Source organism: Dipodomys spectabilis, unplaced genomic scaffold, assembly GCF_019054845.1.
Source record: "Dipodomys spectabilis isolate Male_0828 unplaced genomic scaffold, ASM1905484v1 ptg000003l, whole genome shotgun sequence".
Taxonomy (NCBI): Eukaryota; Metazoa; Chordata; class Mammalia; order Rodentia; family Heteromyidae; genus Dipodomys; species Dipodomys spectabilis.
Window position 1 is genome coordinate 13,054,471 of NW_024870680.1, and position 513,584 is coordinate 13,568,054.

Genomic DNA, 513,584 nt, shown 5'->3' on the forward strand with positions numbered 1-513,584 from the left:
AGGAAAGGGCTGCCCCGCATGGAACAGGGGCAGAGGAAATGTGTGTCCAGTGACCACGTGAAGGAGAAATATCCTACAATCCATTACTGAGCAAAAAAGGATCTTACAGGCACAAAGGAAGGTAGAGGTGGGGAAGGGTCTGCCAGCCATAGCCCCTCAAGGAAGTGTGCAGAGCAGAGGGAAATGGAGGCCTCTGATCTATGCAAGCTTCTCCCATGCCTGGGCTGGAGCTAGGGTCTCCACAGCTGACCCAATCTTGGCTCTCAAATAGGAGAGAGGAGGGATCTATTGGTGGCTACAGACCTACTATGTGCTCTGTGGGGCCACTGAGTATCCCAGTGGGCAATGCTTCCTAAAGAAGGTTCTGGAGAAAGCTAGTCTTGAGTAAAATGAGTTCTGTGATCAGGTATTTCTGGGAAGTTCTCTTTGACCATCCACAAAGTACAAAGACGTATCAGAGGCCCTGGGGATGCCGCAGTAAAGGACCCATTAAGCGGGTGTTTCCCAGAGATGCTGGGGAAATCTTTTATTAAGGAGCCCCTAATAGCATTCCACAAAACTGGTGCTCGGCGAGGTTAAAGGAATATTGAGTGGAGAGCGGGTGTCTGGGAATGTGTTTGGCACATACTTGGTACCTAGCCAGCATCTGCTTCCTCCGCAGCCCACTTTCCTGTGTCCAGGAGGGGAGGGGTGGTTTGGGGCTCCATCCCCACAGGCCAGGGCAGCAGGCTCTGTGAAGAGGCCCAGGCTCCCATCTGGAGGCCAGATTGAGGGGTTCGGTGGAGTGAAGATGGAATAGGTCAGGCCAGGGAGACAGGAAAGAGCCAGAATCTGGGCTGGTGTGAGGGTGAGGGATTTGCAAAGGGGAGAGGATTCTAGAACACGGAGAGGCTGGGTGTAGCCCACTGAATATTTCCATAGTGAAGAGAGAGTTCCCCTGGATCTGTGAATGGCTGTGTCCGAGAAGGGAGCAGCTTCAGAGCTGAGTGAACTTGAACTTGTCTTTCAGGGATCTGAGGCTCAGGCTCACTTCCTGCAGAGGGGGCAGTGAAAGTCCAAGTCCACTGTCTTAGCATTACCTCTTGGCTGATCCCAGTCTGCTCTAGGGCTTGCCCTGCACACTGGAAAAAAATGAAGCTGCCCCACCCCCACATTACCCTTCCTTAGCCTTCCCTCCAGGTCCCCTACAGCCCCCTCTAGAGACAGGCTTTGTGTCACTAGACTTTTACTTCAATAGCAAATACCCCAAACTTTGTATCTCTGCCTGCCCTGCCTACCTAGCTTGAGGATGACCCCCCTGAATCGCTGGCTGTTCACTATGTGGGCTGATGGCAGCAGAAGGATGTTTGGATTTCGCAGGAACCTTTCCTGGCATCCTGTAGCTTAGGGAAGGGAGTTAGGCAATTGCCTTAGTACCAGAGTTGATCATAGACCATAGTCAAGATTGTCACTGAGAGCTTGAGCAGCCTCCACCCTGTGCTGGAGCTGCTTCATCTGTATAATGCACAGGAGTGGACTCCCAAGCCTCAGGGAGGTAAGACTATCCCTTACTGAAGGACAGGGACACACAGGTGACTATCCTGTAGTAGATGCTTCTCCACACACAAGGACACTCTCACTCTTCCTCGTGTCCTGTGTCCTGTTCAGTGTTTCAGAATTTATCCTGGGATTCTAAATGTAAAAACAGACAAGCACACACAATGAAAGGCTATCTATGAAGCCAAGGTTATTAGGGACACTGTTTTGCGGGTCCTTCCGATATTCAGAAGAAACAGAAATGAGATTATCTTCCAGGGAACAAACCAGCCCTAGCAGCTTATTCGAAACATTGAGGAAAAGTTAAGTACCCTTAGGGTCAGATTACCTAAAAGTTCCCTAATACCTTGCCACTTTTAAAGGGGCTCAGTCGGCAGGCTGCTGGGATGTGGGGTTGGTGCCAGGCGTTGGGGGTAGGGGTGAATGGCACTGACCTCCTCTTCCCACCCCACCCCCAGACAGTGCAACAAGACGTCCAACGGCAGTGACAGCTGCGACCTCATGTGCTGTGGGCGCGGCTACAACCCCTACACGGATCGCGTGGTCGAGCGGTGCCACTGCAAGTACCACTGGTGCTGCTACGTCACCTGCCGCAGGTGCGAGCGCATGGTGGAGCGCTACGTGTGCAAGTGAGGCCCCGCCCACAGCTGCTCCATCAGCGGCACGCATGCGCTCTGGACTGGGGGTGGGGCCACTGCCCCACCCGCAGGGGCACTGGAGCCCTATGGACTTCCTTGCAAATTCTGCATGCCCAGCGTGCTGTGCTTCTACTTGGAAGCCACCAGGAACAGAAGGCCTGGACAGAAGGGCCAGGACATCAAAGAAAACCGATAGGATTAAAAATAACCTGGCAGCCAGAGGCCCCCCGGAGTGCCCACACCACGCTGCCTTCCAGGCTGGCCTAAGGAGCCAGGGGCAGAGAGAGATGGGTGAGACTGTGCGGACTTGACCTTTGAAGTCCAGAGAGAGAGCAGCTTTCTGGAATGTTCTGCGGGGCCCTCGGCCCACCACATGGAACCACTAGCTTGGGTTGTAAATTTTTCTTTTCTTTTTTTTTTTTTTCCTTCTGGGATGTGGGAGCTACAGAAATATTTATAAAACAGCTTTTTTTTGGGGGGGGGGGTGGCTCACTCCAGTTCTTCTTTATATATTTTATATATATATAAATATATATAATCTATATTTTAAACAAGCTTTTGAAACAGCTGTACAAAATAAATGGTGAGCGAGCCCCAGCCTGCTCCTGCAGTCTCTGGCCTCCTCTAGTGAACCCAGCAGATCCTGAGGCTGGTGGAGATGAGTCTAAAGTTTCCAGGCAAGGCGGCTTCTGATTGATGTCCTGACAGCCACCTCCCCCTTCCTCTCACCAGGCCTTGGCCCCACTTTCTCTGTTAAGATCTCTTGGTCAAGGGTGAGGACAGACGTCTTGAAACATAAACCCAGCTGGCAGCATCTTCATTCCTCAGGGACACACGCGCTGTACAGCCACTGCCGGCCATGTGGTCAGCTGCAAGAGGAAACCCATCCCAGAGGTTGGGCACCTTCAGGAGATGGTGGCAGACCCAGGCTTCAGCTAGCCCTAATGGGTTTTCTGTGCCGCCCTGAGAAAGGTCCCTTGCCTCATTTCCCCATTTGTGAAACAGGGCTGGTGATGATTAAGTCTAGAAGTTGGGAAAGACCCTGGGCTCAGGCTTGGGCCAGGCTGATGGCTGAGAAGCAGTTGGATTCTGGTTCTGTTTTGAAAGTGGAGCCAACAGCATGTGTTCTCTTTTTTCCTGTGGGGTGTGAGGGGTAAGAGGCCCAAGAACTGCCAGGATTTGGGCCAAACCAAGAGGGAGGATGTCAGGCTGATTGCAAGATGGGGCAGAAAGAGGACCAGGGCTCAGAGTTGGAGGCATGGTGATGAAGGCATGGATTAGATTCCCAGTGGAAAGTCTGATGGAAAGGCAGATGGTTGGTGTTCTGGAAAGAACTCCAGGACTGAAGAGACATATTTGATGCTGTGGGGTAGGCCAAAAGGTTCAAAGCCTGGGCCTGGGGTTGCTCTGTCTTAGAGGTTGGAGACATCAAGAGGAAAAGGGATGAAAGTCAGACGAACAAAGAGGAAATAAGAACTGGATGGGCACTGAGGAGAAGGATCACCTCTGGCACATCCCCACCCCTGTCCAACCCTCAGAGGCAACACCTGCACATGGGCAGCTTTGTGAACTAAGTGATAGGCAGGGCAGTGCCCTCAGGCTTGGACCCCAGAAGGTGCCCCTAAGGTGCAAGCCCATAGGAAGGCCACAGAGCAAGGATATCCATAAGAGAATGTTCTGTGTAATTTTTCTGTGGGGCTCTCGCACATGGATACGAAGAGGTATCCAGGGATTAAGACCTGGAGAGAATTTGGTGAAGTAGAAATTCCAAGAAGTAGGATGGCGTGGACAAACACCAAGGGCTGGCCCGATCACAGGGTGGGGAGAGGGTAGGCTTTTATGGCCATCTCCACACTCTGCCTGAAGTCTTGCTGTGGGGACAGTGCCCCAGTGGCTGAATCATAGGCAGGAAAGAACTGGGAGATAAATCTTGTAGTCTCTTCTCTTGTTTTGTGGACAAGGAAGTCAGAGGTGGGAAGGGCTTTCCCCAGCTGTGGGCTGTGGGTCGGGTGAGAACCTTCCAGGCTGATACATAGGCCTCCACTGTGCCTGGAGTATGTTCCTTCTCTGGCCCAGGGCTCCTTGGGTCTATGGCCCTCCAAAATCAATTCCAGCTCCCTGACTTGGCACCTTGAACTTCAGGGGACTCTTCCAGTCTTATTTCCTGTAGTCCTCGGGTGCCCCCTCGGCTTTAGCCAGAGCACAACTCTCATAGCTGTGAAAAGGAGATCTACTTGCTCAGCCAGTTACCTCTGACATGGCCTGTTCCCTTAGCCGTCCAGAATATCATTGTCCCTGTTGGATTCCCCCTTCTCAGACCTCTCTGCAACACCCAGCCAGTGCTCTGGGTGCAAGAAGGTGACTTGCTCCTTGTAACCCTTTGAACCTTGAAAGCAGCCATCATGCTCATTGTCCCATGACCAGACAATGTTCTTTCTCCTTCAAGGCCCAGGTGAATGGATGCCTCCTCCAAGAAGCCCTCCCTCACCACGGTCAGCCCCAGGAAAGCCTCCCCTAGGTTCCCCCAGCCTCTGCACTGTTCTGAGGCTGGGTATGTAGAGGCCTGTGGTATGTCTTGATCTGCCTTTCCTGCTTTCTAGGGTTTTACTATGAGCCGGGACCAGCCTGGTGAACCTGTCAGGCCCTAGTTGTTGAGTACAAAACACTTCTCAGTAATGTTGAATTAGAAGATAGTCTTTGGGCTTCATCTAGACAAGGAAATAGGCCAAAGACACCCAATGGTTCTGCAAAAGGGTGGACATGGGAATATAAATGACACCATTTAGAATTCATCTCTCAGGAGCAAAAGCATCAGATACCAAGTTTGAGTCCCAGTGTCAGATCCCTGTCCCCTCTCCTCCCCCCCCCCCCCGCAAAAAAAAAAAAAAAAAAAAAAAAAAAAACAGAGCTCATCTTCTACCTCTGCATTTCTCAAACAAGAGGCACGTCTCTCTCCCTTCTTTCCTATTTCTTTCTATCTTGTTAATATGACAGTAAATCCTTGCTAAGACTTCACACACACACACACACACACACACACACACACAAAAGTGATACCATTAATTGTGCGCTTGCTATGTGCCGGTCCAAATACATTGTCCCAAGTAATCTTTCCTGGAGCCTCTGCCAGGTGGATGTTATTATCATTGTTCGATTGACGAGGAAACTGAGGCAAATGGAGTGTGGCAGGAGTCGGGGGAGGGGGCTTGCTCCAAATCTCATGTGAAGGGAGGCCTCACTGGGCTCTGACTCCGTGAACCTCTTGCACCTCTTGCACACAGTCCTGGGACAAAATTCTGCACCTCTCTGGCTGGGCAGGAATTGGGGAGCAGAGGAAACGTGGACAGCTGGTACCTGGATTTCTCATCCTACCAGACAGGTCAGGCTCTCTAGACTGAAGCCACTCGAGGGGGTGGGACTCCCTGCAGCGAGAAACCCAGATTCTCCTATAAATCACAAGTTCAGTGTGTTTGGAGATTTCAGACAACCCTACAATCTTGGTACCTGGGAAGTCTAAGGTAGGACCCTCAAACAACGGCACTGGGAGCCTGGCTTAGGCCTCAAAGAACTTAGATTTGTGGCTAACAGATCTCTAGTGAAGGCAGAATTCTGCACACAAGCCAGTGGCACTCATATGGCACGCACAATGCCAAAGGTTCTGTGTGGCTCAAAGCCCTGCAGAGAGGCAAAAGCACCAAGCAAGCTTCACTGAGTGGGTTTGGAGCAGTGTGGGAGGCTGGCTAGAGACATAGTTGAAATCACAGGAGAGACAGGGAGACAAGAAGGCGGCAGGGAGGAAACAGGAACTCTTGAAAAGAAGGAGAGATTAGTCTGGTGGGAAAGGAGAGAATGAACAGATAAGGCCCCATGGGGAATCTGGCTCAGGCCAAAGGAACCACTAAGGCAGGGGGCGCGGGGGGGGGGGGGGTGCTCAAGGCCAGCCCAGAGCAGCTCTGGCTGTTGTTGTTCTTGAGATCATAGAAGCCAGCTGCCAGGGTACAAAGGCCAGGCTTCTGGCCCAATGCAAACCTGAGTCCAGGACCTCAGACCCAAGAGATGCCAGATGGGGTAAGGTGAGATCTGAGCTAACCCCAGCATCTTTTCTGTTCTCTTGCTGTGCAATTCTGGGTGACTACCAGTCCTCTCTGGTCTCCTGCAATGATTATCTCATCTGATTTTCATACCATTCTAAAGGATAAAGCTCAGGATATGTTTTTATTGAGGAGGAAGCTGGTTACATCCAAGAAAGAAGCACTTGGCCCACAAGGCTGGTAGTGGCAGTGTCAGGATTCGAGCTCCAGACTGTCAGGCTCCAACTCCCAAGCCTGCTCTCAGCCTACATGCTGGGCACCTGAGAGATGAAGGTAGATTTGGCTGGTTGGGGATCGGTGCCACCCAGAAGGGAGAAGACAATCCGATATATGACAGAGACTGGGAAATGCTACCCAGTTGGGCCACAGCTCAGCCTACGCTTTCCTGTCCTGTGCACTTCAAATGAGCTGCTGGCCTTGTCCACGCCTGCTCACCAGACCAGCCGCCCGCCTGCAGAGACGGCTAGCCGAATGCAGTGCAGTTTAACAGCCACAAGTTTAACAGGTCCCCTCGCTCCCATAGACCAGATCAATATCCGCTTGGTTCCCCCGGCCAGTGGCTGCTGAAGACATTTTCCCCATCATTTTCCTGGATCTCATGGTCTCACCTGCTTTCGGACTCAGGGCTGAGGTAGGACAGGAAGGGAAGGGTGAGGTTGAAGGGCAGGACCGGCAGGCCTGACACCCTCAATCAGGCTACCAGAAGGACCAGGCCTCCGCTTTGTCACAGCTGCCAGATGAGGACAGGGCCTTGCCCAGGGGCCTGAACGCCAGTGTTCCAGCCAGGGGCAGAAGTGCAGTTAAAATCCAAGTGTTTATTTTATGTCTTCACTGCCTTCACCTCCATAAAAGTGCACTGTGCTAGAGAGCATGGAGAAGGAGGCTGTCTAAAGAGGTGTTGGGGTATCTTGATAGAGAGGGCAACCTCCAAGTTTCCTTCCAGTTCTATGTAGACTCAGTGACATTTTCTTTGACTCTGGGACTTTATTCAGAAACAATCCTTGATCCTGGGGCTTCCGGAGGCAGGAATCAAGAACTCTAAGAGTCGTGTTATATCTACTGGGCATCTGTGACTCATCCCTGTAATCCTAGCTACTCAGAGGGCTGAGATCCCAGGATCAAGGTTCAAAGCCAGCCCAAACATAAAAGTCCATTCGATTCTTTTTTTAAATTATTATTATTGTGAGAATACCGTACAGAGGAGTTACAATTACATGGGCAAGGTAATGAGTACATTTCTTATCAAGCATTGTTGCCTCCTCATTGTTTCCCCTTCCCATCCCTTCCCATACTCCTCCCCTCCCCCCACTCGATTCTCTTCCCACCGCCCACCAAAGTTGTTACATTCGTTTTTTCGACAAAACCACTTGTAAATCTTATTGTTGCAATGGGTCCACCTGTATCCCTAGTTAAAGGATTTGTTTTATTCCCTTCCCCTCCACAAATTATACCAACATCAAAAACAGTGAAAGTATGGGTTATACTGTGGGGGAGGGCATAAAAAACAACATAGAAATCATGAATTCTTATCTCCAATTAACCAACAAAAAGCTAGAAGTGGAGCTTTGGTCCAAGTGGAAGAGTGACAGCCTTGAGGGAAAAAGCTAAGGAACAGTGTCCAGGTCTTGAGTTCAAGCCTTGCTACTCTCTCTCACACACACACACACACACACACACACACACACACACACACACACACACACACACACACACACACACACTAAAACTCTACTATATCTGCAGTTTCAAGCATTTCAATTGCCTGCTTTTGTTTTCCTCTACCTGCTGAGAGAGGTTTATTTTCTCCTGTCTGCCTGGTCCCTGGATTCCCCACATCCCTTTTTTTTTTTTTTGGGTCCAGTCATGGGCCTGAACTCTCTGGGCCTAGGCGCTGTCCCTCAACTCTTCAGCTCAAGGCTAGCCCTCTACCACTTGAGCCACAGCGCCACTTCCAACTTTTTTCTTTTTGCTTATGTGGTGCTGAGGAATCGAACCCAGGGCCTCATGCATGCAAGGCAAGCACTCTACCACTGAGCCACCTTACCAGCCCTTCCCCACATCCCTTTCTAAGTGTTGTCCTTATCCCCAGCTGATCTCATCCATTTGTCCCTGGTTCCATTTGGCCCAAGCATTTTCCTGGGCATTCCTGGGCAGAAGGATGGGCAACCTAGGTACCATGTGATCCAAAGCCAACTCCAGGGTACTAAGGGATTGACCCTGTGGGCTAAGCTAGGACTTGTCCTTGGTACCCCAAAGTAACGTTCACCAGCAGCTCCAGTCCCTTGAGGCAGTTCAGGGATTGTTTCTGGCTTGCCTTTTCTCCTGCTGTCCTTAGGGGAGACCAGCAGCCTCTGAGACACCTCTCCCTGCAGTTTCTACCTGCCTAACCCAAGGCTGGATTTTTAAAATTTTCTTTTTAATAATTGTTATTATTATAAAGGTGATGTACAGAGGGGTTAACAGTTACATAAGTCAGGTAATGAGTACATTTCCTTTTGGACAATGTCACCCCTTCCCTCGTTCTCTCCCAGTTTTTCCCTCCTCTTCCTACCCACAAGTTGTATAGTTCATTTTCAACATAGTGTCTAGTATCACTGCTGTTCCCCTTTTGTCCCTCTATTTTTCTGCACCCTTACCCTAGAAAGATAAATGAACAAACAAGAAAAAGAAAAGAAAACAAAAACAGCAGCAAAAACAAAAACCTATTGTTTCCATTTCTTGGAGTTCTTTTTTTTTGTTTGTTTGGTTGGTTTTTTTGGGGGGTTGTTGTTGTTGGCCATGGGGCTTGAACTCTGGGCCTGGGCACTGTCCCTCAGCTCTTCAGCTTAAGGCTAGCATTTTACAACATGAACCACAGTGCCACTTCCGGTTTCTCTAGTGGTTTATTGGAGATAAGAGTCTCATGGACTTTCCTGCCCAGACTGACTTTGAACCACGATCCTCAGATCTCAGCCTCCTAAGTAGCCAGGATTATAGGTGTGAGCCACCGGTACCCAGCTCCTGGAGTTCATTTTCTTGTTTGTTTGTTTGGTTGGTCATTTTTTTTGTCAGTCATGGGATCTGAACTCTGGGCCTGGATGCTGTCAGCTCATCAGCTCAAGGCTAGCACTCTACCACTGAGCCACCTTCCCAGCCCTGGTGTTCATTTCGATAAACATTATTTTATATAAACAGATGCATATAGGCTTTGGGCCTTTGTGCTCCTGTCCTAAGAGTATCCTCCTTTGGTCTTACTGTGTGTGAATACCTAGAGTCCTAAGTAAGTCCTCATGCCCCCATGTATTTTAGATCTAGTTCTGCAGAGGAGAGAAAACATGCTTGGCGTACCTCACTTAACATGATTTGTTCTAGGTCCATTAAGGCTGGGTTCTTTGGAGTGAAGAGGCCTATCATACTTCCAGGCCAAAGCCTAGCTTGGTTTAATATCCATTTCTGGAACAGAGGGAAACAGAAGCCTTCTCCCTCCACTACCCACATAGCACACTTCCTACTTTGACACTGGTCCTCTCCCACTAAAACACATGCAGGAAGCTTCCTGCACAGCAGGTGGGGCCTGGCCTCACAGGGACACATGGCTCCTTACAAGCTGAGTGACACTGGACACATTGCAGCACCCAAGACTCAGCTGTACGGTGGGTGAAGATGGACTTATCCTGCCACTCACAGAAGCCAAGCATCTAACACCCCCCCCCCCCCCCCCCGAACTGAGCCTCCAAGCCCTGGTGTAAGTGATTGAATTCTGAAGTCTCAGTGTGTTAATTGGGAAAGCAGAGTTAGTAGCAACACCCACCTCTTTGGGTATTTTTTGTCTTGAGGGGTTTTTTTGTTTTGTTTTTTCTGATCGTTCATAGGGCTTGAACTCTGGGTCTGGGTGCTGTCTGTCCCTCCCCTTTTCAGCTCAAGGCTAGCGCTGTACCACTTGACCCACAGGGCCAGTTCCAGTTTTCTGGTGGCTTATTGGAGATAAGAGTCTCATGGACTTGCCTGCCTGGGCTGGCTTTGAATCTTGATCCTCAGATCTCAGCCTCCTTAGTAGCTAGGATTATAGGTATGAGACACTGGTTCCCTGGTTGAATTTTTATTTATACCCAGATTTGGCAAATTAGTTAGTGACTGAAGTGCTGAGTTATAACACTCAATTGTGATTGGGAAAATAAATATGCTTTAAATTTGTGACATTACAAAATGAAATATCTGCAATAATGAAAGTCACACTTAGAAACAGAATGCCTACTTATGATATAAAAACAAAGCATGTTCAAAGAAGTAATACTTCTGTTGAGTAGACTATGACAGATGCAAAAAATAGGTACATGTTTTTTTTAATTTTTATTTTATTTCTTAATTTATCTTAATTTTAAAAATTAAGATAGTTTTCTTTAAGAAAATTATAATTTTTCTTGTTATTTTATTTCTTAATTTATCTGGTATAGCAGCTGTTACTTGAAATTTTTAGTGTGTCCACATGGATACTAAACTAAATGAGATGGAAAACAAAAGACAGAAGGAAAAGGAGACATTTAGAAAGAGTTTTACTTGCAAGTATTTAGAAAATCTCTCCAAATTTCCTCACCATCAATCTTCCAATCATATTCTATCCAAGTCCCTGATTATCCAGCCAAACCACTGATCAATCACAGTCTTTAGATGGACTATTTCTCCTTTTAAGCAAAGAAATGAAAACTAACTGCTTGAAGTTCTAGCCCCGTGAAGGATTTCCTATACTGTTGTTTTCTGGTATGTTTCACAAAGGGGCTACAGTGCTATAGCTGTCCCCTTTTGGGTAGGGCCTACTTTTCATGCAGAACTGTCTGTAAACCATACCAAGCTTTCTCATTCCCTGTCAGGAATGAGAAATTTCAGGGAGCTCCCTGAGGCCATGCATACAGGCAGGACACTCAGCTCTTTGTATTGCTGCAAGCTTCCAGGGGCTGAAGAGAGTCAAGGTGGCCTCCCCACAGGAGACCTATGGGTGCTACAGCCGGATCCAGAAGGACAGGGAAAGGATACCTAGCTAGGAAGTACAGAGGCACAGGCTCAGGGATGGAAGGCAAGGTCTCTCTTAGCATCTTTGGGATGATGGAGACTATAGCCTGGGAAAATCTCATGGCTGGGGTTCTGCAAAGCCTAGTTCCAGCCTCCTATCTCTGTGATATCTGGGACAGATGGGAAGTCTGAGGAGAGAGAGGCTTTTCCTAATCTTTGACGAGTCCTGGAATCCTCCACCTCTATTCCCAGGAAGCTGTAGGCCTGTGAGGGATCCATCTCCACTACCAGAACCCTGACAGCAGCAGCCCCTCAAAACAGCAACCCTGAAGACACCATCTTGTTCCCACTGACTCTTAGGCCCCAGCCCAGGCCTGGCCCAGAGTCAAAGCAGAAGTACAAGGCCTGATGTGGTAAGGGCACAACTCAGGAGCCAGAGATCCCCTCCCCAGAAACTCCTACCTGGCATGTGGGGACACACATAGCTTTTGGAGAGTTCCACTCAGTTGGTGACGAGAGGACACCCAGACCCCATCCTCCTCCAGATGAGCCTGTTTACGGATAGGATCTGAATGGAGACACCACACTGGTCCCTCTCCTGTCTGCCCCCCACTGCTTTAGGCTCAGCAGCCCTGTGTGAGGCAAGGTTCTGTGCTATGCCCTGTCACTTCACTTTACCCTGGGTGACGTCTTGGGCCATGAAAGGCTTGAGGCAGAAGCAACAGAGGACAAGATATCTTTCTCTTGGGAGAAGCTTCCAAAGGAGCTCCCAGAGTCTCCCAAATTGAGAATCATAACAGAATCTCAGAGCCACCTCTTCACTTGTGGCTGAGACCCTTCCAGACTTCCAGACATGCCTCACAACTCCTGAGTGTGTGCCCGCCTGCCCTCCCTCCCTCCCTCCTTCCCTGTCTTCCTTCCTTTCTTCCTCCATCCCTCTCTCCCTTCCTTCCTCCCTCCCTCCCTCCCTCTTTCCCTGTCTTCCTTCCTTCCTTCCTTCCCCTGATGTAATATTAACAGAGAAAAACAAGTCATGAGCCAGATGCCAGTGGCTCACACCTGTAATCCTAGCTACTCAGGAGGCTGAGATCTGAGAATCAAGGTTCAAAGCTAACCCAGGCAGGGAAGTCTGTGAGATTCTTATTTCTAATTAATCAGTAAAAAGCTGAAGTGGTGCAGTGGAGCCGAGCCCAAGTGATAAAGAACTAGCCTTAAGCACAGAATCAATCCTTCCTTCCTTCCTTCCTTCCTTTCTTTCTTTCTTTCTTTCTTTCTTTCTTTCTTTCTTTCTTTCTTTCTTTCTTTCTTTCTTTCTTTCTTTCTTTCTTTCTTTTTCTTTCTTTCTTTCTTTCCATTCTCTCTATTTTTTCTTACTTTCTCTCTCCTTCCTTCCTGCTTTCTTTCTTTCTTTCTTTCCATTCTCTCTATTTTTTCTTACTTTCTCTCTCCTTTCTTCCTGCTTGCTTGCTTTCTTTCTTTCCTTTCTTTCTGTCTGTCTGTCTTTCTTTCTTTCTTTCTTTCTTTTCTCTCTTTCCTCTCCCCCTCTCTCCCCCTTTTCTGTCTTTCTCTCTCCCACTCCTTCTGTTTCTCTTTTTGTGCCCCAAGATTTGTCCCAAAGCTTTCTTGATCAAGGCTAATGCTCTAAAACTTGAGCCAAAGCTCTGCTTCTGGCTTCTGTTGATTAATTAGAGATAAGAGCCTCACAGACTTTCTTGCCTGGACCAGCTTTGAAAATTGTGATCCTTAGATCTCAGCCTACTAAATAGCTAGGATTATAGGCAGGAGTCATTACCTCCTGGCTGGAGTGCTTTTTCTGAGTGCTTCCTGGGTCTTAGGTACCAGGCTCTCATCCATGTGTCCGGATGGCTTAGCCACTACACAACAATGGTGCCTGGTTAGATATAAGTTACCCCAGACCTGGACCAAGACTCAGCTCCACCATGTCACTCCACAAGAACCTGTGTCACGTTTATGCCTCAATCCTTTTACTTGTAAAATGGGGACTAGAAGTTAGTCCTCCTGCCAGATGTTGAGAGAAGTGGGTAAGATCTCTGCCTAGGGCAGATATGAGGACTTGTGAGTAATGACTGGTGATTATGGTGTCAGCGTTATGCAGACATAACTTCCGTGTGTGTGTGTGTGTGTGTGTGTGTGTGTGTGTGTGTGTGTGTGTGCGCGCGCGTGCACGCGCGCCAATAATAATATTTGAACTCGGGGCCTGGGCCTGGGTGCTGTTCCTTAGCTTTTTCACTCAAGGCTTTTTTTCTACCACTTGAACCACAGTGTCATTTCTGGATTTTTTGGGGGGTGGTTAATTAGAGATAAGAATCTCATGGTCTTTCCTGCCCAGGCTGGCTTTGAACTGTAATCCTCAGATCTCGGCCTCTTAAGTAGCTAGGATTAGAGGCGTGAGCCACCACCAGTGCCTGGCCAACTCTTTCTCTGTCTGGTCCTATCAGACTGCATCCCCCGCGGCCTGGGACACTTCTGACTTGACCTCGTGCCATAGTCCTTGCTGTAAGGCCAGGCACAGGGTAGGGCCTTACAGACAGCCCTGGGGTTTACTATTTAGAGGAGTAGGGGAAATGTGAGCAGCATTTTGGGAGAGCTCTCCCCCTATAAATATCACCCTGGGGCCTCCCATCCTTCGTGAGGGATGGCCAGTGTAGTGCCACTGGATTCCCTTTTTTAATGCCACCATTGGGAGCCCTCTGTAGGTGGCAGCCCATGGAAGAGGCTCAGGAAGTCCGAGTCACTGGAGAGAGCTAGAGAGACTTTAGAGGGTCTGTTCAACTCTTCTTCCCCACTCTACAGATAGGGAAACTGAGGCTCAGAAGAGCAGGACTATCTCAGGGTGGCCCACTGTGGGTCAGAGGCAGCGTCCCTGGTCCTGCGGGGCTCCTAGAGACTGGTGTGCTGGAAGGCCCAGAGCCTGCGTGCCACTGGGTTTTCCTGCCGCCCCAGCTGGCTGCTCCAAGGGAGGCGGGTCCTCCACTCCCCCACTAGAGTGGGGCCTGGGGCCTGTCAGGCTGAGGAAGGAAAAGCCCAAATATTTAGTCTGTGCAGAAGGGAGCAGGGCTCAGCTCCTGGCCTGGTGGCCCTGTCCAGGCCCCATGCCAAGAGTCACATCATAGAAGGACAAGATTTTGTCCTGAAGCCCATCTCATGCTCTTTTCACACAAATCTATTCTGGTGCCGGAAATGTCACCCCTTCATATTTCCCTGGGGTTAAGCATCATATCTGCCATTAGGTTCCCTTTCCCTGATGTAATATTAACAGATAAAAACAAGTCATGAGCCAGGTGCCAGTAGCTCATGCCTGTAATCCTAGCTACTCAGAAGGCTGAGATCTGAGGGTCAAGGTTCAAAGCCAGACCAGGCAGGGACGTATGTGAGACTCTTATTTCCAATTAATCAGTACAAAGCCAAAGTAGAGCAGTGGAGCTGTGGTTCAAGTGGTAGAGAACTAGCCTTCAGGGACAGCGCCCAGGCCTTGAGTTCAAGCCCTAAGATTGGCACACAACACACACACACACGCACACACATGCACGCACACATGCAGGCACGCACGCACGCACGCACGCACAAAGTCAAGGGTGCATAGTATGTACAGAACCTCAGACCCTGCAGCAACCCCCAGAGCTCTGTACGCCAGACACTCTGGTGGCCATTTTGCCTGGGAAATTAGGGTTGACATGTGTGACGGAGCTGGAGGGAAGCAGGGCTGAGGTGCCTCAGTCCCAGTTCCAGCTCAGTGAGGCAATGACAGCTAGCAGTGAGGGGTGTTGAGGAGTTCCCTAGGGAAGGAGACATCCACTGTTAGCTGGGGCTCATATCAGCCCCAGGCTCCTCCTGGGAGAGAGGGTCCAGATGTTCATCAGGCCCCTCCCCTTGTCCACTCTTTTTTTTTTTTTGGGGGGGGGGGGGTCTGGTTGTGGGGCCTGAACTCTGGGCCTGGGCGCTGTCCCTCAGCTCTTCAGCTCAAGGCTAGCACTCTACCACTTGAGCCACAGCACCACTTTCGGCTTTTTCTTTTTGCTTATGTGGTGCTGAGGAATCGAACCCAGGGCCTCATGCATGCAAGGCAAGCACTCTACCACTGAGCCATCTTCCCAGCCCTTGTCCACTCTTTACTGGCCTTCTCCCTTCTCCACAGCTCAGAGATGTCAAGTCACCAACAGCTGAGAGTACCTAGCCCTGCTGAACTGTGGTTGTCTCTACCCTGCCCTCAGCCTTCCAACTGATAGCCTTCAGTTTGAATCCCAGCAATAACTGTTCCTAGCCATGCAACGTTGGAGTCTCTTCCCAGAACTGCTGATAACTCCGGCATCTGTCACCAGCATGAAGGGGATAGGCCAATGATGGTTCTAGAAGGGAACCTGACTCTTATGGCTCCTTCCCCTTTTCTCTGTCAGCATGTGATTTTCTGTCCCCTCTACCCTTTCCACCCCCTCAGCTTCTGGGCTTGCTGTATAACTTAGAGTATTACATTTCTTCAGAAACAAGAAATTAATCACAATCATTCCACAAATGGTGGATAGGTTGTTGTCTACTCCAAGGAGTTTTGGTTTTGCCTGGGCTAATCTCAAGCACGGTCTTCCTATCTCTGTCTCCCTTATAGCTGGGATTACAGGTGGGAATCAGCACCCTTGGCCTGAATCCTTTCTTTTCAACTGCGCTCTTTAGGAACTCCTGGGCTGACAATCAATAGGCAGCTCTGTGCTGTCTACCTAGCCTGCTCACTCTCTTCTAAGCTGCCTAGTCTCTCCAGCCTCTCTTTGGTTGCCTCCTTTCCTGGGTGTGTCAGATATGCCTGTACTCACATATGTTAGTTAGTCTGAGCCTCCAAATACAATGCCTTTCCCATCTGACCAATGCCCACCCTCTTCCACCCCAGGATGAGTCTCTGGAATCTGCCTACAACTTCCTACCCATCCATAGCAATTTTTACCATCTACTCTGTCCTGGGCACTGTTCTCAGGCCTCTGCAGTAGACAAGAGGCAAACTCTCAGCCACCCCCACCTGAGGGAGAGGCATTGGGGCAGTGAGATTGAGGGGCCAGTCCTGTGCTGGTGGTGGGGGCGGGGAGCATTCCAGGCAGGGAGCCCCAGGACTAGGGGCCAGAGCTGAAGTCATATGGGGAAGAGGGCCAGTCTGGAGGAGCCTGGGAGCCACGGCAGGGTAGGGGAGAGTGGCATGGTATGATTTCCTCCATGCCAGGCTCCGCTTTGGGTACCTGATGTCCAACTTCTTGCTTAATCTCTTAGCCATTTGGTGATTTGTGGCTGGCTTTTACACAGATTTCAAAGAGTGCAGAGACTTCACCAAGGTCACACAGCAGGAGGGCCCTTCCTTTTCTGAGCCTGGGGAGGGCAGGGGATGGGACTGGCTCTCAGAGTGCTTATTTTCCTCAGCTCTTTCTCTCAGGATCTGCCCATAAATCACTCTGACACCCCAATGAGGGGGACACCGGCAGATTCAACAGCACCTCCGTGGGTGAGCAGTTCCCAGACCTCCCCACTCCACTAGGCTTGTGGTTCTTGGCTGTGGACACTGACTGCCCAGCCCAGGGCTCTGAATGCCAGGCCCAGAACACCAAGGGAGGCATATTTTCCCTGGGTTGGGAAGGGGTTTGGGAAAAAGGGGAGGGTACACCCCCACACACAGGATTTCAGAGTCTGGCTACCACATGAAGGGCTAGGAGGACTAAGTCGGCTGCCCAGAGGCCTGGATGAGCCCTTCTCCCAACATTGAGTTTTGGGGGCACAGTGTGGCCTGTAACTCTCCCTCCCTGCATCACTGCCCACTTAGGCCGACAGCTCTGGGTGGCAAGAGGTGTCAGAGGTTTTTGAAGCATGCACAAGGAGATCTCTTTGATCCTGACTCCACCCCACAGGAATCCCCAACTGCTTTCATCACAGTGAGCTGGGGGCTGTTTGGAGCAGGCCTTGTGGTGGTCCAGGGTCTCTGGAGGAAAGTGGACAAACCTGGGGGCTTAGGGGCACTTGTCCCAGGCAGGGCTCTGAGCTATGCTGAGAAGTATCAGGAATGCTGCATCCACCCTCAAGGAGCCCAGTCCCCTTCTCAGCCTAACATGAAAGTTTTGAGGGTACAGGCCACCTCTCCACCCACTATGCCCCACTGATATAGAGTTCTCTGCTCTCTGCCTGGCACTGCTTCCTCCTGCTATGCATCCCCCACCCCCGGCTTGGTCATAGGCACCCGCCTGCCCCTCACCTCTGGTCTAGGCCTATGGTCACGTGCCTGGATCACATCATACTGTGGAAGGCAGCGTGGGGGTGAAGGGAGGCAAATATGGGTTCTGCCAGCTAGCAGAAGACTCACTGGGCAAGTCTCACACCCGCTGAGCCTCAGCTTCCCACATCTTGTGACCTCAGGGGTCAGCATGGGCCTCAGCACAAAGGTGGCAGTCATTAGTCCTTTCCACAGGTACAGCCTGAGCCCACAGGCCCAGGTGGCCAGGTTGCTCCTGAAGCCCTGTCTGCCTGGTGCATGTGAGTGTAATGTGTGTGTGTGTGTGTGTGTGTGTGTGTGTGTGTGTGTGTGTGTGTGTGTGTGCAGGGCAGCCAGCATTTCTCTTCTGTTCCAAAGACCAGCCCACTCAGGAGGGGTGTGGCTGAGCTTGACTTGGGAAGATGAGTCCAAGGTGCTACCTGATCAGCCAAGGCTACAGAGTTCAGGAAGGTTGAGGATGACACCCGCCCCGCCCCAGCAGGCCTGAATCCTCTCTACTTCCAGAGCTGAGGACAGGTAGAGGCTGACCCTGTTTGCCTGTTCCTCATGCCTGTCCCTGTCCTGCTGGGGTCCTCTCCCCCTGCTTTTCCTGTAGCTTATTTCTCAAGAAAGAAGCTGTGTCCCCTGTGTCCGCTTGCCCTGTGGCCTCTCTGAGCCCAGCTCGGTGACATGTTGACCTGCCATGTGACCAGGCCAGGTGGGGAAGAGGAGCAGGCCACATCTTTATGGAGTTTGTGTCACTTCTGATCCCCTTCAGATGTCCTGGGGAGGAAACTGGTCTGAGCCAGCTTCATGTGTGGCCTTCTCTGGGCCTCAGTTTCCCTTTGGCTTGAGGTAGGGCCAGTCCAGGGCTATGGTGCAGTCAGTCTATCCCAGGAGCCAGAGTCTGAGCAGAGAGCCACCCTTCACCTTACCTTACTCAGTCAAAGCTGTCCCGTGCACTGACAGCTCTGACTGAGTGAGGTAAGGTGAAGGACTGAGGTGGTGGGGCCTAACAAGTACTAGCAGGGACCTTCTGTGGGTCTCATGGGATGACGGGAGTGAGCATGAGTGGGCAGTAGGGAATGATGAGGATGGATTGGCAGGTGGCCAGCCCCTCTGCACACTCCCCCTCCCGCCCCCCAGGATTACTAATTGACCCCACAGAGGCTGCTTGTCAAGGCCACTTGTCTAATTATCAAATCATTCCCAGATCTCTCCTAAAATTCCCCCCACCCCATACCCTCACCCCTGCCCCCAGCCAGAGTCTGCTAGAGAAGCCAGCCCCAAGGAAAGGTGGGGATCTGCACCCTGGCTCCCCCAACCCTAAGTGGGGCTGGTGGAAGATTAGGAGGGTTAGGAGCCAGCCCTATCGAGGGCTCCTGGCTGACCTCCCTAGGTTTTTTTGTGTGTGTGTGTGTTTTAAATCTTCTGTGGGATAGTGGCTCACTTTAAATCCCCGAGGGACACCGGGGACATTAGGTTGTGCTGACTCTTTGTAACCCTCACTCGTGTGCTACGTCCAGTGCATGCTGTCACATACATGTGCACACCACACACTCTTGCTCGCACGCACGCGCGTACACACACACACACACACACACACACACACACACGTAGGATCCAGCAGGGTGAGAGAAGTCAACATCTGCCCACCAGGTGCAACCCAGCTGCTAATCAGTGCTTGGAAGAAGCCCTGGTGCAGTGATCCTCGGGGAAATGAGGGCAGCCAAAGGTCACCCAGGGTTCCCACATCCCCTCACGGTGGCCACATGAAGTGAGCCAGCAGCAGCCTGTCAGCCCCTCGGCCCCAGTGGAGCTCAGAGAGGGCAGGGGCTTGTTGGATCAAACCTTGGCAGGTGAGACTTTACTTCCTGCCCACCCTGAGGGCTTGAGCCTGGACTCTCCAGCCCCAGATACCTGGACTCCTGCCTGGAGAGGACCTGTGGGGTGTGGGAGGCTGAGGGTCTTCCAGTTAGAGGGGGTCTCACCAGGCCAGGACTGTCACAGGTGGGAGGGAGGGAGCTCCCTGTCCCTGGAGGTGTTCAAGCAAGGGCTGGAGGCTGCCAACGAGCAGATGGTGGGTTCGGTGACCCTCAAAAGTCCTTCCAGGCATGGCGGTTCTGCCTGTTAGAGACCTCCAAAGTTGAACACTCCCTCTGAAGTTTGGATGAAATGCAATCTTCTCCCCAGATCCCCCCCCCCCCCTCCACTCCTGATCCATGGTTTCCTGACCCTCTGGAATCCTTATGGCCAAGCCCCACAGCACACATTAGCCTTCCAAGGACTTTGAAGCTCCAAGCCTCCGTGTCTTCACTAGACAGATGCTCCTTGCTTCACCAGCAGTGGCCAGGGACAGTGTGAACACCCTGGGGGAACAGTCCACGTACTGGTGGGTTTGGCTTCGGCCTGAAGGACCTGCAGGAGGCAGTGTGGCTGGAGAGCTAACAGGGGGGAACAGACACAAGGCCCAGGAGCCATGATGAGCTGAGGCTGGGGAGCTTGGGCCCGCATGATGGACATTTATTCCTCAGCAGGATGCCAGTGGGCACACCCAGCTGTGTTGGATCTCACCAGTGTGGGTTGTAGCCTCAGAAGGCTTGGGCAGATCAAAGGGCCTGGAGGCAGTGGTGGGTAGCTGGGCCAGGCCCACTGACCTTGCTGACCCCAGTTGGTATCTGGGACCTCAAAAAGGAGGGGAGGGGCCTGAGAATGAGACTGGGATGGCAGATTCTGGTTCAGAGAATGGAACCTTCTGGGTGCAGCACTCTGGTGGAGTTAGGCCTTTGTCATTGCCTTGGACACCCACGATATTTCACACACAAGGACATAAAAGCCCTCTACTGTCTGAGTATCCTGCCTGGCTCCCAGCCACAAAGGTGAGGTACGTCCAGGGAAATGTAACAAAAGCCTCCATGTGGCTCCGGGGGAGGGGGTGGAAGGCAAGGCCGGGGTGACAGTGGGGTGCTGCATACCAGCATAACATCTCTGGTCCTCATCATCTGCTTAAGACAGCACCAGGACCCCAGTTCCCCACAAGCCAGCTTGGCTCTCCCGGACCCACAATGGCCACAGTGGGTTTGGAAAGGTTTCTGTGGGCCTCTGTCTCCCCATCTGTCTGTGAAACGGGTGGGTGGGACTCACTGTTCCCCGAGGGGCCATCCAGCCCTGAGGTGGGAGGGGGCCGAACTGGGTTCCAGAAAAGAGGCCCCATCAACTCAGATTTAACAAGCCGCCTGTTGGGTTGTAACTGATCAAAACCAGATTGGAGCTGAGAAGCATTGTCGCGCTGATTCGCACACACTGAAGCCGCCAAGAATGCATCCCTCAGTGTTTCCAGTAAATAATTGGGCTCCTGGGGGGGTCTTAGGGTGGGCCGGAAGTCTCACCTCATCTCTTCACCCTGAACTTGACCAGGGGAAGCTGAGTAGGAAGGTGATCCACAGCCAGGCCTCTAATGATGCTCCTACAACACTACCCTACCATGGGTGGGGGTCTGGCTGGGGGCACCACACTCATCTTACAGCCAGAATGGTAAAGACCCTACAAGGGCCCACAGGTCAGGGAGCCTGCCCTGCTGTTTCCTCATTCATGTAGTCAACAAACCTTCAGAGAGCTGCTAAGAACTGTGTCTGGAGGTTGGGGCCTGTCCAGCACCCATCCCAGCCCATCAGGGTCCTGAAAAGTGTGTGTGTGTGGGGGGGGGGAGGCGGCGGGGAAAGTCACCCATTCCTCCTTGTTTACAAAGAAATGTCCAAGCTTCAGAGTGACAGTGTGCATCGCACACAGTCATGGGGATCCCAGTTTGAGAGATAGACTTAAAAAATTCAAGGGGCCTGCACTACTTTCTTCCCCTCCATCCCCATACACACACACACACACACACACACACACACACACACTTTGTGTCAGGATTGATTCATACTGAACTCAGGGCCTGGGTACTTTACTCAAGGCTGGCACTCTATCATTTTAGCTATAGTCCCCTTCTAGTATTTGGTGGTTATATGGAGATAAGAATGTTAAGGACTGTCTTAACCAGGGCTGCCTTTGAACCTCAACCCTCAAATCTCAGCCTCCTGAGTGGCTAGGATTACAGGCTGTCTTTCAATGAAGGTGATTCTCCCTCCCAGCTCTGTTTGGGAATTGGCCTTAGAAGGATGATGCTCTATTTCTAGGGCTATAAGCTTTGAGATCTACGGCCCTCATATTCATTCTTTTTTGTTCTTCAAAAAATAAAATAATAGAATATAAAACAGACACAGAAAACGTGTATTTCTGGGCATTCGTTTTGAGTGCCAATACATGAGGTTCTGGGTCACCCAATGTGTGAGCCCCAGACTGGGGCTCTTTTTGGCAGGGACTCAGAAACCCAGCTCCCCCTTTAGTGCCTCCACCCCCGAATGAGTCTATGTTTCCAGTGGACTTCTTGCCCTGTAGCCATGAGCCCCAGCGGCTGCTAGGGGAGCCCAGGGACTTCACTTCCGAGGAGCCAGCCTGGTTTTGCGTCATCTGCACTTAGACCAGTAGCCAGGTGGCAGATCTGGTGTCTTGGCCATCTTCCTGTCTTCCCTAAGCCCTGCCATAGAAAGACACTATCTTTATTGTTGTTTGTTTTGAGGTAAGGATCTATGTAGCCCAGGCTGGGCTCAATTTCCAATTCTTCTACCTCAGCTCCCTAACTATTGGGATTACAGGCATGCATGCACAGCTAAGTTACTAACTTGTAAGTACGTGGACAAGACATGAGATTCTGGGTCACCCAATGTGTGTGTGAGAGGGGCTGCCAGGCTGGGTACAGCTGGTATATAAAGACTCACATGTGACTTCACCCAAGTCTAGGCCCACCTCTGGTGCTGCAAGACAGGCCTGTACTTGCCTTTGGACTGTCTGGCTCTGATCCTGACATCCTCTGATCACAGCCATACTCACCAGGAGGGGAAGGAAGGACTCTGCCAAGGTTAGTTTGAGTGAGGGTATAGGAAGTAGACTAGGAGAAGACATTGTGGTTCCCAGGCTGCCCTACCACTTCCAGCCTGCAGAGATGTTTCCATGACAGATCAGGTCCTTACCCCCTCACCTCCACCCTGCTTCCAGGGGTGGCTCTGCTCAGAGGGCTGGCAGGTGGCTTCATGACAGGCCCTGGTCAATCCTGCAGAACATCACAGCCTGCAAGCTCATACCCAGATTCTAAAGTCTGCATGATTCCACTCACCATTTGGCTCCTCTTCCATGAAACATTTTTATTTCCTTCCTTCCTTCCTTCCTTCCTTCCTTCCTTCCTTCCTTCCTTCCTTCCTTCCTTCCTTCCTTTCCTTCCTTCCTTCCTTCTTTCCTTCCTTCCTTCCTTCTTTCCTTCCTCTGTGTGTGTGTGTGTGTGTGTGTGTGTGTGTGTGTGTGTGTGTGTGTGTGTGTGTGTGTGTGCGCGTGCTGGGTCTGGGGCTTGAACTAAGGGCCTGTTCCCAAGGTTTTTTGCTCAAGGCTAGAACTCTACCACTTGAATCTCAAGCTTCACTTCCAGCTTGTTGGTAGTTAATTGGAGATAAGAGTCTCATGAACTTTCCCACCTAAGCTGGCTTTGAACCACAATCCTCAGATCTCATCCTCCTGAGTAGCTAGGATTATGGATGAGAGCCACTGGCAAACATTTCTAAGCCTTTCCCTTTGCCTAGCCCTTGCAGACCTCATAGAGAAAGAACTAGAATAAGGACGGACTTTGCAACCCTGGATCAGACATAATTGCTGTGTGACCTTGGGAAGTCACTGTCCTCTGGTTCTTACTAGATTCTGGGTCTATTCTTCACATTCCACCTTGTGAGTAAGCAAGACTTTAGTCTCCCTACTTCACAGGTCTAGGGGTGGAAGGAAGGGCCAGTGGGCATTGCTCTAGAGGTTCCTCACAGAGAACTAGATCCTCTGAAGGCTGGATCAAAGATTCCATCCCAAAGACAAGCCCATGCCTCCAGGGGTTAATGACTAGCCACAGCAGTAGTCAGCCAATAGAAGGGCCTATTGCAATGGATGCCTAAGTGCTCTAGATGGGCAAGGACTCATCTTTGAACACTGAGGTCCAGAGAGGGGCAATGATTGGCTCACTGGGTGGCTACAAAGCTCCTAATTCTGTGTCTTAGAAAGTATTGCCACCTGCTCCTCCCCTAGTCTAGTTTCTACCCCTGAGGATGGAGCCAGCCTGCTGGCCAGCCCTGGTCCAGACCCTCCCTGCATCAGGCAGCTTTGCCAAGCAAGAAGCCAGGAGGGTGACATAGGTGTCCCCCCCCCCGGGGCTCTGTGGTCTTTGATAGGTCATTCAGCTCTCCAAGTCTCCTTTGATCACATAGAAATGTTCCCTTAGACATCACAGTTGGCTCCAAAGTTTGAGTGAAAGAAGATGCACAAGGGTTCTAGGTCACATGCTGCATTTTCAGAGAGAGGAATTTTGGAGAAGAGTTGGAACACAAGAATTCTTTGCCTGCTGCCTTTTGAGGGACCACAGACCTCAGGATCTAGGGCTGGTAAAGTTCAGTGTCCTCTACTGTGCTCTCCTGTAGCAGGTGGTATGAGGGCCCTGGATCCCTTCCCATGCTCCCACTATAGTAATCCCACTGCAGTGCCAAAGTGCATGTGCACAGGGATGCTGGTCCTACCTCCATGGAGGAGGAAGCTGATAGACCTTCATCACTGGTGAGGTGAAGCTAGCCCTGAGAGTTGGAGGTGGGACTGAAGGAGGCAGGGCATACCTCCATGATAAGGAGAAGTGACTTCAGCTTCTCAACCCAGCCTGGTGCTTATGGTGCAGCGTGCTCATCTGTCTCAGCTTCGCTGTTGTATGAAACATCCTTGTGGGAGGTCTTGGATAAGCTCAAGAATAGGGGAGAGGAACTGGTCCTGGTGTCTCATAATGGTAATTGTAGCTACTCAAGAGGTTGAGATAGGAGTGTTCAGGTTCAAAGCCAGTCCAGGTAGGAAAGTCTATGAGATTCCTATCTCCAATGAACCACCAAAAACTCATATGTGGAACTTCTGTGTCTCCATTTTATTTTATATTATTTTATTTTTTGAAGCAAAAAAGAATGAATATGAGGGCCCATAGAATGCAAAGCTTACAGTCCTAAAAGTAGAGCAAAATCCTCGTAAAGCCAGGCTAATAATATTAATAAGGGAAAGGCTTAGAAATGTTCCATGAAGGGCTGGGAAGGTGGCTCAGTGGTAGAGCACTTGCCTTGTATGCCTGAGGCCCTGGGTTCGATTCCTCAGCACCATATAAGCAGGAAAAAAAAAGCCAGAAGTGGTACTGTGGCTCAAATGGTAGAGTGCTAGCCTTGAGGTGAAGAGCTGAGGGACAGCGCCCAGACCCAGAGTTCAGGCCCCACGACCGGACCCAAAAAAAGAGAAATGTTTCATGAAGCTGAGTGCTGGTAGAGTAATAGAGTAAAAGAGCTAAGGCTTCCAGCCTAGGCCCTGAGTTCAAGCCTCTGTACTGGCACATGAGTGTGCGTACACGAGTGCATGCACACACACGCGCGCACACAGACACACACACACACACACACACACACACACACACACACAGAATAAGGGAGAGCCCTGGACCTCCCTAGGCCTTTCTCTGGGTCTCTAGCTGTCATCTACTCAAGGGGGAGATTGGGTGGAAGGATGCAGAAGGCTGTCTCTTGCTCTTCAAGCTTACCTGTCAATTTTGCTGGCCTGGGAGCCTAGCAGAACTGAGAGGGAGGATCCACAGAGCATTAGGGGTTGCTTGGGCCCCCAAGAGTGAGATTCTAAGGCCTTCTTAAAGTCTGAAGAGTCCACAGAACCCCTCCCTTCTGGGGCAGCCTGGAGCAAGTCCAAACTGCCTGCTGGAGATGAAAATGGCCCTGGGGTCTGGGCTGGGGGCTGGGAGGAATGGGGGTTTGTCACCCGCCGGGCGGGCTGGATGAGCGAGTCTAAATAAATCACTAACACACGGGTGGAGAATTCCTTGAACGGGCGCCCAGGATTATGGACAACAGAACAGAGGAAGGGGGTGGGGGGGACAGACTTTCAGGGGAGCGGTGCCTGCATCCCTCCCCCTCACGCACAAGACCTGGCCCTCTCCCACTTCAGGGTTGTGACTGTCTGACTACAGGCTGTTGCAGGCTTGGGGCGGTCTCAGTTGGGGGGCCTCCTCTGGCCAGGCCCAGCCCCTTGATCCATGTGTGAGAAACTCCAAAAGCCTGCGCCAGTCCTAGGGGAGGGAGGTAATGAAAGGCGCATCCTGCTCTGAGGGCCGAGCCTGGGCCAGAGATAACATCATGCTTGCGCTGGGGAGCAGCGGGCTGGGCTGGGCTGCATGCACCCCTCCCCATCCCCAGCACCCGCCCCCTCCCGCCCCCTGCCTGCTCCTTGGACTGGGGAAGTGACCAGGCTGTCCCCTGTCTGGGAGGTGGCTTGGCCCCTGTCCCAGTGGACCTTAAGCCAGAGAAGTCCTGCTAGCCAGGGCAGGGGCATAGATGGCCTGGAGGGCAGACAGTGGTCTGAGGATGAGAGAAAGCCCTTCCTGCTCCTGTCTGATGATCACTTCCCATATTTGGGAAATGGAGTGCGCCCTCCCCCCACCAAGGTCAACTCTCAGTGTCCCCAAGTTGCCTATAGGGTCTGCACTGGGGCAGCCCATTCAGCCTTAGCTGCAGTTCCTGGGCAGGGCTTGGCACTGCAGGATGGACAAATGGCTGGCTGGCTGGCTGGATCAATGAATAGATGGATCAGTGGATGGATAAATTGATGGATAAATGGATGGATAGATACACAAAAGGCAGCAGAGTCTGCAGCCAAGCATAGTAGGGGATGAGATGCAGAGGAAAGTGGCCCCATTGCCCTGTGTGATAATACATATACCCTGCACTTCATAGTCGACAAGGGACTCTGGAAAGCAACCCAGGGAGGATCTGTCATCCCCTGTAGCAGACAAAGAAACTAAGAAAGTTTTACCCATATTCAGCTCCTAAGCAGCTTATACAAGGTGGCCCTGTCATCTGTCCTGAGTGCCCAGGGACCTGGAACTGAAAATAGGTCAGCACCCACCAGCCCTGACTTAAGAATGATACATGCATGCCCAGGGAAGGCCAACCCAGGGGACCAAAGGCCAGCCAGCACCCAAGCCTGGCTCCGTCTAGGTCCTTTGTACCTGCTTTGGGAGATACTGAAGCTGAAGCTGACGATTTCAGCCTGGTCAGGGCCCTCCAAAGAGGCAAGCCCCAGCTCTCTCTATAACCAGTCTTGCTTAGGCTCTAAGCATAGTTTCATGCCAATTTTTGTGACATAAAAGTGCTCATGGAGGAGGGGCTCTCAATGCATTGTCACACAGACCACAACCCAAGCCACTGATTCAAACTTTGAGTTCCCTGCCATATTCCAGGCTCTGAGAGGCTCTATGAGTTTGAAGAAAGCCTGCCTTGGAACTATGCCCATATCACTGGGTGCTCTGGGCCTGTCTACTACCTTTCTCTGAGCAGGTTTCTTCATCTATAAAGTGGGATGAAAAGAGAGATGTATATTGGGCATCTGTGGCTCATACCTGTAATCCTAGCAACTCAGGAGGCTGGGATCTGAGGATCATATTTGAAGTAAACAGGCAGAAAAGTCTGTAAGGCTCTTATCTCCAATTAACCACCAAAAAGCTAAAAGTGGAGCTGTGGCTCAAGTGATAGAGTGCCAGCCTTGAGCAAAAAAAGAGGATGCACTAGTGATGTGTTCACATCTGTGTGTGTATGTGTGTGCGTGTGCGTGCGCGTGCATGTGTGTGTGTGTGTGTGTGTGTGTGTGTGTGTGTATGTGTGTGTCCTGAGGCTTGAACTCAGGACCCCAGTGCTGTCCCTGAGCTTTTGTGTTAAAGGCTAGAGCTCTATCACTTGAGCCACAGCTCCACTTCCAGCTTTTGGTGTTTAATTGGAGTTAAGAGTCTCATGGGTTTTCCTGTACCAGCTGGCTTTGAACCATACTCAGCTTCCTGAGTAGCTAGGATTAAAGGCAGAAGCCACTGGTACCTGGCAATGTTTCTGTTTTAACAGTGCTCAGTTAAGACTCCTGTCTCTCCCAGAAACACAACAAATCAAAGAAGATTGGACAGATGTGATTGCATGAAGCTGCAGAGCTTCTGCATGGCAAAGGATATAGCTAGTGAGATCAATAGAAAGCCCACGGATTGGGGGAAGATCTTCACTATCTGTACAATGGACAAGGGTCTCATATCTAAAATATACTTGGAACTCAAAAAATTAAATCCCCCAACAACAAATCCTCAAAGAAACAACTGCCAGGGGCTCGGAAGGTGGCTCCGTGGTAGAGCGCTTGCCTTGCATGCCTGAGGCCCTGGGTTCGATTCCTCAGCACCACATAAGCAAAAAGAAAAAAGCTGGAAGAGGCGCTGTGGCTCAAGTGGTAGAGCACTAGCCTTGAGCTGAAGAGCTGAGGGACAGTGCCCAGGCCCAGAGTTCAGGCCCCACGACCGGACCCCCCCCCCCAAAAAAAAGAAACAACTGCCAAATAAATAAGTGGGCCTAATACTTAAAGAGAAACTTCTCTGAAGAGGAAATAAGAATGGCCATTAGACACATGAAGAAATGCTCAACCTCTCTAGCCATAAAAGAAATGCAAAACAAAACAACATTTGCATTCTACCTCACCCCAGTTAGAATGGTTATAATCAAGAAATCTAATAACAGATGCTAGAGGGGAGTGTGGCCAAAAGGGAACCCCACTGCATTGTTGGGAGTGTAAACTTGTTCAACCACTTTGGAAAGCAGTATGGAGGTTCCTCAAAAGACTCCACAAAGAGCTCCCTTATGACCCAGCAATCCCACTTTTGGGTATTTACCCAAGTGATCACAAATAAGGCTATACTAAAGCTACTAGCACAACTATGTTTATTGCAGCATTATTTACAATAGCTAAGATATGGAACCAACCCAGATGCCCATCAGTAGATGAATGGATCAAGAAAATGTGTTATATATATAATGGAATTCTATGCCTCCATCAGAAAGAATAATACCACTCCATTTGTTAGGAAATGGAAAGACTTGGAAAAAATTATATTAAGTGAAGTAAGCCAGGTCCAAACAAACATAGGTCCAATGGTTTCCCTTATTTGCAATAACTAGTATATGTCTGGGACAAGTAGAAAAGGTCAAAAGCTATGTACATATGACCAGATAAAATGAAGTTAGGCAAAATGAACCCCAAGATAGGGACACAAGTGGTTTTTTTTTCTTTCTTGCTATTGTTTCTAACGTATTTATAAGGTACCATGTGATTTTTTTTGTTGCTTTGTATGTTCCTTCCCCACAAATGCAAACCCCTGTTTTCACTGTATTTGATGTTGGTATAATTTGAGGAGGGGAAGGGAAAAAATAAAATGTTTAAATAGGGATACAGGTGGACCCATTGCAACAATGAGATGTACAAGGCACTATGTTGAAAAATGAACTTTACAACTTAGGTGGGGGCAGGGGAGTGTAGTTGAGGAGTTGGGGAGGGAAGGGATGCTAGGGGAAAAACAAAGGAGGAGGCAACAATGCTTGATAAGAAATGTGCTCATTACCTTACTCATGTAACTGTAACCCCTCTGTACAGTATTTTCACAATAAAAAACTTATTAAAAAAAGACTCCTGTCTCTCTACCCTGACCTGCTTAGTGTATTCTTCTCCAAAGCAGCTGTAGATATTTGGGCATTGGGCTGGGAGAGAGCGGAGCAACAGAGCCTCTGGTTTAGATGCATTCGTATGGTCACAGTTATTTGTATCCACAGCTCTGTCACTGCTAGTGTGGAGCAGCTACAAAATATTCCTCTCTCACCCAGCATCATGACACCATGGGGAGAACCAATGGCATCCTGTGGGTTCAGCATATCCAACATACCCAGAAAGTAGGAGGGAAGCAAAGTTTGGAATGGACAGAGCCCACGCTGCCCTATGGTGTCTTAACATCCGCTTGTGAGTCGGGTTCCAGTGGCTGATACTTGTAATCTTAGCTTCTCAATCTCTGAAGGTTGAGGTTTGAAGTCAGCTGGGGCAGGAAAGTCCATGAGACTCTGATCTCCAATTAACCACCAAAAGGTCAGAGGTGGGAGTGTGGCTCAAGCTCCAACCCGAAGCATAAAAAGCTAAGGGACACTGCCCAGACCTTGCATTCAAGCCCCAATACTGGCACAAAACAAAAAGCCATCAGCTTGTGGAAGTGCTTAAGGGGCAGCTTTGGTTCTCTCTGTTTGAGTCCTGTCAAGGATGCACTTGGTAAATGCACTGGCCATTTCTATGGCAACTGCACCAAATGTAATTTATCAGATTGCTGCCTCTCTGCTCATACCCTCCTCTAATCATTGCTAATTCTCTGCCTGTAGTTTGGAACCTCCTCAACCCAGGCATCTAGGAAGCTGTGTCTGTACACTTCCTCCTCCATAGCCTGCACACCTTCCTCTCTAGGCCTCTTCGTGCTGGAGGACAGCTTAGCAGGTAGTACCTCTCTGGAAAGGGCCAGGAGAGCAGGGGTTATGTAGAAGCAGATGTGGGTCCAGCCCCCCAGCCTCTGCAGCTGGGCTGCACGTGGCCCAGGGAATCCCCCGAGTGCAGCATGTAGGAAATGAACCTGGCAAGGCGGACAGCAGTGATTGGCTCAAAGGCCAGTGTGCTGCTGTTGTCAGCCTCCTGCGGCCTCCCTCCTCTCTGCGCTCAGCCTCGGCCCCCACACCTGTCCACACTCCGTAGATGAGTGCTTGTCCCCTCGCCAGGAAGGCTCTCGCACCCTGGCCAGCCACGGCACTGAGAAAGCTTGTGCAGAATGAGTGTCTGCCTCCTGGTGTCCTGCATCATCTACCTATAGCCCTCGCACTCACTGTCGGGAAAGCCCGCACTCCTTCCTCTTCATTTGTCTCAGCTTGAACCAACCATTGCTCCTTGTTATACACCCACATGTTCCAGACTGGGAGCCCCAGGGTAAGAGCCAGGAGAGTCTTCTCTATGTCCCAAGGACCAAGCAGCGGAGGCTGATCACTAAGGATTGGCTCAGAGAGTGTTGGCCAGCTGCCTGCCTACCTGGTAAGCATGCCTGGTTAAGGGTGTGGCAAGGGCCACACTGAAACTCCTCAGCACTCTCCAGGACTTACCCATCATCCCCTGAGGCAGATGCCTGGCTCCCATCTTCTGCCTCCCACAGCTCCAGGCTTAGACTGGACTTCTCAGTGCATTGCTTACTGCTGACCACACTTGCTTCTCAAAACTCCTTTTCTCTCTGTCGCTGTTTCTCTCTCTGTCTGCCTCTGTCTGTCTCTGTCTGTCTCTGTCTCTGTCTCTGTCTCTCTGTGACTCTGTGTCTCTCTGTCTCTCTGTCTCTGTCTCTGTCTCTCTCTCTCTCTCTCTTACTGTATGTATGTGTTTTAACATGGGATTTCCTGTGCTGTCCAGGCTTTTGAGCTCAAGTGGTCCTCCTGCTTCATTATCCCAAGTAGCTGGGATTACAGGTGTGAGCTACTACTCGGCTCTCCGATTTCCTCTTGATTCCTTAGCTCCTTCCTGGCTCTCTGGACAGTTTTTTTTTCTTAGTCCCCTAGGATAGATTTTCTCCCCTCTTTCTTGCACATTTGCATCCCCAAAGGAAGCTCAGTTCTATGAACACTCTGCCCTCTCTTCTGCACATCTGGCCACCAATGTTTCCTTTCAAGTTCCATAGGCCTTTCAAGCCTACCACATCCATTTCTGACATCGGAATCTGTTTCCATCTGCCTTTCCTCTTTGCTCCAAAGCCCCAGTATCTTGAGCCAGGATACTTCCCTGACTACTCTTCCACCCCAGCATCCACTCCACTTTCTTTAAAAAAAAAAAATCAAGCAGAAACAGGGAAACAGGGGAAAACATATAACAGCGGGACCCATCAGCTGCACTGGACATTGATCAAAACAATCTAAGCAACTCAATGGCAGTGATAGGAGGGAGGGAATGAGCAGAGAAAGGAAACAGCTGACACTAAGGAAAAGGAAAGAAATGTGCGTATCACCCGATGTGAAAGAAATAGCTGTATTGTCACAGCTCATAGAATTCACAAACTTTATAGACAATGATAAAGACAATTTGCCCCATGAAGGTTAGAATGTGTTTGTGACTTTAACTAAGTATCACTATCCCACAATACTGTGAAATTTGTGAAATTTATGTTATCACTTAATCACAATAAAAATTGCTATAAAAATCAAGCAGGGAATGATGGTGTACACCTATAATCCCAAGATTAAGGAGACACGGATAGGAGGATCATGAGTTTGAGGTCAGCCTGAGTGCTACATAGTGAGACTCTATCTGGAAAGAAATGAGCAAAAATCAACTTAACTGAGGCATATTCTATATACAATAAACTATCCATTTAACACATACATTTACCATTCTTATACTTTTCAACATATTGAGCTTTTTATTATTGTTACAAATACTCTTTTTGCCTAGTAATATCCTTATTCTCAAGTTCTCAGGACAGATAAAGAACTGTTGTCTCAGATTTGCATATTCCATCTTCCTAATTCATCCTGCAGTTAGAGTATATCCCTCAGGCAAAGTAGGTCTTATTCTTTTGTTGACCCAGTTGGGCACAGTGGTGCCATGTATAATCCAAGCACTTGGGAGGCAGAGGCAAGAAAATCATGAGTTTGAGGCAGCTTGGGCTATGCGGTCAGTTGAAGGCCAGCCTGTCCATAAAGTGCCATACCATGTCTCAAATGTGTACACACACACAGAGAATCCAGATTTCATAACTGATGTGTGCAGAAAGATTCATGTAACCATTTTACATTGCTATTATTATAAGATGTTTCTCATACTGTGTTCTTTTAAACACATTTACTAGAACATGCCATTCTCCTTGCTTAAGATCCTTTGGAGATTTCCCATTGCCCTGAAGATCAAGTACAAAATCCATCATGAGACCTCCACCACCATACAAAATGTACAGATTCTTTTACAGTTAAACATTCCTGCAGCCCTCCTGTCCCGTGGTTAAAAACTTGTTTTTATTTGTAATGTTGCCTAATAAGCCTATGCTAGATTGGCTCTTTCCTTCTCCATTTTCTTCCTGGGGCCTGGCACATACTGAAGCCAGACACAGAGTGGGGTTTTGGGATCAGAGCCAAGGGAAGCGAAAGATGGACACTTTTGGCATAATAATGGTAGCAGAGGCACCATTTGTTTCTGAAAGTGGTCAGTGGGTCTGGTGGATATTCCACCAGCAGGATCCAAAGCTCCTTTTTCTGCTTGACCTCTCTCAGGGATGAAGGGAGGAAGCCTGGACCCCAAGGTGAGTGAGGTTAATGATTTAGAACACTGCTCTATGGAGCTAGAACAAAGACCAAGGTTCAGGATAGGTAAATTCAGCTCCTCCTGTGAGCACCTACTTCCTGTTGCCTAGATGGACAGGTCTGCCTCAACACTGAGGGAAAACCTCCTTAAATTTCCTCCTGAGTCATTGTTTTTATCAGGCAGGGAGAGGGGGAGAGATGGTGGACAACTTCAAGGAAGAATTGTTCACGTAAGGCTCCAGTGGCTCAAGCCAGTAATCCTAGCTACTCAGGAGGCTGAGATCTGAGGATCGAGGTTCCAAGCCAGCCCAGGCAGGAAAGTCTGTGAGACGCTTATCTCCAATTAACCACCAAAAAAGGCAGAAGTGGAGCGGTGGTTCAAGTGAAAGTGAGTCAACCTTGAGCACAAAAGCTCAGGGACAGTGCCCAGGACCTAAGTTCAAGCCCCAGTACTGGTATCAAAATTAAAAAAAAAAGAATTGTTGTATATGGTACTTGCTTCTGCAGCACTTAACCAAACTTAGTAAGATACAGAGAAGATGAGCATGGCTCCTATGCAAAAATGACATGCAAATTGGGGGGCATTCCTCACTTTTCATTTATTTGTCTAAAAGCTCCATATATCCTATTGCACCACTCATTTTCACTCTTAAGCATATTTTATTGTTAAACACCCCTAAATATAAATGGTTTATAGCTCTCCTACAACCACGAAACCAAAACAAGCATACAAATTAAAACCACACAAAAGTACTAAGTGAATTAAATTTGTCTTAGCCATATTAATTTAATGGGATGGATGATGCTTTACTTAAACCAAATCATCCATCCATGTGTGCCTGTCCGCCTGTCACACGCACACATACGCACACATGCACATGCTGTCCCCATGCACCAGGCCATGGCTTCCCCCATCTCCCTCTCTCTGACCTTTGGGATTTGTTAGGACTGCAGCCTTCACATCATTTGCTCTTCACTCAACAGGGTTGCCTTTCTATCTTCCTTCCTCCCTTCCTCCCCTTCCTCCCTTCCTTCCTTCCTTCTTTCCTTCCTTCCCTTCCTTCCTTCCTTCCTTCTTTCCTTCCTTCCCTTCCTTCCTTCCTTTCTTCCTTCCTTCCTTCCCTTCCTTCCTTCCTTCCTTCTTTCCTTCCTTCCCTTCCTTCCTTCCTTCTTTCCTTTCTTCCTTCCTTCCTTCCCTTCCTTCCTTCCTTCCTTCTTTCCTTCCTTCCCTCCCTTCCTATACTGGAGTTTGAACTCAGGGCCTCGTGTTTACTAGTCAGATACTCTTACCACATGAGCCATACTCCCAGTCCTTGGTTTAGCTGTCTTTTGAATAGGGTCTTAGGATGACAGGCATGAGCCACTATGCCAAGCTGATGTAACACTTTTCTGATGATGGGGTTCTTATCTTTAGGAATAAGACATAGTACCTGCAAACTGATTTTTTCAGTTTTTCAGTATTTCTCTTCAGTATTGAGGATCAACCCAGGGCTTCATGTATGCTAAGCAGGTGCTCTGCACTTGGACTTCTAGTCAAGCTGAAAGTTGTTGTTGTTTTTAGTGGTCCTGGGGCTTGAACTCAGCCTGGGCACTGTCCCTGAGCTTCTCTGTGCTCAAGGCTAGCACTCTACCACTTGAACCACAGTACTACTTTCGCCTTTTTTTCTTTTTGCTTAGGTGGTGCTGAGGAACCAAACCCAGGGCCTCAGGCATGCAAGGCAAGCGCTCTACCACTGAGCCACCTTCCCAGCCCCTTGTTAATATTTTTACAAGTCTTTGTGTTAAGGATTTTGAGAAAGTGGCAGCATGGTGTCTATTCTGGTACTGCAAACCCTGTTCAGGAGCAAGCTGCCTGTTAATTGGTTTAGTTCCATATTTCTCATAAACAGGGAGAAGAGCAAGTCGGTTCTCTTTTGCTGGACCCCAAGGCAGTCTGAGGCAGGTTCTGAAGAACAGTTACAAAGAGGCAAGAGGAGCCTCTGTCCAGGCTGAAAGGAAAGCCTGATGTGGTTTTATAGAGGAGCCTTCCAAGCAGGCAAGCACCTTGCTTGGCTCATACAGCTAAGTGGCTGGCTACACTGGGTGTGAAACCTCTTGACTGGCTCTTCTGTCAGGCTGTGGGTTTCTCCCTTCTCCTTCTGGCTGTCCCTTTTGTGTGTCATAGTCAGGTTATCCAATATTTTACCTTTCCAACTTGTTGCTGTAATGGGGACTGAAACAAGTTGTTTTATGTAAAGCAATGAGAAGGCTGTGAGCTAGCCACCATTCCTCTTCTAATTTTGTGACTGGGCTTATCTATAGCTACTTTATCAAGTGGATGTCTTTTTTTCAGGTCCTGGGATTTGAAGTCAGGATCTTGCTTTGGTTGGTTGCTTGGCTGGAGCTCTACCACTTGAGCCATGGCTCCAGGCATGCTGTCTGGTGGTTATTTTGGAAATGGAGTCTCATGAACTTTTCTGCCTTAGCCTTGAGCCAGACAGAGCTCAGTCTTCTGAGTAACTAGGATTATAGGCACAGGTTACTAGCAGCACCTGGCTGTCATTTTCATTTTTGTCTATATGCCTGATCATTATTTTTCTGGCTTGCTGACATAACCAGTCTCTAAAATACTGTAGAATTATTTTTTTTATAGATATGTAGTTTTTCCTCATTCATTTAAAATCCACAAGGCTGAGCTGTCTACCTACAAAATGAAATTAGATGCGCTAAGAGGAAAAAGAGAGAAAGTCATTGACTTTGAACAAAAATCTAGAATTCTAGGCACCAATTCAGTACCCAGTCAGTAGTGAGAAGCTGTGCTGGTGAGCATTTAGGGACAAGACAGACGCTCATTTGTAGGTGTGTGACATGAACACCAGGCAAGCGAAGCTTAGCCATGTGCAGTTCCGTGTCCACCCCACGCTCCCATCTCTCCGAACATATCCTATCAGTTGAAAGCTTAGTTTCCCAAGTTAGCACACAGAGAAAAATGTCAGTGACTCGGCCGAAGCCTGATGCAACCCACAAAAGAAATCTTGGTTGAATGACTATTTCCTTCTCATGGCAGGGTGCTTGTATTCAAACGTTTATCTTTTGTTATCAACTCTGCGCTTGGGGGTATTATTTCTATGTACCATTTAGAAGCCAGATTCAGAGAGATGGAGTCTTCAGAGAGGTTAAGTAGCTGTGTTTGTTACCATGGGGGAAAGCATGACCAATCCCCTCAGCCATCTTTACTATCACTGTGAAGTAGCCACCTACTTTCTGCACTGCTGCTAGAGCTGCAGGGGAATGACAGGCTGCCTTGGGAACTTCAAAAGAGCTTCTAAAGAGAAGCTTCTCTGCCGTAAGGCACAGTAAAACCCAGCTGTACTCAACCTGCAGCACCCTGAGAATGAAGGGACATTATGATGCACTTCTGTGTCCTGAACAGAAAGAAAAGGAGAATAACTAGACACAAGCTAGTCTCACTGGAATCTGGCCTCTGCTGGGCTGCCAGGCATGCCCAGGTCTGACCCACCTGCTTTTCTGCTTTAAAATCTGGGGAAAGGAGCTAGGCACCTGTAATCCTAGCTACTTAGGAGGCTACAATCTAAGGATGGTAGTTTGAAGTCCACTCAGACAAGAAAGTCTGTAATTTCCAAAGTCTTTTATCTCCAATTAGCCACCAAAAAAACTGCAAGTGGAGGTGTGGCTTAAGTGCTAGCCATGAATAAAAAAGCTCAGGGACAGCAACCAGGCCCTGAGTTCAAGTTTTAAGACAAACATAAAAACAAAAGTTGGGAAAAGATAACTTAGCAACAGCCCACTGCAAAGGAAACCCTTCCCCAGCCTCCCATTTAGTTTCTCCTCCTACCTTGCTCACATCTCTTCCAGTACCAGGCCAAACAACTAAGCGCGTGTGTGCGTGCCTGTGCATGCGCACACACACACATGGAGTTTTGCCTCTGGGCCTTAGTTCATGTGCTTCCCTCCACATAATTTCCACCAATCTTCAAGTTTCAGTTAGAACGAAGTTTTTTCTGTGCTGTGCATTTTCTCCATCATAATCCCATCACAGATCACATTGAGTTGGAATTGCTAATAAACCTTTGCTTCCACTAGACAATGTGGCCAAGGGCAAAGGCCAAGGTCAGATTTCTGTATTAGTTGTTTGGTCCAGCCCATGTGCACATGTGCACATATATGCAGGATGGCTGACTGGTTGTTTAAGAACAAGGTTTTCATACTTAACTCAGTTTCAGTATGAAATTCAAAACAATGAAGACAGGGCTCAAACACAGCAGGGAAAAAACATACGCTTTTAACTCTCAAAATAAATACTAATCAATTTTATTTTATAAATACAGATGCTAAATTTTCTTCCAATTACCAAAAGATCAGTTTCACATGCCATTTATTATTGGTGGTGGTTTAAAAAATTATTTAAATAACCAGTTAGGTCAGGATAAATGGGCACCATTAGAAGCACTAAAAAAATATAGCTGGGTACACTCTTCCAAAACTAATATTCCAAAGGAAAAAAAATTCTGGAATTTTTAAAGTGGTTAAGGGGAAATGGAGAGAAAAAACACAATCAAATATTCATTTGCTAATATTTGCTGGCTGTTAAGGGTGTCTCAGCTGTATGAACATTCAAAGAGTGCTTAGCAGCTCAGAAATGGACAGTAGTAAATTTCCATTTCAACTTATATCTTTTGAGAAAACTGTTTTAGTGATTTACAAGACTAGTTACATAGATTAGCAAGACAGATTATACTGTACTTTGCCTTGGCCACTTTAAATAGAAGCAAAATGGATTCTGAAGCTTTTTGTTCTATCCAGCTCATGACAGAAGTGGCAGATATCAACTAAATGCAAATGAAGACCCCAAATCTAAACCTACTTGGTGTTTCCATGTAGTTATCATTGGACAGTGGGGGTCCACATAAAAGTGAAGCAAGTTCTGATGACTTCTAAGCAATCTGATCAGTCAAGAGCTGTAGAAATACAAAGCCATGAAGTCCAGACCAGGGAGCCTATGGAGGAACTCAGAGCTGTAGGCTCTATTCCACTGTGTGGAACCCGTGATGAACACTAGCCAGGGGGTTCTCTATATATGGTCCTCCTGCTCAATGCATGTATTTTTCAGATATCACCTCAGTGGAAAACTCTACAGCATGATGTCTACATCTAAGACAGAGACTCTCTCCACCTATTAAGACTCGAAAATGAGTAATAAGACCTAGCAAAAAGACTCCTCCAAGCCATGGCTGCAGATCTCAAGTAGACAGACATGCATCTTTGAGTGGAATAAGATGACTTTCATCAGACTGAGTTAAAGCTTCCAATTGTATGCAGGCTGGATCTGTCTGCTATGTAGTGGCTTGTGAACTCTACGCAGGATAACTACTTGCATCAGTCCATTGTACAATGAAGTTATCAATTAAAACTGAGCCCAGGGATGTTTGAACATAATATAGACATAACTGTGAGACCCCTATGTTAAGCAGGACAAACAGCTATGGAGAGTGCACATATGAAGCATATGTGCTGCTATCCATAGGATTTGTAAACTCAAACCAAGTCATCAGCGTCAGTTTAGATGCAGCCATGGCTTTTGTTCAGGCTAAGCCCGTCATGATCTATCATAAGGAGATACAGGATTAAGAATTCCAAAACTGAGGGTAAAAAAACCCCAAACAAAACTAAGTGAAGTAAACTCAATTTTTATTTTTCTATACAATACATGGATATATGGATAAATTTTCCTTAAAGAGCTTGCAACCCTGAGGCACCGTCCTTGGGTACATAATGTATAAAGCAACAGCAAACAAATGCAGGAATGACAAATTGGACTTCAAAAACATAATTTAACACTTTATGAAATTGCACAATAACACTCTATGCCTCATATAGTCTCTTAACTCACCCATTTCAACTCCTTTGCAGTGGACAGCCTGACTCTCTACATATATTTTGTCATATACAATGCCTTCCTTCAGATTGAAATGTAATAAATTAATATGGAGTTTACATTTAAAGCTTTTTTTTTTGTCTGGTGAGTAGAGTGCCAGAAGGCTTGCCTAATTTTTGACCAACTACATCTACCCATGTAGAACTTTGGACCCCACAGGGAACTGGATGCCATCTGACTATGGTTAATTCTTGGGAGTCTCTTGGGCCCACCAAAGGAATGCTCATCCAAGGGTACAGCAGTAGGGGAATGGTCTTAGCTGAGTAGAAGAGAAGGAATGTCCTGATGACAATTTGGGGCCTGTGAGTGTTGATGTCCTGGGGTTTCAGGAGGCATAGCCCATCCACTAGGAAGACAGGCCAACAGTGGGTCTCTATTTGACCGGGGTGCTTGGGAGCAAGGGTTGGAGCACAGGACCCTGGGTAAAAGGTAACACTAACTTCTCATTTATCAACCTGATGGATGGTCATAGACACTTAGGAAAATGGTGGAAAGCTATTCCTGAATATCCCATCTTTCCAACGTTTTATAAACTGTGGTGAACGCCAATGCTTATGGGAAACTAAAGGAGAGTTCATTATATTATTTATATATTATCATCTTCCCTCTGAGGATAACATAGAAGTGTAAATAAAAAAGCAGACATATAAGGTGACTCGAGCTGTAAGCTCTTTCAATTAGGGGGTAACTTTTGCCTTAAAACAATCATCAGGCCTGAAAAGCAAATCTTGAAAACAAAATCTAACTTTGTCTGGCCCACTGATACACAATGATCCTGAGTCCCTCTTTTCTTCCCAAAGTTGGTTTTGCTGAGGAATATCCTCCACTAATATTCATTTTGTATCATAATTATGAAAAAGGGTAAGTGCAGCTTTATTCTCATTGAGCCAGTAGTTCTGCTCTGGTCCTCCTGTCTGGTCTGCTCACTTTATTTATCAGAACTCCTGCGTGGCCGCCGGAAGCTGGATACATTTTCATTCAGTGCATAGATCCTTCGGGAGAACTCTTCAAATTCTCCCAGAACTTGCTCGTCACACTCAACTGCCACGGCACTGTCCACAGGGATGCAGTTAAATGCTTCTAGCTGATCGCCTGACGTGAAACCTGTGGCTTCCAGCCCGATGATTTCTTCTGCTTGCTCCACGGCACAACAAACCTCAGCCCCTGAGGCCAGGTGAAACTCACCAGGAAGCTGGACACTGGTGGGGCCAGGCTGCTCACTGGATGGCAGGGTGCCATTTACTGTGGCTGGGTGCCCAGAGAGGGCTTCTCTTTGTTCTTGGCTAGTGTCCACACTCACATGGCCTCCGTGTAAAGTGTCACCCAAATCCACCCCCTTTTTCTTGTTTTCTTTGGAGAAGTCCAAGGAGGTGTCCAAGGAAGAGGACAGAGATGCTGTCTTTCTCTCGGATTCTCTCATGGGAGGGGTGGCGGTCCCGGGCTGTGCTAATGCTGAGTTGTAACTGGGTGGAGGGGTTTTGTACTGGAGTCTTTCGTTCTCTGAGCTGGCCCGTTTTCGATGTCCTTTGTCCGGTGAGGGGATCTCCCTAGAGAAGCCCACATCTGTGCCCCCAAAGATGGAACTTTGTCTCTTTGGAACAGGGATTGCACTGGAGGTATGATGTCTGTCACTAGAAGACAAACAAAAAAAAATGAGAAGTTACTTTCTGCTTTAGAATTCAGCTTATGTATTCTGAGTCCAGACATAGGAACTAGCATCTTTTAGATGTGAGACAATAAAATTAGATGATAACTAATCCTAGCATTTATTACAATGAATGCATGCAAGAATGGGCATGAAGCATGAAGCGGGGTCCAACCTTTGGAGCTTCCTTCAGGAAAAGTACAGATATAACAATATACTTAAAAGAAGGACAGGGTGGGGCACCGAAAGCACATCACCTGGGGCACAGTTTACCGAACTGAATGGACCAGACCTGTAAATGAAAACATGTGAAGGCTACTCAACCTCATAGATGTCTGTGGGGCTATCAGAGTTCTTGCTTTTAATAGTTCATTCGTATTTTATCTTCGAAAGCAGTCACCTCACTTGGCGGGGTAGTTCAGTGACTTGCCAATGATAACTCAGGAAGGTAGGGACACACTAAGTCCTGTGACTTGTGACCAGCTTTTCTAACTCCCCAAATATTAATCATCCTGCATTAAGAAAACCGGCAAAAGAGAGAGAGAGCATCAAGGGGGATTTTTTTAAAAGGAAAAATTAATTTGGAAATGTCTTCTCTTTTATGAGACTAGCCACACACACGTTTTACAACACTGAATCCTTGGTGCCTTCTTTCGAGCCTGAGTTCCTTGTCAGGAAGATTTCTTTGAGCCAGCAATAACAATCACTGTTCAGCTAGACAAAGCTTTATAGGTTCTGAAGTCATTTCACAAACATCCTTTCACTTGGTCCTTACAAAAATCCCATTAAAAACCCTGCATTAGTACCTTTAAGTCAGAAATAATAAATAATAATCAGTTGATGGAAACAGAGTCTCCAGACCAGGGAAATGATGGTTATATTATAGTCTATGTTAGTTAAGCCACTCCCAGAGTGTTGATCATAGTTCTAGATGTTATTATTTGCAGATGAAACTATCTTTAATACAACCTTATGAAGACTGGGTTGAGAGGCACAGGGAGCTACAAACACAAGAACAAACTGACTTGTTCTAAACAGGAGGAAACTCTGAGAGAGAAGTGGCTGGTAAAGGAGCAAATCAAGGCAGGAACTGAAATGATACACAACTAGAACTTTCTATGCCAGGCTGTGGGAAGGACAGACAGATGGAAAGCAGAGCAGGTCCTGCCTCAGTTTGAAAAACTGTAAGAAAAAAATTTGCAAGAAAGGCCCTGCTTCCAAGGAGATTCCAATCCTGCAAGAGAAAGATAACCTAATAAGGGCTGGAGGTGTGGCTTGGTATTAGAGAGCCTGCCTACCAAGTATGAGGCCTTGAGTTCAAACCCCAGCACTGCCCAAGTATGTATTATTTTAAAGACTTAATAAACCAAATAATATTTTTAAAAGATAGTTATTATAGATTCAATAACACATTTTCAAATTACAATTTCAGTAAGTGCCCTGATAAAGACGGATATGTAGGATCCCTTCTACCTATGACCACAGCCACGACAGCCACAGCCCTGGACCTAACTTATTCCCTCTTCCCTCTGATGTTTTTCTGAACTGGATTATACCTGTGGTCTCAGATAATACAGAAACATTCTTCCCCTTGAGACAAAGCACCAGGAGGCTTCATGGGCTGCCACACTTTCTCATTTGACCCTAAGTATTGGTGCCAAAAGATTAGGGGTGGTCCCTGGGATGCAGATCAAACTGGCAAGTAGAGCAGCAAATCGCTGTTTTTCACACTCAAGAAAAAGCGAAGAAAACAGAGCAACATCTGCAGACCTTAATCTAGGTTTTCAGTTACTGTGTGGTCAAAACTCACAGTAATTGGGTTGGCCGCACATTTTGCCAACCTTTGCTGACAGTGTCCTTCTCTAAATCATTTTGCAGGCTGACTGGGTAAGCACACTGAAACACAGCATTAGCCCCATCCACTACCATCTATGTAATACATACAGCCCAGGGCACTGGGAAACTGGTGAGCCAGCCTGAAACCCTGGAGGAGGTTGCTCGGGTATGAGCAGATATCACTGTTACTGATGGGTGAGATGAAGGTATTGATGCTTCTCACTTCCCTTCCTGTTCTTCTTCTCTGCAGGGCTTCCAGTGGGCTGAGAAAAGGCAGCCAGCCTCCAGGATCAGACTCAACACACCTAGGGGGCTTATGACACAAGAGGAACAGGGGTCTTCATAGCCCTGTTTTCGAGACTCTCTTTAGACCTTTTTTTTCCGTGTGTGTGTGTGTGTGTGTGTGTGTGTGTGTGTGTGTGTGTGTACCCACTATGTGTGCATTAATACTGGGGCTTAAACTTGGTTTCAAATTCCCACTTTTTTGTTCAAGGATGGTACTCGGCCACTTGAGCCTTACCTCCACTACTGGCTTTTATTTTTGCAGGTTAACTGAAGATAAAACTTTCAGACTTTCCTGCCTGGGTTGGCTTACAGTTGAAGTCCTCAGAGCTTAGACTTCTGAGAAGGTAGGATTACAGGGGTGAACTAACAATGCCTGGCTTCTCCTTACCTTAGTACAATAGAAAAGTAAGAAAGTATGACACCTGTCCCTTGCCAACTATAATAGGAAGGGAACACTATTTTCCTGAGCATCACTGTTTCTGGCACTGTAGAAAGTACTCTGCTCACTTAGAACTTTTATATCTACAAAGGTAGCAGGTAGATGGGTCGTGAGGGTAGTCCCAGGTCAAAAAAACATAGCGGAGCTTGATTTAGTCTGACTCCAGGGTCTCTGCTGAATCCTGTGTCCCTAACAGAAACTTTATATTCAAATTCAACCAATACTTTCCAAGCTAATGGTCATAACATAGGCTTTCTGTGAACCCATAAACTCTAAGCTTGGTACTGCTGTGTTCCTTATGGGTAGATTCTAAATCCTTGGGCATGGGTATTTTCTTTCTTTTCCCCGCTCCCTTTCCTTTCCTTTCCTTTTCCCCTTTCCTTTCCCTCCCTCTCTCCCTTCCTCCCTTCTTTCCTCCTTCCTCTCTTTCTTTCTGTCGGTTGTGGGGCTTGAACCCAGAACCTGGGCACTGTCCCTGAGCTCAGTAAGACTGGGTACCTGTAATCCTAGCAACTTAGGAGGCTGAGATCTGAAGATCAATTTGAAGCCAGCCCAGGCAGTAAAGTCCATGAGACTCTTATCTGCAATTAACTACCAAAATACTGGAAGCGGAGCTGTAGCTCAAATAGTAGAACAAAAAACACCAGGAAATGGAAACAAGGTTTTGTGTGTGTGTGTGTGTGTGTGTGTGTGTGTGTGTGTGTGTGTGTGTGTGTGTGTGTGTGTGTGTGTGTGTGTGTATGTTTTGTTGTTGATTTTTTTCTTTTCTTTTTGACTTGTTTGTTTATTTGTCTTTGGGAGGGTAAGAGGGGACACAGAAATAGAGGAACAAAGGGTGAACAAATGCAACAGAGGTTTTCAATGGACACTATGTTAACTATACAACTTATGGGAATGGGAGGGAAAAGTCTAGGAGAGAGCGAGGGAAGGGTGACATTGTTCAAAAAGAAATGTACTTTTTTTTAAAATTAAATTTTATTTTATTTGTGAACATACTGTACAGAGGGGTTACAATTACATGGGCAGGATAATGCGTACATTTCTTACCAAGCATTGCAGCCTCCTCCTTTGGTTTACCCTTCACATCCCTTCCCAGCCTTCCCCCTCACCCCCAATCCCATCCCAATCCTTCTCCCCCCCCCCCCCCCCCCCCCGCACCGACGTTGTAAAGCTCGTTTTGGACATGATAACTTGTACTTCTCATTGTTGCAACAGGTCCACCTGTATCCTTAAACGACTTGTTTTTCCCCATCTCCTCCACAAGTTATACTGACATCAAATATAGTGAAAGCAGGGGTTACACTGTGGGGGAGGGACATACAAAGCAACAAAGAGATAATCTTATAAATGCGTTAGAAACACATGCATGAAAGAAAAAAAACATTAAAATACATATCTAAGGGTTCATTTTCCTGACATCACATTATCTGACCTTTTCCGCTTGACTCCTACATATACTAGATATTGCAAATAAGGGAAACCATGGGACCTATGTTTCTTTGGGCCTGGCTTACTTCACTTCATATAATTTTTTCCAAGTTAGAAATGTACTTTTTACCCGAGTTATGTAACTGTTAACCCCTCTGTATATCACCTTTATAACAGCAACAACAACAATAATAATAAAGCTTAGGGACAGTGACCAGGCTCTGGGTTCAAGCCCTAGGATCAGTACAAAAAGAAGAAAATAAAAAGAATACTAAAATTTGAGCCAAGTGAGGTGGGCACATGTCTATAATCTCAGTACTGAGGAAGCCGAGGCAGAAGAGTGATAAGTTCAAGGCCAGCTTGGATTACAAAGTAAGAGCCTGCCTCAAAAAAGTTATTTTTAGGGGGTGGAGCGGGGGGAGATGGGAAGGGGAAACAAAGGAGGAGGCAACAATGCTTGATAAGAAATGTACTCATTACCTTGCCCATGTAATTGTAACCCCTCTGTACGGTATTTTCACAATAATAATAAAAAAGAATATGTTTATAAAGATAAAAAAGTTATTTTTGATAAAGAATTACAATGTTTCTATGTCTAAATGTTTACTTTTTTATCACTACATTCTCAGTTTTTCCTCTTTTCTGCTATGTAAGATAAAACTTAATTTTTAATAATAAAGTCTTACAGTTTTAAAAAGCTGAGCAACCCCCCACCCCCTTTCTTAATTAACTTCAAACCGCAGAAACAAACATTCATCACGAAGTGATGCCTCAATAAAGGATGTGCAGGATTTCAGGGTCATCAGCTCTCAGGACCTAAGTTTTCTGTGTCTCCACTTACTGTGGGGGCTTGGTGTGGCAGTTTTGGGGCTCCTGCATGCAGTGTCTTCTCTGATCTGAGGGTGATGTCTGGAGAACTGAGTGCAAGGGGAGTGCAAGCAGGGAGCACATGATGGGCCTGAGGATTTATTGAGAGTTCTGGGCAGTAAACTACAGGAGGTCTTGGGATAACAGGCTGTATTAGATGAGCTTTGTAGCATTGGTTTGGGCTGTTCAGAACTGATTTGTTTAAATTACTTCCAGGATCTTAGCTATAGTGCAGATTTTTTAAATAGCTGAGACCTAAACAGTTGAAGGACTGTAATTATTACATTAAAGATTTATATATGTATAAACACACATGCATCTTTAATTATTATAATAATTTATACTCACAGGAAAACTAAAAAAGTAAGCTATATAAAAAGATAAAAACCATGACAAGCCTATTACTCATCAAACAACTACTATTAACTTTGGAAATTTTCCTTTTATGCTTTGATTTTATGTATGTATGTGTGTTTAATAAAATGAAAACCTTACAGTTTTGTTTGTGGTTTATATACATAATTCTGTATCCTGCTGTTGTATATTATTAAAATACCTGGGCAAACATAATTTTAAGTGGCTGTTCTACTGAATGGAATATCATAATTTGCTTAATTATTCCCTTATTTTTTAAGAAACAGATTTAAGATACCTTTGAACTTTTACTGTTCAAAAACTAACTGAATAGCTCTGTATAAAAACACAATGCATAGATTTTTAATAAATAATCTTGTTTTTTTCATATTTAATAGAAGGTTCTGAGAGCCTTTTCATTACATGTTTTAGTACAAGTTAAAATTTAAAAAGAGCACTTTATTTCTATGATTGCTTAAAAGAAATACTGGTGTGCTTGTAATCCCAGCACTTTGGGAGGTTGAGGAAAATGGTTCAGGAATTCAAGGCCAGCCTGGGCTACCTAGTGAGACCCTGGCTCAAACAACAAAAACTAAACATAACTGATAACAAATATGAGCCAGGTGCCAGTGGCTTACGCCTGTATTCCTAACTACTCAGGAGGCTGGGATCTGAGGATCACAGTTTGAAGTCCATGAGACTCTTATTTCAAATAAACTACTTAGAAAAAGCTGGAAGTAGTGCTGTGGCTCAAGTAGTAGAGTGCTAGCCTTGAGTACAAAGAGGCTTAGGAACAGTACTCAGCCCCTGAGTTCAAGCCCCAGGACTGGCAAAAAAAAAAAAAAAGTACAAGCATGTTAAAGTAGAGCCTGGCCTATCTCTTGCTATTACTAATCCATAGGCCAAAGTTTATAAGCCTAATAAATTATAGCATGAATAAGTACATAAAAGTTTCTTGAGCTGGGGGCGGGTGGCTCACGCCTGTAATCCTAGCTACTCAGAAGGCTGAGATCAGAGGATTGTGGTTCAAAGCCATCCCAGGCAGGAAAGACCATGATACTCCTATAAACCACTAGAAAACCAGGAGTGGCGCTATAGCTCAAGCCCCATGACAGACAAAAAAAAAAAAAAAAAGTTTCTTGATTTTAAAAGTAATAAAGATACCAAAATTAAATGATATATCATTCAAAAAGGGCTAGTAAAAGCATTATTAGTTTTTGTAGCAAAAAGATAAGTTTGAAGCATGGTTCAAGTGATAGCGTGACAGTGAAGCAGTTAAGTAAGCCTGAGATCTGGCAAAGAAAAACCTAACAACCCCCAAAATGATTTTCTTTTTTGGTATACAATCTGATTATTCTGAAACAAACAACTTGACCAGAGTAATATGTGGCTCAATGAAAAAAAAGGCCATAGAGATTAAAAGAAAAGAATGCTGTTTTTATATTTTTGTCTCTCAAATCTTGTTTTATGATTATTTTATTTCAATGAAGTTTGAAATTCATATTCACCAATTATAAATAGTTTAAAATGCTGTTGATGATGTACTTATCAAATGAAATGAGTATATTATATAAAGCGTGATGAAAAACTTAGAGTTTTTACTTGTAAAACCAACTTCAAGGCCTGGGAAGGCAGCTTAGTGGTACTGTGGTAGAGTGCATGCTGAACATGGGTGAAGCCTTGGGTTCAATCCATACATAAAGGAGGGAGGGAGAGAATGGGGAGAGGAGAGGGAGAGAGGGGGGGGGGAGGGAGAGAGACAGAGACAGAGAGACAGAGACAGACCGAGAGAGACCAAGAGAGAGAGAGAGAGAGAAAGAGAGAGAGAGAGAGGAACAACTCTGAAATGTGGGTATAGCAGGAAATATGGTTGCTCTCCCTCACTCTCCATGCCTGTCACACGCGCTGTTGTGAGGCTCTAGGTTTAGGGGGTGCAGAGCCTGAGATTCAAGAGCTGAGTGGACAAGGTCACTGAACACTTCTCCCTCCTCAGTCATTTGCCTGGTTGGATGTCTTCCAGCTTGGAGGAGCCCCAAGTTGGAAACCTGCTATCTGGGTTCAATGTTACAATGAAAAGGAATTCATTAAAAACAACAGGCCATAGATATGAAAACTGCAGATTTACTAGGCTACAGCTTAGTGAAATAGGGCACAGACAGTGGGATAGCTGAACCCTATCAGGGAATGTTACCTGACTCAAAAGTAAACTCTTGCTGTAGGTAAAAAACAGGGAGAGGTAGGGAAGCTGGGGGGCGGGTATCAGAAGCCAAGGAAAGCAGTCTGGTTTAGATTTGTCTTTCTTGGATCAAGTTTTTTTCTGAGCTTTCTCAATTAGGGTAATTAATTTCTTGCGCATTCTGCGAGTCCTTATTTATTACTTTCAGTTACCTTTTCATCTCTATCTAAAGAGTGAGCTCTGAAGAAGAGGGTTGCAAGGCCTGGAACCTACTCTCAGCATGACAATCTCATGTATGTGGAGCTACAACTTCACTATTTGGCTATATGACTGTGGCAATTTTCTCCTTTGCATAATAGATCACTGGACCATGGTTAGGATTAAATACAGTAATATACTTCAAATTGTAAGGTCTGCCCCCAGCCATGCAGGCCTCGTGCAGATACCTCCCTACCTCTTGACTAAGTTTCCGCCCAGTATCTGTTACCTAGGTAACTGGCACACCTGAAAGTAGTCACCTCCCCCTCCTGCTAGGTTACATCCTGGGCCACCTCTGGTCACACGTCCTAACTTACCATAGGAAGGTCCCAGGTTACTTCTTCTATGTCATTGAAGAATGAGGTTGGAATATTGATAGGTATTGCATTGAATTTGTAGACGGCAGTATTGCCATTTTCCCAATCTTGGAGTATGGGAGGTTTTTCCACTTCCTTAGTTCTTTAATTTCCTTTTTCAGGTTTTTAAAGTTTTCATCATAGAGATCCTTCTTTAGTAGTCTAACTCCTAGGTATTTTTTTTTTGTGGGGCTATTACAAAAGGAATTGCTTTCTTGATTTCAGCTGTGCTCTTCTCATTGTTGGCAAACAGAAAAGCCATTGATTTTTGAGGGTTAATTTTATACCCTGCTACTTTGTCAAAGTTTCAGATCAGCTCAAGTAATTTGGGAGTAGAGTCCAAGGGGTTCTTTAAATACAAGTTCATGTCATTTGCAGAGAAGGAGAGTTTCACTTCATCTTTCCCTAGGTGGATCCTCTTTATTTTTGCATCTTGGCTTATTGCTGTAGCTAGGCATTCTAATACTAAATTGAAGAGAAGTGGAGAGAGTAGGCATCCTTGTCTCGTTCCTGAGTTTAGATGAAATCGCTTTAGTTTTTCACCATTAAGTATAATGCTGGCTGTAGGTTTGTCATATACAGCCTTGATTGTTCCATGGATTCCTAGTTTTTCCAGAACTTTTTATCAGAAAGGGGTGTTGGATCTTGTCAAATGCTTTTTCAGCATCTACTGAGATAACCATGTGGTTCTTATCCTTGTTCTTGTTGATGTGATGAATTATATTGATTTGCATATATTGAACCAGCTTTGCATCCCTGAAATGAATCTTGTTTGATCATGGTGTATGATTTTTTTTGATGAGTTGTTGAAGTCAATTGGCCAAAATTTTGTTGAGAAGTTTTACATTGATGTTTATCAAAGAGATGGGTTTATAGTTCTCTTTCTTTGATGAGTCCCTGGCCTGGTTTTGGGATGAGGTTACAATGGCTTCAATAAAAGACTACCAATTATATTGAGTGAAGTAAGCCAGGCCCAAAGAAACATAGGTCCCATGGTTTCTCTTGTTTGCAGTGACTAGTACATGTCTAGGACAAGCAGAGAAAGTCAAAGGCCATGTACATACGGCCACATGAGATAATGTTAAGCAAAATGTACCCCAAGACAGGAACACAAGAGGTTTGTTTTTTTTTTCTCTTTCTTGCTAGTGTTTTTAATGTATTTACAATGTACTATGTGATTCTTTTGTTTCTATTGTAGGTTCTTCTCCCATGGTATAACCCGTTTTCACTGGATTTGATGCCTGTGCTCTGCATCTTGTATATACATTTTTGTAATTTGGGGAGGGGAAGGGATATTGCAGAACGCTTAAATGGGGATGCAGGCTGTGATGATGAGATGTACAGGACACTATATTGAAAATGAATGTTACAATGGGGGGATGGGATGAGTTGTGGAGGTGGGGAGGGAAATGAAGGTAGGGAGAAAATAAAGAAGGAGGTAACAATGCTCGCTATGAAATGTATTTATTACCCTATTCATGTAACTAACTCCTCTGTACAACATTTTTTTTTTTTTTTTTGGGGTCCGGTCATGGGGCCTGAACTCTGGGCCTGGGTGCTGTCCCTCAGCTCTTCAGCTCAAGGCTAGTGCTCTACCACTTGAGCCACAGCGCCACTTCTGGCTTTTTTCTTTTTGCTTATGTGGTGCTGAGGAATCAAACCCAGGGCCTCAGGCATGCAAGGCAAGCGCTCTATCACTGAGCCACCTTCCCAGCCCTGTACAACATTTTTATAATAAAAAAATTACCAAAAAAAAAAGACTACCAATAGCAAAAACAATCCTTAACAGAAAGAACAGTGCTGGAGGAATATCTATACCAAATTTCAAACTCTACTACAAAGCCATAGTAACCAAAACAGCTTGGTACGGGCACAAGAACAGACCTGAGACCAATGGAATAGAACTGAAGAACCAGAAATGAACCCACAGACCTATAGCCACCTAATCTGTGATAAGGAGCTAAAAAAATAGAATGGAAGGAAGACAGCCTCTTCAGTAAATGGTGCTGGCAAAATAGGTTAATCACCTGTAGAAAACTAAAGCTAGATCCTTATATATCACCCTGTACCAGAATCAACTCCAAGTGGATCAAAGATCTTCAAGTCAAAGCAGACACCCTGAAAACATTACAGGAAGGAACAGGAGAATCTCTAGGGCTCCTTGGCACAGGCCGAAATTTTCTTAATAAAGACCTGGAAACACAACAAATCAAAGAAAGGTTGGACAAATGGCATTGCATGAAACTGAAGAGCTTCTGCATGACAAAGGACATAGCTAGCAAGATCAATAGAAAGCCCACAGATTGAGAGAAGATCTTCACTAGCCATACAACAGCAAGGGTCTCATATCTAAATATACTTAGAACTCAAAACATTAAATCCCCCCCAACAACAGATCCTCAAAGAAATAACTGCCTGATTAATAAGCAGGCTAAAGACTTAAAGAGAAACTTCTCTGAAGAGGAAATAAGAACGGCCATTAGACACATGAAGAAATGCTCTCTAACCATAAAGGAAATGCAAATCAAGACAACACTGAGATTCTATCTCACCCCAGTTAGATGGCTATAATCAAGAACTCTAATAACAACAGATGCTGGAGAGGATGTGGCCAAAAGGGAACCCCACTGCATTGTTGGTGGGAGTGTAAACTTGTTAAACCACTGTGGAAAGCAGTATGGAGGTTCCTCAAAAGACTCCCCAAAGAGCTCCTCTATGACCCAGTAGTCCCACTTTTGGGCATTTACCCAAATGTTTACAAACAAGACCACACTAAAGCTACCAGCACAACTATGTTTATTGCAGCATTATTTACAATAGCCCAGATGGCCATCAGTAGGTGAATGGATCAAGAAAATGTGTTATATATATAATGGAATTCTACGCCTCCATGAGAAAGAATAACACCACCCCATTTGTTAGGAAATGGAAAGACTTGGAAAAAATTGTATTAAGTGAAGTAAGCCAGGCCCAAAGAAACATAGGTCCCATAGTTTCCCTTATTTGCAATAATTAGTATGTGTCTAGGACCAGTAGAAAAGGTCAAAAGCTATGTACATATGACCCTATAAGATGTTGCTAAGGAAATGAACCCCAAGATAAGGACAAAAGTGTTTTTATCTTTCTTGTTGTTGTTTTTAATGTATTTATAATGTAACGGGTAATTTTTTTTGTTTCTTTTGTATGGTCTTCCCCCATGCTATACCTCCTGTTTTCATTGTATTTGATTCCAGTGCCCTGTATCTTGTATATATGTTTTTCTAATTTGGGGAGGGGAAAGGAAATAACAAAATGCTGAAATAAGGATACAGGTTGACCCATTGTAACAATGAGATGTACAAGACACTATGTTGAAAACAAACTTTACAACTTGGGGTGGGGGGGAGGGAAGGAGTTGGGGAGGGAAGGGATGGTAGGGGAAAAACAAATGAGGAGGTAACAATGCTCGATAGGAAATGCACTCACTACCTTACTCAGGTAACTGTAACCCCTCTGTACAGTATTCTTACAATAAAAAATATATACAAAAAAAGGGGGAGCTGGGAAGGTGGCTCAGTGGTAGAGTGTTTGCCTTGTATGCATGAAGCCCTGGGTTCAATTCCTCAGCACCACATAAGCAGAAAAAGCTGGAAGTGGTGCTGTGGCTCAAGTGGTAGAATGCTAGCCTTGAGCTGAAGAGCTGAGGGACAGAGCCCAGGCTCAAATTTCAGGCCCCACAAGCACCACTACCACCACCACCACCACCAACAACAACAACAAAAGTAAGGCCTCAGGCCCTGAGGTCACATCCAGATCCAATGTGGCCACACCTTTCACTGGCTTAGATAAGTCTTGGCCTGGAGGTGGGTCTCCCCTTTCGGCCACACCTCTCAAGCATTCTTGGAGGGGGCAGCAGTTTGGTAAATAAACTTCTTTTTGTGACCGAATTGCATGTGGTGTTCTCTTCATCGGCTAACTGATGAAACCTACCTACTTAATGTACCTTATACAAATCTTTGGCAGAATGCCTAGCCTATAAACTGCTTTTTTTTTTTTTTTGGTTGGTTGTGGGGCTTGAACTTAGGACCTAGGCACCGTCCCTGAGTTCTTTTGCTCAAGGCTAGTTCTACCTCTCTGAGGTACAGAGCCACTTCCCTGGCATACACACTAAGTGGCGTAGTAGCCAGAATTATGATTAGTGCTTATGGGCTTCACAATTCCAAAAGTATTATCCTTATTTTACTGAAAAAGGGGCAACTGAAACTCAAAGACCCTCGCGTCTGCACAGTTGCAGTGACAGAGTGGAGTCTAACCCTCTTTCTGATGTTCTTGCCCACATAGTCTGCTGCTCTAAACAGGAACAGGACACTTGCTACCACCTACAGCTCCAGGAACTAATGCGAATAAATAAATACATAAATAAAGGACCTGGGCATTGGTGGCTCATGTCTGTAATCCTCAGATGGCTGAGATCGGAGGAGCGGGAAAGTCTGTGAAACTCTTGTCTCTAATTAACTACCAGAAAACCCAAAGTAGTGCTGTGACTCAAAGTGGTAGAGCACTAGCCTTGAGCAAAAAAGTACAGTGACAGCACTTAGGCCCTGAGTTCAAGCCCCAAAACGAGACCCCCTCCCCCCAAAAAAAATAAATAAAAAAAATAAATAAAAGTAAAAAAGGCAAGGGTCAAAGAGCACTGCAGAAAAAAGTTTCAACCAATCAATTTATTCTGCCTGCCGTGAATGGGCATTTAGTTTTCTCTTGATGGTATGAGGTAGGGAAAGCTCTGAATAAAGAACGGTTTCCCTTGTAAGATGATCTGACCTACCAACTACTTAGGGACCACAAGAATTTCCAGGGTATATACCTGCAGAAATGTATATCCTTTAGGGTATTCCAATGGTCCCTAAATCCCTGATGCATCATTTTCTTTCTCTATGAATTTAGCTTCAAAGAGACTTTTTATAAGAGAGGGACTTCCTTTATTGGTTAACCTAAATGACGAGAATCATGGTCAGTACTTCCTAAACTATGAATTCCTCAACATGAAGCTGGCCCAAGAAATGGCAGAACCAGTTCACTCTACCATTTTTTCCCTACCACCTCTTTTTTGCCTCTTCATTTTTCTGCCTGAAGTAGAAAGTAAGAAAGGACAGGTGATGTTCTCTACAGGCACCTCCACCCCTGGGAGACCTGGAAAACATGGGTCACTGGTAAGGCACAATGTTCTGTATAATGGGCACATGTCTCAGGATTAAATGAGACGTATAAGTAAAATTCTTAGCACAAGGAGTAGGTTCATAAATTATTATTCAAGAAATAAACAGTTTAAGTAAGTACCCTGTCAACAGTTTTGAATGCCTTGTCACATTTAATTCTCCCAATGCAACTATGAAGTACAAACATCCCATGCCACAAATGAGGAAGGTGAAGTCCAGGGAGAAGGTAACTTGCCCAAGGTCACAAAGCCACCAGGAAGTTTAAAGCTGTGACATAACCAACTCAACAGATGTTACCTTCCTTCTTTGGCCTGATCCCAAGGGCCTTTAAGGTTTCTGGTGCCACCAGAAACATCTAGTAGGGATGGGATGAGGTTAAACACTTTGAGGTCCAGTGGATTTGAACATTTTTCTTCTCCTCCTGCCTATGTTAGTTTATCTGGCTTTCTGGACATTGTAGGATTTTTAAAAAATATTTTCAAGCATTTTGGACATCATTATTACCAAAAAGAAATTCTATAAAAAAATGAAGCAGGGACAAATTGCAAAGATTTACCACATCAAAAGTATTGATGGGGCTGGGAAGGTGGCTCAGTGGTAGAGTGCTTGCCTTGCATGCCTGAGGCCCTGGGTTTGATTCCTCAGCATCACATAAGCAAAAAGAAGTGGCGCTGTGGCTCAAGTGGTAGAGCGCTAGCCTTGAGTTGAAGAGCTAAGGGACAGCGCCCAGGCCCAGAGTTCAGGCCCCACGACTGGATCAAAAAAAAAAAAAAAAGTATTGATGCCACGCCCTGGTGTCTCATGTCCATAATCCTTGTTCCTCAGGAGGTTGAAATCTAAGAATTGTAGTTTGAAGCCAGGTCAGATAGGAAAGACTGAGATTCTTATGTCTAATTAACCAGCAAAAAACCGTGGAAATGGAGCTCTCGGGCAAGTGGTAGAGCACCACCTTTGAGTGAAAAAGTCAAGACCTTGAATTTTTCGCCTTAGTATGAGAGAGAGAGAAAGAGAGACAGAGACAGACAGACAGATAGAGACAGACAAAGAGACAGACAGACACAGAGACAGAGAAGAGAGAGAGAGGAGACAGAGCAAGACACAGAGAAAGACAGAGAGAAAAGAATTCCTGAAGTGGAGATGGATTAAAAAACCCATCTCCTACAGATTCTTTCTGATTCACTTGGGCCTGTTTTGTGGGTAGAGCTCACACACACTGCACAGTTCACAGACTCCTCCCCTCTGAGCGTTTCCTCAGAGGACCTCACTGGATCACAGCTGGTCAAAACACTAAATCTTGATTGTCTGGATCAATGCCAAAATCTACAGCTACAACTTGGTGGAATAAGAATACTTAAAATTTAAAAAAAGTTTTTTAAACAACATTTGATCTTCTTCTTTCTCTCCCCTATAGCAAGCCATGACCTCATGGCAGCAAGGCCTCTACCCGGAGGTGTTTAGGTTGGTTTATAGCCATCAGGAATGTTTGAAGCTCTAGGTACTAGCGCACGCCAATATCATGTCAACTGAGCTAAAAAGCAATAATAGTTTCTCACCTTCTTAAAGATTACTGCTTAAATAATGCAGAGCAATGACAGGGCTGTGCGGAGTGCCAAAAGGAGGTTGCCAAGGCATAGCTAAAGTAGAATTACGTCTCTTGGCAGCTAAGAAATTATGACATAAAGTTAGTTTTTTCAAAAAACAACCTCCATAAATTAGGCTACTATCCTTTTTCAAAATGTAGCAAAGGGGTGGGGGTTTTATCTTCTTTCTTCCCTCTCTCAGATCAAATGGAAGCACTGAGCCACCTTTTGGAAAAACCAAAGTTAATAGTAAGAGCCAGTCTCCCAGGAGGTAGCTAAGGTGAATAGTTTGAGGTAAGTATCTCCTGGCCATAGCAGGTGATCTAAAGACCTCTCACCATTACCAGATAAGTACAAGTGCCTAATCTTTGCTCTGCAAGTTAACAAAAGCACTGAACAAAATAAAAATAGAATCAATCTTGAGGCCCAAGGCAAAGGCTGTGGTCACCTTTCCCCTGAGTTCAGTTTGGAAAGTTTCTTGCCAAAGTCTGACTAAATAAAAACAAGAGTATGTAAAAAGGCCTAACAAGGGAACCTTTAGATTTTACTTAAGCTGACTAGTGATGGAAAGGTGAATCTGTGAAAAAGTTCCACAGGCAGAGGACAAAATAAGTAAGCTAAGGAAATCACTTTCCCAGGGATGGGATGCTGAGGGCCTGGACACAGGGCCTCCACAGCCATGGACATCAGAGACCAGCTTAGAGAAGCACAGGCCAGGGCCCAAGGGTGAGGGTGCACCCCCAGCCCAGGATCCACCAGAGCCAGCTTGTTTCCAGGCAGAGCTCCCTGGGACAGGGGAACACACAGTGATCTCTCAGGGGCCAAGGAGAGGTCGTGGGAGGGGTCAAGTCAACACGTCACCCATCAGCTTTCACTTTGAGAAATCATCACACAAACGAACATAGTGAAATTACAGTCAGGCAACCGTCATTATGAGGACTATAAAATGGTCTGTAGAAACAGACATAGCCCATCTTGATGTCATTTATACTGCGCGTGAGGAACATCGTACAAGAGGACACGGGAAAACGAGGGAAGCGATGCCAGGAAGGTTACCTGGGGACCCCTTGCAGTGTCTGGACAGCACAGGGGACTTGGGAATAATAAATTGTTTATGCTGAAAACTAGAAAAATAGAAAGCTCTACCTTTGCCAGGGAAACCAGAGAAATAGCGATCTCACAGAACCCAGACCCAGAAAGAACTCAACAGGGAAATTAAAACCCTGGTCAGAGAATGCTTTAGGAATTTTAAAACTTGACTTGGAAGGAAGCTAAAGGAAGCATGAAGCTCCTGAGGCCAATGACAGAAACTGTGAAATGAAGTCTTTGAAAGATGTTGCTAAAGCTTAGCTACCATCCAATCTCTAATAAACTCTGACATGAGTCAAAACTACGGGAGTTTGTTGTTTTAAAAGAAAAACGATGGTGCTTCTACCACCATTTTCAGAGACTCTGTGGTCAGTCATATGAGTGCCCAAGTTACAGTGGCTGCCCACTAGCCACTGAGATAGTTTTAGCCACTGATGTGTCAGAGACTGCGGGTCTCTCCTGAGGGACCTAGTGACACTATTGGGGTTTCTCTGTACTGCTAAAAGAGGCATGGCATAAGACAGTGATGGGACATTCACAAATTAATTGACTGGCTCCCTTCTTCAAGGATGTATCATGCTTCAGGTGCTGTACTAACTCTGGGGACATAGTTGTGATGGAAAAGCCAGAGATCCTACTTCCACGGAGCTTATTGTCTAAGGGGGTGGGCAGACACGTGTCACAAAACCCCAGACACAAATGTAAACCAACCACTAGACACACACCACACAGGAGAGGGCCTGGGCTGAGAGCCTACAATGGAAGGCTGAACCAGAAAAGGCTAATGTTAGGAAGGAGAGTAGGGTTCTTTACTGGGTGAAGGCCAGGGTGGTTGAGTATTTTCTAGCAGAAAAACAGCAGATGACAAGACTCTGTTAAGAAGAATGATGGTGGGGGACCCAAAAGGGCAGTGCGTGGAGAGTGATATGTTGAAAGGCAGATGATACAAGAGTCTAGAACATGCAACAGTCCACAATACATGTTTAGATTTTTTATCTTGAAATGTAAGTGTGCTATGATATGGATTTGTAATGCCCCTCATGTGTTAAAGGCTTATTTACCAGCTTGTCACTATTGGGAGGTCTCAGGTCCTTAAAGGTAAACCTTGAATGGTTTAGTAGGCCCTGGTCCCTTCCTCTTTCTCTTTTCTACATCCACATCTTGATAAGAACAATTTTGCTATGCCACATGCTCTGTCACTGATGTTCTGTCTTATCCCCCAGCCCTATCAAAGACCCAAAAGCAGCATATCTGCCCTACATTGATCAAATTCTCCAAATAAACCCTTTCTCTTTTAAGTTGATTTGTCTCAGATTTGACACAGTGACAGAAAGTTGATTAACACAATGTGTATCATGCAAGTTTGTGTCTGTGTATTGGGAGGGAAGAAGAAGACAGAGATATTCACTGATTTTGGAAAGTAAGCTCTGGTTGCAGTTAGAAAACAGAAGAGGCAGGGGAAACAAGAGTGGATGCTGGGAGACTTTAGGCTACTCAGTTGTACAGATGAGAGATGATGGAGGCTTCTGTATTTAGGGAAATTCAGCTATGGACAAATAGAGTGGGAAAAATAGGCAGGAATCACCAGAGTTAGACACAGGGTGAGAGGGATGAGGAGAGAAACTAAGGGTTCTGCCTGACTTTCGGCTGGTGTAAGGGAATAGGTGCAGGTTCCATGTATTGAAAACAGAGTCCTACAGTCCACTAGGCTTATGGTGCCTAGGATGGGATGATAGACAGATACTCCCCCCACCCCTGCCTAGTATGTACTATGTACTGTGAAGATGTATACAAGGCAATTTATTTTACTTTTAATTTTTGGTGGTAGTAGAGTTTGAACTCAGTGCTTTATGCTTGTTAGGTAGGTGCTCTACACTTGGGCCATACTTTAGCCCTTTTTGCCTTATATTTTGAATAGGGTCTCATGTTTCTTTCCTGGGCAGGTTAGGATTGTGATTCTCCTGTTTTGCCTCCTGTGTTACTGGAATTACACAAGTGAGCCACTGGGCCCAGCCCCAAAGGCAATTTAAATACAGCTCTGCCACCAACTTATATGCACAAAGAATAATGAGGAAAAAGAGGACCCATGACTGATGCTTTAGAAACCCTAAGATGTTGAGACTGTGAGGGAGAAGCATCCAAATGACCTAAAAAGGAGCAGGCTGAGAGGAATGAAGAAAACCAGAAGGTGGTAATAACAGGACTTTTTTTTTTTTTTCTGAAAATGCCAGATGTTAATGATCCCCTGGGTACAACACCTGCTCTTAATACAGTTATGAGATACTGTACTGTGTGATTTAAATCAAGGGTTCCAAAACTGTTCTTGCCCAGTTTCAACTCTTGGCTCCCTTGCTTGATGGCTGTGACATCCTTTTATTATTCTGACCCTTCAGTTTCTCAGATTCTTCATTTGTAAGATGGGAGAATATGATGGGCCCTAACCACATGATTATTGAGAGGATTAAGCAAGTTAAGTAAATAAACACACTTAAAGTGCTTTGGAAGAGGGTCTGGCCACAGCAACAAACATTCACTATTAGCTATAATGCTATTACTTCTCATGTATTCAGCAGAACAGGAAAATGGTGGGATAAGCAACATTAACAGCCTCAACATCAACACTCAGAAAATCATATCTGTATCATCCCAAAGGTCAGTGAGCAGTGTCATTTCCAGTGCTTGTCAGTTTTAGTGGGCAAATATCTTATTGCCTAGGCTTCTTGATACTCAGTATAGGAATTAGATATAGAAGAATGGCTATCTACTGGTACCTGTTAGTACATGCTACAGAACACCTCCTAAAAACAGTGACTTTTTAGTGCAGAGTAGCCAAAGGATCTTCTGTTAATTTCCTCTCCCTCTTCACTTAAGCATGCCCATCTTCAAACACCCAGTTCAAGTTCTACCTCTTCTTTAGCCATGACAATCTAAAGAGATCTCCTTGTACTCGGAATAGCAACAGTACTTATGCTTGATATGATTGCTTGTGTTTCAATACATATTTCAGTAGACATTACTGACACTCACTTGACAAGTCTGAGAGGCTCTGCTGTACAAAATAATGTTCTTATAATTAAGAAGTTCCTCCTTTGTGAACAGTATATAGCTTTGCATATTATAATGGAGGAGGGAGTCAGTAATCAATCATCTGATGGCTCAGCAGAGAAGGCTGTATTTGGCCACTTAAAGCATGTTAACAGTGCACATTTAGTGACTTGTGTGTGTGTGTGTGTGCGTGCACGCGTGCGTAGCTGTGTGTGTGTGTGTGTAAATGTGTGCAGGGGGGTGGAAAGGAAAGGGAGGGTACTTTTTTTTTCTTTCTTGTGTGGGGCTTGAACTGAAGGCTATCCCTGAGCTCTTTTGCTCAAGGCAGGTGCTCTTCCACTTTGAGCCACAGCACCACTTTTGGTTTTTTGGTAGTTAATTGGAAAAAAGAGTCTCATGGACTTTCCTGCCAAGGCTGGCTTTGAACCCTCAGATCTCAGCCTCCTGAGTAGCTAGGATTACAGGGATGAGCCACTAGTGCTTGGCTTAGGCAGGGTATTTAAGGCAGAATAAAACACAGTATGTATGAATCCAGCTGTGATGCCAGATCTTATAAAGTGTATAGGAAGGACCTAATCTTCTTTTTCACCAACACAATTCCTGTTGACAAGATATGATTTTGGATATAACATAATTTGGATTTTATTTGGTCAGAGTTTTTTTTTTTTTTTGGTCGGTTGTGGGGCCTGAACTCTGGGCCTGGGCACTGTCCCTCAGCCACAGTGCCCACTTCTGGCTTTTTCTGCTTATGTGGTTTATGTGGTGCTTAGGAATCGAACCCAGGGCCTCATGCATGCAAGGCAAGCACTCTACCACTGAGCCACCTTCCCAGCTCCCTCGGATTTTATTTGGGTTAAATAAAAAATGTTACCAAAGTGACTTATTTTTTGCTTTTTCAAATATGGCTGTCATGGTCTGGGAATGTGGCTTAGTGGTAGAGTGCTTGCCTAAAATGTATAAACCCTGGGTTTAAACCCTCAGTACCACATAAACAGAAAAAGCTGGAAGAAGTGCTGTGGCTCAAGTAGAAGAGGGCTAGTCTTGAGCAAAAGAACCTCATGGATAGTGCCCAGGCCCTGAGTTCAAGCCTCAGGACTGGCAAAATAAATAAATAAATAAATAGATAAATAAATAAATATGGCTGTCCCATGTGACTCACTGTATTTCTACTCAATGACACTGGTATAGAAGATTGGATTTTAGTTAGATAAGAAATATCTAGGTCTGGGAAGGTGGCTCAGTGGTAGAGTGCTTGCCTTGCATGCATGAGGCCCTGGGTTCGATTCCTCAGCACCACATAAGCAAAAAGAAAAAAGCCGGAAGTGACACTGTGGCTCAAGTGGTAGAGCGCTAGCCTTGAGCTGAAGAGCTGAGGGACAGTGCCCAGGCCCAGAGTTCATGCCCCATCACTGGACACCCCCCTCAAAAAAAAAAAAACAAACCTAGGGGCTGGGAAGGTGGCTCAGTGATAGAGTGCTTGCCTTGCATGCATGAGGCCTTGAGTTTGATTTCTCAGCACCACATAAGCAGAAAAAGCTGGAAGTGGCGCTGTGGCTCAAGTGGTAGGGTGCTAGCCTTGAGCTGAAGAGCTGAGGGACAGTGCCCAGACCCAGAGTTCAGGCCCCATGACTGACAAAAACAAAACAAAACAAAAAACAAAAAAAACCCCAAAAACCCAAAGAACAAATAAACAACAACAACAAAAAACACCCCAAAACCAAAACCAACCTAGCTGGGTGCTGGTAGCTCACACCTATAATTCTATCTACTCTGGAGGCTGAGATTTGAGGATCATGGTTCAAAGCCACTGTGGGCAGAAAGTCCAAGAGACACTTATCTCCAATTAACCACCAGAAAATTGGAAGTGAAGATATGGCTCAAGGTTGTAGAGTGCTAGCCTAGAGCAGAAAAGCTCAGGAAGTTCCCAGGCCCTGAGTTCAAGTTCTACAACTGATGAAAAAAAAAAAAAGAAAAAGAAAAAGATTAATACCTAAATACCTAGAAAACTTGCTTGCGAGCCTGTTCCCCTGACCCTCACCCATTTTGCTTTTTTTTTTGGGGGGGGGGGAGCCAGTCCTGGGGATTGAACTCAGAGGGTCTGGGTGATGCCCCTGAGTTTTTGGTCAAGGCTAGTGTCTACTGCTTGAGCCACAGTTCCATTTCTGGCTTTTTGGGTGCTTAAGTGGAGATAAGAGTGTCAGACTTTCCTGACAAGGGTAGCTCCGAACTGCAATTCTTAGATCTGAGCTTCCTGAGTAGTTAGGATTAGATTATAGGCAGGAGCCGCCAGCCCATGGCTGGCTCCTTTTTGCATATTTTTACAACTTCCAAATTTTAGTCATTGGATGTATTATTTTGTAATCAAAAAGGAGAAATAAAGAAAACGGAGAACAAAAAGGAAAGATCTGGGTTTGGCTCCAAGGCTTGCTTACTGGAGGAGAGGAGAAATGGCCAGGGATACCCAAATAGCTCCCTGTCACTGGTAGAAGGTTAGTGCACAAAAGGATGTTAGACAGCTGTTCTCCATCCTGACTGAAGACAGAAAAAAGCGGAAATGGGTGTTAACCGCAGGAGGGGGCCTGTAAGTTAAATATAGGGAAGAATTTCCTGAAGGGAGGGTGTTTAAACTCTGGAATGAGTTATGGAAGAAACCTGGTCCCCCAAGGTCTTTTAAAATACTACAGATACCCATATGCCTTGTGTGTTCCTGTCTAGAGGCAAGGAGATGACTTGTCACGGTTCCTTCTAAAATAGCCATCTTAAGAGTAAATAACTCCAATAAAACTTTCTTTTTCATTTACTTTTCACTATGTTGTACTTCTGTATTAGAGATGCCAGCCTCAAGCCCATGTAATACTAAAGTAGGACTCCTGAGACTTCAAAGACAATGCTATGTGACCAAGTTTAAAAGCCTATGGGCAATGAGACTTGTTTTTTTAAGTTCCTCAGAGGTCACCTGCCAGAATTCAGTTCTGTATTCAGCAGAAGCATGATGGAGGGGAAGGGAAGGAAGACTGATTTTTAAAAAGTGATGCTTTTTGAAGCTTTTAATATTAGATTTTCTCATTACTATTCCATCATCGCTGTGACTTTAAAGAATGCAGGCTGGCTCACTTATTTTAGGTTTTTACTATTCTTAGAAGACTGAAAATCATTTTTCTAAACTCTTACTTTCTTTTTCTACACATTTACTTGATGCTGATGAGTCTGATCCTCTCTATTTTCAAAAATGAAAGGAAGATGAGATCTGAAGCACAGCATCAGGAGCGCCTCATGGAGAGTCCAACACTAGGGTGAGAGGCCCCTCCCACTACTCCTGTTGCAAAGGGCTTTTCAGAACAGCTTGCAACACTACTGTCCACAGAATATCACACAGGTCTGGAGGAATGTTCTAGCACACTCAGATGGCCAGGGATTCTCCTCAGTACTCAAGCCCTGCTTGGCTCCAAGGTCCACTCAGTCTCCTGAATTAAGTCTGTCTTCTGCTGGCCTCTATCACTGTGGTAAACTGCCCACTGAAGCTGGCGCTCAGGTGCTGAGAATGAACACCACATAGGAATATTTCTGTGTGTGACATGATCCTTCAAAACATTTTTTCAGAACATTTCATTGTTTTATCTGTTCCTTTAGATAAGAAACTAAACAACTGTCTACTAGCCAAAGGCAGGGAAATCTTATACATTTGAATCTCCCTTGTCTCTTGAACAGTACTATATGCAGGAAGACAATGAGTTGCCAAATGCATTAGTAATACTTAATAATACATTATATAGTTCTTTTCAGTTTATAAACACTTTTATAAACATTATCTCATTGGTTCCTTACAGTTATGCTTGGGAAACAGGGTGAATGCTATTAATTTCACTTAAAAAAAAACCTAATACTTGTGGTGTACTGATGACTCCCATCTATAATCCTAGCTACTCAGGAAGTTGAGATCTGAGGATTCTGGTTCAAAGCTAGCCCAGGCAGGAAAGTCCATGAGACTCTTTTCTCCAATTAACCAGCAAAAAGCCAGAAATTGGGGTATGGCTCAGATGGTAGTACCAGCCTTGAGTGAAAAAGCTGATACACCTCAAGGCCCTGAGTTCAAACTTCAATACACACATACACACAACCTCCCCCCAAAGAAAAACACAAAACAACTGATATTTGGCTACCATAGAAGCTATATCCCAGTTATGAGGGAGGTATAGGTAGGATCACAACCTGAGGCTGGCCCAGGGAAAGAAGAGATCCTAGCTGAAAAGCAAAGCAAAAAAAGGGGTGGAGCTGAAGACATGGTTCAAGGGTTACAATACCTGCCTATCAAGTGCAAACCCTGAGTTCAAACCCCAGTAATATTTCAAAAATACCCCCAAAACTGATACACAAAAACAATTTTAAAATAATGATATAGCTAAAATAAGAACCCACATTTTCTGTTCCCAAACTCTAGTGTTCCCTCCTTTATATCACACACTGCCTTGCATGATGATGTTAGTTTAAGCTTGCATTCAGGAAAGAGTCACAATTTCCACCAATACAATCAAACAGAGGGCTTTGGAAATACTGCTTTTTTTCCTCCTCCTTTTTAACCATATCTTACTTTGAGAAAAGAACAAACTATTCATGAAAGATAAAAACTATAGGCAACTAACCTCCTTTTTAGATCACTCATCTAATCCCAATGCCTTCTTTCCCCCTGTTCTTGCTTTTTAAGCAATAAAGCTGGAACAAATAAGCATTTTTTCTTTCAGTGTTAAGACTCTTAAATTCTTTTCCAAGTCTTATGACTTGCAATTTCCTTTCTCCCTGAGGTAAATGGGGTAGGACAAGCAACAAGGATGCTTTCACCAGAACCACTGCCTATCCTTAGCGTTGTCTTCCCAGTGCTCTCAATGATTCTGGTGGGTGGAAGACGATGGGGCTGAGATAGGAGATCTGCTGAGGGGCAGAGAAGGAACAAAATGACTACTAACATATACAGGCCATCTTCTACCACATCATGGTGGAGAACAGGGACCCAGAAGCCTGGGTTTCTGGCCCCAGTTCCATCACCGATTATCCTCTGATCTTGGCAAGTAATTTTGTTTTTCTGAGTCTCAATTTTCTGACCTGAAAAATAGTGCTCATGGTCACTGCCTTACTTTCCTCATCAAGGTGGTACTAGCCTGAATAAGAACCAAAAAATTTATAAGTAAGACATTTTCATAAATCATAACTTTTAGAATATGCAAAGAGTAAGAATGCAAGTGCTAAAAATGTTGTAGGCAAACAGATCTGTAGGTACTATCTTTCCACCTGCAGAAGGCCTCAAAAGGACTTAGAGAAAGTAAGTGGGAAATGGTGGTGATTTTGAACCACTAATGTACAAGAGACTATGAGCCACTATATAAAAATGTGACAAAAGCCAGGTGCCAGTGTGGTTTATGCCTAAAATCTTGGCTACTTAGGAAGCTGAGATCTTATGACTGTGGTCCTAAGCCAGCATGAGCAGAAAAATCCGAGAGACTTTTTATCTATAACTAGCAAAAAAGTCATTAGTGGAGGTATGGCTTGAATGGTAGAGCACCAGCCTTGAGTGGAAAAAGCCAAGTAAGAGTGCAAAGCCTTGAGTTCAAGCCCTAGTACTGGCACAAAAAATGTGAACAAGAACCATATTTTATAACTATTTCTAAGATGACTATAGAATTGAAAGAAAAACAAAACCCCATATAACAAAGAGTGGATTTAAATTTTAAAACAGATATAACACCTCTGATTCATTTATTCATTACATTTTTATAATAGCTACCATTTATTGGGTATGACTAAGGGCTAGGCAGCATGTTATGCACTTAAAGACTTAATCTTATGGCACTATCACCAAATTGGCACTATTATCTTCGTTTTATAGGTAAAGAGGGTGAGGCAGACAATCCACATCTGCCTGAAGTCACAGACACAGTAAGTGTTGGTATTGATATTCAAATTCCCAGTCTTACTTGTTCTATTTAACTGGGCCACTGTTTCATACCCCAGTCCTCAAACCCTACCACACAGTTCTTATACTTCAGGTCCATTTAAAAATGTCATTTCTGGAGCCCTCAAGCTATGAAATAAAGGGCTGCTTCTCAGTATTGGAGATGATATATTTCTTCCTTATCTCACTTTATACATTCTATTACTTGTTTGTTACTATTTCATTCAAGGAGCTATAAGCCCCTTGAATGCAAATTCAAGGGTTGTATTCCATGAAAATAAGAGAACTGATGACTTCTTCATTCACTTCCCTGGTGGCAGGTTGGAACTACAGAGATGAGTAAGATACATCCAAGCTCAAGTTGCTCACAAGTCTCAAGGTTAATATGTAGATGCAGAAGTGACCTAATCAACTGAGGGAACACCTTTGTGTCTAATGTGCCATTGTGCCTGACCATAGAGTGGATGGATGGATAAGGGAAGACATGGGCTGGACTGAGAAAGCATCTCCATAGGGCAGACAAAGGGGTGGACTATTCTGGGTACTGGGAACTCATCAACTGAAGAACTGAGATCAGAAATGAGTGTTATGTCTGGGGGTCAGTTGAGTCAGACTGGGAGGGTGGTGGGAACATAATCGAGGTACTGTCTGGGGACTCGGATGTGAGGTCCCATCACACAGCAACCACAACACATCATCTTTTCAGCTCAGTGCTGGGCTTATCATCTTTTGGCAGCCATCATCAACAGCTTTCGAGTACATTCTTCCCTGAACATAACTCAGCACACGCGGCAGATCTGGACAGGGATGTCAACTTGGACTTTAGACCACTTCGAAGTCAGTAGAAAAAGAAAGAAAAATGGAATATTTAAGTGGCATTCTGATGACTTTTAACCAAAGTACGCAGAAACACAGGATCTGAGCTGAAATTCTGCTTTGCAAAACTGTGATGCTTGCCCATCTAACTGGGTTCGTGATCCTGGGATGAGAACTGGGGACTTCTTTTGGAAAAAGCTGGTATAAAACAACTGAGAACTGGGTTCATGCTACAGTGTGTGTCAGACAAAAAGGGGTCAATTTTAGGATGAATCAGGTAGGAAGATGCTTCTAACACCGGTTAAAAATTTTGTGATGTGCAAGAAAAAAATCATTTTGTTACAAGACTTTTATCTTTTCTTTACAAAACAAAAAAACCCCAGCTGTCCTATTAACACCAAAGCTTCACCATAAGGAGGAACTCAGTGAATGAAGGTGCTGATCTTCAGCCAATTTGAAATCCTCAATACCAAAGAACTAACAACAGTGTGCCTCCACAGGGAGCAATCTGTGAATGGAAATGATCACGTGGAAAATGGGAGTGTGGCCTTCCCCAAGAGATAGAAGAGCCTCCCTTAGGAGCTGAGTTTTTTTACCCTTTGCCCTAAGGAGCACAGGCTGGGGAGGTAACTCCTCAGTGTAAGGCTGCTTTTGGAAATTCTCAGATTTCCTTGGAGGCTGGAAGTGCTTGTTTCAGCTTTGTTTAGATTTGTAACTTCCAGCCTGACTTCCTGCAGTGGTCTTGACTCAGAGCCATTCCATAGCATTCCTTTTCCCAGTACTTTGCTTGGAAAAATAGTAGCTCGTTTCTATCAGAGCTCCATAAAGTGGCTATTACTGTTCACTCCTGTTAATGTGCTTGGCACAGCAGGTATTGAAGGGCACAATGGAAATGTGTAAGTCTGGGGCATAATGGATTTTTTTTTTTTGGTTCCAGTCGTGGGGCCTGAACTCTGGGCCTGGGCACTGTCCCTCAGCTCTTCAGCTCAAGGCTAGTGCTCTACCACTTGAGCCACAGCACCACTTCTGGCTTTTTTTCTTTTTGCTTATGTGGTGCTGAGGAATCTAACCCTGGTCTCATGCATGCAAGACAAGCGCTCTACCACTGAGCCACCTTCCCACTGGCATAATGGATTTTATTTCAATGCCAGGTAACCTAAATTCTAGTATTATTATGACAGGTTCATGGGTCAACCATGATCAGAAAGTCATTTAATTTCTCTATACCTAAGAATTGAGGGTTACTGGAAATTATAGAAAGGGTAGTCAGGCTTCTGTGAGGAGCATTTCGATGTAAATATTTTGGTTATACTGTCTAAAGACATCTCAGAAAAAAGGGGCCTTATCTGTGTGGTTTCAGTAATTTGTTCCTCATAATACCTTTTCTAATTTTATGTTGTACTCATCTTAAAAAAAAAGATTGGAAAATTACATAAGCTTTGTCATACCCAGGTGTCTGTGTGTGTGTTGGTCCTAGGCTTGAACTCAGGACCTGGGCACTATCCCTGAGCTTTTGCACCACTTGAGCCACAGCTCTACTTCAAGCTTTTTCGTTGTTTAATTGGAGATAGGAGTCTCATGGACTTTCTGCCTGGCCTTATTTGGAACCTTGATCCTCAGAGCTCAGACTCCTGAGTAGCTAGAATCATAGGCATCCTTCCGCCCTCCGCTTCTCCCACCCCCCCTGGTCTTTATTACTAAAATGAATGTATACTCTAGCTTTGCCAAGAAAACCTCTGTGTGTGTGCCTTTTCTTAAGTTTTGATGAAGTGCTAGGATAAGGAGGAAGATGTAGGATGATGAGGAAGAGAGGTGACGGGATGAGGAGACAGAAGTGGAGGAGTAATGACAAGAACTTTGGACAGAAGGAGCAGTAAGTAGGACAGTTCAGAGAGCAAAGAGTTGCCATGTCACTAAATGAAGACCAATGTAGCAATGACCACCAGAGTGGAGAGAGTGAGGTCACATGAGGCAGGGGACAGGAAGCCCTTGGGTGTGAGGAGGGGACTCTTAGAATTATCTCAGAATGTGATATCCAGTGAAGCTACGGAGTAGTTAAACCGTATGTAGAATTTAAAAAGCTCACTCTGCTCCTAAGGAGAATAAGTGGATGGGACAAGAGTAGAGTCAGGGAGATGAATGGTGCTGGCCCTGCTGTCTGAATAGGGAAGGTGGCAGCCTCGACTGGGTGGTGATGAGAGGAGGTGGGAAGCAGCCAGAAAGATACCTATGGTTATGTACCTGGCAGGTAGACATGGAGAGTTTGCTTATGAATGTGATTGGGTTTGGTAGGGATGATAACTTCCCAGAACAACTAAGCAGACTGGATGTCTGTGCTGGGAGGAAGAGGATGGGAAGCAGGACAGCTGAGGCGGATGCCTGTGACACTGTAAGGAGTAGTGTCCTGATTATTTATTTATTCATTTATTTAATTTTGAGATGGTGGGAATGAATGAGAGGAACACAAGACAGAGAGAAGCTAAGATGGAGACCTAGAAAACTGTGCCACTTGGCCATCACGTGGAATGAAAGAAATAAGCCAGAGGGAGAAAAAAAAACATTTCAGATGAGGAGGCCAGGAGGGAGAACTGTAGAAGTCAGTAAGGACTATGTTCCAAGAAGAGTGGAGGCCTTGGAGACACTCGACAGGATGAGGTCAGCAAAGGGACCTTTGGGTTTGGCAGCAGAGCTCAATAGGCTCCTGGCTAGATAAATGGAACCTCAGCAGAATGACAAAAGGAACCAGACTGCAGTGAGGTAATGGGGTATTAAACATCAACTTAACAGAACATAAAGAGATCTGTAATCATTACAGAAATTGAACCAGTAGTTAAAAATCAACACTGCCCCAACAAACAAAAAGCACCAGGTTTTTGCTAAGTTCTCTGAGACCTTCAAGATACTGATAATTCCTATCTTCTATAAACGATTTCAGAGAATAGAAGAGGAAGATCCTCCATTTAAACTCATGGCACGGACTGCCTCATGTTTGGTCTTGTCAAAGCCAAGATCAGACAAGGATTTTAACTAAAGGAAAAAAATTATAGGCCAGTTTCATTTCAGTTTGCAGATTTAGACATTCTAAAAAGTTAGCAAACAAATCCAACAATGTAAGGAAAAACTGCACCAGGACAAGTAGAGACAAAGTTGGTTTTACCTTAGAAAACACACTAATTTCAATACATTAGCATGCTATAGGAGAAAAAATATAGTATACTTCCAATAGATTCAGAATAAGCATGTAATAAAATTAAAAAAATATATATTCATGATTTAAAACCAACTTTTAGCACACAAGGAAAGGAAAAACTTCTCTTCATTAAAGGGTATCCATTAGATCTGTAATGGTGGAAAATTAGATTTTGTGAAGTCAAGGGCAAAGCAGGGAATCACTGTTGCTTGTATTTCACAGTAAAATGCAAGAAAAAAGCTGCAAAAATGGAAATAGCACAGTCACTGAAATTATAACTGTATACAGAAAATTTAAGGGCACTAAGATAAGCTACTGTAATCAATGTTAGTAAGGCTGTTTTTTAAATAAAAACCAATGGTATTCCTGTACGTAGTCACAAAAAAGTTGAATAGTATAATAAAACATTGATAATAGTAGAGAAAGTTGTAAGGTACCTAGGATCTAATAAAAGATGTATAAGATCATTGTGAAGAAAGTTATAAAACTTCACAGAGGCGTGTTAAAAAATGACTAGACACCATGTTAGTAGGAAATATCGTAAAACTTCTAAATCACTCAAATGATTATATATAATATATAACTAAATATATTATATATATATATATATATATATATAATTTGCTAGACAGGTACTCTATCACTTGAGCCACATTTCTAGTCTTTTCTTTTTTCATTATTATTTTCTAGGTAGGACTTTCATTTTTGCTCAGGGCTGGCCTCTGACTGTAATCCTTCTACCTATAATACCTCCTTAGTAGGGGAGTTTCATGCCTAGGCTGTTTGTTTACATAGGATCTGGCTAATTTTTTTTTTTTTTTAATTCTAGTTGGCTTCAAACAGTGATCTTCCTGATGTGTGCCTCCTGAGTCGCTGAGATTGCAGATGCAAACCACCATACTCACTTTGAAAAAAGATTCTTAAGAAAAGGCAAGAGTTTTGAAGAGGCACTTAGTAGAAGCTTCTCCCTGAAGGTTAGCAAGAAGGTTGGGAACATTTTCCTTTTCTCTCCTATGAGAGTCTGGCTTAGGAATGTCTCTCCATCCTCTGGCTAGAGGAGGACTCTTCTGTTGGTGACTTAGAGGCTCAGCAGGATCTGGGTAATTTTGGCTCACATCTCCTGCAGAGGAGCCAGCCAAACACTCTCTGCTCTCTGCAGTGTGTTAAGGCTTCCTCTGCAGGGGAGGCAGTGGCTCTCCAGCTCACGTGGTGATGGTGAGAGTGAGTTCAATTTTGAGTGATATCTTCCTAAGCCCCTTTTATTACAGATCTAAAGCCACATTTTCCAAGTGGCTTTATCAGTACTAAAACTGACATTTTGATTGTACTAGTCTGTCTTTTGTATCCTCTCTCTAAAATGGTTCCAAATGTCAGGGGAGAGGAGAGTTGCATCTTTCAACTTCAATGACAATGATAAAAGTTATGTCTCATAATAATTAAGAATGTGGTACTAGCCCAGCCCATGGGCAGACAGATGAAACAATGCAGAAGAACAAGGGATCTGGAGACAGAGAGTTGTATATTAGGGAACTTGGAGCTTGAGAGAGGAGTCATCATCCACCAGTTGGAGAAAAGATAGTCTCTTCAGAAAATGATACAGGAACGATCTTCCATTAGTATTGAGCAAGCTTCACTTATTGACTCATCAGGTAGTGCTGTGGGCTGTCCCTTTCTTCTTTATTTCAGGTAATTTACCAATTGTGTTAGGAAACTTTCCGTTTCCAATCAGACCACAACTTCCTTGAGTGCAGGGAGGAGCTGGATACCTCTCATCACCTCCCAGAGTGCTTAGCTCAATGTTTGCTTAAAAGGAGTTCTGCCTGCATCCAGATGTCTGAAACCTGTCATTTTGAGAATCAGACTGGACCAAAAACAAATTAAAAATGTCAGATGTCACTTTCTTAAAATCCTTAAAGCCCATCCTTATAGAAGGAAAGTTTTATTCCTTCCTCCTCACAGTTTTTCTACCTCATACCTTGTTTCATCCTCATAACTAACCAGAGAGGAGCAGGGAGGAATTACAAGTAAGAAAATCAAGTTTCAGAGAGGCAGGACTTCACATTAACCCAGCAGATGAGAACAAAAGTCTGTGATCAGAATCTCTCTCGCCCCCTCTCCCTCTCTCCCTCTCTCACCTTTCCCTCCTTCCCTCCCTTCTGTATGTGATCAGAATCTCTTTTTCTCTGTTTCTGCTGGTACAGGGACTTGAACTCAGAGCCTCACATTTTCACTAGGACTGTTTGCTCATGGCTGGCAGTCTACTATCTGAACCCAAGCCCAGCTTGTGTGCGTGCATGCGTGTGTGCGTGCTCTACAACTAGATCTTGTTGGTTAACCAAAGGTAAGTGTTACCTGGATTTGTCTGCTTGGGCTTGCTCTGAAGCTTGATCCTCAGATCTTAGCCTTCTGAGTAGCTAGGATTATAGGCTTGAGCCACTGGAGTCTGGCCAGCTCAGTTTTTTGCTGGTTAATTGGATGGAGATGGAGTCTTGCAGACTTTTCTGCCTCAGCTGGCTTCAAACCTCAATCCTTCATCCTTCGATGAAGCTAGGATTATAGGTGTGAACTACTGATACCTAGCTTCCCTTGTCTCTCTCTCTTTCTTTTCTTTCTTTCTTCCTTCCTTCCTCTCTCTCTCTCTCTCTCTCTCTCTTTCTTTCTCCAAGTCTTGAAGATTCAGTGTCTATTCAACTCTCCAAAGTTCTTTGCTCTAGATGTCCTCTCCCTCAAAGGGTGTACTACCTACTTACCCAGCCAAGCTCAGAACTACCCAAGTAGGACAGTTCCCTTTCCTTTACTTCAGACATCTCGCTGCAGAAGGATATCCAGAAGGCTAGTGAAGAGCAACATGGAAGTCAGGGAAGTCTCCCAGGTTTACTACCTACATGAAAGATTCTGGTTCTCAAAGATACTCACCACCTGACCATCAGCCCATGCTCCATGAAGTTTTTCAGGTTAGGAAGGGTTTGCCTCAAGTCTGGAGTCCCTAGTCCATGTTGGTATCTTAGCTGCAAAAGGGAAGAATAGAATTAGAAGACATTTTGGCAGATAGTTGGCAACAAAATAGAAAAGTGAACTACTCAATACTTTTTTGAACTCTGAAAGAGGAGATGTAAATGGATGATCTCCATTATCAAGCACCCTCTTGGGATGGTATTTTTCTTTATCTACTGTTCCCTTGTGTGCTAAAAACACAGTGTCTGTATACTTCAATGGCTCAGGTATCTGGTCTTCTAGTCAGTTCTCAGAGCATGGGAGGGTTTGCTAATGCCACTTCCAAGCACACATACCATAAAACCATAATTTCATTTTAGAGACAGTGGCTTTCTTTGTTTCTCTAGCGCTTTCCTTTGTGCAAACAAGGATAAGGACTATCTTGTACCCATCTCTGAAACTATCTGTCTGTCTGACTGGCATAGGCAATGCATAGAAATCAAGCATTCTTCCTTTTTTTATTTTTTGCTTGTAGTGGAGGTCTAAATTCAGGACCTCAAGATTGCTTAGCTTTCTTGGCTGATTGGTGCTTTTACCACTTGAGCCATGACTCCAAGCTGGCTTTTTGCTGATTGTTTTTGGAGTCTCACGAACTTTTCTGTTTGAGTTGGCCACTGTGATTCTCCAGCCTCCTGAGTGGCTAGAATGGTGCTGGGCAGGAAGTCATTTTGATGGGGCTATGCTTTATAGTTTTCTTCAGTCTCCACCTCTCTTCTTTGTCCAAAATCAGAACATAGAGCTAAGAAGCTAGTAGGAAGAAAACTATAGCTCTCCCTCTCTTGGGACTATTTCTGTCAGTGGCATTTAAAAAAAAAAAAAAGGAGTATCCTTTATACCTTGGTGTTTACTCCTACCTCCTGGCAGTTTCTCACTAGTTTCTCACCATTTGCTTCCTCACCTGACCATAGTGGATGGGCAGACACACACAGTACTCACCTACACATTAGATGTGTAGAGACTGTAAACCATACTCTTGCATCTTTTCCAGCCATATACTACATTTAAAATGTTTATAAAGTGTAGATGAGATTGAGTATATTCAGTATAGCATAGCCCTAGATGAAAGTTGGGTGTGTAGACATGAAGGGGTATCTTTCTTGTTTTACTTTTAAGTGCTTAAATTTAAGGGTGTCTAAGTAAAACTTCAAATATTTTCTTTTCTTAAAAATTAAAAACTAGAGCCGGGCGCTGGTGGCTCACGCCTGTAATCCTAGCTACTCAGGAGGCTGAGATCTGAGGATCGAGGTTCAAAGCCAGCCCGGGCAGGAGAGACCGTGAGACTCCTATCTCCAATAAACCACCAGAAAACCGGAAGTGACGCTGTAGCTCAAGTGGTAGAGCGCTCGCCTTGAGCTGAAGAGCTGAGGGACAGGCCCAGAGTTCAAGCCCCACGACCAACAAAAAAAAAAAAAAAAAAAAATTAAAAACTAGGCTGGGAAGGTGGCTCAGTAGTACAGTGCTTGCCTCCCATGAATGAGGCCCTGGGTTCGATTCCTTAGCACCACATAAACAGAAAAAGCTGGAAGTAGTGCTGTGGCTCAAGTGGTAGAGTGCTAGCCTTGAACTGAAGAGTTGAGGAACAACGCCCAGACCCAGAGTTCAGGTCCCACAGCCAGCAAAAAACAAAAACAAAAGCAAAAATCTAATGAGCTGGGTACATGTGGCTCATGCCTGTAATCCTAGCTACCCAAGAAGCTGAGATCTGGAGGATCATAGTTTGAAGCCAGCCCTTTTAGAAGTCAGAGAAATTCTATTTCTGATTAACTAACAAAATGCTTGCTAGGGGTGTGGCTCAAGCAATAAAGTATCAGCCCAACAGGAAAACAGAACAGTGAGGGCTCCAGGCCCTGAGTTCAAGCCATGGTATTAGCATACACAATGAAATTAGAACCATTTCAAGCCTGCAATCCTAGCTACACAGGAGGCTGAGATCTGAGGATCATGGTTCAAAGCTAGCCTAGGCAGGAAAGTCCATTGAAACTCTCATCTCCAATAAACCGCCAAAAAAATGGAGCTGTGGCTCAAATAGTAGAGCCCTAGTTTTGAGCACAAAGCTTGGAGACAGTGGCCAGCCCCTGAGTTCAAGCCCCAGCACCGGCACACACACACACAAAAACAATTAGAACAATTACTAATAAGAGTAACTTTTCTCTTGCATGAGTCTATTACTTATTTGATTTCTGTCTGTCAGTGACTGAAAACTAGCAGAGAGATTTTGGTATCTGTGAAATGAAGCCCAAACATAGCATGGGCTTTGCAGCCTAAATGAACAATGAATACACACATTAAACAAGGAGGCAGAAACATTCACAGACTGGCCTACACATTGAACAAGTCCTATTCTAATGACCAAGAGTAAGATACTACATCTCTACTCAGCTCTAAAATGGAAATAGAAAAAGATGGAAAGGCAGGTGGTGCTGGTGGCTGGCTCACGCTTGCAACCCTAACTACCTCAGGGGGCAGGATTATAGTTTGAAGCCAGCCTGAGCAGAAAACTCTGTGAAACTCTTTTTTTTTTTTTTTTGTCGGTCGTGGGGCTTGAACTCTGGGCCTGGGCGCTGTCCCTCAGCTCTTCAGCTCAAGGCGAGCGCTCTACCACTTGAGCTACAGCGCCACTTCCGGTTTTCTGGTGGTTTATTGGAGATAGGAATCTCACGGTCTCTCCTGCCCGGGCTGGCTTTGAACCGCGATCCTCAGATCTCAGCCTCCTGAGTAGCTAGGATTACAGGCGTGAGCCACCAGCGCCCGGCCTCTGTGAAACTCTTATCTCCCATTAACTACCAAAAGCCAAGCAAGATTGCATGGCCATGAGTTCAAGTCCCAGTACTGGTGCAGAACCAGCAGCAGCAGCAACAGCAACAACAACAACAACAACAGAGAAACCGAAAGCAAAAAGGTACCGTGAATACTATGTAAACCAATCCTTTTCTTCTCCAGATGGGGAAATGGAAGTGTATGAAGGGAAGTAAATTCTCCAGGGCCACAGTGTCCATTGCACAGATAAAATAAGCCAGGACCACTTTCATAAACTATCCTATCCTCCATCTGCCCCAAAGTATGGGGAAGAAATTGGTAATAGTACATGAGAAAGACAAGGAAAATATTATTTTCCTTTTTCAAATCTAGCTTGGTGACCTAAATTACCTCCTGAGATTTGCTAACCTTGAATTATAAAATCTACTCCATATTAAATGACATCATTTCTTGTTTTAATATAAAAGTATTTCTCCATACATTGATAAAAGCAAAATGGCTGATATTTCAATATGACATTCCTGAATTCATTGTTTCAATAAAAAAGTGAAATTGTTTACACATGGCATGAAAATTTCACCTGTGATTCATACAGAAAAATATTAAATATTAAAAAAAAGCCAATACTAAAGTAACAACAAGTGCTGTGTCTCTGAGCCAGTACTTAGTCAACTGTAGGCCCCCATCCCCAGGCTCCACAATGGAGCTGAATTCTTCTCAGAGACCATAATGAAAGTTTCTCTCCAGGTTTGATTTCAACCAAAAAGGGAAAATGCTAAACTTTGAGCCACCACCCAGGTTTTAACTCTGTAATTGCTGAATAGCCCTGTATTTTAATCACAGGATTTTTATAGCTTAAAGACACCTTGGAGCCAAGCATCAGTGGCTCACACCTGTAATCCTTGCTACTCATGAGGCTAAGAGCTAATGATGCTAGCTAGTTTCAGGTTAGCTTAGGCAGAAAAGTCTAAAAAACTCTAGCTTTAATAAAAAAAAAAAAATCAGGTTAGAAGCTTGGCTCAAAGAACCAACCAAACAAGTATTCTGAGCAAGAGCTTGAGCCACTGAGTTCAACCCCAAACTTGCATAAAACAAAACTACAATATGATATTGATCTAAGTGTATCATATATATCAATATCAGATAATTTATCAAGTCCATTTTTCCTTTAGAGACTCTCTAGCCTATCATCATTCTAGCATTCAGGTTAAGCTTAAACTTGGTGCTCAAAATGGTTAATTACTTACTAATTGGAGTGGGACTCAGAAAAGGAAGAAAAAAAATGAATAATTTCAAAGGAAAAAATATTAAGTATATTGTTCACTTCTTTTAAATGCTAAAGCACAGACATATGTCAGTATCTTCAAAATAATTACACAGGGAAATGGAAAGATTGACGAAGTGGGTGGTCAGAAAAGCTGAGTGACAAACCTAGCTCAACTTCGTGGCCATGTGCAAATTCCTTCTTTGATTGGGCTAGTTAAAAAGTTTTCCAACTTTAACAAAGGAGGAGGCTACAATGCTTGATAAGAAATGTACTCATTATCTTGCCCATGTAATTGTAACCTCTCTACAGTATTTTCACAATAAAAAAATTTTTTTTCAATTTTTTTTTTTTTTTGGTCCGGTCGTGGGGCCTGAACTCTGGGCCTGGGCGCTGTCCCTCAGCTCTTCAGCTCAAGGCTAGTGCTCTACCACTTGAGCCACGGCGCCACTTCCGGCTTTTTTCTTTTTGCTTATGTGGTGCTGAGGAATCGAACCCAGGGCCTCAGGCATGCAAGGCAAGCGCTCTACCACTGAGCCACCTTCCCAGCCCAAGTTTTCCAATTTTTTAAATTAAGTACTTAAAATTTTTTTGGTGGTACTGGGATTTGAACTCAGGGCCTCACACTTGCTAAGCAAGTATCCCACCACTGAAGCTTTTATTATTATTATTACTTTATTGTTGTTTTAGAGGTGACATACAGCAGGGTTACCTTTACATACCTCAGGTAATAAGTACATTTCTTTCCTTTTGCTTACTGTCACCTGTTCCCTCATGCTCTCCTATTCCCGACCCCTCATCTCAGCCCAGGAGTTGCTTGGTTCACTTCCATCAAGGTTTAGTGCAGCTGGTGGGCCTCCTGCTGCACTTTTTCCACAAGCTTTCCACTGATTCTGTGCCCTCCCCCACCTTCCCTCAGATGTGCACATGCATATACCATATATGAAGTAAAGAATACAGAGTCATCTAAAAACAAAAAGACAAATTAAGAAAAGGTCCTTTGTTTCCTTATCTTTGGAGTTTCAGTATGCCTAATGGTTTATATTCATAAAGAGGCACTTGGGTATTACAACTTGGTGTTTTTTCCTAAGACTATCCTCTTTTGGTCTCACGTTAGTCTCTTTTTGAGCTGGTTATTTTTAAGACATTTTAGGCCGGGGATGGCCTGGATTGCAATGATTCTCCTATTTGGGCTTCCCTAGGTTGCTGGATGACAGGCACCCAGCAATGGACTGACAATCAGTCTAGCAAACCTTTACGCCCTCACACCACAATCCCCCGATCACCACTTCTCCCTCTCACTGGGCCTGGGCTGTGAAACTGGAGAGTTCTTTATCCTTCTTGTTAACAGTCATAGCTGATTCCAGGGCTCTCAGGAGAGAATAAGAGAGAACAACTCCAGAGGCAGCTGTGAAAGACAGCTTAAAAAGATGAAGTTCTCTTTTCACTACAAAATCTCAATGCAGCTCCACCCAAATCCATGTTCCACATTTCTCTAAACCTGGAAGTTTAAACTTGGACACTGTCCTTGCTTCTGACCCAGGCAAATAAAATATTGCTTAGGGTCTAACTGCCTCAAATTAGTCTCTGAAATAAACACCTTTGGTAATAACTTCCTATTGCACCACCAACCAGAGTGTAAGCAATTTTTAAGGGGAATTTTGGTTTCAATTAGCTTGAAGTTCAGCTTTTTTCTCATTGGTACAGGATTCTATGGAAGCAATTAATTTTTTTGTCTCACTTAATGCTTAGTAGGCAACTAGGGTGAAAGCTACATGTAGATGATAAATTAGCTGGGAAGTAGGAGAAGCAATGTTCAGTGATTTCCTTGGAGAACTTAACATGTGGTATTGTCTAGTAGCAAAAGAATATCCCATATAACAATAGCCAGGAGGATCTGGCTTTTGAGTTACTGGAACAAGCAGAAAGAAAACCAGAGCAAAGAGCACATCAACCTCAATAGACAACTACAGCAATGTCAATTCCATTAACTATCTTGTTTTTCTCTCCCACACCCCTTTTTATAGAGAAAAATACAGCATTTTTCCAAAGCCACATGCTGGTCTCATTGCAAATCACTATACACCCACTGTGAGTTTCACCAAATAAGACAGATCAACTACAATTCTACACATCTTCTGGCATGGAAGTAAGCCATGCAGGCTTAATGCTGCTCTGACTAGGTGAGACCAATTGCAACCCTATCGGTCATATTTAAAAATAAAACATGGTTGTAGTTCTGAGAAATAAATGCTGAGTTCTTCTTCCTATTGAGCTGAGAAGTCTAATTTAATATCAAAGCACTCCATTTGATTTTTATTTTTTAACCACATAAATTTTCCAGGCCAGGAAAGACTCTGGGGGTTCAGGAATAATTTTGTCATTTAGGATTTGGCAATGGTGAAATTCACTTTGGACAATGCACATGTGTGTGTGTGCGTGCAAGTGCGTGCACGTACACACACACACACACACACACACACACACACACACACACACACACACACCCTCCTCAAACTCCATTCATCCATACAAGGCCACTTATTGAGAATCTTATTAATTCCATATGGCGCTTGAACTAAGCAGCATGGTATGTTTGATACAAACCGTCTGTTACCGTGAGGGAATGTGGATGAATATGATGCTTCAATAAAGGTTACTAAAAGATCAACACTTTCGTGATGGGATTACAATGAATTTGACTACAAAGAGAATTGGCCTGGAGGAACTGAAAAATAAGAAATTAAAAATGTACATATGCATCAGACTTAACTTTAGAACTCAGGCTTATGTAGTCAAAGTCTCTGCAGTTCTGGTTACCAATATTTCATTTCATTTTTAAATACTAAAGTTTCAATGACATGAAAAACTAGATTATGAGCTTTAAAAAAAGGATTCCATCATGTCAAAAATGAAATCTGCTTTTCTAGAAGAAATACAACTTTTTCAAAGATGTGGAAAAACTACTTAAAGCATATTTAATATAAGCAATAATGTTGTTTCCTTTAGTGAGTCATTGCAATATATACCTCTGAGGAAAAGAATAAAAACTTGATTATGAGCCTCCTGTTGCAAAGTACAACTTAAATATGTTCCCAACCCCATCTACAAACACTTTTGTCAGTGTTTTCCAGTAGAGATATATTGTAACATAAACACCGGATATGGCTAAAGCGTGCCACCATGAGGTCTAAAGACAGAGTACCAAATCTAAAAGCTCTACGGTCTAAGAAGTGGAAAGGCTCCTGCCATTCCTCTTCCCTGCCACACTTACAGCTGCATTCACAAGTAAGGAATTAATATTAGAGGCAAGCCAGGTGCAGTGGCTTATGCCTGTAATCCTACTTGGGGTGGGAGGTTAAGAACAGGAGGATTGAGGTTTGAGGCCAAGGCAGGCAAAAAAGTTTACATCTCAACTAATAAGCTGGGCATATTGGTATGCTCTTGTCATTTCTATTAGTTAAGAAGTGTAGACAGGAAGATTGCAGTCCAGATAGCCTGGGCAAGAAGGGAAACCCAAACATTTCAAAAAATAATAAAAGCAAAACAAAAAGACTAGGGGCATGGCTTATAAGTGATAGAGCATCTGCTTGGCAAAAGCAAGCCCATGATTTTAGAGATTCTTGTGAATGATCAAGTGGACTCACTGCTTTTGCCTCTGTTGAGGCAGCATACGATGGTGGAAGCATGTGGCAGAGCCCTGTTAGTCAGGAAGCCTAAAGAGACGATGAAGAGACAGGAGTCCCATAATCCCTTTCAATAGGATTCCTAAGATGTACCTCAAAGCTCCATCTCCTAAAGAATCTACTCTTTGCCAACAGTACCACCTTGAGGACCAAATCTTTATTACTTGGACATTTGGGTCTAGTCACCAAATCATTGCTATACTGAATATGCACTACTTATAAGGTTTGTGTGGTATAACGGAATATCATAAAACACCTTAGCCATGAATATTACCTTGTTATTAATAGAGTGATAATTAAGTAAACCTATAAGGAGAGCATAGCCTTCTGTAAGAACAGTGGGTGGTAGGTATAACTTTTAAAATGGTCACTATCACCCTTATGGTGTTACCCCTGATAATTTTTTTGGGGGGGAGGGGTCCAGTTGTGGGCCTGAACTCCGGGCCTGGGCGTTGTCCCTCAGCTCTTCAGCTCAAGGCTAGTACTCTACCACTTGAACCACAGCGCCACTTTCGGCTTTTTTTTTCTTCTGCTTATGTGGTGCTGAGGAATTGAACCCAGGGCCTCATGCATGCAAGGCAAGCGCTCTACCACTGAGCCACCTTCCCAGCCCACTCCTGATAATTTTATGTGTATAGTAAATACAGATTAATTGGGTGGGCCTCACCAAATCACATAAACTCCTTCAAAAGTAGTCTTCTCTGGCTGATAGAAAAAAAAAAGTCAGAGATCTGAAGCAGAAGAATGGCTTGAATCGTGCTGATGTGAAAAAGAATATGGATAGCTGTTAGGGCCAAAAAGTGGCCCTGAGTGAAAGCCAGCAAGTAAATTGGAACCTCACACCTACAGCTGAAAGGAAATAGATTCTGCCAACAATTCCAAGGAATTTAGGAGTAGATTATTCCCAAGAGCATCCAGATAAGAGTCAAGCTTGGCCATCACCTTGATTTTGGCCTTTATGACCCTAAGCAGAGAAATCAGTTCAATCTACCCAGACTGCTGACCACAGAACTTGAGATAGTATGAGAGCTGTTTTAAGTTAGTAAATTTTTGACAACTTGTTATGAAGCAAAGCAAACTAATACAGGTGGAAATTACTTCTGAAGACATCAGGGGAGAATTCATAAGAACATGACCTGAGCAGTTCTTTTATGGACAAATAATACTTAAATGTGGAGAGATTGGGGGAGAGCATTCTGGAACTTCATTCAACACTTTGAACAAACATTTTTGTGTTTGTATCTATTATGCATCAGGCACAATGGAGCTAGCTTTAAGTAAGAGAATAGAGCTTTTTAGTTAGCAGGCAACGTTTTACATGCTCAATGTATACCTGATATACTATATAATGGCTAATTTAAGTGCTCCTGGAGTAGGGTTTGAAAACACTGAAGAATCATCCCTTGTTTTATTTTCTATTGGGAAACCAAGTTCCTATTCTCTATAGGTTATTCTTCTCTAAAATATTATTAAGAATTTTGTCAAGCTAAGAGTCAAATTTGGATATTCAAGTCATGGAAGACAGATTGGACAACTTAAAACCACAGAAATAATTGGCTCAGAACAGAACAAAATTAAAACCCAGAACTAAGTTATCCTGCTCATCAGAAGGGGACAGCTCAACATGTATAATAATCTTTTTAAGTATAATAGTTGCAACAAAAATCACTTCATAAATAAGAGAGTAATATTTACTATTAATCAGTATCAATTAGACAACACTCGTTAGAAAAGAGAAAAAGTTAAAAGCCATAAAAATGTAAAATAGACCAGGTGATCATTTTTATAGATTATTATATATAAAATATCCAAGCAAAATAAGAGAAAACTCACCATAAACTGCAAGATAGTTCAGTAAAAAATTAAAAATAGAATTATTTTATATAAATAGCAATGAACTAGATTATATGGTACCAGTATAAATAGCAACAAAGATAAAAAGCTAGAAATGAAAATAACAAAAAAGACAAGCTTCATATTAAGATAATTTTACTATTCCATTATAGAAGGTCTTATTAATAAGTAGCAATTCACCCCTATTCTTGGCTAGGAATATATTATAAAGATGACATTTCTCTATAAACTAAGTATTTACTATGTTTTTTTTTAAAACTTGAAAACAAATTCCAAAGCCTAGATTTTTATGTTGATGAATAAAAGTACTTCTACAGCATTTTAGGCCATATTTTATCAATTAATTTAATCATAAAAACTTTAACAAAGGCAGTATTATCTTCATACTACAGAAGACTCTGAGGTGCAGAGAGATTAAATAATTTACTCATACAGTCTTTATACAAGACCTACAAGAATGATAATAAATGTTTAATGGCAGAGAAGTTATCATACTTACTGTTAGGTAAGTATGATAGTACTTAGGTCAGCACCTAACACAAATCACATGCACGGTAGTTAATACACATTTTTTGCAGTACTGGGATTGAACACAGGTGCATATGCTTGCAAGGCTGGTGCTCTACCACTTGAGCCATGACTCTATCTTAAAATACCTTTTTTAGGGGGGGGGATTGAATTGTAAATTGCAGATGTGAAATGCAATTTCTTTACTTGAATTATGGAGAGTAACTGTAGGAAAAACTTTCATAAGGCATAGGACCTATGCCCTAATTTGACATGAAGTAAGCTGAACTGGGTAGTTAAACAGTGATCTTCTATATGAAAATTATCACTTTCACATTTATTCCCTTGTTAGCTTCCTTTTAAAATTTGTATTCTAGCTAGTTTCTCTTTGTGTGTGTGCTGGGTTTGATCTCAGGACCTTGTGCTTACTAAACAGATGCATTACCACTTGAATCTATGTCTACATCCCTTCTTTTGCTTTAATTCTTTTTCTCAGGCTGACCTAGACCATGATCGTGTTTATGCCTAAGATGACAGGTGCATACACCATGCCCAGCTTATTTGTTGACAGGGGGTCTAGCTAACTCAATCCTCCATTTTTCTCTCCCAAATTGCAAAACCTTATTCAAAGTTAGCAAACACCTGTATTCCCAGCACCTAGGAAGCTGAAGCAGGACTGAGATGTTCAAGGACAGCCTGGGCTCTTTAAAGAGAACCTATTTCAGAAGAAAAACGAACAGCAAGAAGAAAAAGTAAAGCCAGTTCACAGGAAATGGCACAGTCAAAATAAAAAACTGACAATGTCTTGGGTTGGAATTCTAGGTTTGATGGCTACTACTTGTGGTGATCTTGGGCAAGTCACTCAGTAATAGCCTCTTCTCCCTCTAGTGCCTGTCCTATATAATAAATAAAATAATATCTGCTTCATATAGTTATTGTGTGGGTAAATTAAAATGCTTTATGTAAACTTCCCAATAGTCTGTCCTTGTCTCTTTCCTTCAATAGCTATTTGTAAGCTATTTATTGGTTTTCACACTAAGCCATTAATGCTATACTTTTTCTATGTCATACATCATTTGTTTTTCTTTCTAACTTCCTATAGTTAAGATCATATATTGCTCTTATGGTACTTGATTTGACCAGGGATGTCTAAAAAGATAAGACTCACTAAAAAGACAGCATCTAGGATAAACAATAAAATTCATAGCACTTTGAAGATAAATACTAAAATCCAGTGAGAGGAGACTGCAGTCAGGGGATTTGGTAAACTGGCAGAAAAATGCAAGTAGGATGACAGGAGAGCATAAAACTATAGGAGACAAAGGACAGGCTTACATGTGGAACCTAAGTTTTATATATATATACATATATATATAAAACATATCTCTCTATATAATATATGTATGTATGTGTGTATATGTATACACACATATATGTTTTTTGGTGTGTGTGTGTGTGTGTGTGTGTGTGTGTGTGTATGTGGGTATGTATGTGTGTTGGTACTGGGACTTGAGCTTGGGCCTGGGTACTGTCCCTTAGCTTTTTTCCTCTATCACTTGAACCACACTTCCACTTCTGGTGTTTTGCTGGTTAGTTAGAGATAAGGGCCTCACAGTTTGACTGCCTGGCTTCAAACCTTAATTCCCCAGATCTCTATCCTGAGTAGCTTGGATTGAAGGCATGAGTGACCATTGCCCACCTTATTATATGTATTTTTAAAGCAAATATGATACTCATATTCATGTTTAAAACAGAACTTAAAATTAGCTATATCAACTAGCTGTGCTAACCACAAAGCTAGTTGTTCTGCCTTTAGTTCCATGAAAGCACAGATAAGACAAGCAGCTAGAACCATGTGCTCATCCACTGAAGTTGCTGAACACTTTCTAGTGCCAAGCTATGGACTCAATTACAAAGAAGAAAACAGGCAGTTCCTGCTTTTAAAGTAATCAATATAATGAAAAAGGTATTTAAAAATCCAAAGCATAGTTATATTCAAAACAATATCGATTAAAGAAAAATCTAGGAACTCAGAGGAGGGACCACTAACTAAGTCCCCGGGAGATATGGAAGTTTGAGAGGATAGATAAACAGTATTCCTCAGAAAAGACACTACACTTGCAAATAACCACAAGCAAGAAGGAACATGTGCTCAACAAGGAGCTTGGTATGGGGGAAGCAGATTACTAGAGAAGTAGCAGCTGGGATAGGGAGACCTTAAGCAAGGCTCCAAAGGCACTTTGGTTTTAGGGCTCTACAGCATCCCTGATAATCACTGAGCTTCAGCATGCACACATTATTGTGATGACTTACTGACTTAATTCACCCCAGCCTTCTCACTACATTGTTTGGCAGCTGTTAAAAATGTGATCTCTCTCTCATGAGCTAAAAACTTTCCCTTTCTGATCTGTAACCATTTTTTATTAATTCAGTACCTCACCAGTTTAACTTTACTGCCCTCCCCCGCCTTTCAAATATGAAGATAGCTATCTCCTTCTCTTAGATGCTTGATGCTTTTAACTTGTCTGGACTAACCTGCACTTCCAGGCTTATCAATACGTTCCATTACACTTTCATTCTCCATCAGATTAAGCTGTTACAGAGCCTCACTAAGGAAATTTCAACAGAGAGGGACCCCTGATTCCCCAGTGAGTCTTTGTTTTGTCTGTGTCTCTCTGAGTGGTGCAATATGTGAGAACATCAGTTGTTGTTTGCCAAACTGTCATGCCAAGACCCCAGCCTCGCTTGCATGACACTGTGTCCCATTATGGGTCTACAATAAAGCATCAACTTGCCATTTTTGAAAGAAGCCTCAAACATCCCTTGACACAGTTTATGTCATGCTACTCCTGGAACATCATTCCTCATTCTTTCCTGGCCGATGTGGCTTGAATGTTTGTGCTCTCCCAAATTTCTATGGCAAGTCCCTGTTCTACATTACAATGGTATTTGGAGATGCAGCCTTCGGGAGGTAATTAGGTTTTGAGTGTGGGGCCCTTGTGGCACGATTAGTGCCCCTGTAAAAAGAGGTGGGAGAGAAATGCTTCATCTGCCTATCTCTTTTTAATATTGTGTCTATTTATAGTTCATAAAGCCTTCAAAGTATTGCCATCTTTGCTTTTCAGACAACACTGAGGTTCAGAGGATTATACAATTCTTTAGGTTAAACAACTGTCCATAGGTAAGATGATACTCAAACACTGGTTTGATTTCAAGCCCGTGACTATCAACATTGCTGCTCCCACAACATTCTAGGTACTGTATATTATGGATAAATACTATAGAGACGCTACTATTGCTTCAACATGAAGAACCTCCCTCCCTCCCTTCCTTCCTTCCTTCCTGGCACTAGGGTTTGAACTCAGGGACTTACACTTGCCAGGCAGGCACTCTATTTTCAGATATAGTCTCATGCCTTTGTTTTGCCACTGAGGTCTGGCCTCAGACCCCCAACCCTCCTATCTATGACTTCCAAAGTAGATGGGCCTGTGGGATATATTCCACCATGCCTGCCTTATTGGCTGAGATGGTGTCTTGCTAACTTTTTGGTATCTGGGTTGGCCTCCCAATCTCCACCTCCAAAGTAGCTGGGATTACGAGTGTAAACCCCTGTACCCAGATCCTCCTTTAGTTTTGATTGTAGCCATTCGATTGTGATGTGCCTTGGTGTGTGTGTATGTTGTAGTTAGTCCACTTTTAGTTTCCTGAATCTATACATTTAAGTCTTCCTTAAAATCAAATTAGGAAAAAAAATGACCATTTTATCTTCTAAAAACTTCTTTGTCCTCATTCTTTTTTTCTTCTGATCACTTATGTGTCAGGTCTTTCCATACTGCCCACCATAGCTACCTAGAAATCTAATCAACATTTCTTTTCTGTTTTCATTTTCCTCCTCCTCCTGTTGCTTGTAGGTAGGGTGTTTTTATCCTTGTTCCATCAGCCCCTGGGGCTTTAATTATTTAATTTTTACTTATTATCTTTTCATTTTTGTTTATTGCTTTATCATTTAAGTTCACTGAGTTGACTTTGTCATCTCTATTTTGCTGTTAAACTTATCTAGAGATTTTATTTTAGATATTTTTTATTTTTCAGTTTCCACATTTGTTTCTTGCTTTTTTCTCATTTAGAGTCTGTTTCTCTGCTGAGGATTTCCTTGTCCCCCAGGATGCATGGGAGATTGGTTTCAAGATTCCAAAATCTACAGACACCAAAACATGTGCATGTTCAAGTCCAATGTATGCTATGGCACAGTACCTGCATCTGACATCACCTCTAGTTCATTTCTAAAACTAATATAAGTACTACATAAGTAGCTATCATACTGTATTGTTTAGGGATTAATGACAAGAAAACAAAATCTTGGGGCTGGGAAGGAGGCTCAGCAGTAGAGTGCTTGCCTTGCATGTATGAGGCCCTGGGCTTGATTCCTCAGCACCACATAAACAGAGCACTGTGGCTCAAGTTCAAGCCCCACGTCCAAAAAAAAAAAAAAAGCAGTATTCAAAGAAAACAAAAGCATGCACATGCTCAATATAGATGCATGTTTCTTTCAAATGTTTTCCACCCATGGCTGGATCTGTAGATGTGGAACCTATGGATAGGCAGGACCAACTATATCTACTTTCATTAAAAGCATATTCTTCTATATCCTTGATCATCATTATAATAGTTGTTTTAACATTTTCGTCAGCTAATTCCAACATTTGGGTCATCTTGGGGTTGGTCTTCATTGATTTCTCTTGAGAATAGTTCAAATTTCCTGTTTCTTTGTATGTTGAACAATTTTAAGTTATATCCTAGACATTGGGACCACATTGAATTTTTAGTTTAGTTTAGCAGGAAATTAACTTGGCTAAACTCAAACTGCCAACTCTGTCTTCCTTATAGCAAAGGTAGGGGATTTTTCAGAGTCCAGACTGCATGAGGGCTCAGTTAGAAATTTGGGCAGAGGTTATATATAGAAGATGGGACTCCTTTCTCTAGTTCTCAACTTATATAATTTCTCCTTTTATTTTCCAGTAACTGTGGTTCCCTGGAATTCTGTTCTCCAATGTTTCAAGACCTTAAAGACTGTTAAGTGTCTAAAAACTTTTCACTTTATTTATTTATTTAGGCTGATCTTGGGGTTGAACTCAAGGACTGGGCACTGTCCCTGAGACTTTTTGCTCCAGGATTGTGCTCTACCACTTGAGCTATAGCTCCACTTGACCTTTCCTGGGGGAGTTACTTAGAGATAAGAGTTTCACAGGGGCTGGGAAGGTGGCTCAGTGGTAGAGCGCTTGCCTTGCATGCATGAGGCCCTGGGTTCGATTCCTCAGCACCACATCAGCAAAAAGAAAAAAGCCGGAAGTGGCACTGTGGCTCAAGTGGTAGAGTGCTAGCTAGAGTGCTAGAGAGCTGAGGGACAGTGCCCAGGCCCAGAGTTCAGGCCCCATAACCGGACCCTCTCCCCCCCACCAAAAAAAGAAAAAGAAAAAAGAAGAGTTTCACAGACTTTCCTAACTAGACTGGCTTGAACAGCAATATTCAGATCTCCTCCTCCTGAGTAGCTAGGCATAAGTCATTGGCACTCAGCTTTTCAAAAAAAGTTTATTTTTTATTTATTTTTCTTGAAGATCCCTCACTGGTCCTTCTTCCATGAATGGCTAAGATCAGGAGCAAGGAAGAAGCATCAGCATGGGAAGAGAAGGTCATCTAACATTCCATTTATTTATTTATTTATTGGTCCGGTCATGGGGCCTGAACTCTGGGCCTGGGCGCTGTCCCTCAGCACTTCAGCTCAAGGCTAGCACTCTACCACTTGAGCCACAATGCCACTTCTGGCTTTTTTCTTTTTGTTTATGTGGTGCTGAGGAATCGAACCCAGGGCCTCATGCATGCAAGGCAAGCGCTCTACCACTGAGCCACCTTCCCAGCCCCCTAACATTCCATTTATAAACAGAACTAAACAGACAAACACAATCAGAATTGGCAGTGTGGGCCAGGGGAGGAACAGGTGGGAGTAGGGGTGTCTTTAAAACAACAACAGTATCTAAGAGAATTTTAGCTGTCCTGCAGTATTACAGATTAGGGCTTGCTCTCAGGTTAAGAGCTATGCAAATGAGACACTTACCATGTCCCCTAGAGGTTTACTCTCCCCTAGTAATTGCTTCCCATTGGCTGTTCTCCAGTATTTGTCTTTATTCTTTTTATCCAATATTTGTGTTTTTTAATCTGCAGACGGGGTGATCTGACAAGAGCCACTTTGTAATACCAGAAGCAGAACTTTCAAGGGATTTTTTAACTAAAATATGCTTACTTTTATATGTATTAAGAATATATATATATATATATGAATAAAACAAAGACAGAGAAGATACAATAGCAAGAAAATTTTGCAAGTTAAAAAGCAAATGGACAAGTGGTAACTAACTTAGTAGACCAAAAGTGGGGAAAATGGAGAGGCAATCTGAGCTATACCTCAGAATCCCCAAAGGCTCAGGAACTGATGGCCCCAGGCACTTCTTGAAGTGACAGTCAAACTAGGGTCAAGAACAGGAAGACTGGCTGGAAATCTATAATCCAATTATATCCCCATATCCTCTCCCAGCTTCAAGAACCAGCAACTTCTGTCTTATTCTGACAAATATGCTAGAATTTTATTCTCTGGAGAGGAAATGTCTGACGCAATTAAAGGTAAAGGCACTGTACTAAAACCAGGATGATTTAGTGAACACACACATATTAAATAGGATGAACCTCTAGTCTTTTTCCTCAATTATACTTGCAGAATGCAGGATGATTGTAAAATCATAGACAGGCCCAAGAAAAGTCTAAATAAGACATTAGTTGTTCCTCAATGAAAGAGACAAGCCATATAATCCTAGAGTGAACTCTACTGTGAATCCTAGTAACAACCCCTATCTACTCAAAGTGTTTCCAACTACTATTCAAATCTCTCTTTACAATGATATACAATCAAATATCACTAAACTTTTTTTTTGCACAAAGCTTTTAATACAAATGATATGTCAAGACAAAAACAAGGATATAATTTTTAAAAAACAATGACTATGTTCACACATATAAAAGAAGACATTAGTCACATGAAATAACAACAGGCTGCTAGTCAGGAGAAACATTCTTAGAACTTCAAATGAAAGAAGAAAAAAAATGGAAGAGTAAGACAAAAGCAAGAGAATCTCTTAGAAGGTAAGAGAAAATGGAAAGAGATGGAAACTAGGAGAGAAGAGAGAAATGAGAGGGTCAGTGCAGAAAACCTGAGAGATTTGCAAAATAAAAGGAAGATATTATCAATGAAAGAATTCAAGGAAATTTCCTAGAATGTGGAGTGAGTATCCAGTCTAATAGATAAATAAACCATCAGTCTTCAATTTCAAGTACTGATGACAAATTTTTGAGTCCCTACAAATTTTCAGGAAGAAAACAAGGCAAAACAAAACAAACAAAGGAAATGGGACACACACAAATAAGAAGGAAATCAAAATTCACTAGATTTCTTAGTAACCCTGGAAGCTAAAATACTACTTAACAATGACTTCAAAATTCTTACAGAAAATGGTTTCCAGCCTAAAATCCCATATATAGCCAAAGACTAATACAGATATTTTCAGGAATTTACCTCTATGTTCCCTTTCATAATAAATTACATACGTATGTGCTCCAACAGAATGTAGGAGTGAAATGAGGAAGAGAAAAACAAGGACTCTATCTAGGACACAGAGATTTCAATTAAGAAAAATTATGGGAATCCCAGGATTATGATAAAGACAGAGAATAATATGAAATATTAGAACAGATACGAAGGTTGCAGGAGAGAATTCAATCTAGTTCAACCCAAGAGTGATACTGTTTAAATCTTATGTGTGTGTGTGTGTGTGTGTGTGTGTGTGTGTGTATACACACACATATATACATATAATTGATTATATATCTGAGATACTGAATAGCTTGAGATTTATTAAACTGGTAGATAATTGGAGATAGAATTAATCGTTTACATATTAAAAATTAAAGAGAATCAAGAAAAAATAAAACTAAGCAGATAAAAAATTAAATAGGAAAAAAGTAAGTACACTACATACTACTTGCTTACTATTAGTTATAGACAGAGCAATTTAAATAATAACTATTGGTAGAATGTGGGAACTGAAAGGGCCTATGAATGTGGTAAAAGGGAGCTCAATTCTCATTCTCTACTGAAGAAATCAGTGATAGTCTGAAAACAAAATTCAAGAAGTAGCCATCCTATCTATTATTATTTTGTGACTTGGAGGCAAATTCTTTTTTCTTTTGTGGTACTGGGTTTGAACTCAAGGATTTATGCTTGCTAGACAGGTACTCTACCATTTGAGCCACATGCTAGACCCTTTTTAGTTTTCGTTATTTTTCAGGAGGGTCTTCTATGTTGGCTTGGGGCCAGCCTCAGACCTTGATGCTTCTAATTGCAGCCTCTTGAGCAACTGGGATGCTAGCACCATCATGCCTGACTTACTGAAATGGAGAGTCTTGCTTGCTAACTTTATACCTGGCTTGGAAGCTTGATTCTCCTAATCTCTAATTCCAGTGTAATAAGAATTATAAAGGTGAGCCACCCAGCACAGCTATGCAGGCAAATTCTAAGAGAATTTCCTAAAATTGTTGAAAGTGATTCAGTTTAGAAAATACCACAAACAAATTACTGATTGGGCAGAAACCTAGGTACAAATGTATGAGTTGATATTTTTAAGTCCAGGTGGGAAGGGGACTGATTCAATCTACCTTCTATGTTATGCGCTAGGCCCTGTGTTAGGAGAAAGGGTTGAGTAAGTTCTAATCTCTGGTCCTTAAGGAACTGACTAGGGTCAGGAGGGAAGACACACAAGAAAAACAAGAGAAATATGATTAAGACTGATATATTTGATTGATTGCTTGGTTTTACTATAAGTCCAGCCAGGAGAAAAGATGACAACTGAGAATGCTGCAGGAAGGTTAAGTGAATTTTCATAGAAGAGCAGAGGCCTAGTCAGATAATGAGTCAGAGAATGAGTGAGTGTTTCAGGCAAAGGCAGTATAAAAGCAAAACAGAAGACTGGTCTTTCCATGAGTAGATCAGCTTCTGGCATAAGGGGCATTGCAGGAATCTTGGGGTGGGAGGAAGTAGTATTGGGATTCTGAGCTGTGATAGTAAGGAAGAAGATAAATGATCCAAAGCCTTTGCATTGCTCCTCTGCATTGCTCAAGAGTTTATTTGAGGGAGAGAAGAGGATGGGGGAATGTGGCATGTGGAAAATTATTAGAAGGCTTTAAACGAGGGGTTGACATGAATAGATTCACCAGGCTGTTTCCCCATACTGCTTTCTCTCCTCATAAAACAGCTCACTTAATGACATGTATGTGAGCAGGCAATTCACTTGGGAGGCAATAAAGAAGCTCTTTACTGACAAAAAACAGCCAATGGGAAAGTACAGGAGCACTACAATAGTGTGACCGACCTACACATTTTTACAAATGAGTAGTATCAGGGTTCAGAGGATTGCCTTGGACTAAACCAAGCATGCTATAGTGGCCAAGGGTAAAGTACTAAATCTATACTCGGCTCTAAAATGAGAATAGAAAAAGATATGAATCATCCACTTCAAGGACTGTTATCAAGATCAATAACATACATAAGCTGGGTGCTGGTGGCTCACACCTGCAATCTTAGCTACTCAGGAGTCTGAGATACGATTATCATGGGTTTGAAGCCAGCTGTTAGGAAAGCCCATGAAACTCTTATCTCCAATAAACTACTCAGAAAAAGGTAGAAGTGGTGTTTTGGCTCAAGTGGCAGAGCACTATCCTTGATCACCAAAGCTCAGGGACAGCACGCAGGCCCTGAGTTCAAGTCCCACAACTGGCAAAACAACAATAACAAAAACCCCAACAAAAACCATACATAGTAATTTTTGTATTAAAGTATCCTGATCTTCTGCTTCAAGTGTCTAACTTGTACAAACTGTTTAATTTTTCTGAGCTTTAAGATGACTGTAAAGTGTAGACTATTTCATCTCTGCTACTGGGCCGAGAATTCAGGACTTTGCTGACAGTCACCATGACTATTACTATAGCAGTATCTTAGCTATATGTGGTTTAAGGAATAGTGACCATAGTGGCTATACAGTCAAAAAGCACTCTCTGAGAATATGTAACATGATCTCATGGTCTCTGATTTATCAGAATCTTTAAGAAAAATAAGCACAAAAGGGACAAGATTTAAAAAAACAGCACAATACTACCTATGATAAGGTCAATTTTAGAACAAAATGACCATTATCTATATGTGTATTTCTCAAGAATTGCATGTAGGGATTTACCAAACATATATCTAACTTTGGTCATTGGCATTCCAGTGTACCCACACACATTCACAAAGGTGTGTGTGTGTGTGTGTGTGTGTGTGTGTGTGTGTACATGTGCACACATATAGAAACATTAGGACTCACAAAGGAAAAATAAATCTCTCACACTTGAAAATTAAGGAATTGTGCAGGCAGCAAATCTCTGAGTGAAGCTGATGCTGTAGGTTATACAAGCCAATAATTTATGTTAGGGTTTCACAAACTGCTAGACACTAGGAAAGAAACCAAATATGTCAAATTACATCAATAAAAAGGTATGACTAGCTGGGCTGTCTCAGATGAGATGCTGTTTCTTGCAATAAACAGCAATGGCTAGAATTGAGATGACTAATGAGGCAGTGCGATAATAAAAACAAAACATGGGATAATAGTTGCTGCTAGATCTACAACATTGGGGATCAATGAAATAATGCCTGTTGCCATATTTACACAATCTTGTGGGGCTATTTTGGCGGAGGGGAGGGAAGAGGGAGAAGAAAGTTCAAATCATTTCTAAACTAGCAATTTGTCTGCCTAGATTTTGTTTAGGCTGTTACAGTTACAATAAAATATGATCTTTCATATAAAATCACTTATGACCTTGGTAAAATATTGCTTTATATTAACTGGCTCTTGGGGCACTTTAATTTTATGAAACATGCTCTTTAAGTTTTCAAAAGTATGAAAGCTAAACTAGATATTCCTAGTCTACCACATCACGTTAACAAGCTATCAAAGACATGGGAACACACACAAAAAAAATATGTCAAATCCCCACCTAATTAGTTTCAAATACGAAAGGATACTTAACTTACAACTAAAAGCAAAGTACTGTCAAGAATTTAAATTCTAAATACCTAGGGGATGGATGTGAGTATGTCCCAGACCATGGAAGAAAGTAACCAAAATGAAAGATAGTTGGAAATTCCCACACCCCTTTAAGACAGGATGAAGCAGTTTTGAAGATGTGAAATGGGAAGTATTTGTAGAATGCCTGGTGAAAAGTGCTAAAGAAAGGTTCAAGTTTGCAGGTTAAGTGGGAGGTATTTGTAGTTCAGAATATGTGCCATAAACAGGCCCACGTTTTAAACTACAAATATATAATTAAGAGGAGAGTCACCTTTGTATGACTTACTTAAGTCATATTATCTTCCTTGCAAGCTAGTTAGTTTGTTATCTTCTTACTGAGAGAATGGCATTTTGTGCCTTTGGACTGATGAGGGAAAGTGGACTGTACTGAGTATACCCGGAGGGCTCAAGACTGTAAGAACAGCCTGTTTTGCTTACTATTGTTAATGAAATACATATTATTTAAAGCTCACGATAATGCTGTGCTGGATTTCAGAGAGGAGCTATACTTACATAAAGTCATGGAAGCCACAACATGTGCTCCCTGGATCTCCCACAGAGGGAGTAGGACAGATGACAGATGGCTATGGATCCTGACTGCATTCATGCAGTGATGTGCATTGTAGTCATTTGCTAAGGCAGGGCTTGAGAGACATGAGAATCTAGCTTGAGGGCTTTAGAAAAACTTGGAAGAAAAATTCCTAGAACTGAATTATAGTCTGAAACTCTTCCTACTCAGTCCTCCTTCCTTTTCTCTCATTCCATAGGTAGCTATATGCATTATAGTCTGAAAGCTCTTCGGAACTACAAGAAATGTTTTGGAGCTAACCATTCTTGGAGTCTACTTCTTATTGGATCCAAATAAATGAAGATAAGAGTCTGATGCAAAGGTCCCACTGCCTGCCTTCCTCTTCCTGAACCCCAGGTTCACACTGGGGGTAAGGACTCAAATATGGAAGGAAATGATGCTGGGAGATGAGAGGTGTGCATGTCGGCAGCTTTGCAAAATTGTTACTTCTTTATTTTATTTTATTTTTTTTTGTCAGTTGTGGAACTTGAACTTTGGGTCTGGGCACTGTCCCTGAACTTTTTAGCTCAATGCAAGCCCTTTACCACTTGAACAACAGGGCCACTTCAGGTTTTCTGGTAGTTAACTGGAGATAAGAGTCTCATGGACTTTCCTTGCCTGGGCTGGCTTTGAACCGCGATCCTCAGATCTCAGCCTCCTGAGTAGCTAGGATTACAGGAGTGAGCCACTGGCACCCAGATAAATTGTTACTTCTTGTGGTCCATTGGGAACTTCATAGCTCAAGTTCTAAACAACAATAAAAGCAAAAACTGATAACACAACAAAAGGGTACCACACTGCCAAGGATAGCCCTAGTGTCTGAAGGCAGTCGTTTATCGATTCCTCAAATGAAAAAAATCACATTGGCATCTTTGGCAAATGGCCCAAAGGGAGACGATAATGAATTAAGGAGATGTTTAGTCAATAGATACTTTGGTTAAGGTAATGTGGCAGGCAATTCATCAGAATAATTAGATTTCATACAGATGTGAACTATTTCTCCTAAAGAGAAACTTTGTTTAAACTCCTCCATACCACCCAGAGCCTATTATAATACTTCTGGCTCACATATCTAAAAGGCTCACATTTCTGGCTCACATATACAAAACTCTGTATATATTCTGAGTTTCAGATTAAAATTGGAAAATTAAGATAACATATATAAGTATATGTTACTTATAAAATATAGGGAAAGTAGGATGTCACTTTTTTTTTTAAAAAAAGGGTTCTTATATACATGTAAGAAATGAGTTAACTTAAAATAAATGATATTAAGTATATCATAATCACTATGTTTTAGAGAAGGAAAGAGAATAAAAATGACAACATAATAATGAATGTCTTTGGCTTTTCACATCTTTTACATCTTAACCAGAATAAAAGATCTTAGACCATTACTAAAAGCTCTGCATTCTCTGAGACTCTTAAATCCAGATATTAATACTACCTTTATAGAAATAAATAAAAGAACACTGATGGAGGACATAAAGTGCATTAGTGCTAGTGTTATCTCTCCTGGTATGAATTTAATGGGTATCTTAATAAGGAGATATAAACTAATGTCACTGATTAGGAAATATATCTACTCACATCACTTAGTAGCCTCCAGTGGGGCTTGATGCTCATGTCTGAGTGGAATTACTATAAAGCAAATGATGAATTAGTGTCAGGGGCAGAGGGACACATAAATGTGCCTCAGAGATGAAGCAATTACATTCTGGTACATCACAGGCTACAGGTCAACTCAAAAGATCATGTAGTCGATCCTCAGGCGGCCCTCACCAACCTGGCTAAGCCCACTCACTTGCTGAAGCTAAGCTGTTTTGATAGCTGGGCTACAGGCTTCCTTGGCTATAATAATCTGAAAGAAACATTTACGTGTTTTAAGTCTCTTTTAATCTCCTAAATACCATGAAGTGATGTTTATCAGATTTTAAGACACAGGCACATTCCGCTCAGATGATTTCATTCTCAGGGGATCCTGTCATTATGAAGTCTTATTAAAAAAAGGCAAAGGGTCATGTCTAAGAATCTTAAGTGACATTACAAACTCAATCTAAACCAAAAAAAATTGGCGTTGGCTACACGAAGCAATTTCCTTTTTGTGGTTAGTTTAATGGTCAAAATTCAGCAAACTTTGAATATAGTGACTACCACAATTAGTATATCAAAAATGTGGACACTGTCTCTCCTACTTTCTCTTCTAATTAGGTTTGATTTCAACACTCAGTGCAGAGGTTTGACTTACAAGTGGTAAATGCCCCCAAATACCCACAAATGCTTTACTACTAGGCATTGGGGAAATCTTACATACTTTTAGGAACACTGGAAAAGACATCTGTCCAAAATTCAGTCTACTCATTTATTTAGAGCTTGTTTTCACATTTCATACCCTTAAAATGGTCACAGATGTTACTTCCCATTTATTTTTCTGTAACATGAAAGAGAAAAAAATACCAAAAGTATTCCATACAGATTTGTTTCAGTGATTTTATTTTTTTTATTGTGCTAGTACTGGGCTTGAACTCAGGGCCTGGGTGCTGTCCCTTAGTGTTTACTGCTCCAGGCTGGCATACTCATACTTGAGCCACAGCTCTACTTCTGGCTTTTGGGTGATTGACTGGAAGGTAAGAGTCTCACAGCATTCTATGCTTCCATCAGAAAGAATGGCATTGCCTCATTTGTAAGGAAATGGAAAGACAGAAAAAATTATATTCAGTGAAGCAAGCCAAACCCAAAGAAATAGAGGCTGCACGGTTCCCTCATTTGCAATAACTAGAATATGTCTAGGATATTCCTAGCAGAGGATCACAATAGCTCAATAACTATGTGCGTATGACTACATAAAATGATGCTTATTGAAGTGAACTTCAAGAAATGGAAACAAGACTATTTTTTTTTCTTTTTTCTTTTTTTGTGTGTGTTTCTTCGGTTTATCCCCTGTTGTTACTGTTTTTAATTTCTGTACACTTTTGTCTTGTATGTAAGTTTATCTGATTTGGGCATGGGAAAGGGAATCATACCAACAGTGGGACAAAGGGGGAACCAATACAACAGTCATATGAACTTTATAACTTGGGAGTGAAGGGAGTCGGGGGAGGGGGTGGATGATGACGTAACTGTAACTCACCTGTATATCACCTTTACAATAAAATTTAAAAAAAAGTCTCACACACTTTCCTCCCTGCTTGGCTTTGAACCATGATCCTGAAATTTCAGCCTCCTAAATAGGATTAGAGGTATGAACCACTGGCAAACAACTTCAGCAATTTCTTTAAAATTCCTCCATTTCTGGGGCTGGGAAGGTGGCTCAGTGGTAGAGCGCTTGCCTTGCATGCTCGAGGCCCTGGGTTCGATTCCTTAGCACCACATAAGCAGAAAGAAAAAAGCCGGAAGTGGCGCTGTGGCTGAAGTGGTAGAGTGCTAGCCTTGAGCTGAAGAGCTGAGGGACAGCACCCAGGCCCAGAGTTCAGGCCCCAGGACCGGACCAAAAAATAAAATAAAATAAAATAAAATAAAATTCCTCCATTTCTGAATTTATTTCTGTCAAATGAAGGCAACAATAAAAACCCCAAACTCTATTGTGAAGATTAGGGAAAAAGAATTTAAAAATTTGCTCTGTATATAGGTAAAATAAAATTAGATATTTTTGTGAAGCTAAGACAAATGAAATGCTCTAGTTCAAAATTCTTTCTCTTCTGATATACAACAACAAAATATGAAGTCATTGGTAATGGCAATTATTTCTCAAGCAATGACAAGAATTCAAGGGTCCAGGGCTTAGGAAGAGTGTGATTAGCCTAATGTTACAAAGAAGAAGAAGCATGTTGAGTTAGATAATCAAACAGAGGCAACTCTGAGGCTATAACACAATCTCAAGCTCTTTCCAAGATCTTGTGCTACTTTGCAAGACAATTTGGAAAGAGGGTAAGACTATTGGGGTTGGAAGCATGGATCAGGTGGTAGGGTACCAGTCAATGAGCAAAAGTGTCAGATATGGAGTTTGAGTCCTGGTCTTGGGCCAAAAATGTGAGACTACAACTAGATGAAGACAGAAATGCTTGAGAGCAATTCAGAGAAATCTAACCATATTACAGTGTACAACAGATTTGTGAGCCCCAATTCCTTGTACAGGACACCTCAACAAATGGCATCGCTGACCAGAAAATAAACCCAGTTCCAGCTGTGTTGTGTTCCTAGCCATATACACTGCCCAAAGACGTGCTCAGTCTTGGTAATATGGCTGTAATTAGAATGTAGAGGAAAAAAAAAAATCACACTTATAGCAAGGTGATAGTGGCTCCCGTAACTCCAGCTACTCAAAAGGCTGAGATCTAAGGATTGAAGTGCTTTCTGTTTAGTTATTGCCAGTCCCGGGTCTTGAACTCAGGGCCTGGGCACTGTCCCTGAGCTTCTTTTGCTCAAGGCTAGCACTCTACCATTTGAGCTACAGCTCAAGTTTTTCTGTGTATGTGGTATTGAGGAATCAAACCTATGGCTTCATGCATGCTAGGCAAGCACTCTACCACTAAGCCATATTCACAGCCCCAGGATTAAAGTTTGAAGCTCAGCTAGGCAAAAAACAAGCAAACAAACAAAAAGTACATGACTTATCTCCACTTAACCAGTAAAATGCTAGAAGTTGAGGTATGACTCAAGTGGTAGTCTCAGCCTTGCATAAAAAAGCTAAGCAAGAGCATGAAACCCTCAGTTTAAACTCCAGTACACACACACACACACACACACACATACACACGCACGCACGCACGCACGCACGCACACCCACACACAATTTTACTACGAACTGATGAATTTTAAAGCGTCAGCTTTGAAGAGGTTTCTTCAAAGTAGAAATCTCTGCATCTGCTGGCACATCCTACAGTTTGATAGTTGTAGCCATATGCTAACCAACAGATGAAGCAGAGAAGTCTGGCTGCTAGGCCCAGGTTTATCACTGAGTATTTGAGTCATAATTATATACACACATACACAATTCTACTATGAAGCAAGATGTGCTTAATAAAAAAGTCAGGAATAAAAAGACAAGTAGAAAGATTATCTAAATCACACAAAACAAATACTGTATAACAATTTTGGCATGCATTCTCTACTTCCCCCTACAGATAGGAAAAATAGTTTGGTGCCTAAAGGTTTTATTTTAATAACTATAATCAGAGTATGTTTTCAATTCCATCCTTTCTTTCCTTCACTATTAAAAAATATTTCTGGGCCACATAATTATCATAAAAATTTAATTAAAGTGGATGTCCTCTGTTTATTTAATCTACTTTATATAATTATTTTTGGCTATGATAAATATGTTCAACTGTTTTCAAGAAGTTATATTTCTTCATGATAGAGTCTCTAAGAGGAACTATTAAATCCAAGTCAAAAGCTTTGATCAAATCTTTCTTTCTCAAATAAGAAATTCTGAGGATAACTACTCAGCTTTTTGTGAAAGGTTTAAATGCTGAATAAAATGCAAGATAGTATTATCATTATTTAAGTCCATGTTGGATTGGGCATACATTGTGATGTTACATAACTGACATAGTCATCCATAAATCTCCGAATAGAGTATGTGGTTTGTAAATTAATCTTTTTAATCAGTGTGTTGAGTCAAAACACTTGAAGGCAATTTTAAAAATAATGAACAGATTCAATGAATATTGAAATAATGACACTTAGGGTACATTATGCCCAACTCCTTTATTTTTTTTCTGCGCTACTGGGGTTTGAAATCAGCGATTTGCACTTGCCTGAACCTCACCTCTGGCTCTCCTTTACTTGTGCACACGTGTGTGCTGAGCACAGCTCCTGGGCACTGTCTCTGAGTTTCTGTGCTCAAGATTAATGCTCTACCACTTGAGCCACAGATTTACTTCCAGCTTTTTCCTGCCTGGAATGGCTTTAAACTATAATTATCAGGTCTTGGCCTCTGAGTAGCTAGGATTACAGGCATGAGAACCAGCACCCAGCTTCTCCTTTATTTAGATTGAGAAGACAGGCACGGTGCAAAGAGACTATTTTCTATCTGCCACATTTATTCTGAGAATGTGTATATACACAGAGAGACAATTTACATTGGTATCTATCAAAGCTATTAATGTAAATACAGAATAATAATAATTATTATTTGGATCCATTCAGCAATAACTAGGATTGCTAGAGAAAATAGGTTTTCATTTTTTAAAGAAATATACAATATCATTAGAAGTGCCAAAATCTAGAATTTTAAGTCAACTTTGCTATTCTCTTTTAAGAGCTAGACTTTGGGTTTGACTGAGAAGACCTAAGTTCAAGTTTTTGCTCTACCACTTAACAAATCTGTGTGACCTTGGAGAGAAACTTTACCTTTCACAAGCCTAGTTACTATGTTAGTAAAAGGACAATACAAATTCTGTATCTCAGAAAAAGAAAAATATCCTGTAGTGTATACAATGGCTTGCTATAAGCATGTTGTTAACTATTATCTGTATAACTATTATACTGGGAAAGGTAGAATGCAAAACCCAATATACTATGGTCAATCCACGTGAAATTGTTTCATTTCTATTTCATAGTGATGAACAAAACAAGGTGTTTCTTGAACATATATATTTATATATATATAATATATATATTTATATATAAAATAAATATATATATATAAATATATATATATATATATTTTTTTTTTTTTTTTGATACAAGATCTCCTGATAGCTCAGGCTGGCCTTGAACTCACAATCTTCCTGCCAGTCTCCTGAGCATAGCATCCATTTCTAAATTCAGTTCTAAAATGGCCTTACTTTATTTCATTTGGAGTTAAAAATATTGATTAGTTTTGTAATAGCAAACAAAATATACTCCCAAGTTTTTCAGGGGAGCCCTAAGAATACAATATTCCACTTGACTATAATACAATGTTCTAGAAAAGGGCATGTATTAGCCAGGAAATGTAGATGAAGCGGCAGTGGGAAGGCGACATTATTGTTCCAGAACAGAAAGTAAGCCACATGGTGAAGAGGTTTAGAGGGGTGGTGCTGACCCACCCTACTGTGATGCTTCCTCTAGGATTCACACACACCAGCCCTCTCTGCCTGAGTGTCTTCACCTTCCTTCTCTGCCTCTCTTAGAGCCATCCCTGACTCAGCCTTTATTAAAGTCACATCTTGTGCATTATCTCTAGGAATATACATTTCCCAAGAGTTTTCATAGATCCCTATTATTAGCACACACTACAATGTAATAGTTAAAAGGTTAGTCCAGAGTTAGAAACTAAGCCACATTCTGTCTCCCAATGGCCCAGCACAACACCTGACAGCGTGAACCAGCAGTCCTAGTTGGAGCCACAGAGACACTAGTCATAAGACTTAGGGATGAAAAAAGAAAACCCTCTAGAGCAGATACGTCTCAGCAATGAACTGTTTCTAGTCCAGGGGCCGGAGGTAGGGGAAGAAGGCTAGCCTAGAGCAAAAAAAGGCTGGTAGAGTGTGTGATTTAGAAAATTCTACCCACTTAGTTGCAAGATATATGTGTTATTTTCTTAGCTCTTCTATTATTTGAGGGACTCCAGCCTGTGTATAATTTTCAAAAAGCAGATCAATAAAAAATAAATTGATTATTCACAAAATAAATTAAACATCAAATAAATACATGAAATGCATAAACTTAACATTCACTAGTAATAAAAAAAACTACAAATCAAAAAAGGTTAATAATAAAAAATTATTTTGAGGACAAATAGCCAGATACATAATATCTAAGTAAAAGATGCTTACTCACTGTATTGGTGTTCATAATAGGAAATGATCTAAATGTCTATCAACAAGGAAACTATTAAATAAATTAAATTTATTTAATTAATTATTAAATAAATATACACATTGGTATATAGTATATCATTTACATAGAATTTTACCTGTATGTGCACATATGCTTATTGATAGCTACTATATGTATAAGTATATTTGATTAGATGTTCAGAAAAATATTCACCAAAATATTAACAATATCATTTCTAAATAGTAAAGTCTTAAGATTTAAATTTTTTTCTTAATGCTTTTCTGAACTTATACTCAGACTGGATCATTTATATGATAAAAATGCAATTTCTATTTTGGAAAAAAAAGAGGAACAAAAATATCCTAACTTGAAACTGAAGGACCAATAGTAACCCATAAGATGCCGAACATTTTTCCTTTCCTTTACACAGTATCTGAGTCCTGCAGGTAAACAGGCAACCTTCCCCATCTCCACCTCTAGGTTTGCTCTTGGCTTGACTTTGGCTTGCAATCTGCTCCCACATATTTTCATCTCATTTCCTAGTGGTGGGATATGGGATTTCTTCGTCACCAAAGAAGCAGTGTACTTTGCATTTCAATTACCCAGTCAAATACTTGCCCATACCTACTGTCCCAGGCATCACTTCTTTAGGCTTACTCACATAGACAGAAAATACTCCTATCAACTCCAAGAGGTGACAACTATCAGAAACCCTTTTTATACATGAAAACACTGAGGTAGAGAGAGGCTAAGTAATTATTACCAAAACAATGTAGCTAAGGTGAAAGAATAGGGATTTGAACCCAGGCAGATTAGATGCAGTGTAATAAGTTATGTAGCTCAGACTGGCCTTTGAACTCATGATCCTCTTTGCTTCAGCTTCCTGAATTCTGGGATTACAGACATGTGCCGCTATAACTGGCTCAGTATTTGCTTTTGACCACTTGGCTATGTTAATTATTTTTATTCTAGGATTTTGGCCTTTCACTCGCAAAATTTACATTAATTGGGATACTAATTTGATTCTTACTGAAAACCCAAGTCCGCAAGTTTCAAAATGTCCTTCTCTAGTAAGAACTAGAATTTACATATTTTTATTTTCTTGGAGTTCATTTCTTTGAATAGCTTATATCTAAGCTATGCTGGTCATTTTGATGCCAACAAAAATCAGAACAAATTCATTTTTCATATAACTCATAATTCATTTCATAAGGCTTAATCGTAAAAAATGTAGTTAGAATTTATGTCCCACCCTCTCTGAACCAAGCACTAATATTTCATTTCAGTTGAGGTGCATTCTTTACATAGTTTCTTCATGGTGGGGCTTTGGAAAAGGCTAATAACCCCATTATTAAGTAAAAACGCTGAAGTGAATTTCCTAAAATGACTAAGAGAAAGGAAGAGATCAATGTTATAGAGAGGCTAAGTATGGAAAGATGCGGAATTGATACTGAGCTCTCAGACAGTGAAAAGAGAAAGTGATTATGCAGTATGTGCCTTGCTGTCAGATCAAAGGAAATGGCAAGTATGACCTCCTGATCTTGGCAGCTATCAGTGTCTTCAGTTACCCAGTAGCTGTGCCATGGTGACCAACTTTCCCTTCAGAGGCTCAGTTCATTTCAGTGTAAATGAAACACAATTATACAAACACTTCTGAACGTTTGCATACTAAAAGAAAAAGGGCTCTGTACTCTAAAATAAGGAAGACGGACATGTTATACACATTCTAGATTTTATTTGGCATGTTATTCCTGGCAATGGATTTCTAGTTTCAGTTTAAAATGGAAAAGAATGTCCAATGAGGTAAAAATAGTAAAATCAATTTATCATTTTTATGTCAAAAAAGCATAGTGATTACAGCCAATATAACACTGCATAGGAAGTTGATTAATAATGACGACAGTCCTTCATAAACTATAAAGTGAATATATAAACACCAAACTAATCATTTTAAAATAAAAAAGGATAGCATGTGGGGCTGGGAAGGTGGCTCAGTGATAGAGTGCTTGCCTCACATACATGAGGCCCTGGGTTTGATTCCTCAGCACCACATAAAGCAGAAAAAGCTGGAAGTGGTGCTGTGGCTCAAGTGGTAGAGTGCTAGCCTTGAGCTGAAGAGCTGAGGAACAGCACCCAGGCCCAGAGTTCAGGCCCCATGACTGACCAAAAAAAAAAAGATAGCATGGTACTTCTTTTAAGACAAAATGAAAATTTCAGAGAATTATACATTTTTTCTATCTTGAGTCTGTGTGTATGTGTGTGCACTGGTCTTGGGGCTTAAATTCATGACCTGGGCACTGTCCCTGAGCTTTTGTGTTCAAGGCTAGCGTTCTACCACTTGAATCACAGCTCTACTACCAGCTTTTTGTAGTTATTTGGAGATAAGAGTCTCAGATTTTCCTGTCCAGGTTGGCTTTGAACCTTGATCCTCAGATCTCAGCCTCCTGAATAGCTAGGATCACAGCCACCAGCACAGGCTTCAATTAAGTATTCAATTATGTAAACATGATTACTTATACATATCTATTTGAATAAATATTTACATACACACCTATATATACATATATATACACACACATATGATGGATTAGTTTGGTAGGTAGGTGAGTAGGTAGGTAGATGGATGGGATAGATAGAAAGATGTAAGGCAATTAATTATCAGTCTTAAAGAAGAGAGTACAATTTTCTATTTAACTAATTCACTATTTATTTATTCTTTCACTAAAAATGCACTAGCCAGGTGCTGGTGACTCTCACACCTTTTCATGCCTACCTACTTGAGAGGCTAAGACTCTATTTCAAAAACCAAAAAATCAAAGGCTTGAGGTGTGCTTCAGTGGTAATAGTGCCTGACTAGCAAGCACAAGGCCCTGAGTCCAAATTGCAGTACAAAACAAAAACAGAAACAAAACAAAAAAGTTATTCTATAACTGAAGCTTGCCAAGAGAGCTCACAAAGACCACAGTTAGGTCTAAGTGTAGTAACTGATAACCATATAGTTCTAAGGCCAACATTAGTCAGCCAAACCAACCTTGCATCCCCACTTTCCTAGCTGTTCTGTGCAAATAGGTAATGATGTGCCAGAGGCAGTCCTCCTTCTGTATCTTGACTCCTCACCCCTTTTACTTGCCAGATACTTCAAGTCCTAGGGCTTGAACTCAGGGCCTGGGCACTGTCCCTGAGCTTTTAGCTCAAGGCTAGCACTCTACCACTTGAGCCACAGCACTACTTCTGGCTTCTTCTGTATATGTGGTGCTGTGGAATCGAACCCAGGGCTTCATGCATGCTAGGCCAGCACTCTACTGCTGAGCCACGTTCCCAGCCCTAGCCAGACACTTTTTAATCACTGCCTTTACAATTTGTATGTCATGTGTATTGAAGCAGTACCTCTCTACATCAGTCTAACAGAAATGACACTTATTGAGTATCCTTTGTGTAATCCCAATTTTAAATATTACCTCAAATATGTAAGGTAAAGACAGGAAGCTTGGAAGATTCAGGAGGTGCCTGGGAGTGGCAGGACTGTAGATAATTTAAAACACCCTGTTCTAACTTCTTCAGTTATTCCCAAAATTGGTATATATTATTTTATATTATATTGTTATTTTTATTTTATTTTATTTATTATTTTCTTATTCATTTATTATATTATTATTATATTATTTTTCAATTTAGAATTCCTTCCTTTCTTCCTTATTTCTTTTGTTCCACTTAGAGCCTGGCAAGTGCTCTTCCTAGCTATATACTTGGTCCAGAAAATGCTTTTAATAGCTAAAGCTACAATGTGATACTAGTATAAGGATAGGCATATAGCTTAATATAAGAGATTTCAAAGTCTAATAAAAGTACTTAAACTTAATTTTGTCAGTAGTGTTAGGACAACTGGATGAGTAGAGTAGGATGGAATAGTCTTAACACATGTGTCTGGGACAACTGGATATCCATAAAGATTAAATATTAACCTTTTCTTTACAATAGGCATAAAAATTAATTGTCATGGATCACAAGCCTAAATCTAAGAGCTCAAACTACAGAGAATGAAAACTAAAAAGTGGCTCTTCACAATCTTGACTTAGTCTTCTTAGATACCAAAGAACAAATAAGAAAGGAAAAATTCACGTAAAACTAGACATTATCAAATTATAAACCTTTGATTTTATAACTATTTTCTCCATTCTGCAGGTTGTCTTTCTTTGAAGTACAAAGGTCTCTTTGAATTAAATTATAAAGACATTTAATCCAGTTTGAAAATGGGCAAGGTGACACAAGCCTGTACTACGTGACAGGTGGAGGCAAGAGGATCATGAATTTGACTCCAGCCTGGGCAAAGTTATGAAGAACCTATGCTTACAGCAAAATATAAGGAAAAGGGCTGGGATTATGGCTCAAGTGGTGGAAAGCTCCCTAGCATGTATAAAACCTGGATTTGATATCTAGTACTGGGGAGAGGGGTGAAGTCTGACAATTCCCTAAGATATCAAACACAGTTTATGGCCCAGCAATTATACTTCTAGCTATACACTCAAGATTAGTGAAAACATATGTGCCTACAAACTTGTACACAAGTATTTCTAGGACTATTATTCATAATAGCTACAACGTGGAAACAATTCACATTATTTATCAAGTCCTAAACGAATTAAGTGGAGGCACAATCATATATATCTAATTGCCAACACGATTTGGCACTAAAAAGAAATGATTGACATAACGTTAAAACATAGATGAATCTTTAAAAAAAGGACCCAATTACAAAAGACCTCATATCTTATGGCTGCATTAGTAGAAAATGTTCAGAATAGACAAATGAACAGAAACAGATTACAGAAATAGAACCCTGTGGAAGGTGGGGGTGGCACGGGTTAGAAGAATGGGAGAATGGCTAAGGGCTTCTTTTGGAGGTAACAAAAAAGTTCTAAAATTGATTATGGGTAAGTGCACTATTTGGTAAATAAATACACTAAAAACCATTGAATTTTATACTTTAAATTGATGAACTATATGGCATGCCAATTACATAACAATAAAGTTTTTTTTGGGGGGGGGACTGGTCGTGGGGCCTGAACTCTGGGCCTGGGCGCTGTCCCTCAGCTCTTCAGCTCAAGGCTAGCACTCTACCACTTGAGTCACAGTGCCACTTCCGGCTTTTTTTTTTCTGCTTATGTGGTGCTGAGGAATCGAACCCAGGGCTTCAAGCATGCAAGGCAAGTGCTCTACCACTGAGCCACCTTCCCAGCCCCTAAAGTTTTTTTTAAAAATATAAGATTCTAGTATATTACTGGCAAATTTTGTGGGCATCAAGAGGTACATAGAATTTTGGCTATCAAAACATCCTTGGAATTTGGATTCTTGAGGCCTTCAAGAATTACAAAAATGAAAATTCGTTTTTTTTCCCATGTGTCATACACATTGGACTGTATGCTAGAGGAATATGCATGAGTTCAAGATTCTAGGTGCAAGCTGGCATCAATCCCTTCTAAATAGCTGTGCACTAAGAGTAGTCAAGTTTAGAGAAAGACTAGGTCTGTGGCAGAATGGGTCATTTTGGAAGGAGAGGTAACTTTTACTTTTTCTGAAGTCTTAAAATAACTTGCAGAAAAAGAAAGGTAATGAGTACTCAGGTAGGGTGTGTGTGTGTGTGTGTGTGTGTGTGTGTGTGTGTGTGTGTGTGTGTGTGTGTGTGTGTGTGTGTGTGTGTGTGTGTGTGTGTGTGTGTGTGTGTGTGTGTGTGTGTGTGTGTGTGTGTGTGTGTGTGTGTGTGTGCGCGCGTGCGTGCCAATACTGGGGCTTGAACTCGGGGCTTCATGTTCTTGCTTAGCTTTCTCATTCAAGGCTGGTGCTCTACCAATTGAGTCAACAACTCCACTTTGGACTTTTTGGTAGTTACTCTGCCTCCTGAGTAGCTAGGATTGAAGATATGAGCCACTGGTGCCCAACTATATTCACAAATTTTAATCCTAGTTCTACTTCACTGTGGGTCTCAGAGGGCTCATGGTAAGATTAATATATATAAATCTGTCAATACATTATTCTCCTCATAGGATTGTAGGATGACCCAAGTTTAATAGAAAATAAAGAACGTTAAAAAGTGGGTTATAAAATTGTTTAAACAGGGACAGGTGGACCCATTGCAACAATGAGATGTACAAGGCCTTATGTTGAAAAACAACTACACAACTTTGGCGGGGGACGGGGTGGGGTGGGAAAGGGAAACAAAGGAGGAGGCAACAATGGTTGATTAGAAATGTACTCATTACCTTACCCATGTAATTGTAACCCCTCTGTACGGTATTTTCACAATAAAAAAAGTGGGTCATAACTGGACATAATCTTAGAGGATGTGTCTCTAATTGTCTTTAGCAATTAACAGCTTTAGCACAGGTACAGCTTGATTTCTTATATCTAAAGATAGACCTGGTTAGTAAACTTCGTAGAATATAAAATGAGCTACAGGACAAAAAGTATACCAAAGCCCTTACATTCAATGAGAATGCTTGTCATTATCATTTACAAAGTCTATCTTCAAAATACCGATCCTCAGTGTCTGAACTTTTAACAAAGGAGAGATGAGGACTGGCTTAAGAAATGCCAAAAGCAATAGTGAAGAAGCCTCAAAGGGCTTCTGACTTTATACTTCGTAGTAGTACTGGAATTCAAACTGGCAGGTCTCATATAATGTTTCCACATTTGGGAAACTGACACATGTGACTTTGTTTATCACACCATGAGCAACTGAGGACTTTGCTAGGAAAGCTGGATGGCCACACTGTCTAGGCCAACAGTTCTCAAACTTCTTGGTCTCAAGATTCCTTCACGCTCTTAAAATCATTGAGGACTCCAGAGAGCTTTTGTTTAAGGGGGTAAAAGTATACTAACTTACCAGAATAGAAATTATACCAAAAAAGAAATGAAGAAAGCTTGGAAATTCATTCACTAGTTTAAAAATAACAATTGAAACCTATTATTTGTTAATATAAATATTTCTAATGAAAACCAAGCATGTTTTCCAAAGAGAAATTTAGAGAGATGAGTGACATTGTTTTTTATTTTTGCAAGTCTCTTGTAATGTCTAGGCTTAATAAAAAACAGCTGGAGCCTCATATTTTCTTCAGCATTCACGTTGTTTTGTAAGAAAATCCAGCCTTATACAGAGATTGTTGGAAAAGAAAGTTGTTGCTTCATAGCCTTTTTTCAGATAATTGTGGACATTCTTTTGATAGTACTCCTATATCAAGTAATAGTTGTTTAAAGTAGCAATTCAGAATTTGAAACCCTATCAAAAGTTCTTCACACTCTACTACATTGAAATCCATTAGTCTTTCTGGCAATCTGAAGGGATCTTTACCCATAATAATATATATTAGTTGTTGTGAAACTGCTCGCTCACTGAGTTATATCTTTATATCTACGTGTTGATACACTGTATTTATTATAAAATATTTAAACACATACATGTATTAAAATCACTATCAATCTTATCAAAAACATCTGGAAGGACTAAGAAGCTGTTGATCTCATGGCAGATATGTGTCCTAAAATTCCATTTTTCAATGAAAAATCTTAAATTTTATCATTAGTTAATTGACTTGAAGAGACAGGCTCATTTCATTCATTTCTGAGAAAATGTTTGCCAAAGTCTGAAGTCTGAATCACTTTGTCAGCCATTCTCTCAAGCAAAGACAATTCTTCCCAAGAAGGCAGCTAATTCAGGTAGCAGCTCAACCACACAAATGCCTTCCCAGTATGTATTGGTATGCAGTAGGAGGGCTAGGCATGCTAAATATTGATGTACATTAAAGAACTAAGATTTAGTATAATCAATACATTTTACTGTTTCATCATGGACATTCCTCAGCAAAATTGGCCTTTTTTTAAAAACCATGAGTGCATGGTGCAGAAGACATATACTATTAGCAATGTTTTATATTTCTACTTTGATTTATTCAAAAGGCTAGTGGATTTAGCCACTTTCATTTATGTATCATTGTGCAAATGTCTGCACCATGAAGAACGCAAGCATGTCTCAGACTATAAAAATATCCCTGCCCTCCCAAACCCCATGAGGAGCTGGGAATCCCACAGAGAAGCAGGGACAAGATCTCACTAGATGTCGGGCCAGCCACAGACCTATGATCAAGGAGCTAGGATTACAGGCTTGTACTACTGCTCCCTAATACCACCGTTTTCTTCCTTCCTTCCTTCCTCCCTCCTTCCCTCTCTCCCTTCCTTCCTTCCTTTCTTTCTTTAAATAGTCTTTTGGAAAGAGGTGGGAAGGATAGCTCAATGGCAAAACACTTATTTAGCTTGTTTTAGGCCTTGATTTTATTCTCTCAGTACTGAAAAAAAAAGAAAGGAAAAGGAAAAAAGAAAGATTACTGTTTCATTAGGCTTATGACCTAGTGGGAACAGACATACAATAAACAATGAAAATAATGTTAAATTGTAGTAGATAAGCGCTGTGATGGAAATTAATTAAATGACAGAATAGGAATGAATTAACTGAAGAGGGACTACTTTAGAAACAGTTGTCAAATAGGCCTTATTGAAGAAGTGACTGTTGAGCTAAGCCATGGACAATGATAAATAACCAGCCATGAAAAGAACTAGGAAACAGATCATTTCCAAAAACCATGGGTACAGCAAGACCAAAGGCACTGAGGTAGGAAAAGGCTTGTGTTTTAGGTAACAGAAGGTTAATGTGGCATGAGCACTGTAATTGAGGGTCAGAAGTAGCCAAGGAGTATTCCATTCAAAGCTTAGTGATCACAGGACAGTTTTAATTTTTATTCTAAGTACAAGTGGAAAGCATGAAAGAATGATTTAGGAATGATTTAGCCAATGATAGATAGGAAAGTAGTATGGTTTGATTTGTTATCCAAATCACTGGCTGCTCCAATAACCTGCAGAGAAGCAGAATTTAGCTAAGTTATAAGTGAATCAGCTGGCTATTTCAGAAGATCTGAAGAAGACTGAAGGAGGCCTGGATCCTCTGCCTGATTCTCTGCCCTGTCACAACCCAACTCATTGAACACAGCCATGGTAGATGCTCAACAAACCAAATTAATTTTAAGCAAGAAATTTAACTGTTAGAAAAATTATCTCTTATTGTGTATATTTAAAATACACACACACACACACACACACACATATGTATGTATATATGTATGTGTGTGCATATATATAACTTACTTTTTCCCCATAATACTAGGATTGGAATTCAGGACGACAAGCATTCTACCATTTGAGCGATGCCCCCAGCCCTTTATAATTTTTTTAAAAAGTCTCATGCTTTTTGTCCAGGGCTAGTTTCAGACCACAAACCTCAGCCATGATACATACATACATACATACATAACACACACATTCAGCAGAGTGATCACAAGTCAAACAAATGAACCCACTTATCACCCTTTTTTCAGACCACAAACCTCAGCCATGAACACACACATATACTCCCTCTCTCTCTCCCTCTCCCCCCCCCCCCTCTCTCTCAGTAGGATGATCACAATAGTCAAACAAATCAACCCACTTATCACCCTTTTTTGGGTGATAAATCTACCCACAATACACTTTCAGCATACAATTCAGTATTATTGACTATAACCCTCATGCAGTATATTACCTCTCCAGACGTTCGTATTCATCATACCTCACTTCTAATTTATGCCCTCTGACCTACTTATCCATTCTTTCTCTACCTCACCATCTTGGTAACTATTGGTGATACTCTATTTCTACTTACTTGACTTTTATTTTTGAGACATCATTTCACTATGCAGCATAGCCTAGCCTTGAACTCACTTTGTAGCCCAGCCTTCTGAGAGTGGTAGGATTATAGGGGTGCACCCATACCTTGCAATAATATATCGTATTCTATGTGTCACTGAGCTAAGTCCCAGCCTTTACCCTTTTTTGCTTGTTTTGTTTTTGTGCTGGTAGTGGGGCTTGAACTCAGGGTCTTTTTTTCTTTTTTAGCTTTTTTGCTCAAGGCTAGCGCTCTACCACTTGAGCAATAGCTCTATTTCACTCTCTCTTTCCCTCAAAGATTCTAGGTAGTGGTGGTATTTGTTTTTGATTTTTTTTTTTTGTGGGGGAAGGAATAAAAGGGGATGCAGAAAAGAAAGGAGGAAGGTTGAGCACATGCAGTATCTTATTCAGCATATACTATGTGGAAAATGAACTGTGTAACTTGTGGGCAGGGGCAGGAGGGGAAGACTGAGGAAAAGTGAAGGAAGGAGTGACATTGTCCAAAAAAGAAATGTACTTATTACTTATAAAATGGTAACATCTCTGTATAATACCTTAATGATAATAATAAAACTATACTCAAAAAAAGAAAAAAAATTAAGCTTTTAAAAGTGACAATAAATTATCTTCTATCTGAGTATGACTATTTCACTTAGGGTAATGTTATACAGATTCATGCCTGTTGTTGCAAATGGCAGTTATCTACTTTGTAAAGGGTTGTACACATGTTCAACAATTTCTTTTTCCATTTAAGTTACTACTCCATGTCCCAGTTTCCTGTTATTATCATGGCGTCCTGTCAATATTCATTCCATTCATTTATTAAACATGTCTTTAGGACTTAGTGTTTCAGACCTTGTCTTTCTAATGGAAATATCACGATGTTAAACATACTTATCATCTGCTCTCAAGGCACATTCAGTTCTTTTTCTATTTGAGAATATCAACTCTGATTTGGTATAGTTTTAACAGAAATATAGTAGAACAATGGGCATATGGAAGTAGAAGCCATTCTTATCTTCAAATCCATTTCATAGTTCCTGCCTTTTTCTTTTTCCTTTTTACAGAGTGATGAGGAGGGGTGTATGGATTCAAGCATATATTGTTTGAATTCAAACTATAAAACTCTCCATAAACATAAGATAAACTATTATAATTTCTGCTCCATTATCTCTTACAGGCCAACTACTGTGCTCTGCATAAATTCGAATATACTGGACTTCCAAGTTTTCTGATATAAATGATTGCAGGGCCTAATTTTATAAAATCATTGCTAATGACAGTATCCCTGATTTCTGACAGGTTCCCGTCTCTAACATTACCTAATGACCATCAGGGTAGGCATTTTCCCACCGAAGGGGCTGGCACGTGACCAATCTTAGTAGCTGGTGCTGAAAATAGGCATTCTGTTGAACTCACTTCCAATACTAATCCAGTGCACACACGCCCTCAGACAGCAGTGACGTGTATGCGGAGGGTAAGCATGCCTGATCAGCGTGCCACTCTTTAAACAACACCAGAGGAGTTCTACTTGATGGCCTGCCTTTCTAAGCCCATGCTTTCAAAACATGGGCTGGACTGATCCCAAATACTGAAGTAACAAATATTACTAAGTTCTGTCATTTCCTCTACCAAAAAAAGCGATTTTACTACTACTTCTGGTTGTGATGAAAGGTCCTATTGACTATTCAAATCCTCAACCAAGTTATAAACGTAGTATTAAATGACTTCACTCCTTTTTCTCTGGCACTTCTACACATGCCAAAGCTTTCATCCACCTCCACTAATGTGGCTTATAAATTACTGAGGTGGGCCTTTGAATACGATGATTTGTTCACATCTCTGGAGATGAGGTACAAGTGAAACTGGCTGAGAAGACAAACTCCCTTTGACAACATGTATTCGTCTATGTAGGTAAACCTTCAAAAGCTAGAAATACCTTCTTGCTATCATACTTGGTTAGGAGCCATTATAATGAATGGCTCTTTGATTTGTTACAAATTAAAATGTGAAAAAGAGATGGCAGTAAGGTCAGAAACAAAAAGAAACTGTCTCTAAGCTTCTTGGGGTCAAAAATTTGCTGAAACCTTCTAAATGTGTAGAAGGGGTTTCTTGAATAAATCAAAACAAATCTAAGATTTGTTTTGCAGTTTCTTGTCTCTTCCTTTTTCTTTGGTGTCAGTACTAGAGCTTGTACTCAGGGTCTGAGCCTTTTGTTCCTTAGCTTTTTTGCTCAAGTCTGGCTCTCTACCATTTGAGCCACATTTCCATTTCCAGCTTTTTGGTGTTAATTGGAGGTAAGAGTCCTAAGACTTTCCTGATTGGACTGGCTTCAAACTTTGATTCTTAGATCTCAGCCTCATAAATAGCTAGGATTACAGGTGTGTGAGCCACTGGTACCTGGATCTTTTAAAACTGTCACAACAGTAGTGAATAAAAATACCACAGAGCAAGGTATTGCTTTGTATGCATTTAGAGTGTTTAATCTATTCATCATTCACAAACACAAGTAACCTATAAGCTTATGAAAAGAATATCAAGATGAAAAGGATAAAATGACTACCAATCCACTTCTTAAAACAGATGAACAAAACTAGTTTAACATACCTGTACCCGTGGCTCAGTCAAAAAGTCAGAGGCTATTTGGGAAGTCCTCCTAATAGGAAGCCATGCAGGTGCTAAAGGTGGGAATCTGATATAGAGCATTGAATTCTTCTTTCCTGTTGCAGTCAGTCTCTATTTGGTCATGCTCTCAAATCAAGCAGGGCTATTCTCAGCACCTCTTTAAGATACCCTTGAATTCATACTAGGCTTTGGCTGAGAAAGAAGTGACTGTGCCTGTACAATGTGTGTTGATGTGCATGAATGTTTGGGCATGTGCACACATAGTGTGTACATGTGCTTGTGGTTTGCAGCTGAGATTTAAGGGGAAAGCCAGGCAAGGGCAAGTTTCACCAAGAAGATTCCAATAGCCTTCCAATATTAGGGCTGATGTTCATAGAATGAGGAAAAAAATAAAGTCTGAATTCAGATCGAAACTTAGTTCAGCTAAATGATGCCAGTTTTACTGCCAAATTGGACCCAGTCGTATCCATGGGATCTTTCTACTACGGCTGACCTCACTGGAGATGCTGTTGAGTTCATTTACTAATTTACTTGTCTTTCTTAATGCTGTCTTAGTCTGGGCACTACTTGACCAATTCTGTCAGAGCACTGCCTTCTCCTTAGAAAAATACAACCATGATCCTAGGCGTGTGAGCTTGACAGCCTTGACATCAAAGCCCCATTCCTTTGGCTATACTATTTATCTGCCAAAAGCAGAAGAGAGTAAGTACTCATGGGAAGAGTGGCTCATGTGAAGGTAAGTCATGCATAGGCCAGAAACGGTGCGCAAGGCTGCTTGCCTGGATCAGAGGACAAGCCGGAACAAAGGAAACTAAAAGTACTATAGTCAAGAGGACTCTGAATTTGGGGTTAGGAAGTAAGTGATTGGTGCAGGGCTGCAAACTAGAAATTTGATCCAATTTTAGAAGAAGGATAACAATCTTAATAAAAAACAGATGAAAAAAACCATCATTACATAGCGGTTGGTTAAGGGAAACAAGACAAAGATAACACCATATGGAAGAATAATTTTTGATTGATCACACATAAACAAGAAAATTGTTGAGGAAGACTTTAGATAGAGATGGATGAAAGGAAACTGACAATGCCACAAGCTTTATTACTTCTCTAAAGTGGAAAAGTCTAAGGAGATAGCTGATCATGTTTATAAACAACAGCCATGTTGTGGATTCTCATCCACAGACTATTCTAATTGGAAAGATATTCAAATAAAAAGAAAGCACTGAAGCTGGCCTTCGTTTATAAGTAGAGCCAAGTAAGCTAAAGAAATACTGTTACATATTTCTTTCAGGAAAACACAAACTCAGGCATCTCAGAGTCTTACTGTGGCATGTGGTTAAACATTACTCAAGTGGGGCCCAAAGTGATGTGATGATGAAAGCGCCACAACAATCCAAGATGGGCTGGAAGGAATGTATGTTTGGTCTTTTCCTTTGGGTCTGGATAATGAGGTGAGGAGACCATTAAGGAAGTGCCAAAAGCACTAAACTTTTATTCCTTAAACAACAATGCAATAGGAGTCCCTAGATGTGGTCTACAGAAAGAAAGCTATTATGATTCGAACTGTAGAGCCAAGTGATTATAAAGTCTACACATTCAAGCACAAGGCTACCAGCAAGTATGAACACAGTGGTTAGCTTCTAACTACTGCTTCTAGTGGTTAGCAGGAGGATTCCAAACTGTACCTGCTGCCTCTTTATGGTCATTACAATGGCACGGAAATTGATTATGATCAAAAAATAATTTTGCATTATTCAGGTAACTGGTTAAATAAGAAGGTTCACTATAATATTTATTTAGGAAGATAGCCAATAATTCAAGGAAGTAGAAGTGAAGAACAGCTACTTACCTGTGCTATGTTTTTGTTCAGAAGATAGACACCATAATCAAACTGTAACTTCTCCCCTCCTTTTGGATACAGTGGAAACCTAAGGAATGAAAAATGACAAGTTTTCTAAAAGTGAGCAAATACAATCTCCAAGTTGTTGACAGAGACTGAAGTTTTCTTAGGTATTCCACAAACGTCTCAACATTGGACTAACTCACAGAGTCACTACAGTCTACTAACATTTTTATAATAGGAGTCAAGTCAGATTGGTTGCTTCCTTTCAAGGGAAAACTGAATAGGAGTTGCTCCACCAATTACAAGAAGTTGAGGTGGGCTGGGAAGGTGGCTCAGTGGTAGAGCGCTTGCCTTGTATGCCTGAGGCCCTGGGTTCGATTCCTCAGCACCAAATAAGAAAAAAGCCGGAAGTGGCACTGTGGCTCAAGTGGTAGAGTGCTAGCTAGCTTTGAGCTGAAGAGCTGAGGGACAGCGCCCAGCCCCAGAGTTCAGGCCCCACAACCGGACCCAAAAAAAAAAAAAATTGAGGCACTGCTTCCTATTTATTTATATGTCATAAACACGACACCTTAAGATTAAGAGTCCCCCCCCCCCAAACATTCCTGCTAGTATCTTGTATTTGATATTTCAACTTTTATGAAATGGGAGAAGGAGGTTCAAGCAATAACAGTTAGGGGAAAGAAAATCAATTTAAAATGCAACATACAAGTGGGGACAAAAAAGACAATAGGGGAAAAATGTGACCAGAGTATATTATGCATATGTATAACATACCAACATGGAACTCATCATTTTATAAGATCAATATGTTACTAATAAAAACAAGAAAACAAGAAATATATAAGACTTTTGTTTCTCTTAACGTGGTCAGTCAAATTAGTGCCTTATGAGCTAAAAATCATTAAAACATTTGTCACATTTATAGGGATGACTATGTGGATATGACGTTGCCACAGTAACATGTTTGTTTATACCTTAAAACTCTCATGAACATAACAGAGGCATGATATCTTTATCTATATAAAGAGGAGGAGTTGCTTTAGGAGAAGAACTTGCCTCACTATTTTCCTTTTATCATTTCTATAACTGAAGAATAAAAGGTTAGCACATATGTAGATTCTAGTCATTTACTTCTTATTCTCAAGATCAGGTCATTTATTCTTATTCTCAAGATCAAGTATATAATAACCAGAAACAGATTTCTCTACAAAAGATCAATAATAACAGATAGGATCATGAATGTCATCTCCCTTAGCTTTGAAATATACAATTACTCTCAGGAATAAAGTTATCTTGGAAATGGAGTTGTGGCTCAAAGTGGTAGAGTGCTAACCTTGAGCACAAAGCTCAGGAACAGCACCCAGGCCCTGAATTCAAGCCCAGGGACTGGTGCACCCTCCAACCCCCAAGAATAAAGTAATCTTATTGAAATGGCTGGTAAGTGACAATTACTAGATAACCTTCCTTTAAATTGTCTTATTGAAAGCAAGGAGGACAACATTTTGGGGGGACATCAAAGAAAAATAGAATTTAAAACTTCATGTTAAAGTCTCAAGAGTTGCTGGTTTCATAGTATCTAAAAGGTAAATTTGTTGTGGTATAAAATTATAAGCATTTAGGAGTGAGCAAGCTTATGAACTAAAAAAATCAACTAGAGGAAACCAAACATTTAAGATGCCTATCAAGAAGATATAGCTTTCTATTTAATTGAAACAGTAAAAAATAAAGTAGAAGGACATGTGGGTCTGGGTCCCAAACAGAGATGAAAACTGAAAGCAATGTAAATTCAGGAAAAGCAAAATGCATCATCAGGCTTTTGCAAGGTATCTGGGAATCATTCAAACTCATACGGGGTCTTGTGCAAAGAAACTTCATATTTGCAAAGACACAACAACAAGGCACTTTAGACAGATGTACTAGAGTCCTGAAACTCTGTACTATGTAGTTATTTTATAAGACATCCCATAGTTCTCCAAACCCAAAGCAATCTCAATCTTCACGTTAATAAATCTAGAAATTTGTTTTATATATTTAAAGGGTAAATTGAAATCAACACACATTGAAAACCAAACCTTTAGATTTATAAAAAAAATGTGTCTCAAAACATTTGACTTTATTATGACTTCATCAGGACTTCTTTATGGAAAGAGCCACAAGGTATATATATGTGTAACATTAAAACAAACTGGAGAGTGATTCGAGGTTCAAACATGGTTCAAACATGATGATGCTAAGACAGATCAAGTATTAGGATACAGCTCACATGTTGTGCTGCTTTCAAATTGTCTTCGAGTTGAAGGGTTAATAGTTTATAACTATCACACATTCATCTTACTTTAAAAAGGCACATGAGTTTATAGGTCTATTAAGCAATTTAGAAAAATGGAATTTATTTTAGAGAGTAAAACAATACCATCAGATGCAAGATATAAATCAAAGGTATTTTATTTCAGTTAGTGATGAGGAAATACATTAGCTTAGATAAGAATATGCCATTCAAGTTCAACAAAGAGAAAGATTCTTAATACCACAAACAAAGCTCATTAAAGGCTAGTATCACCCTAAGTAACTGCAGGATTAACTATGCACTTCCTATCAATGCACTCAAAGTAACCTATTAATGTAATAATTAATGGCAAATATTTAAAAAATTCAATTCAGTTTCCAAATTCACTGTGCATGATGAAAATCACAGAAATAGAACAAATTATGTTGTGAAAGAATTCTGAGGCCTTCTGTCACTACTGCCTCTGACAAGGGTGGTGGGAAGACCAGTGGGGAACTGGAGCCCTTCAGCCTTAATTCCTGGAGCCCACTTAAAAAAATAATGTATTAGCTTGGGCACTGATGGCTCATGCCTATAATCCTAGCTACTCAAGAGAATGAGATCTGAGAATCCTGGTTCGAAGTCAAGCCAGGCAGGAAAGTCCATGAGACTTGTATCTCCAATAACCCACTTAGAAAAAACCAGAAGGGTGCTGTGTCTCAAGTGGTAGAGTGCTAGTTTTGAGTATGAAGAGGCTCAGGGATAACACCCAGGCTCTGACATCAAGCTGCAGGACCAGCAAAAAGTAAATAAAATACAATAAATATATGGAATAATATTATATATATATATATATATATATATATATATCTTTAAGTAGTTCCACAAAGGAGTTACCAATGCCTCCTGATGTCACCCTTTTCATCATTCTCTTCCATCCTTCCCATCCTAACCCTTCCCCTCAATTTTCTTAATTTCATAGGATATGCACTGAATGTTATTATTGCATTCTTCCTCCCCACTCCTCTCTTCATTTCTTTCCCACCTCCCACCTTTCAAGTGCAAGTTTTTGGGTATTAATTTTAGATTTTGTTCATTTTTCTAAGGAATTACACTGTTTGAACACTCCCCTGCAAATATATTGGTATTTGTGTGTACTTGCATACAACTCCAATGTGTTTACTTGTACATTTATAAAATAGTTCTAGCTTTCACATGAGAGAAAACATACATGCTTTGTCTCTCTGGGCCTGATTACTTAACATAATTTTTTTCCAGGTCTATACATTTCTTTGCAAATGATGTAATATCATTCTTCCTAATGGATGAGTCAAATTCCACTGTGTATATGTACCCCATTTTCTTGATACAATTGTCTACTGGGGAACATTTGGACTGTCTATACTTTGGCTATGGTGAACAGTGCAGCAATGAATGTGGTTGTACAAGTGACTTTACTGTATCCTGATTAATAATCTCTTGGATAAATGCCCAAGTGGTATTGCTGGATCATAGGGTAGTTTTGTGCTTAGTTCTGGGAGGAATTGTGGAGCCCACTTTTGTCTACTGCAAATGTCTTATCTCTATGAACTCTCAAATTGGCCCAGGTCAGTTTGTCTCAGTTTGTAATTTTGTACTTTAATTTACTGTTGACTCCAATGAGACAGAAATAAGTTTTACTTCATTCTTCTTTTGCCTTGCTAGTCTTCTTGTCTAGCACTGTTATTGTCACTCAATAAATAGTTTTTGAATTAAAAAAATAGATGTGTGAATAAGATTTGGAGCTCTTTAGTACCTAGCAAATTCAATCTGAGTAAAGAATTATGATATGACTCCTACAAATGCTAATGTGATCCCAGGCTGAATGAGCCAAAACAGAGCAACTGAGTTTGGGAATGTATGAGTGACAACTACTTCTTTCAGTACTATTATTTAAAAGAAAATGGTTTGCTTTGGTCATTTATTACTTAGTGAGGAAAAGAGACACAACCTTGTGTCTTCAAAGATCAACTCTGTTCTTTCTGATACAGACTGAGGACAATGAGTGGATAAGAACCACTGGTGACTGAATGAACCAGACAATGGACAAAGGTTGAATGAAGCCCTCTAAAATATGTGAATATGACCTTATTTGGAAAAGGGTATAAAGTATTCAAGGGTCCTTATCCAGAAAGTGCCAGGCAGAGGAGAGGCAGAAAGGTCATGTAAAGGTGGAGGCAGAAATTAGAGTTATGTAGATATAAACCAGAAAACGCCTAGAGACACTGGGTGGACCTGATGACACCTTAATTTTGGACTTGTGGCTTCCATGAGGGAATACATTTCTGTTTTTTTTGTGTTTTTGGGGGGTGGTAAAAGTGGTGGTGGTGGTGTCAATACTGGAGCTTAAACTTAGTGCCTCATGTTCTCATCTGGCTTTTTTGTTCAAGGCTGGCAACTCTACCACTGAAGCCACAGCTCCACTTCCAACATTTGCTGGTTAACTGTAAATAAGTCATTTACTTTATCTGCCTAGGTTGGCTTTGAACCAGGATCCTCAGATCTCAACCTCTGGAGCAAGTAGGATTACAGATGTAAGTGACTGGTACCTTGTTCACATTTTTGTTGTTTAGAACCATCAAACATGCAGCAATTCATCACATCCTAGAAATTAGCATAGGAGGAACCAAACTGTGATTCTTACTGACTGAATGAGACATACTATTTCCTCCAACGCTAACGCTGTATAATTCTCAATGCTAAGATTCTATAATTTTCAATGTTTAAAATTAAACACACTATCATTTTGCTTTTCCTTTGGAAACCAAGAAAACATTTCAAAGCTACACTGCTGACAGGCCATCATGATAGGCATCAGCCAAGTAGACCTACTGAATACTAGTAGGTGGAGGGTCAGAAAAAGAAATTTGTACATATGGACTGAAGGTAACAATATTTTTTCTAAGTTCATATATACATAAAACACCCACAACTATATAAAGCATGAAGACCGTATGCCACTCAACTAGGAAAAATAATTGTAAGAGAAACTGATTAGGAATGGTAGTATATTCCTATGATTCCAAAATTTGGGAGATGTAGGCAGGAAGATTATGGGTTTTTAGCCAGCTTATACTCAGTGAAATCTTGCCCTAAAACAACAACAGCTAGGTGCTGGTTGGTGGCTCATACTTGTAATCCTAGTTACTCAGGAAGCTGAGATCTGAGGATTGCAGCTCACAGCTAGCCAAGGCAAGAATGTCCTTGAGACTCTTATCTCCAACTAACTATATATCTCCCCCCCCCCCCAAAAAAAAAGGCTGGAAATAGAGCTGTGGGTCAAATGGTAGAGCTCTAGCCTTGAGCCAAAAAGCTCAGGGTCAGAGTTCAAGCCTCAGGACATACACCCAAAACCCCAAAATCTACAATAATACAAATAAGAACAAAACAAACAAAAAAAGGTAGTGGGGGCTTCCCGAAATTTTGACTCCTTTTACTTAAAAACAAAAAACAATGATTATAAACACTCCCTTTTCCCACTTAACTCCTGCATTTTTTGCAAAGGACTCCAAGTTGGTGACAGTTTGCTGCTTGTTCTCTTCACAGCCTCACAAGGAGGCTGGGTTCTTTGATGGCAGCTGGGGGTGGGGATGTGGCTGTAGTTGATTCAAAAAAATTTTTTTGTAAAGGTGATATACAGAGGGTTTACAGTTACATAAGTAAGGAAGTGAGTGCAATATTGCACATATTAAGATCATTTCTGTGTACTGTGTTTATAGAAATGTGATGACACTTAGTACGTTCTGAGGACATAACTTTACCTCATACAGAACACATTTCCCATCCAAGTTAGCTTTCTGCTAAAACTTTTCTCATTTAGTTACTGGGACTTGCAGTGACCTTGTTTTTACTCAAAGCCTTTCACACACAGTGACTGACCCAGCTGTCAGTCATTTTCCCTTGGAAACATTCTTATCTCCCCATTCCCACTGCCTCTCTGGATAATTCTTAGTCAGGGGTGGGGGATTTCCTGTGCATTGTAGGATATTTAGCATGAAAATATCTCTGTCCTCTACCCATTAAAAGCCAACAGCACCTCATTCTTGTAACACTTGGCATGTCTCCAGACATTGCCAAATGTTGCCTGAGTGGGAAGGGAGGTGGATAAAACTCTCCAGTTGAAAACCACTAGTTTAAGTGTAAAGACTTACAATTGAGTATTACTGTTAGCATCTTCAGTGTCCAACCCCTTTCCATGCTTCTGACAGACTGAGCCAGGCTAGTCTTAGTAGGTTTTTTTTTTAAATTAAAAATTTATTAATTTAAAAAATGATCATTTTATTATCTTTAAGTAGCTGTACAAAGGGGTTACCATTCAACATGATTTGTTTATAAATACAATGCATGTTGATCAATATCACTCCTTCTATCATTCATCCCCATCTCTCCCAATCCCATTGAGCCCTTCAAGTTACCTGGCTCAATTTTCACAGGTGTACATTGAATATTTTGACCTATTGCTCCTCCCTCCATTCATCTGTCCTGCCTTTCTTGACATCCCCTCCTCTAAACACATTTTAATTTTTTAAGATATATATTTTTTACTTAGTAGGTTTTTAAAATGTGAATTACAAAGAAGACTATAGGGTCTTTTGAGCCTCAAGCCCCACAACTTCCTTGTTACATGAACTTGAGTAAATTGCAACAGTTGTAACACTGAGCTCTCAAACTGTATTGCACAGAAACTACCATCTTTCCTGTCTCATTCATCCATCTCTTTTTTTAGGTCTGACACTGATACTCAAACTCAGTACCTGATGTTTATTTATTTATTTTTTCCAAATCTACTCTGTGAGGATAAAAAAAAATCAGACTGAGAAAGTCCACTCAAACTGCACTGCATGCTGTAGACAGAACTTATTTTCCCTTTAGACCTGGTGTCATATCACTTCTCAGTCCTGCTGCCTAGAAATTCTGAATCTTCTGTTTAGCTTTCAAGGTCTAAATGGCCTGGTCTGTCTCCCTAATCATCTGCTGCCTTTTACTCAACTGGTGTCATCCTCAGTGTCATGATCAAACCAACTCCATTATCCCTGGAGATGGCTGCCTTCCTTTCCTTCCTATCTAAATACAGAAGATACAGTTCAAGTCACCACATTAATCCTCTCTGACCATTCCAGGCCTCAACTGATTTTTTTTCCTTGACCTTCTTGTTACCAATTTAGTGCCTAGAGATTGGTTGCTAGTTATTTCCCTAACAGTTTGATTCCAGTAACAGTGCAGGAACTCCCCTACACTTGACAATTCGTGAGTGCACCATTCTTGTTCTGGTTGCTTCATGCTTTATTTAAGGAAAATGTCATGTTTAAAAATATCAGAACATAAAATGCTTTTGTTTTTGTTGCTTCCTTTGATGTTGGTCCTGGGGTTTGAACTCAGCGGGTCCAGGTGCTGTCCCTGAGCTTTTTTTTTGCTCATAGCTAACAATCTACCATTTGAGCCCCAGCTTCACTTTTGGCTTTTTTGACAGTTAATTTAAGGTAAGAATCCCAAACTTACTTGCCCAGGTTGGCTTTGAATGTGATCCTCAGCTCTCAGCCTCCTGAGTAGCTAGGATAATAGGTTGAGCCACTGGTGCCCACCCATAAAACTCATTTTAAAAGGATTTTTTTTTCAAAAGTTTCCTTCAAATCAACTCTACTAAGTTGCGAGTTAACTTGGGTATGCTTGGGGATTCAGAAATTAGGCTAGATTCATACATTGACATCTAGCTGACTCTCACTGCATAAAGTCTAGAAAACCAGTAGTGGGGGATAGTCTACCATTAAGTGAAATAGTTATTGGCTTTCTAACTAAGGCTACCTGGATTCCAAAGTAGCAGCTTAAAAATACAAAGCCAGCCAGCAAGCAAACAAACAATAAATCCTATTCCACCTTCCAGGGAAGACAAAAAAATTTTGAAAAATTTTGGAAATGTAGAATGCCACTAGTATGCCTCTAACCTTTACCCAGTGATGAAGAATGGGGTCTGTCCACCGATAACTAATAAACTGACACATTTAAACTGAAGATCCATCCTAAAATACTTAGCTTCTCAACGTGAATAAAAGTAGAGAACTTGGCAATAAATAAAGGTTACATTTTATTCTGTCATGACGAACAAAAAAAGAAAACTCTCCTAAGTTATATACTATAGCTGAAGCTTCAACTATAACTCACTACAAGTAGACAATAATGCACTAAAACCAAATGCAGATCATACATAGAAAATAGCTAGCTGTGGGGTTTCACTAGGGATTGTGAAAATATTTGAGCATCTGTTCCTATGCTAAAAAGTTACATTTATTAACTAGCCCAAAATGTAGGCTTTAAACATCAAGTCATTTTAAAAGAACATTTCAATTTTCATTTTCCATCTGCTATTCTAACTGCATTCAAATATATTTTCAAGTTTCAATTCTTTGGTTTAAAATTTTACTCTAAGGACCATTTAACATTCCCATGTAAGTGATAATCTCATTTTAAGCATGATAATCAACTTAAAGTAGCAGAGAATGTAATAGATATTCACCGATCTGGGCTAACATTACAGTTATAAAGAGTACAACTGTATAAAGGTCACCTTTCCCCTTATTCCCTACAGCCAAAAAAATCAGATCTGATCATAGCACTCATTCTCCCACATATAGCCATGGAAAAACTTTCCCTACTACATTTGGAATAAAATTTAATCTACATAGAATAGTATACAGGGCCCTGCATAGTCTGATTCACTGCCACCTCTTAAATTTATATTATATAAATTTCCCTTGCACTCTAGAAGGCTCAAGTCACGCTGGCTCTTCTTTCTAAACATGCCAAATCTGTCCCTGCTTTGGGGCTTTTGAACTTGCTATTCCTTATTATTTTAGTTCTTTGTCTTAAAATCTTCACAAAGCTGACATCCTGTTGCCATTGGGCCACTGATTAAAGTCACCTGTAGAGAAACCATTTCAGACCACTCAATCTAAAATGGTTCCTTAGAAACACTCCGATGGACACAAGAGACTAAGACTGGCCAGGTGTAGTGATCAATTTTAATATCACACACAAAAGAACTAAGTAGATATGATATGTTTCCAGATGTGATACAATAGGAAGCATTAGGAATGCCTATGAGAATATGATCATTGAGATTTTTATCTCAGGAAACTCAGGGGAAAGTGAAATATGTGGGATGATAACAAGAGAACGCAATCAGCAAAATCCAAAATGTGGGAAATTCTATGGGGAATCTGTAAATTTAGTTCCTTTAACAAGTAAAAAAAAAAAATGAAAGAAAAAAAAAGAGACTTCTGAGCTCATATACATTGTCTGGGCAGTATAAAATGTAAATGCTATGGAAAAAAGATGTAATTGTTGCTTATAGAACCAGACAAACGTGTCACACAATGTAGCAATTCTAACAAAGGAATTCTAAAAAGTGAATATAAGAAAAACAAAAACATTTGTACACCAAAAAATTGTGTACAGAAATGTTCATAGCACCTTTGTTCTCAATAGTAAAAAACTAAAAACAACTTCAACATTTACCCTTAGGGAAATGGATAAACAAAATAGCATATTCAAACAGTGGAATACTTCTCCATAAAAGGAAATAAAATACTGGCATGCAACAGCATGAATGAACCTACAAATATGCCAAGTGACAGAAAAAGTATTATACAAAAGTTTATATCATGTGTTCTCCTTTGTGTGAAGTTCTAGGACTGATAACAATGAATATTTAGCTGACCTTTGTGTTAAGTTCTAGAACAAGCAAAATGAATCTATGACCAAACAGTGATTGCCTGGGACTAGGAAGATGGTTATTTATAAGAAAGGAGACAGAGGAACATTTTTGAGGAGACTGAATATTCTGTATCTGAATAGAAATTTGATTGCATGGATATTTGCCTCTGAGAGAACTCATAGAATGATTCAAGATTGCTACATTTCACCATATGTGAATTTTACTTCAAAAGAAAAAGAGAGGGAGGGAGGGAGGAGATGGGGAAAAACAAAGGAGGAGGTAACAATGCTTAATAGGAAATGTACTCATTACCTTACTCATGTAACTGTAACCCCTCTGTACAAAAAAGAAGAAAAGAAAAAGAATAATAAATACAGAGTACTACAGTTAAGCACATGCATGATAAAGTATTGGGAGGAAGTATCTGCAACTTAACTGAAATGCATCAAAATAAATGGGTAGATAAACAGAAGTGGGATAAATGAAAAGATAAATAACAATGCAAATACACAGTAAAATGTTCACTGTATATATGCACTATAAAACTCACTCAATTCTTCTGTATGTTCAGAAATTTTCAAAATAAAATCTTCCGACCAATTGTAAATAAGCCAACAAAAGGTTTGGCTAGTGGTAAATGCCAAGAGAAAAATAAAATAGTATGATAGAGAATGGCATTTTCCAACTTTTGATACCATACTACTTTGTCAGTAAAAGACTGCAAACATATATACCACTTATATATATAATAAATGTTGAATGTTACTAATTATTATGTAAGTACTATTGAATAAATAGAAAATATAAACAAAGTAGAAAATTAAGATGTCGATATAATAAATAGCAAAGGAAAATGCCTTTTAGACTTAAGGAGGGTCAGATGTGATGGCTCATGCCTGTAATCCCAGCTACATGGAGGCAGAGGTAGTAGGATCATAATCTGAGGGTAGGCAAAAGTGTGAGACCCTATCTGAAAACTAAACTAAAGCAAAAAGGGCTGGGAGGATGGCTTAAGTGGTATAGTGTCTGCCAAGCAAGCACAAGGCCTTGAGTTCAAGCCTCAGTATGCCCCCCCCCCCCCCCCCCCGCCAAAAAAAAGATATAAGAGATTTTAGCAACTAAGGAACTATGAGGACTTACTTGGATTCTGATTTGAAAAAAAAAATCATAGTTATGAAACCAAGTTATGAAACAATGGAGGGGGTAACAATGTTCAAGAGGAAGTGTACTCATAACCTCATTCATGTAACTGTAACCCTCTGTATAGTAGCTTTACAATAAAAAATAAAAAAATAAAAAAAAACTATGAGTTTCTAGGTAGTTATTTAATGACATTAAGAAAATATTTAAGGTGTGATACTAATATAATTGTTAAAACATATCTTTCAGAGAGATACTGACTGAAGATTTATGGAATAGGATGTTATAACATTGTTATTCACATAAAAATAATCTACTAGGACAAAGACAGCAACAGAGAAAGAGATAAAATAAGATTAATTATAGTTTCTCATTATTAAAGCTGAGTTTATAGGGTATGTTATACTATTTTTCCAGTTTTGCATATGCTTAAAATTTTCCATACTAAAAAGTTAATTAAAAAGAAACAAAAGAGAAAATGATAGCTCTGTAGTCTCTATCTTATCATCTGCTTCTCATTTGTTTTGGGTATGTTTCCTCAAACCAGAAAATTAAGTCCAAGAAGATACAGATTTTTATCTGTGTTGTTTACTATTGTGTTTCCAGTATTTAGAACACTGTCTGTTGTAGTATAGAACTTCAATAAATGTTGTTGGATAAATTAAGGCATCAAAAGCCATTTATACCATAATTATCTCCTGTACTATATCATTCTCTTTCTCCTAAATTTCATAATTATATTTCTAATCGCATACCGGATATCTTCTTCTAAGTGTCCCATAAACATTTCAAATTCTCCATGTTCAAAGTCAAGAGTATTATCTTATCCTTCAGATCTGCCCTGCACTCACTAATCAAAGAGCTGGAATAGCTACACTAATATTAAATCCACTTTTTCAAATTCCATTCACTCATATGTTCAAGCTAGAAATGTTTCTTAAGAATGACCTACTCAACCTTAAAGAATCAACGCAGAAATCATTTACTCTGGGAAGCCTTCTCTGACATCCTTCCTTATTGTTGGAAGCTGAGCTAAGTAAGGGCTTTTTCATATTGGTGTTCCTGCAGCACCTTGTGAGTAGTTATTCCCATACCTTAGAATAAAATAACCAGTTTTTACACGTCTATCTTAAATCTTACTGTTCGGAACCCATCATACACTTCCTTACTCTAATTTGTACTGAATACAGAAATGTGAAATCATCCTTGATGTTTCTCCTCTATATCTAATTGATCAGTAAACCCCACTCAGAAATTAACAAACTCAAAACAATGGCCAGGAACTGCTTTGTAAGCAGATGGGTAGGAGGAACCAGAGATAAGATTAACCAATCATAAACAGCTTCCTAGAGGTAGAAATTTTAAAAGTATGAAAAAAGTACAGTCAAAAATTGGACAGTTAGGGGTTGGGAAGGTGGCTCAGTGGTAGAGCGCTTGTCTTGCATGCATGAGGCCCTGGGTTCGATTCCTCAGCACCACAAAAGCAAAAAGAAAAAAGCCGGAAGTGGCACTGTGGCTCAAGTGGTAGAGCGCTAGCCTTGAGCTGAAGAGCTGGGGGACAACGCCCAGGCCCAGAGTTCAAGCCCCATGACTGGACCCCTCCCCCCAAAACAAAAAAAGAATTGATTTCAACAAATAATTTTGCATTTTGTAGCAGAGCCCCTGTTGAGCATTCACTGGGCAAATAAGACAGAAATTCCCCTTTTTTTGTTCATTTACTCACCAAATACACAATGTACTCATGGTGTGCTCAGCACTGTTCTGAGTACTGAGCTTAAACTGAACAAAAACACAAATTCTGTTCTCAAGAAATTAATTTCAATGAATAGACATTACAATCAAGAGAAGATTTGTAAGAAGGTGACTTTTGAATAAAACCATGTAAGGAAGGGAAAGAAACTCTATGGAAGAATGTTAGGCTGGAAAAACATAAAGTACAAAAGTCCTGAGACAGGAAGGCCTGGTATGTTCATGTTTGAAGGTGTGTAAGGAAGTCAGGATGTGGAAGAATGAAGAAAAGGAATAGGAGATGAGATCAGCAAGTGCCCAGGCCCACAGTTCAAGCCCCAGGACAGGCAAAAAGAGTCCAGTAGAGCACAGACATCACTTCTGTAATCCCATTAGCAAATATGTAACTTATATGTACTCTGAAGAAAAGGCACACTATCTCAGAAAAGAATGACGACTTCCGAGACACAGTGACTAGATGATATCTCAAGATGTATAAGACACTATGTTGAAAAGGAACTTTACAACTTCCGTGGGGGCAGGAGGGATAGGTGTGGAGGTGGGAGGGTAGGGGAAAAACAAAGGAGGCGGCAACAATGCTCAGTAGGAAATGCACTCATTACCTTGCTCATGTAACTGTAACCCCCCCCCCCCGTACAGTATTTTTACAAAAAAAAACATACAAAAATGCAACAAAAAAGAAAACAAACAACATATGTTGATGAGGATTAGGTGAAAGGTGCCTTATACACTGCTGGTGGGAATGAACATGAGTGCAACCATTAGAGAAATCAGTATGGAAGTTCCTAAAAAAACTAAAAATAGAACTACCATTTGTTCCAACAATACAACTCCTGGGCATATCTACCTGAAGAACTCTAAGTTAGTATACAATAGAAGTAACTGCAGGGCTGGGAAGGTGGCTCGGTGGTAGAGTGCTTGCCTTGCATGCATGAGGCCCTGGGTTCGATTCCTCAGCACCACATAAGCAGAAAAAGCTGGAAGTGGCACTGCTCTGTCTCAAGTGGTAGAGTGCTAGCCTTTAGCTGAAGAGCTGAGGGACAGCACCCAGGCCCACATCAGGCCCCACAACCAACAACAACAAAAAAAGTAACTGCATACTCGTGTCTTTTGTAGAACTGCTTACCATAGTCAAGTTATTGGATCAGTATAAGTGTCAGTCAATGGATGATTGGTTTACACAATGGAGTGTTATTCAGCCATAAAGAAGAATGAAAGAAACCCTATCATTTGTGGAAGATATATGGAAGTGGAGATCAATGTGTCAAGGAAAATAATTAGAAATCAGAAAGACAAATACTCCATATATTCTCAGATGCAGAATGTAGATTTTTTAAAAAATATATGAAAATAGAAGGGCCAATTATTTGAAAAGAGGAAGGAGAGAAAGGGAGAGGGGCCAAGAAAGGATAATGAGAAGAGAAGTAGACTATGATCACATTGGAGTTAGGTACAAAAATGTCATAATGTAACTCATTCTGTTCAACTAATATTGTAAAACTAATAAAATGACTTTAAAAAGATTTTCATCAGAATACTTTTTGCCAATATTAGATATATTTTTAGATAGAGCTGTACCAAAGAGAATGGAATTTTAGAGAAATATAATGCCACATAATTTTATTTTATTTTATTTTTTTTTCATAATTTTAATAAGAAGGTAAAAAAAAAACCTTTTTTCCCCTGGTTCTGGGGCTTGAATTCAGGGTCTAGGCACTGTCCCTGAGCTTTTTTGCTCATGGCTAGCACTCTACCACTTGAACCACAGCTCTACTTCCAGCTGCATGGCGATTAATTGGTGATAAAAATCTCACAGACTCTCCTGCATGGCTGGCTTTGAATTGTGATACTCAAATCTCAGTTTCCTGAGTAGCTAGGATTATAGGCACTTGTCTTAACTGGCACTTGTCTTAACTGACACCTGTTAAGGTTGGTTAATTGTAGGGTTAAAGAAATTGTTAAAAGAATTCAGTTCATCTTCCTATAGGAATCTCCAATATTCCACACCTTTTTGTAACTATTGAAAATTAGTCCATAGACCAATTTCAGTAGCCCAATTAAAGGATGGAAAACATGATTTTAAAACATGATTTTAGTTTATAAAGCTAAAAATTCTGCCAAAAAAATTTCACATTCCACAACACTAACAGCCATTCTGAATTTGCCTGGTGTTTAACAGCACCTGTTTCCCACAAAAACCCATGAATGTTAAAAAAAAAAATACACCTAGTAAAAAACCCCTACAATTGAAGCATGCAAGGTACATAAATACTTGGTAATACCAGAAGATATTTGCATCTGGAACATAAGTTTGGAAGAAAAATATTCACCATTTTACATTTCTAAAGACAACTCTTCACAGTGTGTGTATGTTTAAATAAATCCACATGCCTCATGATATACTCACCATAAGCCACTTCCTTACATATGTGCTTCATTTTGGAGGGGGGGGGGTGGTCGGTCGTGGGGCTTGAACTCTGGGCCTGGGTGTTGTCCCTCAACTCTTCAGCTCAAGACAAGCACTCTACCACTTGAGCCACAGCACCACTTCCTGTTTTCTGGTGGTTAATTGGAGATAAGAGTCTTATGGACTTTCCTTCCTGGGCTGGCTTTGAACTGCAATCCTCAGATCTCAGCTTCCTGAGTAGCTAGGATTACAGCCGGTGCCCAGCAAAATGCTTTATTCTTTATGGTCAGGTTTTTTATTTAATATCCACTTTAGCACAGAGGAGGAACAAAATATAAGAAGAGATCTAGTAAATTAAGGTTTTGAAGGCAGCTGCTTTGTTTTTTACTTGGGTGTGGATGTATCTCCCAAACGCTATTGGATTAACTTCCAGTCTGGAAGATTGCTGAAAGAATTCAAACAAGAAAACCTACACTAGACACTATGTTGGAAATAACTATACAACTTGGGGGGGGGGGGGGGGGAGAGAGGGAGCGAAAAAATTGAGAAAAAATGAGGGAGGGGGTAACAGTTCAAAGCAAAATGTACTCATTACCTGACTTATGTAGCTATAACTCCTCTGAATATCACCTTTACAAATTTTTTTTAAAAAAAGAAAATCTAGACCCAGCAGTTACTCCATACAGTAGGCATTCAATTATTACCTTGTGTTTTATTTCCCACCTATTTCCCTCCCATTCCTATCAGCTAGCCTCAAGAAGGAATATGTGATTCATTCTGTAGCCTCTTAAAAATCACAAATCCTTTTTAATACACCTGATACTTTTATGATATCTTATTTTCTCCAGGAGAGTATAATCTCTTTAAGGATATGAGTGTTAAGCTGAGATTCTTATTCACAGTGGGTATCTTAACAAATCTATTGAAATAAATTATTTAATGAATAAACCAGATAACTAGATATCAAATGAGAAATATCAAAGTAAATGCGATAGTCCTGTGGATTATAAAACACAGGAATGTGTGAATGCAGAAACATTTTCATCCTTCATTCTTGGTTTTCATACATTTTTCCTCAACTCTCATTTTCAGAAAGTGTTTTAAGTGAAGTTCACGAACAGAACAGAAACATTCTTTGGTGGGAGAAATGTCTGGGTTTCAAAATAGATTAGCTGGAGGTAAAGCCTTCCAGCACTAAAGAAAAGTCAGTGAAATTGGGCTAGCCCAACAACAATGCCTGTAAGCACTGAATATCTCTGCCAACACTCAATGGGGACCATCAAGCTCACGCCCCCTCACCTTACTCCTGGCTCCAGGGTCTATCAGTTTTTAATTCCCATATGCCTTCTCAGAACCCCCTATAATCTCTAAACCCACACCGCTCACAAGCTATTCTCATTTCCTTGTTTATTTCTTTGAGTGTCACAGGGCTGTATAAACTATGAGCCTAACTCTTATCAGAACTGAAGAGAAAGAAGTGGCGCTGTGGCTCAAGTGGTAGAGTGCTTGCCTTGAGCTGAAGAGCTCGGGGACAGTGCCCAGGCCCAGAGTTCAAGCTCCACGACCAAAAAAAAAAAAAAAGACCAGAGCTGAAGAGAAGAGGGGGAGAATAAGTCAAGAATCTAATGTAGATCCTACAAAATTAAGAAGAGTGAAAGAAGGGTAGGTAGGGGAGGGATGGTAGAAAATGGTGAAAGGGGTGACGTTGATCAAGACATATTGTATTTATAAACTGCTTTGTTAAATGGCAACTCCTTTGTACAACTACTTAAAGATGAAAAAACAAAACAAAACAAAAACTAGATGCCAATCAGTATGTCTGGAACATGGTTCTTTATGGAAGAGAGGGAGGAGTAAATGCATAGATGAAATGGGAGAGCTAAAATTCTAATCCACAGCCAACTCCAAAGTCTCACTTTTTGCTCTCTGTTCCCCTCTAGTAAAATTTGTAAATTGGTGCTTTTTCTAAATTTTATTTTTGATTTCTATAAAACTTGTTTCTCTTTCCTATGAACTAGATGTTCATACATCAAATTATTACCAAATTCATCAACTGATTTGATAAGCTAGCACTCTGAAAAGCTTTTACAACAACATTTTGGGTTTAGAGCTAAGTCAAAATGGCAGAGATTGTCAACACCAATAACTGTAGGACTGATTAAAGTCCAAAATGTAGCTTCTAAAGTCATAGTAATAATATTATACACATTATAACTTTAAAGATTTATATGAATAAAGTGAACAAAAGATTTGACAATAAAGTCTACTTAATTTCACTAAATCAAGTTTTCAATAACTGTACACATAAATCTGTTAACTACTTACGTTTTAAAGGCTAATTTTAGATGATCTATCATAAAGGCTAAAGACTTTTACCTGCTTTCTGGAATGTCAAAGCTCAAAATTACACACATAAGTTAGCCTAGCCAGTTTTCTAAGCAAAGAGGCTGTCTAGGAATTCATATATTCAGAATATATTTGAGAAAGGTATATTTCAATTATGAAACAGCAAATGGAATCATTTCCAGTTATCATCTTACCCAATTTCAGAGCACAAAAGACAAGTTAAAAGCTCCTAACGTCATTGTATTAAGTCTGGATGTAACACAATGCAAGGACCATTGATCTGACAGCAACCAATGCAAACATGTAGGATGTCATAATCAATCTGCTTTAATTATCAACAAGTTTTCCCCGTTTCTGACCAGTCATTTAGAGCTGACCTCTGACAAGTACTTACAAGTCATCGAAATCTCATTTTATTTTATAGCCTCATATTTGTTATTGGGCTAATCTTTACCTGTTCTACATCACACAACAGCTCCAATATTTGAATGGCCCCACAATAAATTTCCATGGTCCCCCTGGGTCAGTCAGATGTTAGCTGTTAAGTAAAGCTAAAAGGATCTATGCTTCATAAATTTCCTTCAGGGTCCACATTTGCTCTTACAGGCTAGGCTTTCAAGCCCAAACATCTTTATAGCTATGCACAGTGATTTATTAACTCCTCCTTGTTTTTATCCAAAAAGATCAATCACATATGTATCAATAAGCTGGTGTGTTGGTGACTGCTTTTTATTGTACATATAACCACCTGCCTTTAATACAAGCTCGAAGCTAAGGCTTTTGTAAGCACTTGCTGGATTTTAACAACCTTCACCTGTTTCTAATTTGGAATAAAACATATGGTTTAGCTCTGCCATTTAGTTCTAAGCCAGCCTTTCCTCTTTTGGACCTAACAATATAAAAGAAAACAAATCCAGAGCACAAAACTTTAAATTTGGAGAATGTCACACACACACACACACACACACACACACACACACACACACACACACACACACACACACACACACACACACACACACACACACACACACACACACACACACACACACACACACACACACACACACACACACACACCGTACTTCTTTGCATAATTACTACTAAGAAGCATTTCCCACAAATAACAGAGAAGTACTTTGTACCAATGAAATTGTTTCATTTCTTTCAAAAAATTAGATGTGCCCTACATCACTCTCAAGGGTTTTAAAAATTGTGTTCCAACTGTAAAAATGACAGTTTAATCTCAGTACCTCAAAAAAAAAGATAATAGTGATATCTAGCTGCCTGTGAGGTCAGGGAAGAGAGTTCCTATCTTTATATGCAGGAACTTACATTTGGCCAGGAGAAACAAAGATTTTCTTTTCCCTCCCCTTATCCTTTTCTAAATTAAACTAAAGTTTAAGAGGCAGGGAGCCAGAGGAGGGAGAACAACAATCTAACCCAGCATGGTAAAGTCAATACGAAAATTAAGAGTGTCTGGGTACGAGGGCAGGAGGAGTAAATCCTCAGGAAAAAGTGACTAATAGAAATGTCTAGCAGAAGCACAGTCAGTGCAGCCTCCCACAGCTCTCCCAGACTTCTTTCCTGCACACGTCTCCTCCTCTAGCCACAGGGGACTTAACAAGGCTGGCCACAGCTGGCACTGCATCTCCGATTCAAATTCCCCTTATCCTTTGAGGCCCTGTGCAAATGCTCTGCCTCTTGATACCTAGGACTATAGTCCCTAGTTAGTGTTGAAGTGTTTCCACAGACTGATCAGTAAGCTTTATTTTCAATCACATTTACATGTCTGCTTGTACCAGGTAATGAATAAGTGTTCACTGCAGTGTATTTAATTCATTTACAAAACTGGCATAAATGGAGCCATGAAAGCATGCTGAAAACCTGTTGCATACATGATTTAAAAAGTCAAAACTGGGGCTGGGAAGGTGGCTCAGCGGTAGAGTGCTTGCCTTGCATGCATGAGGTCTTGGATTCGGTTCCTCAGCACTACATAAGCAGAATAAAGCCGGAAGTAGCACTGTGGCTCAAGTGATAGAGTGCTAGCCTTGAGCTGAAGAGCTGAGGGACAGCACCCAGGCCCAGAATTCAGGCCCCACAACCGACAAAACAACAACAACAACAACAACAAAAGTCAAAACTGGGCTGGGAAGGTGGTTCAGGGGTAGGGTGCTTGCCTTGCATGTATGAGACTCTGGGTTTGATTCCTCAGCACCACATAAGCAGAAAAAGCTGCAAGTGGCACTGTGGCTCAAGTGGTAGAGTGCTAGCCCTGACCTGAAGAGCCGAGGGACAGTGCCCAGGCCCAGAGTTCAGGCCCCATGACCAACCCCCCCCCCCGCCCCCCCAAAAAAAGAAAAGTCAAAACTGTTCTACAAGTCCGATAGTAAAGACGCTAGCTCTCGTTTAATGAGCTAAAATACCCCAGCTTCTACCTTTCATTCCTAGATTCCCGGGCTAATTTCCCCACTGGTATTCCCTCCTCCTTCCTGTCCTGTTCCTTGATCATATGATTTTAAAAACAATCTATTGAAAACCAACCAAGAAGATGGGAATTTAGCTCTCTTACATATTGCTTCTCTACCGCCTCCACAAATACCTACACTTCCCCTTCCTCTCCTAATCTGAGGAGGGTAAACATCTCAAGGTTCGGTTAAACTAACATGCAACATCACAGTATAAAACCCACATAATTATTATTTTGAGTTGAGCCAATAATATATAATAATTATATTTTATTTCTTTTAAACTTGGTTTTCCTGGAGTTAATGACCATATAGTTTTTTTTTTTTCATGTTCTCAAAATTTATGTATGTGTCTGTCATTCTTTTAGTTCTGGTCTCCCTGAAAGCAATGACATTCACCTCTTAAATCCATGAGATAATCCATCAGTTTTTCTCTCTCTGGTGGAACCCTCTGTGCTCTGCTCTGGCTCTGCAGACAGCTGATGGGGAGCTGATGTGAAGTTGCTCTTCACCCCCAGACACCTCTGCTGCTCAGCTGTCAGATATCTTCCTGTCCATGAATGATGTGGGGTTTTTTTGTCTTACTTAGTTTATGCCTTTGTGTTAATACAACCCAACTTTCAGGAGTTTCTAGGAAAAGTGCACAGATTTTTTTTCCTTCCAGGACTTGGATGTCTGAAAAGCTGTTTTGGTTTTAAACAACCCTTATATTTGATCAGTTGATAAATAAATCTAAGCTGCAGAAAGAAGTTCTCCTTGGAACTTCTGATGGCATTGTTCCATTGCTTTAGCTTTCAGTGTTGTCTTTCCATAGTCAGGTATTATGAATCTTGTATCATTGTTTCTGTTCCCCTCTGTAAGCTTTTAGAATCTTCATTTTACCTTCTGAATTACATAATTTCACCGCGATGTGCCTTAGTGTGGGCCTTTAAAAATCCATTATGCTGGGCCTCACTGGACTCTTCCTTCTGAAACTAAATCATTGCTTAGAAATGTTCTTATATTATTTCCTGCATAATTTCTGATCTTCTGTTTTCTTCTATCTTTTCTGCTCACTGATATCAGTATATCAGGTATTTGAGAAGTACCTCTAATTTCTTACCTTCCTCAACCTCACCATCCATTCTTCTGTTGAATTATTGTTACTATTAGTTTTTCTGCCTCCCAGTCAGTCTTTTCACTCACAGCTGGCATGTTAGCACTTGTGTCACAGCTCTAGTCTGACTTTTTCCTTGTTAACTGGAGATAAGAATTTTGTATTCTTTCGTCTGGCTAGTTTTGAACTTGATCTTCTGGGTCTCAGATGAGTAACTAGGATTATAGATATGAGGCACTGGTGCCTGTACCTGTAATTTCCTAATTATATAATTTTAATTTTCTATTTTACTTTTGGGAATGATCATTTTTATGTAATCTTGGGTTGGTTCTTGAATATCTGTCTTTCAATTGATTGATCAATCTGTTCTACCTACCTACCTACCTCCTACCTACCTATCTACTTATATACTAAGGTACCTATCTTTAAGAACAGTGTCTCATTGTGTAGCCTGAGCCATCCTGGAATTTGCTATTTAGTCCGGGCTGGCCTAAAGCTTGAGATCTTCCTGTTCCAGCCTCCTGAGTGCTAGGATTACTAGCATGTGCTCCCATGTTGGACTCTGTATTTGTCAATTTTTCTTTAAAAAACTTTGTTTTAAACTTACCCTTACATTCTTCTTTTGCTTCGCATTTCTTTGATCATTAATTTTGGCTTCCATACTTATTTGAGAGGTTTCCTAAAATGTCCAGTAATTCCATTCATTTAAAAAAGTGAAACACTGAGCCAGGCAATGTGGCTCTGATTCTAGCTACTCAGAAGGGTGAGATCTAGAAGAGTGTAGTTCAAAGTGGGACCAAGCCAAAAAGTTCTTGAGATTCCATACCAAAAACCAAAACAAAAATAACTAAAAGCCAGGCTGGAGGCATGGCTCAAATAGTACAATGCCAACTAAGCAAGCAAGCCCAGCAAGCACAAATGTCCTGTGTTCAAACCCTGATACTGACAAGAAAAAAAAAAAAAAAAAGCAAAGCACTAAAAGTGAAAACTATGCAGGGATGGCAAAATTGGCAGCTTCCTTTGCTTCTTTCTGTGTCAGATCTATATGCTGGACTTACATGTACTACTAAAGCACTATGACAAAGAGTCCTGATTCTACCCCAGCACCCATTCTCATTCTCTTCTGTAGTTAAGATAATCCTTAAAATTTAGTAGGAGACGCAGAATAAACACTTCAACTTACATTTAGGCTAGAGAATGCAGTCTGTAGAAGAAAGAGGGAGCATCACTCCACTGGCTGCAAATGACTGTCATTGCCCATCTTGAACATTGAGGGAGGGCCACACTCTAGACATGGCCAGAGGTCTTGAAAGGCCCTGGATTTTCTGAAGCACTTATAGAGCCTTTCTATCTCTGACTACTGATCTTTACATTTTATGCTTAATAGTAAAATTTTAACGGCTTAAGTCAATGTTAATTTGTGGTTTCTGTCACAAACAAACTACCTGATATGACTTCCCGTATTAAAAATGAGGAGCAGTGGCTTCCCAAGGGGAACAGGGAAAGGAAGAGCTAAGGTTCTAACTCAGGTTTATAACCACAGGCTTTCTTCAGATTATTATATCTTAGAACCAAGAATGTCTACAAGCCATAATTGAGGGAATGAGCATGACCACCATTTCAAGAAAGAACAATACAAATTTAGGAGTCAGTTTTGCTCACTATTCTACTAGAACTAAGAATAATTTAACTTTTGGATTTTAATAAGATAAATAATAGGAACAAACATGTTCTATATAAACAAAAATATTTATGGTCACAAAATTTGGATATCATTTTTCCATAACTGAATTTACAATGCAAACTTGAGCCTAGGCATATAAAAGTTATCCTTTAAAATATAAAGCTTGCTATTGAAGACATGCACTAAGGTATTAAGACGCTCATTATGAATAAGCACAGTGATTTCTAATGTGAGCTCCAAATTGGGTGACATAGTGGCTTGCATGCTGAAAAAGCCAAGTCAACATGTGTTAAACCAATACCAAAAAATTGGTTCTTGATTCACTTATAAAAATATTTCCCGGTTGCTCTTCAACTGACAATAATTACTTCCTTACTGTGTCCCTGACATTTCTATAACTCATGTAGCACTCTTTGTCTGTTTTAAATGTGAGGATATTTAAAATAGTAGAACCCACTTCATTTTAAAATTAGAGAATGACCTGTGTGCCTACTACCCATACCTAACAAATATTTTGCTTTTTTTGTTTTGAAAGTTAACATAAGAACAGTACAGACTGAGTGAGCCATCTTTATTTACAATTCTACTACTCTTCTTTGTTATTTGGGACTTTTTCAATCTCAAATATGGCAAACTCAAATCACTAATTTAAATAAGAAGGACAGAGACAGACTAGTTCCAGCCTACCTCACAAAGTTGATGACTTTATATAGGGTCTAAGCTTTCCCATCTTTTAAAAACCTGTAATTATTTTTTTAATTTTTTATGAACTTTATAAGGTTATAAAAGGGTATTATAATTTACAAAGTCCATATCAGTGTCTAGTGCTTCTTGCTCTTCTATGATTCTCTCTCTATGATTCTCCCATCTGTTCCCTTCCTCAGACTCATTTCATATTTCCACCATCTCAACACATATGTATACTGAGTATTCTTGCTGTATTTTCCCCTTTTTCATTCATCCACTCCCTCCCAGCACAATCTCCCTCCCTGCCAACCCCTGCCAGTAAGACTTCACTTATTCAGCTATCTCTAGAAGACTAGAGATAGTTTAGGCCAATTCATGATCAAAGATGGCTGTTATACATCAGGTCTTTTGTAGAGATAATATCTAGTAGACAGTGATGGACTTTTCTCCTATGTCTTTCTTTTAACGTCAGATTAAGTAAGCTTTAATTAAAGTAAAAAAATTATAGAAAACATACTTAATTTTTTTATTTTTTGGTCGGTTGTGGGGCTTGAACTCTGGGCTTGGGTGCTGTTCCTGTGCTCTTCAGTTCAAGGTGAGTGCTCTTCAGCTTGAGCTACAGCACCACTTCCAGTTTTCTGGTGGTTTATTGGAGATAAGAGTCTCACAGACTTTTCTGCCTGGGCTGACTTTGAACCACAATCCTCAGATCGTGTTAGGATTACAGGCATGAGCCACCAACGCCTGGCTAATATACTTAATTTTTACAGAATTAATATTACCATGAACCTTGCACCCAGATCAAGAAACAATATCATTTGCATCCAGCTTTGTGTAAAATTACTGCTCAAAGTGCCAAGTAGATCTACCCAGAACTATGAATGAATTCTAAATCAATCACTAGTGAACATACAGGAATTATCACAACTGGTAAGAAGCCAGTTGTGGTTAACTCCTGGAGCGGAGGCTGGGCTCACCTTCCATAGAGTGCATAGAAAGTGAATAACCAATAGAATGGAATGCTGCTGAGAGGCAAAAGTCAAAAATAGCTGGCTAAACAACTAACATGCAGCCATAGTCCCACAAGCCAACACTTTTATAAATTTGCAAAGTCTGTCTGTCTCTCTCTTTGCTCTTTTGCTATTAAAACACAAGTAGAGATGTCTACGGAAGGCTGTTGCCACTGCATCTGGTAGTTGGGCTGGAGTTGCAATTCGTCAGTAGAGTCAAGAACTAGAGGGAGAAAAGTAGTGCAAAGTCCACATGGAACCTACCAGCAGCCATGTATATGTCTCTTACTATATCTAGTTACCATGCTGGTTAATTGGAGATAAGAATCAAACATACTTTCTTGCCAGGGCGGGCTTCAAATTTCTATCTTCAGATGTCACCTTCCTCTGTAGTTTAGGATTGAGCTACCAGTATCTGGCTAGTACTTAAAACTAAGACATGCATGGCCCTATTGACTGATTCAGTAGTAATGACATCTAACAGAGTGTATGTGCTGTACACGTGTACACACCCATGCATGCCTGTGTGTTGGGACTTGAACTCAGGGTTGTGTGCTCTTGCTCAGCTTTCTTATTCAGGGTGGTTCTCTACCACTTGAGCCATACCTCCTGTCTGGCATTTTTGCTGGTTAACTGAAGATGGAATCTTGAGGATTTTTCTACCCAGGCTGCAGGGCTGGTGGAACTTCAAACTTCTAGTTATTGGTCTCCTGAGTAGGTAAGACTATAGGCATGAGACACTAGCACCTGGCTTGCTAGCACTTTTCGGTTACCTGTCATGTGCTAGGAACTAGCTAGCCTAAGAAAGTTTTATGTGTAAATTCATATAATCTTCACAACAGCATCACTATGTAAGTATTACTATTCTCATGTTGCAAATGAAAGAATCAGAAAGAGAGATATTTAGTCATCTTTTAAATTGTAGTAATAATTCAAGTAAAGCAAACAGCAAAGGCAAAAATGCCCATGGCTCCCACTTGTAATCCTAGCTATTCAGGAGGCTAAGATCTGAGTATCATGGTTCAAAGCCAGCCTGGGTAGGAAAGTCCTAGAGACTCTATCTCCAATTAGCCAGAAACAAACAAAAACAAACACTGGAAGTGGAGCTGTGGCTCAAGTGGTAAAGTGTCAATCTTTAGCAAAAAAGCTGGCTAGTTGCCAGTGGCTCATGCTTGTAATCCTAGCTACTCAGAAGGCTGAAATTGGAGGATCTCAGTTTGAAGCTGTCCTGGGCAGAGAAGTCCCTGTGAAATCTCCAATTAACCACTCAAAAACCCATAGTGGCACTGTGGCTCAAGTCTCAAGCACAAAAAGGTTCAGGGACAGTGCCCACGTCCTGAGTTCAAGCCCACTACTGAAAAAAGCAAAACTATAGGATAGCACCCTGGTCCTGAGTTCAAGCCCCAGTACAAGTACATGCATGTGCATATACACAAACACAGGGCAAAAGGCATAAAACAATGTGGGACATTCAGGGAACTGGAGTTCTATATGAGTTTGTGTAGGATATATCAACAGATGAGATGAGGGTCTGGGCAGTGTGCCTAGATGCACCCAGAGTTCAATTCCCAGTACAACCCCCAATTTCCTCCCAAAAGAAGGGATGACATCACACAAGACTATACTATGAAATTTTTGGATTCTCTCTTAATACTTTGGAGTATGAACTGTAATCACTAAGGAATTTTAAATATAACAGTAACATGGTAAGATTTTCATTTCATTGAGTCAATTGGAGGGACAGGTAAAGTGGAAAGGTAAAGAGTTTAGATAGGAAGTTACTGGGACAGTCTGGGTAAGATAATGAAAGTATTGTAAAAGAAATGTGGCTGAGGGGAAAGGAGAACTTTGAGATATTCAACATTTGAGGGAGGTAAGAAAAGGGGCCTCTTGAATGATTCCTTATGTTTTTGGTCTGGATGACTGAGTAGAAATAGAATGTGTTCACTAAAGAGAAGAACATGGAAGAAAAAAGATTAGAAATGGGAGGAAAACAGAAGTTGTACTTGAGAAATGTTGATGCATGTTCAGATGTTTATTCTATGCAACTGATTATATGGTTTATAAGCTGAGAAAGGATGATCCTTTTAGTTGGAACTTCAATTTTCAAGCTGATACTTTTAGAGATCTTTTAAAAGTATACTATATAAATAACAAGTAGAAACAAAATATCTCACATCTCTCAGTTAGCATGGGTTAAAAAGGACATAATTAAAATCCCTAGAATGGGGTTGATATAGTGGTTTAAACTGTTAATCCTAGCTACTTTGGATGCTGAGATTGGGAGCCTCAAGGTTCAAGGATAGCACAGGTAAAAAGTTCATGAAATGCCATCTTAATTAATAAAAAGGTGAGTATGGTGACTCCTAACGGTTAACCTAGGGACATAAATAGGATGCATAAATAGGATTATGGTCCAGGTTGGCCCAGACATGAATGTAAAACCCCTCCCCCATCTGAAAAATATATAAAGCAAAAAGGGATGGGGGCATGGCTCAAGTGGTAGAGTATCTGATTGGCAAACACAAGGTCTTGAGTTCAAACACCAGAACTGCAAAACACAAATAATAAAATCCTTAGAAAAGTTTCATAAGAGATTAAAGTTGTAAGAATCAAGCAGACAGGCCCACACTTTCAATTGGGACAGAACTCAAAGATTGAGAGAGTAAATTATATGATCTTTAAAAAAAATTACATATTTAGGCATTATGATGACCAAATTGATTGGTATTATCTTCTAAAGGCTCCACTTTTTGAAACATCATAGATAGGGATATTTTTCTCAAAAGATATCCACTGAATGTAATGACTGGCTAACTTCTAAGAACCTCTTTATTGTCTAATATTATGTGAGATTTTCTACATGTGTATGCTTGTACTCAATCATACCCTCCCATACCCACATGTGAGTTCATGACATTGAACTGTACATGGTATGTCAGCTGAAATATTTTAACCTTTATTCATTGGCTAGACTTCACTGGATAAACAGTATTACTTCTCTGATTCAATATTGACAAAAAATATGTCTTGATAGTACATTTTTGTACAGAGCAAAGTGACTTTTATCTTGGTTCTAAACCTTATTTTTCTCTTTTTTAAATTGTCAAGGTGATGTACAAAGAGGTTTCAGTTACATAAATAAGACAATAAGTACACTTCTTATCAACTTTGTTACCCCTTCCCTCAATTTTCTACTTTCCCTCCCCTCAACGCCCCCCCCCAAGCTGTACAGATTGTTTCCCACATATATCTTGTGTATAGCACTGTTACATTGGTTCCCCCTTGTTCTTTGTCTCACCATTCTGTTGTTTTCCTTCCCCTGTCCCTAATTCAAATAAACATATTCACAATATCAGGGTACCAAAATCAAATACAGTAACAACAGAGGATATACCATAGGGGGAAGAACATACAAAAGAAACAAAAAAAAAAATTGTATAGTACATTAAAAACAACAACAACAACTCCGTGTCTTGGAGTTCATTTTGCTTAGCATCATCTTCGATGGTCATATGAATATAGCTATTGAACTATTCTGCTCATCTGCTAAGATTATCCTAGATGTATACTAATTATTGCAAATGAGGGAAACCATGGGACCTATGTTTCTTTGGGTCTGGCTTACCTCACTTAATATGATTTTTTCTAAATCTTTCTATTTCCTTGCAAATGGGGCAGTGTCATTCTTTCTGAAAACATACTTTCTAGTCAGGTATTTGGATTTTACTCTTTTATGGGAGATGAGTGTAGTGGGACTTGAACTCAGGGCCTCATGCTTGCCAGGCTGAGTCCTGCCTCCAGTTGGGCCTTGACTCTTAAAGACAAATGGACACTCAAAGCTGCCCCCAAACCACCTCTTTCTGATCAAAATCATATCTTACTTCTTTTCCACTCCTGCAATGTGTTCACAAACAAGATAAAGAAAGGACTATACTAAATAAAAGGCAAGAAATGAGGTGAGGAAGTGGCGCTGTAGCTCAAGTGGTAGAGCGCTAGCCTTGAGTTGAAGAGCTGAGGGACAACGCCCAGGCCCAGAGTTCAAGCCCCACGACCGACAAAAAAAAAAAAAAAAAAAAAAAAGAAATGAGGTGACTTTTATTGTCTCTGAAGTTAGACAATAAGCTTAGATAAAAAATGTATTTCCTCAGATGACAGACATGTAATACATAGCAGAATTGATTTACAAATAATTTCTGATTGTTTCTTTCAAAGATTTTATTTTTAAATGTTATTGCTCAAATACTGTCTTTGCTTAAAAGATATAACATCACAAAGGCTTGAACCAGTGTCTACTACATACTATGTACTAAGCAATCACTTGATGAATGAATGACTAGATATAAACAAGTTTATTTATGCCATAAGCCTGATTCTGAATGAGCATTTACAAAACTGAGTTAAGTGTCTTTTTCAAATTATTTACTACAAAGACAGGCTAGATTCCAATAGAAGTGAAACAAAAATGGGAGGGGAAAATTCTTTCAATGAAATCTGACCAATCTAATGTCCCCCTAGATTTTCTGAGGGAAAATAAGAAGCAATATACCAAATTCCTTTTCAACCAATTTATGAGCCTCTCATTTTATAATTTATATAGAAACCACAAATGCAGAAACCAGAAAATAAAAGTTAAAAAAAACCCAAACCAAAAAAACCAAAAACCATTCATGTGTCTCTCATAAAATCTTATTTAGCAAATTCAGTATTAGAGGGTGGCATCTAAAAAGCTTTTCCTCCAACAACATTATTTAAGCTGGAAATGACAAAATCATGCAGTAGCCACTGAAAAATAAACATTCTCTGTATGGAATATTTTACAACAGAAGTTGTCTAAATAAATTTATTCATCATCTATATGTTTAAAAAAGTTTAAATTTAGATGTCAATCAAACACCAAGAGACCTGCCACTTCTCATTAGGTTACCAACCTTATATTTATACAAATTAAAATAATAAAATGCTTCAGTTGCTTATTGGTGTGTTTAATTAACTTACAAGGGTGAATTCCTATAACATACTACAGTTAACACTTCTTGTATTTCATCACTAGACTCCACATCATAAACCTGGGAGCCATCATTTATATTAATGGGAGTTACTAACAAGTATCTTGGGAAGAATTAATTCTTTTTGCAAGTCTTTTAAAAAGGTTCCCAATAATATGAGTAGTACTAAAAATTCTAGGCATTCTTAACAGCAATCTTTGCGCCAAAGGAAATAGGGAGAGCTGATACTATAAATTTAAAACCAATCAAGAAGCAAAAACTAGTATATGAAAATGATATAAATTATGAGGAAAACTAACCACCCACATCAGTCCTATGTTAATAATGAAAGGAAAGAAGCTAAGTACAGAGAAGCATGGTTTCCAAACTAAGTCTCTTTAAAATAATGATGCATCCGGTGGCTTGCATCCTATATATACATTTTTCTAATTTGGGGAGGGGAAGGGGAATAACAAAATGCTGAAATAAGGATACAGGATCACCCATTGTAACAATGAGATGTACAAGACAGTATGTTGAAAACGAACTTTACAACTTTGTGGGGGATGGGGGAGAAGGTAGGAGAGGGGAGGGAAGAGTTGGGGAGGTGGGAAGGAAAGGGATGGTAGGGGAAAAATAAAGGAGGGTTTAGCAATGCTTGATAGGAAATGAACTCATTACCTTGCTCATGTAACTGTAACTCCTCTACACAGTATCTTTACAATAAAAATATATATTAAAAAAGAAAAGATGCAAAGAAATGGAGATGCTGAAGGACTAATATGAAAGACAGAGGCACTTAAGTCCAGTATGAATAAATAGAGGTAATACAGAGAATATCTGAGAGTATTGATACACAAATAATTGTAGAAGTTGGTAATCCTCTTGTGAGAGCCTCCTGAGTGCTGGGATTATAGATAGGTGTGCAGCCTGAATAAATTGATTTAGATATTAGCCATTAAAGCTAATAATTTTTTAAAATAATTTGAATTTTTATTTAAACTGTAGAGTAAATTATAATCACATCCTTCCTTTATTTATGCTAAAAGGAAACTGTTGAGCAACTTAAAGTAAATTTACTAGCTGTTTATGCCAATGCACTGGTCCTTTGGTGGCACAAAGCCTTTGCTTGCACAGCTCCTAATTCCTTCTACATTCACCAGCTTAGATGTTTAGGTGCCATCTCTTCAAACATACTTTACAGGCTAGCTCCAGCCAGCCCTGCACTCATTGCAACCACACTCTTACTATGCCAAATAAGGCTGTCTGCAGACATCTCACCAGCAGCAGAACAATTTTACCTCATGTGAGCCTCTCACAACATGACTCGTATGTATTATTGCATTTTTTTTCAGAAAACTTTCAATAAATACCTTGCAGATACTCTGTAATATCTTCCATTCTTGGATTACCAAAAAATGAAACAAAACCCCCAAACATATAAGAGTTTAAGGAAGCTGGGTGCTGGTGGCTCACATGTGTAATCCTAGCTACTCAGGAGGCTGAGATCTGAAGGGTCATGGTTTGAAGCCAGCCTAGGTAGAAAAGCCTCTGATACTTGCACTTTAAGATGGTCCAATTAACCAGCTAAAACTATGTTAAAGGTCTGGCTCAAGTGATAGAACACCAGGCATGAACAAGCAAGCCAAACAAATGAGAGGGCCTGAGTTCAAACCCCAGTACCAGCAAAAATAACAAAAATTAAAGAAAATAAAGGAAAGAACAACAATTCCATGCAACATCAATAAAATAAAGTCTTCAATGATTAATTCTTATCAGAACCCAAAGCATCAATGCAGTCATATGGAAAATACTAATAGCCTGCAAAAAGCCACTTCATGGAATATATGGAAAGCTCACTGCTGCTCCAGGAAATGTCTGTTGACAAACACTAATCTCACATAATCTAACAGTGTAATAATATTTAGCTCATGACATAGCCTACTATTAACTAAATTTACTATTTCTACATCCAATCCTCCTCCAAGAATGACATTGTACCTCTAGCCTGACATTGGTACATTGCAAACCGAAAAGCAGTAAGTTCAGGATGGGGTCACATGTCACAGTCATCTGGTTTTCTTTCTTATCCCACTGTCCCATTACGTTACTGTATTTTAATTTAGGTGGTTGCAGAAAGCTGAGATGACAATAATACTAGAGGAGACTTCCTCATCCAGATAATAACTTCAGCACTATACAAGCACACTTCATTAAAAACAAGGCATACAACAATATTCTTCCAATGTCAGCCGTGAAACAGCCACACAATTACTTCTGACTCATTTTCCACATTTCCCTTTTCTCAGTGGAAAGTCTAATCTTCACAAGGTGTTCATTTCCTGTCTCACCCAGCAACCACCTTCTGCATTTTTATTATGTTGATCTCTCTGCCTGAATTTCCATGGGGATTCCTCATTTTAAAACATGCTATTTGCTCTCATTCCAGAACACAACCCCATCAGAACTGTTGCCTGTGCCTTGGATTACAATAAGCACAGAAGTTAATAGCCTGCTGTAGTCCTAAGGGACTCTGTGAAATAATGATGGTCCTGGCCAGAGCATCTAGAATTAAAACTATAGGCCACGATGTAGAGTGTCAGATTACCTAATAGTATTTGCAAAAATTGAACATTCCTTTTGCTCTTCTAACTCAATTCAAGAAATATTGAGTGTCTGCATAATATAAGGCTCTCTGTGAGGCATGAAGATCTTTTATCGCAGGTAAAATGCAGTTTCTACATTGAAAATGTTTTTTTTTTTTTTGGGTCCAGTCATGGGGCCTGAACTCTGGGCCTGGGCGCTGTCCCTCAGCTCTTCAGCTCAAGGCTAGCGCTCTACCACTTGAGCCACAGCGCCACTTCCGGCTTTTTTGTTTTTGCTTATGTGGTGCTGAGGAATCGAACCCAGGGCGTCAGGCATGCAAGGCAAGCGCTTTAACCACTGAGCCACCTTCCCAGCCCCATTGAAAATGTTTTATATGAGAGTAACACAAATAACTCGAATAAGATCTAGGCTCTTAGCCAGATTTAGGTGGCTTACACCTGTAATCCTGGCCATTCAGGAGGCTGACATATGAGGACAGTGGTTCTAAGCTGGCCAGGGTAGGAAAGTCTGTGAGACTCATCTTAAATTAACCACCAAAAAAGCTTAAAGTGGAGCTATGGCTAGATGGAAGAGAGCTAGCCTTGAGTAAAAAACAAAAGCCTAGGGACAGTGACTAGGTCCTGAATTCAAGCCACAGGACCAGTGCACACATGCACACCCATGCGCCCATACACGCGCACGCGCGCGCACACACACACACACACACACACACACACACACAATGAGAGTAAATACATATAAAAGCACTTTGTTTCTGAGACAGTGTAAGAGAGTTTTGTTAATCAGACTATAAAAGACTGTGAGAATATACCAAATGGTGGGAGCTCAAGAGGTATGTTTCAGATATCCTAGAGGAAGGTAGAAAGGCACACAGAATAACATGGCAAGCAGAATAACATGGTGCCATAGTAGGAAACATAATGCCTTTAGAAAACAGTGGTTCAGTTTGACTGAAGCACAGGTTATAAGCTGGGAGTAAACTGGTGATAAAACTAAAACAGCAGCTGGCTTGGCTGAGAATCATTTAGTTCGACACACCCTGCATTCCTTTCAAGACTGAAGACCAATAGTTACTAAGAGTTCCTAACACAGATATTTTACTCAGTTGCCTGGAGTTGCTAGGGCTAAATTCCACAATGTACATGGAATAATGATTGCAAAATTTTGTTAAACATCTCTGTATACCAGCCACTGCTTCCTGCAATCCTCATCATAATGTAGTGGTAATGGCATGGTGTTAGGATAGCAGACAACAGCTTAGGAGAGATACTTGCCTGGTGCCGAGAAGCCAGCCTGACTCCAAAGCCTTATATAATTGGCAATTAAAAAAAAAAAAAAAAGATGCCTCATGAAGTCTAAATAACTTGAGGCAATACAGAAGGAAAAGACAATTACACTGTATCTTTTAGAGAGAAAAAGAAACGTTAATTGAAGCAAATGATCAATGTGATTTAAGAACATTTTAGTGAGACCTGAGTCTAGTGACTGTGTAACACACAGGGATTTGTGTTGAGTGTTCGCTTGATCAGGAAAAGGAGTATTTTGGTCTCAGATAGAGGCCCATCCTGATAGACACTTCCTGCATCTCCTATTTGTTTGTATTTGAAATTAGCAGTTTACGTTCTAGCCTTTCCTATCACCATACCAAAGAGAATACTTAGGTTAACTTTCTGTACAAGCTCCCTATATTGCTCAATCTGTTTTTTTATTTGTGAAATAAAGGGTTCCATCAGATGTTGTAATAAGACATAATATATCTACAAGCTTACGTGGACACTTTTTTCCTCCACCTTTCTTTCTGTTCCATGGTGAAACATTACTTAGTAATAGTAGAATTAAATTACAGAATTTAGGGGAAATGTTCACACAGAAGTTCTTCGACTTAGGTCATATTAAAGTGGAAAATCTGAAAGAACTAATTTCATTAATTCAGTAATAATAGTCACTCTGAAAAAAACCAAACATTTTTGTTTTCCACACTTCAGAACACGACATTAATTGCTCAGTTTAAAGATTTAAGGTCTGGGTCTACTGAGTCCTCTAAATGCCAGCATCTAAGCAACAATGTATAGTAAAGATGAAAGGCTAAAAGAAATGTTCTAACTTACAGGAAACATGTTAGAAGAGTTAGAAGTTAAAGCCACAGCACTTAGGCCTAAGCACAATGTGGAAAGCTCTCACTTCTGGAAGGAGGCCATCAGAGCTCATGGGCTGCCACTAGATGCCATGAAAGCCAACAGATGCTAATTTAGTGAAAAGAGCCATCATTTCCAAACCCTTTGCATTAGAGCAACTTGATTAATAAACAGAAGCTTGAGAATTTTACAGAAAGGAATCTATAACTCCTAACATAAGATGTTGTCAACAGGTGTTTAAGTATGCCTAAGGCAGGTAATAATTGAAAGGAGAAGTCAGATTTACAGCAGTCTAAAAACTAGAGCTCTGGAAATTTCATTTATGTTTTCAACATGAATTTTAGAACAATGAAATCTCAAAAGCCCATCATACTTATACAAATGAAATCCAGGGGATTCTAATTGTTTCAACAAGATGGCACCAGGAAAAAAAAAATCATTTGGGGCTGGGAATGTGGCTTAGTGATAGAGTTCTTGTCTAGCATGCATGAAATTCAAGCACTGGGACTGGCCAAAAAAAAAGCATTCACTTAGTAAGTCAGTATTGCCAGGATAGGAAGTAGGCTGATAGACTACAGTGATAAGGAATCAGTCTGTCCTCTACTACTTGGCAAATTCCTTCGCCTTCTCTTTTCTGGAAAAATTGACCTAGTTAAACTGAAAGCAATAGATTTCTAGACCTGCATATGTAGCTATGAGAAAAATAAATAAAAGACTCAAGTTGTAAGGTGTAGAGACCTGTCTGGTCAGCCCCTTTATATATAAGGATGTGTGACTTCCTTCCTCTGGTCAGGAAAAGGGAGGCAGATCATTAAAACAGACCATTTCACTCTCTTAAGGAACAGATACACATGCAAGGAATGTAATGTTGAACCAGGATTATCTCAATTTGGAAACATCACAATTTCTTTGTACTTTAGAAATTTTATCTCTGAAAGAAACCAAATTGAAGCAGATAAAAGGGTAACGCTTAAGGTTTTAGTCTTGTTCCTCCATGGAAATAAAATTAAGAACACAAAATCACGGACCTGACTTATGAAACTATACTTCACCTTTATAATACCAATAATATTTTTAAGAAATTAAAAAACACACAATCATGGAAATGGGAATAAGAACACTAATAATTCTCTCATTTCTATAAAACCAGCTTGTCCATCTTTTAGAGATTTGCAAAATGTTAGTATGGATAGGCCAGGAAGTTTCCAAAGCCCAAGCTGGGCACTGATGGCTCAAGCCTGCAATCCAATCTATTCAACCTATTCAGAAAGCTGAGATCAGAAGACTGTGGTTTGAAGCCAGCCTGGGCAGAAAAGTCTGACTCTTATTTCTAATTAACCAGCAAAAAGTCAGAAGTGGAGCTGTAGCTCAAGTGGTAGAGCAGCCTTGAACAAAAAAGCTAAGGAAGAATACCAAGACCCAGTATTGGCACAAAAAAGTGGTGGTGGTGAAAAATGCCCTTTAACTTTTTTTGAGACTAAAACAAAAAATTTCAGATATCTTTGAGGGCTTGAGAAAGCCATATGTTGTGATGAGCTCAGGTCTAGTACAATGATTATTTTAGTAATCTATTCCAAATGTAGTATCCACCACCAGACAACTTAAGTAGCACAATACCAATGACTAATAAATTTCATTCCAAAAGTCATTTTAAAACCCTCTTCAGTCTTCGGTGAAAGGAGAAGGGACACTGCAGCTGGACCCTAGTCACATTCCTTCATGTTTTGTGGTCTGAGTCTCATAGTGAAAAGCAGCAAACATTTCAGAATTTCCCTTTACAGTGTGCAGGTGTACAAGTAATGGTTTAAGCAAGGCCTCAGTCCAGACTTGTGTTTTTAACAAGCCAGACAAAGGGGAAAAGGCTTTTCCCCCCTTCCAGAACAACTGGCTAAAAGTTGTTTTGAACTCTATCTCAAGTGCCAGCCAGCTAAGGCAGGTAATCAGCAAGGGCAGAGGCTGAGAATTCTAAGGCCCCTATTACATTAAGTATAATTTGTCCAATGAGTCATTCAATTCCTACTTTCCATCTCCCATGAAGGCCTGATTCTATTTAATACCCTGGAGAGGTTTATATCAAAATTGAAAACTCAGGAGAAAAGAAAGCCATGTCTAATCTGCTCTCTCAGTGATCCAAACTAGAATAACTGAAGCTGATTCAATCAACAAGCATAATCAATAAATGTGTACTTCTAGTTATACATCTATGTTGTTCCAAAAAGGATTTGAAGAACTTTACAAAAATACATGAAACCATTAAAAACACATATACACACACACACACACACACAAAGCTCAGAAATATCTGATGGGGGGCTGGGGGTAAAGTTGAGAGATGACGAAAGAAGAAATGACACTGTTCAAAAAGAAATATAGTCATTAACTGAAGAAAAAGAAACCCCACATTTTCTAGTGCAAAGAATCTCTATAGAAAACATCAATATGTCTAGACACTGTGTTTAAGAAGAGTGACTGCTCTGTTATGTTCTATCATGCCAAAAAGACATACTAAATGGTTTTTATTACTATAAAAAAGAAAAAAATCTGAGAGCATTAGTTTCAAAATTCATCACTGATTCATATTTTAAATCAGACTACCATGTAAAAATTTGATAGAAATCCAGAGACATTTAATTTTAATACTATAGAACCTACGGAAGGCTCCAGTTTAGAAGGAAGATCTCTATGCATATCTAACACTAAGAAAAGATAAATATGAAGCATATATGACAACAAATTGTTGTAAGATGTATCCAATTTTTAGTGATATTGAAATGTTCTAAGGACTATACAACTGAGTCAATATACAATAGATATTTCAGCAAAAGAGAAAAGAGATAGAAGTAGTATATAAAATTCATTCATTCACAAAAGAATAATTCCTGGAGTTCTTCTGGCTGCCAAAGTTAAAATGGGTAAGATAATCATCTAAACTTAGCTGGTCTTTCCAGATGGCTTGAGAAAATCAAACAATAGGTGAGATACAGCTGCTGCCTTTGCTGTAGAGAATCTTGGAGCTGCCCACATGTTAAACAGCTCCTTCACAAATCAAAGCACACAGTGATCTGAGGAAAGAATATTTATCATTCCAAGGGACAGCCTTCCTTCAAGCTCCCATAGTGCTTTTCCTATATACTTCATATTTTAAATTAGATTATCATGTAAAATTTGATAAAAAATCTGGAGAGGTACTTCATTTTAATAATATAGAACCTAGGGAACGTTCCAGGGGTCGGGGGAACCTCTCTCCACAAAGCTCTAAGGTGCTCTTTCTCAAGTACATGTCTAGTCATGGTAGTCTCTCTTGCTTAAAATCATGTAGAAGTCCCTTCATCTCTTATAAGTAATGTTTTTCATCACTAAACAAACCAAATGATGTCAGTGAAAACAGTGGAGGTGGTTGTTCTAAGGGCCTGCTCCTCTAGAGAAATACATTTTTTTTTAATCAAGCAAAAATTGTCAAAATCAACTTTGTCAAAACTCTGGAAAATAGTCAAAGGTTTACATCAGCCAAGTAAGCATTAAATCAAGAAAAAGGAAACTGAAAACTGAAGGAAAAGTCTGTAGCACTTTTCCTTGGCCCTATCCTGATCCTGTTTCCTGGCCTTTTGGCCAGGCAGTGGTTTGAAACAGCAGCCTGTATCCCCAGATTGAGGTTTTCAGTTCTTATGGGAGCAGAGTAACCTTATTCTAAAAAACAGTATCAGCAACAAAATAACCTTACATTTTCTAACTTCTTTGGGGGCTACCTGAAGGGCAAATATTCTAGTCAGAACCTGCTCTGTGTTGAAAGCATCTAACACTGTTTATACTATAAGGCAAACAAACTACACACAACCACCTGGAAAAAAGCCTGGAAAAAGTTTCTTCACAAAATTAAGACACTCAAAAGTGTGTAAGTATATGGGACAACTTAGCAGCTACATATATACCCCAAACAAGAATTATGCTCAAAACATGCTGACAGGCCCAAAGAAACATAGGTCCCATGGTTTCCCTTATTTGCAATAATTAGTATATGTCTGGGAAAAGCAGAAAAGGTCAAAAGCTATGTTCATATGACCAGATAAGATGAAATTAAGCGAAATGAACCCCAAGATAGGGACACAAGTGGTTTTTTCTTTTGCTATTGTTTCTAACGTATTTATAAGGTACCATGTGATTTTTTTGTTGCTTTGTATGTTTCTCCCCCATGGTATAAACCTTGTTTTCACTGTATTTGATGTTGGTATAATTTGGGGAGGGGAAGGGAAAAAACCAAAATGTTTAAATAGGGATACAGGTTGACTCATTGTAATAATGAGATGTACAAGACAGTACGTTGAAAATTATATTTAGGTGGAGGTGGGGTGGGGGGAGTTGGGGGGCAGGGGGATGTAGTTGTGGAGGTGGGAGGGAAGGGATGGTAGAGGAAAAACAAAAGAGGAGGCAAAAATGCTTGATAAGAAATGCACTCATTACCTTGTTCATGTAAGTGTAACCCTTCTGTACAGTATTTTCATAATAAAAAACTTATTGAAAATTTAAAAAACACAAAAACAAAACAAAAACAAAAAATACGTTGAGAAGATCCTAAGCTTTTACAAACTCTGCCTGACTGCTAGGCTCAGTGAAAGCAGAATGTGAAGGCTAAGGCCATTTACAAAGACAAATTAAAAAGACATAATGAATAAAAGGTAATTGAAGTATGAGGTAACTTGTCACAATAACAATATAAAGGGGGCATAAATGTATATAAAAGCTGAATTTTTAATGTCACAGAGGGTATGTTGTATATATATATATACACTGTTGTAAATGTTGTAATTCCCATCAGAATCATTAAAAAATTTTGTAAAAATATATGGGAAACAAAGCCTGGTATAGTGGCTGAAGTCTATGATCCAAACTACTTGGGAAGTAGGGATAAGGAGTGTGGTTTGAGGCTAGCCTGGGAAAAACAGACACTATCTTGACCAACATCTAGTTGCAATGGCACATGTCTCTAATTCCAGCAACCTGGGAAACACAAATAGGAGGACTACAGCTCAGGCTAGTTCAGGCATAAAGCATAACCTCATCTCAAAAATATTCAGCACAATTTTCACAATTAAAAAAAAGAAATTGAAGAACAAAAAACAAAAAAAAAATATTCAGCACAAAATGGAGCTAGTAAAGTGGTTTAAACATTAGAGTATATGTCTAGAAATATGAGGTCCTGAATTAAAGCACCGCATCACTAAAAAGAAGAATGAGAAATGAATCAAAATAATATAATACAAAAAGAATCTGTAAAGCAGCCAGTCACAGAGAAAATGAAGCAAAATAGTATATAAGGTGTACAGAAAGTAAGTAGCAAAATGGTAGAGATTTCTCCCAAATGGGAATTACACTAAGTATAAGTGTATAAGTACTTGAATCAAAAGGCCAAGCTTGGCAGAATGGATTACAAATAAATGCTCTAGCTACATGATGCCTTAAGATATTCTCTTCAGATGAAAAGATAAAAGACAGAAATATTCAAGGCAAATGGTAAACAAAGGAGTAATAGGGTAACTATATGAATATCAGGCAAATGATCTTATTTTTTTTGGCGGGGGGGTCTGGACGTGGGGCCTGAACTCTGGGCCTGAGTGCTGTCCCTCAGCTCTTTAGCTCAAGGCTAGCGCTCTACCACCTGAGCCACAGCGCCACTTCCGGCTATTTTCTTTTTGCTTACGTGGTGCTGAGGAATCGAACCCAGGGCCTCATGCATGCAAGACAAGCGTTCTACCACTGAGCCACCTTCCCAGCCCATCTTGTTCTTATAAGAGGAAAAAAGCTATTATATACTGATACAAGAATCATTCCAAGGGCTGAGAAGGTAGCTCCGTGGTAAAGTGCTTGCCTTGCACACATGAGGCCCTGGGTTCGATTCCTCAGCACCACATAAGCAGAAAAAGCTCAAAGTGGTGCTGTGGCTCAAGTGGTAGAGAACAATAGCCTTGAGCTGAAGAGCTGAGGGACAGCACCCAGGCCCAGAGTTCAGGCCCCATGACTGACAAAAAAAGGAATCATTCCACCAAGGGTCAATATATCAGGAAACACATGAGCAAAAAACCCAAGGTACAACATATATAAAACAAACATTGACAGAATAGAAGAAAGATATTGACAGTCCTACAATAATAGTTTGAGAGTCTAATAACCCTCTTTAGTAAAGGATAAGACATCTAGACAGAAGATAAAGAAATAGAGCACTTGGTGACTCTGTAAGCCAACTAGACCCAAAAGACACATATACAATTCTGAATTTAACAACATCAGGATAAATATTCTTCCCAAGTACATGAGACTATTCTCCAGGATAAACCACAAGACATGTCTTAAAGAGATACTGAAATCATAAATAGGTTCTCTTCAACAATACAATGAATGAGGTATTAATAATGGAGAAAACTGAAATTTACATACATGGAAAAAAATCTTACCATGAATGAAAACTAGGATATAGAACATGTAAAGATAGATAGGACATAGGAGAATTATTGGTATAAACATCAATATTAAAAACGAAATATCTCAGGCTGGGTGGTGAAGCTCATGCCTGTAATACAAGCTATTTTGGAGGCTGGGATCTGAGGATCATGGTTCAGAGCCAGCTTGGGCAGGAAAGTCGGTGAGACTTTTATTTTCAATTAGCCAAACCAGAAGTGAAGGCGTAGAGTGCTAGCCTTGACTGAAAGAGCTCAGGGACAGCACACTGGCCCTGAGTTCAAACCCCACAATGAACAACAACAACAAAAAAGATCTAAGTAATCTAACTTTCTTTCCTAAGAAACCAGAAATACAGCAGAAAACAAAACACAGAAAGTAGCAGCATGAAAGAAATATTAAAGAATGAGGAGAAACAAAATAAAGACTAGGAAAATAATAGAATCATTTCAACTAAATTTAGTTATTTAAAAAGATCCAGTGAAACTGACAATTCTTTAGGGTAAACTATGAAAAAAGATACAAATAACTAAAATAAGAAACAAAGACACAAATGGAATATTACTATAGATCTTATAAAATAAATAGGATCATAAGCAAATACTAAGAACAACCATATACCAACAAACAAGTTAAACTCAATGAAATGGACATATACCTAGAAACATGGGTTATCTAAATCGACACAGAAATATACACAAATCTGAACAGATGCATAACAATAAAGAAATCCTACTGGGTATTTAAAAAGAAAAGTCTATATAGCTCTACTGTTGAATTCAAATATTTAAGAATTAACAAGAATCTTCAACTCTTCTAAAAAAAATTGGAGAAACGATTCTTACTTTGTTTTAGATAATATTACCCTGATATTAAAGCCAGGCAAATGTATCATGAAGATAACTACTCTAGTATCTTATAGATACAAAATTTTCCACCAAAATACTATCAGCCTGAATCTAATAGTAGATCAAAGGGCGTATAGACCATGAGTATAGACCAAATGAGATTTTTCCAGGAATGTTAGGTAGTTCAGCATACAAAAACTAATCAATGTAATACACTACATTAATGGAAAAAGGATACAACCACACAATCATGTCAATTTTCAATGAAAAAGCACTTGCACTTGACAAAATCCATCATCCTTTTATGAGATACAAACTCATAAATCTGTCAATAAAGACCTTTCTGAAATGGTCATTTGTGGAAAAGTCAAAGTTAACATCATGGCAAATACATGGTGAAAGAATAAATGCTTTATCCCTGAAATGAAGAATAAAACGAGGATGCTTGCTTTCACTACTGTTAATCAATACATGTAAGTTTTAGCCTTGTGAGGGGTGTTTAGGTTTAAGGGTCACTCTAATGAGAGGGATAATGCACTACAAAAGGCTGCCTCACTCAATTCAGTGCTGTAAATTATAGTCAGAACAATTACGCAAAATGAAATATCCAAAATGGAAAAAAAAATCAATAAAAACTATCTGTATTCACACACACTATGATCTAATATCAGAAAGTTCAAACAATTTATGAAATACGAGTAAAATACACAGAAATAAATTTAACCAAGAAGGCACAAAACGTGTACAAAAACTACAAAACATTTCCCAGTGGAATTGAAGGAGATCAAAATAAATGAAAATAAAACAACCCACGAAAAGATTTAATATTAATAAGATGGCAATATTATTCAAAATAAACTATGGGTTCAATATAATCCCTATCAAAATTCCAGCAGTCTTTTTTTGCAGAAATGGAAAAGCTGATCCTCAAATTCATATAGAAACACAAGGGATCCTGAAGAGCCAAAACAATATTAAAAAATAAGAACAAAGTTGGAACACTTATACTTCCTCATTTCAAAGCTTAATATGGTACTGGCTTAAGAATAAACACACAGAAGTGAGAGTCCAGAATAATCCACAGCCAGATCTTTTTCATGAGTGTCAAGTCCATTCGGGGAAAGAACAGTCTCTTCAACACATCACCTATGAAAATTAATTCAAAATGGAACAAATTCTAAAAGTACAGGCCATTATAAGAAAACATACAGACAAATCTTTACAACCATGGGCTTGGCAATCAACTTTATATCTGATGCCAATAGCATGGGAAACAACAAAAGAGACAAATTGGAATTCATTAAATTAAAAAAAAAAGCTGGTATGCACTAAATGGCACTACAAAGAATGTGAAGTAATTATTTTAATTTGTTCTTCTTCACTCCATTGATAGGAGGAGATTTTGCTCTAGGGAATCTGTCCTAGGTGTTGGTTAAACTCTCACTACTTAACACTGGACAGATGAAATGAGGAGCAGATTATTAGTCTCATGTACTCATAGCTACCTGCCAGGCAAAGGGATTATACTTAGAAAAAGAGTTAACAACCAAGATGGTGTGATATAAATGTTCAGGAAACTTAAATTCAATGCAAATGTGTTGGAGGTGGCCTTTTGGGGGGTGGTTAGGTATTTAAGGGCTTTCCCTTGTGAGAGGTTAATACATTACAAAATGGCTCCTTTATACCCCTCTGTCTCTGCTGCTCTTGATGACACATTCTTTCCCTCTGGAAGATGCAGCAATTAAGGATCCTCTTGGAAACAGACAAAGAAGCCCTCAGTGTTCAGTAAGACACTAAACTTCAGCACCTTCAGCTTAAACATCCCAGCCTCCAGAGCCATCAGATTTTTACAAATTATGTAGTTTTTGTTTACTACAAATTAACTACAAATTATGTAGTTACTGTTTACAAATTATGTAGTCTGCAGTATTTTATTATACAAATGGCAGCCTACACATAGGGTCTAGACAAACAGGCTTTATAATATCAAAAAGCAGAGGTGACCCCTGGAAGGTGTGATTAGTGTCTCCCATGATTTTCTAATTGGCATGGAACTGAAGTGAGGGCCACTGGAAGCCTTCTTGCCTCCATATGCTAAGCATCATATAATACTGATGGACAGTATTCATTAGAAGTATAGAATTAAAATGAATTAAATTTTGGCTTAAACTGCAACAACGATCAAGGAGACAGTATTTGCAAATTGTGTATCTGATAAAAGTCTAATACCTAGAGGACATAAAGAAGTTTTACAATTCAACAACAAAAGAAACAACTCAATGAAAAAAATAGACAAAGGATTTGTGTAGCTATTCCTCCAAAGAAGATATTCAAATGGACAGTAAGGAAAGAAGAGATAAAAGCATCACTATTAAAGAAATATGAATCAAAACCACAGAGAGCTATGATTTCACATCTGAGAATGTAAATAAATGGTACAGCACTATGGGAAACAGTTTGGTGGTTAAAAAAATGAACACCACAGAATTACCACATGAGTCAGCTATTTCACTGATAGGTACATACCGCCCTTAAATTGAGAATGAATGCTTTAAGACAACTGTACATAAATATTCATAGCAATATTATTCACAATAGCTGAAAGGTAGAAATAACCTAATGTCCATCAAGAAATGAATGAATAAACAAAACGTGGTATACACACTCAAGGGAAGATTATTCAACCATAAAAATGAATAAAATACTGATTACGCTACAACATAGACCCATCTTGAAAACATTATGCTAACTGAAAGAAGCCAAGAACAAAAAGGTCACATGCTGTATGGTTCCATTTATATAAATATCCATACTAGGAAAACCCATGAAGACAGGTTGCCAGGGTCTAAAGGAAGATGGGGGTTAGGGAGTCACTGTTTAATGGATACAGGGTTTTCCTTTGGGGTGACAAAAATATTCTAGAACTAGACCGAAGTGTAAATATACGGAATACCACTAAGCTAGACTCTTTAAAACATCTAATTTTATGTTGTCAATCTCATGCTAAATTTCAAAATTTTAAAAAAATCAAATAAAGAGAAGAGAGTGAGAATGCAGTCAAGAATCCAATTTACATTCTACAAAACTAAGAAGAGTGAGGGAAGGTGTGGAGGGGGGGGGGCGTTGAAAGGGATGACATTGACCAAGATATATTGTATTCATTAACTGGTTTGTAAATGGCAACTCCTTTGTACAACTACTTAAAGATAATAACAATTTTTAAAATGCAAGACAAGAAAGCAAACTTAAGCTCCTGTTTTTAAATCAAATATACATATTACAGGTTCCCATTCACTTTCTTATATTTTTGAAACTGAAAAGAATACTTGGGTTCAAATCAATCATAATATTGGCAAAGGCACAAAGCAGCTACATAACTGAGAGCCATTGTTCTCCCCAATATGTAGTCATCCCTCAGCACATGAGGAGTTGGTTCCCACCAGGCCACATGGATGCCCAAATCTGTGATTCCCAAGTCCCTTATATAAGAGCACATAGCTGGGCGCTGGTGGCTCATGCCTATAATCCTAGCTACTCAGGAGGCTGAGATCTGAGGATCACGGTTCAAAGCTAGCCTGGGCCGGAAAGTCCATGGGACTTATCTCCAATAAAACCACTAGAAAACAGCAGTGGCGCTGTTGCTCAAGCAGTAGAGTGCTCACCTTGAGCTGAAGAATGCAGGGACAGTGCCCAAGCCCAGAGTTCAAGCCCCACAACTGACCAAAAAAAAAAAAAAAAAAAAGGAAAGAAAAATAAAAAGAATACATAGTGTTTGCATAAAACCTTCTGACATCCTTCTGTATATTAAAGTTATGTAAATAGTTGCAATACTGTATTGTTTAGGAAATAATGACAAATATTCAACACAGACACAATATTTCCCAACTCCTAATCTAATGTTAGTTGAATCCATGAATGTATCAGAACTCACAGACACAAAAGGCTATGTGTAGAATTAAGGTCCTCCAGTAGTGCCTCCCTTTCCTCTATCCCACCCTATTTGCTTCTAAATGCAATGACGCTAAACTGCAGCTTCCTAAATATGCTTGGGGATATTTCATTGCTTCATGCCATGAGCACAATCTTTGAATCTAGAACAGTGGTTCTCAACTGGAATTGCACATCACAGCTACTTCTGAAGCCTTAAAAAAAAAAAAGTGATCTCTAGGTCTTATCAAATGGAGCAGAATCTCTGGGGAGGGACTAGGAATCTGGAGTTCAAGAGCTCATATTTAAATGTTTTCCAGATGACTTTCATGTGTGGCCAGGTTTGAGAAAAAAAATGTGTCTATCAAATTCTATATTGCCTTTCCTTCAGCCTAGTGTGGTGTTTACTAAACTCTAATTATTCATGCATCAGTTGTAAAAAAGTAAAAAGTTAGCCATTTGATTTAAATTTTAGCCATTTGAAAGTTAGCCATTTGATTTAAATTTTAGCCATTTGACTTCAATTTCAAATTTATTAATAAAGTTGTCCAGGAAGTGGTGCTTCTGGCTCAGAGTGGTAGAGTGCTAGTCTTGAGTGAAAAGCTCAGGGACAGTGGCCAGGCCCTGATTTCAAGCCCCACAGCCAACAAGAAATAAATGAAGAAATGAATAAACGAATAAATAAATAAAATTGTCCATAAGATCATATTCTCTAATGTCTGCATGTTTGTTTGTAATGTTCTTTCTTTATTCATCATATTTGTCATTTTCTTTTGCCTTTTCTGTTTCTGGATTGGCCTTTGGGCTTACTGATCATCCAGCTTTTGCCTTCATTCACTACTTTCCCATTGCATAGTTGTCCACTTAATTTATATTCCTACCTTTCTTTCCTTTTTTTTTTTAATTTTTTGGTCTGAGATTGACACTCAAACTATATATCAGAACTTTTGCTGATTGGTTGGTACTCCATCACCTGAGCCACACCTCCAACTGCTCCTATCTTTATTATTTCCTTCCTTTTCCTTTTCCTTTCACTAACTGTTTTGTAGTTGATTGAGATGGAGACCTTAATGATCAATTTTTGCTTTTATTTCCTGATGATTGATGTGTGTGTGTGTGCATACACAAGTTTGAGGATATACGCTTTCCTCTGAAAACTTCAGAAATGGCTATAATGTGCAATCCTAGTTGAGAACCACTGTTCTAGATTCAAAGAATGTTGTGCTTATGGCATGAAGCAATGAAATATCCCCAAGCACACTGAGGAAGCTGCATTATCTTCATTGCATTTAGAAGCAAATAAGGTGGGAAAGAGGAAAGGTAGACACAGATTTAGCTGTACCTTACAAATGTTGACATGATGTATTTTTACTATTACTTAGTTTGAATAATTTTAAACTTCCTTCACAGTTTCTTGTTTGAGCATACACAATACATTATTTAGGACATTTATTTTTTATTTCTAGTAAGTTCTAATGGGACCAGTGAACATTTCCTGAATTATCTCAATATTTCAGTTTCTTGGGCCCAGCATGACTGATTTCAGTACATGTTGTATGTACGTACTAAAAAGGCACATGTACTCTGCAAACTATTGGCATAATAATTCTTTGTACATATTTATGTCTAATTTATTAATGATATTGTTTAAGTCTTTAGATATTTATTGTTTTACCTGTTGTTAACACCATTCTTGACCTAACATTTACTGAAATGAAAATGAAAATCTTCTACAATTAGATTTCTTTGTTGTTCTGTGATTTTTTTTTCTGGCACCAGTATTTGGGCTTGAACTCAGGGACTGGGCAGTCTCTCTGAGCTTTTTTGCTTAAGGCTGGTACTTTACCACTTGAGCCACTGCTCCACTTCCAGCTTTTTTGCTGGTTAACTGGAAATAAGAGTCTCATGAATTTTCCAGCCCAGTCTAGCTTCAAATCATGATACTTAAATCTCAACCTCCTGAGTAGCTAGAATTATAGGCATGAGCTACCCCAGGCTTACGTCATTGTCTCTTGAAATATGTTTCCCTCGTGTTCTTTCCAACTTTTCTGTGACTACAATTTTGCACATGTTAGACATTCATATTGTTTCTGGTTTGTCTACTACTTTTCTCTATTCCATCCCTTTTGTGTTTTCTGCTTTGGTCAAGATACAGATGCTCCTTGACTTGTAATGAGGTTATTCTCTGACAAACACATTGTAAGTTGAACACATCTGAAACAGAACATGCATTTAATATACTTAAGCACACTATAGGGTATTGGCTGTCCTCCCTTGTGATCTCATGGTTGACTGGGGTAGAACTCACTGTTGCTACCATTGAGCATTGCACAAGTATTCTCTCTATTCCTGGCACACTAAAATTCAACTCTAAGTATGTTTTCTACTGAAAGGCTATCTTTTTGCACCATTGTAAAGTTGAAAAATGCTAAATCAAATCATCATGAGTTACTCACTGTCTATATATTTTTTTCTTTTTTGTCGGTCATGGGGCTTGAACTTGGGGCCTGGGTGCTATCCCTGAGCTCTTTTGCTCAACTACCACTTTGAGCCACAGTTCTACTTCCACTTCTATATTTTCTACTAACCTATCATTAACTTCACTAATCTATTTTCCTGCTATGTTCTATCTACTACTAAGCCTTTTATCCTTTCCTTAGTTGGCTCTCTGACAAATCTTTTAACCATTTTACTTGCTGAGTGGCAAGCAACAGGTACTACGTGAATATTTTCAGGGCATGTATTTGTCCTCAAAAGTAAAAGAAACACACTAAGTTTAAATGAGTCAATTTTGCTAAAACTGAAAAATTTTGTAAGTATGGTAGTTGAACCATTAGAATCTAGTTGAACAATTATATTTTATTTAAAGAAAATGGTGTACTTTACGGAGGTTAAGAGGTGTAACAATTTAGGAAACAATTTATATTGTTAATATACCCTACGTTCTATCCATAGTTCAAATTAGCTTGGTGTTAAAAACATTTGAAAAAAAAAGACACTTACTCTCTTTCCTTTTCAGTCAGCTTGTCATTGATATTATCTTTGATTGTTGATCTAGACCCCTTATGAATTATAGGGTATCTGAGGGGCACTTGTAGAAAAAAGGAAATCATGGAGACCAAATGTGCAGTATAACCAAGGGCAACAGCAATGCTTCCATCATCTTTTGCTGTAAATTCAAAAGCAGAGGAAAAGAAAACAACCATTTACCTTATAAATGTAGCTAGGAGATAAAACAAATCAATTTCAGAGGAGAGCTAATAAGAATTTAGTGATAAATAAAATGCTAATCACTTATATATAGAAATGAATTTTATGCAAATCTAAATGAATTAACAAAACTAAACTTGATCCACTAATTATCTTTAAAGCTATTTCCCAATTATTAGTGTATAAGAAAACTTTTCACATATATATCTTAAGAGTTATTAGTGTGCCAAAGTATCCATTACCTTCTTTCTTAGCAGCTGTTTTTTTTTTGTTTGTTTGTTTGTTTGGGAGGGGGGCGTGTACTGGTGTATCAACGTAGAGCTTCACATTTGTTAGGCAGATGCTCTACCATGTACTTGATCCATGCAACCAGACCCCTTCCCAGCAATTTAAAGGGAAGAATTAATACTTAAGTCAATTACATAAAAATTGTAAAAATTACTCAGAGGCTTAAATATAGAATACTACATAAGCATTATACATATTATTAATTAATATTTTTTAGGCAACATTGTAATACTGTACTATTCCACATTATCATTCATTTTGAAGAGAAGTAAAATGCACAATGCAGCTTTAAGGGGTATGTTTTGATACTGACCAAGACAGTGTTGTATATGTAAATCTGGGAAGTTTAAGATGAAATAAGGGAAGATATAAGGTCAAATCACATTGTTTATATGCTATACTATTTATGCAATGTAGGTAGAAGTAACTAGGAGAAAATGCATGTGTCATTCAGTCAGACATAAACACCTAGCATTTAACAAGTTTTAGACAATCACATTACAACTTAGCATCATCATCATCATCATCATCATCATCATCATCATCATCATCATCCAGATTTCTTAGAGTAGCATCATAGAAAGTTCTAACTTTCCTGCAGAAGAAAGGCAAAATGGCCTTGCACAGGCAGGTATTTAAGGTATTTCATAAAATACCTTAAAAAGTGTATTTGCACACATGTGACACATGCACTCACACTGAAAGGTTTAACACATAATCTGAATACCCCAGCTGGCAAGAGATGGGCTTAAAATGATTACGATGATCATAGCTTGACTACTTTCTGAGTTTTCTCTGCTTGTAATTAATTATCTATGTACCACCTTCTTAAGCTAGGAATGTCAACAGAGGCACCCATTCCTCTGTAAATTCTCTACCTATACACAACACAAGAAATTCTTGGTTTCTTTTTAGTCATTCTATAAAAACCAGTAACTTTTACTATTATAAAGTCTTCTTTCTGAAAATGTAGTACATTATATTTGATATTTATTCATGAACAATTTTTATACTGAGCTCCATTTTAATGCTATTTCATGTATTTTACAAGTAAACTAAGGCTTAAAGAAATTAAAAAACCTGTCTAAAGCAGTACAGTGGGTACACATATTGGCCTGACACTAAATCCGCTATTCTTGACTATTCTATCATACTGTTGTAGAATTTTAGGGTTAAAAAGCCAATTTATAATAAATAACATTTAAATGTGGGAACCTAGAGTATACCAAGCATATGATCCAGGTACTTCTATAGTTTCTACACTCTTTTCTAGTAAAAATAAAGAATGCATAAAATGTCTGAGTCCCTGATCACTTGGATAGTGATTGACAAAAACAGGCTTCTCAATCAATGTAATTATCTCAAAATAAACTCATGAGAATAAAACAACATTCATTTCAACTGATTATTGAATCATACCCTCAATAAATAGCATCCTAATTATTTTCAGAGGCCACATCTTCCCATCTAAATCCCTTAATTACTACTACAACATTCTGCTTCTGTCAAAACCTATATATCATACAATCCTAGAAACTGAAAGTACTTTACATAATAAATTCAATGTCATATAGTATTTGAGCTAAAGCAATCCTACAGATCATATAATCTGACACTAACAACTTATTGATGAGAATAAAGATATGGCTTGGTCAAAGGCACAGTTATCAATGGAAGAATTGTGTCCACATTTCAAAATACTATGAATGCAGAATATTTAGAGGTGAAGTCACATCTGGGCCTGAGTTCCTTCATAGTCTGCTGAATGCTGCCTCCTTCATGCTATAGACAGGCTTAGCAAATACAAAGTACTCCTGTGAGTCAGGCACTGGTGGCTCAAGCTTATAATGCTAGCTACTCAGGAGACTGAGACCTAGAGGATGGAACTATCCTGGACAGAAAAGTCTTGGAGACTCTAGCTCCAATTAACCAGAAAAAATTCTGGGCTCAAGATGTGGTTCAAGTGGTAGAATGCCAGCTGTGAGCAAGAAAGCCAAGGGAAAGCAGAGCCCTGAGTTCAAGTCCCAATGCCAGCCCCCCTCCCCCCCACATGTTCCTCTGAGTAAAAGTACTTGGTTTTTAAGAACCCTCTTTTGAAGTAGAGAGGAAAAGGAAGAAGAGGACTTAGAATAAAGAAAACTAATGTTATGCCTTTTCATATAACCTGGTAGAAAAGGACTTGAAAACTTCCAGAAAGAGCAAAAGGCCTCTTATTTAATCAGTTTTCCAAACAGGTCAAAAGCAAACTGATTTTTTTTAAAGCTTATCTGGTACTAACTTCAAGCATCCACTTTTAAAAAATATTACTACTGAGGTAATATTAAAGAATTTTATTTGCATATTTTGAGTGACATATGCATTTTTATTTAAAAAAAAACTATTCCTCTAACATCTCCTCCCCTATCCCAGTAAAAAGAATAATTTTGTTTACATTTAAAGATCAAAAAGCATCTCTAAGAGAAGTCTATGCACAGAAGTCAGAAAAACAAAGATAAATAATAAACAATTAAAATTAGTAATACTGGAAACCAGCTTTGATTGAGGTTATTCTCACTCACCATCATGGTCACAAGACTCCTGCTCCATCTATTAATACCCACTCCAGGCCATAGAGCTCCATCCCAGCCTTATGGTTAAACACTGTGGTGTTGGATTTCCAATATTGCAGCTTTATATTAAAAAGAATTTTAAAAGGACCATGGGTGAAGCATTACAGGACCCTGGGGTATTCCAATGCCCTCAAAAGGAAAACCACCTCCTGGTAGGGAAGTCACTTTCATCACCCCGAGACCACTGAACCTCCAGTGGGAAAATGTGAGCTCATGTGGTTAATTATGGCTGTTGCAACCTCACATGTCACATTCTCTTGCCAATCACTTTAGTGAAAAAACCAAAAGGTTTAAGGTTTCTAACATTCCAAGATCTGAAAGACTTTTTACCTGCCAAAGCCAAAACACAGCTCTCTGGGGTGTGCTTTTCCAGTAAGCATTAATGACGTCCACAACACCTAATGCAGAGCAGAGGTTTGGGTTTCTTATGCTGCTCTGGGGGTTAGGAGGGTCACAGATGAGAGTTGTATGGGTGAGAAGAGGCTGGAGGGGGAGTGCAGGGGTCCAAAGAGGAAAAGCAATGAGCTGTAAGACTCAGGTGTGAGACAAAGATACTAATTCAATGTTTTAAGGGGCTTAAGAGCAAAATAAAAGGCCAGAGTTTCTCCTAAGTTTGTTTTTAAATATAGGAAGCCACTCAAAGCTGAAGTTTTCGTGTAATTTTTTATGACAATCGATTCCACAAACACACAATGGCCATTACAACATAATAAATTAATTCATCTGTTCCTTTGATTTATATGTTGGCAAACTATTTATATTCAAATGCATCCAAGTACAATAAGTGATCTAAAAGCTCTTACCATCCTGCCTTCCCAATCACTGAGGCAGCTGATCTGTAAAGGAATCAAGCACCCACTGATCCAGACAGGACAAAATATTTAAGACTCTAATCACTGCCACAGCATCTATGGACTCATTCCATGTTCTCAATGAGACACTGTTTGACATATGGACTCTCCTTTCCAAGAAATCATGCCTGCATAAAGGGATACAGACACAGAAGGAAATCTGGGTCTCATTACCACAAAAGGCTCTCGTGTTATGGATTACTTAAAAACACACACGCACAAACATTGTCTTTTGTTGTTCTAAAACTAAATGTCCAAAAGGTTAGGTGAAACGACAAAACTAACAGGACTTAAGAAACAAAGAACTCCCGCTCATCTGGTTGAACCACTACTAAATATCCCCATGCTGCTGATCACAAATATGGTATATAACATGTGAACACTGTTATATATTACAGACTGTGGTAGACAATTTGCTCCAGGGAAGTTAGAATGAACTTGTGATTTTGAAATTATGTAATCATTTAATCACAATCAAAAAAAAAAAAAAAAAAGAACCTCGGGGAAGGGAGGGAGGGAGGGGATGGTATGGGGAAAACAATGGAGGGGGTAACAATGTTCAAGAGGAAGTGTACTCATAACCTCACTCATGTAACTGTAACCCTCTGTATAGTAGCTTTCAATAAAAAAAAAAAAAAACCTTGAAAAAAAAAAAAAAACAAAAAAAAAAAACTAAATGTCTCAGTCAATGGAATTCAGATGAATACCCTACTGCTGGACAAGTTTCTCTCCTTGTGTCCAGGTTTCTCTTGAAAACACTCTAACAATAACTTACCCATTTAGCAAAGCACAATAACGTTGGGGCCCAGGTGGTTTCCCAAACAGTATTAACTCATGCAATGTAAAGCCTATCTAGCAAAGTCTCAGGAATATTAGGGAATTAGGGAATAAGCAGTCTGGAGTTCCTATACTAGATTCTCCCACAGTGCAGCTACTACAGGATAAAAAATAAATAAAAATAAAAATACATAAAAAACAAAAAAACATGGTCAAAGGCTTAGAAAAGGTTATTACTCAAAGCAAGGGAGGAAACTATACCATGACAGGAACAATATGGCCCTTAGAATCAGGCCAAACAGAGATAATCTTGGCTTTACCACTGGCTAATACGAGACGTTGGAAAACATAACTAATCTGGGTCTTGGTTTTCCCTATCTTAAAAAAAAACAACCCAGAAGTATTTTTTTCTTCACAAAAGAAACTGATTCTCACAGTTACAAAAGTGACAGTAATAAATGTGATAATGTCATGTACAGTTGTTACTGCATCTCTACTCATCAACCTACCCTTTTTTCAACAGGGGACACTAGTTATCTCTCAAGACAGTGCACGTGTCTTTGCTTCTATATAAAGGTTTTCCTGATAACCATCTGGTAAAACTATCTCTACTTCTTTATGTTCCACATATCTGGTATAAACTTCTAAGTGCCTAATTTGATACACTATGGATTCAACAAACACTTTCTGATTGGTTTGATTATAAATCTGATGCTCTGGATAGGACTACAATCATCCTGAGAATACATGGATTCCTTAATTCCTGGTATACAGTCAACACTTGACACAGCAAATAACAAATCCAGGGCACTCAATGTATTTACTACATGTTAGTACCTTGCAGAATGCTAGCTGGATTTTAAAGTCCAATACTACCATATACACTTCTTAAAACTGCTAACTCCAAGAGGTATGGGGAAGTGATGGGCTCTTACAAGAAAATTAAACATTCACTTAATTTCCCATTTCATTTTACAGTAACTGTGCTAAAAGGCTGCACTAGTTTTTTGTTTTTTTTTTTTTTGTAAGCGGACCCACCTTATAGGACATTCTACGTGTAGACAGCTATAAAAGCTATGAAAAACTAGGATACAAGGCACTTCAAAGAAAACAAAAATAGAACCAAGAAACCTCCTTGAGTGGATTAAAGTAACAGACCACACCACTAATGCTATTCCCGTTTCTCTTCCTGCTCCTTTCAGATCATTCTGTATTTAGAAGCTAGAGTGACTGTTAACAGCATAGCTGAACCCAGGCCAGGTCCTTTTCTAAGCCCTCAGGACTGCCCACTTCACTGGGAACAAAATAGAACCTCTTTACAGTGGCCCCAAGGCCCTGAGTGACCTCTCTTCTTTCCTCTAATATAAATTTTCCTATACACACCATGTTCCAACCACACAGTTCTGGTCTACTCTGTCCCAACTTTCTTCCTTCCTTTCCTATCTTTCTCCTACCTTCCTTCTCCTTTTGCCCTATTTTTTCTTCCTGTCTCCCCCCTTCCCTCATGTTTTCCTTCCTCCTTTCCTTGCCTTCCCTTTCCCTCCCTTTCTTTGTTCTCTCCTTTCTTCCCTTCCTCCCTCCTTTGTAATTAATTCAATTATATTTATTAAGTATCTCCTGAATGAAAACTCATGTCACTTTCATTCCACCACAATAAACTAGAGCTACAAATATTTATTCAATATACAGGTGAAGAATTAAACATAGCTTGTTTTCCCACACACCTGACCCTGCTTTTTTCAAGTATGACACTCCATTCCTCCTTCATCATAACTCTGTACTTCTTGCCCTATCTCGCAGCAGTGTCTTCCCCTAGCAGTAGTATAATTTGCGTTTAGCCTTCCCAATCTCTATTAATGTTTCTCGTTAGAGAGGTCTATCTCCTCTGACTAGTATCTAAAGTAGGTTCACTCATTCTCTATGATAGGACATTGTTTTATTAAGAACTTGCTAACTAGTTTCCTGTTTACTGGCTGTCTCCTTTAAGGTGTCATAGAAGGAAAGAACATGTGCTTTTGTTTTTGTTTTTTCATTCTTATGTCTTCAAGCCCTAACCAAGTGCCTAGTTTATAGGTGTTTGATAGTTTTGGTTTTTTTTAATGAATCAATGAGGAAAATGATGAACTATGACCTTCAAGGCACTACAACTTTGCCTTAAATTAACTCCAAAGCACATTTGTATGATGTGTAGAGGTTTGAGGATCGCAGACCACATAAACCCCAGCTAGATTACTACATAGCTTTTAGTCCCAAACAAGTCACTGAATATCACTTTCTCATGGGCCTGCTTTTGGATTTGTAAGGATTTAAGAAAGGCAAAAATCTCTTACTTTTACAGATATTGCTATATCTCACTTATCTCTTACAACTATCATGTAACACAGATAGGGCACTGCTTCGGAAGTCAACTCAAAGACACAGTTTATACAAAGGAACCAGGACAGGAATAGATTTTGAAATGTTTCATTTGTTATCTTCCTTGTTTTATGTCTCAATGACTTACTTCTTGAAAGGGCATTATTTAAAATAGTATTGATTGCTTACGAACCACATACAGAAATCATTTCTTTCTAGAAAAATGGTGATAAGTCCTGACCAAAACTAGTAATGCTCTCTTCTTGAATAAGTTCTTCCCACATAGATAACATATACGCTACTTTGGGAATAATATAGGTTAAGATATTTAGAAGGTCTCAAATCACCCTTTAGGCTAACAATATCATTTTATTGCTAATAATAAACATTTCTTTGGCATATTTGCAAAGAAATCAGGAAAAGATTTTTTAAAATATAGGAATTATTATGAATCATATATCATAATACCTTTAATGTGATAAAAGAAATTATAACAAATTAAACCTATAGTAGTGAAGATGCATCAAAATTAAATTTTCAGATACCTTTCCGGCTAGTTGGAACAGATGCATGTTTACCGTTTATTACAACTACACTTTTTCCCCCCATGAAACTCAACGCCAGAGGATAGGGAGATTATAGTAATTCCTAACCACCACACTCCTTGGTCTGTTCAAACCTCATTTAAAAATGATTTTCTTTTAAATTATAAGTAAAAGATTCAGTAATTTTTTTTTATGATTAAGCTAAATATTTTTTATTAGGTTTCCTTATTAAAATAGGAAATCTGACTATACATACTTCCAATGAAAAAAGACAAAAAGGTAACAAACTATTTTGGACAAACTGCTAGGGATCCAGCATTTTATGGTGACCCTATTCATATATAGATACATATACCTTTTGAAGTAAAAAAGAAATAAGATACCTTGAAAGTCCTCAGAATTAGGCAGCCTGACACCACATACAAAGTAATCCTTATGATCATTCTGCAAATTTAACCAAAGAATAAAATTAATTTTTATGTACCTAAAGTAAGAAAATTATAAGCAATTCTCTAAGAATTTGGCAGGTCGTACTAAGACTCAAAACAATGTCTTAGCTGGTGAAGCTGGATGAGGAGCATATGTTCACTCACTACATTATCTTTCTTAATTTATATATATTTGAAATTGTCTATAATAAAAACATGTCCAAGAAAATGTCATGTTAAAATGTTATCATAAAAAATACCTTCTGGGCCTGTCACCAGTGGTTCATGCCTATAATCTCAGCTACTCAGGAACCTGGAGATCTGATTATCATGGTTCGAAACTAGCCCTGGCAGGAAAGTCCACAGAGACTCATCTCCAACTAACCAGCAAAATGCCAGAAATGGAATGGTAGCTGAAGTTGTAGAATGCCACCCTAAGCTAAAAAGTGCTCAAACCCTGATTTCAAGCCCAAGAACCACTCTCTCTCACCCCTAAAGATAGATCTATCTATCTATGGATTATGGATAGATAATTCTGGTTAATCCCTATCTATAAATGAGAAAATTCAAACTCTATTAGTTTTTTTCCCCTGAAAATTAAATTTTAAACACACTTCCATTAACAAAAGAATTGGACTTAAAATTGGATTTAAAATTTAAAATTGGATTTAAAAAACATTTTTTTTGGCAATATTGAACTTGCCTCAGCAAGTGTTCTACAACTTGGGTCCCACCTAATCTTTTGTTTTTTAGTTTATTTTCCAGATAGAGTCTCATGCTTTTGCCTGTGGCCTGGACAATGATCCTCCTACCCCAACCTCCTGACTGGGCTAGATTACAGGCATGCACCACCCCACTTACAGATTTGGTTTCTAAGAAAAATTCTAATCACTTTTCCTGAAGGATTATTTGTTGTATGTATTTTAAAAGAAACTAGATTCAAAATGTAACATCCTGATAAGTTATCCCACCAAAATCTTAATAAACACGAATAAGCAATTGTCAATGTATAAGCAGTACACATATACCTGCAGGTATTGTCAGAAAAGTTACTAGAGGATAATGTGAATAAATAAAAAGATTATAAAGAAATTAGAAATAATTTGGCATTCTCAGGAGAAATCCTACCACCAAAGCAATATAAAAAAATCAAAGTTTTCAAATAGAAATTAGTATCTGAATGAGAGCATATGATTAAAATCAGAACAATGAGTTTTGCATTAAGAGGGAATTCCAAATGGAATTATCTTTTTAAAAAGAAAACTCTTTTTGGAAAACTGAAACTTACCAAATCAATAGGATAAATGTAGGAAAGCTCAGAGAGTAATTGCCTGCAACGAATTGTTAACTGAGCATTGGTCTTCAGAAAGAGTTCTCTATTGAAAAAACAAAACAAAGTACATTCATTAAAAAAAATGCTTGCATGCTTTCTAACATTTATTGCCACATAATTTGTGCAGGAGGAGATTAAATGGTCTGTAATAGGTCACCGACTTTCACAAGAAGAGGCAAGAATAATAGCTATCTTCAGTCCTACCTATCTTGTTCCTTAAGGTAACTACAGTGTATGCATTATAGTTACACACTAAATAAACTAAGCTAATGTGTGTGTAACACCATGCTAAGAGATGAAAAGGTACATATAGCCATTCATTGACACCTGCTAATATACAGAAGGAACATTACAAATGGCTTTATTCAATTATTTCAACAACTCTACTAGGTTGCTATTATTATTCCCATTTATAAACAGGGAAGACAAAAAAACTATGCCTCTGTAGAGTCCTAGTAAACTAATCAAGGTTTAATATTCATTATCTAATGAGGACAGTTTGACTTCAAGAAAGATACACATGGTATATCCTTAAAATAGACTTTGATTCACAACTATGTGCTATAACAAGCTTTTGCAATGTTAGAAAAATTATAAAGTAAAAAGAAATAAAAGATATAGTAAAAGATGACTCAGTTCTTCTCTAGAACTACTTTAAAAACAAGACCAATATGAAGTACCACAGAATAAATTAACTACTGACACTGTTAGCAATTTGAGAAATAAAAAGATATAGAATATATTTTAGGTGTAATGCAAAAGTTGCAGAGTATCTGGATTTCTTAAATTTGAATAGACATATATAAATTAAGTTTCTGCCTTACAACAACAACAAAAAAGTTGTAGAATGAAGTAGAATGCTTAGATGTTCTAAATAAAAGAAGTATGTGGTGTTTGTTCTACATTCTAATCACAGAGAACCTAAAACCTTCAGAATTTTCCAAGTTACTACAGTGTTTTTATATTCACAATAAGCCTCAATTGATAATACCAGAGTTTATAATAATGAGGTGAGTTGATGTGGGACCTTTAAGACAGACTAGAGCCAGAACTGACTACTAGAAAGATCAAGTAATTAGAGCCCCAAGCATCAACTTCTAAGAAGAGGTGCAAGGGGAGCTATAGATCAAGGAGTATGGAGAATGGCCTACCTCGAGAGGCCACCCTACCTCAACCCTTACCCTTTGCTCTGTCTCTTCCATCAGGGTGCTTACTTGTATCTTTTGCAATATTCCTTATAATAAAGAAGCCAACATTAGGGCTTCTCTTAATTTCTTTTTGCCATTTTAGTAAACTACAAATTAACTGAATCGGCAAAGGAAGGATTTTTGAGAAACATAGGTCTACAATCTGGGACTTCTGACTATATGCAATCAGTGGGAGATTATATTCTTGTGAAACCAAGTAGGAATAGATATATCTCCTGGTAGACAGTGTCCAAATTGAATTAAATTATAGTGTATTCAATTGGTGCTTGCTGGAGAACCTGGTGTCAAAAATGTTATATATAAGGATGAGAAAAACACTGAATGCTCTGATTTAAACAGCACTAAAGATTAAATGGGGTCTAGCTCTGGCTTTGCTGTGAACCAGATAAACAGAAATTTTCCATCTTCAAACTGCGAGGCTTAGAAGTGGTGCTGTGGCTCAAGCGATAGAGCGCTCGCCTTGAGCTGAAGAGCTGAGGGATAGCCCCCAAGCCCAGAGTTCAAGCCCCACGACCGACCAAAAAAAACACAAAAAACAAAAAACAAAAAAACAAACTGTGAGGATTAAAGATCTCAAGGTTCTTTCCAGATCTAGTATTCTTAAGGCCTTAGTTACCAAGGTGGTTTCTCAAAGAAAAAATGCAGGCTGGCAGAACTTTCCAGGAAAATGAGTGAACATGAAAGGAAGTATAGAGGTGGTAATGCATTAAGAATGTAGTAGGAAAAATAAAGAGAAAAACTAAAATTAACTATAGTTGTATAATGTCAAACTTCCTATTAAAGGCTATTTGAAAATTAGCAAAAGAATCATTATATTAAGAAGAGGAAAAAAGAATGGCAATTTAAGAGGAAAGGCCTGACAGCATATAAAAAATGAACTAGAGATGGAGGGATTGAGGATACAGAGATTTTCTAGGGGACTGTTGAGGTCATCCAAAATACCTTTAAGAAATATAAACAGGACCAGGTGCCAGTGGCTCATGCCTGTATTACTAGCTACTCTGAAGGCTGAACTCAGAATAATCATAGCTCCTCGCCAGCATGGGCAAAAAAAGTTTGTGAGATCACATGTCAACAGAAAAAGTTGGGTGTAGTGGTGTGTGCCTGCCATTCTAGCTATACATATAGCATAAATAGAAGAATGGAGAACCATTCCTGTCCAAGGCTGATCCTATCTCACAAACAGCCAGCACAAAAAGTGATGGAGATATGGCTCAAGTAGTAGTGCCTGCCTAGCAAGCATTAAGCTCTTTGAATTCCCTATATTAACAAAAACAAAATAGCAAGAAGAAGAGAGAGATGGGGGGGGGGAAGAAAGGAAGGAAGGAAGGGAGGGAGGGAAGAAGGGAGGGAGGAGATAATGATAACAGAAAGTGAGAGAGAAAGAAGAATTAGTCTAAAAATTATTTAAATAAAAATTGTAAGTGAAATTGCATGCAGAAGACAGGAAGAGGGAAAGACTCCAATATTAAGTGACAGTGCTATATGTCCTGGGAGGCTAGAACAATGTTGGTGTTTCTGATTATGATGACATAGTAGGAGCTTTTGTAACTGGCTTCTTGCACAGTCTATGGCACAAAATAGATATGAATGACTGCTTTGTGGAATAAATAATGGCATTCTGAGATGAATGGAATATATATTAATACCAGCATTTTAAAGAATACTTCACTTTCAAACATACCATCACAGCATACTCACATTCAGAGCAACCTTTCTCCACATGGCATTTACCTTTTGGCGGTGCACTCCTTCCTCAACTCATCTAGGGATTCCTTCTGGAGTTGAAGCTTGATGTGTTCAGTTGAAAATGTGCTGCCTGGAGGGAGAGAGATTGAAGGAGATAATTCCAGATGTAATATTGCAGACAGACAGGACTGCTCAATCATATCTTTTCTGGCAGAGCCCAGTCCCCTAACTGTGAGAGGGATAGAAAAAGACTAAGAAGGAAAGCGCATCAAAGTGTAGAGGTCCCTAGAGGGATTAACCAGAACAAACTTCCTATTGATTCATTCTGCGTACAAGTCCAGCCCCTAGCAGGAGCCAAAGAGCAGGATTCTAATACTCTCTGCCCACAGATTTTTGGAGAGGTGACCAAGAAACCTTGATCTCAAAATTCAGACTTAAAAAAAAAAAAAAAAAAAAGGACCGGTTAATTTATTCTCAACCACAAATGCTATGTAAGAACATTACTGAAATATAAAGTGTAGAGCAGGAAAAATTATCTGCCTTTTGATTACTATAATATAGTTCATATATACAAGTAGTTTTTATGAACTTCCATCTTGGTCATAAACATAAGTAGTTTTAGTGAAAAATCACTGGGTACAGGAAATGTGTATTCTGATTTTTCCACATTATGTCATAAGCAGTTTTACATGTTGACAGTCTGAAGTTATAGCTGTATAAAATTTAACTCCATAGATGTGATTATAAGAATATTCCACATTTTATCTGATACCCTCATACACCAATCCCATTACAGAACATTTAATTTCCTTTAAGTGTTTGCTTTAGCATTCTAATGATTAATACTTATATTTATATGCCTAAGTTTAGTGTTTCTATCAACTTTTTAACCCCAATATTGGTCATAAAAGCCTTTTACATCTTCCTGCTCTGAGAAAATGAGAGCCTCTTACATTCATGGAGATCCAGGCCTGATTGTAACACCAGAGACTCCAATACACAAAGTTTCAGATTACTTACAAAGGAGCTGAGTTTCATGAATTTTGATCCAGTAAGAAAAGACACCAAAAACTCTACTCCTACAGGAAGAGTAAAAAGTAGATTTATCTGAGCACAATATCCACTACCTGAGTAGTTTTATTTTCCAATGCTGATGATGGAATCCAGGGCCTGGAGCAGGCTAGGCAAGTGCTCAACCACTGAGCCACACTCCAATCCTAAGGAGTGTTGCCAATGCATTCATAGGTAGGTATCATACTCCTCTCTCTGTTGCACTTTAAAGACCAGTAAGTGGGAAACTCTATACCCACTCCCTAAACAGAACTTAATGAAGGAACACCATTTATCTTTGTTAGTTCTTAATTCAATGCCCCCCCCCCACAATCGTCATCTTACTGATTCCATATTAAGGTGAGTATTTAATACTCAAAAAGGTGAGACCTGACTCTGCATTCTATGCAACTGTATGTAATCATTAGGGATTTCACCATGGAGACACTCTTCAATCTGTCTCCAGTACCCTTGTGACCTATTCCCATCATGTTTAAAATGTCATTTTATTATCATTTGCCTGTCTGGAGGATCTGAAGTGATGTTTTCTGTCATTCCTGACATTTATATGTCCTCCAAGTAAAAACTTGGTCAGTCTGACAGCAGTTTAACAATTCTAGTGATCTCTTCAAATAACTAGCTTTGGCTTTGTTGGTAGCCAATGTTCTTTTTGTGTTATTTGTTTCATTGATTTCTGCCCTTTATTATTTCCTTCCTTCTGCTTGAATTGGGCTTAATTTGTTCTTTTTCTGTTAAAGCACAAGCTTAGATTATTGATTGCAGACCTTCTCTTTAAATGTGAGTTTTTTTAATGCTATAAAATTTCCCCTAAGCTTGCATGCCTCCAAATATTTATATATTCATTTTCATTCAACTCCAAATATTTTCTAACTTGTCTTGTTTCTTCTTTGACTCATAGCTTCTTATATGTATGCTGTGCAATTTCCAAACAGATGAAATTTTCTAGCCAACTTTCTGTTAGTGGTTTCTAGTTTATTTCTGCTTTAGTGAGAGGACAATTTTAGCAAGAGTATAATTTTAATAATTTTTATGTTTGTTTTATAGTACCAAATATATTCTAACTGAATGTTTCATGTATACTTGGGAGGAAAAAGTATATTCTGCATGGCTCAGAGAAATGGTATACTTGCACTATGAAGAGCTTTCTTTTTTTTCTGGGTATTTGGGGGTAGTAGTATGAAGGTTTGATTTAAAGGTCACTTGAATCATGCCTGGAACACTTTTGCTTTAGTTATTTCTTCAGGGTCTACATTTTTGTCTGGGGCCGGCTTTGGACCATAATCTTTCTACCTCAAGCGTGTATGTTTGGTATCATAGGCATGAACTACCACACATGGCTTATTTGTTGAGATGGCAGTCTTGCTAACTTACCCAGAATGATCATGAACTATAGCCCTCCCAGTCTTCCTTCTGAGAAGCTGGGATTTATAGGCATGTAGTACTACACATGACAGGATCTTTTATTCTAACTAATTTTTTCTTTACTGGTTCTATCAATTACTGAGAGATGAATGTTGCCGTTTCCAACTATAATTTGTGCATTTGGCTATTTTCCTTACAGGCACAATAGGCTTTCATCTGTCCCCTGGAATTGCAGAGTGTGTAGCTCTTCTCCTAGAGACTTAATACTGTTGTTCTAAGTGAAAGATTATGCTTCTCTTATAATAATAGCCACTCCCCTCCTCTAAAACCAGACCTCTCCTTTCCTGGCTTGTCTGCAATCTTTCATGTGAACCTAAAATGAAGGCGTATGCAGAAGGTATGAGTGGCCTTATTATTTAATGTTTCACACTAGAACAAACTTGGCCATGAATGATCTCTGCAAGGCTTTTGGTGAAGCCGGGCACTGGTGGCTCATGCCTGTAATCCTTGCTACTGAGGAGGCTGAGATCTGAAAATCACAGTCCAAAGCCAGCCGGGGCAGGAAAGTCCATGAGATTCTTATCTCCAATAAACCACCAGAAAACTGGAAGTGTACAATGGCTCAAAGCGGTAGACCAAAAGGCTTGAGCAAAAAAGCCCATATATAGCACCCAGGCCCTGAGTTTAAGCTCCACGACTGGAAAAAATAAAAAGCTTTTGGTGACTGATTTTACCTTCTCATTCAGAAGCCCCTACTTCTTCCCATTTTATGCCACTTGTGGTAGATACCATCCTCCTTCCTTGTGCTTTCTTTGTACAGCAGGCTTCTTGCTGCTCTGAGATCTTAGCTCTCTGAAAGTTAAGAACTTGTACATTACCCAGCTTCTTATTTGAGTAGACATCAAAACCTTTCCAGCTTTCTTTTCTTTTTGGTTCTGGCCCTGTGGCTTGAACTAAGGGTCTGGGTGCTGTTCCTGAGCTTCTTTTGCTCAAGGTTGGTGCTCTCTACACTTGAGCCACACAGCTCTATTTCTGGGCTTTTTGGGTAGTTTAGTGGAGAAAACCTTCCTTCCCAGGCTAGTTTTGAACCGCGATCCTCAGATTCCAGCCTCCTGAGTAGCTAGGATTACAGGTGTGAGCCACCAGCATCACACTTATCCTTCCAGCTTTCTATATTAGGTAGAGGAGAGAAGTCAAATTTAAGGGAATTCTTTTTTTTTTTTTTTAAGTTCTTCCCCACTTTTTGTATTTTCCTGTTCCCCCACTGCTTTGTTCAACTTGGTCTTGTTCATTTCTGTTTTCTTGTTCTCTCTTCCAATCCAATGAGTAACTGCTTAGAATGATTAGTATAGACCATGGGGATATATAGGGGATAGGTTTCTTTGAATCTGTAAGGACTCTTTTATACGAGAGATTTCATTGCTCAGTGCCAGATCAGTATAAGTGATCAGGCCTGTTGACAAGCAGGCTTTATTTTAGGATGTATATGTTGGGAGAAGGCAGTTCCTTTTTTAAACTACCACAAGGGTCAAATAAAAAGACGTTATTTTGAGATTGTGTTATTTCAGGGTATTTTGCTCCTAAGTACAGCCGTCTTTCATGTTTTCCTCTGGATGGGTATAAAGGTTCACAGTCACTTTAGGTTCTGCTTTCCACCTTTGCACCATGCCAGACACTTACACCAAAGGACCTACCCAGGTCAAGAGTCCATTATATTCAAAAGTAGTGAAAGTAAGTATTTTAAGAAGTTACTCAGATACACAGAGAATGAGCCAGGAGATACACCCACTCTGACTACTGGTTGGTTCCTGATCTTTCCACTTGGAAATTTCAAGCATGAAACTTCTAAGGACACTCCGCCAGGAACCTTCATTGCAGCCTTTTCCGTTTCTGTTTTGGACCAGTTTTTCTCTACTCTATTTTTCTCACCCAAATAGTCCTATCTACTTAGTGTCAAAATCTTTGCAGATCTGATGGATCCCTCCTTTTGTCCTCACAATGGCCATGGAATTATTCTAAATGTTCTATTATGTCAAATGGAGAGAAGGAAAGCAAATGTATGTGCTTCGTTTGTCATCTCCCAAAAATGCTTTCTGAAATACTTGGCTCTGTCCAGGTATATATCAATGTTCCAATCAAGTAAGACGGCCCTTCTATTCAACATGAACACAGTAAGCCACCATAATTTTAATAACTAAATATCAATGTTGGCTCCTGTAAATCTAATAACTAAAGATTATGAATCTTGCTTCCACCAACAAAACACACATGAATTCTTCAAGTTTTCTCTCCCCAGAGAGTTTGGTCACAGATTGGCCAAGCGCCAGTTCCCATCAAAATCACAGTTAAAAGCAATGAACAATCATTCTTCTGGGTTTTCCATATCATGTCAGATGACCCAAAAGGAATACGTTTGTACTACTCTGGTTTTTCTCCCTCCTAAATTGCCTCTTCTGAACTATGATGTATTATGCTGCCTTTCTCAAGGGCTAATAGATATTTCTTGCTATAACTTTTGCAAAATTCCAATTGACTATATTTCATTATGATGTTTAAACTCTTGGACATAAGAAATAGCATGTTAAATGGAAAGGCTTGGAAAAAATTATATTAAGTGAAGTAAGCCAGGCCCAAAGAAACATAGGTCCCATGGTTTCCCTTATTTGCAATATCTAGTATAGGTATGAGTCAAGCGGAAAAAGTCAGATAATGTGATGTTAGGAAAACAAAACCTCAAATATGTATTTTAATGTTTTTGTTTCTTTCATGCATGTGTTTCTAACGCATTTATAAGATTATTTCCTTGTTGCTTTGTATGTCCCTCCCCCACAGTGTAACCCCCGCTTTCACTATATTTGATGTCAGTATAACATGTGGAGGAGATGGGGACAAACAAGTCGTTTAAGGATTCAGGTGGACCTGTTGCAACAATGAGAAGTACAAAATGTCATGTCAAAACCAGCTTTACAATGTCGGGGGGGGGGGGGAGGGGGGGTACGATTAGGTTGGGAGGGAGGGGGGAGGCCGGGAAGGGAGGTGAAGGGTAAACAAAGGAGGAGGCTGCAATGCTTGGTAAGAAATGTATGCATTATCCTGCCCATGTAATTGTAACCCCTCTGTACAGTATGTTCTCAAATAAAATAAAATAAAATTTAAAAAAAAAAAAAAAAAAAAAAAAGAAATAGCATGTTAAATTCCTCTTAGAATTTAGTGCTAAGAGAATTTTTTCCCTCTCATTAAAGAACTGATAAGTTCCCTTGCAGATGGGAATGGGAAGCAACTGATACCTTTCATAGCTCTCTCTATACAACTGGTTTGACTGCTGAGGTCAGAGCTCATTTTACTTCTTAAGAACAAAAGGCAGGCCTTGAGGGGCCAGTACACTATACTCAGACAGTGTACTGTCTAAAATTTCTGATGTAGGAATCAGAAATACATATATTGAAATCCTGACTTTCAAGACTCTTAAGTTTTTTGTGGGGTGTGTGTGTGTGTGTGTGTGTGTGTGTGTGTGTGTGTGTGTGTGTGTGTGTGTGTGTGTGTGTGTGTCCGTGTGTGTGTCCTCCCAATCTACATAAAACTCACAATCCTCCTCTCTTTTGCCTTAGGGGAAAAAAAGCTCAGGGGCAGCACTCAGGCACTGATTTCAAGACCCAGGACTCCTATATGCATGAGTAACATGTAATGATTATGATTTGAAGCTTGGGTAGGAAAGTCCACAAAACTCTTGTCTCATCCAATTAACCAACAAAAAAGCCAAAAGTGGAGCTGTGGCTCAAGTAGCAGAGTACCATTCTTGAGTGAAAAAGCTAAGAGACAGCATTCAGGCCCTGAGTTCAAGTCCCAGTACTAATAATGAATCAAGCAAAAAAGAAATAAAGAAATGTAAGGCTCAAAGTGGTAGTAGCCTTGAGTAAAAGAGCTGAGGGAGAGTACCCAGGCTTTGAGTTCAAGCCCCATGACTAACAAAAAAAAATGTAGAGAAGTAACTTTTTGACTCACAATCTTTTGATATAAACTGAAGCAGCAAATCAAATCCACTGTGATGCTTGTTTTAGAGAAGATACAGGCCAAAAGAATACAGTAACTTATTGACCAAGAAGAAGATAGCAAAACAGAAAACAGCCACATATATGTCACCTTAATTCTTCAAATTTCTCAGAAAATGACAAGACACTATTATAATGGATGAGAATTTCATATAAAACATTTGTTATTCTGGCAATAACTTCTTATTCTCTGAAATTATCAAGAAAATTTCTACAGAACTGAGCAATAAAAGCTGAGACAATGGTGCTGAACACTGTGTCATCAAAAGAATGTATTTGTGTTCTTGCTTGCCACAAGGAGCTCAAAAACAAATAAAATAGAAGGTACCACATGTGATACCAGACCGGGCAGGAAAGTCCGTGAGACTCTTATCTCCAATAAACCACTCAGAAAACCAGAAGTGGTGCTGTGGCTCAAGTGGTAGAGCACTCACCTTGAGCTGAAGAGCTGAGGGACAGCGCCCAGAGTTCAAGCCCAATGACCGCCCCCCCCCAAAAAAAAAGAGAGGAAAGAAAGAGAGGAAAGAAAGAAAGAAGGAAAGAAAGAAAGAAAGAAAGGAAGGAAGAAAGAAAGAAAGAAAGAAAGAAAGAAAGAAAGAAAGAAAGAAAGAAAGAAAGAAAGAAAGAAAGAAAGAAAGAAAGAAAGAAAGAAAGAAAGAAAGAAAGAAAGAAAAGAAGAAAGAAAAGAAGGAAAGAGTCTAGCCTGTGCCATCTTGGCCATGTTGTAGATGATAGGAAATTGGGTTTAACTGGCACCATTTTGTCTTCATGGTGGAGGCAGGGAAGTCCCACCTCCTAGGTGACTGGGCATGCCTGAATTCCAAGACTTGGACAATAGGTTACTGGACCTGCCAGTGAGACTCTTATCTCCAATAAACCACTCAGAAAACCAGAAGTGGTGCTGTGGCTCAAGTGGTAGAGCACTCACCTTGAGCTGAAGAGCTGAGGGACAGCGCCCAGAGTTCAAGCCCAATGACCGCCCCCCCCCCAAAAAAAAAGAGAGGAAAGAAAAAGAGGAAAGAAGAAAGAAAGAAAGAAAGAAAGAAAGAAAGAAAGAAAGAAAGAAAGAAAGAAAGAAAGAAAGAAAGAAAGAAAGAAAGAAAGAAAGAAAGAAAGAAAGAAAAGAAGAAAGAAAAGAAGGAAAGAGTCTAGCCTGTGCCATCTTGGCCATGTTGTAGATGATAGGAAATTGGGTTTAACTGGCACCATTTTGTCTTCATGGTGGAGGCAGGGAAGTCCCACCTCCTAGGTGACTGGGCATGCCTGAATTCCAAGACTTGGACAATAGGTTACTGGACCTGCCAGTCTTGGGTGGTGAATTCTCAAGCTCCCAGTGACCCTGCCCCTTGACCTGACCCTATTTAGTACCAGACCAGCTCAGGTGCGGGTACACCATGCCTTCTGTTTCCATGTAATGTCTCCCTGTCTCCTAGCCCTCCTCCCAGTGAACATGGCATCCTACTTCAGCTCTCCACTGGAGCTGATCTGGTTTGTTGGTGTTGTTTTTCTGCTCTTTTTTTCCTCTCCAGCTCTCAGTTTTCTGACAGTGTTAAGTGTATTTACAGGAATGCAGGTCTTTGCAAAAGAATCCCAATTTGGCCTTTCAAAATGTGGCTTCTCTATATCTTATCAACTGGACTGACTGGATTTTACCTTACAAGAGAATAAGTAACTTCAAAAAGATTAACTTCCTAAGGACACACAGAAATAGCCTCTTTAATCCATATTTTTATTCCAGATTGCTGAATTAGTTAAAAATGCCACCAAATCAAAGTAATTGTCATGAAAAATTCATTTTACCTGTACTATAATAAAAAACAATAGAAAAGAAGAAAATTCTCTAGCTATAGAAAAAGCAGTAAGAGCTCTCTCTGCTCACTCTGCTCTTTTCTAGCTCTTTTCTCTCTCTTTCCCAGCTCTCTCTCTTTCCCAGGACTTTCCCAGCCCACGTGGCGTGTCAACCTTGCCTGGGCCCAGCAGGTCTACTGAATAAACCTACCCCTTACCTGAATACCACGTGCGTGGTGCTGTTCTTACTCGGCCACCTCTTTTTAAAAATCTAACATAAATGGTGCTGTGACTCAGATGAAGGCCTGAAGTCAGGATAGGTGGGATTCCTCTGGGGGTTTTTTTCCCTCTTTTTTCCTTTTTGTTTGTTTTTCCCTTTTTGCTCTGAGGAATACCCACAGTTCTGACAGCCTTTTGGGAACCCGTCTGTCTGCTGTGGACACAGTGCATCAATACTATTGCTGACCTTCACATCCACATCCACACTACTTCTCTACTCTGGTGAGTGAAACTACTCTCTATGGCTCTCTGTCACTCAGTCTCTGTCCAGACGTGGTGCCACACCAGAAAGCTCCTACAGCCTTTAGCTGAAAGGCCGGTCACCTCTGAAGCCGAGGACACTTGGCTTTGGGGGCTTGACCATTTCTGTCTAGAGGACTCTGGGAGAAGTCGGGAAATATCTTTTTTCTTTTTAATAAAATAATAAAAATTTAAAATTTTTTTTTAAAAAAGCAGTAAGAATATTAACTTTGCTCCCTATTGTCTATGTGTTCCTGGTCAAGTTATTTACATTCCAGTACCTCTTATATAAAGTGAAGTGAACATTTTAGCTTGTCTTCTTAGCTTATCTTCTATCTGGTTTTCCTGATTCCAGATGACATTCTTTTTGCAAGCACTTCCTAAGTGAGAAACAATCTGTGTATGTTAAACTTAGTATTTGAAAATCTGGTGGTAGGTTTGAGGCATGGCTCAAGTGGTAAAATGCTTGTCTAGCAAGCATTAAATCTAAGGTATCTTCAAAAACCAAACACAAAAGCCTATTTGCATGAAAAGTAGTTTCCTTCCAGCTAGGATAGGACACATCGGTAAAGCCAGAATACCAGCTAGCAGGAAGTAATAAGCAAGGAAAGGATTGAGGGCTCAGGTCTGTCCCTAGAAAAACCAAGACCCCGATAAAAGAATTAAGCGAATGGCTCAAGTAGTAGAGTCAGCAAGAGGCTCTGAGTCAAACCTCCAAAAATATCAAAATATTAAAAACTATCAAAAATATTTTAAAATAAATAAATAAATGCAGTGTCTTCTATTGGAAATGGCTCAGGATGTTGGGTGTCACACAAGAAACACATTACAAAAGGAATTCCACAAGGCGAAGTTTACTTCTGTAGAAGGGTACATCATCAGCCAAAATCTGGCAAGTAAACACATAGAACAGGCAGACTGCTGCCTATTTATCCCTAATGCAGTGGGTTTAGTCCTCTGCCCGGACTGGTTGAGCTCAGGTTCACACTTTGCTAGGATCCCTAGTTTGAAGAGTGTAAGAAGTATTTTTAAAAATTGATCACTAATGGGGCTGGGAATGTGGCATAGTGGTAGAGTGCACAGCTAGCATTCATGAAGCCTTGGGTTCAATTCCTCGTATCACATAAACAGAAAAAGCTGGAAGCAGTGCTATGGCTCAAGGCTCAAATGATAGAGTGCTGGCCTTGAACAAAAGAAGCTCAGGGACAGTGCCCAGGCCCCTGACTTCAAGGCCCAGGACTGGCAACGAAAAAAAAAAAAAGTGACCATTAAAAGACTTTGAATTAAGATTAACAGAACAGAAGCAATTTCCAGAACATACCACACCCTCTGCTGACTTCTTAAACAATCTGACAATCTGTGGCATCTTTTGAGGTCTTAATTCCATCTTGGAACAAGCAGTTAAGACAAAAAAAAAAACAAAAAACAAAAAACCTTTCATTTAAAAAATCTTTCCTTATCCCAAAGCATTTCCTCTTTCCTGTGGTTTTTTTTTTTTCCTTTTTCTTACTTGCTAATGTTGCCAAGCCACCAGGACAATGCAGGAAATCTTAAGCGAACCACTTTGATAGAAAAGAAGGTTTTTCCTCACAATTCCTACTGATAGTAGAAGATTTTCCTTCAATAAAATTAATACCAATTCCCAGGATCACTAATGTATACTAGATTTTTATCATCATCTGTTCATAAAAGTCCGAGATTATACTGAACAAATGTCCTTAAGAAAAATGTTTCACATCCTTGTTTCTGAAACCAACTCCCAGCAAACTAATTTTTATAGAGTATTGCTTCTCAAAAAGATTTGGGGGTTGAGTTAGGACATAAGTAAATTCCTACAAAACAATAAAATTAGTTAGTTAAAAGGTTATGTGGCTTGAGACAGTAATGAGGAAAAATCTGCTTTATATTAAACACTTTAAATTAAACTACTAATATCTTCCAGAAATGAAAACATATACATTAGTAAACATTAATTCTGAAAAGATCAGTTCACCACCCAGCTGGAAGTTGCTTAGATGGCAAACTGAGAATTACTGCCTTTAAGGCACAGGAGAGAAAATCCCACTGGCATGGAACAACAAGTCCCTTTGGAATCATGTGGACACTCAGCAGGTCAGCAGCAGAGATGGAAACTATCTATCTTGCCTCTTTCTACATCACCTTGTTGCAAAGGATTTTTTGTAAGTATAAAATACCTCCTAAGAATCTGACACTATTTTTGACCAGGTAGCTATCCTTATTGAACAGATGTGTTTCAAGATGAAGAAGTAATTCCTTTATTATAATCAGTAGCAAAAAATCATATATTACTGACTCTGTATCCTGTGTTTTTGAGGTATGAATCAAGTGTCTAAATACAAAATAAGTATGTCTCTGGTTATTATTAAGTACAACCACTTTGAAAAACATGGTTTCCCCAAAAGATGAGGAATAAATGTGGTTGTCTATTGGCCAGTGCTTCCTTCTACTCACAAGAGGGACAGAGTGTCAACAGTAGGTCCTATGGAGCCTTCTAATGATTGTAGTAGTTCAGGGAAATGGAAACTAACTCTCATCTCAAAAATATATATAGACCAGGCACCCATGGCTCATGCCTGTAACCCTAGCTACTTAGGAGAGGATCTGGGTTCAAAGCCAGCCGGAGCAGGAAAGTCTGTGAGATTCTTATCTCCAATAAACTACTCAGAAAAAGCTAAAAGTGATGTTGTGATTCAAGTGGTAGGGCAATAGTCTTGAGCACAAAGAAACCCAGGGACAGCACCCATGCTCAGAGTTGAAGCACCAGGACTGGCAAAATACATACGTACATATATACATATATACAAATATGAATCAAGCATGTAGCTCACTGATGGCATGCTTAGCACGATCAAGGTCTAGGATTCAATCCTTACCATAATATCAACACAAAAACCCTAAAAATGAAAGCAAAGTGAGTCCTTCTGATGTACAAACTCAGTGTCAAAAATAAATACTTCTGACTTTTCAGGGCAAATGCACATTCAGCTTCAGTATTATCATTCCTTCTCTCTATGAGAAGATAAGAATGCACTTGACATGTCAAAATAAAAATACTAGCATAGACACTTATAAAATCCTATAACCTTCCTTTGTAATGTAGTTAGGTACCAGAAACTGAATATAGATAGGTTTGGCTATAACTTGCTATTGGGCTTCAGACAAAACACATTATCCGTTAACTGAAAAACTATATATAAATGTTTATTGTTCAGAAGACACAATTCATAGGATTACTAGCAAGGATCAAAGGAACAAAAACATGATATGGCCTGACACTAATATTCTCTAAATATGAATAATTACTAGAAGCTTGTTGTCTATTAAACATGAGCTCACATTCTACAAATATAAACAACTGTTATTACACGATCACTTTTCTTTTCTTTCTTTGATGGTAATGGGATTTGAACTCAAGACCTTGCATTTGCCAAGCAGGCACTCTACCGCTTGAGCTATACCTCCAGACCTCTTTGCTTTCTTTATTCTGCTTGTTTTCTGCTCAGGCTAGACTGAACTAAGATCCTCTTACTTACAGTTACCATGTAGCTAAGAAGACAAGTACACCACCACACTTAATTTCTTCTTGGTTCATGGGATCTGACAAACTTTTTGCCTACCATCCTATGGATCTCGAGTAGCAAGGATTATAAACATGAAAAATCACATTCAGCTATTCCTTCTTCTTAAGGGGATATAAATTACTATTTAGAAGTTCATCAGCTTGTAGTCTAATGATAGACAACTTGGGACTTCCTTCTATCCTAATATGCAAATATGTAACAAGGAACACAGTCAAAGCACTGTATCTCCCTAACATTTTATCTGAAATAAATAACATTCCATGGGCTTTACACATTATACTAGTTCTTTTTTTAAGTGCTATACATGGACTAAGAGTTTTAATCCCAGTTTTGTTAGCTACGTGTCCTTAACCCAGAATTTCCTCAACTGAATATTGTAGATAAAAAAATAGTGTAACACCTCAAAACGTAATTGTGATAATTAAACAACATTGTATCTATCTATTGAAAAGCACTAAACTTGAAATACTATAGCTATGATCAATCATCTTTCTTAGAAAAGGGCCAATGCCTCTGAAAGTCCAATGGTGTTTTTATTTTAAAAACTGATGATTTTGAAAAAGGAAAGCTAGGGGCTAAGAAGGTGGCAGTGGTAGAGAGCTTGCCTTGCATGCATGAGGCCCTGAGTTCAATTCCTCAGCACCAAATAAGCAGAAAAAGCCGAAGTGGCGTTGTGGCTCAAGTGATAGAACATTAGTCTTGAGCTGAAGAGCGGAGAAACAGCACCCAGGCTAAGTTCAAGCCCCACAACCAACAAAAATAAATAAATAAATAAAAAAAGAAGAAAAAGGAAAAGGAAAGCTATGAGTACGTACACACTCAGAATATAGTATAAAAATAGTGCAACTTCAAAAGCACCATAAAAAATGTACTCATTACCTTATTCATGCAACTATAACCCCACTCTACAGCATCTTTACAATAAAACTTAAAAAAAATTAAAATAAAAAAGCACCAAAAAAGTTAGGTCTTTTTGTTGGGCCCCAGTGGCTCACGCCTGCAATCGTAGATACTCAGGAGGCTGAGATCTGAGGATCGTGGATCAAAGCTAGGATGGGCAGGAAAGTCCGTGAGTTCAGTTAAACAATAGAAAACCAGAAGTGGCACTGTGACTCAAGGGTAGAGTGCTCACCTTGAGCTGAAGAGCAGGGACAGTACCCAGGCCCAGAGTTCAAGCCCCACAATGGGGGGTCTTTTCAGAGGATGAGACCTTTTTTATACATGCATCCATTTACACCCATATGTAAATATGTCTATTTAGAGTCATTCTAAAAGAGACCTTGTGAAAAGGAACTTCACTCACCATGTCTTACGAATTCCATCAGACTCTCATTTACAAATGTCAGTATAAAAGCTGTACCAGAGGCAGGTATGTCATGTTAAATCACCGCCAAACAATAGGTGTTTTTTTTCCAGCACCATTTCTAAGGATATACTCTAAGTCTTCCCAAATAAAACTACTAGGGAAGTCTTTATGATGATGACATTGAACCACAAATCTGATCCAGCTATTCAACAAATACTTAGTAATTCCTAGGCACTACATCATCCTCATAGGATATGGTATTTGACTTTGTACTTGGGCTGGTACCTGCTCCCAGAGATGACACAGTGTAGAGAAGATGACAATGCTGATGGAAGAAACACAAGGTGCTATAGAAGCACACATCCATCTAGGCTGGTAATAGGTAGAAGGAGAAGAACCCATCTATTTTATTCCAAATGTTCTAGAATCACTTAATCCTCATCCTGATTATACAAAGTAGAAGGACAGTTCACAGAAGCACTATTCATGAGACTCAACAGTGAAAGGATGGGGCTGGGAAGGTGGCTCAGTGGTAGAGCGCTTGCCTTGCATGCATGAGGCCCTGGGTTCAATTCCTCAGCACCACATAAGCAAAAAGAAAAAAAGCTGGAAGTGGCGCTGTGGCTCAAGTGGTAGAGCGTTAGCCTTGAGCTGAAGAGCTGAGGGACAGCACCCAGACCCAGAGTTCAGGCCCCACGACCAGACCCGGAAAAAAAAAAAAAAAAAAAAAAAAACAGCGAAAGGAATCTACATTTCCTCCAACTTAAGAATGGATAAATAAATTAGGGCATATTCAATATTTAATTTGGCCATAAAAACTAAGTACTGGTATATGCTAAATGAAAGAAGTTGGTTCCACTTATATGAAATACCCAGAATAAGGAAATCTATAGAGATAGAAAGCAATTTAGTGGCCTGTTAGTACTGTGGAGAAAGAGAATGTACAACGACAAATAATTTTGCTTTTAGAATAAATTAGTAGAAATTAGAATTCTTGTCATTATTGTAAACTAAAAGACTCTTACATTTGAAAGTGAAAACCTACATAATATGCAAATTACAGCTAAATAATCTGTTTTACAACTTTCGTAATTTTGTTATAATTAAGCTTGACTGAATATAATTTTATTATTAGATTACAATGATACTAAAATATAAATAAATAAATACTCAAAGCAAGGTCTGTAGCTGGAGAGCTATAACTCAAATGTAAAAAAAAATTGTTAGTTTGTCTGAAATGCTTTTGGTGAATTTTTCCATGAACATATAATAATAAGAATACAAATTATAAAAATAATATAATAAATAATAACAATAACGAATATAATACATAATAATAAAAATTAACTCCCCTTTAAAAATCAACTATCTATCTACATATCAGTAACAAGTAGAAATAAAATTTAAACATAGTTATATTATTGAAAAACATCAGAAATAGAAATAAATAAATTATGAAAATGGTCCATACACTAAGAATTCACCTTAATAATGTCTGTAAAGATCTAGTTACTCCTTCCTTGAGACAGAAGACAGCAAAGAGTGTAATATTCACAAAAATATTGATAAATATTTCTATATAGTTTTAACAAACTCCTAGCAAGTCTCTCTTTTTGGTGTAGAATTTCATAAGAAAACATACAAGTAAACAATCAAGATGGTTTTGAAGGAAAGCAAGGAAATCCAAGAATGTTAACAGGTATCATAACCTATTATAGTGTGAGAAAGATTGAAACAGTGAGATAATGGTTGGAAATTAGATGAACGGAACATAACCAAAGGCCCATAATAGATGAAGTGGGTCAAAGGTCATGTGATTTTACAAGGGGAGTTCATGCAGTGGAGGAAGGATGATCCTCAATAATGGTGCAGTGTCAACTAACCATCTCCAGGTGAAAACAGAATCTTGATTCTTATGTTATATACCAAAACCAATCCAAAATGAAATAAAGACATAAACGTTAGAAAGTAAATTAGAGTACTAACTCAGAAAACACAGAAGACTAGCTCTATGATTTTCTTTTTTCTTTTATTTGCCAGTCCTAGGGCTTGAACTCAGGACCTGGGCACTGTCCCTGAGCTTCATTTGTTCAAGGTTAGCATCCCACCACTTAAGCCACAGCCCTACTTCTGGCTTTTTCTGTTTATGTGGTACTGAGGAATTGAACCTAGGGCTTCATGCATGGTAGGTAAACACTCTACATTCTCAGCCCCAATCTATGATTTTCAAATAGGCAAATATTTCTTAAACTAGACACAGGCTTCCAATGTAAAAGAATGATAAAATGAAACTTCTGTCCATTTAAGGTACTGTTAAGGAATGAATCAGCAAGCCAGAAAAATGGAAACACACACACACACACACACACACACACACACACACACACACACACACACACACACACACACACGGGGGGGGGGGGGGGGGGAGGAGAGGTCATTCTGTCATTCTTCCTCCACTGCGTGAACTTCCCCTTGTATAACTCACATGACCTTGACCCACTTCATCAATTACAGGCGTGTGTGTGTGTGTGTGTGTGTGTGTGTGTGTGTGTGTGTGTATAAAATTTATTTACTTATTTTATTAAAAAAAAAAAAAAAAAAGGAAACCTGGGTACTGGTGGCTAATCAGGAAGCTGAGTCTGGAAGGAACGCAGTTGGAAGCAGCCTAGGCAAAAAAGTCTGTGAGATAGCTGTCTATTAATTAGCTAGTATTAATTAGCTATTTACCAGCAAAAAATCAGAAATGAAGGTGTGGTTTAAGTGGTATCTACCTTGCAATAAGTAAGGGCAAGAGGCCAAATTCAAACCCAGTACTGCCCAGAAAAAATAAATGACATTAATTTTTTTTTAAATCTGTAACACTGATATTTCACAAAAGAGACACATGAAATGATGGTCAACTTTATTAGTCTTCAGGAAAATACAAATCAGAACTGCAAAAAGATTCTTTAACCCACCAAATAGGACCAAAAAAAAAAAAAAAAAGAATATCAAATGCTGACAAGGATGTAGGACCCAAGCACTAATAGACAGAAAGAATCAAAAACTATTTTGAAAAACTTTTGAACACAATCTACTAAAGCTGAAAACAGATATGTACAATCTGTCTAATTCTACTTCTAATCTCTATCCAACTGAAATACATCATTAACTTCATTAGAAAAGGTGCACTAGAACAGGTACAGAAGTGTCAACTATAATAGTGCCAAGCTTAAAATTACTGAAATCAACAGCAAGAGTAAATAAATAAATACAAACACAAGTATATAATGGAATAGTAGAGGGATGAGCAATAAATAAATCACAACTAATATGAAGGAAAGGATGAATTTACCAAACATGACAGCACATAAAATGTACATTTGTGATTCTATTTCTATAAAGTTCAAAATTAGGCAAAACCAGTCTTTGGTAAGTACAGGTAGTGTTCAGTGTGACTACAGATGCAAATAAAGGGAGCCTGGAGCAATCAGAATGTTCTGGAACCCAGGGAATGCCATGTCTTGTTGGACAGTCTGCCGAAGTGGCTGTTGGCACTTGGTAAAAATTCAGGCTATACATATAGAGAGAGAGAGATTTGTGCAGTTTACGTTTCAATTTCAAAGTATTTCAAAATTTACTTCCCAAATTAAAGAAATTCTATCAAAATATTTACACAAAGATGTCAATTTGAACTTATAGAAAAGAAGAAAGGAAAACTACTGAATGGTGTGGTTAGGTTGCTTGCATGGAGCTTCCACTCACCCTCATCCTGTAATGCAACCTGCTGCTTCTGCAGAAAGGCTACCTCACGTCCCAAGGCTTTCTTCTGTCTTTCCAGTTCATTTCGAAGCACCAAAATTTTTAATTGTAGGCATTCACTTTCTTTTTTCTAAAGGAATAAAATCAATCGTAAGGAAATTTAGAAATATAAAAGTCCTGACCATGAATAATTAAATATTTACAAGGTTTTAAATAAGTAATGGTTTCATACTCCTCAGATATATAAATCTCAGTAGCATATATATGGAAAGAACATAGAACTAAGCAAAGAATAGACTACTTTTATTCATAACTGGAGCATGAATTCAGGACCTCATGTTTGCTAAGTCAGGAAGGCAAGTCTGAAGATCCTCCTAACCTATGATCCCCCTACCAATCGCTTTAACTATTTAAGCCCCATACCCTAGCCAGTTTTTCCTTATTCATTTACTTTTATTTCTACTCTGTAGCAGTACTTTTTGTTTTTTGGGTTTTTTTTTTCAAAGTGTTATTGTAAAGGTGATGTACAGAGGGGTTACAGTTACATAAGTAAGGTAATGAGTACATTTCTTTTTAAACAATGTCACGCTTTCCCTAGCTCTCTCCCAGTTTTTCCCTACCCCTAAGTTCATTTTCCACATAGTGTCTAGTACCATTGCTACATTTGTTCACCCTTTGTCCCTTCATTTCTGTATCCCTCCTTTGCCCTCCCAAAGACAAATAAATGAACAAGAAAAAGAGGAAAAGAAAACAAAAACATCAACGAAGGGGGGGGAAATCGTCTTGTTTCCATTTCCTGGAGCTCATTTTGATAAAAATTATTTTATATGATCAGATGCACATAAGTCTTATGCCTATGTAATCCTCTCCTAAGAATATCCTCCTTTGGTCTCACGCTGTGTGAATGCATAAAGACCTGCATAATGTCACAGTGCATTCTATTTATTTTTTAACCATCCAGTGTATTTATTTGTAACTTTATAGGCACATTGTAGTAGTGGGGTTTCTACAGAGAATTTTTACAAAATAGTAGGGCAGTTACTCTACTACTTGAGTCATGATCCCAGACTTTCTACTTATTTTTTAAATAGTCTCAGTTTTATGCCTGGGCCTGGCTTGGAGTACAATCCTTCTACTTATGCTTCCCACATAGCCAGGACAACAGGCACAGATTTGCTTTTATTGGTGAACATGGAGTCTTTTGCCTGGTCTGGCCTTGAACCTCCATCCTCTTGACCTCTAACTCCCAAATGGCCAGGATTATAGGTATATCCTCCAAGCTGGCTGCTTTAGTTTTTTTGCAGGCAGGGGTACATTTTACCCTGGCCTGGCCTTAGACCATGATCCTCCTAACTATGGTCTTCCACACTGCGGGACTATATACTCATACTACCAAGCCTGGCTTCTTAATTGAGATGAGATCTACTAATCCCTCTACCTCTCAGGCTGGCCTCAAACTGTGGTTCTTCCAATCTACTCCTTTTCTCTCAGGAGATAGGATTGTAGACAACACCTATTCAGCCTGGCTGTTAGGGGGCACAATTCTAACAAGAGAAAGGACTAGAAATATCTAAAGTACCTTTCCAGATATCACAATATATAAAACAAAAGTCATTATGAAAAAATAGGAAAAAAGTCATTATCAAAATATTAAGCATAACAGTAGCAAAGGACCCAGAAATTCCACTCTTAAGTATGTATCAAGGGCAGTGAAAACATCTCCACACCAAAACTTGAACAAAAACATTCACGCAAAATCATTCATAATAACTAGGAAGTATAAACAATCCAATGTCCACCAACTGAGGAACATATAAATAAAATGTGAAACATTCATATAGTCAAATATCATTTTGCAATAAGAAGAAATTAAACATTTGGGATGTAGCTCAATGGTACAGTACCTGCCTCGAATGCACAAGGCCTTCAATTCAATCCCTAGCACCTCAAAAAAAATTTTTTTTCTAAAGAAGAAAATAAAGACGGACCCCTGTGGCTCACGCCTATAATCCTAGCTACTCAGGAAGCTAAGATCTGAGGATCGCGGTTCAAAACCAGCCCAGGCAGGAAAGTCCCTTATCTTCAATAAAACCACTAGAAAACCGGAAGTGGCGGCGCTGTGGCTCAAGCAGTAGAGCCCTCGCCTTGAGCTGAAGAGCACAGGGACAGCATCCAAGCCCAGAGTTCGAGCCCCATGACCGAACAAAAAAAAAAAGAAGAAGAAATTAAGTACTGAAAAATGCACGAACAGAGATAAAGCTTGAGAACAAAATTTTATACGTAAGAAGTCAGTTTTTAAGAAGTCATAGACTATACCAGAGAATGCTAGCTAAGGGCTTTCAATGCCTCCTTGGTAGTTCCAAATAAGGTCCCAGTAGTGTTGGTAAACATCACAATTTCTTGCCTTCAGAGTGAACACATACATGTCTGCCTAGGAATAGACACAGAACACACTGCAGATATATGCACCCTTCTCGTCTGGCATTTACCAAATGGTGTCAAACAATATGCTTTTCATGGTTTTCCATGACATAAAATCTTGACCAAATAGTAATTTGGCTGTACCTGGTAAATTCTTATGCCCTTCCAAAGGTATAAAATAGCTAATTAAAATTGTAATAGAAAAAAAATCTACTCACTAAATAAATTACCAAAACCTGGAATTAAGCTGGCGGAAAACTTTACAAGGAAAGAGTTGGGGATTTGATTTATAGACAGTAAGGAAACCTGGGGACCAAGTGAGGTGCATCATTGAAGTAATAGCAGGGAACAAGATTTTGGCACTTGAGTTGAAAGTACTTTATAGCAACCATTTCTCAATCCAAATGCTTTCTTCTTCATCCCTGAAATACTGATTCTAAACAGATGTTGTAATAATCTATTAAAGATACATAAGCCAAGAAAACAAGCAAAAAAAACCTCACTTCTAATAATTATATTAGCTTTGAAAAGTCTATGAAATATGTCTTTACAATGAATATCTCTAAATTATTTTTCTAAACAATGTAAATACTGACCAAAAGCCAGTGAGGTTCAAAAATATAAAGGCAATAAACATGTATCCATTACTATATGAGTGGAAATGCATACAAACAACAAAATATTATTCAGACTTAAAAAGGAATTTGTAATCTGCAATAACATGGATAAGCCTTCAGCACATTATGCTAAGTGAAATAAGCCAGGCATAAAAGACATACTGTGTATGAAACCACGTAAATATGATACTTAAAGTAGTCAGAATCATCAAGACAGAAGGAAGAATGGTAACTGCCAAGGCTCAAGACATGAGAGAAGCAGGAGTTAGTGTTTAATAAATACAGACTTCTCATATTATGATAAAAGAGCTTTGAAGATGGATTGTAGCAATAGTTCCAAAATATTATGAGTATATTTAATACAACTAAACTACATATTTAAACATGACTGAGATCAGAATTTTATATTAAAACATTTTCTCCCCTGGTCATGGGGCTTGATCTCAGGGCTTCAGCACTGTCCCTGAGCTTTTCACTCAAGACTAGCACTCTACCACTTTGAGCCACAGTGCCACTTGTAATTTTCTGGTGGCTAATTGGAGATAAATAAGAGTCTCACGGACTTTCCTACCTGGGCTGGCTTTGAACTGTGATCCTCAAACCTCATCCTCCTAAATAACTAGGATTATAGGTGTGAGCCACCTGTATTACAATGTATTTTATAATTTTAAAAACTGAGCAGGGGCAGAGGTTAGGGGAAAAGTGAGGTTGCTTATCAACTAAGAAAAAAGAGTCAAGACCCATTTGGGTTTTCCTTAGCAATTTACAAGTATGATCAGAAGTTTAGGATCTTGTATTACTGAAAGAAAAAAAAACAGACAGGGAAGTAATCTTTTTCCATAAAGAGCTAAGTATTCAATTTAACTCAAAATTTCCCACAAAAATACATAAATGGATTTGCTACCTGAACAGAGAAAGAAAACAAAGAAAAAGAAAAGCAATTCTTTAGAAAACATAGGTTATGTCTGGTTGGGGGTAGGGAGGAGAGGTTAACCTGTTCTGTTCCAGGCCACATACTCAAATTCAAAATGTTTTCTAGATTCAAAGAACTACAGTTACAAGTTAATCCAAATACTAAGCTAATACAGGAAGGCGTGAGTACAGTGTGTTTGTGTTATGGTCCATGTGCGGAAACTGGCCCATTTACAGAAATATATCAAGTCATTCAAAGCCAGGATTGCTGGCTTTCATTTCTGATGAGTAAACAAATCCTGCCTATGTGGGATCTGGTTCTGCTTCCTTCTCAATGCTTCAAAGACATGTCGCTCAAAGATCTTCATGTTCTCTAAGTAGCTTCTAATGAGTCTCTGTGTTCTGTTTATCAGTTTATTCCAAGTATAGTTAATGTCACGTATTGATGTCTTGTATCTCATTTTAATTGGATTTTAGCATTTCGTAACACACTATCAGAAAATCACATACATTCCTCTATTTGCAAGCACACACATTTCTATTTATGGATCTTTACCAAAAAATCATGAGTAATGCTAAACATTCACTTGAGAATGACAGATTAATCTGTAACATTAATGGAAAACAATTTTCTCATAGATTTACACTGGAGTTAAAGAACCTTAAGCCAAAATTCTTCAAGCATGGTCTCAAAAATTATGAAGATCCCAAATATATTCGTAATAATTCTTTTGACTTGCTCATAAATATCTGGTGACATCTACAAGATTTTGATATTACAACGGACCTATTATGGATGTGTGAATCCTGGTGTTTTTTCATTAAGCTAGAAATTAGCATAATAGAAAAAATTTAAAGCAATTTTTAAAACTTTAAAAATTTTTTAAACTCAATTTCAACAAAAAGCTATTTTTCATATAAGACATTCTATTAACACAATAGATTTATTAGTGGCATTTTAAAATGAATTGGGATATTAATATTTTTAAAAATTTCTCAGATTTAGTTTCTAGTATAAGTTTCAACGGTAAACATAAAGCACTTTGAGATTATCCCAACTTTGAAGAGTATAAAAGGGCTTTATAAACCAAAAAATTGGAAGAATTGGTGGTTTAGTGCACTTTTTATCCTCCTATATAATAGTCTTCCAACTATTATATATGAAATAACCAACAATCTGAAAAGTTTCAGAAATATGGAAGATGTCCTAAAAGCCAAGAAATTGCTCTTAAACATTATTTGTAGGATCTCTTACACCTATGTCTAATTAACTGTTGAGAATGGAACCTGAGCCAAAGTCCACTACAGTAATTTCATAGACCTAGTGGTAACATTAGATTTATAACTGAAGTATAGGTAGTAGGACATACGGGGGGGGGGGGGGGGTATGGGTGTGTGTAAGAGTTCTACACTTAAAGAGGATAAATTCCTGACCAATTGGTCTTCTAATAAGACTATAGACTGATAAAATACAAAAAGCTACTTCTTGAGGGTTTTCCAGGGTTTTGGATTGTTGTTTGCTTTGTTTATTAACTTTGAGACAGGGTCTCACTGTATAGCCTAGGCTGATCCCAAGTTCACTGGTAGCATACAGTTTGTACCTAGCCAAGTATATTACCCACTAAAAAGAAAACTTGTTCAGAGCAAAGCACTGAAGTCTAGAGATTTTAATAATGATATTCACAATGTTTAGGGACTATACAATTTTACTAAATGTACAAAGAGTCAGAACAACATGACCCACTCCCTAGCTAAGGATGACTGAACTTTGCACTTGCTAGGCAAGCACTTTATCATTTGAGCCAAGGCCTGAATCCAAGAGACTATATATTCTAATCAATTCAGGTTTATTCCAGATATTTATATGGAATATTAATATTTAATATCACATAATATTTAAAATATACAGTAACATTAAAAATATTTGAAACAAAGCTAATGTAGCTTATTTTATTAAATGAATAAAATAACATTATGATTGTTTCAATATATGCAAAAAAATTTGACAAAAGTTCAACAGTCAATCATGATTAAAGAAAAAAAACAAAAACCTCTCAAGCTGGGCGCCCAATGGCTCCGGCCTATAATCTTAGCCACTCAGGAGGCTGAGATCTGAGATGGAGGTTTGAAGCCAGCCAGGGTAGGAAAGCTGTGAAACTCTAATTAACCACCAACTCCCTGCCTTGAGTCAAAAACTCAAGGGTGGGGGGGGGAGGGGAAGGGATGGGAAGGGGAAACAAAGGAGGAGGCTACAATGCTTGATAAGAAATGCACTCATTATCTTGCCCATGTAATTGTAACCCCTCTGTACAGTATTTTCACAATAAAAAAAAAAAAAAAAAGCTCAAGGACAGTGTCCAGACCCTGAATTTAAGCCTCCCAGGACCAGCACAAACAAACAAACAAAAATGCTCTGAAAATAAGAGAATTTTCTAAAATCATTAAAAAGCATTTCACATATAGCTAGATTCACAGACACATACCCCCATACATGGCTTCACATAGGAGTCTCACTACCTTTTCACCTGACTGGCCTTGAACAATAATCCTCCAGATCTCTTCCTCTCAAGTACTTGGGAGTACAAGTGTGAGTCACTATACCCAGCTAGGTTCCATTTTTATCACTTGGCTTTCACTGATATTCTAGTTATTGAAATAGGCAGAAAAATCAAATAAGGGCATAAAACTGTCCAAACTTCTAGATATGATTGTTTACATAGACAGCCCCCAAGAATCTACAGGTTTCCTGATGGGATTCTGAGATAAATGAGGGACATAAGATAAAGGCTAAGGAAATCATAATGAGGTATAGACTTTGATGGATGACAATTTATCAACATGGTTTTCTTCATTTTGACAAATGTAACATTAAAATAAGATAATAATAAAAGAAATTGGGTATGGAATATTTCAAGGTTAAATACCTATACTATCTTTATGATATGTATGTAGATATCTATATACACAAAGGTGTTCTAAAATAAAAAGTCTAATTATTTGGCTACAGGCATGACTCAAGTGGTACTCACCTAGCAAGTGTAAAGCTCTGACTTCAATTTCCAATATCTTTGATTCCCCCCCCAAAATAAGATTACTTTAAAAAACAAGTCTAATTATTTTAGAAAGGGCATTAGTGGCAAAATCTGCAGTCAATAGCTAATAATAACGTGTCAGTGTTAATCTTAATTTTGACTCTGTATCTCATCAAATGCACCATGAGTATTTAAGATTTTTATTTTAGGAAAGACTGGATGAAAGATATAAAGAAACTTTCTGAGTTATATTTACAAGTTCCTGTAAATCTAAAATATTTGCTTTAATGGGAAAAATATCAGAGCTGACACTCCTCAGAAAATACACAAGTGGCTAATAGGATATGAAAAATGCTCATCATAGAAAAGACAGTAACCATTCGAATGGCTAAAAGCAAAAATCTGCATATTAAATGAAATGGATACAATATTGAAAGACACAGGCTACCAAAGACAACTTGAATAAGAGCATAATTATCAAAGAAACTTAATTTCTAGTTCAAAAACCTTCCCACAGAAACTCCAAGCCTAGATACTTCCTATGATAAATTTCTACCAAATATTTACCCAAAAGTTCTAATTCTGTATGTATTTCTACAGAAAATAGAAAAGCAAGAAACATTCCCAATAGTAAATTAGGTGGCCATTACATTGACAACAAAATCAGATCAAAGTGCTGGTAGCTCCTGCCTATAATCTTTACTACTCAGGAAGTTGAGATTTAAGGATTGTAATTCTAAGCCAGCCTTGGCAGGAAAGTCCACAAGACTCTGCTCTCCAGTTAACTACCAAAAACACTGAAGTGAGCTGTGGCTCAAGTGTTAGAATACTAACCTGGAACAAAAAGCTCAGGAACAGTGCTCATGGCCTGCATTTAAGTCCCACCATCAGCATAAAAAAAGTTCTTTCAATTTTTAATAAACTATCAAGTATGCAGAAAAAGAATAATTTATCATGAATTAATCTACTCTCTTTTGAAATGAAAGTGAACTGAAGACCCCCAATGAAAATGACACCTCCAGTATATTTTGTCCCTATTTCTGCTTTCTTTTTCCCTATAGTATTTGTTATCATCAAATATGACATGTGGTTGATATATTTTTCTCTCTACTACACTGTCTTAGGGGATCTCTTGATATCATCCTCCTGCTCCCTTCATGCTCCCTTTTTTTCTCCCTCTCCATGTCTCTCTTCCTCCCTCCACACTGGAGAATCCCAGGGTCTAAACAAGTGTTTGACACATATTTGATACTCAATAAATATTTGTTGAGTTTCAGAATGAATCAGAATAAGAGTTGAAGGAGGAAAGCAATTTTCCTATAATCATTTGACAAATAGAGATTCTTGCTATACTTGTTTACTTTCAGGATATAATGCCATCTGCATGTTAATCACTTTAAGATTTACCTGTGATACTAGAAATATTTACTGTTATCTTTTTCCATTCCCAATCCAAGTTGGTCTAAGGCCAACATACTCCAAGAAATTCCAATATATAAGAACTCAGTTTACATTAAGCCTAATTAAAAATATAGTGAGAAGGTATATTTGATGTTGAAATAAGTCAGATTGCCTTCTAAGACCAATTCTTAATTAGTTCTAACCAATTAATTGTTATGAGAAATTGGGCTTAGACTTGATGACTTGCAAAGATCTGGCATCTTCTCACATTACATCAATGCCCAACATTTTCTTTGGCATTTAACTATGTTTCTCTGAAATTTCTGCTGCCATCATCTTAAGTTTTTACTTCTATGTGTTAGACTTTTGTCAGAAGCCTTTCCTGGCATAATGGTATGTTTTTTCTTCTAGTATACTTTCTTTTTTGTTCTAATTTTATGCTCCCTTCTAGTGAAATACGTTTATTTTTGAGTATTAATGTAAGTTTGCATTTCTAGTTCAGGGGAGGGTGAGGGGAGGGGGGGAGAGAAGAAGGAGGAGAGATATTAAGAGATCTCCTAAGAGAGTTTAGAGAGAAAAATATATTAAATATGTGTCATGTTTGATGATAACAAATACTGTGGAGAAAAATGAAGCAGAAATAGGGACAAAATATCTAAGGGTGTGCTTTTCAGCGGGGTCTTAGGAAACTAGATGATTTCTAAGTTCACTTTCAGTTCAAAATTCCAATGACTTCCTTCTACTCTGACGAGGCAGCCATAAAAATACACAGTGACCTTTTTAAAACTCGTACATTCTAGCACCACACTGTGTGTGTCACCACTTACATTTTAGAAAAACAGGATTAAACATACATTTTTCCATCCTGAGACAAAGCATATGCTGTCACTTAATGAAGCAAGTAATTTCCCAGTCTTGCCTTGGGAGAGGAAAATAAGAAAAATAAAACCTAGCAATTTCTCCCCAGACAAAGGTTCTAAAAATGCAGCATTTATGTGCATTACAGAAAGGGATTAAAATTAGTTGTTTTCCTCCCTTCCAATATATTTATGGCCTGGAATTTGGTCCTTTATTGGTCCTAAGTTACAACAAAGGTGGTTAAACAATGTCTCTGCAATGGGAGGTTTTCTATAGACAAGGGATATGAATAAAAAAATTACTAGCACTGTGGTTGCAGCTTACCACTATATGTATACCTGGTATGTGCCAGGTACAGCATTCACTATTGTACACATGAGGTTGAACAATGAGACATTGCCTTTACAGGTCAAAGTCAACAATTTTATACAGCTTAAGCTAACAGATTAATTTCTAATTCCATGAGAGAGAGAAGCCTGTGTAGATGACTGGCATTGCTGCTTTTCTATAGTTCTTGTATCCCATTATTATCTTGGGCAAATCTTCAGCCTGCAGAGTAGCTTTTGTTTGAGGATCTGCAGGTCCTTTGCAAAGGTGCTAGCACAAGGGACATCTGGAGGACACTGCCCACCTGTGACATAGTTCTGCAGCACAAACTTGATTCAAGTATAACTTCATTGGAAGATGCCATGTGAAAGGAGCATAACCAAAGCACAAATTTTATTGCAAGCTACTCAAAGGCATGTGGCTCCATCTTCTTAAAAAGCTTAATTTATTAAAAACTACTTATAAAGACAAAACCTTCATTTCAAAACTGTCATTTCCCCCGCCCCCTCCTCAGATATATATGAAGCAACCCAAGATTATCCTAGTCTCTGAAGTCTGTTACTTGGGTTGGATTTTCTGCTTCTTTGGAGATGCTTCACTAAAAGAACACAATTGCCAAAGCAATTCTGTCCAGACAACCTATTATGCTTCAACATACATAATTTTTAAATGCATCTTTAAAAAGTTCCTATAGTTTATTTTCTTTCTCCTGCAAGTTAGTTTTCATTCTCTGTACAGTTCAGGTTCAGAGTTCACATTTATAAGACCTTAATAAGACGTTCTGTTAATCATCTTCTAAGTAATGACATATAATCTAAAAACTCATCTTACAGAATAAGGCACCTTGTAGACTACATTTTATTTCCCATTTTGAAAATACAATATGCCAACAGACATCTCATTATTAAAAAAATAGTATAACTATCTAAAGATTTTTGGGAAGGAATTAATTAAAGAACAATTTGATAACTCTCTTAAGAAATCATGGTATTTAAACAGGTAAACACTGTAAAACCTACCAGTTCATTGCTTGTAGATGTGAGTCTTAGCTTTTCTTCAATTTCCTTTCCAATTTTCTGAACAGTTACCTGAGTCTGTTTAATTGCACACTGGGCTCTATGAAGCCTAGAAATGTAAGTTGTAGAAAAATTTAAGTGAGTTCATTATAACTTCTAACAGAACCATAGACATGAATGTTACTTTCCAGGGTAAACAAATACTGAACCCACAATGATTGTTTTTCAATTCATATTTATAATGAAACAGGTACAGCAATTAAATCCTAAAATAGTAATATTAGCTCTGAAACCCCTCTCTGCTTGCCTCTGATATAATGAGAGTTAGATTGCTATGCTGAAGGACTCATAAGAGTTTGAGAAAGCCCTTATAAAATAATCAGGTGAACCAAGAGGATTTGTAAAAGACCAGTCATAGAAAATTTTTTAAAAATTGAGACATACTCATATAGTTCAAGGCTACTCAGCCATAAAGAGGGATTTAATGCTAATATACTCAAGAATATATATAGATAAATCTCAAAAATTTCCTGTTCAGTAAAGAAAACTAGAAGCAAAAAAGCACAAAACTATATGTTTATTATATAAAGTTCAAGATCAAGTAAAACCAACCTATGGTGACAAATAAAGAGTAGCTAGCTGTTTTTGTCGACTGGGGACTAACAGGAATAAGGAGAACAAAGAGCTATCTGAGTTGATGAAACATCAGATATCTTGACCAGAGAAAAGGCTATGCCAAATCTCACAGAGTTTACACTATGACCTACCCTATGTAATATTTTAGCTTAAGAAAATTGGCTACTGACTGTATCTCCGTTGTATATCACCTTTATAATTTTTTAAACATTTATTTATTTATTTATTTTGCTGGTCCTGGGGCTTGAACTCTGGGCCTGGGCACTGCCCCTGAGCTTCTTTGTGTTCAAGACTAATGCTCTAACCCTTGAGCCACGGCACCACTTCGGGCTTTTTTGAGCAGTTCACTGGAGATAAGAATCTACTGGGACTTTTCTGCCCAGGCTGCAATCCTCAGCTCTCAGCCTCCTGAGCAGCTAGGATTACTGGTGTATACCACCAGCACCCAGCTTAAAACAAAAAACAAAAAATAAAAACAAAAAAAACTGGCTACTAATCTTAACCAGAGTGTTAAGATTACACATGCGCATATACACACACACTCATTTAATTAAGGAATTAATGGCATTAGTACCACTGGCAACATTATTATGGCACAACACACAAAAATTACTCATGATACATTCTGCACATTTGTAAATAGCCTGATAGTTTTTGAGTATTTCTTGGGTAATCTAAAAAGGGATAAACAAGTTGTCATTACAGTTACTTTGCTCATGAAATCCAAAATTCAACAACTTCCTCGGAACATCTAGGGAATCTAATAGAGGAAGTTATACTACTTCTTGCTCTAGGTGTCTATACTTGTTTAATTTCTAGCCACAGTACCACTCTCTTACAAGAGTACCACTAAAGAAATGTTCAAACAAGGGAAGGACCTTTTGTGATATGGTCTCTGCCTCTATCTCAGGCCCACCTCATTTCCTGATATTCCTTACCTTATACCTTCAATTTCATCAGTATTATCTGCTGGCAATTCTACAAACCTATCATGCCCTATCTTGTCTCTATGCTTTTGTATGAGTATTACGGCATCTGCCTCCAAGTTCTCCCTGCCCATTAGCAGGTAAGTAAAGTTTTAAACCCTTAAGAGACAATTCAAGCATAAGCTCTTCTTCAAAGGCCTTCCCTAATATAGCAGTAAGCTAGACCCACTCACTCTCCTCACATGCTACATCATGTACAGGACATCATGACAAGTCGTGTTCAAGAACCACATCTTACAGCAGCTGTCTAACTTCCTTGTCTATCACTTTAGAAGGTCTCTGTGGGAGAGAGGGGGACTCATTTTCTCATATGTATCCTGAATGTATCATATAATGCTGCACAAAAGAAGCACTGAAAATAGATTTACTGACTGTCTAATGGTTCATATATAAAAATCATGGTCCCAGAGTTAGGTATTTTGATTGATACATTAGAGTAATTTAAAGGTCAATATGATGCCTACATTTCTAACTTCAAAATATTATGTCAAAAAAAATCATAAGGGCTGGAAAGGTGGCTCAGTGGTAGAGCGCTTGCCTTGCATGAGGCCCTGGGTTCAATTTCTTGGCACCACATAAGCAGGGAAAAAAAAAAAAAAGCTGGAAGTGGCACTGTGGCAGAGCACTAGCCTTGAGCTGAAGACCTTAGGGACAGCACCCAGGCCCAGAGTTCAGGCCCCATGACCGGACCAAAAAAAAAAAATCCTAAGGTAAAGACCATACATTCAGGACCCTGACGGAATGATCAATTTTTACTAAACCTAATAGGTATTATAGACTTAGAGAGGAAATCAACAACAACAAAAAAAAAGTTCTGTTACTTTAAAAGGGAGAAAGCACTGCAAAAAACTTCACTGGTACTATGCAAACAACCTTGTCAAATGGTGAAGACTTTAAAAATAAAAATGATTCATGACCATAATTAATGTATGACTTCAACTATTTGGCTCTCACTGCCCCAGACGCTTTCTGATCTTACCTTAGGGGCTTAAAACATACAGACAGAGTCACATTTCCTCCAATCTTCAGTGTTATCCAAATAGACTTTCAGAGCCCCTGCTACATCAAGACAGCGCTAATAATGTCCCCCTTACAAATCCAACCAGAGAATAAAAGTTTGAAGTGCTAGGTGTTTCAAATAATGTGGGCCATCCCAATTCTCCTGGGAGTGAAGAAGTGAAGGACTGACAAGAAAAGAAACAACTGCTCTACTTCCAAACTGCCTGGTTAGTTTCAGAGTAATGTTTCTTAATTTCACAAACTGTGATGAGAACTATAAGGAACTCTTTCTGTATACAGAAAGCACTATATACCATCTAGTCCTCTGGTGACTGTTCAATACCAGTACTTATACTCCCCACTGAAAGAAAACTTATCACCAGTACTAAGAGGAGAAATCAAGTTGCTATCTAATAGACTCTGAGATAGTAATAAATAGAAAATGGCTTTAAAAGGGCTATTATTGTGAACCTAAGTACAAATAAAGTCAAAGGTATTATATCAAATAAATGTTTATAAAAGATTGAGACCATGTCAATGAGATATAAGCCATAATCTCAGTGAAGAAATTATATGAAAATTTTCCATCTTAATGTTAATCCTATAACAACTGAACCCTACAGGCAAATTTAAAGATGTACAATCACAAATCAGAACACTTCTAGAAAGTCAGTATAGTTCCCTATGGCTTGCAAAATGGAGAAGTAAATGCAGGAAGAATAGAAGTCTACTGAGAACAAATGGATAACTTATCATTAAGGGATTTGTACACCATATGAAGGAGCTCAGGTTTTTATTCTGAAGGTATTAAGAAACCAATAAAGTGATCAACTGGAGGGCTAAGGACCAGAGTTTAAGTGGTAGAATGCTTGCCTAGCATGTATAAGGCCCTGGATGCTTAAAAAGGGGAAAGGGAGGGAAGTTAGAAGGGAGGGAGGCAAAAAGGGAGAAAGGGGAAGAGATAGAGGTGGAGAGAGAGAGATAGGACAGACACAGAGACACAGATTTAAACTGAAAATTTTTTAACTACACGTTTATATTTTAGAAAGCTACCAGAGGAACTATTGGGGACTGAGAGGAGGGATAGGGAGTGATTAGAGGGTAAGAGAGGGAAGATGGGAGTGCAGATACAAATGCTGAAATGCACTGATTTATATAATTAACACACAATAATAATTATAATAAAAAGAAAACTCTTCTTATAATAAGGTGAATGGGACACAGAAAAAAAGGACTACCAACAAGGCTGGCATGAAATTATTCCAACAACAGAGCAACAAAAGGCACTGTCTGAAATAAAAATGGTGACAGAAAAGATGGCATAAATGTGAAAAGTAAGAGAGAGGAGAGATGAAAATGTGAAAAGTAAGAGAGAGGAGAGATAAAGACTGATGCGTGAAATAAATTGGTAACTGCTATAATTTGAATATGGTTTACACGATTAAAGGCAAGGTCTTCAGGGTGCTGGTGCCAGTAGATGGTAGAACCTTTAAAACATGGGGCCTGGTAGGAAGACATGGAGTGACTGGAGGTGTGCTCTCAAATGGTAAATCTCATGAAATCCCTTGGGTTTTTGAGATAGAGCTGTTACAAAAGGAGTAAGCCTATCCCACTTAAGCTGTCCCTCCTCATGATTTAAGATGTGATTCTTAATGCACTCATTACCTGACTTACGAAACTATAATTCTTCCATAAAGCACCTTTATAATAACAATTTTAGAAAGAAAAAATGTGATTCTTCTTCCCACACATACTCCACCATCTGCCCACTATGGGCCTATGTCAGAACCTGCACTGTGCTGGAGGTGTGAGCTAAACAAACCTCTCCACTTCATAAAGTATTGGGTACTGCATTAGTAACAAAAAGCTAAAACAGCAACACTGACATGAAAGAGAAGACATCACTAGAGATACTTAAAGGAAGTTAAGTGGAAATCATGAACAACTTTGCACCAGTTTAAGACAGGCTAGCCTAGGGAAGAGTCAGTAAGATCCTATCATCAAAGCTAAGCTAGGTATGATAGTGCATGTTTGTAATCCTATCTACATGGGAAGAATAGGTAGTAAGGTCATAGTCACAGAACTGGGAAAAAAGCAAAAAGTGCTAAATGTGGCTCAAGTGGCAGAGCACCTACCTTTGAGCAAGCATGAGGCCCTGAGTTAACTTGAATATCACCCCCCCCAAAAAAAATCAGGACACTATATATCAAAGCAAGCTTACATAATGATTAGCAATTACAAAACTGACAATGCCTACAGTGTTGACAAAAAGTAGAGCAACTCCAATTTTTACATATTCCTATAAAACTGTAATTTAGAAAACTAAGTGACAGTGTCTAATAAGCCAAATATACACCTCTTGTAAAAAGCTGTTAGGTCCACTCATAGATATAAAAGAAATTAAGTACATGACCACAAAACACTTGTGTAAGGTATTGGACAACTCTACCTGAGACAGTTAACAGATGGAGAAAAGAGGTTCACTTAGCTCACAGCTCTGGTTGTTCCAAGTTCAAGATGAAAGGAATCTCACTGATTCCACCTCTAGTGAGGGCAGTAGGTAACATAATATCATGGCAGAAGCATATGGGGGAGCAAGTAGTCACATCTCAAACCATATGGGATGTGGGGAGCTTGCTCTTTTATCTCCTTAAGAGATAATGGATCAAGAGGATCAAGAGTTATATTAATCCTCCCAAGGGCTCAATGACCCCAGGATTTCCACTAGCCCCACTTCTAAAGGTTCCACCACTTCTCAGCATCACTTCCCTGGGGGCCAAGTTCCAATACATGAACCTTTGGGGGAGGCTTGGACCATATCTAGACCAAAAGTGATCCTATTATTCTTTATAGCCCCAAAGGGGAAAGAACCCAGAGAAGGAGCTACCATTCCATATTTAAAAGGAAGAAACTATGGCTCTACTCAACAATTTGAAAAGCTGTCTGTTTACAGAAATAGAGGGAAACAGGGGAAAACATACAACAGCGGGACCCATCAGCTGCACTGGACACTGATCAAAATGAACTAAGCCACTAAAGGGCAGCGATGTTAGGGAGGGAATAAGAGGGAAAGAAGGAATAGGCAACACTAAGCAAAAGCAAAGAAATGTACATATCACTGGATGTGGAAGAAATAGCTGTATTGTCAAAACTCATAGAATTCATAGACTTTATAGACCACGATAAAGACAATTTGCCCCATGAAGGTTAGAATGTGTTTGTGGCTTTAACTAAGTATCACTATCTCACAAGACTATGAAAGTTGTGAAATTTATGTACTCAATCATAATCACTTAATCATAATTTAAAAAAACCTAAAAAAAAAAAAGAAAGAAAGAAAAGTGGTCTGTTGGCAAGAGAGCCAGACACCAAGAGTACATGTATGGGCCAGGAACCAGTGGCTCACACCTTAATCCTAGCTACTCAGAGGGCTGAGATCTGAGGATTGCAGTTCAAAGCCAGCCCAGGCAGAAAAGTCCTTGTGAGACTCTAATCTTCAATTAGCCATTCAAAAACCAGAGGTAGAGCTGTGTCTCAAAGTGTAGAGCACTAGCCTTAAGCAAAAGAGGGACAGCACCCAGGCCCTGAGTTCAAACCCCACAACCAACAAAGACAAGAGAGAGAGAGAGAGAGAGAGAGAGAGAGAGAGAGAGAGAGAGAGAGAGAGAGAGAGAGAGAATGCACATATGATTCCACTTATAAATTCAAGAAGAAAAGTTAGTAAAGAAGAAGGCAATAAGAAGTGTTTGGCTCAGCTAGGGCTGGGTGTTGAGGGTGTCACACTGACTGGCAAAGGAGAATATGAAAGAACAGTTCAGATAATGAGAATATTATACATTGAATAATAACATAGGTATATATTCATCAAAATCTGTCAATCTGTAAAAATTAATTCCTCATTTTATTTTATACAAGTTATATTGCAAAAAGACAACAGAAGAAGAATATAGTTGGAAGGTGAGGAAAATGGTGACATTCTTTATTAAGGTGAGCCTAAGGGGAGCAGTCTAAGAAGTTTGATGCACCATCCCAGAGCGGTGTTGCCTATGAGTTGAAGCAGATCAGGAGATCTGGAGGCAGAGATAAACATGGGGCAATTGCTAGCACACAGATTCTGACAAGGTCGTGGGACACTGCAATATTTCATAACACTATTAACACATGGGAGTGAATGAGCTCACCCTGCAAGACTGTGAGAATGAGAGAGAACAGAGCCTAGAACAGAATCCAGGGAGTGTCAGTATTAAAAGGATTAGAAAAAGAAAAACCTGCAAAAAAAATAAAAAGATTCTAAACTAGAACATGGAGAAACAGAGAAACAGCTCAGAGTGATGTTAGGACAGTTTTAAGAAAAACAATAAAACACTGAATGTCTCAGGAAGCAATGACTGCCATTGTTTCCAAATCACAGGACCTAAAGTCTGGACTGTATCCTCAGATTTAGCAACACTGCCTTGATTCAAAGGCCATTTCAAATCTGTTCATCTCTCAATCATGGCCTCCATCATCTTTACTGGGCCAATAGCACCCTGCCTACTCAGCTGCAACTCCTGCTCTTCTCAATTTCACTTCCTACTTAATACTCAGCTGACTTTCCCACCCTGCTATGAGTTCAGATACTTATTGTAACTCATCTTCCCAAACAGCCTCCAGAAAATCTGATCTATAAAGATTTATCTACACATAGTTTGAAATCACCTCTATTACTACTTATATTGCAGTTAAACCACAATTTTCACAATTTTAAAAAATAGAAAGGGAAACAGGACATAAAGACTAAAAACTGTCTGATCAGCAACATGGCCAAGTATTGCAGGTTCTCTTCTTATAGGTTACAAGAGATTTTAGGCTAAAAGCTTGTGGTTCACATCTATAAATCCTACTCAGGAGGGCTGAGATCCAGAGGACTGCAGTCCAAAGCCAGCTCAGGTAGAAAGGTCTACCAGTGAGACTCTGTCTCCAACTAAACAGCAAATGCTAGACTGGTTCAAGTGGTAAAGCACCAGCCATGAGCAATAAAGCAAAGTGAGCGCCAGGCCCTGAGTTAAAAGCCAAGGAGGAGGAGAGGGAGAGGAACAGGGACTTTATTTTTAATTTTCTTATTATAAAGGTGATGTACAGAGGGATTACACCTGCATAAATCAAATAAAGAGTACATTTCTTTTGTACAATGTCACCCCTTCCCTCACTCTCTCCCAGTTTTCCCCAGTATTCCCCACCCACAAGTTATATAGTTCATTTCCAACATAGTGTCTAGTGAGAACCATGGCTAAGGGGAGGATTTTAAATGTTCTCATTTACATGCAATTACAGAGGTTTTGACACATAAGTCCAGGTTTAAATTTCTTTGGAGACAAGTAGAAATATTATACCTAAGCACTTTATCTTTCTTAACCCCTGATAAATGCTATTTTGGATACTCTAGTGAAGGTTTGATTACTTTTACAGTCCTTTTCACTCTGAGATGTGTCTAAGGGAAGTTAGCTCTGCGTATACTTCTAGTCATGATGGCACCCCTCCCACTGATGATAAAAGGTTTTTCTGGTAACTAAAATTAATTATATATTAGAATCTTCAATCAACCAAATCTAGACTCCCTGACTTTGGGAGTCCTGCAGCACTGCAACCTGACAGCAATACAACATGGGGCTACTCTCTGCTTTTTCCTTTTTCTCCTTTCCCACATTCAGCCACCTACACTGTTGACTCTTCTTTCTGGATGTTCTTATCAGACCATTTCCCTCTTGTTATTCCTACTATAAGCACCCCCACTCAGCTTTCCTCTCTCTGACCCCATCAGAATGCCGTTCTAAAACACACATATCAGCAGCAGTCTCCAGAGGATCACAGCACTGAACACTCTGGTCTTAGTGTAGCAATCATTCAGAAAACAAAATATAAAGAATTTTTTATATGAAAACCAGGGCCACGTACTAGAATAAATAACACAATTTACAAACTTCTGAAGATTAGATATAATTCATTGATCAAAAGCAATCAATGACAGAATGTTTTAAAACACTTTAAAGGCCAGGTATAGTGACACCAGCCTGTATTACAATACTCAAGAGGTTCAAGCACAGTTTTTAAGTCCAAGGCCAATCCAGGCAATGTCCTGGTAAATTAATTGATTGACTAATTGGCTGCTTTATTTGATTAAAACAGATGAAACTCTTTGTGATGCAGCCTGCAATTTAGATTCCAATAAAATGGAGATCAAGCATAGTAATATTAAGTTATTAAACTCCTGAGACCTAATTGTATCTGGCATATAATATGCATTAATTTATTTAGTAACTACTGCTGAACAAATATACATTTTATTTAATGCTTTCTATGTACCAGGCACTAGACTAAAAGACTGAAATGTAGATTTCATTTAATCTTCACTACCATCCTCATACTTTGTACAGTCATTCCCACACTACATGTGAGAAAATTAAAGCTAAAAGAATGAGTGAGATGCAAATTAGACCTCAACCCAGATTTTTGAACTCTAAAGCCATGTTTCTTCACTGCTATGTTTTCTATTACAACCCACTATTCCCAGGCAGAGGCTGCTTTTATTTCCCTCAACTTCTCCCCAACAAACCTCAGCATCAATACAGTATGTTAAACACATTTTTGGATTCCAAAATCTATTTTTCTCAGGCACATTGTTGGTGAGCTTTCCAAATATATGGGTCCCAGTTTAGTGTTCTTCCCACTGTACCAGGCTCTGGGTGCCTTCTAGGTATATTATTCTACCTACAATATACCCCATATCTCAACAAAGTGTGTTGTATCCTACAATATGTATAAGAGGCAGAATAATTTTTTTAAAACCCTTGCCAATAGTCCCTGGTATACATGCACTGTATAATCTCCTCCTCTGAAGTGTTAGCAAGACTTTTGAATATGAAAGGATACTATACATCATCTGAAATATATTATTCTACACAGTGAAGGGATTTCAATGATATAAGGACCCAAATCACCTAACAGAATGGGAAGATAATCCTTCTTTCCTCTTTCCTCTCAATCCCATCTCATGTCTCCACTAAAGAAGAAAAGAAAAAGGATAGGAAAAAAGGAAGAAGAAAGAAGGAGGGAGAGAAAAGCTATGTGAGAAAATAATGAAAAGGTATCCATTTCAAGCCTAGATGAGAACCAAAAATCTAAGCTGGGCTGGCCCCTTTGATCTCATACTTCCTGCTTTCAGATCTATGAGAAAATGTATGTTCTGGTTGAACCTTCCAGTCTATACTGGGCTGGTCTGAGCTCATCAGGTAAATTCTTAAAAGAGACTAGCCTAGCCCTTCCAGAAAGAAGAGATTTGAATCCTGAGAGGGCCTAGGGAGTGGCCACATGTCAAAGAACTACAGGCATTATCTGTGGAGTTGACAGCAGCCTAGGAAGACAACCAGTAGGAGGACAAGGGCCCTGACCTCATAAACCAGAAGGAAGTGGAATGTGCCAACAACCACAGGAGCTTGAAGAAGGAGAGTAAGCACCAGAAAGGATCACAGCACAGCTCATACTATAATTTCTCACCATATGAGACCATAAGCAGAAAGCTCAAATTGGCTGTGCACCAATATTTGACCTTAAGACATCGCAAGATAAAAGATTCAAATAAAAGAGCATTTGCCTAACATGTACAAGGTCCTAAGTTCAAACCCCAGCCTCACAAGTAAATTTACTAAAGAAATCAAAGGTCACAAAAGGGCATTGTTTTAAGCCACTAAATATACGCTAATACATTATGTAGTAATAAAAAAAAAGACTCTCTTCCAATCCAAAATCTGTCTATCCCTTCTACTTCAAATATGATTCATGCATGTAATCCTAGCTACTCAAGAGCTAGGATCTGAGGATCTTAGTTTGGACAGGAAAGTTTGTGAGACTTTTATCTCCAATTTAGCACTAAAAAAACCCGAAGTAGAGCTGTGATTTAAGTGGTAGCACACTAGCATTGAGCAAGAAAACCCAAAGACAGTGCCCCAAGGTTAAGCCTCAGGACCCCTCCCCCCCTCCCTGATACACAGACACAGACACACACACACAGACACACAGACACACACACACACATACACACACACACACGCACACACACAATGTAAAACCATCTTTCTAATTCCATTTACTGAGCTTATTAATACAGCAACCAAAGTAATAGCTGTACTTTATAAATCTTTAGCTTAATTCCTTATCTGACAATGTCTAACATCTTTATTTTTTATTATTAATAAGTTTTTTATTGTGAAAATACCATACAGAGGGGTTACAATTACATGAGCAAGGTAATGAGTACATTTCTTATTAAGCATTGTTGCCTCCTCCTTTGTTTCCCCTTACCATCCCTGCCCTCCCATCTCCTCCCCTCTCTCCGCCAAAGTTGTAAAGTTCATTTTTCAAAATATTATCTTGTACATTCATTGTTGCAATGGGTCCACTGTGTCCCTATTTAAACAATTTGTTTTTTCCCTTCCGCTCTCCAAATTATACCAACATCAAATACAGTGAAAACAGGGGTTATACCGTGGGGGAGGGACATACAAAGCAACAAAAAAATCACCTGATGAATATGTTAGAAACAATAGCAAGAAAGCAAAACCATTTGAGTCCTTATCTTAGGGTTCATTTCGCCCAACAGCTGACCTTTTCTTTCTTTCTTTTTTTTTTTTTTTTTTTTGGGGGGGGGTGGGTCCGGTCGTGGGGCCTGAACTCTGGGCCTGGGTGCTGTCCCTCAGCTCTTCAGCTCAAGGCTAGCGCTCTACCACTTGAGCCACAGTGCCACTTCCGGCTTTTTTCTTTTTGCTTATGTGGTGCTGAGGAATCGAACCCAGGGCCTCATGCATGCAAGGCAGACACTCTACCACTGAGCCACCTTCCCAGCCCCCAGCTGACCTTTTCTGTTTGTCTCAGACATCTACTAGTTATTGTAAATAAGGGAAACCATGGGACCTATGTTTCTTTGGGCCTGGCTTACTTCACTTAATATAATTTTTTCCAAGTCTTTCCATTTCCTAACAAATGGGGCAATGTATTCTTTCTGATGAAGGCATAGAATTCCATTGTGTATATATACCACATTTTCTTGATTCATTCATCTACTGAGGGGCATCTGGGTTGGTTCCATATCTTAGCTATGGTAAATAAGGCTGCAACAAACATGCTTGTGCTGGTAGCTTTAGTATGGTCTTGTTTGTGATCATTTGGGTAAATGCCCAAAAGTGGGATTGTTGGGTCCTAGGACCCCAGGGGAGCTCTATGTGGAGACTTTTGAGGAACCTCCATACTGCTTTCCAAAGTGGTTGAACAAGTTTACACTCCCACCAACAATGCAGTAGGGTTCCCTTCTGTCCACATCACCTCCAGCATCTGTTGTTGTTAAATCCCCCAACAACAAATCCTCAAAGAAACAACTGCCCAATAAATAAGTGGGCTAAAGACTTACAGAGAAACTTCTCTGAAGAGGAAAGGATGGCCAATAGACACATGAAAAAAATGCTCAACCTCTCTAGTCATAAAAGAAATGCAAATCAAAACAACACTGAGATACCACCTCACCCCAGTTAGAATGGCTATAATCAAGAACTCTAACAACAGAAGTGTACAATTTCTTTGCCTATTCATGCCACAAATTCGCCAAGTACTATACACCATATCTATGCTTTATACTGGGTAGAAGAAACAGAGATCAGAAACATCCGTCTTCATAACTGTGTGGAGAAATGGGCATATAAGCAATCATTATAGTATCACCCCTTTTCTAAGGAGATGGGTGGAAACAAAAGTATTTTGAAGAAAGTAAAAACTAAGCTGATATTACAAAGAAAAATAGGAATCAGGTAAGAGAAAGAGATTGCAGAAAAAAAGAGGGAAAATCATGTATAAAAACAGGATGAAGAAAAAGCAGTACATTTTCAGGAAACAGAAACAATTTATCAAAGTCAGAGCTTGTGGTCTTATGAGTCATAATGACAAGATGAGCGTACAAAGGCAGGCAGGGCTCAGATTATGAAAACCAGGGAAGTGAATTTAAGAAATTTCATTCCTGAAGCAAAGGGACAAGTATTAGACTAAGAAACTTGGTCAAATGTATGATTTAAACTTAAGAATATTTATGCTACAATGTGAAAAGACCAGAGTACCTCCAGGCACAGACCAAGAAACTCAATTTGGAAGAAAAGAAGCTTGATAGAAACCCCACAGCTTAATATTTAGTAAGAGTACTAGCCCCTTAACTGAACTATGGTCCCCTCTTGGTAGCACTAGGAGAATCATTTTATAATCTTTTTTGTACTGACTTCTCAACACTAGATTGGATAGGCCTTAAAACCAAATCTACATCTTATTAGTGCTGGTTCTGAGATCCTTCTAGTATTCACATACACAGACCAACAATAATAGAGTTTCAATAACTATACTCTTCCCCCACCCAAAATGGGCGGGGGTCATCTCACCCTTCTCTTAAGATTCTCAATGCACAGTACACACGTGTATATATAACAAGTGACTATTTTAAGATTTCTTCTTATTCTATTTCTCTAAGATTCTATAAAATGTTCATTGACTGATAAATTTAGTTTTGTTCTATTATAATGTGTTAGAAGAAACTCCTGGAAAACTGTCTTGAGAACACTTTTTGAAGTCTGTGAAGCAGAAAGGGTTTATCACTTCTCATTCTAGACACAACATGTCTATCAATAAAACATTTTTGGGCAATTAATAACTCACTGATTATTAACAATGATGACTGATAACTAAATACATATCATATTTAATAAGACTGTTGCTCATATGGCAAGCTTCCCTCTTCTCAATTAGTTTCAGGATTTAAGTATATCCTAACCCCAGTCAAAATTCATCTTGAAATTCAAATCTATTAAGTCACTTGTCATCTCTAACAGCCTCACATGGCTGCTGCATTTTGCTTAGTAAATTTCTTCTCTCAAGTGTCTAGCTCTAACATCCTCAAAAAGAAGAACCATATCTCTCACGTTCACAATTATATCTTAAGCATATTGCAACTCCTAATCTGTAGTACTCAATAAACATTTGGCTGATGAATAATTGAATGAACAGACTTGTTGAACAAGACCAGATAAAACAAACAAACAGAACCCTGTGCCATGTAGTTGCAAATTTCCCACTAGGCTCATAGCAAGTCATTAAGCAGTTATCAATCCACCCATCTTCCTATCAATTAGCTCATATTTCATCTTGCTCCCAAAGCAATCATATCTTCTCAAACACTTCAGTGGAGTTATCTACATGAGCAAATCTAATTATTTCTGCAAAGTACTTATATTAGTCAGTGATAACTGGCTCTCTTTAAAGAATCACTTAAAAGAGACTAGGTGCTGGTGACTGAGGCCTGTAATCCTAGCTATTTAGGAAGTTGACATCTGAGGACTAAGATTCAAAGTCAGCCTGGAAAGAAGCTTGTGAAGTTCTTGCCTCTAATTACTAGCAAAAAGCCAGAAGTGGAAGTGGGGCTCAAGTGATAGATCACCAGCCTTGAGCAAAAACAAAGACAAGTAAGAGTATAAAGATAAAGCCCCTGAGTTCAAGCCTCAGTAGTGGTAAAATTTAAATAAACAAACAAACAGGCTTTAAGCTGCAATTTGTTTTTTGTTCTTTGGTCAGTGATGGAGCTTGAACTCTGGGCCTGGGTACTGTCCCTCATCTCTTCAGCTCAGGGCAAGCACTCGACCACTTGAGCCAGTGCTACTTCTGGTTTTCTGGTTATTAATTGGAGATAAGAATCTCATGGACTTTCCTACTGGGTTGGCTTTGAAATGAGATTCTCAGATCTCAGCCTCCTGAGTAGCAAGGATTACAGACACGAGCCACTGGCTCCAGGCTTAAGCCGCAATTTGAAGGAAGGGCAAGTAGTACACCTATATTCAAGCGAATAGCCATGTAGGGTACTGGGATCTGCTTTTGAAGATAGGCAATGTGCTAAAACAATGGGAGCAATGGCCTGAAAGACAACCTGGGAAGGTGGGCCAGAACTACACTGTTATGGACTCCACAAAAACCTCTGCATGTCTACAGCACCTACAGCAGTCTCCACCACAAAAAAAATGACTCAAATACTTGTTGATAGGCTTATGAAATATGGTAATTTCCTAAAAGACCGGGAGTCTACCCTAAAGCTTCTACATTCCTCTGTCTAGACCGTACACATAGTTGAGAACACATAGTCTCATGGTAATGGCTTCCAATAGGACAAAATATCATTGGTACTTTCATGAAGAAGAAAATGGTAGCATCGTGGGTGGGAAAGTTCTATTGAGGAGAGGGTAGGTGGTGTAAAAGCATGTGATAATCAGAGTGTCAAGTCTAACCAAGATGTCCTCTCAGAACCAGCAAACAATACTGATGAAGCAATAGTCTCAGAACAATAATCAAGTCTTCACATTTCCAATTTACAACTCACATAACTCACTACAGACATGAACCACATTTGGCATCAGAACAGGCTAAATCATTCCCAGATCTTTTCATAATACCATCCATGTGCCTTTTAGCAAGTTTAATTTAAAATCTACTCATTGCACAATAAACATGCTTGAGGAAGTACACAGAAAAGTACTTCAGAATTAGAAACAAGAAACAGGACAAACTACAGATATAGACAAGATTTTTTTTCTATTGAAAAGGAATACTCTATAAGTTTATGCCAACAATTCAGAAAAAAATAGTTAAATGATTTTCTAGCAAACATATAAATTGCCAACTTGCCAATTGTTTCAACAAGAGATTGAAAACCTGAACAGATCAATAACCACAGAGAAATGAAAAAGACGAACAAAGCAGAAAGGGCGGGGGTTACAATAGGCTACGAAGGTTTTACAGATGCTATGGTTTGAACGTCCTTTCCAAAACTCAGGTTGAAGCTTTTTTGACAGTTTTGGGAGAGAAAACTTCACTCTCATAAATGGTTTAAGGCCATTATCTTGGGAGTGGGTTCATTATAAAAGAGTGAGTTTGTCCCTCTTCTCTCCCTTGAGTCCTCTGTCCTCTGCTGTTGACACCTTCCAACATGATAAAATGTATCAACAAACCTTTTGTCATAGGCTAGTGACTTGGTCTTGAATTCCAAGCCTCTAGAACTGAAGATTAATTTTTGTGCACTATAAAAATTTCAAATTCAGGTATTCTGTTAAAGCAACACAAAGAAAACTAAGACTATTGGTACCAGGAGGGAGGGGTTGCTATAGTAAATAATTAGAAATATAGAAACAACTTTGGGACTTAGTAGAAGCTAGAAGAATTTGAGGGAGCAAGTTAGAGAAGATCTAGATTGCCATGAATAGAGAGCAAAGGGTGATTCTGGAAAGACCTCAGAGGATGAGGAGAGCTATAATGAGGGCCTGAATCTTTTTAGAGAATGTCTAAGTAGTCATGATCTGAATGCTGTTATGAATCAAACAGTAAAGACAATTCTGAGACCTCAAAGTGACCAAAGCAATGGAAACTATAGGAAAGACCAACTTTTTTACAAAGTGGCAAAGAACCAGCTGAACTGTTTCTAAGACCTGTAAGGGGTGGGGATGGGGTAGAATGGGATGGGTTGAGTATAGAGATATGGAAAATGAACCTTAAAAACAGCAAACTTTTATATCTCCAGATATATTCAGCGAAAAAAAAAATAAGCAAAACTCCATTTGCTGTGTGGCTTCTTTTAAGAGCATATGGTAAAATACTATACATGGAGAGAAATGGCTTAAAATATAGTTTATCAGTTAAAAGAGAAGTAGAACATAAAGATTTGGGGAGGAAAAAAAAAACCCTTCAGTTTGACCAAGAATGTTCAATAGAGAATACAGAAGGTATGGCTAAGCAACACTTAAATAAGGAGGTTAGGGGGATGGAAAGAAGCCACACAGATGCTATTCATCAAAACAATGAGAGAACCATCCTGAAGGCTTTTCAAAGAGTCTCCACTAGGGCAAAGCTGAGTGGAGACACAGGGGAAGGGCCAATGTAGAGTCCCCACTAGAAAATGAAAACCAAAGGGTGGAACTGCCCCCAAGACTCCAGAAGTATAGCCATTAACAAGAGACTCCAACCTTGCTATACAGATTGAGCCTAGCAAAGCCAAAGGGGTCAGGCCCCCTGAGGCCTGGGGACTAATCTCAACCTCAGGCTGTCTAAAAGATAAACATACAGGGAAAGAAAATTATTGTCAAACTTTACCATTTAGTATTATTTGTTCAGTTGGGTTTGGGACATGCTTGGGATGTGTTACCCTTTTTTCTTTCCTACTTCTCCCTTTATGATAGAAATTAGTATCCTATGGCTGTCCCACTACTGCCTTTCAGAAGCATGCAACCTACTTGATATCACAGGATCACAGCTGAAAGGAAGGAAGTTTGCCTTAAAAGTGGCGTATACCGTGGCTGGGAAGGTGGCTCAGTGGTAGAGTGCCTGCCTTGCACGCATGAGGCCCTGGGTTCAATTCTTAAGCACCACATAAGCAGAAAAAGCACTGTGGCTCAAGTGGTAGAGTACTAGCCTTGAGCTGAAGGGCTGAGGGACAGTGCCCAGGCCCAGAGTTCAGGCCCCACAACCAACCCCCAAACCAAAAAAATGGTATGTACCTTGCGTCTTTCTTACTCCTATATAATTTAGATGAGACAGGATTCTAGAGTTTAGGCTGCAATGAGCTAAGATTTTTGAGCAACTGAGGATGGAATAAATGTGTTTTGTATATAAGAAGGACCTGCATTTGGAGAAGCCCAGGAGGGATGCTATGGCTGGAATATTGGCCTCAAGTCTTTTATAGCAGTACAAAATGAGCTACAATAACAGGTGATATCTACAGCTTGTATCTAAATGATGTAAGTTGTTTCACATGATGGGGAAAATATACAGTGCTTCTCAATTCATTTTACATATAGAAAAAAAAAGAAACTATAAACCATCTTACAAAGAATTACAAAATACTAATTATCAGCAAGTCTAACTCAGTGCTTAAAACACACACACAAACACACACACACACACACACACACACACACACACACACACACACACACACACACACACACACACACACACACACACACACTTCATCCCAGAAATATAAGGATGGGTTAAATTTGATTAAGTCTGTGTAATTGATACCTTAGGCATAGTCTTTAACAGGCCTGGAAACTTCTTCCCCTCTCTGAGCACTCACTCTGGGAAAAGCCAGCCTGTATGTAAGAAATCTGATTACCCTGAGAATGCCATATGTGAGGAAGCTCAAGCAAGCTATGTGAAAGCCTGCTTGGAAAAAGAGAGATGCCTGGCCAGCCCCCACTGCTCCAGTCTTTCCAGCTGAGCTATGAAACACATGAGGGAAAAGCATTCAGATCTGAAGCCCAGCAGAATCTTTAGATGACTCCAAACACAGCTGATTGCAACTGCATGCAAGGCTTCTTGCAAGTCTGAGGACCTGAGGAAAATCACTATTTTTTCTGTTTTGACAAGGTCTCTCTATATAGCCAAGGCGGTCCTCAAACTCTCAATCCTCCTGCCTCAGCCTCACAAGTACCACATTATAGGTGGTTTATCAATCACCATGCTCAACTAAACTACTGACTACTAAATTTTGGGATAGTATGATATGCGACAATCCAACATGCATTTTGGAGGATTTAGTCATAATAATAGAAGGAAGAAAAGAAACAGGAGTATGCACTCAGAGAAAAAAAGTCATATGCAAATGTCACTATTATGTACCTTACTTGCACAAGGGAGTCAATTAAAAGCCATTAGGACACACAGTGCATTATACTTGTAGTACCAGCTAGTTAAGATGTTGAGATAAAAGGATGGCTTGAGATCAGGAATTCCAGATAAGCTTGAGCAGTAAAGCTAGATCTTGTTGAAAGCGGAAGGAAGCAAGGAAGGAAGAGAGGGAGGGAGGGAGGGAGGGAGGGAGGGATAAAGCGAGGGAAGGAGGGATAGGGAACAAGAGAGAAAAACTATTAGGATAAGAGTAACGGAACCGGGCTGGGAATGTGGCTTAGGGGTAGAATGTTCACCTAGCATGCATGATGCTCCAGATTCAATTCCTAAGTACCACAAAAAGAGAAAAAGCCAGAAGTAGTCCTGTGGCTTAAGTGGTAGAGTGCTAGCCTTGAGCATAGAGAGGCTCAGGGACAGTGCCCAGGTTGAGGTCAAGGCCCATTACTGCCCCACCCCCCAAAAAAAAATCCAAAACAAAGAGGGGAGCATACATATTCTTTCATGCCTTTAGTTTCAAGAGTGTATCTCTTGTATAATAATAGGAACATGCTGATTATCTCAATTTGTGAAAACACAGGTACCAGAGTAGTATTCATTTTAATTTCATTAGCACAAGCACAATAAAATTTCATTCAGGGCTATTTGGCTTTGCTTTGGCTCAAGGCTATAGATTTTATCTTTTACCCAGTTAATCAGCTTATAAATCTAAGTCTTTGATCTCAAAAAAGATGGAGCTAGAAGAATGTATCTGAACCAGCACTTACTGGTTGCTACAAATATTATTTAAATATCATCACTCTCAGGGCTCATTAATAACACACTGCTCCAACATTGCCTTATTCATCAAATCAACACTTCCCAGTCTGAATTTCACTGTCCTCACTGTGTATAATTCCAAGAGGTTCCTTCTACTCCAGAGAAGCCTTTCTATTAAATTTATCCTATAAGCCCCTCAAAATGCATTCTAAGCCCACTGCTTTCCTTATCCCTCCTCTGAAGACTTCAGGAAGTCATGCAGCTTCTCTTTTTTCTAATTCTGTTTTAATATTCACAAAACTAAGGATACTAAGTACCTTATCTGATTCAACAAGCCTATGAACTACCAAGTTGGGTGCTAGATGATTTTTGTCTTACTAAGAAAAGCTTGTCTAATTTTCTTTTTTTATTTTGTTTTATTTTATTTTTTGTCGGTCATGGGGCTTGAACTCTGAGCCTGAACGCTGTCCCTCAGCTCTTCAGCTCAAGGCTAGTGCTCTACCACTTTAGCTACAGCACCACTTCTGGTTTTCTGGTGGTTTATTGGAGATAAGAGTTTCACAGACTTTCCTGCCCGGGCTGGCTTTGAACCTCGATCCTCGGATCTCAGTCTCCTGAGTAGCTAGGATTACAGGCGTGAGCCACAAGCACCTGGCTTGTCTAATTTTCTTGTATCATCTCCTTCACAGTATGTACTTCAAAATCAAATAGCATTTATTAATTAATTAGGTTTCCTGAGAAGCGCATATGGACAGCAAGAATCAAAGGGTTCTATCATCAATGTGAGGGATAGGAAAGAAAGCCATACATTTAATTCAAGGACAGTAATAAAATATTTCAAGGTAAAAATGACAATAAATTTTAAAAACCCAGACTTATGCTATCAAACACACAGAATTCTAATTCATTCCATGCATCTTTGAAGAACAGAAAGTTGTCATTCTACTCAAAATAACTGGGAATGCAGTAAAAAAGTGTGGTTGATACCTTAGCTACCTAGGGTTTCCCCTTAATCTTATCTATTTAAAAAAATTGCTCTTTTACAATGTAATCTTCAAAACTGAACTAAAACTGGCATCCTATCTCTTTTAACACCTCATATTGTGGATTCTAGGACCCCTTATCATTAGTTTTCATTGCCCAAGTCTCAGGTTTCCTCATAGTGCCCTCTACTTTTAAAAACTGCATGGTTCTGAGCACCTTTTCTAGGATTCTGCATTTTCAGGCTGCAGTGGTCAGTTTAAGGGCTCTTAATGAATTTAACTCAGATTTGAAGCACTGCCATCTAACAAGTTCTCCTGGACTTCTATGACTTTCAACAAAAAATGAGGCGTTCCTGAGAAATCAACTATGGAAAATTGACATTTCCTTAATTTTAATTTGATCTATTACACTAAAAGAAATTATTTCAAGTTGCAGTGTGAGATATTATATTTGGCAATAGTAATGACGAACTTAAAAGAAGGCTTACTACAAAGATTATCAGCTGAATTAAATAATGTGTTCAATAATGATGTAGATGAAATCATTCTGTCACAAATTCTTTTCTTCCCCTCAGAAAGTCAAGAACAGTTCAGACTGATAGGCATGCATCAGAATCACAGAACTGCTAGCTGATACTGTGAAAGGACTCATTCTTATTTAGAGTCCAGGACAGTGAATGTGGCAATTATCTAAAACCACACAAAAATAAATAATAACAACATTCCAGGACTCAAAAAGTATCACTTGTGTCTCAAGTGGTAGAATGCTAGCATTGAGCACAGAGAGGCTCCTTGTGGAAATACAATAGGCAATTTGATGTTTGATTATATACATACAATAGATAATAAAGTATATATAGTTGATAGGAGAGTGGGCAGTGGCAATGATGGCTGGAATTTAGCTTTCCATTAACCGCATGACCTTGTCGAAGGTATCTAACTTTTCTGTGCATTGTTTGGGAAATGTAGATAAAAACTACACATTCTTCAAAGGTTCATTCTGATGGTTAGAAAGCATATGCAATTTATCACTAGACTTTGGCTATTCAAATATCAGAAATAGCTGAGTAGAAGAATTATTATTCTTCCTTATATTTACCCCAGCAAGAATGCTATTTCCAAAACACTTTGGAAAACGACCCATAACACTTATTATATCACCTCTGAATAGCCTCAGTAATGACAAGTCTCTGACTAGCTGAAGGCCTGTAAATTTCAGGAATTATTAAGATGAATCTGAAGCTGGGCACTAGTGGCTCATACCCTATAACACCGTAGCTGAGATGTGAGGATTGCAGTACAAAGCCAGCCTGGGCAAGAAAGTCCATGAGACTCTTATCTCCAATAAACTACCCAGAAAAAGCCAGAAATAACACTGTGGATCAAATGGTAGAGCACTAGCCTTGAGCACAGAGGCCCAGGAACAGGCTCTGAGTTCAAGCCCAAAAACTGGCATAAAAAAATTAATCTGAGAAAATTTATTTTAATTAGATGGGTAATCAAATTGGATAATGACCTTGTTGTAAGCAGAAGAAAAAAATGTGATAATTATCTCTCCTGTAGTCCACATTACTTTCTTTTCTTTCTATCCACATGTGCCATGTTCTATTTAGAGTTATACAAATAGCCTTATTACTGGTATTAGAAAGCAAAAATGTTGCTCTCAGAAATTGAAACCTTTTCAGAGAATCCCCTATCACAACACACATGATTAAATGTGCTCATTTTGCTTTTGGGTGTAGTGTTTCAGGACTGGCTAACAAATTTCTCCATTTGGCTTACTATCTGAAGAAAATGAACATGTACAGAATTCCTTATATATTAGCAGTTTTGTTGCAGTTTTAGCTGGACACAAATCCAAATTACTACAGTATCTCCAAAGACAAGTTTCTAGAACTTAAAACTCTTGAAGTCTGTTCCAAAAAAATAGACCATCACACTCTCAAAGCTCCCACTAGAGCTAGTTCATTTCTAGCCTCACAAATTCTCAAATCCCTCCCAGTCTTTTTATCACTGATAAACAAAATAAAATCTACAGAGGGCAAACATTTTTTTAGACTACCCATTCATGAAGAGTCATGATTTATACAGGGTGTGTACACATGCATGCACATAGGGGTATATAAACGTTGATATGTGTAGGGGAGTACATAAAGATATCTGGCCAGAGTGAGGGGAAAAAAACACTCAAATGGAAGCCAAAAGGTCTAGTTAAAAGTTCAGTTCTGTCAACTTAAGACTAAGATTTAAAGAACACTAGGTGGCCTCTCTGAGCAACTCTAAGTTCTAAGGTCTCCATGAAATGGAAATAGATAGAGTTACTGACTCCAATTGTACTGTGCCTGGCCCAACTATAGACTTTCCATTAAATGGGCTCAGTTCAAATCCGAACAGGAACAAAGGGAGAAAAGGAAAATGATATAGAGGTAGGCACTTTCCACTAAGATAAAGTTATGTTATACTGAAGTTACTGAGATACTACTCAGGACAACAAAGAAGACCACATAATTTGCTCTGTTTCTTGCAAAATAGAGTAATTAGAGATAAACTTAATTTCTATCTGAAATAACAGAGATTTAAAATTTGTAGCTAAAACAAACAAAGAAGACATATGAAAAAATTCTTCTTTATGACTCTTCTTTAGACCAAAAAAGAGTCATATATGGAATCAGGGAAGAATGAATGGTAAGTTCCATGAACCCAGTTTCCAGGCTTAGGAGCAGGGACAAGATTCCTAATACAGCAATGAGGGAGAAGAAAAAGGGATGAAGGGATGGAGTGCAGGGAAACTTCCAGTCCTCAAGTTTTTTGGGCTCTGCACTAAAGATGAAAGAGTTACATAGGGCAAACTACAGATCTGTGCAGGGTCACACTACACTAGTGTTGAAGACTCATCAGTGAATCATCTGAGGAAATCCGAAGCCAGGAAAAGGACCTGAAGAAACAGTAAGCAGATATTTCACCAGGAATTGTGACTCTTCTCCAAAGCTAGGATATGGCTTGTAACTCATGAGCCATGAAATGAAGTGTATGAAGAATTTTTGCTTCACAAGCTGATAAAATCAGCCCTAAATGCTGCTCTGATCCAGTCTAATGAAGCCTAAAGGCAAAAATTGAAAGCAACAAGTAACTAATAAATTCCAAGAACATTTTTAGGAATATTAAATAAACCTCACAAGTAATAAGGTAAAATTTATCATGTCAGACATCCAATTAAAATTTACTATATATGCCAAAAGGCATAAAAATATAATCCAAAGTGAATAGCAAAATGAGTAAATTGAAACTGACCAAGAATTGAGGGAGTTGACAAATTAGTGGACAGAGCCATTAAAAGTTATTGCAACTATAAGTCATATGTTTAAAGCTAGAGAATAGAATGAATATATCAAGTAGAAACATAGAAAAAAGACTCGAAACATTTTGAACTCCTAAAAGCTGAAAACAACAATCTCTAAAATGGGAAAGGAAATATGTAATATTCTTGTGAGCATGCAGAAGTGCATGGATGCCCACGCATGTGTGTGCATGTGTATATGTGTGTAGGTTGGATGAATGGAGGATGAACAAAACCAATATTACAGAAGAGATTAGTAAGCCTAATGACACACTAAGCATTTGAACAGGAACTATTCAAAATGAAACATTGAAAGAAATAAGACTAAAATAAAAACAAACCAAAGAATCAGTGTGGTGGCATAATTTCAGAAGCCCAATATGCTGTAATTGAAATACAGAAGGAGAAAATACTCGAGGATGAGAAAAAAAGGCTTCAAGTTAACAGCTAAAACTTTCCAAATTTAATGACTGTAATAAGCCCATAGATGTACAAATCTCAACCAATCCCAGTGATAAAGAGAAAAACCTTAAAAACAGCCTGAGAAAGATACACACTACATAGATGGGAGAATAAGTTAAAATGAAAGGTTTCTCACTGGAAACAATGCAAACTAGAAGACAATGGGGCAACATCTTTAAAAAATTAAAAGGGGAAAAAAAACTTACCCTACATTTCCATGCCCAGCAATAATATCTTTCAAAAATTAAGATGACATAGAGATGTTTTCAGACATACTGAAAGACTTCAATTACCAACTGAAATGCACCACAAGAAATCTCCAAAGGAAAAACTTCAGACACAAGAAAAATGATACCAGATGGAAAAGTGGATCTACACATGGGAATGAAGGGACCATAAATGGCAAATATGTGAGCAAAAAAGGAAGTTTTCTTATTGCCGTCATTCACTACAGAACAATGTTTTGGTCAACAATGGAGTCTATATAAAGTGGTAGTCCCATAAGATTATAATAGGAACTGGAAAATTTCTATCTCCTAGTGACTTCCTGGCCTGTAACATACTATCCACATCTTTATGGTGATGCTGGTGCAAACACACCTCATGCACTGCCAGTCATATAAATGATTAACACATGTAATTATGCATAGTACATAACATTTGTCAATAATGGTAAATAACCACTACTGGTGTATATACTTAGTACACTATAGTTTTCAGCACTACTTAGAGTATACACCTTCTATTTTATTATTTTAAAAAGGCTATCACAAAACAGTGTGCTGTTTTGTGCCAAAAGTAGTCACCCTATTTCTTGAATGCAGAATGACTCATTCATGCCATTTGGGTTTGTGTATGATGTTGACACAATAACAAAATTACCTAAGAATGAATTTCTCAGAATATCCCATTGTTCAGCAAGTTTTATCTGTACTTAAATCTCTTTAGAAGAGAATCAATTATGCAAAGCAAAAATAATGTCAATTATTATGATGTTTATAACAGAAAGAAAACATGTGACAATATAAAAGGGCTGGTTGTTAGTGCTCTCACTATGACAGGAGACCTGAGATGAGTCAACTTACAGAAAGAAAAGTTTTTATTTGGGCTCACAGCTTTCCAGTCTCAATTCATGATCACTTGGCACGTTTCTTTTGAGCCTATTTATTTTTATATTATATTTACTCTCATTTGGCAGAAAAGGGAGATGGAGGGGGAAGGGCAACAAAAAACTATCCTCATTTGTCCTCTCTCCTAGTCTCCCTCAAAATTAGAATTTACACAATAATTATCCAGCAGTTAGGTAATCATTCCAGATAATTATAGGCAGAAATCTGGGGAATATGAGGGGAGGTCTGAATGCTCCAAAGTGACTACATAAAGTTTATCAAATTTGTTGAATGTGTTAAATTTGGAAAATGTTCTTAGTTTTCTTTATCACTTGAGCTGTGTAGACTCAGTTGAAATAAGTTTAAATCCTCAGATATTTTTAAAAGGAATTTTAACTTCACACACAAAATTAATAAAACTATTTTTAAGTTAAAGCTTCTCATTTTGTTCATTCATTTGTAGAAGGGAAAGCAGTGTTTTAAGGAAGGCCTGGAACGTACTGTGCCAAAAAGTAAAAAGGTACTCAGAGTAATAGTACTACATCAAAATACTGCAACAGAGAAGCCAGCTTGAGGGGGTTCACATGGCCAAATCTGGACTAGTTTGATTACCAACATAAATAGCTTTAGCACTATAACCCACTGGATAAAACAGAACTTCATGTATTCATACTAAATAAATAAACAAGTAGAAAGAAAAGTAAATTTTCTTTACAATGGATGTTAACAGATAAGTCTAAGAGAGATGACGGAATTAGAAAATAATCATTGACAACCATCACTTTAATAATTAATTCAGCCAAGAAAAATAAATGAAGTTAAAAACAAATGAATAGAAATTTGATGAAAAATTAGGTTATTTGCATAATCTAAAAATATCTCCTCACAAAATATTTTTAGATTACAAAGTCAAAAATTATTAACTCCATAGAGATAAAACTTGGCAGATGCTATTTCTAATAAAGGGTTCACAATTAGTATCACTATTAATGGGACAAATTAAAATATATATCATCTGGTAAGGTACCATAAGACTCACTTTTGTTTTATGCCTTCTAGAAATGATAAACTTCTTTGAGAAAAAACAAGAGGCACACCAACATGAAGGGACATTACAAAATAACTGGCTTAAATAGTAATCAAAACAGCTTGGTACTGGCACAAGAACAGACCTCAGGACCAATGGAATAGAATTGAAAATCCAGAAGTGAACCCACAGACCTATAGCCATCTAAACTTTGATAAGGGAGCTAAAAAACTAGAATGGAAGAAAGACAGCCTCTTCAGTAAATGGTGCTGGCAAAATTGGTTAATCACTTGTAGAAAACTAAAGGTAGATCCTTATTTATCACCCTGTACCAGAATCAACCCCAAATGGATCAAAGACCTCAAAGTTAAAGCAGACACTCTGAAAACATTACAGGATCAAATAGGAGAAACCCTAGGACTTCTTGGCACAGGCAGAAATTTTCTTAATAGAGACCCAGAAACACAACAAATCAAAGAAAGGTTGGAGAAATGGGACTGCATGAAATTGCAGAGCTTCTGCATGGCAAAGGACATAGCTAGCAAGATCAATAGAAAGCCCACAGATTGGGAGAAGATCTTCACTAGCCATACAACAGATAAGGGTCTCATATCTAAAATATACTTGGAACTCAAAAAATTAAATCCCAACAACAAATCCTCAAAGAAACAACTGCCCAATGAATAAGTGGGCTAAAGACTTAAAGAGAAACTTCTCTGAAGAGGAAAGAAGGATGGCCAATAGACACAAGAAGAAATGCTCAACCTCCCTAGCCATAAAAGAAATGCAAATCAAAACAACACTGAGATACCACCTCACTCCAGTTAGAATGGCTAGAATCAAGAACTCTAATAACAAAAGATTCTGGAGGGGATGTGGACAGAAAGGAACCCTACTGCATTGTTGGTGGGAGTGTAAATTTGTTCAACCACTTTGGAAAGTAGTATGGAGGTTCCTCAAAAGACTCCACACAGAGCTCCCCTATGACCCAGCAATCCCACTTTTGGGCATTTACCCAAATGATCACAAACAAGACCATACTAAAGCTACCAGCACGACTATGTTTGTTGCAGCATTATTTACCATAGCTAAGATATGGAACCAACCCAGATGCCCCTTAGTAGATGAATGGATCAAGAAAATGTGGTATATATATACAATGGAATTCTATGCCTTCATCAGAAAGAATACATTGCCCCATTTGTTAGGAAATGGAAAGACTTGGAAAAAATTATAATAAGTGAAGTAAGCCAAGCCCAAAGAAACATAGGTTCCATGGTTTCCCTTATTTGCAATTACTAGTATATGTCTGAGACAAGCAGAAACAGCCAGATAAGTTGATGTTAGGAGTAATGAACCCCAAGGTAAGGATTCAAATGCTTTTTTTCTTTCTTGCAATTGTTTCTAACACATTAATAAGATGATTTCTTTGTTGCTTTGTATGTCCTTCCCCCATGAAATAACCCCTATTTTCACTGTATTTGATGTTGGTATACTTTGTGGAGGGGAAGGAAAAAAACAAATTGTTTAAATAGTGATAGAGGCGGATCCATTGCAACAATGAGATGTACAAGACATTATGTCAAAAAACGAACTTTACAACTTTGGCTGGGTGGTGAGTGAGTGGGTAGAGTAGGAGAAAAGAGGGGGGGTGGGGTATGGGAAGAGATAGGAAGGGAAAACAAAGGAGGAAGCAACAATGCTTGATAAGAAATGTACTCATTACCTTTCCCATGTAATTGTAATCCCTCTGTACGGTATTTTCACAAAAAACAAAAAAAAAAACAACTGGCTTAAAAGGTGTGTGTGTGTGTGTGTGTGAAACAAAAAAAACAACTGGCTTAAAAGGTGTGTGTGTGTGTGTGTGTGTGTGTGTGTGTGTGTGTGTGTGTGTGTGTGTGTGTTGAACTCAGGGCCAGAGCACAAGGTGTGTGTGTGTGTGTGTGTGAAACAAAAAAAACAACTGGCTTAAAAGGTGTGTGTGTGTGTGTGTGTGTGTGTGTGTGTGTGTGTGTGTGTGTGTGTGTGTGTGTGTGTGTGTGTGTGTGTGTGTGTGTGTGTGTTGAACTCAGGGCCAGAGCACTGTCCCTTAGCTTTTCACTCCAGGCTAATGTGCTACCACTTGAGCCACTTGCTCCACTTCCTACTCTTTGGTGGTTACTTACTTGGAAATAAGGGTCTCACACACTTTCCTGTCCAGGCTGGCTTCGAACTGCAACCCTCAGATCTCAGTCTCCTGAGTACATAGGATTATAGGCATGAGCCACTGGCACATGGCTTGAAAATCTTTGAAAATGTCAAGGAAAGCCTGGGAATTATTTCTGACTGACAAAGAAATGAGACATGATAACTAAATGCAATGTATGAGAGTAGACAGACCTTTGTGTTATTCTAAAAGACACTGGGATAACTGGATAAACTTGAAACCTGAATAGGATGTCCTGGTGAGATCACAGTAATATGGTGATGTTAATCTAATAGTTATGCTATGATTATCTAAGGGAATATTCTTGATGGCAGAATACACTTCCTTGACTTGGCAATGGCTGAGAGATCGTCTTAGTAGTAATTTACTTTCAAATAGTAAAAGGAAGAAAAGCACTCTGCACTATTTTTTTCATTGTTTCTATAAATCAAAGGAAAAAGCCACAAAATGCTCAAGAAATCAAATCAGGGAGTACTACTAAGGTTGTAATAACCCAAACTAAGACTTCCACCAATAAGTATACTCACTTATGTCCTGCACAGCCTGTGCATTTCCTGGTCTGTGGAAACAAAAGTCAATCCAATGACATCATGGCATATAGCAGGGAGTGGGGGAAATCACCAGCAAGCTCCTTTTCACTAGTGACATATTTCACAACAAAGTCAGCAGTTGTCTTACAGTAATAATTCAGAGAATGGCTAATTTGCTGGAACTACATTTTTAAAAACTAACACAGCAATTTCCACCAATATCCCAAACATGAAGGGTATATATCCAACTCCTGTCACCTCAGAAAAGATCTTCCGCATAAATCATCTTTCCAATTAATTGAAACTTGAATATCTTTTTTTATTGGTCAAGAGATTTTTCAAAATTCACCCATTTTGGATAGAAATAGATCCTTGATGTATGGCTTCTGACCTTATGTACAATGACAACACTGACACATTTTCTTAGAAACTGATGATTACCAACATCAGAGATGCTGAGGCTTACAGAACTTGCTGGATCAGACACCTCACACCACAGTGCTCTTTAAAGTAAGATGCTAGCAACTTTTCAGATCTTTCCCTGCTTTTTCATCATTTCACACAACAATTATCAGGGTTTACAATCACTAAATTGTAACATTTAACCTACTATGGACTTAGAGACTAGAATATCATGATTTATGGAATGGCACATAAAATAAAGGCAAACAGTTTCTGGACAAGGCTTTGCAGATTCTTCCTCTGCATAAAACATAGAACTGTACTATATGATATCTAACTTGTAGGTTCTTATATGAGGGTTATATATTGCAACCCCTCCCCTAAATGTACTACTTTAGTTGAATTCTCAAGTAACACATTAAATGGCATTTACCAAAAAAAAAAGTGAACTTATACAATTACAGGAAATACTCCATCTTTTATAGACAGTAACAACAACAACAACAAAATCTAGCCACTGGCTCAACCATTTGATTATGAGTTCAGCACATCAATTTACTTGTATCTATGGTGATATTATAAATGATACCTCTCTGTGGCTCAATGTTCTCTTATAGGCAAAGGTAATAATTGATTAATGCAAAATGTAAATTTTTTAATTCTTTTTTAATTTGATGATGCAAAAATGATTGCTAACAGAAATGACAAAGTAGAGAAAGAGAGGTCACAGGAACTATAAATGTGCTAAATAACTCACATTATTGTCCAAAGTCATGAGTCATGAACTAAAGCTTACTTATCATACAACAGAAACAAAGTACATTATATCAAGTTTTTAGGATAACCACCATAACAGAAACCAAAAGAGGTAAAGGTGATCATTGCAAAGGAGTGGGGCTAGGGCAAGGCAGGGGAAGGTAAAGAAGGAATTTTTACTTTTCATCTTAGAATCTGATTTTTTTTAAGTGGCTACAGAGGCAATAGTTTCATTTTTAACACTGTGCCAGGGACAGACAGGAATCGTATCTTTTCCAAAAACTTCCCCATTTCATCTTGGGGCCTTTTCTCACTGTGTTCTTAGAGAAGCAAGCCTGAACTACTGGTAGAGCATGTATTACCATGCACTGTGTTTTGTGCTTGGTTGTCTGACCACTAAACTAAACTCTCCCTGAAGCCTGAGAACACACCTTATTTCACATTTTCTGACACAACCAGTACAGTAACTAGTAGAGTAGTAAAAATTAAAAATATAAATGAACAACCTATGAATGATGACAACAGTGATTAAAACTAATCATACCAATTTGTTCATTGGAAAACAGTACTGGAAAAGAGGAAAAGCCAAAAGCAATCAGAAAATGTACCTCAATATTTACAGTTGTAATTCAGTAATTCTATCTCACTAAACCTTTCATTTGGAAAAAAAAAAAAAAAAAAAAAAACCTTCTGACAAATACCCAGGAAAAGTTAAAAGAAATTGAAAGAAAAAATGCCGCCTTGCCCATTTGCTTTCTATCAAAGGTGCTTTCACCACCTCTTCTGCAGAGCGCAATCTTAGGATCAAATGCAGGCTGACTAGCAGATGCCAGTGCACTGGGTCTGTTCAGGGTATCTCTCAGAGTGTGGAATTTATTTATGCATAAACAGTGTTTCAAGTCTATTCAAATGGCTCCACAAAGTAATTCCACATGACAACTTCTTTCCATCATCAAAATCTACTTATTAAAAAGAAAACTAGCTTAAAATTGAGCATGAAGAAGTTTTGGTTTCCTAAGCTACAGTAACAGCTTAGGATTGAAACATCAAAACTAGAATGCCTAAATTGTTTATCTTTTCTCAAAGAAATTATAAAGCTTTCTATTTCTACCTAACTAAATAAAAATAGTTCCATAGCAATAGTCAACTGTATAAAAGAATCTGTAGGGGCTGGGAAGGTGGCTCAGTGGTAGAGTGCTTGCCTTGCATGCATGAGGCCCTGGGTTCGATTCTTCAGCACCACATAAGCAAAATAAAAAAGCCAGAAGTGGCGCTGTGGCTCAAGTGGTAGAGCGCTAGCCTTGAGCTGAAGCACTGAGGGACAGCGCCCAGGCCCAGAGTTCAGGCCCCATGACCAAACCCAAAAAAAAAAAAAAAAAAAAAAAAAAGAATCTGTAAGCTAGATATTCACTTGTAGCCTTGAAATGTGACATCTGAACCTAGCTATTTCATCAGTTCTGTTGTACAACTTCAAAGTATGAAGAAGTGTTAGCATTACAGGTTCATTGAACAAATGACAAAAAAAGAATGTAGTCATGATGAGGTCTAAAAAGTATAAAAGACACTCATAAAACATAGATTCCACTATACCAATCACCCTGTGTGGCAGTAGGAAAGGTCCCAACCTGTAGATAACAGGAAAGCGTTAAACAATCTTGAGTAAGTAATTAAACATCCCCAAGCATTAAGTGAGTCATTTGCCTCATGTGTAGAATTGCTGAAATAAATAGAATATTAAAATATATAAAGCACCTAGCATACTATTTGTACATAACAGGTATTTTAAATAGCAGTAACTATCTAGGTACAGCTGTAAAAACCTGTAGTCCCAGCTACTCAGGAAGCTGAGGCAAGAGGATTATTTGAGAATAAGAGATCAAGTTCAGCTTTGGCACCATAGCAAGAACCTGTCATATGTAAAGGTAATCCTGCTGTATATCACCTCTAAAACAACAATAAAGTGATTTTTTTAAATACATTGTACTCATAAACTGATATGTTGATTTGAAACCTCTTTGTACAGCTAAAGATAATTAAAAATAAATTTATTTTTAAAAAAGAATCTGTCTTTAAAGAAGAGTAATTAATGTTGAAGGGATAAAATAACCTATAGAAATAGATAATAATGCAGAGTTAATAAAAAAAAAAAGCTAAGTGTTCTGGCAGGATGCTTGGTAAATGCAAAATGGGTACAAGAAATGAAGTGCAGGGGGCTGGGAAGGTGGCTCAGTGGTAGAGCGCTTGCCTTGCATGCCTGAGGCCCTGCGTTCGATTCTTCAGCACCACATAAGCAAAAAGAGAAAAGCCAGAAGTGGCACTGTGGTTCAAATGGTAGAGTGCTAGCCTTGAGCTGAAGAGCTGAGGGGCAGCGCCCAGGCCCAGAGTTCAGGCCCCACGACCGGACCCAAAAAAAAAAAAGAAAGAAATGAAGTGCAATCCAAGGTTTTCTAGAGTAGAGGAATGTAACCTATGTCTGAAAGAATGGAGTATGTATAGTGAAGTATTCCTTACCTTTTGCCTCCATGGTACTTGCCACTCAAGTACAAATCTTTGTACTACCTGACATGATCATGCTTATTCTTTGTTAACCTGACACCTACTATGTGCCAGTGAACAGGCTAAACCCTGATGGCTATGCTACTGAACAAGATAAACCAGAGTCCCTGTCCTTACAAGGATTACAACCTGCAAGAGTACATAGAGTATTTAAACAGAATTGTATTGGTATGTGTGATGGCTAATTTTGATTGTCAACCTGACTGGATTGAGAAGAACCTAGATTAGTAAAGTATACTAGATGTGTCTGTGAGGTATCCCAGAGAAAACTAAGGGGAAAAGGCATTCCTAAATATAGGCAGCATCATCCATTGGCTGAGGGCACAGATGAAATAAGATGGATATAAAATCCAGCCAATTAGTACAGGCATCCCCTTCTCTCACTGTGCCCTCTCTCCCCTTCCTGGCCACCATGAGGCAAACAGCTCCTCTACATTCTCTCACCACCTTGGTGGTAGGCCTTGCCTACAGTCCACAATAACACAGCCAGTGACCATAAACTAAAACCTCACTTTGAGCCCAAATCAAGCTTCCCTTAAACTCAGGCATTTCTCTCAGATATCTTGGTCACAATGACAGCAGAGCTAACTAACACACAATATAAAGTTTTAGAATAGAATGTGACCAAGTGCTTGTTTCTTCCTCACCAACACAAACCCCAAAACAAAGATAAGGTTGAACAAGCTGCAATCAAGATTGAGGTCTAAGGGTGAGGTAAAAGGCTCCATTAGGCCTAAACCTCTCTGTGCTTACACATCCTGTATCCACAGTTACACTGAATGAAGTTGGCCTTGTGCAGCTTCTCATGGAGCAGCACTGGGATTTGCATCCTGCTTCTGTGCACTGAGGCAGAGCTCCCAGTGGAACAGACTGGATGGAGCAATGACTGACAGAGAGGCACATGGTCCTATTAAAGCAGATGCTCAATAAGGATTTGTTGTTAATGACTTTCAGGTCATTGACTAACATTCATTTTCTATATTATTAGACTACTAAACCATTATCCTAAAGTTCTCATCTACAGTATTTATGACACAGCAAGTGTGCTGGCTACTATCCCTTTAATCAAGGCTGATGCTCTATTACTTGTGCCACAGCACCATTTATATGATAAAGTTCTTGACTGATAATATTTTGACTGTCTTTTTGCAATAATAATAATTGACTGGCAAACAAAAATGCTGTAAATCCTGCAAACGTGGTCTAACAAGGAGAAAGACATCAGACATTTTTACATGGGCATTCTATAAAATACCTCAAATCTGTCAAGGTCATCAAGAAAAACCTTGACATCATCTGAGAAACCTTGAGAGCCAAGAGTAATCTAAGAAGACACAATGGTGAAATACAATATGGTACCAGGATGAAATTCTAGAAGAGGACATCTGAATAAAGTATGGACTCTAGCTAGTAACATATTGATACTGGCTCTCTAACTGGAATAAATATACCATACTAGTTAGTAAAGGATATTAAGATATTTGTACTATCTTATTGTATTTCTATCCATCTAAAATGATTCCAAAAATTTTTGAGGTCAGAAAACACACTTGACTCAATAGTAGTGCTTTGTTGAAGTACCAAGTTTGTACTAAGTTTGTAAAATAAGAATAGATATTTAAAAATAAATATCTAAAGCCAGGAGTGGTAGCTTATGCTTGTAATCCTAGTTACTCGGGAGGTAGAAATCAGAAGGATAGTAGTTAAAGGCTACCCTAAGAAAAAGGAAACACTCCCATTTCAATCAATTAGCCAATGTAATGATGCTCTCCCAGCTACTCAGGAGGGCAAAAATAGTAGAATTCAGTCTTACATCAGCTCTAAGCAAAAATGTTATGCCTTTCCTGGAAAAAAAAAAATCTAAAAGCAAAAGGGCTGGAAGCATGGCTCAAATGGTAGAGGGCCTGACTGAGAAGTGGAAAGCACTGCTTTCAAATTCCAATACTGACAAAAAAATAATGAACAGTTAATTTGTTATAACATCAGCCACAAGACACTTTTGACAAATCAATGCCTAAAATACTAATGAGAATTGCCAGAAAAAACCTGAACCAACAGCCCCTTTTGTTTAAACAAAGGAGGTGGTTTGCAAAGAAATTCTGCAAGATTTTAGTTAAACTTAACAGAAACATAGCAACCCTCTGCAAGATCAGCAATCATGAGCTACTGTCACTAGACCATTTCCCAGGAGATTTAGTTGACAGGATGCTATTTTAAAATACCAATCTAATCCTCCTCCAGTCATTTCTACACTAACGTTACAGGTCAAGGTAGAAGATCTTGAAAACTGAGCAAAGTGGGCTGTCTCAATGAAACACTGAAGAAAAGAAGACTCTGGGAAAATGTCTGGGCCCAGCTCCCTAAGATAAGAGTACATAGCCAGACCCCTGTGTGCTCTTTCTCTTCAGATGCTCAAGAAATTATCCCAAACCATTTTCATAACATTTAACATGTCCTGCCATGTGTGATTTGTGATCTCTTTATACACAACCATAAGCATACACCCTCCAATTCTAGCTTCAAGAAAACCATCACTCTTCTTTTACTTCATTGTACAGGAAGTGCTTCATGTGTGATATTCTGAAGGATGAATCACCAGTACTTGAAAATGGAAATAATGAGCTTAATCAGAGATGCATTTAAATTGAGGACAAATTCACAAACTACTATATTATTAACTGAACTTTAAGCTGTTCAATTCTGTGGCCTTTGGTTCATTCACCATGCTGTATATTCACCACATAACCTAAGATTCTTATCTTAGAAAAAAATGAATTCAACTAGCTCCTTCCTTGCTCTCTTCTGTAATGCTAGTTTCTTCTTGTTCATTTTTGCTGCTTTTCTCCTGCTATCATTGTAGGGTTCATTTATAGCTATACTCGTGAGAGAGATTCACTCCAGAGACAGGAAACTCACCTTTTCCTCCAAAGAACACTCCCATTGGTACACATCTCCAATTATTAAAGAGTACCCTCTCATGGTGAGTCTAATAGTTGGCTGTCACTAGGCACTCACATGATGCCACCTCCAGTATTCTCAATCTATGACTGTCAGGCCAGTTATTGTAAACCTCAGTTTCCCAGCTGTACAAGTGAGGATAACAGCACTTACTGTAACAGGACTGTTGTGAGAAGTAAGATCATACACGACTCAAATGAGACTCTAATGTGTTAGCTCATACCCCGCACAATACTGAGCTTTGAGATGAAGTTAATTAGGTATCTTACTTACCACTCCCCTGTTTTCCAGACCATTCATCACCACTTTCCAAAAATTCTTGGTCCTTTCAAGGTACATATTATCTGATTATGCCAACTTCTCTTCATGCTGTCATTACCTACAACCTTCCTATGATCATTCTAGCTTAGTGAGTGAAGATTCTAGCATCTCTTCCCTCTTTCAACCTTTCCCTTTTCCTTCCTCCCTTCCTCTATTCCTCCTTCCTCCCTCTTTCCCTTCCCCTTTCCTTCTCCCTGTGCTACTCCCACTATTATTCTTGATCTTCCACATTCATTCAATATTCCAACCTCTCAAATTCTTCACTTCCACTCAGTTCAGCCATTTATTCTCATACAACATTGAGGAAACTTTTTTTCTTCCAAGGGCCATTTGGATATTTATAACATCATTTGTAGGTCATACAAAATTATCCATCTAGGTTGACAGCTGCAGGAAGTGAATGAGCAGTATAAGAAAGGCATACATGTCTGTTTCATCATGTACCAAATGATTCCACAGGCCTTATTCGGTCTGCAGGCCAGATGTTCCCCACCCCTGCTTTAAATCAGTCAGTAACTTCAGCAGCTAATTTTAAAACCTTAATTTCAAGCATCCGAACCCCTATCACCTGCCATTTTCCCAGATCATTTCAGCACTGCATCCAATTCTAAGGATCATCATCAACTTCCAATCCCATTGAGCTAAATAGTTTTCATTAATCTTGACTTCTTTTCTGTCATTCAACTTAGGTTCCAGGGTCCAACCCTCTTTTGTCCCTTGAATTCATGTGGCAAAACCCCCAATTCTGAATAAATTGAACTCACTGTCTTCTCTACCTCTGTACCCCAAGTAACTAAATATTTGTGGAGAAATAAATTCATTATGGTACATAAATGGCCCTTTAAATGTATAGTCAAGGATAATTCCTGCACCAGTAGCATTAGGGGCATGTAGAAGAGTTAGAAATACAGATCCCAAGGAATTCCCAAATACAGAAATTCTAGAGTAGGGCTCAGCAGTTGTACACCCATCCCTCCAGCTGATTCTGATACAGACTAAAATTTGGGAAATATCAGCTTGGTCAATTCACTCTCTCATTTTTCCAGGTGTTATTTTATATTTATCTTTTATCAAAGTCCCTCCATTTTCCCAGCTAGTAACCCTACTGAAAACATCCAATCAGAGGATAATTTGTTCACTCTTCCACCCCCCAATCTAGCAAATGATTCCATACCTGTACCCATATGCATGCCTTCCACTGTGACAACACACATACAGCCTTTCTTCCTGAGACCAAACCACTGCCCTGAACAATGTATGTATGCCAAGCTACTACTGAGCTGCTCCCTCATCTAGTTGTTTTCTTTTAAGTAAAACTCTGATCCTATTACTCTGTTGCCCCAAATCCTCAAACAGTTTTTTATTGCACTTAGGAAAAAAAATCTACAATTATATAATCTCATTTCTGCCAACTTGCTCACTGTGTTCAAACCAGGGCTGACTTCCTAGCTACTGCTGCTGTTCTTGAAACAAACCAAGCTCACTCCCACTGCAGGGCTTTGATATTTGTGATCTCTTCGCTTTGGAATGTTCTTCCTCCAGATGCCCATACAACTTGCAGCCTTATCTTTCCAAGGCTTTGTTCAAATATTTTCTTCTCAGTGAGGCCTTCCTTGATCTGCAATAACTCATCCTACTATCCTCAGTGCTCTCTAGCCTTCCCTGATTTGGTTTGTATCAGAGTACAGATCACAAGAGAGGAGTGGGGAGGAGGAGGGAGAAAAAGTATATGAGAGAGTGTGTGTGTGTATGAGAGACAGAGACCATGCAAGAGGGAAAAAAGTTGTTTTTTTTATTTTCTGAATTTCCTAGTACAATATAAGCTCCATAAAAAATAAGAACTTAGGCCCTGGTGGCTCATACCTGTAATCTATGTACTCATGAGCCTGAGATCTACAGATCACAATTCAAAGCCAGCATGCAGAAAAATTTACAAGACTTTTATCTCCAATAAACTACTCAGAAAAAGCCAAAAGTGGCACTCAATTGGGAGAATGCTAACCTTGAGCAAAAGAAGCTCAGGAACAGTGCCCAGGCCCTGAGTTCAAGTCCCAGAACTAGCAAATAGATAAACAACTTTTCTAGCTACTGAAGAGACAGAGTTCTTCAGTAGCTAGAAATCAGAAAAATCAGTAGCTAGAGATCAGAAAAATCGTGATTCAAAGCTAATTTGGGCAGAAAAATCCACCATTAACCATTTCTAATTAACCAAAAAATGCTAGAAAGAAATTATGGTTCAAATGCTTAAATACTAGTACTAGGCAAGAAAACCAAACAAGAGTGTGAGACTCTGAGTTCAAGCCCCAGTATCAGCACAAAATAAAAGGAATATTAAGAAGGTATGACACATAAACAATATAAGTAGTTATAACCATCAATTCTCTGGAATATCAAACCTCTATACTTTTTCTCTTCCCCTTCAGAATGACCTCTAATTCTTTAGAATGTGAGTGGCAACATAGGAAAAGGAAGGAAAATGGAGTCTTAGAATCGTAATTCTTACTTGCTACTTTAAGCAAGTCAACTCTTCCTGTCATCTTGGCTTTCTTATTGGTAAATATAAGGAAGGCTCCCATGGGTGTGCTAGAAGAAAGGACTTATATGGCAGATAGTATATGTTCAATAAATGTGTGTGTTTTTTTACTATCATTACCCAAAATGGCTTTTCCAAGTTAGCTAAATCCCTGTTTAAAAACAGTAACTATCCCCAAAGTCCTTCTTCCTTCAGGATAAATATTGTCTACTCTAACTAGTCCTTATATGATTACTTACAAACAGTCATCCTGGCCATTATTCCCTGGCTCCCTCTCATCAAAGTAAACTGGGACTCAAACAGAATATTTCCAAATATGATCTAATAAACAGAAAGTCCAAGAAGACGATTACTTCACCTAATCTGGACAACATATTTTAATTAACGCAATAGAATACAATCTTAGCTCCTTTTTTAAAAAATGTTGCTGAGTCAATTTCCTGGCTTACACTGGATTTTTCACAAATTCAAATCTCCAGATGTTCTCCCTATAAATCATTTAAAAACTAGTTTTACTCCAAAGTTCAAATCTGACTCTGTCACTGGAACCAAGAAATCTGAGAAATAGAAAAGGCAATGCTACTAATGGAAAGGTCATTTTTCCTCAATGGTCTGTGCTTCTTAATTCAAATTTAAGGAATGGAAGACTGAGAAGAGTCAAAGATGTCAATTATGGAAAAATCATGTGTTCAGCCACTTCACATTATAGAAATCAAAAGAGGTGGGGGCCATGCAGTCAACTATGGACTTTAGTTAACATCTCTTCTAGAGGAAAGCACAGATGTAGGGCATGAAGACCATACTGTGGCAGGCACTGGCAAAGCCTATTATGAAAGTCTCCTTTGTGTAAGTGTCAGAAGACTCAGAAATGTATGACGCAGCACCAAGGACTTTATGTAGCAACTACGGGTTTGGGCAACTCTAACAGTCTCAACAATAGAAAGGAATATCCAATGCTTCTTCAACATGAAATGGAGAAGTATAATGGCAAGGTCTCTGACACGACAGATCTGGGCTCTGCATGAACTATTTGCATAAGACTTTCAAACAGAGGTGTGTTCAACTTTTCCAAACTTCAATTTGCTTCACAGTAAAACTGAACTATCCTGATAGTATGGTTACTGTCAATATTACAAAGATATCCATACAACGCTTTAGCCATGAAGTACTTTTTATATTTTACATATTCAAATATTATTTTCCTTCTTCAACTCCTATTAGGCCCCTTTAGAAAAGGAACACATTCTGATCAATACCTAGAACATGAAATACTTGGAAATTATTATTAACTTCTCAGTGAATGAAAGAGCCTTTGCATGCTGTATCTGTTTATCTGTTTTACTAGAAGATAAGTCTGCAAAGTAGGAATTTGTCTCTCCTACTACTAGCAGAATATTTCCATTCACAGAGAATCAGCTACAGAAATAAGGTCAAAATGCAGTCCATACTCAGTAGATAAATGTGCTCCACTTTGGATCCACAAAAGTGAACTCCTACCTTCAGAAAAAGGCTAGTTCGAGGGCCAGGTGAGATCCTATTGAGTAAAATGTATTAATTCCCTTAAAATCTCTGATAAGTTCTCTTAATAAAACAGCATGTAAAAATCAAGTTCTGGGTGGGGTAGGTGTTTAGTGGTAGCTGGTTATTTTTATTGGCATAGGCATTAGGGTGAAATCACTAACCCTTGGAAAGTTGCCTTGGAACATGCCTGGCACCGGTGGGAATGTAGAAGTTATAAGGCAGCCATGAGGGGTGCGATGGTAAAGCCTTAATTCGCAGTGACATCTTAAACAAAGCAGTCTTAGTAAAGTAACCCTGTGAATTCAAGCCAGAACTGAAAGACTAGGGGAGACAGAGAATATCTCTTAGGCAGAAGACTACTCACAAACTTGACTGCCTCAAAGGATGCTCTTTACTTCTTCATGCCTATTTTATTCTTCATTCACCATTTTAACATCTGAAAGTTAACTTCTGCACTAAGAAAGCACTTCAGAATATTGTTTGTGGGAAGGCTCAATTAAGTCAACCATTATATTGATGGACTCTTTTTAACAGTCAGTAAACTAGAGAAAATGGACTTAGAAGCCTGAACAGCCTAGAAGACTTCCTAAACACTATGAGATCTATCACTAAGTCTCATACTCATGCACGCATTTAATAAACTGGATTTAGTATAATTTTATACACAATGCTCTCACATGATGTTTTCATTAGCAACTACTTTGTTCAAAATGAAATGTTGAGATATGTGAAGAATATGCCATAACTGGGGCAAAACATATCCAATGCAAATATAATCATCTTTGAAGAGGATAATTACAAAATCTGTCCAAAAGTCTGTTATTCAGTTATTATCCAACCAGACCATATTTCACCCACGTGGTTTATTCATCCATTCATTAAATATTGAGCATCCACTCACAGCCAGGTTGGTGCTATATACATTAGAGACAAAAGTATAAATTACAGCTGTAAGATACCAAAACATGTGGACTTTATATTCTCAATTCTTATTCTGAGAATACTTTAAACACAAAAAGTACCTCAAATATTTCATTTTTAATAAAAAATTGCTAAAATTTCAGCATTAGAAAGCATCCTATTGGATGAAAATATGAGTTCATAATATATCAGTATTTCTAGCTGAAATCCTAGAGCACTTTTCAAATTGAAATAGAAAATGTGCTCCAAAGTATTGAAATGATTAGAGAATTCCAAACTAAAACTATATACACTGTTACAGCAATAATTTTTAAAGTCTAGAGGAAACAAACTAGCCAAAACAAACAAGAAAAAGAAGGAGAAACTGATTACAACAAATAGCAACAAAGGGACTCAAAGAGATTTAACATCATCAAAACATCTGAGCTCGAATTAATAGTTAAGTTCCAATATACCTTTAAGAAAATAACAATCCTCAAAATTATTTATTCTGTTTCAGATGATAATGATGCTAATTGCTAACAAATATAATGCTTGGGGCTGGGAAGGTGGCTCAGTGATAGAGTGCTTGCCTTGCATGCATGAGGTCCTGTGTTCAGTTGCTTAGTACCACATAAACAGAAAAAGCCGAAGTGGTGCAGTGGCTCATATGGTAGAGTGCTAGCCTTGAGCTTAGGAGCTGAGGGACAGTGCCCAGGCACAGAGTTCAGGCCCCACAACCAACCAAAAAAAAAATATATATATATACATATATATATTATATATATAGTATGTATGTACATATATATAATGCTAATCATTAACAATGCCCAGATATTGTACTAAGTATTTTTTATTAATTTGTGTAATCATCCCAATACCCCAACAAATTAAATTCAATTATTAACATCTTTTTTACAGATTAGAATCACAGAATAAGATGGAAATTTTTATTATTTATTTTGAAGGTCTTTGGAGAAAAATTACTAACTCCTCCAAAAATACCTACTACAAGAAATAGTGTGTATTATTGTCACTTATAGTAATAATCAAAAGAGTAACCTATAGCTAATTGGTAATCAAATATCAAGAAATGCAGATGTCTTATTAGTTTAAGTTAAAATTTAAGGAAGGGGATGGGAAGGTGGCTCAGTGGTAGTGTGCTTGCCTTGCATGCATGAGGCCCTGGGTTCAATTCCTCAGCACCACATAAGCAGAAAAAGCTAGAAGTGGTAAAGAGCTAGTCCTGAGCTGAAGAGCTGAGGGACAGTGCCCAGGCCCAGAGTTCAGGCCCCATGACCGACCAAAAAAAATAATAATAATAATAATTAAAGAAAAACTACAATGTCAATAGTAGAAAGGCATTTCAAAGCATTCAGCATCTACTCCTAATAAAAACTTGTAACAGATAGAAATAATTACTTAATATACTCAATGTACACTATTTAAAAAATAAACAATAAAACTAGTGACCAGGGACATGAGGGACAACAGGGGAAAAGGAAAGGAAGGGATGACAATATCCAAGAAAAATTGTACTCATTACCTGACTTATGAAATGATGGAATTGTCACACCTCTGTGAAACTCTTTAGTAACAGCAATAAAATTATATTTTAAAAATTAAAAAAAACAAAATTAACAAAGTATTCTGAAAAGCAAAATAGTGAATTTTCCCACTTCTGAGCTCTCAGAAGTAAAAAAAAAAAATCATAAACATAGGCATATGTATATATAAATGTATTCATATATAGGTTCCTCATTTATATTGATGTATATATTTATAGATATAGTAAACACGCAAAACAAATTTGTATTTCAAAAACAGCCCCAGGATAAATACCAAATGTTTATGAACAGGCTGATGGCAGAATAAAGACTGTTTGGCACCCAATAAACTATTATTAAACACTTAAAAATGAATTGGATAGACTTTCATATAAAATGTTGGACAAGAAAAACATAACTAAGGAGAGAGTGAAGGAAGAGTGACACGTATACTTTACCTGACTTATTTAACTATAACCCCTCTGTACATTGTCTTTATAACAATAATAAAAAAAATTTAAAACATGATAGAGAATCATGAACTGCGTTATCATTTCTACTCCAATTAAAATCACATATATATATATCTATGACATATATATGACACACATATATATGATATATATATCATTTCCACTCTAATTAAAATCATATATATATCTGTAGATAGTTTTAAAAAGCATGGAAAAACACAGATGGATACGAATGGGACTGGAGATTTGAGCATGGATGAGCAGGTAACTATAGGTCATCTGGAAAGACATTGTGTGTGTCTGGTGGGTTTCTGGAAGGAAATAGGAAAAAGAGTTTGAGGAAGAAAAGCCAAAAAGTACAAGGAAGGGGAGAAAAAAATTACCTAAGATAACTCCAGCATTTTATTTATTTATAGTTTATTTCTGCAAAACTGTGTGCTTTTATGCATATGAACACATAGATATATCTACACGGGCAGAAAAAAAAGAGATAATAATCAGTTTTCTATTTTACTAACAAACCAGCAACCAATATTCTCTCTTATGGGAAGAAATATACAGGCACTAGAGCCTGGTAGACATTTATTCAAATCTCCTCCAGCACTTACTATGGGCTGAGGCAAGTCTTTTCACATTTATGCCTTGGTTTCTTCATCTGTTAAGTGCAGATAGCATGAGTGAAAACATTTGGTGATGGTCTCATCACTAACTTGAATAAAGAATACAAACTGGAGATGGGTCTGGGCAAAGATGACTGCTCCCACTCAGGACACAGCTAGCTATGCTTTCCAATCTGCCTCTCAACTCCTCTTACACAGAATAGTGAGGCAAGTCTATTTAACAATTCAGTCAATAAAGCCAGGCACCAGTGGCTCACACTTGTAATCCTAGCTACTCAGGAGGCTGAGATCTGAGGATCTTGGTTCAAAGCCAGCCCGGGCAGGAAACTCCAAGAGACTCTTACCTCCAATAAACCACTAGAAAACTGGAAGTGGCACTGTGGCTCAAGCTGTAGAGTGCCTGCCTTGAGCTGAAAAGTGCAGGGACAGCACTCAAGCCCAAAGTTCAAGCCCCATAACTGACCAAAAAAAACAAGAATTCAGTCAATAGAAACAGAAGACTAGCCTAATAGCTATTAAGAACCATCACAAAGCCATATTTCAGAATCAGACTACATTACAGAGAACAAATTACCAGCTTTCACTTCTTGCTGTCAGTAAAATTATCTTAACAGTAACCCTCCTAACTCCCTTCCTTACTTTTTAAAAATAGGTACATAGATACCAGGTAAGAATCTGGCCTCTGTGATGAACACAATGTGTACATTTAGTTCTATAAACATTGTCATCTACTTACCATGGTGCTCTTGGCTGTATAGATAGTTTTAAATTGCTACCTGACAGAGCGTTAGCAGAGATAAGGAAATAAAACTCCTCCTGTTCCCTCTAAGTCAGTTATTATATCTGAAACTGAGATTATAAATGTAGTTAAAACTCTTATTACACATTCATCCTTTTTCCTAAAACTGCCACAAAGAAAACTTCACTTGTGGAACAGGTCTCTTTTCAAACAGAAAGTTAAAAGTGAAAGTATTTTCTGTCAAATATGGGAAGGCAATTTGCCTGTAGACCACAAAATCAAGATCTCTCAAAAAGAAAAAAGAAAAACCTCTATAATGAATCAAATTAAGTCAAAACAGCCTGAAAAACCTCATTAAATGACACAGAATGAAAGTGACAGAAAGAAGAGCCAGCTGAAAGCTCACAGAAATGTCTGTATTGTCAACAGTTTTTATGGAAAAGCCTAGAAATTTTTTTGCAGTTCTCATTTTGACAGATGCAAACAGAAATATATGTAACAAAAAATAACTTGCTCTCTGCAACCTTAGAATAGTTGAATTTGATCAACGCAAACAGCATTTATTATCTATTTAATCTTTATGACACATATGACAGAGCTAATAAAAAGATCAATAAAGCAAAGAGAAGAGCCATGGAAGAATTAATGAGAACACAGTAAGTACTCTATAAAGCTAGCTATCCATCACACAGGTTAAGAGATGGAGACTGGAAACAAGGTAACAGTTCCTATGGGAGTGTTTTGAACAGTGTCCTTTAGATACTATGATCCTGTACATAAAAGCTCAAAGATTTTTAAATACAACAAATGGCCAGACAGATGCAACGTTTTTTTAAAGATGGGCCACTGTGGCAGCAGATGAAAATAATTAATGTGGTGCTCGGCATTTATTAAAAAACTATAAAATCAATAGATTAAGAAAATGGGGTATGCAGCTAGGCTGTCTGGGTTTCAATACAGGTTCTCATGCTACTTTGCTGCTTTGGGGCCTCAATTTTCTTTCTTTTTTTTTGGGGGGGGGGGGTTTGGGGGGGTCCAGTTGTGGGGTCTGAACTCTGGGCCTGGGCACTGTCCCTCAGCTCTTCAGCTCAAGGCTAGTGCTCTACCACTTGAGCCATGGCGCCACTTCCGGCTTTTTTCTTTTTGCTTATGTGGTGCTGAGGAATCGAACCCAGGTCCTCAGGCATGCAAGGCAAGCGCTCTACCACTGAGCCACCTTCCCAGCCCAGGGGGGCCTCAATTTTCTAATTGAAGAATGTTTCTTTCATACACGGATGTTGTGAGGCATAAGAGTGAAGTACTGTAAAGCATTTATAATAATTCATGGCACAAGGTAAGTGCTATATGAACTATAGCTGCTAATTGCATACAAGAAAAACTGGAAGTAGAAACTACTTAGGAGGTCAAACAAATAGTATAGGAAAACAGAAAAGAATAGAGACATAACCAACTAAACACATCTCTGAAGGAAGAAGACTAAGAAAATAAAATAAAATAAAATAAAATTTTAATTACTAAAGCTTGGTGATAATAGAAAAAGAAGAGTAGGTAAGAGGAGGAAGAGGAAAAGGTAAAAGGGGAGAAAAGGGGGTAGGAGGAGGGAAGAGGGAAAGGGAAGAGGGAGGAGAAAGTAGATTAAATCAATGAGTGTAGCTCTGGCCATGGTGGGTCCAGGGCTGAGACTCTTGCAGGACATGGAAATATAATTTACCCAGTGGCCACTGGAAAATATACACCAGAAATCAAAAAAATAGGTAGGAGCAAGAAATACTGGTAATACAGAAGAGTCCTAAAAAAGGAGACAGACCTCCAAAAATTACTAACCTATGACTGTTTAAGATGAATAAAGGTAATTTTGACAGCAGGGGTAGTAAACATTAGAACAACAAGAAGACAACAGGAAATTAAGCTTAACAGCAGAACAGCTAACAAGGAAACTATTCTTTTGTAGAAAAGGAAATTAATTCCAAGATGAAAGAAATAAAAGCAAAGAAGAAAACTATTATTTGTTGAATATTATATGCCTATAACTGTCTTAACTAACTTAACTAACTTAACTAACTTAAAATAATTCACCTTATTCATTTCTCACAATATTCCCAATAGAATGAGACAAGTGTTATCCCCATGTTATAAGACTAGGCTGGATTAAGGAATTAACCCAAAGTCTAACTTCGTAATCTACTTGTACATGATGTTTTAGGACTGTAAACTAGAGGAAGAACTAAAGCCTACTTGCAAAAACAAAACCTTTCAAAAGGAGGAAAGAAACACACTAAGTACAGTGGAAGAAAACCAGGGTGTCAATCACATGGCTCACTACAACATAACTCTTAGAAAATATGAAAGGGGGAAAGAGTATTTTCACACACAAAAAACTAACACAAACCTCAAACTGAGAGAATAGGTCAGATCAGAGATGACTCTGTACCTCCAGTGCCAGCTCCCTGGCTATCATACATTGGCACGATAGTTAGAATTCTAAATTGCAACTCTACCTTGCTACTCCTTTCCTCATAATCATTCAATTACTTCCTATCACTAATGAACTTTTCAAAAGGAAGGGAAAAAACACAATCAAAAGAAATTATCTAATTAGCGTATATTCCTCAAAGTAGAAGGAACAATAATATTTTTAAATGCAGCTTCTAGAAATTAGTGATTATTTTATAGCTTTTCAGAACACTGCTTTACACTCCACTGAAGTTCTCCACTTTTCTCATCTAAAAATTGTAAAATAAATGACACTTTCAATGCCAGCTAAAGAACAACATTGACACCTTGTGGTGAACATCCTAAAGTATCAAATATAACAATGACTAAAGGGCTCTTAATTAAATGTCTGCTTACCTAAAAACAAACCTTTAATTTGGAAGTTTTTAAGAATTAAGATGGAAAAGTTCAACTACTATCACACACTAAATGTAAATTTGAAAAGAGCTGCTAATAGTTTGGGAACACTGAAACTATCCTAAATTCTCAGCTCTGAACCACAAGACAAGAATTTAATCTCAGGTCATTATTTTGCTGCAAAACAGTTCAATAGGTCTATCTGAAGAGACCCATTTTAGTCCTTGCTTCCATCAAGATTTCCTCTTTTTTTTTTTATTCTTTTCTGTGATTCTCACTACAGAGCACTAGGACAGGGCCTAGTGCTACAGTGAAAGTTGTTAACTAGAATACAATCTCAAAGCAAACAATTCAGAAGCCTAGGTTCTCATCTTGACTCTAACCAGCTCTGAGAATTTTAGAGCTAAGTAATAGTAAAGAATTCAGGCTATGTTTTCCAATATAATTGCAGACCAATTAGCTACAATTTTATAAGCCAAGAAAGATCAGGAAAGGAAAATGTATACATTTGTAACTGTCCCCATCCAGAGACAATGTGCCTGAGGGAGAGGAAACAGTGAATCACAGAGTACAGTGATTGATAGGCACACAGGTTTCCCAGCAGGCACTTCGAAATCTGTTATGGCAAAAACTACAGGAAAAGCAAAGCTGTGAGTAGAGCAGATGAGGGGAACTTGTTCCTCATGTCTGAGAGATGAGAAAGCTTGTTTCTCTAAAATTGACAAGTGCAGTCTAGTTCAAGGACTATCTCTATGGGTTCAGGTTATTTGGTTGAAAAACAGGCACTTGAGCTGGTTCTGGAAAAAAAAGTCTATCTGTATTTTTAGCTCTAAATGAGCTGTGCAATGGTGATGAACAAGCCAGTATTTAAAAGCAGTATGAACTACTGCTATTATGGAATAATCTGGAAGGTGATCTAGAAATTAGATTCCAAAACCTAACTACTGCAAGATCAATGCTCAATAACTCCGTTACCATAGGACTGGAAGTTCATCCACAATACCTGATGCTTTCACATTTCTGGAAGTCACTGTGCTCCACAGAAAACTCCCTCAGTTCCTATGTTATCTGTACCTTAACCACCAGGCAAGGAAAACAAGACAATGAAAAGGACTTCCTAAACATACTTACCAGAAACCTTTCGACCAATCTCCAAACTGGTTCTCATTTGCCTTGTGCCTTCAGAAAATAAGTCTTTTACCACCTGGCAACATCAACTCAAGACAAAGACAAAGCTTAAGCACTGATAGTAAACGAAAGTTTCTAAGAGAATAAATAACTGTGAAAATGCTTGTGAATTTCCCAAAATTTTAACATCACTGTTTCTATTTCCTTGAAGAAATCAGAGCCATTAAGTGAATTCAGAGAGAAGACTACAGGCATCCAGTTGATCAGAGCATTCTCTAGGACAGACAGCATGGTGCCTTGCATTCATAAGACCCAACAGCTTTTGCTCATCTCCTTTTCTTCTGAATCTGCCAGTTCTCCCTTCATATCCTTTAAACCAGCTTTTTAGATTCTCCAATTTCCACTATCCTCCATCCTCTTCTTCTCTAAGACCTCTGGGTTTTTTTTTTCTTTTAATTCTACTGGTTTCTATAAAAGGATCACACAATCTCATAATTAGAAAACATCTTTAAAATAAACACATCTTACCCTCATTTTACTGAGAGGGGGGGAAAAAGTCAACATAAATTAGTGGCTTATTCACATTCAAACTATATCTAGTCATTGTTCTTGGCAATACTTAAAACTCAGCCCAAACATAAGCATACATATTAGCAACTTGTGCTTTGTATCTCCATCCTATAATGAGAAAATCCTATCTGTTTTGTTATATACTCTAAATCTAGGTGAAGACACATCTAAAATATTTATCTAAAATTATCAAATGCAGGTCATTAGGTTAGTCAAAATTTAACAATGTACAAAAGAGAGTCTTCGCAGAAGAAGAAGTAAAAATGGCCAACAGACACTTGGAGAAATGCTTAATATCTCCGCAAATCAAATCAACATTGAGATTCAACCTCAACCCAATTAGAAGGCCCATTATCAAGAAAACAAATAATAACAGATGCTGGCAAGGACGTAGACAAAGGGGAATCCTAATACATTGTTGGTGAGAACGCAAGCTTGTTCAACCACCATGGAAAGCAGTGTGGTGGTGCCTCAAAAAATGAAACACAGAACTACCCTATGATGCAACAATTCCATTCTTGAGCATTTACCTAAAAGATTACAAATCAGTATACAATAAAGCCACCAACACCATCATGTTTATTTCATCACTAGTCACCATAGCCAAGGGATGGAATCATTCCAGATGTCCCTCAATGAACAAAAGGATTAAGAAAATGTGGTATAATACATAATGGAATTTACTCATCCATTAGAAAAAATGATATTGTACCACTTGTAAAGAAATGGAAAGACCTGGAAAAAATTACATTAAGTGAAGTAAGTCCAGGCGCAGAGAGACAAAGGCTGAAGGTTTCCTTTACATATGGAAGCTAGATAGATGTAGCTTATAAGGAAATATGCTGGGTAGTATGCATGTATATACAAACATATTAACCAAAATACAGTAGATTCAAGGGAAAACTAAAATATTATAACTCCTTGGAAAGGCAAAGTTAAGGTTCAGCAAAATATAGCATCAGGACGCGGGCACTCAAAAGGGGTGCAACAAGGAGAAAGGGGTGAACAAATGAAGAGGAGAAGAGAAGGAGAATGCTGTCAAGAGCCCTATGTACATTCTATGGAACTAAAAGTTCAAGTCCCAATACTGGAAGAAAAAAAATTAAAAAGGAGGACGAGAAGGAGAAGGAGGAAGAGAAGGAGGAAAGAAAAAAAAAACCACTGACTGAAAACACCTCTCTCTCTCTGTTTAAGGAAAGGAAATATCTTTTCAAAGCTTTTGTGAAAGAGATAAATCACTACAGCTAAAAAATTATGAAACTTTCACGAGAAAATGTTAAGCCTGCCAGGCGCTGGTGGCTCACGCCTATAATGCTAGCTAACTCAGGAGGCTGAGATCTGAGGATCACCGTTCAAAGCCAGCTCGGGCGGGAAAGCCTGAGTTTCTTTTTTTTTTTTTTTTTTTGGGGGGGGGGGGGGGTGTTCCAGTCGTGGGGCCTGAATTCTGGGCCTGGGCGCTGTCCCTCAGCTCTTCAGCTCAAGGCTAGCGCTCTACCACTTGAGCCACAGCGCCACTTCTGGCTTTTTTCTTTTTGCTTATGTGGTGCTGAGGAATGGAACCCAGGGCCTCATGCATGCAAAGCAAGCACTCTACCACTGAGCCACCTTCCCAGCCCCGACTGTGAGATTCTTATCTCCAATTAACTACCAGAATACCAGAAGTGACACTGTGGCTCAAGTGGTAGAGCACTAACCTTGAGCTGAAGAGCTGAGGGACAGAGCCCAGGTCCAGAGTTCAAGCCCACAACCGACAAAAAAAAGAAAAGCAAAGAAGAGAAGAGAAGAGAAAAGAAAAGAAATATTAAGACTGGGTAACAGCTCCCAGTGCTCCTATACAATTTTTTGCAATGAAATGTCACAAACATAATAAGCAAGGGTCTTTAAAACTCAAAAAGACTTAATATGATTTTTTCCAAGTCCTTCCATTTCCTTACAAATGGAAGTGTCACTCTTTCTGATGGAAGCATTGAATTCCAAGGACTTGGAAAAAAATCATATTAAATGAAGTAAGCCAGACCCAAAGAAACATAGGTAATAATTAGTATACATCTAGGATAAAGCAGATGAGCAGAATAGCTGAATAACTATGTACATATGACCATATAAGATGATGCTAAATGAAATGAACTCCAAGACATGGACACAGAGGTTTTTCTTTGTTGTTGTTGTTCTCAATATACTAAATGATTTCTTTTTTCTTTTGTGTTTTCCCCCTATGGTCTATCCCCTGTTGTCACTGCATTCAATTTTGGTACCCTGAGTACTGTATATACATTTATCTGAACTAGGGAAGGGAAGGGGAACAACAAAATGGTGAGAAAAGGACAAGTATGGAACCAAGAGAATAGGTTGGAAATGAACTGTATAACTTTGGGATGGAGGGAGATTGGAGGGAGGATGGGAAAGAGGAGAAAAATTAGGGAAGGGATAATAAGTTAGACAAGATATGTAATTACTACCTTATTTATATAACTAAAACCCTTCTGTACATCACCTTGACAATAAAATTTTTTTTTAATTCAGGAAGACTAAGAAATTTCTTACCGTAGCAAAGAAAAGACATCATAAGAATTGCGAACACAGTTCTGATCCACCTGAAGAATATTCTTCTGAGCATTTGAATAACCCTGAAAGACATTGATCAAGAAAGCAATCGTTGAAAAAAAAATAATATTGTGCATACATTAGTCATATTTTGCCTTTAAAAAGTATCACTTAAGCTAGGATCATGCCTGTAATCCTAACTATTCAGGAGACTGAGGTCTCAGGAGCAGTTCCAAGTCAGACTAGGCAAGAAAGTCTGTGAGACTTATCACCAGCCAATAAACTACAAAAAAGCCAGAAATGGAGCTGTGGCTCAAGTGCAAGCCTTGAACACAAAAGCTCAGGTGAGCCCAGGCCCTGAGTTCAAGCCCGAGGACTGAGGCACGCATATATAATTTTTTTTCACTTAGGCATGGTAGGCATGGTGGCTCAAGCCTGTAATCCTAGACACTTGGGAGGTGACAATCAAAGGATCATGGTTCCAGACTAGACTGAACATAAGTTTTTGAGGCTTCATCTAAACCCACATGGTTGAGCACAGTAGTGCACTCCTGTCATCCTCAGCAATATGAGGAAGCACAAGCAGGAGGATGGCAACCCACACACACATACACACAAAAGAGTTAGAGGCACAGCTTTTTCTCACATTTTCCCACAGAAACAATTTTCTCACATTTTCACACAGAAACAATGCTTCACACTATAAATTGCAGTGAACTCTCCAGGAAAACGTAAGAAATCTGTGTGTGTGTGTGTGTGTGTGTGTGTTGGTCATGGGGCTTGAACTCTGGGCCTGGGCATTGTCCCTCAGCTCTTCATCTCAAGGCAAGCAGTGTGTGTGTGTGTGTGTGTGTGTGTGTGTGTGGGGGGTGTGTGTGTGTGTGTGTGTGTGTGTGTGTGTGTGTGTGTGTGTGTGTGTGTGTGTGTGTGTGTGTGTGTGTGTGTGTGTTGGTCATGCATGGGGCTTGAACTCTGGGCCTTGGTCCGGTCCCTGAGCTCTTCATCTCAGGGCAAGCACTCTACCACTTGAGCCACAGCACCATTTCCAGTTTTCTGGTGATTAACTGGAGATAAGAGTCTCAAGGACTTTTCCTGTCCTGGCTGGCTTTGAACCATGATCCTTAGGACTCCGCCTCCTGCATAGCTAGGATTACAAGGGTGAGCCACTGGTGCACAGCTGACCAACGAAGTCTTTTTTAACACATTATGTGACTGAAGAGTATTAATATTTCAACTATACTTCTCATTATTTGTAACTTTGTCTTGAGGAAAAGGAAATCTAAGTGTCACTCAGAAATATAAAACAACAACCAAACACAGAGGGACAAAGGGGCAAAGGGAAGAAAACACAACTCTTGTCTAACAACATATAATAAAAATATCTCAAAAGAAATTAAATACCTATAAAGCTTAAAAGCTCATGGGAGGTGGTAGTATATGGATATGCCTCCCAGCACTTAGGAAACTGAAGTAGGGGCATCAGAAGATCAAGACAAACCTAGGCTACAGAAAGAGCTCGAGCCAGACTGATGAACATAATAAAAGAAAGAAACAAACAAAAAACTAGTAGAAAAAAATACAGGAGTAAACTATATATCCTCAAATTCCAAGGGGATTCTTAGCTATGACACCCAAGGCATGAGCAACACATTATTAAGTTGGATATCACTAAAATTTCACAAATCATATATCTGACCAATACAAATATTAAAAACACATAAAGTACTCTACTCTTACAACTTAACAATCAAAAAGAAAACAACTTTCTGAGGGCATTGCTCATGTAGTAAGGTACCTGCTCAGCAAGGATGAGGCATCAAGTTTAACCCCCTCCCCCCAAAAAAACACCCCACTTTGTGTGTGTGTGTGTGTGTGTGTGTGTGTGTGTGTGTGTGTATGTGTGTGTGTATGTGTACACACATGCGAGTACTAAGATTTGAACTCAGGGCCTCACACTCTCCCTTATCTTTTTTGCTAAAAACTGGTACTCCCCTACTTGAACCACACCTCCACTTCTGGAATTTTGTTGGTTAATTGGAAATAGAGTCTCTCAGATTTGTCTGCCTAGACTGGCTTTGAACCATGATCTCCATATCTATGTAGCTAGAAATACAGGTATAAGCCACCAGCATCTCACTAAGACAACCTAATTTTAAAATTGGCAAAGAATAGGAAGAGACGTTTCTCCAAAAACAATATACCAGTGGCCAGAAAGCACACAAAAAGATACTCATCACAAGTCACTAGAGAAATGTAAATCAAACTACAATGAAATATTGTTTTATGTCACTATATTTACTATGGCTATAATAAAAACAGTAATAATACTAAACAGAAACACATGTTGGCAAAGAAGAGGAAAAATTAGAACTCTCATATATTACCATTAAAATGTGAAATGATAAATCACTGTTTAACAATTCCTTAAAAAGTCAAAACATAAAATTGTAATGTCACACAGAAATTTTATACCTAAAAAAACTGAAAACAGACATTCAAGCCAAAAAGAAGAACAACTCAACTGTTTATCAATGGATAAATGGGAAAACTACAGTATAAACACACACTGGAATAATAGTCCTAAAAAGGAATGAAATAATGATAAAAAGCCACATATGCTAAATGTGAGAAGACAAAAAAGGCCATTTATTGTATGATTCCATTTATGTGAACTACGTAGAATATGTAAACCTCTAGAGATAGAAAGAAGATTGATTGGCCAGGCACTAGTGGCTCATGCCTGTAATCCTACCTAGTCAGGAAGCTGAGATCTGAGGATGGCAGTTCGAAGCCATCCCGAGGAAGGAAAGTACATGAGACTCTTATCTCTAATAAACCACTCAGACAAAGCAGTGGTGCTGTGGCTCAAGTGGTAGAATGCTAGCTCAGGAACAGGGCCTAGGCCCTGAGTTCAAATCCCAGGACTGGCAAAGAAAAAAAAGAGATTGATGTTTCCCAAGGGGTTATTCGAAGGCAAGACGGAGTGATTAATGAATGGTACAAAGTTTTGTTTAGGGTAATGATTATGTTTTAAAACATGGTAGGCGGATGCTTGTACAATATTGTGAATGGACCCCATGGCACTGAACAGCACTTATGTTACATAAATGTAACATGAATACACTAATGGTACATTTATATAACATGAATTTCACCCCCAATTAAAGGAGATGGCCATGAAATAATCTATAAATTCTGAGGGCAATTCTGCTAAGTGTCTACAAAATATAAATAAGACAGTAGAAGTACATTCAAGATCCTCAGGAGAGCCAGGATCCAGTAGCTCAAGCCCATAATCCTAGCCAGCTAGTCAGAAAACTACAATCTAGAGGATCAAAGACAACAAGGAGGAAAAGTCCCTGAAACGTCACCTCCAAAATAACCAGCAAAATTCCAGATTAGGGTGTGACTCAAGTGGTAGAGCATTAGTTGGGAGCAAGAAAACCAACCAAGAGCTCAAGGCCTCAAGTTCAAAACTCATTACTAACAAACAAAACAAAAATAAAGATTCTCAGGAAAATTGATCAGTGGTTTTCTACTGCGTTTTTTTTTGTTTGTTTCATACAAAGTAAGTTTCATGCAAAAAGTTACCGAACATTTCTTTCTATTAAAAAACAAATGAACACCCAACTCTATTAGTACAACTAAAAGCAACCCAAGAGAACAGGGAAGGAACATTCAACTGCAAGTCTAGAATCAGGCTCGAATATACACAATCTGTCCCTTTCCTAAGGAGCAGCCCATAACCCTTTTGCTCTCCATTTCTTAAAGAATAAACTGATGCTACTACCAAGACAAACACTAACAACAAACAGCAGAGTTTCTGAGCATCTCCAGCATTGTAGGCAGTACTGTGCTCCCCAAGTTACCAGTCTGATGTTCCTCTGTTCCAGGGCTGAATGCTCCTGAAGCCTGTGAAACAGGTCCTATTATTAGCCCCACTTTCAAGGTAAGGAAACTGAGACAAGGTGGATTAGTGGGAGAGCCATGCAGTCTGGCTCCTTGCCTGTGATTTCAATGGCCACACTATACTTGATGATCTTGTAGACCTTTCCACAATTGTAAAATTCTGAGGCCATGTACACTTAGGGCAACTTAAGGACAGTATTAAAGCCTCACTTAGCAATTAACATTCTTGAAATATGCTAAGTGCCTTGTCCTGAACGACATCTGAGGACCAGATATGTCATCCTGACAGAGCTCTGGCAAAGGATTATAATGGAAAGAAACAACTCATTTGTATCTGGTTATCTGTGTGAGATACAACAAGGGCCAAAGAGCCCAGAAAGGGCTCACTTGTCACTCAAACTCCTCTGAAACTCGGGCCTGACAATTCTTTTTGAAGGAAGAGAAGAGTCGCCTGTCTAGTTAGAGCCTGTTAAATGGTTTAGGGAAACAGATAATTTCCCAGCTACAACAAGCACAGTAATTCCAGACAAATCAGGTGTATTTCAAGATCAGAGGCCAGGAAACTATTTCCATAAAGGGACAGATAGTATTTTTGGCTTTGTGGGCTATGTCACCTCTGTGACATAGTGTTTTTTCTTTCCATTTCTTTTAAAACATAAAACCCACTCTTGGATTGCAGGTCATATAAAAGTACATGTCAGCCTTTGGTTTGTTTACCCCTGTACTAGCTCACCAAGTCACCTTCAAAACCATGGTCCTGTCAGTCCATTTTGAGGGTTTTTAGCTAATCCAACGGTCACAATTCTAAACTATCAAAGTTATATGGAAATAACTTAATAGGAGAATCAATTGTGAAACCCATAGTATTACACACACATATTCACTGCAGTGTTCATTGCAGACTTAACCCATAGAAGATGTTAGGCAACAGCTCCTCACCACCCCCATCAAGCACACAACCCAGTGAAGGTTCCAAGTGAAGCAAACAATGTACAAGTGTCATAAGAAGTGTTTTTAGAAAGAAGCTATGGGAAAGCGATGTGAAAGGCTTGTGGCAGTACTGGGATGGATTAAGTAGCACTGAAAGGCTGGATGACTGGGCAGGAAAGCCCCACACAAACTGAACACCTTTAGCCAAAGCATGACAGTGAGAAACACAGCTGCATTCAGAGAAAATTAAATAGTGATCCAATTTGTTCAGCCTCAATGATACAGAAAGCATTTGGAGCCTGGAACTGGAAAAGAGAGGGAGATGGAGCTGAAGAAGTAGTCTGGGAGGTCCCATGCAGAGACAGCCCAAATACCATGCTGAAGGGTGAAGACAACTTACAGCAACAAAGACTCATGAAGGGTTTCTGACTCTGTATGGTAATGATCAGGGCTGTTCAAAGAAGGTTACTTTGGTAATGACAGATATGATTAATTGGAGGAGGCACAATGCCCAAATACCAGTTAGCTGGCTATTACAAAAATTCCCCACATAGTAGACAGACTGAGAGCTTAAACTTCAAGGATAGCAATGGTAATGAAAAGGGAAAAGGGAGAAGCAGACAATAGAAGCAAAAGTACTATACAGTGAACTCATCTGGGCTAACAGAAAAGATTTGGAGACATTTAGCAGACACTGGCAATTTACACAATTTTTATATAGTACTAAGATTTGAACTCAGTGTCTTATGCTTGCTGGGCTGACACTCTACTACTTAAGCCTCTCACCCTTTTCGGTACCATTATTTTCTTAATAGGATCTCACTTTTTGCTCAGGCTAAACTGAACTACAATCCTCTTATTTATGCTTAGCACATAGCTGGGGTGATAGGCACCCCAGATGGGAGTCTCACTAACGGCTGTTTTTGCCAGGCTGGCCTTGAACTACAATCCTCCTGATCTCTGCCTCCCAAGTGGCTAGCATTACAGGTGTGAGATATACTCTACACAGTTTTAAAAGAAAAGGAATAAATGAAAGTATGCTTTAACAAGATTTATCAAGCAGTAGTGAGCAAGACAGAACAGATGCAAACAGACCAGAGTCCACAGTCCTGCCAGAAAACTACTACAGTAATCCAGCCCTTTGGGGATACTGGTCTGAGCTTGGATTATGATGATTGAGATGGAAAAATAGCTGAAGATACCAGTTATTTCAAAGAAGGACTCAATGAGTTTAGTAGCTAACTGAACAAAATGGATTAAAGAAAAAAGTAATTAATAACTGACTTGATAAATGGAATAAAGATATGGGAAACTAGACAAGAAAACAATCAGCATAATAATTCAAAAACAACAGCTGTCTGTGCAGAAATGGTCAGAAACCAGAGACAGTAAGAATTAGAATTTTTAAGCAGTAGGCTATATACTAAGATGACAAGTCAGTGGAATATCCCAATAGAACTTTCATTGATCCACTGCTATAGAAACTTCATGCACTCATTCAACAGCTATTTACTGAGTTATTGCTATATGGCAGGCATAGCGTTAAGCAACAGGGGTAAATTCTAGTAAAGACAAACACTCTCCCTACCTTCACACAGCATAGGAAAGAGAGGGGAGCAAATGGGAAATCAGAATGAAGATTCTGATGGGATAAATAAGATGAAGATAAGGGAAATGTAATTCCAGGTATTATTGGAGCATGAAAGAGACACCTCTAACATAGGAACATAGGATATATGTCACAGGATTTTTAAAAAGCCTTTCTATGGAAATGTGTCTATGCTAAGGCTGATAAGGACATATTTTAGCATAAGAAAATATTAAGGATGTGCTGTTTAAACATAAGGAGTCAAGATTATAGAAAGATTGCACACCATTAATTACTAAGGGTAAATGTTACTGATTTGAAGAAAAGAAGGAATATTATTAACATTTTAGAAATGTCAAAACCCAGTAATGAAGTGGTTACATGGCAGCCACTATCAGTAGCAATTTCAAGAGAAAAAAAGATCCAGGATGACTCGTCTGAGCTGACTTGAAAAGGAAGATGGAAACTGGAAACCTTGACTAAAGAAAGGCACACAATTGGAGAAAGCATTCTGAGAAGAGAATTAGGTTCAGCCTGCACCCATGAATGCAGGAGACTCTGAGCCCAGGCACTCATCCTATGTCCAACTGTATAGAACTCTGCACTGGAAATGTAGACTAAGGAGAGATATAAAATATCTAAGTACAATGTTGGAAGGAGAAGGGAAAGGGCCCAAGCAAAGCTGGGAGAACTAGTTCAAGGGATCCACTGAAAGCAGTCCCAACATTTCCCATAGTGCTCTATGCCTCAAATTGTAAGTGAGCTTTACATACATGCAAAGTGAGCTTCTGCATAAAACCATTCTCCACTTTATCAGAGACAATAACAAGTCAGGATGGGTAAGGAAAACAAAACAAAACAATGGCTCATTCTTCTACCTGTGCACATTTTCAGATGCAATGAATGTATTTTTTTTAAAAACAAAGTATTTATTTGTATGACAACTCCTAAAATAGCTACCTGATGAATCAACAGCCAGCCTGTGAGCCAGTATATTCCTAGACATTAATACACTTTTAAGTGTTAGCCAAGTTTAAACTGAGAAAACCGTGCAAGTATCTCTGCTAAGCATCAGCGGGCCTTGGACACGCTGAGCCTGAGTTCTGATGAAGCCCAGATGCTGAGCTGTTAAAGAGAGAAGGTGAGACCTCTTCCTACACGCCGAGCTCAATAAGAGCATTCCCTTCACTTGGCCACAATTGCAGACTTGCTTTTCCTCTTCCCAAACAGTGAGAAGCAGTGAGCAATAGAAAGACGGCAATGAAGCAAAAATGTAAGGATCTGAAAGCTAAAATTAGTTCCTTTTGTTGAAACTCGAATCAACAGGAAAGAAAAGGTGCTTGTTCGCAGGTCAGTGGGCAATCACAATTATAATCACACACTCCCAAGGATGATGTGACTCAGGAACTTCAATTGCCATGCCATAACAGAAAGACAGAAAGGGAAATCTCTTTTACAACAGAGCCCTGATAAGGATAATATGATCCTAGTAGACTTCATTCACTCATAGAAAAGAATTCACTATGCCAATTGTGTGTAGGGGGGGTGGGGCGAGAGGGTGGTGCAAATTGCTGAATGTGAGAGACGCCAGCACAAGTGAGGAGAGAGAAGGGAAGAGTGATAGCAAGCTAACTGGCAAGAGTAGAAAGAAAGAGCTGGTGGCAGTAGTCCTTAGCTTGTAAAAGAATAATCCTAGCTACTTAAGAGGCTGAGAACTGAGAAGTGTAGTTCAAAGCCAGCCTAACCAAGAAAATCCATGAGAGTCTTATGTCCAATTAACTACCAAAAAGCCAGGATGGAGCTGTGATTCAAGTGGCAGAGCACTAGCCTTGAACAGAAAAGCTCAAGGACAGCACCCAGGCCCTGAGTTCAAGCCCCAGGACTGGCACCAAAAAAAGAATAGCTTAAACGGAAACTGACTTATCAGGAGAAAATGAAAGTCAAGAATGTCCTCATTATAAATCTAATCTAAAAGAGAATAGTAAGAATGAGTTTTCAAAATTTGAAACATAACAAAATGTTGAACTCCAATCCCCTGGTAAGAACAAATCTAAAGCTGTTTCTGTTTACTTTTGAAGAATCTAAAACATCCATATGAAAAAAGCATGCTTGGCTTTCAATCTTCCAGTATTAAGACTCTCAAAAGCTCAGAACTTGTGCTAAAAAGACAAGAACCTCCAAACTCATAACAGGAAATGTGGCATTTTCCCAGATTATTTTCTGGCTTCAGTGAAGAGAGAGAATGGGGACCACACTGCAGCAACAGGATTTATAAATACGAATTACAGGATAAGATGATTTTCCAAACATCTGTCAAAAGTTAATTTGATCCAAGAGAGGGGGGGGGGGGGGGGGGAAGCTAGAGGAAAGCCAAATATAATGAGTAATATGTGGAACTTTTGTGAATTTGGGTGGGTTGATGGTCTCATGGGCATGCATGCCTCCTCTCCAATAATAAATACCCAAGGTTGTAGATTGAGGCACATTATATACTGCTCCAAGTGTTTTCCTGCATCACTTACTTGACTACTACAATACATAGCTAGTGGGAACCTCTGTATCAAGGCAAAGACAGAGACTCAGTACTCTGGGGCACTATAAGAAGCCCAAAGAAGGGGCTGGGAATGTGGCTTAATGGTAGAGTGCTTGCCTAGCATGCATGAAGCCCTGGGTTCAATTCCTCGGAACCACATAAACAGAAAAATGCCAGAAGTAGTGGTAGAGCGCTAACCTTGAGCAAAAGCAGCTTGGGGACAATGTCCAGGCTCTGAGTTCAAGCCCCAAGACTGGCAGAAAAAAAAATAGGGGGAAGAAATGCAGAACTATCGTTGGCACAATGGTTTAAAAAGAAAAGAAAAAAATAAAAAACAAAAAAAACAAGCTCGTGGAGTGTGGTGGCTCACACCTTTAATCCTAGCTACTGAATCTCAGAGGACTGCTATTCAAAGCTAGCCCAGGCAGAAAAGTCCCTGAGCCTCTTATCTCCAAAGCAAAGTTAGAAGTGTAGCTTTGAACAAGTGTAGCCTTGAATAAAACAGCTCAGGAACAGCACCCAGGCCCTGAGTTCAAACCCCACGAACAGCCCAGGCCCTGAGTTCAAACCCCAGGACCAGAAAAAGAGAAAAAAAAAAAAGCTTTGAAATGTGTTAAACCTGAATACAAACTATTGTTTTGCTGCTTACTGGTGATTTTACCTGGAATCTTAATTAAATTAAATGTTTTCTTCCAGGGTACTTCATTCAGGAAATGAGAACTAACTCATGGAATTGTCACAGAGATTAAACAGAAACGTGAAATACCTAACACATTTTAGGTACTGCACAAATGAAACTATCAGTGACAGTTTTTAAAAGCTCTGTGCACATCTGGTGTAATATTGTCCCTAGGAGATTACACCAACTCAAGTTTTATTCTGGATTTAAAAATGGGCTCAGATGCCTAAAAGCTTTATAATAAAGGAGGTGAGGCAGTGTCAGACACTAGTTGGCTCATAGTTTGTAATCCTAGCTACTCAGGAGAGTAAGATTTGGAGGATGGAGGATTGAAGCCAGTCCAAGCAGAAAAGTCCAAAACATTCTACCTGTAATTAGCCAGCAAAAGACAGAACTGGAGGAGTGGTTCAAGTGGTAGAGTACCAGCAAAGAGCAAAACATCTAAGTAAGAGTATAAGGCACTAAGTTCAAACCCTAATACTACAAAAAATAATAATAATAATAATTTTTAAAAAGCATCCAGGTGCCAGTGGCTCATGCCTGTAATCTAGCTACTCAGGAGGCTGAGATCTGAGGATCATGGTTCAAAGCCAGCCTGGGCAGGAAAGACCGTGAGACTCTTATCTCCAATAAATCACTCAGAAAACTGGAAGTAGTGCTGTGGCTCAAGTGGTAGAGCGCTCACCGTGAGCTCAAGAACTGAGGGACAGTGACTAGGCCCAGAGTTCAAGCCCCAGGACTGAAAAAAAAAAAAAAAGAAAAAGCAGGTGGGGCTGGGAAGGCGGCTCAGTGGTAGAGCGCTTGCCGTGCATGCGTGAGGCCCTAGGTTTGATTCCTCAGCACCACATGAGCAGAAAAAGCCGGAAGTGGCTCTGTGGCTCAAGTGGTAGAGTGCTAGCCTTGAGCTGAAGAGCTGAGGGACAGAGCCCAGGCCCAGAGTTCAGGTTCCAAGACCAACCAAAAAAAAAAAAAAAAAAAAAACTAGCAAAGATTACAATCACTGATAGTTTGTCCAATCTGTTTCTTCTCTTTGGTAATGAGATCGGGAGATGATGTATGTACAAGAAAAGAAGTTTTTGGGGCTGGGAAGGTGGCTCAGTGGTAGAGTGCTTGCCTTGCATGCCAGAGGCCCTGGGTTCGATTCCTCAGCACCACATAAGCAAAAAGAAAAAAGCCGGAAGTGGCGCTATGGCTGAAGTGGTAGAGCGCTAGCCTTTAGCTGAAGAGCTGAGGGACAGCGTCCAGGCCCAGAGTTCAGGCCCCACGACCGGACCCCCCAAAAAAAAAAGAAAAAAAAAAAGAAGTTTTTATCATTTTCCAACTTTTCCTTGATGATGTACTAAAAGGCCTATCCAGCTCTGTTGTTAAAAGCTATACTCAGGACACTTGATCCTTATTCTGAATGTTCTGCTTGTGTGCTGGACGGGCTGTGCTCTAGAAACAAGTTAGCTCCATTAATCTGAGGACCAAGAAGAAATAGGCATTTGTTTAATTCCTTGGTTTTATTTATAAAGTTAGCTGAGTAAAAACTTCTTAACTTTCTGGGTTTTAGCACATTCATCCTGAAAACAAAAACACTTTTTCTACTTGCCTATTTGAATTGCTGTAAGTAGAAGAAAATATCTCCAACAGCATTTCATCACAATAAAAGAAATGAAATGACAGAAGAATGTCCAGAAGAAATTAAATGATAAAAACCATCTAGCCCTTTCCATTGCAGATAATATAGTACAAGAAAAAAGAAGAAGGTGGGCACCGGTGGCTCATGCCTGTAATTCTAGCTACTCAGGAGGCTGAGATCTGAGGATCACAGTTCAAAGCCAGCCAGGGAGGAAAGTCCCTGAGACTCTTATCTCCAAAAACCACTAGAAAACCGGAAGTGGCGCTGTAGCTCAAGCTGTAGAGCGCTGGCCTTGAACTGAAGAGCTGAGGGACAGCACTCAGGCCCAGAGTTCAAGCCCCACAAATGACAAAAAAAAAAAAAGACCGAGAACATGTGCTCTGATGCCAACTTTTGCCACTAAATTAAGTCAGTATCTTAGACATTCCTTTATCCCACAATTATTTATCACATACCTATAAGATACCAACTCTGAGGCTGGTGTCTGAAAAACAAAGATAGTTTGTGCTCCCTAAAAACTAGAGAGATATAGATTCCAAAAACTATACTAAACAGACACATGCTTTGGTAATATCTTTAACAGTATGTCCAAAGGCTTCAGAGCAAAGAGTGAACAGCAATACACTGCATAGAAGTGACTGAGTCAACACAAAGTAAGTCGCTTCAGCTCCCACAGAGTCACTCTCCCTTCCAGCAAATGGAGGGAGTGAAATCATTTTTGGGAAAATACTTAAAGATAAAAGAGAGGTGAAAATACTATTATGTTAATGTTAAATATTATGTTAATATCTGTGCTATGCATGTTTGCGTATGCTAATCACCCAAGTATATTTTCAGCAATGTCTAAGTTATCATCTGCAACATGTAACTAATTTGCCATGACAAGTTCATGCAATGCCGGGAGCCGGTGTCTCACGCCTGTCATCCTAGCTACTCAGGAAGCTGAGATCTGAGGATCATGGTTCATAGCCAGCCCAGGCAGGAAACTGTGAGACTCTTATCTCCAATAAACCACTTGAAAACTGGAAGTGGCGCTGTGGCTCAAGCGATAGAGTGCTCGCCTTGAGCTGAAGAGCTGTGGGATAGCGCCCTAAGCCCAGAGTTCAAGCCTAATGACAGACTAAAAAAAAAAAAGAGTTCATGCGATCCTCTAGGCCTCAGTTTCTTCATCTATAGGGGTATGGACTAGATACCCCAATGTTTTCTACGTGACATGGGAGTGTTGTTGTTATTCTGGTTTTCTTTTGTTTTGTTGGAGACTAGGCTGGCCTCAAACTTCAATCCTTCTTCCAGTATGAGACTCCCACCGCACCTGCTTTATAGGAGTACACCACCTAATAGGCTTCCTAAAGTAGTTAGTTACTTAGGATTTCCTTACTTGGGGAAAAAGGAGCCTAAAACTAAGAGAGACCATGTGGTTTGCTCAAGAAATACAGTAAGAGTATCTGGGATAAGAATTCAGGGGTTTGGGACCAGGCAAGGTGCCTCACGTAATCTAGACTACTTAGGAGGCTGAGACAGGAAAAGATAAAAGTCTGAGGCCCACTCAGGCAAAGTTAGCAACACCTCATCTCAACAGAAAGGCTAGACATGGTGATATATTCTTGTAATCCCAGCCATCGCAGGAAGCAAACTAGGAAGATTATATTCCAGGTAGATTCAAGTAAAAAGCAAGCCTATTTTGTTTTTAATGACTAAAACAAAAAGGTTGGAAATGTGTCTCAAGTAGCTGAATTTCTGCCTAGCAAGTGTCAAATCCTGGATTCAAAATCCAGCATACTGCCAAACAAATATAAAAAAGAGTCAAGTTTTCTAGTTTTAAAAGTGCTATGACTTGAAAAAATACAAAATAAGGACCTTTCATTTGTACAAGGTATTAAATCCTGAGCTTGCTGTTGTTCCTAAATCTTCAATCTTCAAAATTTACTTAAGATGATCAAGTTATGTGGTTACTTTTGTGAAGTTCATCATTAAATTGCTACTTCAATCTCCTGAGAGTTTTGCTAGAAAAGATTTGATTCCTTTTGACTTGAATTCCATTCCCTATTTTTCCCCACTAAAATGAGAAAGCAGTGCCATCTAGTGGACTGTAGAGATATTGCTGCTGTAGTTTTAAATATGCAAAAAGATTCCTAATCTTAATGCTTTCTAAAAACTATTTTTACAATATTTAGCAAATCAATTTATACATACAATGCATCTTTATTGTCACCCCTTTCATCATTCTCCCTCATCCCTCCCAATCCAACCCATCCCCTCAATTTTCCTAGTTTCAATTTTCCTAGTTTCCTACTTTCATATACATTGAATATACATTGAATACATTTTCTTGAGCCATTCATCCACTAAGGCATCTGGACTAATTCCATTCTGTGTCCATGGCGAACAGTACTGGAATAAACATGTGCAACAGCTTTAGTGTATCCTGATTTGTAATCTTTTGGGTAAATGCCCAGGAGTCAAATTGCTGGATCATAGGGTAATGCTACATTTAATTTTTTGAGGAACCTCCACACTGCTTTCCAGAGTGGCTGAACAAGTTTACAGTGTATTAGGATTCCCTTTCAGCCACATCTTGGCCAGTATCTGTAATCATTTGTTTTCGTGATGTTGGCCATTCTAACAGGGGTTAAATGGAATCTGTGGTGTTTTGATTTACATTTCCTTTATGGCCAGAGATGTTGGGTATTTCTGCATGTGTCTACTGGCCTTTTTTGTGAGGGGAAGGGGGAGCACAGGTGGTCGTGGGGCCTGAACTCTGGGCCTGAGTGATATCCCTTAGCTCTTCAGCTCAAGGCTAGTGCTCTACCACTTGAGCCATAGTACCACTTCTGGCTTTTTCTGCTTATGTGGTGCTGAGGAATCAAACCCAGGGCCTCAAGCATGCAAGGCAAGCACTCTACCACTGAGCCACCTTCCCAGTCCCTCGACTGGCCATTTTTACCTCTTCTTTTGAGAAGTCTGTTTAGTTTGTTTTCCCATTTATTAATTTGATTGTTGATTCTTTGAGGGTTTAGTTTTTTGGGTTCTTTGTATATTATGAATATCAGGCCATTGTCTGACATGTAACTGGCAAAGATATTCTCACATTCTAGAGAACTACGTAAGTTTTTTGCTACGCAGAAACTTCTTAAGTTTTATGAAATCCCATTTGTCAATTCTCTAACTTGCCAAGCCCCAGGTACTTTACTTGGAAAGTTCCTGCCTGTGCTGGGAAGTTCTAATGTTTCTCCTACACCTTCCTGTTGTAGTTTCAAGGCTTCTGGTCTTATAGTACAGTATTTGATCCATTTTTAACTGATATTAGGAGGTGACACATAAGGATTCAGTTTCAGTTTTCTGCTTATGGATATCCAGTGGATATCTTCCCAGTACCATGTGTTGAAGAGCTATCTTTCTTCCAGTCTATGATTTTGGCTCCCTTATCAAATATTAGATGGTTATAGGATTGTATGTTGATTTCTGGGTCTTCTATTCTGTTCCAATGGTCCCCAGGCCTATTTTTGTGATCATATCCAGCTGCTTTCATTACTATAGTTCTGCAGCAAAGTTTGAAGTCTGGAATTGTTATACATCCCACAGTACTTTTTGGATCCAATACTGCTTTTGCAATTCAGTGCCTTTTGTGGTTCCATCTGAATTTTTGGATTGTTTTCTCTATCTCAGTGAAGAATGACATTGGTATTTTGATGAGTATTGCATTGACTTTGTGGATTGCCTCAGGCAATATTGCCTGGCCTAATTTTTTTATACTTTTCAATAGCCCAAGATCTAAAAGTTATGCCAATATGGGTTTTACAAAATAAATTACTAAAAGTAGAGGGTAGGGGAAAAATAATGTAGAATAAAAGTCATCTCCTAAAATTTTTATTCCTAATAATTGCTATGGCAATTCTAAACCCAGAAAGCATTCACTGATGATGTTTTATTGAGCACCTAACACCATATCAGGTACTGTGCTAGGGTTACCATCTGACACATCGGTAAATATCAGAGCTGTTAACACTCATCAAAGGGCTTACAGCTCAGTGAATACTAGTTCCCATACTGAACTCCAGTCCCGTGCCAGGCTCATCATATACATTTATGCTATTAATTTTCAAAGTAACTTAGGATGAAGGACAGACTGCTACCTGTATTTACATATGAGAAAACAAACTCAGAGATGGCTAAATTTGCACAGATCTTATAAATAAGCAGTAGTCATATCTAGAACAACCACCAGAACTGTGCATGTCTGTGTGTGACTGTGTGTGTGACACTGGCCTTGTGCTTAAGCTAAGTCACTAGCTCTTTTCAAAAACAAAAGCCAGCTGGGCACCAGTGGCTCACAACTGTAATCCTAGGTACTTAGGAAGCTGCGACATGCATATCATCGTTCCAAGTCAGCCTGGGCAGACTCGAATTAACCACTCAAAAATCAGACATTGCACCGTGGCTCAAGTGGTAGAGCGCTAGACTTGAACACAGAGAGGCTCAGGGACAGCGCCCAGAACCTGAGTTCAAGTCCCACAACCATAAATGAATGAACGAATGAATGAATGAATGAATGAATGAATGAATGAATGAAGCCATTTTTTGACATAGGGTTTCAATAACTTTTCGGTTAGCCACAAACCATAATCTTTCGGTCTTCACCTTCCAAATAGCTGAGATTACAAGCACATATGCCACTATAACTAGCTCTAAAAATCCACATTCTTTTTTGTTTGTTTTTTGTGCCAGTCCTAGGGCTTGAACTCAGGGCCAGGGCACTGTCCCTAAGCTTTTTCCCTCAAGACCGGCGCTCTTCCACTGGAACCACACCCCCACTTTCAGTTTTTTGGTGGTGAATGGGAGAAAAGTCTCACAAACTTTGTTTCCAGGCTGGCTTTAAACTTTGATCCTGATCTCAGCCTACTGAGTAGCTCAAATTATAGGCATAAGCCATCAGCACCCAGCCAAATACCCATGTTCTTAAACACTATAAAGTGTACAGTTATCCAAAATAGTTGACAGCAATGCTCCAAAAGAAAGTGACTGCCAAAAGGGTGTTAAGACCAAAATAACCCTATGTGTAATTAAAGGAAAAATCTTAAATTGGGATCATAAAAAAGTTTCTGGCTTTTTAGACCAAAAGCTTTTTATTTCTTGCCTACCCCTGTAGCCATCCTCTCAGGTAAATGCACCTGGTGAACATCTCTGAGACATGCAGTTAGATGTACCAACCTCCTCCCACCCCAGTCTCAAGCTACAATGTTGTTCCTCCTCTTTGATTCTCCATAGTTTCCAAACACTAAAACCTCTTCCTGAGTACTCTTCAAGTTAAAAAGTTCCACCTTCAAGTACCTGCAAGACCTAAACAACTGATATCAAGATGAATTTCCAAAATCAGCCAATTTATAAACTGGAATACACAGTCTTATTTTTTAATGAAAAATATAAAGTCACCAATCTGTATTTTAAATGTTTTGGTTATTTCTCACAGTATTTAGTTTAATAATAGGTATGTAGTAGACACTTGATGTTTATTGACCAGAGAGAAAAAAACACTATCAAGAGTTCATTGTCACATATTCAATTCTCTGTCTGTAATTGATTTGTCAACTATATAAAATTTTACTGCACAAAATTAAGAAACTCATATCATTATCTTATAATGCCAATAGAGGCTACTAATAAAAGATTAGAATTCTTGGGATATAATTTAGACCAAGATTTTAATTGTATTAAATAGCTTCCAGTTAGGACACAGTAATACATGTCTGTAATCCTAGCTATTTGAAGCCAGTGGGGGCAAGACAGACCATGATACTCTTTTTTTCTGGCTCCAAAAGAATTTTTTTTTATTATAAAGGTGATGTACAGAGGAGTTATACTTCCACAAGTAAAGTAATAAGTACATTTCTTTTCAAACAATGTTACCCTACCTCCTCCCTCGTTTTCTCCTGCATTCCTCCCCCCCTCCAAGTTGTAAAAATCATTTCTAACATAGTATCTAGTGAGTATCACTGTGGCACTGGTTCACCCTTTGTCCCATTTCTGTAGTTCCCCTTCCCTTCCCCAAATCAAACCAGGTTGGGGTTTGTTTTTTGCAGGGGGGGGGGGTGAAGGGGATAACTGCAAACAGCAGACTTAAAAACAAAAATCTCTTGTTGCCATGTCTTGGAGCTCATCCAATTAGCATCCGTTTATATGGTAATATATATATAGGTATTGAACTGTTATGATCCTCTCTGCTAGGGCTATCCTAGGAGTATACTAATTATTACAAATGAGGGAAACCATGCAACCTATGTTTCTTTGGGTCTGGCCTACTTTACTTAATATGATTTTGGGGGCAATGTCATTCTTTCTTTCTGATGAAAGCACAGATTCTTTGACCATTCATCTACTGAGGGACATCCGAGTAAACTACTCAGAAAAGGTTGAAAGTGGAGCTGTGGCTCAAGTGACAGAGCACTAGCCTTGAACAAAAGAAGTTCAGAGATAGAACCCATGGCCAGAGTTTAAGCCCTAGGACTTGAAAAAAGCTAAGTGAGAACATGAGGCCCTAAATTAAGCCCTATAACTCATATATGCACGCGCGTACACACACACACACACACACACACACACACACACACACACACACACACACACACACACACACACACACCCCATTATTCAATTCTAACCTCAAAAGAATTATGTAGCATAACAGAACACAGCTAGCTTATGTTTTCCAAAGGAATATAGCCTGGATTTAGAAAAGATTAATTGGAATGTCTTTATATCTTTTTCTCTCTCTTTTTCTTTTTTTTTATTGTGAAAATACTGTACAGCGGGGTTACAATTACATGGGCAAGATAATGAGTAATTTCTCATCAAGCATTGTAGCCTCTTCCTTTGTTTCCCCTTCCCATCTCTTCCCAACCTCCCCGCCCCCACCAAAGTTGTAAAGTTCGTTTTTCCACATAACGACTTGTACATCTCATTGTTGCAATGGATCCACCTGTATCCCTATTTAAACGATTTGTTTTTTCCCTTCCCCTCCACAAATTATACCAACATCAAACACAGTGAAAGCAGGGGTTATACCATGGGGGAAGGACATACAAAGCAACAAAGAAATAATCTTATAAATGTGTTAGAAACAATCACCTGAAAGAAAAAAAAAACATTTGAATACATATCTTAGGGTTCATTTCCTAACTTCAACTTATCTGACCTTTTCTGCTTGACTCAGAAATATACTAGTTATTGCAAATAAGGGAAACCATGGGACTTAAGTTTCTTTGGGCCTGGCTTACTTCACTTCATGTAATTTTTTCCAAGTCTATCCATTTCCTAACAAATGGGGCAATGTCATTCTTTCTGATGAAGGCATAGAATTCCATTGTGTCTATATACCACATTTTCTTGATCCATTCATCTACTGAGGGGCATCTGGGTTGGTACCATATCTTAGCTATGGTAAATAATGCTACAATAAACATGTTTGTGCTGGTAGCTTTAGTGTGGCCTTGTTTGTGATCATTTGGGTAAATGCCCAAAAGTGGGATTGCTGGGTCATAGGGGAGCTCTATGTGGAGTCTTTTGAGGAACCTCCATACTGCTTTCCAAAGTCGTTGAACAAGTTTACACTCCCACCAACAACGCAGTAAGGTTCCCTTTTGGCCACATCCCCTCCAGCATCTGTTGTTATTAGAGTTCTTGATTCTAGCCATTCTAACTGGGGTGAGGTGGTATCTCAATGTTGTTTTGATTTGCATTTCTTTTATGACTAGGAAGGTTGAGCATTTCTTGATGTGTCTATTAGCCATCCTTCTTTCCTCTTCAGAGAAGTTTCTCTTTAAATCTTTAGCCCACTTATTTATTGGGCAGTTGTTTCTTTGAAGATTGGTTGTTGGGGGATTTAATTTTTTGAGTTCCAGGTATATTTTCAATATGAGACCCTTGTCTGTTGTAAGGCTAGTGAAGATCTTCTCCCAATCCGTGGGCTTTCTATTAATCTTGCTAGCTATGTCCTTTGCCATGCAGAAGCTCTGCAATTTCATGCAATCACATTTGTCCAACCTTTCTTTGATTTGTTGTTTCTGGGTCTCTATTAAGAAAATTTCAGTCTGTGCCAACAAGACCTAGGGTTTCTCCTATTCCATCCTGTAATGCTTTCAGGGTGTCTGCTTTGACTCCGAGGTCTTTGATCCATTTGGAGTTGATTCTGGTGCAGGGTGATATTTAAGGATTCAGCTTTAGTTTTCTGCAAGTAGTTAACCAATTTTGTCAGCACCATTTACTGAAGAGGCTGTCTTTCTTCCATTCTATTTTTTTAGCTCCCTTATCGAAGATTAGATGGCTATAGGTTTGTAGGTTCATTTCTGGGTTTTCAATTCTATTCCATTGGTCCTGAGGTCTGTTCTTGTGCCAGTACCAAGTTGTTTTGATTAATATGGCTTTGTAGTAGAGTTTGAAATTTGGTATTGATATTCCTTCAGCACTGTTCTTTCTGTTGAAGATCGTTTTAGCTATTCGGGGTCTTTTATTGTTCCATATGAATTTTTGGATTGCCTCTTCTATTTCCTTGAAGAATGAGGTTAGAATATTGATAGGTATTGCATTGAATTTGCAGATAGGGGGCTGGGAAGGTGGCTCAGTGGTAGAGCGCTTGCCTTGCATGCCTGAGGCCCTGGGTTCGATTCCTCAGCACCACATAAGCAAAAAGAAAAAAAGCTGGAAGTGGTGCTGTGGCTCAAGTGGTAGAGCACTAGCCTTGAGCTGAAGAGCTGAGGGACAGCGCCCAGGCCCAGAGTTCAGGCCCCACGACTGGACAAAAAAAAAAAAAAAAAAGAATTTGTAGATAGCCTTGGGAAGCATTGCCATTTTCACAACGTTCATCTTTCCAATCCAGGAGCATGGGAGTTTTTGCCACATTCTAAGTTCTATTTTGATTTCCTTTTTCAAGTTTTTAAAGTTTTCATCATAGAGGTCCTTCACTTCTTTGGTTAAGCTAATTCCTAGGTATTTTATTTTTTGTGGGGCTATGACGAATGGAGTTGCTTTCCTAATTTCAGCCACACTTTTCTCATTGTTGGTATATAGAAAAGCCATTGATTTTTTAGGGTTAATTTTATACCCTGCTACTTTGCCAAAGTTTTGAATCAGCTTGAGTAATTTGGGAGTGGAGTCTGTGGGATTCTTTAAATACAAGATCATGTCATCTGCAAAGAGGGAGAATTTTACTTCTTCTTTTCCTATTTGGATCCCCTTTATGTTTGCATCTTGTCTTATTGCTGTAGCTAGGCATTCTAATACTAGATTGAAGAGAAGTGGAGAGAGTGGACATCTTTGTCTCGTTCCTGAGTTAAGAGGAAATGGCTTTAGTTTTTCAACTACAATGCTGGCTGTAGGTTTGTCATATACAGCCTTTATTGTATTGAGGAATGTTCTATGGATTCCTAATTTTTCCAGAACCTTCATCATAAAGAGGTGTTGGATCTTGTCAAATGCTTTTTCTGCATCTATTGAGATAACCATGTGGTTCTTATCCTTGCTCCTGTTGATGGGATGAATTATATTAATTGATTTGCGTATATTGAACCAGCTTTGCATCCCTGAAATGAATCCTGTTTGATCGTGGTGTATGATTTTTTGGATGAATTGTTGAAGTCGATTGGCCAAAATTTTGTTGAGAAGTTTTGCATCAATGTTCATCAAAGAAATGGGCCTATAGTTTGATGAGTCCCTGCCTGGTTTTGGGATGAGGGTTATGATGGCTTCATAGAATGAGTTCGGTAGTAACTTTCTCTTTCAATTTCATTGAAGAGTTGGAGGAGTATTGGTGTGAGCACTGCTTTGAATGCCTTGTAGAATTCCGCTGTAAAACCATCTGGTCCTGGGCTTTTCTTAGATCAGAGGTCTCTTATTGCTGTTTCTATTTCAATACTTGATATGGGCCTGTTAAGATGGTTTAACTCATCTTGATTTAATTTCGGCATGTCAATATTTGCTAGGAAAAGGTCCATTTCTGCCAAGTTCTCAAACTTATTAGCATAAAGTTTTGAGAAGTATTCCCATATAATGTTCTGAATCTTTTTTGTTTCTATGGTTATGTTTCCATTCTCATCTCTGAATTTATTTGGGTGTGTTCTCTTCTTTTTCTAGTAAGATTTGCTAAGGGTCTGTCAATTTTGTTAATTTTTTCGAAGAACCAACTCTTTATTGTATTGATTCTTTCTATGATTTTTTTGGATTCTAATTCATTTAATTCTGATTTAATTTTAATTCTTTCTTTCCGTCTACTGTATTGGGGTTTATCTTGCTGCTCTTTTTCAAGGAGGCTCAGATGCCTCATTAAATTGTTGGTTTCAAATCTCTCCAATTTGTTGATGTAGGAACTCAGAGCTATAAACTTGCCCCTGAGTACTGCCTTTGCTGTGTCCCAGAGGAGCTGGTATTTTGTGTGTTCAGTTTTGTTGAATATCATGAACATTTGAATTTCCTTTCTAATTTCTTCCATGACCCACTCGTGATTCAGCAGTGTATTGTTCAGCCTCCATGTGTTACAGGACTTTCTTTGGTGGCTTTTGGTGTTGAGTTCTAATTTTATTCCCTTGTGGTCTGAGAGAATGCAAGGTATAAGTTCAATGTTTCTGAATTTGGACAAGTTTGTTGGAATGGCTTTATATCTTACAAAACAATTTTTACCTTAAAAAGATTCAACCTATACCACAGAGATCCTTTATAAAACATAATTGTGTTTACAGAGAGTGTTTCAGGATTCTATCAACCCAGGTGACAGGCACACCTGCAGTAACCAAACCCCACAACATTAAGAGAATCCTCTTACCTTATGTTCTAAGGGAGCACCGTAGTAGCCATCATTTAGCCCAAAAATTATTTCATTTTGGTTTCGGGCATGAATCTAAGAAAGGAGGAAAGCACACTATTAGTTCTCATTCCAATCATGTATTTGGGGGGTTTTGCTTATACTGGTGTTTCAACTCGGGGCTTTGCACTTCCAATCACACTTGAATGTATTGGAGAAACAGGACTCATTTCAACGCTGAGAAAGAGGCTGGCTATATATCTAAACAAACTAGCAGAAAACAATTAGCCAATTGTAAAAAACAAAAACAAAAAAAAACAGGTGATTGTTGGAGCATTTACTTCTTTAGTCAAAGGTCTCACAAAAGTACTAAAGTACTTCAAGATCCCAGGTCGTATTTACATATAATTTTCCAGAAACATTTAGAAAATTATTTTTCAGAAGCATCTCTGAAGGGTGTCAGAACAGCTGTGGGAAGGACAGGGGATTCAGAAGCATGCTCTGATCTCAAAGGAAATAAGCCAGTAAGTCTGTATGAATGCTTTAATATGAAGCCTTCAAAAACAAACATAAAATATGAATACTTTCCTGTTTTCAAGAAAACAGTTAAAGAAAATAATATCATAGAGTCTTAATTGTCTGCATACCAGTTCTCTTTGAGATACAACTGATTTAACTAACAAACACTCAACAGCGAGAGGAACATAACTAAAATATTAAAGACCTAGCTGTGCCCATCCTTTAATCCCAGAATAATCCCAGCAATCAGTAAAGCAGAGAAAGAAGGATCACAAGATCAAGGCCAGCCTGGGCTATCTAATAAGACCCTGTCTCATAAAAACCAGGAAGGGCGGTAGGAGGAAGGGGAGAAAGAGCTGGAAAACAAACTAAAATTAAAATCTTAAGATAACTCAATATAAGGTGTCCAATGTGAAACGCATAAATATAGTTATTTTTCTCAGAAAAGTCACAGCATTACCACCCCCCCCCAAAAAAAAAGCTTCTGCTGTGCAAGATTTAAATGAAAGTTCATAAGCTGACAGAGTAGCTTTAAGGCAGAGCACTTGCCTAGCAAGCATGAGGGGCCCTGGTTCAATCCCTAATACCACAAAAAAAAACTATTTAGCTAACTAGTTAATTAATTAAGTAAAGAGAATTCAAGCATTAGAACAAAGGGAATACTCGAATATGTGATCCCTTCACTAACTACTGAAAGGGCCACCAAAGCTATCACCAAAATAGCTCTGTGAACATTTATGTGACTTCTACATTTCCTACTCTATCATAAAAGCAAACTTAGCCCCATGTTTCTTGTTCATCCATATCATTTACTGAATTTAATACACTAGTGAAGATGAGTCTGCAATCACAGATGTCTAATGAAAGCTATAATCAATTTCAGGAAGCTTTTCTTTTTTTTTTTTTTTTTGGTCGGTCCTGGGGCTTGAACTCTAGGCCTGGGCACTGTCCCTCAGCTCTTCAGCTCAAGGCTAGCACTCTACTACTTGAGCTACAGCGCCACTTCCGGTTTTCTGGTGGTTCATTGGAGATAAAGAGTCTCATGGACTTTCTTGCCCGGGCTGGCTTTGAACCTCGATCCTCAGATCTCAGCCTCCTGAGTAGCTAGGATTACAGGCGTGAGCTACCAGTGCCCGGCTTCAGGAAGCTTTTCATCTTTAAAAGGAAACAAGAAAGCATTATGAAATGAGTTGCAAGATTAAGTGGGACTGAAGGTTTATAAACATAAAATATTTTACCCACTTATATACCTAGGGAAAAAGTCGTATTAAAAATTTCAGTAATTGCTATCCTCTACTAATTAAAGATAACTGACTATAATAATAATGCTAGAATTCCAATATGGAAACTACAGATTATAGTGTTATATCAATCCAATCACAACCTCATATCTTGTTATAAAAACCAACACACTTTGTAAGACAGCTGATCCAAATTAGTTTTTTTTTTTTTTTTTTTTGGGGGGGGGGGTCCAGTCATGGGGCCTGAACTCTGGGCCTAGGCCTTGTCCCTCAGCTCTTCAGCTCAAGGCTAGCACTCTACCACTTGAGCCACAGCGCCACTTCCGGCTTTTTTTTTCTGCTTATGTGGTGCTGAGGAATCGAACCCAGGTCCTCATGCATACAAGGCAAGCGCTCTACCACTGAGCTACCTTCCCAGCCCCAGCTGATCCAAATTAGTAAAATGAGGAACAAATACAATCTGTGCCAAGGAAACAGTAATTACATAAGTCCACTAATCACTGTGTAACCATCAACAAATCATTTAATCTCTCTGTGCTCCTGTTTTCTCACTTAAATACTGAGGAAATAATACTTGGACTCTTGATTTTCAAAAAGCTCCCAATCATTATGTATATGTAAAAAAAAACTGAACCACTCCATGTGCTGCTATTGTAAACACAGCTCTGAAAACTGAACTAAACATAAGGATTCTGTTATCTCATATAAGTTAAGATACTACAATGGCCCGTGCAAGCAATATCAACAAACTTTTTCCATCTTGACTATTTCCAAAATCCCCTGACTCTGTCTTCAAAATGCACATCCAGCCCAGCTTAGTTCAGGATTTCTAAGGACAAAGTAATGACAAGCTATAAAGACTGCAGGAAGTGTGGGTTTCCTATGTAGCTCTGGCATGCATATGTGACTTCTGACAAGTTCTAGCATCACTCAATTGAAAATGAAGGGAGTAGATCTAGCTCTGCTACATCTTATTTCTGATCCTACTCTCATCTTTATTTCTCTCCTTGATTTAATGCATCATTCAGAATTTAATCCAGACCAATATAGCCTAACTAGTATTGTAAAACACTGCATTCAGTCATAGCAGAACCTACATAACACAAACATGGAACCTTCACCAACATAGAGTAAATACCTGGAGTCATAAACCTTTTAAAAGTAAAAAGTATTGAAATTATACAAGGAATTTTCTCTAAACTCAGCAGAAATCAACAGCAGAAGCAAATCTGGAAAGTCCATAAAAGTTGGAAAATTAAACAATATGCCTCTAAATATTCTCTGATTCCAAGAGGAAACAAAGAAAAATTAGAAAATATTTAGAATTAAGTGAAAATACAATATCCAAGTTTGTGGGATATATAGCTAAAGCAGTGCTTATAAGAAATGTTTAGTATGTGCTGATCCTAAAAACAAATGAAGTTTCAAATTGGTAACTCCCAAAAGAAACTAGCAAAAAGTGAATTAAGCCTAAAGCATGCAAATAATATTAATATAAAAACAAATCAATGAAATTGTAAACAAATACAATTAATGAAGTTAAATATTAGCTTTTGAAAAGTTAAAAGTTCATAAATCTCTAATAAAAGTGATCAAGATGGGAAGGGATGAGAAGGAGAAACAAAGAAGAAGGCTACAATGCTTGATAAGAAATGTACTCATTATCTTGCCCATGTAATTGTAACCCCTCTGTACAGTATTTTCACAATAAAAAAAAGTGATCAAGACAAAACAAAAAATATGACAGCAAGAACAAAACAGGAGCATTATAGATCCTACACATATCCAAAAGACAAAGACATACTGTGAAAAACTATACCAATACATTTAAAATCTCAAATGAAATAGCCTACTTTGAAAGAAAAACCACCAAAACTCCCCTAAGAAGTCACAGATAGCCTAGATAGCTCACTCCACAGTCCATGAAGTAAGGGCAGGAAAACTCTAAAACTCTTACCACAGAGAAATCTTAACATCCAGATGGTTTTACTAAATAATTCTGCCAAACATCTGTGGAATATGTAACAACAACTCTATAAAAATTCCTCCAGAAAAATGCAAGTAAACACTTTGCATTCCATTTTATGAAACCAGTATTAGTCTAATAATAACAAGCCAGATAGACAAGTACACTTCAAGAAAAGTATAGACAGTAACCCTCCTGAATATAGAGACAAAAAAATTAACAGCCAGGTGCCACTAGTCCAGGCAGCAAAGTCTGTGAGACTCCTACCTCCAATTAAGAAAGAAAGAAAGAAAAAAAAGCCAGGTGCCAGTGGCTCGTGCCTGTAATCTTACTAAAGAGGCTGAGATCTGAAGACCATAGTTCAAAGACAGCCTGGACAGGAAAGTATGTGAGACTCTTATCTCCAATAAACCACCAGAAAACCAGAAGTGGTGCTGTGGCTCAAATGGTAGAGCACTAGCCTTTAGCTGAGGAGCTCAGGGACAGAGCCCAGACCCAGAGTTCAAGCCCCACGACTGACCAAAAAAAATAAAAATAAAAAAATCCAGAAGTGGAACTGTGGCTCTAAGTTGTAGAACAGGAGCAAAAAAGCTCAGGGATAGTTCCCAGGCCCTGATTTCAAGCTCCAGGATCAGCACCAAAAAAAAAAAAAAAAAAAAAAAAATTAGCTGCTCAAATCCATCAGTACATAAAAGTATGTGTTTATGTGTGAACGTAATACATATACACACATATATACATATATACATATACACAAATTAAAAGATAATGAAAATAGTCAACTGTCAATATTCACAGATAATGTATCTGCTTATAAAAGAAATCTAAAAAAAAAAGGTACTTATACCCTAGAAGTGAATTAATCAAGGTCAGAGACTGAAACATAAGTTGCTTTATATGCACACACACACACAAAAAAACTGCCAATAAGAGTATTTTTCAAGGAATGTCATTAAATGTGCATAAAAATACAAAATCTGCAGGTATAATTATAATAAAATATGTGCAAGATCTATATACAAAAAAAAAACTAGAAAATACTGATGAACAAACCAAAGCTTCTCATAAATGAAGAGATACACAGTACTAATGCCAATTCTTCCTAATTTTTCTTAGATTCAATACCTATCAAAATACCTGCAGGATTTTTGTAGAAATGGTAACAGATTCTAACGTGAAAATGTAAAGGCAAAAAAAACCAAAAACACAAAAATATTTTGCTTTTGCTTTTATTTAACTTGTTTATGTTTTAACTGATATCTAGAATTGCCAGGAAAATTCTCCAAAAGGAACGTATTTGGAAGGCAAATGTTATCTGAATTCAAGACATACTATAAAACTATAGAAATCAAGACAACTTGATATGACTATTAGGGTAGATACACAGACCAAGTGAACTGAAATCCAAAAATAGGTATACACAAATGACTCTTGACTATTGATTTTTCAAGAATGATGACAAAGTAATTCATGAGGAAATAACAGCTTTCACAACAAAGAGCACAGAAGCAGTTGTTCACATATCTACAGAATAATGAAACTTGTACTTCATATGAATGTCAATTAACAGATAAATGTAAAACCTCAAACTATAAAACTTGTAGAATAGTTCAGAAAGAAAAGAATAGGAATAAACCTTAGTAGCATTAGGTAGGCAACAGACCATGCATACAAAGCATGAAACACGAAAGAAGGAAATGATAGTGGAGTTAATTAACATAAAAAAACACATGTTCTATTAAGAAAATTTTTTAAGCTTAGCTGGCAGGAAAATTTGAAAAACGTATTTCTTATAAAAACTGACAGTATATAAAATACATAAAGAATTTTTAGGTCACTAGTAAGAATTCAAGCAAGCAAAAAAAAAGAACAACAACCAAAAAAAAAAAAACCCTAAACAACACATTCACACAAGAGGCACATACTGATTACACATACATATTTACATATTTTACAATGCCAAACATCATTTTTTTTCTTTAAGAAAATGAAAATTAAGGGGTGACATTTTTCCAAAAGAAATGTACTCTTTACCTAACTTACACAACTGTGACCCCTCTGTATAACACCTTTTTTATAATAAAAAATTAAAACAAACTGGAAGTAGAGCTGTAGTTCAAGTGGTACAGTGTGATCCTTGAGCAAAAAGAGTTCAGGGACAGCATCGAGGCCCTAAGTCCAAGCCCTACAACTTGCACAAAATAAAAATAAAAAAGTAAGGAGGGAGAAGAAAATGGAAATTCAAATTACAATGAAGTATCACTTGGAATCCATTAAAATGGCTAAACTTGAAAAGACTGACAACAAACTGTGTTAGCAATGCTGTGCAACAAATGGAACTATTTTCCATTGCTGATTAAAAAAATGAATAATGTTACATTTACTTTGGAAAATTGCTGGTCAGTCTTTTACACATTTCAATATATGTTTCACATTAGCTATTCTCAGCTATTGGCCAAAAAGAAACGACAGCCTATGTCAACACAAAGACCTACATGAAAATATTTCAGTGCTAGCTGAAAGCAGCCTCCTAAGCAACCAGTTAGAAGGATCACTGATAGAGGTCAAACCAAAGCAAAAGTGAAAATATACCTTAAAAACAAACTAATCAAAAAGGGCTAATGCAGCCAGGCACCAGTGGCTCATGTCTGTAATCCTAGCTACTCAGGAGGCTGAAGATAATAGTTCTAAGCCAGTCCAGGCAGAAAAGTCTGTGAGATTCTTATCTCCAATTAACCAGCAAAAATCCAGAATTGGAGCTAGCAGAGTACCAACCTTGAGCCAAAAATGCTAAGTGACATTGCCCAGGCCCTAGGTTCATGCCCTAGTATTGATACAAAAATAAATTAAAACAAACCATTGTAATTCCATTTTACTTATTACAGCTATTTCATAAATAGCTGTTTTGACTTTCTACAATGACATTTAGTTTCCTGTTGGCTTACAAAAATTTGTTTTCCTTTTGTTCTCTGAAGCATGCTATTCTCAGCATTCTGCCTTCCCATTGCCCACGTTCTAAGAAGATGCCTGTATGCTGGCTCTGAAACTAGGGCAGAGATTAGACATAAGCATAGCAAAGTACTTTAAAGCAAAGTACTTTAAGATCACTACCAAGATGTGTACAGATGTGTACATCTGCAGTTCCAGCACTCAGAAGTTGGAGGCAGAAGTTAGCTTTTTAAATATTTGTATTTAATTTTGATTTGCATTTTCCTTGTAAAAATTCCTAACAAACTGTCTGTTGTCATTTTACACAGTATAAATTTTAACAATAACAACTAAAATAGCATTTTGATTTTTTTGCTGGTCCTGGGGCTTGAACTGGGCCTAAGTACTGTCCCTGAGCCTCTGGGTTCAAAGCTAACTCTCTACTGCTTGAGCCACAGCGGCACTTCTGGCTTTTCTAAATAGTTTATTGGAGGTAAGAGTCTCAAGGGGACTTTTCTGCCCAGGGTGGCTTTGAACCACGATCCTCAGATATCAGCCTCTTGAGTAGTTAGGATTACAGGTATGAGCCACCAGCGCCCAGCTCTGAAACAGCATTTTTGAAATAATAGGATATCACCTATAGAACAGAAAGAATTAAACCTAAGGACCTCTTAATTCCACTTGCCCAAAAAGGTCTTACTGATACTGACTTCCCCCTGACCTCTGTCTCTTCCCCTCCAATGTTGGATCAGATAAAACCATTTGGAAAAAGTTCATCCCAGCAATGAAGAACCATTAAAAACAGTGGGCTGGGAAGATGGCTCAGTGGTAGAGCGCTTGCCTTGCATGCCTGAGGCGCTGGGTTCGATTCCTCAGCACCACATAAGCAAAATGAAAAAAGCCGGAAGCAGCGCTGTGGCTCAAGTGGTAGAGCACTAGCTAGCCTTGAGCTGAAGAGCTGAGGGACAGCGCCAAGGCCCAGAGTTCAGGCCCCACGACTGGACCCAAAAAAAAAAAAACAAACAAAAAACTACACAGTGACTAAATGGGAAGTGGAAGAGGGGGTGCCACCTGTTCAGAGACAGTTTGCCAAAAACAACAACAAAACAAACAAACAAACAAAAACCCTGCTCAAAAAAGAAAAAAAGTTGTTAGAATCCAAATGGAGTCACTAGTGCCAACTCTCCCAAAAGTAACCAAAGCTAAGAGGCTGGGAAGAAGAGATTCGTAAGCAAGCTATATAACAAATCACTAACAGAAGGCAAACTCCTATTTTTGGTCAAGGTCTTCTATTTAAATAAAGATAAAAATGTCTAATTCTAGTAGCTTCAAACATATCCTTTTAGTAGTCCAAAGAGATATTTAATTGGATGCCTTGTGACTTTTACTCCCTCTTATATTCTACTTTATAATGGTATTGCTAGTTTTAAACAAGTACTTTTGACTTCAAAATACTTCAACTACTACAAATAGCTATTTGTAGTAGTAGCTATTTGTAACTATTTGTCCCCTTTCTGATATATAGATTTCTTTCTCTCCAAGAAATATAGAAAGCCAGATGAGCCAATACTGTAATTCCTCAAGACGGAGTAATGTGGAAGCATAATGGGTGAATTGTAACAGGTCCTTATTCCTTTTGCTGAAAAACACTGATTCCTTACTTGGGTCCACAAATTAACTAAATGCAGGAGAAAAGCTTGGCATCCCTGCCTCCATTTTTGTATCTTCTCCTTGTTCTGAGTTATTACGCTTGCAGCCACCTCCAATCCAGGAAGGGCATGACTGATCAGCAACATCTTAATGGCAAGAGACCAAAACTAGTCCTGAGAAGGAACAAAGCCTTGTATGACAGACTCTGCCCCTAAACAAAGATAATTACCTGTAGTGATGAGCCTTCACTGTGGAGCAAAAGTAATCATCTCAAGGGGATCAGATTGTTCCCCTAACATGCTTACAGTGATAACAAATCTTCTGGAACCCATGGTAGACTAGAACCGAGTTAATGACCAAACAGACCACATTTGTAACTAGAACTGTTACTATGTAGACTTTTTTGCTGTCCCAACCAACACTGTCTATACAAAAAGCCCATGTCTGCAGCTCAAAGAAACCTAAAGATGGGCCAAAGTGTTTACTTTGCCTTCTCCCATGACTACCTATTCCACATAACAAGTCTTCTTCCTCTGCCTTCCACTATTACTGTCCTTTATTTTTTTTTATTGTGAAAAAACTGTACAGAGGACAAGATAATGAGTACATTTCTTATCAATCATTGTAGCCTCCTCCTTTGTTTCCCCTTCCCACCCTTCCCACCCTCCTCCTGCCCCCCCTCCCCAATTACTGTCCTTTAATTTGGCATATAAGAGCAAGTGGTCAAACCTAACATGTGGAATCTTAGAAGTTGGGCCTGGGACCCAAAACTCTAGCTTCAAGAACATGACTAAGACAATGTATGCGATTTTTTTAAAAAGAGAACACATGGAAGTAGAGAACAGAATAGAGGTAAACAGGAATTAGGGTATAGTTAGTAATAGGGTAGGTATTGGTCAAAGGATATAATCTTTCAATTAGAAAGTTCAAGAGATCTATTGTAGGGTTCTGTAGAGTGTGCCTGCCTAATGTGAACAAGGCCCTGGGTTCAATTCCCAGCACATCAAAGAATAGAATAGGATAATAAAATGAAATAAATTAAAATTAAAAATAAAAATAAAGAAAACTGAGTTGCAGAATGTTTCCACTATAAAAATGAAATTCAGAATTAATTTGTTTATTCAAAAGAAATATACCAACACATATATGTTGAAAAAATTCAGAATACATCCAGGCTCTTCATAAATAGTGTAAGACTAATACTTAGGGTTATTCTTAATAATAGGACCATAAGAAATATAAAACAGAAATGGTATCTTGCTAGGTAGAGAGTTATCAAGGACCACATGTGTCCATCAGTGTGGCACAGCACAAAGAGAATTATTTTTTTAAGTTGGCCTAGATATAAATCTTAGCTCCACCCTGCTGTATGATGTTGAAGACTTTCTTACTCCTTGAAGCTAAATTTTCCTATCTAGAAAATAAGGGCAGTAATATCAACCTTCACAAGGTTTTTTAAACATTAATTATAGTAACATTAATGTCTGAGAATCATAATTAGGCAGGTTTCATTCATATACAATTCTAACTGATTGTTAATAGGAATGCAGTCGGAGAGGATTATGGAGTTATTGGAGTTCAAAGAGAACATTCTGATCTATGGACTGTAACATTCCTAGGTACAGCAAAGGCAGAGAAGCCAGGTAGCTGCATAAAGCCAGACACTTGTCATCTCTGTACTCAACAACTTGTAGCTCTTCCTATTCCTGTAATAACCCAAACTCTTCTCGTCAAAAGAGATGTCTAGTGGTATATTCCATATTTCAACTTAATTTTTAGAATCTACAGGACATCCAAAGAAGAGACAAAACAGAAAATGAGACATTGTATCTTTTTTTCAGACACACAAGCAAAAATCTCCTTAAACTGGCACTTTGGGTACTTCTGCATAAATGTCTTGAGTTAAAAAGTATTTTTTTTAATTAGGCAGCAACTCAAACATAATGACATAAATAAGTAAAATAAGTAAACAACCACGGAGTTCTCCCTTTAGAATAGAGAATATAGACATAAAAATCAATAGGATGGTTAGACAGATTAATTTGGAGATGGTAACCACTTGACATTGTAATCTGAAAATTACCTGCTGACCCAAGTATTTCAGCCCATCCAAACAGACTTTCCATTCAATCAGCAGCTGGTAGGTGTCCTCCTTTCCACCCCAGATCTTTACCACAAAGCAAGACACAGATGTGTCAAGACAGTCAGGCATTATTCCAAAATCAAGACTCCGCCAAGTTGGATTCTGTTGGTGGAAATTGAAACATACTTTAGGAAGACTACTTTGGGTTTACAATTATTTCAATCATTTTGTCTTTAAAAACAAAGACATCATAAATAAACTAAATTGTTTCTTAAATGTAGTATGCATAAGATTAAACACAAAGATGATAATAATATATGGTCATTATTAGAAGAAATATATATTTCTGTCACTCAATGACATAGCTACACATGGTAATTCACCCATTTACTCAACATTTCTATCAAAGCCAACATACGAACCTCCAACTTATATACTTGGGCTTAAGTAGCTATTTAAAATAATCACATCACTGGGGATATACAGTTCAATGGTAAAGCATTTGTCTAGCATATGCAAGGGTTCAATCTCCAGCACTGCAAAGCAAAAATAAATAAAAATAATCATATTATTTCACAGAGAGTCAGTAACAGAATAATGCAAAAGGTTCCACAGTGGCACAGGAAGAATAATAAACTGAAGGTACAGGGACAACATCAGAGACTGTGAAATTTGACTTTTAAAGGACAAGTGGGATTTTACCAGATTCAAAGAAAGAATTCCAGGCAAAGGAACATGATATACCAGGGCTCAGAGGTGTGAAACAGCAAAGTGGTAGAGAACTGAGAACAACTGTTGGCAGGACTAGCAGAACACAGAGCTAAGGACAGAAACAGGGACTGAATAAACTGAAGGCTGTTTAATGCATTGCCAAGCAGGCAAGACTTTACTTACAACATGTGGGACCACTGGAAGGTTTAAACAAACATTTCCATCTAGATAACTGAAACACTTTGAAAAGTCAGACTGTGAAGGGGTTTAATAACATAAAGAAAAACTAATTATAATACAATGATTACCTGCTTCAACATTGTTCCCTTAAAGTAAATACTGCTAAATGGAAACAATCTTAATTTAATCTTTTTTTTTTTTTTTGGGGGGGGGGGGGGGCGGGGAGAAGGCGGGGTGGGTCCTGGGGCCTGAGTGCTGTCCCTGAGCTTCTTTTGCTCAAGGCAAGCTCTACCACTTAGCCACAGTGCCACTTCTGGCTTTTTTTTGTTGGGGGAGGAGGGAAGATAGGGGGCAGTCGTGGGTTTTGAACTCTGGGCCTGGGCGCTGTCCCTGAGCTCTTTCAACTCAAAACTAGTGCTTTACCACTTGAGCCACACTGCCACTTTGAGTTTTCTGGTAGTTAATTAGAGATAAGATTCTCACAGACTTTTTTGCCTGGGATGGCTTTGAACTGCGATCCTCAGATTTCAGCTTCCTGAGTAGCTAAGATTACAGGTGCCCAGCATTACTTCTGGCTTTTTTGAGTAGTATATTGGAGATAAGTGTCTCACCGAGTTTTCTGGTGTAGGCTAGCTTTGAACCACAGATCTCAGCCTCCTGAGTAGCTTGGGTTACAGGCATGAGCCACCAGCACTCAGCTTAAGGTAATTTTAATGTTACACACATGAGTGAATCAAAAGGTCTTTATAGAAGGGTAACGTAAATGATTTGGGGCTTTGTGTTATTTTCCCTAAACAAAGTGAGAAGGGGCATGGGTGGGTACCAAGTCCATAGGGGAATGATGGATACATGGCATGAAAGTTACATAGCAAGAATAATCCTGCAATTCATTTTCTGCAATTCGTTTTCTAGTTGATGTTTAAAAATTAAATCCAGAATCCCCCGAAATTCCAATCTAAGATCTACAATGGAAAATGACCTAAACTAAAAACACTCACCTTTCCCCAATGGACATATCTTAGAACTGCCCTTGCTACCAACTTTGCTGAATTGTCTCCCTTCTCTTTTTCACTCCTCAAACATACTCTGTGCTGTAAAGAGATAACCTGTGAACTGAGGGCCACACCATTTGTTGACATGTCTGCTAAAAGCCCAAGCTGTTAAAAAACAAACAAACAAAAACCTTTCTTGTAATTCAAGATGATTCATCTCTGCACAAAGAGCCCTTCCTCTGTTCCCATCTTGCCCTCTGGTGACAAACTACCCCAGCCCATTGCCCCACCTGAATTCACTTTTCTACCTAATAAAAGAGACCTTCATTGTAAGGGAATCATCATCCCATTTCTTCTTCAGTGGGGCTGAAGAAAACATGGTCACCCTTCTCAGGTTGGAGCAAATAAAACCTGTTGGCCTGTGAGTTTCTGTCAGATCTTTTCTTTATCCATACTCCTGGTATGGATACTCCTTAATATTTCCCAACATAAGATGCTGAAAACTGGGACTTGAAACCTGGAAACGCAAAATATTTCCTTACAACTATCTCACTGAAATTGTTTTAAGAGCCCTGCTAAACAAGGGCAGAGTTTCATTCAAATATGAAGATAACATTAAAGTCTAGGAATAACTATGTAGACCTGCACTACAAGAAATGCTAGTTCTTCAGGTTGAAGAGAAATGGCACCAGATGGAAAAACTAGATCAACAAGAAGGAATGAAGAGTATTAGCAATGAGAAATATGTGAACTATAAATATAAATGCTCAAGATGAGTGAAGAGCAGCTACTCATTTCTAATAATGGCAGGCTAGGCATTCCTCCAATAAGTATACTAGAGGAATTTTTTAATAATAATAATTATTAACATCACAGAACTATTTCCAAACCAAGAAGGAAAGAACATAAGGGAAAAAAAGGAGAGATCTAGAAGGCCTTTGACTTGAAGCCACTGCCAAACCATACAAACTTAGGGCTTTGGTTCTGGCAGTCTTCAAGAGAGAAAAGGACAAAACGCAAAACTTAGGTTCAAGCTGAGGCCCAACAAGTCCAACAAGTCCCTCTGCACTGAGCTCCAACCACAAAAGCATTACACAGAATGGTTCATGAAATAAAACTAAATTTTAACAACCTCCTGCCCATAAATGTCCCTAGGGAAAGTTCTCATGAGAAGTAGGGAGAAATTTCCTTAGAGGAAGAAATTACACAGAAAGTAGCTCAGAAGCTGAGCATAGTAGTGAACACCTGTAATTCCAGGACTTGGGAAGCTGAGGCTAGAAGATAGGCAATCTAAGGCCAGTTTGGGCTACATATCAAGAATCTCACACAACAGAAAAAGTGGGGAAGGGGGAAATGTGTGAAAGCAGCACAGATCAATGAGATAACAAATATAGGTGGAGAACAGTTCCAAAAACACGCATGACAGAATGAAAATATCTGATAGCCATTTAGTAAACAATTCAGAGGGAGAAAAATGGATTCAAGAAGGGGGCAAAGCATTATCTGAGAAAATTTCCTAGATGAAGAAGAGGAGGAGGAGGAGGAAGAAGAAGACGATGAAGACGAAGAAAGTGGAGGGATGCCAATGCCTCACACATGAAATTCTACCTACTCAGGAGACCGAGATATGAGAATTGAAGTTTAAAGCCAGCCTGGGCAGAAAAGTTCATGAGATTCTTATCTCCAATAAACTACCCAAAAAGCCAGAAGCTATGGCTCAAGTGGTGGAGTGCTAACCTTGAGCAAACTAAACTCAAGGAGAGCAGCCAGACCTTCAATTTGAACCCTAGACTAGCACAGAAAAGAAAAAGAAAACAAAAGACTAGTTGGCACCATGGTATACATCAACTCCACAGAAAGTATAGACAGATAGGAGGTTCACAGTCTGAGGATGACCCAAGCAAGAATCACAAGCTCCTATCTGAACAGTTAAAACAAAAAAGCTGGAGGAATGGTTCAAGTGGTAGAATTCTTGTTTTTACTTTTTGTTTTTTTTGTCAGTCATGGGGCCTGAACTCTGGGCCTGGGCACTGTCCCTCAGCTCTTCAGCTTAAGGCTAGCGCTCTATCATTTGAGCCACAGTGCCACTTCTGGCCTTTTCTGTTTATGTGGTGCTGAGGAATCAAACCCAGGGCCTCATGCATGCAAGGCAAACACTCTACCACTGAGCCACCTTCCCAACCCCTTCATGTGGTAGAATTCTTATACAAGTATGAGATTCCAAGTTCAAAACTCCAGTACTGCCAAAAATTAATTTAAAAAAAAAACTCATAAAAGTCACAGGTAGAAAATACCCAACAGTTCCCAGGCAAGGTAAATAAAACTATACCAAAATACATAAAATTAAAAAGTGAAACTATAGAACCCCAAAGCAAAATAAGATCCTAAAACCCACCCGAGTAAAATTATCTTCCAAGGAATAATAGGCTGAGCAATGAATTCTAAATAGCAAAAACAAAAGCCAAATAGCAATGGAATTGACTTTCAATGTGCCAAAAATAAAATAATTAACTGAAAACCGAGGCTCAGTAGAATACTTTTCTCCAATTAGAGTAAAACAAGTACAATTTCACATAAGGAGACGTGTATGTGAGTGTTAGAGTATATTAGACTTTGCCAGAACAATCACACAGACATCCAGGTACAAAGAACAAAGAAAAGGTTTATTACCAGTATAGGGACCAGCAAGACCCCTTCTCACAAGAGAGACCAAGTGCCAGCTATTGTCTGAGGTGACCTATATAACCTCGGAGGTTTAGGAGGGGCTAGAAGAGGCTAAGGAGGCAGAGACCCTGGTGTGGACATGTGGACCAGAGGCTTCATCATGGCACACTAGGGTTTATGGCTGCTGCCCAAGTAGTAGATGGGGTCCTGCAACTGCCCAGACCTGAAGGTCACTCTCAGGGGCTCTTGTTGCCTTATATGGTGGTAGCTGCCCCAGAGAAGTGCCATCTCAAGGTAAAGGGGTTTGGAGGCTGATTATTTACTGCCTTTACTAAATGGGCCTAGTGATGCTTAGGAAAGGAGCATGCTAAGCTGTGGGAAGGGAGCTCATTGGGCTAACAGTGAGATACTGTCATTCAGGAAAATTTCAAAGGATGCACTTCAGGGATATGGAAAGTGAACATAGTTATCTATGCTTCAAGAATGAATGAACACTGAAGTGGCAAATGTAAGAGCAAATCTAAAGGAAGGGAAGGATTTCTAATATTTCTGAGTCGTGCAACAATCCTCCCTAAAACAATAGTGAAAACGGACAAAATTATCAAAACAACAATTTCAGGGCTCTGGGTCTCAACCAAAGGCATATGTCAAATTTGAGTTATTTGGTGGGTTTTTTGTTTTTGTTTTGTTTTGGGGTTTTTTATCAGTCATGGGGCCTGAACTCTGTACCTGGGTATTGTCCCTCAGCTCTTCAGCTCAAAGCTAACACCCTACCACTTGAGCTTCAGCACCACTTCAGGCTTTTATTGCTGATGTAGTGCTGAGAAATCAAACCCAGGGCCTCATGCATGCTAGGCAAGCACTCTACCACTGAGCCACCTTCCCAGCCTCTATTTGTTTTGTTTTGTTGTTGTTTTGCCAGTCCTGGGGCTTGAACTCAGGGACTGGGCGCTGTCCTTGAGCCTCTCTCTGCTCAAGGCTAGCACTCTACCACTTGAGCCACAGCACCCTTCCAGCTTTTTCTGTTTATGTTGTACTAAGGAATCGAACCCAGAGCTCCATGCATGCTAAGCAAGCACTCTACCACTAAGCTACCTTCCCAGCCCCATTTGTTTATTTATTGTCACTTGTGGAGCTTTTATCTCAGGACCTGGATGCTGTCCCTGACCTCTTTTCCTCAAGGCTAATGTTCTTCCACTTTGAACCAGAGCACCACTTCCAGTTTTTCTGGTAGTTAACTGGAGATAAGAATCTCACCAACTGCCGGGCGCTGGTGGCTCACGCCTGTAATCCTAGCTACTCAGGAGGCTGAGATCTGAGGATCGCGGTTCAAAGCCAGCCCGGGCAGGAGAGACCGTGAGACTCCTATCTCCAATAAACCACCAGAAAACCAGAAGTGGCGCTGTAGCTCAAGTGGTAGAGTGCTCGCCTTGAGCTGAAGAGCTGAGGGACAGCGCCCAGGCCCAGAGTTCAAGCCCCACGACCGACCAAACAACAAAAAAAAAAGAATCTCACCAACTTTCCTGCCTATGCTAGGTTTGAACTTTGATCCTCAGATCTCAGCTTCCTAAGTAGTTAAGCATGAGCCTGCAGCGCCTGGCCCAGTTATTTATTTTTTAAAAAGCCAAACAAACAAACCAACTTACTGGCTTCAGATTAAGAACAGGAGAGTGGTGACATCCTATCTGGGGCTGCTTTTATCCCTAACCCCAACTCAATCTGTAAAGCTTTTCTTTTTTTTTTTTTTTCTTTTTTTTCTTTCTTTCTTTTTTTTGCCAGTCCTGGGGCTTGAACTCAGGGCACTGCCCCTAAGTGTCTTTTGCTCAAGGCTAGCACTCTATCACTTGAGCCACAGCACCACTTCTGGCTTTTCTGTTTATGTAATACTGAGGAATCAAACCCAGGGCTTCATGCATGCCAGGCAAGCACTCCACCACTAAGCCACATTCCCAGCCCTGTAAAGTTTTTCTACTTGGGAGAAAGGGGCAGGTTAGAAGAATCACTTTGCTACAGATGAGGATAAACTACATTTGAAATGGGACATGGAAAACCCTGAGCTTAGAGGCAAATGAAGGAGGAAGACTAGTTTCACCATCTTGGTTAAGATAAGTAATAGATGAGCAAGATAAGCAGTAGATAGCCAGAATTTTAATGGAGAGATTCAAAAAGGAGAAGCTGTAGGGGCCTTGACATGCAATTATGCATCCACATAGGACAGTCCAAAGAGAATCAACACAATCTACATATTCCTATCTGACATGGTCTGCATGCAACATGCAGAAGAGATCTCAGAAGGCCCCACAGACAGCAATACCTGCAGGGAATTAAAGGCGGGGGAGAGGGGAAACAAACCTACCAATCCTTTGGTAGGAGTTTCTGGTTTGAAGTATTTGAACAAAAGTTTAACCCAATACCAATGACCACTAACCCATAAAGACACTGCTGACCACTAAGTTAGAAAGACACTGGAGCACCATTAGAAATCTAGATGGATCACAACCAGCAACTATCAATCAGAAAGACCACTGGCTTGTGGGATGGCATTAAGAGTCACTTTAGACTTTCTTCTCAATGAAGAAGGCTTTGAGGCTGTCCAGTAAAAAGGAAAATAGTAAATCACACTCCAGTGATGAATTACATAATCAAACCTCTGTGTCTCATAATCTTCAGTTATAAAAAAAAAAAAAAAGTGAAACACAGCTTTTACAAACCTTAATAGAAGAGTAACAGTTATTTTTAGTGACTGGTACTATTGGAAGGTAGAGGACACATGAAAAGGACATAGAAGAATGCTTCATCTAGCACAAAGATGTATTGAATGCATTGAGCAAATTAGTCCAATAGACCTCCAACAAGTGCACATAAAATTAGATAACTTGTCAACCTCAACAGTTAAAAGCAAAAAGAGCCCATTTACTAAATCCAAACAATCAACTCTAAAACATGAGAAAAAAAATAGGAAAAATTAGATTTTAGGGTACCTCTATACTTCAGCGATGTTCCATGTTTAAGTAAACTGCAAATAATTTAAATGCTAGATTGAGATGTGAACTTTATAACCAGTGAAACATGGAAGCGAAGATTTTGACTAAGGTTGCCTAGTTTAAAAAAAAAAAAGAAGAAGAAGAAGGGCTGGGAAGGTGGCTCAGTGGTAAAGTGCTTGCCTTGCATGCTTGAGGCACAGGGTTCGATTCCTCAGCACCACATAAGCAAAAAGAAAAAAGCCAGAAGTGGCGCTGTGGCTCAAGTGGTAGAGTGCTAGCCTTGAGCTGAAGAGCTGAGAGACAGTGCCCAGGCCCAGAGTTCAGGCCCCACGACCGGACCCAAAAAAAAAAAAACAGTGCCAGAATTTGAATCTGGGCCTCTAGACTTTGTTTTGTTTAAGTTTGGGGTTGTTTCTCCCCATTAAATGATGTGAGAATTTAGAACAAAAGAGACCTTACCAGACTGTCAATAATTCTCTTAGTCAGACTTGAAAACTTCACAGAGCTCAGACTTGCTCTTGCTGGTTAATCACATACAACAATTGGCTATTAGCAAGAATAAAGTATGGCTAGCCACCGAGACCTCATGCCTACAAAACTAGCTACCAAGAAGCTGAGATTGAAACTCTTATATCCAAATAACCTCCAAAAAGCTAGAAGTATAGGTGTGGTTGACTGCCAGCCATAAGCAAAAAAGTAGAGTAAGAGTTTGAGGCCTGGCATTCAAGTCTCAATAACAGCAGAAAAATAAAACATTAAAAAAAAAAAAAAAAGTATGTATCACAGATCAGCTAGGAAAAACTTACTCAGCTCACTATCTAGGGCTTGAAAACCTGGGAGCCAGGAGTTCTGAGCCGAGCTCTCTGGTTCCTGAGTTTGAGGATGGGCCTGCTCCACCCAGGATTTCCCTTCACCATCCCAACCTTACAGGAATAACTACAATCTGTTGTGGGCCGTTATGTGGCAAGCATTGTACTTAACATGGATGATAGGGCAAATGAAGAAGCTACATACAACGAGGAGCCAAAATAGGGGTGTCCACCTAGTTTACACATTCCAAAACTGTTAAGAATAAAAGGGAACTTTGAACTTGTCAGTTTAAGTTTTGAAATGAGGAAGCTGAGGTCTTCAGATAGAGCCCTTCTTCCTAGGCTCTGCCCTCAACTGCAGTTTTCCTAGTTAATGTTTCTCTGACCACCAGGTTTGAGTTCAAGCATTTCTTCCTCAAAGAAGATTCTCTCCACTGCCAGGCCTTCTGTGAGCCTGAGTCTTTTTGCTTTTCCTGAATGATAATATAGTACCCTAGAGATACAATAAGCACTCAAATACTGAATAAACAAAAGAAATGTCCTATTCCTCCTAATGACAATAAGACCTAGTCAATCTGGGAGCAAGTAACACTTTTTGTGTTCCCGCAGGAATCTGTGAGCAGCTAACTTTCTTAAGGCACCTGTCATGATAAATCACCATGTTTTGCTTGCCTGTCCTCCCTCCTCAAAGGAAATTTCTACCTGTGTATTTAATCTCTACCAATATTCCGTACCTAGTTACTAAAAGTTTAGAGTGTTAGGCACCATGCCCCCAGTAGGACTACACATTTTTACTTATCTTCACAAAACTTAAGAGTCCTGCTGGGCACCAGTGGCTCATGCCTATAATCCTATCTACTCAGGAGGCTGGGATATGAGGATCACGGTTCAAAGCCAGCCCAGATAGGAAGGTCCATGAGACTCTAATCTTCAATTAATTGTTAGAAAACCGGAAGTGGCACTGTGGCTTTAAATGATAGAGCACTAGCCTTGAAGAAAAGACCTTAGGGACAGCACCCAGGCCCTGAGATCAAGCCCCAAGACCAACCCCTTCAGCACCCCTCCCCACCCCAAAAAAGAGAACATCTAATAGTCAATAAATGGGGGGAAAAAAGTGTTTCACTGTAATAATCTGTGAGGAAGTATAAAGTCATAATATAATACCAGGATTGCACCAGAATGGCTAAATAAATTATGTATTACCAAGCTTAGGCATGAATAATTGAACAACTAAAAAACTCACACTGCTGATAAGATATAATTGGTACAAATATTTTGGCAACTATTTGGCAATACTTATCTGGTAAAGGTGAACATAACCTATAACCCAGTCCATAATTCCACTCTTAAGTACATTCTCCAGTGAAATGCTCAAAGGAACAATGTTCCTTAGAATTAATAAACTATTACATGTTCCATCATGGATGAGTCTTACAAGTATGCTGAACAAAAGAGAGAATGCTGGGCTGGGAAGGTGGCTCAGTGGTAGAGCGCTTGCCTTGCATGCATGAGGCTCTGGGTTCAATTCCTCAGCACCACATAAGCAAAAAGAAAATTAAAGCCAGAAGTGGTGGTGTGGCTCAAGTGGTAGAGCGCTAGCCTTGAGCAAGAGCTAAGGGACAGCGCCCAGGCCCAGAGTTCAGACCCCACAACCGGACCCAAAAAATAAATAAATAAATAAATAAAAGAGAGAATGCCATGTAAGAGTCAAACCAGACAGAAATAGTCATACAACAATAAGTCCAGGGTTGTCTTTTCACCTAGGGAGGTGACACTGACTGGAAGAACAGAAGAGGAGCCAATCATGTACCATTTCTTGATCAGGTGACACTGACTTGGTTCTCTTAGAAAAGAGACCAGTCTATCTGTGCATTTGACTGACTATAAGCATATCTAATAAAAGTTTCAAATGATTCAATAATGAAAAAAAATGGGAAGCTGACTGCAGTGTAGAAATAAAAGTCTTCTCTTGCTGATAATATTTCAGGCTCTTAGCAAATTATACCACCTAAAGAGATACCAATTACCCCCCTGTATGAAGATCCCTGCTCAATAACAGTACCTGTGTTCTGGAATATAAAATAGTATAATTTCATATTCTATCTATATTGTAAAGTACCAAAAAAAAAAAAAAAGCATGAAATAACCATTTCCTTCCAAAGTGAGAAAAAAAAATGAAGACTAAATACTTTTGAAGGGCCATATAGCATTGGTGGGAAGAAGAGATGCTGGGGGAGGGGGCGACATTGCATTAAACACTCTTAAATACTTCATTATGAAAGAAATCAAAAGCCTCCAGAGGAGAGGGGTTTTCTGAAGTCATTTCATGTGGATGAATACATGGCCCAGGTTTCCCCTTCTAAGCCAATACATCAGTAACACAGTAGAGCTATTGTAATCTTCTTATCACAGACTTTCCATTATACTTTTACAAAATAGCTACCAGACAGTGAGCAATAATCCCTGAGTTGGTACATTCAGATACAGACAGATACAGCCTGCCACATATTCAAAGAGTTTATTGCCATATACATATATATGTGTGTGTATGTATATGTATATATATGTGTATATATATGTGTGTATATATATGTGTGTATATATATATGTGTATATATATATTGGTTGGTCGTAGGATCTGAACTCTGGACCTGGGCGCTGTCCCTGAGCTCTTTAGCTCAAGGCTAGTGCTCTACCACTTGAGCCACAGTGCCACTTCCGGCTTTTTCTGCTTATGTGGTACTGAGGAATCGAACCCAGGGCCTCATACATGCCAGGCAAGGAATCTATTGCCCAATATTTTTATTATACAGATACAGATCACTTTTAATTAACTTTTAAAACCAATTTCTGGATGGAAGGAACTTTTCAAGGGCTAATATCTAGGGATCTAATCTATACTCACTGAAAGCCCAGTAGCAGACTATTAGGATCTTTAAAGCTTTAAAAAGTTCACTGTCAGGGTTTGTGGCATGGCTCAGGTGGTAGAATGCCAGCCAATAAGCAAAAGGATCAAGACACCAAGTTCATGTCCCAGCCTCAAACAAACAAAAAGAAAAAGTCACTGATGGCTGGATGTCAGTGGCTTACATCTGTAATCCTAGCTACTCAGGAAGCTGAGATTTGAGCCTCTTATCTCCAATTTGCTACCCCAAAAAAAGCCAGAAATGGAGCTTTGGCTCAAGTGGAAGGAGACATTAGCCTTGAGCAAAAAAGCTCAGGGACAGCATTCAGGCCCTGAATTAAAGACCTAGGACTGGCGCACGCGCACACACACACACACACACACACACACACACACACACACACACACACACACACACACACACACACACACACTCACTCACTCACTCACTACCTAACTACACATCAGAGGACCTAAAATAATTATTTATTACAGAACCTAAATCATTATTTATCACCTCAATTCATTTCCATAACATAATGTTCACAAGAAACACAACAAAAAAACTCATAAAAGTTCTTACAATTTTACTGAAACACATAGCATATCTTATTGGGATTGTACACTGATTTTAAAATTAGTAGTAGCCCATATCAACCCTCTCCTTTGTCTCATTCATCTCTATTCAGACTTCATAACTCAACTTAGGAATTACTATTGTTAGAAACCTTTCATAAATCCTCCCTCCAAACAGAGATACTATACTTTTCACAACCTCCTGTTCTTGCCTGATCCTATCATTGCATATGTTGATTACTTGTCTCCCTTCAAGTCATGTAAGTAACCAGACAAAGTTGAGGAACCTTGAAGACATTGAGGAACCTTGAAGACAGTGCAACTTGACACAGTGTGACATAATTTGACATAAATAATGCAGTCTTATACATACAAACACAAACATTATGTTAAAAGGTAACTCATTCAGTTATAATTCAAGTGAAACATAAACTCAGTTTGATAATTACCCAGGACAGTAACTCATGAAAACTACTTCTACTGTTCAGTTAGTTGGGTGTGGCCTCTAAAGATTTTAAAACCGTTCAATCACAATTCCAGAACTTTGTCATATTTGATAAATTATGTCTCATTCCTTCCCTAAAAGTACATACTCTAGGGGCTGGGAAAGTGGCTCAGTGGTAGAGCGCTTGCCTTTGCATGCATGAGACCCTGGATTCGATTCCTCAGCACCACATAAGCAAAAAGAAAAAAAGCCAGAAGTGGTGCTGTGGCTCAAGTGGTAGAGCGCTAGCCTTGAGCTGAAGAGCTGAGGGACAGCGCCCAGGCCCAGAGTTCAGGCCCTACAACTGGACCACCCCCCCCCCCCAAAAAAAAAGAAGAAAAAAAGTACATACTCTAAAACTTTTTTAGGAGGTAGGGGGTGGGGCCCGGTAGTGGGCCTGAACTCTGGGCCTGGGTGCTGTCCCTCAGCTCTTCACCTCAAGGTTAGCGTTCTACCACCTGAGCTACATACAGCGCTACTTCCAGCTTTTTTTTTTCTGCTTATGTGGTGCTGATGAATTGAACCGAGGGCCTCATATATGCAAGGCAAGCACTCTACCACTGAGCCACCTTCCCAGCCCATTGTTTATTCAATTATAAGGTTCACTGACCTCCACTGGACTTCTAGTTGTGAGAAAAGCTGTCTTTCCTATCAAAGGGGGTTACTTAAAAGTTCCTACTTTGTGGTGCTGGGAAGGTGGCTCAGTGGTAGAGTGCTTGTCTTGCATGCATGAGCCCCTGGGTTCGATTCCTCAGCACCCATAAGCAAAAAGAAAAAAAGCCAGAAGAGTCGCTGTGGCTCAAGTGGTAGAGCATTAGCCTTGAGCTGAAGAGCTGAGGGACAGCACCCAGGCCCAGAGTTCAGGCCCCACAACCGGCCCAAAAAAAAAAAAAAAGTTCCTACTTTTGCCTGGTGGTTTGGCTCTAGTTGAATATTTTAAGACTATCATAAGCAAGAAAGCAGCAGGGGGTAGGAATAATTAAGACATTCTTCAAGTTCTTCAAGAAAGTAACAGAGGATGTGAGTAATTAAGATTTTCCTACCCTCTTCAAACTAGCCAATCAGGAACACATTGTGAACCTGAGCTCATCCAATTCAAACACAGGAGCAGAGCCTGCTGCATTAGGGATAAAAAGTAAGCAGCAGACACACTCTCATAGCTTGTTCACCAGATTTTTGGCTGAGGGTGCACCATTCTACAGAGGTAAATACTGCCTTGCCAGTTGCTTTTGATTTGGTGCCCTTATTCCGAGGCGACATGCCAAGGTCCCAAGCCGTATCTAACAACATGGTAGCTCATTCGGGATCTTTCACATCACCTGAAGAAATCCTGGAAGACCATCCTTAGGAGGAGACTCATCCTGCTGCCCCACTGTGACACCTTCTGGATCAGGCTAAACACAGCATTCTCTCCTAGCTTGACAATGGACTCATAACCAAAGTTAAAGCGGCAACCCAACAAAGGAGCCCAGCTACAGAGGCCCAGACAACCCCTCTGTTTTTATAATAACTTAAAAAAATAATAAAGAGACTTGGACAAAGAGGCCCAAATTAAAACTGTAGCAAGAAGGTAAACAACTTTGTGCACTGACCAAGGCAGGGAAAACTCACGTTTATAAGTACTGTCTTGGTGGCTGGGTATTTTGGGGGATTGTGGGTGTGACTAAGACGTTTTAGACACAGAGAGAAAGCAAAGTCTTCATCTGTAGTTTCATACTTCTGCTAGAGAAGACCGAAATACTGGAGATGGAGGAAGCGATCACTGGGGTGCAAGAAACTTACAGCAAGGGGAGTTGAGTACAACAGGAAAGTTTTGTCACAGAAAACTGCTGAAAATGGGAATAACAATTCTATGGCTAGGGAAAGAAAGGTGGAACTAAGGAGATTCCCTTGAACATTCCCATTAGTCTGTTAGGTAGAATGTTAAACTCAGCATGCTAAAGTGAAATTGAGTTCTTTACCTCAGTTATCTTTCTTAATACTGTGTGCTTAGTAGAGACTCTGTTGTAGAGTTATTTTGGTCACATGTGTCTGGCCTGTTCAAGACAGCATCTGGGTACCACTCTGCCATGGCAAGTGTTTTGTTGGTCTTTATTGCTCTCTAGATGGACTTTGCTCTGGGAGGGACATTCATTTTATGCCATTTGCCAACCAGACAGGTCTGTCTTCATCTTCAAGGAGCTAGATCTCCCTATTTTGGGAAAGAACCTTCTTGTCTTGGTTCTATCCCAGGGTCCAGACAGAAAGGTGGACATTTCTAAGTTATCTGTGTTCTGTATTTTTGTGTGGTATATTAGTTTAGGAGAGAATGGATCAGATAAAATAACACAGATGGAAGGGGCAGGGTGGGGGGAGAGAAGAGGGACAGGTTGCTCAGCTTTTATCTTGCTTTCAGTTAATCTATGAGTTTAGCATAAGAAGTTTTGGTTTGGTGTTGTTTTGTTTTGTTTTCAGTCACTGGGCTTGAACTTAGGTCCTGGGCACTGTCCCTGAGTTTTTCTGCTCAAGGCTAGCAGTCTACTGCTTGAGCCACAACACTTCCAGTTTTCTGTTGGTTATTAAAGATGAGTGTAACTTTTCTGCCCAGACTGGCCTCGAACCATGATTCTCAGATCTCAGCCTCTTGAGTAGCTAGGATTACAGGCATGAACCACTGGTGCCCAGCCATAAGAAGTTTTTAATTTGCCACTTAGACTAACTCCTATCACTGGGAATTTGGTGAAACATTTTTAGACCTCAGGCCCAAACCACAGCACTTTTAAATTTCAGGCCCAACAACTCATTCCTCTATGCTCCCGTACAAAAATAAAAACTGGTTATGGGAAGAGAAAGATTATTTACATGTGCAACCACTGGAAGATGGCACTTTAGTATATTTCAGGGGCACAGAAATCAATCTTTGGCTAAGTGGGGAGAACTAGGGACAGGAATGAGAAGGTAAAATAGTTAAAATATTCCCATGTGGGTTCAGGGTTGGTCAGAATTAGCACCACGTGATCAAACAATTTAACACTTTTGAGTTCATTTTTCCATTTCTCTTTAACAAGAGAATGGCAAAACCAAGCTACACTGGTCTAAAGACTAAGCTCAAAATATAAAACCTAAATTTTAAAGTCAAAGGAGTAAAACTGAAACTCATAAGCTCATCAGAGATCAACCTAATTCACTTGAGGGGAAATTATCTAAGCCTTGGTAGAAATAAAGTATTTAAATTTAAATAAAGAACTTTAAATTGTTTCTTAATCCTTCCATACCTAATTGAGGACTTTCAAGGTTTCAGGATATAACATATAAGTTATAGAAATGTACTCATTACCTTACTCATGTAACTGTAACCCCTCTGTACGGTATCTTTACAATAAAAGATATATACAAAAAAAAGTTATGAAACATTTATGGAGAAATTCATTTATTCAAGGAACACTTGATTATTACTTTTTATGGATCTAGTGCAATTATAACCAATATGGATCAAAACATGGAAGCCACAAAGTCCACTCAGCAAAAATCACATTTGCTTAAGAAATGCAAAATCCAAAGTAGGGGGAAAGAAATCAACAAATTTGGCTCCTGGAGGCCTGGCAGTGGTCCTTCAGAAACAGCAACAAGCAAGGTAGCCATGTGCTGTGTCTGGAATATTCTGGGGTTTGCTGACTCCTACGGAGCCCAAGAGCCATTAATCTGAATCAATCACAAGACTTAGCAAAAAGCCAAAAGAATAAATGAATTTATAGAAACTATATTAACATACAAAAGAAACAAAGAATTTAGGCCAAAAACATAATGCCAAAGAATATCCTTAAGAGGAATATGAACAAATTAACACTAAACAACCATACAATAGAAGTATACTGGGGCTTCCAGGGGCTCAACTTACTTTGGGAAACAATGTTTGTAAACAATTATAATTTTAGCAAATATTAAAGGAAGTATACTAGAAGCCTGGACTTGGTATCAAAAATAATTAACAAAAAGGTCAGGTTGGAGGCATGGGTCAATTGGGTGAGTGCAAGTCAAGCAAGCAAGCCAGCTTAGCAGCAAACTTGAGGCCCTGAGCTTAATTAAACCCCACCGCAGTACCAGAAAAAAAGATACTTACTGTTAAGTACCGTACATTACAAAGTGTAAAATGGAAGAGACCTAGGTAGTCTTTGGGTTCAATCTTCTCCTTTATCTTTTTTTAAGTTGGTCAGTTTTTGTTTTCTTGCAATGGTAGAGATCAAGCACAGAGCCTTGTACATGCACATTCCTAGCCCTTCTCCCCTGTTTTGCATCCATCCTAAAATACACTTCTGCAACAGTATTCAACACTTTGCAGGAAGGTATCACAACTCAAGCAGTTCCAAAACAACTGAAAATAGGAGCCAAAATGTGTTAGAAATAGCAGTTAACATTCAGAGATGAAGTTTAGAAATTGAAACTTGGAAGTCGAGAAAAAACAACTCTAATAATAATACAGAACAGTACACTAAAATACCAATGTGTAACAGAGCCCATTATGACACAAATCCTAGTGAAAAAGCAATGGGATATTGTAAAATTATCCCCAACTAGAGAAACATTTGACCATCTGAAAGGAGATCAAATAAGGGCAAAATTCTACTCTAATCCGACTCTCAACTGTCTTCAAGAATGCCTCTATTTCCACCTGAGCCAGGGAAGGAGAAAAAACTAATATTTGCCAAACAGCTATCCTGTGAGACATGGCATGAGGATTTAAAACTTGGCAGAAGAAGAGCTTTACTAGTCATTGGGCTTCCCCAGAGATGTGCTCATTGAAACCATTTTTCTAGGATCCCAGTCTATTTTGACAGATTTAGAAGACAGACTGAAGAAAATGGAAGAGTAGTAGTGACTTGAAGACCAAAGCATGGACTAGGCTCCGGTCCTATAGCTGTGTAACTTGGCAAGTCATTAGCCTTCTCTGGGCCTCCATTTCTTAAGATCTGTTTATCTAGGGAGAGATGAGAAAAGGATGGAAGAATGATGGAGGGTGAATAATACCAAAATACATTGCACCAATCTCAGGATGTATTATACCTATAACCTGACTTCTGGAATTAAAAACCAGGGCAACATTCTCCCAAGAAGCATTATACTCATTATCTGAGTTATGGAATTGTAACTCCTTTGTACAATCCTTAATAATAACAGTAAAAATAAAGGCACAATGCCTATGTGCCTCTGATCATATAAAATAATATTTATCAAAATGAACTCCAGGAAATGGAAACAAGAGATATATTCTTTGTTGTTGTTTTTTGTCTTGTTTGTTCATTTATCTGTCTTTGAGAGGAGGAGGGGGACACACAAATGGAGGGACAAAGGGTAAAGAAATGCAGCATAGACATTATGTTGAAAATGAACTATACAACTTTGGGTGGGGATAGAAAGGAAAAACTGGGAGAGAGATGAAGGGATGACACTGTTAATAAAAAAAAAAAGTACCCCTCTATACATTACCTTTATAATTACAAGTTAAAAATAATAAAAAAGAAATCTTACTGAAAAAGAGGATAGGGAAAGAGCAATAGCAATAGAAATAGAAATAGAAAGAGCAATACTCAGGATAAAATATATATGCACATGCAAAACAAACAAGCTCCTTCCTATCTACCTGACAGATTGCACCGTATTCAAGGTCAAAATGGAATAGCCTAGGATTCTATAATATAAGGCATTGCTGATATCAACATATTCATTTAACAAATAGTCACTATGCATCTACTCTAGGCTCTAGAGTTACAGTGGTAACCAAGACCATCAAAGTTCCTACCATCATGGAACTTACATTCTAGGAACATAAATGCAAAAACCAGGTAGGTGGGAAACAGTGATATTTTCTAAGCAGTGATATTTTCTATGGAAAATAAAACAAGAGTGATATGAAAAACAATGACTAGAAGAAAGGTACCACTATAGATGGAATGGCCCAAAGGTCATGCTGCAGCCACATGACTGAGACCTGAAAGACCTTTCCAACCAAATGAGGACCAGAAGAATTGAGTGTCCACTCAAAGGAACCAGACAAGCTGACATGGCTGAGCACAGTGAGGAAAAATTTAGGAAAACAAGGGTGAAAAGTAGACAGGGGCCAAATCATTAAAAGAATATTTTCATTAAATCATTAAAAGAATACTTTCATAATGTGGTATATATATATATCTCCAATGGAATTCTATGTCTCCATCAGGAAGAATGACACCGCCCCATTTGTTAGGTAATAGAAAGACTTGGAAAAAATTATACTAAGTGAGATAAGCCAGGCTCAAAGAAACATAGATCCCATAGTTTCCCTTATTTGCAATAACTAATATACACCTAGGATAATCTAACCAAACAAGTAGAAAAGGTCAAAAGCTATGCACATATGACCATATAAGATGGTGCTAAGAGAAATTAGCTCCAAGATAGGGACACAGGTTTTCTTTGTTGCTGTTGTTTTTAAGGTACTTATAAGGTATTTTATAAGGTACTTATAATGTATTATGTGATTTCTTTTATTTCTTTTGTATGTTCTTCCCCCATGGTATAACCCTGTTTTCACTGCATTTGATTCCGGTACCCTGCATCTTGTATATACATTTTTCTAATTTGGGGAAGGGAAGGGAAATAACAAAATGCTGAAACAAGGATACAGACTGACCTAATATAACAAGGAGATGTACAAGACACTATGTTAAAAACTAACTTTACAACTTCGGGGGAAGGAGGAAGGAGTTCGGGGATCAAAAGTATAGATGGGGAAAAACAAAGGAGGGGTTAACAGTGCTCAAGAAAAAATGTACTCATTAACTTACTCATGTAAGGTACAGTATCTTACAATAAAAAAATAAATAAGGGAGCGGGGGGGGGGGGGGAGGCTGGGAAGGGATGTGAAGGGTAAACAAAGGAGGAGGCTGCAATGCTGGATAAGAAATGTACGCATTATCCTGCCCATGTAATTGTAACCCCTCTGTACAGTATGTTCACAAAAAAATAAATTAAAATGAATAAATAAATAAATAAATCATATTAATCCCTGAAAAAAAAGGAATACTTTCATTACCAAAAGATTTTTTTTTTTTGCAGTACTAAGTACTAAGTACTATGTTGAACTCAGGGCCTCATGTATGCTAGACAGGGGCACTACAACATGAGCCCCTCTGCTAGCAGTAAAAGGAAAAAAAAACAAAACGCTTCTTTGAGAGGGGGAAAATGGCAAAGAATGATCAAGATTCAGTGTATTCATAACCTGACTTACAGAATTTAAACTTCTTTGTATGACTACTTAATAACTACTAATAGGGCTGGGAAGGTAGCTCAGTGGTAGAGCACTTGTCTTGCATGCATGAGGCCTTGGGTTCAATTCCTCAGCACCATATAAGCAGAAAGAAAAAAAAAAAAGCCGAAAGTGGCACTGTGGCTCAAGTGGTAGAGTGCTAGCCTTGAGCTGAAGAGCTGAGGGACAGCGCCCAGGCCCAGAGTTCAGGCCCCACAACCGGACCCAAAATAATAATAATAACTACTATTATTATTATTACTAATAAACTCTGTATTTCAGGGTTGGAAAGGTGGCTCAGTGGTAGAGTGCTTGTCTTGCATGCATGAGGCCCTGGTTTCAATTCCTCAGCACCACATAAGCAGAAAAAGCTGGAAGTGAAGCTGTGGCTCAAATGGTAGAGTGCTAGCCTTGAGCTGAAGAACTGAGGGACAGAGGCTAGGCCCAGAGTTCAGGCCCCACTATTGACCAAAAAAAAAAAAAAAATTCCAATAAACAGCCATTTAAACATATATCCAGTGCACACATTATCAAAAGTAGAATATTTCTATAACTTTCTAAAGTTGAAATACCACTGCCAAAATCAAGGGACCATAGCCAAAGACCTAAATAAAATCTTAACTATAGCTTAACAAGCTGGGCATGGTGGCTCATGTCTGTAATCCTAGGTACTCAGGGGGCAGAGATCAAGATCAGGGCCAGGTACGCAAAAAGTTTTTCAGACCCCCATCTGACCAAATAAGTTGTATGCAATGATATACAGATGTCATGCATGCATAAACACAAGATTCTATTCAAAAACTCAGTCACTAAGATATATAGCCAGGTGCCTGTGGCTCATGTCTGTAATCCTGAGATCTGGAGGGCTGAAGGAAGCTAGTCTAGACAGAAAAGTTCTTTTTTTTTTTTTTAAGACAGAGAAGTTCTTGAGACTACACATCAAAAAAAAAAAAAAAAATCTGCAAAATGCTGGGCTGGAAGTATTATTCAACTAGTAGAATAACAGCCAATGAAGCAAGCATGATAAATCCCAGTACCACCAAAAAAAATAAATAAAACCTACTATATCTAAACAAAGATACCATTTATTATGTTTAGCAAGTCAAATAATCAAAATCTTCTTTATAGCAAATGGAAATAATAGCATGAGTTTTTAACAACTTCAATTTGAAGTTTTCAATAGGAAAAAAATTAATTCTTTCAGTAAATACTTATGAAGTATCTATGTGCCAGGCATGTTCTAAGCAGAGGGTAAGGCAATGAGCCAATCAGTGATGAGTAAACAAAGAAGCAGATTTGCCAACATGCCAGAACACAAGAACTGAAACATAATTCTTTATCTATCTTCTAAAATAAGTATCATAGGCTTGATCATATACCTGTCAGAAAGTAAACTTACCAAGGAATTCTTAATCACTTCACTTCTATAAAATTCTGGAAAAGAAGAAAAAGAACAATAAGTGAAATGAAAGAAATTAAGCTCATTAACTCACTCGTAATCCTATAATTTCTGAACACACGACTTAGTAAATCACTTACACACTGAAGAGTTCTATTCTCTTGGTTATCTTTATAAAATAAAATTTTAAAAGATTAAATAAAAGTTTTAAAGGGAAAAAAATCAATAAAGGTTAAAATCTTTCTGATTTAATGATTGTTATCTAGTTGCATCCTTTTACCATATATTCTACTTTGAACCCTAAAAAACTCAAACTTTCTGCTTCTTTCCCTATTTCCACTTTATACAACTGATTCAATCTGCTCTGTCTTTCCCGAATCATCTCTAAAGAATATCCCTGTAACTCTGTGGAATAAACTCTGACTTAGTAACCCCATAACCTAAGCTCTCCACCCATCTTCAACATTCCATCTCTGTAATTTCTATAAGCCCATTTCTTAACTGGACAACTTACAAATTAGACTAATGATTGAAGGCTCTGTGTAAGCATTAACATCTCATGATTCAACAAACTTACATGTGTGTTGGTAAATGTTGCAAAACTCAAAGACAAAATTAAAATATATTAGAAGTTGCAACCAAGGATGGATCCCAACAACCATCCAACATTCCTTCTGCAAACTTTCCGACTTGCCTCCATGCCTTCCTGACAACTGCAGACCCCACAAACGCTCCTACAGCCTCATGCTGTTGTAGGCTGACATTTCCTATGTGATGCACACATCACTGACACTGAGATGGATTCTCTTTTTTGGGGGGTGGGAGGTAAAAGGGGACAGAAGGAGAGCTGAGGAGCTAGGCTACCTGAGATGATTTGAGGTGATGTATGCACAAACCATTTTTCTAATATATTAAAATTTATGCCTCACATATTCCTCCCCTAATACCCATGAAGCCAGCAGTGTTTGTTCTGTGTAAGTACTATTTTCTCAATCCCTAAAATAATCCACAAGTAGATAGATACTCCATATTTTATTGATTAAACAATTTCACACATTACACTTACATGTAAATTTTTAAATAATGAACTTAGATTAAGAGCCAGTTGCCTATGACTCATACCTATAATTTTAGCTTTTCAGCTCAAGGCTAGTGCTCTACCACTTGAGCCACAGCCCCACTTCCAGTTTTCTGGTGGCTTATTGGAGATAAGAATCTCATGGATTTTCCTGCCTCCTGCCTGGGCTGGCTTTGAACTGTGATCCTCAGATCTCAGCCTCGAGTAGCTAGGATTACAGACATGAGCCACTGACCCCCAGCTTTAAATTTTATAAATTTTTATTCCATCAAGTTCAACAAATTCATTTGACAAGCAAATTTTCAAACAGTTATCATCCAAGATCTGTTTCTATACAAAAAGCGCCATCAGCTGCAAATGCTCTCCAGATATCCCTGCAAAGACCTAAAGAAACACAGCAGTCAGGAAACTACAGCATACCAATGCAAGGGCACGTTTTGGCTTTTATGCTGAATTCCATTGTTCAACAAATGTTTTAGTAGTGCCCAACCTCATTAAAAATAGAAGAAATATAAGCTTCAACTATACAGTATAGTCATTTGTACCTATCAGATTGGCAAAACTTCAGTAGTTTGCAGTCTATTGGCAAGGCTGTGGGGGAAAGGTGATCATATACAAATATCTTCCAACACAAAGGTTACATAATCTCTTTGTCCTAGTTTCCACATCTTGGAACTTACCCTAAAAGTATGCTAACTCCCATATGAAATAATGTAGTTGCAAAGTTATTTATGACGATGCTATGTGTGTAGTAAAAGACTAGAACAACCTAAATTCCCAGCAGAAATTGCCAATTAAACAAAATGAGATACAACTATTCATAGACAGAAAAAAATTACACAGCCAGGCACCTGCAGCTCATGTCAATAATTCTAGCTACACAGGAGGCTAAGATCTAGGGATTATGGTTCAGAGCCAGCCCAGATGGATAAATCTGTGAGAAATCTTATCTCCAATTAACCAGCAAAAAAAGCCAGAACTGGCCGGGCGCCAGTGGCTCACAACTATAATCCTAGCTACTCAGGAGGCTGAGATCTGAGAATCACAGTTCAAAGCCAGCCCAGGCAGGAAACTCTGTAAAACTCTTATCTCCAGTTCAAAAACCAGAAGTGGCGCTGTGGCTCAAATGGTAGAGTGCTTCTTGACCTGAAGAGCTGAGGGATAGTGCCCAGGTCCAGAGTTCAAGCCCCATGACTGACAAAAAAAAAGAAGCCAGAACTAGAAACATGGCTCAAGTGGTAGAGCACTCAGTTCAAGGACCACAGTTCAAGTCCCAGTACTAGCAAAAAAACAAAAAAAGAAAAGAAAAGAAAAACTAGGGAGTTTCCCTAAGAACCAACTGTCAAAATTTGTAGAGTTCACAAGCTTTATAGACTATGATAATGACAATTTGCCTTGTAAAGGTAAAAATGTGTTTGTGACTTTAGCTAAATATCACTATCCCACAGCACTGTGAAATTTATATAATCACTTAATCTCAATAAAGAATTTTTTTAAAAAGAAATGAATAATACTGTACTGGTTATCATGATAGGGTGGAAACTAGATGATGGGACAAAGGTAAAAGGGAAGTTTCAATTTAAACCTTTTTTTGGGGGGGGGGGGGGTCATGGGGCTTGAAACTCTGGGCTTGGGTGCTGTCCCTGCGTTCTTCAGCTCATGGAGAGCACTCTACCCTTTGAGCCACGGCACCACTTCCAGTTTTCTAGTGGTTAACTGGAGATAAGAGTCTCACAGACTTTTCTGCCCGGACTGGCTTTGAACTGTGATCCTCAGATCTCAGCCTCCTGAGTAGCTAGTATTACAGGCATAAGCCACCAGTGCCCAGCCTTCAATTTAAACCTTTATATAAATATTGAACCATACATAGCATTACCTATTCAAAAAAATTAAGAACAATGTATTAAGGGCCTAGTATGTGGCAAGCACTGTTACAGGTATTAGACAGACAAAACAATGAGAAAAACTAATCTAATAACATCTCCCCTCAGGGGGCTGCCATTCAAGTGGAAAAAAATACATCTTAACCAAGTAATTAAACATACAGATGTCAGTGATCTTAAATATAGTGGAGAAAAAAATAAAGCACAGAAGAAACAAAGGGCTAATCAGTGATGGAAGAGTTCTTCTGAGAAGCAGGCAGAGAAAGACATGCAAGAACATGGATGGGCTAGTGAGCCAGATGGCTATCTACAGGAAAGGGCTCAGGCCAAAGAAACAGCAAGTGCAGAGGCCAAAAATGAACAAAGCCTGGACAGGTAGGTCAGAGAGGCTGCAAGAAGGAGCTTGGGGGTGGCAGAAGGTGAGTTCTGAGGGGCAACAAGTCAGACCATGACCTCAGAAACTAAGGATCTTGGCTTTTACTCCAAATGAGAGGGGAAGCCACTAGAAAGGTTTAACAGGATCCCCACTGAGAGGATGCTGGAGCCTAAGGGGACAAAGCTATTAGAATTTAGGCAGCAGAGGACAGAGGTTGGAGAAGTGATCAGATTATGGGCCTACTATGATAATGATGGACCAAAGGACTTGCTACATGATTGGATGTGGAATATAAAAGAAAATGAATAATCTAGGATAGTTTTAAAGTTTTTGGCCAAGAAAATGGAGTTGTCATTTTCTGGCAGAAGACAGCACCACAGGTAGATCAGAGCTAGAACACCAGAAACTCAATTTTGAAAATATGGAGTAGATTGGGTGTAGGTAGACGCAGTGTATAAAACTGGATATAAGAGTTCAAAGGAAAGCTCACAGAGATTTTGATATGAGACTTGGATGAGATCATAAATCTCCTAACTTGGAATAAACAGAGTTCTCCCTTGAGTAGATCTAAGCTAGTCAGTATCCAGGAGAGGAGAGGTGCTTAACATGTAATAGGTAAGAAAATAACTACTCTGAAAAACAATCTGATTTTACAAAAACTCCAAGTTTAAGAGGGAACCAGAATTAAAATCTAGTTCCCCATCCACTGACATGGGCTTTATTCTCTGGATAGAATAATTGATACTTAATATGAACTACTAAAAATGTAGACAATCTCCTAAGGGCACTAAAAGGATGACTAGCCGGATGCCGGTGGCTCATACTTGTAATCCTAGCTATTCAATCCAGGGTTTTGTGAATGCTGGGCAAGCACTCTATCACTGAGCAACATCCTTGGCCTCTTTATAATCCATTTTAAATGCTAGCTCCTAGAATATTAGCAGCTAATATTCAAAAAGGACTAAGAAACTTATCAACATAAAGCTTATAGTTAACTAAAAAAACTATCCACTAAATATATCTTTTTTTGTTCTTGGTGATACTGAGATTCGGGGTTTTGTGCTTGCTAGACAAATATTCTACCATTTGGGCCATGCCCCAGTCCTTTTTCAGATAGGATCTTGCATTATCCGCAAGCCAGCTTCAGGCCATGATCCTCCATAGCAATGTCTCCTACAATAGTCGAGATTATAGAAGTGAGCCATAATGCCCATCTGCAATGCTTCTTTAATATGTATACATATATATATATAGATATATATATATATGCTCAAAATATTTTCAGACAGCATGATAATTTAACTTTCCAATAAGCAATAATTGTGGAAGGCACTGGGAATCAATGTATTACAAAATAAAAACATGAAGGCTGAGCACAGTGGCTCACACTTGTAATTCCAGGTACTCAGGATTGAGATCAATCCAGGCAAAAAAACCCTGAGATCCCCTCATCTCAACAAAAAAGCTAAGCATAGTGAAACATGACTAAAATCCCAGCTATGCTTACTGGACACTGTGTTGAAAATGAAGTGTAGTGGGGATAGGAAGGAAAAACTGAGAGAGAGCAAGGGAAAAGGTGACACTATCCAAAAAGAAATGTATTCTTATGCTGGGCGCTGGTGGCTCACACGTATAATCCTAGCTACTCAGGAGGCTGAGATCTGAGTATCACCGTTCAAAGCCAGCTCGGGCAGAAAAGTCTGTGAGACTCTTATCTCCAATTAGCCACCAGAAAACTGGAAGTGACGCTGTGGCTCAAAGAGGTAGAGTACTCGCCTTGAGCTGAAGAGCTGAGGGACAGCACCCAGGCCCAAAATTCAAGCCCCACAACAAAAAGAAATGTATTCTTTACCTGACTTATATAACTGTAACCCCTCTGTACATCATCTTTATAATAATAATAATAATAAAAGAAACCCCAACTATGCAAGATACATAAGTAAAAGGATTATAGTTCAGCCTGGCCCAGGCAAAAAATCAAGACCTTACCTAAAAAAATGAAGCTAGAATGTGGTTCAAGTGGTAAAGTGCTTGCCTAGTAAGCAAGCACAAAGCCCTGTGTTCAAACTCTGTCTGGTACCACCAGAGAAAATTTTTAAAAAAAGGAATACACAAACATGAGATACAGCAATGAGTAGGTCCACAGAGGCCTTACCTTTGCATATTTTTTCACTGCTACACAGATGAAGTGTGAAGAAGGTGTCAAGTAGCTGATGGCCATTTTTATTAACAACGTTCCGGGCAGCAATGTTCCGAAGATGTCGAAGTCGCCGCTAGAAAATAATAACACAAAGATAGGGTATTCAGGTTTTGCCTCTATAAAATGTTCTGAATGTTGCAGTTCCAAAATGAAACGTAACAGGTTGTCTAGATTGGTTCACTTATTGAGCAGGCAACTATGACCCAGCCTATTAGTCATGCCTCAGTATCCCCTTTGTTAAACAGAAATTACCTCTGCCCTATCTCATGTAGAGTTGTTGTAAGTATGAAATGAATGACAACAGATGATATATTTTTGGAACACTATAAATGTAAGTGCAATACACCTGCAGAATATAAACTAAGCAATCACTTGCATTTTCCACAGAAACACTCGAGCAGACATGCAAAATCTATTGAATACAAATAGAAAATCAGCAGCTGCTGATTGTTGCAAGTTCAGTCTAGATAGTGGATCATTTGTACAACCAGGAGAACAGACCACAGCCAAAAAACTAACAGCAGTTAACTCACCAGGACTCCATTCAGCCAGTATCACAACTATTGTATTTCAATTCTCATTTCCCCAGCACCAACTAGTCTCTATTTCCTAACAGCCTACTTCCTATCCATGTTTTATCTGGGGCCACAACTGTTGCTCCACAAGAAACAGCAGAAATCAATAAAATTACAAAATGATAATTTTGGGGACAGCCATTTTTTTTTATCGGAAAGAAAAAATGTTAGCAATACTGAATTCTTCCACAACAGATTCATCCCCAAAAGCTAGTTCCCCTGGCTGGATAATTATCTTCAGACTTCAAGACAGAAACTTCATGCTGTTTTCAAATATGCTTCATGAAGGTCCCTGGGGCGGAAGGCAGTCCATCCCTACCCATCCATGCTCAGTTCCTCTCCAGCCAGCCAGGAGGAACTTTCCTCCATACACACACAACCAAATCCTTTCTCCCAACCTAGAGATTAACATTCTTTGACACAGAAGGTTATTGTCTAATAAATTTGCGTAATCTCCTAAGTATGAAAAGCTGCAATGTATTTATAAGAATTCCCTAGGCTCACTCTGAAAGACACACTTTTCCACAATCAGCCCAGTTTCCATTTTCCACCTTGGATTACAAGTGTTTGCTGCCACTGCTGCTGCTGCTGCTGCTGCTGCTGCTGCTGCTGCTGCATACTTCTCCTTAGCCCTCTCAGTCAAACAGTTATTTATCTACCTAGGTGTTTGCTTGTTTAAGTTTTGAGATGAGGCCTCCAAGGTCTCTAACTCAAGATCCTCCTACCCCAGCCTCCCAAGGATTATAGGTATACACCCAGCTTTTTTCAGTCAAAATTCTTAGCCTTGTAATGGCAGTTGGTAGCTTACAGTTACCTACTCTATTCATCTAGCAGGAAGACTTGATGACCGTCTCTACCACTGTACTAGCAGCATTTATGACATACCCTGGGCATATTCTTGGCTAAACACTTCACACATGTCTTCGTTTAATCCCCAGAAGAGATGTTAGCTACTGTCATAATTATTTTTTTTATTTTTCTTCTTTTGTTTTGTTTTTTTGTTTTTGCAGTACTGGGGATTGAACTCAGGGCTTTGTGCCTGCTAAGCAATTGTTCACCCACTTGAGCCACACTTCCCACTTATTATTTATTTCTTTACCTCAACATTTCTAAGAAACCAAATATAGACAAAGGAATCATGAATAATAAATGAAAGGGAATGTATCAAAAGAAGGAAGGAGAGCAGACTCAGTAAAGCTAAGGGATTATACCTATATTGTACTTGTGGGTATGTATTTCCAGCTCCATATTATGTATGCCTGATATACAGCTTGGTCTTTAACCTCCTTTAAGCTACAGAGGACAAGACTATCAAGCAAAGAGTTATCTTCAATTCAACAAAATTATCTATCACAAATGCAATCATAATGGAACTGATTGCCTTTCAAAGCAATATGCAGGGCTTGGACAGAAACTGATTCTCTAATGGATGTACAGCTGCTATGAAGATCTTTGTGTTGTGGAGGTAATGAGGACAACCACCTCCAGGGCACCTGCTCAGCCCAAGCTCTGCAATTCTCAGCTGAATGGAGAATAGACCACATCAGGGCATTTTATAAGAAGACTTGAGAAAACCAAAAACTCCTCTACAAATCAACCATCTGAACTCAAAACAGTGCCTTTAGGGTATGACTATGAATTTTCCTTTGATTTATTTCAAGACAATTAGGGTGAGTATTCTCACTATATCATGATTAATTAACATAAAAGATCATATACAAGGTCATATGCATATGCATGCAAACAAATTGGCTAAAGTATGGTTTATACAGGAGTATTCCAATGGTGTAACTCCTTTGCTCAACTTACAGTTTAACAAAGTAAACATCAGAAGCTGAAACACAATTTGTAAGAGGGGGATGATTGATGGGGAGAGGGGACAGATAAGTGAACAGAGGAAGAATGAGTGAATGACATGCATAATATTCAGTGTTCATAAGTGAAAATGGAACCTGGGAGCTTGAAGGGATGTGTAGGGTTGGAACAGATGGGAAAGAATGATGGAAGGGTAAACACTGATCAAGATGCACTGTACTAATACACTGCCATGGTGAATTTAAACCCCTTTATGCAACTAATGGTAATTTTAAGTAGTTAATTAAAAATAAAATACAAGAATACAAGAGTACATTTTTGATAGCATATGCCTAAAATCCCAAGTACTGGAGAGACTAAGACAGGCTGAAAGCAAATTCAAGGTCAGGATGGGCAACACAGTGAGACGCTGTCTGAAAAAAATTAATTTGTGGCGTAAAAGCAGCATCTAACAAAGCACTGCTTTTGACCACTGAATAGAATTAAACATAAGGTCATTTCTTGAAATTTCCATCCATAAACAATTAAAACCAAATGGTCTAGGAAATGCCACTGTGGCTCAAGCGGTAGAGTGCTCGCCTTGAGCTGAAGAGTGCAGGGACAGCACCCAAGCCCAGAGTTTAAGCCCCACGACCGACCAAAATTTAAAAAAAAAAAAATGGTCTAAGGTTCTAAGCTGATACAAGAAACCATAAACATTCTGGAAATACTCTATTATTCCCAGCCATCTCCTCAGCCTTTCCCAAATGCTCTACTCCACTTCCAGTTATAAGATGCTGTGTGCCGGGCTGGAATGTGGCTTAGTGGTAGAGTGCTTGACTAGCATGTATGAAGCCCAGGGTTCAATTCCTCGGTTCCCCATAAACAGAAAAAGACAGAAGTGGCACTGTGGCTCAAATGGTGGAGTGCTAGTCTTGAGCAAAAGAAGCTCAGGAACAGTGCCCAGGCCCTGAGTTCAAGCCCCAGGACTGGCAAAAAAAAAAAAATGTTATGTGCCATATTACAGTGGCAGTTTCAGGCAGCTGGGTGCACTTTAATGATATCCATTGCCAAAGATAAATAGGAGATTTCATATATTTTTTGGGGGGATTCGGTCATGGGGCCTGAACTCTGGGCCTGGGCGCTGTCCCTCAGCTCTTTAGATCAAGTCTAGCACTCTACCACTTGAGCCACAGCGCCACTTCCGGCTTTTTTCTTTTTGCTTATGTGGTACTGAGGAATCGAACCCAGGGCCTCATGCATGCAAGGCAAGCGCTCTACCACTGAGCCACCTTCCCAGCCCCGAGATTTCATATTTTAAGTTGGAATAATTTTAAGTTGGGATACAATCTCTGAAACAGTATCTATAAAACTTTCTATGTGCTGGGCGCTGGTGGCTCACGCCTGTAATCCTAGCTACTCAGGAGGCTGAGATCTGAGGATCGCGGTTCAAAGCCAGCCCGGGCAGGAGAGACCGTGAGACTCCTATCTCCAATAAACCACCAGAAAACTGGAAGTGGTGCTGTAGCTCAAGTGGTAGAGCGCTCGCCTTGAGCTGAAGAGCTGAGGGACAGCACCCAGGACCAGAGTTCAAGCCCCACGACCGACAAAAAAAAAAAAAAAACTTTCTATGTAAAGATTAAAAACATTCACTGACATATAAAACTAAAACTTACTCATCCTTTGAATTTAGGGACTGACTTACAGCACAACTCAATTACCTGACATGGTAACAGTAGGTAAAAGGGCACAGGACCCTAATTTCTTCATTTTTTTGTCAACCTTTAAAATGTAAATTCCAACATGAAATTTAAATGAAATGCATACACAATAAAACTGAAAAAAATAACAATTACTCAGTAAGAACCAGAGCTTCTAAAGAACTTAAAGTAGCCGGGCTTCAATGGCTCATGCTTGTAATCCTAGCTACTTGAGTCTGAGATCTGAGGATTGCTGTTCAAAGACTGCTGGGGCCAGAAAGACTGTGGACTCTTATCTCCAATTAACTACTAAAAACCTGAAAGTGGTGTTGTGGCTCAAAGTAATAGAGTACTACCCCTGGACTGAGCACAAAAAAGCTCAGGGCTAGCACCCAGGCCCTCAGTTTAAGCCCCAGGACCAGCACAAAAAGAAAAAAGAAAAAAGAAAAAAAAAAAAGAACCTAACATAGCAGTTTATCTTGTTAATGTTACTAATTTTCTCAGAAAACTGCTTTACAGTTTAGTAGTGGTATACTGGAATTTGTGTGTATATATGCGCACGCTCTTGTTTTGGCCTGCCCAGAATCTACTTTGGTTTAAAAAAAAAAATCAATATTTTTTTAAATCCTTAATAACTTCCTTTGTAGACCTACCAACTCTCACAATCAGACTTGTAGTTACCTGGACCTCCAGCCTCAGAAATGTAAATATGATTCAGAACGGGCCAATCGGCACGCCTAATTTTACTGATCATGTGATATGATTCAATGAGGGCCAATGAAAGGCCCAGAAATTATACTAAGCTGTTAGCAGTCCTCTAATTTGCCCCTCCGATCCTAAACACGACTAGAGATGATACTGGCAAACATCTGTCTTTTACTGTGAAACTGAGGTTGGACTCAATAAGAGCACAGTGAAGTCAAGACATGTGGGTTTCAGGTCCTGCTGACACCATTTAAGTCTGGATCAAACCATACCTAAAATGAGCATTTTAATAAGAAATACCAGCCTCTCCTTGTAAAACTATCCAAGAATATAACTATAGAGATTTAAGTATAACCGTTTATTAAGACCTTATGCAAGGCTAAGGATGTAGCTCAGTGGTAAAATGCTTGCCAAGTGTGAGTAAGGATTATGGGCTCAATTCCCAGCACTGCAATAAATAAATAAATGTTTCATAGCAGATTAGTAGATAAAGAGTAGTCTTTTTTGTTGTGGCTATTATTTTGTCTTGTGCTGATCCTGGGGCATGAACTCAGGGCTTGACCATTGTCTCTGAGCTTCTATGCTCAAGGCTAGTATTGAACTACAGCTCTATTTCTGGCTTTTTTTTTTTTTTTTTTTGAGCATTTTATTGGAGATAAGAATCTCACAGACTTTCCTGCCCAAACTGGCTCCTAATCATGATTCTCAGAGCTCAGCCTGCTGAGTAGCTAGGATTACAGGCATGAGCCACCAGCACCTGGCTTGTTATCTGGACCCTTAAAGCGGCCTTACTCTAAATACCTTCATATTTTAGAAAATGCTATCATCCAAATGGTGGCAGGCATGGGGGGGGGGGGGGGGGGGGGAAGAAACTCTAACTCTAAATATCTTCATATCTTCATATTTTAGAAAATGCTATCATCCAAATGGTGGCAGGCATGGGGGGGGTGGGGGGAGAAGAAACTCTAATACACTGTTGGTGGGAATATAAAGTTAACACAACCACTCTAAAAGGTAGATCACACTGTGATCGATCTAGCAATACCACTCTTGGGCATCTACCCAGAATATTACAAGTCAGGATACAGTGAAGGTACTTGAATGTCCATGTTCACTGCTGTACTACTCGTGATAGCCAAGTCATAGAAACAGCCCAGATACCCTATAATGGATGAGTGAATCAAGAAAATGAGGGGCTGGGAAGGTTGCTCAGTGGTAGAGCGCTTGCTTTGCATGCCTGAGGCCCTGGGTTCGATTCCTTAGCACCACATAAGCAAAGAAAAAAGCCGGAAGTGGCGCTGTGGCTTGAGTGGTAGAGCGCTAGTCTTGAGTTGAAGAGCTGAGGGACAGCGCCCAGGCCTAGAGTTCAGGCTCCACGACCGGACCCAAAAAAAAAAAAAAAAGAAAGAAAAAGAAAATGTGAGATATCTAATAGAATCAGAATAATATGTCATTTTCAGAGAAATAGATAGGCCTAGAAATAAGAATGTTAAGTGAAACAAGTCAGGCTCAGACAGAAAAATGATGAATGTTTTCTCTCATATGTAGAAGCTATATCTAAAATACATATACATAATAATATATAGGATTTTATGTATATACACAAAAACAAACTGACTAAAGGATGATATATTTAGGGGAAGAGTCCAATGGTGTAACTCCTCTGAACAACTAATGAATTGTTTAACAAAATGAATACCAAAAAGCTGTTTGGGGGAGTAGACAATGAGAGGAAGGGTATGCAAATGTAGTCATTATATTCATAGTACATAAAATATGAACTACAGGACTTAAGGATAGGTATGTGAGAAGGACAGATGTTGGAAACAATGGGGAGAGTGGCATTGATCAGGTTGCACCGTACTCATAACCAACTTCTAGAACTAGAACCCCTTTGTACAACTACAAGAAAGAAAAAGAAAAGGAGGGAGGAAAGAGAAAAAAAGAGAGAGAGAAGGGGCCAGGCACTGGTGGCTCACGCCTGTAATCCTAGCTACTCAAGAGGCTGAAATCTGAGGATCATGGTTCAAAGCCAGCCCAGGCAGGAAAGTCCATGAGACTCTTATCTCCAATTAACCACCAGAAAATGAAAGTGGCGCTGTGGTTCAAGTGGTAGAGTGCCTTGCACTGAAGAGCTCAGGGACAGTGCCCAGGCCCAGAGTTCAAGCCCATGACCAACGCCCCCACCCCCCCAAAAAAAAGAAGAGAGGGAAGAAGGAGAGAGGGATAAGAGAGAAGAGGAAAGAAGGAAAGGAGGGAGGGAAGGAGAAAGGTAGGGAGGGAAGGAGAAAGGGAGGCAGGCAGGCAGGCAGGGAGGAAAGGCAAGGAGGGAGGGAGGGAAGGAGGGAAGAGAGGGAAGGAGGGAAGGAGGGCAGGAGGGCAGGAGGGAAGGAGGGAAGGAGGGAAGGAGGGAAAAAAGGAAATGCTGTTGTCTGTAGCAAGGCTTTAAAAACAGTCCAGTCTCAGCCTGGAACTAACAGAAAAAAACCCACACAATTTAATGGAATATGTCACTAGTATTTTCTATTCCGCCCATTTGTTTTTCCTTTGCATGCAAAGACAGTAGTGCCCACAGTGAACTAAGGTGTCCTTGATCTTGCTCCTTCTCCTTATCACTGCGAGAGAATGACTCAAGGATGCTAACAGCCAAGAGAAGGAACTGGTTTCCATTCATCCTTCTTTCCCATGGCCTCACTTTTTAAAAAACCAAAGTACTACTGAGTCTTAAATATAATTTCCCCGCAAATCCCTATTATCACCAAACTGAACCATCCCAAATTCAACTTTTAGGACCCCTGTTATGGTTTGGATATAAAGTCCCTCAAAAAGGCTCATGTATTGAAGGTTTGGTCCCTAGCTAGTAGGGCCATTTGGCCAAATTCTAGATATTTATGAAGGTGGCACCTAACTGTCCTTTGGTGTATCTTGCTTCTGGTCCCTGCCTGCTACATCTACCTCTCTCTTCTACCTACCTCTCCTTTCTTTCCCTTTCTTTCCTTCCTGTCCATCATAAGATAACTAACCTCTACACATGTTCCTGCTACCACATTGTTCTAGTGCTGGCACACGCACACACACGCACACACACATGCACACATGTGCGCACGCACACACGCACGCACGCACACACACACACACACACACACACACATGCAAACCGGTATGGCAATGCTCTGGTCCAGGCTACTCTAGAGGTAAAGGTAGAAAGACTGTAGTTAGAAGACAATCTGAGCAAAGTACAAGACCCCATCTGAAAAAGCAAACAGAAAGACTAGTATGTGGATCAAGTGGTAAAGCACTTGAATTCAATCCCCAGTATGGCGAGAGAGAGAGAGAGAGAGAGAGAGAGAGAGAGAGAGAGAGAGATGAGAGGAGAGGAGATGGATGTGTCATGGACTAATTGATTTGGTGGACTAATTAATCTGGGAGAGTAGATTCCAAAGTAGCTTAGCATTAGGGCTATAGCATAGTTCTTGCTGGCTACGATTAGCCAAATTTACAGTGAGAAATGGAAGCACAAATCAGAGTAAAAGGATGTAAAATTTGTAGTTTATCCAGAAAGAGAGGATGTTTAAAGTAGAGGCCAAGGAAAGTACCGCTGATAAAGAGATCTGGACCATTGGAAAGAAGCCTAGTGTTTTGTACTAGGACAATAGAAAGATGTTCTAACAGAGTCTTAGGAATTTGCCGTGCCCTGCCCATCACAGTCTCGGGAACATAAAAGTCTATACATATCTGGAAGACTTCCTTTTCCTAGTGCTGTCTGGGAAAATTTATGCAGCCACCCATGGATTTAGAGACCACTGCAACCCAGGGTCCAAGTCCAGCTACTGTTCAACAGTAGCACTATGTGGATAATACCCAGGCAGACCTATAGGTATCATCCACATAGTGCAAGCTTTGAAGGCATTTAGAATGAAAGAGCTTCATGTCATAGAACCTTTCACCCAGGTCTGCAGGTAATGGGTCATTGAAGGAGGGTCACTGGGGCTATCTTGTCCCTAGCCCTTGTGTCTGTCTCTTTCTTTCCACCCATCATTAAGTGACTATTCTCTGACATCTGTTCTTGCTGCCATGATATTCTGTCTCAGTAAGTGCCCAAGGACTATGGACTGAAACTCCTGAAATCACAAGCTAAAATAAATTCTTCTTTTAGGCTATTTGGTCAGGTATTTTGACACAGCACCAAACTCTGACTAACACAATTCCCAAGAGCAAGAGCACAGTTAAAGTATAATATGCTTAACTTAAAAGAATTATTACAGGTCAGGCGTCGGTGGCTCATGCCTGTAATCCTAGCTACTCAGGAGGCTGAGATCTGAGGATCATGGTTCTACCTGGGCAGGAAAGTCCATGAAACTCTTATCCCACCAGAAAACCGGAAGTGGCTCCATGGCTCAAGTGGTAGCGTGCTAGCCTTGAATTGAAGAGCTCAGGGACAGCCCCCAGGCCCAGAGTTCAAGCCCCATGACGGACCAAAAAAAAAAAAACTATTACAAATCAACAATATAATCAATAGTCAATTACCTATTCACAATAAAAAAAGGATAATGATTTTTTAAAAGGCAAGTCATAGGGAAGGAAATGGTAACTGAACACAGAAAAATGTAAAATCAAGCCCATAATCAAAGATATGCACATGAAAACCAACATTCTGTCACATGACAGACCTCAGTTTCAAGCCTGAATAATATATCCCAACTTATATCTCCCACAAGCAATGTGACCAAGAAGTAGCAATGTGACCAAGAAGTGAGGTATACGTTCCCTTTTCCTAAAATGTGGCTAGTCTGTTAATTATGGCAGAAATGATTCTGGGTGACTTCTGAGGGTAAATCATAAAAGCAATATGACCTCCATCTATCTGATTCTCTTAGGATGCTCTTGCTTGGATCCAATGAGTCTGCCTGGAAAGGACCTCATAGGTCTTCCCCACAGCCCCACTGATAGCTGGACACACGGAGTGTCCTGAATCACTGAACTTCAGAAATGATATTAAAGAAGATCTGTTCTCACTAAGCCCAGACCAAACTGCAGATTCATGAGCAAAATAAATGATGATGTTTTAAGACATATTTTTTATCTGTTACACCACAATAAATAACTAAGGCATCCTGTATGATTGCATACATAGCACAGGCTACAATACCACTATTATTAGTCACTGTCAAGGTTAACAGAAATAAGGAAATGTAAACTGGTCCAATTTGGACCATAGGCAATTTAGCAACAACCACCAAATTTTAAAATTCATATAATACTCAAGCAAGAAATTTCACATATTATAAAAATGTGCACAGGCTGGGCACTGGTGGTTCATGCCTGTAATCCTAGATACTCAGGAGGCTGAGACCTGAAGGTCACGGTTCAAAGCCAGCCCAAGCAGGAAAGTCAATGAGACTCTGATCTCCAATAAACCACCAAAAACCTGGAAGTGGTGCTGTGGCTCAAGTGATAGAGCACTCACCTTGAGCTGAAGAGCTGAGGGAAAGCAGCCAGGCCCAGAGTGCAAGCCCCATGACCAACCAAAATAAATAAATAAAGTGTACAGATGTTTATTCTGTGTTTCTATTAAATCAGAAAGTTGATAGCCACTCCTAAATTGTAGTACATTCATATAACAGAAAACTATATAAAAGACCATTTAGCCAGGCACCAGTGGCTCACGCCTGTAATCCTAGATACTCGGGAGGCTGAGATCTGAGTATTGTGGTTCAAAGCCAGCCCAGGCAGGAAAGTTTGTGAGACTCTTATCTCCAATAAACCGCTAGAAAACCGGAAGTGGTGCTGTGGCTCAAGCAGTAGAGCGCTCCCCTTGAGCTGAAGAGCACAAGGACAGCGCCCAAGCCCAGAGTTCAAGCCCCACGACCGACCAAAAAAAAATCAAAAGACCATTTTAAAATGTGGGCATGAGATACAGCAAGAAATTTTAAATATTCACCTAAAGAAATACTACTATATCTGCTGAATAATGTAGACCAGGGGTTAGCAAACTTGAAAGGGTGGGAGAGTAAATACTTTGAATATTTTGAAGTTTTTCAGAGCATATCCAGTCTTTCTGCATATTCGTCTTTTTATTTATTTATCAGTTTTAACAATGTAAAAACCATTCTTAGCTTATTAGTTGTTTCAAAAACCTGTCACTGGCCAGCCAGGGGCTCACACCTGTAATCATAAGATTACCTAGCTTGTCCAGGAGGCTAAGATCTGAGAATCATGGTTTGAAGCCAAAGCCAGCTGGGGCAGAAAAGTCTGTGAGTTTGTTTTTCATTTTTTGTTTTTTGTGTTTTTTTTTTTTTTGGGGGGGGGGGGGGTGGTCCGGTCCTGGAGCCTGAACTCTGGGCCTGAGCACTGTCCCTCAGCTCTTCAACTCAAGGCTAGCACTCTACCACTTGAGCCACAGCGCCACTTCCGGCTTTTTTTCTTTTTGCTTATGTGGTGCTGAGGAATCAAACCCAGGGCCTCATGCATGCAAGGCAAGTGCTCTACCAATGAGCCACCTTCCCAGCCCCATTCTGTGAGATTTTTATCTCCAAAGTGGGGAAGTAGAGCTGTGGCTCAAGTGATAGAACACTAAGCACAAGTGGTAGAGCCTTAAGCTCAGGAACAGCACTCAGACCCTGAGTTCAAGCCCCAGAACCAACACACATATACACATACACAAAAACCTGTCACTGTTGTTTTGCTGACTCCTGATGTAACTAACCAAAGCTACTATGTGATAATTTTTTCAGTATTACTTGCTTAAAAAATATAGTCTAACTTGACCTGGACACCTCTCATTCATACTCTGGACTCCTGGCTTCATTTCTTTTTTAGTTTAGGCATTTGTTCTCAACCCAGGACCAGGCTCAAGGGCAGGTAAAAATTAGGACTTGAGTGAATTAAGATTACTGTTCATTGTAACAAATGTTCATATAACAAATAACTTTGTAAGAAGGATGCAACACAAGCAAATCTGGAAGAAAATTTGTTTCCCACATTTGCACAGAAGGTAAACATGGATTTTTACTTTTTTTTTTTTGCCAGTCCTGGGGCTTGAACTCAGAACCTAGGCACTAGTTCTGAGCTTCTTTTGCTCAAGGCTACTACTCTACCACTTGAGGACAGTACCACTTCCGGCTTTTTCTGTTTATGTGGTATCAAGGAATCAAACCAGGGCTTCATGCATGCTAGGCAAGCTCTCTATCACTAAGCCACATTCCCAGCCCAACATGGAATTTCTGAACCAGGAATTTAACCTCAGTAAATTCAAATCATATTTTAAAAACTAGAAACAGAAAAGTCCTTTCTACAGCATAGCACTCCCAATCATCTGTTTTTCCCTAATCCTCCCACCCAATCTGAAAGACTTGCTGTGAAAAGCTTTGAAAGAACACAGAATGCTTTAAAAACTACTGCCTAGTCCTAACTAGATATAAGTAAATGGTGCCAACAATCAATGTTACAGATTTAAACAAACAACCCAACACCACTAATCTCTCATGAAGCACTTCACAGTTCTTGTTCCTAACCAAGAGCTTTTGCTGGCACAAATTATACAATCTTAGAACTGAAGCTTTTATTTTCACATTAACTCTACCCTCCCTCATCTTCAAATCAGTCCAAGAATTTAATAAAGTCATTTACTAAGTACACTAAATTATAAAACAGGCTTCTCAACAGCAAAAGCCCAAATCATCTCTGAATTTTCTACATTTCTTATACATGACCTTATTTACCCTCAGTCTTGGGAGGGCAAAACAAGTGCTTTCTTTCCTTCCACTTTCCTTTTTTGCTCTAAGAAAATATAGGCCTCTATAGTGACAGATCCAGTATGCCCCCTTCTTTGTCTCTTTCACCCTCCCCTCCCTTGCTTGCTCCCTCTTCATTATATCTTGTTGATATTTTTTTTTTCAGACTCTGCTTATGAGCTGGAGGAATACAAGCATGGTATTCTCTAATTTCACTTTAAGAATGTGAGTTTTAGCTGTCCCACAGTGGCTCATGCCTAGCTACTTAGGAGGCTGAGATCTGAGGATCACAGTTCAAAACCAACCCAGGCAGTTACTCTATGAGATTCTAATCTCCAACTAAGTACCAAAAAAAGGCTGAAATGGAATTGTAGCTAAAGTGATAGAGCACTAACTAGCTTTGGGCAAAACACTCAAGGACAGCACCTAAGCCAGGAGTTCAAGACCTAGGACCAGTACACAAAATAAAGGTGAGTTTAAAGCTGGGTGTGATTTCAGCACTCAGGAAGCTAAGATAGGAAGATAACAAGCTCAAGGCCAACACAATATATAGCAAGTTCAAGATCAGTCAAGAATACTTATGAAGGAGAAAGAGGGCACTAGGGTAGTGGATTACACAGGTATAATCCTAGCTATTCAAGAGACAAAGGTCAAGAGGATCAAGGTTCCAGGCCAGCCTAGGAGAAGTTTGCAAAAACCCAATCTCAACCAATAAATAAAATATTGGGGCACCGTGACACACATCTGTGCCCCTATCTATGTAGGAAACAAATAGGAGGAATGCAGTCCAGGACAACAGAAGCAAAATTTAAAAAGCAAAACCTTGGCTGAAAAATAACAAAAGCAAAAGGGAGTCAACCCCACATTAGTGTCTAACATTCAAGCTACTTGAGAAGGTGAGACTTTTCAAACTGAGATTCAAGTCCAGCCTGGGCAGAAAAAAATTAGTCCTCAAGACCCCTTCTCTTTTTTTTTTTTTTTTTTTGTTGTTGTTGGTGGTGGTCTTGGGGCTTGAACTCTGGGCCTGGGCACTGTCTGTTTTTCAGCTTTTTCTTTTTTTTTTTTTTTTTGGGGGTGGTGGGTTTGATTGTGGGGCCTAAACTCGGCCTGGGTGCTGTCCCTCAGCTCTTCAGCTCAGGCTAGCGCTCTACCACTTGAGCTTTTTTCTTTTTGCTTATGTGGTGCTGAGGAATCAAACCCAGGGCCTCATGCATGCAAGGCAAGTGCTCTACCACTGAGCCACCTTCCCAGCCCCTATGACCCCTTCTCAATAGAGTGGCAAAAGCATGGTCAAGAAACAAGATCATACCAGAAAGAGAAAGAAGGAACAGAAGAAGGGAAAGAGGATAGGAAGGAGGAACAAAAAAAGGAAGGTTGGCTATTTAGAAAATACAATATCAATACAATATCACAGTGGCACTGTGAATCAAAATGGTAGGGCACTAGCCTTGAGCAAAAAGCTCAGGGACAGGGCTAGGAAGGTGGCTCAGTGGTAGAGCGTTTGCCTTGCATGCCTGAGGCCCTGGGTTCAATTCCTCAGCACCACATAAGCAAAAAGAAAAAAGCCTGAAGTGGCGCTGTGGCTCAAGTGGTAGAGCGCTAGCCTTGAGCTGAAGAGTTGAGGTACAGCGCTCAGGCCCAGAGTTCAGGCCTCATGACCAGACCCCCCCCCAAAAAAAAGACGTGCGTAAAACTGGATGGGATAAAAATTGGAAAACAGAAGAGAAAATTCTCAGTAATCCAAGTGTTCAGTGTAATATCAGGCCTATAATCTGCTCTGCTTCAACAAAATTATGGAAAATAGGCATATAGATTAACCAAGACCCATCTGAAATAATAATTATGGAACCTGGGTAATGGGTAACTGAAAGCCCATTCTCTTCAGCTCTTAAAACCTCTCTCTAAAATATTTACAATGTTATCTTATATTTGCTTTTTTTTTTTTTTGGTCCTGGAGTTTGAACTCTGGGCTTGGGCACTGTCCTTGAGCTTCATTTGCTCAAGGCTAGCACTCAACCACTTGAGCCACAGTACCACTTTCAGCTTTTTCTGTTTATGTGGCATTGAGGAATTGAACCAGGGCTTCCTTCATGCATGCTAGGCATTCTATCACCAAGCCAAATTCCCAAACTATGATATATCTTCATATACCATAATTTATCCATATATGCTGATTTATGAGCAATATACAGATATATACAATATGTATTTCAGTATAAGTTGAAATTTCCATAATAAAAAGTTTTAAAGTACTATCAGTGAAAAATAGAAATAAGGACAAGGGCACACAGGTATCTAAATAAAAGTGAAATTAATGGAGCAACTAGACAATAGACATGGTTGAAGATAAAGATCAATAAGAATGGCAAAGAAAGTTGGAGAGCTACTAGGGAAATGTGAAGTAATCAATATAGGTGATAGGGTAATCATCAAAACACACACACACACACACACACACACACACACACACACACACACACACACACCTATACTCTGTATCAATTAAAGATGGCTTATAGCTATTTAAATACAAATACATGGTGGAGTAAGAAGTTTTTTGGCTGGGCATCAGTAGCTCATGCCCGTAATCCTAACTACTCAGGTGGCTAAGATCTGAGGATGGAGGTTCAAAGCCAGCCCAGGCAGGAAAGTCTGTGAGACTCTTCACTCCAATTAACATTAACAAACCAGAAGTGGTGCTGTGGCTCAAGTGGTAGAGCACTCACCTTGAGCTGAAGAGCACAGGGACAACAAACACCCAGGCCTAGAGTTCAAGCCCATGATCAACAAAAATTAAAAAAAAAAAAATTGGCATACTATTGCAAAGTAGGATAACTACAGATAATAACAATGTTAATTAGATAAAAATGTTTCAAATATTTCCACCATAAAGAAATATTTAAAAATGTATACATGTATAGAAACATTACATGGTCCCACCAAACACGTACAATTTTTATGCTTTTATGTATTGATTAAAAGTTAAAGTTTTAGGGGTTTTTGGGGGAGGGAGGGGGGGTCTGTCATAGGGCCTGAACTCTGGGCCTGAGCGCAAGCACTCTACCACTGAGCCACCTTCCCAGCCTTCAAGTTTTATTTAAAAATTTAAAACATCAAATAAAAATATTAAAATGTAAATCATTAAAGCATAAAAGTACCCAAAGGGGGCAGGAACCAGTGGCTCCTCAGGAGGCTGAAATCTGAGGATCCTTGTTAGAAATCAGTCTGGGCAGGAAAGTCTGTGAGATTCTTACCTGCAATCAACTACCAAAAAGCTGGAGTGATAGAGTGCTCACCTTGAGCTCAGGGGCACTGGCCAAGCACTGAGTTCAAGCACCAGCAAAGAACAACAAAAGAAAGTGCCCAAAAGGAGAGAAATGGAGTGGGTAAGTTTGATAAAGATACATTGCATTAATGTATGAAAACACAACTAATACATGCTAATGAAATATCCTCTAAAAAAAATACCCCCCCAAAAAAATGAATACTTTTGTAACCCCAAAAGTCTAAGAGTGACAGAAAACCCAGAAGCTATGAAAGTAAAAGTCTGTAAAACTGTACATGGAGGGGCTGGGAACATGGGTTAGTGGTAGAGTCCTTGCCTAGCATGTATGAAGCCCTGGGTTCAAATCTTCAGTACCACATAAACAGGAAAAGGTGGAAGTGGTACTATGGTACTGTGGTACTGTGGAAGTGGTAGCCTTGAGCAAAAAAAAAGCTCAGCAGCGACAGTGCCCAGGCTCTGAGTTCAAGCCCCAGGACTGGCCAAAAAAAAAAAAAAAATACATGGAGAAAACTATCATATACAAAATCAAAGAGAGAAACAACCTAAGAAAACAATTTAAGGGCTGGGAATGTAACTCAATAGTAGTGTGCTTGCCTAGCATGCATGAAGCCCTGGGTTCAAATCCTCAGTACCACATACACAGAAAAAGCCAGAAGTGGCACCATGGCTCAAGTGATAGAGTGCTAACCTTGAGCACAAAGAGGCTCAGGGACAGTGCTCAGGCTCTGAGTTCAAGCCCCAGGACTGTCCCCCCCCAAAAAAAAAAATTAATTCCCATAGCAAAGGCAATTTCACTAAAACAGAAGGAGCTCCTAGAAATGAGTAAGAAAAATTCCAGGGGGGAGGGGAGGGAGATAGGAAGGGATTGGAAGGGGAAACAAAGGAGGAGGCAACAATGCTTGATAAGAAATGTACTCATTACCTTGACCATGTAATTGTAACCCCTCTGTACTGTATTTTCACAATAAAAATTTTTTAAAAAAAGAAAAATTCCAACAACCCAGCAGGATAAAACAACAACAACAAAGAAAATTAAGAGGGCTGGGAAGGTGGCTCAGTGGTAAAGTGCTTGTTTGCACACATGAAGCCCTGAGTTCAATTGCACAGCACCACATAAGCAGAATAAGCCAGAAGTGACAATGTGGCAGAGCTGTATAGCCTTGAGCTGAAGAGCTGAGGGACAGTGCCCAGGCCCAGAGTTCAAGCCCCACGACTGACCAAAAAAATAATAATAATAATATTAAGAGAGAATTCTCAAGAAAGGAAATACAAAATTCTCTTAAACATGAAAAGATCCTCACTGCTAAGAGAAATGCAATTAAAATAACAGTAAAGCCAGGCACTGAAGGCTCACACTTGTAATCCTGGCTACTCGGGAGACTAAGATCTGAGGACTGAGGTTCAAAGCCAGCTGGGGCAGGAAAGTTTGTGAGACTCTTACTTCCATTTAACCACCAAAAAACTGGAAGTGGCCCTATGGTTCAAAGTGATAGAGCATAGCCTTGAGCAAAAGAACTGAGGGAGGGGCTGGGAAGGTGGCCCAGTGGTAGAGCGCTTGCCTTGCATGCCTGAGGCCCTGGGTTCGATTCCTCAGCATCACATAAGCAAAAAAGAAAAAAGCGGAAGTGGCGCTGTAGCTCAAGTGGTAGGGCGCTAGCCTTGAGCTGAAGAGCTGAGGGACAGCGCCCAGGCCCAGAGTTCAGACCCCACGACCGGACCCAAAAAAAAAAAAAAGAACTGAGGGACAATGCCCAGGACCCAAGTTCAAACCTAGACTGACAAAAAATAAGATAAAATATACAACACTGAAATTGGTAGATCAGAAGGTTTGATGACATATTTCAAGGTCTTAGGCTAAGGCAAAGCAGTGACAAACAGGCCCTTTCCTGAAAGGAGGATAATTGGTACAATTGTTGGTGGCAATCTGGCAGGACCTACCAAAGTGACACATATGCTTGATTTAGTGGCTCCATTTCTACACTGTGCTAAAAATACTCTTGCAGAAAAGCAATACAACATATTGCTATAGTTTAAATGTTTGTTTTTTGAAATCAGTCATATATATGTAGCTCACTCTAACCTCAAACTTGTGATCCTCCTGTCTCTACCTCCTATTCTTTGAATCTTAGAAGAACACAAAAGGACCATGTATGAAAGTCTTGTTCCCCACAGTGGGAGCTGAGGATAAGGTTCAAGTGATTCAGCACCTGTCTAGCAAGTGCAAGGCCCTGATATCAAACCCCAGTACAACAACAACAACAAAAAGAACAGGTAGTGAAAACTATGAGAGATAGATTCTGGTGGGAGGTTTAAGGTCATTTGGGACATGCCCTTGAAGGGGACAGTAGAATCCCAACCCTTTCTCTTCATCCTCTCTCTTGAGGATCATGAATGATCCTCTCTCCTGATCATGAATGAAGTAAATGACAATTGCTAGAGCACCCCACTATGATGTGCTACTGTTCCACAGGACCAAAAGTAATGGTGAGCCAAAGTAAACCTTTCTTCTTTTTTTAAGTTCACTATCTAAGGTTTGGGGATTTTTTGGGTTTGGGGAGGATTTTTTTGTCAGTCATGGGGCTTGAATTCTGGGCCTGACTACTGTCCCTCAGTTCTTCAGTTCAAGGCTAGTATTCTATCGCCTGAGCCACAGCACTTCTGGTTTTCTGGTGATTTATTGGAGATAAGAGTCTCATGGGGCTGGGAAGGTGGCTCAGTGGTAGAGCGCTTGCCTTGCATGCTTGAGGCCCTGGGTTCGATTCCTCAGCACCACATAAGCAAAAAGAAAAAAGCCGGAAGTGGCGTTGTGGCTCAAGTGGTAGAGCACTAGCCTTGAGTTGAAGAGCTGAGGGACAGTGCCCAGGTCCAGAGTTCAGGCCCATGACCAGACCCCCCCCCCCAAAAAAAAAGAGTCTCTTGGTCTTTCCTTCCCAGTCTAGCTTTGAACTGAGATCCCAAATCTCAGCCTCCTGAGTAGACAAGATTACAGGCATGAGCCACCAGCACCTAAGGTATTTATTATAGTAACATGAAGCTAAGAAATGTATGTAATAAGGTATTCCTATATTAGCAAAAGACTGTAAATAAATGTCCATCAGTAAAGGACTCACTACATTGTGCTATATCCTACAGTGAAAATATGACCATAAAGAATACATAATGTGGCATGTCTTTTGGCACTGATATGACACAATATCCTAGATACACTATTAGTTTAAGAGGGCAGAATTGATATGATCAGTGTGTTTAGCATGTTTCACAGAAAACAATACGTAATTATTGGAAAGTAACAATCTGTAAGTGATCAAAATCTTTGCTCCCCAGGAAAGGGCACAGGTATTTGGAGCAGAGTAGTAGGGAGAATGCTCACTGTATCCCCTGATTACCTTTTGGATTGGTAATTATAGAAATATAATATCTATTTTTAAGTAAAAATTAGGTTCCTATTTTTAAGTAAAATTAATTTTATGATTAAAAAAAAGAGACAGCAACCAATATTTAAACACAGATATATGTGGCAGCTGTTCCTGGCAGTAGTGACAGAGCGGTGAGAGCTCAAAGCAGAGTAAATAATCCTGAGCTGCTGGGAGGGAGGGAGGGGAGAGGAAGGGGGTTACCCCTCCCTAGTGGGTCACTGCTTCCCTTTCCATCAAGTAGAGATATTTTTTACCTGCCCACCCTTGTGGGTTACTGCAGAGATAAAATGATATAATGGACATAAAAGCTCTCTGAAAAACAGAAAGGACTTTTATAAAGATAAGGTATTACAGAAATAGGGATGTCAAGAGAAGGATGTGGTTATCAGTGGAAATGATGAATTGATTTAGGCATTTCTAATTGAAGTATAACAACAGATTTAGAATTCATCTAAATGGTAGGACAGGCGGAAAGGTAAAACAGACCGCTGCAGTGGAAACATTTCATAAACAGAAATGTACAACTGCAAAGCTGAAGGTCATCTAAGTTTTTGTTATACTGTATCTTCTAAAAATGCATTAAAAATTAAGAATTTCTGCCAGGCATCAGGGGCTCACACTTACAATCCTAGCTACTCCCGGTTAGGATCTGAAGATAGTAATTTAAACCAGCCTGGGGAGACATATCCCTGATAACCAGCAAAAAAGCCTTGAAATGGAGGTATGACTCAAGTACTAGAGTATAACCCTTGAACAAGAAAAACAAGAAGGAACTAAAGGCCCTGAGAGTTCAAGCCCCAGTACAAGAAAGAAAAAAAAAAAAAAGAAGGAAGAGAAGGGAGAAAATGCAGACCCTCTCCAACACAGATCTACTCAATTAGAATCTGTATTTTAACAAGATTCTATAGAATTTTTAAGTTTCAGTAGCACTAAATGAAATTGAACACTGGTGGCTAACACCCATAATCCAACTACCAAGGATCTGAAACCTGGATGACCTCGGTTCAAACTCAGCCAGGGCAGAAAAGTCTGAGAAACTTTGTTGTTGTTGTTGTTGTTGTTTTGGGGGGTTCCGGTCATGGGGCCTGAACTCTGGGCCTGGGCGCTGTCCCTCAGCTCTTCAGCTCAAGGCTAGTGCTCTACCACTTGAGCCACAGAGCCACTTCCGGCTTTTTTCTTTTTGCTTATGTGGTGCTGAGGAATCGAACCCAGCGCCTCAGGCATGCAAGGCAAGTGCTCTACCACTGAGCCACCTTCCCAGCCCATGTCTGAGAAACTTTTATAGCCAATTAACTCGGGGAAAAAAACTAGACTAGGGGCATGACTCAAGTAGTAGAAAAACACTTGTGAGCAAGAAAGCTGAGTGTGAGAAGCCTAGAGTTCAAGTCCTAGAACTGACATAAAAGGGGGGGAAGGGGAATACCATAAACACACTTGCACATCTATATTCATTGCGGCACTATTCACAATAGCCAAGTTACAGGGAAAATCCAGATGCCCTACAATAGATGAGTAGATCAAAAAAAATGTGGTACCTATACACAATGGAATTTTACACAGCTATTAGTAAGAATAATATTTCATTTGCAGGGAAATGGGTGGATCTAGAACAAATCATGTTAAGTGAGGAAAGCCAAACTCACAGAGACACATGATGCATATTTTCTCTCATATGCAGAATCTAAATCTAAAATACACTAGGATGTGATAAATTATACACACAGTGAGACCAAAGGAGGATATTTTTAAGAGAGGAACACGAAGGTACAATGCCTATATGCATCTGATCATACAAAATAATATTTATCAAAATAATCTCCAGAAAATGGAAACGAGAATTTTTTCTTCGTTACTGTTTTTGTTTTCTTTTCTTTTTGTCTTGTTTATCTATCTTTGGAAATGTAAGTGGGAGGGCACAGAAATGGAGAGACAAAGGGTAAACAAATGCAGCAGTGATACTCAGTAGACACTGTTGAAAATGAACTATGCAATTTATGAGTGGGAACAGGAAGGAAAAACTGGGAGAGCAAGGGAAGGGGTGACACTGTCCAAAAAGAAATGTATTCTTTACCTGACTTATGTATTTGTAACCCCTCTGTACATCACAATTATTGTAACAATTTTTAAAAGATTTAAAGTGGAGAAGGATAGGAGGTCACTGAGCATGTGCTCTGAAAGCAAAGTCCAGCCCTTACTCTTCCTCTCTTGCCAGCCATGAGGTGAATGGCTCTAACCCACCACGCATTCGCATTTCTACCACACTGCCTCTCCATAGGCCCAAAACAACTGGGCCAAACACTCATGAACTGCATGTCAAAATCAATTTTTTTCTTTAAGTTTATTGTCCTAGATACTTGTTAAAATTAAAGGAAATTAACACGAGGGAATTTCCAGTAAAGGAAGAAAGGCTGGCAAAATTGGAATGTGAACAGCTAGACTGCTTCAGTAGGGAAAGAAGGCTGAAACTTCCTGTCCCAGCCCCTGACCTCCACAGAGAGTAGAGGGGCTGGAGATTGGGCCAATCACCAATGACCATGATTTAATCAACTGGGTGTCCATTACAGTATCTCCATTAAACTCGAGTGAAGAGCTTCCAAGTTGGTAAACACTTTAAGTTGCCAAGAGGGTAGCAAACCCAGGTTATAAAAGTTTCACTCTTTCCTCCATACCATGTGTTAGCCCAAGAAGCTCCCTTCCCATAACTTAGCACTTTCCTTCCCCTTTCCACAGCTTGGCATGCTCCCTTCTTAGGCAACACTAGGCCCATTTAGTAAAGGCAGTAAATAATCAGCCTCCAACCCCCCATTGTCTTGAGATAGCACCAAATAAGGCAGCAAGAGCCCCTTAGAGTGACCTTCAGGTCTGGGCAGCTGCAGGGCTCCTTATCTACTACATGGGAAGCAGCCATAAATCCTAGTCTGCTTTGATGAAGCCCCTTGGTGCTCATATCCACACCAGGGTCTCTGCCTCCTAGCCCCTTCTAGCCCCTCCTCAGACAATAGCCAGCACTTCTCACTCCTCTCTTGTGAGAAGGAAGTCTTGCTGGCCCCTTTACCAGCAATAAACCTTTTCTTCATTCTGTGTACCTGGATATCTGCAAGGTTTTCTCGAAAAGTCTAATTTACTCTAACACCTTGTCTTATTAACCCCTTCCATTTGGCAGCTCCTGAATTGGATCTTTTCTAATAAACCTGTAACAGTAAGAAAATCATATTTTCTGAGTTCTGTGGGCTAATCTAGCAAATTATTGAACCTAATGAAAGGGTAGCAGGAACTTCCTATTTATAGCTGGTAGGTGCATTGAACAGGAGGCCCAAGACTCATACATGAAGTCTGAAGCAGGCACAATCTTGTGGGAATCATTCCTCAACATGAGGAACCTGGGGCTAACTTCTGATTGGAAGCTAGCTTGGGAACACAAATCTGTGATAACCAGCAGCTTGGTATCTGAGGCAGACAGTGTCAGAACTGTCTTCAAGCCCCTTAAACTCTGGTCTCAGTGGTCCACCATTCTCTTTACACCTTACTTGTTTCTTGTTTGTAATCTTAGAGGTAAGAAAACTATAGCCCATAGGCCATATTGCCTATTTGTGCACATTCTGTAAGAACAGGTTGTACATACTTAAATGTTTAAACTTAATAATAACCAATATAAATATATCATGAAATATGAAATTAAAATTTTCAATGACTCAAGAAGCACTGTACTTACAATCTGACTTGTTGAAGTGAAACCCCTTTGTAACAACTACTTAAAATTAAACAACAACTTCCTCTTCTGGATTTCACCCATGCTCATTTGTTTACATATTATATAGGTCTATTTTAATAAGACAACAGCAGATCTCAGTGTTGCTACAAAACTGTGGGGCCTGCAGCAGCTGTAACACTTAGTATCTGGCCCTTCATAAGGAAAACACTGTCAACCCTCTGTCCTTAAGTCACTACAAAGTAAGGCTCATCTATGTTGAAAATGAGCTATACAAGTTGTAGGTAGGGATGGGAGGGAAAATCTGAAAGAGAGTGAGGGAAGGGGGTCAGCAAAAGAAATGTACTGGGCTGAGAATGTGGCTTTGTGGTAGAGTGCTTACCTTGCATGCATGAAGCCCTGGGTTTGATTCCTCAGTATCACATAAACAGAAAAAGCCAGAAGTGGCACTGTGGCTCTCAAGTGATAGAGTGCTAGCCTTGAGCAAAAGAAGCTCAGAGACAGTGCCCAGGCACTGAGTTCATGCCCCAGGACCGGAAAGAAAAAAAAGCACTTTTTTGGTTTTGTCAGTGTGGGGCTTTAACTCTGGGGGCTTTAACTCTACCACTTGAGCCACAGCACCACTTCTGGTTTTCTGGTGGTTTATTGGAGATAAGAGTCTCACAGACGGGCTGGGAAGGTTGCTCAGTGGTAGAGCGCTTGCCTTGCATGCCTGAGGCCCTGGGTTCGATTCCTCAGCACCACATAAGCAAAAAGAAAAAAGCCGGAAGTGGCGTTGTGGCTCAAGTGGTAGAGCGCTAGCCTTGAGCTGAAGAACTGAAAAACAGCGTCCAGGCCCAGAGTTCAGTCCCCACGACTGCAACCAAAAAAAAAGTCTCACAGACTTTCCTGCCTGAGCTGGCTTTGAACCGCAATCCTAATTTCTCAGCCTCCTGAGTAGCTAGGATTATAAGCATGAGCCACCAGCGCCAGGCCTAGAAATGCACTCTTTACCTGGCTTACGTAACTGTAACCCTTTTGTCTATCACCTTTATAGTAACAATATAGACAGAAAGAAGTAAGGCTCACAGGACAGGGTCTTTGTCTTGAATACTACTCTATCTGCAGCATCTAGAGTGTCTCTGGCATTTTTCTTTTTCTGTGTTGATACTAGGGTTAGAATTCAGGGTCTCACACTTACATGACAAGCACTCTACTAGGGAGCCATGTCTCCAGCCTTGTCTTTGTCATTTATAAACACTTACATTTGTGAAATGTTGACAAGTGAGGTATTACTACAATTAATTCTAAGAAGCTAAACAGAAAGGATGATAGCTGAGAAAGTCCTTCATATTAGTCAGCTTCCCATTACAATAACAAATACTTAAGATAAACTTTACAGGAGGAAAGGTTCATTTTAGATCACAATTGTAACTGATTGCCCTGTTGGTAAGGCATCATTGTAGGACCATGTGGTAGAGATTCTGCTCACCTCATGATACCAGGAAGCCCAAGAAGGAGAAAAAGGAAGTTGCAGAAACCCAATACTGGCCTAATTTCCTTCCACTGGATCCTACCTCCTGAAGTTTCTGCCACTCTCTAAGAATGCACATGCCACTGAGCAAGCCTTAATACATGGGTCTTTGGGGAACATTTATCCAAATCATAACATTCTTCAATTACACTGACTCTTACAGCATGGCTAATGAACAGAAGTTGTCACAATATCCCTGAGATGAGTGGTACTACATTAAGCCATTACAACTACACTAATAGCTAGGTTTACATGAGAAGTAGCTTTCTAATGGTACAGTCATTTTCACATCATTTTTAAATGGCTAGATTTTTATAGTATCAAAAATACAGCTCATATACAATTAAGAAATTCTGCAGTTTTACAATGCTATCATCTAATTGATATAAATATATTACTGTCTCCAATTACTCCAGATTACTTGAGCAATGGCTCTTTATCATTCCGTGTGTGTCTGTGTGTGTGTGTGTGTGTGTGTGTGTGTGTGTGTGTGTGTGTCTGTGTGTCTGTGTGTGTGTCTGTGTGTCTGTGTCTGTGTGTTTTGGCCAGTCCTGGGGCTTGAACTCAGGGCCTGTGCACTGTCCCTGAGCTTCTTCTGCTCATGGCTAGCACTATACCACTTAAGCTACAGGGCCACTTCTGGCACTCTACCACTAATCCAGATTCCCAGCCTCTTATATTTTTTAAAAAAAAATTTAGGCCACATACTGATGGCTCACACCTGTAACCTTAGCAACTCACGAGGCTGAGATTTTAGGATCACATTTCAAAGCAGCCCAAGCAGGGAAGTTCTTGAGACTCATTTTCAATAAAGTACCAAAAAGCCAGAAGTAAGCCAGGTGCCAGTGGCTCATGCCTGTAATCCTAGCTACTCAGGAGGCTGAGCTCTGAGGATCACGGTTCAAAGCCAGCCCGTGCAGGAAAGTCTGTGAGACTCTTATCTCCAACAAACCACTAGAAAACTGGAAGTGGCACAGTGGTTCAAGTGGTAGAGCGCTCGCCTCGATCTGAAGAGAGCAGGGACAGTGCCCAAGCCCAGAGTTCAAGCCCACGACCGACCAAAAAAAAAAAAAGCCAGAAGTAGAGCTGTGACTTTAGTAATAGTGTTAACCTTGAGCACAAAAATTCAGAGAGAGGGGCTGGGAGGGTGGCTCAAGTAGAGTGCTTGCCTTGCATGCATAAGGCCCTGGGTTCAATTCCTCAGCACCACATAAGCAGAAAAAAGCTAGAAATGGCACTGTGGCTCAAGTGGTAGAGCACCAGCCTTGAACTGAAGAGCTGAGGGACAGCGCCCAGGCCCAGAGTTCAGCCCCACAAAAAAAAAAAAAAAAAAAAAAAATTCAGAGACAGCACCTAAGTCTTGAGTTCAAGGCCCAGGACCAGCACAAATAAAAAAGAAAGAAAAAAAAATCTGCTATGAAAAATAAACTCCATAAAGTCAACTTGTAAAGAAAAGCTCTAATTGCCATTTGTAAACTTCGACTATGATATAAACTCTTTCCTATAATGAGTATAGTCCTGTAAAATATCCTTGACCTTCACTAGCCCACCTTCCTACCTATCTTTCTTGGTGACCTATTTTCTGAATTAAATTTTAAAAACCTTTCTTTATTTTTATCAGAAACATTTTAGTGAATGAAAGCAGTGTCAATTTTCTCAATGACATTCTTTTATTAAAGGAGAAAATTTTTTAACATTTTTTCTTAATTCTAAATATGAGTAATTTCATTTCAAAAAAAGTTCAGTTTTCTAGACTAGCTCTCACACAAAAGAATGATTCAAATTGAGGAAGGAAATAATTCATAATCCTCTGAAAGATAGAATTAGATTGACAAAGCATGATAAACAGTTCTGAATCCTGGGCCTAGCACTCAAAGAAAGCACTTCCTAAGTATCTATTAAATAAATGGAAGTTGGGCACCAGTGTCTCATGCCTGTAATGCTAGGTACTCAGGAGGCTGAGATCTGAGGATTGTGGCTCAAAGCCGGCCCAGGCAGGAAAGTCCATAAGACTCTCATCTTCAATTAACCACCAGAAAACCAGAAGAGGCTCTGTGGCTCAAATGGTAGAGTGCTGGGTTAAGCTGAAGGACAGGGACAGCACTCAAGCCCAGAATTCAAGCCCCACGACTGACAAAATTAATTAATTAATTAATTAAATTAAAAAATAAATAAATGGAGTCAGCACTAGTGCCACACTCCTATAATCCCAGCTATTCAGAGGGCTAAGATCTGAGAATCATAGTTCAAAGATAGTCAAGGCAGAAGAAATCCACAAGATTTTGATTGCCAATTAACCATCAAAAATAGCTGGACTGGAGGGCATGGTTCAAGTGGTAGAGGACTAGCTGTGAAGACAAAAGCTGGGTAAGATCTTGAAATCAAGTGCCAGTACTCGCACAAAAAAAGAAAAGAAATAGAGCTGCCTCAGTTTTCTACTCTAAATTTAGCATAGTTTTAACATAGATTGATATAACACATTACTTCTAGTTCAGAGTTACAAAAAGTACAGTCATTTTATAGATTGCTAAGGTTTTTGGCAGTTGGGAGAAATAAATCTGATTCCCACTTTCACTTTTCTATCTTCCCTTACCTAAGAAGAGTGCTGACAAAAAATAAAGGTAGATTCTAATGTCAATTTCCTGATAGCCCTCATTAATCTCAAAAAAAAAAAAACCTGACTACATCTTTTTGGGCATTATATAATTCATTAACAGGAAGTTATCCCAGATATTACAAGAGATCACTAAAATGCTGGATTCAAATGTTCAACTTTAGCATTACCTATCTCAGCCTCTAATATACTTAACTAGAGTTTCACAAAGAAAGAATAAGTATAAAGGTTAAAAACGTCACATCAGCAGTCAGTGCTAAACATTAACGGAATAAAAATGCTACCATCCAAAAAGCCCCACAATCACCAGATGGTTGTTGTTTGGGAAAAGTTAAAAAGGCAAAGAATCAGTTGTTCTTCAGAATATTGGAAATAGGACAAACATCCAGGGACTAAAAGGAAGATAGATCACTGGAACTTCAGAGTTTCACTAATTCACACAAAAGTGGGGTGGGGAGGATGGAACCCTAAAGAGAAGTTTAAACATAGCCAGTACCACAACTTTAATGCTAGTCTGAAATCCCCAAATGGCTAAAGATAACAAGTTCAGGTGCAGAGAGAAGCTGAAGAATCAAAGCCTCCACCCAGATAGCTGGGCACAGTAGCTCTGGTCATTTCCCTGTCCCCAGCAGCAATATCAATACTCAGCACAAATAGTTCCACCTCTGAGGAATTCAGCTTTTACATGTAGAAAATTCCATGGTTGGAAATTCATGTTTTTATCATAAGGACAGAAAACAAAGCTATATGTTGAACAAAAAAAAAAAAGTATACACGAATGTTTTAAAAATCCAATGTTAAATTCTGCTTCTGTGTTCTTTTACCTTTATAGCCTAAAGAAGAAAACTGTGAAAACATAATGCATGTGAATACATTTAGTTCTAATAAAGTGAGGTATTACTGGAGTGTTTAAACCTAAAGGATCTAATCTAAAATGTTTCAACCACTCTCTGAAAACAAGTCTGCCTTTAATTTTTCTAAAATGCCTTAGTTTAATAGCTACACATATTCCACCACACTAAAAATGACAAATATTTCTTGTTCTCCACCCCAGTACTATATCTGACAAGTAAAAATACACAGCTTATCAAAAACACCCATTTGGAAGCTATGAAAATCTAACTTTTTCATTTTACCACATACTTCTGGCCCAGCTTATTAGTTTCAGTTCTGCTCCTACTCTATTTCCAGTCAGTTTCACTTCTAAATTTTCTGCCACAAAACAGAATTGTGACTCTGTGGAGAAAGTTTTAAGCAAACACTAAGGGAAAAAAAAACATTTTACAGGTAATGCATAAACAGACAAAAATACCACATACTTGAATTCTTGATGGCATTTTGTCATATAAAAATAATGATTTTAAGCCGGGCACTGGTGGCTCATGCCTGTAATCCTAGCTACTCAGGAGGCTGAGATCTGAGGATCGAGGTTCAAAGCCAGCCCAGGCAGGAAAGTCCGTGAGACTCTTATCTCCAATAAACTACTAGAAAACCAGAAGTGGCACTGTGGCTCAAGCAGTAGAGTGCTCGCCTTGAGCTGAAGAGCGAAGGGATAGCACCCAAGGCCAGAGTTCAAGCCCCACAACCGACAAAAATAATAATAATAATGATTTTAGAACTGGGATGTAACTCAGTGGCAAAGCACTTCCCTAGCAAGTGCAACATCCTGGGTCCAATCCCCAGTATCAAAAAACAAAAAAAGCCCAAAAAATACAGTTTAAAAAGGAAAACCCAAACCAAAAAAAAAAAATAATGATTTTAGGATGCTGATGTCTTAAATTTCCAAAGCTCCATCATGTTTTTATTCCAAAGCAGCTCAAAAGTTGCTATGATTTGACTTTCCATACCCACAACTATATAGGGCACTTTTTTTGGGGGGGGAGGGGAGGGTCCGGTAGTGAACTCTGGGCCTGGGCACTGTCCCTCAGCTCTTCAGCTCAAGGTTAGCACTCTACAACTTGAGGCACAGCGCCACTTCCGGCTTTTTTCTTTGTTATATGGTGCTGAGGAATCGAACCCAGGGCCTCAGGCATGCAAGGCAAGCGCTCTACCACTGAGCCACCTTCCCAGCCCATATGGCACTTTTTTTGAGTCACAAAAGGATTCATCAATCCTTGTGAGGAAAGAATAATGGCACATAGTATGGTACTGTGTGGCATGGTGTATGCGTTCCCTAGAAGCTACAGCCTTTTCTCCACCTTCAGAGGCCTTACCAACACAGGTGAGGAAAAGAGACAGAATAGGGAAGGGAGAGGGGAGAGGAGGGGACGGAAGGGAAGAGGAAAGGGAAGGGAACTTGGGAGGGGAGGGAAAGGGAGGGAAGAGAAGGGAAAGGAGGGGGAAGGAGGGAGGTAAAGAGGAAAAAGAAAAGGGCAAGATAAGAGAGTGAGGGAGGAAAGAAGGAGAGAGGAAGGGAGGAAGGAAGGAAGGAAGGAAGGAAGGAAGGAAAGAAGGAAGGAAAGAAGGAAGGAAAGAAAGAAAGGACATTAAAGTAAATTTTAAAAATAAGGTTTCTATACTCAGGGGAGAAACACAAAAGCTCGATGCCTATGTGCCTCTGATTATCTAAAATAATATTTATCAAAATGAACTCCAGAAAATAGAAACAAGAGAGGGCACAGAAATGGAGGAACAAAGAATGAACAAATGAAGCAGTGGAACAGAGTAGAAACTATGCTGAAAATGAACTATACAACTGTAGGTGCAGACAGAAGGGGAAAACTGGAAGAACGAAAGAAGGGGTGACATTATCCAAAAAGAAATGTACTCATTACCTGACTTATGAAACAGAAACCCATCTGTTCATCACCTTTATAACAATAAAAATAAATAAAATTCAAAAATAACAATTATCTTTCTAGGTGAACACCCACCAGTGGCTCACACCTGTAATCCTAGTTACCACTCAGGAAGCTGAGATCTGAGGATTACAGTTCAAAACCACCCTAGCCAGGAAAGTCTGTGAGATTTTTTTTTTTTTTTTTGAGTCCAGTCGTGGGACCTGAACTCTGGGCCTGGGCGCTGTCCCTCAGCTCTTCAGCTCAAGGCTAGCGCTCTACCACTTGAGCCACAGCGCCACTTCCGGCTTTTTTCTTTTTGCTTATGTGGTGCTGAGGAATCAAACCCAGGGCCTCATGCGTGCAAGGCAAGCACTCTACCACTGAGCCACCTTCCCAGCCCTTTGTGAGATTCTTTTTTGTTTTGTTTTTTTTTTGTTTTTGGGTCCGGTTGTGGGGCCTGAACTCTGGGCCTGGGCACTGTCCCTCAGCTCTTCAGCTCAAGGCTAGCGCTCTACCACTTGAGCCACAGCGCCACTTCCGGCTTTTTTCTTTTTGCTTATGTGGTGCTGAGAAATCGAACCCAGGGCCTCATGTGTACAAGGCAAGCGCTCTACCACTGAGCCACCTTCCCAGCCCTCTGTGAGATTCTTGTCTCCAATTAACCACCAAAAATCCAGAAGTGGAACTATGGTTCAAGTGATAGTTAGTTTTGGGCAAAAAAGCTTTAGGGACAGCACCCAAGTTCAAGCTCCAGACAAGGTACCAATAAATAAACAAATAAATAAGTAAAGTTTCTAAATAGGTACAAACATGTAAAGGGAAATTAGATATACATAATATTATATAACATAAAATATTATATGTTTTATATATATAGTATTATATATTAAACTAATCTTTATATCTGCTTCTGTCAAATGGGTCCTGTTTCCCCTTCTCTCTTTAAGCTATAAAGTTCTGCAAGGGAAGGCTGGGAATGTGGCTTAGAGTTAGAGTGTTTGCTTAACAGGCAGGAAGCCCTGGGTTCAACTCTTCAGTACCACATAAACAGAAGGGCACTGAGGCTCAAGTGGTAGAGTGCTAGCCTTGAGCAGAGAGGCTCAGGGACAGTGGCCAGGCTGAGTTTAAGGCCCAGGCCCAGGTCCAGGAGTGACAAAAAAAAAAGTTCTTCAAGGGAAGCTCCATATGTGAAGAAAATTTGGAAAAGAAATCATACTATCAGTTCCTTCTATATTATGGGCACAGTGCTAGGTACAGGGGCTGTGGAAGGCAATTTAACACTTTTCATCAGGTGAGTGATAGGTAATAACCATAAAGGAGAATGGAAGGCCTAGACTGAAGCCCTTGGGTTGATGTCAAAGTGTCTTTTAAAAGTTACCCAGACTTTCGATTCCTCATCTGTAAAGTAGTTACTGATATAAAGCTTCATGCAGAAAAATTACAAATAATTTATGTAGATACTCTGTCCCCAAGGAGGTAGAGTATGGGCTATCAATAGTGACTGGCTTCCAGCGAGCAGTACAGGCAGAGGTGAGGTGTGAGGAGGAAACCTCCAGCACAGGGACCTGACCTGGCAGATACGCCATGTGGTATGTGTGGTACTGTAATTTATAATAAGGAATATGAATTCTGGTCTCAGTCCCTATTCCTAGCACAGAGCTCCTGAAACCTTTACAAATTCCTAAGCAATAGGGGTGCTAGGAAAAGCTTTTCTTCTAACATTTGGTGTTTGACCCTGATTACTGACATAACCCACATAACTCCATGGCGTTTCCTGGGCAATTGGAGAACTTCTGTCCTAAAAAGGTGACTCTTTGTAGGCTCTTGGATCAACAGGAAAACCAAATTATGATTAGAAGATTGGAACTTTAAGCCCAACTCCCACCAAGAAGGGGAGAAGGGCTGGAGACTAAGTAAAAAATTAATACTGCTTACTAATGAAGCCTCCAGAAAGAAAAATCCCAGAAACCAAGAAGAGTGAGGTATCCTCAGAGGGCATGAAAGTTTGGCTCCCTTCCCCCATTCGGTTCCTCTAGCTGTCTACCTATATCCTTTGCAACATCCTGTAAGGAAAAAAAAAAAAAAAAATCAGGAAATTGAAGTAACATACTTCCCTGAGTCTTGTAAGCCTCTGTAGCAAATGACCATGGAACCCAAAATTTACAGCCATTGGCCAGTTCTGGAAGTTCAGACTTGAAACTAGCATGTCAAGTGGGGAGAGAGTCTTTACCTATTTAATAGGATGCTAACTGGTGATAAGTGTCAGAATTGGAATGACTTCTAGGCAACCATGTATGATCCAGTGGAGAACTTCTTCATGTGTGTGGAAAATCCTCCACATCTGGTACCAAAAGTTATGCTGAGAAGAAAAGTTTTTACTATTATACCCCCACTTTAGCTGGTGATGACAGAAATTAAAATGAATGATGAAAAGTCATGCTATCTATGTATACATTGGAAATGATGAAAATTGTACTTTATTTCTAAGGTCTTGCTCTCTACAGCCCATATACTTCATCCAATTATGAGAGAGAGAAAAAATAAAATTAGACTAATTCAATATACATGCATCCTACTACAACACTAAAAAGACAGGACCACTATGCCAGTAGTCTGGCCTAGAAACATCCATCAGGTAAAAACTAAAAAGGATTGATGGGAACCAGTGGCTCACTGTAATCCTAGCCACTCAGAGAGCTGAGATCTGAAGATCACAGTTTGAAATCAGCCCAGACAGGAAAGTACTTGAGACTCTTATCCCCAATTAACCACCAAAAAACTGGAAGTGGAGTTATGACTAAGTGGTAGAGTATCAGCCTTGAGTGGAAAAGCTAAGGGACAGCACCTAAGCCCCAAGCTCAAGCCTCAGTATTACCCACCCCCTCAAAAAAAAAGGATCTCTAGCTGGGTACTAATGGCTTATGCCTGTAATCCTAGCTACTCAGAAGGCTGAGATCTGAAGAACAGTTTGAAGCCAGCCGGGGCAGAAGTCCATGAGACTCTTAACTCCAATAAACTACTCAGAAATGGCCAGAAGTGGCTTTTTTCTGTGGCTCAATTGCTAGAGATCTAGCCTTGAGCAAAAGAAGCTCAGGGACAGCATCCAAGCCCTGAGTTCAAGCCCTAGGACTGGCACCATAAAAAAAAAATTCTGAATAGACATATTGAATTTTTAAATGTAGTCTGTACAAACAATGGAATACTATTCAGCCTTAAATGAGATGAAATTCTGACACAGCTACAACATGGTGATCCTTGATAACATTATACTAACAAAGCATAAAATTCTACTCTTTTGAGGAACCAAGACCAGTCAAATCTATAGGAACAGAAAGTAGAGCTGGGCACTGGTGGCTCATATCTATAATCCTAGATAGTCAGGAGGCTGAGATCTGAGATCTGATCATGGTTCAAAGCAACCCTGTACAGGAAAAAGTCCCTGAGACTCTTATCTCCAATTACTCACTAGAAAATGGGAAGTGGCACTATATAGCTCAAAAGGTGCTAGCCTTGAATGAAAAGCCTCCAGGGACAACACCCAGACCCTTAAGACAGACAAATATAAATACAAAAAATATGGGGGGGAGGGGGGCCGGGAAGGTGGCTCAGTGGTAGAGCACTTGCCTTGCATGCCTGAGGCCCTGGGTTTGATTCCTCAGCACCACATAAGAAAAAAGAAAAAAGCCGGAAGTGGTGCTGTGGCTCAAGTGGTAGAGCGCTAGCCTTGAGCTAAAGAGCTGAGGGACAGCGCTCAGGCCCAGAGTTCAGGCCCCACGACCGGACCCAAAAAAAAAAAAAAAAAAGGGAGGGGGGGGGGTGAAGGGATTTAAAGTAGGAGAAAATGAGGGAAGGGATAATGCTTGCTGAGAAACATACTTATTACCTTATTTATGTAACTGTAACCATCTATATACATTACCTTGACAATAAAAAAAAAATTTTTTTACTCAGATTTTAAAACCATGAGCTCACCAGGCTCCAATGGTTCACACCTATAATTCTAGCTATCTATTCAGGAGGCTAAGATCTGCGAATCACAGTTCAAAGCCAGCCCGGGCAGGAAAAGTCTAATAAACCACCAAAAAAACAGAAGTGGCACTGTGGCTCAAGTGGTAGAACTCTAGCCTTGAGCTGAAGAGCTAAGGGACAGTGCCCAGGCCCAGAGTTCAAGCCCCATCACCAACAAAAAAAAAAAAGATTTCAAGGAGAAAATTATAGTAAAAAAATTATATAAATTATATTAAAAAATTATATATAAAGTCTTGCTCCAGGGAATTCTTGTCCTAAACCCCTGATTGCTCCCCTATCTTGCTTTTGATAGGTTTAGTTCCTCATACCAATAATGTGATTTTTGCCTTTATAAGCTTTGTATTAACTCCATTCTAGGCTAAGAGTTCTTTGGGACATGAGTTCATGCACCGTCACCGTAAAAAAAGACTCATAATAAAGACTTCAGATTCAATCTCTCAAAAATAATTAATAAATTAATTGAAAATGAAAAATAATAAAACCCACATGCAAAACTATGGGCTCATGTATACATTTTCTATGAAAAGTCTGAAACTTGCTCTAAATTCTTAAGTAATGTGTGACTTTGTTAAAGGGTCACTATGCACCATTAAAAAACTTCCTACAACGGGCCGGGAAGGTGGCTCAGTGGTAGAGCACTTGCCTTGCATGCCTGAGGCCCTGGGTTCGATTCCTCAGCACCACATATGCAAAAAGAAAAAAGCCAGAAGTGGCGCTGTGGCTCAAGTGGTAGAGTGCTAGCCTTGAGCTGAAGAGCTGAGGGACAGCGCCCAGGCCCAGAGTTCAGGCCCCACGACCAGACCAAAAAAGAAAAAAAAACTTCCTACAAGCCCGGTGCCAGTAGCTCATGGCTGTAATCCTGGCTACTCAGGAGGCTGAGATCTGAGGATCACGGTTCAAAGCCAGACCAGGCAGGAAAGTCTGGAAGACTTTTTTTTTGGGGGGGGGGGGGGGGTGTCAGTCGTGGGGCCTGAACTCTGGGCCTGGGTACTATCCCTCAGCTCTTCAGCTCAAGGCTAGCACTCTACCACTTGAGCCACAGCACCACTTCCAGCCTTTTCTACTTATGTGGTGCTGAGGAATGGAACCCAGGGCCTCAAGCATACAAGGCAAGCACTTTACCACTGAGCCACCTTCCCAGCCCCTGGGAGACTCTTATCTCCAATAAACCACTAGAAAACCAGAAGTGACACTGTGGCTCAAGCAGTAGAGCGCTTGCCTTGAGCTGAAGAACAAGGACAGCACCCAAGCCCAGAGTTCAAGCCCCACGACCGACCGAAAAACAAAAAAAACTTCCTACATTCTGAGTTACTAAGAGTGTGGCTGGTTTATACTATACAAAGGCTTAAAGCCTTTGGAGAAGAAAGAAATTCTCTCAATGGAGGTTTTTAAGGACAAGAGCATATTAAATGTCTTCAACCACAAAACACAAAGATCTCAGGATTCGAAAAGCTAAGGGTATGAATATAAAGAACCTTATTCTTCAGATGAGCCTATACTGATGCACAATGAATAATGAACTGCAACTAAAAATTAAAGAGCAAACATCATCTTCAAACTACACTAGGCACTCAGGGCTCACATTTAATCCTTTAATCCTAACTATTCGGGAGACTGAGAGCTAGGGATCAAAGTTCAAAGCCCAGCCGGAGCAATAAAGTCAGTGAGACTCTTGTTTTGTTTTGTTTTTGGTCCGGTGGTGGGGCCTGAACTCTGGGCCTGTTTTGTTTTGTTTTGTTTTTGGTCCGGTTGTGGGGCCTGAACTCTGGGCCTGGACACTGTCCCTCAGCTCTTCACCTTAAGGCTAGCACTCTACCACTTGAGCCACAGCGCCACTTCCGGCTTTTTTTTCTGCTTATGTGGTGCTGGAATCGAACCCAGGGCCTCATGCATGCAAGGCAAGCGTTCTACCACTGAGCCACCTTCCCAGCCCCGTCAATGAGACTCTTATCTCCAATTAAGCATCAAAAAGCCAGAAGTGAAGCTGTGTCTCAAGTGGTAGAACATCAGCCTTGAGCTAAAATGCCAAGAGACAAGTGTCCAGGCAGTGAGTTCAAACACCAGTACCAGTACCAAAATAAAAAAAATTTTAAAAAGTACTTTAGCTAAATGCAGAAGAAACTGCTTCAGAGAAGGGACAAACAAAAAAGGCACAGGGTGAATAATTTTGAAATACACTACAACAACATAGGAAAATAGCATTTTAAAAAACTCAATGGGGCTGGGAAGGTGGCTCACTGGTAGAGCGCTTGCTTTGCATGCATGAGGCCCTGGGTTCGATTCCTCAGCACCACATAAGCAAAAAGAAAAAATCCGGAAGTGGCGCTGTGGCTGAAGGGGTAGAGCGCTAGCCTTGAGCTGAAGAGCTGAGGGACAGCGCCCAGGCCCAGAGTTCAAGCCCCACCACCGGACCAAAAAAAAAAAGAGAGTCTCACAGACTTTCCTGTACAGGTTGAGTTTGAACCATGATTCTCAAGTCTCAGTTTCCTGAGTAGCTAGGATTACAAGAGTAAGCTACTGATGCCCAGCTTGAAATCATACTTATTGTCAGAACTTTGAAGGTGCTGCTGAAATCTTGGGAGCATCCACAAATGTGACTGACATCCTCTGCTCAGCTCCTAAATGTCAATAATACAGAGAAATAATACTGCTGGCTGAGAAATCCAGTCTCGAGTAGGCTGAGAACCAATGATTTCCACTTTTATCACAGCAATCCTAAATCAATAATAAGGTTTGTTTGTTTAGAAATATCAACACCTTATAACTACAATGAAATGAATGGCAGACATGCTTAATTTTTAAAGTGATATTCAAAAGAAAGCTGCTAAGGGCTGGGAAGGTGGCTCAGTGGTAGAGTGTTTGCCTTACATGTATGAGGCCCTGAGTTCGATTCCTCAATACCACATAAGCAAAAAAGGCCACAAGTGGCTCTGTGGCTCAAGTGGTAGAGTGCTAGCCTTGAACTGAAGAACTGAGGGACAGCACCCAGGCCCAGAGTTCAAGCCCCACTACCAAAAAAAAAAAAAAAATCCAGGAAGGAAGGAAGGAATGGAGGAAGGGAGGAAGGGAGGGAAGGAGGGAGGGAGGGAGGGAGGGAAGGAGGGAAAGAAAGAGCAAGCAAGCTAGCTGCTGGGCAGTAATGGCTAATGCTTTGTAACCTTAGCTTCTTGAGAGGCTGACAGTTCTGGGACTGAAGTTCAGGGTGAGCCCAGGCAGAAAAGATCCTAAGTCTCCTCAACTTACACATGAAACTAAGATTTGGACGATAGAGGTGCAAAACCAGGCCAGGTAGCAGAAAAGTTAAAAGGATTCCACCTCCCCAGAGGAAAAGCTGAATCACACTTATGATCCCAGCAACAACCAGAAGCTTACTTGGGCAGATCAATGCTCAGATGCCAGTTGGGTGGAAAGAAAGACCATATATCTTGCTAGACACCTGTACTGGTGGTGGCTCATGCCTCTAATTCTGGCTACTCAGGAAGCTGAGAACTGAGGATCATGGTTTGACGCCAACCTGTACAGAAAAGTTTGTGAGACACCTTTTTTTTGGCCAGTTCTGGGGCTCAAAGCTAGCACTCTACCACTGGAGCTACAGCACCACTTCTGGATTTTTCCGTTTATGTGGTACTGAGGAATTAAATCCAGGGCTTCATGCATGCTAGGCAAGCACTTTACCACTAAGCCATATTACCAGTCCCTTGTGAGACTCTTATCTCCAATTAACCACCAAAAAGCCAGAAGTAGAGCTGTGGTTCAAATGGTAGAGTGCTAGCCCTGAGCAGAAAAAGCTAAGAGACAGTGCCCAGGCCCTGAGTTCAAGTCCCAGTACCTACACAAAAACAAACAAAAAGGCCTAGTCTCAAAATTAGCCATTGAAAAGCAGAGCTGTTGGTACAGCCTAGCAAGCACAAGCCTGTTTAATATCACCAAGAATGAAAGCTAATGATGGGCTTTTGGAATTACCTAAACATTTGAAATTTTGCAAAATACAGGCAAACAACAATTTAAGGCTAAATATGAAAAGCTTTATATGTACAAGTGTGCACAGGGCTGGGAAGGTGGCTCAATGGTAGAGTGCTTGCCTTGCACGCCTGTGGCCCTGGGTTCCATTCCTCAGCACCACATAAGCAAAAAGAAAAAAGCCGGAAGTGGCGCTGTGGCTCAAGTGGTAGAGCGCTAACCTTGAACTGAAGAGCTGAGGGACAGTGCCCAGGCCCAGAGTTCAGGCCCCATGACCGGACCAAAAAAAAAAAAGTGTGCACACACTTGATTCTCGCAAACAACACTAAAGTTAAAAAAAGACAAACTGAAGAGTATTATTTAGCATAATTCCACCTATATAAAATACAAACACAGGCAAAACTGATCTCTTGTGTCAGAAATCAAAAAATGGTTATTTGGGAGGAAGAAGAAAAGTAGAAAGAAAGTACACAAAGAGAACTTCTGGAATGTTCATGATTTTGCATTTCTTAATCTAGACAGTAGTTATATAATCATTCACTTTGTGACAATTCATCAAGCTGTACACTAATCATCTGTGCTTTAGACAGATAATCCAACCACAGAAATGCTTATTGTTTAAAATACTACACATTTATATCCCCAAAAGCTGAATATTTTGATCCAGAAAGCTAATTATCAACTGCAAAAATCAATAGGTTTTGTTATATAGGCTGCCTTCCAATAATTCCAGAAAGATGACACCCTCAGAAAGCTGCAAATAGCGTCCTCCTCAGTGCCCATAGAGCTTTCAGCTGTCCACTGAAGCCACTGTATGTCCCTTAGCACCAATATAAAAATTTGGCAGACACTGACAGATGCACTTGAATTCATTCCACGGACACTTTATGTGCATTACTTCTCCAGGGGTTAAACTGTGAACTGTTATCAGCAAACTGGCTCTATGAAGTAAATGATGCTTTCTTTCTCTTTCCTAAATCCCATGTGTTCTCAAAGCTCCCTTCTCCAGGCTGCTTTCAACAATGCCCACTACCCCTTCCCCTCCCACTATCCATCCCCTCACATTCGTCCTCCCACAGGAGCATAATTCACATGAACGCTCCATCCACACTAGGCTGCCTGGCCATGCTCATGCCCTCCTTACAACCTCACAGCACAATTCAAACTTCACTGCCCTGGAACTCCTAATGTTCGCCACCAACTTCCTGCCGCAACACAAAACCAGAGCACACTTTAGCCTACCCTTAAATCCTATTGCACCACCAAAAGCCTGCCATCTGCAAATCCCTCTGCCTATCCACAGCCACCACTGTGGTGGCTATTAGCTCCAACTTTTCTTTTTCCCTTAGCGTCCCCCCCCCCCCCGCCACACACACACACACACACACACACACACACACACACACACACACACACACACTTTTGACACATGGGAATCCACCCCACTGCCCATGCCTTCGTTCCTCTCTCTGAGATTTCTTTAGGAAACCTTTCTAAGTCTCTCTGGTAGGATGGAAAGTTCCAGGCAGGATATGAAGAAGGAACTTGCTCTGTCCAGTGTGGAGGTAATGGAGAGAAGATTGCTCAAGTTCCCAAGCAAACAACAGAGTGAAACAGCTACGGAGTCAGACTGCTCCATTCTGAAACCAGCCCTCCACAAACGAATAAGCTTCGGTTTCTTCCATTACAAAACAAGGATAATAAAAACAACCATCCCGGGGAACTGGGCACTAATGGCCATTGGACACTTCGTACAAATCCAGCACGGAAAGTTCCCAAAGAGTGACAGTTTGCCGGGTACTTCAACTCTAATGCTAGCATTCCTGCAAAGTCTGCCCCGAGGAGCCAACAGGAAGCAATGGATGAGGGGGAATGAGTAGTCTACAGAGAGATAATCGGATATTTCAGCTCTCCAAGCTCTGGGTTCCCTCCTTATCTCCCGACAGGGTGGATCCCAGATGCCCTCAAAGCCCTTGCTTGAAGGATGGGAACGACACGAATAGATAAAAATCCTCTTCCCAGATACTGACCCAAAGGAATGAAGGCGAAGAGTGTTCTCATTACTAAAATGCGAACCTGGGATCAGCGGATTAGACAGGAACCCCCAAAACCCAGATAAATTTCTCTACAAGGGCTGAGGGAAGTAGCTCAAGAAGCAAGGGCTGGAAACCCCAACTCTTCCCGGCTTCCGCAGCCGGCGGAAGGGGAGAGAACGGGAAAGCCGCGCTCGGGCTGGTCTCGAGGGTCACAGGGACTCCTCGGGTGCCTTCCCTGGAGGAAAGAGGGGCAGGTCCCCTCACGGGGATCCCCGGCTGCCTGCGGGCGAGAGGCGGGCCCTGGGGGAGTTCCTCTATGCGGGCGTCTCACCAGCCCATCTCGATAACGGGGTCTCCCAGAGATTCGACCCTCGCGGGACCCCTCCCCTCGTCGGCTCCCCTGACAGCCCTCGGCGGCGCAGCGAGCTCTCCCGGCCACCTCTCGGCGTCTCCCGACTGGCCCGGGGGGATGGGGGTCAGCCCACGCCACCGGGTCCCCACGCGGGGCCTCCGCGGTCCCCGCCGAGCGCCGCGCGCCGGCGGGCTTACCTGCTGAGACGGCAGCTCCACATGCAGGGCCCGCGCGGCAGAACCCGGCGGCAGAGCGGTGGCCGGGCCCGGGGGCGGCAGCGGGACCGGGCCCCCGACCGACGCTGAGGCGCTCATCTCGACCCGGGAGCCGCCGAGCGGCGGGGCGGACCCTCCTCTGGCATTCGCCTCCGCTTCCGAGCCACGACCCGCCAAGCCCCCACAGCCTAGAAACTCCCCGCCCGAGAGGCACGACCGCTCGGTCCCCGCGCTGGCCGCCGCCGCTGGCTAAGGAAGAGCCATATTACCGCAGTGCAACCCCCCTCCACCCGGCTGAGAATTAGCTCACTCATTGGCTCCTCTCATATAGGGGCGGGACCCAGGAGCAGCCAAGGGACATACTATTGGGTAGTAGGTCAGTCCATCGCCACCCGGAATGGGATGGAGGCGGAGGGACTGGAGGCTGGCCTCAATTGCGTCTGTCAAGCCGGGGTGAAACCTGGGGCGTTGCTTCTTTTTGTTCCAGCCTGATTGGTTCTTCCTCAATGAAGGGGCGGGGTCTTATGATGGAGTCGCAATGGCTATTGCTCGAGATCACTGTCAATTGTCAGTGATAGGAGGAGAGGTGGAGTCTTGATTAGACTGAGAGCGCGCCTAGGCTCTCGTGTCACGTGCAGAAAGCTGGAGAGTCACCTGATTCGTGAGAATTAGTCTTCAGAGCCACTTCCGCCCTAACCTAGTTGCCTTGGTAACAGGCCTCCGGGGCAGGGCGGGGACCCCCTTGGCACCCACTGGGTCTGGATTGGTATAGTCTTCCCTTGCTAGCTCCGGGAGGAGTTCCCCCTCCTCCCCCCCCCCCCCCCGAACTGGTCTCCTCAACGAAACGAGCACTAAAAAGGAATGTTCTGTGGCTCAGCAGAGAGCACCACACAGGATGCACTGAGACCCGAGGACCCGTCGGACGGTCAGGTCCGCTCTGCCACCTCCAGCCCTCAAGTCCTCCCTGAATACTGCGCGCCAGGTGTGCCGGCGCCCGCGAGGGCGTCATCGCTGTGGGTGGGTTGCTTACACTAGAAAGCCTTTCCAGTCTCTCCTCCAGACTAATGCTTGCTTGCCCCATCAATCTCGGGCTGAGATCTCTCTCTCTCTCTCTCTCTCTCTCTCTCTCTCTCTCTCTCTCGCTCTCTCTCTCTCTCTCTCTCTCTCTCTCTCTCTCTCTCTCTTCCTCTCCTCTCCCCCTTACCTTCTCTTTCTCTCAAGCACACGCATATAAACGGAATTCCTCAAGCAAAATGACCTGATCTGATTCATCACCATATCCCCACTGCCTGACTGAAGAAAATTTTTTAAAAAATTGTCTTCATGAAAGACTTCTTTGATCATAATAATAGGATTGATAACAGTTGCTTTTATTTCTTGTGCCAGTCAGTACTCAGGGCCTTGCTCTCTCACTTGGCTTTTTCCACTCGAGGCTGCTGCGCTACAAATTGAGCCACAGCTCCCCTTCCAAGCAGTTGCTTTTGTAAGTAGCACTAACTCTGAGTCATTTTGAAGGATATTGATCTGTGGGAGACACCGAGAGAGAGAGAGAGAGAGAGAGAGAGAGAGAGAGAGAGAAAGAGAATTCTCCACCACCAAAACTGATTTAACAGAACACAGCTTTCAGAGTCAGACACAGCAGGACTCAGGCATTTCTGTAATCTACCTACTCTGCCTCCTTTGGCTCTGTGTCTCTGCACAAATTAGCTCCCCACCCTCAGCTTTAGTTTCCCCATCTGTAAAATAGTAATAGCATTACTGTGGGAATTAAGTGAATCAACAGATATGCAAAATCGATGGATTAGAAACATTTTTAGTGGGCTGAGGGTATAGTTCACTGGTCATGTGGATGCTTAGCATTCATAAAGCCTTTATTCAATCCCTAACAGAAAGAAAGAAAGAAAGAGAAAGGAAAAAGAAAGGAAGAAAGAAAGGAAGGAAGGAAGTGAATTAGGGCAGGAAGGTGGCTCAGTGGTAGAGTGGTTGCCTTATATACATGAGGTGCTGGGTTCAATTCCTCAGCACCACATAAGCAGAAAAAGCCAGAAGTGGTGCTGTGGCTCAAGTGGTAGAGCACTAGCCTTGAGCTGAAGAGTTGAGGGACAGCACCCAGGCCCAGAGTTTAGGCCCCACGACCAAGGGAAAAAAAAGCCTAGCTACTCAGGAGGCTGAGATCTGAGGATGGCAGTTCAAAGCCAGACTCTGAGGCAGGAAAGTCATGAGACTCTTATCTCCAATTAATCACCAGAAAACTGGAAGTGGTGCTGTGGCTCAAGTGGTAGCCTAGAGCTGAAGAGCTGAGGGACATCACACCAAAAAAAGTGCTATTTTTTTTTTTTTTTTTTTGCTGGTCCTGGGGCTTGAATTCAGTGCCTGGGCACTGTCCCTGAGCCCCACAACTGACCCACTCCCCCTCCCAAAAAAATTATATATAGCCAGGCACTGGTGGCTCACACCTGTAATCCTAGCTACTAAAAAGGCTGAGATCTGAAAATCCATGACACCCTTACTTCCAATTAACCATGAGAAAACGGGAAGTAGTGCTGTGGCTCAAGTGGTAGAGGGCAAAGAGCTAACTTTTATCACAAAAGCTCAGGCCTGAGTTCAAGCCACATGACTGACAAAAAGAACAAAATCCTAAGTAGCACATAAGCATACTAGCTTTCAGAAAAGCACCAAAAGTTGGATCTGATTTCATAGCTGGATCATGTGAATTGTCACACTGTCTCGGGTTCTGGTTCTGAATGGCCCCTCCTGGCTGGAGCCCAGGAGGTGAGGTCAGGTGTTTTTGTTCAGACAGTAGTTGGGAAATCCCAAATCACCATCTAGCTCAATTCATGTGGTGCGGATCTAGTGGAATTTCGCAGAAAACACCTTTTTGTGTTTAAAATGTCTTTGTTTCCTGAGACTGCCATATCAAATTACCATGACCAAAGCAGCCTAATCCAGCAGATATTTATTCTCTCATACTCTGGAGGCCAGGAGTCAGAGACCAAGGTTTCAAGAGAATACTTCCATAGGACACCAGTAGCTCCTGCCTGTAATCCGTGCTACTTATGAGGCTGAGGTCTGGGGACCAAAGTTCAAAGCCAGCTCAAGCAGGAAAAGTCTATGAGACTCTTCAATTAACCAGCAACAAGCTACAAGTGGAGCTGTGACTCAAGCAGTAGAGCACTAGGCTCAAACAAAAAAATCTCAGGGACAGTGCCCAAGCCCTGAGTTAAAGCCTCAAGATCACACACACACACACACACACACACACACACACACACACACACACACACACACACACACACACACACACACACCTTTTGCTTTTCCTACTAGTAGTGGCTTCCAGCGTTCCTTGACTTATGACTGCAGAAGTCAGGTGGTAGAGTGCTAGCCTTGAGCACAGAGAGGCTCAAAGACAGAGCCCAGGCCCTGAGTTCAGTACCACAAAAAAAAAACAAAAAAAAAACCTCTGTTTTTTCTTTGTCCGTCGTGGAGCTTGAACTCGTGGGGCTTGCGCTCTTTAGCTCAAGGAGAGCGCTCTACCGCTAGTGTCACAGCGCCACTTCCGGTTTTCCAGTGGTTTATTGGAGATAAGAGCCTCAAGCACTTTCCTGCCCAGGCTGGCTTTGAACCGTGATCCTCAAATCTCAGCTTCCTGAGTAGCTAGGATTACATGCTTGAGCCACCTGCACCCAGCTTTAGCCTCTGTTTTCACAGAGCCTTTTTCCTCCTCTTCCTGTGTCTTTTAGTCCTCCTCTTATAAAGTCTTTTAATACTGGCTTTTAGAGCCTAGCCAGATAATCCAGATTTCATCTTAGAATCCTTCATTTAATTGCATTGACAAATGCCCTTTTTCCAAATAAGATCATCTTTACAAATCCCAGGGGCTAGAATTACAAACTGGTGGAACATTATTCAAGCCGCTATACAAGTTAAGAAAAAAGACCTAAAGAGAAAAACAAGAAAGCACTTCTCCCTCCTGTTTATCAGCCAAATTTATTACTTTATTCACAAATGTCCCTTTATGTCTAGCTCCTTGCTAGATGCTAAGAAATTATACCAGATCATCCCTTCCATCCCCATTAAAGCTACCCACTCCTTGTCAGAGGACTCAAACAATCCTGTACCTCAATGCTGGGTCTGAAGGAAGCCCAGGGACTAGTGAAGCCAGAGAAAATAGCTGAGAGTCAGATTTCACAGTGTGACATTGAAACAGGATATTGAAGAAAGTTCACTGGGGGAGGGGGTCAGCAGAGACAGCTGGACCCATTCTCACCACAGCTATTACTAAGGTTCAGTTCTTCAGAAACTGACTGCTGCATGCTGTGCTGAAAATGCAGACCTAAGTCCACACCCACCTTAGTCTTCTCTGACACAGTATAAACCCTAGGAGAACTGGAAATATGACCTCTTAGAGATAGGGGAAAACTCAGCCTGCTGCTTGTATTCAAGAAAATGTATGACAGGTTAGAATATGGCTTAGTAGTAGACTGCTTGCCTACCATGCATGAAGCCCAAGGTTCAATTCCTTAGTACCACATAAGCAGAAAAAAAACAGAAGTGGTGCTGTGGTTCAAGTGGTAGAGTGTTGGCCTTGAGCAAAAAAAGCTCAGGGACAGTGCCCAGGCCCTGAGTTCAAGCCCCAGGACTGGCAAAAAAAAAAAAAAAGAAAGAAAAAAAGAAGAGGGCTGGGAAGGTGGCTCAGTGGTAGAGCGCTTGCCTTGCATGCCTGAGGCCCTGGGTTCGATTCCTCAGCACCACATAAGCAAAAAGAAAAAAGCGGGAAGTGGCACTGTGGCTCAAGTGGTAGAGCGCTAGCCTTGAGCTGAAGAGCTGAGGGACAGTGCCTACGCCAAGAGTTCAGGCTCCATGACCGGACTCCCCCCCCAAAAAAAGAAGAGAAAAGAAAGAAAGTATATGTCTTCAGGCTGCCCTGTCTCATACCTGTAATCCTAGCTACTCAGGAGGCTGAGAGCTTAGGATCAAGTTTTGAAGTCAGCCCAAACAGAAAAATCCAAGAGACCATTTTTTTTGTTTGTTTTTAAAATTTTTTGCCAGTTCTGGGGCTTGAACTCAAGGCCAGGGCACTGTCCCTGGGCTTCTTTTGCTCAAGGTTACCACTCTACCACATAAGCCACAGCACCACTCCAGCTTTTTCTGTTTATGTGGTACTGAGGAATTGAACCCAGGGCTTCATGCATGCTAGGCAAGGACTCTACCACTAAGCCACATTCCCAGCCCCAAAACTTCATCTTAACCAAAAGCCAGGTATGGTATTGTGGCCCTATTATCTCAACTCCATGGGAGGGTGAAATCAGAAGGATCATAGTTCCATCTGCCAGCCCAGGTAAACTCCAGAAAGCAACATCTCAACAGAAGAAATTGGGTGTGCCAACACATACCTGTCAACCTACCTATAATGGGAAGATAGGCCCATGCCCCAGCAAAAAAGCAAAACCCTAGTTTAAAAGTAACCAGTACAAAGCCACGCACCAGTGACTAATGCCTGTAATCCTAGCAATTTAGGAGGCTAAGATCTAAGGATCAAGGTTCGAAGCCAGCCCAACCAGGAAAATCTGTGAAACCTTATCTCCAAGTAACTACCAGAAGAAGCCAGGAATGGAGCTATGGCTCAAGTGGTAGAGCACTAGCCTTGAGCAAAAATAAAAACAAAGCTTAGGGACAGTGCCCAGGCCCTGAGTTCAAGCCCTGGGACCAATACACATACATATAAGTAACCAAAAAAACCAGGGTACCATGGCTCAGTCCTGCAATCTTAGCTAATCAGGAGGATGAGATCTGAGAATCATGGCTCCAAGCCAACCTGGACAGGAAAGTCTGTGAGACTTAGTGACTCATTTCTAATTAACCACCAAAAAGCCATAAGTGGAGCTATGGCTCAAGTGATACTACCCTTGAGCAAAATAAAGCTCAGAGACAACACCCAGGCCCTGAGTTCAAGCCCCAGAACTGGTGTGCGCACGTGTGCGCGCACACACGATTTCTTGGTGGGTTTTTTTTGTTTTTTAATAACCAGTGTCGGGGAAGAAGACTAGAAGCTGAGCCAGTACCTGGCAGGGAATGTCAACCACAATGGAGTCTATATTTGTGATGGTATAGACATGAAATAATTTATGTTTTGGCTGCTGCATTGAGGGGATTCAGGGCCGGGGGAGCAGAGAAAATGGAGTAATAAATCATGATGCTTCTCACTGAGTTTGAGGACAGTTGGAACAAAGAACTGGCTGAGTCCATAGGAGTGGTTGCTGCTTTCCTTGGTTAGGCTGCATCTGTGACTGGGGTCTCTCTCAGGCAGGCCTGGCATTCCCAGGCCCCAGAGAAGAAACACCTCAAATGTAAAATGGGGTGACTGGAGCAATCTAAACTGGGGTCAGACGTTCAGGAGCAGCCTAAACTGGCAGCTTAGGAGCTGCTGTGACTTTAGGCAAATTAATTCCTCTCTGAGCCTCCAGGTTTCAGGGGCGAGAGTGAACTAACATTTGCCAAGGACTTCCTGTACAAATGTCATCTGGCCAGTCCCCCTGGGACCTTGCAAAGCAGGTATTATCCTCTCTGTTTTATAAATGCCTGCAAAGGGACTCAGAAATGAACGTGACCTGGGGCTGGGAATGTGGCTTAGTGGTAGAGTACTTGCCTAGCATGTATGAAGCCTTAGGTTTGAGTTTTCGGTATCATATAAACAGAAAAGGCTGGAAGTGGTGCTGTAGTTCAAGTGGTAGAGTGCTGGCCTTGAGCAAAAGAAGCCCAGGGACAGTGCCCAGACCCTGAATTCAAGCCCCAGAACTGGCAAAAACAAAACAAAATAAACAAGAAATGAACATGAAAGGGATTGATGTATATACATGGAGGATCTAGACAGTCATGTCCACCTGAACTGCTTGTGGCAGTAATATTTTGCACTTTGCGAATATGTTTTCTGTAACGCACATTAAATAAAAATTATTAAAAAAAAAAAAAAAGAAATGAACATGACCGGCCCAAAGTCATGTGTTCTTAGTGGTAAATTGGTATTGTGAACCCAGGACTCTTGTCTCTCATGCACTAATTAGGATATGTCATTTAAGACTCAGCAGTTAAGAAAAGAATGAGTAACTGTAACCCCTCTTTACAGCACCTTTACAATAAAATTAATTTAAAAATTTTTTAAAGAAAAGAATGAAGGCTGGGAAGGTGGCTCAGTGGTAGAGTGCTTACCTTGCATGCACGAGGCCCTGGGTTAGATTCCTCAGCACCACATAAGCAGAAAAAGCCAGAAGTGGCACTGTGTCTTAAGTGGTAGAGCGCTAGCCTTGAGCCTTGAGCCTTGTGCCTTGAGCTGAGGGACAGGGCTCAGGCCCAGAGTTTGGGCCCCACAACAGACCAAAAGAAAAAAAGAAGAAGAAAGAAACGAATAAGAAGCTCTCCCTTCTATCAACAGCAGGGTAACTGCAAAAACCCAAGGATAAAACTCTCTAAGCAATGCTTCTTCCTCTTTCTCAACCTAAATAGTGAAGTCTAAAAATCTGAAGGGAAGGGCTAAGAATAAAGCAGTGTCAGCTCCAGGGCAGTGCAGGGAGGGCTTTATAGCAAAAAGAACCAGCACAGTGTGAGAGGCAAACCGAGTTGGCAGGAAGGGGTAGGAACTTGAGGAGAGGAGGATCTTGGGAGGGGTTGATTGGAAACAATTGGCAGAACTCAAGCAAGATGAGGAGCAAGACTGACTGCATAATTTGTGGCCAGAGTCCATAAATGAAAATGAAAATTCACAGTCTATTCAAATATTATTAAAAGTCCAGCCAGGGGAGTAAGGTTTGGTAGTTCATGCCTATAATTTCAGCTACACAAGAGACTGCGAAAGGAAGATGGCTATATGAGGTGGGCTCAAGGCAAAAGTGCAAGACCCTCTCTGAAAAATAAACAAAAAAGGAATAGAGGTGTGGTTTTTGCTTGTGGTTTAAAGCCCACCTGAGCAAACCCACAAGACTGTCTGAAAAAAACAACAATACAACAGCCAATTAAAAGCAGGACTGGAGGTGTGGCGAAAGTGGTAGATCACTTAGTAGATGCAAAGACCTAGTTTAAATCCCAGTGCTAACAACAAAAAATGATGAATTCCAGCACTAGTGGCTCATGCCTCGAATTCTAGGTACCCAGGGGGCTAAGATATGAGAATCATGGGTCAAAGCCAGCCCAGGCAGACAAATATGAGAAACTTTTATCTCCAATTAAACAGCAAAAAGCCTGATATAATAGAGCTTTGGTTCAAGTGGTAGAGCACTAGCTTTAAGGATAAAAAGCAAAACGCTTCCTAATCACATTGCAAACACCCAGGAACAAGGAGTATCAGGTTTGGAGAAAGCATGCAGTGAGCTGTGTAGCTAAAGGCAAATCCCATGGTTTTTTTTTTTGTGTGTGTGTGTGTGCCAGTTCTGGGCTTGAACTCAGGACCTGGGCACTGTTCCTGAGCTGCTGCTGCTTTTTTTGGGGGGGAGGGGGAGGCCTGAATGCATTTATTATTATTATTATTAATTATTATTATTATTATTTGGGACCATTCATGGGGCCTGAACTGGGCTTGGGCGCTGTCCCTCAGCTCTTCAGCTCAAGGCTAGCTCTCTACCACTTGAGCCACAATGCCACTTCCAGCTTTTTTCTTTTTTGCTTATGTGGTGCTGAGGAATTGAACCCAGGGCCTCATGCATACAAGGCAAGCACTCTACCACTGAGCCACCTTCCCAGCCCCATGAATGCATTTATTATTATAACATCATTAGCACATTTGTGTTCTAGGCCCAAGTCCCACAAATTGAACAAGGCAGCTCCTTCAAGCAGGTGCTGAGACCTTCAGACCTGGTTCTCCTGAGCTTCTTTTGCTCAAGGCTAGCACTCTACCATTTGAACCACAGTGCCACTTCCAGCTTTTTCTGTTTATGTGGTACTGAGGAGTCAAACCCAGAACTTCATGCATGCTAGGCAAACAATCTACACTAAACCACATTCCTAGCCCATCCCATGGTCTCTCTCTGCCAAGTTTCCTAAATATTTGCTCTAGATTATTTCTAAGCTTCTGTCTAGTCCTGAGCACTTATGAGTTTGCAATTTTTATCCTAGCTGCTAGTCCAGGGCCAGAATGGATAAAGGTCAAAATGTGAGAAGGCTCTTGGAAGCCTTATGACATCTGCCTAAGAACCATCCTCAGTGCCCCCTTGTGGTCATGTCTGGGAACAACAGGCAGAATCATGTAAATGATAATCAGTGGAACCACCCTATCCCTAGAAGTAAAGTCTTTTGGTAAGAAAGTTCTAGTTCCCTCTCCAATGTAACCCCTCCTCCGCCAGCATCCTCTAAAGTCCTTCAGGCAACACTTAAAAGAAAAGTTAGTTCACTGTTGTGGTGGGGGTATCCTCTAGAATTTGGGCCCCAGTTATTAGTGATGCTTTCCATGTTCACATAAAATTAACGATGGAGAATAATGGCCTCCCTTGATGGGATGACCTAGGTTAGGGTCAGGGCTCGTCCTGAAGCCAATGGCAGAAGCTGCTATTAAATATGGGATCAGCCTCAGACTTGGGAGCTAAGAGTGAGTATGGGGCTGAGCTTCTCTTTAAAAGAAAACAAAAACCAGGCTTTACCTCTGCGCTAAAAGAAATGAATAACTGACCTGAGCTCTCCTTCCTGAAACTTGTCTGCTTCACAGTGTGACAGAAGCCAGGTCCTGTCAAATCCTATAGGACATTTTCTTTTAAGCCCAGCATGGTGGGGCATGCCTGTAATCCTAGCATTCCAGGTGATGAGGTAGGAGGATTGAGTTCCAGTGCAACCTGGGCATGTATGAGATTGTCTCCAAAACACCCTCCCAGCACTTTTTCTCTCACTGCTTTGCTTTCCTCATTACTTAGCAACTCTGAAGAAACCAAACCCCTGCTCTTCCAAGCCAAGCCGCACTACAGACCCTGCGCCTCTACCACCACTTGTTCTTTCAAATCAGCAGTGCTGATCCAGGAGGATCTTTGCACCTGCCTCTCTGCCCTGGCAAGCTTCCAGCTACCCTTCAATGCTAGCTCAGGCATTATATCCTCAATGAGGCACCCCAGGTCAAACTCGAGGTATCTCTGTCACAGCTTCTACCACCATGAGTATTCTCAGCTGTTTCCAGCATTTGTCTCCGCAGCTCACTCCCAGTTTCTGGCATGGAGGAGCTATTCCTAAGGCAAAATGGCAAGGATGGACAGTGGACATTGGAAGGAAGTTGGTGGCCCTTTGGTATTAGGTGGGAAGGGGTTTAAGCTTAGTACTTAATGTACTTAGAACTCACCAAACTGAGTAGAACAAGAACAGACCAGCATGCTGGGTGCTGGTGGCTCATACCTGTAATCCTAGCTACTGAGGAGGATGAGATCAGAGGACTGCATTTCAAAACCAGCCTGGGCAGGAAAGTCCTCATGAGACTCTTATCTCCAATAAAACACGCAAAAAACAGAAATGGTGCTGTGGCTCAAGTGGTAGAGCGCTAGCCTTGAGCACAAAGAGGCTCAGGGACAGTGCCCAGGCCCTGAGTTCAAGCCCCACAATCACCACCACCACCACCACCACCAAAAACCCAGAGCAGCAGTGTCTCATGACTTTGTGTCTAGGGTGACAGTAGTCTAGGTGGTCCCTTTTTGCTACAGCTGTGGTAGGGAACATGGTTTGGGTAGCCCCTCTGCCATTCTGCAGAGCCATCCTTTGACAGCTTGCCTTTTAGCATTCATCCCCTTCTCTTTTGTGTGGGATGGACCTACACACTCATATCTATGAAGAGAACACCAGGCCTGCCTGAGACACCACTCCTGGAGGCTAGTTACAAAAGGCTGTGTCCTAGGATCACTTCACCCTGGCTTTTCTCATCTATCCTCATGAAGCCTGCTTTTACTCCACCTCTGTGGGAGTGCACTCATGACAAGGAACCCATAATGGCCTCTGGTTGATAGCCCAGGAGGAAGAGATAATCTCACCACTCACATGAGTATCTTGGGAAGTGGTTTGGGCTTGAGCCACCTATGGCCTGGGCCAACACTGGGACTGCAGACTTGGGCAGAGACCGAGCAGAGGATCCTGACTTAGGGCTGGGAGAATAAATGTAAAAAGCTCCTAAGTTTTGAAGCCACCTGTTACACAATAGACAAGCAGAACCCCAGAGGGTCCTGCAGGCAGCCCCAGCCCCAGCGATGACTCGTGGAGGGTTCTAGTTTCTGTTTATTTGTCTAGGAATATACAAAAGTCTGACATGGTACAGCAATCTCATGGAGAGAAAACACACAGGAGGGACCCCAATACTCTGAGGAAGGCACACATATGGAAAGCTAAGGATTGGGGGCCTCCTGTCCTGGACCCAGTTTATGAACAGAACAGGGGCCGGTCCTCTCACCAGACTTTGGGTGGGCTCAGGAAAACCAAGGCATCTGGGAAGTATGTGCTTCTCCAGGCCAAGGCTGAGCTGGGCGAAGTCCAGGCTGTCAGCCTCTGGAGCAAAACCAGTCACTTCCAGTCTGTGGTGAGTGAACAGTGCCTCGGGGAGAGAGCCCCGTCCCCAGCACAGTATCGCAGGGGGCCTGTTCGATTTGGACAGACTTGTGGGAAAGGTGAGGAGGCAGAAAGAACACCCAAGCTGGAACATTCAAGATGCTTCTACTGTCCTCCCCAAGTGGGAGAGCTGTGTCCTTTGTGTCCTCCCCCGAGTCCTACAGCCCCATGAGGGGGGTAGGAATGGAGGTGTTTATGGCTTCTACCTTGCAGCCCTGAGGAAAAGAGTGGATCATCTAACCAGCTTGGGTTTCTAAGGGCCCAATCAGGGCGAGCTTTCTCTATCATTTTGGGGAGGAGGAATCATAAAGGGGCTGTGTGCTCACCACCACCAGGAACAGGACACACTGAAAGTGAGAGAGCTGGAGATAGTGACTTGTTCCTTCTGAAAAAAGACCTAACATTGTAATGGTTTAACAAATTATAATTTCTTTTAAATAACCCACAGACACCCATCACGCTTCCAAATTTACAGAACAAAAAGCACTTGAGAATGCTCGGTAGAAAACGATTTTGCCCGCTGGTTCCTTCCAGGAGCTGACTTCTCAAGGGCTGGATTGGTTAGTTCACCTCCAGGACCTCTGTCTCTGGGAGGCCGAACTTGGTCTTGTGCCTGTCGAAGAGCTTCACCAGGGCCTCCATGTACATGGTGTGGTATAGGTCAATGTCCTGCTGGGTTGGGTGCTCCAGCTTGGGGATGGTGATGGGCTCACCCACTGTTGAGGAAGGATGGAAAAGGCATGAGGTCAGTAAATGCCATCAGCTATCCCTCCTAAGGGTCCAGGGTGATGCTAATCACTTGGCAGGGACTATGCTTCATCCCAGACCATCTCCTTCTATGATTGAGAAGACTGAGGCTCCAGAGCATGAGAAGGAAGCAGCCTAAGATCACACAGCAGAGAAATCAAGAGAAGATGAAATCAACTCACTATACCCAGCCAGAAGCTACCGTGCAAAGCATGGAATCAAGTGAACCATTCTACTTTGGCTCTACTCAGGGAAAGCTATGTTTCCTCATCTGTCATCTGGGGAATCCTCCTCATAGGGCTTAACTAAGGATCGTCTGAAGAATGGAATGTGCTTTGAACAGTAGGGAAGGACAGAAGTATGTGTGTGTGTGGGGGGGGGACCAACTCTCCCCTTCTATGCCTGTTTCTATTCTCTTATCCTGCTTATCTCCAAACCAGCCCATCCCTAGGTCAAATGCTCTTTGTGAGGTTTCTCCTCCAGCTCCCCTGTCACTCCATCCATCCAAGATACAGGCCACCACCACCAAGAAAGCCTGGAGACTGGTTCTCTGGCTTCCTATCAGGCCTGTTCTAACTCATTTGCTGTTCAGCAGCCCCAGGGGTCACTTTAAAATGTCCACCAGAACCAGTCCTCCCAGCTTTATACCAGATGAGAAGCCAAGGCCTTCCTCTGCCCCAGGACCTGTCCCCTCTCCAGCCACACCTGTGCTGTGGGGGAAGTGTGTGCGGCTGCCTCCACTCTGTCTAGGAGAGCTTTGGTCTTTGAAGTGCACTATTCAGGTCCACAAGCTCTACTGACATGATCTCTGGCCTGTGATCTTCAACCCATGACCACATACACGTGCCCAGCAGGTGATAAGACTGAAATTCTCTAACATGTCCCAAACACACCCAAAACAGCACAGCCAGTGTTTTGCCACACTTCTCATGGGTCTACGTTCCAGTTGCTTTTTTTTTGCCAGTTGTGGGGCCTGAACTCCAGGCCTGGGTGCTGTCCCTGAGCTCTTCAGTTCAAGGCTAGCACTCTACCACTTGAGCCACAGTGCCACTTCCAGCTTTTTCTGCTTATGTGGTGCTGAGGAATTGAACTCAGGGCCTCATGCATGCGAGGCAAGTGCTCTACCACTGAGCCACCTTCCCAGCCCAAAGACTTGCTGACTTCTTTCTTTTTGCTTATGTGGTGCTGGGGAATCGAACCCAGGGCCTCAGGCATGCGAGGCAAGTGCTCTACCACTGAGCCACCTTCCCAGCCCTGCTTTTTTTTTTCTTTTCCTCAAAAAGCCACAGAATCCTGTTACTGGGACTTCCTTTAGGCTACTCTTCTTTTCTTTTTCTTTATTTTTTGTAGTATTAGAGTTTGAACTCATAGTTTCACTTGAACCAGTCCTTTTTTGTTGTAATTTTTCTTTTCAGATAGGGTTTCTAATTTTTCCCTAAGATCAGCCTGGACATGATCTTCCTACCTATGTCTCCTGTATAGCTGGATTTACAACACCAGCTTACTGGCTGACATAGAGGGGGAGGGATGTCTCCCTTTTTGCCAGGGCCAGCTTCAACCTATGATCCTCTTAATTTGTGCCTTCTAAGTTTCAGAGATCTCCACAGTGTATGTAGCCCAGCTTCCTCTAGGCCATTCTTTTTGATAGCACTCTCTTCTGCCCTTTTGTGAGTACATAAATCCTATTATCTAACAGTGCCAGAGTCACCTCCTTGATAGGATCTACTGCAACACCCCCTCAACCTGCCTGCAGGGCTTTCCTCGTGAGACACTGTGCTCCAGGCCCTGGACTTTATGCTTTTTACTCCCTACCCCCACTGGCCACCTCCTACCTCCACTCCTAGTACCTAAGCGGTCAGAGCCAGGTAGCCTCCCAGCCACCCTGCTGTGCATTGGATGGCCTTCTGTGTGTGGGCTGGGACTCACCTACGGTGGTGATGGGCTTGGAGTAGGGCACTAGCCCCCAAGTATCAGATGAGAAGAGGCCTCGGCCATGGAAGATGCATGGGGCAAAGCCAATATACTTCTGGAACTTCTTCTGGACCCACCGTCCCCAGGAGCCCTCCTCGAAGATCACCTGCTTGTACACCTCATTCTCCCCGAAGGAGTAAGTAGGAACCAGGTCAGCTCTGCAAGAGAGAGGTCAGGGTCTGTCACACTGCAGAAACTGGCTTTAGTTCCTATGGTCACCCCTAGAGGACCTGGACACCAGGCAAGCTGTCCCTTGATTCTTAGGGTAGATCAGAACCTCTGGTCCTTCATTCCAGATTATTTTTTTCTTGTCAGTCCTGGGGCTTGAACTCAGGGCCTGGTACTGTCCCTGACCTTGCTCTAGGATATCTCTCTATAACTTGAGCCACAGCTCTACTTCTGGCTTTTTTTGGGTAGTTTGTTGGAGATAAGAATCTCAGGGGTATGCCAGGTGGTAGTGGCTCACACCTATAAACCTAGCTACTCAGAAGGCTAGATATGAGGATCTTGGTTTGAAGCAAGTCTAAGCAGGAAAGTCCACTCATCTCCAAGTGCCAAGTGGCACTATGGCTCAAGTGGTAGAACACTAGCCTTGAATAAAAGCTCAGGTATAGCACCCAGGCCCTGAGTTCAAGCCTCAGATCAGAGAAGAAGAAGGAGGAGGAGGAGGAGGAGGAAGAGGAAGAGGAGGAGGGGGGGAGGAGGAAGGGGGGAGGAGGAGGGCGAGGACCAGGAAGAGGAAGAGGAAGACAGGAGGAAGAGGAGGAGGAGGAAGAGGAAGAGGAGGAAGGGGGGAGGAGGAGGGGGAGAGGAGGAGGGCGAGGACCAGGAAGAGGAAGAGGAAGACAGGAGGAAGAGGAGGAGGGAGGAGGAGGAGGAGGAAGACAGGAGGAAGAGGAGGGAGGAGGAGGAGGACAAGAGGAAGAGGAGGAGGGAGGAAGGAAAAGCAGGGAGGAGGGAGGGAGGAAGAGGGAGGAGGAGGAGGACGAGGACGAGGAGGGAAGAGGAAGAGGAGGAAGAAGAATCATCTCATGGGCTTTCCTGCCTGGACAGGCTTGGAACTAGGATTACAGGTATAGGCCACCAGTGCCCAGCGTCTTCACTCCAGATTCTTATGCCTCTCTGCTCATCACACAGGGATACCTGCTCTGGAAGGCCACACTTGCCCCCATCAGTCAGGGCCTGATTCCTTGTCCCAGCCTACCTCAGGCAAATCTGAAGTCACCCTGGAGCCACCCTGTGTCAAAGACTCAGCACACTGTGTTTTCACCATGTGTCCCTCCACTCCCACAGCTGCTGCTGTTCCCTAAAGGCAGAGACTGGTCGGCCAAGGGCAGACTTAGGGCTAAGTTCTGCAGAGAAGCCTCTTCTAAAGTCCGAGATGTGTCCTGGGAGGGCAGCGAAGAGATGCTCTGCCTTGACCACACTCCTACACAGCTGGAGCCTCCATGGCATGGCCAAGTGCCCTCTCTAACTTGTGACTGTAGGCTACATTCCAGCCTTTGCATAGCTGCAGGTCCATCATCCTAAGAACTGATTTGGGCCCAGAGCCCCAAATCTGGGAGGAAAGCAGTAGATATGGAGAGCAAACACCTTACTCTGAACTGGCTCTGCCCCCGACAGACTAAGCAGGTGGGGATGCAGTCTCCTTGTGCAGGCTGCTCAGGAGTCAAAGAGAGCCACAGCAGCAGATGTGAACAGGGGATAATGCCAATGTGTCCTTGGTTTTTCTGGAAAGGGTCACAGTTCAGCTCCTCCCCTGACCTCCAAGTTACCCTCCTATGAACCTTCCCTCTCATTTCTAACCATGCCAGCTCCTTTTGGCCTTAGGTGTTTTTTCTTTCTTTTTCCTTTTTTTTGGGGGGGGGGGGAAGGGGAGTGTTAGGGTTTAAAGCCACTGACAAAACATGCTAGGCACTTGCTCTACCACTGAGCCACACCCTGGCCCCTAAGTTCAGGTTGTAAGTCTTTACACACCCTACTTATGAGCCTGGCCACTCACTCTACCTACAAGAACCCAAGGGTCACAGGCTAAACCTTTGTCTCACCTATACATGAGCACACTTGGCCCACATTACGCAGGCCAGCTTCCAACCTTCCCTCCCTTCTTTGCTTTCTTAGAACATGTGCCCTCCTCCCTTCCAGAGGCCCAACGGCCTGTTGCCTAGCCCGAGGAGAGCACTGGAGGTGTGTGCTTGCATGCACAGGCGCGCTTACCCATGGCGCAGGGCCAGTTTCACAAAGCCCTTGCGGTTCCGCAGAGTGACTGCATTCTTGCCAGGCATGGAGCTCAGAGACTCAGCTGCACCCCCTACTACGATGATGATGGCATTGCCACTCCCGTTCTTTGAAAGCAGATAGTCTATGGTGTCCCGGTTGACAGGACAGATGCCTGGAAGGGCAAAAGGGACACAGATCAGGATTGCACATGGATGCATTCACTGCCCACGTGCACAAATAGAAAACAAAACCTATCCTTGAACTCCATACCTGTATGGCCCTATGCTAATTATCTTTTGAGCCTCAGCTTATCTGTAAAATGAGGTGAATGATAGGAGGTAGGTGGGGAATTCAACTGAACAAACATTCTCTGGGGTCCTAACTCTGCCAGGCTGGTGCTTGGTGCTGAAGCTCCCATGAGTCAGGCAGTTGTGGATCATGGCAGATAGACAATGACCAGGTTGTAACACACAGTACAAGGGTTGGTATGTTCAGAAAAGGGAGCCAGCATGACTCTTAAAGACCCCATGAGCCGATCTCCCTAACCTAGGTGTCTGTAGTAACTTGCATCTCCCCACAGGGCACCAGCACCAGTGGAACAGTGTTCGTTTCTGTGTGCCACCCTGCTTGTAGGCTTTGGCAAGGGTGAGCAACCGAGAGTCTCACCTCCTGACATCAAGTACTCCCGCAACACAGGCATCCGGAAGTTGCCAGCCAGTGTGGCCAGGTAGGGTCTTATGCCAGGGAATTTCTTGCTCACTTCGGTGGCCTCTGTGCTGAAGTTGCAGAAGGCTCCTAGGCCCATGATGCCATGAGGGTGGTACCCAAAGATGTAGTTCCTGGTCGTTACTAGGTTGTGCGTCTTCACCAGCTGCAAAGAAAGCCATGGGTCAGAGACAAATGTCCAGGAAAAGGGTACCGACCAAGGCATGTCTAAAAGGTGGGGAAGGGACTCTGTGGGCCCAACGGACTGTAGTGGCTGTGCAAACTTAACCTCAGACTCTCATCATTGGGGCCATTATTGGGACTCTCATTCCCCTGTGCTTCCCAGCCCGCCCCCGGCCCCAACACAGGGATCATTTATTCACATCTGGCCATCCTCCTGCCTTCTTGTCTCTGGGTTCATCTTCCCCACCTCAACCAGAGTGATTTGCTCTAAAATTCAAATCCAACCCGGCCCACTCAGACTAAAAAGGGTGTCCGCTTTCCTCAGGGGAAGAGTCTCCTTTAGCAAGAGGGGACTCAGCGGCAGTTCTGTCAGCCACAGTCAGCCTTCCCTGCCTGGGAGCTCCCTGGAAGAAGGGTCTGTCTGGCTTGGTATCCTAAAGACTCATCAGTGGCTTACAGGACAACAGTGACTAGTAGCCCACCTCCTACTCCTCCAGTAGCCAAGGAACAAAACAGCTGGCCTGACGGAAACTTCCTGCCAGGCAGCCAGGCTCTGCTCAGGTTCTGAGGCAAGAAAGACAGGACAGAGCAAATGTCAGCCCTGTACCAGCCAGTCCTAGGGGGTGGAGGATGGGGGAGGGGGTGAAGGTGCATAGGTGCATCAGCTGACAACCTGACCTGTGCCATTGTCAACACAGTTGTCCTGGGATGCTCCAAAGAACAGTGGGCTTCCTCAGGACCCATGGCATGCCCTGAGGCCCCTGGGGCAGTACAAAGTATCCCTGACCAAGCAAAGGCAAGACATACAGGACTGGGCTGAGGAGGGAGGGGTGCCAAGTGGAAGGGACAGTAAGAGTTTTCTGATTAGAAAAATACTACTCAGGAAGAATGTATAGACCACAGGAAAATAAAGCACGACATGACCTCCCTCATTTCTATCAGATACAGCCTTGTGCCTATCTGACAAAGCTATGCCCATGTAGCAGCACTGCCTCATGTCCAGATTGATGGCCATTTTTAGTGTTCAAATTTCCTATGTGAAGCTATGCTTCAATAAATACCTTCTCTTTGTGCTCATTCCTGTTTTCATGAGATAAACTTCCACAAATCTAACTTTCCTGAGCCAAAGCAGCACATGTGAGTCTAGGATGCTTGTTTAGAGATATTTGGGAACTTTTGGGGCTAAAAGTGAAAGTTCTTGCACTCAATTTGGGGAGCAGAGTGCCTGGTGATGGCCTCAGAAAAATGAAATGCAGGTGCTGGTGGCACATGCCAATAATCTGAGCAACTCAGAAGGCTGAGATCTGAAGAGCAGAGGTTTGAGACTTTTCTGAATACATAAATCCAAGAGAGTCATATTTCTAATTAACAAGCAAAAAGCCTGTCTGAAATTGAAGTGTGGCTCAACTGGTAAGAGTGTCAGCTTTCTGCAAAAAAGTCAAGCAAGAGAAAGAGGTCCTGAGTTCAAGCCCCATTACTGGCACACAGAAAGAAAAGAAAGAAAAAAGAAAGAGAGAGAGAGAGAGAGAGAGAGGGAAAAGAAAGAAAGGAAGGAAGGAAGGAAAGAAGGAAGGGAGAGAGAAAGAGGGGAGGGAGGGGAAGAAGGAAAGGAAAGAAGGAAGGGAGAGAGAGAAAAAAGAGAGGGGAGGGAGGGAAAAGAAAGAAGGAAGGAAGGGAGGGAGGGAGAGAGAAAGAGGGGAGGAAGGGAAAGAAGGAAGGGAGAGAGAGAAAAAAGAGGGGAGGGAGGGAGGGAAAAGAAGGAAAGAAAGGAAAGAAGGAAGGGAGAGAGAAAAAAAGAGGGGAAGGAGGGAAAAGAAGGAAAGGAAGGAAGGAAGGAAGGGAGAGAGAGAGAAAGAGGGGAGGGAGGGAAAGAAGGAAAGGAAAGAAGGAAGGGAGAAAGAGAAAAAAGAGAGGGGAGGGAGGGAGGGAAAAGAAGGAAAGAAAGGAAGGAAGGAAGGAAGGGAGAGAAAGAGAGAGAGGAGGGAAGGAGGGAGGGAAGGAAGGAGGGAAGGAAAGGAAGGAGGGAGGGAAGGAAGGAAGAAAGGGAAAGAAAGCAAGTGCAACTGTTTTTCTTTTTGTCCTGTTTGTTCATTTATCTGTCTTTGGGAGGGTAAGGGAGACCACAGAAATGAAGGGACTAAGGGTGAACAAATGTAGCAGTGGTACTCACTAGACACTATATACTAAATGCTATACAACTCGTGAGTGGGGATCGGAGGGGAAAGGTGACATTGTCCAAAAGTAAATTTTTTTTGTGCTGGTCCTGGGGCTTGAACTCAGGACCTGGTACTCAGGACTTGAGCCTCTCTATGTTAAAGGCTAAGCGCTATCTACTACTTGAGCCACAGCGCCACTTCCAACTTTTTCTAAGTAGTTTATTGGAGTTAACAGTCTCATGGACTTTCCTGCCCCGGCTGGCTTCAAACCATGATCCCCATATCTCAGCCTTCTGAGTAGCTAGGATTATAGGCATGAGCCACCAGTGCCTGGCTATAAATGTATTCTTTACCTGACTTATGTAACTGTAACCTCTGTATATCACCTTTATAATAACAATAAAGAAGAAGGAAGGGAAGGAAGGAGGGAGAGAAGGAGGGAGGGGAAAATGAAAATGGAATGGAGTGGTAAATACCCCTCCCCACTCTGCTGAGGCCTGTATTATGAATGTAAACCAGGAAGTGGTGGTGTGGCTCAAAGTGGTAGAGCACTAGCCCAGAGCAGAAAAAGCTCAAGGACAGCGCCTACACCCTGAGTTCAAGCCCCGTGAATGACAAAATAACAAAATAAAATTAAAAATATTCAAAAATGAATGTAAACCAGATTCCCTTAGGGTCACCCCTAGTGTAAGGTATTCCCTCTTTTTTGGAGGTGAGGGCAATCCTAGGACTTGAACTCAGTAACTGAGTGCTGTCCTGTCCTATCCCCGATCTTTTTGTTTGTTGTTGTTGTTCAAGGCTAGTATTCTACCATTCTAGCTACAGCACTAATTTCAACTTTTTGGTGGTTAATTTAAGAGTCTCAGAGACTTTCCTGCCAAGGCTGGCTTTGAACCTGATTCTCTTATCTCAGACTCCTGAGTAGCTCAGATTACAGGAATGAGCCTGGGACTTCCTGTCTTAACCTGCCTTTGGAAACAGATCGAAGCTGCTTGAGAACTCTGATAGCTCTCTGCTGTCCACCCAATGACTATGGAAGGGCAGGGCTGGAAGCAATGAGGGCTCTACAAGGCTGTGTAAGGCTAGGGGTGTTGCCTTTGCCAGAGAGGGCTGCCCACCTACCTAGCCCTCAATAAAGCCAGAATTAAAAGGCACTTTGGGACAGTTCCCACAGAAAGGAAAGCATGAAGAGAAGAGCCCAGGTGCCTCTTCTTCCTAGAAGAAACCCAAGTCTGGAAACTTGTTCCTGATTGACAGCCAGACCCAGGCCTGTTACCTATAGCTGAAGCATAGAATGGACCACAAAGCCTACAGATCTGGCCATTCCTTGGATGCCAAGGTAAACACTGTGGCCTACAGAGAGGCCCTGCAACTGACCCCAGGAGGCCACCTCGCTGTACTTCTCCCTGACCTCTGTGATGAAAATGTGTTACCTGGTGGGCTCTATCTGATGGGCCAGGTGGCTCCATGAGGCTCTGCATGATGCCCAATAGGTTAATGCCCTTGGTACCAGAAGAATGGAAACATCTGATAGAGCTCTCATCGGTGGCCTGGTCACACTCCCCTCACCTAGCAGTGGACAGAACGTCCACTCCAGAGGGAGGAAGGGCACTGCTGCTGAGTTCTGTTGACAAGCCTGTTCTCATGGCCAAGTCCCAGCCTAACAGGGTGTCCATGCCAAGCCTACTGGCCAATGTGAGACTGGGAGACATTCCTGGCAGGTCACATACCCTGCCTCCTAGGACAGAAAAGGTGCTCAGGGAGGCTTGTCCTCCCCCAGCTCCACAGCAAGGAAGGCTCTGAGCCTCATATGGAGAGAGGCAGGGAGAGGCAGAACACAGAAGTGGAGCAGCCTGAAGCAGGCAGCCCTGGCTCCTAAGCCATTTGCCATTGATTGTTTCATGACTGTGCAGGCAAGTCCCTCCTCTCTGGGCCTCAGAGTGCCCATCTGTGAAATAAAGCAGTTGGACAGACAAATGATTTGAAATTTAAGAGTCTTTCCAAGCCTGCTCTCCAAAGGTCCTTCATATATCTCAAGGAGGGGTGATCCAGGACACCTTCTTCCAGGTGGCTGCTGCTGACACTTGAGTACTAATCTATGCCAGGAAAAGTGTTCTCCAGACCAGCTGGGCTGCTTTGGAGGCAAAGAGCCAGAGCCTTACCAGGAAGGAGTGGGGAGGGCGAGGAGGTAAGTGACAGATCACTATAAGGGCGTAGGACAACAGGATCACACTTGGTTTTTGTCCTGGTGCCAGCTTGCCCATACCCTGGCTTCAATCCCAACTGGCTTCTCAGAACACAGAAGGGACAGAGGACATGGGGTGTGTCTAGGTTCTTTTTTTTTTTTAATTATTATTTTTGGTCAGTCGTGGGGCTTGAACTCCGGGCCTGGATGCTGTCCCTCAGCTCTTCAGCTCAAGGCTAGTGCTCACTGGGAAGGTGGCTCAGTGGTAGAGCACTTGCCTTGCATGCATGAGGCCCTGGGTTCGATTCCTCAGCACCACATAAGCAAAAAGAAAAAAGCCGGAAGTGGTGCTGTGGCTCAAGTGGTAGAGCGCTAGCCTTGAGCTGAAGAGCTGAGGGACAGTGCCCAGGCCCAGAGTTCAGGCCCCATGACCGGACCCAAAAAAAAAAAAAAAAAAAGGCTAGTGCTCTACCACTTAAGCCACAGCACCACTTCCAGTTTTCTGGTGGTTAATTGGAGATAAGAGTCTCATGGACTTTCTTGCCTGGGCTGGCTTTGAACTGCGATCCTCAGATCTCAGCCTCCTGAGTAGCTAGGATTACAGGTGTGAGCCACCAGCACCTGGCGTGTCTGGGTTCTTTTGGAAGGGTAGAGATGTTGGGGGGGAAGGACAACTGACCAACCATCAGGTCTGACCAATGGCCATCAAGTCACCCTGATCTGGGTAAGAGGGCTTCCAGCCTCCAGGAAATCTTCTGGGGATGAAGCTACAGCCACAAGAGAGAACACAGTAGCCTGACTCCTAGGGCAGGAAAGAAAGAGACAAAAGAATGGAACCCATTATTGTCCCTCTCAACTGTGACACAAGGGTATGTCACTTAACAGCTCCATTGAAAAGAGGAAGCAAATGACTCTCAGTGAGCTTGAAAGTCTGTACAAAAAGAGACAGTCTAGAAGGATTCATCAGACAGTAAGCCCATCCCAAAGGCAGGCACAGGGCTCACTCTTCTGTGTCTGCAGGGCTAGCACAGAGCCAACAACAGACAAACTCAATGGCTTGTCAGTGAATAGGAGGACAACTCAGGGACTTAGACCCATGTCTTCAATAGCAGAGGGAAAGAAGGCAGTGGAGATCTAGGGACTGAATCTCTCTTGGATGGGAAACAGGTGATGGGAGCCGGATTCAGGAGCCTGGACTCTAACATTCCTGCTGTATAGAATGGACAAGTCCTGACCCTCTGGGACTCAGACTTAACCTCCAAAATGAGAGGTTCTCTCCAGCTATAGCAATCTCAGACCATTCAGACATGGGTGTCAGAACAGGGAGGAGAGGAAACTGTGACCCTGAGAGACAGGAAGGGCCTGGTCAGGGCCAGGTGGGAAGAGGGAGTGGCCCTAGAGGGCCACCACAAAACTGCAAGCAGTGCAGGAATGCACCTCCAGGCAGCAGGACAGGAGGTCTCTGTGTTGACTCACAACCCTGGTACACCTCCCTGCATCATGCATAGGACACTTTCAGGTTCACATGCTACCTCCACCTTTAGGCCCCTGCTTTCTGCTGGGCAGCTTTGGGGCTTGGGTGTGCCAGGACTGGGTGCTTGAGGGAGGCTCTACCAGGACAGCCCACAATCCTCTTGCATCAGCCACTTGTGTCAAGGCCAGGCAGCTCTGCTTCATCCCTCAGCTTGCAAATCCAGCAGGGAAACAGATAGAGCCAAGGCATTCAAGTGCTCAGAGTAGCACCATGGAGGCCCTCAAGCAGCCTAGGGTGTCACAAGAAGGAAATACAAGGACCATTTGGGTCTAAACTTGCTTCCTGGGGTGGGGGTGGGGGCTGCTGTGTCCTGGAAGACAGGCTCCCACTCTAGCCATAATAGGCTCATCCTGTATCCTGTCTCCATACCCCCAGCCTGTGGGAAGCCCAAGTCACTCCTCCAGCTGACCTCTCACAGCTCTGATGTACAGAGAGGCCTCGTCCTAGGCTGGGAGAAGCCTAGGCTTTCAAGCAAGATGGCAATTGTAATCTCAGGAAATCTTGGCGACTCTCTGACCCTGCGGCTCTTCTTCAGGAGAAAAGGACAGAGTTCAGGGCTGCCTTCTAGGCTGCCATGAGAAAAAGTGCTGGCTCCTAATAAACACACACTCTCCATCTTCTCTGTTGTCTTTACCAACCAACAGCCCCACCCTGTTTTTCAAACCCAAGACCTCTGTTCTCAGTTTCCCCTGGCTCCTCAGTGCCACACATCCTCAAAGCAGCTCTAGACCAAACCCTTCCAAAACTACTTTCCAACCTTGGGGGCTTGTCCTTTGTTTACTGCTCATCCCCATGGCTATGACCCCAGTGAATGGAAGAGAGAAGTGACAGTTCTTTAAGACCTTTGGAAGGAAACAAAGGAAACAAAGCCTCTCACACCACACGTGTAACTTCTAGACCTAGTTCAGGCTAGATAAACTTGACATACCTTGATACTGCTGCTCGGGATAAACCACCCTCATTGTAAACTATGTTCTGAAGTCACAGAAGACCATAATATATGCACACAATGACCATAATATATGCAGCTGTATCATCCTGCTGGATCTCTTAGATCCAAAAGCTAAAACAAGTCTTGTTTCCCCAACAATAACAACAACTAGAAACTTGCCTTCCCCAAACAAAGTCAATGACTATTATGTTTCTCTTTTGCCTTGACTGCCAGGAAGCTCAAAGCTGAATGTGAAGTTCAACTGAAGGAACTTACTCTTCCCTTATAGCTGACATACTAGAATCCTCCTGCTCCAAGTCTTTCTCCTTATCTAGTATGGTACTATGTAACTCAAAAGGCAAGAATAACATAACCTGATGCTCATAGGAGAAGAGCTCACATCAACTCCACAGATATGGTCATTGTACAGGGGTGGGTTAAGTCCTGAGTTCAAGTTTCCTTCCATTCCCACCCTCCCAAGTTACCACCCACAAGTCTTTACCTGGATGGGAAAGTAGTCACGAAAGTAGCGCCACACAGCCCAGTTCCGTACCCACTGTGATCTCCTGCCACCTTCCAGGGAACAAAACACAGTGTTAGTAAGAAGTGAAGGTGTGGGACATTTGGGTAACGCACACAAGAGAGAGCTAGTGTGAGCCCCTGCAGGAGGCACCCCTCAGGCCCATGCTGCATCTTCCTCCCTGCCCAACAGGCTCCTTCCCACACACATTCCCAGGATTATGAAAGCCTTGATGGAAGGTGCTAACTGGACCTCTGAACCCCCACCCAAGGCTGCACACGGCCCTGCCCTGAGCTGTCCGTAAAATAGGTGTGTTACATAAAACAAGGCTGCACCCATGAGGAAATGAAGAGGACTAGCTGTGGCTGTGGAGGGGGAGTAGGAGCTTACCTTTCTTGGGTGTGTTCCAGTCAAATGCCAGCCAGGTGAAGTAGAGCACGGAGATGAGCCAGCAGTCGGTACAGAAGGTGTACATGAGGATGAGGCTGCAGGCCACTCCTGGGGGGGGTGGGGGGGCAGCCACAGGTGAGGCTCAGTCCTCCTACTGTTTCCTGGAGCACTTAGCCTGGGGAGGAGGCAAGGCCATGGACCCCAGCGTGATCTAGATTCTGCCAGGCAGTCTTGGTGCTGAGGGGGTAATGGGCTCCGTGGTGTGTGGGCAGCGGTATTAGAGGAGGGAGCAGCCTCCTGTAGAGTTGTGCCCATGGTCCCTCCCCACAGCTCTCCCTGTGCTGCTGGCTCAGCAAAATCACTGTGGATCAAGGGAGGAGACAGCTCCCAGGTGGCTCTGTACTTCTCAGGCCTGGTTTAAGCCAGTGACCTTTATTCTCATTTTAGAGATGAGAATATTGAAGCTGAAGGAGAGGTGACTTGCTCAGGTCCCCCAAGAGGACAGCAGCAGAGCTAGCATTCAAACTGGGATCTGATTCTGAAGTGCGCACTCTGTGGTAGGCTTCAGAAGTTCACAAAAGACGAGATGTCTCAGAGATGCGCCAGAGGGACCTCATAGGAACTTGTGAAACAGGAAGAGAGTTGGCTCTGTCCAACACAAGGGAGGGCCAGGCAATCCCAGGCCAAAGCCGGAAGTCTGCTTCCCCTCCAATCCCAGCAGAATGCTTGAAAGACTCTTCTGCAGATCTCTGGGTCCTGGGCCTGCTGGCCATGGGCTGAACCCGACACCAGAGGGAAGGGAAGTGTGAACCTGCATGGTTTATTCTCATGGTGTGCCTGCCCCTAGTTGCCCTTGTCAGGGCTGCTTTCTCTCCAGTGTTTGCTTTGCCTTTCAGGCCTAGCTCAGGATCAGTCTATCCCTCAGAGGGGATCTTGCCCCTCTGAGTTCTTCATACTGGGGTGGAGAGAATCTTTGTCCTCTGAAACTCAGCAGAGACCAAGGGACAGCAGGACCCATGCTTGGTAGAAGAGGTGTGGGAGAGGCCTGGCCCAGGAATTCAGTGCCCTCTTCTACCATAATGAGCAGTTCTTCTAGAAGGCCCGGGAGAGGACAGGCTCTGTGAGCCTAAGGGCAGAGAAATGGCACCCTTGTCACATCTCTTCCCAAAGCCAGTCCTATTCTGGATGTAAGAGCCATGCTAAAACCCAGAACCAGCTGGATAGAGTGACCAAGCCTCTGGTTCTGGGGGCAGTATGGAAGGGACATCACACACGGGGAAGGTGAGTCCTGGAAAATATCTGCAGGTCACATCCCCTGGTACAGGCAACTGTGGCATTCCTCAGGCAGCTGGGCAAAATGCCACATCTATGTTTAGGCTGCTTACAAAGTCACATTGTTCAGCAGCTTGCCTCAGGTCCCCTTGCTTGGGGCTGGCCAGGCTCCACCACAGCCCCACACCCTGCAGGGACTGGAGTCCCTGTGGCAATTGGTGAGTGCAGCAGGAGGACCAGAGCAGGGTCTGTGTGGTTCACACTGGAGTGTGAGCAGCATGAAGACCTAAATGCCAGTAAACCCCAGCTCCCTTAGAGGTAGCAGGGCTAGAGGGACTGACAGGGCCTATGCATGGAGGGCTGGTATCCCTGGGAGGGAGGTGTTCTTGCCTACCTATTCTTACTATGTGGCTAAAGCAACCTAGACAGAGAATGAAAAGATGGATGGGGCCAGGAACCAGTGTCTCATACCTGTCAGTCTAGCTACTCAGCAGGCTGAGAGCTCAGGATTGAGATTCAGGGACAGTCTGGACAGGAAAGTCTATGAAACTCTTTCCTCCAATGAAATACCAAAAAAGCTGGAAGTAGAGTTGTAGTTCCAGTGGAAGAGCACTAGCCCTGAGTACAAAGGGTCAGGGACAGTGCCCAGGCCATGAGTTAATGCCCCAGGGATGGCACACATTAAAAAAAAAGATAGGATCCCAAGGAAAGCATTTCAGTTTCAGCCCTTCTCATTTCTCTTATCATCTGCCCCTCTCATCAGATTCCCTGTAATAGAAGCTTCCCTGAACTCCTTGGGAGGAAGAACCAGGTAGAGCCCCAGCCACCAACATGGAAAGTTTTATTGGACAAAATGATCAGATCTGGGGATGGGAGTGTGGCTCAGGTGGTAGAGCGCTGGCCAATGACTGAAAGCCTCAGATACCAAGTTCAAGTTCGGGTCTCTGACAAAAACAATTAAATAAAGTAAAAGAAAATCCATCAAATCTTTCTTTCTCAGAGTCTAGTCCTTGTTCTCCTTTGGAAAGGCTGTCCCTTATTCTTCCTTCTTAGGTCATGGGCTGCAGTGGGAACTGAAGTCACGAGACCCACGAGACGTAAACACTCTCAATGCAGTGAAGAGCCCACTCACTTCACAGCCTGTCTCCCTGTACAGCATGGGATCACAAAGCACCTCGTGTCGTGAGGCCTGTGGTGCAGGGCAATCTGTGATGCTCAGTGTCCATGCAGACAGGACAATAGTGAGCACTGTGGTCCTGTCACATACTGCCACTGCTCAGACCTGAGCTCTACTTCCTTCCAGGATGTTGAGAAAACAAAATGAGTGTAATGTACAGTCTGGCGACACAGTGTTGATGGCCAGGGCTAGGGTAGCAAGTGACATGTAAATCTGCACTCATCTCTCATGGAGGCTTAGCTCTTATGGGTATAACAAACTGCAGAAGTCTCAGCACTGTCTGTTGACAGGAACACAATGGATGACAAAAGTATTTTCACATCATGTTATAGTTGTTGCAGATATGTTGGGAACTCATTTTGCATCACTACTTAAACCATTAGACTTGCGTGCGTGCACACACGTGCCTGCATGTGAGTGTGTGTGCACATGGGTCAGTACTGGGACTTGAATTCAGGGTTTCTCACTTTAAATTTTTTTCATTTGTGTGTCTGTAGGTCCTAAGGCTTAAACTCAAGGCCTAAGCACTATCCCTGAGCTTTTTTGCTCCAGGCTAGCACTCTACCACTTTTGAGCCTCAGCTCCACTACTAGCTTTTTGGTGGTTAACTGGAAGTAAGAGTCTCACCAACTTTCCTGCCTGGGCTGGCTTCAAACCACAGGTCCCAGGCTCCTGAGTAGCTAGGATTACAGGCATGAGCCTCTAGAACCCAGCAAAGCCATCAGAACTTATATACGAATACATGCACATAGTGCTTAAGTGCATATGCTTTCAACTTAAAAAAGTCTATGAGCTGGGTGCTGATGGCTCATGCCTGTAATCTTAGCTACTCAGGAGGCTGAGATCTAGGATCATAGTTTGAAGCCAGCCCAGGCAGAAAAGTCTGTAAGACTCTTATCTCCAATCAACCTCCAGAAGTGGCACTGTAGCTCTAAGTGGTAGAGTGCTAACCTTGAGCAAAAATGCTCAGGGACAGTGCCCAGGCCCTGATTTCAAGCCCCATGACTGACAAAAAAATTCTGTAAATAGATGAAACACTAGAATAAGGAGGAAGCTAATGCTTCAGATATGGTTTCTTTGCTTCCTTACATTCTTCAGAGATCAATACGGAAATTTGTAGGTTTGGAGAGGAAATGAAAATACCTAGTACTGGGTAGAGAAGCTTGCTATTTTTGTAACATGGGTGATTGGGTTGAACACAATCAAAGGACAGTGATAACTGTTCTCCCTTTTCCTGAATACATGTGCTGGTGATTAATGTCAGCATCCTTGAACACATCTAAATGAGTGGTGTTTGACTGGTGCTTTGATTGTGGTCTGAGGTGTTTTTTTTTTTTTTTTTTGGGTCCGGTCATGGGGCCTGAACTCTGGGCCTGGGTGCTGTCCCTCAGCTCTTCAGCTCAAGGCTAGAACTCTACCACTTGAGCCACAGCGCCACTTCCAGCTTTTTTCTTTTTGCTTATGTGGTGCTGAGGAATCGAACCCAGGGCCTCGAGCATGCAAGGCAAGTGCTCTACCACTGAGCCACCTTCCCAGCCCTGGTCTGAGGTTTTGAAGCGCTACTTGGCATCTCCTTTTACAAAACCCTTACCATTCAAAGATTCCCCATGATTGATTTGGTAAAATACAGTTATGTTGAATCCTACTTGCCTTCATTTGGCTATGTATGAAATTCAGTTGTGGGTTTTTGTTTTGCTTTTGGGTTTGTTTCTTTTGGGGAGGGTTCCTGGCTTTTAATTTTTTTTAATGTTTTTAGCTGGCGTTCATGAAGAACGTGAGAATTGGGTGACTAATGAAAGGAAATCTTATCTAAGAACATGACATCTTTTGGGCCCTCTGCTAGAAAAGGAGAGTCAAGTTTCAATCAGTGTCTTTTTCATTGTTTCCCCTAGTATTAGAGATGTAGGAAAGGGCTATGTCATACCTCTGTAAATGGAAAATACCCTGTACCAGCTTTATGATACCCACTAGTGACTATACCTTATCACAGTTATTTGTTTATTTGCCAGTCCTGGAGCTTGAATTCAGGGTCTGGGCACTGTCCCTGAGCTTCTTTTGCTCAAGGCTAGCACTCTATCACTTGAGCCACAGTGCCACTTATGGCTTTCTCTATTTATGTGGTACTGAGGAATCGAACCCAGGGCTTCCTGCATACTAGGCAAGCACTCTACCACTAAGCCACATTCCCAGCCACAGTCATTTTTTAAAAAGTAATGTTTCACAGAATGTTTCTTTCCAGAAGATGATTGAAAAGCTAATTAAAAAATGCTTCCAGGTCTCACAACAGTTTAATAAAAAGAATTAGTAAGTATTGGGCTGGAAGGTGGCTCAGTGGTAGAGTACTTGCCTCACATGCATGAGGCCTTGGGTTTGATTCCTCAGCACCACATACACAGAAAAGCTGGAAGTGGTGGTAGAGCGCTAGCCTTAAGCTGAAGAGCTGAGGAACAGCACCCAGGCCCAGAGTTCAAGCCCCACAACAACAACAAGAAAAAGAATTACTAAGTATTATACTTGCTGCTAGATTTTTTTTAACTATAAATGCCTGCAAGTTTAATACTTTTTTGGGTGGCAATACTATAGCTTGAACTCAGGGCCTCATGCTTGCTAGGCAGGTACTTTTACCACTTGAGCCAAGCCCTAGCCCTTTTCCCTTCAGTTCTGCTTTTTTTTTCTTTTTCTGCCAGTCCTGGGGTTTGAATTCAAGGTCTGGGCAATGTCCCTGAGCTTCTTTTGCTCAAGGATAGCACTCTACCATTTGAGCCACAGCAGCACTTCTGGCCTTTTCTGTGTATGTGCTACTGAGGAATTGAACCCACTAAGCCACATTCCCAGCCCCCTCAGTTATGATTCATATAGGATCTTGCAGGTTTTTTTTTTTTTTTAAATGGCCGGAACAATGATCCTCTTACTTATTCCTTGCTTGTAGCTCAGATTACAGAAATGACCACCACATCTAGCTTACTTGTTGATATGGAATCTCAGTAACTTTGTTGACCAGGCAGGCCTTGAATCTCCATCCAGGCCTTGAATCTGCATCCTCATTTCCTTTCCTTTAATATCTGCACTACAGGCACAAGGCACTCAGGCCTACTAACTCCATTAGATCCTTATTTCCACATCACTGATTTCCTTTGAAACCCAATGTTCTTTGTACAGTATTATTACAAATTTAAAAGCAAAAAGAAAGAACTGGATGTGTGGCTTAGTGGAGTGCCTGCCTGGCAAGTGTAAGTAAAGTCCTAGGTTCAAACTCCAGCACCAGCAAATAAAAATAAATAAAACAAAGTAAAGCCTGGCCTTAGTGACTCACACCTCTAATCTTAGCTACTCAGGAGGCTGAGATTTGAGGGTCACAGTTGGAAGACAGGCCAGATAGCAAAGTCTATGAGACACTTATTGCCAATTAATCACCAAAAAGCTAGAAGTGGAGCTGTGGCTCAAGTGGTAGAACAGCAGGCTTAAGCAAAAATAGCTTGAATTTAAGCCCCAATAGTGGCACAAAAGAAAGGAGGAGGGGAGGAGGGAGGGAGGGAGAGGGAGGGAGAGGGAGGGAGAGAGAGGGAGAGAGAGAGAGAGAGAGAGAGAGAGAGAGAGAGCGCACGCACAGCATTCACTGAAATATCAGAGGGCTCCATGCACAACAAATAGTAAAACCTCTGGTCCAGCCAGAGGGAGGCTGGGGATAGGTGGGGCAGTCTTTTCAATAGCAGGTGAGCCTCTGCAGGCAGGTGTGGGATGCTCCTAGGGGATAGTAATTAGCAGCAGCTTAGCAGACCTGCCCATCCCCACCTAGGCCTGACTCCCACTTGCATAATGATGTTGAGAAGACTCGCTCAGGCAGGTTTCTAGGCTGTGGTTGGGCACGATTGTTAACCTACAGCTTGGGGCCAGACCCCATTGGGTGCACCTGCGTGGGTTGAGGCTATACATGCTACTCAAAACCTGACCCACTAAGACAGAGAGAATGGTGGCTTCTGAGTGCAAGTGGGGACAAAGGGGAGCTGGTAGAGCAGTCTAGTCAGGGGGCTGGGAAGCTGGGGTCCTAGATTTAAGTTGCTCTATTCTCTAAATCTCTGTTCCTTCTTTTTCTGAGGCTGTATGTCCCTCTAAGAGTCTTAGGACAGCTATGGACTTTCTCCACAAAAAAAATATCAAGATGATTTTGCATATAATCTGGCATCTAGGAAGTGAAGCTGTGGCTCAAAGTGGTAGAGTCCTAGTGTTGAGCACAAAAGCTCAAGGACAGCACCCAGGCCCTGAGTTCAAGCCCCACAACTGATAAAATAGATATATTAAATCTTGCATCTAACTTTGGGGGTTCAATGACTCTTTAAAGAGTCATTGGGAGCTGGGTACCAGTGGCCTGTAGCCTGTAATCCTAGCTACTCAGGAGGCTGAGGTCTGAGGATCATGGTTCAAAGCCAGCCTAGGCAGGAAAGTCCATGAGACTCTTACTTCCTATTAACTACCAGAAAACCATAAGTGGCACTGTGGCTCAAGTGGTACAGCAATCAACTTGAGCTGAAGAACTCAGGGACAGCACCCAGGTCCAGCCCCATGACTGACCAAAAAAATAAATAGTCATTGGGTTTCCATTCAAACCTCCATTCATCATTTAATGAGTATCAGCCTTGGGCTGCCACTGAACCTCTATGAGTTTCCCTTTAGAGGGGACACATCCAGGGCCTGACACACTGTAGGATTTGTCTCTCCGGCTGTAGTGTGGTTACCAAGTGTCCACGCCTGCTGTGCGTTAACACAACTGAGCATCAGTAGCCTGGATAGCAGGAAGAGCAAGCGGCCCAGAGGGCTGGCCACAGACACAGGGATACACTGGAGGCAGTGTGGCAAGGCTGCCTGTACTGACATGTTCAGGAAGCGACCTGTTGTGCTGGGTACACAGGCCTGGGAAGAAGTTTCCAGGAGAGCAAGGCATGCCCTCCTCCTAGATCCTATCTGCCCCTTGCTGACATGGCAGCCAGGCAGTGAGGCTTGTGGCTAGAGTGAATTCAGCAGAGAGGATGAGGACTGGGGCTGTGGTCTCAGGGTGCTTTCTTAACACAGCTCTTCTGCAATGGGAACTACACTACCATACTCTCCTCCCTTTACCTTCATACTCCACAGCTTCTACAAAAGCCACAAGAAATAAGCAATATGTTCTCAGAGTCAGAAGGAGAATGTTCAGGACACAAGACTCCTGTATAAGGTCTCAGAGCAGTCAAGCCTCAAATCAGGCCTCAGATACCCCAAAGGCAAAAAGCAATGTACCTCATGGAAAATTCTGTGGGTGGCAGGCTAACAATATAGGAAGGGCACAGGGTTTAGGGGTCCCACGAGCCCTGATTCCAGTGACTTTGGACAAGCTGCCTACTTCTCTGAGCTGAAAGGTTTCCCATCTGCAAAATGGACTGCACTACCTCCTCCCACACTCTCCTCAGGCATGCTTAGGAATGGAGCCCTTAAATCAGAGACAGAGGTGGAAGAAAGTGAGAAGAGGCTGTGGGAAGGTTGCTTCTACTCTAACCTCTGCTAGAGACAGGGTCCTGTCCACACACCCATGCTCCTTCCTTGCCACACTTACCCAGCACGAGGAAGGACAGGACCCACTGTAGTACCGAGATGACCTGTAGCTGCTTTTCCACTTTGGACCTGTTGAGCCAGGTGATGGAGAAGAGGTCCTGGAGGGCAGAGAGGATGCTGGAGCCAGTACCTGTGGCAGAGGGAGATGACAGTTAAATGCCACCCTTTCCTGAAGTTTCAGGGGTTCCAATACCAGCCCAACATTTTGCAGGTACCTTCACAAACATGAGAACATGGATCACAGAACCAGACACTGTCCCTGGTCTCTATACATGTACCATGAGCATGGCCCTCTCAGGGTCACTGGGAGATCACACAGACAAGTTCTGGAGTTGAGCTTTGGCTAATCCCTCTGTAATAGCAGTTCTATGCTCTCAGTTCTGCTCCCAACTCCTGTCTCTACCCTTTATCTGCACTAGCACAAATATTTAACCTTTGCTACCTGGGAGGCCAAGGACAAAGGTTCAACATCTGATTTGCAAATTTTTTGTATGTGTGTCTAACTGTACTTTGAGCATCAGTAACCCCTGTTCTGTCCCCTCTATCCAGGGACTGATGCTCCTTTGCCAAGGAGTTGGAACTCCTGCTTCCCCCTCAACACCACCAGTCCCCCTCACCTCATAACAAGCAGAGAGATTTCCTTTTAACATCAGTACAGTACTAACAGAGGAGCCAAGGGGGATCTTTGATTCACTAATGTACCTGGGGGCAGAGAACTTCAGGCAGCCTGGAGCTATTCTTTGCTACCAAGCAAGTGCAAGGTCTGGAGGTCAGGACAAGATGTGCCTACTTAATTGCCATTGTGGTTGTACCTCCAGGATGATGCCCTGCTGGAGCGTACTGAGGAAGAACACAGAAAGGCCTCTAGGCCATGGCCAATCCCTCTAGCCCTAGACTAAAGTAAGGCCATTCACGCTCTTCCCTGGCTGAGCCAAGCTGTGAGCCCTTTGCTAAACATAGCTTCCCTGAGAGCCTGTTGTGTGCCCAAGCATTCTCCCACCATACACTGCTCAAAAACTCAGGACAGTTGACTCAGCCATAGCCTTGTCCTTGAGGGTCTTGAAACCTTTCACCTTAACCTGCAAGCAAATAAAGAGGCTAGGTTCCTAGCTACTCCAGAGGGTTCATCTGTAATCTGATCCTTTGATCCTTCTATCAAAATTCCATCTTGAGATTGGCCCAACAGCATACTCTGGAGCCTGAGGGCCCTCTACATTCAGCCAGCAGAGTCCAATAGATACCAAAGCCCAGATACGGGACCTGCCCACTTTAAGGTCATCCAGGTAGTAGTAGGTATTAGGTATGGTGAGTGTGAGAAGAGACATGGGTAAGTATATAAGGGAGGGAAATGAGGCCCCAAACCAGGCTTGAGCTGCCAAATGGCCATGTCACCTGCCAGCAGCCATAGCTATCAGCAGTAGATTAATGGTGGGCAAGTCAATGGTTGGCCAGTGTCCTCTCTGGAGAGGGGACAAAAAGCACTTTCTACTCAGTGTGGTCTAGGAACACAGCATCAGTATTACTTGTGCTGCCTGGATCTAATCAGGCAAAGTGGTTTTATTTTTTATTTTTTATTGTGAGAATACCATACAGAGGAGTTACAATTACATGGGCAAGATAAAGAGTACATTTCTTATCAAGCATTGTTGCCTCCTCTTTGTTTCCCCTTCCCATCCCTTCTCATCCTCCCCCCTCCCCCGACCCGGTTCTCCCCCCTACCTCCCCCCCACCAAAGTTGTAAAGTTCATTTTCAACATAACGACTTGTACATCTCATTGCTGCAATGAGTCCACCTGTATCCCTAGTTAAACAATTTGTTTTTGCCCTTCCCCTCCACAAATTATACCAACATCAAGTACAGTGAAAGCATGGGTTATACTGTGGGGGTGGGACATACAAAGCAACATAGAAATCATCTTATAAATATGTTAGAAACAGTTGCATGAAAGGAAAAAAAAAACAAAAAAACATTTGAATACTTATCTTGGGGTTCATTCCCCTAACATCAACTTATCTGACCTTTTTTACTTGACTCAGACATATACTAGTTATTGCAAATAAGGGAAACCATGGGACCTATGTTTCTTTGGGCCTGGCTTAAAAGAGTTTTGACAAGTCCTGGGGATCAGGACTTTAAAGGTCCCAGAACAAGACTGGGAGAAGGGAGAGAGTTTGGAGCCTTCCTTCTGCTGAGCAGAAAGCAGAGGCCAGGGAGGGCAGAGGATTGGCTGTCTTCTCATGGCTGCCTGCTTTCCACTGCAGGCAGGACCCCAAAGGCCAGCACTAGAGGCTCACTTCTGGGAAAGCAAGACAGGCTGCATCTTATGAGGGCCCCTGCCTTTGGGTCAGAGCCAGCCAACTATGTCTGGTGGCAGCACTTTGGCTCAGGGGTATCCATGCAGAACTTTACCAGTGACACACCCCACCTGAAACAACTGAGAAAACCTAAAAGTTCTTTCTTTGCCTCATCTCAATCTCCCTGCTAAGTTTAATAGAGTCAGAGGGAAAGAACTCACAGCCCATGTTGTCCCACTTTCATCCCATTTTACCAAGGAAACCCAGGAGCCAGAGAACAGTGTCCCAAGTCCAGAGCCAGAGCTCAGGCAGACTCTTCCATCAGTCCATTCTATTCTCACACTAACATACCCAGTCTCAACCACTGCCCGGCATTCACTGTGCCAACAAGGTGAGAATGCAAACTGGGAAGGGGAGGGGTGTGTGTGCTAGGATTTCTGTAGGAGGCAGTGATGGCTGCCTGGAGAAGGAAGCTGGAGGAGGATGTGGCTTTGCGTGGTTCAGGTCCCAGCCCGTTTTAGCTATCTACAGATGCTGAGCCCCAGGCCCCAGTGGAAGCCCCCAGTGGGCCTAAGTGAGTCACTGCTCCACTCTGTTGTGTCCACTGATGATGAACAATGACATAAAGTTCATCTTTCTAAATCACAAGTGGCCAGTATTTCTTCCAAGAAGCCACCAGAGGTAGAGGATCAGTCCTTCTCTGAGAACTCTAAGGACCACCTTAGAGCAATGAAGTCAGGAGGGACTAGCACAAGGCCCCTTCTTTTTTTGCTCATTGCCTAGTCCAAGTTGATTCCATGAGATCCAGAGCTGCCTAAGCCCAGGACTTTGTCTGATGCATATCTGGGTCTGCAGTGACCTGCCAGAGCTTGACATGGAACAGGTGCTCATAAAGTTTGCTGAGAGAGGAGAAAAGAAAGGCTGCTTTGGACATTCCTATGGACTCTATGCAGGGCTAAGTCCAAGGGGCCCACAGAGCTTTGGGCCTCCAAAGCCCTTGCACAGGCACGCAGACTCCTGCATTTGAATATCCTCACACCTGTTTTGATGGTGACCCAAATCCAAATCATCTCAGCAAGACAGTGACAGAGCTTGACTCTTCCCAAAGGTGCCTAATCTCAAGAGAGACCCATTCATTGGACACAGCTCATTTGCTCTCTAATTTAGGAAGAGTAGAGGGAGAGGAGATATAGAGCAGCTCCAAGAAACTTCCTTGTCATCCAGAAAGCAGTTTCCTCCCTCTTAGTGGTACAGTGTGTCCCACAGCTGTGCCCCATAGCTCTCCCTGGAAGGGTGGAGAAGGCAGAGGACTAACAACCTCACTTTAGAGAGAGGAAAACTGAAGCAAGGTAAAGCAAAAGAGGTTAAGCTTGTAAGCAGGAATCTGGTACAGGTTTCTCAACATTTCTACAATATCATGTCACTGAGGGATGATCCTTACTACACAGCTGTCTACACCCAGGTTCTAGAAAGATACCAGCTAAGGAGGGATGCTCACTCGGCCTCACACTGGATAACATGCATTGATAATATGCACTGTGAAGTCTTGTGCAACTGATTGTGGGGGCATTGTGAACCCCACCTAGGTTTTCCCACCACAGATAACCTGCTGCTAGATGACACTAGAGCCACCTGTAGCACTAGACCAAATAGCTGTGGATTACCTGCTGCCAGGTGACACTAGAGCTGTTTGCGGCACTAGATCAAATAGCTGCAAACAGGCCAGGCAAGACTGAGGTGGTGGCAGGCAGGTGTGTTGCAACCTTCTTGCTTTACATCTGATAATCAGAGTGGCCAGGGAGGCCACACCCCCATGCTGATGAAACCAGAGTTTCCCAGGCTCTCCCTACACTTGCCTAAGAGTGGCAGAGTCTGAACAGCCCCTTAGACCCTGGGTCAGTCTTCCCTGCCTGACTATCTAGGTCACCTAACCTTCCCTTCACTTTAGTTATCATCTTCTCCTCATATAAAGGAAAGGAAACCCTGTAGGACTACGAGGGAGATGAAGGGAGGAAGTGTGTGCAGGACACATGGGATTTGGAAGGTGAGACTGGTACCTGAGTACCATGTATCTGAGTGGGAAGGGTATCAATAGTGAGCAATCAGCTTGTCAAGAGCTGCATGGAGTCAAAGCCTCCTGTTAAGAGAAGAGGTAGGAGAGTGAAGGCAGCAACAGAGAGGCATCAAGGAGGCCCTGAGGCTTCTCCAAGAGCAAGTCTAGAAAGAAACGAGGGGAGAGGACACTGTGGCTAAGGGAACTGCTCCAAAAATAGGTGCCCAAAAGGCCAAGAAAGGGGAGGAGAGAGTCAGGCTTCCGTAGAAGAAAAGCTGAGGATAGAGAAATAGGACTGAGTAATCCAGGGTGGTTTCCTGGAAGAGGTAAGGTGGGTGGGGCCAGAAACAAAGTGCTTACAAGGTGCCAAGGACTAATGGTAGCCACTAAGGAAAGAAAGAACAGGGAAGTAGCAGACAATGTTCTGCCTGTGAAGAAGCTTAGACTGGGCTGAGCGAGAGAGAAAGCAGCTATATACCAACGTGTGATGTGTAACATGAAGTGGGGATGAGAGATAGGAAGAAAAGGAATTTGGAGCAAGACATAGGCAGAGGAATGAGAAAGAAGGCACTCAGCACATAGGGAAACATTGCCCTACACAGTGCATAATGTGCGTGTCTGTTTCCTTTGCCACCTCCACTACCGGCATCTGAGGAGGGAAGAGACACACAATCCCAAAGAAGATGCAAGGGCAGGAGCCAGGAAAATTGGCCCCTACTGTGCAGGAAGTATGGCCTGAATGAGTCACTTCCTATGCAAGCCTCAGTTTCCTCATCTGTACAATGGGACTAATATCTACCTGGACAGATTATGAAGGGAATTAAATGAGATAATGTACAGGAAAAAGCATCATAAAAAAGTAAAGATCTATGTGAATGCCAGTTAATTATCAAGTGAGCTTCTGTGTCTTCTCAGGTCTAATGTGTATAACACCTGCCCTGCCTTGGAGCAGAGGTGTGGGCGAGAGACTGCATTCAAACCCTGGCTCTGATGCTTCCTGCTATGGGGTCTTGAAAATCACTTCTCTCAAGACTCACTGTCCTCCTTACTTACCACTCAGGATCCTTGTGAGAAATCCAAAGCACTGAAGGAAAAAGGCCAAGCAGTGTCTGGCCAGGGAGGCAGCAGAGGTGGAAATGGCCCTTTGGGTTCCCTAAGTAGTGTGGCATCCTGCTCATACCTCAAGCCAAGGGATGATATATTTGGACTCATCTGTTTTTTTGTTTTTGTTTTTATTTTTTTTTTTGGTCCGGTCGTGGGGCCTGAACTCTGGGCCTGGGCGCTGTCCCTCAGCTCTTCAGCTCAAGGCTAGCGCTCTACCACTTGAGCCACAGCGCTACTTCTGGCTTTTTTTTTTTTGCTTATGTGGTGCTGAGGAATCGAACCCAGGGCCTCAGGCATGCAAGGCAAGCGCTCTACCACTGAGCCACCTTCCCAGCCCTTGGACTCATCTGTACCCAAGCACTGCCTGGGCTTGAGAGGTAAAGACATTACCTCCAAACTACTCCAAAGAGCTAGAGGTAAGTTGCACGAGACATGGAGCCAATATACCAAGTGCCTTAGGCATACCCCAGAGTAGCCACTTTCAGTGAAAACCTATACAGGATGAAGACAGGGGCAGATGTGGCAGAACTGCCCATTGTGGAGGGTTATACTTGCTGTTATTAGGGTCTTAGGCCCTAGCAGACCTGTTCAGCACCTCACCACATGCTAGGCCAGAGGCTTCTTCCTAGGAGTCCCTTGCTCTCTTGGGTCTACCCTGCGCAGTACCCCTAGAAAAAGTCCTCTCACCTCGAAGACTAGATTGATCAGTCATTATGCATGTACTTAACCAGGTCTCTGCCAGGAGCACAGAGTCCTTCTTGCCCAGGTTGGACTGGCTATGCTCAGCAGGAGCCCCACCTCACTCCTATATCCAATCTTTCTCACCATAGGAGAGGGTGTGTTTGTTTGTAAGAAGCTATGTCTCTTTCACCTGGGAGATCTGACAGGGAGTAGGTACAGGGTCATGTTTACCAAATGAATGCTTCAAGATGCTGTCTTGAACAGAGATAAGCCTACTTATTGGTAGATTGAACTGGGGAATTAGGAAAGAAGGGTCTCTCCTAGCTGGAGGGGTGGACTCAAGTGAAGGCTGCAGCAAAATGAGAGAAGGGTGGACCCCAATACTCTGTCCATTCTAAGTGCTCTTTACATGCTGTACTCTGCTCTGGGTGCAGAGCCTCCTAACCCTGCCTCTTCTCTGCTTCTTGGGCACCTGCTATCAAGGATGGGGAACCTTTCTTTCTCTAAGGGCTATTTGGATTTTTTAAAACATCATTCATAAGTCATATAAAATTGTTAATACAGGCAGGTTGTGGCAGGCAGCTGGTGAGAAGCCTGTTGTGTACCAAATGACTCGATTGGTCTTATACAACCTGGGGACCATCCACAAATTGAGATCTGTTCGTGTGTGTGTGTGTGTGTGTGTGTGTGTGTGTGTGTGTGTGTGTGTCTGTGTGTCTGTGTGTCTGTGTGTCTGTGTCTGTCTGTCTGTCTGTCTGTCTGTCCTGGGGCTTGAACTCAGGGCCTGGGCACCATCCCTGAGCTTTTTTTGTTCAAGGTGCTCATTTTTATCACTTGAGCCACAGCTCTACTTCTAACTCTTTGGTGATTAACTGGAGATAAAGGTCTGACAGACTTTCCTATCTCTGCTGGCTTTAAACGTCCAAGTTCAGATCTCAGGCTCCTGAATAGTTAGGATTACAGGTGTAAGCCACCAGCACCCAACTGAGATCAGTTCTTAAATCTTCTCACCCCATGATTTCTGGGGAAGCAAGATGGTGGGCCAGCCAGGGTGAGGCACCAAGGGAAGGAACCTAATCTAGCTGGGGAGATTTCTTTTTTTTCTTTCTTTCTTTTTTTGTTGGTCATGGGGCTTAAACTCTTGGCCTGGGCACTGTCTCTCAGCTCTTCAGCTAAAGGTGAGTGCTCCACCACTTGAGCCACAGCCCCACTTCTAGTTTTCTGGTGGTTAATTGGCGATAAGAGTCTCATGGTCTTTTCTGCTAAGGCTGGCTTTGAACCATGATCTTCAGATCTCAGCCTCCTAAGTAGCTAGCATTATAGGCATGAGCCACTGGCTTAGCCTGGAAGATTTCTTAGGGATGCTTTCCCAGCTATTAAATCTAATTTCTCAGCTGTAAGATTTAATAGTTCAGGAGAGAAGCCAGACTGACAAGAGGAATGCAAGGAATTAAGAGTCCAGGTCGTAGAATCCTGTCCATGGTGCAGACAAAGGCCTGGAGAGGGAACACATGTTTAAGAACTGAAGTGTAAGAGTTTCAGTCACCTGAAAAACAGACTATGAGAATGGAGAGGGGGCCGTGAGGGACTGGAAGGCCAGAGAGTGCTGACCTCCACCCTGAAGGCCAGGAGGACAGCCAGCCACTGCCCCATTCCCTCCAACTTCAGATGGAACAGAGAGCTAATCATTCATCTGGTCATAACACATTGTTGAATCCTTTTCTGCAAAGACTAGCAATTTCATTTGAGGACTCTGTTTTGGAAATTAGGTGTCATTAAACAGAGTCCACTGGGACATCTGGCCTAAAGGAAAAACCAAAATACTAGACATCCAACCTGAAGGCAGTCTTCAGGCTTAACTTTTCAAGGCCTGTTGCAGGAAACTAGAAATCCTGCATCTCCACAGACTTGCTGGGGACCTGGGCCTCTTCCTCTTCTCTCTACATCTCTTTCCCCTTGGCACTAAATTAGTGGAACAGCTGAAGTCTGAGGCTTTGCCAAGTTGAACCTTCTGTGATCTGCTAGAATTTATCAATTATTATTTTTAATCCATAAAAGATCCTCCTAAATAAAGAGAACACTAACCCTTCTTGGACTACTACAGTTCTGTCTTCATAAAGAAAGGTAGAGTTTGAGATGGTGAGGCCAAGGAAATAGGCTTTGTAGAATGCTATGTTCTGGACACCCTAGAGCTATAGCTAGGACTGTGATACAACTGCTGAGGACCACAATGGTCCGCCTTCTCCACCCCTACCTTCTGATCCAGAACATTCAAGAATACTGGAGTAGGAGGGGGTACCATGGTAACACTGTTAGCTGGCATATGCGTCACCAAGCAGTCCTCAAAATAGGCCCCTGTGACAATCTACAGCAAGTGTGGGGAGGCAGGTTCTTCTAGAGTGCCTACCTGGGCCCCAAGCAAGAACAAACTCCATTTCCACAAGTGACACAGAGACAAGAATGAGGAAGAGTCTGGCCCAGAGCATCTGAGGCAGGACTGGCATCACACTCCTCCAGCAGAGTGAGTAGGAACACCAGAGGACAGCATGCAGTAGGATGGGGCTGAGGGTCTTACCCAAGGCCACACAGGAAGTAGATGCATGCAGAGCAAGAGGCTCCTGAACTAGACTTCTACTGGGAACTTGTAAAGGCTCTAAAAACAGGAGCTTAAGCTTTGTAAAGCTTAAGCTTTATATAAAGCTCATATAAAGCTCTTAGGTTCAACATCATAACTATATAGCTGTCTATTTTGCACAGCAAAAAGACAGTGGCCTGCTGAGGATTCAGGATAGCGCAGTGGCAGAATAGGGATGCATGTACCCTAGATCCAAGCACCGGAAGTTCTAGAGGCCAGTCAACTCTTACTTCCACAGGCTCCTTCCCAGGAAAAGTCATTGTAGAACTGTACATTGTAGCATCCTGTCTCCCTTGTCTCTGCCTCTCTACACCAGGACCATAGCCCAAATTGGTCAATTGAGGCCTGTAGTCAGTCTGCACATGCTTTATTTATACTCTCTTGTATTGGATGTTCTTATTTGTCTTTCTAAGGCTAAAGATCCCTGGGCATCTTTCAAGACCCAGACTAAAGATCACCAGTTTCAGGGACTCTCTCTTACTCTCTGATTTAGTTCTTTCACCCCCTAGACTTTCCAGTTGCCACTTCTTCCTTCTTTGATAGTGCTTAGCTCACACTGTACACATTCCCCCCCTCCAATTATCTTTCTCAAAGGCTGGTATTTTGGTAGACATATAGATACATATATAGATCTATATAGATATAGATTCTCAGAGCATAAGTGTCCACAGGTGAGCTGGGACTGACTGCACATATCAGAGAACAAATGGCGAGGAATCATTCACACAAAACTATTCAGTTAGTTTACAAAGCACTTTCCCACTCTCATTCTGAGAGTCTCGGATTTTTGACTATTTTGGAGATGGGAAAATGAGATCTACAGAAAGGCAGTGAGTTACCCAGCCATGTGTTAGAGAAAAAGCATGGCAAGGATCTTGGATCTCTCTGGGCTTCTAGTGCTAGAAACCATGAGGTAAACCATGATGAGTGTGGTTTCACCTACCAGGTGCTGATCCCTGTGGCTAGCTCACCAGAGTGTGAGGGTCTCTGGGGAAGCAACTAGCTTCAAGCCTCAGCCACCAGCATAGGCAGGCAGAGAGGAGGGCTGGGAAAAGCTCAAAATCACCTAGAAGCTAACAGCAAGGCTTCCTACCAAGGGGGCCAGGAAATCCCATTAATGATTCATTCGTTTTAACAAATATTTACTGAGCACCTACTACCTGTGGCAGAGTGTTAGATGCTAGAAACACAAGGTTGAGGAAGACAGACAAGAGTTGACATTCTTATGGTAGAGACAAATATCTAAACAGATGTACAAGATATTTAGGCAATAGTAAGGGCTATGTAACTACAAGATGTGGTGAGATGGGGAGGGGGAAGGAGAGGGTTTCTTCTGGTGGGGTGGCTAGGGAAAGTTTCTGAAAGAAGTCTGAATGCCCAGAAGGCAGACCTGAAGGAGGCAGGAGGCAGCAGGTGCATAGACCCTGAGATGGTCTGGAGGACAGGAGGCTGTGAGATAGTGGTAGTTGCTCATGTAGCCTCAGAGGTCCTGAGGAAGAATTTAGGACTGAAGTATGGGAGAGTAGGTGGCAGCAAGCAGTTCATCTGTTCTAAGGGAAAGGGAAGAAAAGGGGCTGCTGGTGCCTCCATCCACCAGAGCTCAAGCTTGGGAAAGAGGAGCTGCCTCCCATCAACAACTCATTCATGCCACTCATTCAGCAAATTGCAGAACTCCCACACTGAGCAGTGCTTAGCCCTTCCCGGACCCGGCTATAATTCATTGGTATAGGGAGGCTAACCACATACTTGGGCTCTAGGCTGGCTTTCCCACCTCTGAATAAGTCTCTTCTCTCTGGGGACTTCAGCATTCCCATCTGTGCCATGAGGGTTGGGCCGGATCCAGCAACAACAGATGCCTATGTTTTATGACTCAAATACTTGCTGCAGAATTTAAGGGCAGGTGAGTGAGGATAAGGCAAGATTTCCACACTGGCTATGGAGTCATCGGCCTGCTAATAAAACTGTTGGCCCTCCTTTCCCCACCCTTGGCACTATAGGTAACTCCAAAGTGTGTAGCTCCAAAGTGATGACAGGAGGGGGTAAAAGCTAACTAGAATTGAGGGAGGGGGAACATGAGAGTGACATTTCACTCCCTCTCTGGAGTCTCCGTCGCAGACCCCCAGGGATGGAAGATTGGGAAGCTCCTTCCCATCCTCTTGGTTTATGTATGAGCTCACGCAACAGCTGTTAGAAAGGATTCTTCTACTATATCCATATCTGACCCCTATAATACATCCTTATTCCCAGCTTGGTTCTTTGGAGCCCTGCAGACATCAGCTTAAGAATTTTACCACCACCATGTGCAGGATCCTGTGTTGAACCCCAAGGATACAGGCAAGCACCCAAGGGGTTATGGCCCAAAGAGTGTGAGTATACATACAACCAACTACAGCTCCCATACCTGGCCCAGGGAAGTACTGTAGGTATTAGGAGATACCAAGACAAATTAACCCTATTACAGTCCCCAATATATACCTATCACCCACTTTCCTACAAAGAAACCAGACACCAAGGTATCTTTTATTATCACTCACCCAGCTCTGCACTTCCCTTCATAGAATCCATGGGCTCTCCTTGAATACTGTCACCAACAAAGTGTTTACACTATGTCAAAGCAGTGGGAAATTATCTGCAGAGGCAAACTAGGTCACTAGGGAGTGTCTTCAAAGACACTGGGTGCAACAGAGATGTCAAGATTACCCAAATGTGCTTCAGCACCCTCCCCTACCCTACCTAGTCTGTTACCAAAGTAAATCTCAGAGATGAACTGACTGGTTTGCATTTCATATTAGCCCTTGCTACATTCCATGATGGATTCTTGTGCCTGTTTTTTATAATTCATATTTCCAAGATCTGATAACAACATGGGAAATTCTGCTGGTATGATATGAAATGACTTGGTCAAAAACATCTTCTGGACTATAAATTCTCTTTAGTAACAAACTCTAAAATATGAGAACTGAGGGTCATGGGCTCCTGGAAGACACAGCTCACAGCCTGTGGACAGCAGAGTATAGGAAGGGATCCCCAGGGAGAATCACCACAGAGAAAATGTCCTAATCCATTATCCAAAGACAAAAACATTGTAAACACATGAACATGGGCAAGTCCTTTCTTTCCCTGGTAAGTGCATCAAAGGGCACAGTGAATAGGGCACATTGAGTGGGAAAAGAAGCTGTCAGAGATTATTGGCTGGTGGGTGGGACAGATGAGGCTCTCACTCTAGGATAGAGAAAGAAGCTCAGTACCTTTCCAAGGGCAATGTGAAGCACCCAGACTAAGAAGAAAGTCAGATAACCACAAGGAATAATGTCAATGTTAAGACAGTTAAATGGAGACTGGTCACTCCAGCCAGCACATTAGAAATGATTTTGATTAACAGCAAGAAATATTCATGATATAAGCTTAAGGAGAAAACATAATTCGGAACTGTATCTACAACATGTCCTCAAGGTTTTGTGTATAACCAGTATAGAGGAAATACTAATGCTAATAGAAAACTATCATTGGATAGTTTATTTTTTCCTTTGGTGCCAGTCCTGGGGCTTGAATTCAGGGCATTTATGTGCAAGGCTAACACAGTGTCACTTGCACCACAGCTCTACTTCTGGCTTTTTGGTGGTTAATTGGAGCTAAGTCTCATGGACTTTCCTGCCCAGGCTGGATTCAAACCATGATGCTCAAATCTCAGCCTGCTGAGCAGCTCGGATTACAAGTATGAGCTACTAGTGCCTGGCTCTACCAGTAATTTTTTATTTTCTCCTTATCTGACTATATATTAAGATTTTCAAGCAGGGTGCTGGGCCTGTAATCCTAGCTACTCAGGAGGCTAAAATCTGAGGACCACCGTTAAAAGCCAGATCAGGCAGGAAAGTCCTTGAGACTCTTATCTCCAACTAACGACCAGAATATCAGAAGTGGCACCTGTGACTCAAGTGATAGAGCACTATCCTTGAGCTGAAGGGCTGAAGGATAGCTCCCAGGCCCAGAGTTCAAGCCCCATGACCAAAAAAAAATTTTTTTTCACTAAAAGATTATTTTTCATTATGAAGGTGAACAGAGCAGGCAGTTAACTACTAAAGAAAAACACCACCTTAGAGAAGTTCAGCAAGCAGAATACTGGCTTAGGAGGAGAGTTTTTTGTTGTTGTTGTTTTTGGTTGGTCTTGGGGCTTGAACTTCTGGGCCTGGGCACTGTCCCCCAGCTCCTCAGCTCAAGGTGAGCACTCTACTACTTGAGCCACTGCACCACTTTCCATTTTCTGAGTGGTTTATTGGAGATAAGAGTCTCACAGACTTTCCTGCCTGGGCTGGCCTTGAACTGCAATCCTCAGATCTCAGCTTCCTGAGTAGCTAGCATTATAGGCATGAGCCACCGATGCCTGGCAGGAGGAGAATGTTCATGCAAAATGGACCAAGACAATTGAGATGACTTCCCAGGGTCTCCTAGATTTGTATTTAATCCCCCACTCAAGGGGGGGGGGACTGCCTCAGTTTCTCTAAGAGTAGGTAAAGAGAGTGGGAGTGAAAGGAATGCTTTTCCTTGCACAGGAAAAACAGGCATTTGATTTCAACTCTGCCCCTAATTCACTGAGGACCTCAGTGCTACCCTGGAGGACATCCAGCCCCCTCCTTCTAAGTATATCCAGAGTACACCATGCTCAAGAGTTGTTACTGAATGGGCTTTGCAGTCTGGGCTGGCAGATGGGAGTGGGACCGAAGACAGTATGGGTACACCCGTTTTAGCCAGGCATGTACCCCATCCAGTGGCTGCTTTAGGAGATTACCAAACCTTTCTACCCGGCTGCCTCCTGTCTCTCAAGCCAAAGTTTGTTCCACCTGGTGAAGGAGAGAAGGGAGGGAACTGCCAGGGGTCAGAAACAGTATGGGGGTGGAGGATGGGGGGTGATGCTGGGGAGGAGCTAAATATCCTGAATAACTGAAAAGGGTGGATGGTGTCGCCCTTATCATAAGCTGGGGGACTGGAAGTGATGTAACCCATGTTGCAAAAATCAATGAGTGCCAGAATGGGGAGAGAATGAACCTAGACTTGTCTAGGTTGCCTGGCTGCCTAGATCAGATGAACAAGATGATGGAGGTCGGGAGAGCCTCCCCTCCAGCACCCCCCCCCCCCCCCTCAAAGGAAGATTTAGGACATGGTGGAGAATGCTTGCAATGCTGGCGCCCAGGAGGCATCAGCAGGGGAGATCGTGAGTTCGAGCTCAGTCCAGGATACACAGACCCAGTCCCAGAAAAGAGGGAAGAGGAAAGGAGAGGAGAGGGAGGAGCTGGGACCTCATCTTCACTGGTCAGCCCTCCAGCACAGGTATGCAGTTTCATGTCCCCAGGATGAAAGAAAGCCCCAGGTGTGGCACTCACCCCATTTCCCAGATCTCTCTGGGGACAGCTCGCCTCCTCCATTCGAGCTTTCGCCCCGGGCAGCGCCGGTGCGGCGCTCGCCTCGCAGGACCCCTGAGTAGGCAGCTATGAGGGTCTTCATGCTGAAGCCAGTGCAGCTCACAGCCCGGAGGGAAGCCGCTTCACGCCGCGCCCCTGGCCCATGCCCTGGCCACCGGGGCCAGGGCTTCGCGCAGAGCACGGGAGCCTGGGGACGGTGCCTAAGCCTTGGCGGCCTCGGCACCGGAGCTGGGACGAGTGGCCGGCGGCGGTGCGCCGAGCAGCCAGAAAGCGAGCGAGGCGCGGCCACTGAGCCCGCGGCGGGCTCGGAGCGCGCTTTATAACCTCACAACGGGGCGGGGCGCGACGCGGAGGGGCGGGGCGCCATGCGGGGGGCGGGGCGCGATGCGGGGAGGCGGGGCGGGCCGTTCCACCCCCGCGGCTCACCCCACGTCCTCGCGGGGGGTGGCGCGCCTCGGTCTTGGCTTGGTACCTTTCGTTCTCCGGCCCTGCCTGGGCCTGCCCTGCCCCAGCTGGACAGAACATAGTCCAAACCTGGAGCTTGACTGCCCGTCTCAAGTGGAGCGCCTGGTTACTCCAGATGCCTTCTCAGCTCGCGCCCTCGGCCTCCCCCAGAGACTTGGTACGGCCCGGCAGCTAGAACGTGGGCCGGGAAACTGAGCACGTGCCGGACGGTCTGAGGGCGCTTGTGTTCTTTTCCTTCGGCTCAGTCTCCTTTGGCTGCACATGCAAAAGCGCCTTGGCCAGTGGTGCTGGGATTAGCTGGGTTAAGGCTGGGATTAGCTGGGCTAAGGCTGAGCTTCCCACTTACCTAAAATGCTACCTACCCTTCCATTTATTAAGAGGCATCATAAACCATCTGTATACACTGTTGGGTACTGAAGACCCTGTGCTCTGCTGGCGTAGGTGAGCGGGTGGCAGGAAGGAACACTCACTGATACTGGCAACAGTCCTGGGACAGGAGTGAAGCCAGGGCCCGCTGGAACCACAGACAGGGGACCCTGCCTCCCCCTGGGGGAGGGTACACTGCTCAGAAAGGTCTATATAGGACAGATGTGGAATCCTACCTGGCGTTCAGCTCTGGTCCTGCCATTCTAGAGCCTCAGTGTTCGTGTCTGTAAAGTGAGAAAAATTGTGGTGAGGTACTTGGAGAGCTAAGGAGGTGAGTCATGAAAGATGCTTAACTTGCACCTACAAATGGTTAGAATTTTTTAATTGCCCGCGGATGAATAGTTTTGCACACGAAGGATGTGAGTGCAAGGCTGGACAGGCATATAGTTTTAGGAAAGTCCGCATGTTTGGGTCTGGAATAGGTGGGACCCAGGCAGTAGGGGCAAGATCTTGTGTATCATTCTTCGACACTGAAGTGGGAGTGGGATTTAGAGAGAGCTTTAAATACTGTAGCAACAGTATGGGAGACAGATAGGAAGGTCTGTAAGCCTGGAGGGCTGTGGGAAAGGCTGTGAGACAGAGCTGGGCATGGAGGATGAGGCTCAAGGCAGGGTAGTTAGTGGTCAATGGATTGGAGGGAAGGCCTGGTATCAAGAAAAGCATTGAGAGTGATTTATCAGATGTGGGGGCAACCAACATGTTTGTGAAAAGACTGTTTGGGGGCACAGCATGAGCAGGCTGCCTGCGCTATTAATTGCACTATGAAAAGAGAGTGAGTCTCTGCTTTTGAATCTCTTCTTTTCACAGATAAAGGGGGAAATTCAAGAGTCACAGTCCCAAGGCAGCATGTGACAAATGCTACCGGTGAGACCTAGGAACATATCCATTTATTCAGCTCCCTCAAAGCCACAAAAGTAAATATCGTTGAGAAAATAGAACCCAGAGGCTGATGCAGTGGCTCAAGCCTACAATCCTACTTGGGAGGCAGAGATAGAGAATGGTGGTTCAAGGCCCCCACCCCCAAATTATTGAGATTCCATTGTAACCAATGGCTGTGTGGTGATGATCAGAGCCTGTTATCACAGCGATGGGGAAAGCACAACAGCTGGATGAAGTGATGCATGCCTGTCACTCCAGCACATAGGAGGAGTGAAGTCCAGTCCAGCTGTACATAAATGGAGGCCTTATCTGAAAAAGGAACCAATACAAAAAGGGATGGTTCTGGGTGACAGAGTGCCTGCCTAGCAATTTTGAGGCCCTGAGTTCAAACTCTAGTGCTAGCAAAAATAGAACGATAAAAAAAGAAAATGGAAATCTGAACTGGTAAAGAGTAGAAGAGAAAGTATACCAGGCAAGAGAGGCCAGCATGTGGTAAGGACTTGAGGCTAGATGAACTTGATGCCTTTTGGAAAACTGAGGGAAGGCTAGTGGCATGCTGCATCAGCATGGTGTGCACAAAGGTGTGAGTTGGGGATAGGGTAGTATATTTTTGGGCAAAGAAGGATGCAGACAGGTAGATGCTGAAGGTATCAGTAGATTCTTGGAGGTAAGATGCCTATAGGCCTGGAAGACCACTGTGTGGCTTGTGCCTGCTCTACAAGAGTCTCTTGTGGAGGTGGCCTTTGACTAGAACCCATGATCCACCCACTCAGCTTACTGTGATCTAAAGGGTAGTGCTTGAGTTGGGAGGCAAGTTGCCTGGGTTTTAGCCTCTTTTTAACCTACCTAATTCACCAGGTTTCCTTAGGCATCTTTTTTTTTTTTTGGGGGGGGGGGGTCCAGTCGTAAGGCCTGAACTCTAGGCCTGGGCACTGTCCCTCAGCTCTTCAGCTCAAGGCTAGCACTCTACCACTTGAGCCACAGCGCCACTTCCGGCTTTTTTCTTTTTACTTATGTGGTGCTGAGAATCGAACCCAGGGCCTCAGGCATGCAAGGCAAGCGCTCTACCACTGAGCCACCTTCCCAGCCCCTCCTTAGGCATCTTGTCTAGGCTTGTCTAGGCTTGTCTAGGCTTCTCTGGGCTTCCGTTTCTACATTGTAAAATGGGAGTGACAAGTTCTGGTCTTGCCAATTTCACTGGAGTACTTAAGGATCAAGTGAAGTCATCAGATGTAAAGGGTGTTACCACTGTGCCAGGACAAATAACATCTCACTATCTTAATGATAATAAGTAGCAAGGTTTCAGGTAAAGGAGGCTCATTTGAAACATTCAGATCCCAAGCCAACCTACTTCAGCACATTTTTCTGTGCATCTTTTTTGGGTCTAGTGCTGATTAGGATATAAGAAATCAGACTTAGCACCTGTTTTTTTTTTTTTTTTGGTCTGTCATGGAGCTTGAATTCAGGGCCTGAGTACTGTCCCTCAGCATTTTAGCTCAAGGCTAGTGCTCTACCACTTGAGCTGCAGTGCCACTTCCAGTTTTCTGGTGGTTTATTGGAAAGTTTCACACTTTTCCTGCCCCGGCTGGCTTTGAACCATGACCTTCAGATCTCAGCTTCCTGGGTAGCTAGGATTACAGGCCTGGTAGCACCCGCTTTTGTGGAGACCTAACCAAGCGATGGTCACTCAATGGTAGCCAATGGTCACAGGACATCTAGGATGTGATAAAGAGAAACATGGAGGCCGTGACAAGGCTTCCTGTGCTGTCACTATCTATGGTGTCTACTTCTCCACTGGGCCAGGGGCTACTCAAGGGCAGGGGCTTCATCACTCTGTGGCCAACTGTGGTTTATCAGAGAGGCTCAGCCCACAGTGAATGAGCCAATGAGGATAATAGAGACGAGCAGGAAATGGTAAATTGGAAAGTCAAAGGGATCAGAGGATGAGTCTTATTGTGTCAGAGGAAGGTATTGTATGTATACAAGCTTTAGGTTAGATTTAGGTGAGGCATAGACTTAGGATGGGATCTCCAGGTATGACTAGAAGGATTTAGGCACAGGGTAGGTAGGTAAGGTTGAAAAGGGGAGGGGAACCAAATGAGAGAGGCTGATGCCAGACTAGAACTAAAGGGTTCTGTGGTCCTGCTATGAAGCTCAAGCTTCATCCTCTTTGGGATGGACCAAGGGAAAGTATGAGCTTCAGGGATCAGATGGTGGGTTAGAAAGATAGGCTGGGCTGTAGTATGGAGGTAGGGGCTTAGAGAACCTGGCTGTAAAAATCTGACCCAATGGTTGCACCCTTCGTATGCGGAAACATCTGCATTCAGATGAAGGCCAAAGGCTGAGAAGCACAGTCAATTGCTTCTGGGTCACCTCTCAGAGCATCAGTCTCTGGCATCCTGACTAGTAAAATGCTCTCTGCCATCTTCTGTACCCATGACTACTGCTTAAACACATTGGTCCAGAATGGAAAACCAGACCAACCCAGAGTTAGAACTACCCAAAGAGGACATTTCTTAGAAGCATTCTGTATCCTGGGCCTATTTTCTGCAGGGGCTGTTCCCAGCAAGCCCTGGTATCTGGTTCTGTCTCCACACATCCTAGCATGCCTAGGTTTCCTATAATAACCTGTCTTGAGTTCCCATGGGTAAGCCTGTGTGCTAGTACTTGGTCTACCTCTCCATCACCTGCCAATCCAAACCACAGGGGTTCTGGCCAAACTAGAGAGATAAGTCACACTTCCAAGAAGGCTTCACCAGAGTGGGCTTTTACCAAAGGTGGTATGTCCTAGCGCTCCTTACAGTCACCAGAGCTCAGCTGCCACTAGGAAATATGTGTGTGGCCTTGCAGTTCCAAAAGTGTTTGATACATGTAGGCTGAGACACACTACAATGGATGGGAGCCCTAGCCCTCTACCACCCAGAGAAGGCCAGTGACTATAAAATCTATCCACAAGGAGGAAGATGCTTCCCTACAGACACAGGGAGAATGAAATGTCTGCCAAAATCCTGCTCTGGGCTTACATACTTACCCAGTCCGCACGACCATTCTGCAAGAGTAATTCTCACTTCTTTGTAGATAGAGTGCTGAGAGGTGCAGAGACCATAAAGTAACACATACTGAGCAGCCCTAATCAGAAACCTGACTTCTAAAGTACTTGTAGATCCAAGCATGTTGGATAAAGGATGTATACAGTCTGTCATAAAGCCCAGGTCCTCACAGCATGTAACCCATGGATTCTTCTCTGCCCCACAGGGCTGTAGGAAGGGACTACCAGCCTTGTGCTAGTGGCTCATGCCTGTAATCCTACTCAGGAGGCTGAGCTCTTTGGATCATGGTTCAAAGCCAGCCTCGGCAGGAAAGCCCATGAGACTCTAATCTCCAATTAACAACCAGAAAACTGAGAGTGGCACTGTGGCTCAAAGTAGTAGAGCACTTGCCTTGAGCAAAAAAGCTCAAGGACAGTGCCCTGGTCCTGAGTTCAAACCTCACAACTGACAACAAACAAACAAAACCCCCAAAACCAAAAAAAAAACAACAACTTAGACCAAAGGGCATTCCATCACAGCTTTGTGAGGTCATTCCCATTTTCCAATTAGGAAAACAAGTTCGGGAAATCAAGAGCTTGCTAGATATCAGGGATGGAGTAAGACAAGCCAGTCACATGGCCACAGTTAGGATCTGTTGGGGTTAACCTCATGGGGTTCACCTCACTTGGAGAGTAGGAGGGCAGAGGTTCAGACAAGGGGAGGGTGGCTAGCAGGACTGGCTCCTGTCTCTTCTGTGGGACTTTCCCACAGAAGTGGGAACTTGAACTTTATTTGAACTTTATCTTCAGAGCAGTGGGGAGCCATAGTCCCCCACTCCTGCCATGCCCAAAGGTAAGTTATTCAGTTTTGTGTTTTAGAAAAATCATTGTCAAGCAAAACAACCTTAACTGTGATCCTATGGTGCCCCTCCTGACTACCTCTGCTTTTGTTTGTTTGCAGGATTAGGGTTTGAACTCATGGCCTCATGCTTGCTAAGCAGGTGGGTACTCAACCACTTGAGCATGCTCCCAACCATTTTTTGAGTTATTTTTCAAATAGATCTCATATTTTTGTCCAGACCAGCCTTGACCCACAATCCTCTTACCTATTCCTCATAGCTGGGACCACATGATGGCCTGGAGAGCCTATCTCCACTTCCAGAATAGCTAGTGTTACAGGCTTATCTCTGCCTTTTGTTAGGCTCTTTGTAGGATACAGCCTACTGGAAAGAGTAACTTGAGAAAAGTATAATGTAAAATCTATTTATCAATCCAATTAAAAATGGGCTAAAGAGAGAGACTTCTCTGAAGAAGAAATAAGAGTAGCCAATAGACACATGAAGAGATGTTCAACATATCTGGCCATAAAATAAATACAAATCATTGAGATTCCACCTTACCCCAGTTAGAATGGCCATTATCAAAAACAACTAACAGGGCTGGGAAGGTGGCTCAGTGGTAGAGCACTTGCCTTGCATGCATGAGGCCCTGGGTTCGATTCCTCAGCACCACATAAGCAGGAAAAAAAAGCCAGAAGTGGCGCTATGGCTCAAATGGTAGAACACTAGCCTTGAGCTGAAGAGCTGAGGGACAGCGCCCAGGCCCAGAGTTCAGGCCCACGACTGGACCCCCCCCCAAAAAAAAAAAAAAAAAAACAACTAACAGATGCTGGCCAGGATGTGGCCAAAAGGAAGCCCTACTGCACTGTTGGTGAGAATGTAAATTTGTTTGACCACTCTGGAAAGCAGTATGGAGGTTCCTCAAAAGACTAAACATAGAATTTCCCTAAGACCCAACAATCCCACACTTGGGTATTTATCCACAGGACCACAAACCAGGCCCCACTAAAGACACAGCACAACCATGTTCATTGCAGTATTGTTTATCATAGCTAAGATTTGGAATCAACCCAGATGACCCTCAGTGAATGAATGGATCAAGGAAATGACGTATATATACACAATGGAATTCTATGTTTCCATCAGAAAGCATGACATTACCCCATTCATCAGGAACCAGGAAGACTTGGAAAAAATTATATTAAGTGAAGTAAGACAGACCCAAAGAAACATGGGCTGCATGTTTCCCTTCATTTATAATAATTAGAATGTGCCTATAAATCTACAATTAGGCCCAATGATAGTAAAAGACAAAAAAATTACACTTGGGCATGATTAATTAAACAGGACTCTAAACATTCACCCAGACCAAATGAAGATATTCTTAGGAGAGGATCACAAGGGCTCAGTAGTTATGTGCATATGATCATATAAAATGAAGTTTATCAAAATGAACTCCAAGAAATGGAGACAAGACGTGTTTGTTATTGTTATTGTTGTTGTTGTTGTTGGTCATGGGGCCTGAATTCTGGGCCTAGGCACTGTCCCTCAGCTCTTCAGCTCAAGACTAGCACCCTACCACTTGAGCCACAGCACCACTTCCAGCTTTTTTCTGCTTATATGGTGCTGAGGAATCGAACCCAGGGCTTCATGCATGAGAGGCAAGCACTCTACCACTGAGCCAACTTCTCAGCCCTATAAGAGGTTATTTATTGTACTGTTTGTGGTTCTTATTTTCCTTCTTTCTTTCTTTCCTTCCTTCCTTCCCTCCTTTCTTTCTCTTTCTTTCTTCCTTTTTCCCTTCCTTCCTTCCTTCCCTCCCTCCTTTCCTTCCTTCCTTCCCTCCCTCCCTCCCTTCCTTCCTTCCCTCCCTCCCTTCCTTCTTTCTTTCTTCCCTTCATTTTTCACTTTCTCTCTTCCTCCTCCTCCTCCTCCTCCTCCTCTTCCTCATCCTCCTCCTCCTCCTCCTCCTCCTCTTCTTCTTCTTCTCTGTTTTTTTCCCTTTTTGTCACTATTTTTATTTCTGTATCATTTGTCTAGTATATAAGTTTATCTGTTTTGGGGAGGGGAAGGGGAAGCACAGAGGTGGTGGGACAGATGGTGAACTAATGTAGCAGTGATACTCACTAGACACTGTATTGGGAATGAACTATACAACTTGGGGAGGAGGGAGTTCAGGAGGGGAAAAACTGGGAGAAAATGAGGGAGGGGGTAACACTGTTCAAAAAGAAATGTACTCATGCCAGGCACTGGTGGCTCGTGCCTGTAATCCTATTTACTCAGGAGGCTGAGATCTGTGGATCATAGTTCAAAGCCAGCCTGGGCTTTGAACCACCAGAAAACTGGAAGCAGAGCTGTGGCTCAAAGTGGTAGAGTGCTAGCCTTGAGCTGAAGAGCTCAGAGACAGTGCCCATACCCAGAGTTCAAGCCCTACAACCAACAAAAAAAAAAGAGAAAAAAATATACTCATTCCTGACTTATATAACTATAACCCCTCTGTATATAATTTTTAATAAAAATTTTTAAATGAAAAATAAAAAAATAATCTATTTGTCAGGATAGGCTGGGTATAGGGAAAGCTCCAGGCTTTCCTTCAGGCTAGTGACCTTGTAAGACTGATAGCCAGAAGGACCAAGGGGAGGAAGTATTGTGGAGTGGTAACTGTGGAGAGGGCTGCCTGCAGGGAGCTACAGCACAGACAACCTGGGGTCCTGACAAGGTGGCTGTCTCCCCTTTCCTTCTCCTTCCTTTTGCTTCCCCTTTCTCCTTTCCTCCCTTCCTCCAAGGCTAACACCAGGGCTTCCTGCAGCTCCATGGGTAAGGCAGGTCCAGGGTATAGTCCATGCTGCATATAAGGGTAAAGAAAGGCAAGGGGAAATTCAGGGATACCACATGCTCCAAGAGGACTCTGTCTCCCTTTCTGTGCTTCATCAGACTCCTATCTTCTCTTTCAGAGTACCTGTAACTCCTGATGTTTACACATTTGTCTGTCCCTGAAGAGGCTACTTGAGGGCAAAGGTAGAATCAAAGTCCTTTCTGTATCCCAGTGCCCAACTGGGCCTGGCTGATGCACAGGGATTGGGTGGAAGAAAGGTGGGAGGGAGGGAAAAGGGGGATGATGAGGGATGTTGACATAGCTGGCACTAAATGAAGTGGTAGCAGGCCAGGAGAGAAAGAGAAGGAGTAGTTTGAAAGATGCTGAGGCCTTAGAATCTCTAGGGCTCCATGGCAAGGATGTAGGGCAGAGGGAGAGAAAGGAATGACTGAAGGTGAGTCTAGTTTCAGGAGACCTTTAGCTCTAAGTCTAGGCCTCAGTGGGCTCAGTGATGGCCTGTGGCCAGATGGGCCTTGTGGGTAGCAGATATGGTTGACAGTAGGGGAGTAGGGAAGGGCTGAGACCCTGGGGAACCAGCCACTATAGCAGTCTCAGGCCCCTTTCTAGAATGTTCTGTCGCAATATGTATAGCAAGCTCACTTGCATCATTCTGTGTGTAAGTTGCTTTCTCAACTCTCAGAAGGCTTTTTCCCTACTGGGGCAGGGAATCTTTCATTGCTCAGACAGATCCCCAAATATTCATTTTTCATTAGTCCTTCCTATCTGGTCCTGATTTCCTGAGACACCCTCTCCGCCAACCCTCCACCCCCACCAACTCATTTTTGCTGTTTCAACTCTTCAGGAACCAACATTCTGCAGGAAAAACATCAAAGAAAGCCATCATTATTGAGCAATAATCACTTCAAATCTCTCAGTTTCTCTTTCTTTAAAGAAATAGGATCTGACTATATAGCCCAGGTTGACCTTGAACTCATACTCCTCCTACCTCAGCCTTCCAAGTGCTAGGATTAAAGGATTGTGCCACCATGTCCTGCTGCCTCAGCTCTTTATCAGTCAAACCATTTCTTCATGTGCAGCCTTATTCAGAAGCTCAAGAGGTTACAGAGATAGCAAAGATGCTCTGGCTCAGCCAGGGTGACCTTAGGACGCCCTATGGTCCACCCATCCACCCTCATCTTCAGGAATCTCAGGCCTATGCTGTGAAAACTCACACAGTAAGTGTTGTGCCAGAGATAAACAGAAGACAGATGGTGAGGTTCATGCTCCTACCAGGATGTGGGCAGGGTACAGGGACAGCTCTAGGCCTACCCTGGGGCTACTGACATGTAAGGCTGGTGGCCAGAGAGCCAAGAGGAAGAAACCCAGTGGAGTGAGAACTGGGTGGAAAGACTGCCTGATAGGCATACATAGTGTCCTGGTAAGGGTGGCTTTTTCCTCTTCCTAATATCGGGGTTTCTCAGAGGGTGAGACAGCTCCTGGAACTTGGTCAGAGCCATAGTACTGAGTAAAGGCTCAGGACAGGTTGGTGGGATGATTTTTATAATTCCAAGTATGCTTAGTCACACTTTTTTGTGTGTATACCAGTGCTGGGGCTTGAACTCAGGGCCTAGGTGCTATCCCTTAGCTTCTGTGCTTAAAGCTAGTGCTCTATCACTTGAGTCACAGCTCCATTTCTGGCTTTCTGCTAGTTAATTGGAGATCAGACTCTCACAGACTTTCCTGCCCACGCTGTCTTTGAACCACAATCCCCATATCTCAGCCTCCTGTGTGGTTAGCATTATAGGCCTGATTTACACGTGCCTGGCTTCTCATCCATTTTACCCAGACTCCTGCAGGGGCCCCAGACTGAAAAGGTCCTGGACTTTGCCATGTGTTGCTTACTGTGTTCATACTTCAATTTCCTTAAGTCCAACTACCTGGGAATAAATACAGCCCCTACCTCCTAGGATTGTGGTGAGGACTGAATGCCCTACAATGCCAGGACAGGATCTGGTACACAGGCCTTGGCTGATAGTACCAGCAGAACCGTTAACAGTTTTGGTAAGAGCTGGCAGGACAGGTTTGCCAGCAGCTGGGGAAACTTGTCCAAAGGGCTTTGCTCAAACACAAAGGGCAGGGAAGGCAAAATTCCCAGAGAAAGCAATAGAATTGGAGGAGACCAGGAGTGACAGAAGCAGGCCTCCTCTGCATGGGAGTAGATCATAGCACAGTGTGAGATGGAGCCTTGCAAGGAGCAAAAGGGGCAGAGGCCGCCATTGTGGTCTTAGTCAGAGGAAACTCCAGTTGTTCCACACTTGACACATCAGATCCTTCTGGTGCAAGGCCCCTGTGGCAGGTCCTGGGCATCCCCATAAACATGCAAGAGATGGGTATGAGTTACTCAGCTCTCAGGAACTTTCACTATAGGGAACCACCTCCAGATGCAGATGACTGAAACACAAGAGGAAGTTAGAAATGCCAGGAAATTGCAGAAGGGGGTCCTGGGGAATCAACACTTTATGGAGGAGAGGCAATTGAGTTGAGCCCCATCAACCCACATGAACCCCTCTGCTGTACTGCTAGGAGGTAGAACTCAACTTTTAGGGTACACCTGTTAAAAATGATTTGTTGAGCTAGATACTGGTGGCTCATGCCTATAATCCTAGCTACTCAGAAGGCTGAGATCTGAAGATCACAGTTTGAAGCCAGCCCAGGCAGGAAAGTTTGTGAGGCTGTTATCTTCAAATAGTCGGAAGTAGAGCTGTGGCTCAAGTGGTAGAGCTCTAGTGTTGAGCAAAAGAAATTCAGGGACAGCACTGAGGGCCCTGAGCTCAAGCCCAGGACTCACACATGTATGCATGCACGAACACACACACACACACACACACACACACACACACACACACACACACACACACACACACACACCACAAAACCTGTTAAAGAACAGTTGTTAGTTTGGGGCTGGTGGCCCACACCTGTAATCCTCATACCGGAGGATTGAGGTTTGAAGTCAGCCAGGGCAGGAAAGTCCATGAGACTCTTATTTCCAATTAACCAGCAAAAATCTGGAAGTAGAGCTGTGGCTTAAGTGGTAGAGTGCCAGCCTTGAGTGAAAAAGCTAAAGGACAACACCCAGGCCCTGAATTCAAGCACATGCACGTACATACATCAGACTAGACCCAACCCTAGAGTTTCTGATTCAGTAGCTTCCCAGGAAATGTTGCAGTTGCGGCAGCAGCTGCATGGTGAGTGCCCTTCTCTTCCCAAGCTGCTTTACAATGAAGGGACTACAGAGCAATTCAGTTGGTTCACTGATTCAGTCATTCCCCTGGGCTCGGAGAGATCTTATGCTTAGTGTGCTTGAAGGCCAGTGCTACAAAATTAAATAAATAAATGATCCCAGTGGCATCTGAGCGAGACTGCAGTAGAAATCTGTAATCTCTAGGACATATGTTCAGCTGGAGAAGCACTGAGCACTGGAGGATGGCAAAGTACCTTCTTGATTTTTCAAAAACTAGAAAAGAGGGTTTCATGAGTGACAGCTGGTAGTAGCAGGCCCTAAACTCCAGAAGTTTCTGTCTGCCTGTTACTATTTTGGGTACTTTACATGGGTGGATTTATTTAATTCTCACAACAATTCAATTATAGTAGTACTTATATAATGAAGCACATTTTTCTATATAGTCATATTGCTTGACAGTATTTTCTACCCCCCTCCCCATAATTCTCTCTTTTTTTTTTCTTTTTTGCCAGTCCTGGGGCTTGAACTCAGGGCCTGAGCACTGTCCCTGACCTTCTTTTTGTTCAAGGCTAGCTTTCTACCATTTGAGCCGTAGCACGTGTTTGTGGTACTAAGGAATTGAACCCAGGGCTTCATGCATGCTAGGCATGCACTCTACCACTGAGCCATATTCCTAGCCTAACCGTTCTCTTTATTTTACCCCCCACCCCCCTCATTTTCTGGTCTAGTCCCACTCTTCATTAATTAAAAAAAATAGGATAAAAAGAGACTACAAAATTTGAATAGGGTCACACAGGTGACTGGGCCAGGGATTAAGCCAAGGCTATGTGGCTTCTGAGCTGAGGTTCTAGAATAACGTCAAAATCCCAGCTAGATTCTAAGGTCCATGGTATATGCTGCATCTCATGAAGGATATCCTGTGTACTTATAGGAGCTTTCAGTTGAGTCACTGAGAATAAGTAGTATCAGTGTGTCAGTTCCTTCTCTTATGGTCCTGAGATTCTCAAGAAGGCCTAGGCCCTTGGGTGCCAGTATAGAGAGGTTGGCCAGAGGCCTGCCCAGGCCCTGCCAGGGAGGAATGGGTGCCTCAGGTAGGAGCTACTGCTACAGGAAGGTTTCCTGGCCACTTCAGGCTCTACCTACAGCCTGGCCTTGTGGGCTTTTAAAAAAATAAATAAATAAAACAAAACAAAAAAACAGCCACCTGCACCATGATGTTAACTCAGCTCATGCAGGAAACACAAGAGTGGGAAAGCTAATATTTTGGGTGACATTTACTTGGACTAGCAGGCCCTAAAAAGCTGCTGAAGGATAATGTTGAAACACACATACACATACACACAACTCTATTGTGCTAGTCCTGAGTCTTGAACTCAGGGCCAGGCGCTGTCCCTGAGTTTTTGATCAAGGCTAATACTCTATCACTTTGAGCCACAGCTCCATTTCTATGAAAGAAATACTAAAGTTGAGTTTGGGTAGGTGTCTCTCAGCCCCTTTCTTTAGAAACCATGGTCTCCTCCAGGCTGTTGGAGAGGCTCTTGCAACTGAGTGGTGTTGGTATTCTGTTAGGCTGATCCTCTGAGAAAAGAGCATGTGCTCCTGGGCCCCAAAATAAACACGCATACCTACACTTCTTCCCCAGCCTGGAAACAGTGTCTCCATCTTCATGGCCAAGGCCATGCCACCTTGAACAAACAGCTATACTAACCTCATTTCTTTTTTCTTTTTTTTTGTTGGTCGTGGGCCTTGAACTCTGTGCCTTAGCACTGTCCCTCAGCTCTTCAGCTCAAGCCTAGCGCTCTACCACTTGAGCTACAGCGCCACTTCCAGTTTTCTGGTGGTTTATTGGAGATAAGAGTTTCTCAGACTTTCCTGCCTGGACTGGCTTTGAACCACAATCCTCAAATCTCAGCCTCCTGAGTAACTAGGATTACAGACGTGAGCCACCGGCGCCCGGCCTAACCTCATTTCTGATCCCCTGTATCCAAGGGCCAGAGTGTGCTGGGAACACCAACCATTTTCTCCTTATCCCTGCCCCTCTTTGGATGAGGCCCAAGTTCATCCAAGGCCTCTTGTAACCTAGCCCCTGCTGCCCTCTCCTGTCGTCCCCCCTCTTTTCCCACAATCTTTTGATATAGATCCAGTTCTCTGGTCACATTAAGTCATAGCCTGTACCCTGAACATGCTTTTCCACATCTGGGTATCTTGAACTGGTCGCAGTAGTAACAGGTGCTAAACTCTAGAATTTGGTGATTCTTCCTATTCTAGGGACTTATAATAGAGGATTGATTTAATAAGGCACATAACAACCCCATGGAGTAGGAACTATAATTAGTCCCATTTTTCAGATTAAATAAAAATGAGTGTTCTCCTGCATTCCCTCTTTTTCATACTCTCCCATCTGTCCTGTTTTTATTTAGCTACCTTCAAGATGCTTTCTTTACAACTATATTCATCCCTCTTCTTTTCCTTTTTTTTTTTTTTAAAGTTTTTTTTAGTAGTTCTGGATTTGAACTCAGGGCCTAACACTTGCAAGGTAGGCACTTTTACCATTTGCAGTTCTTCTTCAGAGTTTGGTTATTTTTGAGCTAAGATCTTGCATTATATGCAGGTCCTGGACCACATTCTATTTATAACCCCCGTGTTGTTGGGATGACAGATACAAGCTATCACACCTAGTTTTTGTTGGTTAAGATGGGGTCTCTCAAACTTTTTGCCTAAGCTGGCCTCAAACCATGATCCTCTCAATCTCAAAATTATATGCGAGAGCCCCCTTTTTTAAACTTTTACTTTAACACTGAGGTCTTGGCTGAGAATTTGGGGGTATATAGTTCATAGCTTGGGGGAAAATACCAATTTTGGAGAATCAAATGTTTGTGTAACAGTCTGTCCATATTACTGCCCCTCCTGCCTATCAATAGAGATATGATTGATTTCTCTCTTTCTCTCTTTTTTTTTAATTATCAGGGTTTGAACTCAGAGCCACTTGAGCCACACCTCTAGCTCTAAGGCTGAGTTATGAGATTCCAAAGCCCAGCATCATGATGTTGGAGGGACATCAGCCAAAACTTACAGAATTCCTTAAGTAAGGAATGAATTCATCAACTGGAACTTCTGTAGTCATGTACAATCCAAGAACTTAGAAAGCACAACGTGGAGGGGGCCGTAGTTGGGGAGGTGGAGGGAATGGATGGTAGGGGAAAAACAAATTGAGACAATAATGCTCAACAGGAAATGTACTCATTACCTTGCTCATGTAACTGTAACCCCTCTGTACAGTATTTTCACAATAAAAAAAGTACCAAAAATGAGAAGAAGAAAAAAGAAAGCACAATGTGGGGTCCAGGATTTAGTTCTATGGAACCTACCACCATGGAGGTACTCATTCATCTACTTACCCATCTGTTTAGTCATCTAACACATTGGTTGTGTCCATGTTCTTTGCCAAGACTTGTGTAGGTACTGGGGGGCAAGGGGAGAAACAGAGCCAGATCCTGCCCTCCTGGAAAATTTGAAATCCCAGATCAAATTGAGAGGAGTTTTCAGAGAAGAGGTTCTTTGCAGGGGGGGAGGAGGGGGGAGGGGTTGGGGGGGAGGAAGAGGCTAGAAACAGATAATTATTTAGATCTGACCTTGTGTACAACATTGTCCATGCCTTCTGTCATTCGACCTTCACCACAACCTTTAAAGTTCACAGCAGCTTTGAAACAGAGCTGAAGCCAGGCATCAGTGGCTCACACCTGTAATCCTAGCTACTCAGGAGGCTGAGATTTGAGGATTACAGTTCAGAGCCAGTCTAGACAGGAAAGTCCATGAGACTCTTCCATTTGCCACCAAAAAGCTGGAAGTACAACTATGGCTCAAATGGTAGAAGAGTAGCTGTGAGGAAATAAAAACAAAAAATAAAAACCCAGGGACAGTACCCAGAACCTGAGTTCAAGCCCCAGGACTGGCACGAAAAATAACAACAATGTAATACAAACAAAGAAACCAGAGGTGATAGCTAGAAGAAGAATTGAAATTTGAATTCTGTTCAATCTGATCCAAAGCCCTATCTTGTTTCTGTTCACCTAGACCTGAATGAAAAATATTTAGAGGGTAAAGGAGAGACACAGAGAGGGATTGGGGGATTTTTACAACACTGTCATTGGGCAATCTCCAGAATTAAGTTCATAGCTGTTAGCTTCTTGTGTACCTGGTATTGAGTAATAGGCTCAGACCTAAGATAAACTCAGGGGAATTTGAACCGAGTGAGCTAGCCCAGTCTGTCCTCTGCCAGGCCAACCCCACCCCACTTGGGACCAAAGGCTTGTTTTCGACATTGGTTTGGACACTCTTTCGCCCACACTAGCCCTCTTTTCTAGCTCCAAACTCATTATTTTACAAAGAACAGATGTGGAAAAATGGCCAGGCCACTTCTGAGGGTCTTCCTTTTAGGACACTTAATCTAATATGTAAACTGTCTTGGGATAAAGCTGCTCATAATCATATTTTTTAATCTGTAGAGTCCCTAGTAATACTGCTTTTTTATTCACAATTCTAGCAGTTTGTGTCTTTAGTCTTTTTTTGCTTGGCAAGTTTGACTAAAGGTTTTTTGGTTTTATTTATTTATTTACTTTTTGGTTTTATTTTTTTAAATAAAGCCTTTAATTGTTTCGATGATTTTTGTTCTCCACTTGTTTTCAATTCCATTTACTGCTTTTATCTCTACTGCTTCCTTCAGCTTGCCTTAGCTATAGTTTGCTCTTCTTTTTCTTTAGCTTAGAGGATTGATTCCAAATCTTTTTTTTTTTTTTTGGTCATGGGGCTTGAACTCTGGGCCTAGGCACTGTCTCTCAGCTCTTCAGCTCAAGGTTAACGCTATACCACTTGAGCCACAGTGCCACTTCCGGTTTTCTGGTAGTTTATTGGAGATAAGAGTCTCATGGACTTTCCTGTCTGGAATGGCTTTGAACCAGGATCTTCATATCTCAGCCTCCTGAGCAGCTAGGATTACAGGTGTGAGCCACTGGCGCCGGGCCCATACATCTTATTTTCTTTTTTCTTTTCTTTTCTTTTCCTTTCTTTCTTTCTTTCTTTGTTTCTTTGTTTGTTTGTTTGTTTCTTTCTTTCTTTCTTCCTTTCTGTCTTTCTCTCTTTCTTTCTTTTTTTTTTTTTTTGTCAGTCGTAGGGCTTGAATTCTGGGCTTCAGCGCTGTCCCTCAGCTCTTCAGCTCAAGGCTAGCACACTGCCTCAAGGCTAGCACACTGCCACTTGAGCCACAGTGCCACTTCCAGCTTTTTCTGTTTATGTGGTACTGAGGAATTGAACCCAGGGCCTCCTGCAGGCAAGGCAAGCACTCTACCACTGAGCCACTTTCCCAGCCCCCTCTTGTTTTCTTAAGCATTAAATGCTAAAAATTTCCCTTTGAAAACTGTTCAAGCTGTGTCTTATAAATTTTAAGTATTTTCATTTTTCATTCAAAAGTTCTGGTAAAAATTTCATTTTTATTTTTTTCTTTGACTATTGTTTATATTTTGAACTATACTATTTAGTGTGTTGATTCCAAATATTAGGTGGGTAAAATTCAACTGTATTTTTGCTAATCCTTTGTAGTTTTCAATTCCATTTTGGTGATAAAACATACTTTATATAACTTCAACTTTTTAAAATATGCTGGAAGTTGTTTCATGGACAGAATTTTAGTGAGATATCATCATTAAAGACGTGTCTGACGATTGTTTTTTTTTCTAGTCTTGCACTTGAATTCAGGGCCTAGTCCTCTCAATTGTTTTTCCTTGTTCATTTGAGCCACACCTCTAGTTGGCATTTTTCTAGTTAAGTGGAGATGAAGTCTTTCTGAATCTGCCAGGCTGGCTTCAAACCACAGTCCTCCAGATCTCAGCCCCCTGAGTAACTAGGATTACATTCATCAGCTAACAGTACCCAGTATTGTTGCCAGTATTTCCTATGTACTTGAAAGGAATGTTTATTCTGCTAGCTGCAGATAGTGTTCTATAAATGTAAGAGTCAGGTTATTATTCACATCTTCTATGGTCTTCTGATTTTCTGCCCATTTGTTCTATCAATTACTAATTAGAAAATTCAAAGTCTCAAACTATAATCGTGGGTTTGTGTACTTTTTCTTTCAATTCATTCAAGTTTTTCCCCTATCTTGAAGACTGGCTATCAAACTCTGTGTTGGGATTATTATGAGTTATTGGCATTAATTGGCATTTGGTCATTATGTGATATCTCTTTTTATTCCTAGTAATAGTGTTATGAGACTTACTTTGTATGATATTAACACAGACACTAATTTTCTTTTGGTGAAATGTTTGATCAATGTCTATATGGTACAATTTAACTACACTTTACATTGTAAAGTATACTATAAGCAGTATACAGTTGGATTTTTAAGAATAAATCCAGGGCTAGAAGCATGGCTTAAGTAGGTTTACTTATCAAGCTTCAGATCCTGAGCTCAAACTCTAGTACAGAAGAAAAAAAAAAGAAAAAGAACCGAATAAACTTTCTCAAAGCACATTATATGTGCTTTGGGATTATCACAATGAAATTTCCTGTGTTATTAATATGCTGATAAAAATATTAAAAAATTAACTCTAACCTGCCCCTAGTGGTTGGTAGGGTGCTGATGGCTTACACCTGCTACTTAGGAGGCTGAGATCTGAAGCCAGACCAGGCAGGAAAAGTCTGTGAGACTCTTATCTCCATGGTGGTGCTATGGCTCAGGGACAGTTCCCAGGCCCTGAGTTCAAGCCCCATGATTGACTAAAAAAAAAAAAAAAGAAAGAAAGAAAGATAGATAGAAAGCAAGCAAGAAAGAAAATTCAAAGTCTTAAACTATAATTGTGGGTGTATGTACTTTTTTGTTCAATTCTTTCAAATTTCTTTCCCCATGGAGATTAGCTATCAGACTCTGTATTTAGGACTATTACGATTTATTATGAATTGGCATTTTGTCATTATATCACTTTTTATTCCTAGTAATATTTTATGAGACTTATTTTGTATGATATTAACACAGACCCTAATTTTCTTTTGGTTAAGTATTCAACTAATGTGTATATGGTACAATTTAACCTCACTTCAATGTAAAGTGAAGTTCCTGAAAGCAGCAAACAATTGGATTAAAAATAAATAAATCCAGGAGCTAGCAAGGTGGCTCAGTGGTAGAGTGCTTGCCTTGCATGCATGAGGCCCTGGGTTTGATTCTTCAGAGCCACATAAGCAGAAAAAGCTGGAAGTGGTACAGTGGCTCAAGTGGTAGAGGGCTAGCCTTGAGCTGAAGAGCTGAGGAACAGCGCCCAGGCCTAGAGTTCAGTCACCACAACCAAAAAAATAAAAAATAAAAATAAATAAATCCAGGCTGGAGGCATGGCTCAAGTAATAGAAAGCTTGCTTATCAAGCTTAAGATCCTGAGCTTAAACTCCAGTACTCAAGATAAAAGAGAAATTGAATAAACTTATTCAATGCACACTTTATACATCTAGGGAATTATCATGATAACATTAATATGTTTGATATGCTGATAAAAATATTTAAAACAATGAACTCCAACCTGCCAATCTCCATGTTTTGCTGTTAATATAATTATCAATATGACTAGATCTAAATCTAGCCATTTTCTTATTTTTCCTCATCTAATCTTTTTTCATGTCTTCTTTGGATTAATTTAGCATTCTATTGTTATTCTGTATTTTACGCTACTGAGTTATTGGTTCTATATCTTTTAAAACTTTTGATGGGCCGGGAAGGTGGCTCAGTGGTAGAGCGCTTGCCTTGCATGCCTGAGGCCCTGGGTTCGATTCCTCAGCACCACATAAGCAAAAAGAAAAAAGTCAGAAGTAGCACTGTGACTCAAGTGGTAGAGCGCTAGCCTTGAGCTGAAAAGCTGAGGGACAGTGCCCAGGCCAGGCCCAGAGTTCAGGCCCCACGACCGGACCCCCCCCCCCCCAAAAAAAAAACTTTTGATAGTTGCCGGGTGCTGATGGCTCACATGCTACTTAGGAGGCTGAGATCTGAAAAGAGGTTTGAAGCCAGTCTAGGGGTAGAAAAGTCTGCAAGACTGTTTCTCCAGTTAACCAGTAAAATGGTAAACTGGAGATGTGGTTCAAGTGGTAGAGTATCATCCAAGAGCAAGAAAGTCAAGCAAAAGAGAAGAATGCCAGGCCTTGAGTTCAAACTCTGGTACAAGCACACACATAAAACTTTTTGTTTTGTTTTGTTTTGTTTTTTTGGGTCCGGTCATGGGGCCTGCACTCTGGGCCTGGGCGCTGTCCCTTAGCTCTTCAGCTCAAGTCTAGCACTCTACCATTTGAGCCACAGCGCCACTTGGGGCTTTTTTCTTTTTGTTTATGTGGTGCTAAGGAATTGAACCCAGGGCCTCAGGCATGCAAGGCAAGCGCTCTACCACTGAGCCACTTTCCCAGCCACATAAAACTTTTTTTAGCCGGAAACTGGTGGTTCACACCTGTAATCATAGCTACGCAGGAGGCTGAGGATTGCTGTTCAAAGCCAGCCCATGCAGGAAAGTCCATGAGACCCTTAACTACAACTAACCACCAGAAAATAGGAAATGATGCTGTGGCTTAGTAGAGCACTAGCTTTGAGCAAAAGAGCTCAGGACAGCACCCTGGCCCTGAGATCAAGCTCCATGACTAACAAAAACAAAAACAGAAACAGGAAAACAAAAAAACTTCTAGTAGTTTATGTAGGATTTACATTGTTCACCTTAAACTTATTAGTACATCTTTGAATAATAATATTCCATTTCATGTTGTAAGAACTGTGCAATGCTAAATTCCATTTCTTCTTTCCTGTCCTTTGTCCTATTTTGTTACATATTTCTACAAATGTTGTAAGCTCCATAGTAAATTTTAGTGCTTTTGTTTTTTAAAGTGATTGGAAATGAGAATATGGTCATCTTATCCTGTTTTGTATCACTATAACTGAATGCCTGACACTTGGTAGTTTATAAAGAAAAGAGGTTCATGTTGGCTCTTGATTCTGGAGACTAGAAAGTTCATAATCAGGTAGCCCCATCAAGTGAGAGCTACCAGATACTCCAACCCACAGCATAAAACCATGTGCAAGCAGATGAATTTGTGAGAGTGAAAAGGGGGCCAAACTTCTATGATAGCTAACCTATTCCCAAAGAGAAAAGCATTAGTCCATTCTCTCAAGGGATCTCTTCCCATGACCCAAATATCTCCCCAAAGTGCTATACTGAGGAGTTACAGCTCCATCACATGAATTTTGGGGGATATCCTTGAACAATAGCAACATTCTTGCTGATTTCTTTTCTAGTTCCCAGCAGGCTTTGTTTCTTTGTGTAAATTCAAACTGTCTGATGTCATATTCACCCTTTCAACAAAACACTCTCTAACCTTTCTTGTCATACCCATGTGCTGGCAATGAATTCTCTTAGCCTTTATATTTAAAAAGTCTTACTGTTAGTCTTGAATGATATTTTCCTGGCCAAAAATAAAAAATTCTTGGATGACAAGTTTGTTTGTTTGTTTTTATACAGTATAAAAGATGTCACTTCATTGTCTTCTGGCTTGCAAAAATTTTAGCAAGAATCTACAGTAGACATTATTTTCATTCCTTCCTATACAACTATTTGTTTGTCTTTTATATTTACTTTTTATTATTGTCGTTGGTAGTTTGATTATATACTTAGATGTGCATGCTTTTGCGTTTACTTTTGCATTATATTTTTGCATTTGGGTTTCCCTAGAATAATTGGATCTGTGTTTTTGTGTTCATTAAATTTGGAAACTTCCTAGCCATTATCTCTTTGAATATTTATTTACATATTTTTGTTCATGGGCACTGTTTCTCAGCTCTTTTGTTCAAGGCGGTTGCTCTACCGTTTTGAGCCACATATCCACCTCCAGTTTTCTGGTGGTTAATTGGAGATGGGAGTCTCAGGGACTATCCTGATGGGACTGGTTTTGAATCTCAATCTCAGCCTCCTGAGTAGCTAGGATTACAGGTGTCAGCCACCAGTGTCCGGCAGATATTTTCTTTCTCTTTTCCTTCTGGAGTTTTTCATTTCATGCATGTTGGGACTGTTTGATATTGTTCTTAGGTGCTTTGTTCTCCTCTCACCATATACTCTTTTTTCTCTTTGTGTCTTGGTTCCATAATTTTTTTCGTATGTATGAGCAGTCACTGGGGCTAAAACTGAGAGCCTTACACTCTTGTTCAGCTTTCTTGCTCACAACTGGTGTTCCTAACCTTGAGCTATGCTCCAGTCTGGCACTTTTCTGGTTAATTGGAAATGGAATCTTTCAGACTTTTCTACACAGGTTGGTTTAGAACCATTATCCTTTGGGTCTCAGCCTCCTGAGCAGCTAGGATTACAGGTCTGGCTTGGTTCCATACTTTCTACTACGAATATTCACGAGTGTTTTCCAGCTTGCTTGTGAGTGCATTCAAGAATTTCAGTTGTATTTGATGTATTGCTTTGTTGTGTTTGATACATTTTTTGTTTTTGTTTTTGAAAATAATTTTGTTATTATTATTAGGGTATTGTACAGAAGGCTTACCATTTTACAAGTTAGGTAATGAGTACAATTTTTCTGGACAATGTCACTTCTTCCTTCCCTCAGTTTCCCCCTCCTGTCCCTATCCACAAATTACATAGTTCATTTTCCACAGTGTCTTTTGAGAACCATAACTACATTTGTTCATTCTTCTTCCCTCCTTTTCTGCACCCCTCCTTTGCCTCCTAAAAAGGCAAGGAAAAACCCAAAGCAAAAACAAACAACAACAACAAAAATAACATGTTTCCATTTCCTGGAATTTGTTTTGATAAATAGTATTTTAAATGATCAGAAGGCTTCTTCCCCTGAGAGTATCATCCTTTAGTCAGACTGTGTGTGAATGCCTAGAGTGTCCTGCAGAATTTATCATGTTTAGTTGTGATATATTGCTTTTTATCTGTAGCATTTTGACTCTTTTTCTATATGTGGTTTTCTATTTCTTAGCTAAAATTCCTATTCAGTTCACACCCGTTACCTATCTTTTCCAAGGTTTCTTGTTTAAATTCTTTCTAAAGAACAAATTGTGGTGATATATAGATAACATCAAGTTTATTGTAGCCATTATCTTATTTTATCGTATTTTTTCATCTCTAGAAATTCCAAGTGTTTATTCAGTAGTAGCATGGACCTGCTATGGACAGTTTAGTTTGCCTCCTATGTTATTTTTCCCCTTTGTCCTGTCTACCTTCTTTTCTCATTTGTTCCTTCATGTATCTGCAATCTCCCTTTTGCCCATTTCTTAGCTATAAGAAAGCTATAAATAGTTTCTGGAGCTTTCTCAACAGCCCAAGAATTTTTAAAAAGGTTATTCCTCATGATTTAAAAACTCTAAGATATTTCATTGCAACACTATGAATCATATTCTCCAAGTTATAGAATTCAAGACAGAGGGCTGCCAACCAGTCATACTAAGTGCCTTGGTTCTCATTCCTATATAAGATCTCGTATATTAATTTACATCTTTTAAATTGGCTTCAGTATTTCTCTTTAAGAGGAAAAGATTGTCTGGATACTGATTTAAATCATGTCATTGTAAAGTTTTCTAAATATATATATATATACATCCAACATTATTATATATACCATCATTCTCATAGTCCTTCTACAACTAAGACCAAGACATTTCACAGATCAAATACAAAGAAACTTACAAATGGATGATATTGGTAAGTGATGGATTCCTTGTGCTGATACAGGGGCTTGATTTCAGGGCCTCTCACTTTAGCTTGGCTCATTTTACAAATGGCATTCTATCACTTAAGATACAACTCCCGTTCCTGCTTTTTGCTAGTTAATTGGAGATAAGAGTTTCTGATTTTTGTCTTCTTGGACTGCTTTTGAATTGGGATCCTCAGATTTCAGCTTCCCGAGTAAGAAGATTACAGGCATGAGCCATCAGTACCTGACAAGATATGGATTTTTTTTTTTTCTTTTGCCAGTCCTGGGGCTTGAACTCAAGGCCTGGGCATTGTCCCTGAGCTTCTTTTGCTCAAGGCTAACACTCTACCACTTGAATCACAGCACCACTTCTGGCTTTTTCTTTTGAGAAATCGCCCTCAGGGCTTCATGCGTGCTAGGCAAGCACTCTACCACTAAGCCACTTCCCAGCCCAAAGTGTGGATTTTTAAAGTTTGGTTTTACTGGATTTTATCTGGGCCTTCTCTGACCTCCCAGTCCAAATCAGTCTTCAGAAATACTTCTAAAGTATGCCTGTCTATATTTAAAAAATAAAGTGCCTGAGTCCACATAACTTCCATGGGTGCAGAATTTCATACTTTTTATTTTTCTTGATTCAGTGACTTGCACTTATGTGTGGGATATGAAAAAATTGAATAATTTTTTAAAAGATGAGAATTTTATATATAGTGAAAATATTCTGCCTATTTAAAAAGGGTGTCTACCTGGAATTACGTTAATTTGTATGTGAAAAAGAGTGTTGTCTGGCTACAAGTAATGGGAGAGCTGAAAAAAGTAGATGCAATGATACTGAGTTCACTATCTAACATGAAATGAATTTATTATTATTATTATTTTTGGTCAGTCATGAGGCTTGAACTTTAGGCCTGGGCTCTCTTCAGCTCAAGGCAAGCACTCTATCACTTGTGCCACATCGCCACTTCCAGTTTTTTGGTGGTTAATTGGAGATAAGAGTCTCATAGACTTTCCTGCCTGGGCTGGCTTTGAACAACGATCCTCATATCTCAGCCTCCTGAGTAGCTAGGATTACAGGTGTGAGCCACTGGCACTCAGCTATGAAATTGATTTTAATAGTAGAATAGTTCTAAGGTTGACCAATTCCTTTGCTCAAAAAATGTCCTCAAGGCAGGAGCCAGTGGCTCATGCCTGTAATCCTAGCTACTCAGGAGGCTGAGATCTGAGGATCACGGTTCAAATCCAGTCCAAATGGGTAAGTCTGTGAGACTGTCTCCACTACACTAATCAGAAAAGGATAAAAGTGGCTCAAGTGGTAGATTGCTAGCCTTGAGCAAAAGAAAGTCAGGGACAGCACCCAGGCCCAGAGTTCAAGTACCAGGACCAGAAAAACAAAAACAAGAGCAACAGCAACAACTCCTTAAATCTTAAGAACCTTCCATCTTCCTATTCAGCTCTCTTCCATATTCCACAGCTGTCTCTGAGAATGGTCACAAGACAGCTATGGCAAGTACCATATTCAGGTAGATGACAGCCGAGGCTCCCAGCTAGGTTCCAGTGATTTCACTGAAGTCCATTGCTAAATTCTTGTTCTTCCTTCTGCAGTCTGGAGGTCAGGTCAGACAGACACTTCCAGCTCTCAGGTACTGTATTCTGTGGTGCTTTGTGAAGTCTAATGCCTCCCACTCTGCCTAGTCTTCCACATCACTACACATGAGCCATGGCTCCTGTCCCTCCTCTTGTCTCTGATTTACCCTTGGTGCCAGGCTGACTTTGCTATGCCATCTTCACCACCTTATCCCTGGGGGATGCAGAGAGTGGTGGTCCCTTCATGAGCCCTGGCTGGGCAGCTGTCCCTGGCCACCCTCAAGGAGTGCCTCTCCTGCTACCCATTTAAAAATAGCATTAGTTGCACAAACATTATGATCTAATTCCACAACTTTTTTTAATCCCTCAAACAGAACCCTTTACCTATTTTTCCCTTCAGCCCCTGGCAACTGCAGGGGTTTGGGTATTGAGCTCTCTCTTTCAACTCACATGATGAAATGTTCTAAAATGGACTGTGACGATGGTTGCAACTCTTATTAAACTAAATCATTGGATTGTACATATATATATATATAATATATATATAATATATATATATATATTTCTTTGCCAGTCTTGGGGCTTGAACTCAGGGCCTGGACCCTGTTCCTGAGCTCCTTTGCTCAAGGCTAACAGTCTACCAATTGAGCCACAGTGCTACTTTTGACTTTTTCTGTTTATGTGGTACTGAGGAATCGAACCCAGGGCTTTGCGCATGCTAGGCAAGCACTCTACCACTAAGCCACATTCCCAGCCCTGAACTATATATTTTAAATGGATGAATTCTATGATTTTGAGGTGTACATCAATAAAGTTGTCATCGAGAAAGAAGGCAGAAAGGAGAGATGGGTAGGGAGGAAGGAAGGAAAGAGAGACACAAAGACACACACAGAGAACCTAAGCAACTATTATCTGTCAGTATTTGCCTCTTTTGGATTTTCATGTAAATACAATCATGCAATGTGTGATCTTCTGTGTCCTGCTGCTCTCACTCACTTTGCTTTTGCAGTTCATTCTTGCTGAGGCACTGAGTATCTTCAGTACTTCTCTCCATTATATGACTATATATTCCCCTGTACAGACACTATGTTTCAATTTGTCTGTTCATCAGCTAATGGACATATGGGCTGCTTCTACCTTTGGGCTATTATGAATAATGCTTCTATGCACATTTTGGTACCAGATTTTCTGTAAGCCTATTACTTTTTTTATTTGTCTGTTTAATTGTGGGGCTTGAACTCTGGGCCTGGGTGCTGTCCCTCAGCTCTTCAGCTCAAGGCTAGTACTCTACCACTTGAGCCACAGCTGAGGAATTGAACCCAGGGCCTCATGCATATGAAGCAAGCACTCTACCACTGAGCCCCCTTCCCAGCCCCTGTAAACCTATTTTATTTCTCTTGATATATACCTGAGAACAGAATGGCTGAGCAGAATGGTAACTGCATGCTTAACTTTTTGAAGCTTCTAGGTTATTTCAAATGGTCTGTACCACTTTACATTCCTCCTAAGAGTGTATAAGGGTTCCAGTTCCTCACATCTTTGACAATTCTTTATCTGACTTTCTCATTTGAACCAGATGTGAACAGTATCTCAGTGTGATTTTGTTTTGTACTTTCTATTTTTTTCCGGTCAGTCATGAGGTTTGAACTCTGGGCCTGAGTGCTGTCCCTCAGCTCTTCAGCTCACGGCTAGCGCTCTACTGCTTGAGCTACAATATCACTTCCCATTTTCTGGTGGTTTATTGGAGCTAAGAGTTTCATGGCCTTTCCTGCCCAACCCAGGGTTGACTTTGAACCAGGATCCTCAAACCTCAGCCTTCTGAGTAGCTACGATTACAGGCTTGAGCCACCAGCACCCAGCTGCTTTGTACTTTCTTCCTTTTTTTGGGGGGGTGGTGTCCGGTCTTGGGGCCTGAACTCTGGGCCTGGGTGCTGTCCCTCAGCTCTTCAGCTCAAGGCTAGCACTTGAGCCACAGCACCACTTCTGGCTTTTTTCTTTTTTTGCTTATGTGGTGCTGAGGAATCGAACCCAGGGCCTCATGCATGCAAGGCAAGCGTTCTACCACTGAGCCATCTTCCCAGACCTTGAGTATTCTTGTATTATTGAATTGTAAGAGCCCTGTATATATTGTAATGCCAGTGCCTTATAAAGTATTCAACTCATAAAAATATGATCTCCCATTCTACAGTTTGTTTTTAATTTCCTTTCCCAACACTGAAGCTTTTTTCCTTAGGGTACTGGGACTTAAACTCAGGGTCACTCTGCATGCTGTCAGTGCAGTATTCTAGGATAGAAACAATTTCTTGACCCTTTCTAGAGCCAGCTTTTTTTTTTTTTTTAATACTTTTTAATTGTAAAAATACTGTACAGAGGGGTTACAGTTACATGAGCAAGGTCATGAGTACATTTCCTATCAAGCATTGTTGCCTCCTCCTTTGTTTTTACCCTTCTCATCCTTTCCCTCCCCACTTCCCCAGCTCCTCCCTCTTCCCCCCCAAGTTGTAAAGTTCGTTTTCAAGATAGTGTCTTGTACATCTCATTGTTACAATGGGTCAACCTGTATCCCTATTTAAACATTTTGTTTTTTTCCCTTCTCCTCTCCAAAATAGAAAAGTGTATATACAAGATGCAGGGCACCGGAATCAAATACAGTGAGAACAGGGGTTTTTCACTGGGGCAGGAACATACAAAGAAACAAAATCACATGGTACATTATAAATATGTTAGAAACAATAGCAAGAATGGAAAAACCACTTGTGTCCCTATCTTGGGGTTCATTTCACTTAACATCATCTTATCTGGTCATATGTACATAGCTTTTGACCTTTTTTGCTTGTCCCAGACATATACTAATTACTGCAAATAAGGGAAAACATAGGACCTATGCTCCTTTGGGCCTGGCTTACTTCACTTAATATAATTTTTTCCAAGTCTTTCCACTTCCTAACAAATGGGGCGATGTCATTCTTTCTGATGGAGGCATAGAATGGCATGATATATATATGTGTGTGTGTGTGTACATTTATCTATGTGTGTATATATATATACACATTACATTTTCTTCATTCATCTACTGAGGGGCATCTGAGTTGGTTCCATATCTTAGCTATGGTAAATAATGTTGTAATAAACATAATTGTGCTAGTACCTTTAATATGGTCTTGCTTGTGATCATTTGGGTAAATGCCCAAAAGTGGGATTGCTGAGTCATAGGGGAGCTCTATGTGAAATCTTTTGAGGAACCTCCATACTGCTTTCCAAAGTGGTTGAACAAGTTTACACTCCCACCAACAATGCAGTAAGGTTCCCTTTTGGCCACATCCTCTCCAGCAACTGTTGTTAGATTTCTTGATTATAGCTCTTCTAACTGGGGTAAGATGGAATATCAATGTTGTTTTGATTTGCATTTCTTTTATGGCAGAGAGGTTAAGCATCTCTTCATGTGTCTATTGGCCACTCTTATTTTCTCTTCAGAGAAGTTTCTCTTTAAGTCTTTAGCCCACTTATTTATTGGGCAGTTCTTTCTTTGAGGATTTGTTGTTGGGGGATTTAATTTTTTGAGTTTCAAGTATATTTTAGATATGAGCCCCTGGTCCGTTGTATGGCTAATGAAGATCTTCTCCCAATTTGTGGGCTTTCTATTGATCTTGCTAGTTATGTCCTTTGCCATGTAGAAGCTCTGCAGCTTCATGCAATTAGGGCCAGGTTTTTAATTAATTTTTTAATCCTTCCTATAATAATAATCTTTTTTTTTTGGGGGGGGGGTCCGGTCGTGGGGCCTGAACTCTGGGCCTGGGTGCTGTCCCTCAGCTCTTCAGCTCAAGGCTAGCGCTCTACCACTTGAGCCACAGCGCCACTTCCAGCTTTTTTCTTTTTTTTTTTTTTGCTTATATGGTGCTGAAGAATCGAACCCAGGGCCTCAGGCGTGCAAGGCAAGCGCTCTACCACTGAGCCACCTTCCCAGCCCAATAATAATCTTTTCATAATAAGCACATGCCTGTGTCCTAGGGGTAACAGAGTTTCCTGTCCACAAAAAAGGGAAGGGTTTTCCTCTTCCATAAGAAGGGATTGAATGTTGCTGTGCTCTGTCCCCAGCGGCAGGGCCTGGGAACATGATGATTTTTTTTTTAAATGATGGGTTTTTTTTTAACATGATGATTTTTTTTTTTGGCCTGGGGCTTGAACTCAGGGCCTGGGCACCATCTCTGAGCTTCTTTTGCTCAAGACTAGCACCCTACCACTTGAGACACAGTGCCTCTTCCAGCTTTTTCTGTTTATGTAGTACTAAGGAACCGACCCCAGGGCTTCATGCATGCTAGGCAAGCACTCTACCACTAGGCCAATTCTCAGCTCTAGGGCTTTTGGCTTTGCTTTAGAAAGAGATGGGTCAGATCAAAGAGGAGGACTTCTGGACCACACTGCTGTGAGCACTTGAGGAAGCCTTGGAGAAGACCATGTGAATCTGAACCACCCTTTTTTACTTAAGACTTTTAGTGACTGAAACTTGCATACCAAGCCATGCTAGAACCTGTAGAATTTCTTATTACATTTCTTTTCACCTGCTTGCATAATGGCTGCCTTTCTTCAGAGTACTGCCAAAAGTGAAAGGATCCCTGAGTCTTGTCTTAGAGGGCACTTGGTGTTCACATGTCTAGTCTCAAAGGATTTGCCAAACAAAATGCCCAAGCTAGAACTCCTGAGCAGAGAAAGAACAGTGTCCCCATAGGACTCACACTGACTGACCGTAGGGCCTGCATGTCAGAGGGCTACAGTCAAGAACCTCACTGGTGGGACCTTGAGCAAATCCTCTCGTCCTCCCTAGGTGTACAGTGAAGCCCCATAGAAGAGCAGGAAGGCCCTGGGCTCCAGAGTTAGGCTGCCTGGGTTGAATCTAGCCTCATCCCATGCCAGCATTGTGACCTTAGGCAGGATACTACGCTTTTCTCTGCCTCAATTACTTCATCTGTTCAATATAGATAATACTAAAGCCAACCTCATAAGGATGATGTAGAAGTTAAATAGAACCATTTAAGACTATTACTGTGATGCCTGGGACAATTACATTAGCTCTAATCACCATCACTATTACTAGCAGAAATGTGGCAATGCCAGTTGTAGCAGCATAGCGCTACACCATTACTCCTGATTTTGTACCTGTCCTGGGGCTTGAACTCAGAGCTTTGATACTATCCCAGAGCTTTTCAAATCAAAGTTAGTGCTCTACCACTTGAGCCATAGCTCTACTTCCAGCTTTTTGGTGGTTAATTGGAGATAAGAGTCACAAAGACTTTTCTGCTGGGCTGGCTTTGAACCATGATCCTCAGATCTCAGCCTTCTGAGTAGTTAGGATAACAGGCATGAGATGCTAGCACCTGACTTTTTTTTTTGTATGTGCCAGGATTGGAGCTTGAACTTAGTGCCTTGAACTCTCACTTGACATTTTTGCCTAAGACTTTCATGAATCTTCCTGCCTAAATTGCTTCAAATGTTGGTTCTTAGATCTTAGTCTTCTGAGCAGCTAGCCACCAGCATAGTGGCCATTATTTGAGACCATGTTGGATGGTCTCCAAGATTCTCATTCTATTTAGGATTTGATTGAGTTTTGTTTTATTTATTTTGGTGGAAGGATATGGTAGATCAGGTAATAAAATGACTCACTTGGTGAGGGAGAGCAGGCTCTGTTTACATTGTGGCCTCTGGCCGAATCCCCAACCAACTCTGAACCATGCTATCTGTCTGTATAGTAGAGTTGAACCAGTGATCAAGGCTGTTTGAGTCTGTGTCAAGGAGCAGGGTACTTCTGAACAGTCAGTCAGAAACAGTGTCTGCTAATTTATTTAAATCACAAATCACATAAATTGCCATCCACAGGATATAGGCGCTCAGAGCCATCAGGTTTATGGAGAGCTTTGTGGAAGTTCATTCAGAATCCTGATCTATCTTAGACATAATAAAATGTCTCAAGTGCATGATTTGGGGGTTGTTAAGTCCAACTTAGCAGCAGAGTACCATGCAAGGAGGGAAGAGAATTAGACCTGGGCCACTAAGGTGGGTTCTTATAGAGCTGAGCTGGACCTTAGCATCCAGGTTCCTTGTGCAGTGTTTTTTCCATGAATTCCAGGGAATGGAGTGTCAGTTCCCTAGACTTGTGTTTCCCTTGGTGATTGGGTGGATGAGATCTGGTTCAGCAGAGGGACACTGGGAGAGGGAGCCCAGGTATTATTATCCTATTTCTTTATACTGACACCACACGTGAACACCTCCAGGGGGCAGTGTGTGTATGTGTGTAATGTGTGTAGGTAATAGGACTTGATCTTAGAGCCTTTTCCTCTTGCCTAGCTTTTTTGCTCAAGGCTTCACAGTCTACCATTTGAGCCATGCCTCCACTTGTGGCTTTTTGCTGGTTAGTTGGAGATAAGAGTCTCATGGTCTCATGGATTTTCTGCCTGGGCTGGCTTTGACCCATAATACTTAGTTCTCGGCCTCCTGCATAGCTATTTGGCACCCAGCTGCTTTGTTGAACAAATAAATAAACAAAAATGATCTCCTATTTTATAGGCTTTAGAATCCTATGCTTTCAGAATGGGTAATACACTTCACGTTTCCCCTACATTTTTGGCTTGGTAAAGCACCAGGAGCAGAGGAAATCATCAGTGAATACTTATTAAAGGGATAACATCACCAAGCCCAAATTTTGCTCAGATCAACACCAACCACAAAACAAGAGGACTGCTGAGAATAGGAACTGATGGTTTCACTCTGGAGGCAGATGATGGTGAGAATAGCAGAAGGTTGTGTATGTTCTTGAATTCTATGCTTAAAAGTGTTTAAGATGGAGAGCCAGGGGTGTAACTCAGTGTATGGCGCATTTATCTCCCATGTATGCACAAGGCTCTGGGTTTGACCCCACAGCTTGGGATTAGGGGATGTAAAAATAATACATGTTATGTCACCTGTATTTTACTACAAATAAAGGCTGAAAAGAGGTCAGGTGTGAGTAGGAGGTAGGGGCACTGAGGTCAAAGGCTGGTACTAGCCAGAAGCTTGAGGCCCTACCTGAAAAACAAACTAAATCGAAAAGAGGCTGGATTCATGGTTCAAGAGGTAGAGGAATAGCTAGAGGGTCCTGAGAACCAAGAGAATGAGAAAGAGAGAGACAGACAGAAAGACACATACATACACGGAGATGGAAAGACACATGGAAGACAAAAAATAAATACATTTTCTTACAAACTTGAACGGAAACAATAAGAAAACCTCTTCTGAATGAATGAGGACTGGCATGAAGGGGAAACCTCCATGACTTCTGCTCACCTCAGCAAGTAAGAAATACCACAAGATTGGGTTGTGCCAGCCCAAAGGACCTGCAGATACAGACACAACCGCCACACCCCCACCTAGATTAGCTCACCGCCAGATGCCTGGAGTCTCCCCTTTGGCGAGTCTGCTGCTCTTTTCTGAATCCAGAGCAGACATTAGAGGCAGGCTGGGTGAGACAAGGAGGAGGAAGCCCTTAAAACTCTGCTTCTACCAGGGTCTCCTTCGTGCCCTCACCTTTGACTTTCACAAAGCCTGGGAGTTCTGTCAAGTCAGTGAGGCCACAGGACACCGGGCCTGTTATACAACACTGAATAGTACACAACAAGAATAAAAATAGCTCTCCATGTGCCAGGGGCCTGCCAGCAGCCCTGTGTGCCTTATCCCACTTAATCCTCACAAGGACCTAGGAGGTCAGTGCCACCGCTATCTCCATGGACAGATGGGGAAATCAAGGCACAGGCTGCTAAGGAAGTGACTCATTCTGTGAGTGTCACATGCATGGGAAATGGAATTGAGATTTGAACCTAGAGCATCAGTTTGAAACTGGAATTTTGGACTTCAGTCCCAAACTCCAGGAGGTCCACATGTCAGATTCGATCATCCACCTCTCTATGCCAAACGGTGAAGGGCAGAAAAAGGTGATGTGGCACTGGAAGTCACAGGAAGACAGCACTTCAGTACATCTTCTGCTATCTTCTGGGTATTGATGTGAGCCATAGGTTTTAATAGACAAAGAAAATAGGGGCCAGGGGGAAAGCTGTGCATACTTAATTCTTAATACTTCTAGCCATAGGTGTGCTCTAGAGGTAGCATTAGACCTGGTCTGATAGTCCTTGGTCTCAGGATTGGTTAGGTAGGGCCTGGCTATAACAAGAGTCATTGACTCCTCTGGTTTGGTCCTTCATGGATTCCAAGATGATGGCAAAGTGACTGCACAAGAGAATGGTTCAAGTCAAAAGACCTAGATAGAAAACAGAAGCAAAGCTGGGTGGCAGTAGCTCATGCCTATAATCCTAGCTACTCAAGAGGCTGAGATCTGAGGATCTGATTATGGTCTGAAGTCAGCCCAGGAAAGAAAGTCTGTGAAATTCTTATCTCCACTAAACTGCCACAAAAAAGAAAAAAGTCTGGAAGTAGAGCTGTGGCCTAAGTGGTAGAGTGCTAACCTTCAGCAAAAAGAAGCTCAGAGAGCTGGGCGCCGGTGGCTCACACCTGTAATCCTAGTTACTAAAGAGGCTGAGATCTGAGGATCACAGTTAAAGCCAACACAAGCAGGAAAGTCCATGAGACTCTTATCTCCAATAAACCACCAGAAAACCAGAAGTGGCACTGTGGCTCAAGTGGTAGAGCTCTATTCTTGAGCTGAAGAGCACAGAGACAGTGCCCAGGCCCAGTTCAAGCCCCATGACCAAAAAATTAAAAAAAAGAAGCAGCAGCTCAGAGACAGAGCCCAGGCCCTGAGTTCAAGCCCCAGGACTGACCCCCCTCCCCCCAAAAAAAGAAAAGAAAAGAAAAGAAAATGGAGGCAGCGATGCCAAGCTTTTCACCTGTTTTTAATTAATTCATGACCCAAGTAGGGAGTCAGTGCTTTTAGTGCTTTTCAGAAAGTACATGTTACAATCTGACTTCCTTAAAGTGACACAGCCAGTTGATGAGAGAATGGAGGCTGGAATCCAGATCTCTCAGTTTCTAGAATCATACCTTTCCACCATGTGAGTGAGACCTCAGAATGAGGAAGTCTAGACTTTATCACCCAGGGTTCCATTTGTCTCCTTGAAAGTAGTCTGTGTGGGAGTGGGAGCAGGGGGTATTGGAATTCTTGCCAACCTCCATACTGAAAATCTCTGTCTCTATTTCTATCTATGTGTCTGTCTGTGTGAGTGTGTGTGTGTCTGTCTCTGTGTGTGTGTGTGTGTGTGTGTGTGTGTGTCTGTGTGTCTGTCTGTCTGTCTGTCTCTCTCTCTGTCTTCTGAGTGTTTCATTTCCCAAGTAGACATAATGGCTTAAAGGGACCTTCTCAGGGCTAGGGACTACCCCCCTTGCCTCACACCCCCACCTCCATGCTCAAGAAACTTTCTTAACTCACAGCTGTTGGGAAATGTGGCCCAGAGGACTTTGGGCTGCAAGGAAGGCTAAGGTGAGCAGATATCACTATAGCTGGCATCTTTGTATAACTCAATAAATGTCTTTCCACTGAAAGACAACCAGAGTAAAATGGTTAGAGGCTCATCTTTTGTGGTCCCCCTGGAAGCAGACCCAGAGGTAAGGAGTCTTCATAAGACATATCCATTAATGAAATGTCCCAGGAGAGACTGAAGGGAGCTGGAAAGCAGGCCTAGGCAGGGGAAGCTAAGCAAGCCACAATTTCAGGCCCAGCAGCCTCAGCCCAGTCCCTTAGAGGATGCTGGAATGTGACTTGTGCTCTAGAGTTTGTTCCAGCTTAAAGCAAGGCAGCTGCCTTTCACCACTTAGTCTTGGCTGAAGGTCACCTGGGGTAGGAATGGGACGTTGTAAGTCCTAACTGTTTGCCAGCAGTCCACAGCGAACACAAGAGCAGGGTAGGGGTTAGGAGCAGAGCATGGAGCACTCAGAAAGAATAAAAGGGAATCCATTTAGGTCTCTAGACCATAAAATTTTTTAAAATAATTAATTGATTTTAAAAAAGGGAATCCAGGGCACAGTGGTATAATACTTGCCTAGCATGTGCAAGATTTAGTAGCTAGTATTACCAAATAAAAGAGGCTAGAAGTATGCAGAAGCATGCCAGTGCCCAATGCCCTGCATTCAGAGTTTACTCTCATCATTCAGATGTGGTCTCTGCTATGATCACTGGATGGACTGGAGAAGGAGTGATAGTCTCTGTAGACTGGAGGCCAAAGCCTTTGAGAATGGAAGCTTTCGGCATGAGCTACATAGAAGGCCAAAGGAGCCCTAAAGAACCAAATGCCATAGTATGGCAGGCAAAAGGGCCTGGCTCTCCTCTGCCCTCTCACGCGGGGCTGTTATACATAGAGTCTTGCAGCCTCTGATCCATGGGGACACAGGAACAGCCTTCTAGGAATAGGTATGTTGAGCATATAATGTGCATACTTTCATACCAGTACTCATAGTCTTGTAGAAACATCTTTACAAACATGTGCATGCTTTGAGTGTGTTGCATCTGGACTCACATCAGAAGCATGTCCAGCCAAGGTCCTTTTATTACTGGCTGTCAAGAGAGGGAAGGAACATGGGGTGGGTAGGCAGGGTCCAGGGCCAGGCCAGTTGCAGCTGGTCACTAGGGATTGACCTTTGGCTGAAATGGACCAGATCACGCCGGTCCCAGGGCCCAGGCTCGTGTTTGTCCTGGGTTGCTGTGGAAGATTGATAAAGGTGTCTGGGAGCTCAGCTGCTACCCCGGGCCCCCAAGCTTCCACTCCTACCTTTGACCAAGGCCTTAAGTCAACATGGAGGGCGCAAGGCTTGTCCCACTGTGGATGTCTAGGAGAAAAAAGGAACTGGGCCTCTGACTCCCAGCCTCAGCCCTGGCCTGCTCCCTCCCCAAGTGGCAAGAGCCAGTAGAACCTTTGTTTGTTTGTTTTGTTTGAACTCTGGGCCTGGGCGCTGTCCCTCAGCTCTTCAGCTCAAGGCAAGCGCTCTACCACTTGAGCTACAGCGCCACTTCCGGTTTTCTGGTGGTTTATTGGAGATAGGAGTCTCACGGTCTCTCCTGCCCGGGCTGGCTTTGAACCACGATCCTCAGATCTCAGCCTCCTGAGTAGCTAGGATTACAGGCGTGAGCCACCAGCGCCTGGCTTTTTGTTTGTTTGTTTGTTTGCCAGTAGAACCTTTGGTATTGGGAAGTAGGGCCACCAGTGTAGAACTGAATCAAGGCTGCCTGGGGGAGGGGCAGGAGTTGCTTAAGTGGAAGCCATAGATGGTTAGAGCATGTGGTCAGTAGGGGGCTAGCAGGAAGTAGGAGCTGTGAAAAAGCAAGAGAGCACCTGCTGGCACAGCAGAGGTGGGATTGGGAAGGCTTCTGGGGGAAGCCAGAGAGGAAGGGAAGCCAAGAGGAAGGAAAGAGACCTAGGCAGAGATTGTAGCTTTTGCTGTGCTGAAGGGAGTAAGCTGCCCCAGAGAACAGGGAGCAGTTCAACCCTACTGCAGGGGAGGGAGTGGCTGGAAGGAAGATAGGAACCAGAGAGCAGAAGGCTGTAGACAGCCCAACCTGGGCCATCCGGCAGGCACACACATGGGAAACTTGCACCAAGGAACTCGTGTGATCAGATAGACATCATGAGCTCCGGCTACATGGGGCAGAGCAGATGTGGGATGGCTTCAGATGATCTGAGATGGCAGCCAAATGACCACACAAGGTCAGTAGAGGTTTAGCCAGCCACGAGGTAATGCTGAAGATATCATGTAAGTATTTCTGTGACAGAGGATACTCAGTCCTATAAAATGTTAATGAGTACAACTCAAAATAAATAACTGAGTATATATATATATACATATATATATATATATATTTATATATTTAAAATAGAGCTGATTTTAAAAAAAAATCCAGATGCCAGGCTTAAGCTTGTAATCCTAGCAATTCAGGAAGCTAAGATCTGAGGATCATGACTCAAAGCTAGCCTGAGCAGTAAATCTGTGAGACTCTTACCTCCAGCTAGCACACAAAAAAGTGGAGTATGGCTCAAAAATAGTAAAGCATTAGTCTTGAGCAACAAAGATGAGTAAGAGTTTGAGGTCCCAAGTTCAAGCCCCAGAACTACATATACACATACACACAGATATAGATAGGTAGATAGATAGAATAAAAAGAAAAAGAAAGGAAACAAGGAAGGAAGGAAGAAGAGAACAAGGAATAAGAGAGAAAAAGAAAGGAAGGAAGGAAGGAAGGAAGAAAGTAAGAAAGAAAGGAAGAAAGAAAGAAAGAAAGGAAGGAAGGAAGAAAGAAAGAAAGAAAGAAAGAAAGAAAGAAAGAAAGAAAGAAAGAAAGAAAGAAAGAAAAGAAAGAAAGAAAAGAAAGAAAGAAAGAAAGAAAGATGTAAGAAAGAGAATCATATCTCTATAGATGTGCTATGGGGCTTGGATGAAGATATAGTCCCAGATTGTCACGACGTTCTCTAAATACTACTACATGTATCCTCTCCCCACACCCCCACCCCATGCTCGGTCAGTTGTAAGGCTTGAATTCAGGGCCTGGGTGCTTTCCCTGAGCTTTTTGCTCAAGGCTAACACTCTACCACTTTGAGCCACAATACGACTTCCAGTTTTCTAGTGGTTAATTAGAGATAAAAATCTCACAGACTTTCCTGTCTGGGCTGGCTTTGAACCATAATCCTCAGATGTCAGCCTTCTGAGTGGTTAAGATTACAGGCATGAGCACCTGGCTATATGTTCTTATAAGACAGAAGCAGAGAGACTTAGCTAGACACAAGATCCAAGGTGATGTAACACAAAGCAGGGAGAATTGAAGGGATCTCTGGTTTTAAAGATGGAAAGCTGGTAAAGGCAAGGAAATGGACCCTTTACAGGGAGGGAGGCCCTGATTATAAAGGTGACATTGCTGTGGCTGCTTTCACACTTCCAGCTTCGAGAACTGTGAGGATTTTTTTTTCTTTTTGCAGTGCTGAGGATCAAACCCAAGGCCTTGCACAGGCTAAGCAAGCACTGTACCCGTAAGTTATGTCTCCAGGCCTTTTCTGGTGTTTGGAGTACTCAAAGTTTTGTCATTTGCTACAACAGCCTCAGAAATTGAATACAACATCCAATAGTGAGTTTAATTTTCTCTCTCTCTCTCTCTCTCTCTCTCTCTTTCTCTCTCTCTCCCTCCCCTCCCTCCCTCCCTCCCCCCTCCCTCCCTTTCCCCCTCTTTCTTTGTGTTATTCTGGGGCTGGGTACTGTTTCTTAGCTTTTTCACAGAATATTAGTTCTCACTTGAGCTACAGCTCAGGTGGGTAACTGGAGATAACCAATTAACCAGGTTTTTCCTGTTTAGGCTGGCTTCAAACTATGGTCTTCAGATCTCAACTTCCTGAGTAGCTAGGATTATAGGTATGAGCCAGCAGCACCTGACTCAGGAGCAAGTTTCTTAATATAAATAAGCTTCTGGTTTAGCACAATTTTAGATTTACAGAAAAGTTACAAAGACAGTACAAAGGGCTCCTCTATACCTATCACCCTAAAATGCTACATAGTACATTTTCTATTAATATTGTACTTTGCTCTAAAAAGCCAAGACAGGTACAATATCACCAACCAAAGTCCACATTTTAGTAACAGCTTTTCCTTGTGACTTCTAGCTGTTCTGGGATCCTACCTATTCAGCTCACCATACCAGACTTAATTGTCATGTCCTCCTTTTGGTGTGTGACGTTTCTCAGATTTCCCTTGTTTTCGTTGATCTTTAGTTTTAAGGAGTATTTGCCAAGTATTTTGTAGACGTTTCTGGGTTTTTGTATGTGTGAGTCTGTCCTAGGACTTGAATTCAGAGCCTGGACAATGTTCCTGAGCTTCTTTTGCTCAAGGTTAGTGCCCTCCACTTTTGGCTTTTTTGGTAGTTTATTAGAAATAGGAGTCTCATGGACTTTCCTGCCCAGGCTGGCTTTGAACTGTCATTCTCAGATCTCAGCCTCCTGAGTAACCAGGATGACAGGCGTGAGCCATCAGCACCAAGATCTGTAGAATGTTTCTGAATTTGGATTTGCCTAATGCTTCCCCCCACCCTCCCCTGTTTATGCTGGGCTTATGGAGTTGGAAAAAAAGATCCCAGAAATAATTGACTTATTATTAACTTATTCAATCACATGAAGTTCCATTTTCATCCTATATCAAAGTACATGCTATCAACATAGCTTATCATTGGTGACATTCACCTTAATCACCTATCCAAAGTAGTGTTTGCTGGGGTTTTCCACTGTGAAGTTCCTCCTTATCCCTCCCACACCCAACACTTTGTACATTCTCCCTTTATAAACATGTCACACAGCACATCCCAGTTCAACTGAGAGAGAAGTGAGTTCCACACCTTTGAGGAAAGAAAGTCCATAAAGGATTTGGAATTCCTCTGTGAGGGACATTTGTCTTTTCTTCCCTATTAGCTGCTGCCTCCTCCTCCTCCTCTTCTTTCTTCTTCTTTCTTTTTCTTGTCAGATGTGGGGCTTGAACTCTGGGACTGGACAGCAGTCCTTGAGCTCTTCAGCTCAAGGCTAGCACTCTACCACTTGAGCCACTGCACCACTTCTAGCTTTTTCTGTGTTTGTGGTGTTGAGGAACATGCCTCATGCATGTTAGGCAAATACTCTACCACTGAGACACCTTCCAAGCCCTCTATTAGCTTCTTATTCAACCATTTCTATCAGTTTGTACTCATAGATATTTATTTTGTTATTCATATCTCAATATTATGTTGTTTTATTGTTCCAATTGTTCCTGCCAACCTGAGTCCTGGTGGCTCATATCTATAATCTTAGCTACTCAGGAGGCTGAGATATGAAGATTGCTGGTTCAAGGCTAATCTAGGTAAAAAAGGTCTGGTGAAGAGCGCCAGTGGCTCATGCCTGTAATCCTAGCTACTCAGGAGGCTGAGATCTGAGGATTGCAGCTCAAAGCCAGCCCAGGTCAGAAACTCTGTGAGACTCTTATCTCCAATTAAGCACGAAAAATCTAGAAGTAGAGCCGTGGCTTAAGTGGTAGAGTACCAGCCTTGAGAGAATAAGCCCAGGAATAGAGCCCAGACCCTGAGTTCAATCCCTAGAAAACACACACACACACACACACACACACACACACACACACACACACACACACACACACCGGAGCTGGAAGTATGGTTCAAGTGGAAGAATGTTAGCTGAACATACATGCTGAGCAAGTGTGAGGTAGAACTCAAACCCCAGTACTGTCCCCCACAAAAAATAATTGGCCATACTTTTACAGTTTAGCCCCTAGTCATTTTTTTGTACCAGTACTTGAACTCAGAGGACTGTGAGCTTTCATTTGCTTTTTTCTTTTTGTGAGTACACAACTGATTCTCAACCACTTGAGCCACACCTCCAGCCCAGCATCCTGCAAGTTAATTGGAGATAATAGTGTCACAGACTTTTCTGCCAAGCTGGCTTTGAGCAGAGATTCTCCAGTTCACAGGCTTCTGAATAGCTAAGATTGAAAGCGTGAGCCACAGGTGCTCAGCAAATCTTTACTTTCTGGCACTCCAAAACTTTCTAGAGCCATCTCCATTCCCCTCCCTGCCCCCTCCCCCCCCCCCCACCTTAGAATCAGTCATTTCTCCAAGAATCTCAGGACCCTCTCCCTTTTAATCTAATTTTTTTTTTCGGTTTCCTCTTTGTTAGGAAAGTGCTTCACTGCTGGAGCCATCTCTCCATTCCCCCCCCCCCCCTTTTTTTTTCCTTCTCAACCTAGTTATTTTTTTCTCCAAAAATTTTTTTTTTTTTTTGATCTGGTCGTGGGCCTGAACTCTGGGCCTGGGCGCTGTCCCTCAGCTCTTCAGCTCAAGGCTCTACCACTTGAGCCACAGCGTCCCTTCTGGCTTTTTTTTTTTTCTGTGTATGTGGTACTGATGAATTGAACCCAGGGCCTCATGCATGCAAGGCAAGCGCTCTACCACTGAGCCACCTTCCCAGCCCCCAAATATTTCTTTATTGACATTGAATGATTACATAAATTTCACAGTACTGTGGCATAGTTATATTTAGCTAAAGTCACCAACACATTTTAACCTTCACAATGATTATCTTCATTATCTTAATCTACAAAGTTTATGAATTCTCTAAACTTTAACAATAAAAGTATTTCTTCCAAATTGGGTGATACGTACATTTATTTCCTTTCGCTTAGTATCAGCTATTCCCTCTTTCTTTCTCATTCCCTCCCTCCCATCACCGCCCTTGAGTTACTTAGTTCACTTTCATCAGTGTCTAGTACAGCTGATGGGCCCCTCTGCTGTATTTTTTCACCCATTTTCCTCTAATTCTGTGCTCTCTTCCCACCTTCCTTCAGATGTGCATTTGTTTGTTTGTTTGTTTGTTTGTTTTTTGGGTCTGGTCGTGGGGCCTGAACTCTGGGCCTGGGCGCTGTCCCTCAGCTCTTCAGCTCAAGGCTAGCACTCTACCACTTGAGCCACAGCGCCACTTACAGCTTTTTTCTTTTTGCTTATGTGGTGCTAAGGAATCGAACCCAGGGCCTCATGCATGCAAGGCAAGCGCTCTACCACTGAGCCACCTTCCCAGCCCCTCAGCTGTGCATTTGTATATACCATTTATGAGGTAAAGAATATAGAGTCATCTAAAAGCGATAAGGCAAATTAAGAAGAGGTCTTTTGTTTCCTTGTCTTTGGGGTTCTTTTCAGTCTGTATATTATTTTATGCACATATGAAAAGGTGCTTGGATATTACAATTTGGCGTTTTTCTTCCAAGACTGACCTCTTTTGGTTTCACTGTGTATGGGAATGATGTCTTGTTTATTTTGTCATATCTCATTGCATTTTGAATCTAACATCTGCATATCAGGGAGACCATGTGCTGTTTGTCTCTCTGATCTTGGCTCTTCTTACTCAACATGATTCATTCTAGTTCCATCCATTTCCCTGCGAATGCCATTGTTTTATCCTTTCTAATGGCACCAACCCCTTTTACTTCAGGATTTTTTTTTTCAATCATGTGGCTTGAACCGTGGGCCTAGGTGCTGTCCTAGATCAAGCCTAGCGCTCTACCACTTGAGCCACTGATCCACTTCCGGTTTTCTGGTGGTTAATTGGAGATAAGAGTCTCTGGGATGTTTCTGCCCTGGCTGGCTTTGAACTGTGATCCTCAATCTCAACCTCCTGAGTAGCTAGGATTACATGTGCGAGTCACTGGTGCCTGAGCTGCTTCAGTTATTTTTAAGATAGGATCTTGATTTTTGTTTAGGCAGGCCTGGATTTCCACCCTCCCATTTTATGCTTCTTACCATAGCTGAGATGACAGATGCATACCTCTATGCCTAGTGGGTTTTTTTTTTCTGTTCAGATAGGGTCTCATAGACATTTTTTTTGGAGGGGAGTTTCCAGCAGAAACTCCCCTGTTTTAGAGAATTGTATTAGAAACCAAGATTTTGGCCCTTAGGTATGCTAGGTACTGGGTGTCATTACACCTAGGCTCTCCAGAAAACATCCCTAGATGTATTATTCTAACATAATCATTTCTGTATCCATCCATCTGTATATACAACAAGCTAAACATGCATTCTTTCTGCTGTGTCTCTTTTGAATCCCTTGCCACATGGATCTTCCTCTCCTCCTCCTCCTCTTCTCTTCCTCCTTCTCCTTTTTCATGTAGGGATGGTATTAGAAGTCAGTGGCTTACACTTGCTAAGCAAGCAGCCTTACCACTGAACCACACTCCAGCCCTAAAATTGAATTTCTATTCATTAAAGTTCATTTTGTGAGATTTAGCCAACACAGTGTCATATCAACAGCACCTCAATACCATGTGGATTCATTACACTCTAGAAACATCTCTGTGCTCTCCCCCACCACCACACATACATACCAAGGCTCCCTAAATCCACAATTTTTGGTCTGTTTTTCTTCTCTATATTTTATCCTCTTCCAGAATGTAAAAGAAAATGAGATAATCCAGTGTAGAGCAACTTTTTCTTTTGTGTATGTGTGCTGGTCTTGGGGCTTGAACTCAGGACCCTTAGCTTTTTCTGCTCAAGGTTGGTGCTCTACCACTTGAGCTACCATTCTACTTCCAGATTTTTTGGTGGTCAATTAGAGATGAGTCTCACAGATTTTTCTGCCTGAGCAGGCTTCAAACTGCAATCCTCAATCCTCAGTCTCCTGAGAAGCTAGGCTTACAGGCATGCAGCTAAGTACGTAGACTTTTTGACCTGCCTTTTCACTTAGAAAAATGTACTTAGAATTCATCCATACTGTGTGAATTAATAGTTTCTCTTTATTCCTGCATAGTATTCCACTATATGAATATACTGCAGTTTATTTAATCATTCACCTATTGAAGTATACTTTGTTTACTTCCACTTTTGAGTAATTCTGAACAAAGTGGCTACAAATAGTCACACATAGATTTTTGTATGAGCTTGCTTTCCAAATAGTTAAGCAAGTACCTAGGAGTATAACTGCTGACTTGTGCTGCAAGCCTATGATTCATTTCATGAGAAACTGCCAAACTGTCTTCCAAAATGGCCTTGCCATTTTCAACAAATTAGAATTAAATTACACAACTGAAATTCAACCTCTCTGATCTTTCCTTTGTTTCCTAAGCTGGTAGATTCTACCTTACAAAGCAAAGAACCAGTTCTGTTGAAACTCACTTACACTCTGACTTGGTTTTCTTTTCTTTTTTATTTTTGTAGTGATTTTTATTATAGTTTTTAAAGTAGATAGGTCTGGCTGGCTTGCCTCTATCGTCCTAGCTACTCAAGAGGCCGAGATTTGAGGCCTATGCAGGATTAATGTCAGTCTATGCAGACAAATCTGAGACTTTTATCTCTAATGAACTAGCAAAAAGCTGAATCTGGAGGCAAGGTTCAACTGACAGGGAGCAGGAAACTCTGAGTTCAAGCCCTAGTACTGGCAAAAAAAGGGGGGCCATGAAGGATTAGAAACAACCACAAACAAAAACAAGTCCTTTACCACAGATATTTTGACAAGTGTTGAACTAGGATATCCTCAAATGCAGGCTCTGAAAATTTTTACTTAAAAAATATTTTAGAAGGCGACCTCTTTTGATCTTTATTCATTGTCATTTTATTATTTTATTGATGAGGAGGCTGAATTAGGCAGATCAAGAGTTGGAGGCTAGTGTGGGTTATATAGTAAGACCCAGTCTAAACAAACAAACAACAAAGGCATGTGTTAGGGAGACTGCCTGACATCTTTTCTATTCATTCTCCACTAAAGACCTACAAATGCATGGCACCAGCACAGCCCGAAAGCAGAATGCATGGGGAAAGGGAAGATGCAGGATCTAAGAAATGCCTAGGTCTGGTCTGCGATAGATACAAACATTTAAATTTTTTTGTGTGTTGTTTTGTTTTTGTTTATGTGATACTGAGGAATCGAATCCAGGGTTTCATGCATACTAGGCAAGCACTCTACCATTAAGTCACATTCACAGCTCTTAAATATCTTTTTTTTTCCTTAGTGGTACTGAGTTTTGAACTCAGAGCCTTGAATTTTCCAGGCAGATACTCTATCACTCAAGCTATTTCTCCAGATCTTTCCCTCCCTCCCTCCCTTCCTTCCTTTTCTTCCTTCCTTCCTTTTCTTCCTTCCTTCCTTCCTTCCTTCCTTCCTTCCTTCCTTCCTTCCTTCCTTCCTTCCTTCTTTCCTTCTTTAATTATTCTTATCCTCCTTCCCATCCCCTTCCTGCTCCTCTTCCTTCTTCTCTTTCTGCTCCTACTTCTTCTACCTCCCCTCTCATAGTATTAAAGTTTAAACCCAGGGCCCAAGGCCTCAAGCTAATTCAGCTTGCTTGCTTTGGTAGTACTCTTAATACTTGAGCCATGCTTTCAGTCCTTCTTTTTTGCTGATTTAAAAAAAAAAAGTCCTGTTTTTACTTTATATATTTTGTATCAGATAACTAGCAAATAACACACTCACCTGGGTGAAATACCAGCTTTGCTGTTTTGCTTTGTTTTGTTTGTGCCCATCCTGAGGCTTGAACTAGAGGCCTGGGTACTGTACCTAAGCTTTTTTGGCTTAAGACTAGTGCTCTATAGGGGCTGGGAAGGTGGCTCAGTGGTAGAGTGCTTGCCTTGCATGCCTGAGGCCCTGGGTTTGATTCCTCAGTACCACATAAGCAAAAAGAAAAAAAAGCCGGAAGTGGCACTGTGGCTCAGGTGGTAGAGCACTAGCCTTGAGCTGAAGAGCTGAGGGACAGCGCCCAGGCCCAGAGTTCAGGCCCCATGACCGGACCCAAAAAACAAACAAACAAGACTAGTGCTCTACCACTTGAGACACAGTGCCACTTCTGGCTTTTTCTGAGTAGTTTATTAGATATAAGAATCTCTCAGACTTTTCTGACTGAGCTATTTTCAAATTGCAATCCTCAGATCTCAGCCTCCTGCATAGCTAGGATTACAAGCATGAGTCATGGATACTGGTTATTTTTGAGATGGGATCTCAGGGACCTTTCTACCTAGTCTAGCTTCAACCTAGGATCCTCATCTGAGCCTCCTGAGTAGCTAAGATTTTAGATGTGAACCACTATCACTCACTTCACAAGTCTTTCAAAAGCTACTCTTGGAGGGTATCAAGGGGATGGATGAGGAAGAGCTAGTATTTACTAAATATCCATGTGTGGAGGAGACATTTACAGGTGAAGAAATGGACTCAGAGGGCTGGCAGGTTTTGTGTGGACTTGCACCACAATCAGAATGAGGGGGCAAGGGGGAGCCTGCTGCCTGGCTGGCTCTTAGGCCCTTTCTCCCCAGCCAGAACTAGCATATGGCAGAGCACATGATAGCTGGCTTGGCAGGCTACTCTCATTTTGAGTCCAGATTCTAGAACTTTCTTTAAACTCTGACAAATGAACCTCATCTACTACAAAGAAGTCACTGTTGGTGTCACTGAGGCAGTATCAGAACCTAGGCACACAGTCGGGTCTCGGGCAATTCTCAGGGTCCTGCCTGTGCCCTGAAATAGGTTCTACCTATCTGGCCTGGTCATGGCCCAGAATGTTTAAGAATGTTCAAGAATGTTCCAGGGCTTCTCCCAACCTTGGGAAGGAATTCCTGTCCTCTTGACATTGGAGTTCAACTAGACTGCAGACAAGGCAAAGCCAAGGACTCACTCTACCCTGCTCACTACTCTATTTCCAGCACCTACCCCACCCCCAGTATTTGGATAAGAGTTTTCTGAACAAAGACTGAAACCTCAAATCTCCTTTACCCTAAATCTCACCCTTGTGCCATGAATCATACCCGTGGCCACCTCCAGTGTGCTGCTATTTCCCACAGCTTCCTTATGACACCCTCCCAGCTCCTCAACTCCTTCTGAGGCTGAAGAAAGCACAGTCTTTGTGGGAGGCTAAGTCTTGGCCTGCACCATGTGACTGCCTGCTCTGCTGAGCTGGTTGACCCCTGTTCCACTTGCCACCCTTGGCCAAGTCATCATAAAGCAGTCTGGGACAGGCTGGCCCTCAGCAGGCCCTTTGTTCCCTTCAGTGATGATGTCTGAGAAGTTCTCTTGGGTCAAAGGGCAGTTTGATTTCCAGAGGAGACTCCAACCATCCCCATCACTGAGGACCTCTGATCCTCTCTATCATGCTGATGGGTACAGTTATTCTCTGTTGTGCATATTGGGGTGTGTGTTGGGGTGATGGCAGCTGGTGGGGAGGCCCACTGAGCAGGCCCTGAGAAGGCTTGGATGGTGTCTGCTAAGAGGTGTTAAATCAGTAACAAACACTTATATATATCAAGCTAAGGAGGCCAGCCACTGGAACAGGCAATCTTCAACACCAGAGGTTTTGCATAATAAAAGTTCTGTGTATGTGTGTTTGTGTGTATGTGTGTGTGTGTTGAACTTAGGAGGTCTCACATGGCTTTTCATTCAAGATGCTTTACCACTTGAGCCACTCCTGCATTTCTGGCTTTTTTGCTAGTTAGTTGGAGATTAAGAGTCTCAAGACTTTTCTGCCCAGGCTGGTTTCTAAGAATGATCCACAGATCTCAGGCTCCTCAATAGCTAGAAATATAGACATAAATTACTAGCTCTTGGCATAACACAAGTACCTTTTAAGTTGTGTTCACAAAGTTTATGTGATTCTTTCTGTTGAGGTAATTCTGTTGAGGGTTTTCTCCATTAAGCTCAGGCTTTGTACTCTGTGTGTGTGTGTGTGTGTGTGTGTGTGTGTGATTCTTAGGGCTTAAACCTCAGGGCCTGGGTGCTGCCCCTGAGCTTTTTGCTCAAGACTAGTGTTCTACCGCTTTTAACCACAGCTCCACTTCCATTGGAGATAAGGCTCATGGACTTTCCTGCTTTGGCTGGCTTTGAATTGCTATCCTCAGATTTTAGCCTCCCGAGTAGCTAGGATCACAGGCGTGAACCACCAGCACCCAGCTAGGGCTTTGCACTCTTTCTACATTGTCCTGCGGTCCCTTCCAGGTAAGGACTCCGAGGTCATGTGGGAGGGAGCCCTCTTCCCTTTGTGTCTCTCCTTCCCTAGGATCCTCATGCCTAATAGCCACCTTGTATTCTATCTATCCCAGCCAGGCCAGGGTGCCAGGGTCTCAGACTGCGGTCCCTACCCATCTAGGAGGCTCTCAATGCCTGTTCTTTAGGTGGGCTACCCCATACAGCACACATGGGGCTGCCAAGCCTGGTGCAGAAGGGCTCACTCAGACCTTTCTGGAGGTCCTACTTCCTGGCATTCACACTTTCAGATGAAGTGTGAACTGGACAGAGTGGCTCACACCTGATCAAGAAACTGAAGCCAAACTGAAGGAGTGTGACTCAGAGACTAGTTCGTGATAGGCAAGTGGCCTCTGACTCCTCCACTCACTTGTCTTGGGAGGAGCCATATCTTGACAGCTCATGGAGAGGCCCACACCTTCGCTGTCATCAGCCACCTGAGTGGGCATGAAGCTGGCCCTTCAGTGCTGCTCACACCTTCCTTCTGAGATGCAGCCCCAGCCAAAAGCCTGGCTGCTACTCTTGAAAACCCAGGGCCAGAACCTCCAGCCAAGCCACAGTTCCCACAGTCAAGGTGCTAATAAGTGGGAAACAGCTAAGGCTGGCAATGATTTGTTCAATATAGCCATAGCTAAGAATTTGGTTACCTCCAAAGGCAAGTCATGAGTCCCTCAGTCCTCAGCCCCCAGCCCCCATGCCCAGCCCGCGTGGAGTTGAGTTAAAGTGCTTATGTGAGAATTGCCACCGTCAGTTTGGTTTATTGGGGAGCTGGGTGAGGGATGGGGCTAGTGGTCTAAGCACTCAGGGGTTCATAATCCATTGGGAGACAGAGAGGTCCATTCACCCATTACTTACCATGATCCTTGTAACCCCCAAATCCAACTCCAAAGAGGAAACTAACCCTGATTCAGGGCAGAGGGTCAAGTTTGAGGACTCATAGGGTAGGCAGACATATGACACAGGATATGACTTTTCTCTGAAGAGAGGAAGGAGCATATCTGAAGCTGAGCAAGGTTAAGAGTCAGACACCCACACCCAGAGTGGCATGCAGGATGCAGCAATGATAGGTGGCAGTGAGGGGCGTGGCACATGCCATTGGCCAGGCCTAGGAGCAGAAGCTAAAGGCCTTGAATGTCAGGCTGATGAGGAGGGTAGGCATTATCCCTAGGCCCTAAAGAACTCGTAAAGGAGGTCAGATTTATTTGAGAAAGGATAGAGGTGCTATCTGGGGTGCCCAGTATCTGCGAGGACAGTGACTTCCAGGGTGCTGAGTGGTGGTGAGGAGTCACCCAGGTAAGGAGGAAGTCATAGGAAGGGGAAGGTAACATTCCAGGCTGGGGGAACAGCACAGCAAAAGCCCAGAGGCATGAAAGAACACAGGCCATTCAAGGAACAGCAAAGGTCCATGCTAGGACAGAATCCTAGGAGTCAGGGAGAGAAGATGTGCACAGAGGAAACCAACCAGACAATGGGGATGGGTGGATGGAGGCTAAAAGGACACCTGTTCCCATTGACCCCTCCATATCCACTCAGACAGGCTCCACCCTGCTTTCTGTGCCATGAGCACCCCCCCCCCCAGCTGCTTCTTTCAACTTCCCACTGGTATTAGGCAACAGGGTCTCAAAAGGAGAATGAAGGAAGGGCAGAGCCAGATGCGAGAATACATTCCTGCTCCTGCCCTGACGTGTAGGATCACCTGAAGCCACCTGTGCCCCTTGACAGAGGATAGCTGTGGTCATGACTCTCTCCTGGTTCAAGTATCCACCTCCTCCATCTGTCTCTCCATACTTCAAGGGCAGTGTCCAAGGCAGATGCCAAAGCCCCAGCTTATGGCACCGTTCTTTGTAGTTTCCAATTCCCTACATTCTTCAACTCAGCCTCTGCTTCCTGCTGGGATCTGAATCCCAGCCTAAGAGTGATGGGGAGCCATGGAAGTGAGGCAGAAGAGCTTCCATCAAGCCTCCTTTGTAAGTTCCAAGATGAGAAGACGCAGGAGGCATGATGTAAATCTGCCTTCTCCTTGGAAATATAGGAGGGGCTACCTAAAGCCACCTGCTCCTTTGAAATTGTAAACAACAGCAGCAAAAACAATGGCAAATGAAACCTCATTACAAATGGGAAGCAATGGAGACAGAGACAGACAGACAGATGGATAGATGGAGGGAGGGAGGGAGGGAGGGAGGGAGGGAGGGAAGGAGGGAGGGATTCTTGGCAGAAGAAAGTCTGGAAGGTTATGTGGGTTTGGGGTGAGCCTCCCTCATCTTACCTACCCAGAGCCACTGTCTGAAGGATTTGAAGTTGCTAGTGGACAGGATCACAAGTATTTCCCCAACTCGGAAAATATAAAAAGTTACAGATAGAGAGCTTTTGAGTCTTTAATTTCCATTTCCTTCATGGGGAGCAGGCAATGTTTCTTTCTCTTCTCCTTTTCTCCCTACTTCAACCCTGTTAAATCATAAATCCCTGCTAAAGCTTTCACCTTGTGAGACTCCTCTCCTCTTTGTGATGACCAAAAGAGCTTTTCATGAGTGGATCGCAAGGACCTGTGATTTTTTTTTCTGTTTTCATGGAAACTGGGAAGCTGGGCGAACTCCTTGTCCATCCTCTCCAGTGGCCGAAGGGGAATGATGTGGTCAGATTTGTGTTGTAGAGAGCTTAGTGTGTGGGTGTGTATGAAGGAGGGATGGAGCCAAAGGAGTAGAAGCCAGAACAGAGACACAAGGCTAAGTTGGGACCCTTTGTCATAGACACAGAGCATTCCAGTGTGTGTGTGAGTGTGTGTGTGTGTGTTGGGGGTTCTGATACAAGCTGTAAAATTTTGGTTACCATTTGCAAACCCTCCAAGCATCCACTCCCTTTTGTTACTTGACTCCATTGCTCTTTCCATCCAGAGGTAGAATCTCTTTCTTACTTGCTTCATGACTTGCTTTCATCAATAGAAGTGTCACAGTATAAGTTGGGCAGCCCGGACCTCCAGCCTTCAGCTCTCATTCTTCTGTATTCTAGCTGCAGTTTAAAAACCAGTCAGGAGAGAGTGGGGGCCCAGTGTCCCCAGTAGGTAGAGAGGCCCACTCCTGTGGCATCTCCAGCCAGCCCAGGAGCAGAGAAGTCCCAGCAAGACTGAGAAGAGCTCCTCAGTGAACCCACAGACTTGGGGAGAAATAAGGAACCCACTTTGCCCCCACAGGGTCAGTTTAGAAGTGCCTGTGACAGTGGGATGGCTGGCTGGGATGGATGTCCTTTGTAACCTCAGATTTTTTTGAGATCTGCTCAGGGCCTCTTCCTCCACTGCTCATAGCTGGAAGTTGTCACTCCCTTCCCTGACTCCATTGCTTCTTTTTCCCAAACCTTGTGTGACCCTTGTATGGTATTGGCATTGCTGATTGCATGAATTCAGCTGCCTGAAAGTGTCACCACTCTTAATTTACATATTCCTTCCATGAAGGCATGGATGAGCAGATAGATGAGCAGCACAGCGACTCAGGGACTACTCACAACACCAGAGAGAGATTCTGTGATCTTCACTTACCAGATGACATCAATGTATGAGGCCAAGTGACTCAAATTTACACATTTGGGGGTCAGTATTAGTGTTCGAATTCAAGGCCCTTTGATTGCTAGACAAATGCTCTGCTGCTTGAGCCATACTTCCAGCCCTTTTTGTCTAAGGTTATTTGCGTGTATGTGTGTATGCATGTGTGCATACGTGTGTATACCAGTACCAGGGTTTGAATTCAGGGCTTCAAACTCTTGCTTGGTTTGCCTGCTCATGGCTGGTACACAACTCAGTATTTTTGCTGATTAGAGAGTTTTTTGGACTTTGAACTATGATCCTCCAGGTCTCAGGCTCCTGAGAGGATTACAGGTGAGATCTACCCGGCCTGGCACAAGTAGCTCACTCCTTTTGTCCTACCTACTCAGGAAGCTAAGATTCAGAAGATTCAAAGCCAGCCTGGGTAGAAAAGTTTGAGAGACTCCATCTCCAATTAAACCAGCAAAACTCCAAGACTGGAAGCTCCAGTGGTTGAGAACTAGCTGTAAGCAGGATAAACCAGAGCCTGAGTCCCTGTATCTTAGTACTGGCACAAAACTAAACAAAACAAGCTGAGTGCCAGTGACTCTCATACCTATAATCCTAGCTACTCAGGAGGCTGAGATCTGACAATCGAAGTTCAAAGCCAGCCTGGGCTGGAAAATCTGTGAGACTCTTATCTCCAATTAACCACAGAAAACTGGAGGGGGCACTTTGGCTCAAGTGGTAGAGTGCTTGCCTTGAGAACAAAAAGGCTCTGGGACAGTGCCTAGGCCTTGAGTTCAAGCCCCAGGACTGGAAAAACAAAAACAAAACAAATTTATTTCATTATTGTCCAAGACCAGGACTCAAACTTGGTATCTGAGCTTGTTTTCACTCATTGGCTGGAGCTCTACCACCTGAACTGCGCCTCCAAACTCACACATTTACACTTCTAATATCCTTCCTGTGTTGCAGGTTTGGGTGTGAACCTACTCCAGAGGGGAGGGAGCTGCTCCCTCTTAGGAGAAGGAAGAGCCAAGCATCAGTTCCATGCAGCCTTTCCCCATTCACTCACTACAGACAGGTGTCCCCCACCCAGGAATGCAGAATTCTCTTGCTCAGTGCATCACCCAACAGCAGCACATATAACCCCGCACCTCCCTACTGGTTTTCACTGTGCTGGTCTGTTCCCAGACATATCCTTCTTTCTCAACAGAATGGAACCAGAAGTGACAAAGTAATGGGTCAGGAAGAAAGGGACCAGCGTGGTTGGTCCTCTCCAGCCCAGTCTGACCCAGCTACTGTGAAGGCATGTCAGGGCCATAGGGCCAGTCTGGGGATCAGAGCTGAGGTTTCAAATCAGCCCCCTTGGTTGGGGAAAAGGAAGGATAATAAAAGGACTAAAATGGAATCCTTTCATTTATTGAAGTAACATTTTTGGGCCCTCTGTTTTGCACCAAGGCTGAGGGCTGAAGTTGAAAGGGTAAGAGGCTTGCTCGTGGAACAATCAACCCACTTGACTCCAAGGTCATCTTAGTCAGAACTGAGATTCAGAGGGAGATAGTCAGAATGCTGTTCTCCTTGCCTACTTCCTTCTAGGCACTGGGGCTGCCATGCCATAGCTCAGAGTCTCCAGCAATTGGAAGGTGCCAAAAGAAGGAAGAGTGGGGTTTAGTGTCCATCTCTCTTTTTTCAGCTCAGGTAAGGACATCCAGGATAGGGAACATGGGGTAGGACTGGTGGCTTCTTTTGTGCTGATTTTCAAGGAAATCTGCATCGCTCTTTTTCCCTACATTATCTCTTATGATCTTTGAGAAACATTACAACAGAATAGATCTTGGAAATCATTCTCTTCCAGTCCTCTTATCCATTCCACAAAGAAGCAGATAGAGGCCAGAGTGGGAGGGGAAAGGGGTGACCTGCTGAGCTTTTGCAACAGGAATACAAATCACAGATGCCAGGTCTGTCTCCTGCCTGTGATGCCAGCTGCACTTGGAGTTGCAGAAGGCTAGAAAGGCTCTGGAGACTAGTTCAGCAACACCTCCTCCAGGAAGCCTCCTCCAATCACAGCACTTCCTAAGGGCTCCTGAATGCTGATCCTGACCTCCAAGGCAACCTCTTCATTAGCTGGAGGGGCTCAGATGATCTCCAGGTGTTGGTCTGCAGGAATGTTGAACTTGAGCTTATGGGCCTCAAAGAGGTTGCACAGTTCCTTGATATACTTCTGGTGCAGCTGGCTCACCTCCTCCTCTGAAGGATTCATGATCTGCTGTACTTCGATGGGCTTTCCCACTACAAGGCACAGACAGGGAACCATTAGGGTCACAGGGTCCCTGGGAGTGATGCCCCTTCCTACCCTCCTACAAGGAAAATACTCTCCCATCCCTTCCCTCTCTAATTCTTTTTTCCATGACTGAGCATTGAACCTAGGGCCTTATGTATGCTAAGCAAGCAGTCCACCACTTGAGCCAGGCTCCTAATTCTCAGGCACTGGATTCTAAGGTGTTGACAGAACTCTGAGTAATGTATATGTGTTCTATGTTCTCCCCTTTAATCCTGTTGTTTAACAGGATAACAAACCTGTTGTTATTCCTATGATATGAGTAAATGATGCTCAAAGAAATTAGGTAATTTGTCCAAGGTCACATAGCTCAGAAGGAGTAATATTGGATTTTGATATGGGTTTTGCTGCTGTTGTTGTTGTTGTTTGTTTGTGGGGGGTTTTTGGTGCCCCATCTTGAGGCTTGAATTCAGGGCCAGGGTACTGTCCCTTAGTTTTTTCACTCAAGGGTGGTACTCTACCACTTGAGCCAGGCCTTCACTTATAGCTTTTGCTGGTTAGTTGGAGATAAGAGTCTCGAGGAGGGCTGGGAAGGTGGCTCAGTGGTAGAGCACTTGTCTTGCATGCCTGAGGCCCTGGGTTCGATTCCTCAGCACCACATAAGCAAAAAGAAAAAAGCTGGAAGTAGCGCTGTGGCTCAAGTGGTAGAGCACTAGCCTTGAGCTGAAGAGCTGAAGGACAGCGCCCAGGCCGACTTCAAGCCCCATGACCGGACCTCCCCCCCCCCCCCAAAAAAAAAGGAGTCCTGAGGTTTTGTCGGCTTGAGTTGGCCTCAAACTAGATTCTCAGATCTCAGTTTCCAGAGTAGCTTTACTGCTACTTTGCACACAATTTTAACATACTTCCCTGGTATTCACCTTCTCCAAATTAGTCTTATGAAATCAGACTTAAACTCTTTCTCTGACATAGTAAAAATGTCAGCTGGAAAGTCATTCAAATTTCAACTTTGTTACTCAAAGGCAGTGTAATCTTTTGGATGGACGGAACTTAACTTCTCTGAGTCTCAGTTTACCACCAGTGGATAAAGATAACAGACTCTACCTCAAAGGTTGTTAGGGTCAACTGAACCATGGCATGGAAGGCAGCCAGCATAGTATTTGTCACATAGCAGGCCCCCTGACCTCTTCCATTGAGAATAAGCCACAGAAATCAGTGCTGATATTGTTCTTCTTGTCTCTCTTACAGCTAGTACCAGACTGTCTCCTATTAGGGATATCTCCTTGAGCATGTATGTCCAAGTTTTGAACATGAACACCGAGTAGTCAGGGATGTGTCTGGTTCATGTTCACATCCTACTGTTCCCCTGAACCCACCCCACCCAGTCTAAATCTTGACTCACCTATGGTGGTGATGGGCTGGCGGAAGGGCATGAGACCAAGGCTGTACTGAAAGACACCACGGCCATGGAACAGTGGGAGAGAAAGGCCCATGTTCTTTTGCAGCTTGTTCTGGACATAGCGGAGCCAGGAGCCAGGAGGATTGCTAATTTGTTTATACAGGTCATTCTCTCCAAAGGAGAAGATCGGTACCAAAGCTGCCCTAGAGAGACACAGGAGAGGGGATGTGGGAGGCCCCAAACAAGATACAAGTTGTAAGGTTACCTAGCTTCCTGCAAGGACTCAGTGGCCAGGAACTAGAGAAGGAAAGAGTGCTCTGGGTCAGAGATAGGAGGCCTGGAATTAACTAGACCTGCAAGATGCTGGGCCCTGGTGGTCCCTCTCAGTCCTAGAACTTCCCAGACATAGATGACAGGCTAACCAGAAGCTCCACATACAAAGCACGTGCACTTTTCCACTAGAAAATTATCTTCAATGGCTCAGACTCCTCAAAGATGCTTCACTCATGGTGGGAAAATGGTTCTGCCAGATACTCTCAACCCCATTCTTCCAGATCCCATATGTTTCAGGTCTTATCCCCCCCCCCCCCATCTCATTCTTTAAGAATTTGACTATGAGCCAGGGGCTAGTGACTCATGCCTACTCTGAGGACTGCGGTTCAAAGCTAACCTGGGCAGGAAAGTCCATGAGACTCTTATCTCCAATGAAATACAAAAAAAAAAAAATGTGGAAGTGGAGTTGTGGCTCAAGGGGTAGAACGCTAGTCTTAAGAAAAATAAATTTAGTCTGAGATACCAAAATAGATTTTTTTTCTTTTGGTCATGGGGCTTGAACTCAGGGACTGGGCACTGTCCCTGAGCTCTTTTGCTCAAGGCTAGTACTCTACCACTTTGAGCCACAGCACTACTTCTGATTTTCTGGTGGCTAATTCAGTTGGCTTTGAACTGAAATCCTCGGATCTCAGTCTCCTGAGTAGCCAGAATGACAGGCATGAACCACCAGCTCCTGGCTGCAAAATAGAATCTTCCTCATGAGTGGACCGGAGAATCTGTGTGCTGAAATAGAATCTGTGGCAGGCTGTCCTGTCTCCTCAAAACACAGTCATCACCAGTCTCTGAACCCAGAGTTCTCTCTCTCCCCGAAGAGCTTACACACCCGTTTTCCAGGGCAAGCCTGATGAAACCCTTGCGGTTCTTCAGCAGAAGCCTGAAGGCTCCAGGCCTGGCATCCAGTGCCTCCCGGGCACCCCCAATGATGATGGCCAGCAAGTTCCCAACACCTTTCTTCTTCAGAATGTAAGCACCGCTGCTTTTATCTGAGCTGACCAATCCTGGGGAGAGAGAAAGGTGGATCCACTATTCCATCAGGGAGCAGGATTTAAAGGAATGATTTTAAGGAATGGGTGTACCCAAGAAATAGACCACCAGCCATGCCCATTGCATCCCAAATCCAGCTGGGGCTTCTCTTTCTTCCTACTCCCCTCCCTGGGCTCAGTGCATAGCACGGTGCTGCAGGAAGTTCTTCTTTGGGTCTATGTCCTTTTTCTCCTGTCTATGCCCTTGGGAGAAGTACAGAACTACTGCCTCCCTAAAATTCCTCCAGCCTCACTTTCCTGAGTTGCCCTGAGTGGAATGGGGAGACTCACCAGCCGACATGATGTAATCACGGAAAAAGGGCGTGTAGAACCAAAAGTTCAGTATCATGAGGAAGGGGCAGATGCCCGGGAAAATAGAAGAGAAGCCGGTGCTCTCAGTGCCCAGGCTGAGAAAGGCACCAGTCGCCAGCACACCATGCGGGTGGAAGGCAGCCACGTAGTTCCGGGAGGGGTCCAGATCCGCCGTCTTCACCAGCTGTGCGGTTTGGGATGGGAACAGCAATCCCGTCAGCTACAGCCAGGCCTGCCTGCCAGGTCTGATGCCCCTCTCACTAGAGACCCTTGGGACAAAGCCTCAGGTTCTACCAGCCTAAGGTTTCTCGGGACGGTGGAGGGTGGTGTGTGACATCTCCTGGAGATGCCACGGTGCTTGGCTTTGCACAAATGACTCTCGTTCCACATAGCTGTGAAAAGGGGGACATGAGGCCCTGTCCCTTTACTTCCTTGGGTTGCTATAAAGCTCAGGCCTAAGATGGGCGCCTGTGGCTTACACCTGTAATCCCAGCTATTCAGGGGGCTGAGATCTGAGGATCACAGTTCAAAGCCAACCCAGGCAGAAAAGTCCACCAGACTCCTATCTCCAATCAAGCACCAAAAAATCTCAGCTCCACTTTCAACATTTTTGGTGTTTTTTTGGAGATAGGAGTCTGGTGGACTTTTCTACCCAGGCTGACTTTGAACTGTGAACAAAAGCTATGCACATATGACCGTATAAGATGATGTTAATTGAAATGAACTCCAGGATAGGTACACAACTTGTTTTTTTTTCTTTCTTGCTACTGTTTTTAATGTATCTAAAATGTACTATGTGATTTTTTTGTTTCTTTTGTATGTTCTTCCCCCACAGTATAACCCCTGTTGTCACTGTATTTGATGTCGGTGCCCTGCATCTTGTGTATACATTTTTCTAATTTGGGGAGGGAAAGGGAAATAACAAAATGCTGAAACAAGGATACAGGTTGACCATTGTAACAAGACACTATGTAGAAAACGAACTTTACACCTGGGGGGGGAGGGGGAAGGGTTGAGGGGGGAGGAAGGGATGGTAGGGGAAAAACAAAGGAGGGGGTAGCAATGCTTGATAGGAAATGTACTCATTACCTTACTCGTGTAACTAACCCCTCTGTACACTATTTTTACAATAAACAAACAAACAAACAAAAGTGCCTGGAATGACCAAGTAGCAGATAGGATATAATGTGCAAGAATCTGTGGCCACTAGGGGGCGCGACAATGCCAGAAGCTATCAGTCTAACAACACTCAATGTAAGAAATTGGCCCTTTAGCAGGATGTTGATGGAGAGGGCTCCTTATCAGGCTGAAGGAATCTGCAGACCCAGAGGCTGGCTCTGGATCCTTTACCATCTCATACTAGATGAGTGTCACCCTGTGGCTCTGTGTCCCTCCCCCCAGGCTGGACCTTCTCTGCCCTTTGTCCACTCTCTTTTCCTGGCTGGGTGCTGGCCTAGTCAGGTCTGCGTCACTGAGGGTGTAGCAGAGTCTATAAGGCACTGTACTTGGAGAGGTAGACAAGAGATCTGCTTGTCAAGAGCTGCTTCTAGGTGAACTGGGGTGAAGGTAGAGGGTGGGAACTGAGCAAACAAACGCTGTTCTGCATGGGCTGTGCACAGAGCTGAGTCTGCAAAGATCATTGCCAGAGGCTGCAATGGTAAGCCAGGACCAGTTCCTTCTGCTGCCAGCAGGGATCCTGAGACTCACTGCCCCATCCACTAATTCCTGAGCAGAAGGCTCCCTAGTGGAACTGTTCTCCCAATAATTAATTGGCAATTGGCAGGGAGCGGGGCGGTGTAGGCAGCCCTTTCTAATCTGGCTTAGCTTTTTCAGGGAAGTTCTTCCTACCATCATCCTGACTCCCAGAGGATTCTTGTTGCTGCCTTTGCCTGGCTTCCTGTCCTCAGAGCAGCTTGGAGCTTGACTGCTCATCCAGCTGCACAACTGCAGTGTGTGTGTGTGTGTGTGTGTGTGTGTGTGTGTGTGTGTGTGCACGCGTGCTGGTACTCAGGCTGGCTTAGCTTTTTTTTTCTCTCTCTCTCTCAAAGCTGGCATGCTACCCTTCTGGCTTTTTGATGGTTAATTGGACATGAGTCTCAAAGACTTTCTTGCTTGGGCTGGCTTTGAATCATGATCCTCAGATCTCAGCTTCCTAAGTAGCTAGGATAAGCCACAGGTGCCCGACCAGCTCTATATTCTGTCATTGATCTGGACTTGATCTCTGCAACTTGCAATCCCTTTCTTTTCCCATCCACCAATATTCTCTGGGTTACATGATGGTCTTTGGCAGAAGGGCTGCTGAGAACACAGGTGGAGGGAAGGTAAGACCAAACCTCTTCCCTTGGTGCAGCAGAGGATGTATGAGATATGGAAATGCAGACAGAGCTGAGACCCACATTTTCTCCCTGGGAGAGGCACAGACACACCGACCCCACCTGGTGATGAAACAGTTGCATATATACTTTCATTCTCTGCTCAGGAGGGGGAACTCTGTTCCTCCAAAAAAAATAGCAATGTGACAATACCTAGCATAACCACAAGAAAGAATAGAATTTGTCTTTTAGCACAATAATTCTTCGGCTGAAAATTTTGCTCTACAGAATTGCTCACACTTGAACAAAATAACATCTGGGCCCCTAACAGTCATAGTGTTTTATAGTAATATCAGACACTGAGCATCTGCCCAAATATCTAACAGCAGGACCTTGTTTAGACAAATTGGGACATTGTAGCCATAAGGTATGAAGCTGCTCTTCCTGCCAGGGAGGAGACATGCCATGGCAGCTTATTAGGTGGCAGTAATAGTGCATGTTGAACAAGGTAGACGGAGGGAGAAGGGGTAAGCACATCTACTTGTATGTGGATATACCAATCACAGCCTGCTGTAGTCGTTACAAAGTATGGGAACTAGAGAGATGAGTGGGAACTAGGTGGATTGGAACTTTTCATAGCTGCTCTTTGGCCTCTTTTTCAAGATTCTGGACTATGGCTTGATGGTACAGTGCTTGCTTCACAGGTGCAAGGCCCTGAGTTAATTCCCCCAACATTACAAGAAAAGAACACCTTCTTGTCTGAAATTTGAACAAGAATGTACTACTACTTTCAATAACCAGATGAATAACTGAATGGGCCCTTAATAAAGAAGTTTAAGCCAGGGGCCAGCAGCTCATGTCTGGAATCCTGGCTACTCAGGAGGCTAAGATCTGGAGGATTGTGTTTCAAAACCATTCTGGGCAAGAAAGTCTGAGAGATTCCATCTGTAAATAACCAATATTAATCAAGTAGTAGAATGCCAGCTGAGTGTGAGTGAGCCCCTGAGTTCACACCTTGGTAATCAGGAAAAAAAATTGTGTATAGAGAAACATCTTGGGGCCTATGTCTAGACAAGTGGTCCAATATTTGTGTGACTATTTATATATACATGTCCAAGTGTGTGCATTGTGGGATCATCATAGATCCACTGAGAGCCACTCTGTGCCTTGTCAAACATGGTCTTTATTAATATATTCTACTGGGGCCTTTCACCTGTCCCCCAGGCCGAAGTCTGACATACTTCACATCACAGTGAAGATAGAGGCCTCATGTCCCATATATCTGTGTCTCTAGTGTAGGCCTGGGACAGAGAAAATGATCTGAGAGAGTAGAAAGGAGAAAAGGAAGGAATCCAGCAAGAGAAGCTGAGGTGGCCACCTTAGAAGGAAGATCTCCTCAGTTCTGTCCTGAAATGTCACCTAGTTCTGCTAAGCAGAAGGACCCCTGAACCAGGAGTCAGGAGACTACCACAGACCTCTGCCAGGCCTCTGTGCTCTCCATGCCCTCTTTCCACGGGAAAGCTTTCTGGGAGGTAAAGGAAGAGGATAGCTGTGGGCTCCCAAGTTGTTCCCTCTGTTCTGCTGTGAGGTGGGGGGAGGGCAGTAATAGCTAAGTAAGATGGTATCAGCTAGGGGCTGTTGGCTCACACCTGTAATCCTAGCTACTCCGGAGGCTAAGTTCTGAAGACTATGGTTTGAAGCCAGCCAAGGTAGGAAAGTCTATGAGACTCTTATCTCCATTTAACTACCAAAAATCTGGAGTGGATTCATGGCTCAAGTGGTAGAGCATCAGCCTTGAGAGAAAAAGCTAAGGAATAGTACCCAAGTTCTGAATTTAAGCCCCAGAACTGAAAAGGAAAGGAAGGAAGGAAGGAAGGAAGGAAGGAAGGAAGGAAGGAAGGAAGGAAGGAAGGAAGGAAGGAAGGAAGGAAGAAAGAAGGAAAGGGAGAGGGGGAGGGAGAGGGAAAGGGAGGAAAGAAGAAAAGAAAGAGAAAGAGAGAAAGAAGGCAGTAAGGAAGAAGGGAGGAAGGGAGGGAGGGAGGGAAGAAGCAAAACAGGGAGGGAAGGAGTGAAGTAAGCCAGGCCCAAAGAAACATAGGTCCCATGGTTTCCCTTATTTGCAATCACTAGTGTATGTCTGAGACAAGCAGAAACGGTCAGATAAGTTGATGTTAGGCAAAATGAACCCCAAGATAAGGATTCAAATGTTTTTTTCTTTCTTGCAATTGTTTCTAACACATTTATAAGGCGATTTCTTTGTTGCTTTATATGTCCCTCCCCCACGATATATCCCCTGTTTTCACTGTATTTGATGTTGGTATAATTTGGGGAGGGGAAGGGAAAAAAACATCATTTAAATGGGGATACAGGTGGACCCATTGCAACAATGAGATGCACAAGACGTTATGTCAAAAAACGAACTTTACAACTTTGGCGGGGGTGATGGTGAGGGGGAAGGGTGGAAGATGGGAAGGGATGGGAAGGGGGAACAAAGGAGGAGGCAACAATGCTTGATAAGAAATGTACTCATTACCTTGCCCATGTAATTGTAACACACGCACACATACACACACAAAGAATAATAATAAAAAAGATGTAGTTATCTAGGGAAACTCTGATTGGCCTCCCACCCAGAGGTCAGTTGTGGAACTAGGCAGAGCTAGGCACAGCCAAGTTGCTAGGCTCTGGAGCTTGCATTTTTTAAAAATTACTGGTTTCATTTATATACCATAAAATTTCCCCTTTTAAAGTAGACAATTCAGTACATTTTGTAAACATTACGCAACCGTTACCATTAAGTTCAGGGCATTTTCATCTCTCCATAAAGAAACCCATACCTATACAGAAATGGAGGAACAAAGGGTGAACAAATGCATCAGTGCTACTCACTACACACTATGTTGGAAATAAACTATACACCTTGTAGGGTGGGGAAAGAAGGGAAAAACTGGGAGAAAGCAAGGGAATGGGGTGACATTGTCCAAAAAGAAATGCATTCATGCAAGTGGTGCTATGGCTCAAAGTAGTAGAGTATTAGCCTTGAATGCAAAACCTCAGGAATAGCATCCAGGACCTGAGTTCAAGCCCCATGACCAACAACAACCAAAAAGAAGCAAGTAAAAGAAATAAAATATATTCATTACCTGACTTATGTAACTGTAACCCCTCTGTACATCATCTTTATAATAATAACATTTTTTTTTTGTTTTTTCGGTCATGTGGCCTGAACTCTGGGCCTGGGTGCTGAACCTCAGTTCTTCAGCTCAAGGCTAGCACTCTACCACTTGAGCCAGAGTGCCACTTCTGGCTTTTTCTGCTTATGTGGTGCTAAGGAATCGAACCCAAGACATCATGCATGCAAGGCAAGCACTCTACCACTGAGCCACCTTCCCAGCCAATAACAAATATCTTTTTTAAAAGACACCCATATCTATTATGAATAAGTTTTCCTCCCTCAGACCTGGGCAACCACTAATGCACTCTGTCTCTATGAGCCTGCCTGTCTGAATATCTCTTTAGCACAAACATACATGAGTGGCTTGACACTGGCTATGTACTTAGCAGACTGTTTTCAAGGTCTATCCATGCTGTAGCATGAATCAGTACTTCATTATATTTGATGACTGAGTAATATTTCATTGAATGCATATCCCACATTTTGTCTGTCCACTCACCAGCTGATGGACATGAGTTGCTTCTACTTTTTTGGTTATTATGAATACTGTGCCCATGAGCACTTGTGTTCAGTCTTTGTGCAGATGTTTTATTTTCTATCCTTCTCCCCTCCTCTCAGCCAAGTGCCTTGTATTTTAAAGCCCAAACTGATTAATATTCTAACTGGAAGATATTTCAAAAAGAATACAACAAAGCTGGGTACCGGTGGCTCATGCCTGTAATCTTAGCTACTTAGGAGTCTGAGATTTGAGGATTGCAGTTCAAAGCCAGTCCAGGCAGGAAGGTCTGTGACATTTTTTATCTCCAATTAACTACCAGAAAAAAAGAAATGAGAAGTGGTGCTGTGGCCCAAAGTAGTGAAGCACTAGCCTTGAGCAAACGTGCTCACAAAGATAAAGTTCAATCCTCGCCATCCATGAGAGAAAAAAAAGAGTACAACAATAAAAATAACATTGTAGCTAGACACCAGTGGCTCATTCACATATATAATCTTAGCTATTCAAGAGGCTAGGATCTGAGGATCCCAGTTCAAAGCCAGTCCAGGTAGAGAAATCCATAAGACTCTTATCTCCAATTAACCAGCAAAAAAGCCAGAAGTGGGTCTGGGGTTCAAATGTAGTGTGCCAGCTTTGAGCAAAAAAAGCTAAAGGATATTAGGATATTATCCAGGCTCTACATTCAAATTTCAGTACTGGCGTGCATGCATACACACACACACACACACACACACACACACACACACACACACACACACACACACACACACACACACACACACACACACACACACACAGAGATTACTATACATATTAAAAATATGTGACTAGTAAAAGAATAAAAGTGTGTCCATTTCCTGGGCTGAACCAACAGCCAATACACTCCTAGAATGCACACAAATAAAAACAAATAGCTTTCCTTGCTCTGGGTGATGTCCCGTCAAAGGTTTAAATTCACAACTTAATGATCCAAGTGTTCATTTTCACAGGACTGTCTTCCACAGGGAGAATGACACAGTGACATTAAGTATCATCATGATACATCACTATTTTCTTTCTTTCTTTCTTTCTTTCTTTCTTTCTTTCTTTCTTTCTTTCTTTCTTTCTTTCTTTCTTTCTTTCTTTCTTTCTTTCTTTCTTTCTTTCTTTCTTTCTTTCTTTCTTTCTTTTGTCAGTTGTGGGGCCTGAACTCTGGGCCTGGACACTGTCCTTCAGCTCTTCAGCTCAAGGCTAGTGCTCTACATGCTACTTCCAGCTTTTTCTGCTTATGTGGTACTGAGGAATGGAACTCAGGGTCTCATGCATGCAAGGCAAGCACTCTACCACTAAGCCATCTTCCCAGCGACCCCCCCATTTTCTTTGTTTTGGATTCTTGGCACATGTTGGCAACATAAATATAATACTTGTCTTTGCAGCTGGAAAGCATGCTACTGATGTTAAGCCAAGCTGACTAGACAGAGAGTACTGGGGAGCATAAAACCGCCCTATGACCCAGCCACACCACTCCTGGGCATCTACCCAGAGAAGACAGTTGCATATCCATGTTCATTGCTGCACTATTCACAATAGCCAAGGTATGGAAACAGCCCAGATGCCCAGCAATAGATGAGTGGATCAAGAAGATGTGGTACATATAGACAATGGAATTTTACTCATCCATTAGAAAGAATCATATTGTGTCATTTGCAGCAAAATGATGAACCTAGAACAAATCATGTTAAGTAAGGCAAGCCAAGCTCAGAGAGACAAATAGCACATGTTTTCCTCATATGTGGAAGCTAGATCTAAAATACAACTGTTACACAACAACTTATACAGGGCTCTATACATTGACACACACAGACTAAAGGAGGATACACAGGTGAAGAACCTAAAGTTGTAACTCTTTTGAGTAATTCCCTTGAACATCTAAAGTACTATTTATCTTGACAAGTTCTAGGTGGGATAGCTAAGATATGGAACCAACCCAGATGCCCCTCAGTAGATGAATGGATCAAGAAAATGTGGTACATATATACACAATGGAATTCTATGCCTCCATCAGAAAGAATGACATTGCCCCATTTGTTAGGAAATGGAAAGACTTGGAAAAAATTAAGTGAAGTAAGCTAGGCCCAAAGAAACATAGGTCCCATGGTTTCCCTTATTTGCAATAATTAGTATATGTCTGAGACAAGCAGATAAGGTCAGGTAAGATGATGTTAGGCAAAATGAATCCCAAGATAAGGACTATTGTTGCTATTGTTCCTAACATATTTATAAGGTGATTTTTTTTGTTGCTTTGTATGTCCCTCCCCACGGTACAGTTGATGTTGGTATAATTTGTGGAGGGGAAGGGAAAAAACAAATTTGTCGAAAAACGAACTTTACAACTTTGGGGGGTAGGGGGGAGTGTAGTTCGGATGGGAGGGCAGGGGTAGGAGGCGAAAAATAAAGGAAGAGGCAACAATGCTTGATAAGAAATGTACTCATTATCTTGCCCATGTAATTGTAACCCCTCTGTACAGTATTTTCACAATAAAAAATTTATTAAAAAAAATTCTAAGCCGGGTGCCAGTGGCTCACGCCTATAATCCTAGCTACTCAGGAGGCTGAGATCTGAGGATCATAGTTCAAAGCCATCCGGGGCAGGAAACTCCATGAGACTCATCTCCAATAAACCACTAGAAAACTGGAAGTGGCCCTGTGGCTCAAGCAGTAGAGCACTCACCTTGAGCTGAAGAGTGCAAGGACAGCACCCAAGCCCAGAGTTCAAGCCCCATGACTGACAAAAAAATAAAATAAATTCTAGGTAGGAACAAGGGATTTTGGTGGGGGTAGGGGGAGCAGCAAAATAGGGGGCACAGAAATGGAGGGAGGAAGGGTGAGCAAATGTAGTCATTGTATTCTATATATACTACATAAAAAATGAAGCCGGGCACCAGAGGCTCATGCCTGTAATCTTAGCTACTCAGGAGGCTGAGATCTGAGGATCGCAGTTCAAAGCCATTCCGGGCAGGAAAAGTCCATGAGACTCTTATCTCCAAGAAAACCCACCAGAAAACCGGAAGTGACGCTGTGGCTCAAGTGGTAGAGTGCTAGCTTTGAGCTGAAGAGCTGAGGGACAGTGCCCAGGCCCAGAGTTCAAGCCCCACAACCACCAAAAAAAAAAAAAAAAATGAACTATGCGATTTGTGGGTGGGGATGGGAGGTAGAAAATGGGAAAAGCAACGAAAGGGTTGACATTATTGAAGAAATATGGTACTCATTACCTGACATGGAATTATAACCCCTTCGAACAACTTCTTAATAATAACAATAAAAAATAAAATAAGTTAAATTTAAAAAAAGAGAGAATGGGTTAACCGCTATAAACCTGAATGGGAAACTTTGACCTGTCAGTCAACATGACCCAAGGTGAGTTGAAAGGATATTGACCAGTAAACATAAATAGAAATTGAACATTTTCCCTTTCATATAACATACCTAGTACACCTTCCATGTCTCCAAGCACAATCGCCTTGCATGCACAAGACCCCAGGTTTGATGCCCAGTGTGTCTAAGTGAATTTTCACTGAAGTAATCTGGGGAGATGGGTCATTGTGTGAAGCCAATTTCTCTCTGCAGTCCTTTCTCCATTGCTACCATGATGAAGCCATTCCACCATGCTAACAAGGCCTTGCGCCCCATCCTTCCAGAGGGCACCACTTTCAACCCAAGGCCCTCGTCAATGCCTGGGCCAAAGACACCAATACCCCACAGGGCTCTGCCATGTCCGGCCAGTCCTGTGTCCCACAAGTGCCTGTGCTCTCTCTCATCATTGAGGTGACCCAATTGCTCCAGAGCCCACATCCCAGCGGCTCCTTCAGGATCCACTAAGCACTGATGCTGCTGGTTTGTTAATTCTCCTCATGGCCCTAGAGGCCAGGTGTGCATAGGCTAGGACACTCAGGTGCTGAGGGACTCACAGATCTGCTGAAAGCCACACCAATGATGGAGTCTGAATTCTACCATCTCCTGCAGAGAGAGCTTTAGAGCCAGGGAGCCTCTACTCCAGATATAGATCACCACCTGGTAGTCAGAAGTGACTCTAGAACTTTCTAGTCTAATGTGCAAAGTCCAGGGCACCAGGCTCCATCTCCTGAGGAAAAATGGTTCCTCTATCAGCTGCCTGCTCTTAGGACTCCAGGATGGCTGGAGGAGAGCTATCAAGGCCTGTTTCTCTCTCCTATGTGAGGAGATATTCATAATGACATATACAGGGCCCAATACATTTACTCCCAAACAGACTAAAGGAGGATATAGTTAGGGGAGAAATCTGAAGGTATAACTCCTCTGAACAACTAAAGTACTGTTTATATAAATGAAGACCAGACCAGGCTCTGGTAGCTCCTGCCTATAATTCTTGTTACTCAGGAAGTTGAGATTTGAGGATAATGGTTCAAAGCCAACCTGGGCTTTAAAGCCAGAAGTGAGCTGTGACTCAAGTGATAAGATGCTAGCCTTGAGGTGGACATTGTCAGACTGAGTTCAAGACCCAGGCTGGTATGCACACATGCACACATGCACACACACATGCACACACACACACACACACACACACACACACACACACACACACACACACACAAATACCAGGAAATAAAAACATGTTTGGGGGATGGGCAAGGAGAGGCACAGGAATGGAGGGAGGGAAGGGAGTAAATACAGTCTGTATCCAATGTACACTATGTAAACATGAACGACGTAACTTGCAGGTAGAGACAGGAGGAGGAATATGGGGGGAATGAAGGAAAGGGTGACATTGTCTAGAAGCATTATACTCATCATCTGACTTATGAAATCATAATCCCTTTATACAACTAGTCAGTAGTAACAATAAATTTTTTAAAAATAATTCCCAGGAGGCAGGGGTTGATTGAATGTCTGGTGCTGGGTTTCAGTAAGTTCAGGCTGTTGGCTGTGTACATGTGTGTGCACGCACATGTGCTCATGTTCATACATGCATGCGTGTTTTTTGGGGGGTGGTCAGTTGTGGGGCCTGAACTCTGGGCCTGGGCACTGTCCCTCAGCTCTTCAGCTCAAGGCTAGCACTCTCCACACCACTTCCAGCTTTTTCTACTTATGTGGTGCTACAGAATCGAACCCAGGGTCTCATGCATGCAAGGCAAGCACTCTACCACTGAGCCACCTTCCCAGCCCATGCATGCATGTTTGTACACAGGGATTGGGCCCCCTCCCTGTCTTTTCGCATCACAGCCAATGAATGAATGGATGGAAAAGCTGGATATTCTCCCTGACCTCGGCAGTAACTCTTTCATGGCCCTGCGTCAGGCTTTGGCTTCCCCATCTTCTCAATGAAGTTCCCACCCTATCACTACCCTGGGGTCATTTGATAGATACCCAGTGATGTCTATGGGCACATAACCTCAATACTACCTTTCTATTCACATCCTAAGCATCTTGACACCAAGATGCAGCTTGCTATTCTAGTTGGAATAATTTTTTTTTTAGTCATACATAAAATACTGTGTGTTTCACCATGTGGTCCACACATGTGTGGAACTTGATGAGATGCAGCCTGTGTGGGGCCTAGACACTAGAGAAAGTGAACTTTCCCAGCACCTAGACTGTGCCAATGCCATGCCAACACCAGCTCACACTGCTATTTATTGGTACCAATGATCCCTGTTTAGAGATAAGTAAACTGAGTCACAGGAACATTAACTTGTTCCAAAAGGCAGAGTCAAAGTCTGAGCCCAGACAGCTAGGCTCTGCAGGTGTAATTGTTTCTGCCACCCCACAAGAGACCCCCTTTTTTTTTGAGGGGATGGTCAGTTGTGGGACTTGAACTCATGGCCGGGGAGCTGTCCCTGAGCTTTTTCCTCTCAAGGCTATCATTCTACCACTTTGAGCCACAGTACCACTTCCAGTTTTCTGGTGGTTAATTAGAAAGAAGAGTATCATGGACTTTCCTGCTCGGGCCAGCTTTGAACCACAATCCTCAGATCTCAGCCTCCTGAGTAGCTAGGATTACAGGCACGAGCTACCAGCACCTAGTTTAAAGCCTCTATTTGAAAGGTGTCAGAGATCAGTGGGGTAGGATATACTCTAGAGCTCAGGCCTGGAAAGCCAAGGTGGATAAAGGAGGAAGGGAGGCAGGTAAAGGATATAGAGGAACAAAAGGTTTAAATCTAAGAAGGTATTCAATGCAGGATGGGTGGCAGGGGTGTTGGAAGAAATGAAGCACAAAAAGGGAGAGGTCTGTCTATAGTCAGGACTGGGCTAGAGGGGGAGAGGGAGGAGTCAGGAGCCTGGGGCTCAGGGGTCCTGGTTGTCAACTGTAGTGATTATAGTGAGCTTGGTACCTCCTGCCCCCCTTGATGGAAATGCTTGGTCCTTCTTTCCTTCCTTCCTTCCTTCCTTTCTGTCCGAGACCAGGACTCAAACTTAGTACCAGACGCTTTTGCTCATTGACTAGCCTCCAAACCCAAACACTTGGTATTATCTGCAGATTATCTCCTCCTAGCTAGAGGAGGGTGGTGCTGGTGCTAGGTGGGTAGATGCTGGGGATGGGACAGTCCTGTAACAAAGGATTATCCAGTCCTAAATACCAATACCAATGCATGAGCTGAGAGGCCTCCTGCAGAACTTCCAAGCTGCAGAGGGCAGGGAGGGATTGGGGAGGGATGGGTTGTCCCAAGCTGGCTGTGACCGTCAGCACGGTGATTTTTCCTGGCACTAGAGCCTGGACACAGAACCTGGTCCCTCCCTAGACCTTGACCTGTAGAGACCATGTTTGCTCTGGCTGATGAAATCTTCCTGGGGGAACACCCAGCACCTGGGCTGGTCTTTGGCGTGAGGTAGAACAGCTCTCCCCACCATGCAAATAGACTCTCTCTCATTAGCTTTTCCTTTTAGAGGCTGACAGAATGAACTTACAAAGCTCCAAGGCCTAGATAAAATGTCCTAATTTTGCTTGAAATTTCATCACCAGGAGATAATTCATAAAAATCACAGTGATAGCCAAGTGTCACTGTGACCATGTGGCGCTGGTGGCTAATGCTTGTAACCCTAGCTACTCAGGGAACTGAGATCGAAGGGTGGCGGTTTGAAGCCAGCCCAGACAGGCAAATACAAGAGTCTTATCTCCAACTAACCACCAAAGAGCTGAAAATGGAGGTACAGCTCTAGTGATAGAATGCCAGTTGAGAAATGAGTGCTTAAAGCCTTGAGTTCAAGCCCTAAGACCCATGCAAAAAGAAAGAGAAAAATCACAGTAATTTGAACTACCACCGGCACTTGAAAGCTGAGTACAGAAGCTGGGACTTCCTACCTTCTGCTTAGCCTAAGGTTCCTGTAGAGCTTGCACTGGTAAGGTGGGCCAAAAAGTAGGAGTGTATCCTAGGAGGCCTATGGGAGAGGAATCTGAAGGCTACTGCCTAGCTTTTGCAAGCACCTGGTCTGGGGCAGGCATAGGAAATTATACATTTCCCTCTGCTGGCCATTTCATGGTACTGCATACATGAGGAAGGACAGCAACTCTGGGTGTGAAAGGAAACTTCAAAAATGGTGTATACAGAATCAAAATCAGTGAGGAGGGAAGGAGATAGGGGAAAAACAAAGGAGTGACTAACAATGTTTGACAGGAAATGTACTCATTACCTTACTCATGTAACTGTAACCCTTCTGCACAGCATTTTTACAGTAAAATAAAATAAAAATGGTGTAAAATAAAATTAAAATGGGCACCTGTGGTTCATGCCTCCTTGCTCAGGACCCTGAGATCTGAGGATCACTGTTCAAAGTCAGCCCTGGCAGAAAAGTCTCCATAAGACTCTTATCTTCAATTAACCACCAGAAAACAGGAAGTGGAAATGTGGCTCAAAGCAGTAGAGTGCTAGCTTTGAGCAAAAGAGCTCCAGGACAGTGCCCAGGCCCTAAGTTCATCAACATTGCCCAGTCTGAGAACTCACCTTCTAGAATCCTCTCTGGGGAGGCAGAGTTGGAGCTGTTTTCCTAATTTCCTTTCACTTTCCAGCCCTGCAGCAGGAGGTACTCTGGATGTTGTCCTTTGTGATTCTGTGGGCTGCCCAGAAGATCCTCCCCGGGGCCACTGAGAGTGAGTACAGCGGTCTCTCTTGGCCAGGGCTGTGATGTGGAACACTTCTCTGGCTCTAAGCTCTAGTGAGTTTAGAATTCAGCTCATAAGTGGGAGGCAAGGGCAGAACCAGCATTTGGAGCATTCAACCAGAGGCCAGAACCTGCTGAAGATTTCCTTAGGGTGTGTTACAATCGGAAGTACTTAAAACCTCTCCAGGATCCAGGTCACACTTTCCCAGAGACACTGAAGACAGAGGACAGGAGGATGAGAGAGCCGTGCCGAGAGGAAGGGAGTTCAGAACAGCAAAGCTCAGAGTCCTGGCTGGAGAGGGACAGGAGGAACTCTGCTTGTCCTGGCAAGTCCAGCCTGTCTAGACCTGGGGAGGGGCCCTGGCAGGGAAGTACATCTGAGGGGTGGAGAAGACTGCTGCCCACCGTAGATCCCCCCCCCCCCCCCAGCCAGCCATGTGCTCAGCCCTTCCACACCTCTGAAAATCTCTGCCAGTTCACTTAGTGCCCTCCGCTGCAGTCCTTATCAGCCCTTTGCCCGGAGGCCCTGATCTCAGGTGCTAAGGGCTCTTGCAGGCTGCTTATCACCCAGCCCTACCCAGTCCCTGGGGCCCCAGAGCTCTAACAATGGAACATGGCAGGATTCTTGGCTTTGATTGTGAGTCCTCAGGCAAGTTTAACCTCATGTCCTCCCCTGTGGCCATCTGGGGATCTAATTCGTGGAGGGCAGGAAGAGGTGGGGCTGCTAGAAGCAGAGCGAGAAGCCAGGCAGGTGTGAAAGTCAAGGCAGCAGAGCTCCAAGTACTGAGTCCCCTCAAACCCACAGCCACACCCAGGTCTCCTGGTGAAAGAATAACTGTACCAGTTCTGCCTGCTTAGTTATCTGCAGTACCCAGGTTGGGATATAGTTATCATCTCTATTTTGTATACAACCAAAGGGAGGCTCAGAGAAACGGTGTAACTCACCCAAGGTCACACAGCTGATGTATGGTAGATTGGAGACTGAAATCTGGGCTGTCTGGCTCCACAGCTTTCTTCTTTACTGCTTGCAGAAGAGGATCAACTGACCCTGCCTGGCTCACCCATGCTCCCACTGCCTTCCCATCCTTGCCCAGCTGGCCAAACAAACCATCCAGGGTTTGGTCTGTCTGGATCAGTGGAAGGAGCCCCAGGACCATCCTTCAAGTCCAGGGCAGAGTCTACCATGACTATGTGGTACTGTGAACCAGAGAGCCAGAGATTTGAGTGCAAAGTAGAAGATATTGGTGTGCTCACAAATCCATGGGGAGACTGAGGTTCAGAATAGGACAAGGCCTTGCCCAAGGACACACAGTTTACCAGCAATAAGGACAGAATAAAACCTGAAGATAGGAAACCTCAGGACTCCCTATCCCCCCCCCCCCCCGCCCTAGCCTTGCATCGATTGCTGAAACATTACAATTTACAAGAGAACTTGCTGTGTGACTTTGGTCATGCCCTAGTTCTTCTCAGGCCCCACTCTCATTGATGAGTATAACCTACAGCCAGATTGGCTCATAGAAGCTGTCATTTGTCACCCTAACCCTAAATCTAGTCTCTAACAGCACTGTTCTTGTGTGTTATGGCAGGTACCAGTGGCTTATGCCTGTAATCCTAGCCATGCAGGAGGCTAAGATCTGAGGGTCTCAGTTCAAAACCAGCCAAAGCAGTAAAGTCCATGAAACTCTTATCTCCAACGAACTACCAAAAAGCCAGAAATGGAGCTGTGGCTCAAATGGTAGAGTGCTAGCTAAGAGATAATGACTAGGTCCTGACACACAGGCGCGCGCGTGCACACACACACACACACACACACACACACACACTACCTGCCCTTTAGAGCTTCTCTAGACTCTCAGTGACCCCAGGTTCTTGGGGATAGAAAGCCACAGAGAGACACGGGACCCTCCCCTGAGCACCCAGGCTCGACCTCCCAGCTAGCATCCTGCTTCTGTGGACAGTGATGAGGGGCTGTGGGGCCCTGACCACACCACACCAGCTCCAGTACTCACCAAAACCGGAAAATAGTTCTTCATGTGGTTCCATATTTTCCAGTTCCGGATGCTGTTGAAGCGCCTGCCCCCTTGTCGTGGCGTGTCCCAGTCCAGGTACCACCAGATGCCATACAAGACAGAGATGAACCAGAACCTCGAGAACAGGAGGACTATGAAGATGACGACGCAGGTCTGGGCTGCAGTAGGAAGCAGCATAGTCAGGACCCTGAGGACCATGAGGAGGTAGTGGTCATCTTCCCCAAGAGGAAGACATTAACTCCCATGCCTTCCACCACGGCACACGGGAGCATGGCTGAGAGCAGGTGGGCCTAAGTCCAAAGCCATTCCCCAGGCTGCCTGACCAAGCCACTCCATCTTCTTTTCCCAATTCAGCAACAACCAGTCTCTCAAATATGCAACCAAGCCAGACACTGGTGGCTCCCCAGCTACTATGGAGACTGAGATCTGAGGATCATGGTTCAAAGCCAGCTGGGACAGGAAAGTCCCTGAGATTCTTATTTCCAATTCAGCACCCCAAAAGAAAACCAGAAGTAGAGCTGTGGCTCCAGTGGTAGAGTACTAGCCTTGAGCAAAACAAACGAACAAAAAAAAAAAAGCTCAGGAACCCAGGCCCTGAGTTCAAGCCCCAGAACTGGCAACAAAAATGAATTAAAGAAAATAAAGGCAACCAGATTGGATTGAGGATCCCAGAGAACAAGAGAGCCTTTTCTACCCAGCCCTTTCTGTCCAACCTTTGCCTCGTGTTTCCAGTAAGTTCAGTCCAGTCCTTCTTCATATAAAAGCACTTCCATCCTTCCTCATCGCTTCCAGGCAGAGCCCAGCCTGGCATCAGGCTCCTGAAAGTTGCCCTTTGCCCTCCTGATTTTGATCCCCTCACCAACTTATACACCCAGTGCTCCAGCCACTGCCCAGTATCTCAGTTTAGTATCCAGTGTTCCTAAACACATCCAGCAGTTTCCTTTTCCTCCGCTACCCTCTGCTGAATTGGGAAGAGAGGAAGAGGAGACCCTTGGCTATCCTGCAGGAACAACAGGCCTAGGACCAGGAATACTGTGGAGTTCTATTATTCTGCTATAAACGAATCCTACTTTGTATCAGTAGTTGTGGGGCCAGCCCTAATCAGATGTCAATAAGCATCATTCCCAGAGAATATCAGCTCCCCAGTTCCTTCCACACAATACCAAGTTGTTGTTGCTGTTGTTTTATGGGGGGGGTGTTTTGGGGGATTGAATTGAGGCCCTCACACATGCTTCACATAGCTCAATACTCTGTCACTGAGTGCATTCATATAATCAAAGCAGGCCAACTCCCTGGTGCATAGTCTTACTTGGAAGCAGTACATGGGAGCTGCCAGGAATCTGTCGGTCATGGAGGACTTCCTGGGGGAGGGGACTTTTGGCCCAGTTTGAAAAGTAAAGATTTAGCGGCCAAAGGATGTAAACTAGAGCCCAAATTATTCTCAATGCATGGAGCACCTACTATGAGCCAGGTGCTGGTGGTCCAGCCTTGAGCAACAGACAAATATTTACCTTTGTGAAGTCAACTTTCCAGAGCTGTAGTTGACATCTTTGACCTTGGGTTTTATTTTTAGTTATTTGTTTGTTTGTTTTGCCAGTTCTGGGGCTTGAACTCAGGGTATGGGCACTGTCCCTGAGCTTCTTTTGCTCAAGGTTAGCACTCTACCACTTGAGCCACAGCACCACTTGCAGCTTTTTTCTGTGTATGTGCTACTGAGGTATCAAACCCAGGGCTTCATGAATGCTAGGCAAGCACTCTACCACTAAGCCCCATTTCTAGCTCTATTTTTATTTCTTGTATTTTGTAGAACTGGGTTTTAAATTCAGAGCTTTGTTCAGCTAGCCAAGTGTTCTGCTACTTACACCACATCTCCAGCCTTTAGGAATATTTTTTTTTCTAGTAAAATTTTCTGAAAATAAACTTTGCCATCTTAGCCATTGTGTGTGAATGTGTAAGGGAGCTGAGGCATGTACTCTACGCATTATACTCTCTCAGCTGAGGTTCTACCCCTGGAGCCATTACTTCTGGCTATTTCTGGTTCACTGGAAATAAAATGCTCACTGATTTGTGTGCCCTGGCTGGCTCTGAGCTGTGATCTTCAGATCTGTCTCCTGAGTGGCTAGGATTACAAGGGTGAACCAGTGGCACCCAGTTAGACTGGCTTAGTTGCCTTTTGGTTTATCTAATTAACAAAAAAAGTCAATTAGAAAGTTGTGTGGTGGTACAAGGATCCCTGTAAATCTGTCAAATGGAGACAGGATGCTGGAGAGCAAGGATGGAAGGGAGATTGTCTCCCATTTATTAATTAATATTTTACCTATAAAATAAGCCAGGAGTGTTGGCTTATGCCAATAACCCCAGCTACTCAGGAGGCAGACGTAGAGATCCAGACCAAATGAGGAGAAAAGTGAGCAAAACCCCATCTCAATCAATAAAAGCTGGACTTGGTAGTGCATACCCATCATCCCACTGGTTGTGGTAAGGTACAACTCTAATTCCAGTACTTAAGAGGCTAAGGCTAGAACACTGAATCTGAGGCCTGCCTGGGATACATAGCAAGATATTATCTCAAAAAAAATCAGTGTAATAAGAAATAATGCCAGGCACTGGTGGCTCATGCCTGTAATCCTAGCTACTCAGGAGGCTGAGATCTGAGATGGAGGTTCAAAGCCACCCTGGGCAGGAAAGTCCATGAGATTCTTATCTCCAATTAACCACAATCTATCACTTCTGTGGCACTGTGGCTCAAGTGGTAGAGTGCTCACCTTGAACTGAAGAGCTCAAGGACAGCACCCAGGCCCACAAGTTCAAGATCCACGACCGCCTCCCCTCCCCCTCAAAAAAAGAGAAAAAAAGAAATAATAAAACCTCAGTTAATATTCTTGCCTTGGGCAAACCAAAAGTCTGTGCAGGTAGCTCCTACTTTAAGAAAACTAGGGCTGGGAAGGTGGCTCAGTGGTAGAGTGCTTGCCTTCATGCATGAGACCCTGGGTTCAATTCCTCAGCACTACATAAGCACAAAAAGCCAGAAGTGGCACTGTGGCTCAAGTGGTAGAGCGCTAGCCTTGAGCTGAAGAGCTGAGGGATAGCACCCAGGCCCAGAGTTTAGGCGCATGACTGAGAAAAAAAAAAAGAACTAAATCTTACGCTGAGAAAAGTGTAAAAAGTAGAATAGACACTATAAAGTTTTCCTGACTTCTTTTCATTGTGAATTAAGGAATATTTTGAACAAAGGAAAAAAATCCAAAGTCATGAATTATTATTTATAAAAAGTATGTGACAATTCACAAATAATAATGATTTAATAACCAAAGTATTACTGTATACTTTAACATCAAAAATAAAATTTTGAAAACATGAAAAAATTATTAGGAAAAAACCCTATGCAGATGTCATGTCATTTTATCCACAAATATTTCAGCATGTATTCCCAAAGTATGTGGTCATTTAAAATACATACAGTCACAATTCCATTTTTTTACTTTCTTTTCTATTGGTTGAGGGGCTTGAACTCAGGGCCTGGGCTAGCGTTCTACCACTTGAGCTACAGCACCACTTTCGGTTTTCTGGTGGCTTATTGGAGATAAGAGTTTCACGGACATTCCTGCCTGGGCTGGCTTTGAACCACGATCCTCAGATCTCAGCCTCCTGAGTAGCTAGGATCACCGGCGCCTGACTTCAGAAGTCATTATTTATTTTTTTTGAGTGGGGGGGGCCGGTCGTGGGGCCTGAACTCTGGGCCTGGGGGCTGTCCCTCAGCTCCTCAGCTCAAGGCTAGCGCGCTACCATTGGAGCCATAGCACCACTTCCGGCTTTTTTATTTTCTGCTTATGTGGTGCTGAGGAATCGAACCCAGGGTCTCATGCATGCAAGGCAAGCGCTCTACCACTGAGCCACCTTCCCAGCCCATTACTTTCTTTTTTTTTTTTTTTTTTATTGTGAAACTACTGTACAGAGGGGTTACAATTACATGGGCAAGATAATGAGTACATTTCTTATCAAGCATTGTAGCCTCCTCCTTTGTTTCCCCTTCCCATCTCCATTACTTTATTAATAACATTAAATGTCCAGCCATTTCTCCAATTTTTCTGATTGTCTCACAATTGTTTAATCCCTTCTCCCGTTTGTTAAAATTAAGACTGAAATAAAGTTCTATGTATTGTAAAAACAAACAAACAAAAACCCAAAGGGTTGAATACTGGTGGCTCACACCTGTAATCCTAGCTACTCAGGAAGCTGAGATCTGAGGTTGGAGGTTTAAAGCTAGCCCCAGCAGAAAAGTCCAAAGAACTCTTCAATGAACCAGCAAAAATCAGCAAGGGGAGGTGCGGCTCCAGTAGTAAAGTGCCAATCTTGAGTGAAAAAACCAAGCAAGAGCATGTGGCCCAGAGTTCTAACCCCAGTATTGGCAGGCACGTGTGCATGTGCACAGCCACACATGTGCATACACACACAGAACAAAATAAACAAAAGAAAAAACCCCAGAGGATTTTTACCCCTGGCCGGAAAGATCCCTATCCCTCCATCCTAATTATAACTCCTGATGGCAGGCAAATTCAGACTGGGGTTCGTGTAAGAAGTGAGACACCTTCTGTTATATATTCTTTATAACCCTGAGGGGGCTAAGTTTAAACCCTGACTATACAAAGGCCTAAAGAAGGTAAATAACTTGACTAAGGAACCATAACAAGCTAGAAAGGGAGGACTTGAGATTCAGGTCCTACTGACTGGTCCATATTATGTGCCCAACATCCATCTGTTTATCAAAGATGAGCTCTGACTCTTCTAGAAACTAGAGCTGCGGATACAAGCAATAGAGTTGGAAGGATGCTCATTTTCCCATGTAAGAGGCATGAGCTATGGAGAGAGGAAAGCCAACAGACTGCTAGCAATCAAGAAGCCAATCTGGAAACCTTGGAGCCCTGAGCCTTTGGTGACTATCTGGACTTTCCCAGGCCTCTATTTGCATTTTGCAAAACGCATCCCCTACCCGCAGCATGAATCAGCCGTTCAATGTGTGTGCACCATCCTTCATCTCACCTCTGTGCTGTGTTCTCCAACTCTGGAGCATCCATTCTCCTTACTGGTCTATTAAACTTCCTCAAGTACCACATTTGTGTGTGCCTGCTGCCTCTTCCCCAGCCTCTCTGCCACAATGCTCACATGGTGACTTCTCAAGTCCTACAGTTCCCCAAGATAACCCAAGAGCACTCAAGATTAAGCCAAACCGCTTCCTCTGATTTCCTATGCTTTTGTTTCCAGGAGTTCAGCTATGCATGGGCAAGATCTGACATCCACCCAGGCTTCTTTACACCTCTCTAGTCAACTCTGAAGTTTATATCCAGGAGAGCCCTCCTCCTAAAATGCTCTTGAACCTAGACCTTTCTGCCCACCCCCTGCTAACCTGGCAAGTTCTTTCGACTTTATGGTTCAAGAAGCCAATTGGAAGATATTACATAAGTACCTTGATGGTCATTTAAAATACAACCTTTCACCCCAAAGATAAGGAAACAAAGGACCTCTTTTTAATTTGTCCCATTGTTTTTAGATAACTCTGTATTCTTTGCCTCATATATGGTGTATACATATGTACATCTGAGGGAAGGTGGGAACAGAGTACAGAATCAGTGGAAAGTAGGTTAAAAAAAATACAGCAGAGGGGCCCATCAGCTGTACTGGACATTGATGGAAATGAACTAACCAACTCAAGGACAGTGATTGGAGGGAGAGAATGAGTAAGAAAGAAGAAACAGGGCTGGGAAGGTGGCTCAGTGGTAGAGCGCTTGCCTTGCATGCCTGAGGCCCTAGGTTCGATTCCTCAGCACCACAAAAGCAAAAAGAAAAAAGCCAGAAGTGGTGCTGTGGCTCAAGTGGTAGAGCGCTAGCCTTGAGCTGAAGAGCTGAGGGACAGCGCCCAGGCCCAGAGTTTAGGCCCCACGACTGAACCCAAAAAAAAAAAAAAAAGAAAAAGAAAGAAGAAACAGATAATATTGAACAAAAGGAAAGAAATGCACATATCACCCGATTTGTAAAAATAGTTTTGGGGGCTGGGAAGGTGGCTCAGTGGTAGAGCGCTTGCCTCACATGCATGAGGCCCTGGGTTTGATTCCTCAGCACCACATAAACAGAAAAAGCCAGAAGTGGCGGTGTGGCTCAAGTGGTAGAGCACTCACCTTGAGCTGAAGAGCTGAGGGACAGCACCTAGGCCCAGAGTTCAAGCCCCACAATGACAAAAAAAAAAAATTGGTTTTCTTGTTAAGGGTCATAAAGTCCATAAGCAATGTAGATTAAGATAATGATGAGTATCATTGTGAAGACTAAAAGGTGTTTGTGACTTTAAAAAAATAAATATATTAATATATTCAAAAATAGAAAAAAAAATTAAGCCATGTGTGGTGGCACATGCCTTTTAATCAGCACTTGGGGAAATTGAGGGAGAAGTTCAAGGCCAACCTAAGCTACATAGTGAGACTTTGTCTCAAGACACAAAACAATTCAAACTAATATATTCCTAGCTCTTAGAGTGTCCAAACACATTCTCTGTGTTGGATTTGGTCCCTACACCCCTGAGTTAGACTGTGACTGTTCCTTCTTTTGCCCTGTCCCCCCACCCATGCCCCAGGACACAGAGGCACCTCCATGGCAGGGACAGGAACCTTTACCCCAGAGACTGGACCTTGTCACTCCATTCCCTGAATGCTGAGAATCTCCTTTGCCCCCAGAATAAAGGGAAAAGGTAAAAACTCCTGCTCTTAGCATGAGTGAGCCCAGGCTCCTTTTCTGGACTATTCTCTCTTTGCTCCAGGCTGCTTTGATTCTGTGCTACTTACTCCTGACTTTGCCAGTGAACCAGTGGCTGTGCCAGTGAACCAGGCAGGTCCCAGAGTGTAAGGTGTGCCTGCCTATCCTGCCTTCAGAGATCACAGGAAGCAGCGTGAGCATGATCCACTTCTCTCCTACCTCTGGACTCCCCCGGCCCCTTGCTCTCTATGCCCACCCAATGTGGCCCACGCCTCCTCTCTCTTCCTCCTTAGCTCTTCTTTCTCTGGCAGATAGAAGAGTCTGGGACTCCTGATCTGCAGCTGGGCCTTCATGTCTTTGCCCTTTTGTATAACAGGGTTGACTCGGAGAACTGAACATAGCTACCAACCCTAGGACAGAAATACAGACCAAATTGAAGGAGTGCTGAGGCAGAAGTCCTGGAGGGCCTACCTTGCAGGGATAAACACTTTAGCTGCAATACCATGAGGATATTCTGCATGTGGTCAACAAGTACTGAGTAAGTTCACGTTTTGATGACCACCAGTGTTTGTGCTCAGGCTGAGCCCCAACCCCAATGCAGTATTCCTTCCCTAGCCTGATGCCTCCAGATGCTTAACTGACTCTCCCTTCCCGGTCCTCATGTTAAAACCCTTCTGGAAAGTGTTCTGTCAGTAGGCTTGAAGTCTGGGCCAGGGGGAAGTGAGGCGTGTCATAGGACATTGCCACCAGGTTGGATCTATGCTGAGCAGAAGAAAGCACGGATCTGCATTTCATCCCTGCTCTCCTGTTTGCCTGTATACTACTACTGGGTCTGAAACTCAGAGATGCATGTTCTTGCTGAGCTTTTTCACTCAAGGCTGATGCTCTACCACTTAAGCCATACCTCTACTTCCAGTTTTTTGCTAGTTAACTGGAGATAAGAGTCTCCCCCCCATGTGTCCTTCCTGGGTTGGCTTCACAGAATCCCCAGATCTCAGTCTCCTGGGTAGCTAAGATTCCAAGTGAGACCCACTGGCACCTGGCTTCCAGATAACTCTGAAAGATGAGATGGAGTCCATCATATCAGAGCAGCCTGAGGAGCCTGGAACTTTCCCTGCACCTAGCTGCCTCCTTCCTTGCACTCTCTTTAGTGCCAAGAGAACCTGTAGCCAAAATCCAAGAACACTAAAATCCTCCCAAAGTCACAGGGGACCTCTCAAAAGGCTCTGGGACAGGCTCAGAAAGTCTTCCTGTGGGCAGGAGCTGTGAACACAGCAAAACTCCCTCTAGATTTTTTTTTTCCCACAACCCTGCCATGGCTGCCCTCCCCACGGGCTCATGATCCCTTGTCTTACCCACGACCAAGAAACTGATGACCCACTGTAGAACCGCGAAGGTTTGCAGCCTGCGCTCCCAAGGCACGGACAAAGGTGCAAACTTCATCCTGGTGGCCTGGCTCCCGGGATCACCTCTGGGCTCCAAGTGGTGACAGCCAGGTGGAAAGGGCCACGCCCACGCCACGCCCACCCAAGGTCTTCCTGCTCCGCCTTGGCAGGGTCCAGTTTACCAGAGGAAACCATTAATTCCTCTGTAGGGCCCTGGCCAGAGGAGGAGAAAGAGAAAGACCTGTTCGGCCCTTATCAGTCTTCTTAGGCAATGTCTTATCTGTCAGGAGGCCTAGCTGTGTCAGCTAGAATCTTGCTCTCTGTGCCGTGGGCCAGATGAAACCTCAAGTGTAAAGCAATCTGTCCTCTTTCACCTCAGTGGGTTGGAGCCTGCTCTCCTTCCTCCTTCTCTTTCCTCTTCCCTTTTCCCTCCTCTAATCTGTTTACCACTCCCATCCCGCCTCAGGGTGCCAAATCCTCTATCTCCTACACCCCCTATCCCACTTTCTGCTCACTGGCACAACAAATCTCTGTGTTCCAGTCCTTTCCAGCCTCACCTCCCTTCCATCCTTTTTTATTCCACTTTTAAGATATTGACAGAATATGAGACCTCTCTTGACAGTTTCATCATTGACTACTTCATGTGGCCAAATCCCAGGGCCAGCCATCTCTTATCCTGACCTACTGGCAACTTTAGTCACTATGTTAATCAGACCATTTTTCTCTTTTCCTCTCTCTCTCTTTCTCTCTCCCCCCTCTCTCTCTCCCTCCTCTCCCTCTCTCTCTGTGTCCTGGGCTTCAACTCGGGGCCTGGGTTCTGTCCCTGAGCTTTTTTGCTCAAGGTTCATGCCCTACCACTTGGGCCACAGCTCCACTACAGGCTTTTTTGGTACTTAGATGGAAATAAATGTCCATTGGATTTTCCTGGCCCCACTGCCTTTGATCTCAGCCTCCCGAGTAGCTATGATTACAGTCAACTGGTGCCTAGCTTTGATAGATTGGTGTTTGAATGCAGGGTTAAGGTTCTGTTTGGGTCCAGGGTTTTCTTTTTCTTTTTTGGCTGGTCCTGGGGCTTGAATTCTTGGTCTGGGCACTGTCTGTGAGCTTTTGTGTTCAAGGCTAGTGCTACCATTTGGGCCACAGCTTCACTTCGGCTTTTGGTGGCTAATTGGAGATAAGAGTGTCATGGACTTTTCTGCCCAGACTGGCTTGGAACAGTGATCCTCAGATTTCAGCCTCCTGAATAACTAGGATTGCAAAACTGAGCTACCAGCTTTTGGCTGGGTTCAAAGTTTTCTTTTCATCAGCAGCCTGCTCTGCATTCCATGACTGCAACAGGTTTCCTTTTGATTGGTCCATGAAATCCTCATGCTCAGAAAGCTCATATCCAAGGTATGAGACAATCTAGTGTACAGAAAATGAGAGGAGAGCCAAGTGCTGGTGACTCACACCTGTAATCCCAGCTACTCAGTAGTCTGAGATCTGAGGATTGTAGCTCAAAGCCAACCCCGTGCAGGAAAATCCATGAGGCTTTTATCTCCAATTAAACACCAGTAGTGGTGCTGTGGCTCAAAGTGACAGAGCACTAGCCATGAGCAGAAAAAGCTCACAGCACCCAGGCCTTGAGGTCAAGCCCTATGGCCAACAAAGAAAACAAGAAACAAAGAAAGGAGGCGTTCCGAGCCCCCAATAAACATTTTTAAAGAAAAACAATATAAGAGTCTCACAGACTTTCCTTCTGAGACTGGTTTCAAACTGAGGTCCTCAGATCTCAGACTCCTGAGTAGCTAAGATTACAGGTGTGAGCCACTTGTGCCTGGCTATGGGTCTGGGAAACTGAATATCCTCCTGGCTCCTTGTGCTTCCTCTCTGGTCCTTCCCTCTCCTCCTCTCCTTAGCCCTTCCCTTTCCTCTCTCCTTTCCCTTTCCTTCTCCTCCCTTCCCTGTTCTCCCTTCCTCTCCTTTCCTTTCCCTTCCCTTCCTCCCCTGTTTTCATCCCTGCTCCTCCTCCTTCTTGTTGTAGGGAAGCTATTCAGACCCAGCTCGCTGAAAGTTTGCTTCTCCAAGAACTTGGGGTTCTGATGTAAGTGGAGAAGATAGAGACACTGGATCTCCTGCCACTTCTCTGCCTCCTAACTTCACAGGCTGGAGGATGGAGAGAATGGAGGGGCTAGTTAGAAATCCATGCTGGTTCACTCATGTTAGACTTGGAGCAAGCCATTTGTTTGAGCCTCAACTTCCTCATCCACAAAATGAGGTAAATAATACCAACTCATAATTGCTGTATGGATCAAAATGTAGACCGTCAGCCCAAGTCTTGTAGTCTGTGCCAGCTTGATAAGTAGTTTCCATTTCTTCAGCTATTTCTGGCCCCAAACCTCCTTAGTCACTGAGTTTAATCAAGCCAGTCCTGACTTCCTTCCCCTTTCCACCAACGCACTGGAGAGGACAAGACTATGTGACAAAGGGCTAGGAGGTCTGTTGGACTCAACACTGAGAGCAGCACTGATCACTTTAGGCAAATGATATTGGGGTAATAGTTACACTTAGTCCTCCAGACACAAGTGTTTCTTTTTTCCCCCAGAAAATTTTGTGCCCTCCTCCCTGTCCCCAGTATCTCCTGTGTCCTGTCCTCTTCAGAAGCTCAGGAGGCAGAATGTGGATCCTCTTGGCCACGTTCCAGTCCACAGCCTTGCCCCTCAATATTCAGCAAGTACAAATTGACTGGCCTAAAACTACTTACCTTGACCAGTGCTCTTGACCCTACTATTTAAGCCCAGCAAGAAGACACAACTCTCAAAATAGAAAAAGAAATATTGTCATTACTTAATCGGAACACTCACCATGAAGGATTGACTCAGCAGACCAATTTAATGGTTTGCAGAGAATGCATTTTCCTTCACGGAAAGTGGATAGCTGGTGTCCAGTTTCTATTCAAACCATAGTCATCCTACAAAAGATGGCAAGCCAAGAGCTGGGTGCTGGTGCCTCACACCTGTAATCCTAGCTGAGATCTGAGGATTGTGGTTCAAAGCCAGCCTGGGCAGGAAATTCCCCTTGAGACTCTTACTTCCAATTAACCACCAGAAAGCTGGAAGTGGCACTGTGGCTCAAGTGGTAGAGCACTTGCCTTGAGCTGATGGGCTCAGGGACAGCATCCAGGCCCAGAGTTCAAACTCCATGACCAAACCAAAAAAAAAAAAGATGGCCACCCAAATGTGGTCCCTTTCTTTCCACCAAATTACACATACTGTTCTTGTAACCATGAATGTTACCATCCACCTACCATCTATGTGCACCTGCCATGCATCAGGACTTGTCACAGCGTTGTTATGAAGCTAGTACTGTTTATTACCTCTGTTTTGTTCAGAGAAAAAAAAATGAGGCTAGAAAGGATAGATAAATCATTTCTTCCACGTTATCCATCTGGTAAGAAACAGGGCTGTGTTTCATTTCTCTCCTTTTTTTCCTATGATTACCCTGATCCAGTCCTTCCTTCTCCTTTGTGGATGCCTCTTAATTCCTGGCATATCCTCAAGATTGCATCTTCTATCTATTGGCCAATGTCTAACCATGGTGTCTAGGTGTCCAGGTGTCCAGGGCTTGGCTCATGACTTTCACAAAAGCTCCTGAAATGAATCAGTGAGTGAACTCATGATGCAGACATAGATAAGTGAAAAGAGATGGACTGATAGAAAAGTGGGTATGTGAATAAGTGCATTCGTTGATTATTAAAGGTAACTCCTACATCTGAATTTCTTATCCTCTTCATTTCTCTTAGTATCTCCAAATGCCTATCAGAACTTTGCACTTGCCTCCTTGTCATCACCAAATATTATACTTATACAAATCTGAACTCTGTCCTAGCTGAACCTTTCTCCTGTTTTCTGATAACATTCTTCTCAGTGAACCTTTCACCGGGACTGATTGATTCAGTCAGTCAACCGTGAGTCTCTGTGTGTGTGTGTGTGTGTGTGTGTGTGTGTGTGTGTGTGTGTGTGTGTGTGTCTTTCTTTCTTTTCTTTCTTCCTTCATTCCTTCTTTTTCTCTTTCTCTTTTTCTCTCTCTTACTCTCCCTTCCTTCCTTTTTTCCTTCCTTGTCTCTTTCTCCCTTCTTCCTACCAGCCCATCCTCCCTTTCCTCCTTCATTCCTTCTGTTTTTTGTAAATCTAATTTTAGGGTAAATTTTAGAGTACAGACTGGGAAGATCCTGGAGAAGCAGAACTTTTCAGGCAACAATAGAGCGAAAGTGGAATAGCAAACAATAAGCAAGTTTAAAAAAATGGACAAGACGATTCTAGAAGGGAATAAACAACCCATTGAGGAAGAAGAGTGATGAAAGAACACTGGATAAGATGTCACACTAGATAAGATGTGAAAGGAAGTCTCACTGGAAGATACAAAGCAAGACCTATAAGAAAAGAATGAGGCAGCTCAGTAAAGAACTGAATGGTGACCATGGCAAGGAGAGAAAACAGCAAGTGGGAAAGCTCTGGGTTGAGAAGATCCTGGTGTGCTTCAGGAACACAGAGAGAGGCTTGCAGGCAACTGCAGCACAGTGAACAGCTAGAAACTATGCCAGAGCTGGTTGCTCACAGACATGAGAAATGAGAACAGTATGCAGGGCCGTGTAAAGCATGACATATCTAGATTTTATTCTAGGAGCACTAGAAGAATGACATGACCCTTCTGGGACATACACAGTCCTCAGGTGCTGGGGATTCACAAGTGAGTTATGTCAGGGTCACCAGGGAAGATGACCCTATTTGCAATACCCAGAGCACAGAAAGGAAATACACATATGCTCTTTCATAATGTCACCACAACACAACCCCACTGGCCACCTTGGCAAAAATGACACTAAACAGAAAAGGGTAGATCAAGCTTATTTATGAATATTAAAACAAAACACTTTATTGTTCTGGTAAATAGAACTCTAAAGCACATTAAAAGAACAACACATCACATCCAAATGGGTAGCCTATCAAAAAGGCAAGAAGGTTTTCACATGAATAACTGATGATATTATGTTGACAAATGAAAGTGGAAAAGAACTCACCATCTCTAAAGAGAATGCAAAAACATTTTGTCAATTCATTTTCTATTCTTGATTTTACAGACTTTTCTCAGTCAAAGAGAAGCTGATGGATGCTTTTTTAATATTATAAGCCAAAAGTCAACATCATCCTTAATGATGTTACTGGAAGCTTTCTCATTGATGTCAGGAACAATAACTTGAAAGACAGAGTAGTAAAATTGGATACGATCAAGAAATGAGAGATATAAAATGAGATAGGAGAAAACTGTCATTTATGAGAGCAATAAACTCAAGATATTCTATAATCTACTTAAACTAGAAGTTTAGTATGGTTGCTGAGAAGTGATCAGTACATGAATTAAAAAAACAACAACGGGGGCTGGGAAGTTAGCTCAGTGGTAGAGCGCTTGCCTTGCATGCTTGAGGCCCTGGGTTCGATTCCTCAGCACCACATAAGAAAAAAAGAAAAAAGCCGGAAGTGGCGCTGTGGCTCAAGTGGTAGAGCGCTAGCCTTGAGCTGAAGAGCTGAGGAACAGCGCCCAGGCCCAGAGTTCAGGCCCCTGACCAGACCCAAAACAACAACAACAACAGGGGCTGGGAAGGTGGCTCAGTGGTAGAGTGCTTGTCTCCCAGGCATGAGGCCCTGAGTTCAATTCCTCAGCACCACATAAGTAGAAAAAGCCAAAAGTGGTCTGTGACTCAAGTGGTAGAGAGCTAGCCTTGAGCTGACGAGCTGAGGGACAATGCCCAGGCCCAGAGTTCAGGCCCCACAACCAACAAAAACAAACAAACAAGCCAATGACAATAACTCACCTACCATGTTGTCAGTAATTACATTAGAAACCAGTGGGTGACATTTTTAAAATATGTCATTTCAAAGAAGCACAGAAAAGATGTTCAGCGTCATTAGGCATTTACAGTAGTGAACATAAAACTGTAACGAAGTTCTATAGTTTAGATTTTGAATGTCTCCAATGTTTGTGTGTTGAAGCCTTGATCCTCAGACATGGCACTTCCAGTAGATGGTAAGACCTTAGATGTTGTGGCCTACCAGGAAGAAGTTAACTCATTTAGGGTCTGTTCTCTCTTTTAGCTACATAGCTCTCATGGGGTTAATGGGATCTCATTTGTTACAGGTTTCATGACATGTGACAGGGTTGTTGTCTTGCCATAACCTCAAAGATAAGAAAGCCATCTGACCACAGACAGAAATTTCTCTGATAAAACATTCCTCCTTTTAAGCAGACTATCTCAGGCATTATGTCATATCTCAAAAAAATAGACGAAGCCGGGTACCCGTGGCTCATGCCTGTAATCCTAGCTCCTTAGGAGGCTGAGATCTGAGGATCGTGGTTCAAAGACAGGAAAGTCCATGAGACTTTTCAATAAACCACCAGAGAAACTGGAAGTGGCACTGTAGCTCAAATAGTAGAGCGCTCGCCATGAGCTGAAGACCTGAGGGAAAGCATCCAGGCCCAGAGTTCAAGGACCAAAAAAAAAGTAGATGAGCACAACAAGATTATTAGGGGTAAGATATGGCTAATACCTTATTTCTCATTTACACCAAGTGGCTAACCTAAGAAGCCCAGGGACTTTCAAAGTCTGTCAAAGGTAAGGAGAAACTGGTTAATTGTTTTATAAAAGAGTATAACAATTGACTTGATGATGGAGGTTCATGCCTACAATCATAGCTACTTAGGAAGCTGAGATCTGAAGATCACAGCTCAAAACCATCCCAGATAGGAAGGTCACTGAGACTCTCATCTCCAACAAACTACCAATAAGCAGGAAGTAGAGCTATAGCTCCAGTGGTAGAGCCTAGCCTTGAGCAAAAAAGCTCAGAGACAACACTCAGACCCTGACTGCAAGCCTCAGGACTGACTGACAAAAAAAAAAAAAAAAGGAAGGAAGAAAAAGAGTATAAGCACCCTAGAAATCAGTCTGGCAGTGTCTTAAAATGCGGAACATAGAGCCAGACACTGGTGGCTCACGCCTGTAATCCTAGCTACTCGGGAGGCTGAAATCTGAGGATCATGGTTTGAAGTCAGCCTGTGCAGGAAAGTTTAGGAGATTATTATCTCTAATTAATCTTTTTTTTTTTTAAGGCTTGAAGTAGAGTTGTGGTAGAGTGCTAGCCACAAGCAAAACAGCTCAGGGACAGTGTTCAGGCCTTGAGTTCAATCCTCTTAGGACTGGCATACACCCACACACATACAGACATACATACACACACACACACACATGTTGAACATATTATACAACCCAACGACCCAATGCAACAACTTGGATAGATTTTTTTTTTTTTTTTTGCCAGTCCTGGGGCTTGAAATCAGGACCTGGGCACTGTCCCTGAGCTTCTTTTGCTCAAGGCTAGCACTCTACCACTTGAGTCACAGCACCACTTCCAGCTTTTTCTATTGAGGAATTAAACCCAGGGCTTCATGCATGCTAGGCAAGCATTCTACCACTAAGCCACATTCCCAGCCCTTGGATATCTATCCAAACACTATAAGGAACAAGAAGTATAGAGATGGAGACAAATGAGCAATTGCCTTGGAAACTAGGATAATCATGAAAGGGTGTTGCTTTGAAGGGTGTTCTTTGGTAGTGATGGAACAGTTTTGTACCTTGATTGTGGCTAGGTTAAAACGTCAAAGGATTTTTACGCCAAGATGGAGCAATAAAAGGCATCCAAATAAGATCTGTTTTCCTACTATTTGGTGTTAATGTCAATTTCCTTGTTTTGATAAGGTGCTATAATTAAGATGTAACCATCTGGAAAATCTGGGTGATGGGTATCAGGGACATTTCTGTGATATTTTTGCAATTTGAAAGTTTATAATTATTTAAAAATAAAAGTTAAGAAATGGAAGTGTAGCTCAAGTGGTAGAGTACCAGCCTCGAACAAAAAAGCTAAGTAAGAGTATAAGGCTCTGAGTTAAAACCCAATACCAGAAGAAAAGTTAACAGAAAGTTAACAAGATATCCAATTTCTGGATGGAACTATAACAAATCTTAGTAAGTTAGGTAAGCCAAGACCAGAGAGATAAATGGCACGTGTTCTCTCTGGTATGCAGAAGTTAGATCTAAAATGAACTGATATATGACAAATTACACAGGATTCTAGATACTCACATACAGTGAGACCAAAAAGGATAGCCTTAGCATAGAATCACAAAGGTGCAATACTCAAGCGCCTGTTCATATGTATATAAAACAATACACATACTGAAACAAACTCCAAAGATATGGAAACAAAGATTTTTTCTCAATTAGTTTTTTTTCTTTTTCGGCTGATTCTGAATTCTTTACCTTCTGTGGGAGGGTGGGGGGAAGGCCCAGAATCCAAGGAAAAGGGTGAAAAAATGAAGCAGTGAGCACACTGGACATTGATGAGAGTGAACTATACAGCACGTGGGTAGAGATGGGAGGGAGGACTGGGAGAATATGAGGGAACAGATGACACTGTACGAAAGGAAATGTACTCATTACCTGACGCATGCCTGGGCTGGTGTCAATGCAATTTAATAAAACATTTCATATGCAACTTTTTCCATAAAGAGTTTTCAAAGAATTTCAGAATCAAAGTTGACTCTGAAATTAATATAAAATGATTAAGGGCAAGGCTTCCAATGCAGTGTAAACACCATAGGGGCATAGATGTCTATTTTGATCAGTTTTCCTTTTTTTTATTGTGAAAATACTGTACAGAGGGGTTACAATTACATGGGCAAGATAATGAGTACATTTCTTATCAAGCATAGTAGCCTCCTCCTTTTTTTCCCCTTCCCATCCTCCCCCCAACCCCCCCCACCCAATCCTCCCCGCCCCCCCCCCACCAAAGTTGTAAAGTTCGTTTTCGACATAACGACTCGTACATCTCATTGTTGCAATGGGTCCACCTGTATCCCTATTTAAACGATTTGTTTTTCCCTCTACAAATTATACCGACATCAAATACAGTGAAAGCAGGGATTATACTGTGGGGGAGGGGCATACAAAGCAACAAGAAATAATCTTATAAATGTGTTAGAAACAATTGCATGAAAGAAAAAAAAAACATTTGAATACACATCTTAGGGTTCATTTCCCTAACATCACCTTATCTGACCTTTTCTGCTTGACTCAGACATACACTAGATATTGCAAATAAGGGAAACCATGGGACCTATGTTTCTTTGGCCCTGGCTTACTTCACTTAATATAATTTTTTCCAGGCCTTTCCATTTCCTAACAAATGGGTCAATGTCATTCTTTCTGATGGAGGCATAGAATTCCATTGTGTATATTCACCACATTTTCTTGATCCATTCATCTACTGAGAGGCATCTGGGTTGGTTCCATATCTTAGCTATTTGATCAGTTTTCTATTGTAGAGTATGGACCACTGTCTGTTACCTAGTAGGTATTTAAAAATAATTCTGAGTCAGGTGCCCCTGGCTTATACTTGAAATGCTAGCCACTCAGAAGGCTGAAATCTGAGGATCACAGTTCAAAGTCAGCGTGGGCAGGAAAATCTGTGAGACTGTCTCCAATTAACAGCAAAAAGCCAAAGTAGAGCTGTGGCTGAAATGGTAGAGTGCCAGACTTGTGTGAAAAATGCAAAGGACAGTACTCAAGCTCCAAGTTCAAGCCTCAGTCCTGGTGCAAAGAAAAACAATAATAACTGTGAAAAATGAGTGACAACTTGGAGGGGAAGGAGAAATTGACTCCATCAAACATCAATACCTACGATAAATTGTATCTTTTTTTTTTTTTGTCAGTCCTGGGGCTTGAACTCTGGGCCTGGGCGCTGTCCCTCAGCTCTTCAGCTCAAGGCGAGCACTCTACCACTTGAGCTACAGCGCCACTTCCGGTTTTCTGGTGGTTTATTGGAGATAGGAGTCTCACGGTCTTTCCTGCCCGGGCTGGCTTTGAACCGCGATCCTCAGATCTCAGCCTCCTGAGTAGGTAGGATTACAGGCATGAGCCACCAGCACCCGGCTAAATTGTATCTTTTACACAGAAGAATAAAAAAAGTAGACAAGTAAAACAGAGCATAAAGTTTAGAAATAGATCCTTCCCAAAACATAGGTACTATGTGTTAGAGAAAAGTATTATTAATGTGATGAAAGCATAGAGTATTCAAATGCTTAAAAACAAAAACAAAAACTTGTCTCAGGATTTGATTCATGCTCCAACCACACATAAGTAATCTAGCCAAAGTTGGATTGTCTTCTCTCATAAAAAGCATCACAAAAATGAACAAAAGAAGGAAAAGATCAAAACAAACAAGCACAGCTCCAGAAGGCTGGGCAGCATTCTCAGGGGCACGAACGAACGTTCTAGATTCATTCTGTCTGTTCCTCCTCCAATCCTTAGGTTACAGTTTCTGTTCCTAAACTCATCATCTCACAGTGGCAAAAGAAGGATTCATCTCTAGCTAATCTCTAGTTTTCAGAAAATATTTGGAACATGGTTTTTTTTGTTTTTTTTTTAGGGGGGGGTCTAGTCGTGGGGCTTGAACTCTGGGCCTGGGCGCTGTCCCTCAGCTCTTCAGCTCAAGGCTAGCGCTCTACCACTTGAGCCACAGCGCCACTTCCGGCTTTTTTCTTTTTGCTTATGTGGTGCTGAGGAATCGAACCCAGGGCCTCATGCATGCAAGGCAAGCGCTCTACCACTGAGCCACCTTCCCAGCCCTGGAACATATTTTTATAAGATGTAAAAAATACTAATGAAACTAGTTGATAATATGACTACATTACAATTTCACATGTCTCTGTGTCAAAGATACTATAAGCAGGGTTAAAAGGTAAGCTGCAGCCTGAGAGATGATTTTATTTACAATGCTATGACCATAGATGATTAATACACAGCTACATATAGAACTCTGTAAAATCATATTTAAATGTAATGAAATGGGCTTAGGATATTAATAGGCAAAACTAGGCAATCAATGTGTAAAAAGATGAAGTAACGTCTGTTTTGCAACAGTAATGACAGATAGTGGTTGGTGAGGATATTAAGAAATAGAAATTTCACATAACCACACATAGAAGTCCAACTTGGTGAAAACACTGTGGAGAAATTTGTTCCTCATATATTCAAACAGTCTATGATATAGATATTTCACTTCTGGATTAGCAAGGTTAATTGCTCTCATGTAGACAATAGAGACACACGTATACACATATACAATACAATATAATCATGTGCCATGTAATGATGTTTGGCCAACAATAGACTATACAACAATGCCTTATCATATAGCTAAGTATGCTATATATTATATATCATTTAGATTTGTGTAAGTACACTCTTTGATGTTTTTTGTTTTTGTCTGAGACTGGGACTAGAACTCAGTTCCTGATGCTTTTGCTCAGTGGCTGGCACTATACCAACTGAGCCATGCCTCTAACTCCTCGTTAATATTTTTTTTGTGTGTGCATACTGGTTCTGGTGCTTCAACTCAGGTCTTGGGCACTGTCCCTAACCTTCTTTTGCTCAAGACTAGTGCTCTACCACTTTGAACCACAGCTCTACTTATTTTTTTTTTCTGTGATTAATTGGAGATAAGAGTCACATGGAGCTGGGCGCTGGTGGCTCACGCCTGTAATCCTAGCTACTCAGGAGGCTGAGATCTGAGGATCGCGGTTCAAAGACAGCCCGGGCAGGAGAGACCATGAGACTCCTATCTCCAATAAACCACCAGAAAACCGGAAGTGGCGCTGTAGCTCAAGTGGTAGAGCGCTTGCCTTGAGCTGAAGAGCTGAGGGACAAGCGCCCAGGCCCAGAGTTCAAGCCCCACGACCGACAAAAAAAAAAAAAAAGAGTCACATGGACTTTCTTGCCTGGGCTAGCTTTGAACCATGATCCTCAGATCTCAGCCTTCTCAGTAGATAGGAATACAGGCATGAGTCACTGGTACCCAGCTTCTCTTTGATGTTTTTACAACAAAAATCATTAATGACACATTTTTTAGAATGAATTCTTGTCATTAAGCGATGATTGATTGTCTGTGTGTGTGTGTGTGTGTGTATGTGCCATATATCAGACTTCTAAAGTACAATTAAAGTAGCTGAGCCAGGTCTGGTTAGACTTAAGGATAAACCTCAAATTCCCACTAATGAGCAGAAGAGACATGTGGTATATGCTTCTAAAAGCACAATAGCATTCAGGAAAAAAAATGTTCCATACACAAAGAGCATGTGTCTGTTACAGGTTTGTTTAAACGGCTTGGGATACAGAGCATCTTCCTGCATTTTTCATTATAATCAAAGGTTTGATTTGGTGATAGGGATTTCAATTAGTGCTATATTCAGTTTAAAATATTTTTTAAAATGTTTAATTGTTGTTTAAGATTTTTCTTTTCCAGGTTCTCTGTAGCAATTACAGGCAGGCCCACAGAGAAGAAAATGATTTTTACAAGTTTGTCAGATGTAACTTTGGCTTTTAATAAGTTCCAGGTAAGATAATGTTCAGGGAATATTTCTACTGATCTCCTTGTTGCTTCATTTGGCAAAAAGGAGATGTTTGACAAAGACTCATTGAACTAAGGACTGCAGTTTGAAGCCAGCCAGCCTGGGCAGAAAGGTCTCTGTGAAACTCATCTCTAATTAACCAGAAGAGCGCTGGAGGAAGCAGGAATGTAGAGCTATGACTCTGCAATTTAATAAAATATTTCATGAAACATTTTCCATAAAGAGTTTTCAAATAATTTCAGAGTCATGGTTGACTCTGAAATTAATATAAAATGATTAAGGAAGGCTTCCAAGGCAAACACCATAGGGGCATAGATGTCTCTCCAGCTCTACAGAGCTAGAGAGCTCAGGGACAGCACTCAGGCCCTGAGTTCAAGTCCAGTAACCAACCAAGGGAAATGCCAATGGGGTATTATTCCAGCATGGAAAAGACACTCCTGGCTTGTGCTGGCAGTGACAGGTATCTAGCAGCAGTTAAAAGATACTGCTCAGATGACAGAAATGTTGTCAGATCCTGGAGTCACTTGTGCTTGGACTCTTCAAAATTAATCCAAGCCAGAAGATCATAAGAAAATAGTTTACAAGCATGCTTATCTAATACCCAGGTCTGTCTGCTTCGTAACTGAGCAGGAACTTATACCCTTGCCTGTTAGTCATCTGTTATAGTGGGTAGACAAAAGCTAAGGTTGTCAAATGGAGGATAAAATGCCAGCCCCCAGTATCTGCTCAAAGCCCTAGTTGACAGTAAATTTTGGGCTTGCATTAGCCACATAAATTCATCTGTTCAGGAAAGGAAGTTTGTGGACCTGAGATTGTTCCCTATTAGGAGCTGTCTGGGAACCTTCACAGGTAGCTATTATGCATTGTAATCTGACCTGTTGCAAAAGGTCAGATTCCCCAGGCAGTCAGGAAAATGCTTTCACAAACCTGATTGCTAAACAAGCTACAAAAGTCTATGCAGTTGTTAAAAGTTAAAATATTGTACATACTTTGTAGTCTGGGGTAAATATGGCTCCTAATGACATCTGATCCTGGAAACTCCTTGGTAAACTAGGCTAAGGTTTTAGGCTTCTGGCTAGGCAGGATCAAACCTCTCCAGCTTGAAGAGGATACAGAAGAAGGATCTTTGCCCATCAACTCCCCTTAAGATCTAAGGACCAAAGTCATTAAAAATAAGACAAAGTAGGAAAAAAAAGAAACATGAGAAACAGTGGTAACAATTGTGCAAGTGTAGAAAGTGTAGATGGTTGCAGTCTCAAGCCCTCTATGTCTGCCAAAAAATAGAAAAGTCCTAGCCTTATTAAAAATTCTGGTTAATGAAAGTTGTCACCCTGGTAAATTATCCAGGAGCCACTGCCTAAGTTGTCCAAAACAAAAACATGAAAACAATGGGGTACCAGTCTGCAAAGCCGGTGTACTCAGGGAAAGCAACCAGGAAACTACTGGGTGATTTTATGAAAGTCAGCCTCGCACCTTAGGTTAAGTTAAAAATGCTTCCTTAGGGCTGGGAAGGTGGCTCAGCGGTAGAGCACTTGCCTTGCATGCATGAGGCTCTGGGTTTGATTCCTCAGCACCACATAAGCAGAAAAGGCCAGAAGTGGTGCTGTGGCTCAAGTGGTAGAGTGCTAGCCTTGAGCTGAAGAGTTGAGGGACAGCGCCCAGGCCCAGAGTTTAGGCCCCATGACTGAAAAAAAAAGAAAAAGTTTCCTTAACCAGTCTGTGTAGAACTTGCAGGCAGCCCAGCAGGAAGTGTGCAATAACTTCCTGAGAGATGCTGAGATATACTGCTACACACTATTATGACCCAGCCCAATTCACCCCATTCCTTCCAATCTGGAGATTCCATTTGGGTTAAAAAGTTCATCAAGGATAGCCAGCAGCCTTCTAAAATGGACTCTATATCATCATCTTGACCACCCCTGTGGTAGTAAAGGTCAATAGCATCCCAACATGGCTACACTATTCCTGGCTCAAGAAGGAGAGAATGGAATGGAAAGCTCAAAGCTCCCAGGACTGCTTAAAGCTAAGATTTTTGCACATGTCTTAATTTTTGTCTTTGGGACTGCACTAGTATCTGGAAACTCTCATGAACCAGTAAGATGAGAACTCAGGAATGGCATTACTACAGAGGTCCTTACAATTCAAATTCAGGGTGGGGAAGAAGTATCCCTAAGTATAGATTTATGCTCCCGTTTCAGAGACATCATCTACAAAGGCCCTGGAAAGGCTGTGGAAGGGGGTCACTTAAAAGGAGGGTATGTGCCTGTAACAACTAGAGGCTGTGGATGTGAAAAATTACATGAGGAAGGATTACAAATTGTAGGAATATATGTATGTTAAGGTACAGGAAAGTCAGCCATACATGTTTAAGCTCAGATGAATTTTCTGCACATGCTGGGGATGTGAAAATATCTCCACCATTGAGAGGGAACCATGAAGATGGAGACATCAATCTATGTTTTAGACAGACTTCCATTCCCTCCTCCTGTAAGGTGAGTGCTTGCAACCCAGTACAGTTTAAGCCCAAGATCAAATATAACAGCGACAACTGGGACACAGAGGAAAAATGGGGCATAGGACTGTATGTAACAGAAAAGAATCTGGGTACTCTACTCACTATTCAAAGAAAATACCAGGGTAGCCCGAGGAGGACTACTCAGCTGGAGCTAGGGGAAGGTTGCTGGCTATTTTAAAATTCAAAACTCTCTTACTATATTGGGCTTGGTCTTATCAATTCACTATATAAGACCAGGGATTCTAGCCACTGTCAATGGCATCAGCCTCAACTAATTCTGGGAGATGTGCAGGGAACTGGGACTTGCCTACTGTCACCCAATTACCCCGTTTAGTGCTCCCCCAGGCTTCAGTTTGCAATAATACAATTGTAATAAAACAGTAGTTTTGAAGTATTCTACCAAGGTATTCTAACCATACCTGGTTTACCTATACAAATGGGCTGACCAGGTATGCCTCCTCTTCTATGTTTAAAGGCACACCTCAATTATGCATTCTAGTGCATCTACCCTCCATCTTGCTTATCCTAGAAGAAGAGAGTTCATCTCCTGGTACCAGTACTAGTGGGACTGGGAGTTTCAGGGTCAACTGTAGATGGAACTGCTGTGTTAGTAAAAGGGGACACCAACTTGTGGGAAATGTCCATTCCAATAGACACTGACCTTTGCCATCTAGAAAACTCCATCTCATGACTTGAGAGCCAAGTAGATTCCCTAGTTGAAATGGTCCTGCAGAAACCAAGGGGCCTGCACCTACTCTATCTCCAACAAAAGGGCCTATGTGACTCTGGGAGAAAATTGTTGCTTCTATGCACACAGTTTGGGGGTCATAAGAGATAGTCTGTCTCTAGTGAGAAAGAACATCAAACTACAAAGGGAAAAAGACAGGCAAGAGAAAGGATGGTTCCAAAATTTGTTCGATTGGTCTCCTTGGATAACTCATCTCAGCCATTGCAAGTCCACTCGCTATTATTGCTGGTCACCACGGTTGGGCCTTGTGTAATAAATTGGATTGCTGGAACTGTTCATAAGAAAATTAGCTCTAGGGGCTGGGAAGGTGACCCAGTGGTAGAGTGCTTGCCTTGCATGCATGAGGCCCTGAGTTTGATTCCTCAGCACCACATAAGCAGAAAAATCTGGAAGTGGTGCTGTGGCTCAAGTGGTAGAGCACTATCCTTGAGCTGAAGAGCTGAGGGACAGTGCCCAGGCCCAGAGTTCAGGCCCCATGACAAAAAAGAAAGAAAGAAAGAAAGAAAAGAAAAGAAAATTAGCTCTATCAAACCCTTCATGGTCAGACAGACCTATACTGAAATTCCCAAAAACATAGATGGCGAAAATGAATCAATGATTTAATTTATGCATAAAACCAGTAGGGATTGAAGTAGGTTATGCCCTGAAGCATGTAGGTTATGCCCAGAAATAACGCCACTTTGTCACCCAAAAGAAAAAGGCCCCTGATCCCCAGAGCTTGGTTTGCTTAGCAGTTCTGAAAAAAACTGCAAAAATTGTTCCAACCCAGTATTCTGGGAAGTAAGTTTAAATTTACTAATAATGCTCAGTTTTGCTTCTATCTAAGCCTTGCAAAACAAAAATAACCTGTACTTGTTTATCAAAAGGGATATTTTTTTTTCCTTTAAAAGACTAGCTCCTAGCTGTCTTGGGGCTGCATGATTTGGGAAGCCTATACCCCCGTGCAGCCACCAGTCTTTGTAATAAGTACTCCTATAATTTGGCTTATTAATTGTGGCATCCTTTGTTTTCTTGCAGGTTGGGTTACAGCATTTTAATCTCATTAGATTTCATTCCCAATTGCCCAATCCTTTGTCCCAGGGCAATAAGTTTGTTGATCAGAAGTGTTCCCTCTATTAAAACAGACAATACTCCTGCCTATACTAGTACTAAATTGCAAACGTTCCTAAATAAATGGCAAATTAAACATATTGCAGGAATCCCTTACAATCCACAAGGACAAACCATTGTGGAGTGCAGTAACTTTACACTTTTTATTATTTAATAATAAAAGGGGGCATAGGTGTAAATCACTGGACCCCTCAAAGAACAGATAGCAATGGTATTATATACCCTTAATTTTGAAACTTTGAATTTTCCATCCAATACTTCAGCAGCAGATAAACATCGGAAAGACATGAAAAAATTCCAGCCTATATGGCGGAAGGATGAAAACTGAAAACCTGGAACTATCGAAGTATGGGGTCGTGGTTATGCTTGTGTGTCCACAGGGTCTGCAGATATCTGGGTACCAGCCAGGAAACTAAAAGTCAGAAATGAAGATAAGATTATCGAACATTGCTGGAACTTCAGAAACAGCAGCGGACTGCAGAATACAAATGCAGAAAACTCCCACAGTGCCAGAGCTGACAGAGACAAGGACCAGAGACAAGGTACCGTGACACCCAGACCTGGAGAGCTCCCACTGCCCCACTGCTCAGCCCGCAGCGATGGAGTGTGGTAGCAGCCCCGCAAACCGGCGAGCTGCCGCACACAGCACCGCCGGACAGCCCAGGATCAGTGAGGACCCCGCTGGGGACATCCAACCCCCCCCCCCCACGGGAGACCAGCGCTGGCAGTGACCCACAGAGCCTGACCCGGACCCCTCCCTCTCCTGTCCAAGAAGGAAAACCCCACCTGCTGGCTTCCAGTGGGAGGCCACAGGGACTCACACTTGGCGGGTGCTAGGACCCTGCTGTCCCCCACAATACTGGCTAATGGGGGAGAGCACGTGTGTGCAGCTGGCCTGAGGATCGGAATCCACGCACCTGTGGGGACTGGTCCTCTCAGCCCAGCCTCCCTGACAGACAGGTCAGCAGCTGGCTGAGGGCTCGCCTGCTGGGAACCGCGGTGCGCATGCGCCAGGCTTTGCCAAACGAGTGCGAGTGCGCTTGCGTGTCAGACCTGGTCAGGAAGCACGAATTGCGGGAATGGGCTGGCTTCTGACAGCACCCCCCTGTTGGGTGGCGCTGGCCTCTGTAGGGAGCCGCAGGACCCGCCCTCCCCTGACTGGAACCGCAAATTGTGTGAGTGTGCCCGCAATGGATGGAGCGCCTAAGGCAGACCAAGCGCCAGCCACTGGGGGTCGGGGGAGAGAAACAACCCCGGACCAAGGCACAAAAACAATCTGTGCACCTGTGGGGAGCCCAGCCCTTCTAAAGCCAACACCCTATACCGGAAGCCCGAGTCTAACCTTCCCAGTCCCTGCTGCAGTCCGGACAGAGTGCCTTTCAGCTAGCCCGGGCTAAGGGTGTGCACAAGCACCAGCCGACCTGGGGACCCAGCTTGGGTGGGGCCACCCAGTGTGAACCAGCCCGGGGCCAAGTAAAGGCTGCAGGCAGAGCTTGGTCCATGACCCTGTCAATCCCTGAACCCAAATGGGTAAATCACAGTGAAAGATTACAAGATTCATGAACAGTCAAGACAACATACCAAATCCAAAAAACAGCAGCAATCCAGGAAAAAACGCCACTGAGAGTGAAGAAGAAATGGAGGACAGTATATGGGCTTAGGTTTTGTAACCAATAAAAAAAAAGTGGCTATCAAATAAGATAAAAAGAAAAAGAAGAAGTAGAGGACAAAAGAACAATTAAACATGTGATGACAGAATTGGCCAAAGAAATAAAAGAGGATATGCAAAAGCAATTTCAAGAATACAAAGAAGAAATATCGAAGGAGTTCCAAGACGTCAAAAAAGAGATGCAGACAAAAATAGATATGGGGTCTGGGAAGGTGGCTCAGTCGTAGAGTGCTTGCCTTGCATGCATGAGGCCCTAGGTTCGATTCCTCAGCACCACATAAGCAAAAAGAAAAAAGCCAGAAGTGGTGCTGTGGCTCAAGTGGTAGAGCGCTAGCCTTGAGCTGAAGAGTTGAGGGACAGTGCCCAGGTCCAGAGTTCAGGCCCCATGACCGGACCCCTCCCCCCAAAAAATAGATATGGTATATACTCCATTAACAGATGGAATTAACACTTTGAGAACCAATATAGGAACCATAAATGGTTCATTTTCCGCAATGCAAGCCACAATGGAAGCCATAGGTAACAGAATAAGTGAGAGATAGAAAATAGAATATCAGGAGGTGAGGATAAAACAGAGGAGCAGAAAGTCATTGGTATGGGGAAAAAAACCACTCCAAATTTACCAAAAGGAAGTCCAAGAATTGACACACAAAGCCAAGAAATCCAATCTATTTATAACTGGGATCAGTGAAGGGGAGGTAGAGGGATGCAACATTTATTCAATAAGATTATCACAGAAAATGTCTCCCGTCTTGAGAGAAAATCTTACCAACATAACAGAAGCATACAGAACACCTAGTAGACAGGATGCTAGAAGAAACACTTCTAGACACATTATAGTAAAAACATTAGACTTGAATGGCAAGGAGCTGATCTTAAATGCTGCAAAATTAAAGAAGGAGCTATATTACAATGAAAAGAATATCAGAATCACTGCGGAACTCTCCACACAAACTCTGAATGCAAGAAGAGCCTGGAAAGATACTATCCAAGCCCTGAAGATCAACAACTGCCAACCAGACTGGTATACCCAGTGAAGCAAGCATTTACATTTGAAAACGAAAATCTTTCATGACAAAGAAAAATTAAAGGAATTTGTGAACACTAAACCAGCATTACAAAAAAATATTAAAAGGAGGAATACAATTGGAAGAAAACAATCAAGATCAGGGCACCACATCAAGTAGAAATCACTAGAAGATCAATTAGTAAGCACAGGAAAAGGAAAGAAGCAAAATATAGGAAAGCAAGAAAATGGCAGGAAACACAACACATCTCTCTATAATAACCCTAAACATTATGGACTCAACTCTCTGATCAAAAGAAAAAGAACTGCAGATTGGATCAGAAAACAAGATCCATCCATTTGTTGTCTCCAAGAGACCCATCTCATAGCCAAAGATAAAAACAAACTCAGAGTCAAGGGATGGAAAAAGATCTTCCATGCAAATGCACCCAGCAAGAAGGCAGGAATAGCCATACTGATTTCTGACAAGGTAGACTGCTCATTGAAATCAGCACAAAAAGTCAAAGAAGGTCATTACATATTAATACTGGAAACAATCCATGAAAAGGAAATCACAGTCATCAATTTATATACAATGGAGCACCTAAATATGTTAAACAAATACTCTCAGACTTACAAAACAAGATAGACCCAATAGTAGCAGATTTTAATACTCCACTTTTACCAAAGGCTGTACAGGTCAACCAAACAGATTAGCAAAGAAGCCTCTGAACTAAATGACACCATATCCCAAATGGGCTGGATAGACATCTACAGAGTTTTCCTCCCAACAATGACCCAATACACATTCTTCTCAGCAGCCTATAGAACATTCTCCAAAATAGATCATATCATAGTTCACACAAAGAACCTAAGAAAATACAAGAGGATTGACATAATCCCTTGTATCCTATCCGACTATAGTGGAATCAAACTAGGTCGTAACAACAAAGCATACTGCAGAAATTACTCAAATACAAGGAGGCTGAACAGCATGCTGCTGAATAACGACTAGGTCACAGAACAAATTTAAAGAAGAAATTAGAAATTTCCTACAATTCAATGAAAGTGAAAATACATCACAATGTAATGTCTGGGAAGCAAAGCAAAGCAAAAAAAGCACAGCAAAGCAGTGCTGGGGGGAAAGTTCATAGCCCTTAGTGCACACATTAAGAAAACAGAAGCAGCTGAAGTAAATAATCTCATGATGCAATTAAAACTACTAGAAAACAAAACAAAAATAAATCTAAAGCTACTAGACAGAGAGATAACAAAGATTAGGGCAGAAATCAACAAGATGGAAATTTTAAAACTATATATAAAATTAATGAAGCAAAAGCTGTTTTTTTTAAATTAATAAACATGACAGACCTCTTGCAAGATTAAAGAAAAAAAGAGAGAAGACTCAAACTAATAAGATCAGGAATGCCACAGGAAAATTTACAACAAACATCCAAGATATCCAAACAATCATAAAGAACTATTTCTAAAATCTATTCTCACTAAAGAAGGAAAACCTGGCAGAAATGGAAACTGAACCAAGAAGAGATAAATCAACTAAATAAACCAATAACATGCAATGAGATAGAGGAAGTAATCAGAAGTCCCCCAACAAGGAAAAGCCCAAGCCCAGATGGATTCACCATTGAATTCTATAAGACTTTTAAAGAGGAACTAATACCAATACTCCTCATACATTTCAGTATAATAGAAGCAAAGCTAGCAATCCAAAACTCATTTTATGAAGCCAGTATCATACTCATCCCCAAACCAGGTAAGGATGTAAGGATCCAACATTAAAAGAGAACTACACAGCAATCTCTCTGATGAACACAGATGCAAAGCTCCTCAATGAAATATTAGTTAACAGAATCTAGAAACAATTTTTTTTTTTTTGGTCTGTCATGGGGCTTGAACTCTGGGCTTGGGCGCCGCCCCTGCGTTCTTAAGCTCAAGGCAAGTGCTCTACCACTTGAGCCACAGCACCACTTCTGGTTTTCTAGTGGTATATTGGAGATAAGAGTCTCATGGACTTTCCTTGCCTAGGCTGGCTTTGAACCGTGATCCTCAGATCTCAGCCACCCGAGTAGCTAGGATTACAGGTGTGAGCCACCAGCACCCGGCTTAGAAACAAATTTTTAAATATCATACATTATGACCAAGTAGGCTTCATCCCACAGATACAAGTCTGGTTTAACATATGGAAATCAGTAAATGTAATTCACCATGTTAACAGCGCCAAGGTCAAGCACCACATGATCATTTCAATTGATGGAGAAAACGCCTTTGACAGAATGCAACACCCATTCATATTAAAAGCTCTGGAGACCCTCCCCCACAGTATAACCCCTGCTTTCACTGTATTTGATGTCGGTATAATTTGTGGAGGGGAAGGGGAAAAACAAATCGTTTAAATAGGGATACAGGTGGACCCATTGCAACAATGAGATGTACAAGTTGTTATGTCGAAAATGAACTTTACAACTTTGGTGGGGTGGAGGGAGCAGGGAGGATTGGGTGGCGGGGCAGGGGGAGGATGGGAAGGGATGGGAAGGGGAAACAAAGGAGGAGGCTACAATGCTTGATAAGAAATGTACTCATTATCTTACCCATGTAATTGTAACCCCTCTGTATTTTCACAATAAAAAATTTTTTTAAAAAGCTCTGGAGAAACTAGGAATAGAAGGAACATTCCTTAAAACAATAAAAAGTCATATACAACAGATCAACAGACAATATTGTACTAAATAGGAAAAAACTAAAACCATTTCCACTAAAATCAGGAACAAGGAGAGGATACTCACTCTCTCTCTACTCCTCTTCTACATAGTCCTAGAATTCTTAGCCAGAGCAATAAGGCAAGAAAAGGACATTAAAGGGATCCACATAGGGAAAGAATAAATTAAACTATCCCTATTTGCAGATGACATGCTCTTATACCTGAACAACCCTCCAAACTCCACTTCCAAACTCCTACAACTAATAAACCACTTCAGCAAAGTAGCAGGATACAAAATTAATCCACAGAAATCAGTAGCCTTTCTGTACACCATAGGTGTACAAGCAGAAAGGAAAATCACAAAAACAACCCCGTTTGCAATAGCCTCAAAAGGAATAAAATATCTAGGAATTAATCTAACCAAAGATGTAAAGGATCTATTTAGTGAAAACTATAAAAATCTAAAGAAAGAAACCAAAGAGGACAACAGGAAATGGAAAGACTTTCCATGTTCATGGATAGGTAGAAGTTATATTGTGAAAATGGCCATACTACAAAAATGATATACAAATTCAATGCAATCTCCATCAAAATCTCAATGACGTTCTTTACTGAAATAGAGAAAACAATCCAAAACTTCATATGGAACAACAAAAGACCTAAAATAGCCAAAGCAATTCTAGGCAAAAGAAACAATGTAGGAGGGATCACGATACCAGATTTCAAGCTCTACTATAGAGCCATAATAACAAAAATAACTTGGTATTGGTACAAAAATAGACCTGAAGATCAATGAAACAGATTAGAAAACCCAGAAATAAAACCACATACTTACAGTCAGCTGATATTCAACAAAGGAACCAAAGACATACAGTGGAAAAAACATAGCCTCTTCAACTATTGGTGCTGGGAAAACTGCAGCCACATGCAGAAAACTAAAAATGGATCCCCGCCTGTCACAATGCACTAACATCAACTCAAAATGGATTAAAGACCTCAACATCAGACCAAAAACTCTGAAACTACGGCAAGACAGAGTAGGAGAAACACTAGAACTTATACGCACAGCAGGAACTTCCTGAATAGAGTTCCAGTGGCACAACAGATAGGAGAGAGACTCGACAAATGGGACTACATTAAAATAAAAGTTTCTGCACAGCTAAAGACATAGCTAATTAAACTAGAAAGACAGCCAACCAGTTGGGAAAAGATCTTTACTAGCAATACATCAAACAAAGACCTAATATACAATATATACAAGGAGCTCAAGAAACTAATCAGTCCCAAATCTAATAAACTAATCACTAAATGGTCAAGAGAGCTAAAGAGAGACTTCTCAGAAGAAGGGGTAAAAATGGCAAAGAAACACCTGAGGAAATGTTCATCATCCCTGTCTGTAAAGGAAATGGAAATAAAAACCATCCTGAGATACCACCTTACCCCAGTCAGAATGGCCTACATTCTGAATTCAGACAACCAATGCTGGCAGAGATGTGGAGAAAAAGGAACTCTACTGCACTGCTGGTGGGAATATAAACTAATACAACCACTCTGGAAAGCAGTCTAGAGGTTCCTCAGAAAGCTAAATAAAGACCTTCTCTATTACCCAGCCATATCATTCCTAGGCATCTATCCTGAGCAACTGGAATCAGGATACAAGGACGCATGCACTTCCATGTTCATTACTGCACTGTTCACAATAGCCAAGATATGGAAACAACCCAGATGCCCCACTACAGATGAATTGATCCAAAAAATGTGGTATGTATAGACAATGGAATTTTACACAGCCATTAGAAAGGATAAAATAATGGCATTCACAGGAAAATGGAAGGAACTAGAACAAATCATGTTGAGTGAAGTAAGCCAAGATCAGAGAGACAAATGGCACATAATATGCAGTGTTAGACTTAAAACTCAACAAGATATGACAAAGTAAACAGGACTCAAGATACCCATACACAGTGAAACCAAAAGAGGATAGTCTTAGGAGAAAGCACCAAATTGTAATACTCAAGTACCTCTTCATATGTATATAAAATAATATACATACTGAAAAGAACCCTAAAGATAAGGAGACAAAGGACTTCTTAATTTGTTATATCATTTTTAGATAACTCTTTGTTCCTTACCTCATATATGGTGTATAAATGTGTACTTCTGAGGGAAGGGGAGGGGAGAGCACAGAATCACTGGAAAGCAGGTGAAAAAATACAGCAGAAGGGTCCATCAGCTATACTGGACACTGATGAAAGTGAATTAAGCATCAAGAGTGGTGATGGGAGGGAGAGAATGAGAGAGAAAGAGGGAACAGCTGATACTAAGCAAAAGGAAAGAAATGTACATATCACGATAGATGTATATCACCTCTAAAACATTAATAAAAATCCTTTTTAAAAGATTAACATTGAGGAAGCCCTGGAAGGATCCTTTAAGAGGATAAGGATAACTGAAGACACCAGGAGAACAGTCCAAACTAGAGCAGTGACCATTTGCACCTGGGAGCAGATGAAGAGCTTTATCAAGAAGCTAAGAGATGCTTAGTGGACAATGGATGGACATGAAATTAATGCATTGCCTTTGATTGTAATGATGATGGTGTATATTCAAAGTGCTGGTGCTTCTTGTACCATGCAAGCCTCTGTTTGGGGTTCCTATGCTGGGTATACCATTGTACTTTTAAATTGTCCTTTCATATGCAACAACTCAGAAACAGGACCTAGCCGGGTGCTGGTGGCTCATGCCTATAATCCTAGCTACTCTGGAGGCTGAGATCTGAGGATCAAGGTTCAAAGCCAGCCTGGGCAAGAAAGTCCATGAGACTCATATCTCCAATGAACCACCAGAAAATCGGAAGTGGCTCAAGTGGTAGAGTGCTAGCCTTGAGCTGAGGGACAGCACCCAGGCCCAGAGTTCAAGACCCATGACCGACAAAAAAAAAAAAGGAAAAAAGAAAAAAAAGAAAAGAAACCGGACCTGTCCATTGGTATAGAGACAGAATTGAAGTATTTAGTCAGAAAAGACTTGAGGGGCCCTGGATAAACATATCTGATCATTTTAAGAGAGATAATATCCAGTTTGACACAGTTACACTTATCCTCCAGAGATGAAGGAAAAATTTAATTCTTCCAAAATACAGAAAGGCTACCAAAAGAAAGCATTCTGTGTGTGTGTGTGTGTGTGTGTGTGTGTGTGTGTGTGTGTGTGTGTGTGTGTGTGGTGTGGTTTGAACTCTGGGCCTGGGCATTGTCCCTCAGCTCTTCAACTCAAGGCTAGCCTTCTACCACTTAAGCCACTGTGCCACTTCCTCGGTTTTCTGACTGGTTTATTGGAGATAAGAGTCGCATGGACTTTCCTGCCTGGGCTGGCTTTGAGCCACGACCCTCAGTTCTCAGCCTCCAGAGTAGTTAGGATCACAGGCATGAGCCACTGGGGCCCGGTTAAGAGGCCCGGTTAAGACAGTGTTCTTACGAGAAAAAATGTCACCATATATTTGGCCCCCAAATCAGAATACCAGTTTTCCAAATTTATGAAGTCAATTGGCCCTTAATACCGTGAATAAAAATTCCTTTTGCATCTAGGAAGACCCTTCTGTACAAAATATTCTGTTGCAAGATTTAGCTGGTCTAAGTAAGGTCTCAGAGTCAGCTTGCTGTTTAAGTCCCTGCCTCCTGTCCCTACTTATTTACAAAAGTCCATTAAGTTTCTGTTTCCCCAATGCTGCATTGTTTTCCTGATACAAATTCCCACCCCAGTTGCGACCGTCTCATTACACTCCTCAGAATGAGACTTTCCCCTCAATTCCCATAGCCATGTAATACCTCCTTCTCAGAACTCACTCTCCCCCTGAATTTCCATGGTCCATGTAATGTGACCCATGTGACTGCCCCCTAAACTTTTGTTTAAATTCCATCCACACCTGTCCACTCTGCTGCCTCCATTCCTGCTTGAAGCAGCCTGGCAGATCTGTCCCCCAATAAAGCCTTGAGCCTGTATTGGTCACTTGCCTCTCATTTCTTACAGCTGGACTTGCTGTCAGCTTAGAAGGGTACAGAAATATAACTCAGGATGAAATTAGTCAGCAGGAAGATGAGATCTCAGAGGATGAGTGAACTTTAGACCTTGAATTTATAGTCTATCATAAGTGCTCGTGTTTCAACTACGTAGATGACCTTAGTAATTGTTCCTTTGTAAGAAGACTTAATTTGTCTAAAGGAAAAAGATTTGGCATTGGCTGGTCTTTCTTTTGTGAAGGAAAGGCATATCATGCTCTAAAGAAAAATTATTCAGGACTCTGCTATGTTGGGAGAGTGGTGTCTCTGTTACTTAGTAATTTGACCCATCAGAATGAGGGATGTATGAGACGTGATCTCCCCCCAAATTGTGATGACAACCTTGTGCTATTAAATATTGCTGATATGACTGTAGATGAAGCCTTTATTCTGCCTGTTTCTGGGCTTGTAGAACATGTCCAAAAATTTCGGGAGAAATAAGTCAGGAAATGAGGGAGTTGAGAACAGAAATTTTATAAAATTTAGCTGCCATAGGTTATTTGCTATTAAAAAATCATTTAGGATGTGAGCAATTTGAAGGACTGTGTTGTTTTAATATAATTGACAATTCTCAAAAGATTCAGAACCAACTGGAGCAGCTCAAAAAAGAACTGGGCAAGTTAAAAAGCAATAATAACTGGGGACTTCCAGAATGGTCTTCCTGGATTTGGCCCCTTCTAGACCCACTAGCTTTCATATTAGTGATTATTTTGCTGACTCCCTGCCTATTTCAATGTCTAGCTTCTAGCATCTGCTAGCTCAAGCAGAAATGAAAAGTATGCTTTTTAAATAATAAGAAAGGGGGGCCAGGCACTGGTGGCTCATGCCTGTAATCCTAGCTACCCAGGAGGTTGAAATCTGAGGATCACGGTTCAAAGCCAGCCCAAGCAAGAAAGTCTGTGAGACTCTTATCTCCAATTAACCACAGAAAACTGGAAGCAGCACTGTGGCTCAAGTGGTAGAGTGCCTTCCTTGAGCTGAAGAGCTCAGGGACAGCGCCCAGGCCCAGAGTTCAAGCCCCACGATCAACAACAACAAAAAAAAAAAAAAAAAAAAGGAAGAAAAGAAAGGAGGAATTTTAAGAATTATGAGGAGCCCTGTGCCAAGCCAAAGAGCCCTGTGCCAAGCTGAAGCTGTGAGGTCTGAAGGGGGCAGGAGATTGGAATTCCAGTCTATCAGTAAAGCTCCCAGAATGCTGGGGGCTGGGGCCCTGGGAAGATTGAGCAGTCTAGGCAATACAAAGTGTCAAATTACAGCCCTAAGTATGTTAAGATGAGAGTCTGTGGAATGTCTGTGCCTCATGTTAATGATTGTAACCCTAGCCTTTGCACATATCTTTGGTCCCCTCTCCCTGTACTAAACTAAATAAAAACTCTTGTTAATGGGATTCCAGAATCCGACAGCAAGAAAAGCTTTAGGTCCCCTGGTCCTCCAAAACCTCAGTTCTTCAGCTAGTCTCCCATCATTGGATTCCCCCTTTTCCTGGTTGTGGCAGACTGCAACAATTGGCTGTTCTTTCAACATCTGTGCTCACCTCAATTGTTGGTTAAATTGCTTTCTCTTTCTTCACATTTTCATTAGCATTGATTAGTTATACAGGGGACTCATTCTGACATCACCATATATACATAACAGTGTGCCTTAAACAGACTACCTCCTCTATCACTCTCCTTCATTTGCTAATCATTTTCTTTTGTGTCTGTCCCCCCTGGTCCTCCAATAACACACACCTATTGGGGACTCCTCCTAAGTAGAATCCATTTGTGTCCCACAGTGTCCAAGGCACAAAGTGGTCATCAGAAAAGCACACATACAAAATGAAAGGAAGTTAATATCTCAAGATAACATAATTGTCATCCCTTCTGCAATATATCATCCTTTTTTCCTTTGGAAATCATTATCATAAAGACATCAGCCAAGATAGAAGTCAAATGGAGAGAGTTCTGTAGGTTAAAGGGAGAAAGTGTGAGACCAGATTATGTTGCTTATAGAAATGTATCTCCTGATGACTGGGAAACAGTGCCAGGCATCATTTTATTTATAGAATTCAAATCAAATCACCAAGAGGCAAAGATCAGAGTAGGTGGAAGTTCAGCACACAATTGACCCCTCACAGCTGTCATTTCATCCTGATTTTAAGGTTGAAAAGAAAAAAAAATAGACTGTTTTGCAATCATATCCTAAACACATCAATGACTTTCTTTTCCCTACTATAAGTAGGGAGTGGAGGATAGTGCAGTCACAGAACGATCTCAAGGAGAGATCAATGGATACCTGGACTGGGCCAGGTACCAGTGGCTCCTGCCTGTAACCCTAGCTATTCAGGAGACTGAGATCTGAGGATTAAGGGTTGAAGCCCAGGGAAAAGTGTATGAGTCTGATTTCTAATTAACTAGCAAAATGCCAGTAGAGCTGTGGTTCAAGAGGTAAAGTCCTAGCCTTGAGGGGGGAAAATGTACTTGGAAGAGCAAGCAGTTGGGTGAAGGCATGTAACAGGCTTGCTTGGGAAGTACCACCTATGGGTCTGCTCTGTGGGCCTTTTGAATACTAATAGCCACCCAATGGGTGAGTCACTGGTAGTTCATCATATGTCAGATGTTGTGGTAACCACTTTCAGTCCATTCTGTCATTTTTGGTTTTCAGGACAAATTACAGGTTCAGAATTTATATCCCCTTTAATTTGAAATTAAAGGTCAGGAAGTTGACACGATTTGCCCATGGCCATATAGCAAGGACTACAAAAGCCAGGATTTGAACCATGCAGATTTGGGTTGACTCCAAGTTCTGAGTTCTTGACTATTCTTATGAAACCACTAGAAGATAGTTTTTTTTTTTTAATGTGCCAAGACTGGGACTTGAACTCAGGACCCTATGTACTGTCCTTGGGTTTTTTTTTGCTCAAGGCTAGTGCTCTACCACTTGAGCTACAGCTCTACTTCTGACTCTGTGTGTGTGTGTGTTTGGAGATAAGACTCTCAGGGGCTTAAACTGTGATCCTCAGATCTCTGCCTTCTTAGCAGCCACTGACAATGGGCTTGAAGATAGTGATTATTTCCTCTATCCTACAGATGAGAAACCTAAGGCTCAGGGATGACCCAACTGGCCCAAGTGATAAAGACAGTTTCAGAGACCAACCAGGTCCATCATATTCCAAAAGAGGAAGACGAAGCAAGACCATGCCGGAAAGCTACTGCAGATCAGGCCTTATCCTTTCCTCAAGAACTGTCACCCACCCAGTCCTAAACCTCCTCCACTTAGAATCTTCTTTTCACTGCCTTAATTCCAGGTAGCCTCTGGGCTGAAGAGTAGCCAGGGGGGTCTTGGATAGGGTCTAAAAACACCACTTTTCAAGGATTCTTGAGGAAAGGAAAGGCCAGGACACCACCAGCCCCAGCTCACACAATTGAGTAAGTCCTGTAAGTAAGTAAGACCCACAAGTGCTTGCATAAGGACCCAGTCACATTGGGTTCAAAAAGAGCCTTGAAGCTCTGATTTAAAACCATCTATTCTTGGGCAGACATGTCACTAGGGCTTTCCGCCGTATATACGCACACACACATATATACATATATATATATATATACACATATACACACACACATATACATATATATTATGTATATATACTTAATTTAATATCTTCCCTTCCTCAACGATTGGTTCTATTTTACAAAAGAGGAGGCTAGGTTCCTAGAGGTGAAGTGAGCAGCCCAAGAACAGCAAGTTCCTCAGGAGCCTGCGACTTGAACCTGCCCAGGCCCCAGATCCCTGATCTGCTCCTGGGAGCCGTGGAGGGAGGAGCTGCTGGAGCTGAGAGAGGAGGGGAAAGAGAGGCCACGCTCCCAGCAGCGCGTGCTGACGACAGCAGGTGATTTCCCCCCCACCTCCTGCGGTCGCGCTTTCTCTCAGCATCTTTCCT

The 513,584-nt window shown here is 41.6% G+C and overlaps 4 protein-coding genes, 1 long non-coding RNA gene and 1 pseudogene across 7 annotated transcripts in view; 3 read left to right on the forward strand and 3 right to left on the reverse strand.

Annotated features, from left to right (window-relative positions):
- Wnt11 (Wnt family member 11) overlaps window positions 1-2,739 on the forward strand; it is a 15,852-nt gene extending 13,113 nt beyond the window's left edge. For both annotated transcript variants that reach the window (XM_042688785.1, XM_042688794.1), the window contains one exon: window positions 1,995-2,739. In XM_042688785.1, the coding sequence (XP_042544719.1) occupies window positions 1,995-2,169 (175 nt within the window). In that variant the 3' untranslated portion in view covers window positions 2,170-2,739. The remainder of the gene's footprint in view (window positions 1-1,994) is intronic.
- Window positions 2,740-33,296: 30,557 nt separating this feature from the next.
- LOC122117012 lies at window positions 33,297-33,396 on the forward strand (annotated as a pseudogene).
- Window positions 33,397-38,471: 5,075 nt separating this feature from the next.
- Uvrag (UV radiation resistance associated) lies at window positions 38,472-355,740 on the reverse strand. 2 transcript variants are annotated; one of them, XM_042689000.1, is made up of 15 exons: window positions 355,449-355,740; window positions 315,005-315,122; window positions 309,513-309,547; window positions 288,548-288,709; window positions 278,182-278,256; window positions 256,115-256,197; window positions 204,937-205,042; window positions 194,353-194,479; window positions 176,954-177,038; window positions 173,967-174,054; window positions 172,634-172,694; window positions 164,619-164,784; window positions 116,064-116,142; window positions 72,155-72,246; window positions 38,472-40,366 (listed from the first exon to the last, which is right to left on the reverse strand). In XM_042689000.1, the coding sequence occupies exons 1-15, from the start codon at window positions 355,563-355,565 to the stop codon at window positions 39,664-39,666; spliced, it is 2,097 nt and encodes a 698-aa protein (XP_042544934.1). In that variant the 5' UTR covers window positions 355,566-355,740; the 3' UTR covers window positions 38,472-39,663. The 2 variants fall into 2 exon arrangements, with proteins under 2 accessions (XP_042544934.1, XP_042544940.1); XM_042689006.1 differs by lacking the exon at window positions 309,513-309,547 and having other exon boundaries at window positions 355,449-355,565.
- Window positions 355,741-366,679: 10,939 nt separating this feature from the next.
- On the reverse strand, window positions 366,680-403,064 carry Dgat2 (diacylglycerol O-acyltransferase 2). The gene is made up of 8 exons (XM_042690069.1): window positions 402,743-403,064; window positions 388,598-388,726; window positions 380,565-380,672; window positions 380,157-380,227; window positions 372,627-372,831; window positions 371,958-372,132; window positions 369,696-369,898; window positions 366,680-367,738 (listed from the first exon to the last, which is right to left on the reverse strand). The coding sequence occupies exons 1-8, from the start codon at window positions 402,861-402,863 to the stop codon at window positions 367,584-367,586; spliced, it is 1,167 nt and encodes a 388-aa protein (XP_042546003.1). The 5' UTR covers window positions 402,864-403,064; the 3' UTR covers window positions 366,680-367,583.
- A 52,090-nt stretch (window positions 403,065-455,154) lies between these two features.
- Mogat2 (monoacylglycerol O-acyltransferase 2) lies at window positions 455,155-483,472 on the reverse strand. The gene is made up of 6 exons (XM_042689132.1): window positions 483,319-483,472; window positions 475,202-475,380; window positions 459,077-459,281; window positions 458,587-458,761; window positions 457,434-457,633; window positions 455,155-456,045 (listed from the first exon to the last, which is right to left on the reverse strand). Exons 1-6 carry the CDS (start codon window positions 483,404-483,406, stop codon window positions 455,891-455,893), a joined length of 1,002 nt encoding a protein of 333 aa, XP_042545066.1. The 5' UTR covers window positions 483,407-483,472; the 3' UTR covers window positions 455,155-455,890.
- LOC122115713 lies at window positions 483,449-507,368 on the forward strand. The gene is made up of 3 exons (XR_006148834.1): window positions 483,449-483,459; window positions 497,590-497,597; window positions 507,266-507,368. It is a non-coding gene; the product is annotated as an uncharacterized LOC122115713 (long non-coding RNA).
- The last annotated feature ends 6,216 nt before the right edge of the window (window positions 507,369-513,584 follow it).

Coding starts and splice junctions, on each gene's coding strand:
- Uvrag (XM_042689000.1), bottom strand. CDS start 355,565: ATGAGCGCCTCAGCGTCGGTCGGGGGCCCGGTCCCGCTGCCGCCCCCG. Junction 172,695..173,966: donor ACATTTATCCTATTGATTTG/GTAAGTTTCAGT, acceptor TTAAATTTGCAG/AATGATCATAAGGATTACTT. Junction 164,785..172,633: donor TAATTCTGAGGACTTTCAAG/GTATCTTATTTC, acceptor TTGAATTTACAG/CAAAAGATGATGGAAGCATT.
- Dgat2 (XM_042690069.1), bottom strand. CDS start 402,863: ATGAAGACCCTCATAGCTGCCTACTCAGGGGTCCTGCGAGGCGAGCGC. Junction 380,228..380,564: donor CTGGAACACACCCAAGAAAG/GTAAGCTCCTAC, acceptor GTTCCCTGGAAG/GTGGCAGGAGATCACAGTGG. Junction 369,899..371,957: donor AAACTGGCCCTGCGCCATGG/GTAAGCGCGCCT, acceptor TCTCTCTTGCAG/AGCTGACCTGGTTCCTACTT.
- Mogat2 (XM_042689132.1), bottom strand. CDS start 483,406: ATGAAGTTTGCACCTTTGTCCGTGCCTTGGGAGCGCAGGCTGCAAACC. Junction 475,381..483,318: donor CATCAGTTTCTTGGTCGTGG/GTAAGACAAGGG, acceptor TTCCTACTGCAG/CCCAGACCTGCGTCGTCATC. Junction 458,762..459,076: donor TGATTACATCATGTCGGCTG/GTGAGTCTCCCC, acceptor CTCTCTCCCCAG/GATTGGTCAGCTCAGATAAA.